The sequence below is a fragment of the Bemisia tabaci genome, chromosome 7, assembly GCF_918797505.1.
Source record: "Bemisia tabaci chromosome 7, PGI_BMITA_v3".
Classification (NCBI taxonomy): Eukaryota; Metazoa; Arthropoda; class Insecta; order Hemiptera; family Aleyrodidae; genus Bemisia; species Bemisia tabaci.
The window spans coordinates 37,783,443-38,352,862 of NC_092799.1; the positions used below are offsets into that span (position 1 = coordinate 37,783,443).

A 569,420-nucleotide genomic window follows, 5' to 3' on the forward strand; every position below is an offset into this window, starting at 1 on the left:
AGGACGCAGGACGCCCCCTTTTGACGGAGGGCTGAAGGGATCGAAAAATCAGTTGTCGGTCGGGGCGCGTCATCGTCCGGATCACGTGACCAGGTTTTCGGTCCTGCACAATATTCGCCGGCCACGTGTCCATTTGAATATCGAGCTTGCGTCTACTTTGTCAAAATTAAGTCTTTCGACTACGCGCTGCTGCCCTCGTAGTCTACGCACTCCAACGCACCCTCGCTCTCACCTACGTTCGAGACCTATTCTGGCGTGCCAAGGAAAAACGTCGTACGAACCTCCAGGCGTTGCCAAATTCTGATTGATAAAGCATGGATTTCCTAGAGCCTCTTTACAGTGAGAGTCGAGGCAATGTGAATCCATTTCTGATTGGTTCCCGTATTTTAGGCCTCCACAGTGTCACAAACGGGAATAAAGATTACATTTTAACCGACTGCAGAGATTATAATCTAGAATGGACCGGAGAATAACGGGCTCGATAAGGAACAAACGGAATGAGAGAAGGAACGGAGAAAGGAATCGAGAATGAGCCGATCAAAGATTACAAAAAACTGTGAATTTGTGTAATCTTTATTCCCGTTGTGACTCCATGAGGGGGTGTTGTCTTGACTCTCAGTATAAGAAGACTCTAGAATTTCCGGATGAACTTATAAATATTCCATTTCGCGGGGAAATCAAAGCCGAGAAGTTCAAAAAATTATATTTCTGACGACTCTAATTATAATTTTTGGAACTTCTTGGCTTTGATTTCCCCGGTGGGAAATGAAGTCGACCCAGCACCATTTCTCCACCTTGTTACGTAAAGTTCGGGCCACTTCTTTGTGTTTTTTTTTCTCTCACTCATGAATATTTTTCGTCCAATTTTTCAGATAATATTGTTCACAATTTCACCTAAAGTTATTGAAAATTTCGAAGAAAAATATTCATAACTTTCCTCACAAATACACATTTTGCTGCGAGAAATTTGGCAGCTCTCGAATGTTCATACGACGTTCTTCCTTAGCACAGCAGTATTTGAATATAAGTTCCTTGCAATAAATCATTTTTATCCAAGAATTTCTAATCTGAAGAAAAGAGATGTTTCCTCGACATGACTTGTGGAAATTGGTACTAAAGCTTCGAAGAGTGTTTTGTCTCCACAGACGTCCAAAAATGTCTAATCAAACTGGGTTCCTGTTAAATTTGCATAGATATTGTAGATTTTTATAAAATATTATTGATATATTTAAAATATTTTAAGTTTTTGAAAAGAAATTCTAAATGATATGTTGAGATATCTTTTTTAAAAATAATATTTTCCATCTCTTGCGAGTACCTATGTATAAAATTGAAGGCATTATGACTTTCCTCTCTCAACTTATATTCGTCTGTAACAATAAAAAATGGGACGCGTTTGCTACGGCGCCTTGATACAACTATACAACCTCGACGGATGTCCGTATTGTGTTCAAAAAATTGAAGGCGTTTTGACTCCCTGCACGTACTACCTGTAGTTGATTGGATCGACAGACGCGTTGGTCGACGGTGACGGGGACTTGATGCAACTATTTAAACTTGATGGATGTCCGTATCGCACCGACTGAAGTGCGAAACCACGTATCTCCATTGCGGTGTTTCAAAATTTCCGCTCTTATTTCATCTCTTCCATGAGAAACAATCCAAATTTACGACTTTAAATTTTGAACCAAATCTTCTGCTACCGAATACGAAAAATCATGGAGAATTTAAGTTTTATGTTGACCGGCCTCTCGAAAGAAAAATAAAATTTCTAAGGAAGTCTGCAACGTCGCAAATGGAGAAACGTCGTCTCTCATTTTGCCCAAAAATATGTACCTATACTTTGACAATACTTCAGAATGTTTCCAAAAATAGTTTGATGCGCTGTTAGAAATACCTATTTTAACGATTCTCTACATCCATATTTTATGAAATTTGACTGAAGAATACTTTGGCGAGTGTTTGACAAGATCTAAAAAAAACATTATCATATCCTTATCAGAATATCTCAAAAATATTTCCGTAAATATGAGGTTGTAGACGGAAAATCTTACAAATATTAGCGGGAAGGAACCATGCACACGCGCATCGACTCCGAGAGTCCTGGTGTCCTACACATCTCTTTTTTGAGAATAGAATTCCTTAGATAATAGAATAATAGAATAATAAATTGATAATATAACCATAATTAAAATAGAACAATAATAGAATAATAAATAGAATTTGAGCAGGGGCACAGAGTCCACGTCCTATGCTGCCGTCCTTAGGGAAAAACGCCGTATGGACATTCGAAAGTTGTCAAATTTCCTTCGATAAAACGTTTACTATCGAGGAAATTTATGAATATCTCCTTGAAATTTTCAGGAACTTCAGTCGAAACCGCGAGCAAAATTATCTGAAAAATATTCATATGTTCAGCGGGAAATTCGCGTTTTATCAAAGGAAATTTGGTAACGCATTAAGGTTCATACGGCATTTTTCCTTAGCACGGCAGTGTGGAGCAGAAGCACCGTTACCAGCGTAAAAAAATGTTCCTGGAGAAGGAATAAACAAAAGTATAAGCCTCTTTTATGCAACAAAAAGATATACATTGAATCTACTCAGAGACAATATTAAAAACTGACAACCGTGCATAATAAAGTTTCCCAGGTTCTGTCGCGGACTTGCGGCTTTTCCTCTTATGCTCCGATGAGCAAGACGACTGAAGCGGCCTTTGGACCCCTGGCGAAAAAACTGTTTCACATTTCGGTCTTGTCACAACAAAATATGCAAATACTACGCCCGGTTGTCACGCGCTCTCGTGTGAGTCTCTCTCGAAGTGCATTCCGAAGGATGCAGAAAAGCATTGCACAGATCGACAACCCTCCCGAAATGCAATTAACAGCGGCCAGCCTTTTTTTGTTTTCATTAGTGTGGTTGGAAATTGTCTTGCGAGTATGCAAGAGACAGTGCCTTTTTTTTCGTGACTCCTCCTTGCCCCAGACCAAATAACTTGTCTCTCCCCACCCCCTCCCTCCGACCCTCTCTGTCCCACGGACTGTGCACTCTTTACAAAGCAGATGCAGCCGCTATTCAGGTAACTGCGTTAATAATTGCAAACAAATCTGAGTAAAATGAATTGCATTAATTGAGCGATCTGAATTAAAATAAGAGCACTGGAAAAAAACACATTGGATCTAGAGTCCAGACTCTTAAAAACATCGACAGGAAAAAATACTCTTGATTCAACCAGAAAATCAAGAACCAAGCCTCTTAATTTGAGCGGATTTCCTTTTGATTTCAGCTTAAATCTGATTGAATCAAGAGTCCTTTTTCTTGTCGATGTTTTCAAGAGTCTGGACTCTAGATCCAATGTGTTTTTTTTTTCCAATGAGCATGAAGGAGAGCTAAGGAGTGATGCAGCATTTTTAATGGCGAAATATTTCCTCAGGATGAACTAGTGTCATCCAAATTCGTCCACTTTTTATGGGTAAGGAAATTTTCGTAATGCATCCATTGGCGTCGTTTTTGTTTAAATTTAATCACGTTTCAAGGCACACAGGTGATGCAGTTCTCCAACCTATTCTAATCAAAATATATACAATTAAGAAACTAAACTATCTTAGCAATACCTAATAAGATAATAAATAGAGTGGTTCTGCTTCCTCGCTATTCTGAGGGAAAATCAAATCCAAAAGACACGAAAATTAGAATTAAAGTTACAAAATGAGCTCTAGTCGTTTCCAGTGTACGCTTGAGGCGGGGAAATGTTTAATTCAGGCAGGTTCAGTGGATTAATTTACTTGGACCCCTACTGAGGGACTTCAACCAGTTTCGTTCATTTTTGAGCACGTCAGCAAGACATACTCAATCACAAAACCTAGGTGTGTATTCCGCCACCTCTAAGATGACATTAAAACATCTTTATAGATACGACATCGACATGCAGCTTATCAGCAAAGTGCGATCCTTGCGTCATATTCTGTTGAACAACTTCCAGGACAAAACGAGGAAAATGCCCCCCCCCCCCCCCCAATCGATTTTTTATTAATACCAAAAACTAATCTTTAGCATGATTTTATGCAACCCGTAGGTCTTTTCCCTTCTGTTTAAAGGTGGGGTACGATGCCTCCATACAAAAATTATCCATGGTAAACATTGTATTGTAGTTTAAAAAAAAATTAAATTTACATGTTCACCAGTTTTCTCTTCTGTAAATTCCTCATAAATATAATCTTAATCTTAGGAAAATTAATAGAAAGTCTTCGAGCATATTACATTGCTTATCTCTCTGTTAAATATGAAAATATATTTTCAACATAAATGGTAGTTACGCTGATTCTAGTTGGATCCGTCCAATTAAGTCCACGCGCGACCAACGAACAATCTGTGCAGGAAACTTGTCAATCTGGGCCAGAAAGCAGGTTTTCCGCATGCAACTTAATCACCTCCTGAGTAATCCTCGGTTGCGTCATGCAGGAGTGAAGGCGACTTGAGAGTGCAAGATTATCAACGCTACATAAGTGGTATCAACTGATATTGAAGGCGTTTTGTCCGTCTGAGCTGCCACGGCGCGGCAGAAACGGACCGTAATGACTGCCTTTGATCTCGGGCTTTAGGCTGTGCTTTTCAGTCATCTATTCTTGTAATGAGCAAGATTGCGAAAACCTCAAGAACATGACTGTCAACAGATTTAATTGTTTGAAAATCAGAGCTTTCATTCGCAACGGTTTAACTTTTCTCCACTAGAAATCTTGCGGCTATCTCTCAGAATATGAAATCAAGGGAAATGCGAGGTTTTTGAAAGTTAATAAAATTTTGGCTGCAAACATTTGTAAAAATTTTCTTTCCATTTTTTCATCTTCTTTAACTACCTCTTCAATTTTACGTGCCGCGTGCATAGAAAAGGCTAAAAGAGCAGGAGATAATGGTAACAATGAAATCATTTGAATTGAACATTGTTTTCGATATAATCATATGCTGTGAAAGGAATGCTAATCAGTTTGTTACGAAGAGAGATTCAAACTCTATTGATTAAACTAAAGTCTTGGAGTTCGAACAAGAGGGTAAAAACAACCCTTCTTAAGCTTGACGAATCTTAAAATTGCATCATTTACACAAAAAAAACCTGCACGCAAATATGTTTTTCGATTTTTTTGTCTTTTATAAATGAGTTCATACTTAATCAGGTTGATTTAATTATCGAGATTTAGACATACTTTTTATTTTTTGGTCCTGATTTGCGACTTGTTGGAATTAGACTATAATCATTTCGGACTTATTCTTAGTTCATCATCAGGTCGATAGTAGCGGTCGCGAAACGGGAAATTGTTAAAAGTTAAAAGATAAAATATAAAAAATAAAAATTTGAATTTAAAAATTAAAAATAAACACGTCTTTTAAATTACGTGCATTACGTAATTACGTATTCTTATTTTTTATATTTCAACTTTCAAAAATTCCGCAACCGCTGTTGTCGACTTGATGATGGACAAAAAACAATTCCGAAATGATCATATTCTAAATCCAACAAGCCAACAAAGCAGGACTGGAAAAAAAGGAGGAAGCCTAAATCTTGATGTTTATTGATGTTGAATGACTAATTTCAAATCCAAAACAAATGGCGCAAATAAATAAACACAATCAGAGGGTGAGGAAATATGTTTGATTTTAAAAAGTGATCTTAGTTAATGGGCGCTCAATTCTCGGAAAAAATGTTTTCCCCAAGTTGGGCCTAGAATTCAATGTTTAATTATTTGACGGAAAGCGCGGTTAACTATACCAACAAATGAAGTAGGAACTATTTTTTTGAGCGTAAAGAGGGTCAGTTCAAGGCATCAGTCTGAGCAAAAATGTGTAAGTTTCAAGCCAGTAAGGGCGCCTTCAATTTCTTTGCAAGCAACACAGGCAGCAATCAAGCGGGAATAGTTGGAATTATCAGGGGTTTTTTGCTGGCTAATGGGTGAAATCCACACAGAGCTGCAGGGTTTGGATAACTAGATGTGATAGCTCTGGACTTCAAGTTGTTTTTTCAAAACTGCAAACTTCAAATGACCATAACGTAAGGCTTGTTGTAGCAGTAAGTCCACACTTTTTCGCGAGAAAAAAGTGTCTCCTACTGTGTAGTGCAAATTGCAATCTTTTCTGTTCATCTTTAACCTTACAATGTGTTTATTTTGTGTCCATATAACGGTAACCACGCAAACATCCAGAGAGTAACGCATACAAGTCAACAATCTTTGACTGCATAATTAGATTTTGGGTTTGTTGACACCATGATCGTTGACACCATGCAACGTTACCTCACCGAACATGAAACGAACAACGCCCTTCATACATATTCGAGGGGAAAATTTGTCGCCTTTTAATCAATCGGAAAATGTTTAAGAGTCTTTTGGATCAACGATTTTACGAAAATTAGAAAATTCGCCAGGTAAAATTCTCCTATTGAACGCGATGAGGCCCATCTCAAAACTTCAATTTTGCACTTACTGCAGTTGTCTTCAATAATTCAGTAGCAATGTGAACGTTGTCTGAACATCTAAAAGTTGCTAAATTGTTGCTGATAAAAGCAAAATTTATTGGACGATTCATGCGTATATCTTTGAAATGTTTTCAGAGTTAGGAATTCGATCTAGCGACCGTGAAGATTTCAAAGAAAAATATATGCATGTCTTTACTCGAAAAATAAACATTTTATCGGGATAAATTACGCATTTGGTCTTACGGCATTTTTCCATAATTCGCAAACGTCAGTTTGCACGCACTACACTCTCGGACAACGCTGCAGTTCTGCCGTGCTGAGGAATAACGCCGTATGATCCTTTAAACGTTGCCAAACTGCCTCCAATAAAATGTTCGGATTCGAGGAGAGATATGAATGTATCCTCGTACAATATGGCGATGTTTGAGGGCTCATACAGCGTTTTTCCTTACACTGAAAAAAAATTCTTGGCGTTTTTACCAAGGTCCGTTGGTACCTTTACCATCTCACTTTTTTCCCCAAATATTGGTAATTTCACCAAGACAGACTGGTAAGCTTACCTAAAAACCGGTATTTTTACTGTTTTTTCACGTAAGAATACCACTTTTATTGGTAATCAATTCTCGGTTACTTTGCCATTTTATCTCGGTAATTCCACCATAGTCGATCAAAAATATTGGCGTTTATACCGGGGTCCAGTAAAATTACCGAGAAAGTCAATAATTTTACCGAGATTTCTCGGTAAAATTACCAATTCCATAAATGGTAATTTTACCAAGAAAAAACTGGGATCAAATAGAACCCTGAATTTCATGGTAATTTTACCATTTTCTTAGTAAATACACCGAGATTTTTTTTCAGTGTAACACGGAAGCACTGGCCAGGGTATTTTTCGATGAAACTCGACAACTGTCCATCGGCGAGCGTAGCGCTGAGCGCTCTCTCGGGTAACGAGTCTTTCGTCCCCGATGAAAACGGGAAGGGCTTTTCATGGGGTTTCAAGGCCACTGCCGTGAACTTGAGCCGCGCTTTCACGCCTAAACCCTAAGCCCCTCGCTCGACCCTCGAAACCATACTTTAAATTTATTGCTCTCTGTTCTCGCGTTCGTGTTCGGTCGGAGTCCCTCGCCTTATTAACGCGCCTCCGGGAAGACGCGTCGAGCGCCAATTTTGAAGCTCATTGGACTGAGTTTAACAGAAAGGAACCAACCCACGTAAAGTTGAAACTGAGAAAAAGAGGTTTCAAGTTTTATTTCTCCATAAGGCTCAATATGGAAAATGAACTTGAACCCCTCTTCACACGGACTCTTTCTTTTCTCGACTTCGAGTTTTTGTCAAGGGAATATGCTCGACTAGTGGAACTCGAATATATTCTAAACTCAAACTTTTCGAAAATTTGGGTTGGTTCCTTTCCGATGAGCTTGGTCCCATTCGTTCTTGCTTTTTCTCGGATGTATATAGCGTTAGAATGGTGGGATACTGCTAGATTCAAACTGTTCTGCAGGGTAAAACAAAGCCAAGAATACCCGAAAATTTAATTGCCTGGGCTGCAGACTCCCCCCTGCCCACTCCCGTTTTATGCTAAAATGTGTCAGAGTTCTTTTTTAAATCGCTGATTCTGAAGGCGTTTTGACTTTCCTCTCTCAACTTATATTCGTCGGTAACGATAAACAATGGGACGCGATTGCTACGGCGCTTTGATACGACTATACAACCTCGACGGATATCCATGTTGCGTTCAAAAAACTGAAGGCGTTTTGACTTCCTACGCACTACAAAAAAAAAAAAATTACTACAAAACTACAAAAAAATAAAGTTTCTCAGGAAGTCTGCAACGTCGCAAATGGAGAAACGTCCTCTCTCATTTTGCCCAAAAGTATGTACGTATAAAATTGAAGTCATTTTCACTTTCCTCTCTAAACTTATATTCGTTTGTAACGATAAACAATGGGACGCGTTTGCTACGGCGCCTTGATACAACTATACAACCTCGACGGATGTCCGTATTGCGTTCAAAAAATTGAAGGCGTTTTGACTTCCTACTTAGCAACTGAAACTGGGTCGATCGACGGACGCGTTGATCGGCGGAGAAAGAGACTTGATGAATCTATTTAAACTTGATGGATGTGCGTATCGCACCGCCTGAAGTAAGAAACCACGTATCTCCATTGCGGTGTTTCAAAATTTCCGTTCTTATTTCATCTCTTCCAAGAGAAACAATCCAAATTTACGACTCTATATTTTGAATGAAATCTTCTGCTATCGAATACGAAATATCATGCAGAATTTTCGCTTCATGTTGACTTACTATTCTACCATCCTATTAGTCATAGTATTTTGGGCTACTTTGTGACAGAATAATATGCAAAATGCTCCTTAAGGTGAAAATTCCAAGTATTTAGAGCAGGAAAAAACCGACTTGGGGGTTCATATAATACGTAAGGCATTTTTGCCATTTTTTTTTTGGAGCTAGAAAACTCAGCTTACCCCTAGTATCATTTTATGCTAATCATCCATTGTATCTTATGGTCTCTTCTCCACAATAGATGTCCCTTTTTTATTACTTTCCAATTTAATACAGGGTGAGCGAAAAGTCCCCGACCCCCCCCCCCCCCCCTCTAACTTTTGAACGAATTGAGCTAAGGAAATGAAACTTCGGGAATGTTCCTATCTCAAAGGGGACCATCTTTTGAGGGGGTCAAAATTTTGTTGCCCCCCTCAGGGGGGGACAGGGGCCCCCCAACTTTTTTTTTCAAATAGCAACCCCTACCTTTTGATACCTCATTCGAAAGAACATAAAAAACTAAGAATTTTGGCGCAAACCGCAGATCAATATCTCAATTTTTGACTGAGTTATGATAGGTCAAAGGTCAAATTTGACCTATTTTCAAAAAATCATAACTCCGGTTCAAATTATCGTAAAGAAAAAAATAAAACGGGAAAATTTACCAAATTGTGTTCGCTTTTACGTAAAAATTGCAGAAATCACTTCGATTCAATTTTAAGGGGGGGGGGGGCTCGGACCCCCAAATACGTCAATTCAAAGGTCATTCAATTTTCCCGCGAAATAAGCCAATTTCCTCTGGATTTGCCTCCACATTATCTCAGTAAGGTCAAAATCAGTTCAACATTACGTTGGCAAGTCCCCAAATTTCGGGAAAAGTTAAAAAAGCGAAATTTAAGGTGATTAAATTTTCCCGTTTTATTTTTTTCTTTACGATAATTTGAACTGGAGTTATGATTTTTTGAAAATAGGTCAAATTTGACCTTTGACCTATCATAACTCGGTCAAAAATTGAGATATTGATCTGCGGTTTGCGCCAAAATTCTTAGTTTTTTATGTTCTTTCGAATGAGGTATCACAAGATAGGGGTTGCTATTTGAAAAAAAAAGTTGGGGGGCCCCTGTCCCCCCCTGAGGGGGGGAACAAAATTTTGACCCCCTCAAAAGATGTTCCCCTTTGAGATAGGAACATTCCCGAAGTTTCATTTCCTTAGCTCAATTCGTTCAAAAGTTAGAGGGGGGGGGGGGGTCGGGGACTTTTCGCTCACCCTGTATAATAAGTAATTATACAGTAGTTACTTTTACTACACATTATCTATAATTTGAGTTAATTGTTTATAATTCTGTATTGGAAGCAATAACAATAAATTATATCATTTAAAAAAAAAAAAAAAAAAAAAAAAAAAAAAAAAAAAAAAACTCCTCAAGTCTTTGCCTATCACTTTGTCAATCTATTTCAATAATCAGCCCGCTGCCTTGCGTGGACAGTTACAAATAAAGAAACAACGTGAGAAAGAGGAAGAATACGACGTAAAAGAGGTCCCATGACAAGGAAAGCACCATCTCAGCCAAGTCAAAGAAGACGTAAGAAAAAGTGATTTCTCGCCCGGGGAAAGGGTGGGAGGAGAGCAAAGTTGCAATAAAAATGTTGCGTGTTGTTGCCGAAATATGCAAGCCGGGAAGTTTATGGACAATTTGAGTGACTATGCGACGAAATGCGACGGCGGGTGGGGGCGGGTGGAAAATGGCGAAAATGTAAAACAATATAAAGTCACGATAGGAGCTAAGCGCCACGTTTATCGGCGAACATCGCTGCCGGGAGCCCGCGGAAAAGTGCAAGTTGAGCGGAGCCCGGCAAAACCCCTCAACTCCAACTTTTACCGTGCGTGGCCACGTGGGTTTTCGACTAAAAGAGGAGCTCATTATGAGCTCGGAGCTTTTTACCGGCGACTGGTAACCGCGGCGGCAATTGCTGAATCAGATGAATTAATAAACCTTGACAGACCATTATTCAGGTTACGTTTATTAGCGAGATAGTGATTTTCCTCGCGGGCGGGGAAGCGCGGGCCCTGGAAGAAAACAGGGATACAAAGGACAGAAAATAAATCCACCGAGATAAGGATCGTCTGCATTGAGTTGCGACCTGAAATACCGAAATGAGGGCCTTAAATACCTGAGCGCTGCACTTCGCGAGGGAAACCCGCGTGTTTGAAAAATGCGAGGAATGCATGTTCAACGGGAGCCCGCTGCAACTCAGATTGCATCGTTCGAATCCAACGGAAGCATTGCGAACGTCTATCTCTCTTGACGTCGAGGCAAGTGAAGAAACATCCGAGGGATTGCCTTGAGATACTGTCCATCCGGAAACAAAACACTCAAAAAAAGGTATGACTCTGGGACCCATGAAAAATGGCTCGGAGATCCATAATTTCTAACGTAAGTGACTTACCGTCTACAGTATGGCTTTCTGAGCCATACTTTATTGGTCGTGAACCTACAGGGTTATTCGAAAATCACGCACCTCTGGCCATAAGGGGGATGGCCATTTGAAATTTTTGAGTTGCCACCCACCCCCTGCCCCCCGAGGGAATCAAAAACTGGAAAGTACCTAAAAAAGTTTCCCCCTCGATATGAGGAGAAACGTTTCAAACCGCAAGTCGATATCATAATTAGAACTAAAGTTATGGCCGGTGGTACGTGACTTTTGAATAACCCTGTATAAGCATGGCTTCACGAACTATATTTTATGGCTTCATAATCCATAACTCGGCCGGCAAGGCACTCTTCCCATACTTGTTTTTTGAGTGTACCTTTAACAGAGCCTGAATTTCTATCCTTCCTCTAGTGAAATTTTACGTTCAGAAGTCAACACTCAGCTTCGTTTCATGATGAAAATTTATAATTGATTAGGTTAGGTTAGGTTAGGTTAGGTTAGGTTAGGTTAGGTTAGGTTAGGTTAGGTTAGGTTAGGTTAGGTTAGGTTATAAAATAATAGTGAGCGATATTTGAGCAAACCTGACCTAACATTCAAAAATTTGCCTGCGTGAAAATGCACTCTCCGATATCTATCAGTCGTCGATGGGCAAATCATCTGTTCAAAAGTAGCTCTGTGGGCCCGAAAGGGCAGCCGAATCTATGAATTCAAATTATTATCCATAGTGATTTAGTATTACAATTTTTACGACTCGTCGTTTGTAAAGCACGCATTTGACATAGTCTTTGCATACATTTAGTTAGTTATTATAATTTTAAGACATTCAGCGGCTCAGGCTATTAACGTCTTTACAGATAATTTTGAAAATAGGAGTATAAACGAAAATTTAGATTTTTAAATTAAGAGAGGTGAAGAGTTTTAGAATTTTGGTGGTAATATTAGGTTCATCGCATGTAAGAGGGTTTGTATTTCTACTAATTATTGCAAAAGCACGCTCATTTATGTACATTCTTGGACATCTTGGTTTCATATTGGAATGTGAAGATTGGCAGCATTATTTTTCTGGCGTTTTCTGTGTTACAAGGTTGGCTACTTTGCCTTTTTGGGCCCCAAGAGCTACATATTTCGGTAAGTCCGTACTCTCTACTTTAGTTGAAGAGTTACTCATCAATCATCATTAAACGAAATAAATATACTTCTTATTCAAACGTACAAATGCATGAGAGACACAAGCTATTCTCAGAAAGTTAGAATCTTCCGGGTGAAAATATAAGCCCTCACACACCAAGGGATGTGTTAGTATGATTTAGGTGGGGATGTAGAAAGGAGATATCTCAAATTGTATACGATTGTGAAACACTGGCACTGTGACTGCGCCCTCATAATCGCTCGGCGAGTGCCGTCGCTTTTCGCCCAAGTAATTGCGTGATATATAATGTCATACTTTAATTGTCTCGTTGCTCTGAAACTTAGATTTCAACGAACAAAAAATAATTGGCATCGTTTGCAGCAAACGGTTTAGTGGCAACAAATCGGGTATTAATAAGGACTTTTTAAACCTAGACAGTCAAACCTTTCCACCGCACCTACCTTTTCCGTTGAAGCATCTTTAACTAAATGTATTTAGCAACCAGCCAATCATGTAAGCACATGATTCAGGAATTTTTAGGTCAAAGGACGTATGAGACTTTTAATGCTCCTAAGATTGTGCGCGCAACTTAGTTGTTTTGGTTGTAAGTGACTTATCCAAAAGTTCTGCTATGAATTTTTCCCTGAATCTGCTCCGAGATTTTCCTCACTATCGTAAGGAAGTAAGTCAACTGTGAATAAATTTTATCTGCCACAAACGCTATAAAAAATTGCACAATCTGAGCAACATTGTAAATCTCATACCAGTAGCGTGGCGTGAATTGCGATGTATCGATTGTTATGTCATTTAAACCTATGGTAAAGAATCGATTAATTAGGTGTTCCCCCCCCCCTGTTATCCCCCACCCTGTTTATCGATCCTTTTCCATAGGTTTAAATGGCATAACAATCGATATATCGCAAATATCGGAACTATGTGCATTATGGCATGAGCCCTGTTACGCATATATTCTTAAGGGTCTCAGGACCATGTCTTAATGCACATAGTTCCGTTTGGCAGAAATACGTCCTATTATTAATACTTAATCTGTGTTCTTATCCAAAGTACCTTCTTTTTCTTGTGTGCTACGCTGGCCAAAAGGAAGACGGGACCGGTTGGTCCTATTATTGCCAGCAAAAATAAACTTGTTTACATCTAAAATCTAAATCTATTATCTTCCAAGAGGACAGAGACCTTAACTTAAAAACTTATGCATTAGATATTGATATCGGAGCAGCCTACAGGAGTTTCACATTTAGCAACACAAATAACAAAAAATGCTTAAAAAAGACACCAGCTCACCCATTTACATTACGACTCTATGTCTATGTACTCCATTAAAAATTACAAAATCTTACCGGGCATTTTGAAATTTTAAAAAGTTTGCCATTGTGGAGTTCGCGCCTACTCAGAGACATCCGAGTGATTACGCGGCTTTATCAAGGTGCTGTTTCGACGGCTGTCCGGGTTTTTTTATTTTATGTTTTTGCAGCCTCAGTCACATTTTCAGTTGATTTTGTACATTGGTCTCGGGCTCATCAACCCATTCGCCTCATTCAACGAGTATACTCATCAGCGCGTGCGCGGGACATATCTCAGTTGATGAGTTAATTCACAGCATTTATTGGCGTCGGTACACGATTGTCTCGGTCATGTTTTTTCGCTTTTCCGATAGATGGCATCTCAAGCGTTGCGACGTTGAACGTCGACGCTCGATAAATTCCACGTCAGACCAACTCATAATGACCCTCCAGTCATCGTCGACATGGGATACTTTTCGCGCATGGGATGCAGGGAAATCAACAGTCGTCCGTTTAAGAATTAAATGAGCAGAATTTATTAAACTATATCAAACATTAAAACAACTGGAAATAAGAAATAGGAAAAAGAACGAGAAGTTAAGTAAGAATCTGAGATGCGATGAGGACATGTTCGACGTGATCACTATGCACAGTTCTCCCACATTTTCTTGCCAGGGACGACGGTCTCTCCCCTGAGTTCCTGATTCAGGGCTCTCAGCATGGGGAAGTTCCCGCACTTGCAGATGTTCCTGATGTCGTCCAAGTCAGCCGACCAGACGGCGGCTCCCAACATCTTTTGGTCCTTGATGAATTTACCCTGAAAAAGCAAACAACGTCTCACTGACCCTGAATTTTTAGTCGTTCAACCTTAATATCGACGTGGATACAGGTTTGCTGCGGCAAAAAAAACTGCGAGACTGCACGTCGTGCTGAAAAGCCCGAGCAGACCTTCGCAACGAAAATACTGCAATAACATTGCATTTTGTTGCATCTAAATTCCTTACGCTGATAATTCCTTCTATGGGCGAGCAAGTGATGATGGTTATTTTTTTCAAATGACGTAGATACATCAGTCGATCAGATGGAAGATTAACAATTTGCACGGCGAAGGCAAGTAGCAATTAAATTCAATCATATAGCAATGAATTTCAAAAGGAAGAACCCCTTCGATTAAGCGATAGGCAACACATGCGACACTCCAATGCACGCGAACGCACACCATTAGAAGAATTTACCAAGAAACATCCAGCATTCACCAAAATCAGTCGAACTGCTTTTTAAGTTTCTTTTTTTGAATCTTGTATCAAAAGTAAATTATTTAAATTAATTTTCAACAGTTATTTTTAATTAACTGCGATACTTCCGGTCTTAACTACCGCGGATAATTGGATCACATTTTGCAATAAGGTACCACTATTTTCGGCTCAATTAAGGAACAACATACCTATCTGCCATTGGTTTCCCTGTGTAGAAAGATGCTTTTCTAGAAGAGCCAGAGATAATGGTTCCTTATTTCAAAATGTGATCCAATTGAGACCCTTCACAAATCTACTCGATACAAATAATAGGAGAGCAAATAACGAAAAAGGGAATCAACGACATATCATGTGATACGGTGCCCGTAAGCAACTGATAAGAGAGGGAGTTTTTTTTTCTCATTTCAGTTCCATCATTGCGCGTGTCTTAACAAATTGCGTCGATCCAATGTAAATTCATCTTTTACTCGGACTGAGCAAAGTCTGGGAGGTTTCCAATGAGGAGTTTCTTCACTCCAAAATAAGCGCTCGATCAGTCAAGTTGACTTCAAGGCTCAATAGTTCTAGAATAAAAAAATATGGATCGATATTATTTGGCCGGATGGAAACAGAGACAATATAACTGCATTTTACTCCGACTCTCATTTAGCGCCAAACTCTAATTAGTTAGAGCTCTTAAAAATCTTGTTTTTTTCCTCATAAATATTTCAATGCCTCGTGCCCATCCTATTAAAATTAAAAATTTTCGGATGTTAATTTTTGCATTGGTACCTATTTGCACCGCACTTTTAGTTTTTAATTAAACGCGTATATTGACCTGCTGAGGGGGAAGCCACATTTCACTGAGCTACAGTAAGAGATTAATCTACTGAATTTGTAGGTCTTATTTCTAAAAGATTAATTTACTCTTCTAAAAATCCGTACCGAGATTAATCAAAGTAATTAAATGGATTTGATGGGTTTTCCTCGGTCAATTTTCATTTGATTAATTCCAACACTCTCCTTCAACGGTGGAGGTGTTTGATGAATTAACTCAATAATTAATTTTTCGATCATTTTTAAAATTACTCACCTTCCTGAGCAAGTCAGTGGTGTCTTCATAGGTTACCAATTGGTTTCCCTTGAACGCGTACGGGTTGAGCTTAACGGTGTTCTTGCGTTCGTGGACTACTTTCCAGCCTTTGTTTACTACATTGTTGCAGATCTGTGAATAAAACGGCATCACTCGTGAGTATATCTACTTTTACGTTCCAGAAAAAGTGTCAGGAAAGAACTGAAGTCCCACAAAAATTTATGATCTCTTAAAAACTACAGCGTCCGATTTCTGAATCATTCATGGGTCGTCTAGATGATAAACAAATGAATGGAGAATTTGCATCCAAATGTTTTATTGCTTCGTCTGAAAGTGCTTAAAGAGCTGATTTCACAATGTTTTACGTACTTTTTTTCTGCTGTGGGAAAAAGTATAAAAATAGATTTAAAAGTGAGAAAATGCACCGCCCAGTGACGTCATCTGGCGGCATTCCCCATCGAAACACATGTCATGTGGCAGATTACATCATTTTGTCAAATCTTCTCTAATAATGGTTCAATTCATGAACCAAGGGTATCCTCGTGTTCAGTTCACTCAGTAGTTTCCACTTGAACACGAAATTCATCAAATTTCAGACACCTGCAAATTCTCTATTGACAGCTTCGTCTTGAAAGCCTCCATCATACCTCCATCATACACACCTTAAGTGACCATTTTTCTTCTAGTCGTAATCACGCGGTGTAACGTACTTTTTCACTTAATTAATGACTGGTTTTCATAATGGAAATAAAATGCTGCACTACCATTGAAGAACGTTATGTGCGAGCCTTTAGACGCTACCAAATCTCCTCTGATAAAAAAACGAATTTACAAGGGAGCTTACAAATACATGTTTTTATTCCAAATTTTTGGAGATTCTTTCTCGCAATTATTAACGTAAAGTAGCTGAAAGTTTAACGGCTAAATACTCACTTCGTCCCGCAAGAGCGAATATTTTATCCGGGGAAATTTTGCGGCGACGAAACGTTCATACAGTGTGTTTTCATAGAACAGCGGAATGATGATATTCTTATGTAGAAAAACGTGAGCCCAATCTTTCTAGGCTACGGTGAATTTGCATTTAAACATTTGCTCAATCATAAAACTTCATTGCTCAATTACCAACAGAGAAGAAAGACGACGAAAAAAACAAAGGCGCAACTTCGAAAGTTGAGGGTTATTTCAGTGGGAACGTTTGAGTATATTATCTCCGCACTCTGTCGGTGTATCGTAGGATGTGGAGCTTCCAACTTCAAAGTAGGTCGATAGAGTGCGCTAACAGTGATGCTGGCAACTTAGATAGGACGCAACCCTTAAACGGGACGCTTGCTATTTCAGCTTTCCAGTTTCCACGAGACACTGACTATTTCAGTAAGTGATTGAATGGGTGCACTTCCTTATTTGCTCTATTTTATCAAATTCGTGACAATCCGTTTACTGATTTGTCTTCTTCCAGATTTGTGAATTATTTTCCAAAAGTTCCCAAATAAGGTCAATTATATTGGCTGCGAAATCAAAGAATTCAGACTGTGATTCTCTGACAAATCCAGGAACATCAGCATTCTGCAGAATAATGACTGGTCAACTGAATAATTTAGACGGAAAGTTGGTGCAGCCAACGTGCGTTTTTACTAACTCTTTTACGTAATCAAAAGCCACTGAATTGCATACACCAGATACTCTTGAGTCTTAATGGAACGTGACAATACGAGGCTCTAAGGTTTACCTAATATTAGCCTCACAAAATAAGGGCATGCAACCATGCACCCTCATTTTACTCGTTTGTAATCGCGCATGTGCTAGAGGAGAAGGCTTCCTCCTTAGGAATAAAATTTAGTTTGCTGAACGATAGAAGACATTTTAATCATGTGCAAACACTTGAAAATATAAAAATCTTTCTTGATAAGAGAAGTCTAGGACGTAAAACCTCATAACTAGAAAAGGAAAAACACTCTATGCACTCTTTGGAGACTTTTTATCTGTTTCAATGGAGAATTTTCACGCAAATTTGTTATTGCCGCATCTGAGAGTGCTTAAAGAGCTGATTTTGCAGTACTTTTTCTCAGTTTTGCTCTGGCATGGGAAATAGTATCAAAATAGAGTTAAAAGTGAAAAAATGCACCGCCTAGTGACGTCATCTGGCGGCACTTCCCATTTAAACACATGTATTTTAGTTGATCAGATAATTTTGTCACAACTCCTTCTGTAATTTATCCAATTTATGAACCAAGGGTATCCTCGTGTTCAGTTCACTCGCGGTGGTTTCCACTAAAACGCGGAATTCATCAAATTTTAAACACTTGCAAATTCTGCATTCAATACTGCAGATATGCATTTTGCGATGGATGATGTAGACATTCATTTCGCCAGGTTTGATCAATCTGACACACAATTAACAGTCACCCCTACAACGTACCCTGGCGTTTTGCGACACCCAAACGCCACATGAGCCCATCTTTTTGAGGGTTATCGGACACGTGACAATGCAACATCTCTCCCTCAACGTCCTGCCGCCATCCCTTCATGGGACGCCCCTCAGGTACGTACTCCACCCGAAACTTGTTCGGGCAATCTCACCTCCGGCATTCTTTGTAGATGTCCATACCGCACCGACTGCATAACATGACGTCGTGCACGATTCTCTCGTTGCCGAGTGGACTAAGTGAATCAGAGAGGTCGGACGTAAAATTTTTCACTAAAACTGCAAATCTTGATGTTTATCTCGTCACAATGGACCACTAGACAAGGTACGAATTTCAGCATTCTGATACATGTTTTTTAATTAAAATTTCACGTAGAACACGATGCGCACAACAAAAATTACCGAAATCAATTCCTTACGAAGATATTTAATGTTTCTTGATGCGTGAATTCAAACCACCCGCTCATGAAAACTCAATGCTCTACGTGATTCACATCGCGCGCTAAACATTATCATGACAGTCTCTGCGATATAAAAATCTGGCAATCTCGATCTTGACGCTTTGGCTCAGCTATAACAAAGTGCTAATAGTTTGAAGAACACGTGGTGGGAAATGAACATTGCTCGATTGAGACGCTTGCTGAAACCGTTGTAGTGCGCGATTTGACTAACGTAGAGCTTTGAGTTTATTGTGATTCAAATTCCTCGTAACCAATGTGAAATAAAAACGTTAATATCTTCCTTAGGAGTTGGTTTCAGTAATTATCGTTGTGTGAATCGTGTTTTACGTGAAATTCTGGTTAAGAAACATGTATCAAATTGCTTAAATTCTTACCTTGTCTAGTGGTCCATTTAAATTTAAAGGGGTGCTTCTGGAAGATAATTCACGAGGAGACCAATGGAACCACTTTCAGAACCTCACAATTTTGTATAAAAGGAGTTATGAACTATTGAAGTTTCAAATTTTTGTCCGACCTCTCCTATTGTCCCAATCCACTGTGCGTTGATTAATCTAATGGGAGTGAAATAAGATTAATTGAACGCACGATTGGACCACCTAATTGCAGCCCGCGACTTTCAGGGTCTGAAATGTTGTTGGACATTTGGGGGAGGGGGGGGGGGGGGCTCCAAAACCTCCATTTCCACACTGAAAAAAAATTCTCGGCATCATTACGAAGGTCCGTTGGTACCTTTTCAATCTCACTTTTTTTACCAATTATTGGTAATTTTACCAAAAGAGACTGGTAAGCTTACCTAAAAACCGGTATTTTTACTGTTTTTTCCGGGTAAGAATACCACTTTTATTGGTAATCAATTCTCGGTTACTTTGCCATTTTATCTCGGTAATTCTACCACAGTCGATAAAAAATATTGGCGTTTTTACCAAGGTCCAGTGAAATTACCGAGAAAGTTCAATAATTTTACCGAGATTTCTCAGTAAAATTACCAATTCCATAAATGAGAAAGAAAAGGATTTTAGCCAAGGTGTTATGGTTATCACTGCTTTATTTATTTTATAAACATTTTAAACGCTAAAGCTTTGGCTAAAGTTTTCGCTAAATGGTGTTACTAAGCATGAACGATTTCATAAATAATTCCATAAATGGTAATTTTACCAAAAAAAAAACTGGGATCAAATAGAACCCTGAATTCTTGGTAATTTTACCCTTTTCTTAGTAAATACACAGAGATTTTTTTTCAGTGCATGGTCATGTTTTTAGGGTCAAACAAAAACTAAAAGATCCTTGATTATGGATCAGATAAGAGGTTAAAATCAATGTATTTTGTACAAACCTCGAAGTAGCCCATGACACCGGGAAGCTTGGTGAACTCAGCTGCAGCACCAGGGCCGGTGGCAGCGACACCGTAGCCATGCTTGTCAGCGGCCGCAAGAACGTATGAGTTTCCAGCCAAGCTAATGCCAAGGACTTGCTTCTTGAGGGGGACGCCTTTGGTGTGCAACTGCATGATGGTGTTCACCTGAAATTTCGACATTTCGATTTAGAAGGTTTTTTTTTTTTTTTTTTATATAATACCAATCGATTTAGAAGTTGCCGTGGGGCTCAGTTTCCAAAAGTTGCGAGAAAAAGGATCTTATCGTCAACGAACGTAGGAACGTAACTCCATTCCTGGGTTGCAAAATTGACTCAAATAATTGAATATTTCGCAAAAATGTACGTGTGCAGTTTTTGTCCGAAATGTTCCTGACTTTTACGTGAGATCGGAAGGAAAATCAGGGAAATTTCTAGGCAGAAATAACTGTAAGATTTGCCTATTCAAAGTGCAATTTGATAGCGGAAATTTAGCAACATCGAAATGCACTTACCCAAGGAGCAGTGATCGCGATGAGTTGCTATTTGATCGGGAAATGTATCGCGAATTTATCAACGTCGATTTATTGCAATATTTTCGGATGAAAATTGCGATAAAATGCGATTTCAGCACAAAAATTTTCAATAAAATCGCGATTTTATCGACGGCGATGTATTGCAATGTTATCGAACACAAAATCGTGATTATACCTGATCCTTCGGCAATCTAGTAGCCAGACATTTAGATAAATGTTTTGAGGAGATCTGGATTCCTCTCAAAATATGCTGTAGCGTTTTCATAAAGGACATAAGTTTTTTAACTTCATTTTTGCATTGAAACTATATATCATTTAAGAATCAAGGTGATGATCTCTTTCTGACTCTAAAAGTGTTGAGGCTCATCTGGTGTAGATAAATTCTGAGAAATGCAGGTAATAAAATATCACATATACTTACGACGCTGGGTTCAGTCGTGGTGTTGACATTGTAGAATTGGGTTTCGAAAACTTTCGAATATCCTTGGTTGTATTTGTATCCTTCCACGAGCACAAAATCTAAGTATTTCGTCAAAACTTGAACGTTGTACGCTAGAATGTAAAGATGAGAGAATTTGTTAAAGCACTCCAAAAGGTTTAGCTGTTAGCTAAAAGCTTGAGACTCAGGTAAATGACCATTAAACCATGGACGCTAGACAGGTCCATCATAAACTATTTTATTCTTCTCGCTGCTTTCCGATGCTCAACATTCTTTTAAAGAAAGATAATGCATGAAATGCTCACATAAATTAGTTTAAAGTTCTGTTAGTGCTAATTTTTTAGTGTGAAGTTGGATGCGGAGACATTTTGTATGATGCACTACTGACAGCGAATTTCGCATTGCTTCAAAGTCAAGATCAATGCTTGCAAGAGCAAGATATTTCTAATGACGGACAGCCAATGATAGCCTAAATTTTTTGGGGGACCACAAGTTATCAATCTGAGGCATGAAAATACACCCGTGGATCTCCTGTTTACGTGGTGGAAAATAACAATAATTCGTACAGGGCCCCTGCACTTCTTAAACCCGAAACTCGTTTCAGACCTTAGGAAGTTAGAACTTGAGTTCCATCGCTTTAATTTAAACGTTAAAACGTAACTAATGACCCAAAAACTGAAATGGCATGACATGAAAGAAGTTGAAAAAGTAGTAGAAGAATTTTCAATTTGACTTTCGTAGTGGATACAGACCTTTGTCGATAACGTCAATCTTGGGGGAGATGCCTGCTGCTAAAAGAAAGCTTTTGGGTTTTAAGGCTTCGCTCAGTTGCTTCATCAACTCGCCGTATCCGGTTCTCTCGTCGACACTGCCTTTTGTGCAGTCGGATCCCTGAAACAAGCCAGGAATCCCTTAAAAATAAAGCTCCAGCAACGAAAAGGACCACTGAATGAGCACCTATCATACCACACAAGTTTGTTAACCCAAACGGCAATGGAGGGGCTTGGAGGACAAGGCACATAAGAGCAGTTATCGAAAAATTGAGATATTAATAATTTCAAGTAAAACCAGTCGCAATGCATATTCTGTGAAAAATTCCCTCCCAAGTTCCAATTTTTAAGCATCAAAAAGTCACTTCGAACTCTTTTCCGCCACAAGGGTCTACGTACTTTCGAAACTTCAAACACGTATTTCTCGAAACAGCAAAAACTGCACTACATGCCCCTAAGCTTTTTCTCCAAGCCCCTCATATATTTCTCCAAGTGCAATCGAGTCAGCTGAGAATATTTGGACCGCGTTAAACAGAAAGGAACCAAGCCACATCAGCTATTGCCAAATTTATTTGGGCAATTTAATTTTTTACATGAAAACGGTTGTGCGGATTTTCGTGCAAATTTCAGTGAAGATTCTCCATGGTGCGAAGCAAATTCCTTAAAATTTTCAAAGAAATCCGAACAGATGTTCTCTCGTAGAAAATTTAATTGCCCAGTTAAACTTGGCATAGCTGATGTGGCTTGGTTCCTTTCTGTTAAACTCTGTCCATTTATCAGAGTGTGAATGAGGTGACAGTTTGAATAAAAAACAAGCGGGAAAGTTCTAATACTGTCGTAGGTATTAGAAAAGCGCTCAGGTGTTAGTCAATGTATTTAGTGATGAAGAAAGGAAGTATAAACTCCGTCGACTTGGCTGGGTAATGGAAATAAAACATCAGCTGACAGCAAACAAAGGTTACCAAGGAAACCGTAAACGCGTTTTTTCGTTTCCCGAAAATGATAGTCACCGTTGAGCTCATCAGGTGCGTTTTTTAGGCTTCATCTGAGTTCAACGATCAATTTCGATAAGAATTACTCGACCGCTAAGAAATTTTCTTATAGACAAACGATCGAAACTACCTGCGCATTACGTTAAAACGTAAAATACGGTTTTCACAGCTTTATTTATTTTAAAACTGGACCCCCCCCCCCCCCAAAAGCCTACACATCGATGAGCTGGTGCGCCATTTAAACGAATTAGCACAAGTATACTAGTACTCTAGAGGCAAGTCGAAATCAAAAAGCGCTGCCTATCGGCTGAGCGCTTAATTTTACTCTCTACATCGTTTCCTGAGCTTAAGAGAAGGGAAATGTTCTTATTTCATAACTGACATTCGGCAACACCGAAACGATTACTGATTAAACCGATTTTGATACTCGTAAAAGAGTACCTATGGACTCTTGATATCACATGGCCCATGTGACATGGGTATGTACAATGTACATACATACATCCTGATCGCAAAGCAAAATCTCCCCTCCTCCCCCCCTCTCCTCTCCATCCCACACTCTCTGCCCTCTGCGTGTAACTATGACCAGCAGAAGATGTAGACCTTGTGGTTAGTGTCGTTGAGTGGTCTGCTCAGTGCGTTCTTATTTCTCTCCTCGCCTCGGTTTGCCCCTGGTGAAAAATGGCATACTCATACTCCAATAAATGCTGGATTCTTCTTATAATTTTGCTTTTCCAGCAATGCAATAATACACATGCAGGTGCTGCATGTTATGCCTCCTGTTGTGTTGTTTGCTGTGAAATGGGACCGTTCAAATTTGCTGCGGCGTATGGTGTAATACTTGACATCGCAGGTTGTGGAGCCATGTGCGGGGTTGCTTGCGCATTTGGATTTTTCGTACCTCCAGCCTGCTTCGCAAATGACACGATGATAAGTGTCCGTGACGGGGGTGTCATTGTCGAGAAACCGATAAGCTTGGTGAAGGAGAATGACCAAGTCTTGACTTTAAAAAATAATCAACCAAGCTGGACTCGAGTTATCAGGAACCTGCATTCAAAAGGCTCCTTCAAATTCGTTCAGGTTACCACTCAAAGTTCACCAGATGGGCCTGTAAAACCTGTGACAATAACCTCGGAACATGGTGTAGTCTTGCTCTCAAACTCAGGAAATGATAAACTGATAAATTCTGCCCACAATATTGTGCCCGGGGACATGGTGCTCTCAAGTACTGGCAATACATCACTGGTTGTTGGCACTGTTCATGTGACGTTGGAAGAAAAGTATACTCTGGAGACGGCAGACGGAACCATCTTGGCATCGGATATTTTCATGACGACCATTTGCGCCGAGGAAATTTCAGGAAAAAAACTTCCCTTCGAATCTGCAATGCAAAATTGGCGCTCAAGGCATCCTTACGTAGTAACTCCTCATGGCTTTAATAAATCATGGCACAACGAAGTGACTTTCAAGTTGGGGCTCTCGATCCAGGATATTTGTAAGAATAAATCTTTAACTAGCTTCACCCCGCCAGATTTCTCGCTACCACCCTACTCTTTTCCCCAAATGCGGTCAATTGATTCTGGCTTGTGAATGCCCAACGCATAAAAATTGAAGTTGCATAACTCATTTTGATTTAATATGCTGCTGAGTAGGTAACTGTAGAGTACCTGTATAGCGAGAGTATGGACAGATCGCTTCATGGAGGGCTTAGGGCCCAAAAGTGCAGCCACCCTTCTACCCAACTTCTAACGCACAAAATTTCACTGCCAGTCTGCAGATTCCAATTCTAACCATGATGGCCAAGAATGTACAGAAATGAGCGTTCTTCCGCGAAATTGAGTAAATTTATGCAAAAACTGAGTCAAACACGTGCTTAATAAACGACGGTTCGTAACAAAATAGTATTAGTAAATCATTCTGCATAATTGAAATTCATAGGTTGGCTGCATTTCTGGGTCCTAACTTTATTCGCAGAAGCATCGGTGAAGGCCTGATGGATTTTCGGAGTTTCATATCTGTCCATACTCTCGCTATACAGGTACTCTAGGTAACTGTACATGTAAACTTTGAGCCCAGCGCGCGGATGGTAAATAAATGTATTCTCGCTGTATCTTTGAGCTGTAGTTATTCCCAAGGTGCGACCACGGAGGGTCCTCTAGGTCAGAATAAAGTTTGTTTTGAACTGCCCAATGAGGCATTATGTGAGCTTGCTATTTAAATTGTATTATTAACTACATTATTTAAACTTAAAAGTTTAGCAGATAAAATTACTCGCTTCTTTTTCTGTTGGTATCTTTATAAATGGAGGAGGGGGAGGATTTTCCTACGGATCTTAGAATTTAGTCACTCGCAGAGAGTACCATCAAACATTTCTGTGCTCACAAAACTCTAGGTAATCCGGTATTTGCGACAAAAATGTGTTTACCCACTCATTGATGTACATTACTTTCGCTCCAAATTTGTATGAATAAAATGTATAAGTCCAGATTTTTGAGCAATGTTTTTCAACTTCACTATACCTACTGTCCCTCTGTTTTTCATTTGAGAGGTAGATGTAGAACATTAGTTAGTGGACGTACTTTAAAGGGAGAATCAAAGCAATAATGTGTCATTCGAGGAATTTTAAGTAGGTACATCTGTTTTTATTGAACTATCATTTCATTTTGAGTGAAAAAGGACCCTGATATGAGCATTCTCTCATGCTCATCTTTAAAGTATTTTTTTGCTTTACAAAGGTCACTGACTTCATGGACATTCAATGACTTCATTCGTCAATATGCACAGCCAAGAATTCACATGATTAGTTTTCTTTGAGATTTGAGAATCTACGATTAAAATTCGGTAACTATTTCCTCATTTACATTGTGGAGACAGAAAAATTTCTCGCAAATATTTCGCAGAGGATTTCTGATTCTGTTGAGAGTGTCAACTCCTCTGAATGTTGTAAAAAATCAATTTGATTTGATGGACACTCTTTTAAAAATAGACTAGCCAATTCCTTCTGAGGTCATTCTGTGCGGAGTCAGGCAGAGGTTACTCGAAGGTAACCGAAATATTTTGGATACTCTGAATGCATGTCATTTAGACTGAAATAGAGCAAATATGGATGCATTTATTCTAAAAGGAACTATAAGCATAGGGTTTGCATGCAACATAATTCCTTCTAGGAGAAACACGTCTGTAAATTTTTTTTTTTTTTAGTTTTTCAAGCCACATTCCTAGTTTCAGCATCTGTTAAAACATCTGTTTCAGCATCTCTTCATAACTCTGTTAAAAGGGGACAAATATGCTGGCAGCTGTAAGTACTAGCAGTATTTATTGTGAGTGCTTGTATTCAATCCACCCCCCCCCCCCCCCTGTCTTTTAAATTTTGATGGACATATTTTTCACTATTAGGGGAAGAAATATACATCAAGAGGTAATTTAATTTGTAATGAATATCCTTATTCATCAATATTCATTATAAAACAATTATCCTCGCTTTTCATAGGAGGCTCATGGTGCTGAGCATGTGCAGAAAAACTCAAAAATAACTCGTATAACCACCAAAAACCCAAAAAGGGTAAAAGTTCCGTCAAGCTTATAAGATCTTGTCATTAAATTGGTATGTATCTAAAAAAATTAAAAAAGGAAGATGGGGGGGAATAGTAGTCTTTCGAAAATTACAAAAGGAGAAAAGAGAAGTAGCTCTCGCTCTGTTCTCCGTTTCAAACCTCAAAATGTCTGATATCATTTGAACCGAGTTCATCAGGAAGGAACCAACCCACATTTTCGAAAAATTGAGTTAAGCATGTTTTTGAGTTCCATTAGCCGTATCTTTTCTTCTGCCAAAAACTGGAAGTCAAAAACCGGAAATTATTTTGTGAAAAGAGGCGTCAAAGTTCATTTTCTACATTGAGCCTTATGTAGGAATGAAACTTCAAACCTCTGTTTCTCAGTTTCAACTTAATGCAGGTTGGTTCCTTTCTGATGAACTCGGTCCATTTGAGGTCAAGATTTTTAAAGGCACGTACGCACGCCCGCCCCTGAACCACACCGAGCGAAGTGGCAGTTAATTCTGGCGGGAGTCCCCTCCACACTGAAAAAAAAAAATCTCGGTGTATGTACCGAGAAAAGGGTAAAATTACCGAGATGCTTGATCCAAACGATTGGGAGGTCCCTTGCGTATTACAATGGTTCCTTACATAGCTTTCGTGTGTAAGGAGAGTTGCGGATACCTGAAATGAAGGTAAACAATTGGAGAAAAATTGAGCGAAGTGCACCGAGGTATGAGAGTGGATTTTTTTTTACTAAAATGCGAAAGGTAAGTGAAAATGAGATTAGATGTTAAAAATCTTAACTTCAAAAGATATCCAATATTTTGAAGTTTGAGACTGAAAGGCCAATGTTCTGATAGGAGAACTGCTTGATTCATCGCGCAGAACCTTCTCGTAAGAACCAAATGCAATAATGTTTCCTTACATCAGTGACTTAGGCAACTAAACTTGCTTCAAAGGTAAGCTGGTTGCGTCAGAGACTGAGCTCACGATACCTGGGTTACCTCACGATATTTAGATCACAGCCTCCCTCTTTGAATTTTAGGCATTTTATTGGGTACTTTGCGGTAGAACCGTTGCAAACCGTTTATATTTTAAGTCTTAGTCTAGACGACCTAGTAGTGAGATTCTTGTGTTGGAAAAGTCTGTTACGCAAAAGGTTTTTCAAAACGCCTTCACCTCCGTATGTATGCAATACAAACATTAATAGAGCCAGAATAGTTGCATCTAAGAGGCGTTATATGATGAAATTCGTTCAGTGATCGTCGCATGCGGTTTTAATTGAGGGCTGAGGGAACTTTACTTAATGTTTTTCTCACACTTAAATGTAATTCCAACGTTGCCTTTTTGCCGATGAAGTATAAACTATTGCTGACTTTTGCCGCGACGTCGTCAATTTTCCGAAAAATGCCTCGAAAATGTTTACGTGTATTACAACGTTGACCTCCTAGTATTTGGACTGCGGCTCCTTATTGACCTAAGAACGACAAAGCGGCAAAGTGGTTTCGTGAACACTTCAGAAATGTTTTTTCCTGGACACATCTGTCATTGCGCAAGAGTTTCCAGGCAGAAATGTACATCACCCTACGGTCTGTTCAGAGCCCGGTGCGGTAGGCGACCCGAGGCTTGTAGAAAAAAACTCCTAACTTACTGGTTGCTTCAAAGTCATCAAACTGGAGCACCAGTAAACCGCGGGTTCATAAAGGAATTAATGACGAAGTATTCGAAGGAATGCCATCTAAAAGTTCCTTGCGTAAAATCCTGCATAAGGCGTAGACAAAAATTAACTTATTTATTTGCGCTTGTAAAGAACCTTCAAAAGCATATTCACTAAAATTGTGCGCTCGCTTGACTTTTGGACAAAGATTATTTAACATCACGCAAATAAGAAAGACTGTTTCGTTGCAGTCAGATTTCCAATGTACGATAGACAAAGTCTTCTCTCTTCTTCTCCAGTTTTAAGGGAAATCATTTGCGCAAACAAACCCTGCTTCCACCACCCCAAAAGCGCACATGTTCTTTTGTGCTTTTCTGCATTTTGAATTTCACCGTGTTACGGGTACGTTACAAGCCTGAGTGGCGTTTGACAAACGTAACACTTGGACGCTGTTAATAATTTTTGTAACTTTGTTTATCTGGGCTCTGCGATACCTAAAATTTGAAAAATTTGTAAGTCAAACTTACATCACGGCAAACAGGGTACTCCCACTGGAGCAAGAGTCCATCGAATTTGTGCTTGCTCAAAAATGCAACCACACTTTCAACGAAGGCCTTCCTGTTGTCTACGTTTGTGACCAATTTGACGTACTTCTCGAAATTTTTGGAATCCTCAGCACCACCTAAGGCAATGAGGGTGTTGATTCCCTTTGCCTTCAACGCCGTAAGATCTTTGTAAAGCTCCTCTGAAATTAAGAGGTGGATGATCAGGTTCTATGTCACATTTTATTGCCAAAGGCTGGCTAAGCTATATAGAACATAGTAAATGATTTAAAAATCAAACTACAAGCCGAAATAAACAAGTAACATATCAGACTACATGTACGAGGGCTGTCCCAAAAGAAACCGGACTTATGTCATAGAAGGCGAACCAAGCGTCGCAATGAAGTTTTCTTGGGCTTGTTTGAAAGCTGATAAACTACTGAAGATGCTTTTTTTACAGAATTCAAAAATTCGTCTTGCTAAGGAAACTACACGCTTTGGAATAAAGGAAAGTCAAACTCGAGTTGCGATTTTTGTCTTTATTTCAAGAAAAATGTAGATACAACTTAAAAAAAAAGGAACCCAGGTTTTAAGTTAAAAACTTCGTTGATCTCTTATTCAAATGCTTAAAAATAAGGAAATTAACATTTTAAGCAGCTTACCAAGTCATCACCTATCCCCTTCAAAATACTTGCCAGCTTTGTCGATGCATTTTTTTTCCACCGTTTCTTCAACTGCGGGAGAAACACTGTTGGAAATCCTCGGGTTTGAATGATCGCAATTCCTTCAAGGTGACCTCTGACCTGGCTCCGTGTGATTTTTTCTTATTTCCACGACTTAAATCTACCTTGAAAGGTCGACGTTTTCAAACCATTCCGGAAATTCAAGAGAACACCTTGTAGGAATTGCGATCATTCAAACCTGAGGATTTCCAACAGTGTTTCTCCCGCAGTTGAAGAAACGGTGGAGAAAACTGCATCGACAAAGCTGGCAAGTATTTTGAAGGGGATAGGTGATGACTTGGTAAGCTGCTTAAAATGTTAATTTCCTTATTTTTAAGCATTTGAATAAGAGATCAACCAAGTTTTTAACTTAAAACCTGGGTTTTTTGTCATGGGAACGGAGTTCCCCATGATATTACAATCGTTCCGTTGCTTTCGCTATGGGATTCCCTATACCTCTGCGACCTTGAGCGTTTCGCCCAGTCTCCGATTTTTGGTTGATTTTCCGATGTATCAAAAACCGTTGTATTTTTTAGCCAATCATGTCTCTACGTCAAGTTGTGTTGATTGCTGAAATTCGCTTTCAGCGAGTTTTTTTCCACCTTGAGATGTCGTGTCTGACTAGTAAATCTGCGCAGAACCACGAAGTTCCTTTTTAGGCAAATTCTTTTTTTTGGGAGGTTCTGATTGGTTATTTTTCGCCATCAGTTTTCTGTTCGTTGGTGCAAAAGATCGCCTACCTCGGTGTTCTTGAGAAGCCGCCATTATCCCACCTCAAATTTGAAAAATAGAAGTAAAGAAATAATAACCATCGTACAAGGTGGAAAATTGTTCTGGAGGACTCGTTACGGATAAAGAAGTCAAAATCAGAGCTCGATTGATTGATTTAATTCATGGATACGCAAATATTGCCTTAGCTCAACTGCCGCGATCGGGATGCGTGCTGGGATGAACCTCGAGACGCATTAAAACAGTGCGAACCATGGCTCCTACAGCAATGCGCATCCCAAAAGCAGTCAAGGTCTCTTGTGATAAGTCCCGCCCATTGCCCTAGTCTTTTAAATGCTATTTTTACACTCGCTCACGTGGATCCGTTATAGCCTAGTTGACTAAACCGCCTCGTATTTTTGATTAGGTGCGGACACCCGCCGATCGGGAGTTCGATACCCGACAATGGGAACTACTTTTTAATGGTTGTATTGAATGTTTTAGACTAATCATCAAAAAATAATTAATAGTAGATGATAAATGTACGAACATTTTCTCGTGAGTTAATATGTTAAACAAAAATACTGGAATATACCTCCTTCATATAATCAGCCACATGTTCCCCCAAATTAATGACGTTATTTTCTTTTTTCAATAAAGTTAATTTGCATTCAACGTTCGTAAGTTAAGCAAAAAGTACCTATTGATACAAATAGAAAGACATGAAAATAGTATGTCTAACATTTCAGTTGTTTTTTTTTTTTTTTTTTATTTTTTGTTTTTTTGTTTTTTCAATAAAACAAATTGACTGGGACTAGAATCATCGTACCTCTGAAGACAAAAGCTAAGTTTTTTGATACAGAAATACTAATATATTCATCCTTTATATAATCAGGGAGATGTTGACCCAAATATTGATGTATATTTTCTCTGTTCGCCCAAATTAATGATGGTATTTTCTTTTTTCAATAAAATTAATTTACATTCCACGTTCTTAAAGCAATATTTTCTCCAAAATTCAGCAAAAAATAACAATTTATACCTACGCAAAAAGTAAATAAATAAATAAAGCAATGACATGAAAGTAGTATAGGTAGTACACATCTAACATTTCGGTTACATCTATTTGAATGAAAAAAATGGCAACTTAGGAAGCACATAGGTCACTTATCGACGGTGAAACTACCAAACCACGTATCTCGGTTTGCGACGTCGCAGACTTCCTGTCATACTTTATTTTTTAAATGAAAAGCTACTTAACGTCCAGTCTTGAAAATTTCCGTGATTTTTCCTCTTCGTGCGGAGAAAATTCTGTGAAAATTTCAAGGAATGATATTGATTTGGTCTACTTCAAAAAAATAAAATGTGAGCGGAGATTTTTAAACACCGCAAACGAGATACGTGGTTTGGTAGTTTCACCGTCGTTATGATGCGTATTCGGGCATATGCGTAGAGTAAAAATATCATACTTTACGCCGAAAAAACGAAACTGAAAGTTAAATGCGTTAACTTCCAAAAACCATACATAATCCAACGAAAATAAATAATTGGTAAATAACAGCTTTCTTGTATGCAAAGAAAAAAAATTAAAAATGTTAAAAAAGAGATGTCGACACAAAATTACATAGCCCCTTCAATTCTGAAGATACTACAAACGAACTGTACCTTAAAATTTTCATATCCCAGAAGCAAAAGTTCCCATGACGAATATTGCTATCGCTAGCGATTGCAAAAACCAACTTGTTTTATTTTATGTTTTTGCAGCCTCAGTCACATTTTCAGTTGATTTTGTACATTGGTTTCGGGCTCATTAACCCATTCGCCTCATTCAACGAGTATACTCATCAGCGCGTGCGCGGGACATATCTCAGTTGATGAGTTAATTCACAGCATTTATTGGCGTCGGTACACGATTGTCTTGGTCATGTTTTTTCGCTTTTCCGATAGACGGCATCTCAAGCGTTGCGACGTTGAACGTCGACGCTCGATAAATTCCACGTCAGACCAACTCATAATGACCCTCCAGTCATCGTCGACATGGGATACTTTTCGCGCATGGGATGCAGGGAAATCAACAGTCGTCCGTTTAAGAATTAAATGAGCAGAATTTATTAAACTATATCAAACATTAAAACAACTGGAAATAAGAAATAGGAAAAAAGAACGAGAAGTTAAGTAAGAATCTGAGATGCGATGAGGACATGTTCGACGTGATCACTACGCGCAGTTCTCCCACATTTTCTTGCCAGGGACGACGGTCTCTCCCCTGAGTTCCTGATTCAGGGCTCTCAGCATGGGGAAGTTCCCGCACTTGCAGATGTTCCTGATGTCGTCCAAGTCAGCCGACCAGACGGCGGCTCCCAACATCTTTTGGTCCTTGATGAATTTACCCTGAAAAAGCAAACAACGTCTCACTGACCCTGAATTTTTAGTCGTTCAACCTCAATATCGACGTGGATACAGGTTTGCTGCGGCAAAAAAAACTGCGAGACTGCACGTCGTGCTTAAAAGCCCGAGCAGACCTTCGCAACGAAAATACTGCAATAACATTGCATTTTGTTGCATCTAAATTCCTTACGCTGATAATTCCTCCTATGGGCGAGCAAGTGATGATGGTTATTTTTTTCAAATGACGTAGATACATCAGTCGATCAGATGGAAGATTAACAATTTGCACGGCGAAGGCAAGTAGCAATTAAATTCAATCATATAGCAATGAATTTCAAAAGGAAGAACCCCTTCGATTAAGCGATAGGCAACACATGCGACACTTCAATGCACACGAACGCACACCATTAGAAGAATTTACCAAGAAACATCCAGCATTCACCAAAATCAGTCGAACTGCTTTTTAAGTTTCTTTTTTTGAATCTTGTATCAAAAGTAAATTATTTAAATTAATTTTCAACACTTATTTTTAATTAACTGCGATACTTCCGGTCTCAACTACCGCGGATAATTGGATCACATTTTGCAATAAGGTACCACTATTCTCGGCTCAATTAAGGAATAACATACCTATCTGCCATTGGTTTCCCTGTGTAGAAAGATGCTTTTCTATAGAAGAGCCAGAGATAATGGTTCCTTATTTCAAAATGTGATCCAATTGAGACCCTTCACAAATCTACTCGATACAAATAATAGGAGAGCAAATAACGAAAAAGGGAATCAACGACATATCATGTGATACGGTGCCCGTAAGCAACTGATAAGAGAGGGAGTTTTTTTTTCTCATTTCAGTTCCATCATTGCGCGTGTCTTAACAAATTGCATCGATCCAATGTAAATTCATCTTTTACTCGGACTGAGCAAAGTCTGGGAGGTTTCCAACGAGGAGTTTCTTCACTCCAAAATAAGCGCTCGATCAGTCAAGTTGACTTCAAGGCTCAATAGTTCTAGAATAAAAAAATATGGATCGATATTATTTGGCCGGATGGAAACAGAGACAATATAACTGCATTTTACTCCGACTCTCATTTAGCGCCAAACTCTAATTAGTTAGAGCTCTTAAAAATCTTGTTTTTTTCCTCATAAATATTTCAATGCCTCGTGCCCATCCTATTAAAATTAAAAATTTTCGGATGTTAATTTTTGCATTGGTACCTATTTGCACCGCACTTTTAGTTTTTAATTAAACGCGTATATTGACCTGCTGAGGGGGAAGCCACATTTCACTGAGCTACAGTAAAGGATTAATCTACTGAATTTGTAGGTCTTATTTCTAAAAGATTAATTTACTCTTCTAAAAATCCGTACCGAGATTAATCAAATTAATTAAATGGATTTGATGGGTTTTCCTCGGTCAATTTTCATTTGATTAATTCCAACACTCTCCTTCAACGGTGGAGGTGTTTGATGAATTAACTCAATAATTAATTTTTCGATCATTTTTAAAATTACTCACCTTCCTGAGCAAGTCAGTGGTGTCTTCATAGGTTACCAATTGGTTTCCCTTGAACGCGTACGGGTTGAGCTTAACGGTGTTCTTGCGTTCGTGGACTACTTTCCAGCCTTTGTTTACTACATTGTTGCAGATCTGTGAATAAAACGGCATCACTCGTGAGTATATCTACTTTTACGTTCCAGAAAAAGTGTCAGGAAAGAACTGAAGTCCCACAAAAATTTATGATCTCTTAAAAACTACAGCGCCCGATTTCTGAATCATTCATGGGTCGTCTAGATGATAAACAAATGAATGGAGAATTTGCATCCAAATTTTTTATTGCTTCGTCTGAAAGTGCTTAAAGAGCTGATTTCACAATGTTTTACATACTTTTTTTCTGCTGTGGGAAAAAGTATAAAAATAGATTTAAAAGTGAGAAAATGCACCGCCCAGTGAAGTCATCTGGCGGCATTCCCCATCGAAACTACATCATTTTGTCAAATCTTCTCCAATAATGGTTCAATTCATGAACCAAGGGTATCCTCGTGTTCAGTTCACTCAGTAGTTTCCACTTTAACACGAAATTCATCAAATTTCAGACACCTGCAAATACTCTATTGATAGCTTCGTCTTGAAAGCCTCCATCATACACACCTTAAGTGACCATTTTTCTTCTAGTCGTAATCACGCGGTGTAACGTACTTTTTCACTTAATTAATGACTGGTTTTCATAATGGAAATAAAATGCTGCACTACCATTGAAGAACGTTATGTGCGAGCCTTTAGACGCTACCAAATCTCCTCTGATAAAAAAACGAATTTACAAGGGAGCTTACAAATACATGTTTTTATTCCAAATTTTTGGAGATTCTTTCTCGCAATTATTAACGTAAAGTAGCTGAAAGTTTAACGGCTAAATACTCACTTCGTCCCGCAAGAGCGAATATTTTATCCGGAGAAATTTTGCGGCGACGAAACGTTCATACAGTGTGTTTTCATAGAACAGCGGAATGATATTCTTATGTAGAAAAACGTGAGCCCAATCTTTCTAGGCTACGGTGAATTTGCATTTAAACATTTGCTCAATCATAAAACTTCATTGCTCAATTACCAACAGAGAAGAAAGACGACGAAAAAAACAAAGGCGCAACTTCGAAAGTTGAGGGTTATTTCAGTGGGAACGTTTGAGTATATTATCTCCGCACTCTGTCGGTGTATCGTAGGATGTGGAGCTTCCAACTTCAAAGTAGGTCGATAGAATGCGCTAACAGTGATGCTGGCAACTTAGATAGGACGCAACCCTTAAACGGGACGCTTGCTATTTCAGCTTTCCAGTTTCCACGAGACACTGACTATTTCAGTAAGTGATTGAATGGGTGCACTTCCTTATTTGCTCTATTTTATCAAATTCGTGACAATCCGTTTACTGATTTGTCTTCTTCCAGATTTGTGAATTATTCTCCAAAAGTTCCCAAATAAGGTCAATTATATTGGCTGCGAAATCAAAGAATGGACCAATAGACAAGGTACGAATTTAAGCATTCTAATACATGTTTCTTGACCAGAATTTCACGTAGAACACGATTTGCGTAACGAAAATTACCGAAATGAACTCCTAACAAAGATATTAACGTTTATATTTCACATTGGTTACGAGGAGTTTGAACTGCCCGCTCACAAGAAACTCTCTACGTGAGTCAAATCGCGCACTACTACGGTTTCAGCAAGCTTCTCAATCAAGCGATGTTCATTTCCCACAATGTACTGTTCAAACTATGAACAACTTGCAATAGCTGAGCTAAAGCGTCAAGATTAAGGTTGCCAGATTTTTATATCGCAGAGACTGTCACGATAACGTTTAGCGCGCGATGTGAGTCACGTAGAGCATTGAGTTTTCATGAGCGGGTGGTTTGAATTCACGCATCAAGAATCATTAAATATCTTCATAACGGGTTGATTTCGGTAATTTTCGATGTGCGCATCGTGTTTTACGTGAAATTTTGATTATGAAACGTGTATCAGAATGCAGAAATTTGAGCCTTGTCTACTGGTCCATTCAGACTGTGATTCTCTGACAAATCCAGGAACATCAGCATTCTGCAGAATAATGACTGGTCAACTGAATAATTTAGACGGAAAGTTGGTGCAGCCAACGTGCGTTTTTACTAACTCTTTTACGTAATCAAAAGCCACTGAATTGCATACGCCAGATACTCTTGAGTCTTAATGGAACGTGACCATACGAAGCTCTAAGGTTTACCTAATATTAGCCTCACAAAATAAGGGCATGCAACCATGCACCCTCATTTTACTCGTTTGTAATCGCGCATGTGCTAGAGGAGAAGGCTTCCTCCTTAGGAATAAAATTTAGTTTGCTGAACGATAGAAGACATTTTAATCATGTGCAAACACTTGAAAATATAAAAATCTTTCTTGATAAGAGAAGTCTAGGACGTAAAACCTCATAACTAGAAAAGGAAAAACACTCTATGCACTCTTTGGAGACTTTTTATCTGTTTCAATGGAGAATTTTCACGCAAATTTGTTATTGCCGCATCTGAGAGTGCTTAAAGAGCTGATTTTGCAGTACTTTTTCTCAGTTTCGCTCTGGCATGGGAAATAGTATCAAAATAGAGTTAAAAGTGAAAAAATGCACCGCCTAGTGACGTCATCTGGCGGCACTTCCCATTTAAACACATGTATTTTAGTTGATCAGATAATTTTGTCACAACTCCTCCTGTAATTGTTCAATTTATGAACCAAGGGTATCCTCGTGTTCAGTTCACTCGCGGTGGTTTCCACTAAAACGCGGAATTCATCAAATTTCAAACACTTGCAAATTCTCCATTCAATACTGCAGATATGCATTTTGCGATGGATGATGTAGACATTCATTTTGCCAGGTTTGATCAATCTGACACACAATTAACAGTCACCCCTACAACGTACCCTGGCGTTTTGCGACACCCAAACGCCACATGAGCCTATCTTTTTGAGGGTTATCGGACACGTGACAATGCAACATCTCTCCCTCAACGTCCTGCCGCCATCCCTTCATGGGACGCCCCTCAGGTACGTACTCCACCCGAAGCTTGTTCGGGCAATCTCACCTCCGACATTCTTTGTAGATGTCCATACCGCACCGACTGCATAACATGACGTCGTGCACGATTCTCTCGTTGCAGAGTGGACTAAGTGAATCAGAGAGGTCGGACGTAAAATTTTTCACTAAAACTGCAAATCTTGATGTTTATCTCGTCACAATGGACCACTAGACAAGGTACGAATTTCAGCATTCTGATACATGTTTTTTAATTAAAATTTCACGTAGAACACGATGCGCACAACAAAAATTACCGAAATCAATTCCTTACGAAGATATTTAATGTTTCTTGATGCGTGAATTCAAACCACCCGCTCATGAAAACTCAATGCTCTACGTGATTCACATCGCGCGCTAAACATTATCATGACAGTCTCTGCGATATAAAAATCTGGCAATCTCGATCTTGACGCTTTGGCTCAGCTATAGCAAAGTGCTAATAGTTTGAAGAACACGTGGTGGGAAATGAACATTGCTCGATTGAGAAGCTTGCTGAAACCATTGTAGTGCGTGATTTGACTCGCGTAGAGCTTTGAGTTTCTTGTGAGCGGGCAGTTCAAATTCCTCGTAACCAATGTGAAATAAAAACGTTAATATCTTCCTTAGGAGTTGGTTTCAGTAATTATCGTTGTGTGAATCGTGTTTTACGTGAAATTCTGGTTAAGAAACATGTATCAGATCGCTTAAATTCGTACCTTGTCTAGTGGTCCATTTAAATTTAAAGGGGTGCTTCTGAAAGAGAATCTCACGAGGAGACCAATGGAACCACTTTTAGAACCTCACAATTTTGTTTAAAAGGAGTTATGAACTATTGAAGTTTCAAATTTTTGTCCGACCTCTCCTATTGTCCCGATCCACTATGCGTTGATTAATCTAATGGGAGTGAAATAAGATTAATTGAACGCACGATTGGACCACCTAATTGCAGCCCGCGACTTTCAGGGTCTGAAATGTTGTTGGACATTTGGGGGAGGGGGGGGGGGCTCCAAAACCTCCATTTCCACACTGAAAAAAAATTCTCGGCATCATTACGAAGGTCCGTTGGTACCTTTACAATCTCACTTTTTTACCAATTATTGGTAATTTTACCAAAAGAGACTGGTAAGCTTACCTAAAAACCGGTATTTTTACTGTTTTTTTCCGGGTAAGATTACCACTTTTATTGTTAATCAATTCTCGGTTACTTTGCCATTTTATGTCAGTAATTCTACCACAGTCGATAAAAATATTGGCGTTTTTACCAAGGTCCAGTGAAATTACCGAGAAAGTTCAATAATTTTACCGAGATTTCTCAGTAAAATTACCAATTCCATAAATGAGAAAGAAAAGGAATTTAGCCAAGGTGTTATGGTTATCACTGCTTTATTTATTTTATAAACATTTTAAACGCTAAAGCTTTGGCTAAAGTTTTCGCTAAATGGTGTTACTAAGCATGAACGATTTCATAAATAATTCCATAAATGGTAATTTTACCAAAAAAAAACTGGGATCAAATAGAACCCTGAATTCTTGGTAATTTTACCCTTTTCTTAGTAAATACACAGAGATTTTTTTTCAGTGCATGGTCATGTTTTTAGGGTCAAACAAAAACTAAAAGATCCTTGATTATGGATCAGATAAGAGGTTAAAATCAATGTATTTTGTACAAACCTCGAAGTAGCCCATGACACCGGGAAGCTTGGTGAACTCAGCTGCAGCACCAGGGCCGGTGGCAGCGACACCGTAGCCATGCTTGTCAGCGGCCGCAAGAACGTATGAGTTTCCAGCCAAGCTAATGCCAAGGACTTGCTTCTTGAGGGGGACGCCTTTGGTGTGCAACTGCATGATGGTGTTCACCTGAAATTTCGACATTTCGATTTAGAAGGTTTTTTTTTTTTTTTTTTTTTGTTGATATAATACCAATCGATTTAGAAGTTGCCGTGGGGCTCAGTTTCCAAAAGTTGCGAGAAAAATGATCTTATCGTCAACGAACGTGGGAACGTAACTCCATTCCTAGGTTGCAAAATTGACTCAAATAATTGAATATTTCGCAAAAATGTACGTGTGCAGTTTTTGTCCGAAATGTTCCTGACTTTTACGTGAGATCGGAAGGAAAATCAGGGAAATTTCTAGGCAGAAATACCTGTAAGATTTGCCTATTCAAAGTGCGATTTGATAGCGGAAATTTAGCAACATCGAAATGCACTTACCCAAGGAGCAGTGATCGCGGTGAGTTGCTATTTGATCGGGAAATGTATTGCGAATTGGACTACATTTTGCAATTTGGATCTATAAATTCTAGCTTGGTTTTAAAACAACGTATGTGCCAGTAGTTTCCCTATGCACATAAGTGTTTTTCCAGAAGAGCCAGAATTTATAGTTCCAAATTGCAAAATGCAGTCCAATTTATCGACATCAATTTATTGCAATATTGTTGGATGAAAATTGCGATAAAATGCGATTTCAGCACAAAAATTTTCAATAAAATCGCGATTTTATCGACGGCGATGTATTGCAATGTTATCGAACACAAAATCGTGATTATACCTGATCCTTCGGCAATCTAGTAGTCAGACATTTAGATAAATGTTTTGAGGAAATCTGGATTCCTCTCAAAATATGCTGTAGCGTTTTTATAAAGGACATAAGTTTTTTAACTTCATTCTTGCATTGAAACTGTATATCATTTAAGAATCAAGGTGATGATCTCTTTCTGACTCTAAAAGTGTTGAGGCTCATCTGGTGTAGATAAATTCTGAGGAATGCAGGTAATAAAATATCACATATACTTACGACGCTGGGTTCAGTCGTGGTGTTGACATTGTAGAATTGGGTTTCGAAAACTTTCGAATATCCTTGGTTGTATTTGTATCCTTCCACGAGCACAAAATCCAAGTATTTCGTCAAAACTTGAACGTTGTACGCTAGAATGTAAAGATGAGCAATTTTGTTAAAGCACTCCAAAAGGTTTAGCTGTTAGCTAAAAGCTTGAGACTCAGGTAAATGACCATTAAACCATGGACGCTAGACAGGTCCATCATAAACTATTTTATTCTTCTCGCTGCTTTCCGATGCTCAACATTCTTTTAAAGAAAGATAATGCATGAAATGCTCACATAAATTAGTTTAAAGTTCTGTTAGTGCTAATTTTTTAGTGTGAAGTTGGATGCGGAGACATTTTGTATGATGCACTACTGACAGCGAATTTCGCATTGCTTCAAAGTCAAGACCAATGCTTGCAAGAGCAAAATATTTCTAATGACGGACAGCCAATGATAGCCTAAATTTTTTGGGGACCACAAGTTATCAATCTGAGGCATAAAAATACACCCGTAGATCTCCTGTTTACGAGGTGGAAAATAAAAATAATTCGTACAGGGTCCCTGCACTTCTTAAAACCGAAACTCGTTTCAGACCTTAGGAAGTTAGAACTTGAGTTCCATCGCTTTAATTTAAACGTTAAAACGTAACTAATGACCCAAAAACTGAAATGGCATGACATGAAAGAAGTTGAAAAAGTAGTAGAAGAATTTTCAATTTGACTTTCGTAGTGGATACAGACCTTTGTCGATAACGTCAATCTTGGGGGAGATGCCTGCTGCTAAAAGAAAGCTTTTGGGTTTTAAGGCTTCGCTCAGTTGCTTCATCAACTCGCCGTATCCGGTTCTCTCGTCGACACTGCCTTTTGTGCAGTCAGATCCCTGAAACAAACCAGGAATCCTTTAAAAATAAAGCTCCAGCAACGAAAAGGACCACTGAATGAGTACCTATCATACCACACAAGTTTGTTAACCCAAACGACAATGGAGGGGCTTGGAGGACAAGGCACATAAGAGCAGTTATCGAAAAATTGAGATATTAATAATTTCAAGTAAAACCAGTCGCAATGCATATTCTGTGAAAAATTCCCTCCCAAGTTCCAATTTTTAAGCATCAAAAAGTCACTTCGAACTCTTTTCCGCCACAAGGATCCACGTAATTTCGAAACTTCAAACACGTATTTCTCGAAATAGCAAAAACTGCACTACATGCCCCTAAGCTTTTTCTCCAAGCCCCTCATATATTTCTCCAAGTGCAATCGAGTCAGCTGAGAATATTTATCAGAGTGTGAATGAGGCGACAGTTTGAATAAAAAACAATCGGGAAAGTTCTAATACTGTCGTATTAGAAAAGCGCTCAGGTGTTAGTCAATGTATTTAGTGAAGAAAGGAAGTATAAACTCCGTCGACTTGGCTGGGTAATGGAAATAAAACATCAGCTGATAGCAAACAAAGGTTACCAAGGAAACCTTAAACGCGTTATTTCGTTTCCCGAAAATGATAGTCACCGTTGAGCTCATCAGGTGCGTTTTTTTAGGCTTCATTTGAGTTCAACGATCAATTTCGATAAGAATTACTCTACCGCTAAGAAATTTTCTTATAGACAAACGATCGAAACTACCTGCGCATTACGTTAAAAGCGTAAAATACGGTTTTCACAGCTTTATTTATTTTAAAACTGGACCCCCCCCCCCCCCCCCAAAAGCCTACACATCGATGAGCTGGTGCGCCATTTAAACGAATTAGCACAAGTATACTGGTACTCTAGAGGCAAGTCGAAATCAAAAAGCGCTGCCTATCGGCTGAGCGCTCAATTGTACTCTCTACATCGTTTCCTGAACTTAAGAAAAGGGAAATGTTCTTATTTCATAACTGACATTCGGCAACACCGAAACCGAGGAATGACACGAGAACCGCGTCATCGTTCGTTCCGACAACGATTTTGATACTCATAAAAGAGTACCTATGGACTCTTGATATCACATGGGTACAATGTACTTACATACATACATCCTGATCGCAAAGCAAAATCTCCCCTCCCCCCCTCTCCTCTCCATCTCACACTCTCTGCCCACACATGTACCTATATTGTACCGCATGTACCTATATTGAGAGAGTATGGCCACTGGGCCCCATGGAGAGGCTTAGGACCCAAAAATGGCGGTGCTTTGTTTTGGTTTTTGTGGATGGGAGGGGGGTCATTGCCAACTTTTGACGGTTATCACCAACCGCACTTGCTGCCAACCTTACTACATCTAAGATAATTTTTCTCAAAAATTGCACACGATTAGCCTTAAAAATATGTAAAGATGTCGCAACAGTGCATTTGAGTAAATTTCTCGTTACGATAAGCAAAGAAAACTACATTTTGAGTCATTTTGCATTACATTAATTTATGGCGTCCGCCATTTTTGGGTCCTAAGGGCTCCATTTAGCCTAAGATGGCTGAGCCAATCAGAGGTGGTAACCCCAGTGGCCATACTCTCTCAATATAGGTACTCTACCCTCTGCCCTCTGCGTGTAACTATGACCAGCAGAAGATGTAGACCTTGTCGTTAGTGTCGTTGAGTGGTCTGCTCTGTGCGTTCTTATTTCTCTCCTCGCCTCGGTTTGCCCCTGGTGAAAAATGGCATACTCATACTCCAATAAATGCTGGATTCTTCTTATAATTTTGCTTTTCCAGCAATGCAATAATACACATGCAGGTGCTGCATGTTATGCCTCCTGTTGTGTTGTTAGCTGTGAAATGGGACCGTTCAAATTTGCTGCGGCGTATGGTGTAATACTTGACATCGCAGGTTGTGGTGCCATGTGCGAGGTTGCTTGCGCATTTGGATTTTTCGTACCTCCAGCCTGCTTCGCAAATGACACGATGATAAGTGTCCGTGACGGGGGTGTCATTGTCGAAAAACCGATAAGCATGGTGAAGGAGAATGACCAAGTCTTGACTTTAAAAAATAATCAACCAAGCTGGACTCGAGTTATCAGGAACCTGCATTCAAAAGGCTCCTTCAAATTCGTTCAGGTTACCTGTCGCGCACTTTGGGTTGGTTGAATTTTAGACGGACTGAAACATCTAACAACCCTTGACGCGCTCGAAAATTGTGGGAGAGCAGGATTTTAACGAAAAAGAGAAAGTAGTAAAATCACACAGAATTTTATTCACGGCCTTGGATGAAAATACAAGGATATGACGGATATTAGAAATTGATCTAGAACTGACATATAAATCCGACTTGCGGTTGAGCGAAAGAAAATTGACATGAAGTCGCGCTATGATGGGTAAAACCGAAGTGTCCTTCTCGTCCTAGAAGACGATCTCTCACGGTAAGATTTAGGCTTCATTGCATCAGCCATCCTGTGCATTGATAAAAAAATATTAAAGAAATGTGATCATGCGTCTGATTGTATTTAAGCATTGGCTTAAGGCCTGAAAATGCTTGACTTGTAGAAACTAAGAGAGAGACAGAAGAAATGGGAGAGAAAGGGATAGAAGAAATATTCTGTCTCGGGTGAATTTTGAAGAGGCGTTGCGTAACACGCGACATTACCACTCAAAGTTTACCAGATGGGCCTGTAAAACCTGTGACAATAACCTCGGAACATGGTGTAGTCTTGCTCTCAATCTCAGGAAATGATAAACTGATAAATTCTGCCCACAATATTGTGCCCGGGGACATGGTGCTCTCAAGTACTGGCAATACATCTGGTTGTTGGCACTGTTCATGTGACGTTGGAAGAAAAGTATACTCTGGAGACGGCAGACGGAACCATCTTGGCATCGGATATTTTCATGACGACCATTTGCGCCGAGGAAATTTCAGGAAAAAAACTTCCCTTCGAATCTGCAATGCAAAATTGGCGCTCAAGGCATCCTTACGTAGTAACTCCTCATGGCTTTAATAAATCATGGCACAACGAAGTGACTTTCAAGTTGGGGCTCTCGTTCCAGGATATTTGTAAGAATAAATCTTTAACTAGCTTCACCCCACCAGATTTCTCGCTACCACCCTACTCTTTTCCCCAAATGCGGTCAATTGATTCTGGCTTGTGAATGCCCAACGCATAAAAATTGAAGTTGCATTACTCATTTTGATTTAATATACTGCTGAGTAGGTAACTGTAGAGTACCTGTATAGCGAGAGTATGGACAGATCGCTTCATGGAGGGCTTAGGGCCCAAAAGTGCAGCCACCCTTCTAACCAACTTCTAACGCACAAAATTTCACTGCCAGTCTGCAGATTCCAATTCTAACCATGATGGCCAAGAATGTACAGAAATGAGCGTTCTTCCGCGAAATTGAGTAAATTTATGCAAAAACTGAGTCAAACACGTGCTTAATAAACGACGGTTCGTAACAATGGTATTAGTAAATCGTTCTGGATAATTGAAATTCATAGGTTGGCTGCATTTCTGGGCCCTAACTTTATTCGCAGAAGCATCGGTGAAGGCCTGATGGATTTTCGGAGTTTCACATCTGTCCATACTCTCGCTATACAGGTACTCTAGGTAACTGTACATGTAAACTTTGAGCCTAGCGCGCGGATGGTAAATAAATGTATTCTCGCTGTATCTTTGAGCTGTAGGTATTCCCAAGGTGCGACCAAGGAGGGTCCTCTAGGTCAGAATAAAGTCTGTTTTGAACTGCCCAAGGAGGCATTATGTAAGCTTGCTATTTAAATTGTATTATTAACTACATTATTTAAACTTAAAAGTTTAGCAGATAAAATTATTCGCTTCTTTTTCTGTTGGTATCTTTATAAATGGAGGAGGGGGAGGATTTTCCTACCGATCTTAGAATTTAGTCACTCGCAGAGAGTAAATCTTTGTATTTTTACTTCACTTCCCAGACTACACCATCAAACATTTCTGTGCTCACAAAACTCTAGGTAATCCAGTATTTGCGACAAAAATGTGTTTACCCACTCATTGATGTACATTACTTTCGCTCCAAATTTGTATGAATAAAATGTATATGCCCAGATTTTTCAGCAATGTTTTCAACTTCACTATACCTACTGTCCCTCTGTTTTTCATTTGAGAGGTAGATACATTAGTTAGTGGACGTACTTTAAAGGGAGAATCAAAGCAATAATGTGTCATTCGAGGAATTTTAAGTAGGTACATCTGTTTTTATTGAACTATCATTTCATTTTGAGTGAAAAAGGACCCTGATATGAGCATTCTCTCATGCTCATCTTTAAAGTATTTTTTTGCTTTACAAAGGTCACTGACTTCATGGACATTCAATGACTTCATTCGTCAATATGCACAGCCAAGAATTCACATGATTAGTTTTCTTTGAGATTTGAGAATCTACGATTAAAATTCGGTAACTATTTCCTCATTTACATTGTGGAGACAGAAAAATTTCTCGCAAATATTTCGCAGAGGATTTCTGATTCTGTTGAGAGTGTCAACTCCTCTGAATGTTGTAAAAAATCAATTTGATTTGATGGACACTCTTTTAAAAATAGACTAGCCAATTCCTTCTGAGGTCATTCTGTGCGGAGTCAGGCAGAGGTTACTCGAAGGTAACCGAAATATTTTGGATACTCTGAATGCATGTCATTTAGACTGAAATAGAGCAAATATGGATGCATTTATTCTAAAAGGAACTATAAGCATAGGGTTTGCATGCAACATAATTCCTTCTTGGAGAAACACGTCTGTAAATTTTTTTTTTTTTTTTTTAGTTTTTCAAGCCACATTCCTAGTTTCAGCATCTGTTAAAACATCTTTCAGCATCTCTTCATAACTCTGTTAAAAGGGGGCAAATATGTTGGCAGCTGTAAGTACTAGCAGTATTTATTGTGAGTGCCTGTATTCAATCTATCCCCCCCCCCCCCCCTGTCTTTTAAATTTTGATGGACATATTTTTCACTATTAGGGGAAGAAATATACATCAAGAGGTAACTTAATTTGTAATGAATATCCTTATTCATCAATATTCATTGTAAAACAATTATCCTCGCTTTTCACAGAAGGCTCATGGTGCTGAGCATGTGCAGAAAAACTCAAAAATAACTCGTATAACCACCAAAAACCCAAAAAGGGTAAAAGTTCCGTCAGGCCTATAAGATCTTGTCATTAAATTGGTATGTATCTAAAAAAATTAAAAAAGGAAGAGGGGGGGGGGGAATAGTAGTCTTTCGAAAATTACAAAAGGAGAAAAGAGAAGTAGCTCTCGTTCTGTTCTCCGTTTCAAACCTCAAAATGTCTGATATCATTTGGACCGAGTTCATCAGGAAGGAACCAACCCACATTTTCGAAAAATTGAGTTAAGCATGTTTATGAGTTCCATTAGCCGTATCTTTTCTTCTGCCAAAAACTGGAAGTCAAAAACCGGAAATTATTTTGTGAAAAGAGGCGTCAAAGTTCATTTTCTACATTGAGCCTTATGTAGGAATGAAACTTCAAACCTCTGTTTCTCAGTTTCAACTTAATGCAGGTTGGTTCCTTTCTGATGAACTCGGTCCATTTGAGGTCAAGATTTTTAAAGGCACGTACGCACGCCCGCCCCTGAACCACACCGAGCGAAGTGGCAGTTAATTCTGGCGGGAGTCCCCTCCACACTGAAAAAAAAATCTCGGTGTATTTACCGAGAAAAGGGTAAAATTACCAAGAATTCAGGGTTCTATTTGATCCCAGTTTTTTCTTGGTAAAAGTACCATTTGTGGAATTGGTAATTTTACCGAGAAATCTCGGTAAAATTATTGACTTTCTCGGTAATTTTACTGATCCCCGGTAAAAACGCCAATAATTTTTATCGACTGTGGTAGAATTACCGAGATAAAATGGCAAAGTTACCGGGAATTGATTACCAATAAAAGTGGTATTCTTACCTGAAAAAAACCCGTAAAAATATCGGTTTTTAGGCAAGCTTATCAGTCTGTCTTGGTAAAATTACCAATAATTGGTAAAAAGAAGTGAGATGGTAAAGGTACCAACGGACCTTGGTAAAAACGCCGAGAATTATTTTTCAGTGCAGTCAGTCTCTGACGCAGCCAGCTTACCTTTGAAGCAAGTTTAGTTGCCTGAGTCACTGATGTAAGGAAACATTATTGCATTTGGTTCTTACGAGAAGGTTCTGCGCGATGAATCGAGCAGTTCCTATATCAGAACACTGGCCTTTCAGTCTCAAACTTCAAAATATTGGATATAATTTGAAGTTAAGATTTTTTACCATCTAATCTTATTTTCACTTACCTCTCGCATTTTAGTGAAAAAAATCCACTCTAATACCTCGGTGCACTTCACTTAATTTTTCTCTGATCATTTGCCTTCATTTCACGTATCCGCAACCCTCCTTACACACGAAAGCTATGTAAGGCACCTCCCAATCGTTTGGATCAAGCATAGAGTAAATATTTTGAATTCAGATTTTGGCATACCCTTTGAAAATCAAAAAATAAAAAGTCAGGTAAATAAAGGCAGAATTTTTAAAAAGAGCAAAAAATAGCTTAAATATCAACAATTCTGGCGAGAAGGTCCCGACCCGATACTTTTTGGGATGTGTTATGACTCATATAAGTGAGGGTAAAGTCAAAATAATAAGAGTAATAAAGTGAGTTTGAAAATTGCTGGAAAACTGAAATGAACCTATTTAGCAGTTCGTGTCGATTTTTCTTTCTTCCCTTTCAAAGCATACTATATTTTAATGTTTCATACAAACTCTCAAAATTTAGAGAAAAACGGTAACGGTAAACCACTGTGAGCGCCATGCGGAAGAATCGTAAATTCGACTGCAACCCCCTTTGTTTTGAGTAGGAAAACATATGTACGTCTGAATAAGTCCTCGGAATCTGCTGCGAATCTGATTTTTCAGCCGTGAAAAGTTCGCTAGGATTTAAAAGCAGTTTTTCCGAGCATTCACAAAAATAAGCAGGTTACCTGCACCAAGGATATACAAGTGTTTTCCTTTTTTTCGGGCGTAAATTCTTCCTTCGTCGTTTTACCTTTAATGCCTGAAGTTATACTTTCGTGCTTGAAAGAAATTGAGCTTCAGCTGACTCTCAAATGATACGTATCGGGACCGTCTCGTCAGAATTGTTGATTTTTAAGCTATTTTTTGCTCTTTTTAAAAATTCTGCCTTCATCGATCTACCTGAATTTTTATTTTTTGATTTTCAAAGGGTATGCCCAAATCTGAATTCAAAATATTTACTCTATGCTTGATCCAAACGATTGGGAGGTCCCTTGCGTGTTACAATGGTTCCTTACATAGCTTTCGTGTGTAAGGAGAGTTGCGGATACCTGAAATGAAGGTAAACAATTGGAGAAAAATTGAGCGAAGTGCACCGAGGTATGAGAGTGGATTTTTTTTTTACTAAAATGCGTAAGGTAAGTGAAAATGAGATTAGATGTTAAAAATCTTAACTTCAAAAGATATCCAATATTTTGAAGTTTGAGACTGAAAGGCCAATGTTCTGATAGGAGAACTGCTTGATTCATCGCGCAGAACCTTCTCGTAAGAACCAAATGCAATAATGTTTCCTTACATGAGTGACTTAGGCAACTAAACTTGCTTCAAAGGTAAGCTGGTTGCGTCAGAGACTGAGCTCACGATACCTGGGTTACCTCACGATAATTAGATCACAGCCTCCTCTTTGAATTTTAGGCATTTTATTGGGTACTCTGCGGTAGAACCGTTGCAAACCGTTTATATTTTAAGTCTTAGTCTAGACGACCTAGTAGTGAGATTCTTGTGTTGGAAAAGTCTGTTACGCAAAAGGTTTTTCAAAACGCCTTCACCTCCGTATGTACGCAATACAAACATTAATAGAGCCAGAATAGTTGCATCTAGGAGGCGTTATATGATGAAATTCGTTCAGTGACCGTCGCGTGCGGTTTTAATTGAGGGCTGAGGGAACTTTACTTAATGTTTTTCTCACACCTAAATGTAATTCCAACGTTGCCTTTTTGCCGATGAAGTATAAACTATTGCTGACTTTTGCCGCGACGTCGTCAATTTTCCGAAAAATGCCTCGAAAATGTTTACGTGTATTACAACGTTGACCTCCTAGTATTTGGACTGCGGCTCCTTATTGACCTAAGAACGACAAAGCGGCAAAGTGGTCTCGTGAACACTTCAGAAATGTTTTTTTCCTGGACACATCTGTCATTGCGCAAGAGTTTCCAGGCAGAAATGTACATCACCCTACGGTCAGTTCAGAGCCCGGTGCGGTAGGCGACCCGAGGCTTGTAGAAAAAAACTCCTAACTTACTGGTTGCTTCAAAGTCATCAAACTGGAACACCAGTAAACCGCGGGTTCATAAAGGAATTATTAATGACGAAGTATTCGAAGGAATGCCATCTAAAAGTTCCTTGCGTAAAATCCTGCATAAGGCGTAGACAAAAATTAACTTATTTATTTGCGCTTGTAAAGAACCTTCAAAAGCATATTCACTAAAATTGTGCGCTCGCTTGACTTTTGGACAAAGATTATTTAACATCAGGTAAATAAGAAAGACTGTTTCGTTGCAGTCAGATTTCCAATGTACGATAGACAAAGTCTTCTCTCTTCTTCTCCAGTTTAAAGAGAAATCATTTGCGCAAACGAACCCTGCTTCCACCACCCCAAAAGCGCACATGTTCTTTTGTGCTTTTCTGCATTTTGAATTTCACCGTGTTACGGGTACGTTACAAGCCTGAGTGGCGTTTGACAAACGTAACACTTGGACGCTGTTAATAATTTTTGTAACTTTGTTTATCTGGGCTCTGCGATACCTAAAATTTGAAAAATTTGTAAGTCAAACTTACATCACGGCAAACAGGGTACTCCCACTGGAGCAAGAGTCCATCGAATTTGTGCTTGCTCAAAAATGCAACCACACTTTCAACGAAGGCCTTCCTGTTGTCTACGTTTGTGACCAATTTGACGTACTTCTCGAATTTTTTGGAATCCTCAGCACCACCTAAGGCAATAAGGGTTTTGATTCCCTTTGCCTTCAACGCCGCAAGATCTTTGTAAAGCTCCTCTGAAATTAAGAGGTAGATGATCAGGTTCTATGTCACATTTTATTGCCAAAGGCTGGCTAAGCTGTATAGAACATAGTAACTGATTTAACAATCAAACTACAAGCCGAAATAAACAAGTAATATATCAGACTACATGTAGATGAGAAATAATATAAAACATACAAGAAACAAAGCAAACGTTTTGACTGCCTGCAAACTGGGATCTTCGTCAGTGCATGTCTTTCAGTGCATTCAGTGCACTTTTTTATTCCAAGATGTAGTTACAAAAGATTGTGTATTTGTGCATGGTTTGCTAATAGTTTTGTAGCTGTTTTATACTGTAAAATATTTCCATTGGTTGTTCCTAATGCACTGAAGAAGATCGCAGTTTGTAGGCGGTCGAAACGTTTGCTTTGTTCCTTGTAAGTTTTATATTATTTCTCATCTCCATGTGGTTTGACATATTACTTGCTAATTTTGGCTTGTAGCTCGATTTTTCAATCAATTACTATGTTTTATATTATCATGTCCCCACTGTGGGAGGTAATTAATAATTCGTCGAATTAAAATGATGCAAATCGAATAACATGTATCTCGATTGGGACGTTTCAAAACCTCGTTTTTTATTTGGTTTTTTAAAGAGCAAATAAATATGAATGAAGGGGTAACACTTGAAATTTCACAAACTATACCGCAAATTATGAAGAGAGTGATTATTAAATCAAGTTGCCCATTAAAAAATGATTGCAACAATGAGTCTAAGTAAAGTAAAAATTGATTTTTTTTTTTTTTTTGGGGGGGGGGGAATGCATTTAAAGAGCGACAAACTTGTTTGGCACCATTTTTCCGCAAAAGATACAATTCCGCTATAAGCTTAACCAGAACAACTGTCTGGGGGTGCTCGATCCTCACCGTTCTAGGAGGACCTGGGTCTTCCTGGGACAAAGGTGATCACAGGGGGGGTCTTCTCCACAGAATTCTGAAAAATTGACCTCTGTTAGATGCATTTTGAGACTATTTTCACTTACAGAATTTAGCCATATGCAATACAAATTCAGATTCAACTCCTCTAATAATCCTGGAAAAACATTTCGAACTTTTTCCTTCTTTTCTGTCGCATCATGCAATAAAACAAGAATATGTTCCGGTTCGGGGCCTATTTCCCAATGTCGAATTTTCTGCGGGGCAGGGGGGGGGTCATCATTTAATATATTCTTCCATCTCTCTACTTACTAGTGTTGATTAAATACTAGGGGGTCTGCCCCCCAGCCACCGCGCGACCCAACCCCATTAGGTCCTTTTTCAAATAAACAGGTTGATTTAAATGATGCAAGTATACCTGATTTGGCGCTTCGGACTTGAATGGACTTAGAATCGTTTCCGACGATTGCGAAGCCGTAGATAAGGTGAGTGCAGTATTCTGCTTGGGCGCCGGACAACAGGTTCTTCGGTGTCACCTTCCCCTGGTCATTTCCTCGGTCGATGCCTGCCCGCTCATCGTAGTAGCACATCACATGGAATGCTGAAAAGTTGAAATTCATTTTCAATCCATCAATATCCGCATTCTGAATTGAATCAGTGAGTTCGAAAACACACCAACTCGGAAAAACTTCTTTTCAGGAAACACCTAAAACTGCGCGGCGGGCGAAGAAGTCAGTTTAAGAAACACCTTTTTGGTGCCAAAGGACAAGTACTTAGAGACTTTGCAAAGCACCGAGTTGAAATCGATACATCATGTTTGATGACAGAGAATTGAGCGTTTAAAAATTTCCGAGTTGGTGTGTTTTCGTTCTCACCGACTTTCAGATACTGATCTTTCACAGTCTGCCCTGCAAAGTTTATATTTTTTGACCTGAATAACGCTTGAATATCTATATAACTTGTTGGTACAAGGTACACTGAACCAAAAAAAGAAAAACCGCAAAATCGGACGGTCACCCGTTTCCCTTGAAATGGCCGAAAATTGGTATTTCCAATGAAATACTTCGATTCTTCCCTTTTCCCGTCGCTGTTTCGAGCACTTCCGATTGCAATTTCGAAATTTCCCTCTGCGCGCAGATGCTCCTATCCATAAGTGTTACTAAACCGTAAAAAAGTGAAAATCGAAAAAAAAACCCGAGTTGTTGTGTTTTCGAACTCACTGATTCAATTAGTGGAGATGCTAAGACTCTTCTCTTTTCCCCTTGGCGAGACACCGAAAAACATGGTGCAAGCAAAGGAATAATAAATTGGAATTGAAATCAAAGAATACATTTTTTTAGGAGGAGGTTTGATCCATTGCCACAACACTCACGTGGGAATTAATATCCGTACAGAGTTACAATGACGTCCTTCGGATATGTTTCACGCTCGAGTTTTTTTCTTCTTCTTCTTCTTTCTTTTTTTTCTTAAAGAAGTCTTCCAAGCTTATGTCCCAAGAAACTGTCGGTTCTTGTAAAAATCATTCTGGACTTCTCGAAAACAGTATCGGTGCGGGAAATTTTTAAAAAAATTTCTCCTTCACTTAAATCGAGATTTTTCCCCTCGAAAAGGAATTTACCTATTCAAATATGCGTTATTTCACCTATATGTCACATGCTGACAGATGGATCCAATGGGTGCTTGCTCTCTCAGTCAACATCACAGAGAAAACTGAATCGGTACCTTTCACTACCTCAAGCTGAAAGGTCACAGGGAGAGATCAGAGGATAACCTTAAAATAAATCCGAAGGAAATGTATTTCAGCTCGGTCGATTATATCTTCCATATTTATCTTTGATTTTACAAAACTTCCATGCCTTAATTCGCAAGCTTCAGTTTTAGAAAACTGGAATTAATTGGAGAAAACGGGTGAAAACTTCACAGAGGGGGGTGACGGCATGAAGAAAAATTAAATAAAATACCTGGAAAAAAAACTTACGTTGAGCTGCTGCTGCTGGCTGTGCATCTGACGATACGTACGTCACTGCACATGCCCCCAGGAATAGGGCTATTTGAGGTAGATTTTTTAACATGTTCTTATTCTGAAACACATTGAAACAAGAACCGTTTGTTAGTTCCAGCATGTTATTATTTCCCTTACCCATCACACCGTGAAGTATTGATGAGTCCAAAAATTAACTGACTTAATGGCTATCCCTCATGATCGCTCGGTACGAAATGGCGCAGGAGCAAAGTTCTTTACACTGGAAAAAAACACATTAGATCTAGAGTACAGACTCTTAAAACCATCGACAAGAAAAAATACTCTTGATTCAATCGGATTTTTGCTTAAATCAAGAACCAAGCCTCTTAATTTGAGCGGATTTCCTTTTGATTTAAGCTTTTTGATTGAATCAAGAGTATTTTTTTTTTGTCAATGTTTTCAAGAGTCTGGACTCTATAGATCCAATGTGTTTTTTTTTTCCAGGGTAGACGTCTTGCGTGGAATTTGATCACTGAAATTTCCGACACCTAGTAAAATACTTGAGTGGAAAACCAGGGCCGGATTTACCATGTAGGATTGTAGGTGCAATACACCACAAATTTTTTTTATCCCCTTACGCCTCAACATAAACGTTTTAACTATTTCCTAACCTCTGGAGTCTTCTTAGTTTCTCGTAGGCGCGTAGTTGAGTCGATAGGAGGCCAGCTCCTCTTTGTTCCCCGCAGAATGTGCGCCAGAAAACTACTCAAATTTTGTTTGAGGGGGTTTCAAATTTCAAATTTTATACCTCCGACTCGCCTGCAGTAGTGAATCTCAGAGAGAGGGAGGCACGATGGCACAACTTACTCTCGATCAAAAAAAAAAAAATAAAAAGATAAAAAACAGAGAGAGAGAAAAAAGAGAAAAAAGGAAGGAATTTAGAATTAGAAGACCAGAAGAACAGAAGGAAACAGACAGAGATAAGAAGAGTAAGAGTAGCATACCCAAAAATTTACTAAGATTGTTTTAGGACCTAACTGTTGTTTTTTTTTTGGGTGGGAGGGGGGGGGAGGACAGTCATTTGTTTTTTACCTAAGAAATATTGTTGAGTTTAACGCCTCTGCCCTCGTATTTTTGTTATTTTCCCTTGATAGGTGCTTGAAATTAAGAAAAAAGACAGTAAAGAAATGAAGTCCGACCATTTTGAACAATCAAATATTTTACAAATTGTAAGCTGAGGCTGCTTAGAATTCAATCCGAGAGGGCTATTTCAGAAAATTTTCCTGTGATGGCCCCGCCTCCCCCCCTCAATTCTGGGGTGTCCCCTAGACCCCCCAATCGAAAAAAATCGGTCTCCCTGGAGCGCCCTTCCCCCATCTCTCCGCAGGGAGGGCACTTTAGGGGGGCCGCACCTCAGACTGCGCCTAAGGCCCAAAAAATCATAAATCCGACCCTGTGGAAAATCAAAAGAATATATGGATTTGAAGAAATGTGTACCATAATGATTTGTTCCAATTATTTGTATTCAATACTTAGTAAGCGCCACTAGTTAATGCCGAGGCAGTGCAAGAATTTCTTGCACTTCACTCACATACATTTAGTGTTGCGCACGGTTGCAAACGCAATACCACTGAACACACCATGGCAACGATCATAACAATTCTTGTCCTAAAATTAAAATAAAAATTCAGAGAAATGTCTCAATGAAAATGTTTTGCCAATAGTAAAGAAAATTGAGCGATTCTTTCAAAGTAGGTACCACGATACGCATCCCTGGTAAAATGGCAAGTGCTCAAGATCAGTTGCACTTGCTTTGAACAGACCTAAACATGATGTAAGTGTGCCGGGCGCTGATCTGCTACGTCAGTGTTAGGTCGGCTGTTCCAAAGGCAAGTGCCTCTGATGTATGTGGCACTGACTAAGTGTGCTCCGACGTAAGCGGTGTGGAAACTCCAGAGAAATTATGTTGAGGGCAAAATTTAGTTAATTACCGATCCGCCAGGTACGTTCATTCACTTTTTGACGACCAGGGAGGGCTACTGGAGTTTTTCCATCCACACAGTAATCATCACAATCTTCAGTGGACAACGCTCGTTCCCATGCGGTCTCCAATCTAAGTACTAAAACTACGCCCGACATAGTATTATCTTCGGTGATCGACTAGCGACTGAACCACTACCACTACCTGCGCGTGGCGCGTAGTTGCTAGGGGCGTAATTATGTCATTTCAGGCCCCATTGGAGTAATTTTTGACAGCAAATGATGATTTTGTCTTTGAATTTGAATCGATACTTAATTTTTTTTTTATTCTTTTCAATCAATCAACATGAAAATGATGTTTATATGTAGGTTTTTTTTTGAAAAAAAAAAAAATGGAATGACATTTAAAATTCAAAAGTATTGCTGAGGATGTAAAAAAAATAATCAAAGTTGAAATGATACAAAAAATATAAATTAGCAGATACAAAAATTGAAAGTACTTAAAGGAGTAAAAAAGTTGGAAAATAATTAAAAATAAATTGGGAAAATTTTAAAAAAATTAAGACTGGAACATTTTAAAAAGAGTTAAAACTGAAAAAAATTTAAACCAAATTTAATTTTTTTTTTTACTCTTAAGTTAAAAAAATAATAATGCTTAAATAACTACATCTAAATACATATTATAGCGGTGATAATATTTTTACCGATCTCATTTTTTTGTGTTTTAATTATTTAAGTGCCATCATAAACGAAGAAGGTTAAACAAATTTTTCAAGAGTGTGGCTACCTAAACAAGTTTTCCTTCCCTCTTAGAAAATCCCCCTCATAAAAAATATGCCTCTCCGTAAGATAAAGTTTGTGGTCCCCGTATCCCAAGGAATATTCCCCCACGAAAATAAAATAGGGTGGGGGAAGAGGGAGCCATCTCTACTTTTTGGTAGTGAGTGCGGTTCGATTAAGACTGATATCAGAGACTTACCCTCTGAACCAAGTCCTGACCTCAGTCCCGCTTACCTCAAAGATATCTCTGCACTTAGGTAAGTCTTCCTCCCGACGTCAGTGCCTCTTACCTCAGTGCTTACTTCTTGGGTCAGTGCTTTAACACTTACGTCAGAGAAAACTGAACTGACCTCAGAGCAAATTGCACTGACCTCAGTGGAAAATTCACTGACCTAACACTTGCCATTTTTACCAGGGATAATATTAGCAACAATTGATGGCGCTTACCAAGTTTTGAATATCTACTCTGCGGTTGTGACGGAGTTAGTCAAATTTGCCTCAACGTCGGAAAAAGCACGAGTAAAATAACGGTACTGCGGCTTAGATAGGTTAATTTTACATCATTTGGTGCAAAGAACACCCGACAATTTCTTAAATTGACTTTTTCACATCCATTCGAAATTTGAAGACGAATTACGGGGAATTCGAGGAAACCTGTTTTTCCAGTTTGCCGGTTCTGTTACCTGTCTAAGGAACGATTTATCTCAAACTCTAATGAAATAATTGATAATATAAGATTATAGCTTTGACCCAACTTTTTTGAGAGAGCTGGAACGTGTCTAACGTCAAAAACTGAAAATCTATATTTTTCAACGGAAAACGACTTTTTCGGTCAACTGAAAAATTTGAAGTGTCCACCTCCCAAGTAGCTCAGTGTAATGAAAATATTACAATAAAAGTGAAATTTTTGTATCATGGAATTACATCATTTGGTCAATAAATGCCGATTGTAAGCAATCCACAAAGTGAGTTTCGCGTGTCAGAAAGATAGGCAATATGCAGTGCAACGAAAAATTGCAACTTGTTTCAATTTTATTGCAGTAAAATTCAATTAGCCTCGTGCCTTTGATCAGAAGGTAGGCAACATACACAACACTCCGATGCAGTAGCAATAATTGGACGGAGTTAAACAGAAAGGAACCAGGCCACATCGGGATCGAACCGAGGAAAAGAGGTTTAAAGTTTGGCTCCTGCATAAGTCTCAATGTAAAAGATAAACTTCAAGTTAAATTTCTGCAAAATTTGCTCCAACAAAAACTTAGAATTTTTGCCGATAGATAGTAGAGCAGTGGTTGAGTTCAAAACCACTCATAACTCAACTTTTTCCAAAATATGGGTTGGTTTCTTTCTGCTTAACTCAGTCCAATTGTGCCATGTGACTAAAATTTATTGCAATCTGTGCTACTTGAGCTGAGGGAATTTTTGCCTGAACCCATCACATTTACTAAAAATTAACAGAGATAAGAAATGATTGAGAAGATCACTGCACACATTCGGAAACGCTACGAGATACTCCTCGACGGTAAGCAAGGAGACGGATGATACGGTAAAGGCCGAAACTCACCACGAAAAGCGACTCGAGAACAAATTGAGGTAGAGTAACTGAATGTGGCGAAATGGGTCGGGGTTTATATAGAATATTCGAGGTCGCGAGTACCCATCCAATAGAAGATTAAATTGAAAAATTGCTCGAATTGATGCGGAGTGTTTATGAGCGGGGCAAGCTCCGCAGGCTCATCCCTGGGGCCTGGCAAATTACACACGTCAACGTAAACATTCGCACGTCTTGAACCCGCCGATTCCGGACCGGTTCAGTTCGTCACCCCAAAGTTCGACCTCTTTCCGCGCGACGCGACACCGCAAATCGCACGTCTCACAATCAGCGGCTTAAGTCATAGGTTAGGGTAATCCTCAGTCAGTCTCGCTGAGTTTATGACGCCAGGTGAAGTGATGCCAAAGATGTGATTTTGGCGCAAAGTCTCTGAAGGAATAGTTCTGAAAGATGTGATGTTTTGCGCTGAACCACCTTCATATCTAGTGATCCTGGAAAAGGTCAGGGAGTTCATAGTAATGAAACAACAAAAAATTAGATCATCTGAAATTCTGATATGAATGGGTTCTCTCCCAAAGATCTCAAGTGTAGATAACCACGCCTCTGAAAAATAAATTTTCGATGAAATCCGCACACACAAGGGAACTTGAGTCCCTTTATACTGAGAGTCAAGACAATGTGAATCCATTTCTGATTGGTTAATTCCCGTATTTTACGCCTCCACAGTGTCACAAACGGGAATAAAGATTACACTTTCACCGATTGCAAAAATTATAATGTAGAATGGACCGGAGAATAACGGGTTCGACAAGGAACAAACGGAATGAGAGAAGGAACGGAGAAAGGAATTTGAGAAGGAGCCGATCAAAGATTACGAAAAACTGCCAATTTGTGTAATCTTTATTCCCGTTTGTGACTCCATGAGGGGGGTTGTCTTGACTCTCAGTATAAAGGGACTCTAGGGGTACATACCTACACCGCCTTGCTCGAAACACGAGCAGAATTGTGCAAGTTGGACTACATTTTGCGATTAGGGTCTATAATTTTCAGCTCAACCGTGAAAACACTAGTGTATACCTGCGTCACTGAGGTTGAATCCGTTTATCCCTGTAACGCGCCCGTAATGCAGGCTTAGACCCGTTTCCCCTCTACCTTGTCCGTAGGACTGCATGATTTGCAATGGACCACTAGACAAGGTACGAATTTAAGCATTCTGATACATGTTTCTCAACCAGAATTACACGTAGAGCACGATTCGCGCAACTAAAATTACTGAAACCAACTCCTTACGGTGATATTAACATTTTAATTTTACATTGGTTACGAGGAATTTGAACTGCCCGCTCACAGGAAACTCAAAGCTCTACGTGAGTCAAATCGCGCACTACAAAAGTTTCAGCAAGCTTCTCAATCGAGCAATGTTCATTTCTCACCACGTGTTTTTCAAACAATAAGCAATTTGCTATAGCTGAGTCGAAGCGTCAAGATTGAGGTTGCCAGATTTTTATATCGCAGAGACTGTCATGATAATTATTTAGCGCGCGATGTGAATCACGTAGAGCATTGAGTTTTCATGAGCGGGTGGTTTGAATTTACGCATCAAGAATCATTAAATATCTTCGTATGGAGTTGATTTTGGCAATTTTCGTTGTGCGCATCGTGTTCTACGTGAAATTTTGGTTAAGAAGTATGTATCAGAATGCTGAAATTCGTACCTTGTCTAGGGGTCCATTAGGAGATACGATTTCTGGCTCAATTTAAAAACAACTCATGTAGCCTTGTAGTTTTCCTATCGACGTTTGTTTTTTTGTAAGGAAGAGGCAGAAATTTTAGTTTTTGATCGCAAAATTCCAGTCTTAATTTGATTGCATTTTGCAAAAAGGAACCATTAAGAGTATTCCAATGCCGCTAAGATTCTGACACTTTCTTTACCTTGCAAACATAAACTGATCATCTAAGAAAATTTTATCTTTGCTCCCAATAGACTATAAATTCAAGACGAAAATTACCTTTGTAAATTTAATTATTGCATGATTTCAGTAATACTTTGCCAAGAATGTAAGTTGTACAATCCTAGCGACATTGGAATGCTTTTGGTTCCTTTTTGCATAATGCAGTCCAATTGGATTACATTTAGCAATTAGGAACAACTATTTCTGGCTCAGTTTAAAAAGAATTCATCGGTACATCTTGATGAAACTGCATGGACGTATAAAAACCGGGATAAAATGGTATGGACTGAAGAACGTAGAGAAATTGTGTAAAATGGTATAAAGAGGGGATAAAATAAGAAAAAATAGTCAGGAACCGAGATCTATTACCCTTGAATGCAATACAGGGTTATTCAAAAGTCACGCACCACTGGCCATAATTTTAGTTCTGATTAATCGACTTGCGGTTTAAGACGTTATTCCTCATATCGAGGGGGAAAATTGTTTAGGTACTTTCTAGTCTTTTATCCCCTCGGGAGGAGGGGGCGGGGAGCAACTCAAAAATTTCAAATGACCACCCCCCTCATGGCCATTGGTGCGTGACTTTTGAATAACCCTGTATATAATACTGAAATTTGAGGAACGATGTTTTGCGTATTCAATCGGAGCTGAAAACAAAAGTTCCATGGAGCGATGTATTGATTTACCACTAAGCGCACAGATAAACTTATCTAACAAGGGCGATAGAGATATCTACCGATAATTTCCGTCCTATTCAAATGTAAATAATTTTATCAACACCATGTAAACAATTATTATATGCACACTCATTTATTTTGTATCACATTAAAACTGAATAAAGTCAGATGGGGAATGTCCCTGAAGAAAAAAAAAAAAAAAAAAAAAAAAAAAAAAAAAAAACAGATAAACTTATTCGACGGGAATGATCTGTTGATTTGCACTAGTTGGATTGGACGTTGATGACGTAACGTGTTTACAGGAAAGGACGGTCACTATCTGTCTCGCTGGAGATCCTCTTCACTCATTGCCTGTCCTCGCTGACGCTCGAAGTGGGATTGTTGGGCCCAATTGTGCCGGTGATGGAGATAAAAAAAGACATCAATTTTTGTTCCGCTCCACTTGCGTAAATTTTTCCACCGAGAGCCCTAGCTCCAATCACCTTTGAGCGCACTCGCACGAAATGGGAGGAGAATTTTTCCATGCAACTGCCAGTCATGGATGATTCATCATTTAGTCATCCCAGGTTTTCATTTTGCGGGATCTTAATATACCTTTGCTTAACGTTTTCGTTTCTCGTTCAAAAATACCCAGCAGGATGGTCTTTAATCTGACGTTGTTAAAGATGGTCCCTTTAAGCTCTATTATTCTATGCCGCGATAATTCTAACGCGAGTTCGAATAATCGCGCCAAACACAGTGCGGCCGGCGTTAAACGTATAGTAGCGCCTGCAAGACTTTAAGAATACTTTACGCATAGCGCCAAACAGTGCGGTCGGCGTAAAACCCATATAAGCGCCTACAAGACTGCATGAATACTTCTCGCATTGCGCCAAAAGCAGTACAACTTATCTGGCAACAATAGAGTCTGCGAGGGACGAGAGGCTGCCTTTCTGGGAAAATTTTAAAGTAAATATTTTAAAGTAAGTTTGAATAATTGCGCCAAACACAGCGGGGTCAGAAACGCATATTAGCGTCCATAAGATCGCAAGAATACTTCGCGCATTCTTGCCAAACAGTGCGGTTGGCGAGAGGCGCATGTTAGCGCTTACAAGCCCGCAGGAAAACTTCTCGCATTGCGCAAAACGGTGCGGTCGGCGAGAGGCGCATATTAGCGCCTACAAGGTCAAAAGAATACTTCACGCATTGCGCATATCGATGGCGCGGCGTAAGTCCGCAATCACATATCTCGTTTGCAGTGTCTGAGAATCTCCGCCTCTATGACGGCACTTTATAAATTTTATTGGCATTTTTGAAGCCGAATATTCGCGTATGACCGGGGTTCCATAAGGCAAAGCCCCTTGGCTAGCCGCGACGGACGCGCAAAGCGCGTCCAGAGCGGCTAGTACTTTATCAATGTGCAAAAAATCAAAAAGGAAGAATGGTCAATTCTAGCAACTTCTGAACGCTGAAAAAAAAGAGAGCCAACCAATTTTCGACCGCGAATCTGGTGAATTTTCTTTGATAATTTGCTTGACAAGTTGCTCATCAACCATCATTAGGACGTATTTCTGGCTAACGGAACTATGTGCATTCAGACATGAGCCCTGGGACTCATAAGAATGTATGCATAACAGGGCTCACGTCATAATGCACATAGTTCCGTTTGGCAGAAATACGTCCATTAGATGGAAAAAAGCGTTTCGTATACCTCTGGATCAACTTTTGGCTTGCTCGCTTACATTGCCTAGATTCTTAGTGCGGGGTCTACATCGATGGCTCAAGTGCCAGATCACGTATCTCTCTTTGCGACGGTGAGACTTCCAGTCATACTTTTATTTTTCCTAGAACTAGAACCAGTCAAAGTAATCTCTTGAAAATTTCCTTGATTTTTCTTCCCTCTCGAAAGAACATTCTGTATTTTCAAGCTCTGAAGTCGACTTGCTCCTCTTAAAAAAAAAAAAAAAAAAAAAAAAAAAAAAAAAAAAAACGAAGATTTTGAGGCACTGCAATGGAGGTACGTGGTCTCGCACTTTAGCCATCGATATACAGAGTTATTCAGAAGTCACGCACCACTGGCCATGAGGGGGGTGGCCATTTGAAATTTTTGAGTTGCCCCCCGCCCCCCTCCCCCGAGGGGATCAAAAACTGGAAAGTGCCTAAAAAAGTTTCCCCCTCGATATGCGGAAAAATGACTTAAACCGCAAATCGATAACATGTTCATAACTAAAGTTATGGCCAGTGGTGCGTGACTTTTGAATAACCCTTTATTGTCTCAGCTGTGGATCCACCCCAGAGACAAAAGACCCTCCACTGGTATTTTGCCAATAGTGGAAGCTTCTAATTTCGGGACCTCAACATTTAATTGACCTTTCTACTAGGTGGGTGGTTCACAACGTGTAGGAAGTTTCGTTTTGCGAACAAACCGACGTTTGGGAAACTTGTTTGGCTTGTGACGTCACTCGAAGCTCACCAATCTAGCAGGTAAGATTACTGTCACCCCCTAATAACTGCCTATGGGGAAGTGTTGAATCCCCGAAAGTATACGCTTCCACCTGTTGCCAAAAACCCAGTGGAGGATCTGGATCTCTTGTCTCTGATTCACCCTCGGGGTTAAATGAAGCGAGTCGCTGATAAGAGGATGATAAGAAAAAGTGAGTTGATGGTAAAACCTGGGAGAAGCACTTAGAAATAGGGAAGGCGGATTGTTTGCGGTGACGGAGAGAGCCGAGAATGGGGAATACGTGAGCTTTGCGGCGCGCACAAGTTGTCCGCTTGGCAAATTGCTTCGCGCGCGACTAGACCACCCGCCTGTAGGGTGTACCTTATTTTTGAGTTTTGCGAAAATCAAGTTGGTCAACCCCTAAAAAGTTTCTAGGTAGTCTCTAAATTAACCCCCTAAAAGGAAAAAATTTAAAAAAAAATTTAACCCGTGCCTCAAAGGGCCTAAAGTTCCTAAACCCAAAATTCAAAAATTTTGGCAAGCGACATATCAATTCTGAAAGAAAATTGCAAGTTGCGGGTCTTTGGGCGGAAATTTCGTCCGTTTTGGCGTATCTTGAAGCGTAAGGTCACAAACGGCCCAATAACGACGTGAGGCTATGAACCCGCGGGGCGCGCCGCGGCCGGCCGGCCGCTGAGCGCGCGCGCAGGGCAGGGTTGCGCATCGCCGCATTACACCGGCGCGGCGTAGAGGAACGAACGGTGGGGTGGGAGGGGGATATCCGGTGGAAAAGCATCCACATTTTCAATACATAATGAAAATGCATTATACTTTTTCAATATAGATGAGGAAATATATGAGCCATACAAGGAAGTGATGAAAAGAGTGACAAATACATAAGTAGTTTGTACGATTAGGAGCGTAAGTGGGAAAAATTTCCCGTAACTACAGAACAGCCCTGAAAATCTCCGGGAAATAAAAACTGCTACCACCAGCCAATTGGCTGTAACCACCAATATTTAAAAAAAACACACATTATATTATTCTTCTCCTTTGCTAAATTGATACATATTTTTTTTTTTTTTTTCATCAATTTAATTGAGAATAATCAATGCAGAGTGTGCAAACATTTCAAAATCATGAGTTAAAAAACGCTGACTATGAGAGTATAAATATTAGAGCCTAACAGAGCGGAGCGGAGCGACGCGACGCGACGCGGCGCTGCCAGCGCGAGAGGCGCCTACAAACCTAAGTGGATACTTCTCGCATTGCACAATGCTTGAAGTATCCACTTAGGTTTGTAGGCGCCTGTGCGCGCTTCGCGCTGGCCGCCCGCCAGGCCGTGCGGCGGCGCCAGAAGCAACTATTTCACAACAGAGGTGTTGCACAGTATTATACGATATTGAACGTATCAAGAATGACAGGCGTCCTTTAAAAGTACAGATCTTTCCTCGCAAAATAAATCAAGATACTTATCGTACACAGGAAAAATCTAGGAGCCTTTCGCTGAGGCAAATCAAGAGGTTTATTCGGTTCAGGTATAACAAGGTGGGAATTTCTTAAAAGATAATTAAGTCCTGTTGCACCAAAGAGGTGTAGAGAGTTTTAGTGAATTTTGTTTCATGGAATTGACGCTCCCCCATTTTAGCAATATTATTCTCCGTTGGACCAAACAAACAAAACAAAAAACAAGCAAACCCTCATTCTTCCAAGACATTATACATTTTCATCCAAAAACGTCGTGAGCAATTATTGTCGTTTGTATTTACATGTGGGCGAATTAACTTTGGGTCTCAACTGGCACGTGGACCAAAACTCCCCTGCCGAAAAAACGCGTGGACGTAAATTACGGGAAAAAACAGGTGCGCGGACAAAAAATCGTCGACGAAATGTCCTATAACCCTACAATATGCGCTCCTGTTCGAGAATTTTTGTGAAACTTGGTGTCACAGGGTGTTTTTAGGCGGGAAACTTGAATTTCAACTCAAATTCTCTAGATTCGAAAATCCAACATGGCGGAAGTGACCTTAGATTTTGAATACGAGTCAACTTCACGCGACTTTGGGCTTTGCGTATAAAAATTCTTGGGCATCTGAGGGTTACATATCCTCGCACTTCAAATGTAGCCTCGGTTATAAAACTTTTTAATTAATACGGAATCTTTAAAATTAGCCCAAAAACTTATTCTGCCAAATTATTGGCATACCTGGTAGGTACTTATGAAAATAAGAAACCATCCTGGGTTTATCAACAGATTTCTGAGTTTTCTTAATCAATGGTGAAATTCCCAAACCACGACCACGTATCTCCGTTTGCTATGTTGCGGAGCTATTCTGTCATACTTTATTTTTTGAACAAAGAACTACTCATTGTCGATTCTTGAAAACTTCCATGATTTTTCAACTCTCTGCGAGACAAATTCTGGAAAACGAGGAATGGTGTTCGGAATTTATTCGCCTTCGGAAAAACAAAACGGAAGCCAGAATTTTTGAACACCGCGAACAATTCTTCCCAGGGGAGCGCGCGTTGTGTTAATGTTGCGCCTTTGGCATGAGGCACATGTTCTTGGAACTAATTCTGAGATGTGTGTTTCAAGTTCTACGTTTTTAGGTGACTCCCAGATTTTTTCAACCAGGTAACATATTTTGATATCAACTAAAAGGCATCAACTGCACGCCATTTTTGCAGCTAGCTCACAACTGTCAACAATCTAAATACGATAACTGGACTACATTTTGCAATTTGGACCTATAAATTCTGGCTCATCTGAAAAAACACTGATGTGCATAGGGAAACTAATGGTACATACGTTGTTTTTAAACCGGGCCGGAATTTATAGGTCCAAATTGCAAAACGCAGTCCAACTGTGCCTAATAAATTTGAATTGAAGAATTATAGCATGGAACGCACTTAAATTTTGCCATCGAATTCACTGAACAAAAGACGATCTAACTCGCTGTAATCTTTTAATTTATTTCGCTCTTAGTTCCGCGGAAAAGGCAACCAACTAACAGGGTAGCGTAAATATTTGGGTAGTTATTGGTTGAACTTTGCGCCATTTTTTTATTTGTTCATTTTGTTTCTGGTTAATTTTCAAAATTATAATAGCAGTTCACTTTAAATTTTGTGAGTTTTGTCCCCTGCACATTATATGCTTGTCCATTACTTAAGCAAAGCGTTCCTCCGAGGTAATAGACATGAAAACACAAAAAGTCCGTTCCGACAGTCATGTACAAGATGACCGGATACTACAAAATTCAAAGACTTTAAAAAGAGCAAGTATATTCAAGGACTTGAAAATATCTTGTAAAAATGTGAGTATACTCAATGACTTCTCGAGGCATCGCGAATTCTGTAGAGAAAAATTTAAGACGTACTTAATATTCCTCCGTTTTCTTGGAAAGAAATTCGGCAACGACGTGAACTGCAGTAAGTTTGATCCTAGTTGAATCCGTCTAATTCATACTCACAAAAATCGCCTTCAAAAGCGGAAGCATGCAGCCCCCGAGACAAACGTTTGAATATTTGTCCCTGATTAGTAGTAGATCATCATTTTGAGATTGTCTTTTGGGGCACATCCAATTTTATTGACTTCAAAGCTCCCTAAGCCTTGGTTTAAATATAGATGTTCTGCATCAAGGAAGTTGTAAATAGCCTCTGACAAGTGCGGATAGGATTCATGAATGCGATTTGAGGATGTTGGTAATCACACCAGAAAAGGGAGAAGAATGCCCACAGAGATAGAGAAGAATTTCTGTGGTGCCTATAGCATAAGGACAAGAGTTTGAGAAGCTCCTTTTTCAAATCGAAGACTCCTGAGTCTTCATTTTGTAAGATGTATCCTGAGACTCATCAGCCCGTAAAGCAATAATGTTTTGCCAATTATGCCAAGCTTTGATATCGGAAGGACCAGCTGAACTTCCTACTGGATGACAGGACTTCACCCAGAGTAAGTATTACTTTTCCAGTATTCCAAACAATGTTAAATTGTGCTGGTTATAATTATTATCAAAATGTAGCTCACCTCCTCTCCAAGTAGTCATCTATGATTTCAATGGTCCCAGTTGTTGACTTAGCATTGGATTAGTTTGAATCTTTTTGAAGAAAATGAGTAATTATTAAAAAGATTAAGAGGACATTTCATACTTTAATTAAAACTGCTCATAATAGACAACATAAAGAAGCCAAGTGTCTTGTCTTCAGTGCAGTCCTCACAAGTATTGTGTTCATTTAATACTTCAAACCTCTGTCGAGGAAACACTTAAGGTGATTCGATGGACGCCATATTTTGCGTCAGAACAGCATGCGATATATCGCATCAATTGGTTCTATTTTTCAGCTACTCGTCATTTTTCTCCAATTCTGAGATCGCAATTCTGTTGTCAGGAGACTAAAGCACTCACTTACCAATTTTAATAAAGAAATTCAACGTGATAAAGGCGTCGTTTTTTTAGAGAGAAAACATCGCATTCGATACGGATATCGAAACTGCACTCGAATGCGATATTTTCTCTCTAAAAAAACCACGCCTTTATTACTTTGAATTTCTTTGTTAAAATTGGTGAAAGAGTGCTTTAGTCTCCTGACAACAGAATTGCGATCTCAAAATTGGAGAAAAATGACGAGTAGCTAAAAAAAATGGAACCAATTGATGTGTTATATCGCATGCCGTTCTGACACAAAATATGGCGTCCATCGAATCACCTTAAGTGTGTTTCAGACCATAATGAATAATAAAACTAACTTCTTGATATAAAGATCAGATCAGAGATGTTGATCTATTTGGGGGAAATTCTTTAACTTGAAATGGAGTCTTATTAATCACAGAAAAGTCTTTGGATGATTGGTGCTTACAAAAATTCAAGTCAGCAGAAAAAATTGAGGTCTGACTAATGGTGGTAGACACTGCACAGGAGAAGCCTGGCATGATTTCCACCTTGCATTATTAATATTAGATGCAAGCATTTTGTACCGGTTGCTCAGGGTACACTGTTGATCAAATTGATGGTTTTGAGGCTGTGGCAAGTACAACTGCAGTAGATGACATCGAACACAATATTTTCAGAGGGTGATGTATCCATCCTTATTGGATTTGGAAACTTGATTTTTGGATGGATCTAGAAATTATTGCTAATACTGAAAGTTTCAACCGTAAATTAACTATTTTATGACTAGCCACACAGATCCATTGGAGTTCCAGTAAAATACTGAGAAAATCAGTCATTGCTTACCAGCCTCCGCCCCCCTACTACATCTTCTGATTTTTTCATTCTGTAAATGAATTTATTAAAAACCAAAAAATAAAAATAATTCATTGATCATATTATAAGAATAAAGTTACTTGGTTGATATGATTTCATTCTAAATATTGTTCAGCTCACATTTTCAGCAACCTGTAAACCCATTCTGTGTTTAAAACTTCTCAGAGAAACAAAGTGCACCTCTTTGAATAAAATGTACAGATAAATATAGGACTCCTTGGATAAATGTAGTGTTTTGAACACCAGTGGTTCTCTTAAACCTAAAAATTTTCATTTAATATGTTAAAGTCGCAAAGATGAACTCAAACTGAATGCCAAATTATCACAAATTTAATTTCACTAATTCATAACATGATTTTCTTAATTGCTAAATATGATCACAATGAAATGATTCATTAGTAAAAATGTAATAGTGGATCTGATACCATAAAATTAAAGTCAAGCTGACTAGCAAATGAACAAATATCATGACAAACAAATACTTGATGACCAACTATTAAAAGCAGAGCAGAAAAAAAAGTAAGATTGATAAATCTTCATTGATTGATGATGTGTATGATTGATAATTCTTCAACACATAAAAAGAAAGAGGGGGGAAAAAACCTTCTGATAAGCTGAAAAAAAGGTGCTGTGCAACAACGACCAACTGGATTTTTTCAGGACATTGTCTCTGCCAAAGATAGTAAGCGGGACTTCAAAGCGCGTTTCCTGAAGAAGGCTCCCTTAATTCATTGAAATGCATGCAAAATCATTTTAAGCTTTCATGATCAACATTTCTCATTCCAAATTTTAAAATACTGTGTCAAAAGAGGTCCACTGTAAAAAAATTTTAAATCTTCTTTAATTTTGGAATGAGTGATTCTGAAGGATAGTGCTGACAATTCTGAACTGGCAATTGCTTCAAAGTCTTTAAAGTACAGCTGAACTTTTAGGGACAAAAATTTCCTCTTTCCTTTCCTTTTCCTTTCTTTTTTTTCTAGAATCATGTCAAATTTACTGAAAAAATGAAGGACATATTACAGTCTTGAAAAACAGCTGTATTTTTATGACTTTCCTTTTGCAAAAGCGAGATAAAATACATAATCAATTTAGTAAATACTCAAATTAAATCTCAAAGATTTTCTAATTAAAACTAGGTAAAACAAAACAGCATACCTAATATAAAGTAAAACTGGTTAACAAATATAATATTTAAAGTAAACAACAAATAAATTGGTGAATCAAGGATATCAATAAAAAAATATTTCATGAAAAATTACTCAGTCTTTGTCTACAAGATAGCAACTTGAAAAAAAAAAAGAGATTATTCTTTGACAGAGCATTAACTATGAATTGAAATTTTCCACTTTAATTTTAAACTCTCTGACTGTGTCATCATCTCTAACAGTGTCATCATCTCTGACTGTGTCATCATCTCTAACAGTGTTATCATCTCTAACAGTGTCATCATCTCTGACAGGGTCATCATCTTTGATTTCTTCTTCCTCATTCAAATCGTCATCCTTCTCTTCTTGAGCAAGTAAAGAGTCCACATCTTTGTTTGGGTGGTGCTTTTGAATGTGTTTGACAGCATTCTGCTTGGTTTTGTAAATTTTATCACATTCTTTACATTTATACGGGCGTAAATTTAGATGCACTCGCTCTTGGTGAGATGTCAGATGCTGCTTTCTGGTGAAAAATTTTGAGCAAACATCACAACTAAACTGTTTGTTGTCACCATGCGCAGTGACTAAGTGAGATCTCAACTGCGTACCTTGTACAAAATTTTTTTCACACAACCCGCACTGATATGGCTTTTTTTCAGAATGGGTGAAATGATGCCGTTTCAAGGAAGCAACGCAAGAAAAATTTTTGGAGCATATTTCACAGACAAAAGGACGCTCAGACGAATGAACAGAATCTACATGTAAACGAAGTGCTGTTCGTTGCGTGTATGCTTTGGGACACTGTTGACATTTAAAAGGCTTTTCCTCTAAATGAGTTGCTGCATGTATCTGTAATGAGGATTTGCAGCTGTACGATTTACCACAGGTTTCACAAAACCATTCTTTTGACCGAGTGTGTGTTTTCACATGCCTCTTTAGTGTCAAACTACTGGTATATGCTTTCCCACAGACATCACAGGCATAAGCTTTTCCATCTATGTGGGACTGCAAGTGAACTTTGTAATAATAAGGGTTCATAAATGCTTTATCACACTGTTCACAGGTAAAGGGTTTGATTCCATCATGTCCATCCATGTGCAATTTCAATTTCTGTTCATTTGCAAAACGTTTATTGCACACTTCACATGCTAGACAATTTTCTAGATGGAGCTTCAAGTGTGATTTGTAACGCCTCCGAGACTGATATTCTCTTTTACAAACTGAGCAAGTAAAAATTTGTTTTTCCTTTGAATGTCCACGGACATGGTTTTTAAAATAGTAATAATCTTTGAAGTAACGATTACAAATTTGACATAAAAACATTTGGGGCTCTGATAAATTATGTGACACAATGTGTTGAGCTAGCTCTTCTTCCAAGTCGAAAGAAAAATTACAGAACTTACATCGAAATGCCTTTTCAGCAACATGTACTCGAGAATGTTCTCGCAAGATTTCATCCTTCAGATATGCTTTATGACAAACAGGACATGCAAAAGGGGCTTGCTTTGCATAAAATGCTAAATGCTTCATCAGCCGGTCAATACTGCCAAAATCTGTTTGACATTTGTGACAGTATGAGGATCTCATGTTTTCTTCATTGTCCAAATTTGCTATTTGACTGAAAAATAAACAAAATAATGTTATTGAATTTACCTCATCAAAGGCAAAGAAAATAAAAATTTTTGTACGACACCTTTCGGTCTATTATTTTATAATTCCATTTTTGCAACCAACCAAAAAAAAACCATTGACAGGCAATTTCATCAAAATGTTAGACAGAGTAATTAAAATTCTAAAATCAGATCAGATTAGATCAGCTCTCTAGCTGCTTTAGTTCAAAAGTTACGGTGCCAGTCTCATGGGACAACCTTTGTAAAATTTTGGGAGGTTGGAACTGATAACATGGTAAAAAATGCATTGAAAAAAAAAATAATAATTCATTGAAAGAACATTCTAAAATAACTTACTCGGTTACAAAAGCAGCACTAACTGGTGTGTCTTGGAATAGAGGATCTTCATCAGCTACTGAACCAGACTCGTTAGAATCGACATCACTCATAGCATCCAACTGCTCGTGAAATAAAAAAAAATGTATCAATAAAATTTACTCAAGAATAAAAAGAAAAAGTGAGTATCCTACTCTTATCCTAAAGCAGTCTGAACAAAACTCAGAGAAATAAGTAGAAGTTCTGCCATACATTCATGCTGTGCTGACATCCACATTGTTATTTGCCAGTGCCACACAGATGACAATTTCTTTATTTGCAACAAAAACACAAAAAATCAGAGGGAAACAAGGCTAAATTCAATAGACACAATATGCAGGATGTTTTGGCTGGTCACCTGAGCCTTTATCAACCGCTAAAACACAAATGAAAAAATAAAACCAAGGCTAAAAAAACCACTTACATTAAACGCAGGTGATCAGCCCATACGGAAATTAGGACTTGATCAGTCCTAATTTTTGTATGGGCTGATGACACGCGTTTAATGTAAGTGGTTTTTTTAGCCTTGGTTTTATTTTTATTTGTGTTTTAGCAGTTAATAAAGGCTCGGGTGACTAGCCGAAACGTCCTGCATATTGTGTCTATTGATTTTAGCCTTGTTTCCCACTGATTTCTTTATTTGTCAGTATCATATTATTGAACAATTTTTTTTTCTTTGATACAAAAATTGTTTTCATTTTTTTGCATCATTTTCTTTGGTTTTGTTGACAAACATAAAATTTGAAAACATGGAAAAGAGAGGTAATATACTCTGAAGAAAATACTGATTTATTTATTTATTTTTTTCTTTAAAGTTTTCTTGGCATTTTGATGGCCAAAGGGCAAAACCACGTATCCCCATTGCAGTGTTTCAATATTTCCAATCATTTTTTATTGTTTCAGAGAGAAACATGCCAATATTTTAGCTTGAACCTCGTACAGTATGCGCTGCTTACAGAGAAGAGAAATCAAAGAAACGTTTAAGAGATTACATTGGGTAACATTCCAAGGAAAGAATAAAGTATGACAAGAAATCTACCCTGTCGCAAACAGAGATATACTGTTTCATGCTTTGGTCATTGATAATGAGTTTTGCACTTCCTGTGTTCTCCTCAGTTTTATCTCTTGTCGACCTTATTGAAGGAACAGAGCTGGTGAGGTTTGCATGTACCACTATTTTTGTGCAAGACATACTATAAAACTCTTTTTAGGACTCAGTTTACAAGAGATTTTTCATGTAATGTACCACTTCCGACCGAGCTTGCTTCATATTGTAATTTTTTGTTCCCTTCAACCAAGAGGATACAGTCTTTTAAGGCTCAATATATTCTGTTGAGGAAGCTCCTCACAGTCCTCACCACAAAAAGAAGCGATTATGTCTATCATTTAAGGATTGAAACAAAGGTTCAAACCAAGATGTATCAACACATGAATGAAACTTAAAGACAGCAAAGGCTTTTTACTTGCATTTGACCCTTGGCAGCCTCTTTTCAGATAAATAAATTAAGAATTATTCACTGGATCGCAAAACAAGGTCTAAACTTTAAAAAAAAAAAAAAAAAATCATCTTCTCGTCAAAATCTTGTGGGCCTAAAAAACAGTTCACTTGGCAAAACATTCAGAAATCGACTCCAGAACAGAATTCATGACACAGATCCAATGGTAATTAGATTATTTAAATGACTGCATTCGTGTATATTTTTGCCATTTAATGGATGTTTACTGTGAACACTTATATCTTGTGTAGAAGTTGATTTGCAGACTTTCCATTTCAAGATTCATTTTCTTCATGAAATTTTGAAGAGGAAATGTGTTGAATGGTGTTCTAATTCATACATTGACTGGTGACTTATTATAACTCCCTGTAGGATAAAATCTTAGGTACAGAGAGAATACATTTGTACTTAGATCAAGAATTTGATCTAAAAAGTTCTGAGTAGCTGACCTACCTCTGCCTTTATTAGAACCAGTCCTGGACCATTTGAAATATCTGCTTCTTCTGCTAGTCTGTTGGACCTACAAAGGAAAAAAAGATGTCAGTCACAAAGAATCCCTAACAGGAGGGTACACAGGACTTATTAACTACTTTTATCAGTCTAGTTTGATTCAAATTTTATTACTTACTGAGCAGGTGATAGAAAGTTGTGGCAAAAAGTTGCTTGTTATTCAGCTACATTTGTTTTGATACTATTTCTTTCGGAAAAACTTTATGAGGCGTGTAAGGAACAAGTTAATTTTAGTTTGACACCTTTTTTTTTTTTCTAGGTTACGATTGCATGCCTGACCAATTAGGGTTTATCTATAACACAACTAGTAGCCTGATCCGCTGCCCCAAGCAAAAAAGTTGCTAGATGTGGATCCGTCTACTTTTCCTCTAAAAATATTTTCTCTTACAAGAACATCAGCCAAAAGTAATTTTTCACTTTTTAGGAAGACTGGGTCATAGAATGAGAGACTCAATTTAAAAAATGGAGCACAAAGGTGATCAAGTATTCTTATGATAGGTCATATTTTTTCAGAAAACTAACTAAATGATCTGGAATGAAGTTACAGCACACCTACTTAATTTTGAAGACGATAGTATCACACAGGCATACGCATCAATAATCTATCCACGGAGAATTTAGTAGTGCAGAAGACAGCTAAAGTTACACTTACAGTCGAAAATCTGAAAAGTGGTGCCAGATAGGAAGGAGATAGTGACTGGCTTGGAACATTATTAAAGACTTGAAACGCTGGTATAATAACACATTCAAAGAACATGGGCTGGTCAAAGCCAATCAACCCTTATACATTAGATAAAGCCACTCACCAGACTTTACCACTTTCTTTATCATAGACAATAGCAAAAGTTCATACTTGAAATATTGTACAATATGAAGGCTCAGTTTTAAAATATTCCCTCGCAGCTCATTAACCAGAGTGAACACAAGTTCAATAGTTTGCTTGAGATGAGCTTGTGAATGTGTGTTGAAAAACTCAGAGTAAGCTTTTAGAATCTCTTAAAGTTTGAATTTTGCTGCCTTAGACATTCAGCATTTGGACGGTTTTTTGAGGCAACTTTCTGGATGCTGATTTCCTGATTTGACTTCTCCTGTTCAATTATTTTTTGCTTTAGTTAAAAAGACTTACATTTCATCCTGGACAGGGGCATCAATGTTAACACTATCAGTGCCTGGAGATGGTATAAGACAAGTAGTTAGCTCATTAAGGCAAGACATGTTCCTCCGCTGCCGGCTAACTGTGAACAAATATAATATAATTATTTATAATAATGTGATAATGACCTGAGATGACCAACAAAGTTATCAAAGGCTGAAATTGGGCCTAAATCAAAGGGACCTGGGTACTTGCGTGAAGTATGGCTTACCTACAGGTAGGGTAACTGAAACTTATTCAGCTCTCACTCAGAATGGTTTTTGTTCATAAGAGTGTATTCAGTTCATATGAATGAATAAATGCATTGCATGCGCATTTGGAACATAGAGTACATAGAATCGTAATGTGAATGGGAGAGCTGGCGCCACTTTTAAGCATTTTCCAGGTCTTGAATTCTGAGACTATTACGTCAAACTAGGTCACTTTTTCGTGCACTGGGACCCAACCTGCAATGCAGACGAAGAGGATAGGAATTACTACGTATTCTTAATTGCCATTTTGGATTGAAAATGTGTCGAAAAAGTGACCGAAGTGACACCAAGCTCAGAACTCATCAACCAGAACATGGCGCCAGCTCTCCCGTTTACATTACGACTCAATGAACTCTATCATATGGGAAGTTTCAGTTTCACACATGGAAATTTGTAACATTTACTGTAAATTTTACAATCTACAGGGATGGTGGGACTCAAAATATTCAAGTTTGACTAAAAATACAATTGTCAACAAAAATCTTGTCTTTGCTCAAATCTGTCCGATTGAGAACTAAACCTTTCTTATAGGATTCAAAAGGGCAAATATTAACAAGCCTTTGATATATGATCGGAGAGGTGTCGTCAGATAATTTGACATTTTTGTGCTTTCAATTGGCAGGCGCAGGCAACGAATTTACGCCTCTGCACAAAGCATCATTCGCTACTATCCACCTTTAAAACATCCTTATACAAGGATTAATAAGAGCTTATAAAACATCCTTATTACTCATGATCGTAACGTAAAACTACTTATCAGTTATGATCGGCAACTTTTATGTGGTTGTGATTTTTGTGGGGCTAAAAATTAAAATGTTACAAAGTTTGAATGTATTGAAAAACTTATCCAAGCTTGTGTTCTTGCTTCTGCGAGAGTCAGATGTTTTCATGTGGATAGTAGTGATGCAAAAACGCCTGCAAATCGAAAGTAAACAAATGTCGACTTATCTGACGACACATCTATTCCATAACGTAAAGCTCAGAAATATTGTTACACTTGAGGTGCTTGTTATAGCTTACTTCTCGCCACACTTCAGCGTAAAATCTCTTAGATCTTAATACAAAGAATTGGGCCTCATAAAACTCGTATACTGAGAATTAGAACAAAGAATGCTCACACGGTACGCCTGTGATTTTGATTAAGTCTGCAATGCTGGGAGATGATCAACAGATACACAAACTAAAGGCCAAGTAAAAGGCAGTTTCACCTGTTTCACGTGTTATCAATTGGCTAGATGCTAAAAAAAACCAGGGATAACTACAAAACTGTACACACCACGGGGATCAGAGCTTTTACTTTTTCTTGGCAAAATAATTAGAACTAGAAATAAAGTCAAATTCTTAGAGAATTATTAAAAATTTCAGTGAATCCTACTGGTGCAGAGTAGAGGTTATGTTACTCAGTGTAAACATAGAATGACGTCACAGCGCTGAGGCTGAACAATCAACATTTCAACGCACATCAACCAACGTTTCTAGAAGCTTTCAGGTGATTCCTCCCGAACTGCTCCCGGCTTTAGTTGACGATTCCGCCACCACGTCGCGCTGCTCATTTACTGACTCTTGTTTAGTTATTTTCTCAGATGAGTCACATTTTTTTCAAAAAATAATATACAATCCGTGTAGCAGCATAAATTATGTATACGTTTTGAAAAAAATAAAGCGAAAATCTTGAAAAATAAAGTCAAACGAAGCTAAACGGAGTTGGGGTCTATGCTAACCCGTGGGTGCGAGTGAGACTAGCCTATCCTTGTTTAACCGTCACATTACCTTGTTGCCGTTGTTACTTTTGGATTGTGCTTGCATACTGCAGCGCGACGTCAGGTCGCGCCGCTCAGCTGTTTTCCCATTGCAGCGGTTTTTTTTTTGTTTTTTTTTTGTTTTTTTTTTGTTTTTTTGTCACCTGCGCCGCGTCAATTCGGAGCACATCGCTGCTCTCAGACTCAGATTTTCTACTGGGCTGACGCGGCAGTCACTTGTCGCTTCTCTCTCATTTTTCCTTTTTGTCGTAGCGCCGGCGCCACGCTGACTTAGGGGTGTGCATTCCGAGTTTTACGTGCGAGGAACTCCCTGATTTTGAAAAGAAGGGGAGTTTTTTTGCCTCAAGGAAATTTTAAATGATTTTTTATTTTACCTGATTTAACAGGGGGATATTTTCCCCCTTATTGATTTTTACTTCCTCCTCATTTCTAGGTGAAATTGAGCCTGCTCCGCATTTCATCCAAAAGTTTGACACCCCCCCCCCCCCCCCATAGATTCTACAATTATCTGCACCGGATTTTGATCCCACACTTCTGGATGTAGGCCCTTAAATTTTGTATTCCCCCTCGAAGAGTTTGCCTCTCCCTTCGACTCTTCCCTGAATCCCCCCCCCCCCCTGATAAAACGTGAAAAAAGCTTCATCCGTCCATTTATCTCCTTTAGCTCCCCCCCCCCCCCCCCACGATAAAGTTCATCCAGTCCTGATCAGAGATGCAAAATATAATTTCACCAAATAAAACTTCCTCTTGTCCCACATGAAACTTCATTCCTCTGATAAGTAAAATTTCATTTTTTCCGGTAAATTGACTAATTTTATTTTTATGCAAACTTTTTTGTTAGTTGCGCGTACATTTTTTCTTTTTTCTAAAAATAAACATCAGCATATACTTCATTTCCTTTAATTACACAAAATTCCAACGATTCAATCGCGTTTATTTCGGAAAGGTACCGACTTTGAAAATTTATAATTCGTACTTTACAGTGCAAATGGCACTACCATGGCAGATACCATGCAACATTGATCTATCCGAGATCGCTCCTTTCGTACTGCTCTCTCACTGTTGGGAAATTCCTGACAGGAATGGTCATTTGATAAAATATGATCGCAGTTTCATTTTTGGCGTAAAATTAGATTGCTCAACATCTCATATACCTACCCCAAGTTTAAAGGGAAAAGAGGAATAAATAAAAAAGCATTTTTAAGTTATTTTTACTCCTTAGACTCCCCTTAAACTCTCCTCATTATACTTCCATACCTATCAGCAATTTCATATTTCACGAGAAATCACTAACAATAAGAGTGGGATCCCTCAGACTCCCCCCCTCTTGCGGGGGGGGGGAGGGGTGGGCGAGGGCGAGCTCGCTTCCAATACCCTACTTCTCTCCAGGGGGCTGGATTTAGGGGGACCTGGGAATTTGCAACATAACTTCGCCTGAAAGCATTGGGACATCCCAAACTCAGCCGTGAGTTCCAGTTTTGTACTCTGTAGAGCATATTTTAGTATCTCAAGATACTTGAAGATACCCCTTCCCGTCCCATCCCCCGCTATCTCTTAGTCAAGGGCAGTTAGAAGATTAGAATGACACTCAAATTAGGGATGCCACTAGTACGTAATGTGTGTGTCTTCTCATGACCTAAATATTTCACTGAAAAGTTAAGAATAAGCAGGAGACAATTAACTACAATTTTTCCTAAGAAACAGCTGCTCGATCTATGATTTTTTATACGTATAGGGCAGACAGTCCCCACATGGGCAGCACTAGGAAAACTTTTCATGGAGTGAGAAGAGTACCTCAATAAGGGGGATCTAGGGGCACAAAAAACACTCGAGTGAGGGTGTCTGCCAACGTCTGTGGGGCCCCTCCAGCTCCAAATAGAGTTCCGGAAATTCTCCTAGTCTTGCGCCCGGAAAACTTGTTCCCTCGGAAAATTCTGAAAAATTGAGTCGTCTCAGAAGCAATTTTAAGTTGTTGTACCGAAAATTTGGTCAAATTCCAAGTATGAAAGGTACGTCATTTCGCTGTCATGCCTAGATCCTTCACATTTCTTGGGAGAGGTCGAGTAGATTTCTGGAGAGAACATGGCTCCCCACCTCCCTCCTGTCTTCGCCCATTGCAGTTCCTCTCGAGTGACAGAATAAGTTTTTTTTTTTTTTTTTCCTGTTGGTTTAATGGCTTCCGTGTCTAACACCTTCAGCCAACTTTAGACAATGTTTAGTGTCCGTAGACATCGTGGGATCTCCATGCTCCAGGCTCTTCCAATTTTCAGGGGATAGGGCCGAGGAGAATCTGTTTTAGCAGATCTACTCGTCAATTCCGTGATAATTAGACGCCACCACCGGGGTTCGAACCCGGGACCTATTGACCTAAAGTCAGACGCGCTGACCACTAGGCCAACCTGGCCGGCCAGAATAAGTTGAGCTTTGATAAGATCTCATAACATGGAAGCTTAAGGTCAATTTTGAATTATTTACAATTTAGAAAAAATTTTCTCGCACTTGATGATCATTTGAATAATCTTGGTCATGGGGTTTCGGCGGGCCAATGATACCCCCAAAATCCTATCTCAGGGCTTTTCCAATTCAATAACTTAAAACTTAGAGGAATTATCATACATATAAGCTCCGAGACCTCCTAAATTTGCATATCTGGTAACGCTTAGTTCTAGCGTTCTACCGGGCCGATTTTCTTGATTTTTGCGGCTTTCGACAGACAATTATCTCTAGATAAGCTCGCTTTATTTAGATTTTGAAAATATGATCCAGGTTTTTCACATTACGCGGTAAAGTTACGAATTCTCCCATTTAAGCAATGTAAATTTTTATTTTTTGTCATAGTTCGTTTGAGCTTTCCACTGGGCCAATTTCCATAATTTTTGCGGGTAAATACAACCACAAAACCCAGCCGATGGCAGCGTTCGCAACTAGCTCCTAGAGGTTTCGTGCCTGTAATCTGTAGGGACGTGAGCTACCTCTCACTGCCCTACCTCTATAGTTAGGGCCCCACCCTAAGCTCATTTTTTCCGTGTAACTCGTATGAAAAAGAGCTTGGGTTTCTTTCCCGCTGAATCGGAGGTTTTAACATAGAGTAGAAAAGTGCACTGGAAAAAAACACACATTGGATCTAGAGTCCAGACTCTTAAAAACATCGACAAGAAAAAGTACTCTTAATTCAATCAGAATCTAGCTTAAATCAAGAACCAAGCCTCTTAATTTAAGGGGATTTCGTTTTGATTCAAGCAAAAATCCGATTGAATCAAGAGTATTTTTTCTTGTCAATGTTTTCAAGAGTCCAGACTCTAGATCCAATGTGTTTTTTTTCCAGCGTGGGGTGGGGCAAAACGCGTGATATAATATTTCGACTTCCAAGTAGGTAAAACTGCATATATCCACGTAATGAAGATGAACACGAACTGCTTTGGGCTGATTCGGAGACTTTAACGTGGAGTAGAAAGATAAATAATTGAGTGAAACACGTGATACAACTATTTTGACTTTCAAGGAGATAAAACTGTAAGGATATCCACAAAATGAGGAATATAACATGAACTCCTCTAGGCTGACCCAGAGACTTTAACGCCGAGTCCAAAAGCCAGATGGGGCGAAGCACGCGATACACTTATTTTGACTTCCAAGAAGAAAAAATACCATATACCCACAAAATGAAGGAGAACATGGTGTTCTATATCATCCCAACTAAATTTGGTTCGTCAAACCAAATTTTCAGTTCGTGTAGCCGAACGTTATTCGGTTCGTATAAGCGAACCTGTGACGTTAAAAATACCGAGTAATGAATGAAGTTTAGTTACATGAATAAAAAAAATAGGTTTTTTCTAAAGAGTGAACACTCTACGCACTGATTTTTGGTAAAAATAACGATTGGACGTATTTCTATCAAACAGAACTATGTGCAGGGGGAAAGATGGGGTGCGCTCGTTAGTACCCGGGTCATAAGAATGAATGGGAAATATAAAGCGCCAGTGACGAAGCCGCCGTCGCGCCTCGTCCACCCGCCGCTTAACTCATGAGCCCTGTCCACAAGGCTCCAGATACGTGCCCACGGCTCATGGGTGCCGCACTTACTTGGCTCACAATTCCGTTTGCTGAATTGGAGAAGCGGGGTTTCACGTTCTATCAAACGGAACTATGTGCACAGTGTATGAGCCGTGGGCATGCATCTAGAGCCTTGTGGACAGGGCTCATGAGTTAAGCGGCGGGTGGACGAGGCGCGACTTCGAACGCAGGCGCGAGACGCTTTGGTTGAACTTTTGAGAAAAGTACTGCATAATAGTTGACTTTTTAAAATAACTATACCAAAGTAATGAATTTTTTTTAGAAATTTTCAGTAAAAACTACTGCAAACGCGCAACATTATAGTGCATAGACTAGATTTCTAGTCGCTTGAAACTGCGGGAGGCCGAAGAAATTTCTGCACCCCTGGCCGAACCCCCTAATTTTCCCTCGGTTCTGCCAAAGCGCGGGCCCCTCGTGCAAGTGTAGTAATTTTTACTCAGAAAGAGTTTGACAGAAATTCCAGTGGTTTGTTTCTCTCTCTATCTTCCTCTATTTTTTCACATTTCTATATCATTAGCTTTAGGACCCAGGGGCCCGGGTGGCGAGCGTCCCCCCCGCCACCAAGGCCAGTCCGGCTCTAGCGGGCCACAAGGCGCGCGCTTGGTGCGCGTATTAATCAGGCGCTGAAGTGATGCGACGGCACCCATTTGTTTAAACCTAGGCAAGCCTCACGTGGGGTCAAAGGGTGCCTAAGCGGGGAGGAGGGGGGCAGGGGTTCTGAAAAAACTGCCATAAGTAATTAATTCGTGTTTCCATTTAAGTTTACGCGCTAAATAAAATATGATCTTAAACTTCAATTCTTGGTTTGTTGATCCGGTCAAAGAATCTTGTCCGCCCATCCGCGATTTTTCCCGGCACGCATAAGAATACGCGATGATAGTGGCTTCGGTATTCAGTCCCTTTATCCGTCCTCATAACGTTCGGACCAATTATTTCAGGGTTTATAAAGTTCCATCCTGTTTTTTGATCCTCCAACTAAGAATTTTCTCTTAAAAAGCAGTCCGTACACTTTATTTTCTGGAGGAGCCCTCCTCCCACCCTATTTTCATTCCTGTTATTTCTTCGGCCCGAGGATCAGAAAACAGGGCCGGATTTACCTACTTTGCCGCCCATGGGCCGCCTGTATTTTGCCGCCCCCTTCTCATTCGTTTTGAAACATCAATAAAAACCATCAAACGAACGTGCCAGCGGGGGAGGGGTGCATAAGACGCGTTTACTCGTGTTGGACACATTTTTTGCGAAAGCCCTGTCAACACTACTGGCAAAAGTTCACGGAACTTTGTGCGGAAGTTAAGTTTCGTTAACCTATCTCTGCGTGGACAAGGCCTTCCATTCATAAGAAATGAACGAAAAAATTAGGAAAGAACAAACATAAATGTGGAGTAATGATTTTAACTTCCGCCGCCGCGCCGCGCTGACCGCACTGTGTTTGGCGCAATGCGTGAAGTATTCCGACAGTCTTGTAGGCGCTGCGAGTTTCACGCCGACCGCTGCTGAACGCACTGTGATTGACGCAATGCGTGAAGTATTCGTGCAGTCTTGTAGGCGCTAATATGTGTTACATGCCGATCACCACGCCGAGGGCTTCTTCGTTTCAACTCAAGTCCGTTTCATCATTTCTCTCTAAGTCGCACCGTTCCGGGCCAAATTGCGTGTTTTAACTATTTGGTTTCTCTCTTAACTTGAATAATTAAAGGTGCTGTCTCTTGTATCTCAGAAAGACGACAAAATTAGAAATTATAATACTCTCAGGAATTGAGAGATAATGACGCCTTCTCTCGTTTGTAATTTTTTTTCTAAATACGATTTTTTTATACCTACATTTAAAAAAATTGCAAAATTTGCCGGCCCCTATAGATTTGCCGCCATGGGCCGCAGCCCATGTGGCCACCCCTTAATCCGGCTCTGTCAGAAAATATTTATTCTTTACGATTGAATTTATAATCCCTGAGATACAAAAATATTTTCTGCAGAACTTTAAAAAACCGGGGCTCAGAGCCGATTTCGGGTGTATTTTTATGGGCTCCAGGCGCAGATTATGGTGCTGACCGCCTAAATCTCTACCTCTCAGAGGTCAGATGGGGATAGTAGTGGACCTTCTCAACCCTTTGTCAGAGAGAGTTCTGGAAGGCTCTTCTTAAAAATGCGAGATTATTCGGATCACATTTGGCAAAAAAAGGATACGTGAAATTATGGGCGTCGAAAACAGCATACAGCATCATGACATTTTCACGAAACTGTTATTGTCTGGTATGGTCATGTGTAAAGGATGCCTGATGAAAGGTTGCCTAAGAAGGTGCTGGATTGGATAATAATACCTCTCAGTTTTCCGGAAAAGCGATCTTTTTGCGGGAAAATGAGCAAATTTGACGCACATTTGTCATGTAAGCAATTTACTTTTATGAATTTTCCTGAAACCATGGTAGAGTGATTCTTAAATATTTTCAGCTCCTGAATCCGAATATGACCTTGGTTTTATCCATCACCCTACAGATTTCTGTTGAAGCCAATTTCTCCAAGCCTAAATTTGTGTGAAAGCTTTCCCGGACTCAAAAGTGTATTGAAAATACATTTTCAAAATTTCTCCAATGTGCGATATATTGATCCTTATGTATTTTGATTCGCTGAGTCCAAGCTTATCTCAGATTTTTCCTATCGTTCACTATTTTACCGGGAAAGTCGATTTTCCTAGGAAAACGAAGTTTTTTGGTATTTTTGCGACGATTTTCCTGTTCGATAAGGGGTTTCAGAAATTTTTCGAGATCCTTTTCCTCTGTTGTATTAAGACACGCTGAACCCGAATTTGACCTTCACTTATCTTTGAGAACCCCCCGTATTCTGGAAGATCCAATTTTTCTGGGTCAAAAGCTTTACCGGGCGGTTTCCACCTCCGGGGAAATTCTTCCCAAGGCTAGGAATCTCGGGAAATTTTAAAAATTTTCCGCGTGTGTGATACATCGATTTTCATGAAATCCAGGCTGATAACCCCCAATATGGCCCCAGAAAAAATTTCCCCGGAGGTGGAAACTGCCCGGAAAAACTTTTGGTCCAGAAAAATTGGACCAGAAGAATTCTTATTTATTTATTTTTGGTCGAACAGTGTATTTAGGTTAATATCGGAAAAGTCTAACTTTTCTAAATTGGTGGGGGGGGGGGGGGGTTCTTATTTGTAGAGTTAGTAAATATTAGTATCACCAAAATTTAAACCCCGCTGTGAATAATTTGAGAGGGGGAGCAGAGAAATGAAAGTAAAGAAAAAAAAAGCGATAAGCCTTGTTAGTCGCAAAACTGAAAAAAGAGTAAAAAATAAAATCTAAGAAGTTGGGACGGATGGACGGAATTCACCGACAAGCAAAATAAAAACTCAACATGAGCAGAGTAGAGGGAAAAAGAGTAAAAGGAAATTGTATAACAGCTGACTCTCCTCTCACGAGCTGAACGCTCACTGCACTATCCGCTTCTCGCTCATCCGAATCTCGATTATCCGTTACTGAACAAAATACGAGAATTATGTGGCAACATGGCGCATGTAGTCAAACGCGGACTGTCATAACCGTTTACCTTCGTTTTCCGTCGGAAATTTTTTTTAAGGATTGAAACTTTGCAAGAAATTCACTGAATGTATGGGCTATACGTTTACTACATCTAAGTCTCGAATTTTTTTGCCGATTTTGAATAAATTGCTTGAAACACTCGTCATCTCCTGAGGCCGCCCATGAGTTCACCCGCCGTTCAGTGTCGTTTGACTTTATTTGTAGGATTTTTGCTACGATATTTGACATACATTTAGTTCATATACCTAGCTACAGCGTTTGTATGTTAGAATTTCGAAATTCTTCCATCATTTTCAAAATTTTTGGGAAAACTCGGGACATGACTCTCATTTCAAATTTCGCGGCAAAATCGACTCTAGCGCGATCTCTTATCGGAAATTTGCGAATCGAACTCCGGGAGGAATCACCTTCATGACGCCATGGATCATAAACAACAACAACGACTGTGTTTATAAAACGAACTGTTTGTTTATGTTTTGGGTTAGTTGAAAGTGTGACATTCGAGGCGTTCCTGCGAATCTCCGAAGCGATCTCTTTTTGTGATTCTCAGCTGTGTTCCTCAAATTATTCTTGCATCTGATTTTTTCTCAATCAAAATGAGGTTCGAAAAGAACCACAGTGCTTTTGTACTGCTTGGCCTCTGCGCTTTCGTAGCGGCAGCCAGTGCTCAACTTCAAAACCACCACTTTTGGAAAACCATCGAAAATGGGTAAGTCTCACTTTGAATCACTAACTACTAAAATTTTTCTCCTGTTTATGCACTTCCCTAATTTCATTTCCGGGCAGTCATTACAATTTTTGCATGAAATATGCCAGATTAATGTGCAATATTACATCCGACCGGAAAGTAGTTAACCGGTAGGTAATCTGTAATCCCCGCTGTTTCTAGGTATTTGCTCTCATGCAGGTGAGCACAGTAGTAAATACCCATATTGATCATGGGTTAAAATGCCTGTATGATGCCAAATTATTTCTTCAGTACTGTGAACTGTGTATCTTCAAATCCATGTCTGAATTACCAAAAATGTAATTTCAAACGTTCCAATTTGTTTTAGCCCAGGTATTTTAGCCTAATCTATCAATTAATACATCGGTAGCATCGCAAGTCCCATTTTACTTATTTTCTGATGTAGGTATTCTGTTTAAGAATTCTGTTAATTTTCCGTAACCAAATTCAATCAAACCTCGGCTTAAAATAGAGCAGAATTTCTCTTCGGGAGTTTGTGAGAAGATAAATTTAAACTATGCTGACAATTATGTAAGTGTCACTCAAGTACCTATTTGTTATTGGTAGTGAGGGATGGGATTAGATATGTCTAAATTTGCCAAATCTGTCAAGGGTTAAAATTCTCTAAACCCTCCAGAACAGTTGTTACAGTATGAGAGATTGGGGAAATTAATGGCGTTTGTAATTGATAAACTTAAACCAAGACTAAGTTACGAGACTCTACAATCCAGCATGCAACCTGTTAAAATGCAGTGAAATATTTAATGGGAATAGGATTCCTACAACGCCTGACACTGTTAGCCTATTTCAAACCGAGGAATAGAAAATCTATACCAGCTATCCACAGTTTCCTTTCCCTCATTGGACTTCACATATCCCTAAGTACATGCTTGTATTTCTATCGACAAAAGTACTGCGTAGGAAACATTGAGCATTTTCGAACAATCAGAAAAAACCAACTCTGATGGTGTAAGCCAACGACAGAGCTATTTGGTTTGTCAAAGAGAAATTCCGGTCGGAGGATCAAAAGTTTGATTCGTGAGACTAACCCTTCCATTGAACCGAACTGACAACAAGTAGTTCGATCCAACGAACCGAAATTTTGCCTTATCAAACCGAATGGAGATGTTGCATGTGTGAGGAATTTGCGATTTGACTGTTGATTCTTGCGTAAAAGTTAGCGAGAAACACTATGGTGCCACTGGTTTTCTCTGAAATCAACTTCCAAGCTCAAAAAAAGCTCTCAAGTTGAGGCCAAAATGGAGGGGATATCCCACGCTATCCTGAGAGTCCACGTCTATATCAAGACAAACTCTCCATGCAAAGATAGGGAGCAAATACATTAGCAGTGATGCCGTGTTTTCAGTTTTAGAGTCCCCAAATAAAGTGGCAGCCCTGTCAACGTATTTGCTCCCTATCTTTGCATGGAGAGTTTGTTTTGATGTAAATGTGGACTCTCAGGATAGCGTGGGATATCCCCTCCATTTTGGCCTCAACTTGAGAGCTTTTTTTGAGCTTGGGAGATGATTTCAGAGAAAACTAGTGGCACCATCATGTTTCTTGCAAACTTTTACCTAAGAATCAACAGTCAAATCGCGAATTCCTCACACATGCAACATCTCCATTGTCGATACGGAACACCGAAAATTCGGCTTACACGATCGAAATGGTTTGTCAATGCAAGGGTACTCCTGAGAAGTCTCTTCTCAAGTAATATCGATCCAACTAGCTCAGGCTGTCGAACCTCGGTCCTCGTTTCTAAGCGTCGATAGCAAGACGAAGGAAAAGAAAGGAGATTCGACATGATTTCGGTAGTTGTTTGTGCCTGCTTATTCGGGTCTGAGCCAGGGTCTCTACGCTTGGTGAGATGAGCGAGGTGTCCTCCGAATTCGAGTTATCAACGGGAATCTCGGGACGGCCACCGCGACGACGCGACGCGACTTTTCTCATCGCTCGAGCGGTCGCGGGCAGGGGCCCAGGAATGTGGAGAAGAAAGTGTGGAAACGTCCCAAGCCCCAAGGTTGCCTCCAAAGGACGAACGGGAGAACGAGGCTTCTATCGATCTCTAATAACTTCAGACCTCGTGTCCAACGATCGAGGAGACAATAGAACTGTCCATTCTTATCGGTACCCCCAGCTCCAAAAAAATGTCGACCTGGAAGTCATGATGAGGACCAGGGTGTCTACAAGTCCGGAAAGTACGGAAATTGTACTGATTTTTAAGGGCGGCCCGGAAGCACTGAAAAAATGCGGAATGCCGCATGAAGGTCCTGATTTTTTTCATTTTTTTTGGTAATTTTTGTCGCAATTTGAGCGAGAAATTCAAATTTTTCGAATTTCGTCAATTTTAGATACTGAAAAAGTTCCGAATTTTTCTGTTGAGGAGGTACTGAAATGCTTGGGAATGAGCTGAAAAAGTACTGTAAAAGCACTGATTTTTTGCCATTCTGTCTTAGTACACACCCTGTGAGTACCCAAAACAAGGTTAAAGAGTGGTTTCCGCTTAAGCCCTCTTGACCAAAAAGAAAGGGGGGGGGGGATATCCCTTGTCGTGTATAATACATCGTTCCTGGACGAAGAAACGTAACTCCATTCCAAGATTGCCAAATTGATTAAAACAATTTGCTTTTACTATTTCCGTTTTGGGCTGCCTGTGTACCTTTGTCTTCGTTCGTTAACGTTTTAGACAATTTGTAAAGATGAATCTGTGGCGAGGACTTAGTCGAACATTTCATAAAAATCGGCGAGCAGTGCTCTAACTTGGATTGAAATGTAAACTCCTAATTTTGGATAGTAGGGGGGGACAATGTTTTCTCTTTTCATGGCTCTGTTAAATTCACGCCAAAACATGTACGTTCTCACCTGCGAAGTGAACAGTGTACGATGTTCCGTGTGAAAAGGCATTTAAATCACTTTTTAGGTGTCCTCAACGATGAACAGAGAACGTTCGCGCGTCTTTTCCCGTGACTGTCTCCAGCTCGATCTCGGAGTAATTTGCATCATGCTCAGGTTAAAGCTAATGGATATTCGTGTCCATGTCCACTCACTAATTGAGAAAAATGCGAAGAGTCTTATGGAATATCCGGCCGGGAACGGGAACAACACTCGGGATTCGGAAACCGGAAAGTGGGTCGCCTCTCCCTCTACCTCGGGATCTCGGATAATAATTCGTCTCGCGTACCACGACAGTCCTTTAAGCATGCAACTTTCAAAGTTTTCGGCTAACGTTTTCCGCGCTGCACGGAATCGGTGCTTGCAACTCGTCCGCGCTTCCTTAAGCCACGCTTCCACAAGCAGCGAGCGACGCGACGCGAAGCTGCCCGCGCAAGTCGACTGCGCGACCTGGTGCAATGATTAAAATCCATCTGTTGCTACTCTAGGTTAGAGTCCCTTTATACTGAGAGTCAAGACAACACCCCTCATGGAGTCACAAACGGGAATAAAGATTACAGAAATTGGACGTTTTTCGTAATCTTTGATCGGCCCATTCTCAAATGCCTTTCTCCGTTCCTCCTCTCATTCCGTTTGTTCCTTGCCGAACCCGTAATCCCCTGGTCCATTCCAGATTATAATCTTTGCAATCGGTGAAAATGTAATCTTTATTTCCGTTTGTGACACTGTGAAGGCCTAAAATACGGGAACCAATCAGAAATGGATTCACATTGTCTTGACTCTCAGTATAAAGGGACTCTACTCTAGGTCAAAGTGACTTAATTTATGCAGAAATAACCATTAAATTCGGCATCAACACTGATAAAAAAAACCCCAGCCCTGGAATCCGTATTTACGGGCTGTACAGCCACACCGTCCGCGCTCCGGGCTCAGAGGCCGGAAGTTCCGGGCGTAGCACCCGGAGCAATTGAAGCAACGGTTCCAGCACCCGTAACTTTCGGCCTCTGAGCCCGGAACGGCCGGTATGTCTACGTAGCCCGTAATATATTTTTCCAGTGAAGATTTCCTCTTAAATCAAGAATAACATCGCACGAATGAAACAGGTTCCTGCTTGAAATGCGCGACTTAACGTAGAAGTAACTTTTCCTGTCGATGTAAGCATTGTTATTTTTGATTCAAAAAATTATCTTCCTAGCTAGTGCTAGAATACTATTTTTTAGTGGCATTGACACGGCGATTCGGGTCGCCAACTCCTGTTGAGGCGACGAGTTTTATGGTTAATCGACTGTGGTATACAGGGTGTACCAAAAGTCCGTCCCACCCCTGCTAACTTTTGAACGAATTGAGCTAGGGTAATGAAACTTTGGGAATGTTCCTATCTCAAAGGGGACCATCTTTTGAGGGGGTCAAAATTTTGGGCCCCCCTCAGGGAGGGCGCGGGGGCCCCCAACTTTTTAATTTCAAATGGCAACCCCTATCTTGTGATACATCATTCGAAAGAGCATAAAAAACTAAGAATTTTGGCGCAAACCGCAGATCAATATCTTAATTTTTGACCGAGTTATGATAGGTCAAAGGTCAAATTTGACCTATTTTCAAAAAATCTTAACTCCGGTTCAAATTATCGTAAAGAAAAAAATAAAACGGGAAAATCTACCAAATTGTGTCCGCTTTTAAGTAAAAATTGCAGAAATCACATCGCTGTAATTTTAAGGGGGGGCTCGGACCCCCAAATACGTCAAATCAAAGGTCATTCAATTTTCCCGCGTAAAAAGGCAATTTCCCCTAGATTTGCCTCCACATTATCTCAGTAAGGTCAAAATTAGTTCAACATTACGTTGGCAAGTCCCCAAATTTCGGGAAAAGTTAAAAAAAAACGAAATTTAAATGGTCAAATTTAATCACCTTAAATTTCGTTTTTTTTTTTTCAACTTTTCCCGAAATTTGGGGACTTGCCAACGTAATGTTGAACGAATTTTGACCTTACTGAGATAATGTGGAGGCATATCTAGGGGAAATTGCCTTTTTTCGCGGGAAAATTGAATGACCTTTGATTTGACGTATTTGGGGGTCCGAGCCCCCCCTTAAAATTACAGCGATGTGATTTCTGCAATTTTTACTTAAAAGCGGACACAATTTGGTAGATTTTCCCGTTTTATTTTTTTCTTTACGATAATTTGAACCGGAGTTAAGATTTTTTGAAAATAGGTCAAATTTGACCTTTGACCTATCATAACTCGGTCAAAAATTAAGATATTGATCTGCGGTTTGCGCCAAAATTCTTAGTTTTTTATGCTCTTTCGAATGATGTATCACAAGATAGGGGTTGCCATTTGAAATTAAAAAGTTGGGGGCCCCCCGCGCCCTCCCTGAGGGGGGCCCAAAATTTTGACCCCCTCAAAAGATGGTCCCCTTTGAGATAGGTACATTCCCAAAGTTTCATTACCCTAGCTCAATTCGTTCAAAAGTTAGCAGGGGTGGGACGGACTTTTGGTACACCCTGTAGATGGTAACAGTTCATTCGTCTTGGTAACGATGTTGTATTGTTGCAAGGATAAAAATAATTGTTACCATAATAGTAACAATGTACCTGCGACCAGGAAAGTGCGATGCTCTTATAAGAGCAACAAGTCATTTTCCTCCCTGCATAGCGCGGGATTCTGCCGATTTCAGTTGTTTAAGCCGAAACTCTTTGCTAAAATCCCAAAGTGAAGCTGCAAGTATCCGAACGCGATCATCAATCTTTTGATTTGACAAATCGAATGCAATATTTCACACTCATGATATTTTCTGGTTTTTTTAAGGGTTCACAACTAGATATTTTGCTAGAAACAGCTGAAATGTGCCATTAGGTGTAACTGTTCTTGTTTTGCCAAGAAAAAAGTTCATTTACTTTCGTTGTAGCTTCACCTCAAAATCATTGCAACCGGTATCACGGTTTCTTTCCCGCGACCAACTTCGCATCGCGTGCTGCCCGTGTAGTCATGGCTTCATTTCGACGAGAGGCATCTAAGCGTTCGTAATTTCTTAAAAACAATATCTCGCAAACCTATTTTCATCGTTGAAGTTTTCGTTTCCCACTATGGACCTTCAAATGAGAAACTTTAAAACAAGCCCTCAAATTAGGGTCTCTAGAAACTCTCATCGAGACTTCTAACCATCGAGTTCAAAAGTTGAAGAGGGCATCCTATAGAGAGCGCGAGTATTCAGTAGGTCACCCGCTGTCTTGTTCAACTTTTCATGACAATACTGTTTCCGATTAAAGTAAGAGTAGTAATTTTTTAACCGAATTCATGTAGTGTTACCGATTTATCAAATAGGTATCACCGCCATGAACTTGGTATCTTTCGATTTAAAATGTGTTAAAAACTTTGGATTCGTTTGTATTGAAAAATAAATCGTAAAATGTGGTCCATGTAGCATTGCCTTAATCTTTATCACGATGAATATTTTGCCTATCCAACTAGCCGAGGGTTTTTGTGCGACATCAGTTCGCCGGCTCAACGCAGAACTGAGCTATGAACGACCAGCTCATCAGACCATTAAGGCAAATTACCCAGTGCTGTTACAAAGAGAAAGGCTAATTTGTACTTTTTGTCAAACTTGGCGGCAATTAGTCTCGACTCTCGCATCACTGTCCGGGAAAACTTTGTTGTTTCTGCAGAAATTTGGCATCGTGACGATATGGAATGGTTCTGGTCTCGTGCTCTTAGCTTCGATATCTTTCCCGAATTTCGCTTAGCTCCTGGAGTGTCCAGATGTTTATGAGGTAAAGCTCTGTAAAGAGCGCGAATAAGTAAGAACCGCGGATAATTAAAACCGCGAATAAAAGTTCGACTTCATGGAAGCCGGATTAAAAAGTTTAAGGCACTAAACACTTCAAGAGATCCCTAGAACACTTCTAAACATTTTTACTCTCAAAATATTCGGAAATTAGACTGGAAAGACCGACATTTTACTCTCCTCTGCTTTATTTTTTTTCCATCTTACGGGGTTTCTTGACTATCTGAAGGAAAATTTCAGGAAGCACAATTTCAACATTTTCTGAAGAAAACTGAGCACCTTCGTATTAATATTAATATTTTTAGCAATTGATTTTTCTTCCCTAGAAGATTTCTGAAGGATTGTTGATCAGTAAATGCAGGAAAAAATGTCGTTAAATTAGGCATTCTTCTCCCGACATCTGATGACAGCCTGTGTCAAGCCGCAAATCGGATAGGATGTTGGACCGTCCGCGCATAACCAAGAACCTGTTTCACCTGCATTGCAGCAATTCAGAATTCTCTCAGAAGATTTTATTTTATTTTTAACTTGTAGTGTTTGGAGATTTTCCATTTTCGTCTATTTGTGTGATTTATTTTCTTTGAGGCGCGAGAAAAATCTTTCCACGAATGGAGAATTTGCACACACGAATTTTCTTGCTTCATCTGAGAGTGCCTAATGATCTGAGTTCGCAGTATTTTTCGTAATTGTTTTCTGACATGGGAAATTGGAGAGAAATAGATTTAAAAGTGACAAAATGTGCCGACTTATGACGTCATCTGGCGGCATTTTCCTTTAAACACATGTATTTTGGCAAATTCGGTTCTTTTGTCATATTTCCTCCAATAATAGTCAATTCCAAAACCAAGCCAAGGATAACTTCGTACTCAGTTTTCCTAGCAGTATTTTTTTTAAGATGAAAGTCACAAAATTTAAGACACCTGCAAATTCTCCTCTACACAGAATTGGGCCACATTTTTCAATAAGGAACCACTATTCCTGGCTCATTTTAGAAATAAAATATGTGCCACTGGTGGTTTCCCTATGCAGATAGGTGTTTTTATGGAGGAGCCAGAGATAGTGGTTCCTTATTGCAAAATGTACTTCAATCGTGTACTTCACAATTGTACTTCTTTGAAGAAAACGGATATGCAGTCTGGTTGTGTGAGCGAGAAAAACTTCTCGACGCAGATAATCTTCGATTTCAAATCCTCGAGCGTCGTCAAAGACCTGCAGACGGAGCGAAATTGGAAACGTTGCAAGTATCTGGACACAACACCTTTAGCGCAAACATGCAGCAAGATTTGCATTTCACGTTAGGTTTGCAAGATCGTCGCCGAGGTTTTTTTCGATGCATCTCGTTTAAAGTCGGGCGAAACCGGTGTGTCTGGCGATTATCTCTTGCATATCAAGATGGGCATCCGCTTTTGTTTCTGTCGCGGACTGATCGGAATGGTGAAGACAAAGACGCATTCGTCGTCGCCGGTCGATGACTGACAATGAGTCAGGTCGAGCATGTCATGTGTTGGTTGCTCTCTGCACTGAAAAAAAATCTCGGTGTATTTCCTAAGAAAAGGGTAAAATTACCAAGAATTCAGGGTTCTATTTGATCCCAGTTTTTTCTTGGTAAAATTGCCGTTTATGGTATTGGTAATTTTACCGAGAAATCTCGGTAAAATTATTGAACTTTCTCGGTAATTTTACTGGACCTTGGTAAAAACGCCAATATTTTTTATCGACTGTGGTAGAATTACCGAGATAAAATGGCAAAGTTACCGGGAATTGATTACCAATAAAGTTACCTGAAAAAAACAGTAAAAATACCGGTTTTAGGTAAGCTTACCAGTCTGTCTTGGTAAAATTACCAATTATTGGTAAAAAAGTGGGATGGTAAAGGTACCAACGGACCGTGGTAAAAATGCCGAGAATTTTTTTCAGTGTGCGCAGCCGTGGCCGTCAAATCGAGCATTCGATTACTATGGCTAAAAATCACCAAAAAAACTTCTTAAAAAACACCTTAATAAACCCCCAAAATGCAAGCTCAAAGAATTACAGGCCTATCTCCCCAAGCCGACGTGCAAAGAGGTAGTGTGCCAGTCGGTGATCAAGATTTCGCAGGAAAGTCGAGTGCTGATAACAAGAAATTCCTCGGGAAAGTTTTTGGGAGCGTTCTCAGGAACATTCAGAGTGGTTCTGCGAAGCATCGGTAATTACTGTGTACAAGAGAGTGTGCGTGTAAGGATTTCTGACGGTTTGAAAAACCTGTAAACGTCAGGAAAAAAGCAACTAGGAAAAGTCGGAAAATTATCAACCGAACTAAGATTCAGACGAAACGAGATCTCTGTGATCCTATCTTTCAATTTTCGCATGCCTGAAGCTCCCGCTATACCGACGGATCTGAGTCGGAGCAGACAGTTCGAAAATTAAATGCTGAATGTAATTTAGGTTAATTTTACAGCAAGCAAAAAAAATTAAAAAACTTGGAAAACTTGGAGAATTACCTAACCGGAATCCCTTATGTGTGTTTTTCTGAGAGAGTTTCCTGGAAAAATTCAGCCGGGAATTCCCGACTATAAGTTCTCTTGGACAGGGCCGGATTTACTTGTTGCCCATGAGCTGCCTGTATTTTGCCGCCCCCTTCTCATTCGTTTTGGAACATCAATAAAAACCATCAAGTGAACGTGCCAGCGGGGGTGGTGTGCATAAGACGCGTTTACTCGTGTTGGACACATTTTTTGGGAAAGCCCTGTCAACACTACTAGCAAAAATTCACGGAACTTTGCGCGAACGTTAAGTTTCTTAAACTATCTCTGCGTGGACAAGGCCTTCCATTCATAAGAAATGAACGAAAAAATTATGAAAGAACAAACATAAATGTGGTTTAATGATTTTAGCTTCCGCCGCCGCGCAGACCGCACCGTGTTTGGCGAAATGCGTGTTGAAGTATTCCGACGGTTTTGTGGACGCTATGAATTTCACGCCGACCGCAGCTGAACGCACTGTGTTTGACGCAATGCGTGCAGTATTCCCGCAGTCTTGTAGGCGCTATGCGTTTCGCGCTGACCGCACTGTGTTTGGCGCAATGCGTGAAGTATTCATGCATTCTTGTAGGCGCTATCCGTTTCACGCTGACCGCAGTGACCGCACTGTGTTTGATTCAATGCGTGAAGTATTCGTGCAGTCTTAAAGGAATGTAGGCGCTAATACATATGTGTTACATGCCAACCGCTGCGCCGCGCCGGCCGCGCCGCGCCGAGGGCCTCTCCTTTTCATCTCAAGTCCTCGTCATTATTTCTCTCTTAGTCGCGCCGTTCCTGGCCAAATTGCGTGTTTGGCCTCTCTCTTAACTCGACTAATTAAAGGTGCTGTCTCTTGTATCACCGAAAGACGACAAAATTATAAATTACTATACTCTCAGAAAATGAGAGATTTTGTTTGTAATTTTTTTTCTAAATCCGATTTTTTTTATGCAAAAACAAAATTGCAAAACAACACAAACGCAACAAAACTGCAAAATTTGCCGCCTCCTAGATTTGCCGCCATGGGCCGCGGCTCATGTGGCCACCCCCTTAATCCGGCCCTGCTCTTGGATACCTAATACAAGCAGGAAGCTCCAACGCATTCGCGTCGGAAAGCGGCTCTGGCGACGGTAGGTAGTTGTTACGCGTTTACGGTTTCCTTGGTAACCTTTGTTTGCTATCAGCTGATGTCGAGTAGTATGACTAGGGAGCTCCAACCACGGCATTCTTCGAAAAAAGCGCGAAAACTTATAGATTTGAATTTTCAAATTTTAAACGTAAAGTACATTTTTTCCAGTGCGAGATTAAAGCACAGACCCGTTTTGAATTATTGACAGTATCACCATGATTCCAAAAATACACTACACAACATAGCATTCGCTCACAGGAAAAATATATCAATTAAAATAAAATCAGTCCCCCCTAAACAGCAGAAAATGGCGCCGATTCCCATCAACCAACACGCGGTCTCTCCAATGTAACATGGTCCGTTGATACTACCCAGCTGGGACCGTCCGGAATAGCAGCTCTAGTGCAAGCACCAGAGCCGCTAAAAGCCGCGCGAATTTTCTTGGCTCTTTCACGTGGAGGTACAGCATCCATCGATGAGTCCAAACCGCGCCACATGTCAAATAGAAGTGCTAAGCCGGACTTAAGTACAGTCGAGATTCGTTCTTCCTATATTTGGTCGTATTTCTGCCAAACTGAATTGTGTGCATGATTCATGACGTGAGCCCTGTTATGCGTAATTATATTCTTATGGGTCTCAGGCATTGGCGGATCCAGCAAATTGGCAACACTGTCTTTTCTCCATTTAAACCTATGGAAATGTATCGATTCTGGCAGGGGCTAGGTGCTTCCTCAAGAAACGATTATTTAATATAGGTTTAAATGGAGGAAATCCAGTGTTGCCAAATTGCTGTATCCGCCTCTGGTCTCAGGGCTCATGTCTTGCACTGATTGTTAGTTCCGTTTGACAGAAATACGTCCATTTAAGCACGGTGGAAGGACCCAAAAATTCGGCCCCTAGTGACAAAACCCAAGGGTGCAATAAGTTCCAAAACTCCATTTTGCTAAGTAAGAGCCGCCCAATACGCCACCCGGCCAAGGTTCCGATTTCCTAGTTGTGAATCCTGGCTGGATCTTCCTCCCAATCGAAATGCGAGTACTATTCCCCTTTTTCACCGCATCGGCAAGTGCGCAGGCGTAAGTAATTAATCATTCTTCCTGTTCGTCTAGCCGCAGTCTATTCGCAAGCCCTCTGCTTGTCCCCTGTTATTCGGCCGTGCTGAGGAAGAACGCCGTATGAACCTTAAGACGTAGCCAAATTTCCATTCATAAAACGCGAATTTCCTGGTAAACTTATGAATATTTTTCTTCCAATTTCTCAGATAATGTTTTTTGCAATTTCACCTGAAGTCCCTGAAAATCTCGAGGAAAAATATCCACAACCCCCTCAAAAATGAACATTTTACTGAAGGAAATTTGGCAATTCTTTAATGTTCATACGGCGTTCTTCCTTAGCGGGGCAGTAATTGCTCTTCGGCAAATCTGCTCAGAGACCAATCGGGGAACTTTAAATTGTAGATTTGACGTTGATGTTCTCGAGTCTGTTTACTCCAAGGGGTGTGCACTGTGTGCTCCAGGCTTTGTTTCATAACTCCATTTTGCATTATCGTTTGTCGTGTACATTCAAATGGCCTTTTGCGTGTACATCAGCCAGTTCCATGTTCGTGGCTCTTGATGCCTCAGCCAGCAGTGGCGAGGTTTGGATGATCGATTATCGATATTCCCCTATTTGAAGCCATGGTAAAAGATCGATTATTAAGGTGTTGGGTGCGAACACCCCGTTTATCGATTCTTTTCTGTAGGTTTAAATTACAGATCAATCGATAAATCGGAAAGCACGCCACATTGCTGTTAGACAGCTCCAAACACGTCACGAGGAAGAATTTTCTGATCACATTTCGTCGCTTCCCGAACGAAGGAGCGTAAATCCATTCCAAGGTTGCCAAACTGTCTCGAACAATTCAATTTTTCACACGGATGAACCTGGGCACTTTTCATTGAATTTTTTTTTTAATTCGTGCGCATATCCGAAGAAACATCGGGGCAATTTTAGCTAGAGATTCCTAAGACTCTCCCGGTAAAACAGCAATTTTCGTGAGGAAATTTGGCAACAATAAAATATAGTTACGCTCTCTCGTGAGGAGAACGACCACTCGAACTTTCCAACACAGACAGGTCGAAAAACTTTTTCGGTGCTAGTGTGAACAATTCTTTTTTAAAAACTTTAAAATTTATGCGTTTTTCACGATCCCCAATTAAGGTGGATTCCTTTTCCTCATTGACGTCCAATTATTGTAATGCTCAAGAAAATAAGTAACGTGGCAAAGTGAAAATTCCTATTCCTGCTGTCAAAAAATCAAGTGCATAACTATCAAGGTCATGCAGATGTTTGAATCGTATTTTGTAAGTACCTGGAGCTCGGAAGCTCGGAAGCTCGTAAGATTAAATTTTGAACCTAAGCATTGGAAGATCCAGCAAATTGGCAACACTGTCTTTTCTCCATATAAACCTATGGAAATGTATCGATTCTGGGAGGGGATAGGTGCTTCCTCAAGAATCGATTGTTTGATATTGGTTTAAATGGACGAAATCCAGCGTTGCCAAATTGCTGTATCCGCCTCTGGAACCTAACTTTTGAACTTTTTTAAGAATGTTTTAACTTTTGGAACAGTTCTTCAGACTCGTATGTTTTTCCGCGTTTTTCTGACGAGCAATACTATAGCGATCTGTAAATTCTCAAAAACTACTTTAAAAATGGAGCGATATAATCATGTGTTTCGGTAATCGGTACCGTACAAATGATGGGTTATCTGCTCCGAAAACTGTCCTTTTTTGCATTCTAGATGTAGCGTACGGAAGATCCGGTTTCACCCTTGCAAAAAGATGGCCTGGTGAAATAATCTCTGAGGTCAACAATCTCTGGCAGACCCAGGTGCATTTTTGCCAACAGGTGCTAAATTCAGCACCTCCAGTATCCGTGAGCTCACTTAATTTAGTCAATTCTTCGCTCGATTCGGCAATCCGGCGCTAGCGTTTGTTTCCTCCTTCACTTTCTCTCAGTATACGTGTCTTTGCGCTCTATTCTATCCTCGATGGACTTTTTTCTTACACGTTATTCAGCCAGTGCCCGCGGCATTGATGGCTTTGTTGTCAGCTGAGACGAGTTTGTCTATCCAAAGTAAATTCGCCGAGGTAGAGGAGTCATCGATAAGTCACACTAAAAAAAAAAAAACCACATTGGATCTAGAGTCCAGACTCTTGAAAACATTGACAAGAAAAAATACTCTTGATTCAATCAGATTTAAGCTTAAATCAAAAGGAAATCCGCTCAAATTAAGAGGCTTGGTTCTTGATTTAAGCAAAAATCCGATTGAATCAAGAGTATGTTTTCTTGTCGATGTTTTTAAGAGTCTGGACTCTCGATCCAATGTGTTTTTTTTCCTGTGCAGTCAACAAAGCCACGGAGGCAAAATTCTACTTTTGAATTTCAAAAAAAAACTTAGCATGCTCCAAAATCCAAGCTCCCGACTTTGATAATGATCACCTAAGTGCGAAATTAGCGTTGACTTTCTCCATTTTGTGTGGTCGAACTTACCATGACGTTGAATGTTCCCTAATGTTTCAATGTGGACGTTATCTCCTCCAGTCTTGCATCTGTATTGGGGCAACGTCACTCACTTGACGCACAAATGGACTAAATTTTGCAATCAGGAACTACAATTTCTAGCTCAACCGTAAAAACACTTATGTGCATGGGGAGACAACATACATTTTTGCCAGGAGGAGCTTAGACCGAAAATTTCACTGATTTTTCCTCTAATCTCACGTAAAAATCAGTAAAATGTCGGGCAAAAACTGCATAGGTACATTCTTGTTTAAAATTGAATTGTCACAGTCAATTTTGCAACCTTGGAATGAAATTATGATCCCTCGTCCGGAAAACTAGAGTCCTTTTATAGAGAGAGTTCGGACAACGCGGCTCAAGGATGTCACAAACGGGAATTAAGATTACACAAATCGGACGTTTTTGTAATCTTTGATGAACCCATTCCCGAATTCCTATCTCCATTCCCTCTCTCATTCTCATTCCACTTGTTCCTTGCCGTACCTCCAATTCCTCGGTCCATTCCAGTTCATAATCTTTGCAATCGGTGAAACTGTAATCTTTATTCCCGTTTGTGACACTGTGAAGGCCTAAAGTACGGGAACCAATCAGAAATAGATTCGCATTGTCATTACTCGCAGTATAAAGGGACTCTACGGAAAACGACGGTAGTCTCCGAGCCCAAGCCCCGAAGACATTGGCGGATCCAGCATATTGGCAACACTGTCTTTTCTCCATTTAAACCTATGGAAATGTATCGATTCTGGGAGGGGCCAGGTGCTTCCTCAAGAATCGATTATTTAATATAGGTTTAAATGGAGGAAATCCAGTGTTGCCATATTGCTGAATCCGCCTCCGCCTGAAGAACTCGTTTTTGAGCTAAAAGTGATGCCTGGAGAGCCAAACAACCCGATCAGTTTGGCAGGTATGTCACCTACAACTCCGGCCGCGGCCGGCACGGTAAATAAAATAGAGTGGAGCAAGAGCGCACCGATTTTGAGGTTAATTGAATATTCAGTGCACGCAACAGGCTCTCCAGTCATCGCCCTGCGTTGCGGTCCACCACCACCACTCTCCCTCGCTAAGCCAAAACGTCGTATCATTGCCTAGGTTTTCGTTGAATCAACGCGGTTTGTGCCCAGCACGGCAGCATTATGTCGCCAGATAGTGCTGAAACATCAATACATTCCCCCATTGATATCCATTTAAAATATCCACGTTTTACTGCACAATCTGGCAACCTTGGGCAGCACCCAAGCCCCTATGCGCATTCTGATTCTTTGTTTCGCCGCCTAGCGCCCGGGTGCCCTTGCCCATGCTCCTTCCTTCGGTCATTATTGAGCAATTCTCGATGCCCTATTTGAATGAGAAAAGATTTTTGAAATATCGAGTGAAAAGCTGGTGGATGCATGGGTGTTCGAAACAAAAATCCCATCAACCATGCGGACAGGATCATAAATCAAGAGACGGATACCCAAACCTTGGTGTCGCAGCATTTGTTTTTTTTTACCAATTCTTCTCTCATCTTTTGAGCCCGGAGCTCAAGGTGGAAATGATTACCTTCTTGGAACGGTTTCGTCGTTAAAGGCCTAGATACACACGGCGATTAATCGCCGCGATTGCAATCGCGGCGTTTAAACGCAGGTGTATTCGGTCAATCGCCGCGACGGGCGAGTGAAATTCTTGGAATTTCTCCAATCGCCGCGATTGAATTCAAAGTAGGATTCAATCCTACTTTTTGGGCGAGTAGATGCATTTGTTGAGTCCTGTTTATTCTTGATGGATGCGAAATCCACCAGTACATGTGGTCTACATGTGTTTTTGTTTACGTTCTTCTGTCTTCCTGCTGTCTTCGTGGTTCTCGCACAGAGTTGCTAAAAGAAATTTCATCGAATGAACTTTCGTGAAATTTCTTTTTTCCCCATGAAATTTCTTTCGACCGACAAAATGTCAAAACTGCTTGTTTTTTCAAACATAATTTGTTTTTATTTTTAAAGAGAATAGTCTTCGTCAATTAGACCAATTGGAGCTACTTATTTATCAAATATTTCCTATTTAAAAAAAGAAATACGTTAGCGAAGGAAACTGTTAGTTTCTGAAAAATCATTTAAATTGTTTCAAGGATAGTTTCAGATCCCTCCCTCGCTTTTGTACCAAAAAAGGATAGACTATTAGGGGGAACTAGGATTCTTTATAGTTGAGAACTTTGTTATGTTCCAAATATGAAAGCTAACGTCTTACCTTATCCGTGAAATTTATTTTGGTGTTCAACCGGTACGGCTGTGTGTTTAACCAAGATTTGAGAAAAAAATTCAAAATTATGTTTTGGCTGTTTTACTCAACTTTCTGGGCATTTCTAAAGTTCCCTTTCACAGTTTACCACGTGTGTATAAAGGGAATTAAGGAGATTCATAAGTTTTTAGGGTTTAATCTTGCATTCTGAGTGTTATATGAAATTTCTGGAAATTTCTGGAAATTTCCTCATGAAATTTCTTTTTATAATTTTTCATTTTTGTAAAGATGTAGCAATTTCTATTGCTCTCAGGAAGAAAATTAAGAATATCAGAGATACCATATGATGCTGCAGAAGTAAGGGAAGTCAGGAAAGGTTGTAATAACATAAACAATCATCGCTGATCGCGGCGATTAATCGCTAGGTGTATACGTAATCGCACTGATGGTCTCTGTTGATTGTATTGCGTTGAGCGATGCGACCCGAACCAACCCAATCGCGGCGATTAATCGTCGTGTGTATCTAGGCCTTAAGGTGATTCGATGGACGCCATATTTTGTGTCAGAACGGCATGCGATATATCGCATCAATTGGTTCCATTTTTTCAGCTACTCGTCAATTTTCTCCAATTTTGAGATCGCAATTCTGTTGTCAGGAGACTAAAACACTTGCTTACCAATTTTAACAAAGAAATTCAACGTAATAAAGGCGTGGTTTTTTTAGAGAGAAAATATCGCATTCGAGTGCAGTTTCGATATCGGTATCGAATGCGATGTTTTCTCTCTGAAAAAACCACGCCTTCATTACGTTGAATTTCTTTGTTAAAATTGGTAAGTGATTGCTGTAGTCTCCTGACAACAGAATTGCGATCTCGAAATTGGAGAAAAATGACGAGTAGCTGAAAAAATGGAACCAATTGATGCGATATATCGCATGCCGTTCTGACACAAATTATGGCGTCCATCGAATCACCTTAACAACCCAGCGTAAAAATTCAAAAATGTTCGGAATCCTGGTCGATAAGAAAAGAATCATGGAACGGTTAGTTAAGTGAAGAAAATTTGCTAAGAACCACAGATTTGTTTATGGTCGTATAATGCATGTAGTGTAAGTTGAAATAAAGCTCTAAAGCGCCCGGCGAACCCCTCAAGGGGGCGGTGGAGTTCACGCGGTGGGTTTTCCGCGATTTAAGTGGTAAAACGTGACGCCACGCTCGAAAGGCGTTAAAGAGTCTTGAGTGCTGCTCGAAGTGAGGTGATGGATAGAGCGGCTGTAATCACTGGTGTCCTTGGTGTCCATTACCGGCAAGCTCTTGACTCTTTCCACCGGTTACCGATGAAACTCATCTCAGAAGTTTACTCCTGCGAGAAGACACCCTCCTCCGTCGCACAGTGGATCGGGTCAATCAGAGAGGTCGGACATGAAATTTTTGACTAAAATTACAAATTTTGACGTTCATTTCGTCACATTTTAAACTTTAAGGGGTGATTCCAGAAAGAAATTTCACGAGAAAACCAATGGAACTACTTCTAGGACCTCAGAGTTTTGTATAAACGGAGTTATGGGCGTTTAAAGTTTTCAAATTTTGTCCGACCTCTCCTATTGACTCGATCCACTGTGCGTCGACGCACGGGGATCGAGTCGATTGGAGAGCTCGGACAAAATTTGGAAACTTAAACGCTTATAACTTCGTCACTGGAAAAAAAAAAAAAAAAAAAACACATTGGATCTAGAGTCCAGACTCTTGAAAAAATTGACAAGAAAAAGGACTCTTAATTCAATCAGATTTAAGCTTAAATCAAAAGGAAAGCCGCTCAAATGAAGAGGCTTGGTTCTTGATTCAAGCTTAAATCTGATTGAATCAAGAGTATTTTTTTGTCGGTGTTTTTAAGAGTCTGGACTCTAGATCCAATGTGTTTTTTTTTCCAGTGTTCTACAAGTGGTTTGGTTTCCTCGTACAATTTTCTTCAAGAGGCACCCCTTAAAGTTTAAAATGCGACGATTTAAACATAAAAATTTGCAGTTTTAGCCAAAAATGTCATGTGTGACCTCTCTCGTAGACTGGATCCACCGTGCGACGGATTTCGAACTTCGGAACTTAGTCGAATCCCTCAAAAGACGAACCAAAAAAAACCATTAACCGCCGTGGGAGAAACCATGGAACCGAGGAATCACGATAGAAAAGCAGTGTCTACTCAGACATCTTTCTTCTAGAAACTGTTCGCGGTCGTGCGTAGTGTAAAAGAAGTCAGTTCGAACTCGGGATGGCTCTTCTTCGCCTGATGTGGCGGGGTGCAAAATCTTCTGAACCACGTGACCGGTCGTGTGCGAAAATTGAAAGGCCCGAAAACGGTATTTTGGAATGGGGAAGCTGGCAAACTCGCGATTATTTTTGCAAAACTGCGGAAAAAATCATGCGTTTCTCGTAAACTCTGTGCGGTATAAAGCAAATCGGATTCAGATAAAAATACAAACGAGAAAAGGCGACAAAATCTCTCATTTTCTGAGGGTACAGTAATTTCGCATTGCGTCAAACACAGTGCGTTCAGCACCGCTCGACGTGAAACGCAAAGCGCCTACAAGACTGTAGGAATACTTCACGCATTGCGCAAAACATAGTGCGGTCAGCGCGGCGCGGCGGCGGCAGTTAAAATTATTAAACCACATTTGTGTTTGTTCTTTCATCATTTTTTCGTTCATTTCTTATGAATGGAGGGCCTTGTCCACACAGAGATAGGTTTACGGAACTTAACTTTCGCGCTATCAATATCGGAGGAACGCAAAACGGAAATTCCGTTCGCCTTCAATTGAAAGCTATGCAATTTTAGCTGCTCGAGAGTTGAAATAGTTGTATCACACGTTATGAACAGTTAAGCGCCCCAACGCGACATTTACCTCTGTATTTATCAATAACTATCTCGAATCCCTGCCCATATCAGAATTGTCTATCCGAAAATATTGGATCTTCCTCTGTAGCTTTCGCTTAATTTATGCCAATCGCTGTGAAAAGGGCGCGACGTTAGCAGAAATATCGACATTTTTAAAATTGTAAACTATAAATTCTGGCTCTTCTGGATAAACACTCATGTGTATAGGGACTCTAATAGCAAATACGTTGTTTTTAAACCGGACTAGAATTTATAGTTCCAAATTGCAAAATGTAGTCCAAATATATCTTGCTGCTATTAAAAATTATCGCATCCTGCGGTTGCACCAGAATCTGAACCTTGAAAGGCCTCTCAGTGTAATTCACAGAGACAAGAGACCCTCCACTGGCCTCCTAGCGACAGGTGGAAGCTTTTACTTTCGGGGTTTCAACAATTCTTTATGGACAATTGAACTGCATTTTGTAATTTGGAACTATAAATTCTGGCTAATCTGAAAAAACACTTATGTGCATAGGGAAACTAATGGCGCATACGTTGTTTTCAAACCTGGCCAGAATTTACAGTTCCAAATTGCAAAATACAGTCCAATTATTAGGGAGCACCAGTCATCACCCTATTTTCGGCTGTTGACTAACCTACATGGTCGATGATGAGCTTCGGATGACGTCATGAGCCAAACAACTTTCCCAAACGTCGGCCATTTTCGGCTTGTTTGCAAAACGAAACTGCCAACACGTTGTTGAACATCAACCATGTAGGTAAGTCAACAGTGGAATGCTGAAGTCCCGAAAGTAAAAGCTTCCACCATAGCCAAGATACTAGTGGAGGGTCTCTTGTCTCTGGTAATTCATCACTTCCATCCTTTATTTTGACCGGACGATCAGCAGTTCATTTTAACAGTGATCGGCAAATATAAACGTTGCCGCATTTAAATAAAATGCTTATTTTCGCTAAGAATCAAATAGGGATCTCGATGCTGTTTCGTCCATCGAGAGGCAACGCTCGGCCGCGATTCTGAGCATTGTTTCACCCGTATTCGCGTGTGTCGCGTGAACGTCATCATTGCCAAACCGTCCTAAAAATTGTATTTTTCCATGCAAAATTATCTGCTCTCGAGCGCAGTTCGCGTTACCGTGCATGCACATTCGCTTGCGCGGGTAGAACGCGACGTGTGCATCGTGCGTTTGAGCGTTAGACGCGCGATAATGGACGGAATCGAAAATGAGACGAGACGTGTGCTCCGCATGGTTGCCATATTTTACCGAAAAACTGTTACTCCTCCCCCTCGTTGAAATTTAGTGCAAAATATATGCATTTTGTCATGAAATTTGGCTACCTTGTACTCCTCCGTCAACGTCAAAGCCGCCAGTACCAGTTGCGGAGTCTTTGCGTGACGTCACGGTTGCTTGCATGTCGTCGACTGCCTTGCTCTGATCGCTTAGATGTACAAATTGTAGACCTCTAAAAAATTATTGAAATCTTTCTATTTATTGTAGACATAAAGTGCTAATTCCAAAAAAAAAATACCGGGCATATCCATCCCGAAAAGTTTGACGTTGTCAAATTTTGATGACAAATTGTGGAAGACTGCATGTCTGCAGTCAGCGTTACGCTAAGATGTCTCGTCGAAAGAGATGGGCGGTGTGCAGTGGAAGTAAAATCGTTGGGTGACAAACCGGATCGATACGGGACGTACGGAAGTGAAGTAATCCCCGGTGAAATCATGCATGGAAGATGATAATTTGCGAGAACATGCTCCTCGAAACCGTTCCTAAATAGCAACAAGCAGTCGTGTCGAAGCTCTATAAGTTGTTATGTTCGTGAGCGCGTCACCTCTTTGGATGTCGAATCGAAAATTTCAACCTACATTTAACGTGATCATCAGCGACGACTCACAGTGGATCGAGTCAGTAGGAGAGGCCAGACAAAGTTTGGAAACTTCAAACCCTCATAACTCCGTTTATACCCAGTTTTGAGGCTACCAAAATGGGTTAATTGGTTTTCTCGTAATATTTTCTTCTGAAAGCTTCAATTGAAATTTAAAATTCGACGAATTTAACATCAACATTTGCAGTTTTACTTAAAAATTTCATGTCCGACCACTCTGACTGGCTCGATCCAATGTGCGACTTCGGCACAATTTCCAAGTTCTCTCCGCCAAACCCAAAACCTAACGCACAGCGGAACCTTTCCTCGACCACAAAAATTTAAGGGCACGAAGCTGCCATCACCTAAAGAATAATAAATTCAGGAACGATGTTTTGAGAAAATAGGCCCAGAACTTTTCGAACAGAAAAGTTCATTGAGCAAGCCTTCCATTTTTCGTGAAAGGGAGAGTATCGATAAAGGCCAATTTGGGACCTACCGACCTACCCTGGATTCCCTCAATCATACGGTTTTTTGCTTACTGAAGGTTCATATTAACGGAGTGCATCATCATTTGTTCTCGTTTAAGGTCTAATTCTGGCCGTAACATGGGTCTGAAGGCCGATTCCGGCAGAAAATATGGGGTTTCCTGGTTTGTGGTTCACTGCCGAAAAATTCGCGCGTTTCGCCGGAATCGGCCCCCAAGCCTGTGTTGTGAGGCCAGTATTTGACCTGGAAAGAAACCGAAAAAGACCAAATCATGAATTCCGCAAACCATCGCATTTCCATGAGTAGAAAGTGGTAGATTCGTAAAATTCAGCTGTAGGTTGCCGTGCTAAGGAAAAACGCCGTATGAACCTCCAGGTGTTGCCAAATTTCCTCTGGCAAATCACTAATTTTCAGGAAAATTTGAATATTTTTCTGCCAATTTCTCAGATAATTTTGTTTGTAATTTGATCTTAAGTGTCTGAAAATTTCAGGGGAAAGAATTCTCAATTTTCCTCCAAAATAAACGTTTTATCATAGGAAATTTGGCAACTCTCGAGTGTTCACACGGCGTTCTTCCTTTACACGGCAGAAGGGTGGGACAAAAAACGGCCCTTATCGGTAACCCTCCATTAAATAATATCGTAAAAAACTCTTACCACTCGTTCGGTAAAAAATCGAAAACTTCAAATCTGACCTCAGAAAGAAGGAATTAGGTATTAATTTTATGCCATGCAGTTAGCGTCTTCTGAGTCGAGTATAAAATGTTCCTGCGCAACTGTAACAGAGGCGGGTCCAGCAATTCGGCAACACTGAATTTCCTCCATTTAAACCGATTTCAAATAATCGATTCTTGTCGGAGTTCGGAGCACCTAGAGTCCCTTTATACTGAGAGTCAAGACAACACCCCCTCATGGAGTCACAAACGGGAATAAAGATTACACAAATCGAACGTTTTTCGTAATCTTTGATCAACCCATTCTCGAATTCCTTTCTCCGTTCCTTCCCTCATTCCGTTTGTTCCTTGTCGAACCCGTAATTCCTCGGTCCATTCCAGATTATAATCTTTGCAATTGGGGAAAGTGTAATCTTCATTCCCGTTTGTGACACTGTGGAGGCCTAAAATACGGCAACCAATCAGAAATAGATTCACATTGTCTTGACTCTCAGTATAAAGGGACTCTAGGAGCACCTAGCGCCTACAAGAATCGATACATTTCTATAGGTTTAAAAATAGAGTCCCTTTATACTGAGAGTCAAGACAATTTGAATCCATTTCTGGTTGGTTCCCGTATTTTAGGCCTTCACAGTGTCACAAACGGGAATAAAGATTACAGTTTCACCGATTGCAAAGATTATAATCTGGAATGGACCGGGGAATTACGGGTTCGGCAAGGAACAAACGGAATGAGGGAAGGAACGAAGAAAGGAATTCGAGAATGGGCCGATCAAAGATTACGAAAAATGTTCAATTTCTGTAATCTTTATTCCCGTTTGTGACTCCATGAAGGGTGTTGTCTTGACTCTCAGTATAAAGGGACTCTAGTTTAAAACAGGGAAATACAATGTTGTAATGCTCTCTGCCTGTAAGGGAAAAATCATGGCGATTTCGGATGGGAGAATCTGGGAACCCAAGCATAGAACGGGCACATCATAGATCGTTTCGCTAGCGACGTAAGAGGCCTTGTAGTTCTTGATTGCATCTGGCGATCCCGGACCAGGTCACAGAAACCCAATCTTCATCCTCCCCGTCAGTTTTTCAATCGGGTTTTTAATCAGTGTGTCAAATAGTTGGAGGCTGCCTAATTACCTGGCTCTGAATCATCCGAGCAGCTGATCAGACATCAATCAGCCAGCTCGACCATCGCATCGCCGCCACTCACCTGAATCAATAACTAATCAACTGGATTCCGTTCTGCCGTGCTAAGGAAAAACGCCGTATGAACCTTCAGGCGTCGCCAAGTTTCCTCCGGCAAATCGCTAATTTGCAGGAAAATTTTTACAAATTTGTCTGCCAATTTCTAATACGATTTTGCTTGTAATTTGATCTGAAAAGTCTGAAAATTTCAAGGATAAATATTCATAATTTTCCTCAAAAATAAACATTTTATCTTAGGAAATTTGGCAACTCTCGAATGCTCATACGGCGTTCTTCCTTAGCACGGCAGCGTTGCCCTCACTAGACCAGTGGCGTGGCGTGAATTGCGATATATCGATTGTTATGCCATTTAAACCTATGGAAAAAGATCGATTATCAGGGCGAACACCTCAGTAATCGATTCTTTACTATAGCTTCAAATGGCGATATATCGATAATCGATCCTTCACGCCACGCCACTGCACTAGACCTCGTGGAAAATCCGCGTTCTTTTGGTTCCATTCGGGATGCGAAGAGGATCAAGTGCAGTGGTGACAGGTGACAGTCCCCTATTTGTCGACTCTTCGATGTGAGTAACAATATGGCGTCGGGGTTGCCCCCATTCAGAGAGAAACGGGCAATGTCGGGGAATTTTAAAACGTCAAAGGAAACCTGGAAATGTCACGGAAAATCGTCACATCACCTTCATTTGCTTCTTTGAGTGTGTTTTTTGCACTCCTGACACAGGAAATTTAAAATTTGCCAGATACTGCGAATCTCGAAAAGCGACTTCCTCCTTCCAGTTCTTTCCTCCTGATAGTTGGAAAACAGGACTTTTAATCCGCCCATTTTAGTTTCCACCAATATAGTTTGATGCCCCTCCCCCACTTCCCCCTCTCCATATGCATACGTCGGCCATACTGTTAGCGTATCTGTTAAACTGCTCGCGTTATCCGCTCCCTAAAGTTCATATGCGCATCTCTACTGTATCAACATTTGAATTTTCATCAAAATTTCTCCGATCTCATTTTCTTGTTATTTTTTTCCATCCGAGGAAAGTTTTTGATATTTGCGTCAATTTTTCAGATACTTTAGATGTATGTATTGTCAAAATTCAACGCAGGATTGGAATTTAGAAATATTTTCAAGTTCCCCAGAAATTCGTCGTTTGCCGAAGAAAATTTGGCAAGTTTGAGAGGTTCATACGCCGTTTTTCTTGAGAACGGCGGAGTAGGTACGAGAAGGATGATGTTCACCGACACGGCTCACCCGCCGGACTAAATCCGTGATGATTAGCCGCGATGGAATAACCAATAACGGGGAGGGAGGGGTAGAACGGATATACGGCGACAGGATGTTGTCAGTATTAATTGTGCGCAAGGTGATTTGGAAAAAGTGCTCGCGTTTTCCTCTCCGCCTCCCCCCCCCCCCCCCCCCCCACGCTGAGGTATCATTGTCGTATCGTGCCCGAGTGCGCTGTTCAATTTTGGAAAGGTCATCGCCATGCTATGACCGCGATAGAGATGACGAACTGAGTCCCTCTAACAGTACCCCGGTAGGTATACAGGGTGTCCCAGGATTAAGTACGAATATTGAAGGAGTCGATTCTTTGGGTGAAAAAAAGACGTTTTCGTGGTGCAAATTTTTTTCTAAAAACGCTTTCCCTGGGGGCCACGGCCCCCCGAAGTTGGAGGAAAGAAATCGTCTTTCTAACACCGTGACGATGTTTATCGATCGATATTAATGAGAATTGGTAAATGGGGGTAATTTTTAGCGCTTTTTTAATTTTTGACCTCCACACGGAGAAAGAAACTTCGTGCGTGGGACCCGAAGTTTAGGTCATATGGATCTCTGAAGTTTTCGGATTGAGCATCTGAACACTTTAGGTCCAGCTGCCGAGGTTTGGATCACACATCTGAAACTTCAGTTCTTACATCTGAAGTACTTCGGTTCTCACATCCGAACAACTTCGGTTCTCACATCCGAATAACTTCAGTTCTCACATCTGAAGTACTTCAGATGTAAGAACTGGAGTTTCAGGTGTGTGATCTGAACCTCGGCAGCTAGACCTAAAGTGTTCAGACGCTCAATCCGAAAACTTCACAGATCCATATGACCTAAACTTCGGGTCTCACGCACGAGGTTTTTTTCTCCGTGCAAAAAAGAGAAAACGCATTTTAAGGGGGAGGGGGTATCGAACCTAAAAGTAGCCACAATTAATGTTTCCAGCAATAAAACTTGTTTTTCGACGACACCAATAGATTCAGCGTTGACAAACATTGAGATAATGTGTCTTGCGTTTTTTCGCTATGACTCATCGTTTTCGAGATAATAGGGACTAAATGGAGCGAGGATGAGCGCGAAGAGGGTGGGGAACTGCGTTTTTGGAAAAAAGTTATACCACAAAAACGTCTCTTTTTGACCTAAAGAATGGACTCCTTTTAATCCTGGGACACCCTGTAGACTGATTTAGTGACTACGTCATTCGATATAATATCAAACTTTTGGTTCAAACCAAAACGAACTAACATAATCCTATGTACAAATTCTTCGTCCGTTAATTGATGAGTTCTTTGCAACATGGGTGTATAAGACTTGCAATACTGCTAAGATTTTGCAACGTAGTGCATGTTTTCCAGTAGAACGGTTTCTAGTCCAAACGAGGTATGTTTCGGCCAGTGTTGAATATTTGACAGCACAGCACAGTACTACTTCTTAAGTTCTGGGATGTCAGTACGGGCCTGCGTCGACGCAATTTTATTATGAAAAAATCTGACTTTTTTCGTAACTAGAATGACAGACTTTTTTTTTACCTTTTTCCCATTTCGTGTCGTTGCGTGAATCGTATTCATATCTACTTCGTCTCTGCATTTTTTCTGTACGCTTTCAAAATGGGATTTGCTTCGCTCCAAGTGTCAGCTGCAATTTTTTTTTAAAACGCGAATATTGCGTTGAAAAATTCTACTTTCCCAGAACCTTCTATTCTCTACTCTGTACATGACGACAATTTTGACCTTGCAACTTTTGCCAGGAAAAGAAATTTTTTTTTTTCTCTCTCATGTTCATCTTTCGAAACTTGTTCTCACTGCACGCTTATCAGTGCTTTCTCATTTAACCATTCCGGAGCTAGCAGCTGCACTTCTACAAAAATCACAAGTGAAACCAGTGCTGTATTAAGCTTTTCCTCTTCATCGAAATAAAATTACTTATTTTTAGATTTTTTCAGGGAAAAACACGATAAGACCCACCAAACACTGCCTTCGTCCTGCATTAGGTACAACTTCACGACTGAGTCAGAATCTCAAAGTAGATAACGATACTGGAAAGTAAAACCAACCACATAAAAAATTTCTTTGAGCACTCTAAATCAGGGCCAAGAAAACTATTTGTGAGCACCCGTTCTCCTAGAAATTAGCTTGCCAACCATTGGACCGTGTTTTGCAGAAAGGAACCAAGTCACATCAGTAGTTATTCCCTTTAACTGTGCAATTTAATTATTTACAAGAAAACCTATGCGCGGCTTCCTTGGAAAAATTCAAGGAATTTACTTCGTACTGTGCTGAAAATTCACGACATTTATGCAAAAATCCTTACATCTGTTTTCATGAAAAAAATATTAAATTTGCCAATAGTGGCTTGGTTCCTTTCTGCTTGACGCGGTCCAATTTTTCTTACCCCAACTAGGCGTTAGAATCCGCATGCATCTGAATACAAACCGCTACCACAACTTGAGAAAGTTTCAAGGACCAGCATACCAAATGGCCGTAAGTGTCATCTCCTTCACTTGAAGTCCAGATCTATGGTAGGCGTCTCTTCTCAACACCCTAGAGCCCATATCCTTGATCCTCGAACGGAGAGGTGCATCTCCGTGAGCCCTGAAAAGCATGGAGTTGTACGGACGGTGGGGTTCATCTCGGGGTGTAATTACGCCCTTTTACCAGCAAAGCGAACGGCATTGTTCGAGTCAAACGCCTATGGTACCGTACCGTTATTAAAGAGTTTACCTATCACTGTGTCGTTGAACTTTTAGTCCGTGCAACGCCCGAAAAAGAAAGTCCTCGTCCTTCCCTCGCCATGCAGGCTAGGCGCAATCATTACCAGCAAGTCGATTGTCGAATCGTTAACGAATGAACTTGATCGATGACTCCCCATCTTAACAATGCTATATATCGAATGAACTTGATCGATAACTCCCTATCTTAACAATGCTATGTATTGAATGAACTTGATCGATAACTCCCCATCTTAACAATGCTATATATCAATTAAATAACTTGACAATACTATATATCGATTGAATGTAACTTAACAATGCTATATATCGAATGAACTTGATCGATAACTTTCCATCTTAACAATGCTATATATATCGATTAAGAACATTCGATAGCGATTCAACAACCGAGCCGTTGTTTATTATAAACTGATCCGACGTTGAAATTCAATGCTGGTTGAATTTATGATAAAAACCTTGTACACCGGGCCCGCATGTATATGATTCTTACTTGAACACGGCCGCTCTCGATAGGACATTTTTCTTCGCTCTCTCTCGTAAATCGTTTTCGGGGACGGAAAATCTATAAATTAAGTCAAAAACGGGTGTATAAATGATCCAATTTAATAGTGAACCGAACTGCATTTTAAGTTGTTAAGTTTCCTCTACCAAATTTTTTTTGTTGCTTATTTAGCAGAAAACTAAGCCACATCATGCTTAGAAACTTTCGTCGATCTAAAAGCGCTGTCTGAAAACTTGAATCATCGAGAACGAAAACACAACAACTCGGTAACTCTAAAATCCTCAATTGTCATTAAGGACAGGCAATTTTTATAAGGGTCATTGAAGTTAGCGAATCTGCTCCAACTTAGAACTTTAAAGTGTCCCTAAGTACTTTTTTTTCGGCACCAAAAATTTTCTTCTTGGACTTACTTCTTCACCTACTGTGCAGTTTTGTGTGTGTCCTCATTATTTTCATTTTTTCGAGTTGGTGTGTTTTCGTTCTCACTGATTCATTTGACGTGGACTCTATACGTTATGATATACGAACTCTTCCAATTGTAACACTTGCTGTTTTTACCATCGACGTTCCGAGCGTATCATTCGTAGGCTCCACAATTGAACGTATTTCTGTCAAACGGAACTATGTGCATTTAGACATGAGCCCTGAGACCCATAAGAATTTATGCATAACACGGCTCACTTCATAATACACATGGTTCCGTTCGGCAGAAACATGTCCAATTAGTCGTTTGAATTTAGGGACTCGGAATGATCGACACGTATGACGGCACCCGAGCTTGGGGGAGGAACAAAAAAATTGGACCTTGATTACTTCCGGCACCGCATCGGTGTACGTGAACCGTAGCCGTATATCGCGCCGGACGGCTCAGCGCAGGAGTACCACTGGATTAGAAATAATCATATTTCGGATACCTCACACTCGTAACCCGAATATTTTAATTTTTTCCACCATTATAAGCCCTAAGCTCGGCACATTTATTAATTTTTTCGTCCACGCTTTACTCCGAACTATGAAGCACTTACGTTAAGCACGAAACTTTGAAGTTAAGGTTCGTAAACCAATCTCTGTGTGGACAAGTACTTCCTTTCATAATAAATGAACGAAAAAATTATGAAAAAACAAACATAAATGTGGATTAATGATTTCAACTTCCGCCGCCGCGCCACGCAGACCGCAACGAGTTTGGCGCAATGCGTGAAGTATTCCGACAGTCTTGTAGGCGCTATACGTTTCACGCTAATCGCACTGTGTTTGCCGCAATGCGTGAAGTATTCATGCATTCTTGTAGGCGCTATCCGTTTCTGCTATCCGCTATTACCGCTCTTTGTTTCATGGAATGCGTGAAGTATTCGTGCAGTCTTGTAGGCGCTAATATTTGTTCCATGCCGATCGCCGCGCCGAGGGCTTCTCCTTTTCATCTCAAGTCCTCGTCGATAATCGATTCTTTACCATGACTTCAAATGGGGAAATCAGGATGTCTACAAGTCCGGAAAGAGCACCCATTTTTAAGGTGGGTCCGGAAGTACTGAAAAAGTGCGGCAATGCCGCAAAAGGTCCGGAATTTTTTTTCATTTTTTGGTCATTTTTGTCTCAATTTAAGCGAGAAATTCAAATTTTTGAATTTTTTCGAATTTCGTCCTATGGGGGTACTGAAAAAGTACTGAATTTTATATTGAGGAGGTACTGAATTTTTTGGGAATGTACTGGAAAAGTACTGGAAAAGTACTGATTTTTGGCCCACCTGTTTTAGTAGACACCCTGGGGAATGTCGATAATCGACCATTCACGCTTTGCCACTGGAAAAAGGTAAGGCAGTCTATCCAATAGAATCGATTATTTTATGTAAGTACATCTAAATGAACGGAGTCCGGTGTTGCCAAGTTATTGCCACCGATCTGGCGGCTGTGCTGACGGTGAGGTCAGGTCAGGCCGCAACCGACCGGCCGGTGTCGCGTCGGTTGCGGTTTTAAGGTGAGGTCCGCATTTGCGGACGGGCGGTGCGGTGGTCGCGTCGCCGCGCCGACGCCTCGCCTACTGCGTCGCGACGACTTCACGACAGGACGGGAAAAACAGTCGGAACCAATCGGAAAGCCAAATCAAACACACTCGAAGAACGGCGCAGAAACTTCAAACTGCAACCGATGCGGATTTTCTGCTGTTTTCGCGGGGCGAACGAACTTCGTGCAGCCGGTCGATTTTTGATCGATATCGAATCACCACGATCGATAGTAGTGGCGTGGCGTGATTTGCGATGTATCGATTGATCCACGATTTAAATCTACGGAAAAGGATCGATTGTCAAGGTGTTCGCAACGAACGCCTTGATAATCGATTCTTTACTGCAGCTTCCAATAGAGAAATATTGATAATCGATCCTTCACGCCACGCCACTGATCGATCGAAAGCATTGCTAAGATAAGGAGTCATCCATCAGGATCGTTCGACATCGGCTCGAGAATCGGCCCGTAGGAACGGTTCCCCTTGAACGATGCGCGATGACTTGTTCTGACTAAGGTTTTTCACCGACTGAGTTGCGATTAAAAGCGAAGATACAAGAAGGGAACAACCGTGAAAGAGAGTGCACGGACCAGGGTTTTCCGGGAAATTTTGATAACGGGATCGGGAATAATTCTCGGGGGTGTTCTCGAACGCATGCTGCGGTTTTTGGTAGGCACTATATCGATGGCCGATCTGCGAAATCTAATTAAATTTTGAGAGCACACATAATATAACCCGAGATGAGGAAGACCTTCAGATGCCAATGGCCCAGAATATTTATCTACCTTTAAGTTTATTTTTAAAACTCATAGAAAATAGTCGTCGTATTCGTTGCACTCAACAATTAGCCCCCACGCCATACTTAAATTGGTTGAAATGCATGTCATGTGTCTATCTCCCCCCCCCCCCCCCCGCCAAAAAAAAATATACGATATCAGAACACAGTTTATTCTTTCCGGAGTTTCTAACAATGGTACAACACTTTTTTTAGGTGTCTTACTCACGGACTAACCCACTTATATTCATGAATGCTTTTTTGTAGACAACTCGATGAGTTTGATTATCTCGTCTGCTAATTGGCAAATCGCATGTCATTCAAACGGTTCATCTAGCCAGCTAAATACGAACGCTTGTACTGGAAGATACATTTCAGTTATTTTCGTCTCTTCTATTCAGATTTCGCATCCTCATCAACTTTCCAGTCATTCATGCTAATGTCTGCAAGAAAGAATTCTTAGTATCGTCTGTCTCATCCACGCCTTTGAGCGAAGGTAAAATTTCACCATTCTGCGAGTGCGTGGAAGTGATTCACAGCTTTCTCGTTCACTCGACTCATAATGTTAAATATAAACACGGTTCTCGGGAAAAGTAGTGTTGGAAAAGAACCCTCTTTTCCCTTTCTTCCACGCGTCATCAAAATAAGATAAGTCTGATTCGAGGAATTTTCATGATTGTTTATCTTTTAATTTTTATCGGCACGCCTTTGATTTTTAAAAATTTACACCATCCGAAGGAAAACACCGCTGTTGTTGATGTCCGCTATCAACACCTCATTAAGATATCTACTTTTTTCTCTAATTTTTAATTCCTCGAAATTTTATTTGATATACCTCCGTAGGTTATCAGCAAAAGTCATCCACTAGCACTCTCGAATCGTCTAGACTTGTCTGGAAGTCTCACATTATGAATGTGTAAAATTTATATTTCCGTGTCCAACAGAATATTCCTGTAGTGTCGTCACTTTTTCCCCCCGGAAGTTTTCTGGCAGTTGTGTCTTGTCAAATTCGACCACGTACAACGCGCCCTTATTTTTAGAACGTAATTTTTTCGTTTCAATGATTTATCACACCGCGTGGGTGTCGGCATGTAGTAATCAGCCATTTCTGTTAGTTTTTGAGAGGCATGTACGATTTTTTTGTCCCAGCTGCCTTTACGTAGCAATTTTAATGCAAAATTTTGCGTCAATTTTTATGATGGAGTCTCCATGGCTTTACAAATTGATCCCTGAATGATCATTGACATCTGCAAATCATCGATTAATGCCTCAGTGAGCATTGACGTCCTCAGATGTCAATGTTGATCGAAATTGACGTTTTTATTTCTTCATGATGAAAAATATGATGTCTGTTGCCTCTTTTCATTTTAATGGTGAACATTGTAAACGCTCCTCAACGAACTATTCTTGCAAGCATTCGACGTATGTTTCAGCCACACGAACTCCTACTGGCATCATGCTGAAGGCAAATATCTCAAAAATCGCATTCAATCGTTGGTCTGGCAACATAACTGCTCCGCTTTCATTTCGTCCTCAATTTTTTTATAAATTTTCTCAGCACCCAGCGCAAAGGGTTTTCCCAAAAAATAATCCAGTGGCCGTATCTCGGAGAAGTGCCGCACAGTGGATCGAGTCAATGGGATGGCTCGGACAAAATTTGGAAACATTGAACGCTTATAGCTCCGTTAATACAAAACTTTGAGGTTCTGAAAGTAGTTCCATTGGTTTTCTCGTGAAATTCTCTTCAAGATGCACCCCTCAAAATGAAAGTGTGACGAGATGAACATCAAAATTTGCAGTATTAGTCAAAAATTTCATGTCCGATATCTTTGATCGACTCGATCCACCGTGTGCCGAGTGCAGGTTGACCTTTCCGCGGGAAGAAGAAAGAGCCGACAATTACAGTTTTACGTAATTTTTACGATTATGCACGGTGCATGTCCGCAACCTCGCTCTGAGAAAGAGCGTTGGCGGAAAATTCGAATTACCAGCGAATCCAAACGCACCTGTTTCAGATTTTCCGGAATACGTCCGCCTCGGATTTCAACGGATTTTCGGCTTTTCCGCTCGAAACGTGGCAAACGCGGATGGACCTAACTGTTTAGGCAGAATCGGTCTTGTCCCGACCGATAGTTCAGCCTCTCTCACTTCAACTAAAAGTTTTTTTCTCTCTTTCTTTTTCCTTTATCCGTTTATCTTTATTTAGCACGATGAAGTCATTCCATCCTGCATTATTCTCGCGTGCATGAAGCCTATTTTGATCGGCGGTTGAGTTGTTGCATCCCCATTCGATTCCATTTCCCCTATCTCGTCGCCCCTGGAAGAAGACGCGACTTAAATTTCGCGACAGCCATAAAACGTGTGGAGTTAGACGGACGAGAGGGTTTCCCTTAAGACGCAGTTACGCGCTTTTGTCGACGGAGCGACGAGATCAGGGCGGATGATTCATACCTCCTTCCTGCAGTTCTTTTATCAGACTTCTATAACTCAATATATTCTTGATTTGAACTTTGTTTACTGCGTCTTGTAATGCGAATTATAGGCGATTTTATTCATGGCGTCAGCACCACAAGAATTCTTTCTTTTATCGAATCCAGGGTCAATTTGGAGAAGGGGCTTTTGAAAGGGCCCGGGCTGCAAATTGAGGCGCGGTAAATTTCGATAATGGACCACTAGACAAGGTACGAATTTAAACAATCTGATACATGTTTCTTAACGAAAATTTCACGTAGAACACGATCCGTGTAACGAAAATTACTGAGACCAACTCCTAACGAAGATATTAACGTTTTTATTTCACATTGGTTACGAGGAATTTGAACTGCCCGTGCAACATGCAACATACACTTCCCACCATGTGTTGTTCAAACTATAAGCAATTTGCTACAGCTGAGCCAAAGCGTCAAGATTGAGGTTGTCAGATTTTCATATCGCAGAGACTGTCATGATAACGTTTATTCCTCGATGTGAATCACGTAGAGCATTCAGTTTCCATGAGCGGGTGTTTTGAATTAACGCATCAAGAATCATTAAATAGCTTCGTAAGGAGTTGATTTCGGTAATTTTCGTTGTGCGCGTCATATTTTACGTGAAATTTTAGTTAAGAATCACGTGTCAGAGTGCTGAAATTCGTAACTTGTCTAGTGGTCCATTGGGCGCTTGTTTTTGAGATTAACATTTGTTGGCGCATAAGTAAGCTGTGCGTTTGACTTTGAGCCACCCTCACGTCCTTTGGTACCGTAGCCTTAACCAGAATAAAAGTATTGCACCCGGCTGTTTACTGAAATTGATAGGCAAACAAAATGAAGAGAAACTTGAGCGATCCCATTGGTGGAAGAGAGTGGTTGCAATGGACACCGGAGTCAAGAAGTATAGACTAACTATGACGGCAACCCTTGAGAGACCCATCATTCCTCCTTAGTTCATAACAACCACCCGTTTCAACTAATTTGTCTGCTCCATTTTCTTTTTGTCTACATTGCTCAGCGCTTTTTCTACTTTACGCTCTCGAGCGTTCTGCGACACCCTAACGCTGCATGCGCCTCTCCTCCCAGAGTTCATCGGCAACTGACAACGGAACATCTCTTCGTCAACGCCCTGCCGCCATCCCTTCACCAGATCCCCGCTATTTCCATCAATTTCAATAACACTGAAAAAAAGTTACGGGCTGAATATAGACAAACCGTCTGTTCCGGTTTCAGAGGCCGAAAGTTCCGGGTGCTGGAGCCGTAGCTTCGATTGCTCCGGATGTTACGCCCGGAACGCGGACGTTATGTCTATATAACCCGTAAGCACGGCTTCCACGGCCAGAGTTTTTTCTGTAAATCAACTCGCTAGCCTTTCAAGGCATCTAAACTCGTGAGGCTACAAATAATCGCGCGTTTCTTTGTCGTCCATTTTCTAGTAGGTCTCCAACCCTAGAAACTAGCGGCAGACTGCGCGACCAATTAGAAAGAAGAAAGACGGAGGGAAAAGCGATGGCGTTGAACTCGTCCTGATTAGTATTTTCCTGATCGCGACACCCTAGAAGATTAGATGTCTAGTCTCTAATGGGAACTTGATCGCCATCTCCTGAATTAGACGTATTTCTGTCGAACAGAACTATGTGCATTGTGACGTACACTGGAACAAAAAACACATTGGATCTAGAGTCCCGACTCTTAAAAACATTGATAAGAAAAAATACTCTTGATTCAATCAGATTTAAGCTTAAATCAAGAACCAAGCCTCTTAAATTAAGCGGATTTCTTCTGATTTAAGCTTAAATCTGATTGAATCAAGAGTCCTTTTTCTTGTCAATGTTTTCAAGAGTCTGGACTCGAGATCCAATGTGTTTCTTTTTCCAGTGTAAGCCCTGCTATGCATATATTCTTATGGGTCTCAGGGCTCCTATCTTAAAACTATGGTCCCGTTTGGCAGAAATACGTCCTATTCATCGCCCGCATCTTAGTAACGCTTATTTCTCCAGCGAGAACGGCAAAAATTCGCGGTGATACGTATAGGGATCAAGTTTTCCGGGCCTTCAACTTTCCCAGCTGAAATCTACTTTCCCGGGAAACTTTGACAGGAAAACGCTCACTTGCGCACATAATACACAGCGTTCACTCGTACTTTCAAGAGCCAACGGAGACGTCCCGAGCATGTTCCCCGGAACACTCGGCTCCGTTCTCGGCACTCGACTTTCTCGGGAAACTTTGATCCGCACATCCGCTCCCGCCTCCAAAGAAACGAAACTGCCCGCAACTTATTTTTAGGGGTATTACCAAGTGTTTTTCCCGTGACGGAAGTCCCGTCGGAAACATCGGCGAATCCGGCAAACCGACAACATCGTTTTTCCTCCATTTAACCCTATGGAAATGTATCGATTCTTGGAGGGGGCGGGTGCTCTGACAAGAATCGATTATTTAACATAGGCTTAAATGGACGGAGTTAAACAGAAAGGAACCAAGCCACATCGGGATCGAAGCGAGAAAATGAGGTTTAAAGTTTGGCTCCTGCATAAGACTCAATGTAAAAGATAAACTTCAAGTTCAATTTCTGCAAAATGTTCTCCAACAAAAACCTAGAATTTTTGGCGATAGATAGTAGAGCAGAGGTTGAGTTCAAAACCACTCATAACTCAATTTTTTCCAAAATGTGGGTTGGTTCCTTTCTGCTTAACTCAGTCCAAATCAGGGTGTCTACAAGTCCGGAATCTCCGGAAAGTCCGGAAAAAGTACTGATTTTTTAACGGCGGTCTGGAAGTACTGAAAAAGTGCGGAAATTCTGCAAAAAGATCCGGAATTTTTTTCATTTTTTGTCATTTATGTCGCAATTTGAGCGAGAAATCGAAATGTTTCGAATTTCGTCAGAAATGTGTTTTTTTCCCAGTAATTGTATTTTGTAGGACTTTTACTCTCAAAAGTATCGGCGGTTCGAGAGGTCTTTGTGCAAACATACGAAACCTTGAAAATGTCGGAAGACCATCTGCCTATAGGCATTTGATAGAATACCTGGTCTGACTTTTGGCCTCCGACATAGACATAGTTCTGTCCGATGAAGAGAAGAATCCCTCTCTTTCTCGAAGCTCCAATTAGGGAAAGTTGTGTCATCGCATGTCCCTGGCGATGTCAAGCTCGGGCATTGGCGTGGCGTAAATGATCGATTATCGATATTTCCCCATTTGAATCCGTGGCAAAGAATCGATTCTGAAGGTGTCCGTTGCGAAATCCCTGCTAATCGATCCTTTTCCATGGGTCAAAATGACAGATCGATCGATATATCGCTAAGCTCGCCACGCCACTGCAAGCTCGAGGCTCGGTGATGGTCGGAACCGGGTGAGGTGAGCTGTGAGCTGTGAGCACTCCAGGAACCGAGAAGTTTCGAGAAGGCTGCTCCGAATCCGGAGCAAGTGGTCTCATCATTCTTGCTCTTGGCCAGGGCCGGACTTCCGATTCATGTCGAATAATGGAGCCTCGTCACCCAGTGTCGATTTCACCTATGATTCGTAAAATAGCCGCGACACAACTACATAGCTTCCGCCCATCCATGGTTTCACTGATTTCGCTACACCACTACCCGAAAAAAACGACCGAAAACTAAGCATTTTGAGGCCCATAATGTGGAAGTAGAAATTTTAATCGTCTATTTTGGGTGCGATGATTTACATACGTTCCTGACGAGCCTCTGGACATGCCTATGAAGTTGTATGACAGAGTTGTCACGGTCAGGGAAAACCGGGAAATGTCAGGGAAAAGAGGTTGTTCCATCTACCATTGAAACTGGGCCCAGAATGAAATCTCCTCATCTTTTCAGGTATCAAAGGGCATGGTCAGGGACACCCAAAAATGGTTGAATTTTTTCCAAATTCCCCCCTGGGGAGGGGGGGGGGCGGGGGGTTATATGAAAAACGGTTTTTTGGCTATAACTTTTGAACGGTTTGAGATATTGATTTGAACTTTTTTTTAAATGTAAGGTCGTTTAAAGAGCTTTTTTTTGGTATATTATGTTTAATAGTTAGGTCAATTTTTGACCAATTTATGGCCTGTCAAAAATTTTCCACGAGTCCAAAAATCAGATTTCTGTAGTTTAGAGCAGCGACGATCGCATGCAGATGAACAAAAAACTGTTCAACTTATAGCCCTCTCTCTGACGGTTAAAATGAGCCCAAGATCATCTTGGGGAAACGATTTGTCTCCGAGTTATGCTTCTTCAAAGTTGGCGCGGCGGGGTCCGCTTCCGCGGGGCAGCGCTCCGGAGTACGATAGTTCACTCCCACCAGTCCCACCCCCCTCCCGTCATGCCACGCAACGCAAACCGAGGAAGACTCCCTTTAATGATCATTTGAACAGATAAATGCACACAATATACGCTATTATGGTGTACAAGTATTATTAAAATTATATTGAAAACGCTCTATAAAATGAGAAGCAATATACCTGGATCCGGCAATTTGTTTGACGACTATCGCATAGTGTCCGCGATACATAATTTATATTTTCAACGCCTGCAAAGTGATGGTGACGACGCAAAAATTGCCATTCAAATGCTCCAAAAGTTAAACCTGACGACAGATCATTTTGAACAATTAGAACAGTGGAGGAGCGAAGGTCTTGACACCCTCTCGGGAAGTTATCAAAGAGGGTTATTCATATAGGCGAAAAATGTACCCAGCCCGGAATGTACGAAACTTTGTAGGATGATAGTACTAGTTGAGAGAGGCTTATCCCTAGCTCCGTTTTTGCAGGAACCCCAGGGAAACAGCGTTGCCATTTTTTAAAGTCGCAACCTTCAAACATCCGTAACTTTCGCAAAAATGCAGTTACAGAGCTCGTATTTATACCAAAAAACGCAAAAAATTACGTTCTATCGACCTATGCAAAAGAAATTTTAATTTCACTCCACTGTTGCCACGTTTTGGCCATTTTTTTAATTTTCGTAATTATTTAAAATCACGTTACCGCCTAAAAAAGTGTTTGCAGTTGGTGGGGATTGAATAAAAACCTGTCGAAATTATTGTTCGTTCGATTCCGCATCCATTGATATATTATACTTTTCTGAGAGACTTAGGGAACACGAGTTATAGCGATTTGAAAATTCGGCAACACGCCCGACCCCCGATATTGACGCTCGTTTCGGTACGTTTCGCGACTCCGTGTTAAAGCAAAACGCCTAGACCAAGCAAAATTCGAAAAGTCAGCTCATGTTTTGCACTTTTTTGAAACTTTTAAACGATTTTTAAGAATTCAAGTAGCGAGGGTGTTGCCGGTTTTCAATGAAAACCACCGCTGCGATCACAATTTAAAGTAGTACTCATTTAATCACGTCCAGCCACATTTGTTAACCTAAACTGACCATTTGTGACATGGTGTTCACAACATTGCCTAATTTCCGTCGGAATTCGCGTAGAGGCGGGGTTGCCAGTTTTCATGGAAACCGCCACCGCAATCACGAAAAAAAAATGTATTGCTTATTTAATCACGTTCAGCCTTATTCTGTAGTTGGAATTGTTTATTGGTCGAATCGATGGTTTCTGCTATCTCTCTGCAACAGCGGTGGTGCCTTACAGTAACGAGATATCGATATTGTATAGAAATCAAGAGCAATGGATCTAGGTCCCTCGCAAAAACTACTCATCGGAACGCTTGAGTGATTTGCGGGCTTTAAATTTCGATATCTCGTTACTGTCGGGCACCACCGCCGTTGCAGAGTGATAGCAGAAACCATCGATTCGACCAATAAACAATTCCAACTACAGAATAAGGCTGAACGTGATTAAATAAGCAATACATTTTTTTTCGTGATTGCGGTGGCGGTTTCCATGAAAACTGGCAACCCCGCCTCTACGCGAATTCCGACGGAAATTAGGCAATGTTGTGAACACCATGTCACAAATGGTCAGTTTAGGTTAACAAATGTGGCTGGACGTGATTAAATGAGTACTACTTTAAATTGTGATCGCAGCGGTGGTTTTCATTGAAAACCGGCAACACCCTCGCTACTTGAATTCTTAAAAATCGTTTAAAAGTTTCAAAAAAGTGCAAAACATGAGCTGACTTTTCGAATTTTGCTTGGTCTAGGCGTTTTGCTTTAACACGGAGTCGCGAAACGTACCGAAACGAGCGTCAATATCGGGGGTCGGGCGTGTTGCCGAATTTTCAAATCGCTATAACTCGTGTTCCCTAAGTCTCTCAGAAAAGTATAATATATCAATGGATGCGGAATCGAACGAACAATAATTTCGACAGGTTTTTATTCAATCCCCACCAACTGCAAACACTTTTTTAGGCGGTAACGTGATTTTAAATAATTACGAAAATTAAAAAAATGGCCAAAACGTGGCAACAGTGGAGTGAAATTAAAATTTCTTTTGCATAGGTCGATAGAACGTAATTTTTTGCGTTTTTTGGTATAAATACGAGCTCTGTAACTGCATTTTTGCGAAAGTTATGGATGTTTGAAGGTTGCGACTTTAAAAAATGGCAACGCTGTTTCCCTGGGGTTCCTGCAAAAACGGAGCTAGGGATAAGCCTCTCTCAACTAGTACTATCATCCTACAAAGTTTCGTACATTCCGGGCTGGGTACATTTTTCGCCTATATGAATAACCCTCTTTGACTTGCAGCAAGTTATATTGCAGACCATTTTGCTAATGGAAAATATTGCTTTCAAGTGACGAAGGATAACTTTTTGCCAGATTTTCAAAAATATGATATTTCCGTAAATTCGCCTCTTTTTCTTCGATCGCGGATCCTATCGAGGCATAAATAAAAAAAAGAATATCATATATTTATATTAATCGACACCAGTAAAAAATCCAGCGAGGCCATTAAAGCAAGTTACTGCACATGTAAGAACGGTGCGCTTACCATCAATCCTTGTGCTCACGTCGTAACTATACTGTGGTATTTGTTTTACGGGCACTATCACAAAAAACCAGCGCCTTCAGCCTTTTTGAACGAGTGCTTCCCTCTCAGAAAAGTCGATTTTGGCTTTTCAGACGACGAAGATGAGGATGAAAATGCGGATCACACTGCCGATGATCCTATGGATTGCGGTGATGATAAATTCGGTGAGATTCCACTCTTCTATTTATTATATTAATATAATTTTAATAATACTTGTACACCATAATAGCGTATATTGTGTGCATTTATCTGTTCAAATGATCATTAAAGGGAGTCTTCCTCGGTTTGCGTCGCGTGGCATGACGGGAGGGGGGTGGGAGTGAACTATCGTACTCCGGAGCGCTGCCCCGCGGAAGCGGACCCCGCCGCGCCAACTTTGAAGAAGCATAACTCGGAGACAAATCGTTTCCCCAAGATGATCTTGGGCTCATTTTAACCGTCAGAGAGAGGGCTATAAGTTGAACAGTTTTTTAGCGGCTCTGGTGCTTGCACTAGAGCTGCTATTCCGGACGGTCCCAGCTGGGGAGTATCAATGCAGCATGTTACATTGTAGAGACCGCGCGTTGGTTGATGGGAATCGGCGCCATTTTCGGCTATGTTCCTTGTCATGACTTTATTTTATTGCATACTGTTTTATTGTTAGTCAATGCTATGTTGTGTATTGTATTTTTGGAATCATGGTGATACAGTCAACAATTCAAAACTTGTTTGTGCTTTTATCTCGTGATGGAAAAAATGTACTTTACGTTCAAAATTTGAAAATTTGAATTTTAAAGTTTTCGCGGTTAAGGAAGCTTTAACCACTGGGTTGGAGCTTCCTAGTCATATTACTTGATATCAGCTGATAGCAAACAAAGGTTACCAGGGAAACCGTGAACGTCTAACAACTATCGTGGCCATTGGGGCGATTATTGAAATGATATCGACTGTATGTCGCCGCTTACGACAGGACATAGCCCTATCTTAACTGTGTAATATATCGCAATTCGATATTGTTTTGATTTTTAAAAGGAGCAATTCATTCATACAGTTCCGATTAGTTTTGGCGAACGGGCCCTTAACCTACGGCACTCGGCTCATGGGAATTTTTTTTTCAAAATTTAGATGATTCTGGACAATATCGTACAGAAGTCCACGAGCTGCAGATAGAACCATTACCTCTAGCTCATCAAAAGTTATTCGAAGATCATTCAACAACCTCTTTGACAAGTTGCAAAAACTTTTCGTTAACAATAGTGTCACACGGTACTAGGAATAGTTACTATTTAACGAACCTTATATTTCCCTGACTCAGTCCTAAATTATAGAAGTATGCGTTACTTTTCCAGCAATCCAAAAAAACAATTATACAAAAAACCAATACCTACACTTTCAGATATAAAAATGCAAATTTTGCAGCCTCGCTAAACGACTTATCAACCAGAGATTTTTTAGGAAGCGGACCTCCAAAGAGCTTTCAAAATTAAAAGTATACAACAAGTGATAATGCCATGTATTCGCCATATCAAAGCCCAATACACATTTATACACCGGCTACGTAAATCTGCTAAGTTACAAAACATGAATCGACAGTTGTCGGATTGTACATCAATGACAAAATGTGTCTAGGCCCTCATTCTTGACTACAACTACTGCCCCCAGAGCCGCTCTCCGACGCCAATGCGTTGGAGCTTCCTGCTTGTTGTTCATCTGCATGCGATCGTCGCTGCTCTAAACTACAGAAATCTGATTTTTGGACTCGTGGAAAATTTTTGACAGGCCATAAATTGGTCAAAAATTGACCTAACTATTAAACATAATATACCAAAAGAAAGCTCTTTAAACGACCTTTCATTTAAAAAAAAGTTCAAATCAATATCTCAAACCGTTCAAAAGTTATAGCCAAAAAACCGTTTTTCATATAACCCCCCGCCCCCCCCCCCCTCCCCAGGGGGGAATTTGGAAAAAATTCAACCATTTTTGGGTGTCCCTGACCATGCCCTTTGATACCTGAAAAGATGAGGAGATTTCATTCTGGGCCCAGTTTCAATGGTAGATGGAACAACCTCTTTGTTAAATCACCTTCATTTGCTTTCTAGAATGGGTTTGAGATTTTGAATAAGAAATTTTGCCGGATAACTCAATTATGCCTTCTTAACCAGCCGTCGGATCTTCAATTGTTAGGGAATGCCACCAAAATGTGTCAGGGAAATCAGGGAAATTTCAGGGGATTTAATTTCCTAAATTTTGTGGCAACCCTGCTATAAGCACGATTTTATCCGTTCTCAGTCTATTTTTAACAAAATTCTTGTGATGGGACAGTGATACCTCTTCTCTATTGTAATTGAAATTAGTCACGCTCGTGGATAGTCACCTATCGTTGTAGATACAACCAACCGCACGCAGAGCGTCAGGCTTTTGCAACAATCGGAAACCATGCCCAAGCGAGAACGACGCAAAATGACTAATCGTTGCTTGGAATCAGAATTCAGGAGTACTGTGAATACTGCCATGCCGTACCAAGGAAAAACGCGTTTTAAGCCCTCATGCGTTGCCTTATTTCCTTCCAAAAATCATAAATTTTTATTGAAAATTTTTGAGTATTTCTCCTTCAATTTTCAGAGGATTTTGTTCGTAATTTAATCTGAAAAATCTAAAATTTGCAAGGACAAATATTCATAATTTTCATTAAAATTAAATATTTTCTGAGAGGACATTTGGCTACGTTCGAATGTTCATACGGCGTTCTTCCGTAGCACGGCAGAATAGCCAGCACCAGTCCGCACAACAGGCAAGGTCAGAGTTGATCGCTACGAAAGATACTAATTACACCCTGTGCTTAGTTCATCGCTTGCGGCGCGACGCTGTCAACACTATCCCAAAAATACGTTTTTTTGTAGTATGGAAAGTATTTTCTGTAGGTATTTGGAATGACTTACAAAGTGGTTTTCTATACTGAGAGTAAATTGTTGCTTTTACAGTGCTCATAGTCTGGAGTTGACATAATAGTCCCAAACACAACCGGTACCCCTCAAAAAATTATTAATCATAATCAATTTTCCGTAGCCCATCGGCAATTTTGGAGTTCTAATCCACCCGATATCGAATCAAAGTACGCTTCTGTATAATTGTCTCTCCTCTGGCGAAAGGGTTTATCTCAGTTGAAGCGCCGGGTGCGAAAAGGACTTTTCTTGGTTGCGGTGTCTCACAGTGGCGTGACGTGAATTGCGATGTATCGATGGTTCTGCCATTTAAACCTATGGTAAAGAATCGATTATTAAGGTGTTCGCTGCGAACACCCTGTTTATCGATCCTGTTCCATAGGTTTAAATGGCACATTAAGCGATATATCGCAAAGCACGCCACGCCACTGGTGTCTCAGGATCTCCGCTATTGTTTCATCCATTGTACTTAGAGAAAAGTTTATGGAATTCATTGCAACTTTTACCGAATCTTCTTCATGATTTTACTTCTGAAAACGAAAAATGCCATAAAATTCACCCGGCAGTTTCCTGTCAAATATAATGTAACAGAAAAAAATTCTGAAACATCGCAACCTAGAAATGCCGTTTCTGCACCCAACGTCTCAATTACCACATGAGCCCCCCCTCCCCCATTCATGAGCTTTTGGGGGCTCATGCGGAAAATAGAGATACGCCCTTGCGTTAAAGAAAGGGCGATTATAGTGAGAGGCGGATCCAGCAATTTGGTAACACCGGGGTTCCTCCATTAAAACCTATGGTAAAAAATCGATTCTTGTTGGAGCACCTGGCCCCTCCATGAATCGATATATTTCCATTGGTTTAAAGGGAGAAAAACGATGTTGCCAATTTGCTGGATCCGCCAATGAGTGCTTAATTTCTTACTTCGTTCATTGGTCTACAAGGAGTTGATGACTCGGAGGCCTTGTTGCCATTTTAACGGCCGCAATCGGAAATTCTTCAAGAAAATATGAATATATACAGTAAAAACGGCAAGGGGGCGCGGATTAACGTTCGCGTCCACGTTCGTGCGATCGCGAGAGAGGCAGAGCCCGGCCTTGGAGGTGCTCGGCTCCTCAGCGAGTATTCTAGAAGAATCGCTCCAGATAAATTTCACTAATTGAGACTGACCTGGAGACGACATAACAGACCGACACCGGTATTGACAATCGGCCGGTGAATCATTTCGGATTCAGTGGCTCTCCGAAACGCCTAAACGCACGCGCCCAATAGAAGGAGCCGAATTACCACGACAATAGCTGCGAGTATTCTCGCAACATTCGCGCGAGTCAAAAGCGCGAGTCTGCCGGAACTGTGTAGCTCATCACACTTTTCGGCATAAATCAAGAGAAGTCGAGGTGTCGACTGTTGAAATGAGACGAGAATTCGGCGTAGGGTGTATGAATCACTCTACAAGTAAACTTAAAGCTCCTCAAAAAATCAAATTTTAAAGAAGAAGAAGAAGAAGAAGAAGAAGGAGAAGAAGAAGAAGAAGAAGAAGAAGAAGAAGAAGAAGAAGAAAAAGAAGAAGAAGGAGCAGCTGAAGAAGGGGAAAGAAAAGTTTACTCAATGAACGTTAAGTGGCAGATGGATAGCACGAGGCCAGCCTCAAGACATCAGCATTGTTCTAAAGAGAGTAAATAGACATGATCATTTTTAGCACTCCTGCTTAGTGTGTATTGAAATCTTGAACAAATTAATTTTGGACCTACGTTTTTGCATGAAATTATGCCCTAAAAAATTATTCTCGATGTATAAAACACGTGCAAATTTCAAAGTTTAGAGTTCTCTTCTCAAATTTAAAATTTGAAGGTCGAAAACGTTACGGAGGAAAAAGTTCAAACTACAATACTGCCGTACCAAGGAAGAACGCTGTATGAGCCTTCAGACGTCGCAATATTTCCGTCAACAAAAATCGAATTTACTGGGTGAATTTTCGAAATTTTTTTCCCAATTTTTCAGAAAATTTTGTCCACAATTCAATGTAAATCTTCTGAAAATTTCAAGGAGGACTACGCACAACTCTCATCAAAAATACATGTTTTATGCGGGGAAAGGCAACTCTCCAATGTTCTTACAGCTTTTTTCCTTATCACAGCAGAATAAAGTCTCAAGCACTTAGCCTTTCTGGTGACGCCTCTATGTATGCTATCTGCCAGTTTTCTTTTTTTTCAGCGCTTTTAGGTATTAATGTCGAGTTTGCATCCTGCATGATGGATTCCATATTTAGGCTTAGGTCCAGCTTGCGTCGGCGCAGGATTCTCTTTATTCTCTCTTTTCTCTTCTTTCTCTTTATCTCTCTTTTCTCTTCTTTCTCTTTATCTCTCTCTTTATTCTCTCTCTCTCTCTCTCTCCCCCTCTCTCTCTCCCCCTCTTTATTCTCTTTAAAATGCTTGCGCAAGTCTCGGGGCGTTGGGAGCTTTAAGCGTGAATCCTGCGACGGATTTTATCGGTAACGCCAGGCGCTCAAGTAACGCGGAAAGACGGGCGTTAGTTTCAACCGTAACGCAACTCACCGCCGAAAGTGTGCGCGCCAGAGCGTTACCCTGAATTAATGAACTTTCAGAGCAAGTTGCCTCATTCTTACAAAATTTACCGTCACGTTGTGGAAAATTTTCATCGGAAATAAACTACTTACAAAGCTCGGGCAAACCCGTCCAACCAAAAACTCCAAATAGTAATAATTGGTGCTTTTGTGATCGTTTTATGAGATTTTCGCATGACGTGTTTTCTTACATAAGACATAGAATAAAAATATGCCAATTTTGCAGGACACTGCCCGGGCATTTCCGTTGGAAAAAACGTATATAAATAAGATTAAATTATCTAAAAAATTAAATCAGCACAAAAAGTAAGCTTTATCTTCTATTTTTCATCCATTTTTATTCTTGAGGTGGTTCAGGATGGTCATAACCGTGTAATAATTCGATGTCCAAAGACCTTTTTGCGGCCACGGAACTTTTAATATAAATGAGGGATGATCTGGATGAATTTGAATTGTAATCGGTAATGTACGTAAGGATGCATCATCATATCCTCTCGCGTCTCGCCTCAAACTGCGTTAAATTGTTTAATCATGAAATTATGGCACTTATACTTGATTTTCCTACAGTTATCAGAAGATCAAAATTTATACATAGCAAGTAGTATTGTAATGGGGGGGATGAAATAATCCAACGCTCGTCAAATGGTAGAGCTGACTCTATATCTCGAATATCAATACAACGGTAATACACTTGGTACACTGGCTAGGTGCTACCTATACTCGCTGCCTCGAAGATACGAATGAATCCGCCGCGAATCTCGAGAGCATACATCTCGTAGCGTCCGATGACGCGATGACGTCAAAGACGTGATTGCGAGAAACATCGGCGCTCCGAGATGTAAACTCTAAACATCCAAATGCTGACGCCTGAGCCCGCACTTGCGCAATCGATGGCTTTCGGCCCGAATGAGCTAGAAAGCATAATGGAATGTGGTCCTAAAACGTAAGTGATAGGGCCCCATTCTATTACACTCTTCCACCTTAGGCAAAAAAAACGAAAAAAAAATGATTTAACCATCCCTTTCGAAGCAAAGGCCCTTGCGTAGCAAGTGCAGCGTTTCATCGTAAAAAAAATAGTAAAATAAAAGTAGGTTTAAAAAAATTATAAATAAAAGGAGGCTAGCGTAAAAAAAAACATTAATCGAATGGTAATAGAAAATATGACTTTTTACGAAAAAAATAATAAATAAAGCGGCTACATTTTATATTTGCCGGCACCCGATCAGAACTTTGGTTCGAGAGGTTTCATAGCCGTTCTGTTCATGTAACAAAATCCCAAAATTGCTATGAAATCTGTTCACCGCAGTTTAACCTGGCGCATTCGTGGTACTCAAAAACAAATTTGAATCGAAAAAAAACGTAAATAAAAAATTGAGTACGAGTACCCGATTTCGGTTCTTAAAACTACTACAAAGAAATTTGCTGTCGCTCCGAAAAATCTCAGGTGCCATGCCCGTCCAACACATTCTACTGACTCAGAAGCGCCTCGTTCAGTCCTTCGCGATGCCCAATGTTGATATTTGCACCATCCGCTGTCCCATGAAGCGCCGTGATGCTTCGCGGTTGCCAAATCGCAGTGTCGCCCTCAGGAATGGATGTCCCTCGATTGTTAGGATATCCGGATGATGTCCAGATGCCTTTGCCGATCAGTTGAGAGAAGCACGCCCGGATCCCGCCGAAAGTGGAGGTAGGATGAGCCGGGTGTGAAGAGTGCCTCCAACGTGTCTCGAAGCCCACCGATGGCCTCTGCTTGTCCTAGGGATCGGCCTGCCTGGCGACCAGTGGAAGAAGTTTGCCGCCTCGTCGATTGGTTGATACGTCCGAGGGCGCTGAGGGATACGACCCGCCAACCAGTCGCTGGATGCCGAAGCTTAGCTACTCCGGTTACGGTAACCAGGGGATGATGAACCAGGGAGAGATGTTTCTACCCCGGAAGCAGGGTACGCTGGGGAAAGGGCCGCTGATCCCATCGACAGGAGATGAGCCGGCTGATGTCCTGCCTGACGATCAGCGAAGTCAAAGTTCCCGCGATTTGGGCGCTACTTTGGTGTGAATCATTGAGGATGCGTGGACTGTCAGTGCGTTTCCCATCAGAGATGCGAATTCCGAGACGGCATCAAGAAAACTTCCCTTGCGAACAGGAATCCTGAAACGTTGCCAAAAACATAGGATTAGACTACTGCGCTGTAATTTCCTATTCTCAGGAGAAAACATTACATTAACAAAATTTAGAAGCGCAACTGTAAATTATCAGCACAGAATTCTTAAAATCTAGAGATATGCTTAGTAAATTACACAAAATAATATATTAATAAATTAATTAAGCAACAGAAAACCATGGTAGCATAATTTACCGATCATGCCGGAAATATGAGTATAACCCAGTAGAAATAACAATAAATTAATTTCCAATATTATATAAGGTTTCGTTTTTTAAAAGTAATACAAGAAATTAGTCGAAACCATTCTACACTTTTAAACGAAAATAGAAACCTAAAAACGGGGGCAATAGCCTGTCTCCACCACGAAATTTTTCTCAGACAAAAAATCGAAAACTGTCATGGGTTTCCTTGTTGTTACAATACGTTTGTGAATATTTCCAACGTAACATGGACATTTCTAATAAGTTGATGGTTGTTCAAAGAAATTAAAAACCATCGGACATACTTAAGTATCGCACTTGATACAAATAAGGAAGGAAGTTTGAAAAGTAAAATTTGCAGGTACCATGAAATATTAGGCAAATGAACATTCATAAAATCAAGATTTTAAAAAAACCTGACAACGCCGCAAACAACGTGCTGCGCGTTTACAAACTGTCCATGCTTAGGTACTCCTGATTATTCCGCAAGGAAGAGGAAAAATCCTGACCTTTCCTAAGAGAGAGTGTCAATTTTATAAAATTAGTAATGAAGTTAGGTAATTTTGGTCTAGTTACAGGTCGTAGGCAATCCACAACGAAAATTGATGAAAATTGCTAACTTATACTTTTTTTGATAAAATGGAATTAGCAAATCCATAGCTGGCGCTCCATTAGAGCTGGCGCATTGTTTACCACTTCTGCCAATAACACATCGAACTCGTCCGGCTCGGTCGCGGAAATTGCCGGCTAATTCCATCTTGCATAACACGGAAAATTCAGCGAGCGCCGCTCGTGTTTGAAATTTCGACATGAGAAATTTTTTCGCCAAATTGACGGCCGACGCCCCAAAAATTGCGCAACTGCGGTATGCCCATGATTTGTTTTTCCTTCAGCCTCCGCGCACTGACCTAGATTGGTGGCTGGGTCCTCCGAGAATTTTTTTTTTAGGGAAAAGAAAACTTCAAGGAAGATGGAAAATGGAAAATCTCTGAAAAGAAAGACCTGAAGAAACTAAGACAATAAAGAAACAATGAGACGGGTCTCCTAGAATGAACTAAAAATACATACATACAATTTAAAAATTTTGAAATGAAAAATGAATAACGAGACCTGTAACGAGTTCCTGACAGAGCTAAAGAAAACTTAAAAACTTAAGACTTAAAAATCATCTTTTCTCAAAACATAAGACGATCAAGAAATGTAAAAGATTCTTTCCTTAAACCTGTCCTTTTTGCAACAGCTTCTTTTTTCATGGACATTCGCCCTTCGGAAAAGTCTACCAAGAAAAGTAAAAATTAAACAAACACGAAGAAAATCTGACAATTAAAGGAATATTTTATCGTGTCCTGTTAAACAAAAACAAAAACATCGTCATTATGATATGAAAGTTACACGTCTTGGTACCGAAAATCCTGGATTGACACTATCCCCCCAGGATCGAATTTCCTCCTAAATCTCCAATTCTTGGGACTCCTCCAAGAAAAATCATGATCGGAATTGTGCCCATTAAAATAGCCATTATTTTTCAAACATATTTTCTTTTTGAACTCAGATTTGGCATCATCTGTGTAATTCGCAGTAGAATAGCCTCGCTTTTTCTTACTCACTCTTTCAAATTTGTAAACTGCGCGACCGGCGGTGTCCGTGCGTTGAAAATTGCTGACCTCACCTTGCTTACCTGAAGCGCGAAAACCATACGCAAGTTCAAGTCCATCGCTTGTTACCGTGAGCATCTCGACCTCGTTTACGAACTTCGACGCCTCTTTTCCACTTTCCTGCTGATCAAAACGATCATTTTTACGATTTTCTTCAGTGGAACTCACAAATTCCTCAGGGAATATTTGTATATCGTGAGGATCTCCTTCCTGAATCTCACATGGGGCTGACTCCTCAGATTTGCAAATCTTGAATCTTGCGTCGGGATCCCCACGCTCCGTAACGGGCTCGACTATCCCTTTGCTTACGCCAATTTCCTCAAAACTATCTGAAACACTGCTCAAAGATGCATTAGACCCAACATTCGAATCATTAAAATCAGACAAGGAGTGAGCCTGCTCTGTGACCTCCTTAAATTCGGAAGAAAACTTATCGTTCGAATAAACGTCTTGCTTAAAGTCATTATCCTGCATGAAATTAACACTTCTTATGTAAATAGGCTCCTGATCCACAATATCTGAATCTGAAAAATCATATGCAGATTTGTCCAAAATCTTTTCATTGGTTTCAGCAAAAGACTTATGACCCTCATTTTTTACAGGAAAATTACTTCTAGGATAAATTTTAGTAACAAAATTATCACGAGATCTTATCGTACTGATCGAAGGATCATGATTTTCCTGAATGGAACTTCGCTGGCTTAGATGAGGATTTGCGGGTTGCGCCCTTGAAACGGCCTGGTTCGCGTTTCCGTTCCATCTACACTGCTGATTTCCGGGGTATGCTTCCTGGCTTCGGGTCCATTTTCTTTTCTTGAAGGGCATCCCCGCCATTTGTTGCTGTCCCTGATAGAGCGCGTCACCGCTTGTTGCCTCTCGTAACCTCTTTTCTGCGGCTACTAATGCGTCAACTCCCCTGGCCAAGTCCTGCCTCATAGCGTTCAATGCTCGACTATTTCTCTCCGTCTCTGCACGATTTGAATCAACTGCGGCTACCAACGTTGCTAGAGTATTTTCAGTGGCTTTCACCCGGGATTCTAAGGATGATTCCTGCCCAGTATAGTGATTCACAGCCAAAATAGAGTTTCTACCCTTGCTGGCTGCGGCAACGGCCAGTTTAGCATTTTTTACTGAGTCTATTAACTCCTTAACTGTTGAATCACGATTATTAATCACCTGGGCCAAATACTCCGGTGCCAATCCCATTACTATACTCCTCACTAACTGTGCTTCAGTCGAGTTCACTTTAGCCAAGTTCGCAAGTTTTCTCTTCGCTTGCACAAAATCCAACGGGTCCTCATCGCTCCTCTGCGTTCGCGTACAGAATTTCTGGAGGGCATCCTCATCATCATCGAAATATTCGATCAGTTTTTGTTTGGTTTCCTCAAAAGACTCGCAGTTTTGGAACGCTATTTCCTCGTTGTCATAATACTGTACGGCTCGTTTTCCTAGGTGACTCCTGAGCTGGTCCCGCTTTTCTTGATCCGAACACTTGCGATAGTGCGTTTCGAAGTCTTTCAAAAAGTCTCTGATCTCATAGTCACTTTCACCCTTGAAACGTCTCTTGAAGGGAGGTGCCTTAATTGAAATTATTGGTCCTTCTGCTGATCGGGGAACGTTGGATCCTGCTATCAACTGGTTCCATTCCATTATGGATTGGCTCAACGTTCTCGTCACCTCCAGCTGGGCTTTAAACATTTCTTGAATTTCTCGATTTTGTCCCGGTATTTCCTGGAAGGCCCTGTGTCCTCGAGGATCCATCTGCGCGGAACTTTGCCCCCATAAACCAGGTTGAAATGTTTGGTTCCAGTTTTGGGTCATTTTCCGGCCGTTGTCTCTGGTCTCCATGCCCTCTAACAGTATGTCTCTTGGTCCTACGGGACTGCCTGCACAAGTTCGGTTTGCCATTCAAACCCGACCGCATCGTACTCGTTCTCAATTAAACCGGCATGAGGCAATGTGGACTCGGTCGGTCTTTCTTTGTGTTTACTGGCATCAGCGTTTTTTGCAACCGCTCTTGGTGCAACGAGCGCGATTGGAAACATAGCTACGAGTCTCTGAAAAAGCGATTTTGAAAAAGATGTTTTCGTATTATGCTATTCTCTTCATTGAGTTGCTTCCCGTAACTCTCACACAAGTCGCAATTCAATGTAGACAAGGAAGCTTTTACTGTTTATTTACTCGACGCGATTTTTATGGAACGACGTAAATTTCCCGACGAGTAGAGAAAATTTTGACTTTAGGAAAAAAAAATTTAAGTTACTTCCGCGTACTCGGCACTAATTTAGCAAACACTGATAGAAGCAATGAAAGAAGAATCAGCAGAAAGGCTTAAAGAAATCCCAGATTTCGTCGCGCGTCCAGATTCTCTGCGCAATCAGCGTCGTGACTTGAAAAGTTTGATCACAGCTGCGTACGAAAATCAGCACGGGAAGGTAAATCTGAGACAAAGTCGCCAAATTGCTGCAATAGGCACAAAGAAGATGATATGCTTAAACTAAACTTTCTTCAAAAAAAAAAATGCCAGTATGATAGCTTGAAAAAAAAATCAACTTTCAGAACTTTCAAGTATGCACAGGTTAAACTTCACGAAGATTTAATCTTACTCACAAGTTTAAAACAGATATTTAATAAATAGCTTTTCTGCTGCCCCAGAAATTATTTGAAGCTATCTATAGCTCTGTAAAATTACTACGTAAAGTAAGATCTGCGAATTAAATTCGACTGATAATTCAAGGCTTCAATGAAATTTACTTAAGACTTTCGTCTAAATTCCTTGAATTACTTTTCTGCTGCCCCAGAAATTTTAGAAAAAACGAATAAAATAAACGAACTTTATTCAAGACTTTCGTCTAAATAAAAAAAATTAAATTCTTTTCTGCTGCCCCAGAAATGATCTGCAGTAAAATCTGCGAATAAAATTTCACTGAAAACAAATTTCAAATGAAATGAAATGAAATGGAAAATCGGTGAATAGAATTTCACTGAATATTGAACGCTTCCAATAAACTTACTTACGACTTTCTGTCTACTAACCGCTTTCTGTTTTCAACTTTGTGAAGCTTGAAACTTACTAACTGTTCGTACTATCAATGAATTGAAAATTACCTTTGGTTTTCGTGAATTTTTGACTTGGTGAAGCTCGAAAAATTCCTACTAACTCTGTAGATTTTCTAATTTAAATTCAAATTATCCTACTTACCTGGGATCTTCGATGACGTGCTCGATTCCCGGAGTCTCCACTATGTAATGGGGGGGATGAAATAATCCAACGCTCGTCAAATGGTAGAGCTGACTCTATATCTCGAATATCAATACAACGGTAATACACTTGGTACACTGGCTAGGTGCTACCTATACTCGCTGCCTCGAAGATACGAATGAATCCGCCGCGAATCTCGAGAGCATACATCTCGTAGCGTCCGATGACGCGATGACGTCAAAGACGTGATTGCGAGAAACATCGGCGCTCCGAGATGTAAACTCTAAACATCCAAATGCTGACGCCTGAGCCCGCACTTGCGCAATCGATGGCTTTCGGCCCGAATGAGCTAGAAAGCATAATGGAATGTGGTCCTAAAACGTAAGTGATAGGGCCCCATTCTATTACAGTATTACGATAGTAGTGCAATTGTAAGCAATTGCATTCCGCGCGCACCTGCTGTGCTAACAGAATCATCTCAGAACGCTCCTCATACCCAGCGCCAATTTTCTTAGTCATAATATTATTGTTCTCCCAAAATGCCTTAAAATCAATGGTATTAAACGTAATTTACGCCTGCTTACGAAAAAAATGCAATTTCCAGCTATCGCAAGTCCGTTTTTTGTTTCTTCTGTAAAGTTTGCACTTTATTAGCGCTCGTGATATATTAGGTCACTTTGATCCACCTCTTTAGGAATGAACACCCAACCGTTTTTCCCCGCAGTATGCAACTTTAGCCTTCAAATCAAAGAACGACTCGTTGGGAGGTTCAGGGTTGGCACAGTCAGGGAAAACTGGGAAATTTCACGGAAAATGACGAAAATGTCAGTGAAAAGTTGTTAAATCACCTTCATTTGCTTTCTATAATGGGTTTGAGATTTTGAACAAGAAATTTTGCCTGAAAACTATTTTCAATCATGCCTTCTTAACCATCCTTCACATATCCTCAATGGACCACTAGATAAGGTACGAATTTCAGCATTCTGATACATGTTTCTTAACCAAAATTTTACGTAAAACACGATGCACGCAACGAAAATTACCGAAATTAACTCCTTACGAAGAAATTTAATGATTCTTAATGCGTGAATTCAAACCACCCGCTCATGAAAACACAATGCTCTACGTGATTTACATCGCGCGCGATAAACGTTATCATAAACGTCTCAGCGATATAAAAATCTGGCAACCTCAGTCTTGACGCTTTGGCTCAGCTATACATATAGCAAATTTCTTATAGTTTGAACAACACATGGTGGGAAATGAACATTGCTTGATTGAGAAGCTTGCTGAAACCGTTGTAGTGGGCGATTTGACTCACGTAGAGTTTTGAGTTTCTTGTGAGCGGGCAGCTCAAATTCCTCGTAACCAATGTGAAATAAAAACGTTAATATCTTCGTTAGGAGTTGGTTTCCGTAATTTTCGTTGTGTGAATCGTTTTCCACGTGAAATTCTGGTTAAGAAACATGTATCAGATTGCTTAAATTCGTACCTTGTCTAGTGGTCCATTGTCTGGGAATTTCACCAAAATGTGTCAGAGAAATCGGGAAAATGCCAAGGAATTTAATTTTCTTGATTCTGTGGCAATTCTGGAAGTTGCTTGCTAAAAAAAACGAAGTGACGGAATCGTTCGCTGGTAGTCGAGGCTGATGAGCGCGCGATAAATTTCGCTACACCGGTAACTGGCACCAGTTGTCTCCGGCATCATCGTAGCCGCGTCGGTAATTGCGAGACGCCTTGCCAAAAAGCCGCAGAAACGTCGGCGTTTCCCATTTCCCGCCCGAAAGCTCGCCGTTTTTCCACCCGAGTCGGGCAACCCCGGCCCCGGGTCGCCGCTCAGGCTCGGCCGTCCTGTTGCTCCGGGCATTGCCGAACGCCGTCGAAAAATAATTCCCCAATCGCGGTTAACACCAAAAATAACTAACTACCAATCATTTAACTGAAATTCCTCAAAAAAAAAACCTGGAAATCCAGCAATTCTCAATCCACAGATGAATCTATTACGGCTTGAAAAAAAATTCTCGGCGTTTTTACCAAGGTCCGTTGGTACCTTTACCATCTCACTTTTTTACCAATTATTGGTAATTTTACCAAGACAGACTGGTAAGCTTACCTAAAAACCGGTATTTTTACTGTTTTTTTCAGGTAAGAATACCTCTTTTATTGGTAATAAATTCCCGGTAACTTTGCCATTTTATCTCGGTAATTCTACCACAGTCGATAAAAAATATTGGCGTTTTTACCAAGGTCCAGTAAAATTACCGAGAAAGTTCAATAATTTTACCGAGATTTCTCGGTAAAATTACCAATTCCATAAATGGTAATTTTACCAAGAAAAAACTGGGATCAAATAGAACCCTGAATTCTTGGTAATCTTATCCTTTTCTTAGTAAATACACCGAGATTTTTTTTTCAATGCGTTTCTGAATGAATCGGGACTTGCGAAAACCGCTCCTGTCCATTTTTCCAGTCTTCAGTTTTTTTGAGTTGATAATACTTTTCGGAGTTGGATGCAATCACGAAGTGGCGTAAATACTCGTCTCCGGGTTACCTTAATCCCAAAACGAGTCCTTTCATCATTTTTATGGTTGTATTAACTCTTTCCCACAGGAGCTTTGTGGCGATTAGGTGTCGCAAAGCGCCAAAAAGCGCTATAACAGCGACTCGTATGTATGTATTAACTCTTTAAAACTATTATCAACTCAAAAAAACTGAAGACTGGAATAATGGACATTGGCGGTTTTCGCACGTCCCTAATAGTTTTAATTACTAAAGTACTCAATTACTAAATTACTCAGTATTTGTTGTCATACATTTGCTAATACATGGTCCTTCATAGGGCAAAACGACGAATTTATGGCGTTTCGCGGCATCTATGGATTGCGCACCCGCAGCTGAGTTCTGAATCATGATGATTCACCGAGAACCGATCTTGCAGCGCCTCGATCTCCGTGAAATGAGAGCTACGATCCGCGGTTTCCAGACGAAAATAGATCAGTAGTTGACGTCGACGCACGCTGCACTGACAGTTGCATTGTCAATCAAAAGGAGCAGGGGAAAAGTCCATAAAATTATCGGGAAATATTGATGATCGGTGATCATGATCAATAACTATCGAGAAAGTTGATAATCAGGGTGTACTTACAAGCCCTGAATTTCCGGAAATAGTACTGACTTTTCAAGGGCGGTTCGGGAATACTGAAAAAGTGAGGAAATTCCACAAGAAGATCCGGAATTTCTGTCATTTGTGTCGCAATTTGAGCGAGAAATTCAAATTTTTGAAATTTTTCGAATTTCGTCGAATGGAGGTACTGATGAAAAAGAACTGAGCTCTTCCATAAAGGAGGTACTGAAATTCTTGGGAATGTATTGAAAAAGTACTGTTTAAGTACTGATTTTTGGGCAGCTTCCTTTAGTAGACACCCTGATAATTTTTCGAACTTTTTTTCAGTACTCTCCGGGCGCTCTATCGTATTACTGAGCAACAATCCAAGCCCACAACTCGCAATTTTAAAACAGCGTGTTGGCTTAACGAGTCATCGTAAAGGATTGGTCTTAAAATGTAAACAATATATTAGCTTCAAGATGTCTAAATCCAAATTAATGAGATTGATCTAATTTGAACAGCCGAACGTTTCTGAACGAACACTCTTTGAAAACATCCTGAAGAAAAGTCTCTCGAGTCTGATGTCCAGATTCTTTGAAAATTCGACAAGAAAGACATTTTCCGAATTCACGCGGATTTTTGCTTGAATCGAGAGCTAAGCCTCTTAATTTGAGCGGATTTCCTTTTGACTCACGAAAAAATCCGATTGAATCAAGAGTATTTTCTCTTGTCAATTTTTTCAAGAGTTGACTCGGGGGATCCAAGAGACTTTTTTCCCAATGCATGAAAGCAAAGGTCGCCAGTTAAAGTGCTGTAAGTCAAAACGGTGCAAGGTGCAAAAAATCGCAATTTAGGAAGCTTTGCTATTCTCCCCTCTTTTCTACTATCAACAATTAATTTGGAACAAATGAAGAGAGAGAGAGAAAGGAAGAGAGAAAAAAACGACTCGGCGCCCATCTTGAGCTCAAGCAACCCCAAACGGCTGCTTGATTTTTTCATTCATCTAGACAGCTCCATATCCGGCGATATCATTTCAACTTGAGGTGCACACTTCGTCCTTTTCTGCACGAAGGGACGTAACCCCATTCCACGGTTGCCAAATGGACTCGAAAAATCCTCATTTTTACAAAAACGCACCTGTGCCATTTCTCTCCATAATTTTTCCGATTTTTGCATGAGATCCAAAGACGAATCAGTGAAATTTCGGTGGGAATGGAGATGTTGCATGTGTGAGGAATTTGCGATTTGACTACAGATTCTTGTGTAAAAGTTCGCGAAAAACACGATGGTGCCACTGGTTTTCTCTGAAATCAACTCCCAAGCTCAAAAAAAAAGCTCTCGAGTTGAGGCCAAAATGGAGGGGATATCCCACGCTATCCTGAGAGTCCACCTCTACATCAAGACAAACTCTCCATACAAAGATAGGGAGCAAATACATTGACAGGGCCGCCACTTCATTTGGGGACTCCAAAACTGAAAACACGGCATCACTGCTAGTGTATTTGCTCCCTATCTTTGCATGGAGAGTTTGTCTTGACGTAGAGGTGGACTCTCAGGATAGCGTGGGATATCCCCTCCATTTTGGTCTCAATTTGAGAGCTTTTTTTGAGCTTGTGAGTTAATTTTAGAGAAAACCAGAGGCACCATCGTGTTTCTCGCGAACTTTTACAAAAGAGTCAACAGTCAAATCGCAAGTTCCTCACACACGCAACATCACCATAGCCAAAGACTCGCCCGGTAAAAACAGATTTGGCGCGAGGAGATCTGGCAACGTTGAAATATAGTCACGTTCTTTCATGAAAGGAACGACGACTTGATATCATCAAGTGTACTCATCGGACTCTCGGAATAGATTATTAGCGAAGACGGTCACAAACCGAAGACACATTTATTTACACGAGAGCTCCCTTATTCTGAATCTCGTAAATTGCTCTCGAGAATGCGGGCAAGATCTCATTTAAAACTTTTCTCGCTATAAAGTTTTGCATTAAAGCAGCCGAAATACGTAACGTGTATCCGTTCTCGAGTCGGACGAAAAGTTTTCTTTCGATGTAACGTTAGGTAGCGTAATTGATTTAGCCACGCCGAGTCAATGGTTCTGCGTAGCAGTGTATTCTTTATATAGCACCGTGAAACAACGATTGCACTTTCTTTGAAAGTTTATTAATTTCACGAGGCGAAGCTTTTTCCGCATTCACCAGTGGCGTGGCGTGAATTGCGATATATCGATTGTTATGCCATTTAAATCTATGGAAAAGGATCGATAAAAAGGGTGTTCGCAGCGAACACCTTAATAATCGATTCTTTACCATTGGTTTGAATGGCATAACAATCGATACATCGCAACTCACGCCACGCCACTGGCATTCACCATGTTTAGGGATGTTTGGTAGGTTCTTCCTTTTCTTGTGCAACACACAAATCGATGACTCTCGTAGTTTTTAAAAGACTTTATCCTGCATCCGTCATGTCATTCTGTTCAAGCACTTTTTTGACAAGATTACCGCGTATATCTTACTCCACTACCCTTTTCATTGATAGATTCAAAAATTTCTTTTCTTTTATTCCTTCTAAACTCTCTCAAAAATATGTTCATAAAGTCGATGTTTTTTAAGAGAAAAATTTATTTTATACACTCCTCGAACTTCAAAGTTATAGCCGTCTATTCTTCCTTTTTCCTCTCTTCTTACATGAACTTATTTCCAGCCCTTCCTTCATTTCTCCCTAATTTTTATCCTGTCCGACTTCCACGAAATTCCACTCCTTTTCTCCCTACAGTTAGATCGAAACTTGGCGCAGTATCTCTCTGAAACTCTCGTCTCATACCTCTGATCTTCCTTAAGTGACATTTCAATAAGTTTGACTCATCGAAGAAACGAAATTATTTTTGCAGTCTCGTGCATGACTCTATAAAAGTACAGCAGCTTTTAACCATCATGCAACGATTCCGATTTATTATACAGCTTAATTTCGATTCCGGGAGGCAACAGGATAGCAAATTTTTATCATTAGAATTATTTGACTGTAAGGTTTCATTCAAATTTGAAAATTGGAGATTTCTCCGCTCATATCGTCGCTTGGCTGACAAAAGGGCGTAACCCACATTGTGATGAGCCCGGGAAAACATTGAATTAAATGGACTATAGGGCTCATCGCGGAATGTAGTTACGCTTTTATGTCAGGAGGGCGACGATATGGCTGCCTTGCTTGCATAGCTCGGTTTCGGGTTTAGCCGAAAGAAAAGTGAGACGGAGAGAGACCAACGTTTACTTCGAAGTTTAGTCAACAGTCACCACTTAACAACGATTGGAAAGTAAACACAAAAAATCCTCGGTTTTTTTGAGGATGAAGGAGCCAAACAAGCCAAAACTGCAGTCACTATTGCAACGCGTGATGGTGTCAAGCCTCATTAGGTGGAAAGCGGAAAGAATAATATGCCGGAATCCAAAGGAGAGAACTTTTTGCTCATCTACAAATTTTCCATCCTGCTATACTGCCGTGCTAAGGATGAACGCCGTATGAAAATTCGGATGTTCCCGACTTTCCTCCTAGGAAATACCAATGTTAGAGGAAAGTCATGAATATCCTCCCTTGAAATTTTCAGACACTTTCAGATCCAATTAAGAACTAATTTCTCTAAAAATCGGATGAAGATATTCTTAAATTTTCCCTAAAATTCTCTATTAGTCAAAGAAAATTTGGCAACGTCTGGTGGTTCATAAGGCGCTTTTTCCTAGCACGGCAGTTTATGACCGTTCATAAAATACGTAACATTCTTGGAAATGGGATAACACTTATCTCTAAATGCCATTATAAGAGGGGATGGGTGGGATTGAGTGTCACGTATTTTTAGGGAGAGTTCAGACCTATGTTATAAGTGCGTTACGAAGGGATAGGGGTCAAGTGGGGGGGGGGGATCAATTTCAGCGTTACGTATTTTATGACTCTAAGAATTAAGATCCTATTCCAAAAGGTGCGTCATACGCTGTAATTTTAGTCACTTGGAGCAGGCTTGTGAGTTGAATGGAACGAGCTCTGAATAGCAGCCTCTGTTGGGACTTGGCAAACTGAGAGCAGGGCCGAATGTTTAGCAACGCAGTGTTGTAAACTGACAATGAGTGTGACAAACCGATCACGCAACCAAGTCAACAACGTCACCTCCAAGTTTCCTCATTTTCGATAGGTCGATGTTTTGTCCTGACGTGCGAACCGGAAATATTAGAGTTTCGACGTATGCGACCGCCTGCGTTTGGATCTAGTGTTCTTGAGACTGGCCCGGAGACGATTGTTTGAGGGTGTAATCGGGTTATTTTAAGCTAATTACAGTGACGGTTTGTCTTTACGATTTGCTGATGTATCTCAGGTACAGTGGCGTGGCGTGTTTTGCGATACATCGAGACACCTGCCATTTAAACCTATGGAAAAGGATCGATTAACAGGGTGTTCGCAACGAACACCTTAATAATCGATTCTTTACCATGGCTTCAAATGGAGAAATATCGATGATCGATCATTCACGCCTCGCCTCTGCTCGGGCAAGCATACGTGTCTTCTACACGGCTCCGTATTTGTTTACGACATGACGTCATTTTGTTTGGGGTTTGAGTTCCGCTTCATTGGAATTTTGAAATCTAAATCGTGGACCCCCCCCCCCCCCATTTTAAGGCTGGATTTTCGTAGTGAAGGATATTCCTTCATCATTTGACTCGATTTGCCTGCATTGCAAATTTTCTAGTCTTATGTTTTCGCCACTGATTGGCTCAAATTATGCTTCCCGAAACAAACAAAAATTGTAAATATTGGAGGAGCCCCCATGACGTTTGTGGATTTAGAATTTTCTCTCCGGGTGGGGGGGGGGGGGGGGTGTATTTCGGCTCTGATCTTATGTCGAAAATTCAGCGTAAAAAAAGAAGTTTCGGAAGGTATCTTAAAAATCAATTCGAAAACCAACCGCACAAATATAAAAACACTAAATACTAAAAATTGAATGGGCTCAAATAAGATTTAACAAGAGAGTGTGGCGCAAATTGGCTCGGACCTGGTCATAGAGAAAAAAAAGGAGGTGTTTGCATTTCGGGCATCTTGGAATATTTTGATGACTTGATGACGTAGGTGGGTACAGCGTGAAGGGGACGTCGCTGTACCCAGCTGTACCCACCTACGTCATCAAATCATCAAAATATTCCAAGATGCCCGAAATGCAAACACCTCCTTTTTTTTCTCTATGGGACCTGGTCGATTTAGAAAAATAAAATAACGTCAGTTTTAATGTAATCCGACCCCGTTTCCCCTTATTGAAAAGGTCCGACGCAATAATTTTTTTACACAGTAGTTACTTTTCAACCGAGTTATCCCTCATCCACCTTGTAGTAACTGTGAGCATTCCCTGTAATGATTTCGGCACTCTTGCTTACCTACATATCTACCTACATATTATACCTACGTCCTAACTTTTAATTCTGTACTACCTTTTGTGACCCCTACTTTTTAAATTTTTAAATTCTGTACTATATTTTGATCTCTCCTCTAAGGTGTTAATGGCTCAATTGTTAAAATCACCAAATAAACGTATCTACCAACCAACCTACATATCTCTGAAAATGTCTACAGGATACCTACATGTCTCTGAACATTAGCAATTATCTCTCTCAACCTAGTGTCGCAAAGGTCTTTCTAAACGCGACTTTTATTTTCTCGAGTTTTTTTACCGACTCCCTCATGATGGAAACTTTCCTGTGGTTAGTTTGTGAGCTAAACGGTAGCGTTCAGTGACCTCCGAGTCCGACAACCGAGGCAGCGCGTTTGGCGATTTCTCCAGCCACAACTTAGTATGACTCCAATGCTAACTTTGTTGCCAAATATGACGCTGTTAATTTTACCTGCTCATGCGCGTCTCGTGGAAGTCACTCTATGTCTTCCACGAGTTATCGAATTTCTTGACCCGCGCATGAAAATCGCGCCTTCAATATAATCTGTATACAGCCCCATGGCCGCAGTGTTTGAATAGTTATCGCTCAAATTATGAGAAACACTTTTGTATTAAAATTTGTATCATAATTCTTACAAGATATACACTGCTGTACTTGTGACAGAATGTACCAAATACACAGGTTAATCTGATGGAGCTAGGTTTTCTATTGGGTTTTTGGAAATTAACTTTCCAGAGCAAATTAACAGTTTTGGAGTAAAAAGCAGCTGCGATTTTCGGCGTATCGCTCATGCGCGATCTTAACTTGCAAGCATTCGGGAATGTATCATAAACATTACGAGAAGCGCTACAAAATTTGTAATATTTGTAACCGTTTGTGACATCAGGGTCCGAGATGTCCTAACTCTCCTTATTAAGAGAATTTCGAATCGTGTAACGTGGACTTACGGCAGCACTGAGGAAGAACGCCGTAAGAGCATTCGATTGTTGTCAAATCTTTCCTGATAAAATCGTAATTTTTAGTAAAGTCATAGGCATTCCCCGCGAACTTTTCCAATACGTTAAATTTAATTGTGGACTAATTTTTTCAATCAAGAAGACAACAATTTTCAAATTTTCAACAAAATTCGTATTTGATCAAAGAGATTTGGACGTATTTTTCAGGGTTGCCACAGTCAAGGAAAACCGGGAAATGTCAGGGAATTTTAAAAAGGAAAAACCGGGAAATGTCAGTTAAAATGACGTTAATGTCAGGGAAAATTTGTTAAATCACCCTCATTTGCTTTCTAAAATGGGTTTGAGATTTTGAACAAGAAATGCCAGAAAACTATTTTCAATCATACCTTCTTAATCACCCGTCACATATTCAATTGTCAGAGAATTTCACAAAAATGTGTCTTGGAAATGTCAGGGAATTTCATTGTCTAAATTCTGCACGGAAAAACAAGTGTCAGAGGTTATCTCCTAAAATTGTGGCACTATCCCAATCTCTTGGATGATATGGACATTTCTAATTTAATTGTTTTCGTACCGCAACTCAAGTTAGGGTAGTACCGCAACATTTGGGTTAGTTACCTAATTTATTGGGGTACTACCATAATCAATTGGGGTGCTACCAATGCTACCATAATTAATTGGGGTAGTACCATGCACAATTAATTGGAAATGTCCATATCATCTAACAACCTCGTGCTTTTTTTTCCCGTGTGGGGCAACCCTGATTCCTGTCAAACGGAACTTTGTGCATTAGGACATGAGCCCTGAGACTCATACGAATACGCGAACAACAGGGCTCTCGTCATGGTGCTCACAGTTCCGTTCGGCAGAAATACGTCTATTTAGCGACTCGGAATTGTTCTTATGGCGCGCGGCGCACAGTGCGGTGTCCTTATGGCGCGTAGGGACAAAAATCATAGCTCGCAGACAAAAGCACATAGAGGGGTGAAATTTGGTATGAGAGGTCTTGAACATATAGACTATCGTTAGATGAGGTCAAATTTTGTAAATGACACTTTGGGGAGGGAGGAGGGGGGCGGGAGTACTGATACTTGAAGGCGAGTGTTTGGGCGGTAGAGACCGAACTCATAGCTCAAAGACAGAAAGACATAGAAAAGTGAAATTTGATATGAGACCTCCTATACTTATTTGCTATTGTCGGATGGGGTCAAAATTTCATAATGACACTTGTGGCGGGGTGAGGGGGGCGGAAGCAGTGATACTTGAAGACGTGCGTTTGGGCAGTAGGGACAAACATTTTAGTCCGAAGTTGGTAGCACATACAGAAGTAAAATTTGGGTGCGACCTCTTCTACCGATAGGCCATCGTTAGAAAAGGTCAAATTTTTCAAATGACACTTGCGGTGGGGAGGGGGGGGGGAGCGGTCGCAAAGTTACTAAATAGTGAGCGCTCGGGCGGTAGGAACCGAACTCGTAGCTCAAAGACGGATGGACGTAGAGATGGAAAATTTGACATGAGACCTCCTATTCATATAGTCTATCGTTAGATGGGATTAAATTTTTAAAGCAGCACCTGGAAGGGGGAGGAGGACTGTAACAATATTATAGTGAGATCGAATCAGGTTGGAAAAAGACGGTCATGGCACATGCCCCATGATTTGATCTGAAATTACTGGTTAACAACAGGCCCTGTTACCTTTACCCATATTAAACCTTTTTAACATGTACTATAATTATTTTTTAAATTTTTGTCTGAGGAAAAAGTCGCAAGAACAAAAAATGCTCAAAAACTGTGATTATCCGAGGGAAAATCGGCTACTCCGAAAAATTGGAGGACGATGCGGAAAGACGGATAGAATTTTTGTTGGGGGGGAGGGGGGTATGTATTAGAGTATTGTATAGAATGAACATCATGTCTAATAACCACATGTGTATGCAACTTTTTTATTTTCTTTATCGGAAAGAAATCATGAAGTTCGCCTTAAACAGGGGCCGCATCATGCAGTTCAACGAGTATACCCGATTCCCGACTTGAGGTCACAAAAATGACGATTCCGTCAATTTGGGGCAGTTTGTGGCTTAAAACTAAACATATTCGGAATCTGGAGGGTATTCTGAACAATATATCAAAAAATTGCGTTGATATATTTTGATATATTATTTTAATCTATGTTTAAAGACATGATCATAAGCCAATATGCCGCTCAGTGCGCGCCTGCGAGCCCTGACTAGAGGTCACAAAAATGACGATTCCGTCGATTTGGGGCACTTTGGGGCTAAAAACTAAACATATTCTGAATCTGGAGGGTATTTTGAACAACATATCAAAAAATTGCGTTGATATATATTGATATATTTTTTTAATCTATGTTTAAACACACGATCATAAGCCAATATGCCGCTCATTGCGCGCCTGAGCCCTGACGTAAGGTCACAAAAATGACGATTCCGTCGATTTGGGGCACTTTGGGGCTAAAAAACTAAACATATTCTGAATCTGGAGGGTATTCTGAAAAACATATCAAAAAATTGCGTTGATATATTTTGATATATTTTTTTTAATCTCTGTTTAAAGATATCATCACATCTCATTTATCGATCACGTAGTTGATTTCTGACATGAAAGGACGGACGCCGTATTTTTCGTTAAATTTGAGGTCCAATTGCGTGGAAATCAAAAAGATAATGGAGTTGAAACATTATTCTAACAACTTATCAAAAAACACTGCTGAACTTATGCATGCACACTGGCTCTCTTTGGTTTCACGTATGACTGTTATAAAAGCAAGCCAATATGCCGCTCAGTGCGCGCCTAAGCCCTGACTTGAGGTCACAAAAATGACGATTCCGTCGATTTGGGGCACTTTGGGGCTAAAAACTAAACATATTCTGAATCTTGAAGGTATTCTGAACAACATATCAAAAAATTGCGTTGATATATTTTGATATATTTTTTCAATCTGCATTTGAAGATGCGTATTTGGAATAAATCGAATTTTTGACATCATCAACGGAAGACCGGACTGCGAGGCCCTTAATTTAAGAATTTAAAATGATCAACATGGTTTTTGTATGGACAAACATACCTTATACCTAAATATTCTACCTTGTTCCGTTCTGATTAGGGTAATATCAGTTATCACCCGTCATAACACATGATGCTCGCTGCTGGATCTCTGCTAATTGTGCATCCGCGCAGGTTCCGTGATTTCCCCTCCCCCTCCCTCCCCTTCAATAACATTTTCATGTCAAGAAACTACGAATTTTTTCTTCCCATCCATCCATTTCTTCAATTCATCGGTCATTTTTATTTTCCGACAAAGTCGAATTTTCGATTTTTGTCCATGGGACACTGCACTGTGGCGTGCTGCCAGCACGAAACGCGCACTGACGCCTACAAACCTAAAGGGCTACTTCTTGCATTGCGCAATGCTTGAAGTATCACCTTAGGTTTGTAGGCGCCAGTACGCGTTGCGAGCTGGCAGCACGCCGCGCCGCAGCGTGCCATAAACTTGCCCGTGATTAATAGATCAGGGTGTTAAAATATAGGCGATTTTACATCAAATTCGAAATTAGCAACTCAAGAAGCATCAGTTACGAAACTTTCGTGATCTTTCAGTCATTATCCGACTTATTTCTTCCTATTCTTGAGTTTCGAACCATAGTGCGGCGTTGTTCCGTAGGATGGCAGCGTAGCATTAGGCAACATGGGCAACGGTCAATCAGATTTGGAGCTGGCGTTGCCCGTCGTCAGCGCCAAGTTGCTGCAGCTTGCTGCATTTGCTCCTATTTTACTTGGAGCCTGAGCAGTGAACTCTGAGCAGTAAGAGTCGCATGCATCTCTGACATCTGTCAGTTGTCACTTTCCTCGAAGATCTTCCGAAAAACTGCATGCACATCGATGTTTTTCACTTCCTAGGGTTCTTGTAGCAACCAAAAGGAATGAGGGTGTTAACTTAAGGTTTAAGTTTCCCACCAAGGGGGAAGGAGGCGAAATCATCGTCAAGGAAAGTCCTTAACTTCCAGGAAATACCGAAATTTTGCCTAAACAAGTCAAACTATCCGCAATTTTATAGCAACTGCTCATTCTCGGCCACCCCTCAAGAGGAAATGTTGTCCTTTCACCCCCTTCGTTTGAAAAATTTCTGGTTGCGAAATAGATGTATGTGTGCGCGTGAAAGTACGGGGAAAGGTGAGGTGGAGAGGTGATCAGTCACTCAAAGAAGATAATTCCTGAAAAATAGTTTCCCAAAGTAAACTTGACCCAATCTCGAAGCTCTAGACGATTTATATATAATAGCACAGAAGTTCTGAATTAGATAGTTGAATATGTTCGTGCAGTTTATTTTATTTGTCATCTTACTCGAGCATCTTCAACTATAATATCTCCCAACTAAATCAATCAATCACTAATACAGGAAACAACTAGATTTGTCGCTACTCAATTTCTGAAGTATAAGCTATACGCTCATTTGATGATGCGCAATCTATACTATAAGCTCCAAGACCTCCTAATTTTGCGAAACTGGTAACGCTTAGTTCCAGCGTTCTACCGGGCCGATTTTCATGATTTTTGCGGCTATCGACGGAAAATTGTCTCTAGATAAGCCAACTCTTTTCAGATTTTCAAAATCATTTTATCATTATAATAAAATAAAAGTTAGAGTTTTTATATTTATCTCTTTATTTTTATTTATTCTGATTATTAACATTTTAGGTCTGGTTCCCTATATTTTTTCTTGTTCTGCACATTTTGTTTTTTCTGTTAGTTTTGGATTTCCTTTTTGGCTGGCCTTTCTAAGTTTGGGTTGATTTAACTTTAATAATAAATGTTTTTCTCATTTAGTTCCTTTGGGGACTGCGGTGTTTTCTCCTATACAAATCCGATTTCGGAAGACTTTTGATTATAGATAAGTCTAACTTTCCACTATCACTTCAGTCTAAAAGGTAAGTTAAGTTCATCAAGTTAGGCTCATCCTAATAGCATTCTACAGAAATAGGAAAAGAATATAAACATACTAGGGGGCTACGCCCCCTGGCCGCTACGCGGCCCAACCCCTGAAAGCGCTCCGCGCCATCAATGGGCCGCTTCGCGGCCCTATTTTTACCCTCCAATCAGTGTTAGTTTTATTTTTCCCCCAAAAAATTATGATATGAGATATACTTTAATTTTAAACTTTATACTTAAAATTACTTTAAAATTAAAAGGACGCATATTGGAATGACTGCTTGATGAAATATTGCAGTAAAACAATGAACAATGATAGTCAAGTAATATTAAAGAATTCCTGAGTCGGGGATTGAACCCACATCGATGTAAAGTGGACGCAATCGACGTCTGAGACGACTCGGCCTCCGCTCACCGTGAGTACGCCGGCGCGAAGCTTGTGTAAATAGGTGTAGAGCTGATGCGCAGGCTACACAGCTACTGCGCAACCTCCTCGACCACTGCGCATCCTCCCGCGCATAGCGGTAGCAGTACCGGAGCATTCCGTAAACTCACTCACTTTTATAACGTGATTTTAAAAAAACCTGGGTCCTTTTTCCAAAATCTGATTACAGCGGGCTCATCTAGGGCCTATTACCTCTCGATTTACGAAAAAATCATGGAAATCGGCCCGGTAGAACGCTCAAACGAACTATGACAAAAAGTATAAATTTACATTCGGAAATGTTACTTCTCCTGAAAGCTATCGTTGCTTTAATTGTGCAATCGTCGGAAATGATCATGATCCACTCTGCATCGAATATTCGCGACGTTTTTTTACGCAGCGCACCGGTTCCTACCAATTACCGGCACGCCGCCACCGCCGGCCGGCATTTTTGCTTCAAGGACGTTCCCAACGATATTGCCACTCTATCTACAGATTTCAATGCACAAACAATAAATATGGACGTATTTCTGCCAAACGGAACTATGTGCATTAGGACGTGAGCCCTGTTATGCATATATTCTCATGGGTTTTAGGGCTCATGTCTTAATGCACATAGTGCCGTTTGGCAGAAATACGTCCATATCACCGAGGCCCCCCTTCATTATTCTGCCGTGCTAAGGAAGAACACCTTATGAACATTCGAATGTTGCAAAATTTCATCTCAGAAAAGATTTAATTTCGGAGACAATTATGAATTTTTGTCCTCGCAATTTTTAGACGCTTTTGGTCAAATTACGAACGAAATCATCTTTAAAATTGGAAGAGAAATATTCACAAATTTTCCCGAAAATTCATGATTTGCCGAAGGAGATTTGGCAACGCCGGAAGACTTATGCGGCGTTTTTCCTTAGCATGACAGTATTGCGCCGGCATTTGCTGAAAGTTTTGAACAGGGGACCCAGCAACCTAGGCAAGTTTGCCTCTTATTTTGTCAACAGCCAACTTTCATTTGCGGATGGCGCTAAGTATGTTTGTGTTTACCTGCGTCCACTGAGGCACCGATGAGGATTTTCGAGTGGACCCAGCTTTCCGCTTCAATCTGGCGACGGCTCGTGTTTATACCAGTGTTCGAAACTCACCTTTGAGTTTTAGGAGCCATGTGGCGCATCAAGTCCGATTTTTAGGCGCCATTGAAGATTTTTTAGGGGCCAAATTGACTTTTTGCCTATATATCACGACGCATTTCGTGGAAAATTAGACGCAAGATTTTTTCGTAACAGAACTAGTTAGTAGCTGTAACTTGGGGAAGATAAAAGCACTAAGGATGAAATCGTGAAGACTAGAAAAAGCTTTCCTGTAGTGCTGAAAATTTCGAATAATCACCTAATATGAAAATATAGATTTTTAAGGGCCACGTTGGCGCAGAGCGTTCATTTTTTAGGCGCCATGACCGATTTTTAGGCGCATTTGGCGCATTGACGCTTGTGAGTTTCGAACACTGTTTTATACACTGGAAAAAAAACACAGTGGATCTACAGTCCAGACTCTTAAAAACATCGACAAGAAAAAGTACTCTCGATTCAATCAGAATTTAGCTTTAAATCAAGAACCAAGCCTCTTAATTTAAGCGGATTTCGTTTTGATTCAGGCAAAAATCCGATTGAATCAAGAGTATTTTTTCTTGTCAATGTTTTCAAGAGTCTGGACTCTAGATCCAATGTGTTTTTTTTCCAGTGTACTGTTATTACGGGTTTTAATAGGGAATTGGGGGGGGGGGGGGTGCTGACCATACAGACCGATTCGCACAACTCAGTTTGAGTTCAGAGACACTATCGCGCATTGACGCGCATTGACGGCTGGAAATCTGTACACAGTCCATATCTTGAGAGATCATTTCGCGGAATGAGCCAATTTTCCAACTTGCGGGAAAGGTCGGTTAACGCGGGAGTGGATATAAAGAGATATGCGGGAGTAGCTATCTTGGTGGCAACCTTGCGGACGACTGCTGGTGACGGAAACTTTGTGCTCTCGGAGAGGGGGAATGGGTCAGGGATTTTCTCAAAACCTTGAAAAGTTTGTAAAGTATTAGATAATGTACCCAAATTTTACGCAGCTCTGTACGTAAATTATATCATCTACCGTTTTCATTTGCGAACTTGAGTATTCATCCCGTTAAATAAAACCCTGATACACCGAACCGTTTGTACGATACAACTATTTGAACTCTTATTCAGTGATGCAAATTACATAACCACTGAATTGAAGGATAACTGAGTTTTCATTCTTGTTTGTTACAAGGATGTTGCGTTTAGACTGGTAGAACTATTCCGAATCCTTGGTGACTCAAGTTACATAACCGTTACAATGTAGGAAAACTGAGTTTTTCACTTGAAAAATACCTGTGATATATCCTGTGAAATATCACCTGATGCTGTTTTTTTTTATTTTTTCCTAAATTTCAAAAACGCATGTATATCCACGAAGTTGTACGCTACGGACGAAGTTTTCACGGCTGTTTTTTTAGTTTTTCGTTCATTTAAAGAGTTTTCAGATGTGTCATGCGTGGTTCTGAGCGTGATCTATGGGGCGTTCTATGCACGACTTTTCGTGATACACAAATCAATTCTAGCGCGCACTTTTCCGAGACATTCCAGAAGAAATAATTAATATCCAACCGCTCTGTTGTGTGCATGCGAGTGACTTTCGTAAATTGCCATCTACTTCAAATTTCTATATAGCTCGTCGGGAAGTTATCTCAGCACTATCTCACTGCATAGGTCTTGACGTCAGACCAGCTGCTTACACGTCTTATCTAAAAATCTTAACACAGGAATCCTTGACGCATTGAAAAATAAAAATGCTCTACCGTCTTCCCTTTATTTAGTGTAAAACGTTCTTTATCGGAGAGCAACACTCAGATTTGCATAATAATAACTAATTACCGAAATTTTGAAGAATATTGCAAGTCAAACACACAAGACCTGATCTGGCAGAACGTGCTTTATAAACCGCCTACTGCACCTGTCATCAGTCATCATTAAATCAGCACCTCATAAGTGACTGATCAGCCATCAGCCGATCACTTCCTTGAATTGGATTTGAGGGTTTCTCAAATGTTTCGATTAGCATTGGACATCGGTTTGAAGAACGTTCCTTGAAAGATAATGATAAAGTTACAATGTTAATTTTTCATTTTTCAAAGCAAGATATAAGAAAGTAAAATTTTTAAATTTTAAAAAATCTTCAACACTCAAAATTAAAACCACTATGTAAAAACTACGATCAGACATCCTGTTGTTAGAATAATTTTTATCAAAGTAGTACAAGAAAATATTTTCAAACTTAGAAAATTTGGCCGTAGATTTTCCACCTCGCCCAATTTCCGGGCTTTTGCTCTATTTTTGTTCTCAATTTTAAAAGCAACAATAGCTAGATACCCTCTGTAATCTGTATCTCTGCCCCTTGGTTATTTTTTTCTTTTTCTTCTTTTTTTCTTTTTCTTCTTTTTTTCTTTTTCTTCTTTTTTCTTTTTCTTCTTTTTTCGTTTTATTCTTTTTTCGTTTTATTCTTTTTTTCTTTTTCTTCTTTTTCTTCTTTTTTTCTTTTTTTTTCTTTTTCTGCTTTTTCTTCTTTTCTTTTTTTACTTTTTCTTCTTTTTTTCTTTTTCTTCTTTTTCTTCTTTTTCTTCTTTTTCTTCTTTTTCTTCTTTTTCTTCTTTTTCTTCTTTTTCTTCTTTTTTTGTTTCTTCTTTTTCTTCTTTTTTTTCTTTTTTTTCTTTTTTTTTCTTTTTCTTCTTTTTTTCTTTTTCTTCTTTTTTTCTTTTTCTTCTTTTTTCTTTTTCTTCTTTTTTTCGTTTTATTCTTTTTTTCTTTTTCTTCTTTTTTTCTTTTTTTTCTTTTTTCTGCTTTTTCTTCTTTTTCTTTTTTTCTTTTTTACTTTTTCTTCTTTTTTCTTTTTCTTCTTTTTTTCGTTTTATTCTTTTTTTCTTTTTCTTCTTTTTTTCTTTTTTTTCTTTTTCTGCTTTTTCTTCTTTTTCTTTTTTTCTTTTTTACTTTTTCTTCTTTTTTTCTTTTTCTTCTTTTTCTTCTTTTTCTTCTTTTCCTTCTTTTTTCTTTTTCTTCTTTTTCTTCTTTTTTTTCTTTTTTTCTTTTTCTTCTTTTTTTCTTTTTCTTCTTTTTCTTTTTTTTCTTTTTTTTCTTCCGTTTTTTCTTTTTCTTATTTTTCTTATTTTTCTGCTTTTTCTTCTTTTTTTGTTTTTCTTATTTTTTCCTTTTTCTTATTTTTTCTATATATATAAAGTCGCTTTATAACGCACTCTGGCGTTCTACGACACCCAAGCGCCACATATGCCTGTCTTCCCAGAGGTTATCGGGCAACTGACACCGCAACATCTCTTTGTCAACGCCCTGCCGCCAACCCTTTACGGGACGTCCCCGTCGCCTCTTCCCAGGTGGTACCCAATCCAAAACCTGTTTGGGCAACCTCTCCTCCGACATTCTTTGCACATGTCCATACCAGCATAACTGCCTGGACATGACGTCGTGCACGATATCTTTCTCAACCTTCATCACCTGGCGAATTCTCTCATTACGGACACGGTCCCGTCTCGAAATGCCAGCAGATCGCCGCCAAAAATCCATTTCAGTTGCCCTCAACATTTCTTGCGTTCTTTTCGTCAAAGGCCACACTTCACTACCATAGAGCACGATACTTTTAACGATGGCGTCATATATCCGGTGCTTGTTTGCCTTTGAGATGCTCTGATCCCAGAGCACCCCGTTCAGCATCGCGATGGCTCTCTTGCCCTGGATGATCCTGTCCTTAATTATTGCTCTATCCATCCTTCCATCTCTTATTTTTTTTTTTTTTTTTTTTTTTTATTTTTTTTTTTTATTTTTTTTTTTTTATTTTTTATTTTTTTCTTTTTCTTCTCCTGTTTTTGCACTAATTTTGCACCTCCCGCGAATCCCAATTTTTACGACCACTGCTCGACACGGTGCAAATGCGGTCGTGTCTGCTTGGAGGACGCCCATAAAGTCGCTTTATTATTTCCGTCGGCTTTTACGACGCCCAGGCTCGCGGCTCCGTCGGCGGTGGCGGTTTCGACCGCGAAACCAACCGAAAACCGCCCGGATTTCTAAACCGTTTCGCTCGGATTTTCCACTTTTTTTGGCCGCACACCGCGCCGCGCTTCAACCGAAGCTAGTTTGCGGCTACCATGACCATAGCCGCCGCCCCCCCCCCCCCCCAGCCCCATATTCACGGCTGAGAACAGCCGTGCTGCCGTGCAAAGGAAAAACAGCGTACAGGGTTTCCGCGGTCAGGGAATGCCGGGGAATTTTAAAAAGTCAGGGAAAACCTGGAAATGTCAGGGAAAATGACGAAAGTGTGAGGGGAAAATTGTTAATTTACCTCTATCAGATTTTGACGGATTTGACGTTTAGAACAACAAATTTTGCCTGAAAACTATTTCTAATAGTTGTTTAGAACATTGGAAAAAAACCACATTGGATCTAGAGTCCAGACTCTTGAAAACATTGACAAGAAAAAGGACTCTTGATTCAAGCTTAGCAGATTTAAGCTTAAATCAAAAGGAAATCTGCTCAAATTAAGAGGCTTGGTTCTTGATTTAAGCTTAAATCTGATTGAATCAAGAGCATTTTTTCTTGTCGATGTTTTTAAGAGTCTGGACTCTAGACCCAATGTGTTTTTTTTTTCCAGTGAAGTTGTTACGTTTGTTTAGTCTTAGCCACGCAGACTTATGACCAAGGGAACTACTGTTGCTCTGCCCTTTTTAGCGTCAAAAAATGAGTAGGTTTTGGGTGTCTGATGTTATTTTCCCACTTTGTTTCACGTGCGTTTAATATTGTTTCACGCGTGTCACATCATTTACATTGTAACAATCTTCAGTTGAGCGGTCGTGCGCAACCGGTTGCTCGTCCCGCTGCACGCTCCGGTCGCCGGTGGTATTGTTGCTCGCTGCTCGCTCGTTGGTTCTTCCTGATTCCCCAAGACAATAGCTTCGGGAAGTGGGAGGTGAAAATTAAGTTTTTTTTAAGCAGCGATGCCGCGCAGCTTAGAAATAAAAGGAACACTGGAAAAAAAACACATTGGATCTAGAGTCCGACTCTTGAAAACATTGACAAGAAAAAAAACTCTTGATTCAATCAGATTTAAGCTTAAATCAAAAGAAAATCCACTGAAATTAAGAGGCTTGGTCCTTGTAAGCTTAAATCTGATTGAATCGAGAGTATTTTTTCTTGTCGATGTTTTTGTGAGTCTGGACTCCAGATCCAATGTGTTTTTTTTTTCCTGTGTGTCTGCAGCTGCCAATTTGGTTACACCGGGAATGTGGTTGGTACAATATGGCGTCAATATTTCCTCAAAATTATAAATTCGAAGTATGGAAACCGGATTGTGACGTCTATTGTTCTGACGTCATGTCACCACAAGATAATTTTAAACTCTTTAAAGTGTACCTTCTTCGTCAGGAATCTCTTTTATTTCATGGAAACATACGTGATTCATTTCCATTTTAGCGTTTAGGAGTAATAAAATTTGAAAAATATGCGCGAGAATTGCCTGAAAAGTGCTAAAAAATAATGTAAAAAAGTGTCTGTTACGAGCTTGATTTTTTGGTCCTAAAAGGAGCGTGAGCTAGTTTATTTTTTTATCGCTTATTTTTTTACTACTTCAAATACCACACAAGTGGTACTTAATCCTACTCTTTCAGTGGAGCCCTCCCCCTCCCAGTCCCTACTACACAACCACTCCGAAGCAATCGTTTTTGAGACCATCTAATTCGAGTTGCATTGTCGGGAATCGAACCCGAGACCTCCTGTCTATAATGCCAGCGCAGCAACCGCCACGCCACTGAGTTGATAAGTTCAATTGTTTCTATATTTACGGACAAGAATTAATTCATCGTGTATTTTATGAGCTGAATCAATTTTAAGAAAATCTCTTTGGTTTCCAAAAAACATAGAGCGTATGTCAAGAGCAGATGATATTTTGTTTGCAGTAAGTTCCCATAGCAAATTTGCTTGCGCAAGTGGAAAATGAGATTCAAAAGACGCGGAAGAATTTTCTCACCATCATTGTGTGGAAACGCGATACAAAAATCGATGGGAGCACGTATTGTGTGTTTACAAACCAAGCAAAAATCGAATGCATGTTGGAACATGAGGTGCGGCCATCTGGAGGACAGTAGACGAGGAGACAAAACAAGTAGTTGTTGCCACTAGCAGTGCATTATACATAAATAGTAATTCAAAACAGTGAGACGACATGAGAAGCCTACATGAGAAACAGTGAAGACAATCAAGTTGTGGTGTCATCATTCAAAGTACTGCTACTGTTTCTGCTGAATTTGCTGGGTATTTATTTACATAGGCGGATCCAAAGGAAGCGTAGTTTCCCCTGTGTGCCCGAAAAAAAGGAAGAAGAAAAAGGGATCAAAGAAAGAAGGGGTGAATGGAGAAAAGGAGAAGGAAGGACGCTTATTAGATTTGGTAATGATTCATGACGAAATTGTCTCAAACTGCATGTAAGGTGCTTTAAAATTCTGAAAATTTCTTTAAGGCGTATGATTCATACGTTTAATAATTTTTATCAAAGTAACTGGTACCTTTCGGACCAGGTTGCCTCGTTAAAATCGGCCGTGGTACTGTGCGTGACATTAATTCTTTTTCTTGAAAAATGAAATGTTTCCTCCTACCGCCATTTTTACCGGTGATTTAGCCGGAAAAATGAACATGTCCATCGTCCTAATGAAGGTGACTGAGTCATTTCTGAAGACATCGACTCCTTAATTCAGCAAAACCACTGACGACCCAATCAATCAATGTCCCATACATTAAATTGAACTTGAGGGATTATTGTAGGATCTCTAGAGTCCCCTGCGTTTTAGCCACAGTGTGTTCAGTTGGAATCTCGAAGCCCTCCTATACGGATACACATGATCACTGTGCATATGTATGCCTCTATCTGATAAATTATTTAAAAAAAACTTCGGTAGTTAAGAAACACAAAAGAAAACAAGATTAGAGGGATCTCATGTACATTAATTACGTAGAGCACATTTATATGAATATTTATTCCGTCCAAGTTTTCTCTGCAATAATTCACTCACACTCTTCGGAGAGAAAGTTCGAAAGTGTGATTTTACTCCAAAAGAAAAATAAAACAACATTTATATTTCATAAATTAACTACCTATCTTTAAAATGCACTAGAAAAAAAAATAAAAAACCACATTTGATCCAGAGTCAAGACTCTTGAAAACATTGACAAGAAAAAAAACTCTTGATTCAATCAGATTTTTGCTTACATCAAAAAAGAAATCCGCTCAAATTAAGAGGCGTGGTTCTTGATTTAAGCAAAAATCCGATTGAATCAAGAGTATTTTTCTTGTGGATGTTTTTAAGAGTCTGGACTCCAGATCCAATGTGCTTTTTAGTGTGTATCTTTAAGCAACGAATTGAAGTCTCACGACCAAAGCATTATCGCTCAACACTACGGCCATGTGCGCAAGAGAACGTGTTTGTCCCAGAAAATTTCTTTAATCATAATATAGAAGATTTTTACCTGTGGTCGTTGCTCATCATCGAAGTAAAACGCAGGAGCGTCCATCGAGTGAGCAACAAGCGGGCTCGGGCTCTGTCGTATCTTCGTCCACCCGCATGTGGCGTATCATAATGCAAGACTTTCAAAACTTTCACCGAAACGAAAATGTGCCCGTTTATAATTCATAGTATCTCCTCTCCTAGGAAAAAGAAAATAGATATTCTTCGGCGTTCATAAACCTACTAAAATATCTCGATTGAGAGAGAAATTTCCCTTGAGTTCCTCAGAAAAACGGTAACTATAAATAGTTGATCAGTTTGTCGTGAACACAACAAAACCACTCTAGTTTACGTAAATCATAACATCTATCGCTCAAATGCACAAACTTCGCTGTTTGTACCGTTAAATAGAGCACTGATAGTAGACTATTTGTGCGATACAACTATTTTAACTCCCGAGTGGGTAAAATTGCATACCCACTGGATTGAAGGATAACTCAGTTTTTTCACTTGTCGGTTACAATAATATTGCGCTTGGACACCAAACCACGTGCCAAGCGAAGGTAAAATGGACTGTGTTAAGCAGAAAGGCACTAAGCCACATAAGCTGTTGCCAAATTCAATCGGGCTTTTTAAATTTTTACATGAAAACGGTTGTGCGGATTTTTGTGCTTTCAGTGAATTTTCCGCACAGCACGAAGCCAATTCCATTAAATTCTATGGGATCCGAATAAACGTTCCCTTGTAAAAACTTAAACTTCCTAGTCAAATTTGGCAATAACTGATGTGGTTTGGTTCCTTTTTGCTAATCGCGATCCAAATGGAAGTCGTTATATTTATGAGCGACGTTGAATCCTCGCCGAGATTAGTCCCACTTTTGCCGGGTTACGGGTTCGTCTCAGTGGCGTGCTTTGCGATATATCGATTGATCTGCCATTTAAACCCATGGAAAATAATCGATAAACAGGGTGTTCGCAACGAACACCTTAATTATCGATTCTTTAGCATAGCCTCAAATGGGCAAAAATCGATAATCGATCATTCACGCCTTGCCAGGGGTCCGTCTCTGGCCCTCAATTAGAAATCAATCGGGATCAGCTCCCGCGCGATTATCATTTGGTTCCTTTCATGTTTGTTAGTGTCGCAATAAAAAAGTTGCAATTTCACGACGAAACGCCGCGCCGTTACCCCGCGCTAGTGCCGCACGGTAGAACGGGTCAATCAGAGAGGTCGGATATAACATTTTTGACCAAAACTGCAAATTTTGATGTTTAATTCGTCAAAATTTAAATTTTATCGGGTGCTTCTTCAAGAATATTTCTCGAGGAAACCAATGGATCACTTTTAAAATCTCCAAGTTTTCTATAAATGGAGTCATGAGCTATTGAAGTTTCAAAATTTTGTCCGACCTCTTCCAGTGGCTCGATTCTCTGTGCGCCGCTTCAAGTTGCGTTGACAGAAGCCACGGTTCCACAGAGCGCGGACGATGCGAATTTAGCCGCGCGTCAAATTCATGGAACCGGTTGCGACTATTTTAATCCTACCTTTTGCGAATAGAAATACTATTCGCGTCAGAAACGTCCGCGATAGAGACAGGTCTATTTTATCGAGGACTTGGGTACAAAAAGGGCAATTTGCCTTCGAAGTGTTTCAGAAATCGCCTTTAACAATTTCTAGTTCGTGAGAAAACCGCTGGATCCTTAAATTTGAGATTTGTGCTGAAGATTCTTTTAAACTATGCAGAATATTTAGTTATTTATTTTCCTGTCAAGAATAAAAACGTCAACCGAAGTTCTGAGCTTCTGAAATGTGCCTTTTTCGCACCCAAGTTCTCAATTTTTGAAGCCAGTTGCGCCAATACGCTGCGCGGCTAACTTTCCGCCGCCCGCACCCTGTGGAACCATACTGCCGTGCTAAGGAAAAACACCGTATGAGCCTTCAGGCGTTGCCAAGTTTCCTCCGATAAATACCGAATTTACCCGGAAAATTGCGAATATTATTTACCTAAATTTTCAGACACTTTTGTACGCAATTTAATCCAAAACCTCCGAAAATTTCAAGGGAAAATATGTATAAATGTCGTCAAAAATACATGTTTTATTGAGGAAAATTTGGCAACTCTCGAATGTTCATACGGCGTTCTGCCTTAGCACGGCTGCATAGCTCGGAGCATTTGTTGCACGAGGTAGAGAAAACGACTGTGGAACTGAATCCGCGACTCTTAATTGCTTTTTAAATGGACTGCGGTTCGACCACAAGATTCGTCAGAGCATCAAACCGAATTCCCCCTCTCACCGTGTTCGCTTTTTCCTATGCGCATTGCAACCGCATGCCTCCACCAATAGGATCCCTCCATCCCCATTTTTTCCTCTTTGTCTGAAGCTTTATCTATCACTGCCAAGAATCAGCCCTCTGAAGGGTTTAAGTCCCAGCCGTGGGACACGGTTCGCCTGTCAAGAGTCAGACCTGATTTCTATAGCTGTGACCAGCCACTTCTGGTGAAATTTTATAATGCCCCGTGCTCGTTCCTACACCTTACTACCTTCGAAAGTCAAGAACACTGCTCATCGCATCAGGCGTCCTGAATTTTTATGATTGATTATGACTCTCTGAAGTCCTTCGACGCACCATCACTGGCACGTAGAGAGCTTTAACCAACTTTGGCCGGGACTAAAAATCGGAAGCGCTCAGAAAGGTCACTTCGCAGATACCCTCTCCATGCCCCTCAAAAGTAGAAGAAAGTGGGTTTTATTTGTGATGGAGTCCAGCGAAATGAGACTTCGGATGGAAATTCAAATTGTCCAGAACAGCGAAAAAACCGGTTCGGCGTCGAAAATATCGATTTTCAGTTTTCGATAATTTTCTACTTCTCTAATGAAAACTGGGTCTAAGTTTCAAGGCATGATTCGCCTCATTACTGAGGTTATGAGGGTTTAAACTGATTTTTTTTTTTTTAAGGGGTCATACTAGCGTAAGCAAACTTCATCAGCATTTCTTGTGAAATCCCCCATTTTTCGTCCTAAAAGTTTGGACTCCTGCCAAATAATTGTCAATTTTTGGAATTTGGGATCTTCTTTGCGTCAAATGACGCAGAGTCAACCTTTTCGTCACTTTTCTTCGAAGAGTGACAATAGCGATAGCAACACCAGCGTTTCTCACATGGCCGGATTTACCTACTTGCCGCCCAAGGGCCGCCTGTATTTTGCCGCCCTCTTCTCATGCATTTTGAAACATCAATAAAAACCATCAAGTGAACGTGCCAGCGGGGGAGGGGTGCATAAGACGCGTTCACTCGTGTTGGAAACATTTTTTGCGTAAGCCCTGTCAACACTACTAGCAAAAGTTCACGGAACTTCGCGCGAAAGGTCAGTTCCGAAAACCTATCTCTATGGGGACAAGGCCTTTCATTTGTAAGAAATGAACTAAAAAGTAAAGAAAGAACAAACATAAATGTAGTTTAATAATTTTAACTTCCGCCGCCGTGCCATGCCGCGCTGACCACACTGTGTTTGGCGCAATGCCTGAAGTATTCATGTAGTCTTGTAGGCACTGTGCGTTTCACGCCGCGCCGACCGCTGTTGACCGTACTGTATGTTTGACGCAATGCGTGAAGTATTCACGCAGTCTCGTAGGCGCTAATATGCGTTACATGCCGACCGCCGCGCCGCGTCGAAGGCTTCTCCTTTTCATCTCAAGTCCTCGTCATCATTTCTCTTTGCGCCTCGCCGCGCCGCTCCAGGCCAAATTACGTGTTTGGTTTCTCTCTTAACTCAACTAATTAAAGGTGCGCAGTCTTTTGTATCACCGAAATACGATAAAATTAGAAATTAATGAACTCTCAGGAAATGAGAGATTTTGTCACCTCTTCTTGTTCGTAATTTATTTCTGAATCCGACTTTTTTGTACCTGCATTTAAAAAAATTGCAAAATTTGCCGCCCCCTAATTTCCTCATAATATTGCCACCCCAATATTTCTGTATGTTCGCCTCTCTCGAAGACGCCATGGGTCCTTGAAGTGAGTACAGAGCACCTTGCTCCGTTTTCCCTCCTGTTTAGCCTTACTGCTGATGAAAAATTCCTTCGAGAAATAACTGAGGGTTTTGAATCTGTGTTTCAGAATGCGGAAGGACATCGAGGCGGCCCACCAAGACTTCATGGACTTGTTCGCTCAACCGTCGGACGTGAAACCCAAAGTTGAGGCCTCGCCTGCGACGAGCAGCGAGGAGAAACCCACCGTCTCAGCGCCCTCTGCCACCGATGTCGCAACCACCAACGACACCAGGTCCACCGAGAATGACTCCAGCGAGGAGGACATCTCCGGAGAGACCGGTAAGATAACATTTTTAATCGAATAAATGAAGAAATAAAATGTTTACCAAAACACGCATTTTAAATTATGAAACATTAATTTTCTATTTCCTTGAAAGCATTTTCTGCAATTAAACGGTTGTACTGCATTTTGCAATTTGGAACTATAAATTCTGGCTCATCTGAAAATACACTCATGTGCACAGGGAAACTAATGGCACACACGTTGTTTTTAAACCGGGCCAGAATTCATAGTTCCAAATTGTAAAATGCAGTCCAGTTAATCTTCCATCATGCGCAATGCGTGAAGTATTCATGCAGTCTTGTAGGCGCTATGAGTTTCACGCCAACCGCTGCGCTGCTGACCGCACTACGTTTGACGCAATGCGTGAAGTATTCATGGAGTCTTGTAGGCGCTAGTATGTGTTCCATGCTGACCGGCGCGGCGCGCCGAGGGCCTCTCCTTTCCATCTCAAGTCCTCGTCATTCTTGCTTTCTGCGCCGCGCCGCTCCAGGCCGAATTGCATGTTTAGTTTCTTTTCACTAGAATAATGAGAGGCGCTGTCTCTTGTATCACCGGAAGACGAACAAATTCGAAATTACTATACTTAAACTCTCAGGAAATGAGAGATTTTTCCGCCTATTCTCGTTTGCAATTTTTTTTCGGAATTAGATTTTTTTCTTGATACCTACATTTGAACAAATTACAACTTTTGCCGCCCCCTAAATTTGCCGCCATGGGCCGCGGCCCGTGTGGCCACCCCCTAAATCCGGCCCTGCTGAAAACTGAAGGCAAATTGACAATGAGTCAAAGTCACCGCTCCACGGTGGATGAAGTCTACCCCCTGCTTATTCTCCCATCAGTATTTTGTCTCGGTTTGCATGATTCATTGACTAGGGACCGTGAAAGAAGTTGGATTTTTCCGAGATTGGTTCATGTTGTGTCACAACTTTTCGGTTGGCAAGCGGCTCATCGTGGGTGTGTGTTGGATGCGGGCCCCAACTTTCGGTTTTCGAAAACCAAGAGGCCGAAAAAGTAGACCGTGGCCGGTCACCGGCGCCGGCTAGAACAACACTGCCGTGGTGAGGAAGAACGCCGTATGAGCCTTCAGACGCCGTCACATTCCCTTCAGTAAAACCTTACTTTACCGGGAAAATTGTGGATTATTTTTCTTCAATTTTTCCTGACAATTTTGTTCTTAATTTCGTCTAAAATGTCTGACGATTCCAAGGGAAAATACACATAATTGGACCGAGTTTAACAGAAAGGAACCAAGCCACATCAGCTATCGTCAAATTTAACTGGGCAATTAATTTTTTTATGAGAGAATTTTTGCGCGGACTCCTTTAAAATTTTTAGGGGATTTGCTTCAAACTATGGAGAATTTTCACTAAAATTTGCACGGAAATCCGCACAATCGTTTTTATGTAATAAATTAAATTGCTCAATTAAATTTGGCAATAGCTGATGTGACTTGGTTCCTTTCTGTTTAACGCGGTCCAATTTTTCTCAAGAATACATGTTTTATCTGGGACAATTTGGCAACTCTTGAATGTTCATACGGCGTTCTACCTTAGCGCGGTAGAACAGCGCGAGTGTCGTTTCACAGGACACATCCGATGTTCACCCGGTCCCGAAGCTGGTCGGGGGCGGGGGAGGGGAGGGTTAGGGGCCAGGGGGCGAGGGTCATCCTGAAATGAGACTTCCTTCGCGCATTTATCGTCCATTAGCGCAATCACCGCTACTGCGCAGCGTCCTGGGGCCGCCTGTGTGAGAGGAGGGTTTTGCAGACCCCTTCAATTTAATTGCCAGCCCCCTAGCCCCCGAAAATAATTAAATTTTAATCAGCGTTGCCAGTTCGTGCCGCATTCGAATCGCCGCACAGTGAATCTATCAATGGGTGAGATCGGACAGGATTTAGAAGCTTTCAAAGCTTATATCTCCATTAATGTGTAATTTTGATGTTTTAAAAGTAGTTTCATTGGTTTTCTCGTAAAATTTCCTGTAAGTAGCACCCCTTTAAATTGAAATTGTGATGAGATAAACAAAATTTTAAAATTTTTGTCAAAAATGTCCAAAATGTCAAAAATCCGACTTCTTCCATTGACTCGATCCACTGTGCGCCGGCAGTGCACGGAGGCAAATCTGAGGTTTACGCAAAGAAAATCCGATTTGCAGGACTTGGTGTGGCACACCTCACGGATTATTGCTGCCGTTGCCGTACCGTCGGGCAATACTGGCGCAACAAACGCTTGTCTCCAACAGTTCGGGAGAACAGTTGAAGGGCTTGGAAGACAAGGCGCATAAGTGCGGTTTTTTGCTATTTCGAGAATTTTCTTGTCCAAATTTTCAAAATTATGTGGATCCTTACGGCACTTATGGCAGAAAGAAACTTTCAACTGACTTTTTAATGCTTAAAAATTGGAATCCGGAAGCGAATTTTTCAAAGAATGTGCATTAAGAATAGTTCTGCTTGAAATCATTAATATTTCAAGTTTTTTTAGAAACTGCACTTACCTATGCGCCTTGTCCTCCAAGCCCCTCAGTTGAGGCTCAAATATTTTGTTAAAGAAGGAAAATTTTAAGTGGTCCAAATTACTCATGATCATTTTTGTCTCTTCTGTTTTCAGAAATGGAACTCTTCAAGAAAGTGTTTGGCAGGCCCATTCCTAGTCTATTCAGCCTTTTGAATCAGATGTCTCCCGCTAAACAATGGTGGCAAGGGTAAGAATCTTTTTTAATTATGCAGAGTGACTAGCTCTTAAAAAGTCATTAGAAACCTAGAAAAGTCAAGGAATTTTGCGCAACACTGGAAAGTCGGAGAATTTTTCTGCAGAATTTTGAAAATCTTTCTTCTGGTCTAAAAATGTTATTATCAATGATATGTCATTATGTCAAATGTCATTGTTTTTTATATCGCACTTACTTACTTGCTCTCCTGACAAAAATTAGGTTGTTAAGTTCTCAAATTTACGATTTTTTTCTATCACTAGAGACTTAAGGCAAAATTATATTGGTTAAAAGCATATTCATTTGAAATGAAAAACGTTGTAAAGTCATGGAAAATTGAGAAAATTCTTTGGTTCAAAAGCTTGAAAAGTCATGGGAAAGTCAGGGCATTTTGAAGTCACTCTGAAATAACCTTACGCCCCTGTCATACAAAAATAAACATTATGAAAGAACTTCATCAGAAGCAAAATGAACTCCGATTAAAAAGATGCAGTGCCTAACTAATCCTCCCTTCGCAAATTCCTGTTATGATGGGACGATGCAAGCCAAACTATTTATTAAGACCAAAAAATTATCAATGATATCTTTTCACTACCGTATCCATCCAGTAATTAATTTAAACACCAAAGCCTTGATTTTTGTTCTGAGTTTTGAAAATTTTGCTCACCAAGACATATTTTAACAGTTATTTCTTTTTTTGTTTCATTTATTCATATTGCTAACATTATATTTCAGTGAGCATGTATGTGTTAACCGTGAAGAGAAAGTGGATCAGAAGAAAGAAGCTGAGGCAGAAAACCCCGTCAATCAGTTCTTCCTAATCGGTTCTTCACAATTGTCAAGTTGCAGACACACACCAAACAAATACATTTGCACAACAACGTGAGTATTCTTTGCATTAAATACTGTTTTCGAAGTTTTTTTTCTTTTCATTCGTCTTGCTTATCGATTATTTTTCCTGTTAAATGACTACAAGAGTTGCCAAAACTGAATTATCAAGAAAATCTGGACATTTTATGCTTTAGCTTTCAATCTAATTAAGAGATTAAATCAATCAGACTTAGCTGTCTTGAAAATTTTTACTATACTCCTGTACGTTTTCTCTATACAGGTTTCTAATGTTGGAAAGATCTGAAGGGATACTTCAATTCCCTCTTTTCTAAGAGAAAATTAAAAGTTTAAAACTCCTCAAAGCATTGATTTGTGATTAGATCAATTTTTGTTACTTACTTTAGATAGATTTGCGTTTTACTTTCTGTCTGTATGTAGGGTTTTCAAGATCTTTGGTGTTCTATGATATGTTAATACGAGATAAATTTCCCATAATATGGTGTAATAGTATTAAACATCAAAATTATATTTTAACAACTTTTGGTTTAAAAAATGAGCTGAAAAAATATTCATCCTAAAATTGCTAACAGCTTACAAATCAGGTTTTGCTCCACTGTTTTGCACCTGTTCATACATGCTTTTAAAATATTCATTACTCATCGGATCTTTTTTTCACCTTTATCTATAGCACACGATCTCCAGGACTATCCAAAATTGTGACTGTTACCTATGAATGTTGTCATGGTTATCGACGCATTGACCGGACCAAAGGATGCGTTAAAGGTAAAAATGCTTTTTCATTTTATAATCTGATGGAACGTAGAAAATTGGGCATGGCTATGAATAGTCTAGCGATGAAGGGAATAGTCCACAATAAATTTAAAGTTTTTAGAGTTTATGAAGAGAGTTTGTAGGTTCTCAAAATACTGACATCATGTCTAATAAAATCTTTGAGACTCTACTTTTTACAGTTACGTAAGAGAAAAAAATGAATAAATAAATTAATGAAAGGAATGAAATAATAAAAGAGGAACAAGATAAATCTGCTTCAGACCAATGCACAAAATCAAATAATCCTTGAAAAAGTTTTTTCTAGATGTGGTCCTTTAAAATCAGTTACACGGATCAAATTTTTATATTCCCATATCGTCTTTTTTCCCCACTCAGTGTTCACTTTTTATGTATATTTTTGATTATACTAGTAGATCAAATGCATCATTTTCAAAATCTGAAGTTTTGTCCTTAAAACATTGTTTTTTCAAATTTCCAGTGGATTTGAAGGAAGTTACCGAAGTTTTAAGCGAAGCAGGTGCCAGCACCTTCGGCGAAGTTCTCAAGAAAAACAACATGCAAAAGAAATTCAGCAACGAAAATGTAACCTGGTTCATCCCTGCTGATGATGTCTTCAAGCCATCTGACGCTCAACCTGCATCTGTGAGTATCTCAAATACTTGTTCCTCTTATCCACACACAACATAACAGGAGATTTTAAAATGGTGCAATGAAAATAAAAATGTTTTATCCTTAGCCATTGATATGTTACCAGTCCCAAAGTGTCGCTTTCAATGACTTTTAACTCCTGACTTTTCTCGTTTTAATGTGTCTTCCTATTCTTCTTCTTTAAGGAAGCCAAATAGAATACTAGAAAGAATGGAATGGCATTGTTTATTGCTCAAATTTTTTATTATCTATCCATAATCTGTGAACTTTTCCTTTATTTCTAAGACAACTCTAATAAATGCTCCCTAATATTTGCAGTCTGAAACAAACGAAAATGAGTTAAGAAAGAAGAGGGTGGATGATGACACAAATGAAGTTCCTAGTCAACCAACTCCAAGACCTGTTGTTGATGTAAGAAGTATCTCCGATGATGTTGTCATGGCTAGTGTTGCCAAGGGTTTGATCGATGTCAATGATGTTAACAATGAACAGGTAAATTACTTTCACAATTTTTTCAATTCCTTACAATATTTGCCTTCAATATTTCTAATTTGATCTCTACTTTTGCAATTTTCGTTAATACTTCACCCAGCGCTTCAAAAACAAACCAGAGATGTGAGTGCTGAATACCGTTTTAAAATACGAGGGTTTTAAATACGATTAAATACGGGTTAAAATACGAGGGGGTACAAAAAGTAAGTTTACCCATTCAATATCTTCCAAAGTTCTGCTGAACCAATTTTAAAAATCAATAGCGCATTAGAAAGCTGAGAGTAGTGGCTTTTTAACGCTAATCACAGATTTTCTCTGTCTATCATATTTAGGAGATACTTAATAAATAAACTAACATTCTGGACGATCCTAGTACCACCAGTGTTTATGCTACGGCTACTGTTTATTTTGGACCTGTAGCAAACGGTTAGTAAGTAATTGGTCCAGCTCTGGACCCTAGAGTAGCCGTACCAGTGCTACAAAATATTGCAATTTGATCGAATACCTATGAAATAAGTATCCTTCTCCTACAGATGAGATATTTTGAAAACAACCAAAACAATACTCATATATATCACAATCAAAAAGTTTGATCGTTGTTAAAATAATTCTGTAATTCATCTTAATTAAAAATTGGGTTTTTTTTTTTCTTGCAGGTAATTGAATCCGAAGACAAAAGGTCCAAGCTTCGCATGAATGTTTACCCTGGTGAAACCGAGCCAATTGTAACTGTCAACTGCGCACGCATCAAGTCTCCAAACCACTTAGGAAACAACAGCATGGTTCACATTGTCGACAGGATGCTGTATCCTGTGGAGAAAACCCTGAAGCAACTCATCATCGAAAACAAACAATTATCGCAATTCAAACAGATGTTGGAGAAATCTGGAGATTTGAACAAGCTGGAAGAAGATGGTCATTTCACTGTCTTTGCCCCAAGCAACACTGCTTTTGACAAGCTAGATGCTGGATTGAGGTCTAAATACTTGCGTGGTCAAGCTTGTGCAAACAGTGTCGCCCGCCATCACCTCATTCCACACTCAATCTGCTCTGCAGCTATCGTCAGTGACCGACGCTTATCCACCCGTGACATCAGTGGAGATTGGTTAGCTCTCGAGCGCACTGATGATAACAACCTTCTAATTGGCAACAAAGCTCATGCTGAAGTTATTGACTTGGTTGGCACCAATGGAGTCCTGTATGTCATCAATAAAGTGCTTGCTCCATCATCAGGTGAGAATAGTCCCATCATTTTTTAATACTTCGACAATCTTAAGTAACTCCTGAAGATCTAAGTTGAATTAAATTTCCAATAGTTTCAATGTTAAAGCAATTATTTTGTCTCCACTCTAATCAATTTTGTAACATCATGCATCATACACTCAGGACTACCTGAAGGCTTCATTCTCATTTTTCAGAAGTCAAATTGAAAATACCGCATCAATTAATTAAAGTTGCCAAATTTTTTCTGATAAAATATTTACTTCCAAGAAAATGTATAATACTTTTCCTTGAAGATTTAGATGATGAATATTATAATTCAAATATTTACAGGCTAAAAATAAAAATAAAAAAAAAATGTCTTCGGTCTTGTGAAAATATATTTTTAGAAGAAAGGGAAATTTACAATTTTGTCTTTTATTCATTTTTGGCAACATTTGAGAGTTTGTAGAGCAAATTATTCCAGCTTTTCAGCCACCCTGCTGTTGATGCATGATCAGAAAGTAAGTTTTTTTCAATTCTGTTGATTCAATGTTTTTAATTCTTCATAAAATGTCAGAAATATTTGAAGTTTTTCGTATTCTATAAATTTTTTGTTTTCCTATTGTAGCACAAGCAATGAGCCAAATGCTATCCAGTGGCAACCACACAACATTCCTAGATCTAGTCAACAAAGCTGGATTGATGAGCATGCTGGATGACTCACGCAACACAACTATTTTCGTTCCCTCCGAGAAGGCTCTGGATGATGCCAAACCTCTTCTAGAAGGAATGGACACACAAGCCTTGAAGGATACTTTACTGTACCACATGACTAGTAAACCTGTTTTATCATGCGATATGTCTGATGACATGAGCTTAGAAACCTCTTTACCAGGAAAGAAACTGCATCTCAACCTTTACAACTCTGTAAGTGTCTAGTATAATATCTGCTGTAAAATTATATGACGTAGTGATTCTTGAAATAAGGTTAAATACAAAAAGTAGAATTTATAGGGCTTTAATAAACCATGCATGATTGCATAGGCCAGTAGATCTGGCCTCCACACAAAGTATAAATTAAAACATTATGCAGCATATTTTCTCTTTAAAATTTCACACAAAAAATGAATCGCATAACGGAAAGTCTAAAAATCAACTCCCAAACAAGGTATACGTGTTTACAATCAATGTTGCAGTTCAATGATATAAGTACAAATGATGTAATTTTTATAATCTAATTTTCATTTGATTTGTGTTCAAAATAATTCTTCATTGAGGAATTGATCCCCAAACTTTCCGTTATGTAGATCATTTTCTATGTAGGATTTTGAAGAGGCAAAATGTGACGTTTTCTCTGGTTAAGACTTTGTCAAGAGGCCCATCCTCTGAGAATGGTGCACTTTCATAAAACTCTCTCTGAACATAAATCATGCTTCGTGCGCCCTTGTAAATGCATAATTTTGATATTTTTTCTTAAGGCTTTGAAAAGGCTTGAAACTTACATGATACCTAAACATTTGCTGCCAAGGGGCCTTGGAATTGATCGCTCCTAGTTAAAATAATAATATGCCCTAAAAATCTAAAGTACTTCATGTTAATAAAGTGACTTTTAAGAATATAAATGTGAAGTCATCCAATTTTCAACTCTCAATCATTAACGCCTTTGTGCACTTTTATTGAAATAGTTAATACACAGATAAAAAATGTTGATGATTTTCTTCAATTTTTACTTTTAAAATGCCTTTTTTCATAAATGAAATAGCTAATATGACTGCTCTGTTTTCAGTTGCCTCTTTTCTCAGTATTTGACCAAACTGCAACTGTTCAATGTGCTCGAGTACTAAGTCATGACATGAAAGCTTGTGAGAGCTATGCTCATGAAATCGACAAGGTCATGATCCCACCAAAACAGACTGTCCTCGAAACATTAGCTGAAAATCAAAACTTAAGTACCTTCAACAGTGTTTTGAAAGTAAGTACTCATTATTCCAGTTGTAAAAATAAATGCAACATCTCTAAAAGTTTCGTTCTTTATGTGTGCCTGAAAAATGTGATGAAAAGTTTCTCATCATAATTTTAAATAATGCCATGAAAAAATGTATCTTATATAAAAATTCAGTTTTAAATCAGTTGAAAAAAGTTAGGGAATTTTATCAAAAAGACTGGAATTTGAAAAAAAATCTAGAACTTTGAAATCCGAAAAAAACATGAGTGGTGTCCACACACAACCAAACTGAGCTGCAGTCTGATTTAAGTCTCAATGTTCCAAGTCACACATCTTATCGAAAAAAAGGAATAAGTTTCATTAAGGAATTTCACTTTCAATCTATTGCATGATTACGGCTAAGCTGATTCACCCCATAGAGTGTGGCGCCACACTACACCAGTTTTTCAAAGTCAGGAAAAGCGTTTTTGCTTTTGAGCTCTGCCAGATTGTGGGTGGAATCAACAGCACTTGTACCGTTTTATCGTTTAAGTGGAAAACTGCGGAACAGCTGTTGATTTCCCTCGCAAATCTTTGGTGGAGATCAACAGCAAAAAACGGTCACAAAACACCTGTTGAAAATCAGCATAGCCATGATTATTACCTGACGCAAAAGGTTCTTATTTTCCTGTAATCTGCAGTAAAATTAATTCGACTAACTGTTCGTTTTCAGCTCTACACATGCAAATTTTCGATGTGAAAAGTCAGAGAATTTTGATCATTTTTGTGAGGAAAAGCTAGGGAAAGGCAGGGAATTTTTTTTCCTTAGGTCTGTAGACACTCTGTTTTGTAAAACCAGAAAATAGGTTGTTAGTGGTAGATCTGTCATTCATTGTACTGTTTCCTTGTCCTAATTATATAACAATTTTTTCTTTTTCATCCTCAGGACACAAAATTAGAGAAAGAAATTCAGGAAGGAACATTCACTGTCTTAGCCCCATCCAATAGTGCATTTGAAAAACTACCCGCTGAAACCATGGAGAAATTAAAGAAAGATAAAGAATTTGCAGATGAAGTTCTGCGGAAGCATGTCCTCACTGGTAAGTTGTGCAGTTTTATTGGACTTTAAGGGCTATTCCACCTGCTCTATTATCCTTCAGGATGATGAAATTCGTTTAATTTTATTACTATAGTCCATTTCACGAAACCTGAGACTGTTTATTTGGCATTAAAGGCTGTCAATGGCAACGCATCAGTCTTGGACTCGGGTAACCGGACCGCTCGCCGGACACCCTTTTTTGTTCAGGGACCATAGGTCGGCAACCCGTCCATTGTGAGGGTAGGAACATTGGGCACCCTTCAAACCTCCTTGATGGGCCCTAGTACCCAGACCAAAATATTTTTCTTGCTGGACTATTCATCTTTTGGTGTGAAAATTTAGTTCCAGCGTGAAGTTATGATCAAAACGCACCAAATTTCCGTCCAATTATCTTAATTTTAAGCTAATATACGGCATTTGCGTGTGACCGCGATTCACCTTGTACTACTGTATGTCAGCTCAAAATTAAGATAATTGGACGGAAATTTAGTGCGTTTTTACCATAATTTCACGCTGGAACTAAATTTTCACCCCGAAAGATGAATTTTCCAGCGAGAAAAAAATTTTGGTCTGGGTACTAAGGCCCATTAAGGAGGTTTGAAGGGTGCCCATTGTTTCTACCCTCACAATGGACGAGTTGCCGACCTATGGTCGCTGAACAAAAAAGGGTGTCCGGCGAGCAGTCCGGTCACCTGAGTCTGAGGTGTTGCCATTTACGGATTTTAAGGCCAAATAAAAATTCTTAGGTTTCATGAAATGGACTCTAAGTAATATCAGGGAGAAAACAGTCTCTAAAACTGTGAGCACTATCGCACCAATCAAAAAAGAAGAAAATATTAAAAAGAATCAGAAATCAGTAGAACTTATTTTTAAATCTACAGATTCGTTTCAGAACTTTGAAGACTCAGGAACCCCTAGAGGATTTTAAACTTTAATGTGAATAAAAATTGGATGTATTAAACTGGAATCAGCCAAATCAAATGAGATAAAGTCTATTTTCCTATGATGTTTAATTTTTTAAACAGAAAACCAAGTAACACTAAACTAGAAATTTTCTAAGTATCTTCATAATCTAGGGTAAAATCACAGAAAGCTTTAAGGTGTTACTTAAGTAGTTCAATAGATAATTTGCAGGTGTCTGAAATTTGATGAATTTCGTGTTTAACTGGAAACTAATGAGTGAACTGAACACGAAGATACCCCTGGGTCATGAATTGAACAATTATTAGAGAAGATATGACAAAATGATCTTATCTGCTAAAATGCATGTGTTTAAATTGGAAATGCCGCCAGATGGAGCCGCACGAGGCGGTGTATTTTCTCACTCATAAATCTATTTTTATACTATTTCCCTTATCAGAAAAAAATTATAAAAGTACTGTGAAATCAGCTCTTTAAGCACTCTCAGATGAAGCATTAAAAAATTTGTATGCAAATTCTCAATTTTCTGTAAAATAAAAAATAAAAAAAATAAAAAGAAAAACCATGAGCGCAAATAATGCGATGTGGAATGCAGTTGGGCTGAATCCGCACAAAGCTGTCCATTTTATAATCTTCATTATCTTTTGTTTTGTTTGTTTTATGACCTAAAGGTGGCATGCCAATCAAGTGAATCTTTACGTTTCAACAATTAGTGAAACCTGTTTTTTTTTTTTTTTTTTTTTTTTTTTTTTTTATTTCATCCTTCCTCTGAGGTTCCAGTTTTATCATATCAGTAGGTATTTTCTTGCAGAAAGGAAATCAGATGACATTGCCTACATCATACTAGATAATGCTAACAATGATTTTCTCCTACATTTCAGACTCACTCTGTTGCTCAGGCATTGGTATGAGTGGGTGGATCTTCACCAACCACGTTTCAACACTCGCAGGCAGAGCCATGGAAGTTAAACGAGATGGCTCTGGAAGTGTCCTATTTGGACCAATGAAGGCTGTGCAATGTGATAATACAGCAACTAATGGACTAATCCATGTTGTTGATAAGGTATGTAATCTTCATTTGTTTTAGTTGCTCGCACACATCCATGGTGAAACTGTAGAAATACCTATCTCCGTTTGCAGCATTGCAGACTTCCTGTCATACCTTCCTCTCTACATGGAAAATTACTAAACATCATTTTTTTTAAAATTTCAGTGTTTTTTCCACTCGGAAGAATATTCTATAAGAACATGCCATGGTGCTGGTTCTGTCTCCTTCTAGAGAATAAAATAGGAGCGGAGATTTTGAAACACTGCTACCGAGATCCGTATTTTTGCAGTTTCCCTGTCCTTTACTTTGAGCAGGAACCTAATCTAGTGCCTCCTTAAGAAACCTTCCGTTTTTTTAACGCGACGGTATCAGATGAACTGTTTGATCATAATTTCTTAAACAATTGTGTGTTCAGGACTCATTATTGAGTTTGCTCTTTCATTTTTTACTTGATTTTTTCTCAAGATTTTGGCTGATCTTTGCCTGAGATCTGTTCCAGTTGCCCTTGAATCTTCAGGGTGCAAACTTTCATGGACCATGATTCACATTGCTTCACTACTATATGTCAGAATGCTTTTGATTTTGTTCCTTAATATTGCAAAACGTTTTAATTAAATCCTGATTTGAAAAGCTTCTTGTGACAAAATTCTGTTTCGGAGATAATGACTTAGACAGAATTAGCTTTATATACCTTTTTTTTTTATTCTTCAAAGAAATGAAGCGAATAAAGAAAAAAGTACATACAATAAGGCTCACTGAAAAAAGGTTCATGAGTCCATCTAAATCCTTCTTTCAATGAAGGAGCCGTGATGAAAATTTTTTGTAATTAGGTTTCTGCTCGATGGGCAGAAAAGGAGGCTAACAGATCCTGCTTACAAAGCTGGGTTCCTCATTAAAACGGGTTGTCACTCAGCGATACTTAGCTGACTGTATAACAAAATATCCAGCATTGAATTTCAGTGCTTGCCGCCGTTTACTCTTATCGGTGCAGTGGATACGTTATAAGAATTTCTGTAAGTCACAAATTTCATCACGGACTTTGATTCTTTACTGTTAATAGCTGACTCCTTGAAACTTCAGTGTCAATGAAATTAGCAGTTCACTCTCCTCAATATCAACTCAAATCACCAAATCCTAATAATAATATGTCTTTTGATTTCAGGTAATGGTTCCATCTGGATTCAAAAACACAGGTGTCAAATTTATTGATCAAAACGGTTCAGAGGTGCTCTTGTTTGGTATCTAAGTTGCGAAACTCAAATGTGATTACTAAATTTTTTAATATGACATGTTAGTGATTTGTTAATTTTATAATTAAGTGTTTCCTCTGTCTTTTTTAAAGTTTTTTATCCACGAAACCAATCTCCATTGATATTAGATGTCTAAACTGATTAAATTATAGATAGTTTTAGTGCAACACTTTCTCTCACATGGATCTTTACCCTTCCTCCGGATTTTTGATCTGTTATGTTTTATTTATTTTTAACGGTTAACATAGTCTGTAAGTACCTTCCAGAACATATCTCAATCATAGTTCTTTCAATTTTCATGTTTCGTACAATCAGCAGTGGCCTGTTTCTTTCCTAGACTAGGGTAGTACAATATCAAAACCAATCTTTTTCTACGCAATTAAAATGAATTTTGGAATACGTATGTAAGTAAATTCTGATACTCATAATTTAGTCTCGCAACACTGTTCACTTCTGCAACTCCAAATACTAACTTAAAAGACGCTCTGTATTTTTATAAGTTAAAAGACAATATTCCTGTAAGCGATTTGTTTTTGTATCTCAAAATTGTATTATCGGTCAAAAGTTGTAAATTACAGTACCTATGTAAATATATCATAATTATTTTTAATTCTTTGTAATTTCTACTTCATATTTCAAGTGCTTAGTCCCATTACTTGTCTGCCTCTTGACTTCATGTCATCTTTCATCCTGAGAACACCTGAGACTGGACACCAGTCAGTGGCGTGGCGTGAATTGCGATGTATCGATTGTTGCCGTTTAAACCTATGGTAAAGAATCGATTATTCAGGTGTTCGCTTTTCCATAGGTTTAAATGGCATAACAATCGATATATCGCAATTCACGCCACGCCACTGACACCAGTTCTCAGAAAACTCAAAGTACCCGTCTAAGAATACTTGGCTGTAACCATCTGTACAAGAGAGATCAAAAGGGAGAGCAAACTTAGAGCATGCTGAAGGTAATTGAGATGGATATATGGCAGCTGTCCGCCAGTGTTTGGAGAAGGAACCCTGTTAGTGTAACGAAAATCTAACGTCTCGTATTTTATGAGCTGCATGTGCTTATAAGTACACAATGGAGGATAACAAAAAGTCAAAATTAACATCTTAATCCATTTAATTAGGTGTTTTTTGCTTAAAATATAACAAATAGGTATTCACAAAATACTGAAAACATCCAACAAATTTTTTCTTGATAATTTCTATCTCATTTAATTGTGTTCATTTTTTCACTCACCATGAAAAAGGATGTTCCAGAGATGTCATCAGAGATTCAAATTCGAACTTAGCACTGAAGCAAAAATTAAGCTCTAAACAAAGTCAATTCATGATGGATTATCATCGTTCTTAGAGTAGCTTTAAGGTAAAAGAAATTCAATCCTTTAGAGATCTATTGCCCTACGTCACTATAGTAAATTATTGAATGACGGCAATGAATATTTAGCATTCCAATTCATCAACTCTAACACAAGAAAGTAATCACAAATTATGTTGATGAATATTTTGTAGGGCTTAAAAAAGAACAACAGACAAACCCTTCATTTACATCATACAAATGGTAAAACTAAAAAATACACTTTGATTGCCCTATTTCCAAATGGGAATGATGACAGTAAATTTTTAAGGATAAAAATAAAGTACGAAAGAGAATTTAAAACAGGGCAATCGATAAGTATGTTTCTATTGTTTTACATATAAGTATCAGTTGAAAAGTTGAATCGATCATTCTCAAATGACTCAAGTGCTGGAAATGAAAATATGAACAACAGTAAAAATTGTTTTCAAGTATCCATTCTATTCATCAATCAAATTATTAATTATTCTAAAATTTAGAAAATATCCATTCAGTGATTTTACTGTTGTATTCTCGTTTCTGGACCTTGAGTCGTTTTGAGAATAACCGATTCAATTACTTTCCAAAACCACTCAGGCACCTGCTTGTTAAAAATGATGGAAAAAAGGGAAATTCGGTAAAACTTTCTTTTCATTGACTTAAAAGTTAACAATGAGTTGGTTGAATCCAAGAAATGATATGCCATCGTGCTTGACCTATTCAAATTACCTTAGTTCCCTCCCAGGCTGAAAGGGTAATTTTTATTGTAACAAAACACACACAGAAGTTCTCCGAAACATTCTCAAAACTAATTTAGAAACTTCAGGCAGGTTCCTGGCCCTCAACTCCCAGAATTATTAAGAGAGTTAGTCAACATAATTCTACTTAATTTTAATTAAAGATTGCTCAACAAGTTAAGTCTTGAAATTCAATTTAAAAATAATAAATGTAACCAAGTTTTCAAAAAAGGCAAACTTGTGCAAATGACAGATGATAGTTTATTTTTAAAGGATCCTGTCCCGAGTTGACTGAAGGATCATGAAAGGGATAAATCGTAAGTTCATTAAACATAAAATCACATAGAAAAAGGGAAACAAACGAAATCAATATTTTAAGAGGTAATAAATATTTTACACCAAAGAGCACGCACAATATCTATCGAGTACATAAAAAAGGAAAAACCTAGGATTGGTAATGAGGAAGTTTGCAGAGATGATCTAACCACTTGAGAGAAGCAAGAGGGAGTTATTTAAAAATGATCATTTGAATACAGTATTTAAAACAGAAATCTAGGATCTTACAGGGCATGATAACTGCTTACTTTGTCAACTCCCACGAGAAGGAACTTACTGGCCTGTGCTGCTTAAGCACTTCTGCATGACTTTAATTTTTTCATCAAAGAACTATCGCACGAAATTTACCTAAAAGTTGTATCGCCAATCCTCACGAGCGGAAAGAAAAACCACTGGAAATTTAAAAAAATATGGAAACATCGCAATCGTGATATGTTCCCTCCTGCAAGAGAAGACAATTTGTGGCATTCATATTTGGTATAAAAACCAAGGTGGGTCAGTATGGTTGCTGCAAACACAATTGTATCCTTACAAAACAAAATGGTGTTCAGCTATTAAAATATATGATATCTGATAGATAAAAATAGATATTTTTAAGGACACAAGAAACAGCAACAAAAATATTTTACACTTAAACTTTAAAATAAAAAATAAACCTTGCTATAAATCGAACACTAAAAAGTAGAAAATAATAAAACCTACGAAAAAAACAGAATTCGGAATTGGTTTTAAGAACGTCTCGAAAAAATAAAGAGATGATGTTATGCGATGACCTATTGACGAATAAAAATGCATGAAATCAAAATTAAAGGAAATGTGAAAACCTGAACAGTATAAATGAATGTGTTGAGGAAATACAAAAATGAAAGAAAAGAAAAGAAAAAAAAGTAAGTGACTACTGAATCAATTCTACACGGGAGATTTTGAAATTACTCGGGATCCATTGAAGGTGAGTTCATATTCATACTCTGCTGTTGAATGATATTCTGCAAAAGAAAAGGAAAATCGTTAAAAATTGACAAAAAATTAAAAACATACGGAACAGAGGGATATCAACAACTTTTTCAATGCCAAGTATGACTTTACAGTTTATTTCCGCTCGGTATGAAAACTGTAGATTTGTCTCCGAGCTGAAAGCTCGTCAGTCTCGGTTTGATGACATTAGAAAACCCCAAGTAAAGAATTCGAAAAGCAAATTAAGTACCGAAGTTTGGAGCAATGCGTTTGTGTTCAAATAAATGTCTGAGTCAGTAAGAGATAGGTCAGGATCATGCAAGCAAATTTTTCTGAACCACCCAGTCGAAATCAATTTGTGAAAGTACCCTAACAGTTATGGAGGTTGAGAAAATTTATCCTTCTTCTTTTTTTCCGAAGGTTATCATATTTTCAACTCCGGTCAATTAATGCGACTTTAGCACACATCCTAAAACTATGCAGAAATTTACTAAAAAATCAGCGCGTTGTGTTGACTTTCTTGCAAAAATCCGGAGCGTTACAGAAAATTAGGAAGACCTCTTAGAAAATTGTGGAGGCCTAGAGCAATTTGTACTCCTGAGATGAATCCATTCCAATTTCATCCCTGACGATTCTGACTTATTTTGTGCTTACAGTTCAGTTTAAATTCATCAAATGACAATTTGCATTGAAGCTCAAAGGACCAAAAAGGTAATTCAGTGGTTCATATCTTGCATTTTCAAATTTACCTTGTCTGTGGGCAGTTTTCCATTGTAGCCAAGTTAGGTTTGCGCAGAGAGAAACTACATATAACCTACTTAAGTAAATAAACTAAAAATTCCGCAAAATTTTCCTGGTGTATGTTTTTCAAGAAACCATTTTCAAGGCTCAAGACTAGGAGGTGATGATTTACAGCTTTTCCCAATCACAACTTCTCACACTATCAGTAAGTACTTGGTGATTACTTTAAACACATTGCAAGCAAAATAAGAAGTAGGTAGCTGAAATGATAGGATTTTATGATTACTGAATGATGAACCTCTAAAAATTACAATCTCCGTAGAGGTCTAGAGAGACCTCTTGGCCATAAAGCAGAAAATAAAGTGATGATCCTTTTGAGGAATTGGCCAGCTGTAGATTTTTTTCAAAAAAACTTCAATACCTATTCATATCATTGATGAATAATAAAACATAAAAGAGAGCTGATGGAGTTTGTTTTACAATACTTACTTGACTAACTTCAGGCAAGCGGAATAGGATCATTCTGTAAACTTCGGGTGGTATAGTTTGTTGAAGTACTTGCAGAAGGTTTGAAGGCTGACCACAGACAGCGATAGCATTGCATAAATGCTCAACAGCCTCAGCGACCTCTCCTCGACCAAGAGATTCTTCACCGGTTTTGACCTGAAATTAGATGAAGAGAAAAATAAGTTAAGTTCAGCGATGAAATTAAAGACGAAGAAAAGCTAACGAGTGAAAATGTGTAATCAGTGAGAAAAACCTGATTCTATGGTGCTGTAAGACATGCGATTCTCTTTATAAATTATTTCAGGAGAAAAAACCATTAAGGCCCCTCAACATACATCAAGCAGGCCAAAGTCAAGGTAAGTAAAATGTATATATGCTCTTCCCGACTCTTTCTGCTCCCGCTGCTAAAGCTGTGGGGCAAAATTTGAATTTCAGCAACTTTGCAGCCTTGGCCGAAAACAAATAAGACTGTCTGCAGTTGATAAAAATGAACAAGTTCAGTTCAAGCAAATCTTCAGGAATGAAGAGCGTGACGTGATGAGAGTTATTTGCCTTCAGTGAAATGGCTGTTTTTTCATTTTAATCAACAGCAGACAGTCATATTTTTTTTTAACCAAGACTACAAAGCTGTTGAAATTTGAATTTTGCGCCACAGCTCTAAGTAGCGACGGGAGCCGAGAGCCAAGTTCTAGCCGAAAGGAAAGAGAAGAGATGCCTACGTTTCACTTACTCGGCTCAAAATTTTTTGACTCTTATTGAAATTTTGGAACTTTTTCATCTTGAGAATAGTTTTCCTCTAAGAATAGTTTGGACCTGGCACTAAGTGTTTTGCCGCCATCTTTCTCGTACCTTGGGCCAAAGTGGCCCTTAAATTTCTCCATAATATTGAAGCGCTGCTTGTAATGATAAATTTTGAAATAGTATTCTACATGTCGCTGTCAGCTGAGTGGATCAAAAAACTTACTGCGGCAAATTGATAGGCTCACTTAGTGTACCAGATAGGTAACACTCTGATGATAGAGAGTAATGAAAATTCATTTAATCAAGTAGAATACTAATCCTTATGGAATTGAAAATTGTCACTTACTTCTTGGATGAAGAATTTGGAGACAGCCTCAGAGTCTTTCAAGTCCGGTAGAGGAGTCTTGCCGGCGTGGGTTGAAGAACTATTTTTAGCTGCCTTCCGACCTAAGAGAACACAGTCAGATTACTAAGTACGTATATCAGTATTATCATAAACCATACGCATCAAGACTAAATCAAGCGAAGTGGTTCTGGAGGCTTCCAAGGGCTTGGAAGACAAGGCACGTATGAGTGTGGTTCCTGAAAAGTTGAGATACTGATCTGACTCGGCCTTACAAGTAGACACTAATCGTAGAATATTCTGCATTAAAGTCACAGAGGCCAAGGAATCATTTGTTCAGTGCCTAGTTGGCTGATGAAATCTGATATTTGATACATGTAGCATTTTTACACCATACGCCCCATGTTTCATAAGTAACGGTGAAATGGTAACAAGATGTAAAGCTTTAAAAGTATAATTTTTTACAGCAGCCTGATTGTTGAAATTTTGTATTTTTTGTCTGGTTAAGATAAGATTAAGGACAATAGAGTTCTGAGATTGGTCAGCTTTATCCCTCGTCATCTTTTTCTCGCCGATAAGTGATGGATTCAGAGCTTGCGCATCATATGTTGAGACAGACGTCAAAGTATTGTTTGTCACCATTCACCAGTGGTGCCACATTACAACATGTATTAACCTATTGAGTGGTGCGAATTCAGAGCTAATCAGAGATAGACGTTTGTCTCAACATACAATGCGCGAGCTCTGACCAGGATTTGACGACATAGTATCGGCAACTTAAGAGATGCCGTTAGCTTCTCGTATGTTACATCATTTGTCGGCGAGAAAAAGAGGAGGAAAGGTAAAGCTGACAAATCACAGAACTCAATTCTCCTCAATCTTGTATTAACTGGTCAACAGACACAAAATTTCAACAATCGGCAGCCCAATTATTGAAATTTAAACCAGCCTGATAAGACATCAAATTACAATATACTTATTGCATGGTCAGAGATGGGGCCATGTATTGTCATGTCGGGCTGACACAGTTTCAATAGTTGGGTCACAGGCTGCAGATCGGAGAAAATGACAAAAAAAAATAACAAGGCCATGACGGGTTAGAATTGGAGTAACAACATGTCTTCTCGAGTCCGGACGCATGTTGCATTAGAGATTTTGGCCGTAGGAGGGCATATCACTAAACGATATCAGACTTGCAGTAAAACTTAAAAATAAAAATAAGTATCAATGTTACTTCGAATCAAAATGGCAGATTTCTCTTGATAAAGATGGTAAATGATTATTGTGGGAAGTCATGAGGTGTGAGGTTATGGAGGGGTACATTTGGGGATGTACCCTCCCGTCGCGTTGACAGGCTATGACATGGAAAAAAAAATTGACGGGCGGCTAGGGATCGAAAACAAGCAAATGTGCTGTGTCTCTGATAAGATAGTAACGATATCATTATTAATGAATTCCAGAATCATGAGGATAAGTAGGTGACTTACGTTCTCTGAGTTTCTTCTTGAAGTTGGGGTCCTTCCTCCTTTGAGAGTCGAAATAAAGGCAATACCCTATGAAAACAGTTCCACATATTCCAGCCGCTATTCCAAGGGCAGTCTTCGAAACCATCGTCATTTTGCCGGAGGAAATATAAAAATTTTAACACAAAATACTGATACACATTCTACTTCAGGCAGTAGCCATCGCCACTGGGACCTTGAACATGAAGATAACAGTCTACCAACATGAGCATGTGAGACTACACCACCAAAGTCAATAAACTGAGTACGATTAATCTGGAAAAACGTGATGATATTAAATTTTCAACGACGGGTTATGATTATTCAATAATAAAGATATTTCAAAATCCGAGTTTTTCTTTTCAACTGCTGAGAAACTGAGGGAGACGAGAGCATCAACAAAAACGGACGAGCACCAAGATTTGGAGAAAATTTAGTTAGGTTAAAAACCTGCTTGATGAACTTTCAGCTTTCGCCGGCCGTGAAATACGCACTTTTTGGAAACATTTCCTCCCCCCGCTCTCTGAAAGCGTCTAGTGCGTACGACTTGAGGGTGGGGGCGGAATGGAGTTAGCCAATGAGCTTTCCCTGCCCGGAGCCCTGGCATTTCTATGTCAAGGTCCCTAAAATAAATATGGGTCAAAAGCTCGGATCAATAGACCAAGTCGGAAAAAGCGAAGGACTCAATAGGATGTCCTGCGGATAAGACTTCGTGATTCGCCTTGCGGAAGGAAGGCTGTTCCTGTACACCCCACTTCTTGTTCGTCCAACCCTCTGTCTGGATCGAGCTGATATAATAACACCGAGTATTGGTCAGTTTGTTTCGAAGCTTTGGCAACTCTTTAGGGTCCGTTTTCTTTTTCAGCCTCTTCGAAGGCTGTAGAATTTTGGATTCACTTTTGTTTGTTCGAACCCTACAAGCAACGCCAGTTAAAATTTTTGTTTATAAAACTCTTTAAACAACTGTTAAAATTTACGAGGAAGGAAATCCTTATGGGGAATTTTTTTCTTACGTAAAATTGACGAAGGGCAAAATTTAAGTGGAAATAGTGTTTAAAAAATTCTTTAAAAAACTTGATACTTGAAAATAATTTTTAAGGTAAATTATTATAGAAAAGTGTTCAGACAGAAACTAGTGTGTTACTATTATTTAACATTTTTTTGAGAGTTTTCTAAGAGTTTTTTTAAACAATTACCTGTTGTACTTCAATTTGACCTCTCGTAAATGTTACTTACAACATCCGAAAAAGGGTTTCCTCTTCGTACGTAAAAATTCTTCTCGTAAAAATTATGAGAAAAAGAAGTAATTAATTGAGTTTTTTAATTAAAATTTACAAGTTTTTAAAGAGATTTTTTACATGCCCTTCCACCACGGAAGGTTCCTTCTCCTGCCTCTATTTCCCTTTTTTGACGGAAATAGACTCAAAACCGTGTTCATATTGGTTTAACTATTTAATGTGGGCAATGAAAAACTTGCATCGTCGCATATTTAGGTACTTATGCAGGGCCGCTAGTATTTTGCCGCCCCCTTCTCATTCGTTTTGAAACATCAATGAAAACCATCAAATGAACGTGCCAGCGGGGGAGAGGTGCATAAGACGCGTTTACTCGTGTTGAACACACTTTTTGGGAAAGCTCTGTCAACACTACTAGCAAAAGTTCACGGAATTTTGCGCGAAAGTCAAGTCTCGTAAACCTATCTCTGTGTGAACAAGGCCTTCCATTCATAGGAAATGAACGAAAAAATTATGAATGAAGAAACATAAATGTGGATTAATGCATGATTTTAACTTCCGCCGCCGCGCCTCGCAGACCGCACTGTGTTTGCCGCAATGCGTGAGGTATTCATGCATTCTTGTAGGCGCTATCCGTTTCACGCTGTCCGCAATGACCGCACTACGTTTGATGCAATGCGTGAAGTATTCGTGCAGTCTTGTAGGCGCTAATATGTGTTACATACCGATCGCCGCGCCGAGGGCTTCTCCTTTTCATCTCAAGTCCTCGTCATCATTTCTCTCAAGGTAAGTCGCGCCGTTCCAGGCCAAATTGCGTGTTTGGTTTCTCTCTTAACTCGACTAATTAGAGGTGCTGTCTCTTGCATCACTGAAAGACGACAAAAGTAGAAATTACTATTTTCTCAGAAAATCAGAGATTTTGTCGCCTTTTCTTGTTTGTAATTTTTTTTTCTAAATCCGAATTTTTTTTTATAACTACATTTAAAAAAATTGCAAAATTTGCCGCCCCCTATGGATTTGCCGCCATGGGCCGCGGCCCATGTGGCCATTCCCTTTATCCGGCCCTGTACTTATGAGCATTTTTACCCCACCGTGTCGGTGCTCGGTGATGAGAACGTCTGTCACGCCGAGGCGATACTGCGAAGGCGCTCTGAGCAACTATTCCGCCACCGAAGTGTTGCACAGTATCAGACGAATTTGAAGGCGCACCATCGTAGGCGAATCGATTGGTTAATCGGTATCATTTCTACTGATCCTACAGCTACGATATGCTGCTCCTGCTCGATGGATTTTTGTGAACCCGGTGTCAGCAGTGGCAGTGGATATCTTTTCACGGCAAACTTGAATTTCAACCCAAATTTTCAAAATTCGACAATCAAATATGACGGAATAGGGCCTAAAATGATATCTTGGCGTATTTAGAATCATCCAGCTTTGCAATCCAGATTCTTTTTCCGTTCCGTTTCAAAATCGATATACTCTCATTTGGACTACATTCTGCAAAAATCAGGAACTGCAATTTATGGCTCGGTTTAGAAACAACATTAACGTCATTATTTCTCATATGAACGTGAAGTTATTACGAATGTACGAATGAGCCAGAAATTTTAGTTTCGAACTGCAAAATGAAGTCAATTTAATTTAGGCCTCGATATCCGCTCGCAATTCGACTTTTATGTGGAAAAACTTTAGATTTATTCGTGTATTTATTTTTTTATTATTACTACTCACTACTTCCACTACTACCACTACCACCTTCTTTTTTCATTCAATTATTTGATTATTCGGAGAAATATAATTAAAGAGCGACGCCAAGAATGGCACAATTTGGGCCAGAAGGGATTTTTCTGGAACCGGGCCCAAACGATACCTTATGATACCCTAAAACTCTGGTTAAAATTTTAGCTTGAGTATACGCACGGTTTTTGAGAAATGAGGGGCAAAGTTCCAAACGCCATCATTCTGGACAGCATTTCTACAGCAAAAAGACGGGAAAAATGGACGAAAAAGTTACACCTTTGATGGGTTTCGGCTGTAAATGTTCTTATTGGGCCCCCAAGCATTTAACTGTGTTCGGTTTCAAAAATTTTGATCGCACAGTGATCCAAAGTCGGGAGAAATCGTCGACAAATCATGATTCTTTGTCAAATTTTTAAAATGGAAATAAAATTGTCGGTCTGCTGCAGTTTTCATGGCTAAAAATGTTCTTATCGGTCCTCAATGCATGAAATTGTGTTCAGCTTTACAAATTTACATCGCACAGTGGTCAAAAATGAAGGAATTAGTGGACAAATTAAGATCCTCTGTGAAACTTTAGAAATGAAGAAAACTGTTGGTCCCCAGTAGAGTTTAGATCCCGGAAAAATTCATGTATTTAATTTTCTTATTATTACTGCATGTCAGACCGTATTGTCTATAGAACGTTGTTTTAGAATAGACTTTGTAGCATTATCTCAATAAAATATGCAAACTTTCAGAAATTTACAAAAAAGAAGGAAACATCGAGAGAAAAAATTAAAAAATGATTTAAACAGTCCAAAAAATAATTTAAAAGAATTTTTCCGGGATCTAAACTCTACTGGGGACCAACAGTTTCACTTCATTTTTAAAAAGTTTCACAGAGGATCTTAATTTGTCCACTAATTCCTTCATTTTTGACCACTGTGCGATGTAAATTTGTGAAGCTGAACACAATTTCATGCATTGAGGACCGATAAGAACATTGTTAGCCATGAAAACTGCAGCAGACCGACAATTTTATTTCCATTTTTAAAAATTTGACAAAGAATCATGATTTGTCGACGATTTCTCCCGACTTTGGATCACTGTGCGATCAAAATTTTTGAAACCGAACACAGTTAAATGCTTGGGGGCCCAATAAGAACATTTACAGCCGAAACCCATCAAAGGTGTAACTTTTTCGTCCATTTTTCCCGTCTTTTTGCTGTAGAAATGCTGTCCAGAATGATAGCGATTTGGCAACTTTGCCCCCTCATTTCTCAAAAAACCGTGCGTATACTCAAGCTAAAATTTCAACCAGAGTTTTAGAGCATCATAAGGTATCGTTTGGGCCCGGTTTCAGAAAAATCCCTTCTGGCCCAAATTGTGCCAAAAAACGGTCGTTTTTGGCGTCGCTCTTTCATAAGCTTTACATCAGACGCAAAAGCTAATAACACTTCTAGTCAGGTTTGTTTGGGCGCTTTTTCACCTCAGGGGCTATAATTTTTGATGAGTTTTTGTTCATTCGAAAGTTCCTATTCATACTTCTTAGTTCTTCTTCCCTTATTAACGAAAGCGTACAAACAGACTTGAACGAATCATTTAAAAAGTATTTCTCATCTTATACCGTGAAGAAATCCTTGCAGATTTCGAAGTGTTCTTGTTGGTTTACTCCCAATAAATAGGCAGTGAAAAACTTGGAATGTCGTAAATGGAGGAATGAAATGTATTTATGAAACCACTGGAAACGTAACTGCACACGCGCCAGAGCGTACTTTCAGCGACAATCGTGATCTTTAGAGTCCCTTTATACTGAGAGTCAAGACAATTTGAATCCATTTCTGATTGGTTCCCGTATTTTAGGCCTCCACAGTGTCACAAACGGGAATAAAGATTACATTTTCACCGATTGCAAAGATTATAATCTGGAATGGACCAGGGAATTACGGGTTCGGCAAGGAACAAACGGAATGAGAGGAGGAACGGATAGAAAGGCATTTGAGAATGAGCCGATCAAAGATTACGAAAAACGTTCAATTTCTGTAATCTTTATTCCCGTTTGTGACATCCATGAGCCGAATTGTCTTGACTCTCAGTATAAAGGGACTCTAGTGATCTTCTGCAGTCAAGTTGATGCGATACTGTCAAAGGCGCTCCGAGCAACTATTCCACCACCGAGGTATTGCACAGTATCAGACGAATTTGAAGGCGCACCAGCGCATGCGAATCGATTGGCATATCGTTCACCACTGTGACTGTTGAGGGCCCTACTAGGCCTACGATAGGTACCTACACTGCCGTGCTAAGGAAAAACGCCGTATGAACATTCGAGGGTTGCCAAATTTCCTCCGATAAAATATTTATTTTTAAGGAACGATATGAATATTTTGCCTTTAAATTTTCAGAAACTCTTGGTGAAATTGTGAAAAAAATTATCTGAAAATTGGAAGGAAAATATCCCCAAGTTTACTAGGAAATTCATGTTTTATCAAAGGAAATTTGGCAACGCCTGGAGGTTCATACGACGTTTTTCCTTAGCACGGCAGTATATGCTTGATCGATTTTTGGGAAACTTTTGTGACAGGTGAAACAAGTAAAATTAACAATTTATATCTAAATGTTAACGAACAGGAAAACAGAAAAATTGAAACAAATTGGTTAGGTCCTCTGCTTCAAACATTTAGAACTCACTCCGATCGAGTATTAAGAGTCCAATTAAATTTGCCAACTTTAAAGGACGGACCTGACATGGAAGTCACATGCCATGTTCATTTCACCATTGAAAATATGCAAGAATAAAGTTATCGCAGCTTCAGTTTCTCGCTCAAAGTTGATGGTGTGACGCATGAGGTCATTGCACAGCGTGCTCACGATGTATAGCGGATTGGTTGGTAAATTGGACTGCATTTTGCATCTTGGAACTATAGATCCTGGCTCATTTGAAAAAACACTTATGTGCATAGGGAAACCAATGGCACATACGTTGTTTTTCAACCGGGCCAGAATTTATAGTTCCAAACTGCAAAATGTAGTCCAATCCAATCTTCAGAGATCAACAGATTTGTCGTGTTCATCACAGCGGGGTTGAACTCAATGAGGATCAAGATTGCGAAACTTGGGTCTCAAAGTTGGCCAACTGATTCAACAGAGACTGTAATACACCCACTGATTGCCAGTTCATTCTTGTTCTTGTTATGGCTATAGCTTGACGCAGTGCGTAACGGCGCTGCGTCGCATGTGGCCGTGGTACTAGCTAGTGAGTATAAAGTGTGGTATTTTACGGAGTTGAAGGCGATCTTCAAGCTCCTTATCCAGCTTAGGAAATCCTGCTCGCCTTCATTTCCCCACGATATATATACCCTGAGGAGTACTAACTAAGGAAAAGTACTACTACTTACCTACTCGTGCTAAGGAAAAACGCCGTATGAGCCTTCAGGTGTTACCAAATTTCCTTCGATAAAATACGAAATTCCTTGAAAACTTGCGGATATTTTTACACCAATTTTTTGCAGGATTTCAATCACAATTTAATCTATGGTATCTGAAAATTTCGAGGGAAAATATTCATAACTTTACTGAAAAATTCAAATTGTACTGGAGGAAATTTGGCAACTCTCGAATGCTCTTACGACGTTCTTCCTTAGCACGGCAGAGTACACCGAAGATGATGGCGCTCCAACCCAAGTAGTGCAGATCGCAATGAATTGCAATTACATCGTAAAATCTAGGTATTTTATCAGAGTATTGAGTATATTACCTATCTACAGATCGAAGAACACTTCTAATAATTGTTCATTGCAATAAAATTGAAAAGGTGCAATTATTCATTGCATTGCATATCGCCTATCTTTCTGCCACATTATGAGGATCTTTTTGTTGATTGTTTAAAATTGGCATTTAAGTATTGACCAAATGATCAAAAATCGTGCAAGTTCATGGTAAAAAAAACATTGCAATATATAGCAATTTTACTTCGTTGCACTGTGCTTTTGGGAAGACGAGATTGATCTCTTGAAGCCTGGTTTGAATGGACGTTACTTCATAAAATTATTATAACGAAACATTGTAAGTTGGTTCTTGGTTTTTTTTTTGTTTTGTTTCTTTCAAAATCATTGATACCATGTATTCATGGTTGAAGCAGTTTACGATAATGCACTAATTTTATATGTAAAATTATTGTACCAAAGCTTTGGAAAATTTCACTCAAAGGAGACATTTAGTTCCATGATCCATGACACAGAGCGTCGAGCATTTACGTTCGTGATAAATTGATTCTTCGGTTCGTGAACAAGGAATTAAGAGTTAACCGTTGGCATACTTGGCCTTTCAAACTAATTTTCTTTTGGTGGCATTAAAAATTCTAAATTTTGATAAATGTTCAGATTAAATGCGCGATAAGTTCAGGTCAAAATTAGAGATCATTATTTTATCTCAGACAGAACCAAAAAAGTTTAGATCCAGCTGACTTTTCTCACTGAAACTGGTCAACAATTGAATTTACATTGAATTCGGTGAAAATCCACAGAATCTCAAATTGGCTTTGAAATCCTGACGATTTTTGAAGAAAAACACCAGCCATTCATCCGCACAAGGGACAGAATGAGAGTCAAGATTCGTCCAATTTTATTTCTGAATCTCGGAAACATAAACATATTTTATTCTTTTGAACGGATGCAAAAGTAAAAGAGATTGTCATTAAAATAACAAGGGAACACTCAATAATCGAAACATCGAATTCTGTGGATGGAAGAGGTTGGTCGTAAACAAAGTAAAAAGAAACTACTTTTTTTTAGAAAAAAATGTCACATTATGTATTTGAAACAAAATAATGTAAATTCTACTAGACTTTATATAAAAAAATAATAAAATAAATAATTCAGAGATGAACAGTTCACTGTTACCTGATATAAAATGTTAATACAAACGAACAAATTAATAGAGAGATTAACTATGTACAAACATTACTATTTAACACAGCTTTAAGATGGCTATATTTCCTAGATGATTCATTTCGATAAATCAGAAGTAATTGAAATAATAATGCATGGTTTATATCCATACTTAAACTACTTAAAAATTAAACCAATTTTTTTTTATTTTTATTTTCAATGACCATATAATGTAAGTGAGTCGATATTTTTAGGGAACCTTAGAACAGAGAGTTCAAAAATATCACCATCCATACTGATTGGAGAGAGTTGTACTTTTATTGTGTGTTCCAAAAAATTATAAAATTAAAGCAAGTTCTCGAAAAATGTATAAAATGCATCGTTTATTTTCTAGACGCTGAAAATACTGAAAAATTCTTTAATTGATTACATTATAAAATATTATTTTAAGTGTCTAATGGTTATAGAGATAAACATATTGACGATTCAAGTTGAGTTGCATGAACAAAAATAGGCACTTTTGCCTTATCTTTTAAAAGGGAAATGCAAATCTTAAAACAATTTTAGAATTTGAATTTTAAGCTCACACAAATTCTTATTAATACTTGGCACATTAAAAATAAATCAAGGCAAATTTGAAAGCACTTGAGCAAAAGATATTGGTCTTTCAATTAAACCAATATACGTAGGTAAAGCATTCAGAATAAATGATTGAATGATATAACGGATTTAAAATAATGCAATTTCATGGTAGGCGGTGTACCAATATGCTTTGACTTTCATCAAATTACATTCGGAATTTTTTTTTTTTTTTTGGGGGGGGGTGGTACTTTGAGGAAAGAAAAACATCGCTCTTAAAGACAGTAGTATTGCCTCTTACCCTCTTAACTAAGAGTACTTGTTTGCTTTGAACAAGTTAAACAATTAAATGCAATCATCGCTATGGAGAAGAGGGAAACCTAAGTGTGGGGTACGCATTCAAATTTTGCACAGCTTTGTTCCTTAGAGCGAGCCAAAACGTAAATCAGGATTTTATCCTCTAAATTAAACGAGTCAATATTCAGTTTGATACAAAGGCACGTTTCTGATTTTCACGGGTTGAAGAGTGGCTGCCAATGGCAACTAATCTTCAATATTATGTTTATTAACACTAAGAGCTAATTGTCGGTTAAAAACTAATGTAGAAAAATTATTGTTAAAAAGAAAAGATGTGAACATGTGACTGAATAATCAGAAAAAATCACAAATCTTGAAGAAAAGAATACATTTTATGAAGAGATAGTTGGTAGTCCTCGGTGCTTTTTCATGGGGTCCATGATTGGTGATCGAGGATAGAATTGCATTATTATATTGGATTTTTCAAAAATTACAGTGATTTTCATTTTCAAAAAGAACCTTCTCATCGATTGCCTCTCTCAGTGAAGCTCCCAGCAAACATTTTTCTCTTCTTTCGACTTGTTGCGCCAATTTTCTAGGATTATTTTACCAATTACTCATTTGAAATATTGAAATAAATTTGTCCATTAAATATGTGTTCTTATTATAGTTTTCTGATGACAGTTATTTTTCTTGTAAGTCTTTTTTCTCTAAATTCAGTTCGATCCAATTTCATGTAGCAATTCCTTCAAAATAATTTTTGACGCCATGATCATCCATAAATATAAAATTTATCTCAGGAAAAAAGTTAAAAAATGTAGCTCCTTAGATCACGCTTGAAAGGTTGCCTATGTTTTAAGGCTAATTATTCATGATTTCTGAGGGCTTTTACGGTAGCCTATGAAGACGCATTGAATTGTACTCAAAAGTTTAAAATTGTGAGGCCGATAAATCCTCCCTGATTGATTGATCGTCCCTGTGCATGCAAAAGTATAGTTTTTTAATCTATGAAAGTTTAGGTATAGGTACCTTCTTGAAGTATCCATTAAAATATTTACTAAATATTTAATTCGAGTAAAAATATAAGCTAATATGTATGATAATAATAACCTCTGGAATACTTAAAACATGACTGTTCGATGAGCAAATACAGCAAAATATTTTCAGAACAAATATTTGAGTTTTCATACAATGGATCAACATTGTAAAGTGAAAGAATGCAAAAAAAATTAACATCTAATAAGTATATGACAAAGAAAATTAAAAAATAAAAAATGTATAAATTCATTTAGTAAAAACAAACAAAACAATTCAACAATTTACGGACGGTAATGTAAGGGACTTGAAAACAGTTCGATATTTACATTCTCTTAAAACTAGCACTATATTCTAGATTACAATGCACAAAACTTAAAAACTTGAGTGCTAAATTTAAGCAAGCCTTGTTTAGAACCACGAGGAAGCTTAAAAAACGGAAGGAATGATTCGTCCTGAAAAATCAACCTGAGCAGTAATCATTGGCAAAATCACTCAATCCCCAGCATAGTTTAAGATGAAACTACATTGGAAGTAAACAAACACCGAGGTATTTGGAACAATTTTGCTAAAATACCAGTTTCTTTTTACAGTTTCGACAAAAAAAGGAACAATTACGTTTGAAGACCCACCTGTTTCTTTCAAAAAAATCAATTTTATGAATATTTAACTCTGAAATAAAACTGAATGCAGGCATGTGGACACATTATATTGCATTAAATTGGTCAAACCGAACGGTCACTTTTCGCATTCACATTCAGCTTCAATCCAGGGTTTCCTGCTTGAAATTTTTCGGAAAAAACAACTGGAATAGTCTTTCAGGTGCGATGGGTTCATTTTCTTCAACACTTTAAAATAAAACAAGTAAGCAGGTATGTTAGGAAAATTTGTTTAATATTCCGATGTTTGCATACTCCCACTATGGATTCACCTTAACTTCTTAAAAGGCACCGGTTCTTGGTAAATGCTGAATTCGCACACACGTTAAGAATTCCTGATTTTCGACGATATGGACGGATTGGACAAGGTGGAAAAGAAATTAAAATCTTTATACAATCATAAGTTTACTATTTACATTTAAACAGGGGACTTGTCACGTGCGGGTCATTTTTGATCCAGGATAATTTGCGTGATATTTTCGTTGTTGGTCGAGTTCCTGTCCTGGAACTTGTGGTCGTTGGTGAGGGAGCGCGGGGACGGGGAGACGTTGAAAGTGGAGAAACTGACGAACTTGTTCGGTTCCGGACTCCTTTTGCGGTTCTTGTCGGCTCCGTACCTCGCGGAAGGCTCCGGAGGGGTGGCGCGAATTGGTATCCTAGAACCCGAGGCCTTGATGGGAGTCACGCTCACATTCGGCTTTTGAATTTTACTAGGGGGTGTTAATTTCGATTGCTTGATAGCGCCGTTGCTAGGGGTCTCCCCGTTCGTCATCTTGGGTTTCGGTGGAGTGATGTTATTGGTTAACGCGGACGTTTTCAAAGCCAGGATCTCCTCGTCGGACATGTTCTCGCTCTTGAAATTGAACTGGTAGGAGCCGATATCCTTCTGGGAGTCCTTGTTCAAGAACGGACTGATATCGTTGTTGGTCTTGTGATTCCTTTGAGGGGCGTAGATGGCCGTGTCGATGCTCGAATTGCTCTCGACCGGGCTCGGAATGTCGTTGTTCGGGTGCCGGGCCTCGTCGCTGGAGTCGTTCGACTGACTCCCCTCCGAGGTGTGGTTATGATTGTGATTGTGATTATGCGAGTCGGTATCTTGGTGCACCATCGTCAGCTCGTCGGTCGTGATGTCGTTACTCTCGTTGGCGTTCATCACTTGTATCTCGGTGACGTAGCTCGGGAGCGTCGGAACCGGGGATGTGGGTAGTTCGGGCGGGGTGTCGTCCGTGTCGTTCATGGCCGTCACGAAGGCCTCGGACGAACTCATCTCCCAGTTGCAGCCGTCCACGTTGACGGAGCTCACGTTGTGCTTGGGGGCCGGGGGCGTCTTGGGCCGCTCGTGGAGGTCCGGTTTCATCGGCGTCGAACAGATGAGATCGGGCTTGTTCGACATCATGCTCGGCTCGAAGTCCTCCTTCTCGCTGACTCCTTCGTCCGAGTCGCTGAGGCTCCGGTCGAAGTCCTGCGACTGGCTCAGCGCCTCCTCCATGGTCCCGAAGCAGGAGGACTTCTTGAGTTTCGACAGCCCGACTAGATCCAACCTGGGCTCCTTGCAGAAGGGCGCGTCGTCGAGCACGAAGTCCTCTTGCGGCGGGAGCGGGGCTTTCCGCTTCTTGCTGCCCCTGGGGGTTCCGTCGGCCATGTCCAAGGACATCGCCCGCTCCAGGACGGCGGAGGGCTCGTCGTCGGCGATCTTGGACAGGTCGCCGAGGGAGGCGGCTTTCCGGTTCGTGTCTTCAGGTACGTGGTGGACGGTGATATGAGATGAGTTGAGCTCGATCGTCGTGCTGCTCTGCACTTCCGAGTCGCTGTCGATGGACTCGACGAGGCTCGGGTGTTCATCGGCGATGAACTTATTGTTGCCGAAGTATACGAGGTTCATGACCTCCGCTTCAAGCCCGTCGGCAGCTGACTTGACTGCCGGCTCGACGTCCTCTCCTTCTTTAGCATCGTCGCTTTTTGATTCCTGCGGCGGCATCGGTGCCTTCCTCTTCGACTTCTTCTGACCGGAGGTGTCGTCGGTCGAGTCCGCACTGCAGCCGCTGTCTTTCCTACCGACAGTGACGACGGTTGGCTCAGTAGACTTCTGCATGCTGGACACAGCTTTTTCAACCTCCTCCATGAGTTTACTGGGACCATTAGCTTTGACTTCAACATCTGCGCTTGACACTACAACTTGCTGAAGCTCTTCGTTCTTCATTGGGACCGTTTCCAACTTGATTCTGCCCTCTGCGTGGGGGTTCTCTATCACTTTATCCGTGGCTTTGGCGTCTTTCTCCATGTCGGAAGGCGGATTCACCACTTTGCCGTTGCTGTTCTTGTGGATGTGCGGTAAGTTGATCCTGTCCTTCAAATTCTGGAGTCCTTTGACGAGGATGGCTTTGACGTTGTGTTCCTTGAAGTGGGAGGTGGGCGTGTTTCTTCCGGTCGACATCTCGATGGTATGCGAGTTTCCACCGTTCGACTGTTTCGAGCCCAGGTCCACCTCGTCGAAGCTCTCCGCTTTGCTGGCTGCGTGGTTGATGGCGTTCGTGTTGGCGATGATGTTGGCCGTCGAGTTCTCGAGCATCGTGTTGCAGGCGTTCTGTTTCTCGGACTCGATGTAGTTGGGGGATTTGACGTCTTGGTTCAGCCGCAGGTCGGGCAGGACGCGCACCCCGAATTTGTGAGCTTTTTCGGAGCTTTTGTTGGGTGTGATTTCGAAAACGGACTGCCGAGATACTCCGACGGTCGTCATGTCTGTTAGGCTCGCAGGTTGTTCACATTTGATCAAGCGCGTGCCCGTTTTGCCGATCTATAACAAGGAAACGAAAAATTCGTTAGTATAATAAAACAGACTTAGGCATGTTTGAAAATGTAAAATTCACCACAGAAATAAGGGTGTAATTAAAAGGAGACACGTTTTGTAAGGCAACTGTTTTTGTGAAACTGGGTAGAAGAAATGACTTAGTGAGTTTTTAACGGAAAACCCCTTTTGATATTTTAAAGAATAAGTCGACCGATGTTAAGTCATTATCATACACATAGAAGAGAGCTTTCTGCCGTTGAAGAGTGTTATATGTATATCAAGCAGTTTATTTGACGATTAATTCTAAAACTCTTCACCTCTCTTAATTTAAAAATCTAAATTTTCGTTTATACTCCCATTTTCAAAATTATCTGTAAAGACGTTAATAGCCTGAGACGCTGAATGTCTTAAAATTATACTAACTAACTAACTAACTAACTAACTGAATTCTCCGACGTGATGGGCTAAGTGCCCTTAAATATCTCGCGCTAAAAAATGTTTTTCTTTTTTTGTTACCCATCAGAAAGTTAGATAATTTAGCAGGGGAGTTTTAAAATTAATATTAATTTTAATTCATCTCAAATAAAAAATTAAATTTTATTTTGTAAATCCAACACATGAGTTAAAATTATGCAACTCCATTGCGATGTTTCAAAAATTCCTCTTATTATTCATTTTCGTTTAAAAAACACTTATAAAATACCTTACAGAAATTTTCTGTGAATTTTAAGAAAGTGCAGAAAGTCTGCGAAAAATTTCAAGAAACCTCGTTTGAGTTAATTTTTCTTTGGAAAAAAAAAATATAAAATAAAATAAAATGGGGGAGACTATATAGAGACATAACTATCGAAGATAAGTATTTGTTTTTTCATTTATCCATTTTGATCTCAAGTGACAGAATTATTCCCCCGTCGTTCAATAGTACACATTTCAATGAAAATATTTTCAAATAACTCAAGCACAGCTAGCTTCTGCTTCTTTGTGATCTTTTCCAGCGCATACCTACCGATCAAATTTACACTCATAATTATTAAGACCTCTCAAAGACTTCGTAACAATGAGCTGAAGATGAAATTGACGTTGAATACTTTTGAAACACACCTGTGAGAGATCAGAAATCGACTGGCTTCGATAGAAAGGGTGGCAGATCCTCTCGGCGGGGCTGATGGGCTTCTTGTTTCTCAAGAGAGTCGAGGGGCCGGATGAGGAGCCATTCTCAACTTCGAGCTGCACTTCGTACGGAGATGCGTAGCTTAAAATCGTCAATGCGTCCTCGAACACCATATGTTTGAAACTGATTCGAACACTGGTTATTCGATCACCTGTTCCAAAGAAACGAAAAAATTATGTTTTACAACTCAATAATAGCTCAGAAGAGAATTACATGCTGACAACCTTCTGGAAACAGTACACTGGAAAGAAAAAAGTAGCTTGTATCTAGAGTACAGACTATTAAAAACATTGACACGAAAAAATACTCTTGATTCAATCGGACTTTTTGCTTGAATAAAAAAGAAATCCGCCTATGAATCAAGAGGCTCGGCTCTTCGATTCAAGGAAAAATCGGATTGAATCAAGAGTATTTTATCTTGTCGACGTTATTAAGAGTCTGGACTTTAGGTCCAAGCGACTTTTTTTTCTAGTGAGCTGAAAAAATCATTGATTTAAATAGAACATCGATGGCTAAGGAACAGTACCGCCTGATTGACAATTTTAGCGACGATGAATTAGCGACTTTCCCGCATTCTAGGTACAGGATAAAATACGCAAATTGATATTTATCGTTTTTTCCCAATTCCGATCAAAGCGCTGTAATGATGCTGTACAGTAAAAAAAATTGCAAATTAAACCTTAAAATTGCAAAAATTGAGAAGTTTTTTCTTCGTCCTGTAAAATCGTCAGTTTGCAGATATGTGGTACTGTTCCATAGCCATCGATATCGAATCAAATAGTTTTCATAACTCAACCATCCGGTGGATCAATACCTATGAATCGCAGAATCGTTCTTGTGATTTTTTTTTTTTTTTTTTTTTTAAAAAAAAGAGTTAACAGCTTATTAATCAGATATATGTTGGGTCTGATTGGGACTGGAGGTGATTAACACATCAATGCTGAGAATCGAGTTTTGTAGGTCAAAATTTCTGCGTTGTTTACTTTGAAATGAGAGTTTTACCCGCGAGGTCACTTATAGCTTAATTCCACAAATAGCTCAATAAAAGCTCAGAGAATACCACTCGCTTATTTCATTCAACGAGGTTGCGTCTTTCAGATTACTGTAATATTGTGACGATGGCAGCACTGCAATAAAAAAATTTTGAAATTTGATTTCAATCACAACTCTGAATTTTTAAGAAAAATGTAAAACCTCTACGATGATAAGCTGGTTTTTTTAAGATATTAATCATACCGATTGCGATGCAGTCACCTTGTTCGGAGACGGTTTTACAGCATTATGTTGTACGTTTTTGAATCGCTGCAAATCAACGCCAATGGGGAATGGTCAAAGATAAATAGTTATGGTTAATGAATATTATTGAAATGTATGCATCAATCAAAACAATTTCCCTGGTAAGTACAAGTAAAGCTTTAACGAGGATGTCTTTTTGCACGCTTTACGATGCAAAACGACCCTTCTGTAGTTCTGTAGACAAAGAGAATAAAATAAAAATAGAAATTCAATTACCAGAGACTATTTTCCCTGATTCAGATGCCGGTCCTCGGTGTAGAACATCTTTGACGAAAATACCATCCCGCATATTTCCGCAAATATTGAATCCGAGTCCAGTAAAGTCATGGCTCCGCAGTGGCACAACATTTATAAAGGGCTCCTGGAACATAATATTTTTATTAATAAATTATAAAATTGTATTTTTAAAAAAATTAGTTACGATAATTAATCGGAAATAACTCGAATCCGTTCAATTTATTGATAATCCAAGGAGGACAACGTAATGAACTCTTCCGCTAGATTGCCTGAAAAACATGAAATAGGCAGAACGGTGTGGAAGTGCATGGGAATTGTATCACTGCCCATTTGAAGGCACTCCTGGGTAACCAATCTATAACTGAAGAGATAATGCAAGTATGATAGATGAAGTATGATAGGAATTACGTTTGGATCAGTGAAGAAGACGGGTCGTGTTCGATGCATTTGACCGTACGTTGTTCTAGAGTTGAATGATTTCATGTATTTTAATAAAGGGGACGCTCTCAACGGTAACGTAGGCCCTGCAGTTCATAAGAAGACAATAATTTTACACAGGGTCCTGGCCCGTTTCAAAATCTCACAATGGAGATGGTCCCTCTTGATGTAACTTTAACAAACGCTCATCATTCTACTGAATGACTTTTAAGCAAACCTAATTGTATGAGTTACTAAGTACTTTTGTGATATTAAATTCCCATACAAATGCCAAAAATCCTTGATAAAATTGCGTGGCATGATGCTTGATTCGACTACTGCCCTTCGATAAATATATAATTAAGATAACGACTTTGACGCTCAAAACTAATCACGAGGTTTTACCCATCAATGGAATGTTCCCTATGATTGACATCACAAACATTCTCAAAATACACGGTTTAACGTCGATGTGGACCCGTTTTCATGATAGAAAGTAGCCATTAGTGGAGCAACCACGAAACCTCCTTTAAATCAATCTACAGGTCCGTGCTTTGGAAGGGCCGATTCGGCCTCAAGGCTATCGGCGCACAGTGGATCGAATCACTCAGAGAGGTCGGACATGAAATTTTTGACTATAACTGCAAATTTTGATCTGTAATTCGTCCAATTTTAAATTTTAAGGGGTGCTTCATAAAGAAAATTTTACGAGGAAACCAATGGAACCAATTTTAGAACCTCAAAGTTTTGTACGAACGGAGTTATAAGCGTTTAAAGTTTCCAAATTTTGTCCGACCTCCCCCATTGGCTCGATCCACCGTGCGGCGTTAACACCGAACCCATTCGAAAGTGATGAGGCTCGGCTGAAACTTTAAGTGGTGCTCCACCCCCGATCGTCGGGTGTCTACGCTCCGATACGATGATTGATTCGATGTTGTGTGATCTGCGGCTCTAATCTATCGGAAAGTCGAGTATTTTTAGTCTCGGCAAACTTGTTAATCAGTCTGGGCGCCGATTCACACTAAATGAGATTTGAACTGTGGAGAGTCTCCGAGAAGGGTTCCTGAGAGAGTCGGAGAGTTTTGAGTCGAGAAACTAGTCCTTCTATTTAAAATGTTCGGCATAACTGGACGTATTTCTGCCAAACGGAACTATGTGCATTAAGACATGAGCCCTGAGACCCATAAGAATACATCTGAAATTTTGGATCTTTATTAGGGTTTGTAATGTTGATTCACTTTATAACAGGGTTATTTTTAACTTTTCACTATGCAGCTAATGTAAGAATTTCCCGCTTTTTTTACACGAGTAGACGAGGATTGTTTTAAAAGTTGATTACAATAAATGATAGCCTTTAAAATTTAGAAAAAAAATGTCTCCAAAAGTACAGTTTAAGTAAACAAACTTAAATTACTGTAATATTGATAGATCTAAAATGAATGTATAAAAATTTGAAAATGGTTGCGTTTGCTTTCAGAAAAATAGCTGGCTTTTTGTGCAATATTCAAGTCGATATAGGAAATGGAACACAAACCAACTCACTAGTTGTGCTAATTTTGTACTTATTCTGTGGAAATTAATACGGAAAACGATGGGAAAACAAGAAAACCTAAGAGTCAACCAATGCATGAAATTATCGCGCGGTTTACTTCTCGCACTAACCATACTTTAGTGTTCTTATTTCCTTGCTGTTTGTTTGTGGAGGAACAGCGTTGTGTTTCGAAGTAAGAAACAAAGAAAATTATTCAGATATCTCTAGTGGTTCCCGAGTAAAAGGTACATGAACAAGGCTATGTTTTACATTGTCCAGCGTAGAACCCCCGACTCCTTCATCGTGGACTGAGGATTACGAGCGACAGCACTACTGCCGTGCTAAGGAAGAACGCCGTATGAACATTCGAGAGTTGCTAAATTTTCTTGGATAAAACATGTATTTTTGACAACATTCATGTATATTTTTCCTTGAAATTTCCAGATATTTTAGATTAAATTGTGTACAAAATTGTCTGAAAATTTTGAAAAATAACATTCACAATTTTCCCAGTAAATTCGGTTTTTATCGGAAGAAATTTGGCAATGTCTGATGGCTCATACGGCGTTCTTCCTTAGCAGAGCAGACTAGTTACAGTGCTGCGTATCCATTCAGTGGAATAAATTCATGAGCACTATTCATGTAGCTGCCGGAGCCTATTTGAATCTAGCTCGTGCCCTTTAATTAAAGGTACTTACGGGAACACCAACCAAACATTATCGATAATTCAGGGAACGGGAATCCGTCCTCAGTTGATGGGAAAAGCGTGGGTGTCCTTTTTCATTTTCGTTTTTACGAGAGAGCTTCGGGGCGGACTCAGAGAAGCACCCGTAGTAATTAAGGGGATGCGGCGGTGGCGCGGCGTGCTTTGCGATATATCGATTGGTCTCCCATTAAAACCTATGGAAATGGATCGATACACAAGGTGTTCGCAACGAACACCCAGATAATCGATTAATTACCATAGCTCCAAATGGGAGAAATATCGATATATTCGATCGATCACGCCTCGCCACTTTGATGCGGGCCATTAGGGGTATTATTCACCAGCGTGAATTCCTTTCTTACGACGTAGTAACGAAGTACGATGCCGAGTAAAATTAGAGTGAGAGGGAATAATAATGAGCGATCCAAGCGGTTAAAGTTCAACTTTTTCCTATCCTACTTCTATTTTCCTAAAAATACACGTACGTCACACATAATGAGCGATCCAAGCGGTAAAAGTTCAACTTTTTCCTTTCCTACTTCTTTTTTCCTAAAAATATACCCGTACGTCTTTTTACATGTAATAATATGTAGCTTTGCAGTGCTGGGCTTAAAAAATCAGAAATTAAGATGACACCTTGTCTCTTTTATTCACTGTTCCACTCTATTAAGATTGAGTGGCTATTCTATACTATCCCACCTTCTTCAGAATGGAAGAATTGTGGCATTAGATATCACTGCCAATTGTTTTTTTTTTTTTTTTTTTTCATCCGTAAGAAGCCCGTCCAAAACATATTGCTGGTACGAATGACTCGATTTTTCCAACGATGCTGGTTACAACCCTTTTGCACTAGGCTATTGGTATTACATTCACTGGAAAAAATAGTCGCTTGGATCTCGAGTCCAGACTCTTAATAAACAAGAAAAAATACTCTTGATTCAATCCGATTTTTCCTTGAATTGAAGATCCGAGCCTCTAGATTTAGGCGGAATTCCTTTTGATTCAAGCAAAAAGTCCGATTGAATCAAGAGTTTTTTTTCTTTTCGATGTTTTTAAGAGCCTGGACTCTAGATCCAAGCGACATTCTTTTTTCCAGGGTTGAAATTTCATCATTTCAGCAAGCACACTTACTACCATATTAATACTTAGGAACGCGGGGAAAATATTTGACGTTCAGTATTAGAATATTGAGTTTGTCGGATAAAATATGACTTGACGTGGTCTATAATTTATGAGGGTTATGTTTATTAAGATGAAATACTGGGGCGAGTGGATAAGAGCTACAAAGGACCTTCGAAATTGAACAGGATTTAGGTACTTACTCCAACGAATGAGTCATCCAAAGCTCTCGGTTTCGTTGCGCCATTTCCACCTATCACGTTTATTGGAGTCGTAAAATGAGGCCATTTGATCTGTAAACAAAAGGGAATAAATTATTGAAAATGCGGAAATAAGTGACTAGAACTTCTGATTTAAGATCACAGACATACACAAGGGTATAGAAAAAAATTGGGAAAATTTAAATGGAGGAATAACATCTCGGATGTATGATTCGATGAGGTTTCCGTCGAGAAAAAACTTCGGTTCCAAGGATCGAACTTCGGTTACAAAAATGAAACTTTGGTTCGACTCAACGTATTTATGCTAAAAGAAACTACGGAACGCGCAAAGTTTGTTTCGTAAACCCTATGTGCATAGTTCCTTTTAGCATTAATACGTCCAAACGGAACTTTGGTTCAGGTAAAATTTAGTTCATAGACACCTATAGCCGCCAAAGTCCCCTGTCCTCCCAAAGTCCTTCAGGGAGTTAGCATACCCTCATTTCTTCTAAAACCCCCATTCTAGTTAGTTCCCCCAACCCCATAGTTTAGTTCTTTATGCTGTAATTATCAGTTACTTGGACAAAAAAATGTTGGTGTTGCCTACAAACCGAAGTTTTTTCCTCGAGGAAGCATAAGTCCTCATTACGTGAATACAACTTTGGTTTATTTTCGAAAAATAAGGCCCGCGTATTGATTTCACGCTTTGGGTGCCTATAAATTTTAAAATAAACCCTAGAATAAACCAAGATTACATTACAGTTCGACCCACGAATTCCATGTTACGTAATCAGAGAAGAGCATGGAGCAGCTTATGAGACTGACAATCGTTTCCCCGGGGCGTTTCATTATCCGGATGTACTACCGGAATCAGTGGCGTGGCGTGCTTTGCGATGTATAGATTGTTATTCCGTTTAAACCTATGGAAAAGGATCGATAAACAGGGTGTTCGCAGCGAATACCTTCATAATCGATTCTTTACAATAGGTTTAAATGGCAGAACAATCGATACATCGCAATTCACGCCACGCCACGGACCGGAATCCGGCAGATTGGATCCGAATTTTACACGTCGTAGGTCTTATTCTCAAGTGTGGGGATTTGTCGACTCAAAACCGATCGCATAATCCCGCGTTCAAGTCCCCACCCTTTGCCGCACCCTCGCGACAATCACATAGACTATTAAAGAAGAAGTCGCTCTTGATATGAAATAGCGTGTCACTTGTCAAAGCAAATACTTGCATACACTGTTTCAGTCGTGATATCTCCCTTGAGATTTTCTTTCAAAACAGGTTTCGTTATAAGTTAATGCGGGCACTGGAAAGAAAAATTTCTTGGATCTAGTGTCCATACACTTAAAAACTTTGACATGAAAAAATACTCTTGAATAAATCAGATTTTTGCTTGCACAGGGTGTCTACTGAAACAGGCTGATCAAAAGTAAGTACTTTTACAGTACTATTTCAGTACCTTATCAAGGTATTCAGTACCTCCTCCAACAGAAAAATTCCGTACTTTTTCAGTATCTTCATTTGACGAAATTCGAAAACTTTCAAAAATTTGAAATTGTGACAAAAAAGACACAAAATTAAAAAAAAAATTCCGGACCTTTGGCGGAATTTCCGCACTTTTTCAGTACTTCCGGACCGCCCTTAAAAAATCAGTACTATTTCCGGACTTTCCGAAAATTCCGGACTTGTAGACACCCTGAACTTGCATCAAGAGATAAAGACTCTTACTTTAAGTGGATATACCTTTGATTCAAGCAAAAATCCTATTGAATCAAAGAGTATTATTTCTTGTCAAATTTTTTAATAGTCTGGACTTCATATCCGAGACACTTTTTTCCCCGTGATTTGGATAAGCAGGACAACGTTCAGTCGGATTCCTGAATGAATATAGTCGACTATTCTGTCTTAGGGCCGCTCATAATATACGTAATAGTATTCGGTGGGGTGCCTCGATTTGCCATACATCGATTGATCTGCCATTTAAACCTATGGGAATGGATCGATAGACACAATGTTCGCAACGAACACCTTTATAATCGAATCCTCACCACAGCTTCAAATGGGGAAATATCGAAAATCGATCATTCACGCCTCGCCACTGGTAATATTTTAAAGGGGAAGGGGATCTGAACTTGCATCACAGGTGCATTACGGGAGGGGGGGGGGGGCTGGAACGACGTAACGTAACTGAAATCAGTGGAACGGTGAATCAGTGAATCGCGAACTTCCGAAAGCGCATACCCAAACGCGCAAAGAGAGTGTCAAGACTCGCTCAAGCTGCGCGAATACCCAAATGAAGGTAAACTTAAGAGGAAATATTTACTTGAATTTTATCAAGGCCTCATGTAGGATTTTATGCTAGAAACTTTTAAGCCAGCTTCCTTAAATACTTCATTGATTCATTTCTTATGAATCCGGCCACGACAAATATACTCAGCATGTAGTGATCCTCGCAGCACAGCCCGCCGTCGTGCCGCACCGCGAGAGAAGTGGTAATACCTGGAAAATCAAAACGCCTTCAATTACGGATGTATGCAACGCGGACACCCGTGGAGCTCGAATAGTTGTATCCAGTAGATATAGTGAAATTCGGCTGGTGTTAGCCGCATGAGACACTAACTGAAGGCCCTTTGGTCGTGTCTCTTACACCTTAACCTAATTCCAACGTTGCCTATTATGCTAATGAATAACTCATAAATACTTCTGTAATTATTAATTATTCATTTTTATGCCGACATTTCCCATTCTCCCATTTTGGCATGGATCACAGCGTTGCTCTCTTGAGTTGTCCGCAGTAGCCTAAATACAACGAATGCGGATGAAGTGGCATTTCATAGCAACTTCCGGAGAAACTGATCGAGCTCGAAGGGAGCTGCAGATCTTTAATACGGTTGTGTTGCGGGAGAAAGTGAGGAATAAAAAAAATATTAAATTTTTTGTGCTATGCGTTGATGAACGGCTCTTTGGTTTAATTGAAAATCTGAGTGTTTCTCTAGTTTTCGACCAGAATTTCCTGGGAAACTGTGGGCATGTTTTACGATATTTTTACCATTTACCTCACGATTATGCAGTACTTTAGGAAAAATCGGTTCTTCTTTTGACAGTATAGTGAATTTATCTTGGATTATATACTGGAAAAAAAAATACATTGGATCTAGAGTACAGACTCTTGACAACATTGACAAGAAAAAATACTCTTGATTCAATCAGATTCTTGCTTAAATCAAGAACCAAGCCTCTTAATTTGAGCGGATCTTTATGATTTAAGCTTAAATCTGATTGAATCAAGAGTATTTTTTCTTGTCAATGTTTTCAAGAGTATGGACTCTAGATCCAATGTGTTTTTTTCCAGTGTACAATATCCTATCGGAGAAGAAGCGATCGAACAATCTAGGCCTCGCCCCTGCTCAAGTGTTCAGCCAGAAAAATCAACGTAAATCATCGCTCAGTCTGGCATCAATGGAATGCACGTGATTGCACTTGCGACCCATGATCCGCGCAGTCGCGACCCTTTGATCGGGAGGGGCTCCTCCGGCGCGGTCGCGGTCCCGACGTTGCCAGATTTCACGACGATAATTCAAATCAAATCCTCCACCATAGAGACCCTCACCAACTCGCATGTCAATCCGGCAACAAGGCACAGCCTCGGCCTGAAGCATTGATTAATCTTCAGAAAACGTCCTTCTGCTCTCAAGGGCATAACTCCATTTCCATAGTAAACCCTGGAAGATATACGGAGTTTTATGGCCGATGGGGCTCAGTCGGGAGTTGACTTACGCCGTTATTGTTGCCGGAGCAATGAAAAGTGCGGGTGGATGGAATGAATCCGGCGCGAGATCGCATCTCGAGAGGTGGCTCCGGACTCCGGAATCGAAATTCAAATCGGGGGCCTCCGACCCACCTTCGGATATTCGGTTTGAATGGGCCGAATTCATCGATGCATTCGAACTGGGCGTATGGTGAAAACGTTCATCTTTCCTCCGCATGAAATAGAAATACCAGTGGCGTGGCGTGCTTTGAGATACATCGATCAATCTGCCATTTAAACCCGAGGAAAAGGATCGATTATCAGGGTGTTCGCAGCGAGCACCTTAATAATCGATTCTTTACCATAATTCAAATGGGAAAATATCGATATATATCGAAGCACGCCACGCCACTATGAAATACATACTGAGAAGAACCATCATTTCCATCTGAACGTAGGCACCTCTTCAACAGATTATAATGTCTAGAATAATACTTATCGATGGTGAAACTCCCGGACCACGTACCTCGTTTTGCGACGTTACGGAGTTCCTGTCATACTTTATTTTTTTATTTTCTTGAAACTTCAGAGATTTTTTATTTTCTTAAAACTTCCGAGATTTTTTATTTTCTTAAAACTTCCGAGATTTTTTATTTTCTTAAAACTTCCGAGATTTTTTATTTTCTTAAAACTTTCGAGACTTTTTATTTTCTTAAGACTTCCGAGACTTTTTATTTTCTTCAGACGTCCGAGATTTTTTATTTTCTTAAAACTTCCGAGATTCTTTAGTTTCTTAAAACTTCCGAGATTTTTTTTTTTCTTAAAACTTCCGAGAGTTTTTATTTTCTTAAAACTTCCGAGAGTTTTTATTTTCTTAAAACTTCCGAGATTTTTTTATCTCTGCGAAGCAAATTCTGCGGAAATTTCAAGAGATAATGTTGACTTGGACCACGGTAAGCAGGAAGGAGCCAAGCCGTCAATTTGGCCGAATCGCATGAGGAAAATGGAACTAAATAAAGTTCGCCACTTTGTACCAAATAACTTTAAATATTTTGCACGACAGCTCAGCTGACTACATCAAAACATATTACACTGGGAAAAAAAACACATTAGATCTAGCGTCCAGACTCTTGAAAACATTGACAAGAAAAAGGACTCTTGATTCAATCAGATTTAAGCTTAAATCAAGAACCCAGCCTTTTAATTTGAGCGGATTTCCTTTTGATTTAAGCTTGAATCAGATATTGATTCAAGAGTCCTTTTTCTTGTCAATGTTTTCAAAAGTCCGGACGCTAGATCCAATGTGTTTCTTCTTTCCATTGTAATTTTTGAGATAAATTGTTTCTAAAGCCAGCAGTGCTGACCAACACCAGCAAACTCTAATTGTGTTTCACTGAAATTCAGGAGCATCGCTTTCCACTATACTGAAGTGTAAGTACCTGAAAAGTCATTTTCGCCCCAATCTTTTGGTGTTTTTTGCACCAAATGATAACATGACCCTCTTAGACTGTAATATGTATCTGATTCTGGTTTTTTCCTCTGCATTAGCGTTTTAAGATGCGCGAAATCTCCTCCTCACTTCTCCGATCCACGGAACTTAATTACTCAACAGTTATGATGCAAAGTCTCGTAATTTGACTTATTACTGTGCACAGTTGAATGGATCTTCACGGAGAGCGTTGAGCCTTGGATATGAGAAGACGAAAAGAATACAATCCCGTTGGATAATACGCCTGGCGGCGGCAGAGTCTTGCGGAGTGCGTAGCGCGCGCAACGGGAGTCCGAGGGCCGCCCGCCGCCAGGAGCCACCGCTGCGTATTTCGCTACGTCACGCCGCTCACACGGGCACCCATCATTGCCCAATAGTCGATGCGCATCCGATTCAAAACCCGTGTCGGAATCCAATCAGAAACAGTACTCGCCTCTTATTCCACTCCGCGTTGCCATTTCACGAGCTAGTTCCATCGACGAAGGAGGTTCGGGGCCAGAGCAGAGACAAGAGACCCTCCACTAGTATCTTGGCCATTGTGGAAGCTTTTACTTTCGGGACTTCAGCATTCTACTGCTGACTTACCTACATGGTTGATGTTCAACAACGTGTTGACAGTTTCATTTTGCAAACAAGCCAAAAATGGCCGAAATTAGGGAAACTTGTTTGGCTCATGACGTCACCCGAAGCTCATCATCCACCATGTAGGTAGCTCAACAGCCGAAACTAGGGTGATGACTGTTGCTCCTTAATAATTGTCCCTTTTAAGGAACTGTTGAAACCCCGAAAGTAAAAGCGCCCACCTGTCACTAAGAGGCGGGTATGGGGGTCTCTTGTCTCTGGGCCAGAGACAAGAGACCCTTCACTGGCCTCTTGGCGCGACAGGTGGAAGCCTTTACTTTCGCGGATTCAACAATCCCTTATGGACAATTATAAGGAAGCAACAGTCATCCCCCTAATTTCGGCTGTTGACCTACCTATATGGTGGATAATGAGCTTCGGCCATTTCCGGCTTGTTTGCAAAACGAAACTGCCAACACGTTGTTAAACATCAACCATGTAGTTAAGTAAACAGCAGAATGCTAAAGTCCCGAAAGGAAAAGCTTCCACCATAGCCAAGATACTAGTGGAGAGTCTCTTGTCTCTGTTTGGGGCCATCAGTAAGATGCTTGACGCAGAATTCAACTGACCAAACATTTCTACGTTACATGATTTCTTTTCAAAATTTTACGGACAGTCTACCATCGACTATTTCTTCAAATCGATGAACTTTTGCGATATTTTTCATTCTCTTCGACTGTCATAGCTTTCCTCTTACGCTGAAGCCTATACTACCAACATTTTTCTCCTTCGTTTTGTGATGATTTTTTTACCCCTGAAAAATCGTCGGAATTTTACAGGAAACGGAATTTCCTACATCGGTTAAATGAAACTTGGCGTTTCTGGTGGAGGTAAAAATTGGTCCATTTGTTCGAATTGACATTCAGGAAAATGAATTTTTACACTTTAATCGATTCAGGTAGTATCGATTTTTTCAAAATAATCCGAGGCCTTCTTCAGGACATCCGATGTCCGAAAATCCAGAGATTATAGATTGTATGATCAAGTATTGACTCGTTCTTCAAAATTCTGAAGATCCACACGGAGAAAAAAACCTCGCGCGTGGGACCCGAAGTTTAGGTCATATGGATCTCTGAAGTTTTCAGATTGAGTATCTGAACATTTAAGGTCTAGCTGTCGAGGTTCTGATTACACATCTGAAACTTCAGTTGGACGTATTTATGCGAAAAGGAGATATGTGGAAGTGGAAAGATGGGGTGTGCTCGTTAGTGGTCGGGCCATAAGAATGAATGGGGAATAATTGTGCGCCAGTGACGTCAGCGGCAATGAGTGCGCACTCTAACGACGGGGAGATGGTCGTCGGGGCGCTGTAACTCGTGAGCCCTGTCCACAAGGCTCTCTTGCCATGCCCGCGGCTCATGAGTTAGCATATTTTGGCGTTTAGCTCCTTTTGATTTAATAGAAAATCCCGCTTCTCAATTTTCTCAAAAGGAGCTATATCCACTTTTACATTGTTTCTTATCACCCAACTAACGAGCACACCCCATCTTTCCACTTGCACATATCTCCTTTTAGCATAAATACGTCCAGTTCTTACATCTGAAGTGGTTCAGATGTGAGAACCGAAGTTTTTCGGATGTGAGAGCCGAAGTTTTTCGGATGTGAAAACCGAAGTACTTCAGATGTAAGAGCTGAAGTTTCATATGTGTGATCCAAACCTCAGCAGCTGGACTTTAAGTGTTCGGATGCTAAATCCGAAAACTTCAGAGACCCATATGACCTAAACTTTGGGCCCCACGCACGAAGTTTTTTTCTCCGTGCACCGAAAAACCCGAGGCTCATGCTCATCGGAGTGGGCATACACTTGCCAACCGCGCGCACATAACACGTGTAACGAATCTTGACATATCTCACCCGCCGCGCAACATTGCGGGTAAATCCAGCGTATCAACTCATGTTTTGACCTTCTATTGTTCCTCCTTGGGCACAGTTTGCCTTATCCGCTGATCCCTGGTGCATCGGCGGGGCTCGGCCCTTCTGCCTCCTGTTCCCTCCGATCGGCTTTGGTGACTCATGACTCATGCACCTGATTCCACCGACAATCGAGTATGGTAGCGCGGATCCGACACCTTCTCCAGTCACGTCCGCAGAGCCAAGAAGAATGGACGATAATCCTCGCCTAAACCTCGCCCGAGTCCTAACCTGTCCGTCCATCTGTGCGGCTGACACCCGTGATAGAGATGTAAGCCTTCCATCCCATCAGCGGCTGATTATTGAAATTCGTAGACAAGGCGATAGACAAAGATGACATAGGGGACATGGAGCGATCCTGTTGGTAGAAACGGGTGGTTATTATAGACTAAGGAGGTAAATGATGGACTAACTACCAGGTCTCTATTGGGTTGCCGTTAGTTAGTCTATCACTTACCGCCTTTGTCTATTGCAACCACCCGATTCCATCAATAGGATCGCTTTATTTTCAGTTTGTCTTCTTTGTCTATCGATTTCAATAATCAGCCCGCAGGGGCAACCACGCAGAGAATAATATCCAGCTTTTACAGGAATTACAGGCTGCGACCAAGTGAATATTCAAACAATTTAAACGAAGAATAGAGGTGGTTTCCTTTATGCTTCATATAGGAATAAATTGCGAGTGTTACGTACTCATATAAATTGGTTACATTCATGGATACGCGGAAATAAAGAGGTAAGGGCTGTTAGATGGTACGAGCATTTTCAATTAATGGCGGTAGTACTCCAATAGATTAGGTTACCAACTCAAACGTTGCGGTACTACCACAATCAATTGAGGAGCTTGGAGGACAAGGCGCATGAGTGTAGCTTTTGAAAAAATTGAAATATTCATGATTTCAAGTAAAACTAGTCTTAATGCACATTCTGTGAAAAATTCGCTCCCAAAATCCAATTTTTAAGCATCCAAAAGTCAGTTTGAACTTTCTTTCCGCCACAAGGTTCCGAGTTCGAAACTTCAGACACGTAGATCTCGAAATAGCAAAAACAGCCATTATACGCCTTCTCCTCCAAGCCCCTTAATTGTACATACCCATACCAATACCATTCGACAAATTGGGGGGTTCAAAACAATTTTAGGGGATAACCCCAAACACTTTTTCTCCGTGAAAAAAGAAAGCGATTCAGACCTAATAATTGGATGAAATGGTATGGATTTATTAGTCGCTTTTAGAGCTCACTAAGGCGCTCTACGACGCGCCTAACCGCCACTAGAATCTGTCAATGCAGAGATTTTCCGGAGGCTAGCATCTCTCATTCTCTTTTTGGATGTCATCAGTACAAATATCAGGGTGACTCGACGGTACCTTTTGCAAGACATTGTGCCACCTTTCGTATGTGACGTATGAAAGAGTGACTCAACTTAGTTAAGTTTAGTTCCATGACGTCATTTCTATGCGGAACGATTCACCGGGATACCAAGAACCTCCCGTGGAGAGTAATATTGGACCGGTCGTATGGTCATTGGTCAGGTTTGATGAAGGAAACGGCGATGGAAAATAAAGCGGAGACAATAAAACATCAAAAACATTAATAATCCACCCGTGCTGAAAATCGAGTTGACAGGCTGAAAATGATTTCATCGTGAATAATTTGATGAGTTATGATTATTTCTCAAAAATGTGATCTATGTCACATACTCATTTTTAAAAATAAATATTTCGCTACTGTTTTAAACAAAATGACTCGTTCGTGAAATTCCTTCATCAGATTCGATCATTAATTTTCACTGGCTCGAGTAACCATGTATAAATGAACCTATACAACATTGAGAACAATGCTTGAATTGTTAGATACTGATGTAGGACTTAAAACCACAAAAATACGCGGAGGTACGCCTTCCTTCATGAAAAATTCAAAATTCTGTGATGATTTAAAGAAAAAAAGAAGAGTTCTCATTCTCCGAGGCGGACTTTTTGAGTTCTGGCTAACAACTTTTTTTTAACAACATCTTCGTGATTTCGTAAGTAGGAATTCAGAGGCGAGGCTTAAAAGTTGTAAAATCTTGTAACTCATTTTCAGTTGTGAGTGACCTCACGTGGCATTGAGGCCTTCCGCGTTAATGATATAAAACCCACTGAAAAATTATAAAAAAGATAGGTGTAAAAATGCTTACCTTCCCCTCTTCCTTCTCGTGATTCACATGATTTATGGGAGTTCCCTCTGTAAAAAAAAATAAAGAACAAGGTTTTTAGTCATAAATGAAGGAGCATGCAGAAATGACATTTTTTGCACTAAAAAACACAAGATTATTAAAGGGATAAATATAAAAATAACATTCATTGGAGAGAATCTTCTATAAAACGTTGTACAGCTTTCGTCTCGACAATGCGAAAGGAGATGCTTCAAACTCAGAAAGTCTTCAGAAAGATTGTCCAAGGACGGATAGAAATTACGGCTCTGACAGTTAATTTGCAATATTCCCTCTCATCAACGTGAATAAAAATATCTGAACGTTAGATGAAATGAGCCACTCGACGGCAAAAAATAATACGAGCGCAATAACTTTTTGTTATAAGGTTGAATTAGAGGCCTCCGACAAACGTTCTGAAGTCGTCGTCTAACGGATGAAGGAACGTAACGCTCTTCCAAGGTTGCAAAATTGACTACAACAATTCGATTTTTTTCAAGAATGTACCTGTGCAATCTTTGTCCAAAATGTTTCGGATTTTTGCGCAGATCTGAAGAAAAATCGGTCAAATTTTCAGTCCGAAAAATCCAGAATTATCATGATAAAAAGGCAATTTGCGAGGGAAAATCCGGCAACATTGGAATGTGGTTGCGTTTTTTTCGTGGAGGAAACGACGAAGTCTAGTGAGCTTGAATAATTTTATCGCCACGGAATCCTGTCAGCCTGATTCCTTCCAGCCCCAAGTGTTCTCCTTGAACTGTCAGACGTGCTGATTCTGTTTGTGGCATCTCAGTAATGATTCCACAGGGTGTCTATAAAAGAGTGTAGACAAAGTCTGGATCCAGTTAGAGTCTCTGTATTTCGGAGCGTCTCTTGAGGTAACAATGGTTTACCTATATGAACTCTTCCCTCTGATCTCTTTTTCAGTGCTGGTGGAATACGTACATAGACTAGTGTTGCCAGGTTGGGAATAAAAAACCTCAACCTATGTATTTCTCCCTCTCACTAAGTTTACTTTAAACAACATTCCGAGATTGACAAATATTTTACCTTCTCCTTCTTTCAAAATATTTAAGACCAACGCAACATTTTTCGCGCCTAAAACATGGAGTTAAAATTCACTTTACACGCTTACTCTTTTGGAAAAAGAGACCCATGACTTCCTAGAACTTATTCTTGCGGTTAGTATATGTTATTTTTCGTCAGAAATTCGAATTCTAAGTTTTGAACTAATTTGACTAGAATAGCCTCTTTAAAAACTACTTCCATCCGCTAAAGTCATTGACGTCTTGTGGGTATTCTGCCTGAGTAGGTATTTGGAAGGAGCAGGAACACAAATTTCAAGGTTAAAAATCCTTGTAATTTCGCCTTCAACTATCAAGGTAGGCTAGAAAACACCCCGCGAGCAGCAATATTGTCGTTTGCTGATTTGCATGCTTCTCGCGCTGTCTACAAATCTGAACTCGCGGTATAACATTGTCTGGCAAATTTCATACCAGCTCGATTTCTCTGTTCAAGTCTTAATGACGCATAAGCAATAATTAATAACAAAATAATAATACACCTCATAGCGAAGACAGTTCGCACACATGAATCTTCGCCCTTCTGGCATAAAGACGTTAACTACACTTCTCGATGAACCTTGTCGTCCATAACTGGCAATTCTTTCCCGGGCTCATCTCTCAGTGTAGTTACGCCCTTTTGTCAGCCAAACAACGGAATGTGCAGAAAATATCACCGGTGAGCAGTGGCGTGGCGTGAATAATCGATTATCGATATCTCGCCATTTGAAGCTATGGTAAAGAATCGATTACTAAGGTGTTCGCTGCGAACACCCCGATAATCGATCTTTTTCCATAGGTTTAAATGACATAACAATCGATATATCGCAATTCACGCCACGCCACTGCGGTGAAGAACCCTATTACACCGTCTTAATCGTCACCTTCCAGCCAAAGTATCGCAAGCGCCGTGCAACGCACAGCGGATCGAGTCAATCAGTGAGGTCGAAAATGAATTTTTTTACTAAAACTGCAAATTTTGATGTTTGATCTGTCACATTGAAAGTTTTAAGGGTTTCACAGAGAAACTTTTGGTTGAACCTGTTTGAAAATTTCAGTGGATTTTATCGGCAGCGCAAAGAAAATTCCGTGAAATTTTCGGACAGTTTCCGTTGATCAACTGGACGTATTTCTATCAAACGGAACTAAGCGCCAATTTTGAGTTCCTTTTGAGGAATTTAGAATCCCAGATAGCGCGTTCTGTCAAACGGACCTAAGCGCCACGAAAAAGCATTGCGAGTATAGGACGGAATAAGATTCCGCCGCCAATCCAAGCCCCCCTCTACCTTCCTCACCCTATGGCGCTTAGGTCCGTTTGATAGAAATACGTCCAATTTATCTGTAAACAAGTAAAATGGCGGCGGAAATTTTGAAAAGTCGCTAGGCGCCTGTGATACTTTGGCCGGGAGGTGACGATATTACATTGATTAAGAAGTACTTGCGAATTTAGGCAACGGGTAGGAGCGTGTGATAAGGGAGTGACGAAGGGTGGTGGGATGATCCACTGAATGGGGTTGTATAACCAACTAACCGACAAGTGAAGTTAGCAGCCGTGGATTACCATTCTAGGCCAAATCGGCCGGTTCTCTTTATGGCAGGACAGCTTGAAACCTTTTACGGGCTTGTGAAAAATTATGATCGTTCGACGTTACCCTGATTGTGCCGTGCTAAGGAAGAACGCAGTATGAACATTCGGGAGTTGCCAAATTTCCTTCGATAAAAAGTTTATTTTTGTGGAAAGTTACGAATATTTTTCCTTGAAATTTTCAGGGACTTTAGCTGAAATTGCGAACAAAATTATAGGAAAAAATGGAAGGAAAATATTCTTACGTTTACCAGGAAATCCATGTTTTATCAAAGGGAATTTGGCAACGCCTGAAGGTTCATACGGCGTTTTTCCTTAGCACGACAGGATTGTGATCATGCGCTACGAGACATATCTGCTGGTAGTGCTGGTGCATGGACGGCTAATAAAAATCTGCCCTCGAGATTTGCACTGATCAGTCCACTCACGCACTCTTTCCCTTGTCGTTTTCTTTGCAGTGGCGATTCTTGTAAGTTGGCAACACCGTTTTTTCTCCATTTAAATGTATGTTAAACAATCGACTCTTGGTGAGGCAGCCTATGTCTCGCCTAGCATCGATATATTCCATGGATTTAAAAGGAGTATTAACGAAGTTGCCAACTTGCTGGAATTGTTACTGCTCCTTTGATTCGTTAATCGTGCAAATCTCTTGTATTTTCTTACTTTTAAGTCATCATTAACGTCGAGGTCTCCTTGCGAGGGAAAATGAATTCGGATATTACGGGAAAAGGGTTCGATCAACTTCAAAAGCACGCGACCTCCACTGAGATTTGATGAACCAAAATTTTTCACCTGGTAAAAAATTCCAGTACCTCGTCCTTCCCCGTTTTCATTTCCATCAGCAATAATTTCCTGAGGATGAATGATGTTTGAGCTCTGAGACTTGGCAAAATATCCTTTAATAAAAGTAGAATTTTTAGAAATACTTGCAAATTTTTTTTTTTTGTTCAATTTTTCAGAGAATTGTAATAGGAATTTAATATAGAATATTTTGCGAAAATGTCAAGGAAAAATATTCGTTACTCTTGTTATAACCTAATATTTCTTCTTCTTATTCTGTTGGTTTATTGGCTTAAACATGCGGGTAAGCGACACTAAGTGCACATCACTAGCACGGCAGCAAAGCTCAGGAATAAACTATGAAGATTTCGGTGCGATATGTTGCAGGTTTAAGTTTCCAAATTCCCTCGCTTTCGATAAAGAGTGAGAATAGCGATTGAGCCTTCTTTTTCATGTAAAGGGCAAAGCACTAAACATCGAGACGTCAATGGAACTTTTAGAGCAAAACTTTCTAGTCCCTAATAACCACGTTGATCTGAGATGATTTATGTTCGCCAAAACAAGGCAAGAACGAGCAATTAGTGGAGAAACAGTAGTTCAGTGGCGTGGCGTGCTTTGCGATCTATCGATATTTCCCCATTTGAAGTTGAGGTAAATAATCGATTATTAAGGTGTCTGCTGCGAGCACCCTGTTTATCGATACTTTTCCATAGGTTTAAATGGCAGATTAATCGATATATCGCAAAGCACGCCACGCCAGTGGTTCATAACAATGAAAGTGAAATGCGCTCGTCAAAATCACCAGAGCCGCTCGGTGCGGACGCTCAGTTAATTAAAGCTCACTCATCAAAAGCTGTCGATCATCGAAGCTTCAGGATCAATTAGAAATCTTTGAGTTTTAGGATGTAAATCAGTGTAAAATATGGACGCGTCAACATACAACCTGTCACTCCTGTCAGAGAGCCGTCTCGCCGTACCTCACGTCCCGAGCAAATACTTAGAGGGCAACATCTGCGAGACTTTTATTGTGATTTATCCTTAATGTTGCTCAATGGATAATTGGAATCACCCACATTCTCATAAAATATTTTGATTACAAAGTCAACATGTTGCCGACGAAGCGTAAGATATTTTTAAGGACAACGCATAGCGGGTACCTTCATCATTATCGAACCAGGAAGATGGTATGCGTAAGTTGTAAATCTTTAAATAAAGTGTTTGAGGATGCTTTACGACCAGAAAGAGCACTGGGTGCTCAGCACATTCTTCCGTGCTAAGGAAAAACTCCGTACGAACATTCGAGAGTTGCCAAATTTTCTCCGATAGAATGTTTCTTTCAGAGGAGAGTTATGAATATTTTCTCTTGAAATTTTTGGATGATTTACCACTAGTCGCGAATCAAATTATCTAAAAAATTCAAGGAAAAATGTTCACAGAATTCTCTGAAAATTTATATTTTATCAGATGAAATTTGGCAACATCTAAAGGACCTTACCCCTTCATCCTAAACTAAAAGAAACTATGAATGAATGCATTCAAACAAGATGGACTTAGAAGTATGCAAATCCTATGCATGCGGTTCATTTTTATTCAATTTGGACGTATTTCTGCCACACAGAACTATGTGCATTATGACGCGAGCCCTGTTATGCATGTATTCTTATGGGTCTCAGGGCTCATGTCTTGATCCACATAGTTCCGTTTGGCAGAAATACGTCCAATTATTTATGCGCACATTCCATTTTGGCATGAATACGAAAATTTTAAGCCAACTGGAATTTCATTGTGTGCGAATAACATTAAACCACAACAAATATTACAAATACTCGTAAATAAATAAATTTAATAGTCAGAAAACTCTGGCTAAAAACGATGAGACATCAGGATTTTTCGTGCTTCTCCATGAAAAAAATGTTTAATAAATAGCGATTGACATATGTTTTCGTGGTGGGTGTAGTTATGATGCGTGTTTGACTTTGACATAATTAAATTTAATGGCAACGTAGAGTACTCTATTACAATTAGGGTGATTACCTCTGAATCCTGGGTTGTCAAATGCGAAGTCACCACCTTTTTCAGGATCTGTTACAAGTATCAGATGTTTTCCTGAAACAAAAAATTAAAAATATCGTTATTAAAATATTGATAAAATAATGATTAGTAGGTGAGCCAACGGAAACTTTTTTTCTTTGTCTTACTAAGTGGTTGTAAGATTTCTAAGGAAACATACCTAGATCCGTATTGAAACCGACTTTTTTTCAGGATATATTTATTTTTTTTTTTCAAAAAAATTGAGGGTGGTCAGGGCGACAGTTAGGGCGAGGGGGGTCCAGGCTTGCACTACGAGGCAAGGGGGGGGGGATCTATAAATTGAAAAAGAAACAACAACATCACGTAGGTCCTAAACTGCTCCATAAAGAAGTTCCTACATCATACTTACTCTGAAAGTACGATACAAGTAAGATCCTGATGATATAGATTCACATTTTTTTCCCCAAAAATGTTGGGGGTAGCCAGTGCGACAGTTAGGGCGAGGGGGGTCCAGGCTTGCACTATAAGGGAAGGGGGTGGCGTCTATAAATCGAGGGAAAAAAAAAAAAAAAAAAAAAAAAAAAACATCACGTAGGTCCTAAACTGCCCCATAAAAAAGGTCCTTTCTCATACTTACTTTGATAGTACGATACAAGTAGGATCCCGAAGAAACACGATTGACAAATGATACGACACGAGAGGAGGAAAGTGAGGTTAGGTTGCGGGGAGCTCGCGACCTGCTCACGATGCGACGCTCACGAAACACGAGTGGCGACCGGGCGGGCGGGCGGCGCGGCGTGAACTTGAGGAGCGCGGGCACGCGCCGTGGACCCGATGACGAGCGAGCGAGTGAATCATTCATTAGTGAATCGTGCTCGACAATTAATGCAACGAGAATTTTACGGCCGCGCGCGCCTTTGCCCGGTATCATCGGCTTCGCTTTCCGAGGGCCCGGATGATGCGACCAGACGCGACGACGACGACGTCCGATGCGCCCGGTTCCGGAGTCGGGGCACCAGGGGTCAATTGGACCACCGTCCCCCGCCCCTCCCGCCCACTCTCATCTGGGTCTCCTTCTCCTTGCACGGGTTTCCATTCGTAATTCTGAGTGTGACGTGCATAGGACCGATGAAGAGGCCTGCTCCTTGAGAGTAAGAACTAGTGACGTGGCGTGCTTTGCGATATATCGATTGTTATGCCATTTAAACCTATCGAAAATGATCGAAAAATAGGGTGTTTGCAGCGAACACCTTAATAATCGATTCTTTGCCATAGGTTTAAATGGCATAACAATCGATACATCGCAATTCACACCACGCCATTGGTAAGAACGAATATCATGAGAGTCCTCGTAAAACATGAATGGAGTGACAGAAACGAGAGGGGGTGGGATAGAGGGGGTGAGGGTAATGGGGGTGGGTTAGAGGAGGGTTGGATAAAGGGGGATAGGGGCAATGGGGGTAGGTTAGAGGGCGGTGGGATAGGGGGGTAGGGGAAATGGGGAAGGGGTAGAGGGGGAGGAAGTATAGGGTTAGGGGTAGAAAGGGAAGGGGAGGGGTATAGGACGGAGGGATAGTGTGGGGAGGGGGAGGAGAAATAGGGTGGAGGAGTAGAGTGGGGAGGGGGAAGAGGAGGAATTCCCCAGAAATCTCCCCAAAGGAAAAAAGGGAGCAAAGGAACCCGGAAAAAAGAGGAAGGGGTTTAGATCCGACTTGGACATTTTCAATTGATTGTATGGTAGTGCCCCGATTTTTTCTAACCGAAATGTTGCGGTTCTACCCTAACTTGAGTGACGGTATACCGACAAAATTGATTGAAAATGTCCATATCATCCGAGAAATTGGGATAGTACACAATTTTAGGGGCTAATCCCTGACACTTTTTTCCGTAAGGAAGCGAAGAATTCCCATGGGAGTCTATGAGAGCGATTCTCCGGGGGATGTGCAAATCCCCCGCGATTCTACCCCTTACGTTACCCTTGCCTTACTTTTTTGGTGATTTAAGTCGGCCAAAAAAAATTTTATGTGCAGAGTATATACGTCCCTATCTGCACACCACCAACAACGGCGTGGTGTTTTCTCCATGTCAGTAGAAGTGTGGAGTCGATTATACCTAATTCTACCCGTGAATAATAGCACTCGAGAAACCTGTTCGTGAACCCCCCCCCCTCTCCTCCTCCCTCCTCACGTCTCCGCGAGATCTAATTAAAACATAGTAAAAATGGCCTAATTAATCATCCAGTCCTCATAATCACAAGCATCAAGTCCCAAGCAGTTGGCACCGAATAGTAGCCAAATCTCATGGAAAACGGAGTCATTCTATTGAATAGACGTATAGGATTTAAAATTTGTGATAATATTTTCTCTCGCAATTGTTATAACAAGAATATTTTACTTTCGTAATTCCTTTTCTGCGTCAACTATGACTTTAATCTAATTTACATTTCCTATTTTTCATTAAACGCATAGAATCTAACTCTACGTCCGTTCTATTCTTTTGTGAATATCTGATGCTTTATGGTCCTAGATACTTTGTAGCTGGATATATCGTAACTACTATACTACTGCTACGGACCAATAAACATTACGTTTTGCATTAGGTTCATTGAAATATCATTCAAATGGTAGTAAAGTCTTCGGAGGTAGTAAAATCATGAAAAACCGTTGCATCAGAGAATCCTCAAAAAAAGTCTTGTGACTTTTGATGTTGTGAATGTGAAGTTGAAGTGATAGTCTCATTAATTAATCGGGAGACTTTGTTGCAACAGGATCTTTGCAATCGGAATACGTAAGGGAGGGGGGGACTTCCTTTCACGATAGAATCGTTTATCTACAGAGACGTATGCTTTTTAGCGCACACTGTCAATAAAAGGAACACATTCAAATTATGCTTGATGGATTAACGTATACTAATTGTAGAACTTGCATGCTTCCTCAAATACGCGAAAATAATATTCTACTTCTCAAATATTCAAATCATCGATATTGATGAGATGAAATTTTGCAAGTGTGTGAAGTAAATAATTAATCAATAATAGTGGAAAAATGATTTCCAACATTCATAATTCTACCCGCAGTTCGCATTCCATTGATTTTTTCAGCACTCGATCCTTTAAACCATTTTTTTTTATCAAATTTGGCAAACAGCACCCCATCATGTTACTTCATCTATAATTGTAAGAAAATGCTCAAAGTGTTTACTCTGAATTCGCTAAAGAACGCTCTCCTTAAGATATAATTGATAGCATTTTGACAACACGCGCTAGAGCATGTAATTACAAGAAAATAATAACACGTATGAACAATTATTTAAACTGATGGCGGAAAGAAATAGCCGTTCTGGAGAACCGAGAGGAGTCAATTTGATAGCATTCATATCAGAGCAGTTATTTTAATAAGCTGTGACGGGGAATTTAAATGATCCGATTTCGAAATAAAATGACTGGTTCAATCGTCACAGCACGCAGCTAAGTGTATTCGTCTTTACACACACTAGGTCAAATAAAAAATAAGAAATAAATAACAGTTCATCGCCACATTTTTCTGTTTCAAAGATATGCCCCCCATTGAAGGTTTCTATAATATAAGCGTAGGCAATCAAGATTTTAAGCCAAAAGGAGCTATGTTTCACGCAAACCATAAGCACTTTTCTCACCCAGTTCCTTTTAGGAGTCCAATTGGAGGGATTCGACCAGAACAACGCAACCGCATTTAACAATGCCAAAGAGCCTCTCCAAAAAGTGGTGTTTTTTAGCCCCTTTTTTTATACCCGAGTTGGTCAACCGGACAGTGCTCAAATGAAAGCCTATGGTAAGGCAAACTTCCATGCAAAGTTTCAACTTGAAGTGACCCCTCGTTTAGGCTGTACAGCGTTGCCAATTTTCCAGTTTCATGTGCTAAAATCAAGGATATTGGACTATTAGTCCGGTGCATAAGTAGACTAGTACACCCGAGTTGGTCAACGGGACAAGGCTCAAACGAAAGCTTATGGTAAGGCAAACTTCCAGGAAAAGTTTCAACTTGAAGTGACCCCTCGTTTAGGCTGTACAGCGTTGCCAATTTTTCATTTTTATGCGCTATACTCACGAAATACTGAATCATCATGGTTCAACCGGCTAGTATACCCGAGTTGGTCAACGGGACAAGGCTCAAACAAAAGCTTATGGTAAGGTAAACTTCCAGGAAAAGTTTCAACTTGAAGTGAAACCTCGTTTAGGCTGTACAGCGTTGCCAATTTTTCATTTTTATGCGCTATACTTAAGGAATACTGGATTCATCATGGTTGAACAGACTAGTATACCCGAGTTGGTTAACGAGACAGGGCTCAAACGAAAGCTTATGGTAAGGCAAACTTCCAGGAAAAGTTTCAACTTGAAGTGAAACCTCGTTTAGGCTGTACAGCGTTGCCAATTTTCCATTTTTATGAGCTAAAATCAAGGAATTCGGGACTAATAGTCCAGTGCATCATAATTAAACAGACTAGTGCATCGGTCTACGAGCTGAATACTACCCTGAGATCGAATAGAAGCGCAACTAAAGGCCATCGTGAACTTTTCAAAGCAGTGTTGCCAATTTATTATTCATTTTTTTAACATAAAATTAGGGTTTTTTCGAGATTTTTGGCGGAAAACGTACCTTCATGGACTATAACTTCAAAGTGAAACTTTTCCTGGAAGTTTGCCTTACCATAAACTTTCGTGTAGGCCTTGTCCCGTTGACCAACTCGGGTATACTAGTCTGTTGAACCATGATGAATCCAGTATCCCTTGAGTATAGCGCATAAAAATGAAAAATTGGCAACGCTGTACAGCCTAAATGAGGTTTCACTTCAAGTTGAAACTTTTCTTGGAAGTTTGCCTTTCCATAAGCTTTCGTTTGAGCCTTGTCCCGTTGACCAACTCGGGTATACTAGCCTGTTGAACCATGATGATTCAGTATTTCGTGAGTATAGCGCATAAAAATGAAAAATTGGCAACGCTGTACAGCCTAAACGAGGGGTCACTTCGAGTTGAAACTTTTCCTGGAAGTTTGCCTTACCATAAGCTTTCGTTTGAGCCCTGTGTCGTTAACCAACTCGGGTACACTAGTCAGTTCAACCATGATGAATCCAGTGTTCCTTGAGTATAGCGCATAAAAATGAAAAATTGGCAACGCTGTACAGCCTAAACGAGGTTTCACTTCAAGTTGAAACTTTTCCTGGAAGTTTGCCTTACCATAAGCTTTCGTTGAGCCTTGTCCCGTTAACCAACTCGGGTGTACTAGTCTACTTATGCACCGGACTAATAGTCCAATATCCTTGATTTTAACACATGAAACTGGAAAATTGGCAACGCTGTACAGCCTAAACGAGGGGTCACTTCAAGTTGAAACTTTGCATGGAAGTTTGCCTTACCATAGGCTTTCATTTGAGCACTGTCCGGTTGACCAACTCGGGTATAAAAAAAAAGGGGCTAAACTTGGCGAGGCTCTTTCTTCACATATATATTTTCCAAGAGAGAACTAAACGAAGTAACGCCTCAAAACCTTCTTCGAATTTTCATTAGATTATGATACTTAACGCATTGCGCCAAAACAGTCCGGTCGGCGTCAAACGCATATTAGCGCCTATAAGACTTCATGGATACTTCTCGCATTGCACCAAATGCAATGGAGTCCTGGATTTGTGATTGTATAATTTGCAATGTAAATTTTTCAATTCCTGGTGAGAAATAAAAAAGAGAAGAAATCAGGTAACGTTTGATGTAGTTAGGATGATTCTTAATATAGTTTCGGTACTTTCTGATTCAAGAGAGGTTTATATCGCAGAGTGGAATGTGAATGAGATGTGCTTCATAGAAAAACGTACGAAACATTAGGTTTTGATGTCAGTATAAAATAGCTCAACATCAGAAATTGCGACACGAGCATTAGATTACCTCTCCACGAATGATTATAAATCTCTAATAAATTTGCTTTGCGAAATGGATCGTAAAGGCTCACTTTTCGCCACTTGTCCATTTGATGAGCGTCTCAATTTTTTTTCTCTTTTATCCCCCGTTGTAAATACTACCGAAGGCTTTAAATGGTAGCCATAAGGCGGCTGTTATTATTTCAAAACGTATAAAAATGAAATAAAAAGCATGGATTGTTTTCTTCTGAGACACGATGCGGGAGGAGCCTTTTCACAAAGATCATCGTCTCACTAATTCCGATCTCATCTCAGCATGGCAATAACTATAATGTTACCAATAATACAAGTAAATTTACGATTTTTATGACGGACATATTACTTTTTAGATCTGAAGCCGACAGCCAAAAAGCCGTAAATCCATGGATTCTGTGCTGGCGTCTTTGGCAACTTATAGGCTCCTCTATCCTGCCGTGCTAAGGAAAAACGCCGTATGAACCTTTAGGCGTTGCCAAATTGTCTTTGATAAAACACAAAATCACTGGTAACCCTATGAATATTTTTCTTCCAATTTTTCAGAGAATTTTGTTTGTATTTTGATCTAAAGGTCCTGAAAATTTCACGGACAAATACTCATAATTTTCCTCAAAAATAAACATTTTATCTATGGAAATTTGGCAACTCTCGAATGTTAGTACGGCGTTTTTCCTTAGCACGGAAGTATCTCCATCGGTTTTTAGAGTTCTCAAAGGGAAAATCTTAAAACCAGGTATTTCAAAGAATAAATGGATCAAGCTCATGTGGGGATTTCGAGTTCAAAGGTTTAAACAATAATAAATTAGTTTTAACTGAAGGAAGTTTGAAGACGCGCTTTGACTTAGCGAAAATACGAGGCTCGTTCTGAGATCTTAAAAAAAGAATAATTTTATCCGCAATACGGCCGTCGTCCTAGGGAGAAACATCATATGAACCTTCGGCTGTTGTCAAATTTACTTTTATAATTACACATAATTTCGGGGAAACTGGTTCAAATCTTTCCTTTAAAGTATAGAATTTTACACACAAGCTGATCTAAATCACCTAAGACACATGAGAAAATATATTCAAAATTTTCCTCAAGGATAAATTCTAAATCGAGAACAATTTTGCGACATCTGAACTTTCATTAGCATGCCAGATACGAGTAAACTGCCGTGCTAAAGAAGAACGTCGTATGAACATTCGAATGTTGCCAAATTTTCACTCAGAGAATATTTAATTTTGGAGAAAATTATGAATATTTGGTCACGCAATTTTTAGTCTTTTTGGATCAAATTACGAACGAAATGCACAGTAAAATTGGAGGAGGAATATTTACAAATTTTCCAGAAAATTCATAATTTGTGGAAGGAGATTTGGCAACGCCTGAGGGCTCATACGGCATTTTTCCTAGGCGCGGCAGTGTAATAGATATGCTTCTCCTCCTTGACCGGTGAAATTCACATCAGAATTGGTTATGGCCTACCAGAGCTGTCTAGCTCTCAAGCGTGCCAATATTAGCACACATCAACATTCCATCGTAAAAACTCGCGAGCCATTCTGAATGCAAATTGTAACTTTAACGAGATCGGCACGTGAAATGAAAGGCGCAGATGCTCCGTCGGTAAAGCGCGTCTTCCCGAAACAGATTGCCGCGCGCGGCTTCAAAATCAATAATTCTCGGTGCCTCGAAAATCAAAACCACTTAAGTCGCGATGGCAACCCTGTTTTCCAGTCTGTGGTCACCCTCGCCACTCATCGGTCTGGAATGCGTAATCTATGCATAATCGGTGATCAGATGATACTCCGATGGTTGTGCATGGATACGAACGCGGGGATACGTAATATCGCAGTTCTGCCCGGAAGAAAAGCCCGACTTTTACTTCGGGTGAATTCGAGAAAGCACGGGTGCTTGCGTGAAACAAGGCTCATCTGAGAGGAATCTGATGCTCTTTTGCGGGCAGTTAGGTGGTGTCAGCGGGCGGTTTGGATCCGAAACCGCAGACGGACTGCCGCGTACGGAGGACCATTACGCCTGGTTCATGATCAAGGTCTCGGGAAGGACAGGTGTTATTGCTCGGATCAGAACCGTAACCGCGTTGTACGGTGTGGAAACATTCAGGGAGTCAGATCATAGAGATCTCTTGAGCTTTCGACGAGAATAATGGGCCTATTGCAAACTTCAGATAAAGCGAGAATAAGAGTTGTATCTGACAGGAAATAGCTCACAAATCGCAATAAGCGCATCGGAAAAGTCTGATATTCACTCCTAACTGGAAACATTCAGAGAGTCTGATCATAGACATCCCTTGAGCTTTCAACGAGAATCATGGGCCAATTGCAAACTTCAGCTAAAGCAAAAACAAGAGTTGTTTCTGACAGAAAATGACTCAAAAATTGCAATAAGCGCATCGGGGAAGTCTGATATACACTCCTAACTTCACTATCTGCGAGAGAAATACGCGTTTTTTGGGAGCTTCCCGCTTCAAAGACGATAATACGACAGAGGTGAACATTTCGTAAAAGGAGTTCTTCCATCCATCCCTTGCGCACTAGAATGCTAGACAATATTCATCATGGCTGACGTTTCGGCGGAATCGGAAATCGTGAGGAAGCACCATGGTCTTTATCAACGCAAGGAAAATGTAAAAATAAACACGCCGGTTCATAAAATCCTGTCTCGTTACTTGTGCTTCGGTGTGTTGGCATCGGCCATGCTGAATATTGCGTAACATCCTAGTGCGCAGAGCTTGGATGGAAGGACTCCTTTCACGAAATGTTCACCTGTGCCGTGTTAACTTCTTTCATCGAACTATTCAAAAATTATCCGTTTAACAGAGGGGGAAAAAACTCATATTCATTTACTAGTAAAAGTACAATCATTAACTTTACGATGAACAATCGGCAGGGCCGGATGAAGGGGGTGGTCATATGGGCCGCGGCCCATGGCGGCAAATCTAAGGGCAGCAAAATTTTGCAATTTTTTTAAGTGTATGTATAAAAAAATCGGATTTAGACAAAAAAAATTACAAACGAGAAAAGGCGAAAAAATCTCTCATTTACCGAGAGTAAGTAATTTCTAATTTTGTCGTCTCTTAGTGATAGAAGAGACAGTGCCTTCAATCAGTCGAGTAAAGAGAGAAACCAAACACGCAATTTGGCCTGGAACGGCGCGACTTAGAGAGAAATTATAACGAGGACTTGAGATGAAAAGGAGAAGCCCTGGGCGCGGCGATCGGCATGTGACACATATAAGAGCCTACAAGACTGCACGAATACTTCTCGCATTGCATCAAACACATTGCGGTCAGCGTGAAACGGATAGCGCCTACAATAAAGCATGAATACTTCACGCATTGCGCCAAACACAGTGCGGTCAGCATGAAACGCATAGCGCCTACAAGACTGCGTGAATACTTCACGCATTGCGCCAAACACAGTGCGGTCAGCGCGGGACGCATAGCGCCTACAAGACTGCGTGAATACTTCACACATTGCGTCCAACACAGTGCGTTCAGCAGCGGTCGGCGTGAAACTCATAGCGCCTACAAGACTGTCTGAATACTTCACGCTTTGCGCCAAACATTGAAGGCCTTGTCCACACAGAGATAGGTTTACGAAGCTTAACTTTCGCGCAAAGTTCCGTGAACTTTTGCTGGTAGTGTTGACAGGGCTTTCCCAAAAATGTGTTCAACACGAGTAAATGTGTCTTATACACCCCTCCCCCGCTGGCACGTTCACTTGATGGTTTTTACCGAGTTTCAAAACGAATGAGAAGGGGGAAGCAAAATACAGGCGGCCCATGGGCGGCAAGTAGATGAATCCGGCCCTGACAATCGGACGATCATACGGTAAAAGGAACTGTGTTGCATACAACGTACTTTCCTTTTAGCATAAGTGCGTCCGATGACGTATCGAGTGAAATCTGAAATTTAAGGCACCAAGATTTATGGTGTCAGAATTCAGCCATCGAGACACTATGAAAAAGCTTTCCGAAAATTTCACAAGACGATTCTCTGTCCTGCAGTTCCAGCTTTTGCACGTTCATTGAAGTTCGCAAATGCACCAGGCTGCACTGCGAAATCTGGCATGACGCGCCGAGTGCATGCATTGCAACACGGACGGGTCATTAGTTGCATATTTTATTTATGGCAGTGTCTCTAGCGACGATACCCAACAACTCCCCGTTGAGTGATCAGGATGCAAACAGATTGTTTGCCGATTGAACTTTCGTGTAAGTTCCAATGTAAAGCCCAACAGCGAGCGATGCGGGTTCCGAGCCGACACGGCCGGGTTCTTTGGCCAGCGGGTCGTTGTTTAATGGTTATCGAATAACCAGCATCGATAAATTACATTGCTAAGATAGGAATTATCGATCAAGGTCATTCGACAATCGATCCGCTGCTCTTGAACAAACTTAACGCTCGCAATCACTGAAGTTCGGAGCGACGACGCTGTTGAGTGTTGACTCACGATCATCGCCGTCAAACAGGAACTTAGTCCACCCAAGGGAGCTGTTGGAGCCGAGTTAAGTATGAGTCTCATGCAAAGAACAGTGTTATCGGTGTACATCGGTTCATGACACTTTGCGTGGTCGGCAGCTCTGTGCATGAGTCGTTCAGACCGGCTGTCGATGGTTAAGACCATATGCCGTTTTATTATCTAAATGGGTCACAGTGAGTAAAAAAATCGGTCGAACTATCAATTTTTCCGATACACTGGAAAAAAAACACATTGGAGTCCACACTTTTAAAAACATCGACAAGAAAAAATACTCTTGATTCAGTGGGATTTTTGCTTAAATCAATAATCAAGCCTCTTAATTTGAACGGATTTCCTTTTGATTTAAGCTTAAATCTGATTGAATCAAGAGTATTTTTCTTGTCAATGTTTTCAAGAGTCTGGACTCTATATCCAATGTGTTTCCTTCCCCAGTGTAGATAATGACCTTACAAACTACCAGCTACTATGCAATCATCCGATGATTTTACTTCATGCGTTTCCGAGAATTCGTCGTTTTTCGTACGAAAAACAACGTCGTTGAAAAATTTCCACACGTTAATGTCATTATTACAGGGAAACTGTCTGCAGTCGCAATTGAAGATTATCCTGAAACTTTGTCTCATTGCCCACTAAAATCGGTTAAATTTAGAACCAAAAAAAAAAAAAAAAAAAAAAAAATATCACGCTCATGAGAATAATTGTGTTATGTGCAAGGCACTTCTGCATCCTCGGAATAAAGTTCAGTACGTAAGATAAAGTTGGGTTGGGATCCCTCGTTTGGGATACAATAGATTGTAAACCAATTTCTTTTCAACTACCCCATAATTTGACAAAAAATTTCCCCTCCACCGGATAATTTTACGTTTTTTTGATATGCCGGTTGAAATTATTGAGGAAGTTTAAGTTTAGACATTTTTTTTTCCCTCGCGTATTGCAAAATCGTTTTTAGATCATTACATTACGTAGATCCTCATATGTAAGATCCGCCATTTGACTTTCACGGCCAAATTTCCATTCGAAAAAATTACACGGAAAAAATTAAATTTCTGATTCAACAATTCAATGGACCACTAGACAAGGTACGAATTTAAACAATCTGATACATGTTTCTTAACAAGAATTTCACGTAGAACACGATTCACACAACGAAAATTACTGAAACCAACTCCTAACGAAGATATTAACGTTTTTATTTTACATTGGTAACGAGGAATTTGAACTGCCCGCTCACAAGAAACTCAAAGCTCTACGTGAGTCAAATCGCGCACTACAACGGTTTCAGCAAGCATCTCAACCGAGCAATGTTCATTTCCCGCCATGTGTTTTTCAAACGATAAGCAATTTGCCATAGCTGAGCCCAAGTGTCAAGATTGAGGTTGCCAGATTTTTATATCGCAGAGACTGTCATGATAAACGTTTAGCGCGCGATGTGAATCACGTAGAACATTGAGTTTTCATGAGCGGGTGGTTTGAATTCACGCACCAAGAATCATTAATATCTTCGAAAGGAGTTGATTTCTGTAATATTCGTTGTGCGCATCGTGTTTTACGCGAAATTTTGGTGAAGAAACATGTGTCAGAATGCTGAAATTCGTACTTTGTCTAGTGGTCCATTGCTAAAAACAGTGAGTGCAATGTTTCAATGTAGATTTTACAACAAAAAAATGCTACTCTAACCACATTGTAAACTAATTTAACCACGGGGGTGGTTAATATAGCATTTTTTTGTTGTGAAATCTACATTGAAACATTGCACTCACTATTTTTAGCAATTGAATTATTGAATTAGCAATTTAATTTTTTTCCGTGTATTGATTCTATGCATTACAACGGCGGATGAGGTCACATTTCGTTAGAACTGGACCAATAATATTTCACATATATTTGAACAGCCAGCGCTGACCTTGTAAGGTTAGCTATATCCCAGGAGCCTGGCAGGAGTGGATGTTTTGAGTCTCCGCATTCCGGTAGCTTTGGCCACGGGCACAGACAAGCAACCTTCAACACGACAAGGCTACAGTGGCGGCAAATCTGGAGTTATTACCAAGGGTTATTAACGAGAATTGTCAGCTTGTGGGACCGAGAAGCGCATTTTGCTTTTTTAAGGTTGTTTCATGGGGGAGGAATGGGTAGCTATACAGGACTTGGCAACATCCCACGAGCTAGGGCGGGGGCGGAAGACTTACACTAAGCGTAAGTAGCGGGGTACGTTGCCAATTTTGATGACTATGCGAGAATAGCCCGTACACTCATAGGTAGACAGTTAAAAATGTCCGTGTTTATGGTTCCTTCGGGTTACTTTTAATTACTTTTTTTGGTTTCGCACTTTGGTCATCGATATTTATTAAAATATTAAAACCCCAACTTTTTTTTCTTTTGCAGTTTACTTGGCTTTTATTCCAGTTTAGGAATATGCAGCCATCTATAGACACGCGTTTAATGTAGAGATTATTTTTTATTGTCAGTAGACATCAGGGGGATTTTGGCACCATCCATGCTCCGGCTTTCAAATTTTCAGGGATTAAGGCCGAGCAGAATCTATTTCTGCACACCCACTCGGCAGTTCCGTAAAAATTTGTCGCCACCACCGGGATTCAAACCCGGGACCTACTGGTCTAGAGTCAGACGCTCTGACCGCTAGACCAACCTGGCCGGCAACCTCAACTTTAAGAACTTTTTTTTCAGCTTTTGGAATCGATCTTGGATACCATCAGTGAGAGTGCGATCAATATATTTATCTTGAATTTTCATCCTGGACTAGATAATAATGGACCACTAGATAAGGTATGAATTTAAGCAATTTGACACAAGTTTCTTAACAAGGATATTACGCAAAACACGATTCGCACAACGAAAATTACTGAAACCAACTCCTAACGAAGATATTAACGTTTTTATTTCACATTGGTTACAAGGAATTTGAACTGCCCGCTCACAGGAAACTCAAAGCTTTACGTGAGTCAAATCGCACACTACAATGGTTTCAGCAAGCTTCTCAATCGAGCAATGGTCATTTCCCACCATGTGTTGTTCAAACTATAAGCAATTTGCTATAGCTGAGCTAAAGCGTCAAGACTGAGGTTGCCAGATTTTTATATCGCAGAGACTGTCATGATAATGTTTAGCGCGCGATGTGAATCATGTAGAGCATTGAGTTTTAATGAGCGGGTGGTTTGAATTCACGCAGCAGGAATCATTAAATGTCTTTGTAAGGAGTTAATTTGGCGGTAATGTTTGTCGTGCGCATCGTGTTTTACGTGAAATTTTGGTTGAAAAACATGTATCAGAATGCTGAAATTCGTACCTTGTCTAGCGGTCCATTAAATCGAAAATAAGGAAGAGCTCGATTACGTCGCAGGTCTGGGCGCGTAAACGCGGCAACTGGTGCATGCGCCTTGCGTCCTCATGCGAGACAATGCAAATCTGCAATCTGCATGACATTCTACACGCATACGTAAAGCGCCATGAGAGAGGGGAGGGTAACCAGAGGTGGGGGGTGACGTTGAGAAGGGGAAGATGGAGGGAGGCACCGAGCACTTTGCGTACATGTGAGTCTGTTTACAAAATTACAAGTCGGGAACCGGTTGAACAGACGTCGCGTCGTTTGGCAGCGACCCAACCCTCGGCGGGACGGACCCGGCCCGGCCCCGGGACTTCGGCCCGAAGCCCTGTACTGCCGTGCCTAGAGTACCTTTAGAGACAGAGTATGGCCACTCGTATCTTTTTACTACGGGAAAACTGTGCCACTTTTTGATGGGTCAACGAGTTTTTAGGCTTCATGGTGCTCTTACGGCCGTAAATAAACAAATCCAGAAAACTGGAAATTTCCCTCAAGAGGGAAAAACCTCATATGACCACAATTTTCCCTCAAAGAGATACGCTGTTCGAGCTTGAAAAATATTGTAAGTTGTAATTTTTTAGCCGACGTGCGTTAACAATCCGGAAAACTGCAAATCACTTTATTTGGGGACTGAAAACATGGCATCACTGCTAATGTATTTGCACCCTATCTTTGCATGGAGAGTTTGTCTTGATGTAGAGATGGACTCTCAGGATAGCGTGGGATATCCCCTCCATTTTGGTCTCAACTTGACAGCTTTTTTTGAGCTTGGGAGTTGATTTCAGAGAAAACCAGTGGCACCATCGTGTTTCTCGCCAACTTTTGCATGAGAATCGACAGTCAAATCGCAAATTCCTCACACATGCAACATCTCCATTCTAAGTTGAAATTAAGGAGCAACGTCATCTAGGAGTAGCGGGTGAGCTGCAAGTCGACGGCAAAGACATTCGACGGGAGCTGATTCTCACACTCTTCGAGTGACTGTCACTTTCTAAATACCGCACGGGTAGAAATCGCGCCGGGCTCATGCCGTCTCATCTGACCCTTCCTCCTCCCTCGCCCTCCCAACAACGGAAGGCTTCTAATGAGGTTAAGTAATGTGTCAATTCTTAATCACCCGCGCAGCCCCGGCCGGAAACCGCTTAGCTGTTTCACTGACCGAATTTAAAGCTCCGAGCGCGAGCACATCCGCGGCCTCCGTTAATGACCACCATGAAGGAAGAACGGCGTATGAACATCCGATAGTTGCCAAATTTTCCCCAATAAAACATGCATTATTGAGGAAAATTATGTGTATTTTTCTTGAAATTTTCAGATACTTTCGATTGGCGGTCCGAATAAAATTGCCTGGAATTTTGAGGACAAACCCTTACAATTGTCCCGGTAGATTCGTTTTTAATTGAAGGAAATATGGCAACATCCTACGGCTCTTATGACGTCCTTTCTAAGCATGGCAGCTCACCGCTCCGCCACGCACCGCCAATATTTTGAGCCCGCCTGTATCATTCCTCAGCGTTTAACCGCGCTATTAGAACTTTAAGTCCTTTCAATAGAAGGCGTCATGCCATGGTTCTCAGGAGTATTGCAGTTGGAATCATTAACCAAGCCCGCCGTGCGCTTGAGGTCTAGTCAAGGGGTCCGGAGTCCTCCATAGATGACGCCAGGAACCTAGATGGTAGGGGATTTAGAGGGTTATGGATTTAATCGACATTAATCGATTGAAAAATAAAACGTGAATCGATTGAAAAATAAAACGTGAATCGATTGACGTGAACCGATCGATACCGAATCGATTTACAAAAAAATTAAAAAACCAGTGTCGATTCGATCGACATGAATCGATCGAAAAATAAGAACGTGAACCGATCGACGTGATTCAATTGGTTCACGAGTTTTTCGATCGATTCACGGTTTTGTCGACCGATTCACGGAGTTGTTGATCGACTTAAAATATTTTAGATTGAATCACGGATTTGTCGGTCGATTTACGTTAGTCTATCGATTCACGGTTATCGATCAAATCGTTGTCGATTGAATCAAGTCGATCTATTTTTTTTTTATTTTTCGATCGAATCCATACCCTCCGGCAATCTGGACATAATAAAGCGTGCTCAAGTTCCTAAAATATGCTTTATATGGGGGAAGACGGAGGAGGAGGTTTAAATGATTGGAAAAATTCCTGACGTCATTTAAATGCATAGGGATAATTGAGCAGTGGAGGTTAGTTTTTTTCGTATATTCAGATGTGAGATACCCATACATATCAATTAACCTTCATTTCTAATTAACTAATGTGGTACAGGATCATCAACACACACACAATTGTATACAATCAAACGACATCAAATATTGTTTGGCTTACTTAACCTCACTATACTCTATCTAGCCTAATTTGACCTAACGTAACATAACCACGCTGCGAGCTTCAATGGTATTTTTTGCGTTTTTTTGAGAAACTTCTAGAAGAGAACCCATGGATTAGGGATGTCCTCACGTCTGTGGATAACGACATTTGGAGGTCTACACATGTTTTGGAGAGGCAATCCTCTAGTCTTACATTAATTTTCTTATTCCTCCAAGCCTTAACGTAAGTAGAACTATGGTTTACAGTTTTAAAAACTGATGAGATCGGCAAGCGCACAAAACCAATCCTCGAAACTTTATACGCATTACTTCACCGCGCGCTCTTTCTACGTAACCCAGGAACGTATCTATTTCAAGTTCTAAAGTTAAACGTACCCGTTCTTACCTTGACGGCCAGCGCAGCGCGGCGCGGCGCACAGTGGATCAAGTCAATCAGAGAGGACGGACATAAATTCTTTGACTGAAACTGCAAATTTTGATGTTTATTTCGTTAAATTATGAATTTTGGTGGGTGATTCGTGGAGAAAACACGAGAAAACTAATGTAACCACTTTTAGAACCTCAAAGTTTTGTATAGGCGGAGGTTTAAGCCATTAAAGATTCACTGAAAAAAAATATGGTGGATTTTACCATACTCTGAAACAGTGAACCGAGTATGATTATACACACCAGACTCCATCGTAACATTTACCACATTATGGCTGCCGATGAATGCCAAAAGGCGGATTCCGGTATCGCACATTTTCAACCAGAGTTGAATTAAGTAACCCTCTGTGCTTGTTTTTCATCTCAATCTTGGCTAATCTTTGTTTTTTATAGTCCCGACGATTCTTGTCTTTAATTTCAATCGTCACTTCCATTATAAGTGAAAAATGTATCTGTATTATATACTCAAGCGATAATATACCAAAAAAAAAAAAACACATTATAGCAGGTATAAATTTGGTATATATCATTAGAGTTCTGGTGAATATTAATATGATTCTGGTTATTTTCACTGAATCGTATCACTGTGTAAAAAATCAAGCAGACTTATAGTAGATGTACCACACTTTTTTTATCAGTGTTCCAAATTCTGTCCGACCTCTTCCATTAACTCGATCCACTGTGCGGCGGCGCGCGATGCGCCCGGCGATATCCTGCGTTTTGCAGAGAATATGCGGGCAGAAAATGCATGGCTGATTGGTCCGGCAATCCGACAGCCCGAGAGCGTGATACGGAGTGATGACTGTGTTCAAGGAAGACATTGAAGGATTACTTTTCCATTGACAATATACGTGGACAAGGCGCGACGCTATTATGATTCTCTCACGGGCTTGTCTTGCCCGTCCGTCTTGTCACCTGGTTAATGCTGCCATGCTCAGTTAAAACGCCGTAAGAACATTCGAGTGTTGCCAAATTTCCTCTCAGAAAATATTGAATTTTGAAAAAAGTTATGAATACTTTCCCTTGAGATTTTCAGCCTTTTCAGATCACACTACGGACGAACTCCTCTGAAACATCGGAAGAGAAACATTCACAAATTTTCCTGAAAATTCGTAATTTGTCAAAGGAAATTTGACAACGCCTGAAGGCTCATACGGTGTTCTTCTTCAGCACGGCAGAATGGGGACTCGAGACAGATGTAGGACTCCAGTCACTGTTAAGTTATTTTGCATGCTTCTTCCCTTCGTCTCTTCTTTCCATTTGTTGGAAGTTTAAGTTTCTGCTTAATTAAGGATTTACTTGCAGCAAGACCTATAGGCTCGTAATCGTAAGATTATGCAACTTTGAAGTCGTGATTTACATCGAACAAAATGAGCTTACGTTTTTGAAACTGGAGGAGTGAAATTTGGTGCCAGAACCATCGCATACGGGGCTCAAAAACCCCGGGTGAAAAGAATTCGAAGTGAAATTAGCACCGTAAAAGCGTGCGACACCCCGCAAAAAAAGTGGATTCCGATCCGTGATAGCGTAAGTCTCTGAGAGGAGAAATAGATTGCAATCCACATTTATATCACTCGGGGTTTTTGGGCGCTATATGGACTACATTATAAGGAACCATTATTTCTGGCTCATTTCAGAAACAACATATATGCTATTGCTTTCCCCAAGCAAGAAGGTCCTTTTTGGAGGAGCCAGTGGTTCCTTATTACAAAATGTAATCCATATATGCTCCAGCACAGAATTTCACGTGAAGAATTCATCAGTGCACGCAGTATCCATTATTGTAGATTATTGGACAAAAAAGTACATTTTCATACATAATTTCTTTATCAAGTCGCTCAGATGCAAATGTTGCATGCTACAACTCGCACAATGTTTGACAACATCTAAGGATCACCAAATACATTTTTCACATCATAGATGCCTTCTCAGTTTATTATTATTATTCGTTTGGTGTCCTATCGAAAAGGGTAGATTGATAAGGGTTTAAAAAAGTTTCTCTGATACTTCGAATATTCACAGGCTGCCCCCCCCCCCCCCCCCTGCCATCATGCCCCAAATGACCAATAATAATAAAATAAAGTGATGTCCTATGAACAATGAGTGTTGCGAAATGCATATGTATCGGAGCTATTTATTTGAGGAGATTTCGAAAACTTGGTTTCCAACATCATTCTTCACGACTCCGGCACGTAGCACCGACGCCGCGCCGGCTCATGATATAAAAGGAAGAAAAACAATTAGTAACTATTGTAAACAGACAATTAGTGACCATAGAGACCATCAATTGGACGTATTTCTGTCAAATGGAACTATGTGCATTGTGACGTGAGCCCTGTTATGCATAAAGTCTTATGAGTCTCAGGGCTCGTGTCTTAATACACATAGTTCCGGTTGACAGGAATACGTTCAATTAATCCAAACTCAATTGATGCAATCGTCGTTGCAGCGAATGCAGTGGGAGGTCTTCAGTGAGGGCAGACACTTCTTTCGATCTGCGTGAGGGCGCAGCAAAATGTGACTTGAGAATGCCCCACCCACGTCCTGGACAGTGGCGTGGCGCGAATTGCGATATATCGATCGTTATACCATATAAACCTATGGAAAAGGATCGATAAACAAGGTGTTTGCAGCGAACATCTTAATAATCGATTCTTTACCATAGCTTTAAACGGCAACAATCGATATATCGCAATTCACGCCACGCCACTGGTCCTGGAGTTAGGAGCAGTGAAGTGGCGTAGTTTACACTTTATCGATTAATCTGCGATATAAAACTATGGAAAAGGATCGATAAACAGGGTGTCCGCAACGAACATCTTGATAATCGATTGGAAAGTGGATGGAAGTTGATTTCAATAGTTTTGGTTGCGCGAATTGTATTCTACGTGAAATTCTGGTGAGGAATCATATATTAGAGTGCTTAAATTCGGACCTTGTTTGATGGTCCATTCAATCTAGAAAAGCGAACATACAGAGCTTTCCTTACTTTTCTCGAAGAAAATATTTTATCGGGAGAAACGAGGCAACGTTGGAGTGCTCATACGGCGTCGAAACACAGCATCTTAATATCTAATTTGAAAAATAGAATGAAATTGTGAATCAACCACTGTACTAATTGCGAGGGGCGTTGGTTCATTTGAAAGGTGTTGTTCTCAATGCTTCGGGAAAACTATAAATTATTTTCTGGGGTTCGTCCCCGATTTTTAAATCCCTAAAAACTCATAAATTGGATGAGGGGAAGCGGTCGTCCTCCAAAACGTGGTCGCGTTTTCCAGAATTCTTCGCATGTTCGTTTAGTGAAGCAAGAACTTAACTCTGTTATTAGTATAGAAAATCAAAGTTTCATTTCTTCATTTCGGAAGTATAAAATTGATGATCAGAACTTTGATGAAAATTTTGTTACCAAATTTTCAGTCGGTTCAATGAATATAATTTGTCATCATTGTGATGCTCGCCATTTTCAGGGTGAAATGCCCAATGGTCATTTCAATAACTGCTGCCAAAATGGCTTAATTTCTTTACCGAGTATTCGGACACATACCGATTTGAAATTATTATTTTTATATTCTCCAAATTCCATTAAGCATATCAGAAATTATAATAGTGCTGTTGCTTTTGCCTCTTTCTCTGCAAATCGAATTGATATTCCGGGTGGTGGACCTTATTGCTTTAAAGTTCAAGGATCCATATATAGGTAAGTTTATTTAATATTTACCGTTACGTAACGTACTTTTTTCAGTTTCTCAGTCCGTCCCTCCCTCCTGCCCACCCCTTAACGCATCCGGAATGCAGCTGCATTCCGGATGCACACGAAGACTTGGGAAAAACCATTTTTATCAAACAAGTTAAGCTAGGAACATACATGGGTAATAAACAACTGACTTATATGTGGAATAGTAAGATAACGAAACAAGAAAAAGATAACATACCAGCAAATACGGAAACCAGAAAGCAGACTGAACATGGAAAAAACGAAGAAGAAAAAGCGGAAAAATTAGATGAAGTTAAAACAGGAGCTGAAAAAGAAGAAGAACCAGACGGAACAGCTACTGAAGAAGAAAAAGAAGAAGCAAAAAAAGAAAAGACAAAAGGACGAAAGAAGAAGAGCAAAGTTGTAGGAAATATAGGAAGAAAAGCAGGACAGAAATGGCAAAAGAAGAATAAACAATTTAATCGAAAAAAAAGCAAAGTATTTAAAAAATAAAAAAAGATCTTCTTTAAAATTAGTTTGAAAACAAATGTAAAACCTAAAAAATAATTTTGTATGAAGATTAAAACAAAATTTTAGTTTAAAGTTTACTAAATAAAATTACAATTTTTGAAAACATTTGTTATATTTATTCTCTCAAAGAAATAATTAGACCCAATTCAAAGACAAAACAGAAAATTAAATGAAAATAAATAAATAAAAAAAAAAAAAACATGTGAAAGTGAAAAGTGTACAGGAAAAATTAGGGGCTGCGAAGCAGCCCCATAAGCCCCTATTGGATCTTTAAAGCCCTATTGTTCGATGCCGCGATTATCCTGACGCGGGTTCGAATAATCATGCCTAACACGGTGCGGTCGGCGTCAAACTCGTATCAGCGCCTGCAAGACTGCAGGAATACTTCATGCATTGCGCCAAACAGTGCGGTCGGCGGCACGCGCATGTTAGCGCCTACAAGACTGCATGAATACTTCTAGCATTGCACCAAACGCAATGCGAGAGTTCTTAGCGATAACTTTTCGACGACGGGTATGGGCAAATTGCCGCTGGCTGGATTGAAAGGACATCACAGTATGAAGATGACTCGACACTCGAACGCACTCCCTTCCCTTTCCCTGGCTTGCGCGACGCTAAAATCGCCACAAAAATAGGACCATGCGTCATATCTTGTGACGATCCCTGTTCGGTTTTTACCCCAATTAAAGGGTAAATATGTATCATAATTGTAACGATTCAGAAACTCAGACGGAGTTTAAACGATGCAGCGATTCGGAAACTTGAATCGCATAAAATTAATTTTGGTCTAATAAAAAGGAAACAACGAATGAAAATATCGCGTCGAAATTTTATGTGATTTTATAATTTTAAATCATTCCGGAAATTTCGAAACTTCTAAAAACCTGTGTGAAGATTTTCTTTCTTCTTTTTTAAAAAATAAAAAATAAAAAAAAAAAAAAAAAAAAAAAAAAAAAACGTTGGGAACTCTCCAGAAAAACTGTGTGTAGCTTTTTAAAAACGGTGCTTAAAAATAAGACATAAGGTGGTGCATAACGTTGCAATCAAAGATTAATACACTTTCTTTCGCGTGCACCCGTTGGCTTTTGAATCCTTTCATCTATGAAACAACTTGTATACGGTTGTTCTACGTTTTTTTACGGGTAGTTTTTTTTCAGCAGTTGGCAGCCGCGCATAGCGGCCACATGCCCCTAGTTCTAGTATAAAATCGCAACAGTTATAATCGGTTATAGTTTCACCTTGTGCATTCAGGTAAATGAACATCACAAATTGTTCACATGAATTTTCAGTTGAAAGCAAGATCGTCCAAATGTTTTGATGCTACAAATCTTGTAGGCATTCTAATTTTAGGTCAACTTTTAAATGCATTTTGTTGCAGGTCCAATAATCGTAGGTGTAGTGTCTCATATACCGTAAAATGAAGTGTGCGAATTGACGTAGAACCGAAACGTAACGAACCACAACGCTTGAGGCGCGTATCGCTTCGGGCTTTTTGTAATTAAAATTTGGATTTTAGTGGCGGATACTTCTCAGAACCTTTTTTTTTTTTAATAAAAAAAAAAAAAAAAAAAAAAAAAAAAAAAAAAAAAAAAACTGTACTCAAGCGCCTTGTCTTCCAAGCCCCTCGTTTGCATCAGGAGTGTGTATTCTGATTACATTGAAGTGATACTGAAGCAAAATTGATAGCACCCATGCGTTTTTTTGAAAACACGCCAAGATATAAATGTGCATCCATGAGTCGCGAGAAAATATGAGTGAAAAAAAGAAATAATAAGAAAAGAACATCAGAGTAGGAGGAGCAACCTTGTGTGGGTCTGATGAAAATGAGCCTCACCGGCAAAGTTGTCAGATTGTGCAATTAAATGTAGATATTTAACAAGTGTTTTAAAGGGGGAAAGTGCTGATTTTTCAGCACTATTTGGCAACCGTGCTCAACGGGCTGAAGGGGGGGGGGGGCGAAACTCTGCGAGAGGGCGAAGGTTAAAGAAACGGAATCAGCGTAAGCGTTTACGTGCCTGCACGTCTCGCTTTATGAAAGAATGGCTGAGCTGCCATATTATTTTAAGTGCGAATATTACGCATCAATTAATGACCGTCTCAAAATCGTATATTGCACAGAATAAAATGACATCGAAAAAAACCACTGCTTGAGCTTTGCCTGAGGCGTAAACTGTGGCGACAGCTTTGTAAGAATTGTTCTATAGAGGTGGTTCAAAAATAATACGTGTATGAAAAAAGTCGCGGGAAATGACTTTTTTTTTTGAAGGTATTGGAAGATAAAACAAGATTGGTCTTGGAAGAGTCCTGATTCTTTGGACCTCAAATATTTGCTCAGCCTTTTTCAAAACTGTGAAGATTCTAGCTTTAGAGGCAGTTTTGACAGCTATCTTAAATCATGGTTCAGAGCTGATTAAAAATCTTTGGAAGCATAAGGACTTAGGAGACATAGGCTTGAAAATTCTACCGGTAAGATGTAGCAGCGGAAAACCCTGGAAATGAGTTTACCATAAAGGACATGCAGGAACTGTTGGATTAGGTCAGCTATTCTTTCTAGAGCTGGATTCAAAATTTATATAACAACTAAAATTTGAACACTTTTGAATAATAATTCATCTGAAAGATTTAAATTTGATTTTGATGTTAACCTGCTACTTCTCACCACTTGACTCAATTTAGAATGATAAGCTTCCAGAATTGACAGAAACCTAGGCGGATACAGACACTTCGAACGGGAGGGGTGAAAGGGTGTTTGGAAGGGCGGGGGTGTCCTACAGAATTTTCGAAATTTTGAAGCATCAGATATGTAGTTTGAGTCCATTTCGTCATAAAGAATCACCCAATATAAGGACTTTTCCTCGTACTTTCCTCCGTTATTTCAATCTTTATTTATGGCCTTTTTCTTCCTCCTTTGTTTTCGGCCGAACGTTAGGGGCCTACGCCCCCCCCTCCTTTGGATCAGTTTAGGGTCAAACCGGTACAAATTTCATAAATTTATCGGTACATTAGATTTGAACCAGGCATCGCGGCAAAAATGTGGTGGTGCGGCTGGGAGAGCGATTTGAGCGACGGCCCGTCGGCCGCACCACTTGCGAACGTGACACCCCCCCCCCCCTCCCAACCGTAGCCCCCCTGGCCCAAGTCCAGACTTGTTAAGTCGTAAGTTCCTGACTTTGCTGCCTTGCAACTAACTACTGCTGACCTTGACATGATGGCAAATTATGTTCCTCCTCGGGGTCTTCGTTTCGATCGTCTCCCTTCTCGGTTTCTTGTGTTCACCCCCTTTCCCTACCCTTAGCCCAGTTTTCCAGGGTTGCCTCGTTTTATCAGAAAAAAAGATTTTTAACGCGATTGTAAGACTCATAGGCGAATCCAGACACTTCGAACGGGGGTAGAGGGGAGGTTGTAAGGAAGATTGGCCCCCTCCCTCCGAAAATTGTCGAAATTTTCACAGCATTTAATGTGTAGTTTGAGTCAATTTCGTCATGAATAATCACCCAATGTAAGCGCCCTCTCTTCTCTCTTTCTTCCCTTTCACACCCCTTTCGTCTTCCTGGATCCGCCTGCCTATGCTGTTGGGAGACCCTGAATAAGAGTGTGTGTTTCATGTAAAAAAAATGTTGATAGCTTTCATTATCTTCCTGGCTGATTTTCGCGGCAATTAAGCGAAAGATAACATTGGATAACCCACGTAGGTTTTTCTTTGACAACTCAGTTTTGCCAAAAAATCGGAATTTTGCCCTGAAAATCGAGATTTTCCTGGAAATTGATACATTTAATTTTTTCGACTCTAATTCTGGAAACGGCCTCCCTCTTAATACGTTGATTGGTTCAGTTTTACTGCAGAGAAATATCGCAATCGACCCCGAAAATCGAGCTTTTCTGGGAAATCGGGGAATCGGTGTTCACGTAAATGACCTAATTCTGCAATTTTTGAGTTATGTTTCGTGCTGATTCTGAATGGATTTCTCTTTATAAGAAGAAACAAGATCTCAAATCGGCGCGTCTTGACTTTTTTCCTTGTCTATACTCCATTAGCTGCAACGCTTTTTTTATGGCGCTATTTAATATAGTTATTCAGAGTTGTTCCGAACTATTTGATTCGATCCGAAACGTCGGAATTTGAGATGCGCGTTCTCCTAGTTTTATTTTACGAATGTAACGCTAAGAATGGCGAATATGCAAAATACAATCAGCTTGCTTGAGATTTACCTCGAGGGGAATTCTGGACTCAAAGACCACATGGCGATTCTCTGATTCGTCACTATTTAAGGAGCTTTGCGAGTAATATGCTTCACAAAATATTTGCAAAGTATCTCAAATCCGACGCTAGATAAAACCCCCATGATTCTCAATGGCAGAACGCCGTTTGAATATTTGAACATTGCCAAATTTTCCCTAGAATGACACGACTATTTTATAAACCATGTGATAATTTTTCATTTAATTTTTCAGAACATTATTGGATCTACTAACCTAGGTTACCTCAATAGAATTAGTAAGGGAATACTCGTTTCATGAGGGCCATGAGGATTAAAAAGGGCAGCTCACCTTCCCATGTATTATAGTTTCCGAAACAGAGTCATTGCCAACCTCTAGAGGGGTAGCGATCAAAAGTGAAATTATGTTGTGTTAAAAATTGACTAAGGTCATAATCTGAGAGGACTTCCCTCGTCAAAACTGCTTGGAAGTGTAAAACATCGAATAAGTTTGCTTTCAAACATTGAATGATTGTAATGGAAGTGTGATTGTATAGGTAGTTGAGGCTTTGGGTTCGGAAAGGGAATTTCCTAGTAGCGGTGTTTCAGAATCTTCAATGCTAATTTATATTTTAGAGACGAATATATTGTGTGAATTTTCAGACATTCTTAGTTTTCAGCATTGTACAATCATGCAGAAAATTCAGGAAAAATGTTAACGAATTCCATGTATTTGCTTCACTTATTAAGGATGAAACGTTAACGGAGATTCTGAGATACCGTAACCGTAACCGTGAAACGCCCTTTCTACACCCAGCGCTTCAAGTATTGGGTAATGAGGAAGGTTGGCTGCTCCTCTGTACCCTAACCTCACCAGCGGGGGCATTGGCAAAGGCCAGCGAAGTTAAACGCTAATAGGGTGCTATTTCTTATAGCAGATCCTTAAAGGTCAGAATCAGAACTTGGCGTCTCGAACTGCGTTTATTTTAAGGCCGACTAAGTCGGGTAAAGTTGAAAAAGCTTATCTGCGAATCAATTTCATAAAAAAGGCGATTCACACCCCAGCGTGAATCCCTTCAACGGTGTCCTTCTTCCAGATCGGATGCCAAGGTCGCAATTGATGGTCGGTGGATGGACACATTCTGTCGTACTGAGGAGAAACGGCGTATGAGCATTTAAATGTTGCCAAACTTCTCGGAAAATATTTATTTTCGAGGAAAGTTACAAGTGTTTTTGCTTGAAATTTTCAGACGCTTTAGATCAAATTACGAACCAAATTCTATGAAAAATTAGCAGAAAAATATTCACAATTTTCCTAAAAAATTCGTGATTTGGCAATGGAAATTTGGCAACGTCTGACGACTCGTACGTCATTTTTCCTTAGCACGGCAGTATTTGGCTCGACGTTTCCCAGTCGGAGACCGCTCGTAAACTTTGGCCGTGGGAGCACTTGGTATTTAAAACACCGATCCTCCCCCTGACGTTTTATCTCCTCTTAAATTTTGTTCATCACTCGAGATTTTTTCCTTATTCCCGCGGATCGTGTTCGTTATACGTATTTGCCTGCTTATTTTGAAATGTATTACTTTTGATCCTGCTGCAGGAAATTCTTTTCTGAAAGGGCCTCAACCTCAAAGCACAACTGCAAAATTGTTGCTTAACGACGTGTGCAATTACAATTCATGAGTCGACGTTGCCACGCTTTTATGATAAGATAAATACGTAATAATAAACAAGAAAAGAAAAACACTGATTGTAAGGAACGTGGCCCGAACTGCATGTAAAAAGTGCGAAAAACCTGCTTTCTTTGACTATTAAAAATGCGACCAACGAGAAGGCCCTTTCTAGGGCACGAAGCATCCTCTAGGGTGTGGGACTGTGCATCGGCCGGCGGGCCGATTATTGAAAGTTTAAAGCAGCCCGATAAGACATCGAATTGCGATACATTGCATGGTTAACATAGGGCTATGTCTTATCGTATATCGACATAGTTTCAATAATCGGGCCGCAGAGAACATACTCGTACCCCCTCGTTTCTCGAAAATCCGGAAACAGAATCCTCAAAAAAAGTTGGGTATCAAATTACAATGATTTGGACTCCTACATATTCCGTCTCTCCGGAGATCCCAGAGAAATCGCTAATTCTAACTATACCATCCTGAAACGTCACCTCAAAATTCCAGATATTTGTTCCATACACACTAGGGCAGGGTCGTAACAATAGGAGAAACCGTATTCTGTGACAATGGTTCGAGCTAATAACGTAGGTTGTTAAAATCCGAAAACGGCCTATACTGCCGTGCCAAGGAAGAACGCCGTATGGACCTTCAGACGTTGCCAAATTTCCTTTGGTAAAACACGAATTTTCTAGTAAACTTGTGAATATTTTTCTTCCAATTTTTCAGAAAATTTTACGCGCAATTTCGCTAAAAATTCCTAAAAATTTCAAGGAAAATATTCATAAATTTCCTAAAAAATGACCATTTCATTGATGGAAATTTGGCAACTCTCGAATGTTCATACGGCGTTCTTCCTTAGCACGGCAGTATCGGAGTGCGCCCATGGGTTTGTCGTTGCAGGGACGTTTCTCACGACTCGAGTCGCGGTGGCCGTTGTCAGAAATCGCCCGAAAATGGGCGCTTTCGACGCAACTTTGCCGTGCTCCAGAGAGGCGACTTTTAGAGCACGACCTAGCCGCGGCGGATCTAGTAATTCTAGTATTTACTAAGCTCGGCGCCGCGTATTGTGACGTAACGCACGGACTGTTAAAATAAAACAATGATCGTTTTATCGCGCTCGATCGACGTTTCTGTGTCTCTTTATTGCCGTTTAGATTGGATTACACGCATTACACGTGTAAGGCGGGCCCGCGTGTCGTGCTTTTCTGTCGTTTTATTGGGTAGGGTACGCTCTCGGATCTTGTAGGGCGATTGTCGTTGGTGTACCTGTGGAGGATTCAATTCTCGACGGCTGACTGATTGTTTCATCTCAGGAGTAGAATTAGAGAAAACGTTTTAGTTATTTCCTTAATTTATTCATACAAGGAAATAAGTGTTGCTCATGCCTAGAGAAAGAGGTGCGCAAGTAAATAACCTCATCTACACGGAAAAAAGTGAGAGGAGTTATCCCCTAAAATTGTGGTACTACCCCAATTCGTTAGATGATAAGGACATTTCCAATTAATTGTGGCAGTACCGCTACTCAAGTTGGCAGAATAATCTTTCCCGCACAAAGTATACATTTGTCGTAATTTTTCCGACTATCGTTGCCGCACAAAATCATTTCGCACAAATCAGATATCCAAAATCTGGCAACATCAACAATTTTTCCAATCTTTGTCAACTCATTTTTCTCAAATATGCCTCATATTTTTCTCGACGTTGCCACAAACTACAGAAAATTATCTGCGCGAAAATGATTTTGTGCGGCAACGATAATCGGAAATATTACCACTATTGTTCTTTGTGCGGAAAAGCTGGTCAGCCCTCAGGTTGGGGTTGTGCCGCAGGATTTGGGAAATGTCTATACCATTCAACAACCCCGTGCTTTTCTTTTTCCCCGGGTATGATTTTGGGTATGAACCAGCCCCACCCCGACTAGTGTTTATTCATGCTGGGCAGAGCTGGTGCCTACCCAAAATCTAGTCGATGCCACTCTAGGACCCAGCCTAGAGACGTTTTGACTATGTATCTTCCGATCGGTCACAAAACACGTTGCATCTGCACCAGTTGGAAATTCAGAAGACGTTACCGACGAAAAAATGGATAGGCGCGGTCCATGGTTGAAAAAAATAACATCAACAACAAGAACTCGCGCAAGACGAATTTAGTTCAAAATTACGGAAACAATGTAACGAATCAACTCTATTTTACATCAGTCAGTCGAATGACTGACAAACAGTTGCTTCTTAGCTCAAAACTCTCATCAAATCATTGATTCACTCGCTGGAGTCAGATTCGAAAGGAGAAAAACATGCATTGACTCGGAAAGCATGCATCCATCCGCATAAGGCGAAAACCGCGGCAAGATCTCGACAGCCTCACTAGGGCGCTGACTTCTTCCATGACACAAGCGAAGCAACGAAAGCAATGCGGTTTTCATTGGCTTCGCACGGTGTTGCCAGAACCTCTAATAATTGCCTATTCTACACACATGAGAAGTGGCAATCCAAAACCCGGTATAGTCGCCTATCTACTAATCACGATATTTTGAAATTACATGGAGAAACTCTGACTGTGGTTAAGCGATTTACGAGTCACATTCTGACCGATGGAGAATTTGCATCCAATTTTTTTATTGCTTCGTCTGAGGGTGATAGAAGAGATGACTTCACAGTATTTTTCCAAAAAAAAGTTCCGATACGGGAAAAGTATACAAATATGTTCAAAAGAGGTAAAATGCACCGTCTAGTGACGTCATCTGGCTACATTTCCCACTTAAGCGCATGTACTTCAGCAGATTAGATAAGTTTGCCATATCTCCTCCAACAATTATTCAATTTATGCGCCATGGATATTCCTGTGTTCAGTTCTCTGTGTAGTTTCCACATAAACACGAAGTTCATCAAATTTCAGACACCTGCAAATTCTCCAATAGAAGACTCCAAAATTATGCGAAGAAATAGAAAGACAGAAAAGAGGACAATTGAAAATATCAGGAATTTAATTAAAAAGTTCATTTTTTTTCTCTCTCGAAGCCTCAAAAGAATTGGATTGCATTTTGCAATAAGGAACCACAATTTCTTTTTCATACCTAAAAACACCTATATGCATAGGAAAACTGACGGCACATGTGTTGTTTCTAACATGAGCCAGGAATTGTATTGCCGTGGTGAGGAAGAACGCCGTGTGAACATTCGAGAGCTGCCACATTTCGTTCGATGAAATTTTTATTTTTGAGGAAAGTTATGAATATTTTCCCTTGAAATTTTCAGGAACTCTAGGTGAAATTGCGTACAAAATTATCTGAAAAATCGAAAGGAAAATATTCATAAATTTACCAGGAAATTCGTGTTCTATCAAAGGAAATTTGGAAACGCCTGAAGGTTCATACGACATACGGCGTTTTTCTTTAGCACAGTAGTGTAGTTCTTCATTATTGCAAAATGTAATCTAACTGTTAGAAGGTTATTGCCAAAACAAACGGCGGCTGAAATGTTTTCCTTAGACCTGACAACAGAACAAAACAATGATAACATTACCGATGCGACGACGCGTCGCGAGCTACGGTGCGGTAGGGCGACGGCCGGGCCGGTTGACCCTATTACCCTGTTACCTTGTTTGCTTTCGCGTCTGCGCGCGGCGAGTGTGCTCGCCTCGCCGCCAAGTGCGCGGTTGCGCCTGCGCGGGACTCCAAAGAAACGTGTTAATTGCGGTCAAAGAAGAACCGCGCGGGATGCGCAGACTCCGTGCGCTACGCCCTTCGAAAGTTCCATCCGCGGCTTCGGCCACCTGATGCGCTCGCGACTCCAGAAAGTGCAAGTGCTCGTTGCCGTGCCGGATACAGCGAAAATACTGGGAAAACACGACAATCGCACTTATGGAAACTTCGGAGTGAAAACTGAGATGCAGCTCACCCCGAAGCCTAATTCGCCCTCTGATAATGGAGATGTTGCATGTGTGAGAAATTTGCAATTTGACCGTTGATTCTTATGTAAAAGTTCACGAGAAACACAATGGTGCCACTGGTTTTCTCTGAAATCAACTTCCAAGCTCAAAAAAAGCTCTCAAGTTGAGGCCAAAATGGAGGGGATATCCCACGCTATCCTGAGAGTCCACCTCTACATCACGACAAACTCTCCATGTAAAGATAGGGAGCAAATACATTGACAGGGCTGCCACTTTATTCGGGGACTCTAAAACTGAAAACACGGCAACACTGCTAATATATTTGCTCCCTATCTTTGCATAGAGAGTTTGTCTTGATGAAGAGGTGGACTCTTAGGATAGCGTGGGATATTCCCTCCATTTTGGCCTCAACATATGAGCTTTTTTTGAGCTTGAGAGTTAATTTCAGAGAAAACCAGTGGCACCATCGTGTTTCTCGCAAACTTTTACATAAGAATCCATAGTCAAATCGCAAATTCCTCACACATGCAACATCTCCATTCGAGCAGGGTGTCTAGTTTAACAGGCTGGCAAAAAACCAGTGCGTTTACGGTACTTCTTTAGTACGTTTCCGAAAAATTCAGTACTCTCTCAACAGGAAAAAGCAGTATTTTTTCAGTATTTCCATTGGGTGAACTTCAAAATATTTGAAAATTTGAAAATCTCGCTCGAATTGCGACAAAAATGACGTAGACACGAAATTTCATTGATGACTTGAAGATTAACTGACTGCACAATCGCATTCTTGCAGGCAAATAATGCTCTAAGAATCAACGCGCAGGGGATTGCATACTTGCCATGCTTTATTAAAAAGCACGCGTAGTAAGAAGGGAAAAATTCTGGACCTTCTTGCGGAATTTCCACATTTTTTCAGTGCTTCCAGACCGCCCTCAAAAAATCAGTTCTATTTCCGGACTTTTCAGAAATTACAGACTGGTAGACAATGTCTGTGGGACAGGGTGTCTACTAGACACCCTGTCCGAGTGATCTGAATAAAGGGTGAAATGGAGATTTTGCACACAAATTGTATATTGTTTCATCTGAGAGTCTTTAATGAGCTGATTTCGCAATATTTTTAGAGTGTTTATCTGATACTAGCCATTCTAGGCGCGCCTCGCGCACCTGTCACGGCTAGCCAAGGGAAGAAGGTGGAATCGACTAAAAGGTGGAATTCTTCGTAGGTTATATTAATGATGGAAAAAAGTGAAAAAATTAATTATTTTAAAGCAAAAAAAATCATGTACCACCTTGAGACGTCATCAAGCGGCACTTTCTATTTAAACAAATTTATTTCAAAATACTAGATAATTTTGTTACATCTCGTCTAATAACATGTTCAATGTAGAAACCAAGGATTTACCGTGCCCGGGTCAGTCAGTAGCTTCAACTTTAACATGAAACTTATCAAAATTTCAGACACCTGCAAACTCTCCATTGGCTTCATGAGACCCTGAGTTTGGAGTCTCGGCTCATCGAATATTTTCCCCTTTTTTATTACGTTGGTTTCCATCTTTACACTTCCACGTTGTAATCAATCTCTTATGCTACATTTTAACAACCTTTGCAAAAGGCAGGACAATAAATTATACTCCTGGCGCACAATGGATCGATCGAGTCAAAAGGAGAGGCCGTACATAAAATTTTTGACCAAAACTGCGAATTTAGATGTTTATTTCGTCACATTTTAAATTTTAAGGGGTGTTCCTGGAAAAAAAAATTTACGAGAAACCCAATGGAAACACTCCTAGCACCTCAAAGTTTTGTATGAACGGAGTTATAAGCGTTTAAAGTTTCCAACTTTTTTCAGACCTCTCCCATTAACTCGACCCATTGTGTGACGCACCGGGCAAACATTCCGGAGGAAAAGAATCTTCATGGGTGGGCGAGGCTCCTCATGGAACAACTAAAAGGACCGATCAAAAAAATCTCTGACCAGGACCATCGCTCTTGCAATTATTAATATATTAGCCGTTTAGAATTATTAATGAATTGCTGGGCCGCCAAAAGTCGACGCCGTGAAGACTTTCAGAATCCCCACCCCAGGAGCCCCATAGTATTCTCATTCTCTCAGCCTATTTTACATATCCTAAAGACTGATTCACGTTTGAATTTCTTCCACGCGGGAAGTTCCATCTAGCCTGCAGTTCCATTAATTTAACTTCTTTAACTTATTTAAACCATCAAAACATGTCCGTCTTTTGTCTCACATTCATTATACTTAAAAATGACGAATTATCATCTTTCAATTAGGTAATTTATTTTCTATATTTTGCGCAAGTGGAAAATTTCAAATGTTGACCGTACAGGAGACGATTTTTTGGAAGAACTTTTACATTTATTAACGATGGACTTGCATGAATCCTTAATAATTATCGACAGCTAAATAATTGCAGTAAGCATCTACAGAAGTAAGTTTACTGGTATTTCATACTTATGCAGGAAAACCAGTTGGTTAAGTTCAGTTGATGCTGGTAACAAGACTTAATTTTAATTGACAAATTAACACATCAGATTATTATTCTTGCATTAAAGTATCGTCTTGCAGCGTATCGGAACATACCTAATTACGTGTCCACTCTGGCGTGAATTTGACGACTGACTGCCTTTGAGCGTGAAATTTCATCAGTGTTGACCTCTTCATAGGCTCTGATGTTTATACAACTGACCAGTAACAGTGGCCTTACACTAATTCGCTTCGGGAAGGAATTAATAATGTCCTTCCTCTTTTTCTGTCAATATCTACACCACTGAATGATGGTGTACTGCGGTCTCTAATGATGATAATTACCAACAAAAAAGTATATATTGCATTGATTTACAAGAAATCTCGTGATTTTCTAGATAAATACATCGCCCCTAATTTTTTTCTTCAGGATATACACAAAAATGCTTTGTATTATTAATATTAATTGAATTCATAATTCAGCGGCCTGACTCAAACTAATCAAAATCAGAGTGATTTGATATTCAGATAGAAAGCATGAACTCTGTCGGGCTTTGAACGTGAGGGAGCATCATTTGGGCTGCATTTTGCAATTTGGAACTATAAATTCTGACTCTCCTGGAAAACCACGTATGTGCATGGGGAAACTAATGGCACATACGTTGTTTTTAAACCGGGCTGGAAATTATAGTTCCAAATTGCAAAATGTAATCCATTTAAACTTAAAGACCTAGAAAACTTAAGAATTAGTATTAGAGATGAAGTCCGACTTTTACATTTAAAATGCTGGCTCTCGACTTGAATTTTGACAGGAAAAAATGTAAAACCTGTCGAGCTCAAAAAACTACTCCTAGTCCATCTCTCTTCCAAAATATGACACAACTTTTTCTCTGTGTTTTAGGTCTCAATAATTCTGTGTTTCCGATCCGTTGTGATGTAAATCCTGCGGTCTGATTATTGAATCGGTATTGAATGAACTTGATTGATAAATCCCTACCTCGGCAATGGACTTATTTCTGTCAAACGGAACCAAGTGCATTAGGACATGAGCTCTGAGGCCTATAAGAATATATGCATAACAGGGTTAACGTCTTAATGAGCATAGTTTCGTTTGACAGAAATACGTCCATTTGTCGATCAAGGTCATTCGATTACGATTTAACATTTCAAGCGCTGGAGACTTTAACGCATGGTAAAGAAAAAAACTCGTTCGCTGTTCAGGAGGTGAATAGTCCGTAAGTGTCATGCTATCATTCATTACTTCTTCTCCGAATCCTGTGTTTACATTGCAAAGTTCACTTGTAAGTCTTGGAGACTTTAACGCAAGGTTATGAAAAAAACCGCTAGCTATTCAGGAGGTGGATGGTTCACTAGTACCATGCTATCTCTCATTATTTTTTGTTCCTGATTCCGTGTTTACATTGCAAAGTTCACATGTAAGTCTTGGAGACTTTAACGCAAGGTTATGAAAAAAACCGCTAGATATTCAGGAGGTGAATGGTTCACTAGTGATATGATATCACTCATTATTTTTTACCCCAAATGGACCTATTGCAAACTTCAGCTAAAGCAGAGATAAGAGTTATATCTCATGAAAAATGGCTCAAAAATTACAATGAGCGCATTGTGAAATTCTGAAATATACTCCTAACTTCACAATCTGCGTAAGAAATATGCGTTCTTTAAAGCTTTCTGCTTCAAAAACGATACTACGGCACAGGTGTACATTCCGTATTCCATCCAACCTATTCGTACTAGCGTATCAGACAATATTCAACATGGCCGACGCCGCGCCGACCCGTCAAAACATACGGGGCTCCATCAACCGGCAACGTTAATATTCACAGTTTCCTTGAGTTAATAAGACCATGGTGCTTCCTCACAATTTGCGCGCGGAAAAGTCAGCCATGTAGAATATTGTGAGGCATCTTATTGCGCAAGGGTCGGATAGAACGTCGCCTCTTACGAAATGTTCACTGGTGCCGTATGGTATCGTTTTTCAAGCGGGAAGCTTAAAAAAACGCATATGACTTATGCACAAATTGTGAAGTTGGCTAAGCTAGTTGTGAAGTTATTCTGTGAGGTTAGCTTGTGAAGTTGGTTGTGTTTGTGTGTTGTGTTTGTTAATTGTTAGTTGCGTGTTTATTTTAGACTTTCCCGATGCGCTTATCGTGATTTTTGAGCCATTCTCTACGAAACACTCTACTTTTTACTCTAGCTGAAGCTTGCATCAGGCCCACTCTGTGTTTACGATGCCGAATTCAAATATAAGTCCTTTGAGTTTAACGCAAAGTTAAGAAAATAAACTCGCGTTCTATTCACGAGCCACGAACAGCTTCCACCCAGTTCGGTCTAATTCATAGCGTAACACGCTCCTCAACGCTGCATATCTTAACGCACCACCCCGGAAAATTCAAGTGATTTGAACTTGTAGGAAGGCGATTTAATTACACGATTAATTAATTATTCAAGGAATTAATGAGCGGGTAATGATCAAACGTTAAAAATGAGGATTTGATGGGCGGTTCAAGATAAACAATGGGCGACAACACCGCGTTATTCGGTGGGAAATTAGGCGGATCGTGTTTGCAACGCAGCGTTAAATTCAATAAACGCGTCTTCATCCGCGCCCGCGCTTCCGACACCGAAGCTCATGACCGGCGTTGCCAGATTCACTTATTCCTGAGTGTTAATTTTTCATAAATATAATTGGGCATTCTAGTATTACATTACTTTGGGGTAATTAAGTTGATTTAATAACGTTTAATTATTAATTTACCGATTTTATCAGGATTATACCTATACAACAATATTATAAGAGAGAGAAGTATGTTTGCTTCGCGACAACAAGATAATGATCTGAGAATGACCAACATTCAAGATTTGTTAAGCAAAAGTTTCACCGGTCAATTGTACTTCTTCATACATACATGCGCTCTCTGGTGATCCACGACACTTAACCGCCACTGCTCCCTATTGAACCAAAACCCTTCGGGAATGCGAGCACGTACTCTAGTATTTCCAATGGACAATCTCCACGTAAATGTTTTATTATTTCATCTGAAAGTGCTTTCAGAGCTGATATCGCAGTATTTTTTATAATTTTCTCCTGATATGAGAAAAAGCGTAAAAGTAGACTTCAAACTGAACGGATGTTGCGTTCAGTAACGTCGTGGGGTGGAATTTACCATTTAAACGCATGTATTTTAGCAGATTAGATTATTTTATCACTTCTTCTCTAATAATTTTTCGGTTTGTGAACCAAGACGATCCTCGTGTTTAGTTCACTCAACAGTTTCCATTTGGACACAAAATTCATCGAATTTCTGACATCTGCAAATTCTCAATTCAATCCAACCCCTCCACTCTCTCACGGGCACACTGATGACCACACCACATACGTTGTTTCGTCATAATGAAATAGGCAATGGTCTGTTTGGCATTCAGAATCTCTCATTCGATCTTATTTGGTATCATTCGTTTTCCTATGGATTGCATTCGATACATCAAACACGTGAGATTGCATCGATATCAATTAGCTCAACATGTAAACTTAGCCTCAAGAGTCAATGAGTAATCTGAGGTAACGGGTTTCTTCTGATAGGTCTTTTATTCTTATGATTATTAAATAGAAATAAAAAGTGAAATTATTAGGAATTTTCCAATTTTCGGCTTTCCTGCTTAAACTGCTTAAATCCTAAAATTTTTGTTTGGGGTTATGTGCTATTGTTTTGAACCAAACGATACGTCGAACTACTATCGAATACGATCTATTTCTTTTCGATATCAACGGAATAAACGGGTGAGCGGCAACACTTTCGGATAGCGATTGCATTGGTGCTCACTTACTACCTCTGCGCTGTCGCGGTCCGCTGCGCCACTCTTCCGCACTTAGTCAGAAACGCCTATCTGCACACGTTTGCCATTGAGGATAGGCGGTTGTTACTTAGCGCTGCGCTACGTTAGACGTCACGAAGCAACGTGACGACTACATCGAATATGCGCTAAAACACACATCATTTTCCGGTATCCACGACGGCTCACCTAATGGACACTTATCGTGATTTTGGACACTACCGCATTTTCAAAGGGCGAAATCTGTGTGATTATTGAACGTACCATTAGACCACCATGTTTCAATGTATATGTACTGATTTTAGACTAATCCAAAAGCGTTAACCATGAAAACACGGATGAACTCACAACTTTCAGAACCCATTTTGCCGACCGAAGTAATAACACCGGGACTTCTCACCAGATCTTGCATTTTTCCTCGGGTAAAAATGTTCGTATACCTTGACGGCGAATTTGCACAAGAATTATTTGCTGCTGCATCTCAGAGTGCTACATCAGCTGCGTTCGCAGCATTTTTTATGCGTTTTTTCCTGGTATGGAAAATGGTGGGAAAATAGATTTAATGAGAGAAAATCTGCCGCCTTATTGCGTCATCAAGTGCCATTTCCCATCTAAACACATGTATTCTTGCAAATTAGGTCATTTGGTCATATCTCCTCTGATAATTCGTCGTCCCCCTCACGAAAGAACGTAACTGCATTTCAGTGTTGCCAAATTTTCCCTCCCCAATTGAATCATACCAAGAAAATCTTGGAAATTTCTGTCAGAAAATCTCACTGATGTTTCTTCTAATCTCATGTTAAAATCAGCAAAATTTTGGGGAAAATGGCACTCGTGCATTCTTTTGCGAAAATTTTGAGTCCACTTTGAAACCTTGGAGTGGAGTAACGTTCCTTCGTTCGGGAAACGACGAATTGGACTATACATTTTGCAATTTGGAACTATAAATTCTAGCCCGGTTTAAAAACAACGTATGTGCCATTAATTCCCCTACGCACATAAGTGTTTTTTCAGATGAGCCAGACTTTATAAGTCCAAATTGCAAAATGCAGTCCAATTGTTCATTTTAGAAACCAAACATATTCTCATGCTCGGTTCACTCAGTAGTTTCTTCTTTAACATAAAATTCCCAAAATTTCTGACGCCTACAAATTGTTTATTGCTACCATGCTTAATTTCATTTTCAGTTTAAGTTTCCAGTATTATGCCAAAATGTTTCTGTAAAAAGTATTGGCACTCGTTAAATCATTTACAAGTAAAAGACTCGTCGGGACCAAATAGGACTGCATTTTGCAATTTGGAACTATAAATTCGGCTCCTCTGGAAAAACACTTATGTGCATAGGGAAACGAATGGCACATACGTTGTTTTTAAACCGGGCTTGAATTTATAGTTCCAAATTGCAAAATGTAGTCCAATTGAAATTCGAGTTACGGCGCTTTTGCTGTGGACGACGGCAGTGGCGTGGCGTGCTTTGCGATATATCGATTGATTCGCCATTCAAACCTATGAAAAAAGATCGATTATCAGGGTGTTCGCAGCGAACACCTTAGTAATCGATTCTTTACCATAGCTTCAAATGGCGATATATCGATAATCGATCCTTCACGCCACGCCACTGGACGACGGCATTGGCAAAAAACGGATCCTGACCGAATGGCCACTTGATTACTTGCTCCCGCACGGAATAATAGTTTTTTTCCAGCGACCAGGAAGCTAGAATACGGCGTCAAAATGAGGTGGTAAAAGTATAGAAATTACAGCTCAAAGCGTCGTCCCTCGTACTTAAGGGCGTATTTCAATTTCTACTTGAGCCTCGAAAAGCACGTAGTTATACGGACAAAAGGGCTCACAGTATGATTGTGATACACCGTTAAGTCAGAGGAACAATGAAAAGAGGGACGGAAGGAAACTCCTGACGGAAACCGAGAGTAATCCGCTCATCAGCGCCTCAAGTTCTCACACTCGAATGAATGCTCGACGATTCTGCCGTGCTGAGGAAAAACGCCGTATGAGCCTTCAGAGGTTGCCAAATTTCCCTTCAGAAATCACGAGTTTTACTGGAAAATTTATAGATATTTACCCTCAAATTTTTCATGGAATTTTGCACGTAATTTCATCTAAAATGCCTGAAAATTTCAAGAAAAAATATCGATAACTCTCTTCAAAAATAAATACTTTCCGAGAAGAAACCTGACAACCTTTGAATGCTCACACTGAGCTTTTCCTCAGCGCAACCGAATTGTTTTTCCCTCCACCGGACGCCTCTCCCGCCTCTTACCTCTTCGAAGCCCGCAGTAAATCTCATTGAGACAGGGCTCATACGTTTTTAATGATTCCAAATTCATTTTTTATTGGGCATTTAAAAGCGGGCAGAAGGTCACTCCGGCCCGTGGAGGTGCATCGGATCCCCCCCCCCCCCCGGGTCGGTGTAACCCGTCATTATCGGGACGGGATCGGCCGCCCCCAGTTTTCGCCTTAATGTCCGCGGTTAAGGAAACCTCGATTGACCTTGAGTGGTTAACGAACCCGATACCGAGCTTTTTCACTGGAAATAATTTTCGAGGATCAAGCTCGCGGGCCCAAATACGTGCTTATTGATGTAACGCACACTGGAAAAAAACACATTGGATCTAGAGTCCAGACTTTTAAAAATATCGACAAGAAAAAATACTCTCGATTCAATCAGATTAAGCTTAAATCAATAACCAAGCCTCTTAATTTGAGCGGATTTCCTTTAGATTTAAGCTTAATTCTGATTGAACCAAGAGTCCTTTTTCTTGTCATTGTTTTCAAGAGTCTGGACTCTAGATCCAATGTGTTTTTTTCCAGTGTAATATGGTGAGGAGGAGATATAGATGTGCCTACTCACAGATTGTTGACTTCAAAAAGGAAATGTTTGCTCACCTATAACAGATCAAAAGAGAACAATAAGTTAGACATGTTGAATTGTTGCTGCATCAAAGTGATAACAATCCAGTGAAAAGCTCGACCAGCAATTGGTAGTGATAGCGATTTCGCGAGCACCCGTAACGTAGCCCTGCACCACCCCCCTTTTGAATTACGTAACACTGGTCTGACCCCCATCCCCCCATTTCCAAAAATCAAGAAAACGCTGAGTGGACAGCTTGAAAAAAACTTCGAGGTTTTTTTTTGAGGGGGGAGGGGGGGGGGTCATTCACTGAAATACGACGGGAAGAGATCAACGAAGATGTGAAAATACATGAGTAAAGTTTTGTTTAAGTGAAGGGGTGAGTAAATGTGACACACATTCTGTCGGCTAGGTCACGGACCTGAAAGATTCATTAGAAGAGGGCGAAATTTTCAATTTTTTAACGTTTTTTCAAAGTTTTTCTCCCCTGACTTGAAGTTGTACCGTAACGCAGGGCGTAACCCCTCCCCCCTTCCCCCTTGTAACACTAGCTAAACCCCCTCCTCCCCCTGAGTATGTTACGTATCACTTGAGCGGCGCTAAAATTTTCAAAATTTGCAAGATTTCAGGTAAGTGTGGTGTTGTCCATATGTATTTATCTTCAGGTGTTTTTTGTCCACTCACTTTCCGCTAAAAACCATGATATCGGTAACTTTCAGCTGCCAGTTCAACTCCTTTGGGTTCGGAGCGACATCTGGCGGCGTCGGGAGTAAACAAGCGTGTCGCGGCGGAGTGGCGGTGTTGGTTTTCGAAAAGAGCCCCGTGATGGGTGCGGACATCGCGGTCGTCTCGCTATGGGACATGGATGAAGAGAGGCGTCATTACAACAAATAAACACTGAGCACACTTCACCCATGTTGCCGAGAGCGAGGCAAAAAACACGGTAGTCTGGAAAACCGAACATCAAATTTTGTGAGACTCGGCGACTAAGGGCACCGTGAATATTAGTCCAGTTCTGTCAACACGTTCTTGGCTCTTAGCGTCGCGTCACAGCCACTCAGGGCTCTTCCTTGCCCGCGGAGACTTGCATTGTCAAGCCAGTTTGACAAATTCAGTAGAAAGACTTAAATGCTTTTCGAGATGAGCCCTGCCTTCCATTAAAATTATACCCCTTTGAGGGCTTACGCGAAGATGAAGATACATCCTTTTGCCGACGGTGCGACAACCATGTAATGCACTAGCAGTTTCCTCTTGCATATGATGATGCTGATGCGTCCGCAATTGGAGTTTATCACTCGACGCTTTTCGTTTTAAAAAATGTCACAGAGAAAAGTCAAGACACTCGATCGATGATTAAATTGCGAGTGATCGCATCTCATTCCGCGGTTTCAAAATCGGTTGCATTTTCATTTATGAAGACGTGCGACAGGATCGACTTTTTGACAAGTAATCGGGGAATATTCGTGTTAAATCAAGAGGACAATTTAATCAGTGAGAACGAAAACACATCAACTCGAAAAAATGAAAATAAACAAGACACACACAAAACTGCATGTTACGTGAAGAAGTTAGTCTAAGAAAAAGATTTTTGGTGCCTAAAAGCAAGTACTTAAGGACACTTTAAATGTCCAAGTTGGAACAGATACGATAACTTCGATGACCTTAATGAAAATTGTCTGTCCTTGGTGAAAAGTGAGCATTTTCGAGTTACCGAGTTGGTGTGTTTTCGTTCTCGCTGATTCAATTCTATTGATAGTGTGGAGATATGACGCTCGTTTACATGGAAAGCGTCCTTTTCCATATGCACCCCTTGGAGGTCCCGCAAAAATGACGTCGGACTTTCTTTTTAACTTTTTTGACCCTTTCCTCTCCCATGTTGAGTATATGTCGAGAACCGTTCGACCCCATCTCCTTTTAAAAATTACGTCAGATCTGGGTAAATCCTTTCCCCTTCTTACTCTCGTAAAATTTATGCTCCGCGCCTTTTTTGTCTGAATTTTTCTTAAAAATGGGCGCTCCATGACTATTCTAGTCTGACGTCATGTTCACCTTGACCGCGCGCACCCCCTTAATAGGCTGGTTTATGCCGGGTCCCTTCAGATGAAGATCGCTTTATTTTGCCATAGGTACACGGGCAAATAGGGAGAGGTAATGTCTTTACTCGAGCTTTACCAATTAATTGTGGTGGTACCGAAATAAATTAGGTTACTGACCTAAATGTCACAGTGTCACCCCAAGACAAGTTGCACGCTGTACTACCAAAATTAATTAGAAAGATCCATTCCATCCAAACAATTGGGGCAGTACCGCAATTTCAGGGGACAATTCCTAACACTTTTTTTTAGGTGTATTTGAAGTGATTTATAGACGCGGTCTCTCGAGTGTGTGTTTCTCCACCATTTTCAGTCGGGGTATTCCGGGTACCGAGATTGTTTACTTCAATGGGCCTGTTGCATGCAAGAGATACAGCCGTGCGAATAGACTTTTCAGAGGTTAAATGACATGAAAATTACGATGGTCACATTAAAAAAGTCTGAAATACACTCCTTACTGCGCAATTTGCGTTGTTAGGAACGCGCCTTTTCAAATTTCCCGCGTCTGGGGGCAGTTTTCTAACGGAAACAATTAACGGCGACTCGCGGCTATTTCCGGTCAACTAAAACTGACAACATAACCTAAAAATCGGAGCTCGTGATATCGTGAAATGAAATGTAGAAGGATTGCGTTGGATATTTAAAAGTTGATCGATTTGGTCACCGCATAAAGCGTATATGGACTACTATAAGAGATCACGTTGGGTTTGTAAACAAACTGAAGGAAAAAATAACAACAACAACAACGACGACTCGGCATCTTCCGGAAATCACCGAGCCCGCCGTTTCCTCGTTTCCGGTGATTAGAAAACTGCCCTCAGACGCGGGAAATTTGAAAAAGTGCGTTCCTAACAACGCAAATTGCGCAATAAGGAGTGTATTTCAGACTTTTTTAATGTGACCATCGTAATTTTCGTGTCATTTAACCTCTAAAAAGTCTATTCGCGCGGCTGTATCTCTTGCATGCAACAGGCCCATATTCATACTCCGAACATGAGTATATTTTTCTTGGAAGCATTTCCCAAGAAAGTCAATTTCAACCGCGAACTCCCGAGATCGCTCAGTTTCCATCCAAGGATTTGCTGGGCCAAGAAAACTCGACTTATGTCCGAAGCGCAAAATCCTCGTTCGCCCATTAAGTCGCGTTCAAGTGGATCGCGTGAACAGAGCTCATGATGCCACGCAATCCCATCGGAGTCCAGACAGGCTCATGCTTTCGGGCCAGACCCGCCTCGGCTGCCGTGCTACGGATTAACCCCGTATGAACATTCAAGCGTTGCCAAACTTCCTCTGATAACTCCCTCCTTCCTCGCCAGGAACATTTCGGGAATCTCAAAAGTTCCGGAAAAAAGCTCAGAAAAACCTCAAAAGTTCCGGGAAAAAAGCACAGAAAAACCTCAAAAGTTCCGGAATTCGGAAGTAATTCCGGAAATGGGAGCACTGCTTCCTCCCCCCCTCAGTAATTCTAAAAGCTCCACCTATCGACGGTGAAACTACCAAACCACGTATCTCGGTTTGCGACGTCGCAGACTTCCTGTCATACTTTATTTTTTAAATGAAAAACTACTTAACGTCCAGTCTTGAAAATTTCTGTGATTTTTCCTCTTCGTGCGGAGAAAATTCTGTGAAAATTTTAAGGAATGATATTGATTTGGTCTACTTCCAAAAAATAAAATGCGAGCGTAGATTTTTAAACACCGCAAACGAGATACGTGGTTTGGTAGTTTCACCGTCGCTATGTCGTTTTTCAAAATGCCCAGTACAGATACACTTGCATGCCTTATCAGAAATTTTAGTTACAGTAGTCCGAAACATGACACGAAACGACCAATAAAAAATCGTGGAAAACAAGACTGAAACACAAAAAGTGACATTTTTTACATTTTTTAGCTTCTGTTCCAGTTGAGAATGGGCATGTAATTGGCCCGGAACGTCCTGGTTGTTTATGTATCCTCTAGCCTTGTATACCCATTTGTCTTTTGTATTTCAGTGTGTTTTTTATTGTTGTTTGCATTCGGGCTATTGTGTCTCTCGCTCTCTTGTCACAATAAGTGATAAATATTTAAAGAATGTAAAAAATAAATTTAATAAATTGTAAATAATACCTAATTACACACATATCATTTAAATGTGTATGTAAGTTCATTACTTTTCAGGAATAATATACGTTATTACTGGAGGAAGTTTGGCAACATTCGAATATTCATACGACGTTTTTCCTGAACGGAGCAGCCGGGACTCCGCTGCGGGCCCGTCAAAAACGTAGCGTCAAGGTCAGAGGACAATGTCGAGGCGGATCGGGCCTGCTCAAACTCTAATTTGTAATTTTCTGAGCTGAGCCCAAAGCCGAGCCGCCGTCGTATCGTAATGTGTCGCTTTATTCGGAAAACGACGTACGTCACCTCTCACGTGAACCGTAGACGCAATGTAACAACGGTACACAACAAAGCCCATACGCAATTGCGGTTACGTCCTTTTGTCATGGTACCCTTCCACTCTTGTCGTTCATCTTTTCTTCGAGGCATCTTTTTGTTTTCCAGCCTTGTTTCAACAAAACATCAACGGGAACTCACGCACGTATACCAGATCACGTCAGCGTGGATGAATCGGTTGATGTTAAAATCGAGCATCTCTATTGTCTGATGGCCATAAAATATGAGCCTTCTTACGGAGCTCAAAGCTCATCTGTGAGCTTGTTAGGTTGTAAGTCAGCCGATCCAGACATCGTGTAATCTGTTACGTGCACAATCAAAACATTAGTTTACGATTGTACAGTATGTTATGGACGCCATGCAAAGAATATTCGAAAAGTCGCGGTTTAGAGGAATTGGGGCTAAGATTATAAAATAAGTATTAAATTCGATCCTCCGAATATTTCATATTTCAAGACTTAGACGGATTAGTTTATCCGTCATCGTTTACGAGACCATAAAATGCTCATAACGCGATCGGATCAGATGAATTTGAGTGAGAGCGGAATGAATTCTACGGATTAAGGAGAATACCTTAAAAATTTGGAATGGTTAAGATTTTTAAAATGTAAAAAAAAAAGTTCATAAAATTGTAAAGAACTCGACAAGTTTTGCAGCCTAGCACAATTTGAGGGGGCATCTTTAAGGGAGAAAAAATGAATATTTTATTTCGGTGAAATAGAAATGAAGCAAATAAAATTTAAGTGAATTTTTATATCTTCACCCCAGTATCAAATTTTTAAAATGCTACTCGTTTCCTGAATTCAATTTTATTTTTGAATGCAGCGTTTCTGATACGCACACAAAAACAGATATATACCAACCAACACAATCGTTTGTGGTCGTTTTGTAAAAGTCGCAATACTTTTCGGTGTGTTCAATAAATAGAGGGAGAAGAGATGTGGGAGTGAGTTACTCATTTGGATCATTTATGGGCACAATTTAGGCAAATTACCGGTCTAAGAGCTAATGTGGACAAAAAGTATCTGCATATTCTGAATGAAAAGCCCCCCATCCTCGTTTGTCGGCGGAGCTAGGATTTTTTTTGTGGGGGAAGCCAGGGGGGCAATTCATCAAGATGGGAAAGGGGGATACCATCCCCACCAAAAGGGATCTTTGGGAGTCCACCAGATCTAAATGAGGGCTCGAGAGATTCATTCAGCGCCAGAGGGAAGGTCCGGGTGTCAAGACCAATATTAAGCTGTTCTCACCATAAAAACGATCAAATCATAATTTCAAGGATGGAAGATATGTTACGCACTCACTTGACAAAACCTCTAACATTCCTTGGGAGAGGTCAAGTAGATTTCTGAAGGAGGGTAGCCCCCTTCCGCCTAGTTCTGATTACGTCCAGTTATGATCATTGGTGCTACAGAATTTGGGAAACAACGTCTTCAAGTTGTTAAAACACAGTCATTTTCCATTAGAATTTTTCCATTGTGCCCTTCGTATAGCTGCTCTATAGAAACGAGAGTCATCTTTGCAGCATGAGGCTTGAACCGACTCCTCAATTTCATTTCAAGATAATTCATAAAAGTCATTCCTCATTTGTCTTTGAAGTTGCCATTGCGAAACTAGAGACGAGGTACACTGCCGTGCTAAGGAAGAACGGCGTATGAACATTCGAGAGTTGCCAAATTTCCCTCGATTAAATGTTTATTTTTGAATAAATTTATGAATATTTTGCCTTGAAATCTTCAGAAAATTTAGGTAAAATTGCGATCAAAATTATCTGAAATATTGAAAGAAAAATATTTATAAATGTTCCCGAAAATTCGTGATTTACCAAAGTAAATTTGGCAACGCATGAAGGTTCATACTACGTTTTTCCTTAACACGGCAGTACAGATTCACCGCCAGCGGCGCGGGGCATCCTTTGACATCGCGAAAAGCCACTCCTGCAGTTCAATCCGCGGATGATCCATATTTAATTATGCTCCCTGCCAGGATTCAATTGTGCTAGCCCTGGAGAGATCGATTATCATCTTAAGGAGAATAATTAATGACCCTCTTGACAAGACTCTAGAGCCAAGCGGAGGGGAAAAATTGGAGGATCGATCAATACACCTCGATCGGAACGCTAATTACGAGCATCGTTGTCAAATTTTGCCGGGAAAGTATACTTTTCGTTTTCAACATAAAACGATTCAGCATTAATTGCGCAGAGCTGAAGAGTCAATGGATTCAATCAAACAAAACATATATTTTTCACTTTCATTTGAGCCCGCACAAAGTCACCACGATTTCGATATGATAAACTAGTAAAATTAGCGGAGATCTGGTCAATAATAACGTTAATTTTACTTAAATTTCTTTTCCGTTGAAATTTAATAAAAATAATTCAGGGTTTTCAACTTGGTGAATCCGAAAACATGAAAATCGGTTTTGGAGGGAATCATTGAGGGAATTATTCATTTTTACGTGAACAAAATATAACTCAGTTTGAGAGATATTTTTATGAATGGGACTATGCTTGCAGAAGATTCAAATTTTGGTCTGGAATGTTTGCAACCTCTCAATTTTTTGAAACAACGGCCCTGTACGATCGGGGATTATTACTATACTCTTACTCAGATCAAAATAAATAGGATATCCTCCTGGAAACTGCTTTTCATCTAATTTGACCCTTAAACGCTTTCACAGTTTGAAAATTTTCTGAAAATTTGAGGAGCTGGGGCATTGAGAGAGTAGGGGGGTGGTTTAAAAGAATATTTTCACCACAAATATTTTAATTCTACTCATTAAATCAACTGCTGAAATATTCGATTTTAATCCCGAATCACGCAGTATTCCTACGCGACTCATTCGTTTCAGAATGAAATTCGACACCGTGCGGATTCCGAGTATTCATTCAGGGACTGTGAATAGCTCAAGGTGAACTTAGCTATCGATTTTTCAATCAGGATGGGAGAGGCGATCCAGATCCAGATGCAGATGCATACCGCACCGAGATCGGAACGCACAACTGACATTCACATTTTAATTAAACTGCAGCTGCCTGGCCTGGAGTGGCCTTCGGTGCAAAGCGATACATGTATTCGAAAACAAAGAGCCTCCCAAAATTTGGCCCCTTTTTAGGTATTCGATTCGACCATTGGACCAAGGTTTAAATGGAAGCTTATATCAACAGAAAACTCAGGAAAAAATTTCAAGATGAGTATAGGAACCGTTTTCGAGTTACGGGGGGGCAAAGGGGTCACAATCCGGCCTAATTTTTTGCTGTTTTCTTGTAGAATTGATGTATCGGCGGGGTTCTTATCGTTGTTTACGCATGTGTAGCACATGGATTCCTACGTGTTTTTACACGTAGAATCGAGTTTTAACGTTTCCGAATTGATAAACTGATTAGTTAAATCGATTTTGAACGATTTTTCAAGGAAAATCGATGATTTTTCAGGATCGAAATTGTTCATTTTCAATTCATGAATGAATAAATGCACCTGAATAGACTGAAGCACACGTAACCCTATGAATTTTGACACGGAGAATTGATTTTTAACGTTGACGAGTCGATTTATCTATCTTTTGTATCGAATTTTTGCGATTTTTTACGGAAAATCGATGACTTTTCGGCATTAAAATCGGGTTTACTCCATCCGAGATCGAAGATATGTACCCAACATGATTGGAGCACATCGACTCTTACATATTTTTGTCCGTGAAATCGATCTATAACCTCGATAAGTCGATATAGCGATCGATTGTATTGAATCTTTGCGATTTTTTGCGGAAAATCGATGGTTTATCGGGATTGAGATCGGTGTCTCTCCATCCAAGATCGGAGAAATGTACCTTTCATGATTGGAGCACATCAGTTCTTACGTAGAATCGATTTTAAACGTCGACGAGTCGATATATCGATCTGACATACACAACTCTTTCGATTTTTTACGGATATTCGATGGTTCTTTTGGATTGGCATTGGAAAAATCTACCAGACATGACTGGAGCACATCGATTCGTTTCTGATTATTCTCGCAAAATCAATTTTTGAAGTCGACGAGTCGATATATTGACTGGTCATATTGACTTCTTGTGATTTTTATGGAAAATCCATTTTTTTATCAGGAATGAAATTGGTTACTTACAGTCCGAGGCTGGAGATATGCACCTGACGTGGTCGGAGCACGCCGTTTCCACGTACTTTTACACGTAGAATCATTTTTAAGGTTGACGAGTCAGTTTGGCGATCTGACAAATCAATTTTTACCTTAAAAATGATTTTACGTGTAAAAGTACGTGGAAACGGCGTGCTCCGACCACGTCAGGTGCATATCTCCAGCCTCGGACTGTAAGTAACCAATTTCATTCCTGATCAAAAAATGGATTTTCCATAAAAATCACAAGAAGTCAATATGACCAGTCAATATATCGACTCGTCGACTTCAAAAATTGATTTTGCGAGAATAATCAGAAACGAATCGATGTGCTCCAGTCATGTCTGGTAGATTTTTCCAATGCCAATCCAAAAGAACCATCGAATATCCGTAAAAAATCGAAAGAGTTGTGTATGTCAGATCGATATATCGACTCGTCGACGTTTAAAATCGATTCTACGTAAGAACTGATGTGCTCCAATCATGAAAGGTACATTTCTCCGATCTTGGATGGAGAGACACCGATCTCAATCCCGATAAACCATCGATTTTCCGCAAAAAATCGCAAAGATTCAATACAATCGATCGCTATATCGACTTATCGAGGTTATAGATCGATTTCACGGACAAAAATATGTAAGAGTCGATGTGCTCCAATCATGTTGGGTACATATCTTCGATCTCGGATGGAGTAAACCCGATTTTAATGCCGAAAAGTCATCGATTTTCCGTAAAAAATCGCAAAAATTCGATACAAAAGATAGATAAATCGACTCGTCAACGTTAAAAATCAATTCTCCGTGTCAAAATTCATAGGGTCACGTGTGCTTCAGTCTATTCAGGTGCATTTATTCATTCATGAATTGAAAATGAACAATTTCGATCCTGAAAAATCATCGATTTTCCTTGAAAAATCGTTCAAAATCGATTTAACTAATCAGTTTATCAATTCGGAAACGTTAAAACTCGATTCTACGTGTAAAAACACGTAGGAATCCATGTGCTACACATGCGTAAACAACGATAAGAACCCCGCCGATACATCAATTCTACAAGAAAACAGCAAAAAATTAGGCCGGATTGTGACCCCTTTGCCCCCCCGTAACTCGAAAACGGTTCCTATACTCATCTTGAAATTTTTTCCTGAGTTTTCTGTTGATATAAGCTTCCATTTAAACCTTGGTCCAATGGTCGAATCAAATACCTAAAAAGGGGTCAAAATCAGCCTCTTTTTTGGGAGGCTCTTTGATAGAATTGTTTACGCTTCAGAGGAGAGTTGAACGGAATGAAGTATGTGAGCTCTTAAATCAAAGTCAACTTTTAAAAAACCGTGAAACGAGCCCTAGAACGTTCCGTGGCACTTAAATTTTAGTTTGCTTTGCTGGTCTTGCGTTAAAGTCTCTGAAGGTATAATTTTGAGAATGTGATGTTTGAGTTTTTGAAGCGAGTTTTTTTTTTTTTTTTTTTTTTTTTTTTTTTTTTTTTTTTTATTGAGAGTTTAGTGGCTTCTATTCCTTTAGGAATCTACAGCCATCTATAGGCACTATTTATTGTCCGAAGACATCAGGGAGTTTGGTAGACATCCATGCTCGGGCTTACAAATTTTCACGGATTAAGGCCGAGCGAATTCTGCTTACAGATCCACTCGTCAGTTCCATGAAAATTTGTCGCCACCACCGGGATTCGAACCCGGGACCTATTGACCTAGAGTCAGACGCGCTAATTACTAGGCCAACCTGGCCGGCAAGCGAGTTATTTAATCATTGCTGGTGAGATATCTATCAACTAAACGTAATCCTGCAGGGTTTCATGGCATTTAAATTTTAGTTTGCTTTTCTAGTCTTGCGTTAAAGTCTCTGAAGGAATAATCCTGAGAGATTTAGTTCGGTGCTTCACTACTTTCAGAGGTTATAGATCGTACAAAATTTGGGGGTTAGAGTGCTTAGTAATGAAACGCTAAACAATTAGATCATCTGTAACTCAGATATGAATGGGTTCTCTCCTAAAGGGCTCAGTGTATACACCAGCCCGCTGAAAAATGATAATTCGGCGAAATCGGTACGTACGAGCGAAAAATTGGACGTATTTCTGTCAAACGGAACTATGTGCATTAGGTAATGAGTCCTGTTATGCATGAATTCTTATGGGTCTCAGGGCTCATTTCATAATGCACATAGTTCCGTTTGAAAGACATACGTCCAATTCATTCGATTGAGATGATTTAATTCCTAAAATTCGGTTTATCTTTCATCGAATGAAATATCTCAGTTGAGCAAACCGAATAATTCGGTTTTATGAAATGAGCAGAACTAGGTACTAGGTTCCACATCGCTTAAATTGTTCTGCTTTTTGTTTGAGCACACTGATTATTGACGTCGATTTTTTTATTTTCGCTGGAAAAGGAGACGAAGACTATTAAATATGAAGACTATTAAAATTTCATCGATTATTACACATTTTTTTTTTTCGTTGAAATGAAAACCTTGGTCAGCTTGAACCTAGTTGAAATGGAAGTCATGAAAGTCCCGACACGCGCGAATCAATCACTCGGCAGCTCTCGCCAAAATTTACGGCTCGAGTCCGCCCTTACGCAACGCGGACGATTTTTTAAGTGGCGGTTCGGAATTAATGCACGCTAAGGTGGCTTTACACGATCGTAATTCACACGACGTGTCGACTCCAGTTCGGTTCATCGAATGACCGCCAGGATGCACACTTTCACTCGACTTCGGCATCGTATCGCGCCTTTCTTCCGTCCTTTAAAAGTGTTATTTATGATGATTCTGAAATTTATGAAAATTCCCGAATGATCCGATCGAAGTGCATGGGCGATGGATGAGATTAAGGCACACCCCGGTTGTAGCTCTTTCATCTTCCTCAATTCGACCCGCGTCAAAACACTTGGAATTATGCTGGATTATTAAAACGGCAGAGTTGCCAACAGACAAGAGATTTCTCTTCCGTTCCGTTTGGACGTAGTTTCATCGTTCTAGACTTACACTGAAAAAAAAACACATTGGATCTAGACGCCAGACTCTTAAAAACATCGACAAGAAAAAATACTCTTGATTCAATCAGATTTAAGCTTGAATCAAGAACCAAGCCTCTTAATTTGAGCGGATTTCCTTTTGATTTCAGCTTAAATCTGATTGAATCTAGAGTCCTTTTTCTTGTCAATGTTTTCAAGAGTCCGGACTCTAGATCCAATGCGTGTTTTTTCTCCCAGTGTAGGAACGTCACTCCATTTCACGGTTGCAATACAGACTCAAACAACTCAATTTTCAGAATTCAATTTCAAGAATGTACTAGAGCTATTTTTATTGAAAATTTGTCTGATTTTTGCATGAGATCAGATGAAATATCAGTGAAATATTCAGTTAGAAATTTCCAAAATTCTCCTCGTTGAACTGCAATTTGCGCGGGGAAATCTGGCGACATCAAAATGGAGTTAGGTTCTTTCGTGAGAAAAAGAACGATTACGTTAAAAGGAATTATTTTAAACTCAAAACTCATGCAGTTCCTTTTAGCATGAATACGCTCATTTATAAATAACATCTCATGGTTTAGCAGAAGGACTGTAGGAACGCGTATCATAAGTCAAAATTAAACATTTTCTTCCGGGAAGTTTACTTCGAAAGTTCCTTTGTTGTTCCCACTCTCTTTAGGAAAAAAATTAGGAAATTTAGGAAATTTTTTAGGAAATTAGGAAAAATCAGGAAATTCAGTCCTAGGGACTGAATTTCGGCTTACACGCATTGAGCACCGCTTTTCTTCAATTTAAGTGACCAAAGTTTGGTTTCTGAGGCCAAGAACTTTGATTTCCTGATGAACTAAAAAAAGTTTGGCGTTCAATATGAACCAAACTTCTTCTGGACGTATAACAATCCGTCACTCGTACAAGCGAGGTTTTACCTCCTGGAGCCGCGGAAGCCCCATTATGTTTCTCACCAAGAGAGAAAGTTGTGAAAAACCTGCTTAAATGTATCCGAGAAGCTTGCATTGAATACTATAATCGCAGAAAATACCTTTAAAATTACACTAAAGTAAAATGTCGATCAAAATGAAGGTGAACAATAAAGCAAACGGAATTAGAGGGAATCTCCGGACGATAGAGGTGCCTGCCAGTGAGCAAACCGCAGATCTGTCATTTAGATATTCCAGTTATTTCGAGAGGCGAGAATCATAAAATTGAATCAAATATGTTTGAATTATTGCGTCATAAAGACAAACGTCCGGAGCGGTCCGTCAAATTTTTTGTGAGTCTCGGTTTTTTATCGTTTTCCCCGCGGACTTTTTGTACGTACGAATACAATACAGACGAGGCGATTCAAGATTAAATGTATTTTATAATTAATTTTATACGTTTCTGCATCTAGATAAAAACTGGTCGGAGCTCCGATATCACACGAGGTTCGATGACATTATAGGTTCATTGACTCGTTGGTCCGAGATCGTAAATTATCGGATTCATAGAATTTTTCTGAAATTAGTCATTGCACGCTTTTATCACGACCGACTTTCTCCTTCCGAATCGGGAAACCGTTCTCCTTGGCTGAAATTCGGCGCCTCCGTTGCGAAACACGTGCTTTAAAAATTCCTCCGAGAATTTAAAATTTAAATCGAGCTTGCAGTCGAGCTTGGTACGTTTAATCGCACGGATTACTGAGCTTGCGCTATTTAAGTATGCTAACGTTGACCTTTGGATGGAGACGAAAATAATTAATGAACTATGAAGGGTATTTGTGAACTTAAGGTATTAGAAATAACGGAAGGACAAAGACCAGCGAGTATTTCCAAAGATCGACCCAATCTCAAACTCGGCTATCTGATGCATGAGTTCTTTTCATTCCATTCAAACCAGTGGCGAGGCGTGAATGATCGATTATCGATTTTCCCCATTTGAAGCTATGGTAAAGAATCGATTATTAAAGTGTTCGTTGCGAACACCTTGTTAATCGATCATTTTCCATAGGTTTAAATGGTAGATCGTTCGATATATCGCAAAGCACACCACGCCTCTTATCCAAACTCTTCTCTTCTTCCTATCTTATAACTTACATAGAAGGCAATATTTAAGGGAGTGTCAATCTCTAGACAAAAATAAGGACCGCCAATTTTGCCAAAATTGCCAAATTGCATGATTTCATTTTTTATGAGAGCTCGTTAATGCGAATTCCTTTGAAAATTTTAAGGAATTCGCTTTCTACTATGCAGAAAATTCACTGAAATTTGCACAAAAATAACCGTTTGTAAAAAATTGAAATGCCCGATTGAATTTGGCAATAGCTGATGTGGTTTAGTTCCTGCCTGCTTAACGCGGTCCATAGGGAAGACACTGCACGCTTGATAAGTTCGATAACCGTGGTGCCTTTGTCTTCCAACTCGATACCATCAACACGAATACGCAACATTGTATTATTTCATGATTGCTGGTAATAATGAGATATTTTTAATTTTGCGTTCAAGGTTGATGAGGGTACATTCTCGCGACATTTAAGTCTCAACCTTATCTAATGTCCATTCTGCGGCTAACGCAAGATTTTAATTTAAAAATCCCGAAAGGTAAAGACCTGGATGCGCAAGGGTCGTTGGCGGCGACATCCGGGATGAGTGGACAAATTTTGAAGCCTCGCTTTGGCCGAAAATCCAGATTGCAACAGCGCACTATGAGCAAACCCGTCCTGCTGGAAGCGTTAGTTCTTGGGTCGCCGGCCGATGCATTTTCGGTTATCGATGATCATCGGCCTGTAATTTGCGCGCCGACCAGGTGCGACGCAACGTGTGAGGACGCCTTCACTTTCTTTTCGCCGCGATTTCAGTTCCGTCATTCGAATCGTCTCTGGTCGCATTTGACGTCCCTCGATGTTGCCAGATGGGTAACGAATCGCGAAAATCCTGCCTTTAAAGTTGGCGGAGTCTCAGCGATTTTTGAGCCCGCGATGGTGGTCGTGACGTCTTGACCTCCAGTGCATAAGCCCTTTTAGTACCCGGCAATCGGAGAGTTTCTGGACCCTGAGGGATCTATTTTTGCTCGGACGTATTAAGCTTCATGGAGCTCTTTGGATAAAAAAAAAAAAAAACAGGAGAGGATCGTGGCATGTAGGTGATTTGAAGTGACAGAAAATGAAGTTTCTTTATTACGAACGTCACTCAAATATCATAATTGGCTCTTTTAATCAGTTTTGAAACCAATTTTGTGAGTATTAAATCGATGGCTACAAAGCAAAACAGAGGCGGATCCAGCAATTTGGCAACAACGAATTTCCTCCATTTAAACCTATGCTAAATAATCGATTCTCGTCGGAGCACCTGGCCCCTCCAAGAATCGATACTTTTCCATAGGTTTAAATGGAGGAAATCCGGTGTTGCCAAATTGCTGGATCCGCCAATGAAGCAAAACCACGTATCTCCTTGGGCTTTATAGAATTTTGCCAAAAGCATTTCAAAGCTCAAAGCTCCCTCAGACAATTTTGCGGCACCTAAATATCTTAGGGATTGCAACCCGTGCGTTTGCGGCGCACACGCTGCTGAAAAAAGTATGAAATAAATATTATTGGAGATTAATTCCATAATTAATCAACAGACGAGACTCGTTGTGGATCGCAAATTGCCGAGCTGGTGCACGTTTCATTGCATGGTGCACAGTGGAGTGGCGTGCTTTGCGATATATTGATTGATCTTCAATTTAGACCTTTGGAAAAGGGACGAAAAATAGGGGGTTCGGGAAAAAACCCAACAATCGATTCTTTACCATAGCTTCGAATGGTGATATATCAACAATCGATCATTCACGCCTCGCCACTGTTGGTGCACACAGTCGAAACGATCTATTTATAACGGCGTAAAAGAGTAACTTTACGATAGAACAAAGAGGAAAATAAATGAATGAAGAAACAGCGAATATTTTCAAAATTTGGCAACGGTTGCAGGGTCATGGCCACGGGTCAAAACGCATCAAAACACCGGATAATAATTAATAGTACCTCTTTTCGGCGCATAAATCATGCGCCTAAACAGAGTTGCAAGTGCGTTCAGGTTTGTCCCTAATTAAATAATACAATAATTTTTACATCTTTCCGAATAAATTAGCGACCAGACGCCGCCGGAGCACGCAGCCGACGCACCAAGCGTCATGGCGAGCCGCATTATTTATGCACACGTTCCATACTTTCCGCAGTGCCGGATTGTGCTGCATATTAGCTTCCAATTTCGGGAAAATACCAAGGAAATGATATCAATATGGCAACCTTGCAAGCACATCATCATTCTTAACGCAACCTCGCATGGTGCCGGCTCAAGTTTCGGCCGCATCTGAAGTTCCATCTGCGTGCCAGCTCTCAAATTAAAGCTCAGTGTTGGATCTGTCGTTAAAAGTACGATATGAAAAACGATTTTGCTCCAAAAATAAAAATTCTACAAATGAAAAATTAAAAAATTAAATGAAGAGATGAAAAAATGAGAAAGAAATATTAAAGCTGGTGCTTATACATTTTTCCGGAAGTCACGAGCCACCAGAAATTTTAAATGGACTATGTATCATTTTCTTCTTTGTCCATGAGTACTACGTTTTGTGTCTCTACCTCAAAAATAAAAAGGAAAAATACGAAAATAATAATTCTGTGATTGTAATTTTACTTCAGAGACGGCTGCCTCACTTTATTTGCGATCTCTTGACCTCTCGAGGGATATTTGAGTGGGTTTGCGCTAATCCCAAACTAGAAATCGAACAGCGGGAACCGAGACCCCAAAATAGCCGCAACTTCAAGCATGAGGTGCAGATCCGCAGTTTCTTGGCATGAAGCCAGGCCCACTCTGCAGTACTAAGGAAAAACGCCGTATGAACATTCAAGAGTTGCCACATTTCCTTCGATAAAATTATTGTTATGGAGGAAATTTACGAATATTTTTCCGTGATATTTTCAGGAACTCCAGTTGAAATTGCGAGCAAAATTATCTGAAAATTTAGATGAAAAATGTTCATGAGTTTTGCAGGAAATTCGTTTTTTATCAAAGAAAATTTGGCAACGCATGAAGGTTCATACGGCTTTCTTCCTCAGGACGGCAGCACTAACCACCGAACGAAAATAAGTGGGAGTCTACGTCGGGAACTGGTTATGAAGTGTACCTTCGGAATAGATTAATCAACGGTTTTGGGAACGCTTATTGGATCCGGTGCTATCAAATTTCTGAGAATAATTGGCCGCCCCATTCGCTAGAGTTTTTAATTGACGTGCGTTGATTTAGTAAAAAACTACGAGCATGCTGATGTCATTTGATTTCATCTTCACTCTCGCCACTGAAAAAAAGGTTGGACTATGAAGCTATGGTAAAGAATCGATTATTAAGGTGTTCGTCGCGAACACCCTGATTATTGATCTTTTTCCATTGGTTTGCATGGCAGATCAATCCATACATCGCAAAGCACGCCACGCCACTGGTAGCAAAATACTGATGGAAATGGAGGATAAATCTGGCGACTAAATGACCGCGCGCCCCTGAAATATAGACGAACGTTGCGCTGATCAGTTTGAGTAAACTTTCACGCCCCCTTCCCCTACTTATTGTTTACCCTTTCAGTTTGAAAGATTATTAGTATGACTCAGCAATGTTTAACAAAAATCAATAAGGTTCGGCCGTAGGTCTGAGTGAATATCGGTTCCGCCAACTTCATTTTAAAAAAGCATCCATCGTTAACCTGTCATGCTTGATGAGGTGCACTAAATAACTATTCTCACGGCCATCGGAAACCCTTAAATGAGGTGTGTATGACCAGCATCTTGTTTCTCAAAGAAAATTGACGCTCACAGTATTCATGAAAATTGAATCGATGAACATCTCAGTTGTACATAGTGAAGTGTTGATGTGCGTCTTGATGGATCAATCTAATGAAGAAATGAAAAACAATAGAATCCGTTCAACCACCAAGTTTAATTTATTTAAAATCTTTCGAGATCTTTGTGATCTGAAATTTCTCAGAGCAGGTTCAAGCAAACCTCTTAATCAAAAAGATCCTATTGGGTTCGTGTTTTTCATCCTCGGCCGACGATGCTTACTACAACACGACGCCTCTCAGACGTATGAAAAATGCAGAGGCTGGATGAATAAATTCGATAACGGATATCTGGATGTCTGACGTTGTAAGTTGCAATTTTAATCTTTGAAAGCCCCTTTGGCATTGCAATGGAATCCAGGGCCACGCATTTTCCCGTCTTGTGTGGCAGAGGCGATTGACTAGGACACTTTGAATGTGAGTGAGCCATGGCATGTGCATGCTCAATTGCAGCTATCCTACTAAACCAGCAACGTTGCCAAAAATGCGGAAAAAATTTCCTAGCATCGATCTATTTAGCATGAAGAAGGATCGAAATCTGATTCAGAGACTAGTTGCGGTATGCGGACATCTTTCGTGTCCTTTAAAGACCCCAGCATCATAAATTCATGTTAGACAAACGTTGTTTGCATGCAAACTCGCGAAGGCTAGAAATCGCTGGAGGAGATGTCTACTGAACTGTGTCCATATATGAGTCTAATTTAATAATATGCTTGTTACAATCTGGAATGGAAATGAAACAAAATTAACGCTGAGCAAGTCTAACTAAAATTGGCGATGCGTGTAATATTTTTGCCGCGACTTAAAAAAAATAATTAGATTTAACGGAATTCTATTTAAAATAGATAGCCGTGCAAAAAGAAGTGAGTATCCAAGGCTGTCATTATTCTGCCCTGGATAAATTCGTCGAAGCGCAGTGCTGCAGTTTCAGTATGTTTTCAATGCTCAACGAGCACTCAAGCTTTAAAACTTTTAGATGCAAAAAGGTACTAAAATATATTAGAGTACCTACAAAGAGAGAGTACGGACTTGTCGAAATATGGAGCTCTTATGGCTCATAAGAGCAGCCACCCTTCTGACACGAAAACTATCACTGTCAATCTTCAGATTCCAATATCCAACCAGGATGACCAAGAAAGTTCAAAAAGGAGTGTTCCTTCGCAAAAATGAGTATTATTGCAAAAACTAAGTCCAATAAGTGCCTCGCGAACGACAGGTCGTAACAATTCGTCGCTTGGCTGATATGAGAGCGTAACTACACATTGAGATGAGCCCAGAAAAGCATTGAAATGTATGGAAGACAGGGTCCAATGCAGAGAGCAGTTACGCCCTCATGGCAGGTAGGCGACGAATTGAGAGGCTTGCAGGACAAGGCGCAAAAACGCGGTTTTTGAGAAAATTTAGATTTTAGTGCTTTCAAGTAAAGCTAGTCTTAATGCATATTCTGTGTAGATTTGCTCCAATTTTTAAGCATCAAAAAGTCAGTTTGAAGTTTTTTTCCGCCATGAGGAGCCGTGTAATTTTGAAACATCAAACATGCATTTCTCGAAATAGCAAAAACTACACTTATTCGCCTTGTCCTCCAAGCCCCTCAATTGTAATAATAAATCACACTGGATAATTTGAATGGACGGGTTTGCTGCCCTTTTGGACCCTGAAAGCTCCTGGAGCTTAGCTCCATGACCCAACCTTCATATAACCGAAATGTCCAAACTCTTCATACATAGATATACTCTAATGTGAACGATGAAGTTGTAGAGGCTATCATAAAATACTTTATCTCTTACCTTATTATTAGTAATTGATTTAAACGGAGGAAAAATAGCATTAAAACAACCACGAATCCCCAATGCATGCTAAATAATTCTGAATAAATTAATTTCACAGCGTGGCTAACCTTTTGGATCCTTAAAGCTCTAAGACCTGACCTCAAAATTACCTGTCCGGACTCTCTGGATAATTTGAATGCAAAGGTTTGTGGCCCTTTTGGACCCTAAAAGCTCCATGACCTAACCTCAAAACCCGCGACGTGTCCGTTCTCTCCCTCGCAAGTGGTTCCGAATTCGAACCGGCATCAGCGTCGGATAAGCGAGACCCCGTCATTCATCATGCAACGGTGACGCGGTGCCAATGTGGGTCCCATTCACCGGTTTGAGCCGTTCACGAGTCGAGTCGCATGAGTCCTTGATTGGAGTCTAACAAGCGGAGCGGCACCACGTCAAGTTCAGAATCTGACGCATTATCGCGCGGACAGACGAGTCGAATGACACGGGCGACTTTGATTGACACACGCAACGTTCATGATGAGCCTACTCAAAAGCTTCCATTTCGCACCGTGTTAGGAGGAAGAGCACCGAGTGCTTCCTATCATGAGCCGCGGATCGCGTATGAATACGTGCTGGCTGAAGCTCAAGTTGAAAGGATCTTACTGTCCTTCGTCATACGACTGGAGAGGCACCAATGGGGACTTTTTTCAAATCTTCGTTCAGTAGGAAAATAGGTCTGTTGCATGTAAGAGGCTGACTAACTAAGTAGGCTTCTATCAGAAAAATTCATCACGTTGAGTACATTCCATAGTTTAAAGTAAACTTTTCATAAGACAGGAGAGGCACCGATGGGGACTTTTTTCAAATCTTCATTGAGTAGGAAAATAGGTCTGTTGCATGTTAGAGACTACGCTAACTAAGTAGACTTCTATCAAGAAAAGTCATCACGTCGAGTATATTCAAAAGTTTAAAATCAACTTTTTATCGCACTATCTGCACATTCGTATAAAGCCCCTCGAGGAATCGTTCTTCGGGTTTGGGAGGGGGTGGGCGGGGGATGGGAGGGGGCGGGCTGCAGGAAGAATACAGTTCTGTTAAACCGTAATTTAGGATGATGTAAGATACAATGAATGGTGAATGTTTGCAAACAGCACATTCATATATGAACATGGATTCTTTTTTGACATATTTTCGGAGACCTTAACGCACGGTAAGAAATGAAAGCTATAAATTTCGAATATAGTTAGATGTTCTCAAACGTGCGATGTTTGTGAACAACATGAAATTCATAGATGTTAAAATGCATAGTGAGTCAACTGGTAAAGGAAAATGGCAATGACAATGTTAAAAACGAGTGCAGTAGTGAGCTGATTATTGAAATTGATAGAAAAAATGATTTGACAAAGAGTGCGAAGTAAAAATGAAGCGATCCTTTGAATGGAGGCGGGTGGTTGCAATAAATGAAAGAGGAATTAATATACTAACTGCGGGCTGATTGTTGAAATGGATAGACAAAACTATGGACAAAGGAGACAAAAGGGATATGGAGAGATCCTGTTGGTGGACGCGGGTGGTTGCAATGGACAAAGAAGGTAGATGGTAGACTAACTAACGGCAATCCACGAGGGACCCTTTATTTAGTCCATCATTTTCTCCCTTTGTCTATAAGAACCACTCATTTCAACCAATAGGATCGCTCCATACTCCCTATGTCTTCTTTGTCTATAGCTTTGTCTATCAATTTCAACAATCAGCTAGCTGATGACGACAACCCAGTAGAGACCATAGTCAGTCCTTTATTTTACCTCATAGTCTATGACAACTTCCCGTTTGAACCATTAAGATCGGTTCATTTTCAGTGGCAAGGCGCGACTGATCGATTATCGATATTCCCTCATTTGAAGCTGTGGTAAAGAATCAATCATCAAGGTGTTCCTTGCGAACACCCTGTTTATCGATGTTTTCCATAGGTTTGAAAGACAGATTAATCAATGTATCGCAATTAAAGAGCGCCACGCCATCGTCCTTTCTCTATTTTTTCAATTTGTCCATAGCTTTGTCTATAAATTTCTACAATTAGTCTAAAGGTGATAACACTCACTGGAAAAAAACACATTGGATCCAGAGTCCAGAATCTTGAAAACATTGACAAGAAAAAGGACGCTTGATTCAATCGGATTTATGCTTGAATCAAAACGAAATCCGCTTAAATTAAGAGGCTTGGTTCTTGATCTAAGCTAGATTCTGATTGAATCAAGAGTACTTTTTCTTGTCGATGTTTTTAAGAGTCTGGACTCTAGATCCAATGTGTTTCTTTTCCGCAGTGATGGTAAAGAATCAATCATCAAGGTATTCCTTGCGAACACCCTGTTTACCGATGTTTTTCCATAGGTTTAAACGACAAATTAATCAATGTATCGCAATTAAAGCACGCCACGTCATCGTCCATTCTCTATTTTTTTAATTCGTCTATAGCTTTGTCTGTAAATTTCTACAATCGGTCTACAGGTGATAACACTTTTAACGCCAGGTTGGAAACAACTCTCACTAAAAGTCGCCACTACGCCATTTCCTCCATCTCCGTTAAACCCTGTGCCCATGCGTTCTCTATGAAGATACTCCACGCCGAACTGATCGAATAATGCAATCGTGTATCGGAACGAGAGGGACCAAACTTGGCAAACGGGAAGGATTTCGCCTTAGCTTCTCAAGTCTCAAGCTCGGCTAATGCGTATCGAAAGGGGGAGGGGGAGGGGGTTCAAGGAGTGGCTCCTCAACTTGCTCGCGAGAGGGGGCGGGCGGGGGGCCGAGAGTAACCTTCTTACGGGCAATAGAACAGTCTACTTTCATTACAACAAATCCACAAACGCTAAGGTGTGTACGGCGCATTCCATCGAGCCTTTTCAACTCTCTTAGCCCCCCTCCCCCCCCACCGCTACGGCTAGTAAACGCTTTGCGGCCACCTAACATGCACTTATCGGCGCGAATTCCGATTCGCTTCTCCGGGTGACGGACTTTGTTCTTCCTGATGCGCCGATTCTAGCTCATGGATCATCTCGTGAATGAGATCATGTATATGCGTTGAAAAAGGCTTACGGTACGGACAATATCTAATAAAAAAAATTTTCAACAAGTAATTCTATAATGCTCGTATTAATATATAAACACAGGCCCTGTAATAATGATCCTGTACCCTGTATCTGTGCTGGGCCCGAAACGTCCTGGTTGTTATACGTCTCTTCCAGCCTTGTATACCCATTTGTTTTTTGTATTTTAGTGTGTTTTTATCGTTATATAAACACATTCTTTACAGAACTTTTCAAAACTAAAAGTTTTCTGATGATTGGAAAACTCCTTAGTTAAAATATATTTAAAATTTAAACATTTTTACACGCACAAGCCCACAAATACTTCATTGATCTATGACAGGCCATTATGTAAAAATACAAGTAAAAATTGAAATGAAATTTTGATATTAATGACAGTATTTTGACTTACTGAAATTACTGAGGCTACATGAAAGTTTTCGATTCTTACCTGTAAAAAAAGAGAGAAAAAACATGTATAAGTAAATTGAAAAATTAAACGTTTTGATACTGATGTAAATTCATAATTTTTTTCAATAAAATTCTAATTGCTATGAAAGGTTTTTTGGAGTGACTGTAATCGGAGACGAGATAATTCTGGCTATTGAATCCAAAATTGAATTTCTCACCAGTAATTAGTGTAGGTTCAAGTGTGAGTGAATGGAGTGATTACACGACTCCTGTGACTACCTTTACCCATATGTTTATGACATTGAGCTGTTAATGAGAACTTTGAGGACGGTCCTTTTAGGTAACATGTTCGCGATTGATACACAGTATTAGCACAAAGTAGCGTTTGAAGTCCATGCTTGTCCATCCAACTTGGATGTAATGGTGCAATCTAGGAGTATCCGAACCCCTGCAAAAAAAAGGAGATCTCCGTTTGATGTTTTGTACGGTTGAATCAAACAGGCAAAAGTGGCGCCTCACTGGAAATACACTTAGCATAAGTCTCGTATGACAGCAGGACGGCACACAGTGGATCGAGTCAATCAGAGATGTCGGACATGACGTTTTTAAAAATAAAACTGCAAATTTAGATGTTTAGTTCGTCAATTTTGTTATTTCTAGGGGTGCATCTGGAAGAAAATGTCACGGGGATACCAATAGAACCACTTTTAAAACCTCAAAGTTTCGTATGAAGGGAGTTATGAGCTTTTAAAGTTTCCAAATTTTGTCCGACCTCCCCCATTGACTCGATCAACCGTGCGGCATTAGGCCACGCCGATCAATACATTTGAAATGCAAACAAATTGACATTTCCCGCGAGACACTCTTGTCCTGCAAAGTGGATCCTCTATCGGTTTACAAATCGGCTGTTGGGTTGGTCGTTAACTCGTCCGCTAGTGTTCCTGATTGTTTTAGAGGCATGATTGAGGCTATGTGTGGAAGCAGTTGCCAAAATTTGCAAACATGTTTTGTCAAACTTTCCAATTTTCTCAATAAACGACCATAGTTCACTTGGATCAGTTTTAGTTCGTGTTTGTTTTAATATGAGGTCCAAAATAGACAATCTATTCAAAGCATCGTAATTTGGGAAAATGTCACTCAAAATCCTCACGATGATATTAGTTTTTATTGAAAAATATATACGGTAAGTCTGCATAAAATTGTAGTTTAAAACTGACCTCAGCTCTAAATTTGGAGTCGAAAAAACATATTCTTATTGTAAATTTCGCAGTGCAGGAGATTGCACTGAACCATCAAGAATAGCCGGAATCGAATTTTTGTGTTATACAAAACAACGGTTCAAATTGACGCTCATTCGCGATTCAATGTTCTCTGGTCGATTTTAATGAAACCAAGAATTTACGTGAGGAGAAAGGTTGAAATAGTTAGTCATTACATCCTCGACTCTACCAGAAAACCGCCGAATTCTCCTTTCATTTGATCTTAAAAATTGAGTTTCTTAGCTCTTTTTTCAGGCTATTGAACCAACAAGTTAGTGATTGAGTCAAAATATAGCGAATGCACCTCTCTCCGCATAACCTGCTTCTGGAAGTATAGTTTTATCAGACTTTCTGACGCTACATCTACCTATCATCAAGATCCAGAATGATAATCATGCGAGGTGTGATTGATCACTGTACCTAAGCACTGTTGTTACGTCAATCCGCGCACATTATAACGCTGGTAATGAACTTGCAAATGTCAACGCCAGTGTCAATGTCAATGTCAGCAGTGATGTCGAAGTGTCACATGAAACTCGATTTATCCATATGTTGGATCGCACTCTCATTCTTTTCGATTTATATCCTTGAGAGAGACTGGTTGAAACTGATGGTTACTTTTACGTCTGTCCTTTTGAATATACAGCCATTTTGAAATTTTTGATTGAATATTTCGCTCAAAACATCTTTAGTGAACATTGTTTTCACATGAATACAGAACTTACAGCCAAACAGTTTGTCCACAATTTCGTGATGTATCTTCAATAATCCTTCTTTTGAAAAACGATTATTAAAGGATAAATCTTCCACATTTTGAACCGATGATTTGATACATGATTTAAATGTAAAAGTTGTTAACGAATAATTTAGAAAAGCGACTCATGATTTATAAAGCCACACAATCCCTTATTTTACGGCTTTAAACCGATGTAAGAGCCTAGGATATTGTGCGATCATGCTGTCAGCTAAATCTAATGAGATAACATTTTTTACATTTTCTTCCATTCCAAGGGATAGTTTGGATTTTTAAAATTTGGGCTTTTAAATTTTTGCCTTTAGGGTCATCCATACACCACGCTCCTCAATAATCTGAATAGGTTTTGCTTACCTCTTGGAATTAATTTTACTTAATTGACCGCAAGAGTCAATAAACTTTAACATGAAGTTTTGACATTATTATACCTTAAACCGAAACTGTTGATCCCCAAAATATAGGACGAACGTTGCTTGCTGATCAACTGGTTTATTTATTCGTACAAGGTTATCACTGTTGCCGAAACGTTCCAACGACTTAATAACTGTTTCTGACTTAATCAAGTCGAATTTTGACGAATATGAAATAAGCTATCGAACTAAATCAACCGGTTAGGCCTTGTTCTCCCGACTTTTAAGGCCAATATTCTGAGCCTCTCCGTTATTATTTTACGAAGCAACGTCATAACAGGAGTCTATTTATTTCCTTATTTCCAATTCAGTTTGAATTTATTTGTGGCAGTTTTATCCTACTTTCGTTATTTTGTGTGTGTCTGAATCGTTAAATAGTGTATCATCCCAAAAACACGGAAGCGAATAAATCTTTTTTGGAGCCACTTTATACACCAAGGAACTACGCATTATCGGTTCTTCCTGATTTCTCTGTATGCCTTAGGGCAAACGCGTTTTGCTTTGGAAGGAGTGACATAGGAGGGTTGAGAACTTCGCAGATGCCTAACAACCACTTCACTTATGCGTCTTGTCCTCTAAGCCCCTTAGTTAATCTTCAACTTTTAGAATTAAATTGTCATTTCAAGCTCGATAAATTCTGCTCGCTGACAAAAAATTTTCCTCTCTATCAATGGCAAAAACGAAGAAGGCTTAAAAGAAAAAAGTGTTTTTTTTTTCTGACAGGTTGGTCATATCGCCGCTCCTCTGACATGACGTAAAGACGTATCTCAATTTCCACGTAAGCTTTGTTCTGCGAATAATTCTATACTTTCCGGGGCTCATGGGGGAAAACGCCTTAACGTTAGTGGAGCAACGACATGAGGTAAAACTGTACTACATTTTGCAATTTGGAACTATAAATTCTAGCCTGGTTTAAAAACAACGTATGTGCCATTCGTTTCCCTATGCCAATAAGTGTTTTTCCAGAAGAGCCAGAATTTATAGTTCCAAATTGCAAAATGTAGTCCAACTAAAGTACCACCGGTTTATCAACGGTGTGTACCCCGTTACTGTCGTCAAATTTTGAAAAATTGTACATGTCAACTATGATTAAAATATGTTTTACGCACTGAAAAAAATGAGTTAGCGTCAGATGACTAAAAATGGTTTCTATACACTAACTCAAATTGTGTGATTTGGACACACATGATTTTTGGTTTCTGTACACTAACCACTATTAGTGCTGGAAACTAATTCCGCTACTCTAATTCGCATTCGGTAGGGTTGGGTCAACCTAACCTCAAAACTGAGAGAGGAGAAAACGGCTTAGCGAATGATAACTGGACAATACTTTCAGGAAAAGAAGATTTCTTAAAAGATGAGAGGTAAAAATCAACTGACCGGTTCCAAATGAACGACAGAGGAAAGGAATATCCCATAGGTATGTGCAAGTAGACAGAATTATCCTTTAGAGAGACACACACTCACAAATGAAACGGTAGCGAATGTTCACACTGAATAAACATATCTCGTCCGAACACTTGAGATATTCTTTTGAAATTACGGGAGAACACGAACTATAGAAGTAAGCAGTAAGTTCACAGATTTTCGTAAAATATAAACTGAACGCGGAACGCTTTAATCGCAATTTAATACAGAAGATTGACGACTCCAACGAATATCATGCTTGTTTACGTTTTGAATCGAACAGACGATTTCTAACCGTAACAGGTTTATTTATGTTGCTTTCGAACGTTTTCAAGAAAGAGAGGACACTATAAATCATACCGGGAGTATTTACATTGTCAAACAAGCCCGAAATTTCACATTTTAATTGATTTTCACGAGCTGACGCGATTGAGGCTGTTGTACCGACGCCACTTTTTCGAAACTAAATAAATGTAACGGACAATGTGGCAGTTAGTGTTGAGGGCGAATTAGTTTGACCCGAAGGTGAATTTGTCTTACCACAGCGCTAATTTTACAGCTAGTGCTGTTTTCCAATTCTGGTTCGCGCTCTAGTAAAGTGAAGTCAGCGTATGAAGCGAATTGATTGGTGCTTCAGTACAATAAATTAGTTCTGAAGCCTAATTTTGATTCTACTTGGCGAGAACTTACCAAATTAGTTCTCAACGCTAACTACTTTTTTTTCAGTGCGCCTTTTGTATTCTACGTTGGAATGTATTTGACACATATCCTTAAAGTTCATACAATTCCGGTGACAAATTTGGCACCAACGCCGTTGAAAGAGCCACAGAAGTAGGAACAAATTTTACAGGTGTGCTTGACCCTGGCAGCTGGCAAGCTCTCGTGAGAAAGGAGGCGGCGACAGTGTAGCATTCTCCCAGGGGGTCCGCCGAAACCCCCGTTGAAACTCGAGCAAAAACAAGGCGATCTGACAACGGCGGATCGAACTTTCTTTTACAGCGCGGTTCTGGTCGTCTCCCGCGGCCACATTTTACATACCCATATTCGCGGCTCATATTTCTTCCGGCTCATGCCGCCGCGGATCCATGAATGGACGCTTGGGAACGATGCCGCTTGCGGAAAAGTGCGCCCAATTGGATCGGAATGTAAATTAACGAGAGCATTTGACTAGTTAAACGGAATGATCGGCCGCGCAAATTAGGTCTCCTTACCGCGAGTCGCCTTGTAAAGTGGTGCACTTTTTTTAAATACACTGGGAAAAAAAACCCATTGGGTCTAGAGTCCAGACTCTTGAAAACATTGACAAGAAAAAGGACTCCTGATTCAATCAGATTCAAGCTTAAATCAAGAACTAAGCCTCTTAATTTGAGCGGATTTAATTTTGATTTAAGCTTAGATCTGATTGAATCAAGAGTATTTTTTCTTGTCGATGTTTTCAAGAGTCTGGACTCTGGATCCAATGTGTTTTTTTTTTCCAGTGTATTATTTTGAAAAAGAAGAAGGTGATTTGGAGAGTACTTTTGGTCTCCCTCAAATTTCAAGAGAAATTCATTTAATGCGTCAGATGTGCGCGAGTGTCAAATGGACGGAGTTGAACAGAAAGGAACCAAGCCACATCGGGATCGAACCGAGAAAAAGAGGTTTAAAGTTTGGCTCCTGCATATGACTCAATGTAAACAATAAACTTCAAGTTCAATTTCTGCAAAATTTGCTCCAACAAAAACTTTGAATTTTTGGCGATAGATAGTAGAGCAGTGGTTGAGTTCAAAACCACTCATAATTCAATTTTTTCCTAAATGTGGGTTGGTTCCTTTCTGCTTAACTCATTCCAAATGATGATTTTTTGATGTTTGAACCTTATTAATCATAGCAAAAAATGAGTTAAAAGTGAAGGAAAAATTTCTGGATTTGATATTCGGGACCTTTTGCCTGTAAAACCAAACCTACGTACAATTTCTATTACCATGGTTTAGTTTTGGAGACAATTTTTCCAGAGACTTAAACGCAGGGTAAGAAATGAAAGCTATGAACTTTGAATCTCATTAAGAGTGCTCGGATAAGTGATGCATTTTTGGCAACGGCATAAAAATTCAAAGATGATTGTAGAATTTTTTCAGATGTTTTTTTGGAGACTTAAACGCACGGTAATAAATAAAAGCAATGAAATTAGAAGATCATTAAGTGTGCTCGGATATATATGATGTATTTTTGTGGACACCATAAAAATTCAAGATGAATATGGAATCTTTTCGGACAATTTTTTGGAGACTTAAACGCACGGTTCGAAATAAAAGTAATGAACTTGGAATTCCATGAAATGGGCTCAGATTCGAGCAAGTGCTGAAATAATTGGCAGGTGAAAATATGACGTAAAGACTGACAAATCATGTCCGAATGCACGGAATGGGGTCATATATAGTGGAGAAAATTAAAGATAGATTGATGAAGATTGGCGAAAACAGCTTGAATGGTTCGAGGGTGAAAGAGACGAATATGTATCATCTTGTTCACGGGTCTGCGGAGTTGGTAGAATTGTAAATGGTATCTAGATCCACCTTAATGACGTCATCTAAAGAAACCATGATAAGGGATCCTCGAGTCTCTTTAATCAAAGGTAACTTGTCCATGATTGACAATAAGTAAAGATAGAGATACCGTTTCGAGCCTCGTTCAGTAGGGGAAAACATGGATATGGGCGAAAGCGATGACGTCACCCAACGTGTTGTTCAATGAACGATATCTTTATTAATACACGACGCAGAAACCAGAAGTTTTGAAGTATTTGTTGTTTTTGCTTGCCGGTAGGTGTCAACCATGAAGATGCAATTCTAATTCACTCCCAACCGGTTGAATCTTTCGTTGGATTCTCGCACGTTTCTGTCGAAAGTAAAGATCGATCGCCGGAGCCGGTAACATTTTTTCCGGGAGCAGTAATGGACTGAAATTCAGGGTGAGATTGAGTAATAATTCGTGTACTCTTTGAGACTTCACGAAATGAAAGTGCATTTGTAAAAAGCGTAAAAGCAGAAACACGATCCGTGCGGGGCTAAATTGCATAATCCCGACAGCGAAATATAGATGCGTTCGTTGATTCAGGAAAAAGCCGGCGTCTTCATTCGATACTCTCTGATGACTTCATTACTTTCATAAATAAAAACGGTGGAAAAAACAGTGGATGGGGAGCAAATGGATGAAGGCATCCTGAGTCCCGAGGTATTTTCAGGCGCTGTTGACGAGTGGGTCACGAATTGTTCCTATGGGTTATCTCAAACCTACTTCAACTCACAATTGAACATTACTCCTGAGCCTGCGCTATCTGAATTAGATATTCATAAATATAAAAAGATAATAGATAGACAAGGTAACGCTAAAGCTCTAAGACAAAAGCTCAAAGGCTCTAAAGCTCAACTACCTGCCGGACCTTAACTTTTGTGTTACTCTTGTGGAAACTGTAGACAAACGTCATACTTCGGCTCATATAGAGCACCGAGCTTTTTTGGTTTAGGCAACCAAATTTTTCCATCATAAAAAGAGAACTCCGGTTCAGCGTGTCAAAATTCGGTTCTTGCAACTAAAAAATAAAATTTCCTTACCTAGACCCAAAAAATTCGGAGTCAAATGAACCGAACTTAAGTCCCTGCAAGGCAAATTTTCCCTCTCTGTGTGGTCCCGAATTTTTTTGGATTTTTTCTAATTTCTTGTGCTGAAACATTGGTGAAACGAGAATTTATGGGGTAACATAAGTATCACAAGCCTAATTTTCTTGACATTATAGAGTTCCTAATCAGTGGGGGACCTTGTTTTCCAATGAATCAATTGCTCTGCTATCTGAACCTATAGAAAAAAATCGATGATTTACCATACCTTCAAACGGGATAATATCAATAGCCGATTATTAGCTCTTCGCCACTATCCCTATTTCTACGTCAACTTTAACGTTTCAGTCAGTCAAAGGCGCATCGAAGGGGATTATGTTTGCCTCAAATTATGTACAAATCAACACGACTACTTTCACTCAACGATCCTTAAGGATAATAAAAATAATAAAATAATTCGAGACCTCGTCAACCAGATTAAAAGAGAGAATACTTTATACAAAAAGGCATCACTGTTCTCGGCATAGACGTGGAGCAAGGACGACGAAAAAAACCTGATTCACGAGAGGGGTTGGAAGCTGATGAGTTGTGCCCGAGAATTTCCTCCCTCCCCGACGGAGATTAAAGAGTGGAGGAAGAAGGGAAAGAAGAAGAAGAGGCGGAAGAAAAATGAGCGGGGGGGACTCTGGAATCTACCTGGGGTTTATCATAACAAAGCGGATTGTCCGTCCGCGAAGGAACACGGTGGTTGAAAGAAATATATCATCCGTGGAGTTTTATCCGTCTGATAGATGTTTCCTACGAAATAGTAATGGACGCAATTACTGCAAAGACGGCGCGGGGGCGGGGGGTGGGACGGTGTTGACCTTGGGAAAGTGATACCCGGGAAAAGAGGTAAGGAAGGATTTCGTGCCACGGCGCGGCGAGGCGAGTCCCGCAGCCCCACGCAAGAGTGGCCTCCGTGATTTAGTTCCAAGTCGTAGCTCAACCTATGTGGCGTTGGGAGTTGGGAGTGAGCCGATTTGAAAATGAGCGATGGCAGGTCACCGGTCACCCTCAGCCGTCGCGGTCAGCAGCATCCATGACCGCTTTGCTCTGTGCCTTGCTCTTGCTCCGTTTGGAACTTTAAGTCCTGGACCAAACAGAGCAAGTTTTCAGGGCCCAACCGTTGTCAAACTCCGCGGGCCGATTATAGAAATTGATAGACAAAGGAGACAAAAGAGATATGGAGAGATCCTAATGGTGGAAGCGGGTAGTTGCAATATACAAAGGAGAGCCGTCGCGGTCAGCAGCATCCATGACCACTCTGCTCTGCGCCTTGCTCTTGCTCCGACTGGAACTGTAAGTCCTGGACCAAACAGAGCAAGTTTTCAGGGCCCGACCGTTGTCAAACTCCGCGGGCCGATTATAGAAATTGATAGACAAAGCTATAGACAAAGGAGACAAAAGAGATATGGAGAGATCCTAATGGTGGAAGCGGGTAGTTGCAATATACAAAGGAGAGCCGTCGCGGTCAGCAGCATCCATGACCGCTCTGCTCTGCGCCTTGCTCTAGCTCCGACTGGAACTGTAAGTCCTGGACCAAACAGAGCAAGTTTTCAGAACCCGACCGTTGTCAAACTCCGCGGGCCGATTATAGAAATTGATAGACAAAGGAGACAAAAGAGATATGGAGAGATCCTAATGGTGGAAGCGGGTAGTTGCAATATACAAAGGAGAGCCGTCGCGGTCAGCAGCATCCATGACCGCTCTGCTCTGCGCCTTGCTCTTGCTCCGACTGGAACTGTAAGTCCTGGACCAAACAGAGCAAGTTTTCAGGGCCCGACCGTTGTCAAACTCCGCGGGCCGATTATAGAAATTGATAGACAAAGCTATAGACAAAGGAGACAAAAGAGATATGGAGAGATCCTAATGGTGGAAGCGGGTAGTTGCAATATACAAAGGAGAGCCGTCGCGGTCAGCAGCATCCATGACCGCTCTGCTCTGCGCCTTGCTCTAGCTCCGACTGGAACTTTAAGTCCTTGACCAAACAGAGCAAGTTTTCAGGGCCCGACCGTTGTCAAACTCCGCGGGCCGATTATTGAAATTGATAGACAAGCTATAGACAAAGGAGACAAAAGAGATACGGAGAGATCCTATTGGTGGAAGCGGGTAGTTGCAATATACAAAGGAGAGCCGTCGCGGTCAGCAGCATCCATGACCGCTCTGCTCTGCGCCTTGCTCTAGCTCCGACTGGAACTTTAAGTCCTTGACCAAACAGAGCATGTTTTCAGGGCCCGACCGTTGTCAAACTCCGCGGGCCGATTATAGAAATTGATAGACAAAGGAGACAAAAGAGATATGGAGAGATCCTATTGGTGGAAGCGGGTAGTTGCAATGTACAAATGAGGTAGGTAACAGAGTAACTATAGAGGCAACCCACGAGAGACCCGACAGTTAGTCTATAATTGTCTCCTTTTGTCCATAGGAACCACCCGTTTCAACCAATAGGATCGCTCCATACTCCCTAAGCCTCCTTTGTCTATAGCTTTGTCCATCAATTTCAGTAATCGGCATGCTGATCGATACTGTGGAGCCAGGCTACAATCTCTTTACAGAACTGCCGTGATAGCGAAAAGAGCCGTGAGTGCAAAATTTTCGAAATCGAGTTTTCTTCAAAATTCGTCTGAACTCTTGTAGATGAAATTACTGAGACAGCTAAAACAGCAAAATTCATCCTAATTTAATGAAAACGAGACGTATGAAAAAGCCGTAAATGCACAAAAAATGACATAGTTTTTTTCAAGACAGCCGTAGGTGCATGAGAGCCAATGAAACCAGTGCTTTCAAGAGGAATCCCGCCCTCATTTGCCGATTTCTAACCTGAGAATGTGTTTGTTGTGTGTCCAACACGCTACCACAAAAGCACGCAGAAGATAGCACGTACTGCTGCCTTGCCAAATACTAACCTAACATGAAACTGAATTTTACCTTTTTCATGTACTTTAAAATAAAATCAGTTGAATTATAATCCCCCGAATGATTTCTAAGAGTCTATCGAATGATTGGTTGCGATTTGACAAAGCACTGGAAAAAAAAGAATCTTAAATTTGCCGCCAAGAAGTATTTCTTCTTAAATCAATGATTTTTCTGGTTAATAAAAGCTACCTTTTGGCTTAACCCAAGCATTATTTTGCTTGTATCAAGAAAAAGTCAGCTTAAAGCAAGAAAAAAAAAATTCTTGGCGGCAAATTCAAGAATCATCATGCTTGATCCAAGCTACTTTTTTTTCAGTGAGGACGGAGGCTTCTTTCAATAAAATGCTCCACTCAGAAGCTTCTAGGCCCATTTTCTCAAAACCTCATTTTTGCACTTACTGCTCTCTTCGCTATCACGGCAGATAAGTCCAATAATCGAAAAAAAATACGTACGCAGTTCGTCAATGACGCAACCAATGCTGAATAAAACTAGCTTATTAAACGAGGTGAAGAGAGAATGGTGGGTTCAAATCGCGGGTAATACATCTTCAAGCATGCTTGATCGATGTTGCTGATATAGCGACCTTGGTCGTCAAATGACAAAGCAATATAAAGGTTTATCGATTAAGCTCAATCGAGTGAGGGGCGGTAAAGTTCCGCTGATCAACCCGCTGATTGATTCGAGTGTTGTGATCTTCCAGCGCCTGTGCTGACAAAGTTCGTGAGTTTCTGGATCACAACCCGCGGGCCGATTATTGAAATTGATAGACAAAGCTATAGACAAAGGAGACAAAAGAGATATGGAGCGATCCTATTGGTGGAAGCGGTTGGTTGCAATGGACAAAGGAGGTAGGTAATGGACTAACTAACGGCAACCCACGAGAGACCCGACAGTTAGTCTATCATTTTCTCACTTTGTCTAAAGGAACCACCCGTTTCGACCGATAGGATCAATCCATACTCCCTATGTCTTCTTTGTCTATAGCTTTGTCTATAAATTTCAGTAATCGGCCAGCTGGCGAAATATTTAAACTGGATGGTTTCCGATTTTACGATATGAGCAGGTGCCCAATTCTTCCGTGTTCAGATTAAACGTCGTGCGAACCTTTCGTCGCTGCCAATATGCATCAGTAAAGTATGAATTTTAAAAAAAAAACTGATTAGATTTTTCCCTTCAAAATTTTTAGAGAATTTTATTCGCAATTTAATTTAATACGGACAAAACTTTCGGGGAAATTCCTTTCAAATTTTATTTTAAATCCAATGCTTTACTGGTGGCATTCAAGTGTTCATACGGCGATCTTCCTTGGCGTGACAGAAATCGATTCCAAGTTCGAACCGGAGGAAAGCATACGCCTTCACCTGTCTCGGAGGATGACGAGAACACTAATCAAAAACCGGGCTATAAATCTATACATTCTATTTTATAGTTAACGATGAAAAAAACTGAAACACAGCCATCACAGTTAATAAATAACCGCGGACGACCAAAATAGGTACAGAAACTGGACGGATGACCGGGATTCCGTTTTCGTCCCGCGAGGCTGTATCCAAGTTTGCATAAGTTAAGATGGTCGTTAGTGAGTTTTGACTCCAGGTGTACGGCTCTCCCAAAAACTTAATGAAGATTTGTGTCACGTAGTGCACCGGTCGTAAATCCCCCTCCCTCGCCGCTTCCGACAGATCTTGTGTTTCTAACGAAAATCGGTGGCCGAAACAAGAGATGACGGCGATATATTTTCACATTTTCGGGCCATTAAAGTTCGGTCCCTCTAATTTTGAGTCACGTCCTTTCGGCCAGGCTCAGCTTCAGCCTGTGCTGCAGTGGCGCGGTATAGTTCACCGCACAATAGCCGTACTGAAAAAAAATTCTCGGCGTTTTTACCACGGTTCGTTGGTACCTTTACCATCTCACTTTTTTCACCAATTATTAGTAATTTTACCAAGACAGACTGGTAAGCTTACCTAAAAACCGGTATTTTTATTGTTTTTTCCAGGTAAGAATACCACTTTTATTGGTAATCAATTCCTGGTAACTTTGCCATTTCATCTCGGTAATTCTACCACAGTCGATAAAAAATAGTGGCGTTTTTACCAAGGTCCAGTAAAATTACCGAGAAAGTTCAATAATTTTACCGAGATTTCTCGGTAAAATTGCCAATTCCATAAATGGTAATTTTACCGAGAAAAAACTGGGATCAAATAGAACCCTGAATTCTTGGTAATTTTACCCTTTTCTGAGTAAATACACCGAGATTTTTTTTCAGTGCGAGAGGTTTTGTCGTGGCGGCCGATCAAATTCAAGAAACATCGAATTTTTAATGATACTCGGAGTGTCTGAAGGTCTGACCTCAGAGGAAACTGAATATCCGTCGGGTTCTCAGTCAATGACAAGAGGTAGAGAGAAAGAAACTTTCAAAGTCTCAACAAATATCCACGGGCAGTAACACTCATCTTGCATTGTGGCAACGGATAAAAGAGCCCAGAAGCACCCTTCAACAACAGATGGACTCAGGAAAGTTTAAATTTTATGAATATTGTGACTTGCCCTCTAACTTTTGAGCCTCTCTCCTCAGTTAACTCTGGGGGCCGCTCATTAAATAGAATGGTGAATTCTGGATTTTTCGACCCCCCTCCCTCTTGTAACATATAATGATGTAGGTTCCTATCCTACAACACGTAATAAAAAATGGCATAACGCTCTTCTTAACCCCGATGAGCTCCTTGGACCTTTGGAAAAAGTTTTAGCAATTTACCGAAAGAGCTTGTTGAAATTGTAGAAAACGTAGTACGACCTATCTTTTAAATGTTCTTGCTTTGATTAAAATCCGCTTAAAACGAAACAATACATGACGAAAGATTTGAGAACCAACTTCTTTCGGTGATACATTAACCATTACTCCATTACTCCACTGGTTGTGGTTACGTGCTATTGACCTCTGCACTTGCGGTCACTCCGAGGAGTCAAACACCGAGGTTCCTCTCTTTACAACTGGACTACCTACATTTTGCAATTAGTAACCACAATTCCTGCCTCCTTTTAGGAACAACATATGTGCCATTAGTTTCCCCGAGCAGATATTTGTGTTTATTAATGATTCAGAATTTGAAGTTCCTTATTGCAAAATGAGGTCCAAAAACGAATTTTATTTGGAGGTTCGGTAGTATTTTCGCGCCGGAACCTCTCGGCTGCCGTTTTTTAAACTGAGTCCGGTGACTTATAAACCACACTATGGAAAAAAAATCGTTTGTATCTAGAGTCCAAACTCTTAAGAAAATTGACAAGAAAAAATGCTCTTGATTTAATCGGACTTTTTGCTTGAATTAGAAGGAAATCCGCCTAAATCTAGAGGTTCGGCTCTTCGATACAAGGAAAAATCGGATTGAATCAAGAGTAATTTTTCTTGTCAATGTAATAGAGCCTGGACTCTACATCCAAGCGACATTTTTTCCAGTGCGCAACTTCGGAGCGTAATTTTTGTATCGCTTTGCGAGGTGGTCCTATAAGAAAGGTTCAAACTATCGAAAACCGACGGATCTGATAGGGCGGATCTGTTGACAACGGTGTCCATTAGTGTTGATGGTTGATGAGACGAAACCGGGCAGAACTTCCCAAAGAGGTTCGAAACTTTACATAAAATTCGATTCTATCATTGACCGGAATTTTCAACATTGAAGTCCCCAAAATTTGAGATAGTTTCCACTGAGCGGCCAGCAGCGGTGGTAACGCTTGGCACGGCAGTGCCTTGGTCGCCACTTGTGTGGTCTTGGTCTGACAGGGTTTTGCTGTCCGTCCAATCTTAGCGTGCCCTTTAAAAAATGAGCTCCTTCAACGTCACAGCTACAAACCAGCGAGCGGTCCCCGTATAGTTCAAACGAAGCTTTTTTCACAAGGAGTCTCCTGAGCCCTTTAGACTTGCGTCCGCCAGTGGTCGCCTGCCTCGTGCACTGAGAGTAGGTGTTCACGGATCGTTTCAAGCCCACATTAATGCCAAGTTCGGGTTACTCGATAAGTATGAGATTCGCAGAATGAAAAGGATTACGTTTTAATTTGAATGGAATTGATGTAAGCAGTTTTTCAAAATTGACTTCCAGTTTTATCAAATTGGTTAAAGAAATTGCGTAACCTCATCCTAGAGACAAGAGACGTTAGTATCTTAGCCATGGTGGAAGCTTTTATTTTCGGGACTTCACACTAGAAAAAAAACACAATGGATCTAGAGTCCAGACTCTTGAAAACATTGACAAGAAAAAGCACTCTTGATTCAATCAGATTTAAGCTTAAATCAAAAGGAAATCTGCTCAAATTAAGAGGCTTGGTTCTTGATTTAAGCTTAAATCTGATTGAATCAAGAGTATTTTTTCTTGTCGATGTTTTTAAGAGTCTGGACTCTACATCCAATGTGTTGTTTTTCCAGTGCAGCATTCTACTGTTGACTTACCTACATGGTTGATGTTTAACAACGTGTTGGCAGTTTCGTTTCGCAAACAAGCCGAAAATGGCCGAAGTTTGGGAGACTTGTTTGGCTCATGACGTCAACCGAAGCTCATCATCCACCATGTAGGTAAGTCAACAGCCGAAAAAAGAGTGATAACCGTTGCTCCCTTAAAATTGTCCATGAGGAGGTGTTGAGTCCCCGGAAATAAAAGCTTCCACCAGTCGCCAAGAGGTTAGTAGAGGGTCTCTTGTCTCTGCTCCCACCATTGCCAAGATACTAGTGGAGGGTCTCTTGTCTCTGTGAAGACTGACAACCGGAGACTCGTGGCGGGGCTGTTGGTCTGGGCTTTCGGTCTCTTAGTATTCACACTGAGCGAGGGCTGAGACTCATGCGTAGCGAGACGTAAGGCGCAAGGGGCCCAGGAATGCACATTAAAATGTGCCTAGATTTTGAATTAATCACTCGCGACAATATTCCGGAGCAGTGCCACCACGCCACGCTTGCCGTTTCCTGCCCGGACTCGTGGCCAGGATAAGTTCCCGTGTCCACCGCTGCAGCGCCACCGTCGTAGGGTAAATACGCAGCAATGTTTGTGAGCGTCAACGTAGTGACGTAGCCAGAAACTTTACGAAGGAGGGGAGCGGGAGTGTCTCCAGTTAAAAATGTCTCCTTGAGGGGAAGGATGGTATCCAAAGGTCCATTAAAAATTTCTCCTTGAGGGGAGGAATCGTTTCCAAAGATAAGGGATACCTTACAATTACAAGAAATACAATTTTTCAAAAAAAAAAAAAAAAAAAAAAAAAAAAAAAAAAAAAAAAAAAAAAAAAAAAAGCAGCGAATTCCAGGGAATTAGATCCCTTCTGGCTACGCCATTGCGTCGACGCTGGGGGAAAACCGCTTCCCACGAGGACTCAAAATCAAGTTATTGATACTATTGTAAAGATGAATGCTTTGAAAACATTTTTGGACTAGAAACGCTCAAAAAAGTCAAGCTCAAGAAGATTGGTGGCGGTTTGAAGTTTACGTTTAAAAAAGTTAAGTTTATAGCTTTTAAATATTCAAATGCATCATGCTGAAGATAGAAAATTAGTAGACTGTTTCGCAAATGCGTATTCTACGAGTGTACAAAAAACCGCTGATTTACGAAACGAATTTGCTCGACAGGCAATACGGAAATAATGACGAGGGTTGAATGATGGGACTCTTGAAGTAGACATTTCCACTTTTCACGAAGAGACTAGTTGAGGATCTCTACTGGCCTCTGGCACTGCCGACAGCAATCGCATTACATTGACAGTTTTTTTTCCCCTTTTCCTGCTGGCTTATGGCGCATTTTCCGATTTGGAACCTACAGACACCGACACAGACTCTATTTATCGTCCGTAGACATCAAGAGATTGGCACATCCAAGCTCCAAGTTTTCAGGAATTAAAATCGAGTAGAATCTGGAGATTGGTAGTTACAGGGTGTTTAACGAAACGTTACTCTTTTCTTGATCAAATTTTTCAGTTTCAGGGCATTGCCCACATTTTTTCAGTCTCGACGAAGAAACTATTACCAACAGCCTGCAGACGTTACGTTTCCATGAAAGTCTGCCTTGCAAACTTAAGTGGCGTATTCGCAGGGATCAAATCACAGCGGTGGTGCGTGCGTGGAAAAATTTCTCACTCCGGCTCAGAGTAGATGCACCTCGATCAATAACGCCGTGCTAAGGAATAACGCCGTATGGATATTCGCGAGTTGCCACATTTCCCTCGATAAAATGTTCATTTTTGAGGAAAGTTACGAAAATTCGTCCTTGAAATTTTCGGGCACTTCAGGTGAAATTGAGTACGAAATTATCGGAAAAATCGAAAGGAACATATTCATAAATTTACCAGGAAATTCGTGTTTTAAAAAAGGAAATTTTGCAACGCCTGAAAGTTCATACGGCGTTTTTCCTTACCCCGGCGGAATGGTTCGTGCTGGTTCCTATAAAAACAGGCAACGATGGTTTCACCGATACTGGGCACCTTGCCCGCGGCTCGGCTGAGGCATCCGAGGGCCTGGTTCATTCGTTGCACTCTCAGAACGTCGTCGGCGTTGCCAAATTTCAACAACATTCCCGACTCCTCTTGGAAATTCACGATTACAAAAAATCCGAGCGCGGAGACTTGGCAACTTGGCCGATTGGCATGCGCCAACCACTTCCAGTCTCTCCGGCTGGAGTATGCCTAACATTTTCCCCTGGTTTTTTATAGTTTCATTAATATCATCCCTGACCTTGGCCTTGCCAGCTTCGACCGAGTGAGGAGCTGAAAAAGCTCGTGGCTGGGGTCCCTTGCACATCCTCGAGCGCTAGGCCTCCGACTGAAGACGGAACGTGAATTCTACGCTCCAACGGCGCACGGTGGATCGAGTCAATGAGAGAAGTCGGACAAAAGTTGGAAACTTTAAACGCTGAAAACTCCGTTTATACAAAAATTTTAAATTCTAAAAGTGGTTCCATTGGTTTCCTCGTAAAATTTCCATTCTGAGCCACCCCTAGAAGTTTAAAATATGACGAAATAAACATTAAAATGTTTAGTTTGAGTCAATAATTTCATGTTCGACCCCTCAAATTGACTCGATCCTCTGTGCGGCGACGAGCATCCTTCCGAGAGGCGCAATAAATGAACCGAGATGTTGCACTTTTGCAGTTTCGCGTTCAGATGGTTGAGTTCAGACAGTGACGTGGTGTGCTTTGCGATTAATCGATTGAGGCATTTGAACTTATATAGGGGAGAATCGATAAACAGAATGTTCGCAACGAACGCCTTAATAATCGATTCTTTACCATACCTTCAAATGGCGGGAAAATATCGATAATAATTGATCAGTCACGCCTCGCCACTGAGTTCAAAAGATAATTTTACTCGATTTTCGTTTGTTGGCTTCCTTGCCCGCGAGAATTTTTTTACTACACAGAAAAAAAAGATTGGTGGTATTTACCATTTTTTCACGCTGTATTTCACATAGCGTGAACGAATGGTAAATTTTACTAATCTTCAAGTCGATTCTGCCGGAGGAATGGTTACCTGTACCAGTGTATAGTAACTTTTACCATTCCTCTGGCAGAATTGACTCTGAGTTGACGCTGACTGAAATACAGCGTGAAAGAATGGTAAATTCTATCAATACTTTTTTTCAGTGATACAGATGTCTAGCCTCTGTCTAGAGTTAATTATTTGGTTGGTTTTTTTCCGCGGGACAAGAGAATTAATACTTTGATGACATTGATTAGCAGAACGTAAACTTCCAAGTATCTTGTACTGGGTAATACTTCATAACCGGTGGAGAGATTTTTTTAAAAAACCATCACACAGGTGCAAAACTGGAGTCGAAACAAGGAGAAGATGATCCTCTGACTTAAAGTTATAAGGAAGACGTGGCGAGAACCGTGGAGGTGTTGACGAGGTAGATTTGATGGCCGGTTGAAAAATGCGTGAGTTAAGTCTTCGCTCCTTTGGCATGACATAAGGGCATATCTTTATTTCCGTATGAGCCTCAGAGAGCATTGGTTCCTATGTAGAACATAGCTCACGTGGAAATTGACCCTAAGGTCAGAGGGCCGACGAAATACGAGCCGAGTTGCGCATGCGCGGCGACGCGCCGCAAGCCCCAAATGGATGTATTTAAATCAAAAGGAACTACATTCATTCCAACATGAGCCCTGAAATCTTTGATAACACATGCATTACAGGGCTCAAGTCACAATGGATATAGTTCCTTCTGATTTGAATACGTCCAAATGTTCCGCGTCCGACTCGTTAATCATCTGCCCGGCTCGTTTTCGCCGAACTTTCTTTCTCCGATTTGCATAATTTTACGCGGCTGAAATGCAGGCTCCGACCGCGGACTTTTAATTTCTCCGATCGATAAGTCAGAGACCCCAGCCGTGACCTCGAACGTGATGTATCTGATTGAGGGGACACCAGTGGCGTGGCGTGCTTTGCGATGTATCGATTGTTCTGTCATTTAATCCTATGGAAAAGGATCGATAAACAGGGTGTTCGCAGCGAATACCTCAATAATCGATTCTTTGCCATACCTTCAAATGGAGAAATATCGATAATCGATCATTTACGCCCCACCACTATAGGGGACACTCCTGCGTGGGTTTTCGATTCGAGGGGCCGTCGCGTCGCCGCCATTTTCGATGTCACATTCTTGACCTCTTACTTATTCGGACTGCGTTTAACAGAAAGGAACTGAGTTAGATTATAAAATCAAACCAAAGTTCACTTATCATATTTTGCCACCGGGCAAACATGAATGAAGTTGAAAGGGTGTATTTTGTATATTAACATACATACACAAAAGCCGCTTTCATATCGCCTCTTTGGCGCTTTGCTATACTCAGCCGCTAAAGTGCGCCCTATCCGTGCTGTCTCTGTCCAAAATCTGGCTGATTTTTATTGCAATCATAAGAAAAATTGAATCAGTGAGAACAAGAACACACCAACTCGGTAACTTGGAAAAGCTCCATTTCCATTAAAGACAGTTAATTTACATAAAGGTCATTGCAGTTAGCGCAACTGTTCCAACTTGGACCTTTAAAGTGTCCATAAGTACTTGTTTTTCGGCAGCAAAAATCTTTTTCTTAAACTAACTTCTTCACCTACTGTGCAGTTTATGTGTGTCTTGATTATTTTCATTTTTCCGAGTTGGTGTGTTTTCGTTCTCACTGATTCAATTGCCTATCAAACATCTTCAGTTGGAAATACAGAACATTTTCCCAGTTAAAATGCAATTTGCGAGTGGAAATTTAGCGGCGTTGAAATTTAGTCACGTTCTTTTATCTATGAAACGATAAAGCTTCCTAACTGCCAAAAACAGATGCTTCACTTAAAAATTCGCCTTTTTTCAAAGCGAGAACAAAAGCACAATCTCCGTGGCAACATGGCTGCGGAGAAATCAACATTTGCAGCTACTTCACCGGTGCTATGTTCCTCATTAGAGTTTAATATGACCGCAGATTAAGCCTTTCGGTTTCCATAGGCTTCACGGCTGATTACGAGTCCGAGATTTACCTTGCAAATTGCTTCTTCATCTCGCATCCGCGACGCTCAAATCAAATTGTTATGGGCCTTCATAATATCAGTTCGGACTTCTTTGTCATAATGGTCTCCGAGTAATTTATTTCCCTGTTAATCCCTCCGTCGCCTTTCTCTGGATTTGCGTTTTCGTTATGTCATCTGAGTTGACATCTCGTTTCATGGAGAACAATCCTTCCGATAAGTTTCTCTTTAAGCGTGATATCGACTTTTGCCTACAGTTGCTTTTGAAAATCGTTGCACTTTCACATTTTCAGCTCTTTCAATCTTTTAAAATCTGATCTGCCGCTCTGCTAGAGCCAGAAATCACCGATAAAGAATAATCCGTAAAATCGTTTCTATAGACTTTGTCTCTGTAAGTAAAACTGAGGTCATCTCAAGACTTAAAAAATTTGGAAAACACATAAAATAAATAGATGGATAAATAAATAAAATAGATTTCTTGGGGAAAAAAAAGCCAAAAAGTTCCAAAAATCTCAATTAGAGTCAAACATTTTTGACTCCGATTAAAATTTTTGGAACTTTTTGTCTTTGTTTTCCCCGGGAAATGATGTGGACCCAGTACCATTTCACCACCTCGTTACATACAGTTCGGGCAATTTCTTAGGGAGCAAAATTATGCACGGAAATTTTTCCATTGTCTAATATTATACTTCCTCTTTTTCTTAAGACAATAGTAGAAATCCTTACCAACGGCGTGGCGTGCTTTGCGATATATCGATTGATCTGTCATTTAAACCTATGGCAAAGGATCGATAAACAGGGTGTTCGCAACGAACATCTAAATAATCGATTCTTTACAAATGGGAAAATGTCGAAAATCGATCATTCACGCCTCGCTACTGATCCTTACCATACACCAAAGTTGACACCTAACTGTTTCAACAAACTTGTTTAAGTTTCACATATAAAAGTTGGCGAAAAGTAAATTTTGCGACTCAACGGTGAGGATGCATTTGTTCACGCCGATTCAGTTATGATGTTCCGCAAAGTATTAGTTCCTTTTTCCTGTTCCTACCTTCACCGCGACTTCTTACGTCAACAAATAACGGGTACAGGTAATTAGCAGCAATTATGAGCAGTGGTCTCGTGCAATGCAAAATATCAATCCTCATCGAATACTCGGACGGCAAAATTTCTATTTTTTTCTAAATTATCACATCGTGCAGGTACTCATTATTCCGAGACACCGTTGTCGGACTTGGTTATTTCCATTTCTTTTGAATTTACAGATACTTAATTTCGTTTAAAAGCACTTTATGTAGGATTTTGAATCGGTGACAGCCAGAGCATCGCACATGATAAAGCTCCACTTGACGCTTCACTTAAGAACAGTTGAGTCTTCCGGAATTCTTGTGAATTTTTTTTTTTATTTATCTATGTTTTTCATTTATTTATTTTTCTTTGTGATTAGATAAGGGTTCCCTGAAAGTTTCAAGAGAAAAATGTATCTACTAATGATACAAGGCATTATTTGAGGGACAAAATTTCGAAACTTTAAAGTACAATTCAACTCCTCTGGCTCTTGCTGTCAACTTTAAATAACACATCATATCTGCGGCAAGCCTCCCAAAAATTCACCAAAAAAAGTAATTCCTTTTGTACTAGTATTTTGGTTGTGTCTAATGTGCACGCTTTTCTGATCGTTCATTCTCAAAACTTTACTCTTTATATTTTCACCAAAATCGTCCATGCTGATAATGAAACACCGCGTCTACAGGGCGCATCTAAAAATCCACACTTTCTGTAATTAATAAAATTCTAAAATAAAAGACATTGTGATTTTCTAAACTTGTTGTCTTCGTAAAAACTAGTATTGAGATAATTACCATAAGAGAGATGTATTGAACTGCTTTCTTCTGTTCCGGTCGCAGATATTTTCGCAGTGATCTATGGGTTTTTGCGGCCGGCAATGTGCTCTATTTTCTTTACTCTGACAACGGCGCATGACTACACTTCTTTCCAGAGGTTGTTATTGTTTCGCGCAAGGGCATATTATTGCAACTTACTGGAAGGTTTGCACGCACGCATTTCCGAGAAATAACTTTATCCTCCGCAGGGAATAACTTTCTTTTGATCATTTCCCCTTCGCATCGGCCTCATTTGTGGGTTCGGTGCGTGCGGTATCTCTCGCGATGTTACGTGAGCGAAGCGAAAAGTGATGCACTCCTCAAATGCAAGAGGTTTACAGAACTGAAAAGACACTGGGAAAAAAACCCATTGGATTTAGAGTCCAGACTCTTAAAAACATCGACAAGAAAAAATACTCTTGATTCAATCAGATTTAAGCTTAGATCAAGAACCAAGCAATTTGAGCGGATTTCCTTTTGATTTAAGCTTAAATCTGATTGAATCAAGAGTCCTTTTTCTTGTCAATATTTTCAAGAAGTCTGGACTCTAGATCTAAAGTGTTTTTTTTTTTTTTTTTTTCCAGTGGAGCAAACAGGCAGATTTTCCATCGTTGATAATGATGGGGAAGTTTTTAACATGGATAAAGAGAGGGCAATTGTAAAGAATTTTTAAAATCAACCGGTCACTAAACTATCGTCCTTGAGTTTTTGGGGGAAATGGGCTGTAATATTATTTTCAAATTTTCTTTTCAGAAAATTATAATTTTAAACGTAATCTATTAAAAACTTCGTTGAGATTAAAATTGGGAATAGGATAGATAACCTGAGCAACTTTCAGCACGAAAAGGAAAAATAAAACTAACACGCAGACGCAGAGTATAGACTGGAACTTAGGAGTGTTCCAAAACGCTTAAAACACAATAATTTGCCTATTCGGTGCGAAGCTCTACATCTTAATTAGGTGAATGTGTGTAATTTAGTGGCGCAGTAACACCGATGACTGAATAATTACAGATCTCTTGAATGTTCCAAATGCCTCTCAAATCAAATGATCCAATCCCGAGAGGTCTAAGCAACCGCGTCCGAAACTATCGTGCCTGCTGTGCGAGTTAGAATACTGATCTTGTCAGACAAAATTAAGAATCAGAATCAGATTGATGGCAGAATGTGTCTTCACTGTTGAACTTTCCAGAGGCATAGTGGACAACATCCTAATCATGTAAGGGGTCATTCAAAATGTATCGATCTCAGTAGAACATAAAGTTTGTACTAAGTGGGCAATGTGAAGAGACTTTAACGCACGTTTACGAAAGTTAAACTTGTGGCCCTTAAAGGGGACCTTGCCCGTTTGGGAGATGTTCGGAGGCTTTAAAGTATAAGTATACAAAAGTTGAGCCTGTGGTCGTTAAAAAGGACCAAGTCCGCTTTCAAAAAGGGTCACAAAACATTTGGATCCAACGAATTTTTAAGGATCACAGAAAGTAATTTGTGTCGCAAAGACTCCACATCTTCCGGTACTAGTTCCGGTGATGTCTGAATTTTTGATGGTACAATGTGGCCCAATTCGGTATGAATTTAAGAACCTCAGGAAATGCTACTTCGTTATAGTTGCATACAAAAAAAATTAATTCTTGCAATTATACACATTCATTTGAAATAGGAATCGGTTACTATCAATTGATTGCATTAAAATCAGATTAAATTAGACTTGTCACTAGCTCCAACCCCCCTCCCCCCCAAAAAGAAAAAATCCGTGATAATACGGATGAAATTATTCTTTAAAAAAACTACAATTACTATCACTGCATGTTAAGTTTTTTAAAATATATTTTACCTCTTTGGTCTCTGATACTTCTGAACTGAGTAAGATAAATTCAGCTTAATGAGAAAATTTTCCATCTTAAAGCGCACTGATATTTGCTTCTTGCCTGGTTCGGCCCATGTGAACTTTGACTTTTCGGGAGCTGGCAGTTTGAATTTACGCTTACAGATTACTAATATTTCTCTTTGAAGTTGAATTTTGGAATTTTTAATGATGTCTTGCATGAAGACTCACTGTTACACATAAAATGTTGATGAAGAGACATGAATGATTATGAACTCTGTCTATTGGTCTATTTTTATGGAAATCTTTTAGACGACCGAAAAACATCGGTGAACCGATGTGACCTTGGCTCATATAATGAAAAGCAAAGTGCTAGTCTGTTCGACAAGCTTTATATGCTCTTTTCTCACGACCTAGAATTGTCCTCTGAAGACATAGGACGAAGACAAATATAAGAATTATGCTAATATCGAAATTGAGATTTGCTTCATGTGACGCACCACCCTGAAAACCTTCAAAACAAGAATTGCGAGGGTTCTAAAGTTTTGAAGTGCCCCCAAGCAATTGAAACTATCGCCTTCTTATGAGGGGTTCTATTTATCTACTAAAAGGTACGCATAAAATATAATGAGCCAGAAAGGGAAAACCAAAATTTTTTATACTTCGCGTTGCCCTTTTACGGGGTAGAACTTAATATTTGTCGAATTTTCGGAAGGTAATTTTGGAGTTTAAATTTGCTGTATGTAATTTGAAACGGTTGAATATGAGCTTAAATGTTCCGTATAGAGTTACTATGTCCCGAGAAATGCTGATTCTTTAACTGTAAATCTATCTCATGCGTTTCGGTTAACGCCTTGCTCAGATCTTTGCATATCATAAAATTCTTCTTTTCTATCTCCTTCTTCTATACCATCTAGTTTTTGGTGGGATAACACCTCGTCCTAGACAAGAATCTTGTGGCTGTATTAGATATCTTACACCTTGCAGTTTCTTGGGAAGTGGGATCGGACGATAAATTATTTTGACAGCATATTCCCCCATCGGAAGGTGTGGTAAAGAATCGATTATTAAGGTGTTCCTTGCGAAACGGGCTATAGATATCATCCGATACATCTAACTCGAGGTGTGATTGTATCGATATTGATTGCTTCAACAAGTAAACATAACCTTAAAAGTCAACTTGGAAATCTAAGGGAACGGTTTTCTTGTGATGGTTTTTACTCTTTCGAGTACCAAACGGCAATGAAAAGTGAAATTCTTAGGAATTCTCATTTTCAGCATTTCCAACTTAAATCCTAGAACTTTTCTTGAGGTTGTGTTCCGGTGTGCCGAACCAAACGATACATCGAACCACAATCAAATACGATCCATTGAGGCTGCACTTGAATTAATATACGGTATTTTCCATGATATGACAGGATTTACCTTTCGGATCATAGACCTCAACAAGCCACCCGAATTCCACGTAACGTCCGAGCGACTTGAAATACACTGTGCGGCAAGAACCACTTAACACCAGTAAAAACCCTTCTTATATCCGATGATTCGCTCGTAGCGGAATCCTGTACTGCCGTGCTAAGGAAGAACGTCGTATGAGCCTGCTGCCGTTGCCATATTTCCTTTCAATAAAAAACGAGTTAACTGGGAAAATTTTGAATACTTTTCCTTCAAATTTGTCGGACAATTTGGTTCGCGATTTTATCTATAATATCTGAAAATTTCAAGGAAAAAGACGCACGACTTTCCTCAAAAATTCATGTTTTATCTAGAGAAATTTGGCAAGTCTCGAATGTTCATACGGCGTTTTTCATGAACATGACAGAATTGGTATACGTTATTTTCCATGGTATGACAGGATTTACCTTCCGGATCATAGACTTCAACAAGCCACCCGAATTCCACGTGACGTCCCAGCGCCTTGAAATACACCGCGCGGTGAAAACCCCCTAAGTACCAGTGGAAACCCTACGTATATCCGAGGTTCCGCTCGTGGCGGAAGCGTGTACCTTCCGGACCGTGGGTCTACGGAGTGGTCGGAACTCGGAAAGTGATTTTTCGAAATTTTTCGAGCCGAGTCTGCATTCTTGCGGAGTGAGGCCGGCGGGCGGGCAGACGGGTTCGGGACCGGACGGGACGGCTTTCACCCGGTCGCCGAGAGGCCTCGCCGCGCCGCTGACCAGCCCAGCCGCACCGAGCCAGCGCGGTCACCGTTGAGAACGTGGCCGTCATCTGCGGCTTCGTCGTCGCGACGCGACGCCCCACGTGCAGCCGATGCGACGCACGACGCTCGCACCAGACCGGGCGGCTCAAGCAAGTGCGCTCCTTCGAGGGCATCTCAACAAGACCAAAAGAAAATCTAACTTGCACACACTGCAAAAAGAGATTGGTAAAATTTACCATTCCTTTACGTTATATTTCACACAGCGTCAATTCCGAGTCAATTCTGCCAGAAGAAAGGTAAACGTTAATATACAATACGGTGGAGAAATGGTGCTGGGTCCACACCATTTCGCGGGGAAAACAAAGCCAGTTCTTGACTTTGTTTTCCCCTGCGAAATGGTGTGGACCCAGAATCATCTCTGCACCTTGTTACATACAATTCGGGCCACTTCTTAGAGTTCTTTTTTCTCCATTCGTTAATATACATATACTGGTACAGGTAACCATTCCTCTGGCAGAATCGACTTGAAGATTGGTAGAATTTACCATTCATTTACGCCGTGTGAAATACAGCGTAAAGGAATGGTAAATTCTACCAATCTTTTTTTCAGTGCATGCATCCTAACTTCAGCGAGGAACTACGGGGAGGCAAGGTCATACAAACGTGCGTATGCTCTTCTAGACTCTTTCGGCCAAAACGCAGATTTTTACTGAGTACCTGTATACGGGAAAGTATCGCCATCTCAATCCTTTCACTACAGAAAAAGTGCGCCGCTCTCTGATTCATCGGCTATCATGGAGTCCCAAAGTTAAACCAATGTAAACAAACCCGCGGCCTCTCCGCTCGTAGTTTGGCCCGATGTAAAAAAACAAGATGAGAGCAACGTTCTACAAAGTTCTAGGCGTGATTTTGGATCTGATGGACATTATTCACATCCAACCTCTGAATTGAGTTTGGATCCGATAATCCAGGATTGCGCGAAAGGTCTAAGAAAATATATGAGGATTGCGAAAAAAAGCGATTGCGCGAATAGAAACCTGAACATCTGCTACAGGAATGCGCGAATTTAAAATGAAGTTAATTTAAGGTAGAAGTTTGACAAAACAGGAAACAGTTGGAAAATACACCCATTTTTATGTAAATGCTAGTTTAAGTTAGTTTGCTGACTAGTCATCGATGTATTATCTTCTAATGATAAATGAAGTGAAAAGATTGAATAATGGTCGCGGGTATGGATAACTTTCCTAACTTTTCTCGGAAAAAATATTTTATCGGAAGAAACGAGGGAACATTGGAATACTCATACAGAGTTGAAGCACAACATAGGTCTTTTGAGCTCTATTATTCGATGCCACGGTTATTCTAACGCGAGTCCGAATAATCCCGCCGGACACAGTGCGGCCGGCGTTAAAGGTATATTAGCGCCTGCAAGACTTTATGAATACTTCACGCATTGCGCCGAACAGTGCGGTCGGTGTCAAACCCATATTAGCGCCTGCAAGACTGCGCGAATACTTCTCGCATTGCACACAACGCAGTGCAGACGGTCAATTAGCATGAAACGCATATTAGCGTATAAGCAAACAAGATGGCGACACAATTCTACAAAGTTCTAGACGTGATTTTGGAGGCGATCGATTTTTTTTAATATCCAGCTTCTGAATTGTTTGGGCTCCAAGTTTGATGAACATTTATGCCAAAAATTAACCTTTGAGTATGATTATCATTCATTTCTCAGCGGATAATACGTGTCCCCCTGTGTCGGGTTTGTTTACATTGGTCCATGAAGACAGCTCCATGATAGCCTGAAACTGATGAACCAATCGAAGAGCGGCACATAGATGGCAATACTATCCCGCATGCAGGCACTTTAGCTTTTTATTCTTGTCGCTCGAGCCGTAACATAAAATTTGAATTTCCACAACTTTACAGTCTTAGCCGAAAACTGATATAAGCGTCTGCTATTGAGGAAAATGAACTTTAAGTGCAAACAAATTCGTTAAGGTTATTCGTCAAGCTTTCTGACGTGGTCGAACTAACATGCGATATATGGCATCGATTAGGTTAAAAATCTTGGCAGATTTCGAATTTGTAGTCAAGAAAAAGACGGTAGCCCCTGTGCATGAGCCTAAAGAATCAGTCTAAGCCATAAAAAATTGCAAAATTCAGTGAAATGAAAGCTGAGTCCTATTTTGAAAAAAAACCTGGCATTCAATACAGTTATCGATTTCTGCGTCGGAGTAAAAACGGTGCACTGATATTAAATTGATGCTTTCATCATGACAAATGGAAAATTTACATTTCATACCTTGATTTGAGTCGCAGTTGAAATGGAGGGACTCAAATTAGATCATGAAAAGTCAATGAACGAAGATCTTCAAGTGTCTCACCTGAAACAGAAAAACAAAATTGAATAAATACAAAGTTATGGCTCCGTCATCTTACATATTGTCGATATTGGAAATATTTTTTCTTAAAAGCCATTCAGGATCTTGAGTAGCCTCCATGATTTCAAGTGCTCGATAAGCTTTTGTTTATTATATTTCCGTTATCTATTCAAATACTAGCTTCACGAGAGTGTGAAGTCAAATTTTACCATATCGATTGCTTTATACAGGGTGTTTCAGACCACCCGTACCAGGTCTTTTTCTCGGTTGGTTTAGGTCGTACGAAGTCGGAGACCGCGGGGTTGAATAGGGAATTGACCCCAAGGAATCCGAATTTCGTAGTCCCGAAACCCCCCCACCCCCCCTTCGGGGGTAAAGGGGGGGTCACGATGCTAAAAGTCACGGTTCCCGACCGAATTGCGGATAGATCGCATCAGAATTGAAAAGCACGGAAAATTTCACGTGGAATTGACCCCTAAAAATCCAAAATCGGACCATCCTAGGCCCAAAAATGACTCCCTAAAGAGGGGGTCACTGTCCCCCTCCATAATTTCTCTTTGGTCTCAAAATTGACGTAAATTCTCCAGAAAAAGACGGTTTCCCAGGTAATCGACCTCGAGAAATCCAAATTTCATGGTCCCGAAGCTTCTCTAGCCCCCTTGGGGGGTAAACGGGGGGGCCCAATTTTAAAAATCGGGGCTCCTTTCCGAATCGCAAATTCATTGCATCCAAATTGAGGAGCAGAACACATTTACCACTTAAGTGACTCCTAAGAGTTTCTAACAGACCCCCTGAACGGCAGAAAGTAACTCCCTGAGGAGGGGGGCTTCGCCCCCGCCAAAAATTTCTCAAGATTCCTCTTTGGTCATAAAATTTACGTCGATTCTCCAGAAAAAGATGGTTTACCATGTAATCGACCCCGAGGAGCTCATGGAACATGAAATTTAGAGTCCTCGGGGTCGATTACATGGTAAACCATCTTTTTCTGGAGAATCGACGTAAATTTTATGACCAAAGAGGAATCTTGAGAAATTTTTGGCGGGGGCGAAGCCCCCCTCCTCAGGGAGTTACTTTCTGCCGTTCAGGGGGTCTGTTAGAACTCTTAGGAGTCACTTAAGTGGTAAATGTGTTCTGCTCCTCAATTTGGATGCAATGAATTTGCGATTCGGAAAGGAGCCCCGATTTTTAAAATTGGGCCCCCCCGTTTACCCCCCAAGGGGGACTAGAGAAGCTTCGGGACCATGAAATTTGGATTTCTCGAGGTCGATTACCTGGGAAACCGTCTTTTTCTAGAGAATTTACGTCAATTTTGAGACCAAAGAGAAATTATGGAGGGGGACAGTGACCCCCTCTTTAGGGAGTCATTTTTGGGCCTAGGATGGTCCGATTTTGGATTTTTAGGGGTCAATTCCACGTGAAATTTTCCGTGCTTTTCAATTCTGATGCGATCTATCCGCAATTCGGTCGGGAACCGTGACTTTTAGCATCGTGACCCCCCCTTTACCCCCGAAGGGGGGGTGGGGGGGTTTCGGGACTACGAAATTCGGATTCCTTGGGGTCAATTCCCTATTCAACCCCGCGGTCTCCGACTTCGTGCGACCTAAACTAACCGAGAAAAAGGCCTGGTACGGGTGGTCTGAAACACCCTGTATAATAGCTGTCCTGGACGCGCTTCATTCGCTGGATCGATCATTTCTTCAAAAACGCATTTAACTAGTCCCATTGGGTGGAAGAAAGTGACAATCCGTGGATCTCCTTCCGCGATTTGAATCGCTGAAGTAGCAAAAGTTTATATTTACTTCTTAAGAGGATTATCGGTGGCGTAGGGGTTTAAAAACTGCTCAACGATAGTGCGCAGTTCGAGTTCCGAATCGCTATGAGCCCACTTGTGTTTTTTTCTTATACTTTCATTGGATATAAATTTCTCTGATGTTTTTGTTTTATTCTCTCTGATTGCACAAGTAATCATAACCTCATCTCATTTCCTTTCCATGTCATTTTTGCCTTTTTGGTAGCATCTATGTCCATTTGCAATTATTATCTTAAAATAGCTTTCCCTGCTATACATTTGATGCTTCAAACGGAACCAATTTGTTTTAATGACACCTCCGGCTAAATCAAGGGTTTTCCTAGGAAGGCAGCCTCTCGTCTCATCCCTCCCAGACCCTGCAGTTGCCAGATGAGTTGCTTTTTTGGCACTCTTCCCAGTTCAAACCTATGTAAAATATTCACATTTACCACACAATCTTGAAACCCCTCGAGTAAAATAGATATAGGCGGAATCCTTCGAAGTTTATATTAATGATGATAAATTTAACGGGGTTGCCACAGAATTTAGAAAATGAAATGCCCTGACATTTCCTTGATTTCCCTGACACATTTTGATGGAATTCTCTGACGATTGAAGATGTGACGGATAGTTGAGAAGGCAGAATTGAGAATAGTTTTCAGGCAAAATTTGTTATTCGAAACCTTAAACTCATTCCAGAAAGAAAATGAAGGTGATCTAACAAATTTTCCCTGACATTTTCGTCACTTTTCCTGACTTTTTAAAATTCGCTGATATTTCCCGGTTTTCCCTGACTGTGACAACCCTGATTTAAACGGACGAAATGCAGTCTACAAGAATCGCCACTGACTTCCAAGGTCTTTTTCAGCTCCAGCCTCGTATGCGGCTCTCATTTTGCGAGACGTGATGCAGACGGCTCTGCGGTAATGATGCAACGAGCTTTTGCCGGGGAAAAGCAAAAGCAGGGGGCGGAGCCAGGACGATTACATTACGTGGCCGTTTTAATCCTTACGTTACTGCATACTGCCGTTGTTATTGTTGCCCGATAACAGGTGATATTGTTCCGAGGCAGAGGCGCAGCGCGCGGCAGACGGGTGTCGCCGCACTTCGCCGCACCACACCGCGCGCCGGAACAATGCACGCTGTCATAACACCGCGGCTTTGCCCGACGGATTGTCATATTGGGCATGATGATCATGAATATGTTCGTGGAATCGTGGAACTATGAAATCTTTACAGTCCTGACTTTCAACATTATTGGGAAAATTATATTGTTTCTGGCGACAGGGGCAGAAGGAATAAGGGTTTGCCAACTCCCTGAGGGGCTTTGGGAGGATAGGGGACTTTGGCGGCTAGGAGTCGCAGAGCGCCAGAGAGCGCTATAAAAGAAGCTTTATACCAGTGGCGTGGCGTGAATTGCGATGTATCGATTGTAATGCCATTTAAACCTATGGTAAAGAATCGATTATTACACGGTGTTCGCTGCGAACACCCTGTTTATCGATCCTTTTACATAGGTTTAAATGGCATAACAATAGATACATCGCAATTCACGCCACGCCACTGCTTTATACATACATACATATTTTTTTTTTTCGGATTTTGGCCATGGATATGAGCCATCCCAGACACAATTTTTCTTGAGATATTGTGTAGACCTAAAGCGTCGTTTCTTCTCGACATAATTTGGTTTCTTTGAATTAAATCCATGCGGTTTCAATTCAATATCAATTTCTTCGAGTTTAAAAAGGTTGTTTTGCTATGGTCTAGGTTAAGTTACAACAAATGTAGCGAAACAACGTTTCCTTAACTCACACAAACTAACTTTAAGTTGAATATGCACAGATTCAACTAAAAAATAAAAAAAACCTAAATTTTGTCGATAAGGCACGACGCTTTAAGTGAAAATAATACGTCAATAATTTTTTTTTTTTTTTTTCAGTGCATTCCGGCAGAAACATGTTGCCTATATTTTAGACGTATATTATAAGTTCAAAGTTAAAAAATGAAAGCAAAACAAGAATTTTTAACTAAAAAAACTGGCTTTAACTTAAATTTGCACGGATTTAATAAGACAAAACCACCTACGTTTGTCGACAAGAAACGACGTTTTGGCTTGAATTCAAAATCATCCGTCAAGAAATTTTTTTTCCGGTGCCTTCCGGCAGGAGCGGGTGCCTATCCCACATACACAAATCACCGAAAATCGCCAAATTTTCGGCGGGTTGCCTATCTTTCAAGCGCAACTAAAGGATAAAATCGCCTGTTTCGAACAAGTTGACATGGCGGCCCTGTTGGAAAGCGGCTTTGGCTCGAGCCACGGGGCTGGAGGGGGCGGAAGGGACTCCTGGGGGTTAACCAATAGCGGCAAGTGATGACTCTCGACGGACAATGTGTCATTAACCATAAGTCGTGACTTGGAGACAAACCTCTTCGGCCCATCCCGAGCCGCGCGGCCGGGTCGCCGTCCGCTCCTGGGGGCGGAAGAATCCTGCCGCAGAGACCGGGGGGAGGGGGAGAGGGGGGCGGGGAGGCTCATAACACTTTCCTCAGCCGTGACTCCGCATGGAAAGTAAAAGTGCGCGGAGTCAGTATTCAATATTGCTCTGCAGTTCCTGACGACGATGGCTGCCATCCCTAACGATACGCTGAAAAAAAAGTCACGTTCTATATGGACATTGGACATACCGTCCGCTCCGGGCTCAGAGGCCGAAAATTCCGGGTGCTGGGGCCGCAGCTTCGATAGCTGCTGATACTGCGTCCGGAACTTTCGGCCTCTGAACCTGTCACGCGGACGGTATTTCTATATAGCCCGTAAGTACGGCTTCCACGGCCGGAGTTTTTTTCTTCAGTATAGCATTACCGGATATGATACGATTGTTCTTTCATTTTATTAAAATCAATACCCATATCTACACTCAAAAAAGGGTATGACTCTGAGACCCATAAAAAATGGCTCAGAGATCCTTAATTTCTAACCAAAGTGACTTACCGTCTACAGTATGGCTCTCTGAGCCATACTTTACTGGTCGTGAACCTATAAGCATGGCTCCACGAACTATATTTTATGGCTCCATGATCCATAACTCGGCCGGTAAGTCACTCTTCCCATACTTGTTTTTTGAGTGTATCTTTTTCGAGAGTTGTACGAGAAATATCCCTTTGTTATTTTACAAGAACCAATTAGAATCATGCTCAGCAATGCCATGTGGTATTGCTGTGTAATCGTGTCACATTTGTCTCTCCATATCCACGTCTCTCACTACGCCGTTGCTTTAGAGATCAGAATAATTTCAGTGATTCGTTTTTGAGTGCGTTATCAAATTTTTCACGGCGAGCGACTTTTTTTAGCGCGCCGGTTTGTTCCGTATGAACCTGTGCTTTCTCAAAGAATCCAAGCGTAGTTAGACCAATCGCCAAAGTAACGTGATTCAACTCTCAGCCCCGGTCATATCATCGCCTTCCTGACATAAACACATAATCTCACTTCGCGATGAGCCCAACTACCAAATCAATGCTTTTCAGAGCTCATCCAAAGGTGTCACGCCCTTTTGTCAGCCAAGCGAGATACAGGTTGAGCATGAGGATGAAAGTATAGTAATTTACCTCTGACATCTCAGTTTTACTTTAATGCAGTTCGAGAGTCTTAGCGGGAATCGACTCTTGAACGACTACGACTCTAATGAAGGCTCGAACACTCGATTGAGTTTGATAACGCTTGATGACCCAACTCGGTCATCTGCGGCCCCGAAAAGCTCGCGTTTGACCCAATCCTAGCACGAATTTCTCGTGATTGATCACCTGAAAGCTGCTCTATCTGAAACAAATGATTTATGCGTGGTTGCAGCTCGTAATTAATAATCGTCTTCAGCTGCAGGCGCATTTGTATGATCGATGCACACGTTTCCTGAAGACAAAGAAAGCCTCTGTCTTTTACAGAGAGTGGAAATGAATCACTCTGTAGTTGGCGGAATGCTGAAGGAATTACTGGGATGCTGCTGGCATTTCTAACATTGCATTTTTAGCATTCAGAGAGATGTGATCATTTTTTCTTTGTAAACATTATCATTATTTGTCGAAGCATGGACAAAGTTCTAAAATTACGAGGGCGGACTTTTATATAGTGACTATTTATAGTGACCACGAGTCACCTGACAATCGTTGATCTCAGTTTGTTAAACTGAGAAACTTCGATCATTAAAAGACATGTTGCGTATGAATCGAAGGTTTCTGGTTCATTGAGCTACATCATCATGCACATCATGTCGGAACAAAATTAAGATAGTTTATTTTCCTATCCTGGCGTTCAAGTCTCCAGTAATAAGGGTCGCCGCGCCGCTCAAATGAAAGCAGGGATTTTGACCCCCTCTCTCCCCTTGCAAGAAATTTGTACGGCTGTGCTGAGGAAAACGCCGTAGGAGTCTTTGGACGTTGCCGTATTCCTCAAAAAAAAAAAACGAATCCATCCAAAAATTGCTTCGTATATGTTTATAAATTTTTCAGACAATTTTTTTCACAATTTAATCTAAAATACTGGGAAAATTCAAGGAAAGTCACGCATAACTTTCCTCGAAAGTTAAGTTATATTCTGGGAAATTTGGCAACTCTCAAATGTTCATACGGTGTTCTTCCTAAGCACGGCTGTGTAAGACATCTTCTCACCAAGACGAACCGGACGATGTACCATTGTAAATTACTGCTAATTTCTTTCCAATAGCACCTTGCCCACATCAAGTTTCCTGTGAAAGCATTTTCCTCCGCAAGTCGAGAAAAAGAAGGACTTTGAGTCGGAGGGTGTATGTCACCTTTCGCTGAAGACTTTGACGCAGATCTGAGCATGACTTAGAGGACAATGACAGTATTGTGAGATCATAGTTACTCAACTCATTCGTGGTGCAGACAGGGTAGTGCTTAACGTTGCATAAGCGCTGATGTTTACAACTTTACTCCGTCTGTATCCGTTCACGGAATATCCATTCAGATCTCCGGCTAGAACTTAATCCCGTGCGCAAGTGTTCATTAAATGCGTTTAATTATGGTCAGTTAAACGATGAACCTGATTCTCGATCCACCCAACTTTTACTCGGATTGCTCAACGATAGTTGTGAATGCTCGGGAGAGGAGAATTATTTGATTTCGAACTTGGCGATTCCACGATATTATCTGACAAGATGATGAAAATGCGCGGAGCCATCGAATGATACTCCCCGGTTTCAATTTCGAAAACTCTTTTTTCACCTTGTGTTAGTCACGTTTACTTTAAGGGGTTATTTGTCGATTTTGTTTAGGTTTTCCGTAAAAACAGCAAGGAAACAGGATTCTCTTGCACCCGAAGTTTTTAACTTTGAAAGATTCTGGACTTCCTGAAATCCCTCTTTAAGTGGGGCATCAGTGGCGAGGCGTGAATGATGATCGATTATCGATATTTTCATATTTGAAGCTATGGTGATAATTCGATAATTGAGGTATTCGTTGCGAACACCCTGTTTATCGATCCTTTTCCATACGTTTAAAAGGCAGATCAATCAATATATTGCAAAGTACGAAACGTATACTGTGGGGAATCTTGGTATGCTTAAGGCCTCCGTTGAATTGAACGTATTTAGGTTAAAAGGAACTATATGTATACAGTTTGCGAAGAACATAGTTCCTTTTAGCATAAATACGTTTAATTTTGCGTCAGTCACGTTTACTTTACGGGATGATTTCTTTTTCGATCTTGTTTAGGTTATCTGTAAAGACGACGAGGAGATAAGACTCTTTTGGACCCCCAAACGTTTTTCTGAAAGATTCTAAACTCCCTGAAATCCCTCTCCAACTGGAAATCTGGGTATTTTTGAGATCACGGGTGAATTTTGCGCTAGAAATTATGCAAGCTTGTACCATTTCACGAGTTTTCACCGTGGTCGTCGCTGAAATTCAGAAAAAAATATGTTTTTTTCAAAAATCGTGGAAGGGGAGGGAACAGCTATAGCCTCAATTGGGGGTGTTTTGGGGGAAGGGGGGAGGAAATCATAGGGGAAAAATTTCTAATTTTCACCCATTAATTAATCTCTTGCAGTATGATGGTTTAATACTGACACGCTCTTTATTTTTACACATGGAACACGATTAGAAAATCTTTCGGAAAATTAATGATGGCAGAATGCACGCGGTCTCTCCATTAGAGATCATCGCTCCTCAAACGTAAGGAAGTATCTCTATTTTTTGACGAGCCTCATTGTCCATTTAACTCCATACTTTCGAAGACTCATGCGAAAATCGAGATGCGCTCTAACGCCGGACGAGCGACGAGATGTGGCCGATGATCCCATACTACAGCAGCTTCCATCCTCTTTCATAAAAAATGTCTAGCTGTTCTTCCGTGCTAAGGAAAAACGCCGTATGAGCCTTCAGACGTTGCCAAGTTTCCTCCGATAAAAACCAAATTTACTGGGAATATTATGAATATTATTTTCCAAAAATTTTAGATGATTTTTTACGCAATTTCATCTAAAATATTTGAAAATTTCAAGGAAAAATATGCACGAATGTTGTCAAAAATACATGTTTTATCAAGAAAAATTTGGCACCTCTCGAATGTTCATACGGCGTTCTTCCTTAGCACGGCAGTATTCACCTGCGAATCGGTTGATTCTCACGCCAACTACATGAACGATTACTTTTCTGAACAACCGAACGACGCGACGGGATCCGAGCGACTAATCAATCAGCGTGTTGCGCGCGGTGTCAGCGAAGAGTCTCCACATGAGGTCCGTCCTAACTCTCTCACCATCAGTTAACGCAAGTCGAAAGCTCAGCTAAATCCTGACACCAAGCTCGATACCCCCTCTCGAAAGTCCATTTTTGGTCTTATGCCTCGATAAAAACCACCTATCCACAGAGAGTCCAAACTGTACTGCCGTGCTAAGGAAAAACGCCGTATGAGCCTTCAGGCGTTGCCAAGTTTCCTCTGGTAAATCACCAATTTACAGGAAAATTTGTGGATATTTTCCCGCCAAATTTCTCGGATAATTTTGTTTGTAATTTGGTCTACAGTGTCTGAAAATTTCAAGGAAAAATATTCATGATTTTCCTCAAGAATAAACATTTTATCCAAGGAAATTTGGCAACTCTGAAATGTTCATACGGCGTTTTTCCTTGGCACGGCAGAGTAGTTGCGTGGTTTTGGTTGAGATGGTCTAATGGTCTTCGAAAGAGTGCGCGCGCGATGAGTGAAAGTGAAAAAGGACGGAGGAGCGGCCAGGATTGAGGGAAAGGTCAGAATCCACGCCCCCAGAAGGAGCCGATACCTGAAACCTTCAAATATTGGACGTCTCAACTCCGACGCCCGGGATGCTCAGCCTCAGTGCCGCGGTAATGGGAGGTCAATGGGCTGTTCCACGCCAGAAAAGCAATAAACGTGACCCCTTACGCAACTTCAAAGACGACCCGCAGCATCCGCGCCAGCGATGTCAAATCGTGCTGGACCTCGGAAAAATCATGAGACGAATCGGTTAGCGGTCGATGAATCTGGCAATTATGGTACGCATCTTTACGGTAAAGGAACTTTTGTAACGCATTACAAAACCGATGTACTTATGATAAGGCCTCGATAGGCGATCAGAGTTCCCATTCACATGAGAGGAAGTGTGCCGGGTCCTAAAATCGTTACTTAGAACCGATTGTACACGGAGAAAAAAACTTCGTGCGTGGGACCCGAAGTTGAGGTCATAGGGATCTCTGAAGTTTTCGGATCACGTATCTGAAAACTTGAGGTCCAGCTGCCGAAGTTCGGGTCAGACATCTGAAGTACTTCGATATATACCGAAGAGTTCGGGTCACACATCTGAAGCACTCCGGTGCATACCGAAGTGCCTCGCTGTCTGATCCGATCGGCAGCTCGACCTCAAGTTTTCGGATGCGTGATCAAAAACTTCAGAGATCCATATGACCTCAACTTCGAGTCTCATGCACGAAGTTTCTTTCTCTGTGTAAGACCTTTGGTCAGGTGCTTGTCAAAGTGGTGGTTTGAGCTGACCAGAACTTGACCACTTGACCAGAGGTAGCTGTGTATGACTCCCAGTTTTCTTCAGGTCAGGTCCCAGTCAGCCTTCGTTCTCTCTCGCAAATCAGTGGTTAGTCTGATTAGCAGATTGACTGCTGGTCAGAGTCTGACCACTGGTTTGACGGCCAGAGGTTGACAAGGGATCTTACAAACGGCCCTTAGCACTATTTTCAAATGAAAACTTTAGGCGCATCGGCGCCTATGAGTTTCGAGTACTGGTTGGCTTTTTCGCCACTGGAATTGATCAGACATTTTTAGATTCAATTTACTGGTGAGTTTAGTTCATTTTCCTTCGTGCTTAAAATTGGCAACATTGTTTATCAATGACTAGGAGGATTAATATCTTCTGGGCAAAGCTAAGTTGCGTGTATAAATTTATGAAGTCATTCAACTTTCATCCAATCAATGATCAGCTGAGGATCTTGGGTAGCCGGATTGTGCAAGCTGATCCAATGATCAAAAACCGTGCAGTCCGTGCATACAGATATTGTACATAAACGAAACAGCATGAAAAATCCAGAATAATGACTACATTCCTGGTAATATTTCTCAACCCAAGTGTACATAGTTTTGGAATATTATAAAATTTAAATTAAAAGAAATCACAGAAAATTTTTTTCTTGGGAAAGTTCTTGCGAAACCCACTAAAAGTTCCTTTGGCATTTATGTTTACCTGAAAATGTCAAACATAATGTAGTGCAGACTGAACATATGGTTGCGACAACCAACGAGGGGTCGAGGGTACTGCCGAGAGTGGGTTACGCATGCTACATTGCATGGAGGGCTCTCTTTTCTCACCGTAAAAATAACCTTTTCCAGAGCGCACGTAAAATGCCCATAAAAACCAAAGCTTACGGTTTACGCTGTCATGGAGCGCTAGTGACGCTGTCACGATTGTTCACAACGAACCAATCCAAATTATATAGGGCAAATGTTGAGGTAGGCTTTCGCGGGACAGTAAGTCCTCGACCAAGAAAAGAGACAGCACGTTTATGGTTAAATCTCAAAGAACTTCATGCTTAGAAGTCCACGTTAAAGTATTATAGGGAGAGTACGAATAGTTCGAAATTTGCAGCTATTAGGTTCCAAAGGGGAAGCCGCTAAAAACCCCCATCTTCCCAAAGCCCCTGAGAGAGGTGGCACTACTCCATTTCCTTTAAAACTCCCTGTAACCACCCTTTCACTGGACGTCCCCTTAGTCTCCTCCCAGGAGAATCCCAATCTAGTATCTTCCTCGGCAGCCTCTCTTCCGTCATCCTGTTAACTATACTAGCCAAGCTGTTTGGTTATGGCGTCGAAAACGATGTTATGTTCGACTCCCATGATCTCAATCACTAACATGCGTGTAGTCTTCCTACATACTGCCGTGCTAAGCAAGAACGCCGTAAATCCATTAAGATTTTCCCCCATTTTTTGGAACTTAACACTCTATTAAATATAAACCGTTTTACCCATGCACCTCAAATTTTCCGGTTAAGTTTTTGATAGAATTCTGTAAAAACATTGTCCCAAGGTACACAAGTTTTTCTATTATGATACATCGTCTCCAAAAAATGTAAAATGGCGTTTACGGCGTTTTTGCGTTGCACGGCAGCATAGGTATACTCCATCACTCCAGTCCAAGTTGGGGAGATAAGATAGAGACGCTGCTTGAAATATGACAACGTTGCGAATCAGGATGATCCGCGCCGCGGCATGGCCGGGGAGCAGAGGGGCATTGTTTTGATGACGAGTTGCGGGTCTCGGCAACCAGTTGCCATTGTTTCGGGGACTTTTCGGCGAAGAGACGCAGAGGTCACCGCGCTGAGCTTTTGTTGGCGGGCGGGATCGGGTGGCGGCCAGGGCCCCGTCCCCCGGTCCCCGTCTCTGGGTAGCTCCGTTTAATTGGTTTCCGGATCCCCCCGAGAGATCCATCCGCGCCGCGTCGTACACTGGTTCAATTCGATGGGGAGGTCGGACAAAATTTGGAAACTTTAAAAGCTTAGAACTCCGTAAAATCGAAACTTTGAGAGTTTAAAAGTGCTTCCATTGACATTCTCGTAAAATTTTCTTCAAAAAACACCCCTTGGAGTCTAAAGTGTGACGAGATAAACATCAAAATTTCCAGTTTTAGTGAAAAAATTCATGTCTGATCTCTTTGATTGACTCGATCCACTGTGCGACGCGGCTAATACGAATCGGCCCCGACACAGCTCGTAGGGCGGATCTACTTTTAGGAGTAGGCCCTGCTGCGCGTGTAACTCTATGCTCTCCAAGGCTCGTGTGAGCTGGAGATGCGTTTTTACAACGGAGGAGCCACGACAATAGATTTTGGTGCGCGTCACGCCCGAACTCGTTGCGTAGCCGCAGCTCCTCGATATGGGCAAAGTGCACCTTGGTTCTTGCAACCAAAAGTTTCAAACAAAACATGGAAGATACAGATCGTTCGATTAGTATGATCCAACTTTCTTTCGGCCGGCCAGGTTGGCCCAGTGTTCAGTGCGTCTGACTTCAGGACAATACTGCCGTGCTAAGGAAGAACGCCGTATGAACATTCGAGAGCTGCCTTTCCCTTGATAAAACATGTATTTTTGACAACATTCATGCATATTTTCCTTTGAAATTTTCAAATATTTTAGATTAAAATGCATACAAAATTTTCTGAAAATTTTGGAAAATAATATTCTCGATTTTCCCAGTAATTTCGGGTTTTATCGGAGGAAATTTGGCAACGTCTGAGGCTCATACGACGTTCTTCCTGAGCACGGCAAAATAGGTCCTGGGTTTAAATCCTGGCAGTAACGACACATTTTCATGGAACTGACATGTAGACCTGCTGAATCAAACTCTACTCAGCCTTGATCCCTGAAAGTTTTAAGGACCTACAGCATGGATTTTTTTTTTGCCCTAATGTCTAAGGACATTCTTAGCGGAATACATGCTAAAAAAACCGAAAAAGAAGAAGAAAAAATTCAGTGTATGATGTGGGGAAATTGTTTTATTGGATATCTACATATGATAGGCCGGCTTCGCTACGCAGGCTGCGACTGCCAAGTGTCATGCCCTCCTTGACGGTAACGCGTTTCGCGTCTTCTCTTCCACGTCTGCTAGTTGAGCAGGGTCCGATCAAGGGGGGGTGGGGGGGGGCACCTTGGGTGTATGGAGGGGGAGGGGGGGGAGCCCGCGTCGGGCGTTGAATTAATAATTCTTGACCCCAAGATATTTGAGCCGGAGGCTTGTGCTTGCTGTCTTCGTGGCCCGCGTACGGACGTAGCTGCGGATGAGTTGACTATAAACCCATTTTATCGCGTTAGGACTCTCCACGAGGAGAGCAGGTTCTTCTTCCGAAGCGTTTAATGAACCGATAGGATGGTTTTATTTTCAGATTCCAACGAAGACTTGAAACACTTTAGCCGGAGAAAATGATTGAATTTGGCGTTTTGGTCGCTGTAAAAGTAAATCAAAGAAGTACCCTCCCGGTTGAAATAGGGGCCGTTCGTAAAACACGTAATGCTATAGGGGAAGATGGTTGGTTGAGGAAGTCGTACGTCATTTTGAATTTGCAGTGGATTGGAGCCTACGTCACAAAAATTTGGCATCATTTAAACGTAGTTACATTCTTCCGGTGGAAAAACGACGAAATGCAAGTCGAGATCTATCGAGGCCTGGAATCAGTTGCTTATAATCGATATAAAAAGAGAAATAGATTGTATTCGATACATCAAAATTGTATCGATATCGATTGGTTCAACATGTAAGCATAGCCTCAAAAGTCAATTTACAAATCTGAGGGACCGGGTATTTTGTGATAGATTTTTTATTCTTTTGAGTGCCAAATGCCAATGGAAAGTGTAATTTTTAAACATCCTCTCATTTTTAGCTTTTCCAACTAAAATCCTAAAATTTATGTTTGAGGTTAAGTTCTATTTTTTTGAACCGCTATCGAATACCGTCTATTACAATCTCTGATTACAATGGTGCAAACTTGCGAGAATCAGCAACAGTACTCTGCCGTGCTAAGTAAGTGCGCCGTATGAACATTCGAGAGTTGCCAAATTTCCTCCGGTAAAATGTTTATTTTCGAGAAAAGACATGCATATTTTTCCTTTAAATTTTCAGGAGCTTTTGGATGAAATTGCGAACAAAATTGTCTGAAAAATTGGAAGGAAAACATTCATAAGTTTACCATGAAATTCGTGTTTTATCAAAGAAAATTTGGCAACGCTTGAAGGCTCATACGGCGTTCTTCCTTAGCACGGCAGTTCTGGAGCGCGAATAAGGAGGACCGCGAAGTTTTCCGCCAAGACTCGGGCGGCAGCCGGAGCTGGTAAGTCATGAAAAGTCATTCATCCCTCCACTTCCCAAGCTCAACGCCAACGGCTGAATCATTCGACTCATTTGCATCACTTCACGCGACAGCGTTGCCAGAAACCGAAAAATTCACGACTAGGAACCACGAGAGGACGCTGTCCCGTTCGCGAGATCTGGTGCGGGAGTCAGCATTGTATGCAAAGTTCTGCGTCGCTCCTGAGACCCGCGGTTGAGGCTGCGGTGGGGACCGTGCCGCGGAACAGAAGAAAATTCCCGAGATATTAATATGCATACGATTAATATAAAAAAAGACCGAGGTGGAAGCCACGGCACGAGCACGAAGCCCGGTTGAAAATATTGTAATTACATCACCGACGCTCCACTCCTACCCCTTCTCCCTTTCCGCGGAGCCGCGGCCCTGTTCAAGGACGGATCAATTAAATATACATATTCAGGCCTGAGATCTCAAAGCCCCCCCCCCCCCCCCTCTTTTTCATGAGGTTACGATGCTTCCCGGCGGAAAATTTAGCGCAGGATTTTGAATTTGGAACGTCTAGGTCAACTGATGCAGGTTTACAAAATGAAGAAGCCAAAATCATGAAATTAAGACACAAACATCACCGAAAAAAAGTGAAGTTGATTTAACATTCTTGGTGTAAAAAAGAGGGAACTTATGAAATGCTGAGTTACCCGTAACAGCAGTTAGTTTTACATCTTGGCATTTGCTAAAGTAACTGCTGTAGCGGGTAATATAGCATTTCATAAGTTCTCGCACACTTTTTTTACATCCAGAATGTTACATCAACTTTACTTTTTTTTCAGTGAATGCATGCGTAACAAGGTGGTGAAACAGTGCTGGGTCCTTACTATTGATTTTGCGGGGAAAACGAGGCCAAAAAGTTCAAACATTTTGACTTTAATGGAAATTATTGAGCTTTAGGACATTGCTTTCCCTGTAATTTAATGCGTGTCCCTATGTGTGTGTTTTCCCTTGTGTGTGAATATGTGACCTAGCACTATTTTACCACCTTGTTACATACAGTTTGGGCTACGTTTCTTAACGCGAATTTTGGCGGGTGGATTTGGTCAACTTTTTCAACCAGATCGGCAGGGTTGCAAACCAAAGGAGAAAAACTCTCTGATGCTGTCAAGAACTAAACTCAGAGGCTTGATGAATTTTGGTCAACGTTTGCATCCATCTACTCTTAAGAAAAAAACTAATCGTCAAAATCTGATGAGGAAAGAAAAGCCATCTGGGGAAAAGAGTTTAGCTCCTCCACTTTCTCTCTTTTTCAATCCCTTGCTCTGCACCTCATCTTAAAGACGGAACTTGTATTAAAACTGCATGCGAAGAATTCGCTAAGACGTTGTTGGCGAGCTGAATAACCTGGTTCTCGGATCCACACAACAAGATTTCAATTTAGGAAACCCGCAGTCTGACACGAGGGAGGATAATCGCTTAAAACCAAGAGGAAAAAAATAATCTTTAAAATCTCTGCAGATTCAGAGGGAATGAAGTCGCTGACCCCTAAGCACCAACGTGAAATTAATTTTATGACACGCACTCAGATCGTGCGACATGCGAGATTATATCCAATAAGATTTGGATGAGCCGTAAGAACTATCTCCAGGTATAGTAGTGATCCAATCGGCAGAAACATGCGCCGTCGTTTGACACTTTCGTCGATCTCGTTCGAACAGCTCATCTTCCGTCTGAAGGAGGACCCCATCACGAAAATGTCAATGTTGCCACAGTTCCTCCGATTAAATATGCAATTTTAAGAAACATGATTACTTTCATTCCTTGAAATGGAGAATTTGCACACAAAAATTTTAGTGCTTCATCTGAGAAAACTTAATATACCGAGTTCGCAGTATTTTTCATAATTTTTTTCTGAAATGAGGATGGATTTAAAAAAAAGATGTGCCGCGTTTCCTTGTGACGTCATCTGGCGGCATTTCCTTTAACTCATGTATATTGTTAAAAATGCATCCGAAAGGAAATAAACTTCTGTCACTAAAAACGCGTATTCCGGTTTTTACTTTAACATAAATTTTAGTAGATAGATTATTTTGTCATATTTCCTCCAATAATTGTTCAATTTAGAAACTAAGGATATCCTAGTGCTCAGTTCTCTTAAAAGTTTCATTTTAAACATGAAAATTACCAAGTTTCAAACACCTACAAAATCTCCATTTTCAGAAACACCAGGTTGAATCGCAGACAAAAATTTCCAAGAAGTTCGGAAAAGGAACTTCCATGAAGAATTCCAAAAAAATCGAACTCAGTTGGAAAAAAAATTTGGCAACGTTCATATGTTCTTACGGCTTTTTCCCTTAGGATGGCAGTGATCTGCTCGGGAAAAATTTGAGAGGATAATTCGTAGGTGATGAGTTCACGCATCCGATGAAACCGACCGTCACGACAGGACAGGATACGCGAGTTGACTTATTAAACTGTTTCCTTCGTATCTCGTGAGCTCAAGCCAATACAAAATCCTATGTTGCGAGGTGATGCAGTAAAATTCCATCTTTGAATCCCTGTAAATTGATTTTTTTCAAATCAATTCGGAAAAATTGAGACATTCATGAAATCGATCTGTAAACTTCCTTGACTTTTTACAAATATGTGTCAATCTTGCAGATTCAAAATAGAATTGATCAGAAATAGAATCATCAAAAATAGTCTCATCAATTCATATAGAATAGATAAAAATAGAATCAGAAGCAAAAGCAATTACTGTAAGTTGGCCACTCTGTTTTCCTTTCATCTGAATCTATTCTAAAGGCCTGGATACACGCTCAAATTGCCATCAATTTCCGATCGAATGGCGACTGGTGCGCACCATATGCCATCAAATTTATGCGGCCAGCAAAAATTTAACCGCCATTTTTGTCATCATTTTGATCAGAAATTAACGGAAATTTGAGCGTAAGTCCAGGCCTCATATATCGACTCCGCGCTGAAATCGACTGTGTTCACACTTTAAAATGGAGACAAAGATGGTCGCTGACTTGTAAGAATCGCTTCTTCCTTCAAAGTGCTGTTTATCAAAACGCTTGGATGCAACTATTCGTGTTTAAGGGATATGCGCGTTGCATAAGCAAAAAATTGAAGGCGCTCCAGTTAACTTGACCAATGAACCTTATGATTGGATAGATTTTGGCGGGAAAAACTGGCAACACTGTGTACAACTTGGACGGATCCCTCCGCTTCTTCACTGTAGCGGCTTGTATGATATCCAACAGGATCACTGAGAGAACGAAATATCTTGTTCTCGTTAGATTAAAGTATTAAAGGGTGCTCTCGAGCAGGCCCGTCCAGGAGATCGCCGGGTCCTTATTAGGTGCCTGCGTGGCGATCCTCTTCCAAAACCAGCTGAAGAACCACGTTTGAGAAGCAATCCAAATAGTTCATGAGCGCTATCACGACGTCGCACTTAATCGGCTCATTATTGTGAATTTTGAAAAACCACGCTGCCATATTTCGTCGCTCCTCTGGCGTGAGGGCGTACCTCGATACCCGCATGAGCCCCAGAAAGCATGGATTTATATGAAAAACAGGGCTCACGTCAAAATCGATATACGCCCTTACGTCAGAGAGACAACGATTTGAGCCCGTAAGTTAAATTTGGGATGCAGTGAGGTGTTATTTTGACCGTATGTGTCAACGGAGGGAGCCAGTTCAAGAATCGGATCTTTAATAGACTGATTTAGTGACTGCATCATTAGATATTATATCGAGCTCTTGGTTCAAACCAAAACAAACTAACATAACCTCAAGTGCAAATTCTTCATGAGTTAATTGTGTTGATTTAATAAAATTTAGTCATTTGTCAGTCATAAAATCAACCAAAGCCTCATTAATTGCGAAAACTTTCGATTGTAAGAAACACTTGGACGCATTTTACAACCATGGTTCGAAGGGCGCGAATCAGAAACAATGTTCTGTGTTTGTTTACATTTGAACCAAGGGTTCGATATTATATCGAATGACGAATCCATACTAAATCGCAGTCTGTTAAAATTGTGCAGTTTTGTAAAGCTTGGCTTGCACTTTTGCGGCTTTGCCGAAAAACAAGCTGAGAGACTAAACTTGTCCTCATTTTACTGTGAAAATCATTTGACTACGTGATACATAATTTTCGGTAAATAATTTGAGAAACTGATGAAAATTTCCTGAACTTATTAATGAGCAAAAACCTACTGAGAACGGATTCGGCGAAATAGGTCCCCAAAATTGGCAACGGAGTGCACGGAGCTTAAAAGAAGTCTGTATTTCCTCCTCCTGCTGCAGCGCTGTCCTGCTTAAATGTATTTCTTCTTCCTCTTCTTGTTCTAAACCGAGAATTCGTATGCGAGTCCGGTATAATTGCTGCCCCCTTTAGACTTGATATACGCTTGTCAGTCACACACTGAAAAAAGTTACGGGCTATATAGACATACCGTCCGTTCTGGGCTCAGAGGTCGAAAGTTTCGGGTGCTGGAGCCGTAGTTTCGATTTTTCCGGGTGCTACGCCCGGAACTTTTGGCCTCCAATCCCGGAACTTTCGGCCACTGAACCCAGAACGGACGGTATGTCTATAGAGCCAGTAACTTTTTTCAGTGTGTGACTGACAAGCGTATATCAAGTCTAAAGGGGGCAACAATTATACCGGACTCGCATACGAATTCTCGGTTTCTCCTCTCTCTTCGCTCTGCCAAAATGACCGACTTTGCCTACGGTGCGTCGACAGTTAGCTTAAGAGCGGAAAAACAGTTATGTCATACTTCTGCCCACGTATTGGGTATTCGGACGATCTCACTCCAGGCCTCTGCACGGGACGTAGGGCTCACCTACGTTAGAGTGAAGCGCGGTTGCCGCACAGTCGGGCACAAATCGACCACCAGACGAAATAACAATTGGAAGTATTTATGTTAAATGGAACTATGTGCGAGAGAAAAGATGGGGTGTGCTCGTTAGTGGTCGGGCCATAAGAATGAATGGAGATTTTAAAGCGCCAGTGACGTCAGCGGCAACCACCGAGGACGGATAGGACGGGGAGATCGGTGGCGGGACTCTTTAACTCGTGAGCTCTGTCCAGGAGGCTCTTGTCATATGTCCACGGCTCACGAGTTAGCCCTCAATTCATTTTGATTGAATGTCAAATCCCGCTTTTCCATTTTCTCAAGACGAACTATATCCACTTTACATTGTTTCTTATCCAGCTTCCACGAGCACACCCCACCTTTCCGCTTGCACGTAGTTCCTTTTAGCATAAGTTCGTCCAATTTAAATACAATAATGCTTTTATTCTCACCTGTGTTCCATAAGGAACACATGTAAAGTTTTGAAAAAATCAAACTTTAGCTCATAAATAAAAATTTTGCGTCAATAGTTTACGAGTTAGTGCTCAGTTCCTTTTGATTTGATGTCAAATCCCGTTATTCCATTTTCTCAAAAGGAACTATATCCACTTTTACATAGTTTCTTAAGCAGCTTGCACGAGCACACCCCATCTTCTCACTTGCACAAAGTTCCTTTTATCATAAATACGTCCAATTGAGTATCGTCAGCGAACTGATTTCTTTCAACCTTATCCACGTGACCAAAAAAAGAGAAAAAAGGGGGAAAATAAGAGAGGAAAACTAAAGTAAAATAAATTTGGCAAATTGACAACGTAGGAGCGTCGCGACGGGCGCGTAATCAGACGTGCGAGCTGATCCCACGAAGCATCGCTTTCAGTCCTGGCTCAAAGCTCGAGGCAAAGCTGCATGGCTGCCATAAACAAGAGATTATTTCTTCAGGGTCTATTGACAATGAGTCCCGATTCCCCTCATTGTTTCACGGAGTAATGCTCCACTCCTCTCAGCCTGCGCATTATCATCTATCAAAAGGATTGGCATTAATTTTCCGGAAATAGGTCCTCCGTCACGGCATTTGGTTTTGCTGATTGAATCTTTTACAGAATGCCCTATACACCAAAAAGAGCGCGTTCTAAATTAGACTACTCCTAGAAGTTATTTTCCTTACACAAAACCCAGTTGAAGCTACGCTAAAATTTTTGGGAAAATTACCCTTCTCATTCCTTGAAAGATCCAAAAATCCCTCTTTGACTCAAAATACTGATATTTTCGGGACCACGATTGAAAGATACAATTATGGTGGATATTCATTTTTCATGAGTTTCGGTCCTTAGTCATTGGCCAAAGTTCAGAGAACGATTTTCTCGAAAATTGTAGAGAAGGAAACAGCTCCCCGGAAATTTATTAGAAATTACGATGGACCCAAACTAAAGAACTCATCTGTGTTACCGAATAAAAGAAACGGTGGTTGACCCTACGCAGATCCAGGGGGAGAGGGGCCGTAGGAGGCGTTAAACCTCCCCGTTCGCCCCCAAAAAGAGGGGAAAACGGGAAAAAGAAAGAAGGAAGGTAGAAGGAAAGAACGGAAGAAAGAAGAAGAAAGGGCACAAGGGTAATTATTCGTGACAAAATTGACTCAAATTACATATTAGACGTTTAAAATGTCGAAAATTTCCTCGGGGACGTCACCCGGATCCCCCTTCTGCCCCCAGCGGTCGAAAAGTCCAGATCCGTCTATGTACTTGACGTCATCAATTTCATCGATGTAGTCTACGTCTTATCCCCAAAGAGAGAGACCGATTATCGATGGTCAAATATGTATGAATGGTCAGTTATTTTTGAACGGAGCTCGCAGAGACATAAACTTGTCAAACAAAAATTATATCTCAATTATTTAGAGCTGCACTTATTTGACCATTACTATTTGACCATTGATAGTCAAAACGGCAACAATGAATCAAAGCCCGATAGCATCGCCGTAATTCGTGGCTACCAAGCTACCAGTACCTAACCGGCCCGTACTGCTATGCTAAGGAGAAACGCCGTATGAACATTCGAGAGTTGCCAAAGTTCCCCGGATGAAACATGCATTTCTCAGGAAAGTTGTGCATATTTTTCCTTGAAATGTCCAGGTATTTTAGTTTTAATGGTGAATTTGCATGCAATTTTTTTGTTGCTTCATCCGGAAGTGCTCAAAAAGCTGATATCGAAGTATTTTTCATACTTTTTTTCTGGTATGGGAAATAGTATAAAAATAGGTTTTACATTGAGAATATGCTCCGCCTAGTGCCGTCATCTGGCGGCATTTCCCATTTAAACACACGTGTTTTAGTAGATTAGATCATTTTGTCATGTTTTCTCTAATAACTGTTAAATTTATGAACCAAACGTATCCCCGTGTTCACTCAGTAGTTTCCGCTTAAACACGAAATTCATCAAATTTCAGACACCTGCAAATTCTCTATTGCGAACAATATTGTCTGAAAAATTTGAAAAAAAATATTCATAATTTTTGCGGTGAATTCGATTTTTATTGGAGGAAATAAGGCAAGGTCTGAAGGCTCATACGGCGTTCTTCCTCTGCACGGCAGCACAGTGATGGAGAAACGGTTATGTTCCGATGATGGGATGGGAGCAAAGAAGGAAAATATGGTGATCCGGTCATGGCTAATGACGTGCAACTATGCCCGCACAGGCTCGCCGGTCATTGCCTGCAGTGGAATCGCCATTACTCAAAACACACTTATCAATATCCGCCGATTCGAATTATATTCGGCCCACGCACTCCGAGTGGGGTCCCGGTGGCCGGCTGGCGTCTGCGGCTGGGAGAAAGAGACGTGTTCTCCGCAACGCTTCTGCACGGACCTTACGGAACCGAAAGTTACCGTAACAGACGCTGTTAATGGTGACGTCATCATTGAGATTCTCAGCTACACTAATTAGGTCCAAAAAAATACCTCTTCGATGCTAACTATGAGAATAAATCAATACCCGTATCTGCAAAAGAGGAATTTTAAAAAATAGCTTTTAGCCCAACAGAATGACTGCGGGAGAGCACCTGTATGGGGAAAATACGGATATGTCGGTAATTTTGAGATTATTAGCCATGGAGCTTTTAAAGCCCAAAAGGGCAGCTGACCTTTAGATTCAAATCATCGAGAGTTATTATAACAGTTTTTACGACTCGTCGTTTGAAATCACATATGTGACCTAGTTTTGGCATGAATTTACCCATTTTCGCGGACGGACAATCATTTACGAACAATCTTGGCCATCTTCTTGTTATATTTTGATAGTGGAAACGGAAGATTGGGACCATTGAGAGAGGCTTTAGTCCAGTTTTTTTTTGAGTTAAAAGGTTGACTACCCTTTTAGGCCCATATTTTGACATGTCCGTACTCTCCTCATGCAGATACTCTAGATTGTATTATAGATTTAGTTTTTCGCTTTGTTTCTAACTCCCTTTGCAGATATATTTGCCCAGTTCAGTGACGTCCAATTACGTCAATGCGTTGCGAATGCTAAATCCTAACAAAAAATGACGCCGAAAAAAGGATACCATAACAGTGACCCAGTAACATTTCTTTCCATTCTGCCTTTTTTGCAATACCTCGAGGAAATATTGACGATTGCAAGTTTGTAATTGTCACGGCTGAGCGCAAATTCCAGCGAGAGAGGAGGTTCTTGAGATGTGGGTAAGGTGATAGCAGGTGGTGATTAAAGTTAATTATAGACAGGGAAAAAAATTGGGGGATTAGGTAAATGTTGCCACGTTAGATTTCTCAAATTACAGTAATTAAAAAGCAAAAAGTGAAAAAAGAAGGGGAAAAAATCCCACGAAAGGAAACGCTTTGCTAACAGCATGCCAAAAATATAGTACTTAACAATTAAGTTTTAGGTAAATCATACAGATGTTTGTACAGAACCTTCAAACTTACATAGAACTATTGAAACACTAGAGAGAACTATGTACTGCTTTCAGATAACACTATGTAATCTGAAAATAGTAGATTTTGTGCATCGATTAAATAATCTAAAATATATCCTCAGTTCCTCTTCTTTCTTTATCCTCTCAGTGTTAAACATTTGAGCGAATATTGTAGTTTATTATGAAAAAATTGGCAACATTTGCATACTTTGAATTTCGAGTGGCCATAAAATCGAAGCTGCACAGGCACGCGTTGGCAAAACTTAGGTAAACAAGTTAATGGCGGAAGCGTAATGATGATGGAACAACAGGCTCGCTTGGCGTTTATCAACTTATCGAAATTATACGAGCGAAAAAAAAGATTAATAACCGATAATGCACAGGTTAGCCGACCCCCGACCACTTATCACGGCCTCTTAACGCGATTTTCACGAAGTGGACTAAAAGGAATTTTTATTGCTGTTACATCCAAGGCAACCCTACTGATATATTTGCTCGTTACCTATTTGCGCAAGGAGAGTTTAACTGTTCAAGGCTGCCACCAAATGTAGAGGATGAAATTCCCTGACACATTTAGGTGTTTTCTGACATTTCCCAGACACATCTAGATGAAATTCCCTGACAATTAAAGATATGATAGATGGTCAAAAAGTCATGATAGAAATATTTTTCGGGCAAAAATGTTGTTTGAAACGTTAAATCTACTCTGCAAAAGAAATAAAGGTGCTCATCAATTTTTCCCTGACTTTTAAAAATTCCCTGACATTTTCAGGTATTCCCTGACTGCGGCCATCCTGTGTTTAGAGGTCCGCGAACTCTCATAACGTAGGAGATCCCCTTTAGCAAGGCCACGAATTTCAGAGATTTATTGGAGCTCGAGAGTTTGTTTCAGAGAAAATAAGCGACACCATCGTGTTTTTCGTGAAATTTTACAAGGATGGAGTCGCAAATCTCCATGGCATCCAAGAACTTCATTGCTCGTTAACTTCAGCTTCCAAAATCAGGCATTTGCGCCCACTACCGCGCTGTCGCTGGATTAACCGGATGGTCAATGACTTGCCGCGTCAGGTGACGGTCCCACAGAGAGCGCGCGACGGGAAGTTCACCGCGCGAAGTTATTATAATCATGCAGCATATTCGTACGACTGGGTGCAATGAATATGAACTTGTTCATTGACGTATATATGTACGTTGGCGCATCTTCTTGTCTGTGGCAACAAGTGAGTTTTAAATGTATTTCACCCGGTCGCGCAGCCAACTTTGCGTCGCGCGCTGCCTGTGAAACCGCGACCTCAAGACGCGCACACCGGCACATGCACCCGAGGAAGTTTCGCCATCCACGCATTTACACATTCACACCATCACTTGTTTGAACATTCACACCTTCGAAGTCTCCGCATTCACACTCATCTCGTGCAGAGAACGTTGCCATTCTTAAGAGCAATGAAGAATTTGCAGGGTCTGAAATTTGATGAATTTCGTTTTTGAGTGGAAAGTATTAAGTAAACTGAACACGAGGATACTCTTGATTCATTAATTGAACAATTATTGGAGAAGATATGACAAAATTATCTAATCTGCTAATGTGCATGTTCAAATGGGAAATGCCGCTGGATGACGTCACTTGGCAGTGCATCTTCTCATCTATCAATCTACTTTTATACCATCTTCGCATCTCCCATATCAACAAAAAATTACAGAAAATACTCCGGAATCATTACTGAAACACTTTCAGATTGAGGCAGCAAAAACTTTACTTGCATTGAATTAATTCTTCGAACGAGGGCTTGAAACCATTGCAACTTTTCCAAATTTTCATTGACTGAGGGGTCACTTTTGTGAAGTTGGTTGATATACCAAATTAGTTCCAGGGGCGGGAGGCGGCAGGGGGTTTGCTCATATAATTTAATAACTTTTTAGAGACGATATCCTCATGTCATCCATACATACGAAAATGAATTCCCGTAGTAATCATACATGTTCCTTTGGACTTACGCTCTTATGTGAATAAATATTTGAGTTTCCTCTCTGATCGATCGGCCATGAGGCTATTGTGAGCCATTCGGTGATTCAAAAGAGGAGGGACTAAAATTTGAAGATAATCGGTGTTCAGCTCCTGTGTCAAAATTGCCAGTAGTTGGCCTTGGGAATCGCTCAGAATCTAGTCAGTGGGTAGAATAAGCACGTTTTAAGTGATTGCTAGCTTGAAAAATATTCAATTGTCTTCAATCAGCTCAAATTATAATGAAGTCAAAAATCTGGACGGGTCTTCAGGAGACTCTAAAGGTTTCAGCTGACAAAAATATGTTCGATCTTCTGACATCTACCAGAAGTTATGATAATAATTGAGAGTCTGTTTGTTTTCTCAAACGCCTGCCATTTTTGGAGAAAATGAAATGTTTCTTGTTAAATTTAGACGGGAAATATTCGAAATTTGGCGGAGAAACGCACCAGTCAATAATTTGGACGTATTTACGCTATGAGAAACTATATTTCACGCAAACTCTACGCACATAGTTCCTTTTAGCATAAAGACGTTCATTTCAAATTAACATGAACAAATATTAGTATTAAATTAGTGAAATTCGAAAAAAATACTTGTGAGGAGCCTAATATTCCGAATCTTTTCATCCAATTGCATTTGAAACCATTATTTCTAGACAGATATCAGCGAAATAATATATGAAATCATGAAAAAGAACTTTCGTGTTGCAATTTCTAGGCTGTCGTGGGTGCGAAGCCGTCAACCTTGGTGGCAAAGTGTCAAAGCAGCGATGCTTGCGGTAACCGCAATGCGCCGGCCGGCCGGTTCGTGCGGAAAAAAGCACTGCACGTCGCTCGATCGTCAAGCCACCTGCAGTGACCGGGTTGCACTCGACAGATTTTTCGAGGAAAATCATTGAAAGCGAATGAAATAGTAGAATTTCACGAGGCGAGAGTTTTCCGACCGAACAATGGGGAGATTTCACACGCCGAGTTATGTCTTTTAGTTTCGCCGATGCGTTGTGTCCGTTTGGATTTTTTCGAGGACAAATGACACGGAAAACATGAGCAGATGTTGCGAAGCATAGAATGTCGAACACGTGGTGCTTTAAGATCAAACACTGAGGGTGGAAGCGGAGGAGTTGTGTATCATTTGACATTCTCGAGATGTTTCCGTGAAGTTTTAGATCGTCCTTTTTCTCTTCACGGTGTGGCAGAGAATTTGAGCGCAGGCACGGATCTTTATGGTACGGAATTTCGACAATGCGTTTGAAATGCCATCTTAAGAGAGAACTGAGATTTTGAAAAAATTAATGCACAATTTTCTCGACCGAAGTTTTTTTTCCAGGGTGATGGCAGGGGTCCGCTATGGGCACACCTATAAACTTGCATTTACCATAGCAAATCCATGGAAAATATCTGAACAACTTTCCTGACATATTATGGGGTCTTACGCTGTGAGTAGGTTCCGTTACAACCAGGTTTCACTGTTCATGTTTTTTGTGAAAATCCGCAATCCTATCGTCAAGCTAAGGCTGTCATACTGGGGAAGAACGCCGTATGAGCCTTAAGACGTTGCCATTCCCTTCATGAGGACTCGCATTTTCATAGAAATTTATCAATATTTTTCTCCACTTTTTTAAGAGAATTTTGTTTGCAATCTGAACCTAAGTATAGGTATATGGAAAGTTTTAAAACAAATTACTCAAACCTTTCCTCAAAAAACACAAGAAACCGACAACCGAGGCTGAAAACAACAGCTTGTTGAGTCTTGTTTATAGCATTAGCTGCCCATTTTCTAGTGTTTTTCAGTTGAATTATTCGGGCTACTTCTGTGCATGTGTTGGCCTTTCTTCAAAAAAAGAACGTTTTATTGGAGGAACTTTGGCAACCATCGAATGGTCATACGGCGTTGTTCCTTAGCACGGCAAAAGTGGGTTATAACAAATCCTAGGGCCGGGCTTTATACCAAAATAACACAGGGCTGCCACAGAATTTAAAAAATGACATTCTCTGGAAGGATAGGGGGCAATGGCGATTGGGCGTCGCAGAGCGCGAGGCGGCGCTATAAAAGCGACTTTATGTATGTACATTCTCTGGTATTTCCCTGATTTCTTTGTCACATTTTGGTAGGGCGCAACCCATTTCGGCAAATTTTACCCATTTCGGCAAAAAAGAAAGTAGAAGTTTCGGCAAAATTATATCAGCACATCGAGGGGGAAATCGGACCGATTCGGCAAAAGACCAATATCAGTAAGCTCACAGAAAGTTTCAGAAAAAATGCCCAATTCGGCACGAAAGCTGACATCGGTGCGATTAGAGGAATGAATGTAATCGTGAACTGATCTCAAATGTTGGGTTGAACTTTGTCCTAAGGTGACCGCGGCTGTCTATTATCATTTGTAGGTATGAACATCACTTTGGACGTGGTAAACAAGTTGCCATTCAGTTCGATTTTATCGTCGGTACACGAAAGAAGAATCGCTCATACGATTAATGACTACTGTGATATTTCGTGTTTTTTTTTACATTTTAACGACTGTGATTCCAAACCAAACGCTGAGAACGCCTTCAAATCAGGCGATACTTCTCGCTTCTCCGGGAAGTTAGTTTAGTTGCGTGACCCAACCGAACGCTTTGAACGCCTTCAAATCTGGCGATACTTCTCGCTTCTCCGGGAAGTTAGTTTAGTTGCGTGACCCAACCAAACGCTTTGAACGCCTTCAAATCTGGCGATACTTCCTCGCTTCTCCAGGAGGTTAGTTTAGTTGCGTGACCCAATCGAACGCTTTGAACGCCTTCAAATCAGGCAATACTTCTCGCTTCTCCGGGAGGTTAGTTTAGTTGCGTGACCCAACCGAACGCTTAGAACGCCTTCAAATCTATTCAAATAAGATGCTGCCGTTTTCATCTGGGGCAATGTTGGTGGCGGGACGTAAAAAAAAGTAAAGTCCTGGTTGAAGCTTACAAAGACGCGCAAAGTGAGAATGGAAAATGGACAAGTCCGTTTTCCCCCTCAATGTGCTGAAATAATTTTGCCGAAACGTCTACTTTCTTTTTTGCCGAAATGGGTAAAATTTGCCGAAATGAGAATCACCCATTTTGATAAAATTCCCTGATAATTTAGAATATGCCAGATGCTCAAAAAGACATGATTTGAAATAGTTTTCAGGCAAATTTCAGTGTTCTAAACGTCAAATCCAGTCTTGAAAAGAAATAAAAGTGCCTTCACATTTTCATCATTTTCCCTGACATTTCCAGGTATTCTCCGGCTTTTAAAAAATTCCCTGACACTTCCCGGTTTTCCCTGGCTTTTTCAAAATTCCCTTAAAATTTTGGTATTCCCTAGCTGACTGTGGCAACTCTGTGTTCCTCAGCACAACAGAAGCGGGTGCTAACTGCTAACAAATCCTGGGCTATATTCCAAAATAACATCATGCAGCAAATTTTTGCCACACTGAAAAAAAAAACACATTGGATCTGGAGTCCAGACTCTTGAAAACATTGACAAGAAAAATGACTCTTGATTCAATCAGATTTAAGCTTAAATCAAAAGGAAATCCGCTCAAATTAAGAAGCTTGGTTCTTGATTTAAGCTTAAATCTGATTGAATCAAGAGTATTTTTTTCTTGTCCATGTTATTAAGAGTCTGGACTCTAGATCCAATGTGTTTTTTTTCCAGTGCAGGGAAGACGTAGAAAATGAGACACTGACCTTTTTTGCTATTCCAGTAGATTCGCTGAAGAACGTAAGCGGCGGCGATTAGGCCGAAAGTAATGACGAGCGTGCCGAGGACGGCGGCGAAGATGGTGGCGCCGGTGTAGCAGGCGTCGTCGGGGGGCGGCGCGCCCTCCACTCCGGGGGCCGAGAGGGCGACAGTGACGAGGGAGAGGGCGCCGAGGGGCACCGCGCGGAATTCCATTTTCAGCCGCTGTGCTCGCACTCGTGACACCGCACTCGCATGCTTCGACCGATCGAACGGGGGTGACTCACACTCCGATCGCCCACGCCCCAAACACCTGTCAACAAACACAGAAACACACGTTTAGAGTGCGGCTAAAAAAGTGTCAGGGGTTATCCCCTAAAATTGTGGCACTACCCCAATTTGAATCAGTGAGAACGAAAACACACCAACTCGAAAAAATGAAAATAATCAAACACACACAAAACTGCACAGTAAGTGAAGGAGTTAGTCAAAGGCACAGATTTTTGGTGCCGAAATACAAGTAGTCAAGGACACTTAAAAGGTCCATATTGGAACAGATGCGCTAACATCAATGACCTTCATGAAAACTGGCTGTCTTTAATAAAACTTAAGTATTTTCGAGATACCGAGTTGGTGTGAGCTACTTCAGTGATTTCGTCAACCACAGGGGTGGTTGAATTTGCATTTTTTTTAGTGTAAAATCTACATTAAAAGATGTCGGACACTTTCTTTAACTATACAAAACAATTAACTCAGTAATTTAAAATTTTTCCTCGAAACTGAAACAGGTTACGCAGACACTTTGCGACTAATTTCTGCAATACATATAAGGAAAATTGCCGTATATAAGAAATAAAGAAGAAGAAAAACCTTAAATTTATCAGCACGGTTAAACAGAATAAACAATGCTCACTTCCAGTCGCGTAATCTTGACAGCTGATGATATTGGTCAAGGTTTCGCCGTTTACCTACTTATGAGTAATCAAGCCAGTCGGTCATGAAAATACTGGAAAAGCAAGTTTTTCGCCGCACTGCTTTGAAAGTCGTCCCACCCGTCGTTGATGTTTTTAGAGACTGCCAATGAGTGAACTTGGTGGCAAGACCACAAAATAATATGCACTCAGTGGAGAGAATGTTATTGTATTCCCAGCGCACTTCAAGACAGAACTCAAGAATAAATTGACTCTGTGAGCTCTCGGAATGCATCGTCAAAATTGAGTTCCTATTTAGACCACATTACGCGATTTCGAACTGCAATTCCTGGCTCAGTGTAGAAACAATATGTGTGTTCTATTAGTTTCTCTAGGCGTATAAGAGTTTTTACGGATGAGCCAAAAACTGTAGTTCCTAATTGAAAAATGGAGTCCATTTTGCCTTTGAATCCCCATGCATACAGAAATTGATACTCTACATTGCAGCGTAGCAACATTTTTTTTTTTCTTTTTTTCGATGAGAAAGAAGTCAACTGTATGGCTTGAAATTTTTGCGGAATATTCTGCTGACAGAGAAGAAAAATCAAAGAAGTTTTTGAGAAATTTAGTCGACTAATTTTCCAATGAAGACAAGGGGAGCGAGAAAGTAAAAAAATGAAGTACCGCAGGAAGTCTGCAACGTCGCAAACAGAGATACGTGGTTTCGCACTTCGGCCATCAATACACGGAGAAAAAAACTTCGTGCATGAGACCCGAAGTTGAGGTCATGTGGATCTCTGAAGTTTCCGGATCACGCATCCAAAAACTTGAGCTCCTACTGCCGAAGTTCGGGTCAAACATCTGAAGTACTTAGGTATGTACCGGATACTTCAGATGTGTGAACCGAATCCTTCAGTATGTACCTAAGTACTTCAAATGTCTGACCCGAACTTCGGCAGCTGGACCTCAAGTTTTCGGATGCGAGTTCCGAAAACTTCAGAGATCCATATGACCTCAACTTCGCGGCCCATGCACGAAGTTTTTTTCTCCGTGTATGGTGAGTCAACATCTGGCAACGTGGAAGCGACACTACGGCACTGCCCTGCATTCCGCCGACGTGACGTCGCAATCAATAGTGGAAATAACACGGCAGAAAAAAAATCAAAAGGAGAAAAAAAGGAGAACGATGACACGGGGATCGGGATGTGTTTACAATTTAGCGGCGCGGCGAGACGCTCGTAGTAAAAGTGGTCGGAGTAATGAGTCGGCGAGGAAAAATGACACCGCGATGCATGTAATCACCTTTAATTGATCGGCAAACGATTTTCCGATTTTTTCCGCGCTCGTTGCGTAATAACGCGCGAGCCACCGCGTGGAGTGGTCTGCTGACTCCGAGAACTTGCCCCGAGATAAACGAGGGATACGGCGCCAGTGTCTGCGTGGCTCCGGAAAACCTGGAGTAATAGTACTGAGTATTGCCAGGTCGGTGCCAGTCTCTGATTGGTCTCTCCCGGATTCACTGAACAAGAAATGGATATGTTGCATGTGTGAAGAATTTGCGATTGTACTACTGATTCTTTCGTAAAAGTTCGCGAGAAACACGATGGTGTCACTGGTTTTCTCTTAAATTAAAGCCCAAGCTCAAAAAAAGCTCTCAAGTTGAGGCCGAAATGGAGGGGATATCCCACGCTATCCTGAGAGTCCACCCCTACATCAAGACAAACTCTCCATGCAAGGATAGGGAGCAAATACATTAGCAGGGTTGCCGTGTTTTCGGTTCCATAGTCTCCAAATAAAATGGCAGCCCTGTCAATATATTTGCTCCCTATCTTTGCATGGAGAGTTTGTCTTCATGTAGAGGTGGACTCTCAGGATAGCGTGGGATACCACATCCATTTTGGTCTCAACTTGAGAGCTTTTTTTGAGCTTGGGAGTTGATTTCAGAGAAAACCAGTGGCACCATCGTGTTTCTCGCGAACTTTTACATAGATATCAGTAGTCAAATCGCAAATTCCTCTCACATGCAACATCCACATTACGGGTTTTAGCGGCGTACCGTCCGTTCCTGGCTCAGAGGCCGAAAGTTCCGGGTGCTGGAGCCGCAGTTTTTATTGCTCCGGGTGCTACGCCCGGAGCTTTCGGCCTATGAGCCCAGAACGCGGACGGTTAATCTATATATAGCCCGTAAGAACGGCCTCCACGACTGAAGTTAATTTCATTAGTGCACGCGACAACGTTACGGACAAAGTTTCAAGTTCTTAGGCTTCAAATATTTTTTCACAAGTTTGTATGGTAGAAAAAATGTGTGGCCAGGGGCCAGCTGCATTCAAAGCTATGCTATGCTAATAGCTCATTTTCCCCCCAAGATGTGACCCCGCGCACTTCTTATTAAGTCAATCCAACCGGACTTATCTACATTTTTCATTGCCAAAAGTTGCAATTCGTTTAAAAAAAAAACTTCCATCAGATCCGTCGCAATATGACTCAAAAATACTCCCGTGTAGCTTGGGTCGGATGTACTCACACTTGGCAACAAAGTGGCCTTGACCAGACAGACGATTGCATAGCCGAATCATCCGCGGCCGGCTCATTGGAGAGACCCAAGCGAAAATAATCTATCTGCTATTGTTCGCCCGTGTAGATAGATGCTTTTCGCTTAAGTGCACCCGATTGTTGAGCCGCTGGCTCAGAGCTACCGGCTCATTACAGGCATTTTAATTGCCGCCGTCGCGTCGCTCTCTGCCAGCCAATCACGGCACTGCTGGTTTTTCTCCACCCCTGCCTTACTCCTCGATCCGATTATACATTCACAATTATTTATTTACTGCCTCATTCTCGCTATTTAATGCTGTTTTTGTTGTGTCATCTAGCGACGTACGAAGACTAACACTTCGTGGCGTTTATGATCGTGCTTGACGTCATATAGATTTGGCGGCCAACATTATCAAAAGTTGCATTGTTTATCAATTGTTACTACTGTCTAATACAAATGCTACTTACTAATTGTTGTTTTTATAAATTAAGTTATGGTCCTTGTGTTTAAAACTTTGTAACGACCCTGACGATGAAGCCTAGACTTCGAAAAGCTTCAGCCTGTTATTCTTATTCATGCAATAAAAAGTAAGTTTTTCCATCAAAATTGTTACATTAATCCTAGCACTTCGCTTCTTACATTTGAATATACAAAAATGTTCCTTCGTTGTGATTATTACATTTTCAAGGATTCAGTTCAGAGGAAAAGAGAACATTTTTGAGAGGTAAAACGCGGTCATTTTTCAGGTAGACCGTGTTCAGGGGAAATGAAACGAGTGCGTTACTGAGTCTTTGTTAGATTCTTTCCACCGGCAAGTAAACTCTTGTTCGCTTGGTAAATGCAACACATTCAAGCATAAAAAGTGATAGTTGATTTGTATATGGCAGAAAAATATTCAGAATTTCAATGCGAAAATGAATATATCCGGACGGAATACTTGTTTCTGCAAGGAGGTGAAGGAGAAGAGGGAAAAAGAACACGGTCAAATAAAATATAAAAATAACATCACGTTTTTTGTGCTGTTTTCACGGTTGATTCATAAAAAAAACTGGCCCGACAGCCCTGCACTTACTTAATTCGTTCATTCTTTGCGGTGAGAACAATGAAATAGACTGATTAGCTAGACATAATCCGAGTTGCTTATTGAAACATTGGCCACAAAAAAATCAATCTTGGGGAGAGTGTGCTAAAATTTTAGATTTCATTAACTTTGAATGCACTGTGACTTACTTATTGTGACTACTCCGTGGTTTGCGGTTAAGACTTCACGGTTGACATTAGCATGGGACTATGATGAGTTCTCAGAACAGTAGAAAGTGACATTTATACACTGGCCCACATTGGTTTAAATAATCAATGAATTTTTAGCTAGTGTATTTCGAGCTTCTTAAATTGCACATATATTTTGTAAAATAGCATTTGCTGAGTTAGATAAAAACACGTGAAAAAATGTTTTATTAGAAGATTCTTGAAAATTGGCGACACCGTTTTCCCTCCATTTAAATGTATGTAAAAAGTCGATTCTTGATGAGGCAGCTTGCCTCACCTTCAATCGATATTTTCAGTGGTTTTAAAAGGAGATAAAACAGCGTTGCCAACTTGCATCATCCCCATTTCATAAGATACTGATGCGGGGTCTCTAAAATATATACTGCCGTGCTAAGGAAAAACGCCGTATGAGCGTTCAGGTGTTGCCATATTTCCTTCAATAAAAACCTAATTTCCTGAGAAAATTGTGAGCATTTTTTGTCAATTTTTTCAAAAAATATTGTTTACAATTGAGTCTAAAATATCTGAAGATTTTAAGATAAAATATGCATAACTTTCCTCAAAATCACACGTTTTCTTCGAGGAAATTTGGCAACTCTCGAAAGTTCGTACGGCGTTTCTCCTTAGCACGGCAGTATAGTCTCCGGTTAAACCCGTCTCAATTACTACACATCTAAATCACAGATGAGATACTTTCCGAAGAACAAATAAAATCTTGACGATTATTCCGGATCACAAGAGAGCTTCCGGCGCAGGGTCGCTATCCACGATACTCCGGTACAATTCGTGGCGGACTTCCGACTCGAGCTTTGAGCCTCCATCAAAGAATCCTGACTCAAAGACTTGATCCTGGCCAAGAGGCAGTCCCCCGATTCTGCCGAAGGCGCCGTCTCGGCCGCGTTCGAATCGTCCACCTCGGGCGCCAGAGCCTGGATCTCCTCTCTCGTCAGAGTGAACGTCTTCCCCTCCGAGATGACCCTCTTCGACGAGCCACCGGTCGTTGACGATTTACAAGACGACTTGCTCTTACTCCTGCTCCGACCCCTCCAGTTCAAGACGAAATCCTTGATCTGCGAGATCTTTGTCTCCTCCGTCCCCGGCCCGTTGCTCTCGGAGCAGCGGCAAACGGAGTTGTCAGAGTCCAACAGGAGATCGTCCCTCGAGAAGTCCTGTCTATCGTCCCAGGACGTTGCTGCTTTGATGATCGAGATATCTACCTCCCTTCTAGGAGGACTCTCTTCCGCATCTCTGTCCTCGAACCGCACTTTACTACTCGAGCTTTTTCTAGTTTCGATGTTCCGCGAGGAATCGTCCCTTTGCGCGGACTTGACGACAACTTCCGGAGGCGAGTTTTCAGGGTCCGGCGGTGGAGGAGTCCAACCGGTCGATCCCGACACGCTTATGGCCAGCCCACGCACTTTCCTCTCGAGCCGTTTGTACTTCAGTTGGAGGATCTGCAGGGCCTCAGCATCGCGCTCGTGGTCGCCGCGTATTTCGGCCAGGTCCGCTTTGGCCCTTTCGTGGTCGCTTTTCAGCTTCTCTATGAGATCATCTTTATTCGCGACTTCATCTTGGAGTCTTTTCAATTCGGTGGCCAAACGCTCGTTGATTTGAGTCAGCGTTTCGACTTTGCCCCTACAACGGGCGCGGACCCTTCGAGTGTACGAGACCGTTTGGTGGAGTCTCGTTCGCATTGCTTCTACTTCTTGCTTCGAGCGCGCCACGAGGGAGTTGGTTTTCTGGATCGTCTTTTTATTCAACTCTCGGATCGATAATAAAGCTGCCAGGGATTCGTCTTTGTCCCGCCTCAATTTTTCAGCCTCGACGGCCAATTTTCGCAGCCGTAGGATTTGGCTGTGGATGTTTTTCACCTCCTGGAGCCTGGCCACGTAATTGTACATTTTTTTATCGTGGGGTAATGTCACTGGAGGTGCCGATTCGTTCATCGTTTCCATTGACGCGTGGATCTGATAGGTCTGGGACTTCACGTCAGAGAGCGCTGCAGGTAGTTAGCTGGATATGAGCAGCATTCATAAATTGATGCCCGTTACCATGGTTTCGTGCTAAATTTTCTCCGCAGGAGTAATGACTGGATCTGAGGTTAGTTTTCGAAATCGTTTTTTAGAATTTTGTAACCCAAAATGTAGAGTAGTGGTTATTTACTAAATTCATACAAATTCGGCCTTTTACACTGATAGATTTACAACACGAACGCAAATACACACTAAATTTACACCGTTTGGAGTTCGAAAACTTTACAATTTTTTTTGAAGATCAACATCAGAAACTTCATCATCATTTACCATACTGGTCCTACTTTTCTTGTATTTCATAAAAACTTGAATAAGTATTTAAGAAAATTCATGGCTCGAAGATAGATCGAACTCTTCGGGCTGATTGTGGGTTCACTTTGGCACAGCGCTAGGGCGTGTTCAAGAACCAATTATTGGATCTCATTTAAAGATGAGCCATCATTTTTGGTTCATCCATAAAACCACTTATGTGGGTAGGTAAAATACTGACACAAATGTTGTTTCTATGATAAGCCAGAAATATAGGTTCTTCGTCGGAAAATTTGGTCCAATTCGCATTAAATAGGTATCAATGGATTGGTGCATTTTTATTGAGAGCGTGGCAAAAAATTCTGTTATTGGGTAAGAAGACTAAGATCAAAAATTTCCTTAAGGGAGAGAGTCAAAAGGTCAGAAGCGTTGCCAATGTTCATAATTTGTCTAATTCCAGGGAAAATATTCGAGTCTTGAGGTAAGTCCATATTCTTTCAGGCTTCTATGCGAGTGTGTTGATCGATATCTGCTAAGAAGACTAAGATCAAAAATTTCCATAGGGGAGAGAGTCAAAAGGTCAGAAACGTTGCCAATGTTCATAATTTGTCTAATTCAAGGGAAAATATTCGAGTCTTGAGGTAAGTCCATATTCTTTCAGGCTTCTATGCGAGTGTGTTGATCGATATCTGCTTTTAAGAAAAATCTTTGGATTATGTTCAAATACATATACGTTTCAATGAGAGGTTCTACCATACATTGACGTCACACTCGACATGATACAGAGAGCATCTCTGCTTTTACAGCCAATATTAAAAAGAAAGGCCCCTTATAAAGAAATAAAAGAAGAACTGTAAGAAAGTCGGATTAAAAGGAAGATGACGATGAGTCCACTTAGAAAACGGGAGAGAAAACGTTGAGGACGGATCACGACAAATGAATGAAAATGCAGCAACGCGTCTGGTGGGGTGATACACGAAGTACGTTGCGCTTCGTGAATCTACATCCAAATGTTGCCAATCGCCGTGAAAAACATGGACGTTTGAAATTTCCTCAGTGGAGCGGGTACACATTCGTATCAGTAAGAGGAGCTGATTCCCAAGGGGCCGACCCCCATTAAGTAGTATGGAGCGATCCTATTGGTTGAAAAGGCTGGTTCCTGTAGACTGAGGGAGAAAATTATGGACTGAGGGGCCGATTATTGAAACTGATAGACAAAGCTACAGACAAAGAAGACATAGGGAGTATAGAGCGATCCTATTGGTTGACATGGTTGGTTCTTATAGACTAAGGAAGAAAATGATGGACTAACTGTCGGGTCTTTGGTGGGTTGCCGTTAGTTAGTCCATTACCTACCTCCTATGTCCATTGCCACCACCCGCTTCCACCAATAGGATCCCTCCAAATCCCTTTTGTCGTCTTTGTCGATAGCTTTGTCTATCAGTTTCAATAATCGGCCTGCTGACCATAGGATCTCCCGTGGGCTGCCGTTAGTTTAAGGTACGGCAATTAAGACGCGGAATGCCGCCGCGGGATCTGACGCGGCGGACGACCCGAGCGAGCGAGGCGTCGAGTTTGTTTCCGCTCCGCCGTGCCCGGCAACTAAGCAGCGGAATCGCCTCCAAAATTCCGCCGCGTCCGTCGGCAGTCTCGTCCTCAGTATCCGATGATAACTCACGACTGTAGGTGTGTTGTGCCTTGCTACAATGAACATTCACCACGTTTCAAAAGCTCTAATATTTTTTACGAGAAAACCAGTCAAAATATCCCTTTGCAAAATTTCTAAAAGTATTTTTGAATGAGCAAAACAATTTTTGACGCACGTTGGCAAAAAACTCCAACATACAGCAATAAAATGTTTACAAAAAGTTCAAGATAAGCTCCTATCAATAGTTTCAAATTAACGAATGAAGCTTGAGCAGAGAGTTGCAACATTGCAAGCAAAGACACCAATTTTTTACTTTCAGCCATGATGTTCAAAAAAAGAGGTTTCTCTATAGATATATAGCAACGTATAAATAAATTTTTCAGATGCCAAAAAGCCATAAAATAGTTATTCCGTTTTGTTTTTATAGATTTATTTCCTGAAAAAAGGTGTCATGTTTCTTTTACCAATTGTGTGGTATTATTTGCACCTGGTACGAGGTAGGATTGCCATGCGTTGATATCGTGCTAAAAAATGTTTTCTTTCATGAATCCAATAAGTCACGATGGCCCGCAATTTTCCATTGGTTTCTCCACCGCGATCCACGTTTCGGCACATAGACATGAAAAATCATCGAAAACCTCGGCGGACGAGGCGGAATCTCCGAGGGATTCCGCTCCGATCTGTTCTCGACAGATCGGAGCGCCGTGACGCCGCGGACGCCGCGGCGTCGCTCCGCTCCTTAGTTGCCGCTCCCATTGAAACGCGTGTAACAGATTCCCTTCCGTCCGCCGCGTACGATTCCGCGGCGGCATTCCGCGCCTTAATTGCCGTACCTTAAGTCTATTACCTACCTCCTTTGTCCATTGCAACCGCCCGCTTCAACCAATAGGATTCCTCCAAAACCCTTCTGTCCTCTGTGTCTAGCGTTTTGTCTATAACAATTTCAACAATCAGCCCGCAGGTGGTGCTACGAGGTTTTGAATTTCCACTCTTGGTGTAGTTGTGTAGTACTTTTTTTGAAGTAGAGTTTGGCAACGGCTGATGTCATTTAGTTCCCTTTCGAGAGACCCTACTGCCCAATCGGGGTTAGTAGTGTGAGTGCGGCGTACCACGACGACGACAACGCCAAGAGCACGCGGCCTGGGCGTGCGCGGGCTCGGGATCATCTTACGTAATATCCACGTTAATTGGGACCTCTAATTGGTCTAATTACGAGAGCAACTCTCTTCTTTTTCCACCTCTCAGGAATTTCAGGCTCGCGTCAAGGACTAAAAATGCTTCCTAAACCTTCACTCTTGCTGCCCTAGTGAGGGAAGCATGTCGATGGAGAAACATTTACCTAGAATGCACAAAGAATTAGGTACAAAATCGGGGGGGGGGGGGGGGGTAACGGCCCATTCGCCTTTCTCGGAGTTCAATTAATGTATAGCGGGCCCATACGATCAAAACGGTTCCGCGGGAATTGAGCGACCTGGGGGGTGGGGTGGGGTGGGGTGGTGACTTAACCCTCTTAGCTACATGCATTTCCTAATTTTGGTCTACTGAGTGTTTGTTATTCATGAAAATAAAAAAATTAATATTTTAAAAATATAATATTAATAATAAAAATAATAATATAAATATTAATACGTTTATGGCGTTTAGATATGTGTTACATGTGATGTATACGTCGCTATTGTAGTTTGTAGCGAGATGAAGCCGCCCTACTGGTTGGAACGGGTGATTGTTATAGACTACGGGGGAAATGATGGGTTAACTATGGGGTTCCTCGTAGGTTGCCGTTGGTTCGTCAATGACCAGCCTCCTTTATCAATTGCAACCTCCCGCTTGCGCCAATGGGACCCCTCCGTTTTCTCTTTTTCTTTGGATCTATAGCTTTGTCCATCAATGGGCCTGTTGCAAACTTTTGCTAGAGCAAAACTAAGAGTTGTTTCTTACAGATAATGCCCTAAAAATCACGATGAGCGCATCGGCAAAGTCTGAAATTCACTCATAACTTCACAATCTGCGTAAGAAATTTGCGGTTTTTTGAGCTTCCCGCTTCGAAAACGATACTACGGTACAGGTGAATATTTTGTTAGAGGAGTCGTTCCATTGGCGGCAATACTCATCATGGCCGACGCCAGTCCGCCAAAACACGTGTGATGGGACGAGATAACACCTGAACAGGATTAAACCACATAACAATCGGCGTGTTTACGTTCATATTTTCCTCGCCCGCCTTAATTGACCTTGAACTCTCCTTGAATTACGCGAGGAACTGCGCAAGCGTCGGCCATGATGAATATTGCCGACGATGGAGCGACTCCTCTAACAAAATGTTCACCTGTGCAGTGGTATCGTTTTTGAAGCGGGAAGCTCAAAATAACGCAATTTTCTTACGCAGATTGTGAATTTATGAGTGCATTTCAGACTTTGCCGATGCGCTCATCGTGATTTTTGAGGCATTATCTATAAGAAACAACTCTTCATTCTGCTCTAGCAAAAGTTTGCAACAGGCCCATTTTGATAGTCAAACCGTTGTCTACCTAGACGATACTGATAACCGGGAAGCAGCAACAGCGAGGGCGTTGGAGTGTCGCGTCGCTACGTGCCGCGCCAGGAGGAAACTGGTCGGGCGGTGGTGGTGTGGCGTTGTGCCGATGGGATGTGCGATCGCCGGTCGCAGTCGTACTACCGTGCTAAGGAAGAACACCGAATGAACATTTGAGAGTTGCCAAATTGCCCTTCATAAAACAGGTCTTTTTGGCAACATTCTTCTCTTCTCTTAAAAATACTTAATTTATGTACAGTATTACTATTTACACAATTATTTTCCTTTAAAATTAACAATTTTTCGGTAGGAAGCTAAAAATATAAGCTATTCTGAGAAATTGTATAGATAATTGAACGTACTTCTATCAAACGGAACTAAAAGCATTTTAACGTGAGCCCCGTTATGCACATATTCTTAAGGGTTTCAGGGCTCACGTCTAAATGCACGTAGTTCCGTTTGACAGAAATACGTTCAATTATGAAGAAGCAACATTTTTACAACACTGTAATCGCGCAGGTTCCTTTTTGCTGAATGTGATCCAGTTTCACTTGAACTCATTAAGCAAAAATCCGATTGAATCAAGAGCATTTTCTCTTATAGATGTTTTTAAGAGTCTGGACTCTAGATCCAAGGTGTGTTTTTTTTCCAGTGAAGCCCCTTAACTCTCCTTTTTGCTCTGGCTGAAGATGGAACCGGCCTATTTGACAACCTATGCTGGAAAGTGAAGTGGGAAGTCGCGGCTGAGGCATACCACGTGCGGAAGCTGGAGCTGGCTCGGAGCTTCGAGCTTGCAACTGGTGTCGGCGGCGGCGGCCTCTCGGCTCTTCGGGCGCTGAACTGGCCCAACCGGCGACCGACCCACCGTCGAGCCGTGTCGCCGCGCCGCGCCGGACACCGCAGGAATGTCAAGCACCGACCGAGCCGCTCTCGTGCTAAACTTCACCTTTCCATCAGCTCCCGCTTCACTCCACCACCGCGAATCAAGTCCTCAAAGTCAGCTCCACTTTGAATCCCTTCTTCAGGAGAGTTCGCACATGACATCGTTCCAACCATGAAAGAACGTAACTTCAATGAAGATTTTGCATGTGTGGGGAATTTGCGATTTGACTTTAGATTCTTGTGTAAAAGTTCGCGAAAAACACGATAGTGCCACTGGTTTTCTCTGAAATCAACCCCCAAGCTCAAAAAAAGCTCTCAAGTTGACGGCAAAATGGAGGGGATACACCACGCTACCCTGAGAGTCCACCTCTACATCAAAACAAACTCTCCGTGCAAAGATAGGGAGCAAGTACATTAGCAGTGATGCCGTGTTCTCAGTTTTGGAGTCCCCAAATAAAGTGGCAGCCCTATCAATGTATTTGCTCTCTATCTTTGCATGGATAGTTTGTTTTAATGTAGAGGTGGACTCTCGGGGTAGGGTGGGATATCCTCTCCAATTTGGCCTCAACTTGTGAGCTTTTTTGAGCTTGGAAGTTAATTTCAGAGAAAACCAGTGGCACCATCGTGTTTCTTGCGAACTTTTACATGAAAACCAGTAGTCAAATCGCTAATTCCTCACACATGCAACATCTCCATTGAATCGGGACGTGCGAAAACCGCAAACGTCCATTTTTCCAGTCTTCAATCTTTTCAGTTGATAATACCTTTCGGAGTTTGATGCAACCACGAAAGTGGCGTTAATACACATCTCCGGGTCACCTTAGTCCCAAAACGAGTCCTTCATCACTTTTATGGTTGTATCAACTCTTTAAAAGTATAGTCAACTCTAAAAAACTAAAGACTGGAAAGATGGACATTAGCGGTTTTTGCTCGTCCCAATTTATTGCACCACTAGACGTATTTGTGCTATAAGAAACTATGTGCAAGTGGTAGGATGGGGTGTGCTCGTGCAAGCTGCATAAAAAACAATGAAAAGCGGATATAGTTCCTTTTGAGAAAATGGAAAAACGGGATTTTACATTAAATCAAAAGGAACTGAACGTTACTCGTGAGCCGTCGACATGTGACATTAGTATTGTGGACAGAGCTCATGAGTTAAAGAGTCCTGCCACCGACCTCCCCGTCCTACCCGGTCTCGGTCGTTGCCGCTGACGTCACTGGCGCTTTTAACGTCCCATTCATTCTTATAACCCTCAACTAACGAGCACACCCTATCTTTTCACTTGCACATAGTTTCATTTAGCATAAATAAGTTCAACTCCAAAATTTCAACCCAGAATTTGTATTTAACGGATAAATTCCAGAGCTTCAAGGAATCCAGCTGTAAATAAGCATTTCGGGGTAGAGTTGTTCCCATCCTCGACGATATTTCACGCATGCATTTCCTTTCGCGCCTCTCCCCGCCTTTCTCGGACGTTTTTACGAGTTCCGAAAAGCCGAGCGATTTTGCGATGCGCGTTGATTAATTTACGTTGACAGTAATTGCGAACAGATGTCATAAAGGAGACTGAGCAATTCGGCAGTGCTTTCTCGTTTTAATCGCATCGCTGTTTCTGGATCCCTTTAAAAATTACCTGGAGATCAGTGGCGTAGCGTGCTTTGCGATTTATCGATTGATGTGTCATTTAATTCCATGGAAAAGGATCGATACGCGGGGTGTTGGCGACGAACGCCCTAATAATCGATCATTTACCATAGCTTTAAAACGAAAGACATCGATAATTGATCATTCACGACTCACCCCCGTTTGTTACAGATAGTAAACTCCTTATTATTTTTTCAACTGCATAACTACACTGGAAAAAAAAAACACATCGGATCTAGAGTCCAGACTCTTGAAAACGTTGACAAGAAAAAATACTCTGGATTCAATCGGATTTTTGCTTTTGAGACAGACATTTTGACTCACGTTTTTCCTCTCTGCGGAGCGCCTCTACTGTTAACACACACGTGCTGCGATACACGCAACGTTGAAATTGAAGTTTTTGGTACGTACCTGCAACAAACAGAAAAACACACAAACATTAACATTGGCAATTTATTGGGATTTTAGGATCAATCTAGGTATGATAGTAAAATTGAGACGGACCAGCAAGGATGGCATATGCGCGTATACGCACAGGAAAAGAAAAACACATTGGATCTAGAGTCCAGACTCTTGAAAACATTGAGAAGAAAAAGGACTCTTGATTCAATCAGATTTAAGCTTAAATCAAAAGGAAATCCGCTTAAATTAAGAGGCTTGGTTTGTGATTTAAGCTAGATTCTCTCTTCAAGAGTACTTTTTCTTGTCTATGTTTTTAAGAGTCTGGACTCTAAATCCAATGTGTTTCTTTTTTCCAGTGTAACATGTCGGTGTGCACAGTCTATGCACAGTCTGTGAATGCATTAACAGAAACCAGACAAAGCTGACGAAGCTCATAGATTCATTGACATCACTGGAAAACCACTTGTTCATGACGTCAATGACGAGGTCACAACCACCCAACAAGGTCCAGAATTTCACGCGCGCCGCACCAGCGCCCCCCCCCCCCCCCCCCCCCCTCATTCGCCACGAGCTAACGGAATCCATACCCGATCACGGAACGGAATAAAGGAGGCGCTACTCTGACTCACAACACGCAATTCGCGAATACGACACGAGATTTCAGCGCGACGCATGATATCCTACTTTTCGACGCATACCGATGGAAAAACATAAGTTATCGGAAATTTTTGAGGGAGATCAGCGACGGAGGAATTTATTGATTAAAATATGAGCGGCCCGACAAAGCGATCGATGACATTTTTGCGCGGCCAAATTCTCAATCTAGTCGGATAAAAAATTTAAAATTTAGGTAGGCCCGAGCAGAGTGTATCGATGAGGATTCCGCGCGCCGAAAAAGGATGTGGTCGCCGGCGTCCGTTTTTGGACGCTCGGTCGATTGTTTAATCGCTACGGAATCGATTAACAGCATTGCTACGATAGGAATTCATCGATCGAGATTTTTTGATATGGATTCGACGCGATTCCGGCGCTGGAAATGGCACGAGCGAACCGGTTGCGACCCGAGGAAATCCCCCGAACCGGTCGGGCATTGCGGCAAATCGTTGAGCGAATTTCGAAGACGTTGATTTCGGATCGCCGATTTTGAGAATCGGATATGGTATTTTTTGCAGACTTGGGACTGAGGGACTGACTTAGAATGATTGGTTCCCTTCAGAGTCCCTTTAATCTAAGAGTCAAGACAACACCCCCTCATGGAGTCACAGACGGGAATAAAGATTACACAAATTGAACGTTTTTCGTAATCTTTAATCGGTCCATTCTCAAATTCCTTTCTCCATTCCTTCTCTCATTCCGTTTGTTCATTGCCGTACCTGTTATTCCCTGGTCCATTCCAGATTATAATCTTTGCAATCGGTGAAAATGTAATCTTCACTCCCGTTTGTGACACTGTGAAGGCTTAAAATACGGGAACCAATCAGAAATGGATTCACATTGTCTTGACTCTCAGTATAAAGGGACTCTAGTTACCTTGTGTGTGCGGATTTCATCGAACATTTATTTTTCAGAGGAGGGGTTTCTACACTGAGACCTTTGGGGGAGAACCCATTCATATCAGAATTGCAGATGATCTGCTTTTTTGTTGTTTTATTACTATGAACTCTCTGACCTTTTCCAGGATCACTATAGATATGAAGGTGGTTCAGCGCAAAACATCACATCTTTCAGAACTATTCCTTCAGAGACTTTACGCCAAATATCACATCTCTCCGAATTATTCCCTCGGAGACTTTAACGCAAGACTAGGAAAGCAAACTATATGAAACCAAAAGGATCGCTCCGTTTTCCCTATATCCTCTTCGTCTCAGTGGTGTGGCATGCTTTGCGATAAATAGATGGTTCTGCCATTTAAACCTATAGAGAAGGATCGATTAATAGGGTGCTCGCAGCTAACACGTCAATAATCGATTATTTACCATAGCTTTAAATGGCAGAACAATCGATACATCGCAATTCACGCCACGCCAGTGCTTCATCTACAGCTTTGTCTATCAGTTTCGATGATCAGCCGGCACCTAACGCGTGAGAGTGGTCGGTAGGCTTAACCGATGTCCCACTTGGAGCTCTGCATACCCACCTGGAGCGCGGAAGGAGGGAAGGCGGGCTTGTGGGGGTGGACGAGGAGCCGGGCGCGGCGGGCGAAAAACGCGACGGCGCGGCGCACAGTGGGACGAAAAGGTGTCAAAACGGGACATTCGCCCATTAGACGATAATTTTTCGCCGATCTTCTTAAAACTTGACATTTTTGGTCTTTTTGGGAAAAGGAATCCAATATTATGTTCAGTATTTGGTTCATGGTGACAATCCCGCCAAAAAGTGATGTTGCCAAGTCTCTGTTTAAATCTACTTGATAAGCAGATTAGCATGATTATGGTAGAGATTTAACGCGCGTGTCTTTTGCTTTTTTTCATTGAAAAAGAAAATGAATTCACTTATCCTGAAATTGAGAAATGCTTTTATTAAGAAACAACCCCCCCCCCCCCCCCTACCGTCTTCTTAATTACCTATCGCAAAAACCGCATCGATATTTGACTATAGGGGAATGAGTTCATCAATGGGCAGACATTAAAGTGAATCCGAAAATCATAATCGAATAGGTTGCTCCCAAATATTATCATTCTTTGACACAGATGCTTTTTTCCCGTTTTTTTTCAAGGACTTTTCTTCTTCCCTTTTGAGCGCCATTTTCTAAAATCCTGATTATACGGAATATGCAACAGACACTCAAAAGCTCTAAATCTTAAGATGTCAAGGCAAAATTCCATACTTTAGAAACTCCGAGTTTCTTAGGGGTCATTTTCTGCACTTCTGAGATATCGTTCATAAGAATGAGAATTTATTGCCACTCAATATATTGCAAATTTTTCCATCGAATATGCTGGAATACCAATCATGGGATACTGTCAAACTGTCGCTACATTGGTTGAAATTATATTTTCAATCTCAGCCTCGATTCTAAGGACCGTTTCCATCACGACATCATTCGATTCTTTGCATATTCAAAATAAAAAATTGCTCTACAAAAAAAGACGACAGCAATCAGTATCCTAGATATCAGATAAGCATTGCAGCAAGCTGATAAGCAACGCGGCGGCTCGGCGGCCAGCAACGCAGCCCGTTGCGCTCAACCTCAACCGTCAATTGGCCTGAGAAATAGCTCGATTTTAAGCGAACCGCGCTCATGTTTTCCCTTGTAACTTCCAAAGTCGGAAGAAGTCGGATGAAAACTAATATGATTCTAAAAGCTAAGGATACGTAGAATCTCGATATGCAAACCGTTTCTTGGACAAGTCTGGACATTTTTTTAAAACTCTAATTGAAGTTTGAATTTTAGTTTTTTGACTTGTCGATTTTGAATTCACTCTCTGACCCCCAGGAAGTTAAAAGTAATCATCACCAATGACGTAAACGAATAGTCTATGTTTGTATTCAATTGTTATAACAAAAAATTGCATTTAAAATCATCTCGGAAGCTAGAGGAGCAACATTTGTATACGTGCGCTTTTACCTCTTTTTTTCATCTTTCCGAAACACGCGTTTCTCTACGCCTGTCATTTGAATATTCCTCAATTAAATTGTTAAAATCTTCGTTATTCTGGAAGTTTAGACCCTCCAGGTAACTTCTACACCTTTGGTTTTTGCTTTTAATGATTTTCATTTTTACCGTGAATGTCCCGTTTCTGTAATGGGCTCGTCCCAATGTGCGGCGGGCGCGGCGCGGGCCGGTTTGAACTTGGAACCGGTAAACGAGACGCGGGCAACGCACCCCGCGAATGCATCGGCCCCGGCTCCGCCGCACGAGAAAGTTGCGGAAATAAATTGCAAGAGCGCGAGCGATGACACGCCGCCGCAGCGCCAACCTGGTAGCCGAGCCTCGTCTCGTCGCCCCGCAGAATCGCGATTTTGCGTCTTTCCTCTTGTCGCAGTTGCCAAAATTGTCATCGGCTCTACACGGAGGAAAAAACTTCGTACGCGGGACCCGAACTTTAGGTCATATGGATCTCTGAAATTTTCGGATTGAGCATTCGAACACTCAAGGTTCAGCTGCTGAGGTTTCGATCACACATCTGAAACTTCAGTTCTTACGTCTGAAGTACTTCGGTTTTCACATTTGAAGAACTTCGGTTCTCACATCCGAAAAACTTCGGATTTCACATCCGAAAAACTTCGGATTTCACATCCGAAAAACTTCGGTTCTCACTGAACTGGAGTTTCAGATGTGTGATCCGAACCTCGACAGCTAGACCTTAGGTGTTCAGATGTTCAATCTAAAAACTTCAGAGATCCATATGACCTAAACTTCGGGTCCCACGCACGAGGTTTTCTTCTCCGTGTATCAAGAAGAGACGTCTAGCAGGGTGTCTACTGAAACAAAAAATGGGGGGGCCACAAATCAGTACTTTAACAGTACTTTTTCAGTACATTTCCAAAAATTCAGTACCTTCTCAGTAGAGAAATTCAGTACTTTTTCAGTACCTCCCTTTGACGAAATTCGAATATTTTCAAAAATTTGAATATCTCGTTTAAATGGAGACAAACATGACCAAAAAATGAAAAAAATTTCGGACTTTTTACGGAATTTCCGCACTTTTACAGTACTTCCGGGCCCCCTTAAAAAATCGGTACTACTTCCGCGCGAACTTTCCAGAAATTCCGGACTTGTAGACACCCTGTCTAGAGAATTATAAAGAGAGTGTGGCTATTTGTATCTTTTTACTACAGGAAAACTGTGCCGCTTTTTGACTGGTCAACGAATTTTTAGGCTCCTTGATGCTCTTACGGCCGTAAATATGGAAACAAGATGGCGGCTCACCGTAACATTGATGAGAAGCTAAAATTTGACAAAAATTTCAAATATACGGCAGTAACAATTTAAATAGCATATCTGCGAATAACATATGAAAAGACTGTTAAATCGTCTTTCGCCTCACAGGAGGATGTAGGATATCGACGGTGAAACTACCAAACCACGTATCTCGTTTGCGGTGTTTAAAAATCTACGCTCACATTTTATTTTTTTGAAGTAGACCAAATCAAAATCATTCCTTGAAATTTTCACGGAATTTTCTCCGCAAAAGAGGAAAAATCACAGAAATTTTCAAGACTGGATGTTAAGTAGTTTTTCATTTAAAAAAAAGTATGACAGGAAGTCTGCGACGTCGCAAACCGAGATACGTGGTTTGGTAGTTTCACCGTCGATATGCTGTGCATAACCTCAAACTTGCTAGCTGATAACAGCCTTGTATGTTTATTTCAGGTTTATTTACGGTCGTGAGAACATCGTGTCGGCCTATTTTCACGCGACCAATGAAAAACCAGCACAGAAATGGCAAAGTTGCCTGATTTTTTATTCAGTTCCTAAACAGAACCCCGTGGTCAAAAATATTAAGTTTTTCCGGTCCTTCCGGAGAATATGGACGTTCTCAAGCCTAAGAGTTTAACTTTTTTTCCAAAAAGGTACAATGGACCACTAGACAAGGTACGAATTTAAGCATTCTAATACATGTTTCTTAGCCAAAATTTCATGTAGAACACGATTCGCGCAACGAAAATTACTGAAACCACCTCCTAACGAAGATATTAACGTTTTTATTTCACATTGGTCACGAGGAATTTGCACTGCCCGCTCACAAGAAACTCGAAGCTCTACGTGAGTCAAATCGCGCACTACAATGGTTTCAGCAAGCTTCTCAATCGAGCAATGTTCATTTCCCACCGTGTGTTTTTCAAACTATAAGTAATTTCCTATAACTGAGCCAAAGCGTCAAGATTGAGGTTGCCAGATTTTTTTATCGCAGAGACGTTCATGATAACGTTTAGCGCGCGATGTGAATCACGTAGAGCATTGAGTTTTTATGAGCGAGTGGTTTCAATTCACGCACCAAGAATCATTAATCATCTTCGGAAGGAGTTGATTTCGGCAATTTTCGTTGTGCGCATCGTGTTTTACGTGAAATTTTGGTGAAGAGACATGTATTAGAATGCTGAAATTCGTACCTTGTCTAGTGGTCCATTTCTCTTTGTATCTTTTCAATGGAGAGGAAAAAAATTGGGGAAAGGATGCAGGTCACCCGAGAACTAGCTTTTCCGCAAATGAGCCGACGCACAGAGGATCGAGTCAATCAGAGAGGTGGGACATGAAATTTTTTACTATGACTTCAAATTTTGATGTTTATTTGGCCACAATTAAAATTTCAATGGGAGGTTAGGATAGAAAATTTCACAAGGAAACCAATGAAACCACCTTTAGAACCTCAAAGTTTTGTATAAACGGAGTTATCAGCTTTTTAAATTTTCCAAATTTTGTCCGACCTCTCCTATCTACTCGACCCGCTGTGCGTGGTTTCCATTTTTCCCAGTTGAGCAGTTATTGCAGCAAGAAATTCAATTTTCCTTGCCGTGGCAGTTTGTTTTTTCCCAGTACAGAGGCGGAGAATTTTCATTCCGTCAACAGATTTCGTCTGCTATTAATGAGTGCGTTTCGACGAATTCCACAGCCGCTTATCCTCCGACGCGAGAAAACCAATTAAAATCCAAGTCGTTCTCGCGAACAAGCGATCGTCACGATGTGACATCATCAGGAGCGTATCAGGCGGATTTTTGCAATCAAAACGTTTTTGAATGAAAAATGAACTATCTCGATTGTGACCTGAATTTGAGTAGAATGTACACTCCTATGTTTGAGTAGAAAATGCCGCCAAATGACGTCACTAGATGGTGCTTTTAAATTTGAAAAACTCAATAAATAAATTGATCCAAGTAGAGAAAGAAAGCATAATGCAGTTATACATATATTTGACGACTTGGTATTTCAGCATTCTGAATAATGAATGGCTTGTTAAGAACATTTCATGAAAAAAACTGCAAAAATATGAACTGTGAGAATTCGAGGTAAAAATGAGTGAATGAGCACAAATCAGTTAACGCATCTTTAAACTCCGCTCACGTACGAGATGGCGCACTGAATGATTCCCATTTTAGCTCAATTTCAGGCTCGGCTCCAACAATCGTTGCGAGGACGTTCGGTCTTCAACATGGCTACGTCAATCACCTCAGATAGCAATGGTTTTAAATGCCCTCTAAAGCTCATGTTCGATGGATAATTCTTCGAGCCATCTCCTGTAGGAGCTGAAGGAGAGGGAAATATAGGAATGAGGGCTTGAACTAAAATGTATCTATTTGTTAGGACATTTTCGGCATTTGAATTGAGTGCTTGTTGAGTGCTTGGGAGTAAATTTGCAACACAAAATCGTCGTTAGAATTGCTGATGGTTGTGCCCGACGTTTGCAAGAAATGAATGCCCTGGTGACAAAACGACATAATTAAGCCTAGAGGAGATGGAATAATTGGACCACGTTTAGCAGAGAGGAGCCAAGCCACATCAGCTATTACCAAATACAACTGGGCAATTTAATTTTTTACAAGAAAATATTTAGGCCGATTCTTTGGAAAATTTCAAGGAACTTGCTTCTTACTAAGCAGAACATTAACTGAAATTTGCACAAAAATCCGCACAACGGTTTTTATGTAAAAAATTAAATTGCCCGATTTAATTTGGCAAAAGCTGATGTGACTTGGTTCCTCCGTCCTATCATTTGAAGCGATCCAATTTTTTCTATCCTGCAGATAGGTGTACTTTGCGTAGTTTTTAAGTTGAGATTTTAGATTTGTTGAAAGCTACGATCCCTTCACCATTCCTTTTCCTCTTAACGGAATTAGGGTGATTTGCACCAGTACTACTATTCCCGTCATCATCGTGCCCTTTTCAATTTTAATTGCATCTGCATAGCTGCTATCGCATATCGCACACAACCATGTCATCAGTCGTAGAATATCGCTTATATGCCTTTTTTTCGAAATATATGAAAGAAAAAATTTGTTTTGTTGAGAACAATCCTCCTCTCTTGTTAATAATTCTTCCTTTTGACAGTATCTGAGTGTGTTTCACCTGTCGAGTTTTTCGTCATCAACGTAACTTCCTTAAAGTTAAATGCATCTCTATCTAACACATGTGGGCCGCGTTAAGCAGAAAGGAACCAATCCACATTCGCTACTGCCAAATTTAATGGGGCAATTTCATTATTTACATGAAAACGGTTGTGCGAATTTTTGTGCAATGTTCGGTGAATTTTCTGCTCAGTGCGAAGCAAATTCCTTATAAGTTTCAAAGGAATCCGCACAAACGTTCTCTTGTTAAAAATATAATTGCCCAGTTAATTTTAGCAAGAGCTGATGTGGCTTGGTTCCTTTCTGCTAAATGCGGTCCATGTATCTACACTGGTAAAAAAAGTAGCTTGGATCAAGAGTCCACACTCTTAAAAACATCGACAAGAAAAAATGATCTTGGTTCAATCGGATTTTTTCTTGAATCGAAGAGCCAAGCCTCCTGATTTAAGCGGATTTCCATTTGAATCAAGAGTATTTTTTCTTGTCAATGTTTTTAAGAGTTTGGACTCGAGATCCAAGTTACTTTTCATGCCACACTTACACACACACCCTACTTAGGTATGCTACGATGTTGCAGATGTGTCTCATATTGGATACACAGTGGAAATCGACTTAATTCGTTGAAGTACATCCGAGTGCACTACCGGTCGCAAATGCGTAGAAGGGCAATAGCGAGGGGGTGGACAAGTGAACGCCAGTTCATTAAATTGCGGGAGAGCGAGCTCAGAGCATGGCGTACGGAGCTTGGAGCTTTAAGGATAGGTAATTTACGACGAGGACCGATAAGGCTCGATCGCAACTGACAGCATCCATCAATGGCGCGGCGGTGGTGCCACCTGGTGGCGGATATCCGCTCTCCTCGGTCCGACTTCGGTGCACAGTGGAACAAACCGTTAGCCCTCGAGAGGGTGAAGGCCTGGATACAGGCTCAAACCGTCAAATTCTGATCAAAATAATGACAAAAATTTGACGGTAGATGGTGCGCATTAGTCACCATTTGATCGGAAATTGTTGGAAGTTCGAGCGTGTATCCAGACCTTATGATGTGAGCTCCTAATCTAAAACTGCGAATTTGGACCGCGTTTAGTGGAAAAGAACCAAGCCACATCAGCTATTGCCAAATTTTTTACGAAATAACGTTAGTGCGGATTCCTTTGAACATTTTAAGGAGTTTGCTTCGTACTGTGCAGAAAATTTGCACAAAAATCCTCACAACCGTTTCCGTGTAACAAATTAAATTGCTCGGTCCAAACTGACAATAGCTGATAGCAAAGCAAAGAGTCCTCTTCGATTGGCAGAACCGAACTCCAGTTGAGTGCACTGAAAGTTCAGCTCACTCAATTCTCAGTTCGAAAAACTTCAGTCGATGTAGGGTATATTCCATATAAACCCGTATCATCCTGTGCGACATGTCAGAATACATTTTAAGGCAGGATGTTTTTCTAGCCTGGCGTTGAAATCTCCGGAAAAGGTCGTCGCTCAAGCATTGGCAAAAATTGATCTTTTTAAAATGCTATTTCTAGGATCTTCCATAAACCTCCTATGGTCACAGTGTACGATAAACCATATGGGTCCTCCTGATGAAAGGAGCTGTTTAAGCTACGACTATGAACATGAACACGGCCCATATGATTTAAAAGCTTCCGAATGGAACGCGTTTATCAGAAAGGAACCAAACCAGGTCAGCTTCTGCCAAATATATAATTAGGCAAATTAATTTTTAACCGAAGAATGTTTGTGCGGATTCCTTTGAAAATGTTAAGGAATTTGCTTCGTACAATGTAGAAAATCCACTAGAATTTGCCCAAAAATCCGCACAACCACACAGAGAAAAAAACTTCGTGCAAGGGACCCGAAGTTGAGGTCATATGATGGATTACTGAAGTTTTCGGATTACGCGTCCGAAAACTTGAACTCCAGCTGCTAAAGTTCGGGTCAGACACCTGAAGTACTTTTGTATGTACCCGAGTTATTCAGATGAGTGACCCGAACTTCGGCGGCTGGACCTCAAGTTTTCGAATACGTGATCCAAAAACTTCAGAGATCCATATGACCTCAACTTCGGGTCCCATGCATGAAGTTTTTTTCTCCGTGCATTTTCGCGTAAAAAATCAAATATTGCATAAATATATTTTGCAATAGCTGATGTGGCTCGGTTCCTTTCTACTTAACGCGGTCCAAATAATATCCGACCTCCACTAATGGTTGGTTCCACTGAGCGGCGGAGGAGCGTGCGGTGCGGCGGCGCGGCGCGAATGTGTGTCAGGGAGCCGAGCGGGGCAATGGACCTGGATCCGAGAGACTGAACTGACCCCAAGCCCGAGTCAAGTGAATGAAAGTGAATCGCAGAGCTTTTGGTCCCTTTTCGTCGGCGAGTTGTGAAAGGCCGAGTCTATGGCCGTCGCGGCGCGGCGCGCAAGTTTGAGGTCTATGACACGCGGCGCGCTCGCGAGTGAGGTAATTGGAACGTATACCCACGTCCACGCTCGCTTAATCCATGTGCAGTGAGTCGATCCCATTTTGCCTGCATTTTATACCTTACGCGAAGCTTAAATGGGAGTAGAAAATAGGAGTCATCGAAGGGGGTCCAGGTGGGAATGGGTCAGGTGATCTGGTCTCAGAATCGTGTTTTGATGCTTGATTCTTGTAGATTAGCTAAACATAATATGATCTGCCTGAATAGCAACGTTCTACGTTCAGTATTAACCGAGATATCGCTTTTTGAAAAATTCGGTCTATGACGTCATCCATCGCGGTAGTGGCACTGTAGGTATCTTCCGCCTTACTTTCATCCGAGTTTCAAATTGAGTAACCCCTGTAAATGAGTGTCTCGCTGACGATGAAAGTAAGGAGGAAGAAACCAAGGTGTTCCAAAAACCAGGGTATCACTACCGCGGTGGATAGCGTCATAAACCGAATTTTTCAAGGGGCGATGTGTCGGTTGAAATTCAACGTTGAAAGATGCCGTTTAGAAAGATCTTATCATATTTAGCTGAACTACAAGAATCAAACATTAAGACACGATTCTAAGACCAGCCGCACCAGCGCAACCCATTGGTCCGATCCAGGGAGTTCCCAGTGAAGTTGTGCGTTCCTGGGAAGCTTTGACAGAAAAGTATACTGACTCAATACACATCTTCTTACAAATTCCTTTAAATTTATCACCCTTCTTCTCGAAAACGCACTCTAGCAATTGTACACAATTTCGCAATTGGGAACTCCGATTTCTTACACATCCGTAAAAACACTTATGTGCACAGAGAAAATAACTGCACGTGCGTTGTTTCTAAAACCGAGCAAGAAGTTGTAGTTCCTAACAGCAAAGTGCAGTCCAGTTGTCACAAAACGATTCCGAGCCGCACAATCGATATCCTCGACCAGAATTTCCGCCGGCGGGCTGATTATAGAAATTGATAGACAAAGCGATAGACAAAGAAAACAAACTGAAAATAAAGCAATCCTTTTAATGGAAGCGGGTGGTTGCAATAGACAAAGGAGGTAAGTGATATACTAACGAACGGCAACTCAAAAAAGACCTGGTAGTTATTAGTCCATCATTTACCTCCCGTATACTCCGTCCTCCTGTGATAGACTACTGACAACCACCCGTGTCCATCAATAGGATCGCTCCATGGCCCCTATGTCTTCTTTGTATATAGCCTTGTCTATCAATTTCAATAATCAGGCCGCTGTGAGCGATTGATCATTCCATAAGGTCGATTTCACTGCTCGAATCGTTTCCGCTCATGGACTCGGTATCAAGGTGGGGGCCTGGAGGGGGGGGGGGTGCCACGACCGATTTCCAAAACAAAACAGACGACCGACAAAGGGCTTAATGGCACCCACCTTGCGCCTCGGCGAGCAGTGTCACTGGCATCTGTGTGTATCCGCCGCGCGAGTCACCACCATCAGAGTCGCGCTTTGAATCCGAATGCTTTACTCAGTTGCCGAAGTTTCCATTTCCTCTATCCTGCCGTATCACCGAAGAGAGGAGTGCCGCACACTGGACCCAGCTGATAGAAGAGATCGAAAGAAATCTGCGGGCTGATTATAGGAATTGATAGACAAAGAAGACAAACTGAAAATAAAGCGATTCCATTGATGGGAGCAGGAGCAGGTGGTTGCATAGACAAAGGAGATAGGAGATAGGAGGATAGACTAACGAACGGCAACTCACAAGAGACCTGGTAGTTAGTCCATCATTTACCCCCTTAGTCTATAATAACCAACCGATTTCACCAATAGGATCGCTTCGTGTCCCCTATGTCTTCAATGTCTATCGCCTTGTCTATCAATTTCAATAATGAGCCCATGAGTCGATAACGATATCGACAACTTTGAAGGGGGAAAAGGGACATTTTAAAAGAGCTGAGGCAAATTGTGTTGTTTTACTTGGAGGTGTGTCACCTCGAAAAGTTTCAAAGCCACAGAAATATTTTCAAGGGGAAAAACAATTTGCAATGAGATAGAAAAACGTGTTTTTCCAAATTTCAAAGTGCCCACTCAGTTTGTCGGCTGCTGCAGCACCCCTTGGGCTGATCCGACCCGGTTGGAACTTTTGGTCGGTATATTTCACACCAATAGACAATTTTTTTTCGGGGGGGGGGGGGGGGGGGCAGACATGTAGTTTTCGAAAAAAAAAAATGAGAACCACCCTATATCCAGCATGAACCTCCAACATTCACTGGGCAGTCTGGCAAACGCGACGGAAGAAAGTTATCCGTTTGCGCGCGCGCCGCGCCGCGGTATTAACATAAATGAATTTCGTGCGCGCTCGCGGAGGCGGCTTGCCGACTTCGCGGCCCACCAAATAAAACTTTTGTTTTGAGACGCGCCGGTAGCCGGGCCGGGCGAGGTGAAATTCGTTTGTCCGTGCGGCGGACCAACTCGCGTGTGCTTTTCGCATGGCTGTGCGCGCCGCGCGGCCCGCGGTCACTTAGCCACCGTAAGTGGGAAGGAGCGAGGGATACGCTACTGGAAAGTTCTGCGGATGCACGCGCGGAGTGCAGTTTAAGCTCCGCCGAATGCCTTTTGATTACTGTTATTGACGAGGGCGATCCAGGGGGGCGGGGGCTCGGCGGCTACTGTCCTGGTTCTCTTGAGGTCATTTCTCGCGAATTATGAGTCTCATTGATCCGCTGCGATTGACTAATTATGAGCCTCGCTACACCGTGTAAAGCTACCGTTCCCCACACTTTTCTTGCAAAAATGGTGGGGGGGGGGGGGCGACTTCTTTAGGAACACGGAAGAAAGTGTTCGCGGTTATCCCCTAAAATTGTGGTATTACCCCAGTTTTTGAATGGTATGAGCATTTCCAATTAATTGTGGTGGTACCGTAACTCAAGGTGGGATAGTACCGCAACTCGAATTGGGGTAGTACCGCAACATTTGGGTTAGTGACCTGATTGATCGGGGCACTACCAAAATTAATTGGAAATGCCAAAGTTGCGACTTGTAGCCCACATTTCTTTCCTCTACCTCTGTTCTGTGAAAAATTCGCTCCCAAATTTCAATTTTTAAGCACTTGAAGTCAGCTTGAAGTTTGCTTCCGCCCTCAATGAGTCCAAACTACACCGACGGTCAATCAGAAGCGTTCAGTCGAGTGCAGTCACTGAAGTGCAGTCGAGACTCCTCCTAGGTATTTGTAAGTGCGGTAGAAGGACCAACGAAATTCAGCCCCTGAATGCTGAAATCCCATAGATTAACGATATTGTTCGTTTCAAAAAATTTCTCAACCTTTTTTTGATATTTTAACTTCTATGATTGCCTTCAAGAAGTCCATGTTGTCATTGGGAGTTCAGTCTGATGTAAGAAAACAATCGTGCATTGGAAGGTTTTACGCAAGGCTGAAGACTTTACTCCAGCGGTCAAAATAGGCACCCTCCGAAATGCGCTCGAGACCAATTAGCAGTCTCGTGGGTGGAGAGAACAGAAGTCACACGAGGCGCCCGACCTGTGACCAAATCGGGACAATATTTGAGTTGACGAGGAGACGTTACGAAATATTTGTCGATTGTGAACGGAATATTGTGCGCGTCCGAGTAGCGGCGTGTTAGGCTGGTCGTCGAAACAAAGCTGGTGCCATTTAACGGAGGTGACAACACACCGATGCTAAATCGCCTGCTTTCCAACTAGAACTCCCGGTAGCTTCGACCGTGAACGCAACGCAGCGACAAACTTTGGAGTAGGCGCCACCATATTCCATGTTAGAGTCTCAACACTTCGAGGAGCTTCATCTACCCAATAGATCGTATTCGATAGTGGTTCGATGTATCGTTTGGTTCAAAACAATAGAACATAACCTCAAACAACAATTTTAGGATATATATAGAAAAGCTGAAAATCAGAAAATTCTAAACAATGTCACTTTTCATCGCTATTTGATACTCGAAAGAATAAAAATTCGATCACAAATGACCCAATACATTAATTTTCTAAATTGTCATTTGAGGCTACGTTTACATATTGAACCAATCGATATCGATACAATCTCACTTGTTTCATGTATCGAATACGATCTATGGGAATATATCTCACGGGTCACTGGCGCCCTTTGACTTGGCGCCAAGTACGAAGCCATATTTACGGCGACGTGATCAGAATATCCGACTGAGATATATAAGTTTGAAGCACTGGTGTGCTTACATGCTGAGACTTTTTGTATAGGTTGTTCCGATGAGTATATAGATAGATGCCTGCAGTATTTGTCACATTATGTGGCATGTTGTTTCTACTAGCACGTTTATGGCTATTTTTCATCTGAAAAAATTCGTGTATACATGTCGTATGTGTATGAAAAAATCTCGAAAAATTCATCACAAAAAGACTAATCCATACTATTATAATCTTTTCATCGGAATTTTGTTGATCATTTTTTAGTAATGTCTCACTCAAAAAAAAAACTACGGCCCTGTGACCCGGTTGCTCTGGACACTGGTTATCCCGGTGTTAACGCGCTGTCAGCCAGCTAGTACCGGACGCCGCGGCCGATGTCCCGTGGAGCGCGCGCGGCCGTCGTGGCCGTAAGACCGGTTAGGAGCCGAGCGTAAGTTACGGGTTTCAGGATCGGAACCAATAGCTTCCACGGCCGTTGGCAGTGAGGTGAGATTCAGTTTTCGGAAAATGGCGTCACCATCAGATTAAAATTGAGACGGCTACGTGTATATTCGCAGAAAATTATAATATTTTACGTCAATGTTATTCAGTGCGTGAATTTAAAGTTGCCGCCAGCCTTGAACATTTTCGGGAGCGATCGCAGCCACCACTCAGCGTTGTTTATTGAGGTTAGAATCTAGTAAATTGCTTGTCATTGTTGGTCATTGCTCATTACGTGTGTTCGTTTTTCGTTTAATTTTGGAGGTTTTCGATATATTTTCTTGATTCTGTGCGGTGCACGATTGATTCTGAAGTTCTGTGTGATAACGCTTGTCAAATACTTTCGGAAATGCGACGAGAGTTAAGTGAAAATTGTCAGTTTTACCTACGCACTGAGCTCATATCCTCTCCTCCTGTAAGTTCGTTTGCAATTCACTTATTTTCCCCCTACTAAGGGAAAGAACTTAAATCAAAGAAAAGCAATCAATTACCTGCCACGCATCTTCCCACAGAGTAAATTACCGCCACACTAAAATACTGATAATGTAGACACGAGAATGTCTATTTACCGATTGCAACTTCATTGTGCCACCTTTGCTTGCTCATAAGATCGGATTGATTTTTTATTCCATTTCAATCTAATCTCTGGCTTATACTTAAATGTTTTCAATTGAGAGTAGGTAGTATTTCACTCTCCGACATCCAACACCTCCCTTCTCTGTTGCCAAAATAGCTGTCCGCCAGCGGAAGCTATAAGCCAATCTTGCCTGCGTTGATTATCCGATAAGAGCCAGTGCAAACATTGTTGCTGTAAATAATCTCTCTAATTCCATATCCCAATTCTAGGGAGCTCAGTGTACTGTAATAGTGGTAAAATTTTGTGTGAATCGCGCTTCAGTTTGCTGAAGGGAAGATCTACAATTTTAACAACTGTGACAATTTTCGGTGGTATATTTCTTCGCTAATATTATGTGGAAATTGTATCCGGTAGTTATTGCGGAGAGTTATATCTTGAAGTTTTGTCAACTTTTACTACTGAATTTACACTTTGAAATATTCTCAACCTCATTTTCAAGATTCTGAAGCTCTTCTAGTCTTAAGGAGTAAAAATCTGTAAGTACCCAGACCTACGCCTGTGGTTTTCCTTTGTTAATCATTTAGGTGATTTCCTACTTTGCATTCGTATTTTTTATTGAGGGATGAACCAGGTTTTGTTTTTGACAAATGCTGAATTCTCATTGAGTGAAAGTAATTACATTTATTGAGAACGGGCTGCCAAGTGATAAAAATGATTTTTCAATTTACATTTTTCGCTGCAATGAGTTTTAGCAATTTATCATACCTTGGGCAGTCTGTTCTACATTTAAAATAGGTAGCAAGAATTTTTGATCTATCTACATTTGTTCCTTCCAGTGCTTCCCCAGTGCTTTATTTATTTCTAGGAAGGCTTGCAACATTAAAGTTAGGTTTTTGAAAATTTCTCTTGATATCTCTACACGATGAATAAGCTAACATTCATATGCTGATTTTCTTTCTCAATAAGCATCATCTCTTCTCTAAGATTCATCTCTTTTCTCAAATTGACTTGCTGAACTATCAGCCAAGGAGTTCAAATCTCTCTTGATATCTGAAACATGATCAACAAGCTAACGTTCATATGCTCTTTTTCTTTCTTAGACAGTGAACTATCCATAACTTTCCTGAAACTAAATTGTTATGAACTATCAACAAAGAAATATATACCTATTTTAAAAAGAAGGAAAGAAAAAAAATCTTGTTCAGAAATTGACACAAGATAATTCACTCAATGTTTAAAACTTTGCTGGAAAGTTTTTCTTTTCAATGTACTTTAATGGTGAATTTTCAGCTGTAGTTCCGAAAAAATCCACCACGTCGCGGACAGCGTCGGCGCGCAGAGCTCCGGCCGTCCAGCCCGTAAGTAGCGCGGAGAGCGCAAGCTGCCTATGCCGCTCGAGGCCGCGACTTACGGTTTTCATGTCCGTAGCAATCCGCATCGTCCCCACACGTAGCACTCCGGCCGTCAGGCGCGTAGGCGAACGGTAGTGCCATATAGCACATCCAGTCCGTGCTCCAGGTCCGTTGCTCCTGGCCTCCACGGCCGGAGCTTTTTTTGAGTGCTGCTGGCCTATGCTGGTCTTATTAGTTGAATTTATGCACGTGCGAGTATTTTACTGAAGTATAAGTTTAAGTATAATTTAAGAATAAAATCCGCGTATAAGTTTACGTTTACTTTTACGCATACGTTTAAGTCCATGTCTTTGCCCTTGCCTAAGTATGATTAGGTCGAAAGTATGCGATATCCTTGAGAAAAATGATAATTTTTCTCCGTAGCTGTTTTGCGTGAAAAGGAGCGAAAGTGGAGGTAGAAACTTGAACTTGCAAGGTAAAGATATGAGCATGATTATGCTGGTAATTACGGAAGAATTTTTCGCGCAGACATGAAATATTTCATATAAACTCCGAGAAGCAATTAAACAAATACGCCACCATCTGTGTAAACTAGAAAAGAAAGGAAAAGAAAAAGTGGGGGAAAATTTCACACTTAAGAGTCCCTTTCTCCAGCTACTCAATACGAGAAGCACTCGTGTAAGAGACTTGTAAAAAATCCAAAATTACCTCTCTCTGGATGTGCAATGACTCAAAACATTTCTCAATTTAAAAAAAACACGCTACATTAAGGGATACTCAACGAGATTTCTCCGTTTAAAACCCCATGGGAAAAAGATAAATATATGCCTACAACTAATTTTTTCCAGTTTCTATTCATTTCTTCCAAAATGTATTTCATTTTTATTTTCCTCTTTTTCTGCAGTTTTGTAGATTGGCAAAACGTAATCTTCCAAATTAAGTGCCTCCTTGGAAATTTTGATACCCTCGTGTCACAAAAAAGAAAAAAAAAAGCGAGAAAGCTATAATAAGTTCGTTTCAAAGAAGTGCTCAGCTTCTGTATATACAGGCGCGTTGTCAATTTCCCTGCCGGAGATTGGCACCGCTGAGATGGAAGAACTCACTCACCGAAATTTCAACCGTCATTTTTGAAAAACTACATTACCCTTAAAAAATAAATCATAAAAAACGATTTCTGTCCTCTGTGTTTTGACATCCGAAACACTAGATAAATGTATCTTAGAATAATCTATTCCAAATTTACTATGCCCCTCTTCGTTTTCTTGTTGTTGAGGTGGTGCGCTATTTGAACGCATTTCTACTGGTAGAAAAATTCTAGAGGCAGGTTGAAGTTAAAAAGCGCTCTCAAAGCGCTAATAAGACAATGGAGAATTTGCACACAAAAACTGTATTGCTTCATCCATGGGTAATTTGGCTATTTTAGCCCAAAAATACCTTCAAATCGTCTTAATTTGCTAGGAGCTCGACAGAATATTTTTCTTTTTGGTTTAAATGACTCTGTAGACACTCTACTTCAAGAACCTGAACAGTTCTTGCTTGTGACTCGTCAAAAAATTTAAACTCGTTCCGACGCACGGTGCTAAGAGAGCCTGGTGAGCTGAGCTCGCAGTATTTTTCATAATTTTTTTTCTGAAACGGGAACGTGGAGAGACACAGATTTAAAAGTGAGAAAATTTGCCGCCTTGTGACGTCATCTGGCGGAATTTTCCATTTAAACACGTATATTTAAGCAGATTAGGTTGATTTGTCATATTTTCTCCAATAATTGACTACTAGACAAGGTACGAGTTAAAGGAATCTGATACATGTTTCTTAACCAGAATTTCACGTAGAACATGACTCGCGTAATGAAAATTACTGAAACCAACTCCTAACGAAGATATTAACGTCTTTATTTCACATTGGTCACGGGGAATTTGAACTACCCGCTCACAAGAAACTCAAAGCTCTACGTTAGTCAAATCGCGCACTACAATGGTTTCGGCGATCTTCTTTATCGAGCAGTGTTCATTTCCCATCATGTGTTGTTCAAACTTTAAGCAGTTTGCTATAACTAAGCCAAAGCGTCAAGATCGCGGTTGCCAGATTTTTATATCGCACAGACTGTCATGATCACGTTTAGCGCGCGATGTGAATCACGTAGAGCATTGAGTTTTCATGAGCGGGTGATTTGAATTCACGCATCAAGAATCATTTAATATCTTAGTAAGGAGTTAATGTCAATAGTTTTCGTTATGTGCATCCTGTTGTACGTGAAATTTTGGCTAAGAAGCATGTATCAGAATGCTGAAATTCGTACCTTGTCTAGTGGCCCATTGTCCAATTTAGAAACCAGGGATATCCCCGTACTCAGTTTTCATAGCAGTATCATTTCAAACACGAAATTCACAAAATTTAAGACACCTGCAAATTCTCTATTCTCAGGATGGTACGCGATGTTGTCAAATACAGACAGTCGTCTTTTCCTTGAAAGAGCTCGCACAAAATATATACTTTTCACGCAAAAGTTGGCAAAGTTGCCGATGGTGCAGGCAGAAACCGCAAAGCACCAACAATCTAAACATTTGCGGTGGCGAAGTGAGTTTTCAAGGAAAATAAACCATTAATATTCCGTTTGGAAAGCGCGTCGCCGTCGCCTAAATTCCATCCATCACTACCAAACCGTGCGCGGGATCACCTGGATCAAGGACTCGCAACCAGCGACGAAGCGTGAATGATCGATTATCGATATTTCCCCATTCATATCTATAGAAAAGAATCGATTATTAACGTGTTCGTTGCGAACTCCCTGCCTATCGATCCTTTTCCATAGGTTTAAATGGCAAATCTGTCGATATATCGCAAAGCAAGCCACGCCACTGCTCGGAACGTGCCTCGGTCGGAGCAACCCCAGTTTATCCTCCGAAGAAGCGGCAACTTAAACCCCGCTGGACGTGACTTTGCAACGTCTCGTCGACGTTTGTCATTGTAAATCGCGTTATTGTTTCTGTTAACTGCTTTTGTTATTGTCAATAAAACAACCGCTTCAGGTGACGTTAATTTCTGGCGTTCAACGGCGTAGAAACTCACCGTCTCATTTCGGAGCGACCCTTAGGAATAACGCGTAAATATTATTTAACCCCACAAATGGCAACAGCTGCTTACACTGGACTAGACTGTCGTTAAAAGTTTACATGTCGATGGCTAAAGTGTGAGACCACGTATCTCCGCTTGCGACGTTGTAGATATCCGTCATACTTTATTTTGTCTTCGGTCAACATGCATGCGTAATACCGTTTTCACAGCGCGCTCTGACGCTCTGCGTCGTCTAACCGTCATACTGCCGGGCTAAAGGAGAACGCCGTACGAACATTCGAGAGTTTCCAAATTTCCTTCAATAAATGTTTATTTTGGAGGGAAATTATGGATATTTTTCCTTAAAATTCTCAGGAATTTCAGGTAAAATTGCGAACAAAACTATCTGAAAAATTGGAAGGAGAGTATTCATAAGTTAACCAGGTAATTCGTGTTTTATCAAAAGAAATGTGGCAACGCCTGAAGGTTCATACGGCGTTTTTCCTTGGCACGGTAGCCTAGTGCCTAGTCCTGCCACAACCCCTCTGAGAGTTGGCACTTCCTCATTACATTGAAAATCACCTGTCGCCACAACTAGTCAACATAATGTCTGGGTAAGTTCCTTGATTTTTCTTAATTAATAGCGGAAATACATACATACATACATTAGTCGCTTTTAAAGCGCTCTCTGGCGCTCTGCGACGCCTAATTGCCACAAAACTCGGTTTTCCCACAATCGATCAGATAGTTTACACTCCCTCATCTCATTTGAAACCCCCTGTAATAGCGGAAATTCCGGGAGAAATTTCAAGCTACATAGTTGACTTGTACCTCTGGAAAAATAAAATGGGAGCGGAGATTTTTCAACACCGCAAACGAGATACGTGGTTTGGGCGTTTCACCGTCGATATCTACTATTTTGCGTTCCTTGACTTCTTCATTAAGCGGGTGTGGTTAAAGTACACCCATTCTGCAAAACTCTTTCTCGAGCATGTCTCAATCCTTAATTACACTTGTGTTGCACGTGTACTATTGGCTGACTTTGTCGAGTTGGACCCGAGAACGATTTGATGAAATCTCAGTCGTGGCCGTGACCTTAGCATGGTGTTTATAGAAAGCAGACGTCTGACCATGGGTTAGGAGTGTTCAATTTACTTGTTTCCATTCCGTTTGTTAATATTTCAGGTGAAAGTAGACTGTAATAGCTACCGATTGAGCAACGACTATTGCGACGATGCGAGTTTCAAATGAACGTATTTCTGCCAAACGGAACTATGTGCATTACTATATGAGCCCTGAGACCCATAAGATATGTGCATAACAGGGCTCATGTCATGATGTACATGATTCCGTTTGGCAGAAATACGTCCAAATCATTTTCAGGTGAGCCTTCAGGAACTTGTGTCAAGAAATATCTCCGGCTCCGCGCAGTGGGTGCCACCATCGTGTTATGATTTTTGCGGTTGTCCTGTTCATATTTTACATCTAGTCTTTGACTTGACAAAATGCTAGAAAATGCTGTGCTAGATTGTACATCAACTATTGCCAAATGTAATTGGGCAATTTAATATTTTACAAGGTAAGCGGATTTTTGTGCAAATTTTAGAGAATTTTTTCCAAAGTAGAAAGCAAATTCCTCAAGATTTTCAAAGGGATCCGCACAAACGTTCTCTTTTAAAAAATTATATTATCCAGTTAAATTTGGCAATAGCTGGCGTGGCTTGGTTCCTTTCTGCTTAACGTGGGCTAATTTTGCTACAGAAGGATGGAAGTTTCCTATAGTGATTGACATTACATCGACATAAGGCGATATACTTTAAAGCACAGAACATCGATAATGAAAAAAGTACAATTATAAACGACATTGTATCGACCAATCAGGAGCAATCGATCTTAGCAATTTGTACCATCTTTTTCGAGCGTTGCAACAGTCACCGGCAAAAACCGTTATCAATGTTATGGCTTTTGCAATTCAAAATTCAAAATTCGTTTTTTGGTTCCTTATATTTGCATGATGTATTATTACTACAATTTTTCATCAGCATCAAAATTATACCTGTCAAATTATTGAAATATAGTCATCGCTAATCGCGGGATGAGATTTTATCAAAGAAACGCGATGGATTTTCTCGGAAATAACGTTGCTCATCCACAAATACGTTGAGCTTAATTTAAAAGTTTGCTCTTACAACTTGAAATACAATTCTGAAACACTCACAGCTGACCCAATTCATGATACTTGTAAATTTTTCAGTTCGGTACTCCGATCCGATCGGGAACCGAAGTTATTTCTGGAGTTGATACTGTCGTGTTGACGACAATTTGCGAGCGTCAAAACGTGTAGCGTAGTAAGTCGAAATGAATAGGTTAAGCCCGGCACTCGAGCGTCAAAAAAACAATTAGAGCAAGCTGATAACATTGTTTTGCTCCGCACTCGATCGATCAAGGCCCCCTCGTGATTTTCAGCGGAAAACAGACATTTTAACTCACGTTTTTCCTCTCTGCGGAGCGCCTCTACTGTTAACACACACGTGCTGCGATACACGTACACTGAAAAAAAAGTAGTTAGCGTTGAGAACTAATTTGGTAAGTTCTCGCCAAGTAGAATCAAAATTAGGCTTCAGAACTAATTTATTGTACTGAAGCACCAATCAATTCGCTTCATACGCTGACTTGACTTTACTAGAGCGCGAACCAGAATTGGAAAACAGCACTAGCTGTAAAATTAGCGCTGTGGTAAGACAAATTCACCTTCGGGTCAAACTAATTCGCCCTCAACACTAACTGCCACATTGTCCGTTACATTTATTTAGTTTCGAAAAAGTGGCGTCGGTACAACAGCCTCAATCGCGTCAGCTCGTGAAAATCAATTAAAATGTGAAATTTCGGGCTCGTTTGACAATGTAAATACTCCCGGTATGATTTATAGTGTCCTCTCTTTCTTGAAAACGTTCGAAAGCAACATAAATAAACCTGTTAAGGTTAGAAATCGTCTGTTCGATTCAAAACGTAAACAAGCATGATATTGGTTGGAGTCGTCAATCTTCTGTATTAAATTGCGATTAAAGCGTTCCGCGTTCAGTTTATATTTTACGGAAATCTGTGAACTTACTGCTTACTTCTATAGTTCGTGTTCTCCCGTAATTTCAAAAGAATATCTCAAGTGTTCGGACGAGATATGTTTATTCAGTGTGAACATTCGTTACCGTTTCATGTGTGAGTGTGTGTCTCTCTAAAGGATAATTCTGTCTACTTGCACATACCTATGGGATATTCCTTTCCTCTGTCGTTCATTTGGAACCGGTCAGTTGATTTTTACCTCTCATCTTTTAAGAAATCTTCTTTTCCTGAAAGTATTGTCCAGTTATCATTCGCTAAGCCGTTTTCTCATCTCTCAGTTTTGAGGTTAGGTTGACCCAACCCTACCGAATGCGAATTAGAGTAGCGGAATTAGTTCCCAGCACTAATAGTGGTTAGTGTACAGAAACCAAAAATCATGTGTGTCCAAATCACACAATATGAGTTAGTGTATAGAAACCATTTTTAGTCATCTGACGCTAACTCATTTTTTTCAGTGTAACGTTGAAATTGAAGTTTTTGGTACGTACCTGCAACAAACAGAAAAAAACACAAACATTAACATTGGCAATTTATTGGGATTTTAGGATCAATCTAGATATGATAGTAAAATTGAGACGGACCAGCAAGGATGGAATATGCGCGTATTATGTAGTCTTTGCGCCCAACAACGAAATTGAACGCTGCACTCCAGAAGTATTACCCTTCTGTATATTACGATCATACGATAATGATTCTGCGTCGGTTTCTGACGACTGAATTTCCTGAAAATAAAAGTTGTGAGCCGAAATTCTTGGTTTGAATTCAGTTTCTTTCTCGTCATTCTGGTTAACACGCTTAATTTTCACTTGTACATGGATCTCATATTTTCATTGCATTTTGAATAAGCTAAAAGAACTTGTTTTGCATGTTAAGTTTTTATTTTTAGAAGTTGTTTTTCTGTAGAATTACCGTATTTACGATAGCATTCGATAAAATCATGTTAAAGATTCATCATGTTTTCATTTTACCCTCTAATGTCCGGAAGTTCAATTCCTGAGTGCAAAAACAGCACATCACGTACTTTCTTAAAAAATCGACAAATCGCCCAAAGTAAAATTGTTTGATTAATATACGCATCACTACTTTTTAGGAAGGGTTCAAACCTTACACTATAGTATATAAAAAAAAAGCCTTGTTTCCTAAAAACACGACAAGATATTCAGAAGGAAACACTTCAGAGTGTTTTTCTAAAGACACGTTTTTCCCACGTATGTCATTGTTGCAGCCACCGCCTCAATTTTTGTCTCAGAATTTACTAAGCGCGGTTAGTAAACTGATTTAAAGCACATGCACACGCAAAAGCATACAGTCTAAATGAATCTTTCCAAATTTAACCGAATGAATCTGAATGAACTTCTCTTTTTTCAAAAAAGAAAAAAAAAGGATTAAAAAATTCACGCGGTGGGAGTCCCATCATTTTTTAAAGAAGGCAGGAATGAATGAGATGAAATTAAGAGACGATAAAAAAAAATATCATGCGACCGAATCCTATAATTCACTCAAGTCCGGTTTCTAGCGGAGCGTCCCACGGACATCTCTTAAGCGTAGAATTTAATAATATATGGCATGCTGCCCCGATAGGTAAAAACCACTTAACTCCGCTAGAAACCGGGTTAGATGCGCGGTTCCTGTCCGCGCGTCCCCATGCTCTTCCTGCATCGGGAAGCTCCGAAGCTCCGCCAATGCGCGCGCCGGCGAGTGAGTGTCCGGTCAGCTTTCAAACCATCGATGCCAGATTTTGCTAAATATCCTCCATTCCCTTAAGGTGATTCGATGGACGCCATATTTTGTGTCAAAACGGCATGCGATATACCGCATCAATTGGTTCCATTTTGTCAGCTACTCGTCATTTTTCTCCAATTTTGAGATCGCAATTCAGTTGTCAGGAGACTAAAGCACTCACTTACCAATTTCAACAAAGAAATTCAACGTGATAAAGGCGTGGTTTTTTCAGAGAGAAAACATCGCACTCGATACTGATATCGAAACTGCACTCGAATACGATAGTTTCTCTCTAAAAAAAAAACACGCCTTTATTACGGTGAATGTCTTTGTTAAAATTGGTAAGTGAGTGCTTTAGTCTCCTGACAACAGAATTGCGATCTCAAAATTTGAGAAAAATGACCAGTAGCTGAAAAAATGGAGCCAATTGATGCGATATATCGCATGTCGTTCTGACACAAATTATGGCGTCCAACGAATCGCCTTAATATAAATCGACGGATTTGATCGGAGGAAGCGGCAACCCCGCTTCAAAACCGCCGCTGATTCCGATAAAGCAGCACATGTGCAAATTCTGACCCACTTAACCTGATCATGAGTGGACACGGGCGCCTTTGAGATGCGGAAGAAGAGAAAATCAGTGCTACTCCGACATTCCGCATCACTTCAGGGTCCAGCTTTGCCGTATTTGCCGGAGGTACTCGTCTCGCCCGTATGAGGCAGCGCAAAGCAGGCGATATTTGCCCGGGTAACTTTGATGCTTGATGAGAAGTGGAATTTCGGGCATCAACAGCGGTGACGGATTTCGCATCGCGATTAGGTTATAAATCTGATCAAACTTTGATTTTTGGGTTATGGACCCACAGTGATCCAATTGGTCCGTTCGGCGGATTCGCGTAGCCATAAAGTCAAAAATCTGATCAAACTTCGATTTTTGGGCTGTAAACTGACGGTACACTGGAAAAAAAACACATTAGATCTAGAGTCCAGACTCTTAAAAACATCGACAAGAAAAAATACTCTTGATTCAATCGGATTTTTGCTTAAATCAAGAATCAAGCCTCTTAATTTAAGCTGATTTCCTTTTGATTTAAGCTTAAATCTGATTGAATCAAGAGTATTTTTTCTTGTCAATGTTTTCAAGAGTCTGGACTCTAGATCCAATGTGTTTTTTTTCCAGTGTACGGGTCCGTTCGGAAGATTCTAAATATATGAAAAAAATACAAAATTCGAAGGAATAAAAACATGATTTGTGTACCTACGAAAGACTGGCACATTCAATACGGTGATTCGCAAATTGTTTAACCTACGCGCATAGGCTTCCGTTCTCTTCTCAGCTTGATACTCAAAGTTGAACCAGGAGTTTGACCTAATCGATTCGATTTTTTTTTAAGATTTTTTATGAGAACATAATTAATTATCAGACCTTCCAAAAATTCACCTGAGGAGCCATGTAGTGTGGGCAAATATTACTTCGGAAAATTTAACTTTCATCGTCATTCAAAACTAGGAGCATTGGCAGTGTTGTCATTTGGAAAGCTACCGTTTCCAAAAAAGGTAAAAAAAAAATGCTACCACTCTGAGGATGAGTGTCGAGTGGGCAAAAGGCTATTGCTAGATTTCTCCCGATCAAATATCGCAATGCTCATCAAAAAAGGGGGAGAAAGGACGAAGAAATCGGAAGGGGGAAAGGAAATTTGCTATAAATGAAGAAAGACACGAAAGAATAAATGATACTTGGAGATAAGTTTGTTTAAAAAAGGAAGAAAAAAATTCTTGAAAATATTTTTTTGTATTTTTTGATATTATACATTTGCGATAACATGTTAAACGGTAAAATTAACGGTTTAAAGGTATGTTAAAGCACTGGGAAAAAAAACACATTGGATTTAGAGTCCAGACTCTTTTAAAAACATCGGCAAGAAAAAGTACTCTTGATTCAATCAGAATCTAGCTTAAATCAAGAACCAAGCCTCTTAATTTAAGCGGATTCCGTTTTGATTCAAGCAAAAATCCGATTGAATCAAGAGTATTTTTTCTTGTCAATGTTTTCAAGAGTCTGGACTCTAGATCCAATGTATTTTTTTTTCCAGTGAGGAGTTGGCAGTTGGAGTTCTTCAAAAAAATTCAAATACTCCCAGATGAAATCTGACAACATCCGAATGTCCGAATTTATTTTAAGGCGAATTTTATTTGGGAAGCGGCTGTGTTGTCTGGGTCTGCAGAGGTGGACGAGGGACGGGAGAGCAGAGGCAGCGGTTTTATGATCAGCTGATCTGACTGATCGACCCGACTGATTTGTTCGGAGTGGACAGACAGAGTTAATGACCTTTCAATCGCCACAATTAGTGAGCACTTGAGCCTTGACAGAGAGGTCCGCGGGAGAGAGTGAGATCGTTTCATTGATCGGCATCAATTCATTGGTTAGTGGTTCCCAAAAGGTCCTTGGGAAAAAATTTGTAAGTGATAGCGACGGATTTTGTTATGGTCAGCGCTGAGGAAATTTGGATATTTTGGAGGGCTCCTCTTAGTAAATTGAATCAGTGAGAACGAAAACACACCAACTTGGTAACTCCAAAATGCTCAATTTTTATTAAAGAGAGTCAGTTTTCATAAAAGTCATTGAAGTTAACGCATCTGTTCCAACTTGGACCTTTAAAGTGTCCTATAGTACTTGTGTTTCGGCACCAAAAATCTTTTTCTTGTGCTAACTTCTTCAACTACTGCACAGTTTTGCGTGTGTCTTGATTCTTTTCAATTTTTTGAGTTGGTATGTTATTGTAATAATTTAAAATACATTCGACCGGTACAAATTATACTCCTTTCCAGTCGTAATGTACTGAAAATATTTTGCTTGAAGGAATAATTCTTAATGACATTAAGATTTGAGAATATAGAGCAATTCTTGTATGGGGCATACGTCACTTGGGACAGTCTTTTTTCATCTCGTCCAACGATAAAGTTAAAAATTTATTGTCACAAATTAATTTGGCAGCCACGGCTTAAAAAACGAAGAAAAACCCATTCATTACAAAATGAAGAAGCCTTAGTCTGGAGCGGCGAGCTTTTCGCAAAACCATACGGCAAACTCAACAATAAAACAATAAAATGATGATTACAAGAGGGCGCTAAAATTAATTGAGTCTGAAAAGACAGTTAGAGTCTCCTCATCGCTCTTAGTTGGGAATGAAAACGTCCGAAAGCTTGATTCTCATTTTTGAGCATTTTAACTTGTATAGGCATCGGTAAATTCCGGGCGAAAAAAAATATCAAAAACACAGAAGCAATCTTGAAATTGACATTTAATAGCGCATACACTTCTTTAATCCTGCAAAATGTCCTTGTCAGCTTTTGAACATTATTTCAGCTGACGGCTTTAATTAACTATATTTTGCACCAAAACATCTTTTTTTTAAAAAATTGGACACTCGGAAAGTACTCGACTGTCCAAATTAAAAACGAAAGTGAAAGTCCCACTGTAAAGGCTTAACAGTCAAGGAACTTTGAGCACCCCTAACTTTTAAGTGAAACACAAGACCCGAATGGCCTGAACAGGTACGAGCGCAACATGGACCCAAAAGCGCGGTGCATTTCCGTGTGACAGATCGAGACCGGCTCAAAAACATATGTTCCTCATTCTCGAGTAATCACTCTCCCGACACCTCCGATCAAAGCATCATTGCTCCTTTATTTTCGAGAAAAAACTTTTGGAAACCGTAACATTCATCACGTCAACTTACATTCACCTATCGTTAGTCACTTAAGGAGAGAGGCAGGTTAAGTGGGCACAGTGTTGTCGGGCCCCGAAAAGAAAGTATCCGATTTACGTCGCACTCCTCACCGAGAGTGATTAATATTTCGGAATTCTGGTCGCCACGCAAAAAAGAGGCTCCACGCTGATGCTAGATGGTGGGAATATTCCCGAAATTCCGCATTGAGCGAGTCCGAAAAAAGAGATTATTGGGCGGGTAATTTGAACGGCGCGCGCCGACTTGATAGACCGACATTCGAAAGAGAGAGTGTAAGAACACACTAAGTTTTATGTGCACTAATAGAGGTTAATGTATCCCAGATTTCAAGTGTTTCTTTCCTTTCTTGCAGGGTGGATCGGGCTCGACTGCTGCATGTCGGCGGCGATAACGCATCGGGTTGAAAGATACTTATCGGGAAGTTGGCTCGTTAGTACCTACCTATATTTTATAATGTCGAGTATTTTGGACCGTAGTAACTCAGTAAGTCGGCGTCATATGCGATTTTTGAGTTCCAGAGACTGTTAAAAATACAACAAGGTGGGGATGCCACAACTGGAGGGGCCTCTGTTCTCTCTCTTATGAGTATCCTGCCATATTCAATGTTTACAGAGAAAAATGAAACACGCACTCTTGCGAGATACTTACGAGTATTTTGTTTAACCGATAATACTGCCGTTCCAAGGAAAAACACCGTATGAGCGTTCAGGCGTTGCCAAGTTTCCTCCGATAAAAACAGAATTTACTGGGAAAATTGTAAAAATTATTATCCAAAATTTTCAGACGTTTATGTGCGCAATTTAATCTAAAATATTTGAAAATTTTAAGGAAAAACATTCATGAATGTTTCATCGAGAGAAAATTGGCAACTCTCAAATGTTCATACGGCGTTCTTCCTTAGCAGGGCGGAATAGGACTCCTATTTTTCCTCTCCTTCTTCCTCTCATTTTATCTCTTGTCCCTCCTGCTCCTATATTGTTCCTCCACGAACATTAAACAAATACCTACATCATTATAGCGCCTAGATGCAACTATTTGGGCTCCACGGATGTCCGTGTTGCATATGCATGGAAGAGAAGGCGTTTTGAATCTCAAGCCACTAGCCACATGACCCGCGGTTTTACGACCAAAACGCGAAGCATTGCTACCTCCCGTTAATTTATTTCTCATCTTTGATTTTTGAAAAATTGACGCTGTGCACCCATACCAGCGTTACGTAACGCAGCTCTGAGCGCTCCCCCACTTCCCACCGAAATGCACCCTTAACACAAGTGGAGGCCCAACCCCTCCTCCCACCTTTGCGTATTTTATGGACAAACACTTAGGAGAAAGTTACTCTCTCTCTGGAAATATTTATAAAATCAGAGGGCTCATAATAATGAAGACTGGCTCATAATGTGAACATGTCATAGAGAGTAGGACGATCGTGCCACAAGGGCCAGATTTCAAATTTGGTGAGAAATCAGGCACCCATGGCTGTAATCTTTGGTCCGCAAACAAGCGGCTCTAAATTACGTTACACGTCGCACGGGGAAAATTAGATACGTAAATACATCGGTTTAGAGCCTTTCTCTCTATCAGCCAACAGCCCGGGTGCTCCACTCGTGGCTCTTAAATTTAAGACGCGGGAACGTGCGTGTTCTTACAGTCATCAGCTCACTGGTCGTTGCCACGTGCAGTCATCGCATTTTGACCGTTTGACAAACCTCGCGAAAATTTAAACGGATACATCCCGACCACAAACTTTAAGTCTGCCCATTCAGAATTCTGATTCTGTTAAGAACTGCACGGGAAAAAAGACTCTTGGATCCAGAGTCTATAGACTCTTAAAAAAAATTCACAAGAAAAAATCCTCTTGGTTCAATCGGATTTTTGCTTGGATCAAGAGGAAATCCGCTTAAATTGAGAGGCTTGGATCTACGTTCAAGAAAAACTTCGCATGAATCAATAGCATGTATTTCTTGTCGAATTTTTTAAGAGTCTGGACTCAGGATCCAATAGACTTTCTTCCAGTGTATGAGGCCAGCCTTGACAGCAAGTTTGGCAAATCGAACCTTCGATTTATAGAACCGATTGTTCGGTTGATTAGATCATACTCCTCGGCTGAACCGAGCTATGATGAAATAAATTCGGTCACAAGAATCGAAGTAGATACTTAGATATGTATGTCGATCAGATAGACGGAAATTCCGCTGAGAAACATTTGTAAGTGTGCGGAATCGTGTATTTTTAAAATAGGTACATGCACGCGCGCTCATCGCGACTTGTGGGTGTTTTTACCTGTAAATTTTTTTTTGATGCCATAGAATTTAGAAAACGAAATTCCCTGACATTTCCCCGATTTCACTGTCACGTTTTGTTAAAATTCCCTGACAATTGAGGATATGCCAGGTGCTTACAAAAGCCACGATTTGAAATAGTTTTCGAGCAAAATGTGTTGTTCGAAGCGTCAAACCCATTCTAGAAGAGAAATAAAGGTGACCTGACAATTTTTCCCTGACATTTTCGTTATGATCCCCGACATTTTCAGGTTTTTCCTGACTTTTTAAAATTCCCTGTGTTCCCTGTCTGTAGCAACCCTGATTGATGCGACGCTAAGTTCGGCAACCATGCGGCGTTATTTATTCACATTTTCACAGCTGTCTTACGTCATGCAAATCTAGGAAGGCGAGTGGACACCGGCGCAAGGAGAGTAAACATTCGCCCCCCGAGGATCTGGTCGATTAAGATTCCTCCGCAAAGCCCATAAATAAACATTATCGCGTTTTTCATTTCGAAATTTCATAATCTTCGGCGGCACGTTTTCTTCGTATTATTCGCCCCGGCCATGTTGGCGTGCCATGGATCAAACACTAGGCTCCCGTGCGGGGTTCGCGTTTTGTGCGTGCTTTGCGATACATCGATTGACCTGTCATTTAAACCTATGGAAAAGTATCGATAAACACGGTGTTCACAGCGAACACCTTAGTAATCGATTTTTTACCACAGCTTCTAATGGGGAAATGTCGATAGATCACAAAGCACGCCACGCCACTGAAGTTTCGTGCGTATGCGAAGAAGAAGCACTGCTTTTCCAAGAAGGGAATAAATTAGTATTCGTAAATTTTGTATGTTTATTTTATAAGATTTTTTTCATTTCGTTTTCAACTTAAAGCTGTGAAGTTTAGAAGATGAAGAAGCGGACGAAGGCAATGAGGAACGGAGGTGGATTCCTGGAAGAGGTCAGCAGGAATTTCTAGAGAAGATTGGGTCCGTAATGAAAAAGAATGTCATATCACGACACAGGTTCTGCTAGGAGCAATAAAGACAGATTTTTGATGACGGTCGGACTGGACTTTATGTAGAGGAGATCAAATCTGCAACGATAAGAGTGCTGCAGATCATGGGAGTTGGAAATGGTGTCGTGATCAACGTCATAACCAAACAGCTTGTCTGATATGGTCATGTTGACAGGATGACGGAAGAGAGGTTGCCGAAGAATGATCAGGTTCCTCCTGGGAGAAGACGAAGGGGACGCCCATTGAGAGGGTGGCGACAAAGAAGTTCTAGAGGAAAAGAGGGAGTGCCAACTCCCTGAAGACCTTTGGGGGGGATGGGGTACTCCTTGTTCTCCATATAACTCCATGCTTTTCAGGGCTCATGTGGATATTGATCTACGGCCTTACGTCAGAGAAGCGACGAAGTATCATTTTCATTTTTCTTTTTCAAAAATACAAATTCCTCTCCAGATCGAGATTGTTTACATCGGCCCTTGGGAGCCCTAGGGTCAACTCGATACTAATGAACCAATGAAAGAGCAGCAGGGACACGACAATACTCTCCCTACATAGCTACTCTAGGTGGCCGAACTTGAAAAAGAGTGCATTAATCCAGAGGGAAGGGGGGGGGGGGGTTGAGGATGAAGAACCAGGCTCGCGACTGGATGCCGAAGAAGTCAAACTGGAATGGAGGCACCAAATAAGCAAAGCTAAACGGCCGCTCGGGCTTTTCGATTGATACTCGGAAATCGGAATCGGGCGCGAGGAGCCGATAGCCCCCCCCCCCCCAAGAAGAGGGGGGGGGTTAGCAAGCCCGTGGACCTAGCCCCGGGCCGGGCCCGAGCCGGTCCGTCATAAACTGCACGTACAGGATGTGGCCGCGACGCTGCGGAAACGCAAGCGCCGAGTTGGGCCCCGGGCTAAGTTGCCAAGTTTGGCGATCAAATGTGGATATTTTACAAGGGTTCGAATGAGGAGAAAAGTGACTATGTGGCAACGGTGTCCCCAGGCGCGGCCCCGCGGCAACGGCGGAAACGCATTTAGGGTAAGCCGCAGTCACACCGGCTCCATGAGACTTGACTTTTAAACACACACCCCCCCCCCGCCTCCTCACGCACATATCGATGAATGGAACGCTCCAAGATGAGCGTCGAGCGTTTGGACTCACCTAAGAGACGTTTAGTTTCTACACGTATTAGATTAGTGAGAGAGGGTTTTGCGTGACGCCCCCTGGTCGCTACGCGGCCCAACCTCCAGAGGACGGCAGGACGCTTCGCACCCTCAATGGATCTCCTTATGGGTAATATTTCAATCAAAACAATTCTCGGGCTCAATTAGAGATAACCTCATGAGAACCGTGAAAATTGTGCAAATTAGCCCGGTAGATCTTTAGAGCGCACTGTGGGGGGAAATGAAAATTTACATTAATCAAAGATGAAAGTTCACAATTTTGCTACTCAATATTGTGGCGCAGGATATATTTCAAAAATTTGCGGGGAAGCAGGCTCAATTACAGCCGCAATCTTTTGGTGGCTGCAAAAATAATGGAAATTGGCCCTGAGGGTCTCTAAAAAGAGCTAAGACAAAAATGATCATTGTCAAGAACACAAAGTCAATTTCGTCATTTTGGAATGGGGTTACGTTAGTTACTTCGTACAGGAAATGCCGATTTCATCTTTAGTGTAATATCTCATGGTCCACACAGTTTTATTTGAAGTGACAATCATCAGGATCAGTTGCGCTGGTCATAGAATGGTGTTCTGATGCTTGATTCTGTAGATCAGCTACGCAGATTACGCGCTAAGGAGAGGCTTTTCATGCAGACTTTTTTTATGAACTCGACGTGATTATTGTGCGAATTTATCCGCAGGAGGTATATTTACTTGGCTGTATCTATTGCGACCCGATCAAATAGGACGACCCTAAAGGTTCCAAAAAATCATTTGAAAATTTAAGTGGAAGTCGGTTCATTGACCCTACGAGCGGAAACCTCAGGAGCTGAACTTTCATTCGGAAGGGCCCCCGTGACTATTAGAGTCGAGAAAAGACGTCTCTTTTTCTCCGTCTCGTCATAACCTCGTTTGTTTATTTTCCTCAGAGAAAGTTCGCGGATCGCCAATTCAATCAGCATTCTTGCGCTGTGGCTCTAGGTTGCCCTGAGCTGTGAGCCGAACCCGACTGTTGCCCCGCTGGGTAGGAGCCGTTTAACTCCAACGGAGACACCGTGCAGATAGGCGGTTCTGCACAAGCACTGCCGACTGGGGCTCTGCTCCATGAGGCAGTGCCAAGCCAACACACCGCGCCGTCTCGTGAGAACGAATGGCCTCAACTGGAGCAGCCTCATCTAATAGAGCCTCCGGTTTAGATCCCATCGGAGGCTGAAAGAAGGGGGTTCCCAGGGGTTTTTTCTGGTCCGAAAATTGGTGGTGTAAAAGTTCAATGTTTCCACTAAAGTGTGTACTTGACAACGATCATATCGCCGGTGCAACTACCAGACCACGTATCTCGTTTGCAGTGTTAACAAATTTCCGCTCCCATTATATTTTTTTGAGGGAGAACAAATCGATAGCATTTCTTGACATTTTCAGGGAGTTTCTTTCACTTAGGGATGAAAAATCACGGAAGTTTCCAAGAATTGAGTGGTTTCCATTTACAAAATAAAGTATGACACTAAGTCTACAACGTCACCAACCGAGATGCCGTCACCTTCCGGCCAAAGCATCAGAAGCGCCATGCGACGTTTCAAAATTTCCGCTGCCATTTTATTTTTTTACATAGAAATTTGTTGTTGGTTGAATCTGTTTGAAAATTGCATTGAATATCATCGGTAGCACAATGACAATTCAGTGAAATCTTGGACGGTTTCGTTGAACGATTTCGCTTTGAAAAAATTTGGTGACGGTTTACATTTTTTTGGGACATTGTTTCCACTCGTCATTTTCCAACTGAGGAAGGCTGAGTTTTCAGCCGAAACGTTTTGGTGGTAATTTATGTGAAAATTAGCCTTGTTACCCGCTGTTTAAATTGTTATTATTGTATTTTCGGTAGGGTTCAAGGACCATTTTAAAGCGCCCATGGCCGCATTTTGCGTAGTGACTTATCGATGGTCAAGTTCATCTAGACGCTCGCTTAAATCATCCGCAGCTAGAAGCGTCAAGGTGAGAGGGGCGGCCCTAAAATGGGAGCGATCGAAAAAGCGCCGGCGCCGGTGCATGAAACTAGATTAGTTGGTTACGAATTTTAAATGTTAAATTCAGTTCGGTATCTCGGACGTGAATGACGCGGCCTCGTTGCCCAGGCTGCAGATATCCGAAATCGATTTACTCGGACGTCACTCTCATGATAAGGAAAAACACCGTATGAGCATTCAGCTGTTGCCTAATTTACTCCGATAAAACACGAATTATCTAAAGAAAACTGGGAAAAAATGTCTCTTGGATCCAGAGTCCAGACATTTTGACGAGAAAAATACACTTGATTCAATCGGATTTTCGCTTGAATCGAAGGGAAATCCGCTTAAATTATGAGGCTTGGCTCTCGATCCAACCAAAAATCCGATTGAATCAAGGGTATTTTTTCTTGTTAAAATTTTCGAGTGTGTGGACTCTGGGTCCAAGAGACTTTTTTTTTTTCAGTAAACTTTTGTTATGACCTCATCTTCTGCAATTTATTCTGTAATGCAAAGAATATTGAATGTTGTTGTATAATGTAATTGTATCTTGTTATACGGGAAATCATTCATGATTTTCTTGAAAATACACTGGAAAAAAGTCTCTTGGGGTCTACACTCAAGACTCTTAAAAAATATGACACGGAAAATTACTCTTGATTAGATCAGATTTTTGATTGAATCGAGAGGCAAGCCTCCCAATCTAAGCGGATTTCCTTTGCATTAAAGCAAAAATCCGATCGCATCAAGAGTATTATTTTTGTCAAATTAAAGAGCCCAGACTCTAGATCCAAGAGACTTTATACCAGTCTAAACACAAAAGAAACACGAAAGAAATTTGCAACGTTTGAATGATCATACGGTGCTCTTCCTTATCACACCCACCTTGGCTGATGCTTCTTGATGTTAGTCTTCCGGAAAAAGGGAATATGAAAATTGACCCTGCAAAATTGTAGGTTTCATGATTTCTATCATGTTGATTTGAAATTAGGGGTAAATTTCAAGCACCAAAAACGAAGGTATGTTTGGCAACAACACAGCAGCATGTACAAGAGGAATTATTGAAGAGCAGCTGGGCTGACCTTTCCGACACAATTGGTGTCCTCTCCCTTTCAAGAAACTCTCGCGGTTTGGTGCTTATTAAGTTCGGGAAACGTCGGCGAAAGCTACCTCTGTCCTTAAAACGCTTTTGACTGAACTGTACTTAGGAAGGTGACGATACTAATTTTTTCATTAATGCTTATCCAGTGTTGCGTCTTTTCGTTGAAAAAATAAGTACACCCGCTGTAGAGAGGGTCATAGTTGCTCTAGAAGATCGCTACCGCTAGTATAATGATAGATTAGAGGTTGGAATTCAAACTCCCTTTTGGCAAACTAATATTTTTAGGAAAATGCACAAATGGTACTGATTCAATCATAAGTCCTTAATTTTGGAGACGTGGGAAACTTAGGTTCAAACATGCTGGACTATTTATATGCGCGTTTCAATCTTAAGTTGAACCGATCGTTACTTTAAATACTTCAATAATTAGACTTCAAGAACTTCGAGGGATAGGCAAACTACCCTACCAAGAATCGATTGTTCTACATACATGAGAATGGAAGAAAAACAGTGTTGCCAACTTCTAAGAATCGCCACTGCGGGCTGATTATTGAAATTGATAGACAAAGCCATAGACAAAGAAGACATAGGGTATGGAGTGATCCTATTGGTTGAAAGGAATGAAAGGTGTGGTTCTCATAGACTACGGGAGAAAGCGATGGACTAACTGTCGGGTTTCTCGTAGGTTGCCTTTAGTCAGTCTATTACCTACTGCCTTTGTCCATGGCAACCACCAGCTTCCACCAATAGGTTCCCTCCATATCCCTCTTGTCATCTTTGTCTATAGCTTGGCCTATGACTTTCAATAATCGGCCCGCTGCTACAGACCTTAGTCGATGGTCAATCGGCAGGGTGGCTAGAAAAATTTCATTTTTCACTGTTCATATTTTTTTCAAATTCCCAAGTACAACAATTGTCCCTGACTTTTTTTCTCCTGGCTTCTTCTAATAAAATTCCCTGACTTTTTACGACAACGTAAGGGCACTTAGTTAATGTCGTCAACACGTTGCCACGACAACGCAATCAGCTGGCCCGTCACGGACCCGATTTCTACGTGGAAACCGGCTCCCCAAAAATTCCCCGACTTTTCCCGATTTTCCCGGTCGCTAGCCACCCCGAACCAACCAATCAATTAATGAATTTCCGATAAAGATGTTCACACGGTGGACTTCTTTAACACGGCAAGATATGCACGATCAACATTCAAAACGACGAGGAAGCGAAAAATGAATAGGACAACGATTACCTTAATATTTTCAGATCTAGAGTATTTTTCAGGCGCCCGAACGCCGACGGAAGAGAAGGCAGAGCTTAATTGAAAAACTCGTTCTCCGAAACCGTCAATTATTTTTCAAGTCGCGACGGCCGGCATCATTGTTGTATCAGAGCCTTAAATCTTGCTTTAAAAAGGGAACAAATACATTAGGAAGAGCTGCAGCGGGGATCGCGCGGCCGCAACACGATTTCAAATTTAAGGAGTAGATGCAGTCCAGATCGGTGAAAAAAGATATAAATTTTAACAAGTGGTGCGACGGACATGTTTGAGGATCAAGCACTGCCGGGCATTAACATGTTGCCAAATTTTTCTCGATAAAATATATTTATCTTCTAGAAAACTTTGATATCCGTATCGTCGTTTGCAGGGCGAAGAAACGTAACTCCATTTGAAGGTTGCAAAATTGAGTAAAATAATTCAATGTCATGCGAGAATGTACGATTGAAAATGACAACTGAAATGAACAATGAAAATGGAGATCTAAAAAAAATCAGAAGTATTTCCAGTTAAAAATGCCCTAGGTTCTGGTAAAAATGCCCTAGGTTTTGGTAAAAATGCCCTAGGTTCTGGTAAAAATGCCCCAGGTTCTTCTGGTAAAATTGCAATTTGCGAGGGAAAGTTTGGCAACATTGAAATGAAGTTACGTTTCGTGGGAGAACGACGATATATTCCCTAAACATTAACAGACATATAAGAATATATTTCGAGGATAATGAAAAATTCGCTCGAAAAAATATTTCGCTTTATTTGTGAGTGCTCAAGGCAAGCTCGCATTTTTTTAAGAACAATTTCAGATATGAGAAATCGTAGAAAAAAAGATTTAAAGTGTGATAATGCACCGTTTTGTGGCGTCATCACTCGTTTGAACTCATGATTTTTGGCAGATTCGACCATTTGATAAAATCTCTTCCGATAGGTGTTCGATTTAGAGACCACGGATATTCTCGTATTCAGTTCAGTCAGTAGTTTCCAATTAAATATGAAATTCATAAAATTTCAGACACATGCAAGTTATCTATCCTCTGAAAAATTAACGGGAAGAAAATCGCAAGTTTTCCAGGAAATTGGTATTTAATTTGATGAAATTTGGCAACATTCGATTGTTCATACGACTTTTTTTCAGAGCACAGCAGATCGGGAGTCGACCGCGCTGGAAAAAGTGAAAGAGCTCGGAGCGGTCGAACATCCGAGAAAGAATTTTGAGCGTAAAAATAGAGGAACCGGTTTCGGTTTCGAATGCCTTTGGATTTGGGTAGATAAGTCTAATTTTTTTCCCTTCCACAAAGTGGCCGTGACCGGCCGGTCCTTCCAAAACTGAGTTCTTCGGCCGAAGCAACGTCTGATGACTTTTCGCACTTGGAATATTCACGCGTCCCCCTCTGACTTCGTCACCTTCTCAAGTTTATGTTCGAACTTTTTTTTATACCCGGTCCATCTCGAATCTTAAAACAATCGATTTTCCTGCTGGTTACTGATCGTCGGATTTTTTTTTCTGCGATACTCGATAATCAGGGTTACCACAGAATGAAGGAATTGAAATTCCCCGAGATTTCCCTCATTTCCCTGTCACATTTTAGAGAAATTCCCTAAAAATTGAAGATATGCTAGGTGGCTATAAAGACATAATTTCAAATAGTTTTCACTCAAAATTTATTGTTTGAAACGTCAAACCTATAGTCTGGAAAGCAAATAAAGGTGACTTGAAAATTTTTCCCTGTTATTTTTAACATTTTCGTAATTTTCCCTTAAATTTCCAGGTTTTCCCGGTATTCCCTGACTGTGGTAACCCTGGAAAATATATTAGAATGTTTGCTAAAAATAAAGTCAGTAAACTCATCGTATATATTAAATTTTGAAAATTATATCAAATTAATACACAAAAAATTAAAAATCAAAATCAAAATTAGGAAATGATTATGCCCGGTAAAAATGCTTGTAAATCCCGCTTTTAAATCTGTAAACTTTCTTGCTGCACTATTAAATGATGGACTAACGGAACCTATTGATTTAAAATCTGGTCATCTCTGTAGCAATACTTGCAAGATAACACGACTTTTATTCCCTGGTATTTAAATGTATTTAAAACGATGGTCGATCCTAGGTGGGACACTTGATGCAGCCTTCCACATTTGGAATCGATATTTTTAATGAATTCAAGCGGAGAAAATTTAGAATTATTAGCCTGCAGTAATCGCCACCGGCTAACCTGCAGTCAGGTTTTAAGATTTAATCCAACCGGCATTTTGCAGCGGTTAGAGACCTTCTTCCTGATGGTATCTCAGCGAAAGGTCACCGACTGGTACTGGTGATACTGAAATCAGTGAGCTCCTTTCTTGTGAGTCATAAAGTTCATTTGCTCTTCGAGTAAAATATTGTGACAGCGACCTGAATCGAGAGACCCAATACCTACGGAGACCAAAGGGTCAAAGGAGCAACAGCAACACTGATAAAGGGTATCGACAGGAGGGCACCAAGCAAGTCTGAGGCCCCGCCAGTGTTGCCAACAAACAATTAACTTGCTAATTTGTTAGCGCGAATTTGAATTTATGTGCAAATTTGTCTCATGCGTTTAGAGACAGAATTATCGACAAGGTGATTAACTGGGAAAATGAAATTATTCTGGACATTTTTGCGCGATATTCTTAAAAAGTTAAAAATATGTTCTTCTGGCTGAAAAAAATAAACCACACCATATTTCAGCGATGACTGTACTGCAGTGATTATAGGGAAGAACGCCGTATGAGCCGACAGACGAGTTTCCTTCGATAAAAACCGGATTGATCGGGAAAATTGTAAATATTTCTTCCCATCATTTTCAGACAATTTTTTACCCACTTTAATCTCAAATATCTGAGAATTTCGAGGGAAAATATGCATGAGTGTCGTCAAATGTACATGTGTTATTATGGGAAATTTGGCAACTCTCAAATGTACATACGGCGTTCTTCCTTAGCACGGCAGTATAATAAGCCATCCCGGGGGAAGTTGATTTTTCAGGTGATTTACATTGCTCTACACAACACGGTGGATACGTTGCTTTGCATTTTCACTATGCACTAAAACACGAACGATCCCCTTGGTTTATCGATTGAAATGTTATAAATCTGCCTAATTCGGCATCACTGCCCAATCTATTCTCTGGCGCCAAATATTCCAGGAGGAATCCACTCAAATCTACCTGCGCGCTTATTATGCCTACCCTCGTTTATCGCTGAGCACGCCAGGCGTGCCAAACTGACGACAAAATTAGTTCGTTTACATTGTTTAAACTCACTGTTGAATAATTCGTAATTTTTCTCACAATCAGGCTAATAGAAAATTTTCAGTCTACCAAATTTCAAGAGAAATCCATCGAACTCATGGTTTAGCGAACGGATTTTTTTATTTTCCCACACGACTGAGCAACACGGTTTGCTCACACAATAAGCTCGGTGTTTACCTGCGGCCTTCTCTTTTACGGTCAATGTTACATTGATTGGATCGGCAAGAATGGGTTCATTATAAACGTCTGTGTGGTAGTGAGGCTTAGATGGTGTGTTGGTGACCAAAATAATGGAGTATGCACGTACTTTCCGCGCAACTTGCAGACATTGTTGAAAGCGCTGCATGTCTGGAAGGAAGTTGAATATCTTCCTTAAATTTTCAGTAAGAAATCTAAAGAAACTTGCAGTCGGCTACGAGAAAAGCTTCTTGTTTATTACTATGCCTACTTTAGCCTACCATGTGCTTTATAAGAATTTTCAAGGGGGGAAGAAAATAATGTTCCATTCAAAAGGCTTTCTAATAAATACTTGGGTTCGAAAGAAATTGTCGCAAGACAAAAACGAAGGGAATTTTTTATGAAAATATTTATGTAGTGTAGATAATTCAGTCATCGACATTTACGTTAGCAGTTGATTTCTGTTCAAAATCGTTAGTCAGTTATGAGATAAAATAATATAAAGTGTCAATTTTGTTGAGCATCCACTTTCACTATGAAGTCCGATGCATTATGTTTTGAAATAAATGAGCGAATGGGGTTTTTACTTTTCGTCTTCCTTTTATCTCTTCATTCTGAAAAATTGTAGGTGTTTTATTTATCCATAAAGATAAATTGTCGGGCTGATGGTTTACCGGGTAAGTGTGTAGGACGAAATAATTTACATAATTTATGGACGGTTTCCCGAATTAATAATGCTACGTTCTGAGAAATTGTTAAGGGAAATATTATCCGCAGTACAATTGAAAGGGAACCTGGAGATTTCGGCCAATACTTAGATTTAGACATTTTATGTGCACTGAAATGCGTAACTCACCGGTTTTATCAAGTTCATTATTTAAGTATTCTTCACTAAATTTGTGTCATTTAAGGGTTAATAATTGTAACGATTCTGCACACCTTCCAATTAATTTTGGTCTAGATTCTTCCTTTCTGTAAGATTGTACACCGTACAGTTTCATGTTTGAAAAACTCATTTCTCTCAACTTTAAGACATCCCGCCCAAAATGCATCGTTTCGGACAAAATCCTTATTCATATGCAATACACACGTGAGAAAACCCCTCATCACTATATGCAAATGTCATGAAACTGTTTTGAGACATACATGTTGCTGCTTCCATGGGTACAGATTTCATCCTGAATGTCTGGTACCTACCATGGGCACAACAATACATGCCATTCATTTGGAAAATCTATGGTTCAGAGGTGTAGTCTGAAGTAGATTTTCCTATCATATTCTTTAAAGAATTGATGAGCATCTTGAAAAAAAACTCTGTACATACCAGAAACGAAGCTCGCGGCAAATGAATCCAAGGGGTAAAAAAAAGATAGCGAGTAAAGCTAAAATTCACAGTTATAATATTCCTCGTCGATCTAAAAAATCGATCACACCAAACGAGAAATCCGTAAAATCAGACGTTTACAACCACTCACACTCGATTTACGAACGAAGGGGCGAGCAACAAGAATCACCACGTGCTCAAATCATCCGGAACCGAACCAAGAATCAACGCAGAACCACAATTCCAAAAACCGATCACTGCACGAAAAACCGCGAACTGATAAGGATCCGAGCGCCGGAAAAACAAACGGGTACGCGCGACGCGCACTCGGTCGGAAAACTGCGGAAAAGCGCGCCGGGGCCGGGACAGTTTTCACGATATCCGCGGCGACGTAATAAAACGCGAGCACCACAAAACAACAGAAAAAAAAAAACAAAAACAAACAAACAAACAAACGCGGCGCGGGACGGTACGAGCGGGCTCGGGATCGCCGAGATTATACACCTGTTTTGGAAACACTCGCCTCGTCGCGACGGCCGGCGTCGGAGGCAACAGGTAGTACTCCCCACCACCGCGCAGGTATCGGGAGCCGAGGGGAGGGCCTTAATAGCCCCCTCCATTGACGCATTCTTTCACACAGATTCTTGGGAGTCCCCGGCCCCTTTGCCTGCGTTAACCTCAGGCATTTCACCTGTGCCTGCGTCGCGGGGCAAAAGCGCGGATGCGACGCGGGGTCCCGGCGGGAGTTGGGCGGTTTGAGCCGCGGAGGCCGCCTGCAGTGTCTCGGAGAAATGAACGCTTGCGAAATGAAGCGAAAATCGCATTCCTCTAATCAGCGCCTCCTCTACGGACTCCGCGCGACCGGTCCCTTGCGAGTGGCGACCGGGGCGCTCGCTCGCCCGAACGGAGCCCGGCACTGCGACGCTGAGGGGTATGAATCCGATCGATTCATGTCGATTGAGAAATAATACGTGGATCGATCGACAAATTATTGGGGAAAAAACCGTGCCGATTGAATGGACATGGATCGATCGATGAATAAAAACGTGACCCGATCGACAACCGTGAATCCATCGACAAACCCGTGAATCGACCGACAAACCCGTGAATCGACCGACAAACCCGTGAATCGACTGAAAAACTCGCGAGTTGATCGACAAAATCCGTCGCTAAAGGACATACATTCGATCGATTCATGTCGATTGAGAAATAATACGTGGATCGATCGACAAAGATTCGATCGACAAATTATTGGGAAAAAAACCGTGCCGATTGAATGGACATGGATCTATCGATGAATAAAAACGTGACCCGATCGACAACCGTGAATCCATCGACAAACCCGTGAATCGACCGACAACTCTGTGAATCGATTAAAAATTCCGTGAATCGATCGACAGACCCGTAAATCGACTGAAAAACTCGCGAGTCGATCGACAAAATTCGTCAACCGATCGAAAATGTTGTGAATCGACCGAAAAACCCGTAAATCGACTGAAAAACTCGTGAATCGTTCGACAACCCCGCGAGTCGATCGACAAAATCCGTCAATCGATCGAAAATTTTGTGAATCGACCGAAAAACCCGTGAATCGACTGAAAACCCCATGAATCGTTCGACAACTTCGTGAGTCGATCGACAAAAACCGTCAACCGGATCGAAAATGTTGTGAATCGACCGAAAAACCTGTGAATCGATCGAATCGGTGTCGATCGAATCCAAACTCTCCCAGTTTTTGGGCTGAGAAAAGGGCGTCACTACTAACTATACTCGCAGTGATGAGCCTGGGAAAGTATTGAGTTATATTGACGAGAGGGTTCACAGCGAAGTGCACTTACGGTCTTGTGTCAGGAGGGCGACAACTTTATGTTCCACGACCACGAGCTAGGTGGATGGTCAAACATCTGCTTAAAAATACGTGGATCTTCTGAGCTGCGACGAAAATAGGTCGTGCGTGGCACAGAATTTTGGTGGCTGAATTTTAAAGATTGGGGATATATCTAGTATCTAGCCCGCAGCAAAACTGGCTCTCTTCTCCTAAGGATGATTGAATATTTGATTGCTGTTTTTACTGATCTGACAAGTCCTTTATATTTACCGATTTTTTTAATATTTTATAATATTTGTGATTTGACGTGCGCAGTACTGGATGACCTGACCAACAGGGCTATACTCTAATCGCTCGTAAAAGATGAAGAACAACAAAGGGCTTAGCAACTTGCGCGGCCAAAAATTGACTATTAACTCGCACTAATTATTCAAAAGCATGTGTAAGTAAAGGCAATGGTCTTATCGCTATTCTGGTCTTTTCATATTCTGGTCTTCAAGTTTCATTAATTTTTTGGAGTTTTACCAATTTTTCTAGTATTTTGGTGCTCTGGTCTTCAGATTTTCAAACTTATAACGAGATTTTCAGTGGGTTTCCGAGAAATTCACCCTGGAAAATGTTTCATTGCTTCGTACTTGAGCATTTTTTTGCTCACTTGACCAACCAGAGAGTGAACTTTCCACTTATCCAGCTCCTACGGTTTTTTAAGCAGCAATCTCATTGCATGGATAGTTAAATTTGTGACTGATCAATCGCTTCTCCGCTTACATATAGTCAATGCTCAATGGTGTTCCTCGATTTCAATTTAGGGGTCTTACATTTATTAACCTTCCCCGAAAAAACAGAGGAAGAAAAAATAACTCAACAATCAACCCGCTGCTTTTCATACCTTTTATTAAGCGCCTCATTGCGTCGTCATCCTCAAAGGTTGAAAACGATCGTGGGTTCTCTGAAGAATGCAAACAACCCACCCTCAACTTTCCGTCCCCTCCGTGGTACCGACTACCGAGAATAGAGGTCAAAACGGCTCCTCCCACGCAGCCGCGATTTCAAGAGATGAAAGGATCTTTGTGATCGGTGTCAGAAACTCAAAGGCACCAAACCAGCACGCAGAAAGCAAGGAAAGGTGTTCCGTCTCGGTGGATGAGATCGTTAGCTCCTACCTACCGGCGCACAATGGATCGAGATAATGGGGGAAGTCGGACAAAATGTTGAAAATTTAAAAGCTCATACTTCCGTTCATACAAAACTTTGAAGTTTTAAAAGTGGTTCTATTGGTTTCCTCGTGAAATTCTCTTCCAAAACCACCCCTTAAAATTTAAAATGTGACGAATTGAACATTAAAATTTGCAGTTTTAGTCAAAAATTTCATGTCCGACCTCTCTAATTGACTCGATCCACTGTACGGCGGACCAGCGACACGAGCAACGTTGCCAAATCGCGAAAGAAGACGCGAGGTATGGCTTCGAGCGATTCAATTTCTCACACAGTCTAGCGGTCATGCTAATCCCTGGTTTTTTGTCAGGTCAGTTCGAGATGGCCCATCCGGCTGGGTGGAAAAAAATGAAGGGAAGGGAAGAAGTTGAACGAGCGAGATGAAAATCGGACAATTGGTGATGAGTTGTGCTGTAAACTATGCTACAAATTCGAAGGTTTCTGACTGTTCCCTTTCTGGGGTCAACAATGCGATGAATGCAACCCGGTGGTCGTGGGACCCTCTAAGTCTCCAGTCTGGTACGAAACAGTGTTGTCAGATTGAGCGTTTTGCTTCTTCCTCGTTTACATCCCTTACCTCACGGCTGAAAATAATCGAATGACCCCTGCGTAAGGTTGATTGCAGGTGACCGGCACACAGTGGATCGAGTCAATAGGAGAGCTCAGACAAAATTTGGAAACTTTAAAAGCTTTTAACTCCAGATATACAAAACTTTGAGGTTCTAAAAATGGCTCCATTGGTTTCCTTCAGAGATTTTCTGCTGGAGGCACCCCTTGAAATTTAAAATGTGACGAAATAGACATCAAAATTTATGGTCTTAGTCAAAAATTTAATGTCCGACCTCTCTGGTTGACTCGATCCACTGTGCGGCAGTACTGACAAGAGAAAGCATAGCCAATTTACTAATGATTTCGAATTTTCAGACATTTTTGAAAAAATCCTTGACGTCAAACTAGTCTGGGATACGTTAAATATCAGAATTTAAATTTAAAAAAAAAAAAAAAAAAAAAAAAAAAAAAAAAAAAGAAGGAAGAACTCCCTATCTTAATTCCCTCCTTGCCGCTCATCCGGATAAGTTAAATTAACTTGATAACAGAGTAAGAGCCACAAACAGTTTCATTTTTCGATTTGTCGTCTTCAAGCGCGCGGTAGTTTTTTAGGGGTTTTTTCTTTAAACTTTCAAGACCAAATTTAGCACATTGATATTTCCACGGCCAACATTTGAAAATGTCTAGGACTGCAGAAAATCCTAATGATCCAGAAGGAGGCGAAAGTCTATAGGTTCATTTCTATTCTCGGCCTTTTAGGTTGCAACGACATCAATAATAATAATAATAATAATAATAATAATTTATTTTATTTGTAAATGCACATTTATAACGGCGAAAACAAATATGTCAAAATTAGTTAGGATATAAGAAAAAAAAAAGAAAAATGAAACATGAAACTTTAACATCGTAACGAAAAAGTATTGAAGAGAGATTTGTTCGTTTAATTTTGAGCAGACATCGATCACGATCAAATTTCAAGGCCTTAATTTTACTTTATTATTTATTCACTTATTTTTAATTTTATATCAACGAATAGAGAGTGTCTGTCAATAAATATTTTATGGATGCTTCAATTATTTTACTGCTCTCAGAGTAAATCTAATGGCCTCATTGTTATTGATGCAAACATACATGACATCAAAGATTCAAGCGACACCCTGCACAGTATTAGTCAGACCGATATAGGTTCAAACTTAAGTCTTGCTTTGGCGTTTATAGAATCTAGTCGTGAAGTAAGTTATTTAAGTCTCGAAGAAAATTCAAGTGAAAGTTAGTCATGCATGGCACGTATTGTCTGTGTTCCACCATGAATAGAGACTAAAATTCTGTGCGATGCATATTTACGCTCCACTAGCGAAGCCCCGTCCGACTCTTTTAGCCCGGTGCTGTGAAACCAACTGAGACGCAATTCCACCCTAGCTGATTTACTCGCCTCTTTTGCAGGGTCAAAATAGTTTTACAAAAAAGTACTACAATGGATTCCAGAGCAAAAAAATCATTTATGCTTACCAGCATACTTTCGTGTAATGAAACAGAACTAAAAAAATAACTTATTGCAGGTGGGAGGCGTACCTACTCCTTTAGGACATTACATTTAAAAGACGATGTTAAGGGATTTTATCTGAACTAATTTCTTCCTAAGATTAATCATGTAAAAGCGATTTCAACCTGAATTGCCGAGATTGTGGAAGCGCCTTCAATCACGAGGAATACAATTTCACATGCTGGCGAGTTGAAATACTCAGAGCTCCTTCTTACGAGGCAAAAAATACAACGCTGATCGAATGCCTCACAAAAAAAGTTGTAGATACTATCTGCCAAGAAATTTTAACAGCAATGTCTGGCAAGCCGAGGAAATCGGCGACTTCCCAAAAAATGCGTCATAAATATTTCGTAAAATAGGTGTTTTTTCTCCGATAAGAATTTCTCAAACGAAAAATAACGCGGCAGGACTGAAGGGTAAGTGTGAGAGGAATGATTCAATACGCTTATTAATGATTTCAAAACAGAATGGAAGCTTCAGAAAATGAAACGCAATAAAAACGTTATCTCTCTAATATCATATTCTTATTTGATGATCTTACATCGCAATCCTTGTAGCTTCACTGTAAAGCAGGTGATACCGTTTTGGCTCCGAAATAGCCATTTTCGCTCCCGTCAGAAAACCAGGTTTCACTCGGGAGAGCCATTTTGGCTTCCGACCCAACACTTTCCTTCCCATTTTCACAGGCTCAGGACTGTCTATCAAGAAACGATAGGCATGGTTAAAAATGTGATTAGTGCAAGATCATTGTCCACTTTGTGCGAAGTTTTGGCGATTCGCTTCGGAAATGTGGAAAGAAGGGAGCACTTTGATAAGTAGTACGTGCCAAGAAAATTTATTTGCTAAATCTCGGTTTTTAAGTCATTTACTATTGAACGATGAGATTAGAAAATCGAGGTAACTTCTTTCTCAAAGCCTTGCAGATGTAGTGGTATTTTTACGTGGGTAAAATTACATATGCCGATTTCTTACTACGATTCACTTAAATACACTGAAATTTTATGAAAGATCTATCCACACCAAGTTTAAACTCCGCTTTCTTCTCACAATTTTGAGAAACAGAAAAGAGAAATTGCGAGATTTTTGCCGCATTAACCAGGGAAGTACGCGATTACCCAAGACGCTTTCTTAAAAAATAAAAATAACTTTTCATACGATTCGAAATCGCGCCAAGCACGCCAATTTTTAATCGGTTGATGGAGACCATTAAATATCACCGAATTTTCACCTCAATAGCGGCAATTTCGCGAAAATAATATCGAGGCGGGCATAATATTCATAGGAGTGGTTCATTGAGATAGGCGAGACGCTATGATTCTCCTTCAATTTCGCGTGATACCACATACCTACTCCGTAGTTCGAATAGTTGCTCAGTCCATTTCCGCTAATAAAATCTAAAGAGACTGCGAGGAGTGCGAGGATTTCAAATTAATTTGACTAGAAGTGCGCGATATTCCCGGCGGAATCGTTGAATCCTGCGCAATTGTGAGTTTTCAATAAGGCAGCCTTCAACAAGGCAGGATAAGTTATCATCTCGGTTTCTTAAAAGAGCGAATCTAACGGCAAAATGCAAAAATATTGCACTATTTTCAAGATGAGGTGCTTTCCGTCATTTTAATGGCTGTCAGGTTAAAAATAGCACAATATTTTTGCATTTTAGTGTCATATTCTTCCTTTTCGTGCCTAAAAACCCGGGGGCGCCAAGTTCCATCCAAGTCGGCCGGTTAACGACCAAGGTTTCAATTTCTCGTTATCATGAACTTGTTTTTTAAACGGTAATACATGGCAATCTACGATTAGCAGCCCCTCCCCCCCCCCCACAAGAATAACCAGGTGGACGTACGTGACAGATGTAAAAACTTGTACCCAATAGCTTGAATAATCACTGCAAACCGCGCTTCGATATCTCGATCGAGTAACATGTCACAGTCGAATATAGACATTAAAATACCTTCAGAAACAATCGACAATCGGGGGGGGGGGGGGGCTTTGTCCCCCCCCCCCCCCCAATATCACGAAACCGGTTCGTATATTCAATCTTAAATTTTAGTGCATTCATAGGCAGTATGGGGTCATCCAAAGGATGAAAACAAACTCAGAGGGGCCCAAAATCGGGCAATTTTGTGTGTGGCTCTTCGTATTCTTTTTCAAACATATTTTCGCGCGTATGAAAATTTTTGAAATATCGGTCCAAGAATGGAATGTTAAAAAAATCGGGCAATAAATGATGTAGCCGATGCAAGCAGTCGGAAAATCATAAAAGACATGGAAAATCATGTCGTTATCTCTAGCAACGTGTCTCGGATGACCAGTCACAGGGTGGAATTTTTGAGTTATTTTCCTAAGCATATTTCCACACAGATGGAAATCGATGGAATCGATTTAGTAAAAACGCAAAATACGTCACATCGTCACCATAATTTTGCGGCAAATACGTGTCAGTTCAGCGGTTTTTGAAAAGGAGTGAGAAGTTACGCGCATTTCACCTGAATATCGCGGCATTCACGAACGTCATTAATTTGAGACAAAAGAAAAACTATGCTTTTTCTTCATTTCCGCGCGATTAAGCAATCCTACTCAGGATTTTGAATATTGGCGCTTACACCGCAATCACACGCTGAATGTGGGAGCTGAATGTGGCTTGAATGTGGAAGTCATCGGCCCGATGCCTGAATTTTGCGCGCACGCACAAAATTCAGCAACGATTCTCAGCAACCATCGGACCAATTTTGAATTTGTCTGAACTATTCGAGTAGATTTGATACACATCTGGATGAAAATAACTCGAATTTGCTAAATTTCAGCCGTTGGGCGATGACTGTTGACTTCCACATTCAGCTGCTAAATTCAGCGTCTGATTGCGGCAATAGTGTCTGTTATGACCAGTGTTGACGATAAAAAATTTCAACTCATTATCCGAAACAGTAAAAAAGTGCGCGATTTCTTAAAACAGTGAGAGATTACGCGTTTTACATCTCAATATCGCGAAAAATAGGAGATTTTCCCAGCAATTTTGGATTACGTGAAAAATTACGTGTCTCTCCTCTGGGTAGCGGCAAATACGCGATTTAACCAACGGTATTATGTACAGGAGTGAAGAGTTATGCCTTTTTCATCTGAATATGGCGCAAAATACACGCTTGTTCCAGCGGTTTTGTAAAATCATAATAGCTATTCTCGTCTTAATATCGCGGCAAATACCCAATTTTGCCCAGCGGTTTAATAAAAACACAAAAGAGTACGTATTTTTAATCTGAGTATCACGGCATTTATGAGCGTCCGTAATCTAAGACAGGCAAAAGCCAAGATCTGCCTTCATTTCCGCGTGATACCACATACCAACTCCAGAGTTCGAATAGTTGCAAGCATAGTTTCCACATTTAGAGATAGGACCACAATTTTTCTTTTAAATGAACAGACAGCTGTTAAAGATTTACACACCATGTTGGAAATGCAAGAATGAATATTGTGGATACATACCGATTAACAGCTCGCGACATGCACTCCTGAAACAGAGAAAATAAAATTCAAGGATAAAATAGGGCAGAAAAAGATCAGATCAATAACAAAATGAGGGTGGGGTTGCAACGAAATAACGAGTTAAAAACCGTGGCCTGGAAATCTCTACCCTTTAGATTCGTTCAATCTTTTTTAAATCAAGGGCGAGTCTTCAGAGAGTCTCCCTCTTTATATCAGTCAGCAAGATCGCTATTTTTGTGTCTCGTCAATTAATTTCGATACTGGCTTCGGTTCAAACAGTAAGTTTTCCTGTGTTACATCACCTAACGTTGATCGGAAAATCTGGGATTTTTAAGCAAAAAGATAGCTGACCTAAATATGTTGTTGTTACTGACATTTTTGCGATTTTTCCAAAGATTTTCTTAAGAAAATGAGAAATTACACATTAATCTTCGCAATGGACCACTAGACAAGGTACGAATTTAAGCTATCTGATACATGTTTCTTAACCAGAATTTCACGTAGAACACGATTCACACTATGAAAATTACCGAAATCAACTTCTAACGAAGATATCAACGTTTTTATTTCGCACTGATTACGAGGAATTTGAACTGCCCGCTCACAAGAAACTCAAAGCTCTACGTGAGTCAAATCGCGCACTACAACGGTTTCAGCAAGCTTCTCAATCGAGCAATGTTCATTTTCCACCATGTGTTGTTCAAACTATTGGTAATTTGCTATAGCTGAGCCAAAGTGTCAAGATTGAAGTTGAAGATTTTTACATCGCAGAGACTGTCATGATAAACATTTAGCGCGCGATGTGAATCACGTAGAGCATTGAGTTTTCATGAGCGAGTGGTTTGAATTCACGCATCAAGAATCATTAAATATCTTCGTCAGGAGTTGATTTTGGTAATTTTCGTTGTGCGTATCGTGTTCTACGTGAAATTTTGATTGAGAAACAAGTATCAGAATGCTGAAATTCGTACCTTGTCTAGTGGTCCATTATTTGGCGGCAACCACGCGATTTTAGAGCAGTTTCGTAAAAACATCAAAAATTACGCTAATTCTCCTAGTTTTCGCGGCATACACGCGCGAATCCTCAGCGGTCGATGAAAAATATATGGGATCGCACAATTTTCACCCAATAGTGCTTGAAACTCGGCATAAAGTCTTATCAGCCATCTGCGCGGAGAAAAAAACCTCGTGCGTGGGACCCGAAGTTTAGGTCATATGGATCTCTGAAGTTTTCGGATTGAGCAAAACTATAGGTCTAGCTGTCGAGGTTCGGATCACACATCTGAAACTTCAGTTCTTACATCTGCAGTACTTCAGATGTGAGAACCGAAGTTTTTCGAATGTGAGAACCGAAGTCTTTTGGATGTGAAAACCGAAGTACTTCAGATATAAGAACCGAAGTTCCAGATGTGTGATCCGAACCTAGGCAGCTACACCTAAAAAGTTCAGATGCTCAATCCGAAAACTTTAGAGATCCATATGACCTAAACTTTGAGTCCCACGCACGAATTTTTTTCTCCGTGTGGCCTGCAACTTTTTTTCTTAGGGGCCAAAATGAGAAATTGTCCTTTCGAAATACATCGAGTCAGGGACACCTTATTGAATAGTAATGTTAGGAAAAGACCCGATGTGTGCCCGGCGGTAGCCACCCCCGGTCGAGAAAAATGACGTCCTACTACAGTCCCGATAGCAAAGTGGTGGCGGACCCTCTTAGACACAGGTAACTCCCGTAATCAATATCACGGAAAATAAAATCAATTCAAGATAATTGCTTGATAACTTTTAATTTGAATTTTGCACTCTCCGATATTTGATTAAGTATATTTTAATTTTGCCTTTGTAGCGCTGACCTAATATTGAGCTCTATTCTAAAAGTAATATGAATTTTTGAATAAATCTCAGCATTAGGTAAGTACTCAAAAGGCGAAATTAAAATATATTTATCTAAACAGATTCCTTGATACTTACGCAACGCTAACTTGCTGAATTCGAATTAAATTTCAGCTATAGACTGTGAAATTCGATTGAGGAAAGTGAATATTGATCGAATCAAAAAACAACGAATTGAAAATATAATTTTAAGTACGTACCAGGAGAGAGTTATCCAATAGCCCGACGCCACGCTGAAAGCACTCATAACACTGTCACTAAGCCTGAATTAAAAAACTTGGCCAAGAGAAGATTTGAGATATTAAAGATAAATAGTATAGGAATGTGCACAGGTTCACTGTGAGGTGCACAAAATGTACGAATTTACTGTTCTGATTTAAATTCTGCCCATGTTAGGTGTGTACAATTTATGTAGTTATACAAAGCAAACAAATAAAATAAAATAAAAGAGAAAATGATCGATGATTTTGTATAAACGACCAATTTACTCTAAGAATACACGCTGACACTTCATAGAGACTTTTTTCAAATCCTTGCTTATGTCAGTGGACACAAACGCAACAATAGTAATATTGATTACTTCCCGAAAAATGTTTCGTGAGACTATTATTCGTCACGTGGTTCACCAGTCTTAACGTAGATGCATTGATGTCAAATTAATGCTACATATTTCTAGACGCTTGACGTCAAAAAATTTGAATGAATGTTTTCATTATCAAATTTAAGCGCTGTCATTTTAACTAATTTATCTACATTTGGATAAAATATTTTGGAATACGTATAATTTTGTCACTGGTCCGATTTTTATTTAAATAATGAGACATTTCTCCAATTTCTCTCGCCACTAAAATAATATTTCTAAAATGTTTTCGGCTCAATTATTTATAGATCTAAATGCTTAGGTATTTCCATGAGGAGCAGCGGAGCAATTAAATTACTATATGTTAAGCACAGCTTTTAACTTCGGATTATTATTCTTCTCCAATGTCTCTCATCACAAAAAAACAAAAAACACAGACAAAAGGTACTCTCAACTCAACTTATAGATCTCCGAAATTATCTTGTCTCAACTCAAGGTGTAAGTGCTGTCGTTTCAACTAGTTTATCTACATTCGGATAAAAGCGGGTCTAGATTTTGAAACGCATTACAAATTATTCGTCTCCAATTTTTCTCATTACAAAAAAAGCAAAAGGTTCTCTCGACTTGACTCATAGAGCTCCGCAGTACTCATGTCTCAACTCAAAAAAGTACTAGAATTGTAAGTGCTGTCGGCTCAACTTATTTATTTACATGCTGATAATATCGGGTAAAGATTTGGGTCTGGATTTTGAAACGCAGAAACAATTTTTCTTCTCCAATTTCTCTCATCACAAAAAAAAAAATAAATAAAATAAAAACAAAAGGTGCTCTCGGCTCAACTTATAGATCTCCGAAGTTATCTTGTCTCAACTCAAGGTGTAAGTGCTGTCGTTTCAACTAATTCATCTACATTCAGATAAAAGCGGGTCTAGATTTTGAAACGCATGACAAATTATTCGTCTCCAATTTCTCTCATCACAATAAAAGCAATGTACTCTCGGTTTGACTCATAGATCTCCGCAGTACTCTTGTCTCAACTCAAAAAAGTACAAGAATTGTAAGTGCTGTCGGCTCCACTTATTTATTTACATGCTGATAATATCGGGTAAAGACCATAAATAGCGTGAAATTTCATCACTGAACGGAGCTACTTTCATTTGAAAAACTTGGACTATTCTCTAATTTCTATCACCATCAGTGAAGTAAATCTGAAAATATTTTCCACTCAATTTGTATATTTGAATGCTAGTGTGTTTCTAGTAAGAGTCGCAAGAAATTCAATCACTATATGTACGGCATGGAGGAAATGTATTGGACGAAAAAAATTGGACGAAAATTCTTGAAACCCATAGCTCCTCTTTCGGATTAAAATAAATTCCTCCACTTGGTCTCATCACAAAAAAAACAAAATATACTCTCCGTTTCACTCATGAAACTAAGTTCTCTTGACTCAACTCAAAAACCTACTGATTGTAAGTGCTATCGGCTCAACTCATTCATCTGCATACTGATAAAATCGGGTTTCGATAGTGTGTAGCGTATTCTTTAGTCATTGAACGTTAAAATTCCCATTTTTTAAGGAACATCTGACCTTCTCAAATTGTTCTTACAAGCAAAATAAAATGTAAAGAAGTATTTCAGACTCAACTCATAAACCTGAATGCTAGTATCTTTCGATAAGGAGTGGCGAGAAATTTACTCACTGTGCGTATGTTCGTCTCCGATTCCTCTCGTCAAAGAAAAATTAAAAAACGAAAGGTCTTCACTATTGGCTTACTTCATGGATCAACTAATAATTGATTTCGTCTCATTACCAAGTGCAGTCGTCTCAACTCATGAACCTACATGCTCAGAATCGGGTTCAGAATGTAAATAGAGTAAAGGCCCGTTACTGAACGGTCCAGTTTTTACTTCAGAAGCCTTGTGAATTCTTTTCTCATTTTGCGAAATTTAGGAACTACATTCGACTTAACTAATTAATCTGAAGTTTAAAGTGTTTTAATTATGAATATTACACAATTTTGTCACTAGTTGCTGCAGTTGCTGTCGAATGCGTTTACATTCTCTTCTCGTGTCTCTTGAATAAAACAAAAAATTAATAAATGATAACAAACGAAAAAAACGCATTATGTTTACTTCCGTCTTCACTCATATGTTTACTTTCGACTGGACTCATGAATCGGCACGCTTATCATAAACAGCATGTACATTGTACAAGCATACATCTGAACTCATTTTCTGACCCATCTAAACGTTGAAGTAGCTACCAAGTCTTCTAAAATTTCTGTCTCATTTTTAAGTGCGTTTGACTGAACTTGTTTCGCAAAAAAACAAATTAGCTCCATACTCTCAACTAAACTTAAAGAACTACTTTGATGACGATACGCTTACATCATTGGCAGAAACAGTCTTCAATATTGTTTTTGAAGAACAAAATTCGATGCAGTTGTCAGACCTAACGGAATATCTTAGTAGGCTCCTCTTCTGAAGTAAAAAGGAACAATTCCAGGTAAATTATCTTCCGTGAGAAGTAAAAATGAGGAATCAACCTGTGCCAAAATTGGAAACGCCCTAACATTATAAACGAAAATCTATATAATTTTCCGACGTTCCCTCCCGATATTTTGTCCATTTGACTATTTGGCGGCGGAACCACTACTTTTCACTCAAGATTTCCTCAGTAAAAGAGGTGCTTGAAATGATAAAAAAAAAATGATTGCAGGTGAGGAGGGAAAACTAAGGAACAAACAGAACACAAATGGTCACGACAAGATAGAGAAGAAGAGGTTAAATGAAGGATGCATGCTTCTACTTAAGACAAGGACACAATCACATGCACCTCACTCTCACCCACTCACATCCACTCCCCCTCCCTCACTCACCCTCACTCACACACCCACACTCACCCCCACCCACTCATGCACCCTCACCCACTCACGCACCCTCACCCTCACTCGCACTCGCACTCCCACGCACGCACCCTCACCCTCACTCACATACACGCACACTCACTCGCACTCACACGCACGCACCCTCACCCTCACTTACACGTACGCACGCTAAGCTTAACCTAAACCTACGCCTAACCTAAACTAAAACCACCCACCCAATCCCATTCTATTTTTCATGATCTCAAGCCCGGCCCGAAATAATGGAGCTCTTGCGTGTGTCAAGAATTTGCGATTGAAGAACTGATTCCTATGTAAAATTTTGCGAGAAGCACAATAATGCTACTGGTTTCCTTTAAAAAAAACTCTGAAACTCAGTAAAAGCTTTTAAAGTTGAGGCCGTAAAGAAGGGGATATCCCACGCTACGCTGAGAATCTACCTCTATACCTAGTGAAACTCTCCATACAAAGATAAGAGCAAATACATAAACAGGATCGCTGTGTTTTCAGTAGTGGAGTCCCCACACAAAGTGGCAACCTTGCTAATGTATTGGCTCCCTATCTTTGATGGAGAGGTTGATTAGGTACAGAGGTGGACTCTCAGCGTAGCGTGGATTGTTATCCCCCTCTTTACGGTCTGAACTCTAAGAGCTTTTACTGAGTTTTGGAGTTTGTTTTGGAGAAAACCAGTGGCATCATCGTATTTCTCGCAAAATTTTATGTAGGATAATGTACTTAAATCGCAAATCCCCTACATATGCAAAGGCTCCATTACAGCCCGCCCTCATGTGGGCAAATAAGTTGGACATAGTGATAATTTGGACATTTTCGGGCGAACGGAGCATTGCAACTTCGGATCCCAAAAGCTCACCGGGATATTGTTCCCATTGTGTCTACATAGAGCCTTTACCTATCGGCCGGACCTTTGCCATCGTGGCCTACTGGTAGACAAAAATTGCCAACCAATTTTCTTTATCGTTTGTGAATTTTTCCTTCATTTCAACGGATTAGGATTCAGCTTGCAATCCTAATGAAATATGTGAATATTTGTAGATAAGTATGATAGTAAGTTATCATATCAAAAAACGCGCTGAAGAAATTCGCAATTTTTGTGATACAATAACTTACCATTAAACCTACCTACAAATATTTACATGTTTTATCAGAATTGCAAGCTGAATCCTAATTCTTTTGAATAAAGGAAAAAATTACAAAGGATTATATAATTGGTTGGCATTTTATGTCTACCAGTAGGCCACGATGACAAAGGTCCGGCCGCTAGGTAAAGACACTCAGTGTGGACACAATGGGAACAGAATACTGATGAGCTATTGGGATCCGTAGTTGCAAATCTCGGTTCGCCCGAAAATGTCCGAATTTTTTTTATGTCCAACTTATTTGCCCAGACTATTCCCCACCCAGAGTTAACTAAGACTAAATCCTGTAAAAAAAACTGAGCCCACCCGTGCCCACCCCTTATCCCTCCTAACCTCCCCCCTAATCCCACCCTACACCCCATACCCACCAAACCCCCAGCCCCCTACGTTGCCCACCCTAACCTACCCTAAGCTAACCAACCCCCGTCAAGTCACAAGTCAGTCGGCCACGGGGAAAAAAAATTCGGATCCGAAACACAGGATGGGGGTAAGAAAGCATTACGTTACCTCTCTTGCGCTCCGTAACTGCCTTAACGGCAGTTACGAGACGCAGGAGTGCTAACGTAACGCCTCCACCTACCCTCTTGTGTCGCGAACCCGAACTCGTTTTTCCCGTGGCACATTAACCACCCTCGAGTAAAAATGATGGCACGGCTTTTACAAGCATTGAAAGCTAACCCAAGGTCATCGACCAAGGGTTGCTGCAGGTGCAGGACCGCCGTCCACGGCAGGGTTGTTGGCGGTCGGGCGGGTCCGCAGACGTCTCCTTCTAGCGCGTGCCACGCGGTCCGACCGGGGTTGGGGAGACGACCCGCATGACGTTCCCTCGAGCACTCCATCCTAGTCCACTCGATGCAGTGGCGTGGCGTGCTTTGCGATATATCGATTGTTATGCCATTTAAACCTATGGAAAAGGATCGATAAACAGGGTGTTCGCAGCGAACACCCTAATAATCGATTCTTTACCATAGGTTTAAATGGCATAAAAATCGATATATCGCAATTCACGCCATCACTGAAAAAAAAAGTTTGGTAAATATGGAACCACAATTTTGTTCGGTGCACACAACCGAATTATTCGGTCTGTGCAACCGAATTGTTCGGTTTGCGCGACCGAACAGTTCGGCTGAGCAGACCGAATAATTCGGTCGTGTGTACCGAACAAAATCGTGGTTCCATATTTACCGAACTTTTTTTTTCAGTGCACGCCACTGCTAGAATGCCGTCTGACAGAGTGGTCGAAGGACGTCCGTCCTCCCAACCGGCGAACGGACCGCATGGCCCGCACTTTAACCGGAACAGACGGTGACTGGTCGTAGTTGCACCCCCACGGCACAGAGATGCAAGTAGCTGTTGCAGCGGAACTTCCGGGGCCCCCATAAAGGTACGGCACTTGAGACGCGCAATTTGGCGACCTTTCGATCATCAAAGGAATCTTTGGATTGATGGTTACACCATCTTTGGTCGCCAACTTACGCAGACACTGGTAAAAAAAACCTCACAAGAGGTTTTTTTTAACAGTGTCTGCGTAAGTTGGCGACCAACGATGGTGTAACCATCTATCAAATGATTCCTTTGATGATCGAAAGGTCGCCAAATTGCGCAGACACTGGTAAAAAAAACCTCTTGGTTCAAGAGTGCGATTTCTTGTCGCCGGATTTAAGAGTCTGGACTCTTGTTTCAAGCGGATTTTGAATTGAATCAATGCAAAATCCGCTTGAAACAAGAGTTCAAGACTCTTGAATCCGGCGACAAGAAACTGCACTCTTGAACCAAGAGGTTTTTTTTACCAGTGTAAGACTTGCGCGCCTTAAGTGCCGTACCCAAAGGTGGTTCTGAGTGATCTTTGGACGAGATTTGCCACAAGGTTGCGCTGCTGATCTCGTCCCCAGATCACTTAGAATCACCTTGTTCATCTGACAATTTTAATGTCAGCTGATGAATTTATAAATTTTGTCACGAAAAAGTTTAATACAATTCAATTTGAGACAATGACTAGCATTGACTGGTTGATATTGATTTATGGTATATTTTAACTTTATATATTCAAGGAAAACAACCTTGAACTTCACCTCCGCCCTTTTTTATTGGCACCCACCGATTAAAATCTACGGGAGTCTATGACACGATTGGAAAATAAAAGGGAAAACGAAAGATAGGGGGGAAAGGTCTACCGAGAAGGAAATGGTAGTAACGCATGAAGTAAGTACACGGGTAAAATGGGAGAGTTTGGTCAGAGTAAGTTGTTACATTCGTTCGTTGATTTAATTGTTCTATCCTGGTATAAACCGAGTCTTATCGGAGCGTTCATTTCTATTTAATCCTAAGGCTGTGTAGCGACTGTTAAGCGAAACTCACGCATTAAAGAAAAACCAACACATCCAGTAAGTGTCGATAAATTCCCTTGGGAAACTCTTACAGCATTTGAGCATTCGATTTGATTTTAATGTAAAACCTGCACAATTATTTAAAAATCTTCGACTAATTCCCTTGGGAGACCCTTACAGCTTTTGAGCATTCGATTTGATTTTAATGTAAAAACTGCTTAATTATTTAAAAATCTGCAAGTGCGATACAACACAGAGTGTGGATTTAACTTCAACTTATACACGTAATTTATTACGCAAGGGCTTGAAATCGTTTGACGAGAGAGAGAAAAGAAAGGAAATTTTTCAACTTCATTCAGGCAAAATGCTTTGTGCACCAAGAGAACAGTTGCCAACGTAGACTTCGAATTTTGGCAAGTAGGGCATACGGAAAAATTTAACTCCTTTCTCAGTGTAATAATTCATTGCGAAACACGATGAAAAACTTTAAATTAATAAAATGAATAGTCCTAAAATACTGAAAATTTACTTAATACCAGAAGATTTGACAATAAATATTATGAAAATCTGAAATTGTCGCCAACCCCTCCCCCCCCCTCCCCAGAAAGGATACTGCTAAACCTGATTAATGAATTTTTGAAGCATTTAGAACTCTGTATGAATTGATTGGTGATATCTCTGCTTGACCGTTTCATTAGTAATTGTCATGCTTTCGCAAATCTTATTTCAGAACACAAATAATGTGTTGAGTAAATTTTTAATCTGAAAAAACTGCTTTGTCTTCAAAGTAAAATCGTCAAAAGGAGACTATGAACTTGATGACTTTTAATTCACGAGAGGGACAAATAGTTGATGAAATCTTTAACTGAAAAGTTAGGTACCATTTCTTTTTTTCTGCCGACAATAGTTACGATACGTCACTTAATTCAAATCCATTTCCGATCACACCAGAGATAAGTTAAAGAAACTTATTGGACGACTTGATATAGTGTCTTTAATACACATGACGTACCGTTGTTAACTAATTTTATTGTACCTACAGGGGAAACAACATGGGAGGAAAAACAATTTTTGAGTGTTGAAGTTTTGTACACTAAAGTCTCTTTATCCTCCTAGAATAGAATATGACACTGTAAGTGCGATTCAACAAAACTGCTGAATTCAGTGATGTTCGTAAAGATTCAAACTTCGTTGAGAACGCAAAGTTCAACTTCAATATCCAATATAGCAGAGTTATTATTTCTTTCTCATCCATAAAAACGCGTATCTGAATAAGGAAACTAATGGCACGCAAGTTGTTTGAAACGGAAGTAGTGAATTTCTTTAGCACAATGTGGTCCAACTGACTTCTAAAGTGACAAAGATTCTTTAAAAAATTGTTTAGAACAGAAAAAAATGCTTAATCTTCCTTTGCAGGTGTAAATAAGGTAAAAATTAAAAGCGATAAACAGATGGATGGGTAAATATGACTGAAAATTAATGAAAGATAGAACTCATTCTTTCTTTTTCTTTTCACGCAAGTGCGGTTGTTGAAAATTCTGCAGTATTGCTTGTGGGGCAAGGAGGAACAACGATCAATTTCATCAGTGACATAAAATGATGAAAAATCTTTAAATAATAATCATTGATAGAAATGATCCATGGACTGTAAGCTAGGCACTTAATTTTACAAATGCTGAAATCACACGCTGAATACAGGGAAGCTGAATGTGGGTGTCATCGGTCCGTTGTTGAGTGGTGTCCTGAATTTTTGCGCGTAACGCGAAAAATTAAAGATTCAGCAACCGATGAGGATCGGTTATCAATCGGTTATCAGTTTGTCTGCACTATTCGAATCAAGTTGATGGAAAAAATCACTCTTTACGACAATGCAGCTGTTGAGCAATGACTGACGACCCCAATGCTCAGCTCCCAAATTCAGAGTGGGATTCCGGCTTAACATAAATGAACACGATGTGTCCTGTTTTTTTCTATTTTTCTGTTTTTTTTTTTTCTGTTTTTTCTGTTTTCTTCTGTTTTTTTTCTGTTTTTCTGTTTTTTTCTGTTTTTTTTTTCTGTTTTTTTTTTCTGTTTTTTTTCTGTTTTTTTTTTGTTTCTGTTTTTTTTTTTTTTTTTTTTTTTTTGTTTTTTTTTTTTTTTTTTTTTTTTTTTGTTTTTTTTTGTTTTTTTTTTTTTTTGTTTTTTTTTGTTTTTTTTTTGTTTTTTTTGTTTTTTTTTTTTTTTTTTTTTTTTTTTTTTTGTTTTTTTTGTTTTTTTTTTTTTTTGTTTTTCTGTTTTTTTCTGTTTTTCTGTTTTTTCTGTTTTTCTGTTTTTTTCTGTTTTTTCATTTTTTTCTGTTTTTTCTTTTTTATTTCAACTACAGTACAATTTTACAAAATAAAGCTTGCGTATCGTAAGTTGGCTCGGAAAGCCATTTGATAGATAAGCAATTGCCGCCGCGGCTTTAGAAAATGACTTCCGTGCAAATATACGGTGCGCAAGCTTTTTACAAATTTGTTAATTTCATTGAGCCCTAAAACCTTATATTGGGGAAAAATACTCTGCCATTACATCCCGAAGTCTTCGCCGTTGGAAGCTTTGATTTATGAGTCGTAACAATGTTTCCTGTCCGAATTTTGATCAAAATGTACATTCCTTCGTATCGTTGGTCTTCTTATTCTCCTTCTTAGTTGGTAATAAACATTTCTGACAAATTCTGAAATAAACTTGTTCGATGATTTTTTCCTTGTCTTGACCAAGAAAAGCCACAGGCTCGGCTCCGTATCACAATATCTGTATCGCAGTGAATTTGTCCGGTTTGACGGTGTCATCGTTCAGCAATTATTACTCATTGCTTCGCAAGAATTTGAGTACTAACAGAAATGAGACTTCTGACCAAGCAAACGTTCTTCACTCCAGCTTTCGGAACGGATTTCAAGATATGTCGATTGTAGAAACAGAACCGAGTGCGATCAACGGGTTGGTGGCTCTGAGAGAGACAGATGTACATGTGGATGTATTGGGCCGATGGCGCTGGACTCTCTTGCACGATAAAGCAAGGCATGAAGGCAGGCGAATGCTGGTAAAATATCTGGATGATGTGAAAAATTCAAATTCTCAAACGGCAACCGAGTTAACTGTGCAACAAGGAGCTTGCATACAGGCAATGAACATTTTTTCATTATATTGATTTGATTGCGTAGAGTATTGACGCATTAGAGCAGAGTAAAGTTTCTTGAGATTTCGCGTCGACTGCCTGAGAATTTTGCTTCGCTACGCAACAGATTGACCGAATAATTTTTCCTCGTGGTATGCGGGCCTTCATCTTCGACCCCCAGCGCATTTTTTTTTTTTTTTGAGACGCCTCACAATTATGGCATATCAAATCACGGGTGGGGAGGAACTTAGCGTTCTAAATTCTCCAGCAGAAGACATACTTGTAGTATGTCCGTAGACATCATGGGGATTTCGGCACATCCATTCTTCAAGCTTTTGAACTTTTCAGGGATTAAGGCCGAGTAGAATCTGTTTCTGCAGATTTACTCGTCAGTTCCGTGAAAGTTTGACACCACTGGGCAAAAAAAAAATAAAAAAAAATAATTCACGGATTAAGGCCGAGTAGAATCTGTTTCTGCAGATTTACTCGTCAGTTCCGTGAAAATTTGACACCACTGGGCAAAAAAAAAAAATAAAAAAAATAATTCAGGGATTAAGGCCGAGTAGAATCTGTTTCTGCAGATTTACTCGTCAGTTCCGTGAAAATTTGACACCACTGGGCAAAAAAAAAAAAATAAAAAAAAATAATAAATAATTCAGGGATTAAGGCCGAGTAGAATCTGTTTCTGCAGATTTACACGTCAGTTCCGTGAAAATTTGACACCACTGGGCAAAAAAAAAAAAAAAAAAAAATAATTCACGGATTAAGGCCGAGTAGAATCTGTTTCTGCAGATTTACTCGTCAGTTCCGTGAAAATTTGACGCCACTTGACGGTCAGACACGCTGACCACTTGGCAAAAAACGATAAAAAAAGTAAAAAAAGAAAGGATGTCGTTAAATTGTGCATGTCTTCGCTGGAGAACCCCACATAGTGAATTTGACGTCCATGGTTTGCGGCGCCTGCAATATTGCAGATATACTTCACGCGTATCTACTCCGGGAGATAACTTGCGCGCTCATGCGTGTAAAGTGCAGCGCCCGAGACAGGATGCGCATTTGCGTGGACTTTAATCAACTGCAGGCGTTTATGTTCTTGCATGTGGACATTCTGCGATACCTTGGATTGATTCATCATAAATCTGCAAAATGACGTTGACTAAGCTGCATATTACTTGGCCGTAATTCGACACAACTCCGTCTGAAGATCTGTACTTTTTGTGGCGGCTTGAAAACAATGAGCGATATACGTCTTCCTGGAGTTACAATACCAGCTTGCCGCAAAAGGTTTTGGAGTTGGTTCCTCCAGGTAGGCATCGGCGAGGGCGCTCAGCTAAGAGGTACATAGATGGCATCTAAAGAAAGATGGATAAATGGCAGCTTTCAGAAGATCTCTTCCATGATGCAAATATTAGTCGAAAATACCAATGATGTGGTTCACTTTCAGCTTTAGGTTGAGACTGTTAGCACTGCGAAACCAAAAGAAATTGTTTTCATCTGATGATAAGATAGTGTGAAGCACTCTGCCGAAACTGTTGCAGCATTGAGAGAACCATTCTGCTGGAAAATATTGATGATATGGTCGATGTTGAAAATTCAATCGATACTGTTAGCAAAAAGGAGAAAAAGGTTGATCTGAAATGCTGACGATGTGGTGTATCTTGATTACCGGATTCAATCTTGATTAGTTCCAAATAATTCATCAAAAATTACAAGGGCATGAAAAGAAAAAAGGCTTCTGCTGTTAAAATCTGAAGATAAGCTGGATCTTGGATAAGCTGAAGTAGCCAAAACACGATCATCTTTGTGAGTCAATAGGGATGAACGAAAACAAAACTGCATTCCGCATAAATTATATGGTGGATAATGCATTTTGCTGGAGGAAACTGGTTGAAACGAACCACCCGTTTCAGGGTTCGTAGCAGAGGTTCGGTTTAAGCCGATGATGTATGATGATTCAAATGTGTCACTGAAGTAGGAATTTGACTGTTTCATTAAGTAAAATCTGCGTCAGGTCAAAACAATGCTTGATATATGCTGGACATAAATTGGTTCGGCTTCACGTCGGCAGGGTTTGTTGACATCGAATCCAGCAACACAATACAAAAGTCGAGTCCAAAGCGGTAAAAAATGGGATTCGCAATGGCAGAGCAATAAAGAGGCCCACAAACAGCTTACACGGGCAACAGGCGGTTACATAAAAATGACGCTGATCAGTACAGAGATCAACGAGGTTATTCAGCTTGAAATCGAACTACATTGATGATAAAAACCCCACTTCTACCTCGCGGTAAAATCAGCGATCAAGTTTAGTGGTTTTTTTTTTTGGGGGGGGGGGGGGGTCATGCTTGTGACGTTACCAAACTACGTGTAACGCAGAGAGAGCTTCCCTAGTTCGGAGCTGTTTTGAAAAACTTTAAATTAAAGAATACGAGTCATGCCGTCAAGCAAGTTGATCCAAAAATTGAGATGGCTGCTCTAATAACCTCGTTGATAGAAATATAGGATAAAAATATCGCAATCAGATACTATCATTAATGATGATCAAAGAGAAGGCCAGAAAAGGCAGCTAGAAAATTCTCATTTGTGGCACATTAAAAACAAAACTTGTGAGGCTTGGAGTGAATACTTTCAAAAGAAGTAAATTGCGCACTTCCTCGGTAAAAAGGCGTAGGAGGCTTCTAATGCTGCTAAGAATGGCAACGTGGGTATTTAATTACAAGCAACCAATCTGAAAGCTTTCGTATGAATTCCCGCGAATTTTTGTTCACTATTGTGTGGAAGCAAGTCGGCAGTGAAAGGATTGCATTTTCGGTGAATGCAATGGAAAATTGCCCAATCTTAGCAGCACTGCGCTAACCGTAAACGTCCTTTTACCGAAGAAGTCCTCGATGTGATAATGAGTGCTGCGGGGTTCGTTTTTACGGTTTAAAAGAAATATATTCTCATGTTAATAAAATTAAAATTTCTTTCAATTTCCTTTGAAAGAGACTGAGATTCAAAATAATGATTAAAGAGATAAAGTGAATTAATACGTTTTCTATTATAAGTGTTATATGGCTATTAATTTGCAGCATAGCGGTCAGGGTGCATGGCCCCCTGAAAATGAATATTTTCCGACTAGGAGGCAAAATATTGGATACGGAAATTAGAATTTATCTACTACTTCAAATTTTTGTTGTTCTTAGTTATTGATTTCAAAACGACCAGATCTATGAAAAAGGAACTTATCGTTGGAGGGGAAACTTGTCCTTTACTTCTTGCAAAAATTTAAACCACGTGCTCATATGTCACGTGTCAAGCGCATCAATATTTGAGCTTTACTGTTAAACTTGCGCAAAAAATCAGTGTTACCATTTAAGTAAAATTTGAATATTTGGAAAATAAGGTTCTTCTTCGCAGATCCGGCATGAATTAAAAGAATTTACACTTTAATACGTTTCACGCGTATTGATTTTCTTTAAAAATTAAAAAATAAATAAATAATAAGTAATAATACAGTATGAGAGCAATAATTCGTTCTCTTTACAGTCCATGGGAATTGTGATCGTTAGCATGAAACGAAACATCATTCATCGTAAAATACACCGCGGGGCCCAACAACCAGTCTAGGTTTCTTCAATTAAAAACTATTGGGATATTTGGTATTACTTTTTTTTTGCGACTTAAAAACTTTGGATCACTTTTTGCAATTTGGAACTACTTAAAAGCAAATGCAATTTTGCTTCGATTCACAACTTCTAAGTTCACAATAACTTATAAAGGCAGGTCAAAACGTGACATTAAAAGTGCAAGTATCTCATTTAATTCATTAGTTTAAATGTAATAATAGAAACTATTAGAAACTCCCAGGTCACACACTACCATTGCAGTATGAAAGAAGTTGTGTAATCTCGCAATAGCAAAGCAATGCAATGCAAGCAATTTTTAATTGCAAATCGCGATTAGTTCATTTAATGACCTTCATCCTTATGACATTTACCTACTAATTGCTCTCACCGCCGGTTTCGTCTCTGCCCGCACACAGTGCGGCGATTTCGGCCCGGCAATGAGAACAATACTGCCGTGTTAAGGAAAAAAGTCGTACGAGCCTTTAGATGTGGCCACATTTCCTTCAATAAAAGTAAAATTTTAATCGGGAAAATTCTGAATTTTTTTTTTCAAATTTTTCAAAGAAATGTGTCCGCGATTTAATCTAAAATATCTGAAAATTTCAAGGAGAACTGTGCAGACCTTTCCTCACAATTACATGTTCTATTCGATGAAATTAGTTAACTCTCAAATGCTGATACGGCGTTTTTTCTTGGCACGGCAGAATCACTTCGAACGCGTATCTAGGACATTCAATACTTATGATATCTACTTACTATGGGGTCGTTCATAAATTACGTGAAGTTCTAGGGGGGAAGGGGGAGGTCGAGGAATGCGTTACGCGATTTTTTAAACATATTAAAGAATAGGGACTTACGTCACAAAAGCTTTACAAAAGGGGATGGGAAGGGAGGAGGGGTCCAAAATTCCGAAAAAAATTTGGAAAAAAGCGTCACGTAATTTATGGACTAATTAATGGATCCCTAATTGCTCTCACAGCCTGTTTCGTCTCTGCCCGCACACAGTGCAGCGATTTCGGCCCAGCAATGAGAGCAATATAAACCTTATTATACAGTGTTTGAATCTTTTAAAAAGCGACATATTGTTGATGACTTTTATGATCGTTCGCAGCCGAAATCTAGGGGAGATGGAGCTCTTAAGAATGCATGGATTCAACTGCGTCGAAAGCAGTGCACGATAATGGCCCACAATAAGACCTTAAAGAAAGTTCCGCCGACAGCCCCTGGCGGTTAGGCAACCTAATAAGCACCAGTGGCTGCACAATGTGCGATGTGCGGAGGGTTGACAACGTATTGTCTAATTCTAATGATTAATGGTGTTTCATTTTTAATTTGGTCCTCCTACCATTCGAAATATTTCAACAACCGTAAATGCGTGGACAGACATATCCTCATACTAAACTGAGGGGAAAAACTGGCGAGGAAAACGAAGAATCTTGATAATGAGTCATTGTTGGTCCTGATAGACTGGCATAACATTCTGAACATATTGTAAATTAATATGCACATTTGAGTCCGTTCCTGATAGAATAATGAATATTTAAATTGTGATCTTGCAAAATGAGTTTTCAAAATAGTAAGTCAATTATGAGAGTAATTTAATTTGAAAGCGAAGCTACTCACGAGTGAATCTAAACGAACATCTGTATGAGCTTTTATTGAATGACTGTGGAAGGCCAGGATTGTAAAATGCTCTTCGGAACTATATTTAGGCTTGAAACCTACCTAGTAAATTTTGTTCAGACTTGAGGTGGATGATTTCACGAGGACCGCGAATAATGATCGTATCAAGCGAAGTCTTAAAACTTCGGCATAATAAGACTCAAATTCATCTTGGTTGGTACCCAAATTATATGTGTGACGATTTTTTTGAAGACAGTCAGCAGGATAGCAGGATTATTCAAATACAGATTTAAAGCTCCAAAAATTGCTTATTCTCAACCCTAAACATTGAAATGTAACGCGCGCACGATGCACAGAAGCAACCGCATAGAAATTTACATGTCAACGTTCGTATGTATGACCTTAAAACTTCCTAACCTAATTGCTATCGAGGAAAAAGGGCTCTAGCAATAATTTTTATGGTCGGACCCAATCCTGGGACTTAAACAATGATTACGATCTATCCAATGGCACACCTTTCTAGAAAAATGCAAGGGCTTACAATGCGAAAAAATTGTGCGTCTGTCGGCGCACGATCGAAGAACATGGGCCTTTTTAGATATTGAGAAGTAATCGACTTGGATTGGAGAAATAGACTTATTTGTGATAAAGTGTAGACTATGCTTAATAAATCGTTCTAAAACACATTATCAGACTTGTAGGTAGCCAGGGCAATCTACTAATGGTTTAATTCGTTAATTTATTACGACGATGAGCAAGTATGGCTATTCACGCCGGGGTCTAGGAGACCACATTAAATTTTGAGATTTAGATGCTTCAAAAGTTTTAAAATGTTAGTAGTGACTTTTGGGTGGGCATCTAATAGATATCATAGCTCAAGTTGTTTCTTCTCTTTTCCTTTCTTTTCTTTTCTCTCTTCTGTTCTTCCACAATCGACAGGGAAATACAGTCTCCCTCGACAGACCCAGAATTGTATAGCACTTCAAAATTTTCTTAAAAAAATCATGTTTCCAAACAACATGAATGACTTCTGTTGCTGTTAGTGAAGCTACATATATGAAACTTTTTGATATGTTCATTAAAAGTTAATATTGAAAAAGCTCGATTATTTGAAAATTACATGAAGATTTAAGAGGAAGAAAACAATAAGATTCATAGTCTTTATTTCGCGATCATTATTAATTACTTTTAAGACACTATGGTAAATTTGAACAAGTGTATGAACGAATGTAGCCGGTGAAAAATAATCGCCATGATGTAGAGTTTCCCAAAGGTTAGAAATTGAGGAGAAAAAGCATTCGGCTAAATACTGGCAAAAGGGTCATACTCAGAGTCGTTCTTTTAGGGAGGCCCCTATAGTTTACAATGTGATTAAACCTTTTAATTGCATAGCGTTGCATGACAGTAACCAATGTTTTTTTGGCTTCAGTCTTCTCTGACATTAAATCGCATTTAGCAAAAATGGTTTTTAGGGAGGATAAAAAGTCTAATCTCCACAAAAAAGGGGGGGGGGATGAATACCTAAATTGGGACTCCACCTATTCCTATAATCCTACAAGTACTGAAAAAGTAGTTTTTATCTCTAAAATCGGTGCCTGATTCACGCAATGAAGGGTTAAAGGGAGATTCGCAAGGAGGTCGTTAGCGTAGAATCATAAAAATGACAATTTTTAAAAACTTAAGTAAAATTTATGAGCTTAAATTGGGATAGATTAATAATAGATGGATTCGACTATACCGGTATACCGGAATGACTCAACGTTTTGGGTGTACGACTCGATCACGCTGCAGCGAAAATTACGTCACGAATAAGTTTAACCACACTCGGCTTGTAAAGCAAAATTATGTAACTCTGACCAAACGTGAGTTATCCTTAAGCCATACTCTGAGTCAAAAATATGAATTAATATGACTGGATCGATGGGACGGAAAGGAGTACTTTTTACTGGACCAGTAAACACTCTGACTTAACCCCCTGTGCTACGTGCCTGCTGGTCAAGAAACAACTATGAATCCTGGAGTGTGTCAAAGGTCATCATCAGGGGCGGACTGGCCATGGGGGCGGGGAGGCGATCGCGGAGGTCCCGAATGGGCCCCGCGTCGAATTTTTTTCGAGTCATCGTTTTTTTAATGTTGTAATTTTCCTATCCGTTTTCTGTCACTAAAAGGCCCCAAAATCCTTGAAAATTTGTCTCTAAGAGGCATGAAAGGTCGCCTGGGGCTATGTGATGAAGGGGCCCCCGAAGAATCCTGAGAATGGGTTATTTTGAAGTTCAGGAACTGTGGAATTTTAACTCCAATAATGCTTAAAATTGCGTTTAAAAAGTGTGAAATTTTCAAAATTTTTCGGGGGAGGGCCCCCGGACCTTCTTAGAGGGGCCCCCGAACGACAGGAGGGGCCCCCACATTTAGGTCGCCTCCTAACTTTTCGACTACCAGTCCGCCCCTGGTCATCATAATGGGTGCCTTGCAAAGACATTGAATCACGTAGACCGTGCATCTTGTGTTACGGAAGGCGAAGCAACTTTTAAAAATTCGCATGTGATGAGTGGTGGCACCGACCCGCATCGATGAGTTCGTGTGTCCCAGTTGCGCACATCTGCGCATGCGCAGTAGCGGCTCCAGTGAATTTTTGTCGGATTGTGAGGCTTTTTTCCTCGGTTAATAATTAGTTCGGAAAAATGAAACAATGCTATTCGGGTGTAAAATTATGTGTTCTAAGACTTTTCTTCTTAGGAATATTGTCTGAAAATGGACTCTAAACGAGATATTCGTGAAAAACCGAGCGCGGGCAAGAATTCTCCATTGCCTCTCTCAAGTCTCTTCGAGTGCTTGGGACACACGCTCTCTCCCCTTCCCCGCCCGTCCATCATGGGGCTCCGAGAGACTTGCTTCGCTCCACCTGTACTAAACCGAGCCGGACGCACGGTCTACGTGATTCAATGTCTTTGGTGCCTTAGTTCAGGGGCTAGAGGTGAAGTTCATATAATAAATAATCAGTGGCGTGGCGTGCTTTGCGATATATCGCTATTCTGCCATTTAAACCTAGGGTAAAGAATCGATTACCAAGGTGTTCGCTGCGAACACCCTGATTATCGATCCTCCTTTTCCATAGGTTTAAATGACATAACAATCGATAATCGCAAAGCACGCCACGCCACTGATAGTAATCAGTGGCGTGGCGTGCTTTGCGATATATCGCTGTTCTGCCATTTAAACCTATGGTAAAGAATCGATTACCAAGGTGCTCGTTGCGAACACCCTGATTATCGATCCTCCTTTTCCATAGGTTTAAATGACATAACAATCGATACATCGCAAAGCACGCCACGCCACTGATATTAATAATCAGTGACGTGGCGTGCTTTGCGATATATCGCTGTTCTGCCATTTAAACCTATGGTAAAGAATCGATTACCAAGGTGTTCGCTGCGAACACCCTGATTATCGACCCTTTTCCATAGGTTAAAATGACATAACAATCGATATATCGCAAAGTACGCCACGCCACTGATAATAACTTAGGCCCCAGAATATAGTTCCGCTGATCCCGGATCCGATTGGGATCCGGGTATTTTCGCCGCTACTTGCATCTCACGGCCAGGGAGTGCAACGCAACCCGCCACTCGTCAGGCCCGGCGAGGAGATCATCCGCAGACCCTCCCAGACCGGCTCAACCACCCTTATGTGGATCTGGACCTGACCAGAAAAAACATGCCACAATGGGTTACCCAAGGCTCCCGTGACACGAACATATGACGGTCTTTCCGCTCAGATGGAGGTCATCAAAGTCCGTCAACGAGCATTGATGGCCCCCACCTGAATGAAAATTCGACCGTGATGTGTACGCGTCACGAGAGCCTTTGCGTCAAAGGAGCGTCCACAAGGTTCATCCGATCGTCGAATGGACGGTGCGTCGAACAGCCCCCCGATCGCTCCAAGATCAGAGCAACTGGCGGATTGCGCGACGGACCGGCTATCCAACAGTCAGATAAACCGTGTGGACGCACCTTCGTCAGTTCCTACGCTCCCTCTACACACAAACGCACCACAAATCGACCATTCACACAATCACACGCACACAAACCATTCACAAAATCACATGCACCCTCCATACACATACACACCCTCACCCTTCCTCACAAATGCACGCGAACACAACACAACATGAGAACATGGTCGTCGCCCGATTCCCTCCGAAGGTTCTCTCTCGGATCCGATCCTCTCCTAGTGGATTAATTGCAAGTGTAAAAGAGAAATGGCAACGTCGCAGCAATGAAAACAGTCAAAACCTAAGAAAAATATAAACGCACCAAGGTGTTGAGTTGTGCAGCAGTATTTCGTAATTATTGTTGATGGATGGGACTTAAATCTGATTTTTCTTAAAAAAAAGTTGATTCGGCGGGCGTGAAGGGCCTAATCACAGTCTGTCATTGATTCAAAACGGGGGTAAAAGAACTGCATCATTGTGACACGCTGTGGGCTACTTTGATTATCGAGAACCCCGTTCAGTGCATTTTTCCGCTGTTTCAAATCAATGTCAGGCTGGTCAGGTCCTTTACGCCCGCCAAATCAACCTTTTTTCCTTTCTCTCTCTTTTACTCTCTTTTTACACTCTCGGTTTCTCTCTGTATCTCTCTATAAATCTCTGTATCTCTCTGTATCTCACTGCATCTCACTGCATCTCACTGCATCTCACTACATCTCACTACATCTCACTGCATCTCTCTGTTTCTCTCCGTTTTTCTCTATTTTTAAAGGAAAAATCAGAGTTAAGTATCATCTATCAACAATAATTTTGAAAAACTGTTGAACAAGTCAACATCTTGAGGACTTCATTTTTTTCTTGTATTTTAACTGTTTTCATCGCTGCAATGTTGCCATTTGTCTGATACACTTACAATTAATCCACTGGGAGTGAGTCAGATCCGAGAGGGAATCTTCGGCTGGGAGAAAACAAGAGCGGCAATATGAATGGCGGTCTGAGCAGCGCCCCCTACTTCTGCGAGTCGTCTCTGATTGGCTGATCCGTCTAGTGCCCTCTTTCTGGGATCCTAATGAAAAATAACACGGGATTTATTTATCATCAAAAATATCTCGAAAACGTGGAAAAATTAATGCGTCGGAGATTTCAGAAACCGATTCTTCAGATTTTTTTGAAGAGATTGATGGGTTATGCATGAGACTTTTCTCTCAAGCACACCGAACACTTGGACCTGGAATTTGGTTTCTTCACGACAAAATTTCAAGTTGAAAAAACGAAATTCCAGGTCAAATTGTTCGGTGTGACTGAGAAAAAAGTGTCACGTATTACCCACCCATCAATCCCTTCAGAAAAATCTTGAGAATTGATTTTTAAAATCTCCGTCGCAAAAATATTACCTTTTTTCGAGATATCTACGATGAAAAATGAACCCCGGGTTATTTTCCACAAGAGCCGTAGGAAGTGAGCACCAGGCGGTCGGCCAATCAGAGGAGACTCTCAAAAGTAGGGGGTGCCACTCAGCCCGAAATTCATATTGCGGCTCTTGTATTCTCTTTAAAATTGGGAGAACATCCACTTACAAGTTTAAGTCAACAAAAGAGACATGAATAAAACATAAAAAACTTTGGCATTTTGAACACAACTAAATAATGAACATTTTTGTAATATCAAATGGGGTATGCAGCAAACTACAAAAAATGACAAATTTAAGATAACCAGGCACGGATGCTTGAGGGAATCCAGTACCATTCGAATCAATGCCCGTAATATGGTCGAAAGATTCGAATGGTACTGGATTCCCCTAAGCCAAGTGACTGGTCCTCTCTTGATAGTTTATAAGGTGATTCGTCAAAATCAAGTGACGTGGTCGAACTAGCATGCGATAAATCGCATCGATTGGGTCAAAAATCTCAGCAGATTTTGCATTTTCAGCAAAAAAAGGACGATGGTCCCTGCGCATGAGCCTAAAGAATCATTTTAAACCCCAAAATTGGCACAATTCAGAGAAAAAAAATCAGAATAGTGTCAGGAAAAAAACCTCGCATTTTAATTCAGCCATCGATTTCTGATCAAATGTGAGATTTTTTCCCGTGCACAATTCTGCTTTCATTTCTCTGAATTTTGCCAAATTTTGGGTTTAGAATGATACTTTAGGCTAATGCGCTGGGGCTATCGTCCCTTTATAGCTAAAATTCAAAATCTGCAGAGCTTTTTGACCGAATCAATGCGATATATCGCAGACCAGTTCGACCACGTGACTTGAGCTCGACGAATCACCTTGCGAAAATGAGGGAGGGAAAAAAGAGGAAGACAGGAAGGAATAGCGTGGATAAATGACACTGAACTGTGAGGAGCTTGAGAGTTAAAGGTCATGCAAAAGAATAGAATCGGAAAAGGATAAGATTAAACGGTGAATGCAATGAGAGAAAAAGTTAATTGATAAGAGAAGGGCTACAGAAAGGAATCGGGTGCTGATTAGAGGAAGGTGAAAATAATGAGGCAAACGCTTGACATGCATTAGACGAAAAGTTGAGGCCGCAAATTAAAAGTGCGGGACAGAAGATCGGCCAACAGTGCCTTCAGGAATTTGGATTTTTTACACCTCTTTCACGTCTGAGACCCGAGTGAGGGAAGTGGTTCCAGTGAAATGCTAATTTTTTTTTCTTCGTTTCGGCCTTATTTTTTCGGCTTCAATAGGTAATTATTTTAGAATTCTGGCTGAAGTACAGTCTAGGGACTACTGACCATATTTTAGACTTCAGTACTGGATACCTGCGAATTTTTGAACGTCACTAAAGGCCTACTACCTACTCGTTGAAAATAATTGGGACGAACCAGATCGGCACCGACAGTCTGGTCTGGTGAACGAAAATGTTCAAAACAGAGTAACGTACAAAAATTTTGGAGAACATTTGTTTTTAAAAGAATGTACGTAACTGTAGGTACATCGGGAACTACAAGAAGGAAGAAACGACTGAACCAAAATGTTCGCAAATGTTCAAAGAAGAAAGAGGCATCATTTGAAAAATCAGCTATTTGACATCCTTCCTTCTATCAGGGCATTCACCATGGCGAGTACTAACAAAACAAAAATCCTCATTAAACAGTTCTTCTTTTTCTAACGGATGGACTTGAAGCAACCTACCATCATTGGGGGGGGGGGGGGGGGGTGTCGATCGTCAGAATAGCGCGCCGGTCATGACAATCCATCAGAAGGGGAGGGGGATGGGGGAACGCTCCTTGCGTTCTTCTCCAAGTTTCCGAGATAGTCACAGGAGACGGGAGGAAGAGAGAGAGAGAAAGCGAGAGTTTGACTGAAGAAGCCGCAATCGAACAGAACACCTGCGATGAAGAAAACTCAAGTGATAATGCCGAAAATCAGAATCCACGGACTGAAATCGTTCCGTCCGAGTTCAGAATTCAGAGAAAAAGGGTTCTCTGCCCGAAAACCCAGACAGGAGACACAAGCTGTGAGGGCCCGCATCCGGTCCAAAGGCGTCAGTTTTCGTCGCCGATTTCTTATCTTGCCCGTTTTACTTCACTCGTTCACTTCAGGCAAGCTACAGGGAGATGGGGGGAGGGGAGGCCCTGCGTGTTGGAGTCGAGCGGGAGAAAATCGCCCGGCAAGCACAAGATAAGCTAGAGGAAAAAAAGGCGGGAGAGCTCGCCGCTCCTCTGGCGCAAGGCGTAAGGACGATCCGAGATTTCTGCGTGAACCCCGGAGAGTATGGATTTTCATGTAAGATAGGGCTCACGTGGAAATCCATATACACTTTTTGGTCAGAAGACCGACGAATTGGACTTCATTTTGCAATTAGGAAATACAATTTCTGGCTCATCTGTAAAAACACGTATGTGCATAGGGAAACTAATGGCACATACGTTGTTATAAGACGGAGCCAGAAATGATAGTTCCGAGTTGCAAAATGTACTTCAATTGAAAGAAAGAAAAACAATGCTCGGCCTTACAAACACCTGAAATACTTAGCGCCCCTGGTGCAATAGGACGGAAAAATCGAAACAACACTGATGCTGGCTTTTTAACTTGGCAAGAGAGGTTGAAAGGTCTTCCAACTTTCAAAAATACTATTTGTTTCAATTTTCAGCTAACGACATGGAATCATTTCACAGAACTATTCACACACTGAGCAGCATTCTTCAATTATTAAAAGTGTAGGGAGACTTTTCGGTTTCAATAAAATTGCTCAAATTTAACACGATATGTTTTTATCTTGGTTAAGTAATCCTTTACAACTGCGAAAAGGAAAGTAGGGGGGGGGGGGGGGGGGGAAGCAAAGGCTTGTACGATTGGGTTGAAATGATAAGTTCCAGTTAGACACTTCAAAATGCAAAAAAGAAATAAGTATGAGGAATAAAAGGAAAGCTCGAGATGACGGAAACAAAAAATTCCAATTCAACGACTCAACCTTCCACGATAGATATTTAGCTCACATTGATCATACGTGGAGCCCTCCAGTAATTTTGACACTTCAAAATGCAAAAAAGAAATATGAGGAATAAAAGAAAAGCTCGAGACGACGGAAACAAAATATTAGAATTCAACGACTCAACCTTCCATGATAGATTTTTAGCTCACATTGATCATACGAGGAGCCCTCTAGTAATCCAGACACTTCAAAATGCAAAAAGGAAATCTGAGTAATAAAGGGAAAGCTCGAGATGAGGGAAAAAAATTCCAACTCAACGACTCAATCTTCCACGATAGATTTTTAGCTCACATTGACCATACGTGGAGCCCTCCAATAATTTAGACACTTCAAAATGCAAAAAAGGAATATGAGGAATAAAAGGAGAGGCTGCAATAACATAAAAAAACCGGGACGTTTCGAAATAATAACAATTTCATTTCCTACTGGGAAAAAAACAAAAACAAAAAGGAGTCGTCTATTTCTCTCCAATCAACATATTTCCTACACTTTGCAAAGCAGACAAAACTTGCCCGAAATTATCATCTGAAGGTATAAATGTAAGACACAATGTAAATGAAAAATTCATATTATTTTCATCGAACAACCTAGGAATTCTCAGATGAGGGAAAGGTAGCGTGGTGAATCTATATTGGTAACCTGAAATGAGAGGGTACAAAAATATTCATGGAAGGGCTTGGAGGACAAGGCTCATTCAGTGCAGTTTTTGAACAAATTTAGATATTCATAAACTCATCTAAATGTAATTTGAGAGTAAGTAGGTAGATTCTTAGAAAATTCACATCTAAAATCCAACTTTGAAGCATCAAAAGTGAGTTTGAACTTCCTTTCCGCCATTAGGCCCCACGAAATTTTGAAACTATGAACACACATATCTTGGAATAGAAAAGATTCAAAAAATTTCTGTGCGCCTTGTCCTCCAAGCCTCTCCATTTGCTCTCCATTTAAAAACTTGGAAACATTTCCTTTCAGTGGGTTGTGAGTATGAAAGAAGAGGAATGGCTGAGGAGAGAAAGAAACAGGAAATTCACAATGGTAGAGCACATGATTAATAAGTAATACATATTTACACCTTAGTTGGGCAGAATTTAAATCAGAAGTAAGTAAATTATCTCAAACCTCGATCACAGACCAAACCGTGATAAAAAGAAGCAGCAGTAGATAGCCGAAATTCCCCATCGAGAGAGCCCATCACAAGATTCAGTTCTGCGTGAAGTTGAAAAGCCGAGGAAACCGACGCGAAATGTCCACATCTCAAGACGAAATCACACCACGACTAACCGAATTTCCGCACTATTTAATTGCACGACGAAACACGAAACGATGCGATCAAAATGAAATACCTACATGATGAGACGAAAGGCGAATCACGCGACACAGTTCCGAACTTCCGAACGCGTGAACCTACGAAACCTCGAGAACTCATGATGAATGAATTCAAGATAAACAGAAGCTTTAAACACGGCACAGATTATCCACACACTTCATAAAAAGACACACGAGACTTAATAAATACCGACAAGTAAGATGAGAACTCAAAATCAAAGGAAACTCTAATAATTTCAAAGGAATGTCGGAGAGCCAAGGCGGCTGACACGCACGCGACGCGAGTCGATCAACGAATGCGCCGTCTCACGAGACGAAGCGACTCGGGTGGAATCGGTGAATCCTGTCAAGGACAGACTCGCTCTCGGCCTCCAGCGTCCGTGATTGGTCCGTAACAGTGATCACTTTTGCAAGGGGTAGCTTTTCCCGCCGCTAGAGGGCTCGCGAGCCAGCCACCGGCCGGCAACCGAATTTTGACGATTTGCTCGCACCTTCGCTTCCGTTCAGTGATCACACGTTACACTGGTGCCAGATTTTTCGAATAATCTTAAGTGGTCTCTCTCGAAGTAAACGACTTATGTACTTTATACAAACACAAATCCTCAATTATATTATATGTAATATCTTCCTTGCCGTTCAAGTCTTTCTTTTAAGTTACTCCTGTTAACTAATTCTTATCAAAATGTACCTACCTCTCTTCTCTCGCTCATTAAATGTCACACTGTTTTGCCACACTCACATTTCATTCAAAATAAGATCGAAGATGTGTACACCAATTGTTATCGTTGTTGGGGGTTTCGTCACAATAAGTAACTCTACTTGTGGCTGTAAGTCGTTTCCTTGACGCAACGATTTTTTTTCCTCAGCTCAACGAATAGAAGAACCGCCAGTCAAATAGTTTTCCTTGTTGGGAGGAATCAAAATCTCCTCGGTACATAATTAGTAGGGTGCATCATGAGAATTTTTTGATTATTTTGTTTGAAATTTTTAGATAATTTAAATCTGATTGCGAAGAAAATTCTCTGAAAAACGAGAGGAGAAATATTTACAGATTTCCCCTAAAATTCGTATTTAATCAAGGGTTTAATAACGTCTAAAGCCTGATTCGGCTTTCCTCTATTTCACATGGCAGCATTCTGGTAAATCCTGATTCCAATCTTGAATCGGTATACGGTCAAATTCAGCCTCCTTATAAAATTTCAACGAGTCCAAATGATAATAATATTCGACTGCAGGCTGACTTTAATTAAAGGAGCATCTCAAAACTCTGAAAGTAAGGCACACATATTCCGAGTTGTTCGGGGGAGTGTCGGCCTAGCTCGAAGTTCTAGGGATGATAATTATTTTTCTGAGCCCCTCCCCCGGAAAATTTTGGAAAGCCATATTATGTAACAGGCTCGCCACATCCCATCTAGCCAGTTTTAAGGCCCGGGCCCCATGCCCCCCATGGGAGGGGGGTGGGATCCGAGGGCCATCCCCCGAGGAATTTTTGAATTTATAAATCTATTTGGACGTATTTTGAAGCTTCCATGACGAAGTTTTCCATCAATTTCTGCGGAATATTTACGCTTTTTTTTACTTTCAGCACAAAATACTTGCGAATTGTTGCATTCAAAACATCTGGAAATTTTTCATTTTTTTTTTGGGGGGGGGCATATGATACCATTTTCAATTCTCAGGGGGCCAGGCCCCCCTGGAATCCCCCTTCGTTTTTCTATGACAAGGGAGTTAAGCCATGAACCATTGAAGTCGAGGATGCCCGGACTGGAGACTCTTAGCATCTGACGACGGAAGAAAATGAAACGCAGTTACTAAAAATATCCCTCTGTACTGAAAATCTTGAAAATAGATAGAAATTTTCCAATGGAAATTTAAGAAGAACTTTACAGCGCCCCAGCTTGTTTTTGAAAATTTATTCACCTTTTGCGAAATTTTTAGGGTAAATTTTTCAGTTTCCCTTACGAAAGAAGGGTTGCAGGTGAATTCGTAGTGGTTTATCACGGGCAGAACGGGCCCCCTCCGGGACCCGGGCCCCGGTACCAGGGACCCAGTATCCCCCCCCCCCCTCGTGGCGGGCCTGCTGAATGTATGGTGTAATTTTAAGCTAATTTCCTCAACTATAAACACTGAATTGGACGTAGTTCTACCAAAGAGACCTATGTGGAAGTGAGAAATATGGGGTGTGCTCGTTAGTTCTCTTGCGTAAGAGTGAATGTGAATAATAAAGCGCCAGTGACGTCAGCGGTGACAGATTCGGGATCGGGATAGACGTGTGCGGCTCGTGCGGAGTCTTTAACTCATGAGCCCTGTCCACAACGCTCTCTTGCCGTGCCCGCGGCTCATGAGTTCCGCATTCAGCTGCACATAGGTCTGTTTGATAGAATGCAATATCCCGCTTTGCCAATTCTTCAAAAGGAACCACGCCCACTTTTACATTGCTTCTTATGCAGATTTCTAGAGCACACCCCACATTTCTCATCGCCACATAGGTCTGTTTGGTAGAAATACGTCCAATTCATTGTAACGATAATAGAGCATTCTTCCAATTTTAATGTAATCAATATTAAAACACTAAGAATGTGAGGATTTGCAGGAGTCACGTGAATGAAGGAAAAAGTATAGTTATATATTAATGTTAATATACCTAAGTGTTACAATTCTGGTAAAAAAGGGAAGGAGCACTCCCCCTCGACGCAAATATTGCATGAAACACTATCTTCTTTTCAGATTCAAAAAATGTCTTTAAAGCGTGGAAACTTGCACTAGCGTCGTCGGCTGAGCCGAAGCGTTGAAATTACTCTTAAAAAGCACATAGAAGCGCTCCCGCCCCGATGAGGCCCTGGGTTTTCTCGGCGATCAATCGGCGTGCTTTCTCGGTAAGTCTCTTATCTCTGCATTAGAAATAAATAAGAAAGTCTGCTCCAGGACAATACTACTCCAAATAGCACAATGCACGAAAAATTTGCGCTTTAGTTCATTTAGATTTCAACGAATCAACATTTCCCCCCATTTTGCTAGGTGCAGTTTTTCACAATCAGCAAAATCCACACCACTTCAAGAAAAGAGTGCATTTTTTGTCTTCGCGGAATAATAATCATTTAACATCTGCTCTGAAAATTTGCAACCTGAAATACATCTTAAATTGTAATTGAATTTATACAAATTAAACTTTGGTGTTCGTAATGTTGCAACAATTTCCAACTCTGTGAAATAGGAATTTTTTGCGACCCTGAAATTTGCTCCAACCTGGTACATTGGCTAGTGAAGGAATAGAGCAAATATTAATTATTATTGCCGTTAATTATTAGGAAAATAAGATTGTTTCTTAGTTTTCAATTCGTTTCAAATCATACAAGAAACTTGCTACGTTCTTACTTGTTTTGTGGAAAAGCCTCATGATAAAGTTCACCGGGAACCGAGCGCGCGTGGTGAGATGCTGCCTCCGTCTCAATTGGACTGCATTTTGTAATTTGGAACTATAAATTGTAGCCCGGTTTAAAAACAACGTATGTGCCATTAGTTTCCCTATGCACATAAGTGTTTTTCCAGAGGAGCCAGAATTTATAGTTCCAAATTGCAAAATGCAGTCCAATTGACCTGTGACAGCCTGTAGGGGGAGATCGCATAACGCCGCCCGCACTCTTTTACACCAGAAATCGCCGAACAGAATGTGTTCTCATATTCAAGGTTGCGTAAGGTTGCAGTAAAACTAAAGATATATCACATCTAGATAGTTTTCTGAACACTCTCCTTTAAGTTTCATGCCGTTCCGTGTGGTGTGTGGTCCGTCACTTTTGCGGCTCTACTAAAGCCAGGAAAAGTAAACGGTCTTGTGCACTACTTTCAATGAGCAATTATAATACTTAAATAATGATTTTGGAGAAATCAACGGTCACATTTCCTTTCTCTGGCCTTTGACATCTTGTTTCATCCAGAAATGACACTTTTTCGCCACGAAGTACTCTAAAAAAAAGCAATACAGTAGCACTAATCCTGATGGCGAGATTGAGGCGGGACGTTCACCGGCTGCACTCCCTATCATTTGGACGTATTTCTGTCAAACGGAACTAAGCGCCTTAGGGGGAGGAAGGTAGAGGGGGGCTTGGATTTGCGGCGGAACCGGGCGTCGCACTATGGTCCACAGACTGGATTTAACGGAACTTTATTCGAAAATGCACTGCACCGTTATAAAAGGTGTTGGATCTTATGTTTTTTGGGTCGCTGATTTCATTTTACATCTTAGTTTAACAAAATATTAACATCCTGACCGAGAAACTTAACCTTAAATGTGATTTCTGGCGCTTTTAAGACTGAAGATTTTTTCCACCCTATTTAGACATGTATAAAAATAATAACAAAAGTGTCTCTCTGTCGAGATCAGACTATTCTCATTTATTTTTAGGCGGTAAATCCGAATATGACCTCCGTTTTGGTCCATCACCCTTAAAATTTCCGGTAAAGCCGATTTTACCCGGAAAAATGGACATTTTTGGTGTTTTTGCGACTGTTGACCTCTGCAACATGTAGGTAAAATTTTTTTCAGGTACTAAATAGTACTAGTTCGATGTATTTTGATCTACTGAGTCCGAAAATGACCTTTGTTTTTTCTTATCACCTCTCTTTTTTCCGAAAAAGCGACTTTTTCCCGGGAAAATGAGCAATTTTGACGTATTTTTGTCATAATTGCAATTCATGTTGATAAATTATACTGGACCCGTGGTAAAGCGATTCTGTCATGTATATTAAGCTGCTAAATCCGAATATGACATAGGTTTTGGTTTATCACCCTCCAGTTCTCCGATGATGCCGATTTTTCCGCGCCTTTTGAGTAAAACCTTTCCCGGACTCTTGTGCTAAAAATACGGTTTAAATTGATTTCGATGTTTGATATATCGATTCTTATGTATTTTGACTTGCTAAACCCAAATATGACCTTAGATTTTTCCTATCACCCCTCATTATCCCGGAAAATTCAATTTTCCTCGGAGAACGAGCTTTTTCGGTATTTTTGCGCCAACTTTCCTATTCTATGGAGCTGTAGCGATTTTCCAAGTTCCTCTTTAGGTCTTCTATGACGTCTTAAGAAACATTTAACCGGAGTTCGACCTCAAATTGCCTCTTACAGACCCCCGTTTTCCTCAGAATACGGAAAATCGTCGGAAAAAACCAAAAAAGCTCGTTTTCCGAGGAAAATTAAATTTTCCGGGATAATGAGGGGTGATAGGAAAAATCTAAGGTCATATTCGGGTTTAGCAAGTCAAAATACATAAGAATCGATATATCAAACATCGAAATCAATTTAAACCGTATTTTTAGCACACTTAGAGTCCGGGAAAGGTTTTACCCAAAAGGCGCGGAAAAATCGGCATTATCGGAGAACTGGAGGGTGATTAACCAAAACCTATTTCATATTCGGATTTAGCAGCTTAATATACATGACAGAATCTCTTTATCACGGGTCCAGTATAATTTATCAACATGAATTGCAATTATGACAAAAATACGTCAAAATTGCTCATTTTCCCGGGAAAAAGTTGCTTTTCGGAAAAGTGAGAGGTGATAAGAAAATACAAAGGTCATTTTCGACTCAGTAGTTCAAAATACATCGGAATACTTTTATTTTGTACCTAGAAAAAATTTAACAGTCGCAAAAACGCCAAAAATGCATGGAATATTCCACATTTTGATGTACGGAGGTGCACTCCGAAAAAATTAATTTCGACCGTTAGTTGCAAAAAGGCGCAATTTAAATTGGCATCATTTTAAAGTCAAGGATATGTTGAACAAGATTTTTCAATCCGCAAAGCATTAACTAGAATTAAAAAAAGTTAGAGCTTCCTAAAAATTACGAATTTCACTGATTTCTAGCATTTTTTAGCGTATGTTTGGAGCGTTCAAAAGCATACAAATTTCGGTTCAAAATTAATGAAACGGGGTGAAAAGGAAGTCACTTGCTATCAGGTGGATCCACGTTGCCCAAAAATTTACATAGATGAGGCGTAACTCGGTAAAATAAACACCCTGTAAGGCACCACCGAATGCAGCTCACAATCAGCTAATGAAGACCTACCGCGCGCTCTGTTGTTAGGGTCCGTCACAATCTTATAAATCATTATTAGTCGATGAAAACTTAGGTGACGATCCATGAGAGTATGTATGATAAAACTGTAGTGCCAAACTTTAATTTTTTCCACCCTCAAAATTTGACTAAAGTTCCGTTAAATAGGGTCTGTGGACCATAGTGCGTCGGGCTCATTCCGTCCTATACTCGCAATGCTTTTCCATGGCGTTTAGTTCCGTTTGACAGAACGCGCTATCCGGCATTCTAAATTTCTCAAAAGGAACTCAAATTGGCGCTTTAGTTCCATTTAACAGAAATACGTCCATTTTAGAGACCAACATATTTATTTTGGTGAAAACCATGATAGATACGTAACCAGTGGGTGCCTGTGGACCCACGCTGACCATAAATAACACCATTTGTCGACTTGATAAAAGGGGGGTTTTGAGCAGCTAGATTGGGGTTTTGACACACTGTGCGCCGTGCGCGCCGTATCCGCCTAAATATTCGGCTTTGGCAGCTAAATAATTCAAGCCGAGGCCAAAGTTGGCGCGTAATTAAACATGCGCGGGTATCAGAAGTATTCAGTAAATGTGCGATTTCGGTTGGAGGAAATTCGATCCTTCTGAGTCGCGATAAATCTGCGATGAATATGTGAACAAATGTAAAGTTGTTAAAGTAGGTATGTAATTAGTTTGAAAAAAAAAGAAAACGAAACCATTTCTAACATTTCGAGCGATACCGTAAAAGTGTTCTTAATTTCCAAGACAAAACGGAAAATCTATTTCGGCTCCTCAGTAGTCCCTGATGGCTCCCAAATTTTTAACATGCTGGCCAGGATGGTTCCATATTATTTCGATGAGATTCAAACAATGCTTTCATCTCGTTGTATCGCGAAATGCGCTTTTTTTTTAGAATTTTGCAAAAAAAATTAGAAATTACGCAATTATCACCGCAATATCGAGGCAAGCACAGGCGAACTCCAGGGCTGATGTAAATCCATTAAAAATCACGCGTTATTTGCCTCGAAATCGCGCCAGGTAAGCAAATAGTCCCCGATAGCCCCTTAATTTTTAGCATTCTGGCCAAGATGCTCCTAAAGATTTTGACGAGATTCAAAGAATGCCCTCATCTCCTTCTAGCATGAAATGCGCTTCTTTCTGGGAATTTTATTGAAAAAATATGAGAAATGAGAAATTACACAAATATTGCCGTAATGTCGAGGCAAAGACGCGTGTACTCCAGGACCGTTATACATCGACAAAAATCATGCGTTATTCACCTCAAAATCGCGCTGAGAACAAAAATGTTTCATAGGTTGAATACGAACATTAAATATCACACAATTTTCACCTCAATGCACGAAAATTCGCAAAATTAATTCCGATAATTCCATAATTTTTTTGAGCGTAATTTTTTGAGATAAGAGAAACTCTGTGATCCTCCCTCAATTTCGGGTGATACCAGACACCTTCTCAAGAATTCGAATAGTTGCTCGCTCCGTTTCTGCCGGTTCAAAAGTGAGAGATTGCGCGGATTTCATCTCAATATCACGAAAAGCACGCGATATTCCCAGCACAGTCGTTGAGTCAAATCCTAATGTCGGATTTGCGGCGGGGTGAACCCCAGCCAGCCAGCCCTTTCTGCTGCACTTTCTATATTAACCGTAAGTAACACAAAAACACAAGTCTTTTTCTCAGTGTAAGTAATGAGTTCGATTTGAATTGAAATAAATTGACGAAGATCCATTAGTTTAAGCTATGTTTTATTTATGTATATAGCTAGTCAATTACTTGTACACATTTTTGTCATACAATCAAACATGCAGCATTAAATATTAAATAAAGTAGAGTCAAAATTTAACTCATCGTGTTCAAAGCAGGCACGGTGAGGCTAGTTTCGGGGCGAAAAGACAGGGTGCTTTGGCCTTGGCGACAAATGGTGCCACTTTGGCAGCTGCTACGCAAGGTGCAGCGGCCGCTACGCAAGGTGCAGCAGCCACTTTGGCCGCCGTAACGTAAGGTGCCACCTTCGCGGCAGCGACGCAGGGTGCGACTTTGGCGGCGCCGAGACAGGGTGCTTTGGCCGCAATTATCGGGGCTGCAATCGCGGATGCCACGCAGGGTGCAGCCACGACAGCTTTTTCAACGCAGGGTTTAGCAAATTTGGCAGCCTTTTTCAAGGCCAGTTTTGCCTTCAAGCCATGGGCGAGACCGGCGGTGGACATGTTGATGCAGGCGAAAGCGGAAACTAAGATCAGAGCGAATTTCATGGTGCTGGACTGTTAGTACTGCTACGGAGTCGAAAGAAGAGAAACTTATGCTTCGATGTTCGAAAATTTCCGTATTTATAGGAACCGTAAGTTTTTGTCTAAAATATGCATAATAATGCCATTATTACAGGAATAAAGACAATTTTTTGAGAATAAAAGAAAGGGAAGAAAGAAAAAAGAAAGGACAAGGAAGGAAGGAAGTGACATGGCGCAAAAATGCACGTGCTGTTTGATACGAGGCTGGCAAGTAGAGCGACGGTCCGTCGGTCGGCGTGCGATAGCCGATACGAAAACCAAGTCTTGCGTTCTCTTTCTTCCAATCTAAATCGTCTGATGACACACACGCTGTGAAAGCACATTTCATTTGCCGAAAGTAAGAATACAACCAAACTTTTGAGAAGAAACTTTCCCAAAAATTGATAATACTCTGCATGAAAGCACATCCACCAGTATAAAAGCTCTCTCGGCGGCTTTCCAGATCATCAGTTTTCAACTGGAACCAAAAGTAGTGAGAACAAGAGACTCCCAACATCACCATGAAATTCGCTATTGCTTTGGTCGCCGTCGTGGCTTGCGTGAACCTTACGTTCGGTCATTTCCACAAGGCGAAGTTGGGGCATAAGTACAAGGCGCCCAAGTGTGAGATTTCATCGGTGGTGGCAGAGGCGCCCTGCATCGTGGAGAAACCGGTTGCTGTTCCTGTGCCGATAAAGGTCAAATCGAAACCCATCATCGTTGAAAAGCCAATCAAAGTGCCTGTCCCTGTTCCGGTCCCTGTGTCCTGCTCTACGCCGAAATGTGCTGAGCCTTGTGCCACGCCGAAATGTGCTGAGCCCTGTGCCACGCCCAAATATGTTGAGCCTTGCGCCTCCTCTTACAAAGTTAAGACCCCAGGTTGCTTTGCAGGAGTGATCTCTGGTTTGTAATTGAATGAAAAAATGAAAAAAAAATTATTTACCAAATTTTGTGAAAGAAAAAAAATAATTCGCCTCATTTGGAGATTGCGTGCACTGAGTTCTAATAAATATTTTACTATTTTAATTGAAATTTTGCTTCTGCTTTATCACTCCCGCGTTTCCCTTCCACCAGATGTAAACAGTCAGAAATATTTGCAGAAACTGCTCAAAAGTTGTTCATTGTGTTTGTTGGGCGCCGCTTCTTTCCAGAGGGAAGTATTGTCTCAGTGTGAGATAGCCTCCGAATAACTATTAGGAAGTTCTTTTCGAAAAGTACGAAAAATAAGAACAAAAAAAGGGGGAGAGGGAGGGGTGGATTTTTCAAAACATATTATGGATCGCAAAATGTATAGAATCATTTTTCCTAAGTACGGAAAATGTTGAAATCTACATTGAATGAGGACAGTTGGGCAAGGGTTAAATAGATTATCCTCAGGCTTCTTGAATTTTTTTTTAAAAAAGAAAAGAAACTAACCTCAAAAATTCATCCAGTATAAAATTATGCAAGGCAATTACAGGCATTCAAAACGTATGATTCAATACCACTTACAATAGTTTTATCTCTTCAATTCGGTGTGATTTGAAAATAATTTTTTGAGGATGAAAAACCAACTCTTAACTACTGTGCTCACTTAGAAATTAGGCAAGTGCACTTCAAGATATTAAGGAAATTGCAATTCCAAAAATGGAAAAGAAACCCGTGGTTTTTGGCAATTCCTTAATTTGTTCGTTGGATCTTTGAAAGAAGTGATTCGCTGGGATGCATAATTTAAGTCTGAGACGAGCACTTTGTACGTTTTACCCATCAAGTCCTCAAATTCATAATTTGAAAAGTCATAACCTACGTATGCAGGTCATAGTATAAGCCCCGTTATAGAGGAAAAAGAGCCTCAAAGAGAACATTGGGAAGTACGTTCCTCAGCAGATTTAGTTGGCAGCAAAAACGCCTTCAAAATTCAGCAAAGCAACATTTATTACAGAATTTCTCAATAGCTCTTACTGTGCCACGACGGGCACAGGGTACCATCGGTCTATTGCATACCGTGACTATTTATGAAACAATATTTGCTACGATCGTATGACTTAGATTCGTTCATCAAACAACATGCATACATTATTTATTGCGTAATATATGTAATCATTTGTTAGTGGCAAGAGACCGATTTAAACAAATATATTCTCATTCATTTTACTTATACATTCACAATCATTAAAACAAAAAACAGAAAAAGAGGAAAAAGAAAAAAAAAAAACAATTTCATCATAAATATGAAGGGAAGATAATTTCTGCGTAAACTTTAAGTCATTTACTGAAATTGTGCTAAAAATGTTCAATTCCTTTTTTCTGAATACATTTTCATCGCTTTTATTTTAAATTTGCAACATATTCAACTCACATCGATGGCTAAAGTGCGAGGACAGAACACATATCTCCGTTTACGACGTTTCCACTTTATTTTTCCTTGAAAAGCTAGTCAACGTAATTTCTTGAAAACTCCCTTGATTTTTCTTCCTGTCAGTAGGTTATTCTGTATAAATTTCAAACTATAAAGTTGATTTTTTTCCTTTTCCAAAAATTAAACTAGGAGCGGGGATTTTGGAACACAGGATAAAGATACTTAGCGTCACACTTTCGCCACCAACATGTAAATTCTACTTAAAAAAATTATTTTTCCTGAAGAATTAAAAGTTTTAATTTTTCAAATTTTTTTGAGGTAAATAAATGAACCTGGATTTATACGAAGATTAGTGTTCCTAAGCTTGAAAACACACGTAATGAAAAGAATATTAGGACAACAACAAATGTAAAAAGTCGTTGTAATGTTCATGTTTGTAAAACAAGTATTTTACTTACAATATTTTACATCATATTTCGGAAAAATATCGGCAGATTTAAAGTGTCCTCATTGGTTTAACCCTTGCAACGTCGGAAATGGAGGTATGGATGTTTTTAACCTCACCGTTTGTGCTAGGTGATGAGAAAATGTGTCACTATGAATGTCACATGCTAGAGGGTGATCGTCATCCTCTTCCATCAAGTCGAAGCGATACCTTCGAAGGCGCTTCGAGCAACTATTCCGCCACTGAGATATTGCATGGTATCAGACGAAAATGAAGGCGCACTTTAGCGTATGAAAATTCAACGGCATCATGATGATTAATATAGATATCACATGTAGAGTTTGAGTCTGAGTAAATGTAGAGGCACTGTGTGATAGGTGATTAAAAAGTACACTTTTAAAGTCTAGTTGTTCGCTGAATTATGTATTTTTCTTTTTAAATAAGCAACATATGAAAAGATTTAAGTCGCAGATGGAACAGATTGAGTAGCACGGCGAGGAAGAGCACAAAGAAACGTTAAAAATGTTCGAAATGTATCTTTTCCCATGAAAGCCGCATTTCATTTTTGAACTTTCATCAATGTCACCAATTTTCCTCAGCAGTTACATAACTGCGAACTACGGTATTACACCGCAATGTCATATCATTTGTGTATGAAGCATAGCAAAATTCTCAGTGAATCATAGGATTGGATACGCAACTGGATGTTGCAATCACCGTAAAAGCCGCTGAGGAAATGTAAGCAATCCATCGGAAACCTCTTTACATGAGCTCGGGTGACTTCTCATCGTGCCATTAATGAGGATTTAAAATCAGACGATTATGAGTATCTGACATATTCATCTATTCACCTTTTGTAAGCAGTGAATGTTGATAGGCGTCAAAGGATCACCAACATAATTTACTTTTGGTTTCCCATGGTTTCCCTTGGTTTCCCTTTGGTCCTTTATTTTTATTAGTTTTAATTTTTCTGAAAATCACTAATCATTCTTGGCAATAGTAGGTTTATGAACACGAAGACTCGACCGATGAAGGACACGAAGAGCTATAGGTAGACTAGCGATGAGTACAATCAGGGAGAGCTGTAAATCACGGGAGATGGAGAGGAGTGAACACAACCGACCAACAAAAACAAAGATATTTGCAATGTGAAGAAAGACGTTTATTTTTATTCAGATTCAATTTTTTCTTTGTGATGTAATGGTTTTTTCAGTTGGAAATATTTAATAATAAATCACCGGTGATGAGTACGAGCAGGGAGAGCCGTAAGTTACGGGTGTTGAGTAGGAGTAGGAGCAACTGGGCTCAACTGGAGTTGAGCAACAAGACTCAACTGGGGTGGAGCAACAGGGTGTTTCGCAGGGTTTTTCACAGGGTACAGGCACTGGCACGGCCACAGGGACTTTGACAGGTTTCTCGATGATTTTCGGTGGTGATTTCACCAGAACAGGGACTGGAACAGGCTTCTCGACTACGCAAGGGGCAGGCTGAGCACATATGATCGGCTCCTTGCATCCGAATTTCTCCTTGTGAAGAAAATGACCGGCAGCCATGTTGGCACAAGCCAAAGCGGCGACAAAAGCTAGGACGAATTTCATCATGTTTTTTCGGTCAGTTAGGCTACTGCTTTGAATCTGAGCGAGTGAGAATTGATGATTGTTGCCGGTCTGCAATTGCCATTTATATCACCCACGGATCGGACCGCGCTCCACACCTGCAAAGCTCCACATTTTTCTGTCAGCTTTTCCTCAATGCATTCAATTGAATTGAAACAAGGTGCATTAGGTTTTTATGTCTTGATTGTTATACCTATAGATTTTGACAGCCACCTGTTTATTAACAATACTTGGGTGCAAGAGTAGATTCAATGAAACTTTTCATTGAAAACTAAACGTATTTTTGGCAGGTGTGGGAAACCACTGAAGGAATTTTCTCTCATAAATAGTCCAGTGCTTTTGCAAAAATCATCAATTGCTGCCAACTTCTGTTCACTATTAGCTCAAAGGAAGCAGAGTAGAGAATTAACGCATAATGAAATTCATTGTAGCTTTCGTCGCCGCTTTGGCTTGCGCTAACATGGCCGCCGGACATTTTCTGCACAAGGAAAAATTCGGATGCAAAGAGCCGATCATATGTGCTCAGCCTGCCCCTTGTGTCGTCGAGAAGCCTGTTCCAGTCCCTGTTTTGGTGAAAACACCACCGAAAATCATCGAGAAACCTGTCAAAGTCCCTGTGGCCGTGCCAGTCCCTGTACCCTGTGAAAAACCCTGCGATGAACCCTGTTGTTCCACCCCAGTTGAGTCTTGTTGCTCAACTCCAGTTGAGCCCAGTTGCTCCTACTCCTACTCAACACCCGTGACTTACAGCTCTCCCTGCTCGTACTCATCACCGGTGATTTACTATTAAATATTTCCAACTGAAAAAACCATTACATCATTTATAAAAAAAATTGAATCTGATTAAAAGTAAATGTCTCTCTTTACACTGCAAATATCTTGATGTTTTTTTCTGTTTTTACCTTTATGTATTTCTAGTGATCCTAAGCATGTCGTGAGAGACTTCTTGATAGGGGCCTGTTTTCTCTCACATTTTTTCCATATTTCTTTTTTTTGAGCATCAAATATATCCGGCTAAGATTGGTGATCCGATTGCTATTTTTCGCCTATAAGTGCCTGTATCTTGTGAGAAACCCAATGAAACAATATGTTGCTTGACCCCAGTTGAGTACGGCGGCTCGACTCCAGTTGTGTCCGGTTGCTCATACTGTATACCGGTGAGCTACGGCTCTTTCTGTTCTCATACACCAGTTTTATCGCCATTTTCTCCAATATGCTATTATTAAAAATTATGGAACATTTGAAAAACATTGAAACCGATACAAATAAAATTCTGTACTAAAATACAAATATTTTATTGCTTTTTTGACGCCATAATTTAACTTACATCGCTTACGGCAGCTCTTAAGTCTCAAAATTTAATATTTCTTAAATTACGGCGGAAATAGTGTAAATAGCTGATCGCATATATGCCGATAAACTAACCGACCAGAGACCATCCTAGTACAATTGATGGGGGTAACCTACAGTCACTATAGAATTTTTGCACACCTAAAGGGGCCATTACGATTAATGCCTGAGCTGTAGCACGTGTCTTCCATGGAAAAACAATTTGCTACAGTTTGACGCAGTTTGAAACGCTTTTAACAACAATTCTCAAATATTATCGTTTCTAAACGTCTCTTTACCTCAATAAGTGGGAGTGTCAGTTTGCCGATGTTGCGTGTATTCATTTTTGAATCGTCAAGAAATTGTCACTTTTTAAATTACTTTTCATATTTGAAATTACCTGTCATTTTTTACGTTGAATACGAATTTTGACTTTTGTGTCAAAAAAATAATATGAAGGTGTTGTCAAACGTGGTAGAATGGCTTGAAATTATGGAAATGGGGGCTCTTTACAATTCTATCTCGGTTTTCGGAATTTAACTTACCATCGATGACAAAAGAATTTAATATTTTAGAATTGAAATTTACAAAATTTTGAAATGACTTGCTTTCTAAATTCTGAAACGTACTTGTGCCCCCCCCCCTCGTTTCTTCTCTTGCTTTTTTTTAAAATTAAAGCGTAATTACTTGACAAATAATCCCAGAATTTAACATACATACTTTCAAACTACATCCTAATCTTAGTTTGAAATCTAAAAGGCCTGGTTACACTGCTAGAAAATTTTACCAGAAGCTTCTAAATTTTGAGCATTCAACAGTCTTCGGTATTCTGCGCCATTTGCTGTAAGATAATCAACGAAATTAACTTTATTAAAGTAGATAAAATGCAAAATCTCATTCATTCAAGTTTTCCATTGATTAAAATAAACCATAAAATAAAATGGAAATATTCCTAGTATTTCCAGTATTTGTCGATTCAAAAGGAGAATATTTGAATTTTCATAAAGAAAGTGAAAAATATCATTTCAAAGCAAGATGAAATGTTTTAACGCATGGCTCAGTGACACATGTTTTGGCCGTTGAACATTCCGCAGTATGGAACAAAATGATACACAAGAATCATATTGAAACATGAAGTAGAAAAATACTAAATTTTTTTGAAGGTAGAGACAATATGAGCACCAACCATGCATTCAAACATATCGGGACCATATTGGATGGATCCTTATTGCGTCAAAGCTAGCAGCACATTTCCATTTGTCCTTGAGCATGAACATGCATGCACAGCGTGGAAGTCCACATGTTACGCTCTCCCATCCTTCACACCGGTGCATTTTTTTTCACCTCGTCTGCTTCTGTGTTTTTATTTTTCGTTTTGTTCCCGTTCTTCAACATCTTTTAAAGATTTCCAGCTTAAAATCCAAAAATCAAAAGGAGTATGAAATTTTTCTCTCATAATTGTGTACTGTTTTAGTACGAGTATATTCCTCCTATTCTTTTCCTTAATCCTCCCTTTTTTCCAAAACGTATTTAAAATCTCCATTGGTCGCAACTTTCCTTTGCATCGGCTTCAAATGTATCTGATTCCCTGTACGTAATATGTCAATTTTCGTCACAGGTGTAAGAATGACCTCGGATGTTATGTACTTCTTAAAAGTAAGTGTATACTTTACTAGCATGACAAAAAGCTCTCTGTCCCTCTAAATTTTCAATTTTCGTCGCAGTTTGTTCTATCGTTCTTCGGGGTTCCATGATGTTTGCGGCTATCGGAGGTAGTCTCTAGGTGAGCCCTATTCAGGGCCGGATTTAGGGGGTGGCCACATGGACCGCGGCCCATGGCAGCAAATTTTGCATTTTTTTAAAATTTAGGTAGAATTAGAATCGGATTCAGAAAAAAATTACAAACGAGAGAGGGCGACAAAATCTATCATTTCCTGAGAGTATAGTAATTTCTAATTTTGTCGTCTTTCGGTGATACAAAAGACAGCTTCTTTAATTAGTCGAGTTAAGAGAGAAACCAAACACGCAATTCGGCCTGTAGCGGCGCGGTGCAGAGAGCATTGATGACGAGGACTTGAGACGAAAAGGAGAAACCCTCGGAGCAGTGGTAGGTATGTAACACATACTAGCGCCTACAAGACCGCATGAATACTTCACGCCTTGTGTCAAAAACAGTGCGCCCAGCGCAGCGGTCGGCGTGAAACGCATAGCGCCTACAAGACTGTAGGAATACTTCACGCATTGCGCCAAACACAGTGCGGTCAGCGCGGAGCGGCGGCGGAAGTTAGAAGTGTTATACCATATTTATGTTTGTTCCTCAATAATTTTTTCGTTCATTTCTTGTAAATGGAAGGTCTTGTCCTTTCAGAAATAGGTTTACGGAATTTAACTTTCGCGAAGAGCTCCGTGAACCTTTGCCAGTAGTGTTGACAGGGCTTTCGCAAAAAATGTGTCCAACACGAGTAAACGCGTCTTATGCACCCCTCTCCCTCCGGCCGTTCACTTGATGGTTTTAATTGATGTTTCGAAACAAACGAGAAAGGAGTAGCAAAATACAGGTGGCCCATGGGCGGAAAGTAGGTAAATCTGGCCCTGGCCCGATTTATTCAGATGTTTTTTTATATTACGTAATAAGTTGTGAAAACTCTCCTGAAACATTTTAAATGTTCATTTTTTGCCACACTCCGTTCTCAAGATCCACCCACCTAATTTTCCTGATTTCTGCGGATATTAACAGTGGATACTCCTTATAAGTCTTCTCTACTTAAATGAATTTTAGAGGAGAAAAAAGAATAAGAAAAAAACAGAAATGAGGAGGCAGAAGAAGAAGATCAGTAAACAGGAAGAATACAAGAGACCGAAGAAAAGAGAATGACACAGTATCGTTCTGAAAATGCACACTTACTCGGAAAACATACAAAAATTAGCTTTCTACCAAACGAGGATAGATCACACTGACGCTATGTCAGTTCGCCTTCAATTTTAGTAAGGGCAACACGAGTTCCCTCGTGTTCGAATAGTGGTATCATTTCTATTGTAATAGTCAGGCAGTTTCCGTAGATGAATTCAGCGCAGAAACGACACCACGAGAAGACGATGAAAAGAGGAAGGAGACCCTGAGAGAGTGTAACCTTTTCTTCTCTTCCCATCGTCCCTCTTTGAACTTCAATACCTGTGAATCGGAGTCGTTGCCATCAAAGTAGATATTTCTGGAGACTTCAACGAACGGCGACAAAAGCAAACTAACAAGTTTGTAACTGGTTAGAACTTTTACTCTCTATCTTTTTCCTTCTCTCCTCTTTTTTCCTTCTCTTTCCTCGCTCTGTTTTTGGCAGAAAGGGAGGGGAAGTATACCACCTCCTTCTCCTTCGAAACATAAGATGTCCGGAATAGGGCTCGCTTTTTGTCTGACTTAAAAAAATCTAAAAATTTAAAAAAGACTCACTTGCATGTCAAATTAATTTAGTTGTAGACGCGCTTCGCTCCCGCCCGTAGAGCAACATCAGCGCGGTGTCGCGCTTTTTAAAATTTTGATCATTTTCTTGTGCGGCTTCAAGGCGAAAAAGTTTTTCGATTTTTCCTTTTATTTTCGTTAAAAAAAAACTCTCTTGTTTCGAAGGAAATGGATGAAACTAATAGCGCTCTGTGCATGTTCGTGTTGCATTTGCATAAGACTGAGTGCCTTACTACGCTCTTTGCACTGAATGTATAGACCATATTCGATAACGGTTCGATGTATCGTTTGGTTCAAAACAATAGAACATAACCTCAAAACAAACAGTAGGGATTTAAGTTGGAAAAGCTGAAAATGAGAAATTTCCTGACAATTTCACTTTGAATTGGCATTTGGTACTCCAAAGAATGAAAAATCTGTTACAAAAGACCCGTTCTCTTACATTTCTGAATTTACTTTTGAGGCTATGTTTATGTTTTGAACCAATCGATATCGATACAATCTCAGCCGTTTGATGTATCGAATACGATCTATATACTCATCTTTAGCGGCAATACTGCATTACCTCCAACGGCATTACCTCCACAAGACTCCCCTGCGATATTTCGAATCGATTGTGGCAATGTGACCCAAGAGGGGTTGCGGCCAGAAGCCGACAGAGAGCGCTGAAACTCATACAATGTTGCCAGTCTGTGGTGTATGATGTGTTGCTTGTTAAACGAAATGAAGGCGGGAGACCTATCGGCAAATGCCCGTTCTTCTCAACAAGCCAGTTGGACGGTGGATTGATCGCAATGAAAATTGATGGCGATACATACTGTTCAAAACAAATAGCTTTCTCGACTGACCCCTTTAGTCCACATAACTCTGCCGAAACGACCCCGAACTGTGTTGCTTTTCTTATGTGCGTCGCTTCGTTGATCTTAGTTTGATTTTCTCGGACCGATAATGGCCCAGCCCATATATGAAGGATATCAATGAAATTAAGTATCTCTTAAGCGACATTTGGACTCTCTTAATAAATGTTCAATGATACTACAGAACATGGATGATCGGATGGTAATGCCGAGATTGTGGCAGTTGGTCGATCAGTCCGTCGACAGCAAAATATATTCCCCTGCTCTCTGCTCTCATCAGCCGGTAAAAAAACGATGGCGTTACATCCCCCTGCGGTTTTGGGCGTTGGGCGCAGAGATGTTAAAATTCATGAGGTCTTTTTTTTTTTTTTACCACTTCAAATAGTGCACAAGGGCCAATCCTTGCCCTTTATTCCCGTCCCCCTCCAACCCCTCAACCAGTCCCAGGCAACAATTATTGTTTGAGACCATCAAACTCGGATCGTCTGGCCGGGAATCGTACCCGGGACCTCCCGATCATAGAGCTGGCGCTACAACCATTACACCATACTGCCGTGCAAAGGAAAAACGCCGTATGAACCTTCAGGCGTTGCCACATTTCCTTTGAAAAACACGAATTTCCTGGTAAACTCATGAATATTTTCCCTCCACTTTTTCAGATAATTTCGCTCGTAATTCCACCGAAAAGTCCTGAAAATTTCAAGGGAAAATATTCATAAATTTCCTCAAAAATTAACATTGTGTCGAAGGAAATTTGGCAACCCTTGAATGTTCATACGGCGTTTTTCCTTAGCACGGCAGCTTAGGAGGCCGACTATTTCAAAATTTCATTCAAAATTCATTACTTAGAGAATACTAATTCGAGGAAGGGGATCATACAAAACGTTAGGTTTTTTTTCGTCTTCTTTTTTGAGTAGTGCAGTATGTTACACAGGTGGGTTATGAAGATGAGGGAGAAAGAAAAAAATCTGAATTTCAGAATTACGTATTTTATAGCTCTTCTAAGCACCCACCCACCCACACACACTTTTTTTGAGGCGAACGTGCGGCGTTCGTCTTAGAAATTCACATGAAGTATCAAATTTGCAATGCGGCACGGAAGAAAATGAAATTGCTGATTCAACAATTTTGTGGTTAAAAGAAGTGTTCGACGTGTTTCATTGTAAATTTTACAATTAAAAAATGCTAATGCAACCACCCCCGTAGCTCAATTAGCTTTCCATTATTGAAAAAGGATATTATTGGGGGGCATAAGTGCAGTTTTTGCTATTCCGAGAAATGCGTGTTTAAAGTTTCGAAATTACATGGATCCATATGGCGGAGAGAAAGCTCAAACTGACTCTTTCATGCTTTAAAATTGGAAATTTGGAACGAGTTTTCCACAGAATATGCATTAAGACTAGTTTTACTTAATATCATTAATATCTTAAATTTTTCAAAAACTGCATTTATGCGCCTTGTCCTCCAAACCCCTCATTTGGAACAAGTCGGACAGTTTGTAGGTAAGTACAAAACTGTTAAATCAGCAATTTAATTTTTTCGGTGGATATTCACATGCATTTTAACTCACTTTTTACGGGTTGGTTCCGCAGCCTGTAACAAATCACGCCGACGATTTGCAAGTTCAACTAACAATGTTTTTTTTCCAACGAAGTTCATCTCATAAAAAATTCAAAATTTAATTTAAATTTTTTTTGGTTGGTTCAGAAGCAGCCTCATTCATTCGCATAAGTTAGCATAAGTTTCATAAGTTTTACGTGAAATTGCCACAATATCTCCCTTGAAATTTTCCGTCACTCTGCGGAGCTCTTGTATATGATACCTAATTTATTAACCAACTATTCCTATTTTTTTTTTTCAAATTTTTCGCGAATCGCTGATTTTTTTCCGTAAGGAAGAAATCAACTTTCAAAAAAAGCTCTAATCAGGCTGCAATGATGGTATAGTTCTTAGGGCTTCTATAGGGGAGAGTTTACCTCTAACTACTCTTACTCTATGCTGCTATCTATACATATTCTATTATCTCCTTGTAAAAGAAGAAAGTGAGGTTATGTTTATATTGACTGATGAGAACTCACCGTAAGTAAATATATGTACTTGGTGAATTACGTCTTTTACTAATCCCTTGTCGACTATCCTCTGGGTTACGTGTGACTTTTCCACCTCTGTTACCCTGCGCGGGTCTTGAGGACTCTTGAAGACCCACTCTTCTTGAAGACTTTACTTTACAACTCTTAAATCAAGATCTATGCGGGGTATATATTTCAGAGTCAAATACTGATTAACTGCCACATCATACAATTTCACGGTTAACAATCTTTTTTAGTTTTGAAATTTTCAAGTAAGTCACTGGAACATCTGAAAGGATTCTAAAAAATGTTGATCATTGGCTGAAAATGCAGAATTGGTTCTCTTTGACAGAAAACTTGCGCTCTAAGATGTGCTGATAGGTGGAAGGCTGGTACATGACTTACTTTAAGCCAGAATTGACAAACCTTCATGCAAATGTACTTCTCCTTCGATGCTTGGACGGACTATCGACGTGCTTTTCCACAACATTGTCGAACATTAATTAATGGAGCCCATTAATTTTTTAAACACTAAGAGTTGTGGAAGAGCATGGTGACATCCTGGATGAACTAACTCGGAGAGAATAAACTGGATTGTTTCAATTGTTTCATAGCCGCAAGAGAGATGCTGTGTTCTTCAGCTACAAAATATTATTTTGCGTACACTGAAGTAGAGAAATTCCAACTGGAGAGAACTTAGGTATGATTAGACTTTCCACAGGGGGCAGACTTAGCAAGCGATCTGCATAGCTAGGGAACACGGCAGCCTTGTGATTTCGGAGCGGAGACGCCAAAACATAAAATTTAGAAAAAGAGTAACAACTGAAGTAACCATTTTTATTCTTCATCTGCCTTCATAAGGGTGCGGTTGTGTAGTAGAGGAAACAAACTGATGACAATTATTGCATCAATACGATAAGCGCTAGTTAAAAGCAAGCAATGCGGTTACACTTTTTCACGAATCTAATCACATCACCAATACTAAATTACAAGTCTCCCGATCCACGAGTACTAGGGGAAAAGTCTATGAGATACTAATTGATAATTTCACTTAATGGATTCTAACCTCCTCTAACTCTTAATTCACGCTCATGATCATGTTTCGAGAGTTATCAGCGATTATCAGATTGTCTCACAATTTCACACTGACTATCGACAGTCAAGGATCGACAGTGGTAGAAAGTCAGAAACACCTATAAAGAAATCTCATGCTTACTTTTTGGTTTGGCAACATCGTAAAATTCGAGACAGCCTTACATCTCGAAACATCGACCGATCGATTTGGGCACATTGCCAAAGTTTCGATCTCTCGCTCGACCATGTTGGATTTTTGGAGGTAATGCCGTTGTAGGTAATGTCCTGCCCCCGTCTTTAGCGATCGATTGACAGGAGGACGCGTTGATGACAGCGCCTTGATGCAACTATTCAACCTCGACGGATGTCCGTGTTGCATTCAAAAAATTGAAGGCGATTTAAATTCCCGCATACTACCTGCAGCTTGGTCAATCGACAGACGCGTGGGTGGCAGTGCCTTTGATGTAACGTTTCAAGCTTAAATGTCCGTATCTCATATCGATGGCCAAAGTGCGAAATTTTGTATCTTCATTGCGATGTTTCTAAATTTCCGCTCCTCTTTTATTTTTTCCAAGAGAAACAGGTTTTAGCCCTGAGTATGATGGATAAAAATTGTTCCAAGATTATTCTCGAGCGTAAATTTTTTCTTTGACTAATTTTAAACCGCTATAACTCTTGTTATGTTGGACCTTTAGGAGCGCTTCTGTTTCAAAGAGAGAATACTCACTAAGGCCAGGTGTAAAAAACACAATTTTCAGATGTGTGCAATTCGTGAACTTTAAAGAATTCTTTCCTGTGGACTGCGGACTTAATACGGAGAACAAACGAGCATCATTCCATTACTTTCATTCAAGTTTTGGCGGACTTGTCTTTGCTCGGAGGAATAAAATCAGGGAATCGACGTAAAGTCACCTTCCTCTACGTCCGGCTAGGGATCATTAGAAATACATAAGGGTAAAAGTAAAAAATAAGCACAAAGATATTTGCAGTGTGAAAAAAGCAATTTATTTTTAATCGGATTCAAATTTGTTTGATATGTAATGGTTTTTTCAGTTGGAAATATTTAATAGTAAATCACCGGTGATGAGTACGAGCAGGGAGAGCTGTACACGGGTGTTGAGTAGGAGTAGGAGTAACTGGGCTCAACTGGAGTTGAGCAACAAGACTCAACTGGAGTAGAGTAACAGGGCGATTCACAGGGTGTTTCACAGGGTTTTTCACAGGGTACAGGGACTGGCACGGCCACAGGAACCTTGACAGGTTTCTCGATTATTTTCGGTGGTGATTTTACCAGAACAGGGACTGGAACAGGCTTCTCAACGACGCAAGGGGCAGGTTGAGCACATATGATCGGCTCCTTGCATCCGAATTTCTCCTTGTGCAGAAAATGACCGGCGGCCATGTTAGCGCAAGCCAAAGCGGCAACGAAAGCTACGATGAATTTCATCTTGTAATTTTGGAATGATCGATTGCTTGCTTCAAACGAGAGTGAACTAATGATCTTCTACAAACGCCTTCATTCATTTATAGAGCGGATAGAACGAAAGACTATCACTCACCTGCAAATTTGTCACTTTCTCTTTGACGTTTTCCTCGAACCGTTTGAACTGAGGATAGTTCCAAAGCAAAAGTTGATCGGATTCTGAAACAATTGGTGCGCAGCCGGGCCACTGATACCTGGGGAATGACTAGTTGCTGCAGATACGCAGCGATGTATTGTTCGTGGTTGATGATTTTTTAGCTCCACATAATTTTAGTTTACAATTTTAAGATTACACACAACTGTCAGCCCTTAACGTTCAGAAACGAGGTAATCTTTCAAAAAAATATCATCACATTAAAAGTCATAGTTCCAGGTGATTGGTTATGCATTGCGATCTCTCTTATAAATGCTCGGTTCACTCGATGAGAAGCACCAATTACCACTCACCTTCTTTCACTATTAAGTCAAGGAAGTAAAGAAGAAAAGTCATAATGAAATTCATCGTTGCTGTTGTCGCCGCTTTGGCTTGTGCTAACATGGCCGCCGGTCATTTTCTGCACAAGGAGAAATTCGGATGCAAGGAGCCGATCATATGTGCTCAACCTGCCCCTTGCGTCGTTGAGAAGCCTGTTCCAGTCCCTGTCCTGGTAAAATCACCACCGAAAATCATCGAGAAACCTGTCAAAGTCCCTGTGGCCGTACCAGTCCCTGTACCCTGTGAAAAACCCTGCGAAGAACCCTGTTGCTCCACCCCAGTTGAGTCTTGTTGCTCAACTCCAGTTGAGTCCAGTTGCTCATACTCCTACTCAACACCCGTGACTTACGGGTCTCCCTGTTCTTACTCATCACCGGTGATTTATTACTAAACATATTTAGCCAAAAAAAGCTTCACATCATGAAGAAATTTGAATCAGAATAAAAATAAATGTACTTTCACTCTCCAAATATCTTTGTTTTTATCTTTTGGTTTTACTTCCATGTTTTTCTAGTGGCCTTAAGCTGGACATAGACGAAGGTGTTTTACGTGGGTCCCCTGATTTAATGTCTCCGAGCAAAGATCAGTCTGCGAGAATTGCAAGAAATGATGTTAAATTGTTCTCCTCAAAAAAAGAAATACACAAGCGCAGATTTTAAAAGAACTCAAACGAGATACGTTTTTTGACATTTTCACCGTCAAAATATTTTGCGATTCCAAGTATTCATTTTCAATTAGGATGTAAAAAGAAAAGGAAGATCACACAATTTATCACTCTGACAAACTCTTGGTCATTTCGATTTAGAATTCGTAACAAAAAAAGTAAAAACGTTCCCAAGCGGTCTCCCATCTAAATTATAACAAAGAACGTCATTCCTGCACTTGGGTGATCGAACGATGAACATACGCTTTGAACGTAGAAGAACAAAAGAGGAAGAGGAGCAAATGAAAGCCAAGAAGGAGAAAAACAAAAGAAGAAGAAAGAAAAGTGGGGGAGGTAGAAGAATACATAAAGGAAAGAGAAAAAATGAGGTGGCAGAATATGAAAAAAAGAGAAAGAAAAGGAATGATTATAAAGTAGGAATGGAAAAATAGAAGATTATAAGAGAAAGAGGAAGAAAAAGAAGAAAAAGGAATGAGAAGGAATTGGAATAGTCGTGGCATGGGGTAAGTGCATGGTTACTCGGAAATTACATACAAAAAGACCAGAAGTTGGCAGCTTCTCACCAAACGGGAAAAGATTACATTAACGCTGGGCAAGCCCGCCTTCAAGTTCAGTTAAGGCAACACGAGCTCCCACATGATCGAATGGTAGTATCATTTAGAATTGGCACGCTAGATGAAACTAACTTAAAAAAATAGATCTTTACCAAACCGGATTCTACTAACACCATTTAAGTGCGCCCTTAATACTTAGAGTTGACAATAAGAACTTTCTCTAGGTCAAATAGTAGTATCTTCTCCCTAAATTATAGTCCGACGGTCTTTGGAGGAAAATTCGTCGCAGACACGATAACTTTTGTTACATTCGTATCAGGTTATTCAGATTTCTGAAAGTTATTTTTTATAGTCGGATGAAGGCTAAATTCAAATTTGGGCTCAAGCGAATTTATCATTTACCAGTAAACGCTCAGTAACGTGAAATGCTCACCGTACGCCGTTTAATTAGCGGGCATTAGCAAATGTCTGACAGTTTATACATTTCGTTTATAGATAGCAACATGTAAGTGAACTAAGCACAAGTATATTTTTGATTCGTAATCAAACAGTTATTAGAGAAATCAAACGTAATAATAAAAAATACGGAGAAGCATGTGGTTGAATTATGCCGGATAACGCTCAGAAGCAAGGGTCTGCAGAAGGTGGCAACTTTTCTCATTTGTAAATCCATATCATTCCAATTTTTCAAAATAGACCTTTTTTTTTAAAAAAAAAAGAAAAAAAAAGTGTGAGATCATTTTAGCAAGCACTTTTATATGAAGCGATAAACGTTCCCATTCTCCATTTAGAAGGTTCATTTGCGGACGTGATTAGCGAGCAAAGATTACGCTCTAGACTCTCTATGTAGGTGGGCACTTGAATATAAGAGCCCATAAATAAGTTCATGCATTCGTTCGCAAATAAGGAAAATTCTCACACACAATCTCGGCGCGAAAAAAAGGAGGAGACGTGTCTGACCCAGTGCCACATGGAATGCTGATCACAATGCATTGTCTCTCGTAAAATCCATAACACATGCACACTCAAACACTTTTCAGCCGAGAACAGTTCTTGTGAAAAGACCAAAGAGGAAAACACAAACAGGTTCCATACATAATAATGACCATGATTCATAAAGCTTTCATACAAGGCGAACGAATAGCAAACTTTCCGTAGGGATACGTCCGGGACAGAGAGTAAAGATAAACGTTGCAATTGTGATAGTAAGTGCAATACACTTTGCGCAGAAACTGCACGTGTGAGCGCCCTTCTAGTTCAATGCAAAGAAAGAAGTGCAAAAAATGTAGGTATAAAATCTACACTGTACATACTACTGTATGAAAACCTCAGTGAAAGCGAACAGAAGAATCAGGGTCGGACTGGCTCGCATCTGAGGGCGTAGACCCTTGGCTAGTTAAGGGGGCATAATGTGATATTTCCTGATAGGGCATCCTCTTCGTGGAGAGAGGTTCAGAAAATTTTGGCAAAGCAGCACAAGTTTACGCTATTTTCAGGTTCGAAGTTTACTAATCGTACAGAGTAAAAATTGTAAAACTGAACGTATTGAAGTGACCGACAGACTTCTGAAATTAAAGAGAACAAAAAAAATTAAAGCCACTGGACGCATCCAAACACCATTATTTCCACAAAAACCGTGTCAGTGCTGCGGTTTACACGAGCTTAAGACGTGGGTCTAAAAATCCATCCAAAAAAAAAAAAAAAGAATCAGGCAAGAACCTGAAAAAGAAGAAAGAACGAGTATCAACACAGCCGAAGGTAGGAGAGATGTGTTCGGGCCTCTTTTTAAACTTTTCTCCCGAATCTGAGCGACACCTCATCGGCATCATATAGCAGAGCATTGAGAACTCACGCTTCGCGTCAGCGCGCCTTCAATTTTTCAGATGCAGCACGGATGTCCATCAAGTACGAATAGTCGTATCTCTGCGCCGTCGTTAACGCGCATCCTTTCCCTCGCTCTATTTCCATGTTGTGTTTGTTTCCGTTTGTCTTATTTGTAATGTTGCTTTCAACTAGAGCAGAGCATTGCGACTTCACGACTCACGCCATCGCGTCTTACGTTTTTCATATGCAATGTGGACATCCATCTTGCGAGAATAGTTGTATCGCGTTTACACTTTAGAAGTCTCTTACTTTTGAATTTCGAGATAAATTTAGGTTAAGTTTGCCCGAGATATGCCATGATATATCCGAATCAATAGTCATTTAAAAAGGAGGAAATATGTTTAAAGGTCTCTTAAGAGGTCTATAAAGGATGCGTATGTCTAAAAATCGAACCGACCATCGCTTCTAAGGGAGTTACACATAGCGAATAAAGGAGGGGGATGACAAAGCGCCTGTACGTCAAGAGGAAGGTGAAAATTTCACAGAAAATTGTTTACGCTTCAGAAAGTAGTTCTTGGACCTCTGTTCACCACTATCATGTGTTAAAGCACCTTTCTGTACTCCTATAACCCTCTCTTCTTCCGTTCATTTAAGAAATTTTCCGCATATATTCTCGATCGTAATTTTTTTTCTCTTCTTATTTTGTTATCTGTCAGAGGGGCGCGCCAAGGGGGCGTATCTGCCAATAGCAGATTGGCCTTATGGCCAGTCCGAGCCTGAGAAGAGTAGTACCCTACAAATAAAAATGTTTAACTGGCATCACTTATTTTCACTTGGTAATTGAGAGTGTTGACAGAGGGCACTAAAACTCCTGTCAACGGAGCCGTAAAATTATAACGCACAAAGTATTCGATTAAAAAGTAAAAATTGGCGATCAAAATCATCGATTTTTGCCGGATACATATTGGATGCTCGAATAAAAAGGAATATGGAGAAAAATATGAGAGAAAACAGGCCCCCATCAAGAAGTCTTTCACGACATGCTTGGGACCACTAGAAATACATAAAGGTAAAAACAGAAAAAAACACTAAGATATTTGCGGTGTAAAGGGAGACATTTATTTTTAATCAGATTCAATTTTTTTATGATGTAATGGTTTTTTTAGTTGGAGTGAAAATCGCAAGTCATAATTCTGCACCTGGTAAAATAATGTGCGTCAGTGCCATTATTTCTTCTTCTTTTTTTCAACGGACACTAACGATTAAAAATATCAGTTAGATTCACTGAACCTAGACTTTTATAGAAAAAATAATCCAATGGAACAGCGGCATGTTGATCATCATCGGGTATCAGAGCGCCAACTTTGATTCCATTGTTCTGCGTCCTATTCAATTCTTGGCAGAATAGCTTCCTTAAGTTCAGTAGCTTGAGGAAAAAGTTACGGAGAAAAATTAGAAATTTCTCAGGTGTAAAACAATTTTCGATCAAATCGATGGTATAAATGACTGGATGCGCACAACTATGATCATCAGTTCAATTTCGTTCAAAGAAAGTAACTTAACCGGAAGAAACAACAAGATGAAATGCATCGTGGCTTTCGTCGCCGCTTTGGCTTGCGTTAACATGGCCGCCGGCCATTTCCTGCACAAGGAAAAATTCGGATGCAAGGAGCCGATCATATGTGCTCAGCCTGCCCCTTGCGTAGTCGAGAAGCCTGTTCCAGTCCCTGTCCTGGTGAAATCACCACCGAAAATCATTGAGAAACCCGTCAAAGTTCCCGTGGCTGTGCCAGTCCCTGTACCCTGTGAAAAACCCTGCGAAGCACCCTGTTGCTCCACCCCAGTTGAGTCTTGTTGCTCAACTCCAGTTGAGCCCAGTTGCTCTTACTCCTACTCAACACCCGTGACTTACGGCTCTCCATGCTCGTACTCATCACCGGTGATTTACTATTAAATATTTCCAACTGAAAGAACCATTACAATATCAAATAAATTTGATCCGATTAGAAATAAACGGCTTTCTACACACTGCAAATATCTTTGTGCTTATTTCATACTTTTACCCTTATGTATTTCTAATGGTCTTCAGCCGGACGTAGAGGAGAGTGACTCTATTTCGATCCCTTGATTTTATTCCTCCGAGCAAAGACAAGTCCGCGAAAACTTGAATGGAAATGATGGAATGATGTTGATTTGTTCTCCACATAAAGTCCGCAGTCCGTAGGAAAGGATATTTTAGTCCACAAAAACTGAAAATTGTGTTTTTACACCAGGCCTTAGTGAGTATTCTCTGTTTGAAACAAAATCTCTCCTAAAGGTCCAACATAACCGGAGTTGTAGCAGCTTAAAATTAGTCATAGAAAAAATTCACACTCCAGGAAGTTTACAATTCAGGAAACTTTGCTTCAAAAGGTATTTTTGTTATTCCAAAGAGACGTTTTGCCGCTTTAAAAACATTTCCAGTTGCCTTGGCAAGATTTCTTGTCCGGACATTCTGAATTGAGAAATTTCATCAGTGTAATTAAGATAATTTATTCCCATTCATAGATGTCAGACTCCCTAACTCCCTGGATCATCATTTTCTATCATCATTTGTTCTAGCAGTGTACCGGGTCGATTTTCATGATTTTTGTGGCAGATGGTTGATGATAAACTTTACACGAATTAGCCCTATTCCTATTTCATGTACCTAATCCAGGTTTTTTTTTTTTTATGGTAAGCACAGATCAAATTAGCTGCGAAGCGCCCCCCGGTCCTCTTTTTTAAAAGATAATATCAGAATTCCAATATTCTTGATTCATATTGGTATCATTAATCAACCCATATTTTTGTTGCAGAGATATTAAAATCGAGTGTAAAATAATTACTTGGTGAAAATATGAGGTACTTGCTAATATTAAATTTTCCACATTCTCAATCACGTCTGATGCAGCAAAATTGACATACTTAAATTCAAAGTCGAAACTCATTTCTTATCATCCGATACTCTTTTTTTCATTCGCCAATAACGTTGACCTGAGAAAGTCTCAGGCTAAAATATAGCTGCATGATCCGTAACATCAATTTTTTGATTTAAGAACCGAACGAATGCACCTGACCAACGCTTACTAAAATACTCCATTGATTCGATTTATCAGTTCGTTTTATGGATTATCAGGTAAATGCCCGCATGTCGAATCGCTAACTTAATAGCCCGAGGTCGAGGGGGTTATGATTCGCGCAGTCAATTCATTTTAACTTTTTGTGCTGCTTTCTTTGCTCACCATATCACGTAATTTGTTCTCCACTGTTCATTAGTTTAACTATTCACGGGATAAAAGTCCCTGTCCTGACTTTTTCTGACTAAATAAACCGGAAAATTTAGTTGATGTAACAAAATATCGTAAAGTTTTAGGTCACCTACGATTTTAAAGTGTCGAACGGATTATACCAACAGAGAGGCTTCTAGAAATTTTAACATAACTTCAAATTTAACTCTTATATAATTATTTTTTTAAAATTTTTTTGAGTTCTTCAAGCGTTTGTATTTTCTGCTTTAGCTCTTGACTCTGGAATTGTTTAATTTCATTCAATGACTGGAGACAATGTTGACTTTTTATAGACTGAAACTTTAGAGTCTGAATTTTAGTTACCTCCCGATGAACTTGGTAAATTACATTGCCTATTTGGTGGATATAATTTTGGACCTCCACAAGAGGATATTTTATATTTCATTATTAGTGGTCTAGAGGCAAAAGTCTGTACATTATTAACCAGAAGGATATAGAGGAAACAACGAGGAAATATAAACCACTCGCATTTATTTCTAAGGGTACTTCTTACCTAATGCTCCCGTTTATAATCTCCTTCTCGTCACGTCCTTATGTCCTGACAGTTTTGATGTATAATAAAAAAAAAAAAAAAAAAAAAAAAAAAAAAAAAAAAAATTAATGACAAATCCTCAAATCTGGAGAACAGAGATACTTGTAACATTTTATACAACATTGACTGCAAAGGAACTTAATTCAGTTCATTTCTAGGGGGAAAAAAACTGTTCAACGAAGCAAGCTTTTACTAACTGGTACGATTTGCAAAAAATAAACTGATTGAGGTGTCGAACTTGAAACTGTTCTCTTTCTGTCTGGAAATGATTTCCTATAGAAAAAATTCCTCTGCCCCCCCTCCTCGAATCAGACGTAACAATTCATTTCAGTCTACGCAATAAATAAAAGAATGGCTTGCATTGTCCCTGTGTCTTAGGACAAAAAATGACTGCACTTGCACTATCGGCATGCATTCTTCATTGATTTACGAATGGAGCGTGTTGAACGTGCCAAACCAGAAGAGAATTGACATCAAATTGTACGCTTATACTGCATCACGGAAAAACTAGTATGAACACTGACTTTGCCAAATTTCTGCTGATTTAATACGAATTTACTAACATGTGTTAATTTATTACTTTAACTTTCCAGCGAATTTCCTTTACAATTTACTTTCAATCTCTTTTTAAAAAAAAATCTCACAACATTTGTTAAAAATAATGCTTTGAACTGAAAATTGCCATAATGCAATCTTCGTGCTGAACAGGGCTGTATGTAATATGCCGATTTATTCTGTCCCTCGTCATACTCTAGTGTCCTCCATGCTGAGACAAAATGCCGTAAGATTTGAATAATGCAAAAAAATCCATGAAAGAAATAATCTGTTTTAAGGAAAATTATGAGAATTTTTGTGCAAAATTTTCAGACTCTCAAGATTAAATTGCTAATAAAATCATTTGGGGGAAATCCAAGAAAAAACATGCCATGCATCATGAAGAAATTAGGTTTTTATATCAGCAGAGATTTGACAACTACTGAGTGTTTAAACGCCGTTTTTTCTCAACAAGGCAGTGTTGTTTCTTTGAGTATTTAATTTGCTTCACCGAACCATCACCGAAGTCTTTGTCCGCGAATTTCAGCGACAAGTCTCACGACCAGTATCTAAAAATGTAGCACACCTGCGTGGCAAAAAATTCCAGCTCATGTTCCCTCACGATATCTACCCTTGCAGCCTTTATCATTTCGAAAAGAAAAGAAAAAAACTGGCACTCACACATTCATGAAGTATTAAGGCTAAGAAGAACGTACACAAAGAAACCTCTAAAAAGCGATAAATTGAGGTATATATAGGCCGGAGGACCAGGCCGAAATCATCAGTTCCCGGTCATCAGTCTTCACTTGAAAGTAAATCGATCACCATGAAGTTTTACATCGTTGCATTGGCCTTATTGGCCCTTTTGAACATGACCCTTGGACACCTCCTCATCAAGAGATTCGCCCCTGCTGGACCATTTCACGCAAGACCAACTCATACGCATCCCGCTACAGGAGTAGTTGGGGGTGGAGATGGTGACTGTGGAGATGGCCCTTGTGAATAATTTTCAGGCTCAGATTCATTTTTTAATGAAGTAGTTGCTACCTCCATTTCAAATATTGACAAATTCTTCTCGAGATATCAAAATTTAGTATTCTTAAATATTTAACGCCCATTTTCTTTTACTTCCCCAAGATCTCGTTTGATTTATGTAACGCTCTTGTATTGAATAAATTCAATTTTTTGTAAGAATCGCTGAAGTATAATATTCTTCCTTGCATCCACGTTTCAATTTCCTCTAATTATAACTTTAGAAATAGTAGACCGAGTCGAGGCATTATTTTATGTCTAACCCGATTCCTCAGGCAACGATATGGTAATGTTTGAAAAAGAGCAAATTAATGAAAGAAATTTACTTTCTGTAAATATGTTAAAATTCGTCACACCTTGAACAGGTACAGTAGTAAATTTCGTGCGAGATAATTTATTTCATCAACCTCCGCATTTGTGTAAGTTTACACTCACTTTTTGTTGATATCTACACGTAGTTGTCCCGCGCACTCAGAGTGAGAGGAAGTTTAAAGAGTATCATTTTCTTTTGTGTTTCATTCCTTTAATTACCTACTCAATATGGTTTACCGCGTCATCACAACGGCTCTAAAGTAGTGCAGGATATTTAATACTGATGATTTAAGTTCAAAATATGCGTATTTCCGACTAAATTGAGTAGCAAATTTCTGCTCGTAGCTCTTTTTCCTAATGAAACCTAGTAAGTATCGATTCTGCTTGAAATTCTTTGCGAATTTCCTTCACCTCTTCAAAAAATATTTCAAAAAATGTTCACAAGATATATTGACTAATCGAAAAAATAATAAATAATTAATCGAAACTTTTGAATGTTGCAATGAAGATATGCATTTTCTCAGTCAACGATAAGTACATACACATGGACACCTTAAAATGACGGTTACTTGCTCCTTTACTTTGTGACTGAAAAGTAGTTGAAACAAACGCTGGGCGACTTAGCATGTACAAATTTATATTATTTTTTCTCCAGGCTCGCAATAGAGACAACAAAACAAACTGATTTCCCTCATTCAGGATTCTGAATTTATTTTTCAGAATGCTTTTGTTGCATAAAAGTTATCTCCTCTTGAGTGAGCAGCCTCAACAAGCGTCTCAGAGAGGTATATCTTGATAACTTCAATATTTGAAACGTCTAACCTGAAGTTGACGACAAAGTAAGGTAGGCAATGACAGGAGAGTTTACCGGTTGTTGAAAGCACTTATAATTATCTATCTTTTTGAGTAAAATGAACGGCAAATCCCACGAGCACAGCTTTAACTCGTGATTAGAGTTGTTCAGCTCTCAAAAGAGATATGTTTACCTGTAATTGAAGTTTAGACTTTTTGAGAAACTGTAGATGCGTACGGTATACATTATAAAATACTCGCAGAAGTTTTAACTAAATGGGTGACATGAAGAGAGGGGGAAAAAAACAAATGAAAACGAAAAAAAAGGAAAAAACAAAACGCATGATGCATGAGTATTAAATCAGATTGCTCATTATCTCTATATGTTTCTATTTCTCCCACCCCATTAAATCAATCTGACTGCATTTGTCTGAATCTCAGAAACAATGCCCGTCAATTGCATCACGTGATCTCCTTGATCGGAGCAAAATTAGGACTCCTTGAATCCAGCCTGACCTTGCCCAATAATCAATTCCATACTTGCCTCGAAAATGGAGATCTCACTTAGCAAAAAATGAATGTCACTCGGATTTAGTTAAGTTTCATCCAAATCAAACTTAACCCTCTATGACATAACGTAACGAATTCGTAACAACGTATTTTCGGGATTTTTAAAAATTGAGTCTTTCCCCTGTGCCATGATTTTGCAAAATTTCATCAGTTTTTTTCTTTTTTTGAAACATTGATTTTCTTTAACTTTAAAATTTTGAAAAAAAAAATTTGGTACTCTATTTTTTTATGCAAGCTACAAAATAGATTAGTGTCCCCTGGAATCTGAGGTCCAAAATTAACTGATGCCATTGAGGGTTAAATAAAAGTAACTAAGCTATCAAAACGCTGATAAATTCTTATGGGCTTTCTGTAATTAGAACGAACCTCTTATGTGATCAACTATGAAGAAAAAAAAGAAAATCCCCTCAAACGCTATTAGAATGGATCCAACCATGGGTGCTTAGATACCGTAGCACTGTATATCTCCGGCAGATATACTTATTCAAACTCCACCTTCAGCACCGAAAAAAAAATTGGATTCCGAACCAGGTTGTCGAATGGAAAACGTTTTCAAGAGAAAGTATTTACCATGATTTAAAAGAATATAAAACGGAATCAACCCAAATAAAATTTTTCCTTCGAAATCTACCTACCTCTGAAAAAATGGGAATTCCTCTCTGTTGGGGAAGAATGTCTTACAGGGTAACGCTCATCCTCATGTTTTACCTAATTTTTTTCTTCTTATCCAAAATTGAAAAAATGGACACGAATTTTGCTTATTTTGAAAACTTACTAACTCTAAATCATCAGATCGATCATATGTATCGTCAAAGGACTGATAAGTTTCGCATATTTCTGGGTATATATCAGACCCTTCTTGGGACTGATTAACATGCACCAAAAGCAATTTCTATCATTCATCGAGTATTTTAAGTTTGAATTAAGTTTTTATTACAATTTTCCGGATAAATTCCTGTCTTCCCCCGGAGTTGGACACTTATTTTTCGGGACCACCGTTTCAATGACAAGTAACTCAATCACCCACAGTCTAGAGTACCTACATAGGGAGAGTATGGACAACTCGAAATATGTAGCTCTTAAGGCCCAAAAGGGTAAGTAACCTTTGGAAACGAAAAATGTCACTGTCAATCTTTAGACTCCAATATCAAACGGAAATGGACAAGAAAATTCATAAGTAAGCATTCTTCCGAACAAATGATTAAGTTTATGCAAAAGTCAAATAAGTGCTTTACCAACGGCAGTTCCCAACAATTGTGATTATAAATAACTCTGGATAATTTGAATTCATAGATTGCCTACCCTTTTGGGGTCTAAGAGCTCCATCACATAACCTCAAAATTTTCGACATGTCCATACTCTCCCTACACAGGTACTCTACCACAGTCAAACTTCCTCTCGAAGCAAGTATATATTCACCTCGTAGCCGTTTTTCATCCGACGTTTAAGTATATTTGATTCAAAGACAACTTTTTTTCAGTGCACATTTGAAACCAACGACCGTCACATTCAAGGTTGTAAGACGATGGTTCGAAGCCAGGTGGCGACACGAGATAATTAATTGAACTGTCATCGAAGCGCAGCACTGCACACGTAAGAATAGTGGCAGTGTTTGACCGTTGTAAGAAAGTCAAGAAATTACATCATGCATGCGATAGCGCCCGAAGGAATCTGGAAAACTAACCTTCCTCTCCAAGTAAAAAAGGCACGATCGGACTCAGACCAATGCTAAGGAAGAACGCCGTATGAGCCATCGGACATTGCCAAGTTCCTTTCGATAAAATACGAATTTATTGGAAAAGTTATGAATATTTTTTATTCCAATTTTTCGGACAATATTATTCGCAGTTTAATCTACAGTATCTGAAAATTTCAAGGAGATTCATACATAAATTCCTTTCGAAATAAACCTTTTATTGGAGGAAATTTGGCAACTCTCGAATGTTCATACGACGTTTTTCCTTGTCACGACAGAATAGGCGTGTTCGCCAGTTTAAAGATCTTAATCCAAATATGCATATGTACGATTTCGGCGTTGGATGTGCCGATGCCATTTCTTCTTAAGCGGTGCCATTGTTCTCTTGGAAGAATGCACTTGTATGTACTGCCGTGCTGGGGAAAATCGCCGTATGAAAATTCGAATGTTGTCAAATTTCTCCTTATAAAACAATGATTTAGAAAGAAAGTTATGCATTTTTTAAATTCCCAGATTATTCAGATTAAATTTCGTAAAACACTGTCCGAAAAATTGTGAGAAAATATTCACAAATTCACTAATAATTTCGCATTTTAAAGAAAATTTGGAAACGCCCGAAGGTTCAAACGCCGTTTTTCCCTAGCACTACAGGATACTACTATTTTGTGTCAAAACATCGTATGAGATTTTGAATGCTGCACGATTTGCCATGATACAACATTAATTTTTGGAAAAGTTATAAATGTTTATATTTAAAAGTTTCTGATGAGGTAGAATAAATTACGGGCGAAAGCCCTGGGAAAATTCAAGAGAAAATATTCCCGAGTTTTCAAGAAAATTTGAATTTTAGCAATAGAAACTTGGCAACATCCAAATAACCGTACGGCGTTTTCCCGTAGCACAGTAGTGTAGTCGATCTAGTTCGCTATTGTGACACACGGAGGTAGTTGAAAGAAAAAGTAGCACATGGCAAATTTTTTGCGAAGTGCGTCAGTTGCACGTGTCGCAGTATTAAAGTTCGATCCTTCGTTATCATAGATGAGCAAAAAATTACATGAGGTGCATATAAACTTTTAACGTTGAAGAGTAACAGAGATATCACCTTTGCAGAGACTTGGTTGCGTGTACCATGGTTTCCTCAGGTCAGTGAGGTTGGCTGCGACCACCATTCCGCACAAAATCTAATTTTGCGGCGGAAATCTGCAATGTTTGCTAACTTCTTCCACCTTCACCTCAAGTTTGTAAAACTTTCATTGGCCACCATTTAGAGGAGGTAATAAATAGAAACTTGCACTTTAGACCGAAAGTCTGCATTGTTCCAATTAACTGCAGAAGTGGGTTGCCATTTAAGAAAGCTAAATTGCTGCCTCGAACTTTTTGGGGGTTCTAAAAATACAAGTGTAGTTATCTTATTCACCCAGGAGTACTTCTGAAATGTCAAGTCAGATTTCAAATTTGATTTGACCAAAAGTTTACTGGAAACTTGGGGACTTTTCAGACACCTTGAATACATATTTTGGAAATTCAGAGAGCCATTTTACCAATTATTGGTGTTAAGACTAAGGTTAGAAATACACGATCTACACATTCATGTATTTTACGACATAGTTCAGGGTTAAATGATTTTTTTCTGTACATTGCCTTCATCGTCTTTATCTCTTCTCCTGTCTAGCAAACTAAGGCATAAAATCTAAAAAATTTAGGCCTGATTAAATTTGAAAAAAAAAGTCCGAAGACCTTTCCCAGGGCTTACACGGCGGGCTAAAAGAAATAGGAAATACAAATGAATAGAAATGAAATAGGGTGCGATACATGAGGGAAATAATCATTAAACTTGTTCTGACTTGCAAAATTGCACCAGCAGATAGTGGCTAACACGACCCCGCGTAAGGGTTATCATTCTATGTTTAACACCGAATTTTCATTCTTCATGCCTTATCCGAATTAACTGTCACTGCATTCCTTGCCGAAAAAACTACCTCAACGAGGGGTGTCGTTTCCATCGACGAGTAGGCGTTTCGCTAATTCTCTCATTTGCAATTTACCTCCAGGCAAATGAACTTGCTAAATCAAGTGGGCATGGTTAATGTATTCCAAAATTCTTTCTCGGAAGAAAAGCAACGCCTTTTTATTACAATAAACGCGTGATAAAAGTGAGAGCAAGAAAGTAAATGTAAATCATACAATTTACGACCGACTTTGGATATTTGAATACAATTTCCCAAGCTGGTTCGACAGCCTTTTTTCAGAAGTTGCACTTGAAGAATCTTCGAATGAGGTGATTGTGATGTAAGCTGTGCGAGAAATTCGGGATGTGAACCTACTGAAATTAAGTATTTTCGCCATTTTGTACTAAACAAAAGTTACCGAGCCATACTTATGATTTCAAAATTCTGGCATGAAAAGTGCTTTACGGCGATAAAGCAAATTTATGAACTAATCAATTTCGGAGTGACGCACAGCCGAGCAATGTAAGTCAAGTAGTGTCAAATTTCGTGCGCAGTGTCAAAGGAAAAAGAAATACTCGTATGTGATTCGACATGGGCCAAGTGACAGAGAAAATTTAGGTAATATGTTGATAATTCTAAAACCTCGCATCCAAAATCGCGAAACTATCCGCCTAGCGTGTCGCCATCATTTCAGAGGCAGCATCATGAAGGGATTCGTGTTTGATAATATTCAAGGAAACTCAATGATAAAAATTGTAATCAATCTTTATTTAAATATAATAAAAAATAATCAATGAGAATAATATCAATGTTTCAAAAATCGCATAACAGGTAAAAATAGCAAGTATCAAATAGTCAAAAAATAAAATAATCAATAATAAAAATAATACGGCGTACAGCCCTCCCTCAAGCCCGCCATAGGGAAAAGGGGGAGACCTTAGCCGGGCCCCACAGAATCATGGTACATGAAGAATAGTTGGTATAGACAACACCGGGCATCCGCCTTTGGTTTGCAATATGGATACGTAACTTTGGACTCAATTTTTAGAGAGAACTTGTACAGAAATAACTTCAAGAACATTTCAAGCATAATATTTGAAATCCTCAAGTGAATCAAGTTGTTTAATTTACAATTTAAAAAATAAAAATCTATGACATGGGTAGTATGTTGCTTCACTAAGGATCTGTAACTCACTAGCAAATCTGAGTGAAGATGAGAAATTCTCTCAGCTCATTTGAGAAAAAAATCGCCGAATACGCCAAAGACAAAACCGGAGATACGGAGATTTGGAACGTCATAGAAAATACGAGGTCTAATACGTTCACTGTTAATGTTCACTGTGTTCATTACAATGAAACTTTACAATGGAAAGAGGTGTGGAGTCAAAAGTGAAAAGGAGCGTTACGTAGTACTTAGATGTCAAATAATAACTTGAAATTAAACCTGAAATGACAACTTGATTTTGGCTACTATTTTCATATTCAGTTGAGGAGTGAAAAAGGAAGAAGCCCGGCATGCTCTACACATAGAGACAGCGAAGAGGGTGATTGAGAGTGGGAGTAATGGATTTGTATTCGGTGACGTCATAGGGCACTCATAAAAATTAGCTGAGGCTTTGTACATGTTTTCAATTTCTAAATTTAAGACATGCAGACTGATAAGATATAGAGAACTTAATTTCAAGCATTTGATGGCCTGCTGCGACAATATTTTGATACATCGGCCGTTCTAGAGATGTTTGCTATCAAATCTGTATTGTGTGATGTAAAATTTGGGCCCTTTATAGTTTATACTACAATATGTTCTCACTGTAATTTAATGATGTGAAATGTCTACTCCCAAATTGTATTTTTCCCAGAAAAGTCTTGCGCGCTTCTGCCCGAAAATTTCACTGATTTGTTTTCTGATTACACTAAAATTATCAAAATTGAGGATAGAAATCGCATTCATATTTCTGTAAAAAATTGAGCTGATTGAGTCGATTTTGGAAAATTACAAAGGAGTTAAACCCTCCACGGCAAAATGTCACTTATTCGTAACAACGTATTTATTGGTGTTTTTAAAAATTTAAATACTTCTTTGTTGCATGATGTTGCAAATTTGTTTGAATATTCTTTTTTTGAAAAATCTATTAACCAAAATTTTGGAATTCTGGAGGAAGAATATGGAATGCTATGCCTTTACGAAAACTACGGCATGAATTTGTGCACGAAAACACTTAAATTGCTGATTTAACAATTTTGTGTCCCACACGTTTCATCAGATTTTACAATAAAACAAAATGCTAATTCAACCACCCCGTGGTTAAATTGGCTTCCCACTATTGTAAAATGTACACTTGAAACATATCGGACATATCCTTCAACAATTGATTCGTTAAATCAGCTATTCATATTTCCGTGTGTCTCAGAGAATCCGACACCGATAATCAATTCATACCATGGGGGGTTTTAAGTTCCTTCGTTTGAAATGCGATCTGAAAAAAACTGCAATCGTTAATTGACAGTCACCTCCTATTTTTCATTTCCAGGCGGTGGACTCCTATCGGACTCCATGTACCGACCCCGACGTCCGGATCAAATCATTTGAGTGAGGAAGTTCTTCACCGGGATGACGAATCCGAGACGGAGGGGTCCCTCGGGGGTGGCGGCGTGGTGGTGGGGGAGCGGGGGGTTCGCGGGCGGGGCTGGACGACTTTGGACTAGATTTCGCTGAGCGGAGATCAGGAGTTGATCCTTGGTGTGGCGCTTGACGTGCTTGGCCAGGTGGTCCGAGCGCATGAAGCGCCGCGCGCACACCTCGCACCCGAACTTCTTCTCACCCGTGTGTGTCCTCTTGTGACGCGAGAGCTCGTCCGAGCGGGAGAAGCGACGCTCGCACCCCTCCCACTGACACACGAACGGCTTCTCACCTGCAACAAAAAAAAAGCACAACTTCTTTAATATAGGTCGGAAATTTTGGCAAACGTGCGTTATAAATCGGCATGAAGCTAGAAATCTCAATACAGAGGGAAAAAGCTCTCCAATTTTTTGTCATCCAAAACAGATTGATGCCTTAACAAAGGCAGTTGTTGTTAATTTAAGACTATTCCACCTATGTCATGGTCATTGTATTTTACACTGTTTTGACAATAAAGAATATATATATATATATATATATATATCTCTCTTTAATATAGGTTGGAAATTTTGGCAAACGTGCGTTATAAATCGGCATGAAGCTAGAAATCTCAATACAGAGGGAAAAAGCTGATATGAGCACAATTTTTCCTCGAAGGGATACGCTGTTTGGTGCGACACTAGTAATAGGAAGGCAACTGCAGACGCGTTGCAGGTCTATTGGACCCATCCTCAGTGCAGCGCAGCCTCCTGAATTTTTTGCTACCAAGCTCGGAGGGGTCGTGAAAACTAGCCCGTGACTTTAACATAACTTCCAGCGGGCCGATTATTGAAACTTATAGACAAAGACGACAAAAGGGATTTGGAGGAGGTGGTGGCAATGGACATAGGAGGAAGGTAATGGACTAACTAACGGCAACCCATTAAAGACCCGACAGTTAGTCCATCATTTTCTTCCTTAGTCTATGAGAACCAACCATGTCAACCAATAGGATCGCTCCATACTTCCTATGTCTTCATTGCCTATCACTTTGTCCATCAGTTTCAATAATCGGCCCGCAGAAGTAACTCAGAAATCGGCAATTATCGTTCAATTCAAGTTCGCCTTCAATATCGAGCATAGGCAACAAACAAAAACGTTACCATTTAAATATAACTTCCGGGAGTAACTCAGAAATCGGCAGTTTTCGTTCACTTTAGGTTCGCCTTCAATTTTGCGGATGGACAACAAACAAGAGCGCAACTATTTTAATATATTTTCTAGGAGTAACTCAGAAATCGGCAGTTTTCGTACACTTGAATTCGCCTTCAATTTTGCCGCATAGGCAACAAACTTACCGCAGAGCTCGAAAAGTTGCCTGTTCGAAAACTGCACATTTATCTCGCTCCTCAAACTTTGATAGCCAATGGATAAACTGAACGAAAATGCTTTATTGCTTCATTCAAAAGTGCTTAGTGGCGACAAATGTCGGGACAAAGGCCCAACAAATCTTGTGAAAAAGGCCGAAAAGGAATGAGAGCTAGAATTTAGACGTGGACTGTATTTTTAATTTGAGAAAGGCGACCAGGCTGCGCGGAGCCGGCTTCGGATCGAATCTGGATTGTTACGAAAAGGGGAAGGCTTTAACCTTGATTCCTAAATGAACACGTGGCGAATGATGACAAAAAAAGTCACTGATTTGATATTATTTTTCATGATTTTTACTGATATCGGAAACAGTAAAATAATAAATCTAAAATTTAGAAAATGCACCGGCTTGCGAGGCATCTCCCATTTGAACACATACATTTTAGAAAATTATATAATTTTGTCATATTTTGTCTAGTAACTTTTCAATTTAGAAACCATGGACATATTTGTGCTTATTCACCTAGCAGTTCCACCTTCAACATGTACTAAATCAAATCAGACACCTGCAATTCTCCATTGACAATGTTGTAAACTTATCAGAAGTTTTCTTTTATCCTGAGTTTGCCTTCAATTTCGCGCATAGGCAACAAACATACCTCAAAGCTCGAATAGTCACTTGTCCCGCGAACTTTCCTCGCTGTCATCGTCCCCTCAGGCGAAAAAACCTCAATCTTTTGCCTTGGTAGACTTTTTATTTGTAAAATTTTCTCGAAATTTCTCCTCAAAATGACTCTCCGCAGGTCTTTATACCTTCGTTTGATGACAGAAACAGTTTTGCTAAATCTTGGTGATACCTAATAATAACCAGGTCTTGAACCGACAGTTGTCGTTTCTTTCAGAAAGATTTTTAGCGGAGATATTTTTAGCCCACCACACTGCTCAGCATTGAGGATAACTATAAGTACTCCCTTCTAAATGCGCAGAGAGTGTATTCGAGCTTTTTTCTGCTTCGCGCGGTCATGACAAACCATCGAAACCTTTCCTGAGCCTCTCGTCGACTAATGGTGTACTTCGACCGTAATCCCTGAAATTTTAAAATCCTAGAACACCTAGAACCTCTGTTGATTACGCACAAGGAAAAACGTCTATCGGAAGCTGTAAGTTCCTGAGGGAATATAATGTGATTAGCAGCCCCTCACCTCTCGAAAAAACAACAAATTACTATAATTAACGAACTTCAATTTCGGAACTCTAATTGCCGACAAAATAGCAGAGGGTAAGATTGCATGAAATTGCGTACTACGCACCACATTGGAGCCACGCTGTTAATGGACACAATTTTCAGATAAATTCTTCTGTCGCACAATGGATCGAGTCAATAGGTGAGGTCGGACAAAGTTGATAACTTTCAACGTTTGTAACTCCGTTCATACAAAACGTTGAGGTTCTAAAAGAAGTTCAATTGGTTTCCTCTTGAAATTTTCTTCAAGAAAACACCCCTTAGAAATTGTGATGTGACGAAATAAACGTAAAAATTCGCAGTTTTAGTAAACAATTTCATGTCCGACCTCTGTGATTGACTCAATCCACTGTGCTGCCGTACTAAGGAAAAACGCCGTATGAACCTCCAGGCGTTGCCAAATTTCCTCTGGCGAATCACTCATTTTCAGGAAATTTTTTAATTATTTTTTCGCCAAATTCTCAGACAATTTTGTTTGTAATTTGATCTAGAGTGTCTGAAAATTTCGAAGAAAAATATTCACAATTTTCCTCCAAAATAAACATTTTATAATAGGAAATTTGGCAACTCTCGAATGCTCATACGGCGTTTTTCCTTAGCATGGCAGTGTGCGTCACCCTCCTGACATAAGGACGTAACTTCATTTCGTGATGGACCCTGCCGTCCATAGAACTCAAGGTTTTCCCGGGCTCGTCATCAAATGTACTTACGTCTTTTTGTCAGCCAAACGGCGATTTTTCTCAAAATCCGGAAACTGCGTCACCTCAACGTGCTTCACAATTTATTTTCCTCGACATTTAGCTATACGCATGCGGACGCATCACGTACATATTGGCCTAGAATGTCCTGATGCATGATATCTGACACGTTTTTCTTCAAAACGTGGGCGACAAAAAGAATGTAAACAATGGATACCTCATGCCGCGGAAACTGCGCATTACTACGTGGAAAAACTTTCTTGAAAGGAGAAAATGAATTTCATGGGGGAAAAATCGATCATGCATTATAAGAACCATCCGTGAAGGAGTATATATATATTTAATAAACAATTAAATGTTACTTATTACTATCTAAATTCCGTACGGTTTTATGCACATTTAATAAAGCCATTCGCGTCATATTTAAAGTATGCTTATATGCATGAAAAAAAAAAATAAGTAAATCCCCCAAAAATAATATGTTTGATTTTTTTTTCGTCAAAAATATTTTTTTTCCTCCAAATTTCTGCTTCTGATTTGAAGATTTGCGATTCAGTTATGCCGATGAAGACGCAATATAAAGGGCAATCTTTTAAAACTGCACCTTTTCATTTTAAAGGTGCATTTTGCATTTCAGTGAGCCTTTGAAGACCACTTCCAGCGGTATTAGCAGCACAATAACAAATTATCGCGTGTTTAATTTGGAAGTATCTGCACTGAATGGAGCCATGTGCAAATGAATAAAATCAAAAGGAAGTATGTGGATAGAATTTTCGTGCTTAATGGTTCCTTTCGAATGATACATTGGTACGTGACTCCACTCAGCATAAATATGTCCGATGTTTACTCTGCCGTGCTAAGGAAAACCGCCGTAAGAGTATTCGAGAGTTGCCAAATTTATCCGGTTTAAACATGTATTTTGTAGGAAAGTTATGCTTATTTTTCCTTGAAATTTTCAGATATTTTAGATTAAATTGCGGGCAAAAATGTCTGAAAGATTTTAAAAAAATGTTAACAATTTTCTCGGTACATTCTTTATTTATTGAAGGAGATATGGCAACGTCTGAAGGCTCATACGGCGTTCTTCCTTAGCACGGCAGTACAGCAATGAGGCATGCGGAAACTCCTACCTCACCAACGACCGTTGGTAATGCGTTTTTTTTCACCTACCAATTATATACACTGTCGTCATTTTTTGCCGAAGAACTGGTTAAGTTAAAGTATTTAAGAGAAAAGAATGTTAAACCGCGCATGTCCTATGTCACTTTCCCACGAGGCAGAATTTAGCTGCAGATTAGAGCTCCGGTCGAAGTAGGAATAAAAAAGGCGAGAGAGAATTTCCCTATTTTCATTCAAACCCAGATACTTATTCTCACTCAAGGCATTTTCATTTGTCAGCGATTAAGAAGAAGGAAAAAAGTCGCTTGAATACAATGACCACGAGAACTGTTTATCTATTAAACCCGTCTTTCCTTATCACATTAGCGGGCGGTTGAATCCCTAAGAGTTGGCAAATGCGAATATGTAATAGAAAAGTGCAAGATCTCGTTTGTCATTTTCTTAGAAACTTAATCGAAATACCTTGCTATCAAAATTCATTCTGAATATTAAAATAGGAGAAAAGAAATCAGAAAATTTCAAGGGAAAGTGTTGATCAGTTTTCTTTACAAAAGACTTAAACAAGGGCAGTGATTTGCAATGCATACCACTTACGGTGGTACATTTTTTTAAACTTCAGGTATCGGCATCGTAGTTCTTTTTTTTTTTTTAAATGGAACCACACTTTGAAACAAGCACTTAAGTACCTCGATTCTAGGAAGACGTAGGGAATGTTTGAATTTTGGATATGAGAGTAGCTATTATTTCCATCAGCTCCCTTCCATTTTTGAAACCTCGAAGTGTAAACGTAGATAACATTCTTCCCCTTTCATTTGAATATAGAGCTCTCCTCTTCTTCAATTTACAATTTTCTTTCCTGGTGGCTCAAATCAGTGGAAAATTAAGACTTTAGGTGGTTGAAGCTAAAGGTGTTTCTCACTTCACCAATCCTAATTCAGAGTATAAATTGAGTTCTGTTCCACTGTACGAATGTTTTTAAACATTTAAAGCACTTAAGTCCCCTTGAACTCTATTATAAAAATATTAAGATGAGTAACCTTAATTCTGCTATCAGCGGGTTACTTTTGATAAATATTTGAGAAGCTTGAGAAGCATGATTGCCATTACAAGGAATAGACAGAGAGGCCAAGAAATACAACTCTTTAAGACATAAATTCTGCAAAGAATATATAATTTTTGCACAGCTTTCATCGACTAATTGCCTGATTTCATTCTCCTATGGATTATCAAGGCTGATAACGTCAAAATGCTTCTAGACGGATTAAATTGTGTATGATTTTTTATCATCGATTATGTTGATATACGTTAGATAAAATTCTAGTGCTGGAAAGCAGCTGTAAAGCCTAAAAAGGAGCTAAAGCAAGAGAGAGGGGGGAGGGGGTGGAGAGAGAGAGTTATTTCAAAAGACAAAAGCAGGAGAGAAGCGATTGATAAAGCCCTTGGAAGTAATAAGTAGAATACACGTTTTTAAAAAAATACATTCTATCAAAGATTTCTTGTTTGATTGCGCAAACTCACTTGACGATTGTAACTGTTTTATTTGCTGTCATTGTCCATGATTATATTTGTTATCTAGATTACTTTCAGAAATCTGTATTAGTCGAATTCTGTTTATTCCATCGATAGGTTATTGGGAAGCCAGATCCACACAGAACGAAAATCCATCAATAAAAAATCTTACACTGAGCACAAATCGTGGCTTCTCTGACGTAAGGGCGTATCTTACTTTCCACGTGAGCCCTGTACTACGTGCGAATCTATGCTTTCTGGGGCTCATGCGAAAATCGAGATACGCCCTTACGTCAGAGGGGCGACGAAATATTTAAGCAGTCAGCTTTTGAAGTTTGGCTGAACCAATGACTTGTTTTCATATTTGAGTTCATATTTGATTACGTAAAACACACCTCCGTGCCATGACCTAGACAACAGGATGTTTAGGATTCCTGGCGGAATGGAAATCAAGTTTGCCGGCAAATGTTGCGAATTATGGGTAGGGATAATATCCAACGATAATAAATTAGATCGGCCGGAAAGTTATTTCAGTCGCTAATTCGCTCCGAAAATAAACTCCAGAGGTGACGGTTCCAAGTGCGGTCCAGAATTTCTTACGTCCTGTTCCTCATCCTGTTTGCCTTCTGCAGTGGCGTGGCGTGAATGATCGATTATCGATATCTCGCCATTTGAAGCTATGGTAAAGACTCGATTACTAATGTGTTCGCTGCAAACACCGTGATAATTGATCTTTTTTCATAGGTTTGAGTGGCGGATCAATCGATATATCGCAAAGCACGCCACGCCACTGCTTATTCTGCCTCCAAAATAAAATTGCATGTTTAATTTGCGCACCGGACGATCAGTAATTTACTCGGATTGGCCTATACAACCTTCGGTGACCAGATTTTGTTCATCGCTGTTTATCAGCAGATTTAGGAACTGCTAAAAGAGTAAGTGCTTAAACGAATTAAGTCAGTAGAGTTGAATGCAAGGCAGAATAGCCCCTCGTGTCCCAACATTCTAGGTGGCGGTAGCCACCCCGGCCCGATCCTAAAAAACTCCCCCTATAAAATGACGAGACCAAATAAAAAAAAAAAAAAAAAAAAAAAAAAAAAAAAAAAAAAAAAACCTTCTATACATGACTAACCGTGAGTTTTATTCGGACCATTTTCAAAAGAAGAAGAAAGAAGATCAACAGGAAGTTGATTCACGCCTCAACAGTATTCGACGAAAGTTTGAAGTTACGTACAGAAAGACTGAACAAAAATCATGGCTGGCTATGAACGATGTGCTGATTAACCTCCATATTGAATTACATGTTCTTAACGGGTAGATCTAAGAAACAGATTGTCCCTTTCACGTGTAATTATATCGAAGAAATTTACACTTCATCTATAGCTATGGGCAATATGTCGAATGAATTGTCGAGCCTATAACCTTGCGTAATATTACTCGTCAGATGCTTTTTCTCCTACAAGCTCTGTCCGGACCGGCCTAAGATACAGGATCTGTGCCTTTTTTCGAAGTAAAAGTTAATTTTTTAAATAAATTGATACGAGAAAGATTGATATAATTTTTCTGAGATATTCGAATAACCATTTCTCAGCCTTAATGCTGGACTCGATGATGGAAGCGGTTTTCGTTGTAAATCAGCTTTCGCAAACGCGACTTGCACACTGTATGAATCAGTGGATATTGATCCCTAGCATCTAATTTTGATGAGCCGTGACATGTCAGCATATATGCGGGCCTCAGGGCTCATTCGACGGTCGATATAATCGGTTTCAACATCCATACGTGCACAAATCTGAGTTATCGTCGCATTAGCTTAATAAATCTCAGTATACGTCGAATGAGGCTGCGAATTTGAAATCTGAAAATTCATTACCTAAGCGACGACTAAAAGTTAAAGGCAGTAGCCGGCGCGCGAGACGCAGTGCTGCAGAGCTTGAGACGGTCGAAGGCGCGCGCGTTTATCGGGCCAAGCGGCGACGCGCGGCGATTTGAATCAGGGCCGAATTTAAGTCGTTATTTGCCGGCCTTGGATTAAAACTTCCATGTTGCCAGATGTATTGATTTTCGGCTCGGAAATTTTACAACGAATGAATTAAAGGCTCATCGAAACCGGTGTACCAAGACATCTAACCGCTCTGAAATATTTTAGTCGATTATTTTTACAAAAGCGACTTCTCAGAGAATTTGATTTTTTTTTTTTTTTTTTGGGGGGGGGGGGGCTAAAAAGGTCGCGTTAATTTTGCAAAACTTACAAAATTTAGCCTTTCAAAAACTCTTAGATTTTTAGATTCCGAGAGCAGTTGTAGTTCTTTAAAGTTTTCGAATACTTGAGTTAAAAAATCAAGAGTTTCAAAGAAATCATCATTCTTCAAGTTAGTAGACGGATCCTGACGCTTCGGAATGGGTGGGGGGCTAAGAGCGGTTCGGGAGGCTACTCCCAAAAAATGCTCAACATTTTAATTAATCTATTATGCACCTCGAGTCCATTTCGCCATGGATAATTACCGAATCGAAGCGTCCTTCCTCCCTCTTTCCTCCGCTCCTTCCTTCTTCATTTTTTCCCGTTTTCTTTTCCATTTACTTCGGGCAAATGGGCCGTAAATCCGCATGTGCATCACGTAAAATTATACAATAAACATCGTAAAATTCAAATACTGATCCATTTTGATGATTTAGGAAAGGAGCAAAACGCTATGAGGCAATGGGTCGCTAAGAAATTACTCTTCACAAAATTATTAGTTTAATCGACGAGAATATTTCTTTATTTCATGATACCTATCTCTCTGAAAGCTCTCAGAAAATTCTCTCTTTTCCTCCGATGATTTTTTTTTTAAATTTATCAATTTGAAAAGAGGGAGAACATTTTTTCAATAATATCTTTGAAAATTTTCGAATGATTGTAATGAAATCTTGACTTTTTAACGTTCAAAGTATTTTATTGGCAACACCTCTTCCGCATGAGATTTGGAGGCTCGCTCATTGAGTCTTCATGTTGGCGCGGGCAGAAATAATAATGCTAATTGAGCACTTATCCATAGGCCGACATTGAGAAAGGCCCTATTAATAACGATTTGTTTACGCGTCCTCTCAAGCTACGACTCATCTGAAATATTGCGTTATTCACGTAAGCCCAGTAATGTTTTTTACTCGACACTCTGACTGCGACCTGAATGAGAATAGTTATACTTAATTATCTAGGAAATTTCTGATGAAACGATGTTCATATTACTAAGAATCGAGTGATTTTGAGTCAAACTATACCAATACGTCTCGTCAAAGACCGACTGAGTACTTTTTTAACGGAATTAAGATGTCCACATTTTGTTACATGCGGCGTTGCGAGGTGAGAGGGTACTAAAATACACGTTTCGTAACAATGGAATAAATATAAAATTGAAAAAAAGGGGGAGGGGTAAACTTTTGGGGTGGATCAAATTGGCGGGCCACAGTTTATCGAAAAACCAATAGAGAGAGGAAGTGGGTAAGTACAGTAGGCACCAAGGGGAACGAGAGGATAAAAATGCGTTAGGTACACAGAACTAAAAAGCTCTTTTGGCCTCTCACGCTTACAGCGCACACGCACAACGACACATTTTGGTGGGAATGAAATTAAAGAGAGAAAGCAGAAGCCACGATTAATGCTTACTGCCATGTAAAAGAACGGCTCAAAATGAATATTTGGATGATGCCAAATTTGTTAGATCAAATGTAAATTCTCTAGAAAACTTGTACATTTTCCCTCTAAAACGTTCATAGAAGCTCGTAATGCAGTGACTGTGAAAATATTCCTAACTTTCCTCAAAAATAAAGAATTTTTTGGGAAATTTAGCGGCATTCAAATGCTCACATGGCGCTTGAGGGAAGAACACTGTATGAGCAGTCTAGACACGCCAGTCTAGACGCCGGGCTGCCGTGCCTCTCTAGCACGGCATGTGTCTAGACTAGACCTCATACACAACGACACATTTTTGTAGGAAAGAAATGAAAAAGAGAAAGCAGAAACTACGCTTAAAAAAATTGGAATAGTATCAAAAATGAGAGGAAAATGAACGAAAGTGAACAGAAGGGAGACAGTACTCGATCATCAATCCTTTCTCGTGCACTTTGGAAAAATAATTATAATAAATAATTTTTCGGTAACACGAAGGGCTCGGTGATTATTTGGAGGAATTTCATAAGCATCACTTTGCAGATGGCTCCTTCCTCTGGAATACTTTGGCTCTTCTTGCATTCAGAAGAGGAGGACCAACTTATTAGAGACTCAATAGAAATAATAGTGTTTGCAGAAAAATGGGGTAAAGTAGAAGAAGAAAATAGTTAGAGGACAAAACAGAAAAGAGATAAAAGAAGAAGAAGGAATTATTTAGAAGGAAAAAGAAGAGAGAAAAATGCTGATGAAAAGAGGAAGCAAAGATAAACATTGGTCAAAATGGAAAAATAGATCACAAATAGAAAAACTTGAACTGATCGGCTTCGATTCGATCGACATAAATGTGATGGGCAAATAAAAAAAAAGTTTCGTTTTTACTTTTTGATCGAGATATGTCTATCGAAACGATTGAAAAATAATTAAATACCTTATCACTGTTAACCTATTTAATATACGATTATCAGCGGAAAAAAAAGGAAGCTGTTTTCTGTTCTTCCTTTTAAGAGAGAAACTTGAGGAAATACGAGAATTTAAGAAAAAATTAATCTAGATACAGTTAATCTCAAAGTGTACAAACCAATGTTGTGTTGGGCCCATATGAAGTTAGAATTCTTGATTAGAAGTTCTTCACAAAGAAGAAATTCTTCAAGAAGTTCTTCATCAGTACCTTATTGTAAGCACTCAGCATGCCCTCGTAAAATAGAAAAAAGATAATAATTGAGATGGTGTCATTTAAATTGAAAGACTCTATCTCACGCCGATAACAAAATCTGCGCGCAGTGTTACGAGAAATGAAAATTGTTTAACTACCGGTCGTTAAAAAGTCATTTAACATTTTAGGATGCTCGCGTTAAAACTGCCTCACTCCATCATTAAGGCATTCCAAAGGACGCAAAAACATTAAAATAATGTCGCGAATTAGTAAACTTTTGAATTTTTTTTACCTGATGTAATTTTTTGTAATTTTCAATCACTGCGCGCAACAACACTTCGTCTATACGTAATTATTTATTCAGACTGGCACGTGGAGCGTGTATGAGGCTCCTAGCGAGAAACCTCTCCCCATTTCACTCGAAAATAGAGGCTAATTAGTATTTTTCAATAAAATGTTGCACTTCAGCTCAGTCCCTTTTGAATACAGGAGCCAACGCATCAATTTCAAAATTTTAGCCCCAGCCTTTTTGGGACTCGCACGCCGCACGGTGGATCGAGTCAATAGGAGAAGGCGGGCAATCTGACAACTTTGAAAGCATATATTATGAAAGTACGAAGCAAGAAATTTTAAGAGTGGCTCCATTGGTTTTCTAATGAAATTTCCTTTCAGAAACTGCCCTCGAAATTGAATTTGTGACAAAATAAACATCAAAATTTGAAATTTGTATGTCCAACCTCTTCTATAAGCTCGTTCTACTGTGCGCCGCTAATACCCAGCAATTTGTATTACGATATGTAAAAATCCGTCCAACTCAACAATTTGAAAAAAATAGGTTCCTTACCTGTGTGTGTTCTCATGTGAGCTTTGAGGTGCGAGGACTTGAAATAGTTCTTCCCGCAATTCTCGTAGTGGCACTCGAAGACACGCCTCCTGGGGTCCAAGTTCTGAGCGCCCCTTTCTCTGCGAGATCCGGGAGGGGCGCCCAGGGGGGCTGGAGCCGCGGGGGGTGCCACGAAGACGAAGGGCGAGTTCTCGGCGGGAGGGGCGAAGAGGATAGGGCGACGGTTCGGGTCGAGGGGGATCAGGGTGCCCCCGGTTAATATCACAGTCTGCGCGGGGCTGAGCGGCAAAAACGGCCTGGGGGCAATTGGCAGCGTTTTTGGCCCGCTGCTCCGATCTTCTTCTGACTCTCCGTCGGCCCTATCGCGATTCGTATCTTTGCTGTTGATGAACACCTGAAACACATCATTTTCCATTAAATTAACAGAAAAAAAAATAAATAAATAAATAAATAAATAAATTATCGACACGGAGGTGGTTTTGCTAGTTGGCAACATTGGTTTCTTTCCCTGCGTTTTAAGTAGAGTACCCGTACAGTAATGCTATTTCAATCCTTTTACCACAGAAAAAAGATGCCCCTCTCTAATTGGTCGGCTATCATGGAGCCCCTAACTTGGACCAATGTAAACAAACCTCAGACCCTCCGCTCCTAGTTTGGCCCGATGTAAACAAACCAGATGAGGACAACGTTCTACAAAGTTCTAGGCGTGATTTTGGATCTGATAAAAATTTTTTCACATTCAACTTCTGAATTGAGTCCGGATCCGGTAATCCAGGATTGCGCGAAAGGTCTAAAAACATATATGAGGATTGCGAGAAAAAGGCAGAAGGATTGCGCGAATAGAAACCTTAACATCTGCTACAGGAATGCGCGAACTAAAATGAAGTTAATTTAAGGTAGAAGTTTGGCGAAACAGAAAACAGTTGGAAAATAGACGCATTTTTATGTTAATGCTAGATTAAGTTAGTTTGTTGACAAGTCATCGATGCCTTACCCTCTAATGATAAATGAAGTGAAAATATTGAAAAATGGTCGTGGGTATGAAGGAATTTCTTAATTTTTCTCGAAAAAATATTTTATCGTGAGAAACGAGGCAACGTTGGAATGCTTATACAGAGTCGAAACACAACATAGGTCTTTTAAGCTCTATTATTCGATGCCATGATTAGTCTGACGCGAGTTCGAATCATCGCGCCGGATACAGTGCGGCCAGCATTAAAGGTAGATTAGCGCCTGCAAGACTTTATGAATACTTCACGCAATGCGCCAAACAGTGCGGTAGGTGTCAGACCCATATTAGCGCCTACAAGACTGCGTGAATACTTCTCGCATTGCACCCAACGCAGTGCAGACAGTCTATTGGGATGAAACTCATATTAGCGTCTACAAGACTACCAAGGTTGCCAGATTAACGCTTCCTCGTTGAGTATCGAATATTCGCGCAAACATGTGATTTTCAGTACCAGCAAAATTCGCGCAATCCTATGCATCTCTAAATAGGTAAAAAAGGGGGCATTCGCTCAATCATATCGCAGCCTCCGAATTGTACTCCGGTGAATATTTTGCCAAAAATTAACCTTTGAGTGTGATCATCATTCATTTCTCAGCCGATAATACGTTTTCCTCTGGGTCGGGTTTGTTTACATTTGGCCAACTTTTGAGCTCCTTTCATATGGACGATTTAAACATTCACATTTGTGAATTTTCTCTCCCATTTTTTTTCCTCAAGTTTTAATATTTTTATGTGTTTGACGTATATGTTTCCTCTTGAATGGAAAAATTCCCATTAAAAAGCCTGTATCCGCATGTAACGTAAGGCATTCACTTAAGGGAAAAAATATGAACACGCTCATATAAACTGCGGGAAAAAGAACCACATTAAATAGACCTTGTTTCCGGTTATATTTAAATACTTCCTTATTCAGAAATGCAGCCAAATTAAATCGTAGTGTCTCAGTTTTCTTCCAAGTAAAGGGGGGGAGGGGGGAAGAGTGTGGAGAGGGGGAGTAACTATTCTGCGAGGAAAGTTTTTTAAAAACTTCCTCGACGGAGTTTTTTTCTACGACTTTTCTACTGTTGTGCTGAGGAAGAACGCCGTACGAACATTCGAGAGTTGCCAAATTTCGCCTTGGAAAATATTAATTTTTGGAGAAAGTTATTAATATTTTTCCTTGACATTTTCAGACTTTTTAGATCAATTTGCAAACTACATTACATGAGAAATCAGACGAAAGATATTCACAAATGATCTTGAAAACTGGTGATTTTTAAAAGGAAATTCGGCAACCCCTGAGGGTTCATACGGCGTTTTTCTTTAGCACGACAGTCTTATAGATAGAGTTAATTTTTTCTCATTTTTTCGTTTTCCCCATAAAAATTATAATGCATGGTACAATTGGATCGCATTTAGCAAAAAGGAACCAGCGCGATTACTGTGTTGTAAATATGTGACTTCTTAATGATTTTCTACAAAAATTCTGAGAGTAGCAAATGGTTTTTACTTCCCATCAAAAAATTGTTAATTGTAGAGAAAAATAATTGTGTAAATTTTAATACTGTGTACTTATATGGAGCATTTTCATAAGAAAAGAAAACGTTCCACAATTTTATCACACTGTAATCACGCCGGTTCCTTTTTGCTAAATGCGATCCAATTCTCCATGTGTGCTTTTGGTTGCCTCACCTTTACAGTGCCTTTAGGCTGCCATGAAATATTCACTATAAAGTATGACGCAGGCTTCATCGCATTTAAGACGACCGCGGATCTATTATTTTAAAGTGCTCACCTCTTCTTTGCCGGTGTTCATTTTGTAACGGATGCTCTTGAGCGGGTTGATCTCCAGGTGGTTCGGCACCGGCTTAAAGAGGCCCGGACTGGATCGGGGACTAAAATCAGGGCCCCCTCCGGAGGCGGAAGAGCAATTGAGGGGCGAATGTTGCTCCGGCTCCGGCGAGGGGGGCTCTGGAGAGCAGCTCCCGTCCTTGTGGGCTCGCATGATGACGGAAACGGGCACTGACGTCACTTTGGCCTCGCAGGAGGTCGGCGAGTGCGGTGGGGTCGCCGACATGATTGGCTGCAACGAAACAGGAAACTTGTTGAAATTACCTAGTTGCTATTAGAGTCCCTTTATACTGAGAGTCAAGACAATGTGAATCCATTTCTGATTGGTTCCCGTATTTTAGACCTTCACAGTGTCACAAACGGGAATAAAGATTACAGTTTCACCGATTGCAAAGATTATAATCTGGAATGGACCGGGAATTGCGGGTTCGGCAAGGAACAAACGGAATGAGAGAAGGAACGAAGAAAGGAATTCGAGAATGGGCCGATCAAAGATTACGAAAAACGTTCCATTTCTGTAATCTTTATTCCCGTTTGTGACTCCATGAGGGGTGTTGTCTTGACTCTCAGTATAAAGGGACTCTAGTTGCTATAACGAGTGAATAAATACAGACGATAAATGTATCTTATTTTATTTTTTGTCGCGGTTGATAAACCACTCCCTCCTGAAGAGTCGGCCTAAAGAGAAGAAGAGACAAAAAACTGCAACGAGGAATGTCTGCTTTCAATGAATTTAATCGGATTGCATTTTGCAAAAAGGAACCACTAGCATTGCAATGTTGCCAAGATTGTGCAACTTCTTTTGTCTTGGAGGAAAAACCCGATTATCCCTTAATAGTTTCTATTTTACTCGCTAAAAACTGTAAATTTAAGACAAAAATTACCATCTAAATTACATAGTTTTTCACAATTTCCGCAATTTTATTGCAAAGGATAAAGTTGCTCAATCTTAGCATCATTGCAATGCTAGTGGTTCCTTTTTGCAAAATGCAATCCACCTAGTTGCTATAACGAGTGAATAAATACAGACGATAAATGTATCTTATTTTGTTTTTTGTCGCGGTTGATAAACCACTCCCTCCTGAAGAGTCGTCCTGAAGAGAAGAGGAGACAAAAAACTGCAACGAGGAATGTCTGCTTTCAATGAATTTAATTGGATTGCATTTTGCAAAAAGGAACCACTAGCATTGCAATGTTGCTAAGATTGTGCAACTTCTCTTGTCTTGGAGGAAAAACCCGATTATCCATTAGTAGTTTCTATCTTACTCGCAAAAAACTGTGAATTTAAGACAAAATTACCATCTAAATTTCATAGTTTTTCACGATTTCCGCAATTTTATTGCAAAGGATGAAGTTGCACAATCTTAGCATCATTGCAATGCTAGTGGTTCCTTTTTGCAAAAAGCAATCCAATTCAGAATGTGTCAGTTGCGCTGGTCACAGAATCTTGGCTGGCGTCTAGCGTCGCGTCGGCTTCGTATGGCTCCTTCAAAATCTAAAGAGCTTGACGCCTCCTTTCGGATATGGAAAGGCAGCCATAGTTTCACCCTACCGTTCCAAGGCTGGATGCTGCTTTAACGGGTCGGTTGCGCTGGTCACAAAATTGTGTTTTGATGCTTGATTCCTGTAGATTAGCAAAAAATAACCAGATATGTCCAGACAGCAACTTTCTACGTTCAATAGTAACCGAGATATCACGCTTTGAAAAATTTGGTTTATGACGTCATCCCCCGCGGTAGTGACACCCTTGGTTTCTTCCACCTTGCTTTCTTTTGTCAGGGAGACATGAATTTTCACTGGTTACTCGACGTGAAAGTCGGATGAAAACTAGAAGGGGCGAAACCAAGGGTGTCACTGCCGCGGTGGATGACTCATAAACCAAATTTTTCAAAGCGCCATACCTTAGTTCATATTGAACGTAGACATTTGCTGTTTGGTCACAGATCTAATTATGTTTATCTGATCTAAAAGAATCAATCATCAAAACACGATTCTGCGACCAGCGTAACTGATCCGCATTTTATCACGGAACAAAATATGTTGAGTTCACGATGATTACAGCCTTGTCAAATTCATGGCTCAATGATTATGTGTTTTTCGACGGATCCAAATTTGAAGCTTTCAGAAGAGTGGGATATGCCAAATTTAGGTTTATGTCGATAAGGATTTGAAGAACGAACCTCGGAGGATATGAAAGCCTTCGCAGAGAGAACATAGTCACTTGAAAATTCGCTTTTTCTGGTCAGTTGAGCTACCTTAACTTTTCGATGAGTTGGTGACACATCTACGGTGAAATGTTCAAACCTCATATTTCGAATGCGGTATGATAAAATCTTCCATTGAAATTTTGTATTGGTTTAATTTTTACGCAGAAGGAATCATCATCATTCCTTGAAATTTTTACTGCATATTCTTAGAAGATAAATCATGGAAGTTCTCAAAGCACATCTTACCCATAATTTGTGTTTTACCGAGAAAATAAGTATGAAAAGGAGTTATGACGCCGAAGAATGACATATCGACGATGAAACTACCAAACCACGTATCTCGGTTTGCTACGTCGCAGACTTCCTGCCATACTTTATTTTTTAAATGAAAAACTACAAAACGTCCAGTCTTGAAAATTTCTGTGATTTTTCCTCTTCAAGCGGAGAAAATTCTGTGAAAATTTCAAGGAATGATATTGATTTGGTCTACTTCAAAAAATTAAAATGTGAGCGCAAATTTTTAAACACCGCAAACGAGATACCTGGTTTGGTAGTTTCACCGTCGATATGTGGTTTGAAAATTTCACCGTTAACATACAACTAAAAAATTGGAGAATATTTCGATAATCCTCACTAGAAATTCAAGATGGAGGCTGTAGTGGAGTAAAGGGATAAAATTCGACTAAAGGGTTGATTCTTACTTGAGCAAGCTTCTTTCCATAGTCAACATCCATCTCATCTCCTTCCGAGTCGGATGGTTGAGGAGTTAGACTGAGAGGTGACGACTGCGGAAGATCAAAACATCTGGGGTAATTTCGAGTACACAGGTCCATTCCTTTCAGGTAACGAGACCGACTGCAGTCAGTCATCATTAGAGCGCCTTCGCTAGTATCAATAGTGAGCACCATCTTCAACTTTTAATATATCATCTGAAACAAATTGAAATGATTTTTAAACATTACTTTTGAGAAAAGCTTAAAAGAGATGGCGTAAAATACCATAAAGTCAACGAAATGTTCGCGGATGGGACGGTGCGCCTTCAAAAAAGCGCCATTGGTGGTAACGTGCCGCTTAGATACAACTATTCCTGCTTGAGGGATAGCCATGTTGCATATAGAAAGCAATGAAGGCGCTCTGGGTTAATTTGACAGAAGTTACGCCGGGGTGGCTTTTCGATAAATTTTAAGCGATGCTACATGGATTTATTTGAGTTCTGATAATCACGAGGAATATAAATTTTCTGTATTGTAATTTTATTACACATTTTGTTTATCATTGTCTATTTTTAACCAGCGTTGTTCTACAACTACATGCCGTCTTGTAAAAATGCTTTGGTCCTTCTTCCTTTAAAATAGTTTTCAAAGCTGTTGAGAAAGACAACAGACAAAAAACCTGAGAAATTCCGGCAAATTTGTGTGTAGTATATATTTATGGAGAACTTCCATATTGTGCACTTATTAACTACTGAAACTTTTCGCCTCCCTTCATTTAACAATCTGAATTTTTGTATATGCACCCATCTTTTATATTCTTTGTAAAGACGTTAATAGCCCCAGATGCTGAATTTCTATAAATAAATTAACTAATAAACTAACTAATTAACTTATTAAAGAAAACAAATATGAAATTAAGATTACAGCCGATCTAAGCCAGGAAAAATTATTTAAGGTGTAATTTCGACTATCCTACAGGATGCTATTATAAATTAGTTCAGCAAACTATCGCAATTATTTTGGTCAAGTATCAAACACGATAAAAGGTTGGTCAGAAATTATCACCACACTTTTTCATCAAGCGGGTATTTCCACGAAAGAAAAAAAAATGTAAACATCTCAGACAGACGAGCTTTTAGAAATCACAATTTTATTATTTGGTTTTTAGGTATACATTAGGTACACTGAGGTCTAGTTCCTCAAACAAGTTTCGTTTTAATGCACGAACATCAGCAGAACGTACGTCGCAAATTTTCAACGAACCTGTTTAAAGCTAAGTTAAAAATCACACGATGAACATCACGGGCCCACGTGGTTTGCTGAACAGGTAAATAGAGCCTACGTAAAAAGCTGATGACAGACTTCTGAGAACTTTTTGTCATTTTTTAGGATACTTTCTACCTAATCCGCGCACCAGAAGTTTAACACATGCAGAAAAGTCACAAAACCAGAAAATTTGTAGCATCAACACGTACATTGCGTTTTTGGTTGAGAAAAATATTATTAATTTTATTTTCTGATAGATCAAAATCATACAGGTGCACACTTTCGAATAATACACAGGTTCACAAATAAAATTAATATTAAAAAAGACGTAAAAATCTTAGACAAGTAACTATGGTGGATCGTTAGCTCTGAACCCGGATATAAATTCCGTTTTTCCAATCACGTGAGAATTTTCCAGGAAATCTAAGTATTTCCGGACAAACGAGCTTTTCCGGAAAAAATTGGACTACCTGGAAAATCCTTATAATCGGGGAAAAACAGGAGTCATATTCGGATTCAGCACTGAAATTTCGTTGCGGAAAACTGAAATCCTTTTATCACTTCGGCTTAAGGCCTGCGTTACCAGGCCCGTTGCGGCGCGGGGCACTAATTGGACACCCCCGCACGGGGCGCTATAATTCTGAACGGCTCCACCTTCTTTCTGACACGACATTTTTTCTTGGAAAGTATATCAATGGGTGTTGGGTACCGAAATTCAAGCAATCCCAAGTCCTTCATCAAATAATAGTGCATTTTCGTGATTTATGTCATGCTTTCATTGGCATTTTTTGGATGCTCGGAAAATGGAACAGACTGTGTGGTAACAGAAATTTGTGCGGCTTAAGATTATAGCTCCTTCCTTGTTTTTCCCAAAATCGCTCAAATTAGGATGATGGAAGGAGGCGCACACTCATAGGATTTATTATATTATTTTTTATTATTTATAGACTCTTTATTTTTTTAAATTTTTTTCTTACCCGGTTCTATATGACTATCATTTTTTTTATCGTAAACCATTGGAGGAATCTCGGGACCTGTTTAAGTAGGTGAGAGTGGACAAAAAATGTGCTGTTTGCGTGAGTGACAATATAGTATTTGTAGGGTATCGAAAATTTGATGCATTTCAATTAGGAACTACTGACTGGACTTAGCCAGAGGCGGATCAGAAATTTGGCAACACCGGATACCCTCCATTTAAACTTATGCTAAATAAACGATTCTTCTCGGAGCACCTGGCCCCTCAGAGGATCGATACATTTCCATAGGTTTAAGCGGAAAAAAGACGATGTTGCCAATTTGCTGGATCCGCCAATGGACTTAGCATAAAAAGTACTCTTGGTTTCTAAATTGAACAATTATTGTGATGATGAATTATTGATGATGATAATTTATTATTGGAGAGTTTGTTTTGATGTAGAGGTGGACTCTCAGGGTAGGGTGGGATATCCCCTCCATTTTGGCCTCAACTTGAGAGCTTTCTTTGAGCTTGGGAGTTGATTTCAGAAAAAAACCAGTGGCACCATCGTGTTTGTCGCGAACTTTTACATATGAATCAACAGTCAAATCGCAAATTCCTCACACATGCAACATCTCCATTCCATGGTAACAGTGACACATTTTCACTAAAAAGACTATCGGTTAATCAGAATCTCGTTCCTTGACTAATTTTTTCCAAAGTCCTCTCGCGCAGTTTCTTGTTCCAAGCGACAGTGATTTTAAATTGCGCACAAGCATCTTCATTCCAATCGGATCACTCAGCAGGGAAGAGGCCACAACTCCAACCTTGCGTCAGATCACGGTGCATTGGATGCATTTGACGCGCGGGGGCACGTTGCGGGTGTATCGGCTAGACCCGGCGCACGGTGGATCGAGTCAACTGGAGAGGTCGGACAAAACTTGGAAACTTTAAAAGCTTACAACTCGGTTTTTACAAAATTTCGAGATTTTAAAAGTAGGTCCATTGGTTTTCTCGTAAAATTTTCTGCTAGGGGCACCCCTAAAAATGTAAAATTAAACATCAAAATTTGCAGTTTGAGTCAAAAATGTTATGTCAGACCTCTCTGATTGACTCGATCCACTGTGCGGCGTGCGCGTGCGGGCGTGAAAATCGTCAACCAGACGAGCCGAGCCGAACCGAGCGAAAAGTCGCATGGGTGGTTGAGTTGCCAGATTGGCAGTGGAAATCACCGATTTTAATGATGGGAAATTGGAAGAATATGCATAGCCAACGTCTCTGGCAGTCTGTGACGTCATGGCTGGGCGCGTCCACGCGTCAGACACGCGGTGACCACGTGATCGTGTTCGCGCGCCGATCCGCTCGCGGAGAAAAGTGCTCTGACAAAACAAACGGGTTCACAGCAGGTCATTACCTACAAATATATATTTTTTAAACTTATTTATTCCCATACCCTCTTCCCAATGTCTTCGGTAGTTTTTTCGTAGGAACCCGGTCAACATCACATCTGGCGATCAAATTTATCAGTTTGACGTCGAGGTGTTTGAACTCTGAGCGCGCAGTAGTGGCGATTTTGCAAGTTGGCAATACTGTGTTTCCTCCGTTTAGATCAATTAAAAATATCGATTTTTAGCTGAGGCTAGCTGCCTGACCAAGAATTAATTGATTTACATACTTTGTACATTACTACGTACAACTGGACACAACTTACATACTACACCTGGAAGAAAATCAGAGTTGCCAACTTTCAAGAATCGCCACTGGCGCGCAGATTATTTGTTTCAAACACACCTACTTACATTATTATTTAATGACAAATTCAAATACATGATGCAGCCATACTTGAATGTTTTAATCGAGTATTTGACGTATTCGATCGGAAAATATCTGACCGTTAATTGCGTTGTTGGCGAGAGCTCAAATTTTCTAGAGGAATATCCGAGTCGGAATTGGACTGAAAATCACTTTTTAAAGGTTTTCAAAAAAATAAAATCTTGAGAAAATTCCATTAAATTATTCCGCCAATAGTGGAAGGGGTAAGACATTCGAGTAATTTCAAGTAGCTCTGAAATAGCTCTGAGCTTCTGAATCTGACTTTGCTACACTGTTCCCATACAGAAAAACTTCCCGGTAATATTTTTCACGCAAACTGATAAAAAAAACATGCATAGGTTGTTTCTGAACTTCCCCGTGGTACTGAAACTTTCCCGCGGTATTCCATAAAGCTTAACCTTTAAGACATCGGCACCGTTCCGGTCCGCTATAAACTTGCAGGTTTGAAAGGGTTTTTTTTTCGTAAATTCTAAATGGATTAATTCATTTCTACCTTCCTCGCTTAAAAGTTCCCATCACCGAATTTGGACTGTAAAAAACTGGTGAAAAAGTCGAAAAAGGTCGACTGGTGAAAAGGATCTAAGGATCATTGACTCCTCAAATGTGTCTCTCTGATTTCGTCGGAAATATTACTTTCCAGATTGAAAATGAATCAACAGCTCCATACGAAGTATGAAAAAAGATTGTTTATGAGGTGCACAGTGGCACCGCCTATTTTCATGAGAATTCGAGAACCGCGGAAATTCGGTTTGGGGAAATTTTCAGCAGGGAAGGTAGAAATGCATTAATCCAGTTTGGACTTTCGTAAAAAAGCACGCGGTTTCAATTTTACGACTGCCTACGTGCGTGTACGCTCGACTGAAATATCATTCATGCGTAGACAAATACAGACTTGCAGCATCCATACGCGGCTATGAATAATCGAAATGTTAAGATCTAAGGAACGCATAATTTCCAATTGTATATAAACTAGGAATAATTTGCATTCGACCTATTTCCTGTCGCAAAGTTACCCAAAAGTCACGGGTCCTGAAAGTTGAGCTATCGAGTAGCTTTTCCATAGGAATGAAATTAGCTGAGATTTGCCGCCCAAAAAGACAAGTACCGGTGACTTGCAGGAATATTTCACCTTTAAACACTACCCCATGGACATGTTTTTTCACGAAAGACCCTTCCGCCTTGCCCCAGTGCAAAATTGCTGGCTGCATGTGCCTCTGATAATAGTTTATGCATACTTAATAATGTGTTTTCTAAAAAGATCAAGATGTGTAATACAGTAGACTCTGGATTATCCGGCTTCGTATTATCCGGACTCTGGATTATCCGGATCGATTTTGCAACCATGTAACTACGTATGCATTCCGATAAGTGAGCGGATCCGCGGAGAAGCGGTCGCAAGGCATATTGGCGCCTGCAAGGCTGAAGGAATACTTCACGCATTGCGCCAAACAGTGAGGTCGGCGTGGAACGCATTAGCGCCTACTAGATTGCATGAATACTTCACGCATTGCGCGCTTTAATCGTTGTATTGTAATTTATCGTTGATGTCGGCTACCATTCACAATCACCATTGAGTCGTTCAGTTTGGCGTTAACCTCTTAAATTCGAGTTGGTATGTACATGATGTATACATAATAAGAATACTGTGGTGTTGGTTGGTGGTGTTTGTGTTTACTATTACTATCCGGATTTCTTTTTCATCCGAATCAGACCGGCACCAATTAATCCGGATAATCCAGAGTCTACTGTACAAGGGTGCACGGCATTTTATGGGTTGTTTTTCTCATAATTGATGAAATCTAACATTTCATTAACAAAGTAGTCAAAACCACCTGAAAATGATGATCGGGAGACAAAATGTTCAATACAATTTTAAAAAATGACAAATGAGAAGAAAATCATAATCATGTGTTGGCAATTTGGCATTGTGCCCGATTGTGATATTCGTTTTTAATTGTTTTCAAATTTTTGCTTAAAAATTGAACTAACTTACAGTTTCAACCTTTGTTGAGAAATAAGTTCTAGGAGAGTAGAAATTGATCAAGAGACATCATCATAAAAAAAGAAGAAAAAAACGATTGAGAAGTGTAGCGTTTGCATAATAATTTGATTTCAGATCGAACCTTTAGTTTCAGTGCAATATTTCAGGTGACAAATTAGCTCTGCCCATAAAGCTTTTGAGCGACGTTGCTGGAGCGACTTTATCGAGATCATTATCAGTCACCAAGGTCCTTCTACCAACAGCAGTGTGGCTTCGACAAAAAATTATTATTCGCCCAGGGTTGCACCTAATCGCAGAGAAGTGAATTAGTGAAGTCTTGACTTCTCATGCCCCCCTGCCTCCCCCCCCCCATCGGGTAATATTTAGACATTTTCAGGATTGTTTGACCTTCCAAGCCATTCCCATTACCCTTTCTTATGCAAAAAATTCCGGCCTCACCACTGGATTTACCTGATATATATCAATGATTAGTAATGTATAAGTCTGCCGTGATAGCGAAGAGAGCAGTAAGTACATTTCTGTATGAGCCATGATTTGCACATGCTTTTATGTGTCTGAGGGTTCATCCCAGCATGCGCTTACTGCTCTCTTGGTTATCACGACAGAAGTGCATGACTCTTTTCCTTGGTTCAGCCTGGGCGATTAATAAATTGAAGTTTAGTACAAACTTTGATTCAAAAAGTAATTATTACTCACCGCAGCTCATGTTGAAAGTACGATGGCCTCCTAACAGCCTCTACAAAACTCTAAAAGTAACGCTATTTATGGGATGTAGGAGGTGCAGTAGAGACCATAGAAAAAACTACAAACTGCGGTGAGAAATTGCGTTCTCGCTGAATAATGAATGTTAGGAACGAATGCATTAAACTTCGCAGGGTGATAACAATAGTTTTATGTCAGTTTGATAAGATCGAAGGGTGATAAGTGCACACCTAGAACCGGAGATAAGAACGCGAATGAGACTGGCGTCTGAACAGAGAGCGTGCACGCGATATTTCAGCATCGTGCAAGTGCACCCGGCACTGACAATGAGTGGACGTCGCGTCTGTCTGCTGCCGTGCATCGCGCAAAATGATTTTTAGGAATTTTCAGCGCTTTTAAATTTTAACTCTGACTTATCCTCGTATGAGTCGACAGACGGAAAATGTAATGGAATGTGATTCAGAGTCATTGCAAGTCTGTTGATGAAGGGGTAGTTGCAATACTTTCAAGTTGCGATTTTGGAATTAATGATATCTCTTTTTTTGGTTTTTCCGTTTAGAAGTGTATCTTCATATTTTCCCCCTAAAAATTTCCTATGGATACTTATACAAAATAGATTTAATTTATCTTTCCGTAAATACTCGACATATTGCGGTAAATGCCAGTTTACGAGCAAATCATACCCTCTCTTTTTGCGGATCAAAGTATCAATTTTTTTCTTATTTTCATTTGATGTATGAGGTTACTTCATCCAAGAACCGTGGCTCTCTAATTTTTCCTTTTAAAAAAAGAAAATTAAAAAAAAAAAAATGAACGATAGTTTTTCGTTAAAAGGTACTCATGTCGTATAAATGTAGATAAAGAAGAACAGTTTATAGTTTGCGTTGCGCCTGTAACAAAGGTTGGTCAACTAATTGTTTTGGCTATGCTGGAACGCTAAGCCTCGAGTGAAAACTAAAAAATGATTTTGTACACGTGCAGGTGACCCATTTTAGCCCTCTGTGCGTCCTCTATAGCTTTTTTATCTTTTTCCCTCTCTGCCTTCCTCTCTCTCTCTTTTTTTGACTTTTGCATTTTCAGATCTTTTCGACTCTTGACAGTCCTTTTTTTTTCGATGTAAAAAATATTTTAGTGCTGAAAATGCGAAATGCGCAATCATAGAAACTTTCAAAATCTGCAAATGAGTTCTGGGATAGAAAAAAAAATGGGAGTGCTCTAGTTCCAGACAACATAACTACTTTTGCGACCTTGCGTGTAACATTTTCAAAATTGCGACGCAATACCGTTGTTTCATAGTGGCAACATTAAAGATCAATTTTCTGAGAATTTTTCATTTTACAGCCACAGGTGCCACATTGTGTAAAACAGACCTTATAATTTCCAACTGGTGGAAATTTTACGAATATATCGTGCTTTCGGCGTATTGCCGTCTCAGAATGCATTTCCAATGCAACGAGTTATGCAATGCTATGTTTTTTTGATTTGTGCATCATTTCCCATGCAGTTTTTTTTTAGAAAAAATAGGTATCGAAACCTTAAATTACGCAATTGCAGCAGTTCGCAACGTGATGGCATTCGTATGATGCCTTGGTGGCATTATGATCGCCCTTCAAAAATTTAAAATTTCTTGATAGATGATCACATAAGCAAAGATGTTTTAATAATCAAGAACTGAAATCCTTGATTTGATGCATTAAATAGCGATTAAGATCAGTGGCGTGGCGTGCTTTGCGATAAATCGATTGATCTGCCATTTAAACATATGGAAAAGGATCGATGAACAGGGTGTTCGGAGCGAACGCCTTAATAATCGATTCTTTACCATAGCTTCAAATTGGGAAGTATCGATAATCGATCATTCACGCCACGCTACTGATTAAGATCCTGTCCGCCTCTTATCAAAGAAAATACAGGAATTGATAAAAATTCCGGGATGGTAGAATACATTTTGAATTGTTTCAGCTAGATGTCAAAATCCGTGCTTTGCCCTTTAAAAAAAACATGTACATGAATTAATAAATCAATTAATCAATGAGTTATAATTAATGCAGGGGGGGGGGGGGGGTTGAGAGGGATTGAAATTTTGGCGTCCCCTCCTTAACAGGAGTTTGGGTATTGGGCTTCAGCTGTGTCAAATAGCACCCATTCTATGTCCATTTATCAGAATGGGGATTTTCTGAAGCAAAGAACTTACAAAAGAAATTGCTTGAACGTGAAGCAGGAATCTTAACCATTACCGCTGAATACAGGCGGTCGCTCAACATTTGAAAATTTAAACTCATTTTATGGCTGTTTGAGTTAATAAATATAATATATTAGACACGTAAAAGGAACCAATAACTGTTGGTTCCAAAAGATGTTCCATAATTCATTTTCACTAAGATGTCCTCATTGATTGGGACAGAAAATAAATTGGTTTTGAGGTTGCATGTTTAGGGAAGAATTATATTATTTCTGCGCTGTAATGAAGTATTATATCATAAAAAAATATGACAAATTGATCATTTGAGGGAAAATTTGAAAAAAAATACCTAAAATGGCAACCTGATAAAATTGGAATTTTGATGAAATTTACCAACCGCTATTTCAAAACGGTGCGATGGATGACAGCTTCCGGTTTGCACTAACATATGTTTTTTTAATGTTCCTTCGCAATGCATTAAAAATAGGGGGTGAGCATATGGAAAAAAGTTTGAGGAACCGAAGTTTTAATAGGGCGGAGCCAAAATTTTGCAACCGTGCTTCCCGGAAAATCGTTTCTTTTCACTCAAGGGGTGGATCCGAAGTACAGCAGTACAAGACATTCAGCCGGCCCAAGACTTTTGCCTCACCCCGTGATTAAAATTTTTTAAAGTGGTTTTTTTGTTGAAAACTTGAAACCACTGATTCACTAGACGCGTTGCATTCGTCATCCGGGCAACCTTTGTCTCAGTAAAATGTCTCGCGTGACAGACATGCAGTAAAAAAGAAGAATTGTGGAATCATTAGAAACATTGTAAGGTGAGGGATGGGGAGAGGGGCAAATCGAAAACTGTGACAGATTTATTTTAAAGAGGTGCTTTCAATGCCTGAAGGTAATTCGCGATTATTGGATGTCCATATTGCAGGTACGGAAAAATGAAGGCGGTTCTCCTCATTGTTATCCTGCAGTGGCGTGGCGTGAATTGCGATGTATCGATTGTTATGCCATTTAAACCTATGGTAAAGAATCAATTATTAAGGTGTTCGCTGCGAACACCCTGTTTATCGATCCTTTTCCATAGGTTTAAATGGCATAACAATCGATATATCACAAAGCACGCCACGCCACTGTTATCCTGACTGCAGGAGTGCAGGACCCTTCCCTCGTATCGGTATGGGGAACTGCTGAGCAGGGCCGGATTTACCAATAGGCTAACTAGGCTATAGCCTAGGGCGCAACATTCTGAGGGGCGCAAAATTTTTGAGAATTTATTCAAAAACGTGACTCATTAAAAATGTCTACGTTGCGGTTGACAAAATTTCCTTCGCGTGTCATAAGCACACGGCCACGGGTACTAGCTACTACTCGGGCAAAGGCGCAACGAAAAGAATGGACTGATAAAACTCGTGCGGTTCTGCTGGCGATGGCTAGTTCCGGCCCGCGGGCATTTCTCTGGCCAGGCACCCTAGCCTGGCGCAGCCGATCCGGCGAGGCGGCTCACAACCGGAGATTTGATCCCTTTGGTCTCCGTCATAAAACACCAACTTATCAGTTATCTTGGCTCCGGTTCTTCACTCTGCAATATTTTGAGTCAGCAATGAGCTGACTTTGATAAAATTCTTTTTACATGACTAAATGGAGCTTATGTTTCTCAAGTCCCCAGCTTGTACGGGGCGCGGGTGGATCAGACTTAGTTGTCGTTGGATGTCCGTGGTGCCAAGTGAAAAGCCCACCGCCCCGCGCCGTGACCGTCAAAATGAGTTCTAAACCTAGTGGAAGCGAATTCAAAAAGAGAAGAGAGGCCCGGGCAAAAAATGAAGCCGAGGTTTTAAAGAAAGTGCCTAAAATTTCAGCTTTTTTTTGGCAGTGATGATAAAAGCAAATGCGATCCCGTAACAGAAAAGCCCGATAACAGCGATCGCGACGTTCCTTTAACAGTTGATCCTGGTCCCAGCACACGTATATCGGGTGATAACGAGAGTGACAGTGTAAAGAGTGTCGGAGACTCGGCGGAAAAACTCGAAAGTGATATTGAATCGGGGGAGAATTTGATTGGTGCGGTTTTTCTCTCGGATCCAGCGCTGTGGAAAATCGATGAAAATCTTCGCGATTACGTGGCGGCTCACGGTGTGTCCCAAAACTGTGGCGTAGATTTCAGTGCATCGAAAAGACTTTATCCAGACCAAGCACGGTATGCCTCAAAAAGTATGTTCACGAGAACATTGCTCAATGGTGAAACCCAAAATCGATCGTGGATGGTGTATTCTAAATCTAAGGGTTGTGTTTACTGCGTTCCTTGTATGTTGTTCGGATCACCCGCGAATTCAGACAGTGTATTTGTGACCGGGTATAATGATTGGAAAAATGCAACCCAGCGATTAAAGGATCATGAAAATTCACGCGGACACAAAACATGTTTAGGAAACCTGAAAGTCCGAGCGAATACGAAAGGACGTGCAGATTCACACCTGCTTGAACAGACGGAAAAGGAAGTAAGCTACTGGAGAGCTTTGTTAAGAAGAGTTGTCGCGGCTGTGAAATTTCTAGCCATTTACGGCCTGGCATTCAGAGGCTCAAGTGAGAAAATTGGAGAAGAATCAAATTCAAAGGGCAATTATCTTGGTTTACTGGAATTTCTATCAGAATTTGACCCGTTTCTTAAAAAGCATATAGACCGTTATGGCACTGTCGGTTCAGGGCACACTTCATACCTATCATCCACAGTCTCTGAGGAATTTATTTTACTCATGGCTCAAAAAGTGAAAACCATTATATTGCAAGAAGCAAAAGATTCTAAGTATTTTGGCATTGTTTTGGATTCCACTCCCGACATTTCACACACAGATGAACTCACTTTCATACTGAGGTATGTGAAAAATGGGGAGCCAGTCGAAAGGTTCCTGTGTTTTTTTACCCAACATCGGCCACAAAGCTGAAGAAGTAGTCGAAGCAGTGATAAAGGTGTTCGAGGAGTGTGGTTTGGATGTCTCAAACTGTAGGGGACAATCATATGATAACGCATCGAATATGTCGGGTATTTACTCCGGCGTTCAGGCGCGAATCAAGGAATTATGTTCCCATGCTGAATATGTGCCGTGTGCGGCTCATTCTCTAAATCTTGTAGGTTCCTCGGCTGTCGAGTCTTGTGTTATGGCAATATCGTTTTTCTCTCTCCTGCAAGAGCTTTACAATTTTTTCTCTTGCTCTACGAAACGATGGGAAGTGCTTTGCAAGAATTGCACTCGAGTCCTTCACAGCCTATCCAAAACACGATGGGCAGCTCGACATGATGCTTGTCTTACCCTTGTTAAAGATTGGACTGGAGTAATTAAGTCTCTTGACGAAATTGCCAGTGATGAGCACCAACCAGGCGATACCAGGCATGAGGCACGTTGCCTAAAAGATAAATTGGACTCCTTAGAAACAGCTTTGATGGTCACCATATGGGGAAGTATTTTAGAAACATTCAACAAAGTGAGCAAAAAACTTCAAAGCCAAGCCATAGATCTCGGAGAAGTTAAACGTCAGTACAAAGCTCTTTCCGACTACGTGTCAAATTTGCGTGAAGATTTCGACCGTTTAGAAACTTTGGCGAAGGAAAAATCAAGCGTGACCACTTACAAGTACGACAAACTAAGACGCCCAAAGCGAAAACTTACGTTTGGCGAGTCTCGAGAGGGTGAAGTGTCTTTCAGTGGACGTGAAGATTTCAGAGTTAATACATTCAACGTGATATTGGACACTTTGAGCGTAGAGTTACGTAAACGGGCTGATAAGTACGATGATCTCCACTCCACTTTCGGCTTTTTTGAGGATATCGACCTACAGCAGGATTCCGCTATTATTTCAAACAAAGCTGCTGAGCTTGTAGCCTTATATCCTAATGATCTTGAACCAACATTAGTTGATGAATCATTGCACCTTAAAGCCTTCCTGATCCAGTGTGGCTCGTCTTTGTGGGAGAAGAAAGGCGATAAACTGATAAAGAAAACAACAAGTCTACGGGGACTTTATAAATTTCTATATGACAGCGATGTTTTGGAAATTTACCCAAACGTCGACATAGCCCTCCGCATGATTCTGGCTACACCCGTAACCAACTGTTCTGCAGAGCGCTCCTTCTCTACCTTGCGTCGGGTCAAGAATTACCTCCGGTCAACGATGGGAATGGCTAGACTAACGGGACTTGCTCTACTTACTATTGAGCAGCGCATCACAGGCCAGATTGATTATGAAGACGTAATCGATGATTTTGCAAACAAAAAAGCAAGAAAGAAGCCACTGTAAAATAGTGAGTAAAGAGAATTTTTTTTTTTTTTTTTTTTAATTTAACGAGTCTTTTCTTACTTCTTATTTGCAAACGTAATCGTACCTCAGAAATGTTGAAAATCGTGTTTCTATAAAGGTGAATTTGAACATTTTCCTGACACCTAACATCCTCCTTCAGATCTGTAGGGGAGGGACGTCTGGGGACCCCCCCCCCACCCCACGAGAGTGCCTACTTTTAGGGGCGCCACCCTAAGTTTAGCCTAGGGCGCTAAAAATGTAAATCCGGCCCTGCTGCTGAGACTTTGATCCTAGAGGTTGCAGAGGAAAACTTCTTATTTTCGGGTTGCCCTATTTTTTTTGGAGGGGGGGAGGGGGTCTAATTTTGGTAGGTCACCTTCGGATTACTCTGGTTGACAGTTCGTCGACGGGCTACAGATTGTAAGGCACTCAAAGATTCAAACCATTCGAGGTTTTTATATAAACATTGAAGTTAACTAATTCTTACGTGGTACATTTTTTACTACGTTTTCGCTCCCCTTGTTTTGATGTTTACGTAAGATGAATTATAAATGTCTGAAACATGTGCTTAAGATGTTAAAAGAGACACCCTCCTCATTTCCTCCAGAATTAAAACATATTAGAACTTGTAATATTTACATACAGGGTGTCCCAAAAGTCCCTTCCACCCCCTCTAAAATTTTACCTAATCAATATTTGAAACGAAAACTTTGGGGATGTTCATCGATCAATGTTAGCTACTTTTGGGGCCCCCCAAAATTTTCGGGCCCCCCCGTGGGGAGGGGCTGCGGACCCCAACTTTTTTTTTTCAAATAGCAACCCCTATCTTGTGATACCTCATTCGAAAGAGCATAAAAAACTAAGAATTTTGGCGCAAACCGCAGATCAATATCTCAATTTTTGACCGAGTTATGATAGGTCAAAGGTCAAATTTGACCTATTTTCAAAAAATCATAACTCCGGTTCAAATTATCGTAATGAAAAAAATAAAACGGGAAAATTTACCAAATTGTAAGCACTTTTAAGTAAAAATCACAGAAATTACTTCAAACTAATTTTAAGGGGGGTTTCGGACCCCCAAATACGTCAATTCAAAGGTCATTCAATTTTCCCGCGAAATAAGCCAATTTCCCCCAGATTTGCCTCCACATTAGTTCAGTAAGGTCAAAATCAGTTCAACATTACCTTGGCAACTCCCCAAATTTCGGGAAAAGTTAAAAAAAAAATTTAAACGGTCTTTAATCACCTTTAATTTCGTTTTTTCTTTTTTAACTTTTCCCGAAATTTGGGGAGTTGCCAAGGTAATGTTGAACTGATTTTGACCTTACTGAACTAATGTGGAGGCAAATCTGGGGGAAATTGGCTTATTTCGCGGGAAAATTGAATGACCTTTGAATTGACGTATTTGGGGGTCCGAAACCCCCCTTAAAATTAGTTTGAAGTAATTTCTGTGATTTTTACTTAAAAGTGCTTACAATTTGGTAAATTTTCCCGTTTTATTTTTTTCATTACGATAATTTGAACCGGAGTTATGATTTTTTGAAAATAGGTCAAATTTGACCTTTGACCTATCATAACTCGGTCAAAAATTGAGATATTGATCTGCGGTTTGCGCCAAAATTCTTAGTTTTTTATGCTCTTTCGAATGAGGTATCACAAGATAGGGGTTGCTATTTGAAAAAAAAAGTTGGGGTCCGTAGCCCCTCCCCACGGGGGGGCCCGAAAATTTTGGGGGGCCCCAAAAGTAGCTAACATTGATCGATGAACATCCCCAAAGTTTCGTTTCAAAATATTGATTAGGTAAAATTTTAGAGGGGGTGGAAGGGACTTTTGGGACACCCTGTATATTGAGTGTCCAACTCGGGAACATTGCCTCCGAGAGAACCGTGACTCCTGAACTGGACATGTGAACAAGGGTTTACCCGGTAACCGCGCCCCCAAATCCACGTCAGGATTTTAGGGGCCCGTCCCTATGGCACACTGAAAAAAAAATTCTCGGCGTTTTTACCAAGGTCCGTTGGTACCTTTACCATCTCACTTTTTTTTACCAGTTATTGGTAATTTTACCAAGACAGACTGGTAAGCTTACTTAAAAACCGGGTTTTTTACTGTTTTTTTCAGGTAGGTATACCACTTTTATTGGTAATCAATTCCCGGTAACTTTGCCATTTTATCTCGGTAATTCTACCACAGTCGATAAAAAATATTGGCGTTTGTACCAAGGTCCAGTAAAATTACCGAGAAAGTCAACCGACCGACCGACTGACTCGGTCAATTTTACCGAGATTCCTCGGTAAAATGACCAATTCCATAAATGGTAATTTTACCAAGAAAAAACTGGGATCAAATAGAACCTTGAATTCTTGGTAGGTAATTTTACCCTTTTCTTAGTAAATACACCGAGATTTTTTTTTCAGTGCCTCTTGCCTGTTGACCGCCATTGAGCGCGTGGCGGCGTGGCGCATGGCTCGTACTATCGTGAAACCGGCATTGATCAGCGAAGCCGACTTATTGAATTGTGAACGATGGATTTTTCCGAATACTCGAAGACAGAGCCAAACATCTCAATTAATCAAGGATAATTAAGAGAGGAGATGATTCTATTCTGCTACACGTGCAGATCGTTGAACGATACCTGCAGGTCGATTGTTGAATCGTTATCGAATGATCTCGATCGATAAATCCCTATCTTCACAATGCAATATATCGATCAAGGTCATTCGATAACGACTCAACAATCGACCCGCTGGCTCGTTTGAAGTTAGTCTTTGGATTTTCCAAATGCAATAATATTTGCAATGTTCATCATTCAGCTTAAAAAGTATACTTAGTAAAAGTAGCGATACTGAGCAGTCTAATATCAATGGCTGATCTCGAAAACGGCCAATATCGGGTTTCGACCGATTGAGAAAAACTCGGTTAAGTCTGCCGGCGGTGTTGCCGCTTTAACAAACAACTTATTTTATTGTAAATGATGTTTTTTTATTGTAGATATGGATATTATAATATCAACCGATTGAGGGTGCATCTTGGTTTTCCTCAAGCAAATAGCTGCTTGCAAAATAGATGCCTCAGCCTTCCAGATATTCAATTGAATGGCTCAGGGAGCCCCGTCCAGGCAGAAATCCTGCAGGGGCCCCCGAAACTTGAAAACCACACATAAAAGTGGACTACAGGTTAGTTGGGGGGGGGGGGGGGCACCTAAGAGCCGAGGCCTCAAAAAAGCATCAGCAACTCAAAAATTTTCGAGCCAGCGGACTGATTATTGAAATTGGTAGACAAAGCGATAGACAAAGAAATACAGGTAGTAAGGGATGATCCCATTGGTTGAACCGGTGGTTTTTACAGACTAGATGGGTAAATGATGGACTAGCTGTAGGGACTTTTGTGGGTTGCTGTTAGTTAGTCTATCTCTTACCTCCTTTTTTTTACTACTTCCAATACCACACAAGTGGTAATCCTCTTGCGCTTCCCTTCAGAGTCCCACCCCTCCATCCCTACTACCAATGTACCAATGTACTACCTGTACCAATGCGAGGCAGCCGTTGTTTGAGACCGTCAAACTCGGGTCGCCTAGCCAAGAATCGAGCCCAGGACCTCCTGATAACAGAGCCAGCGCTACAAACACTATACCACAGAAGGCCAACAACCTTTGTCCATTGCAACCATCCACTTCCACCGATAGAATAGCTTCATTTGCCCTGGGTCTTCTCTATCTACAGCTATGTCCATCAATTTCAATAATCAGCCCGCGGCCCGACACCGGGACCACTCTCAAGCTTCGATTACGAATGCCGCAACTCACCTATTGCATAGTTATCCTGAACGGGCGTACGACGAGAGCACACAAAACTGTCGCGCACAACGTTTACACAAGGAATTTGGCACTACACACGGGGCCGAAAAGGGGAATCGCGGCGCGCGATGCAAACAATCGGTCAAGCCGAGGAAGGTAAACAAAGGCACGACGATCAAATATTGACGGAGGAAACTCACTCGTGTCCCGGCGGGCGCGAAGATGACGCACAGGGGGTCCGCTCACATTTCACTCGCGCGTCCGGGGTGCTAGGGGACGGACACGGGGCACGGGCGACGACCGCAACGGGGGATCCACGGGGACAACTGGAGGTGGAGGAGCGAAAGGGTTTGCGAGTCGGTAGCGTTTACACTTGGACCAGCACTAAAGCCCGGAGCTCAGCGCCGCGGCCGTGCTCCCACCAAGCTCGGCGCCAACCAGCGTTGCCGCTTCGCCAGGGAAATTCCGCACAGTGGACCTGGAGTACCTGTATAGCGAGAGTATGGACAGATCGCTTCATGGAGAGCTTAGGGCCCAAAAGTGCAGCCACCCTTCTAACCAACTTCTGACGCACTAAATTTCACTGCCAGTCTGTGGATTCCAATTCTAACGAAGATGGCTAAGAAAGTACACAAATGAGCGTTCTTCCACAAAAATGAGTAAATTTATGCAAAAACTAAGTCAAATACGTGCTTTATAAACGATGGTTCGTAACAATTGTATTGATAAATCGTTCTGGATAATTGAAATTCATAGGTTGGCTGCATTTCTGGGCCCTAACTTTATTCACGGAGGCATCGGTGAGGGTCTGATGGATTTTCGGAGTTTCACATCTGTCTATACTCTCGCTATACAGGTACTCTAAGTGGACCACCAGGCAGGCATTGCAAAAGTTAAGGTGATTCGTCAAGCTCAAGTGACGTGGTCGAACTGGCATGCGATGTATCGCATCTTATAGGTCAAAAATCTCGGCAGATTTTGAATTTTCAGCAAAAAAAGGACGATAGCCCCTGCGCATGAGCCTAAAGAATCATTCTAAACCCAAAAATCGGTAAAATTCTGAGAAATGAAAGCAGGATAATGTTTGGAAAGAAACCTCGCATTCGATACAGAAATCGATAGCTGAATCGAATGCGAGGTTTTCTTCCAAACACTAGCCTGCTTCCATTTCTCTGAATTTTGCCGATTTTTGGGTTTAGAGTGATTCTTTAAGCTCATGCGCAGGGGCTATCGTCCTTTTTTCGCTGAAAATTCAAAATCTGCCGAGATTTTTGACCTGAAAGATGCGATGTATCGCATGCCAGTTCGACCACGTCACTTGAGCTTGACGAATCACCATAAAGAACCGCGGTGCTTCCATTCCATGTCCATCAAAAGTTCCGGGAGTCTTAGATTTCTCCAACTGTTCCGAGGAAGTTCCGGAAAATGCAAACGATTTGAAGCATTTCGGGAATTTCAAAAGTTCCGGGAAAAACTCAGGAAAATCTCAAAAGTTCCGGAATTCGCCATTAGTTCCGGGAAATAGGAGCGCTGGCGCTGGGTTCCTGGGAAATGGGATCCGGAACTTTTGCTTTTTATTTCTCCCACTCCGGGATTCTTCTTGGATATCTTCAAAAGTTCCGGAACATGCAAATGATTTAGAACATTTCGGGAATTTCAAAAGTCCCGGAAAAAAATTCAGGAAAATCTCAAAAATTTCAGAATTTGGCACTAGTTCCGGGAAATGGGAGCAATGGGCACTGAATTCCTTGGCAATGGGATTCGGAACTTTTTTGTTTTTATTTTTCCCACTCTATGCCTGTCGAAAGTTCCGGGATTCTTCTCTGATTTTTTCAAAAGTTCCGAGGAAGTTCCGGAAAATGCAAAGGATTTGGAACATTTCGGGGATTTCAAAAGTTCCGAGAAAAATTCAGGAAATAATCTCAAAAGTTCTGGAATTCGGCACTAGTTGCGGATAATGGGGACACTGATTGTCGATCAAGACCTGGATTGTGGTAGTATGACCCACGGAAATGAAACATTTCATGAAATAAATTTCGTAAAATTTTGTTAGTAAAAGGGTATCGATAAGGGTCATTTTTGCCCCCCCCCCCCCTAGCTGAATTTCTTCAACTATACGATTTTTTTCATTGAGGGTCCATACTTCATAGAATGCGTCATGATTTGGTCTTCAGATCTAATATTGACAGGTTGAAGGCCGATTTTGACGAAAAATGCGGATTTTTTGGCATTCGACCGCGAACCTTCAACATCGGCCTTCCGACCCTATCATTATCACAACACTCCCCCTCTCCGAAAAGGCTGTGCTTGAGAAATTCAGTGAAAAAGGTGATATTCATCAATTTTTACCGACCGACTATGTCTACAATCAGAATTCCTGAACAAATTTTAACTAGGCCTATGGGCAAAATTGAGAAGAGGAGCTCAATTTTATGGATTCAGGAATGGTTGCCAAAACTGAAAGCACGGGTTTGTAAACTGAAAGACATGAATCAAGGAGTAGGACCGATATGAGGTACTAGTTACAGCCATAGTCCATCATGATCAATTTTATTTTTCTCAGTAATAATACATTTTCCTGTATAATTTCACTAAAATTGTGTGCAATTTTTTGCGGTCTCTTCAGCTCAATTGGCATCATTGTGCTCTTAACTTTGCATTTACGACGTCCAAGCGAGATTACAGTAGTAGGTTCTTTGAAGCTAGGCTAAATTTTTTTCGAAGTCTCCAATACCTAGCTTTTCTATTTTACATGTGGCATATTAAGTCACATTAATGTAATGAAGAATGTAAATTCAAAACCTGGTATAACCGTCATGGCATTGCTACGATTTTGTATGATGACCTTCGCTGTAAAAAGACATATGTGCTCTCGAAGTTGAAGCTGTTTTTACCGGGATGCATTATTGTAACTGATAATTTTAAATAAGGACCAAGGTAAAATTATCAGTTACATGTTCTCTCATTTCCTGAACTTTTTAACAGGACATTTTGCCCGCATTTTCTTCTTATTCCCGTAACAAGAATTTTTATTCTCAAGCCACTCGATTCCCGTTACATGAGATTACAGGTGCATAATCTCAACAGTACGTGATAGCACTCACCAGGTGGCATCCAAAACTATAAAACTTCATACGTTCGAAAAATTCTAAAAAAAAATATTGGATTCATGGGTAAATGCGGCAACGCGGCTGAAAGCCGCTCGAGGAGTGAACAGCCGGTGTCCACGTGCTAGGCAGCCCGGTGTTCACGTGAACAGTTGCTGACGGCGCGGCCGCGGCTGGCGCGTTGACGTTGCACCGCCGACGTCACGCTGACGTCACCGCTATTGACCCATTATGATGCTGGGCGCTGCTGTGACGTCGCGCGCGCCACGCCAGCCCGCGCCTCTCGCGCGCCCGCGGCAACGCCCGCGCCGCACACTGGATCGAGTCAACAGAACTGCGGACTGATTATTGAAATTGATAGACAGAGCAATAGACAAAGAAGACAAAAAGGATATGGAGGGATCCTATTGGTGGAAGCGGGTGGTTGCAATGGACAAAGGAGGTAATAGACTAACTAACGGCAACCCACGAGAGACCCGACAATTAGTCTATCATTTTCTCCCTTTGTCTATAGGAACCACCCATTTCAACCAATAGCATTGTTCCGTACTCCCTATGTCTTCTTTGTCTATAGCTGTGTCCATCAATTTCAATAATCGGCCCGCAGCCGTGATAGCGAAGAGAGCCGTAAGTACAAAAATGAAGTTCTGAGAAAACGGGCTCAGAAGCTTCTAAGTGGAACATTTTATTGAAAGAAGCCTCCGTTCTTTGTCTAATTGCCTCTATTCGTCCGGAAGACTCCTAGAAATCATTTGGGGGATTAAAACTCGACCGATTTTATTTTAAAGTACACGAAAAAGGTAAAATTCAGTTTCGTTTTAGGTTATTGTTAGGCAAGACAGCCGTAAGTGCTATCCTCTACATGCTTTCGTGGTTGCGTTTTGGACGCACAACAAACACATTTTCAGGTTAGAAATTGGCAGAAGAGGGCGGCACTTCACTGGAAAGCACTGTTTTCATTGGCTCTCATGCACCTGCGGCTGTCTTGAAAAAAACTAACAAGAAGTCATTTTTTGTGCACTTACGGCTTTCTCACACGTCTCGTTTTCATTAAATTAGTATGAGTTTTGCTGTTTTAGCTGTCTCAGTAATTTCATCTAAAAGAGTTAAGATGAATTTTGAAGAAAACTCGATTTCGAAAATTTTGCACTTACGGCTCTCTTCGCTATCACGGCAGAGAAGAGGTCGAACAAAATTTGGAAACTTTTAACGCTTACAACTCCGATTTTACAAACTTTGATGTTCCAAAAATGGCTCCATTGGTTTTCTTGTGAAATTTTCACCTGGGAACACCCCTGAGAATGTGACGAAATAAACGCCAAAATTTGCAGTTTTAGTCAAAATTTTCATGCCCGGCCTCTCGGATTGACTCGATCCACTGTGCGCCGCACGCGCGCCGCGAACCTGTGAATCCGAACTCAAACGGAAAGATCGTAGGGAAAGGAAAACACTATCTATCAGCATCAGTCTTTTGGCGCGATTGCTATCTAGCATCACCGCGGAACGGAAATGGGGGGGGGGGGGAGTCCTGGCACCCAGCAATCTCTGTTCCGAGCTGCTCGTTTTTAAGGCGAATGTGTTTCTCCACCGGAAGTAAAGAGATGAAAATTAGTGACCATTTTGAATCTACACATTCGGACTGTTATTATATTAAAATCCTAGAAGAGGATGGGGAAAACGGAGAATTTGCCCGCAAAAATTTCATTGCTGAACCTAAAAGCAGTGGCGGATCCAGGGTGAGTCGGCGGTGGGGGTGGGAGGCTTTCAGTGGCGTGGCGTGAATTGCGATAAATCGATTGTTACGCCATTTAAACCTATGGTAAAGAATCGATTATTAAGGTGTTCGCTGCGAACACCCTGTTTATCGATCCTTTTCCATAGGTTTAAATGGCATAACAATCGATGTATCGCAATTCACGCCACGCCACTGGAGGCTTTTGCTTATGTCGAGTGGCGGCTCTAAGGGTGACACTACCAGATAAAGGAGGTGTTAAGGTATTATGGATTATTAAAAAATAACACCTCGTTAGATAGTACAGAGTATATATCGATGATAATAAGGCTTAGTTTATGACATCGTGCGTACAAGTGCTGAAGAGGACTGAGTACAGGAGAAATTTTGAACTAGACAGGGAGCTTCATCTTATCGCTGAGTCTCAGGCTCAGTTGACCATACGTCATAAGTAATATAATACATGAACTGATACAGGTTTGCAAAATCTTGCGTTATATTCTTAATTTCATTAAACCTCAACACACCCCCTTAATGCCAGATTTTGCTTATGAAAATTGAACTTGATCTTCTGCAAAGGTTTTGTAAGAATATCAGCAATTTGACGATCTGTGCTGATATATTTGATTTCCACTTTGTTTCTCTCGACTTTCTCTTTAATGAAATGAAATCTTATGTCCATGTGTTTTGATCTCTTACCATTTACCCCATTTTTGATCAGTTTAATAGTACTTTGATTATCGATGAATAGTCGGTTATGATTTACATACAGAATATTTTCTTTATATTCATCAATTAATTCTAGCATGAGATTTCTCATATAAGCAAGTGTTTTCACGCAATCAAATGCAGCCATTAGTTCAGATTCTGCACTGGAAGTGGCAACTAAATGTTGCCTACGAGATGACCAGCACACAGGGGAATTTCCAATAAAAATGACGTACCCTGTGGTGCTCCTTCTTGTGTCTAAGTCCCCGCCATAATCGGCATCAGAATACGCGTTTAAGTTTAAAGTACCACTCTTTTCAAAAATTATTCCATCAGACATTGTACCTTTAAGGTACCGTAAAATCCTTTTAACCTTAATTACATCACTTTTATCCGGATTGTCAAGATGCCTACTCACGACGTTTGTCGCAAATGCTATATCAGGTCGAGTTTTATTACTTAGGTACAAAAGTGACCCTACAGCTTTCCTATACGGAAAATTGATCACCTCAATTTGATTTTCTCCAGTTTCAAAAATATTACCAGACACATTTTCAGGAATCATTGGAGTTTCGACACTTTTTGCATCATACATGTTAAAAGTTTTCAACACGTTATCAGTGTATTTACTTTGAGATATTTTGATGTAACTCACCCCTCTCTTAATCTCAATACCAAGATAGTCAGTTGGATTCACCTCTGTTTTGATATCAAAGTCTTTACCTAACAAATTTATCAACTTGTCAAGCTCAGTTTTACATTTAAAGACAACTAATCCGTCATCAACATGAATAGATATAAACACAGTATTTGTTTTGTTCTTAAAAATACAACTATCAGTTTTCAACTGTTTAAACCCTTGTTTTACCAAATGCTGAGTCAAAGTTGTGTTCCATGCCTGAGGTGATTGTTTAAGTCCATAAAGTGCTTTATTCAGTTTACATATTTTACCTTCAAATTTTTCAAAGCCTTGCGGAATGTACATAAAAACACTTTCTTGAAGCTCCGCGTTAATAAAAGCTGATTTAATATCAAATTTGGCGATGTTCATATCACGCTCAACGGCTAACACCAAAAGTGTTCTAATAGAACTAATGCTGGCAACAGGGCTGAATATTTCCCCGTAATCAATGTCTCCTTGCTCAAATCCCCGTACTACGAGTCTGGCCTTTTTAGTACCATCCTCTTTGGTTCTAAACACCCATTTACTTGAGAGAATTTTTGAAGTTTTAGCTTCATTCTTGTTGACTAAAACCCAAGTTTTATTATCTTTCAACGCTGCTGTTTCAGCATTAATGGCAGCTTGCCACTTATGCTGTTCTGGAGAAGCTAATGCCTCATTGTAGGTTTGAGGGTCAGGTGAACCCGAGCACCCAGGAATGACGCGATCAGCCAAACTTGCTTGCTCTGGATATCGGACGGGCGGTTGTCGCGGGCGGTCAGGATAGCGACGGTCCCCTGATGGATTTTCTGGAGCGCTCGGGTCTTCGTCATCATCATCCGACTCCGGTAGCCACTCACTCGACTCGCTGTCTTTATCATCCAACTCGCTCTCGCTTTGGTTCCCATCGAAATCCGATTCCTGAACACTTGGCGATTTGCCTCTTCCCGTATGCTCTGACTCACGCTCAGAATTTTCGTTCGAGATTGCGTCGTCCTTTTCGTCTTGCTCACTAATAATGGATGAATAATCATCCTCCGCGGCGTGGGAATTAGTTTCAATGAACTTCACATCTCTTCTCAACACAATTTCACGTTTTTCTTTGTCCCAGAGTCTGTACCCATTTTGACAATAGCCAACAAAAATTAGCTTTTCACTTCTCTCTTCAAATTTACCTGATCTGGTTAAAATTTTTGCATATGCAGTTGAGCCAAAAATTCTTAAATTTTTCAAATTTGGTTTTCTGTTAAACCACAACTCAAAAGGAGTAGTTTCTTTGTTTGCTTTAGGGCTTCTATTAAGAACATAAGTTGCAGCCAAAACTGCCTCGCCCCACATTTCTTTATCAAGTTTTGATTCTAGAATCATTGCTCTGGCCTTGTCCAAAATTGTTCTATTCAGGCGTTCAGCGGTACCGTTTAACTGAGGCGTGTATGGAGTACTTCTGTCAAGTATAATACCTCTATTTTTACACCACTTTTTAAATTCGGTACTTTCGTACTCTCCGCCATTGTCACTTCTAAGTTTAGATATTTTCAAGTTGAACTTTGCCTCAACTTCAGCCACATATTCCTTGGCACACTCGCTCACTTCACTTTTTGCACCAAGCAAGTAAATTTGGACAAAACCTGAAAAATCATCCTCAAAAGTTACAAAGTACTGTTTATTGTCCCAGGTTGGTGGGCTTACATAGCACACATCACTGTGAATTATTTCAAGAGGTCGGCTAGCCTTATGCCTATCATTTTCAAATGGTAATCTGGTCTGCTTCGCGAGAATACAGACTTCACAATTTTTAATAGTTTCAATTACCTGCTGTTTCTGTAAATTCATTCCTTCGCTCAATTTTAAAAGTTTACACATATTTTGAGCACCTATATGCCCCAATCGCTTATGCCACATCCATGCATCATTTACAACATTTGCTGAAAGAGCTTTATCGATGATTTTAGGATGCAATTTTATTGTATATAACCCGTTATCTCCTTTTTCTCCTTTAAGAACTTCAACGTTATCTTTGGAGATTAACACTTCATTTTCTGTAAAAAGAACTGTTCCACCTTTTTCAGTTATTGCCTTCACTGACAAAAGATTCCCTGCTGCTTCGTCTGAGAATAGAACTTTTGTTAGCGAACACTCATCGGCGCACACTTGGCCAATTTTTGTTATGTTTAGACTATTACCCTTCTTCGCAACACCGATTTCGATGTTAGCATTCTTTACGTCACTCAAGTCAGTTAGATTATTCGTGAGATGGCTCGTGGCCCCGCTATCAACAATCCACTCATCAGACTCCACACCATCGGTCTTTATTTTATTAAGAGAAAATGCTACCCCTTTTTCGCCCTTGGAGTTTTGCTTATTTTTCTTTGCATTACCTTTTTGATTGGCCTTATTATGCCAACATTTTTCAGTTGAATGGTTTCCCTTATTACAAATACTACAAGTACTAGTACTATTTTCACCTTTCTTGTTTCTGCAGTATTGGGTCAGGTGACCTTTACCACAATTTTCACATTTTAACACTGTTGTACAATTGCGTTTTAAATGCCCGACTTGATGGCACCGATAACAGCTTAAGGATGAACTAGTTGAAAAAGCCACGCCAGACTCACTCGATGTTTTTAATCTTTCCTCCGCCAAAAGAAGTTTGGAGACTAATCTCTCGACCGTTTTCTCATTAATGGACAATACATCCCATGATGTTACAAAGCTTTCCATACTTTCCGGGAGTGTAGTTAAAATTTTTGACATGAGCATCTCATCACTAACTGTTTGATCAACAGCTTTAAGTTGAGCAAAGATATTTTGAATTTTACTCACATGTTGAGTCATAGGCGTGCCTCTTTCAAATTTAATGCTGAAAAATTCTCTGATTAACTCTTGCTTTTGTTCCTCTTGGTTCCTACCATACAAATTTTTCAAACGAACCCACATTTCAGCTGAGGAGTTGCACGACATGATGGATGGCATGATGGTCTTCTCGAGTGTTGTAAAGATGATCCTTTTACCGATGACGTCCTTCTTTGTCCAGGCTTCCTGTGACTTTGTGTCATCTGGTCTGTCAGTTGCTGCAGGTTTAGGGTCCTCTCCAGTTGCGATTTTCAGCGCGCCCTTTTCTTCCAGAAGGATTTGCACTTGAAACTTCCAAAGTTCATAGTTTGATTTTCCTTTGAGTTTATCCACGGCCCGCATGTCTAATAACTGATACTCGTGCGATTCAGACATTTTTGTTTTGCGTATTGATGCGCACCGATAAATTGATTGGCACCGATTTTGCCCAGAAAATACAGTATTTCTTCAGGAAATTTAGTTTCACGTAAACTTCGATTTAGTTGTCACTGTGTTGACCGAAAAGTTCAATTTAGTTGTCACTGTGTTGACCGAAAAGTTCAATTTAGTTGTCACTGTGTTGACCAAAAAATTTCAATTTAGTTGTCACTGTGTTGACCGAAAAATTTCGTTGGCCGAAAACTTTGTTGCCCGAAATTTTTATCACAAAAACGAACGTTAAATTTTTCGTCGAATTAGTTGGCACTATGTTGCCCGAAATTGGCTCTTTGTTGCCCGTTGGCACTTTGTCGCCCGTTGGCACTATGTCGCCCGTAATTTTTGACTAAAATTTTCGTCGTTCTCGTGATTTTTCGGCACGATTGTTTTTCACATGATGGTCACGTTCACTCTGGGCCCATAACCTGTTAAGGTATTATGGATTATTAAAAAATAACACCTCGTTAGATAGTACAGAGTATATATCGATGATAATAAGGCTTAGTTTATGACATCGTGCGTACAAGTGCTGAAGAGGACTGAGTACAGGAGAAATTTTGAACTAGACAGGGAGCTTCATCTTATCGCTGAGTCTCAGGCTCAGTTGACCATACGTCATAAGTAATATAATACATGAACTGATACAGGTTTGCAAAATCTTGCGTTATATTCTTAATTTCATTAAACCTCAACAGGAGGGAGGGTTGGGGGGCCACCTCCGGAAAATTTTGAAAAAATAAGCCCTCCACGATTGAATTGTTAGTAGTGTTAGCATACGATTCGTGCATTATTTGAAAGTTGAGAGTTGAAAATTGAAAATTGACTAATGATACCTCTTTCAGCGTAATTTTGTTTCGGTATATAGACTAGGCATTTTTTCCTGCGGTGTTGAGTAACCTTTGGTTTAGTAAGCCTGGGTTATATAGCCAAGCCATGCCTTAAAACCATTTCAGTAAATTTTTAATGGCAATTTTTTCTCTGTCTCTTTTCTCCCCCTTTACCCATTTTATTCTTCTCTTATTTTCCTCTTTTGACCCGAGGCGGAGGCTATGCCACTATGACCCTCCTCCCCCTCTGGATCCGCCACTGTCTAAAGGTGCTTAATGAGTTCACAGTATTTTTCATACTTTTTTTTTGATATGGGAGATTGAAAAAAAAAAAAAAAAAAAAAAAAAAAAAAAAAAAAAAAAAAAAAAAAAAAAAAAAAAAAAATGGATTTAAAAGTGAGACAATCTGCCGCTTTATAACGTCATCAGGTAGAATACCCCATCTCAACTCATGCATTTTAGCAGTTAAGGTAATAGGGTCGTAAAATCTCTCATTTCCTGAGAGTATAATAGTTTCTAATTTTGTCGTCTCTCGGTGCTACAAGAGAAACCAAACACGCAATGACGCCTGGAGCGACGCGGCGCAGAGAGCAATGATGACGAGGACTTGAAATGAAAATAAGACGTCCTCGGCGCGGTGGTGGGCATGTAACACATATTAGCGCCTACAAGACTGCATGAATACTTCACGCATTGCGCCAAACACAAAGCGTCCAGCAGCGGTCGGCGCGGCGTGAAACGCATAGCGCCTACAAGACTGAAGGATTACTTCACGCGGTCAGCGCGGCGCGGCGGTGGAAGAACCATCTTTGGCATAGCGTTACGATTTCGTAACATATTTTCGGGGTTTTTGAAAATTGAGCAGCGGTAGGCATGTAACACATATTAGCGCCTACAAGACCGCATGAATACTTCACGCATTGCGTCAAAAACAGTGCGCTCAGCGCAGCGGTCGGCGTGAAACGCATAGCGCCTACAGACTGTAGGAATACTTCACGCATTGCGCCGAACACAGTGCGGTCAGCGCGGCGCGGCGGCAGAAGTTAAAAGTATTAAACCACATTTATGTTTGTTCTTCCATAATTTTTTCGTTCATATCTTGTAAGTGGAAGGCCTTGCCCTTACAGAGATAGGTTTAAGGAATTTAACTTTCGCGAAAAGTTCCTTGAACTTTTGCCAGTAGTGTTGACGCGGGCTTTCGCAAAAAATGTGTCCAGCACAAGTGAACGCGTCTTATGCACCCTTTCCCCTCCGGCACGTTCGCTTGATGGTTTTTATTGATGTTAAAAACTAATGAGAAGGGGGCGGCAAAATACAGGCGGCCCATGGGCGGCAAGTAGGTAAATCCGACCCTGGCAATTGTATTGTGAATTCCTAGCAGCGCACTATTGCAATTTCAATATCTTTTCCGTGAGTTTTTGCTCTGCAATTTTCAGTACAACTACTGAGCCCTGAAGTGATAATTGTGCTATGTAAGTAAATATACTTGACCGGTATGCGCTGTATATTTTCTTCCATTTACTTTTTTGAATTCTCCCATGATGTCGGACCTATACCTAAGACCTTGTGAGGAACACCGATCATGGGTCGTAGATCACGAAAATATTTTGAAATTTTAAACTTTTTCTTCTCCTTTAAAATGGCCCGTAGCAACCACTGGCATAGTTTTCGGTCAGCATGGAAAGCTTTCGGAGTGAAGAAGTTAGTCGTTTTGGTTCTATTGACTTCCACTTTTTCAAATTCATAACGATTCACCTAAAAAGAAGCTGACCTTTTGAGTGAAGTCACAATTTGCTTTTTGAATATCGCCTCATTTAAACCAACCAACCGGTTTTTGAGACAAGTATTCAGATTTTGGGTTTTGATATTCATACTACAGTCACTTACTCTCTTAAGCTCTTCCCTTTCCCTTCTCTCACCCTTCCTCTCGTTCACCGGCCGTTCTCTTTTCGTCCTTATCTTTCCAGTTTCGTTTTTTGATTAATTATCCTTCTTTTTCCTTTCAGTAAGCACCTTGTCATGAAGAGCTTGAAGTAAGGTTGCCATTTCAGTCAAAATTTCTGAAATTCGCAAACCAGGGCCAAAAGTAAAACCACAAATGAAAAAAATTCCAAAGCTCTATTAAATGAGTTTTTAAGGTGACGAAAGTTTTAATTTTTTTAGGGTTTGAAATTATGCAAAGTAGAAGCCAAGCCAAATTTTGTCCTCAAAATTCACGTAGCAATAAGAATAAGATTACCTTAAAAGTCTCAGCGCTGCTCTAATTGAATTGGTACCTGTAGTTGAGGTGTGGAAAAAATTTTCATGAGATTTCCTGCATACATGCAGACGAGTCGTTTGAACCGAAGTTATGACTTGCACTCTTATCAGGTATGGAGTGTCATTTTCTGGGAATATTACCACTGTCTCAGATGATGCGTTACCAAAATTTGATGTGAGCTTTAAATACACTCATGTCAATTACATGCAAATACCAAACAAGCTTCAAACGATTTGGCAGATCGAAAGAATAGAACGTTAATAATTAGTATAAGAATACAGAGGTAATAGACCAGTGGAGTAAATGATTCGGTCAAATTTCTTTCTAGTGAGTGCTCAGGAGATCATTGTAAACCACTTTGGGAATATTCTGTCTATATATATATCATAATACATCCTGTCTTTAGTCCTAAGTATTTTTTCTTCTTTTTTTTTTCATGGGGAAATACCTTAGTGCCGGCCAATAGCGAGGCGTGAATGATCGATTATCAATTTTTCTCCCTTTTGAAGCTGTGGTAAAGAATCGATTCTTAAGATGTTTGTTGCAAACACCCTGTCTATCGATACTTTTCCAAAGGTGCGAATGGTACATCAGTTGATACATCACAAAGCACATTGATAGCATCCGGCTTCAGAATGACCGGTTCCCGAGAGAAAAGTGAGGATCTGTGCTCCGTTCTCAATCTTCAGTTTGATTACTCTTACTTCTATTCAAATGGTTTTTGCTGCAATGATTGATTCTTCGTTTTACACATAAAAACAAATTCACTATGAATAAAACAAAATTAAGAATAATTTTTGCAGAAATTATTAATTAGACATGACGCCTCAAAGCATATGGATGCTGAGATTAGTAATAGGCTATGAAGTGAGATGGTGGCACTTGAACCAGAGCATGTAGTTACATTGCTCATTTTTTCGTTTAACCTTCTTCTATCAACGATTTTTTTAACTTCTATGGATGCAAACTAAATTATGATAAAAAAACAAATCGGCTTTTTGCGAAGAAAATACACTTCACTTGAAGCCCAGTGATTGATTGGAGAGTGCGGTGCAAAAATCGGGAATTTGATATTTTTTGGGCAACTGAGTCAGCCAGTAAATTAAACATGATTAATCGTGAAGTATTATATGAGAGAGATCAAATTTCAAAATCATAAGTCAGTTTCAAGTCTCAAAATACCATTACATTGTTAGAAATTATTCAAAACGCATGAACCCATATGATTTTTCAACTAAATATTCTAATAAATAAACATTTTAAAATACATATCTGTCGTGAGAAAAGAAACAGACTATAAAAGATTTCGAAAGTTTTAAAGAGAAAATAAGTTCCGAGAGTAATTTGAGCTTTGACATTAATCTTCGTAAGTTTAAAATTTTGAGACCAGCTCCACTCGACGCAATCGTTACCTAAATTTTTCCATGAGTATCGCTCAACATGTTTTTGCATTAGACCTTTCAATTTGAAATTTGTTTTTCTCCAAATCGTTGAAAATTTGACTCAAAATATTCACGCACTGAGTTCTTTAATTAGAATTTAGTTGCTCATCCTGCTTTTATGTTGACCTTGGTCTCATGATGTCCTTTGGGTCACTTCAGTGGCACGTGCCAAACAGGTCACTACGTGCGTATCTGGAAGTTGAGAATCAACGCAGATTACGTGTGAGAGGCAGTTTTTCATGAAATTTTTGATTCTCCTCTCATTGCATTAACTACGCGAGCAAAAAAGTGCATACCGAGCTCCACCATTTTGTCAGAATTCTCAAACTTTGTTGTGAGGGTGTGTGTGAGGGAGAGGGTGCGTTGTTGAATGTTTCTGAACATTATTTTTTGACGAGGATCTATAATTTTGGGCTTCGTTCTTAAATTGATTTAAAGAAACATTAATAATTGTATAAACTATGAAAATCCTCTGGGAGCCAAAGGCATTACTATTCTTTAATTGATTAAAATTTGAGGACAATAACGTCAAAAATTGTGCTTGACAAATGCGGACATTGAGGCAAAGTTTCAGAGAAAAAATCACACACGAATTAGAAAAATCCTCTCTAAATGAAGAGTTATTTACAAGCATAATTTAATCTGACCTCACGCGATTATTTTTGAAAAACTTAGGTGTCACTTCATTTAAGTTGCTCTCTTAAAGACACTCATACCCCAAAGATAAAAAATTAACTTTTTTCCTGCTTCGATTGCCACGAAGCAATAAGCCGGAATCATTTTCAAGAATGACTTCTTTACATATTGTATCGTTTAGAATTTTCCGCGCACGCTGTATCGATGAAGAATAAATGCACGTTTTTGGAAACGAGAGTCACCAAAGAAGACATTTCCTGATCTCACTTTTAATTCTGGAGAAATTGAAGCACGGTTGTCAGACCCCTTTCGTAAGAGTAATAATGATGCTCTTGAATTCTCGGGACCCAAATGAAAGGAAGATTCTAGACCTTTGTGGCGTTATTTAATGACACGAAGATCATGCAGTTTTTCAAGTCATTTGCGAACCCTCCGATGATCTTGCATCATGGAATTTTTAGCAAAAAGCATGCCTCTGACCTTTGGATATTTTGAAAAAACGGTCTGTGACACCCTTACAGGTTTTTTTTTTTAATTCCTGGACACATTCTCCGCAAATAACCAAGTCATGAAATACGACTTCAGTGTGTTTACGGTTTGACCCACCAACATATAAATCATAACCTATTAAAATTCATGAGAAGCTAAAAAAAATTTTAAACGAAATTATATTTTAAGACGCAAACTTTGAATGAAAGAAAAATAAAGCGAAGAGGAAAAATTGAGATCATGTCGCTATTGGATCATAGAAGTATAACGTTGATTTTCAAGTCGCCTCAACTATGATCCATGGAAACTTCCATGAATTCCGCGATATAAACACTCGTATTCATCAGAACTTTCGATGAAAAATATGTGTTGCTAGGGAATTTTGACGGGCAATTATTTCCTCATGTAATAATTCATTCGCGCCTCTATTAATAGAAATACTACACGGTGCGTGTGTGTCTACTTTTCCTTTTATTTTATTTATTTCAACTACAGGAAATATAATATTTATATAATCCCTAATATTAACATTATTACCAATTTGCGCTGAAAGAACCTAAATGAAAAAATTAACACCAAAAGTTTTAAATTCCTTTCGTTGGAACTCTTTTTCGTCACGAATTTACCACGCTATGTGGTTATTTTTTCAGATACGTTTTTTTGTCTCCACCTTTCAGCGCACTCATTCACGTCGAATAGATACGTCATCACAATTTTCAAGCAAAAAATTGTGAATTTTTATTAATTGTGCACGTGCACCGTAACCTTTAGTATTTGACCATTTCTAGAGAAACAGAAAACAATGTGGTTCTTGTCTAGTAATTTTTTTAATTTATTGTCAGAAAATTGAACTAAATGTTTTACCCCTGAAAAATTTACTGTAATCACTGGAATTTCTGCAAACACGCACTCACTGCCTCCAATCATAATTAGGCGCATCAAAAGCATGCGGAATATTTTTAATGTGCCGTTATCAAGCACCGTGCAAGTTGCTCTTTTTAAAATCCATCGTCTTCAGCCGTCACAGGAATTGGCCTAGTGAGTTGGTGCGTTAAATTCGCCTTCAATTCCGAGTGATACTCTGCCACTCTCAGATGATCGAATTGCTGCTTCGCGCTTATGCACGCTGAGTTGCTGAGTATAGGTCGCGTTCATTTTTATTGTTATTCCTGAGTCACCATGATTAATAATAATTTTTATTATTATTCACATACTAGATGCAGATGGTTGCGCTGGTCACAGAATCGTGTTTTGAAACATTCGGTTTATGACGTCATCCACCGCAGTAGTGACACCCTTAGTTTCTTCCACCTTGCTATCATCCGAGTTTCACGTTGAGCAACCGATGTAAATGGAGCTAAGATGGAAGAAATCACGGTGTATTCATAACCGCGGTATATGACGTCATTAACCGAAATTTTTAAAGGGTGATATCTCGAATAATATTGATCGCAGAAAGTTGCTGTTAAGACAGATCATTATCTATATCAAATATACGAGAATCAAACGTCAAATACTATTCTGTGACCAGCGCAACTGACTTTTTGTATCTTTTATGTCTCGCTTTTCAAGTATTACTGCCAAAATGAAAATTTTAAAAAAAATTCCCACCTCCTTTGTCAGGGCCAGATTTACCAACTTGCCGCCCATGGGCCGCCTGTATTTTCCCGCCCCATTCTCATTCGTTTTGAAACATCAATAAAAACCATTAATTGAACGCGCCGAGGGGGAAGGGTGCATAAGACGCGTTTACTCGTGTTGGGCACATTCCTTGTGCAAGCCCTGTCAACACTACTAGCAAAAGTTCACGGAACTTTGCGCGAAACTTCAATTCCATAAACCTATCTCTGTGTGGATAAGGCCTTCCTTTTGTAAGAAATGAACGAAAAAATTTTGAAAAAAACAAACATATATGTGGTAAAATAGTTTTAACTTTCGCCGCCGCGCCGACCGCACTGTGTTTAACGCAATGCGTGAAGTATTCATGCAACCTTGTAGGCGCTGTGCGTTTCACGCGGTCACCTCGACCGCTGATCGCTTTGTGTAGACGCAATGTGTGAAGTATTCATGCAGTCTTGTAGGCGCTAGTGTGTGTTTCATGCCGCGCCGAGGGTTTCTCCTTTCCATCTCATCAAGTCCTCGTCATCATTGCTCTCTGCGCAGCGCCGCTCCGGGGCGAATTGCATGTATGATTTATCTCTAAATTCGACTAATGGAAGGTCCTGTCTCTTGTATCACCGAAAGACGACAAAATTAGAAATCACTAAACTTCTGTTTTCGGAAAATGAGAGGCTCTGCCGCCTTTTCCCATTTTTAATTTTTTTTCTGAATCCGTTTTTATTTTATATATTTACATTTAAAAAAATTGAAAAATTTCCCGCTCCCTAAATTTGCCGCCATGGGCCGCAGCCACCCCCTGAATCTGGCCCTGCCCTTTGTCCCCCAGGGCTACGCTCCAATAGACGTTTGGACTTTTCTTATTTACTAGCTTACGAAATGTTCACCTGTGCCGTAAATTCGTTTTTGAAGCAGAAACCTTAAAAAACCTCATATTTCTCAGGCAAATTGTGAAGTTAGTTGTGTATTTTAGACTGTCCCGAAGTGATTTTTGAGCCATTTTCTATATGAAACAACTCTTATTTTTGCTCTTGCTGAGATTTGCAACAGGTCCGTTGGCAAAATCGGAGACATGAGGATCTCGGCCCCTAGAAGAGGCATCAGAAACTGCGCAGTTGGGAATCATCCGAAAACGGGCGTGTAGATGACTCGAGGTTAAAGCACCAGATCTCGCGGCGCGCGACAAGAATTCCATGATGCAAGATGCAACCCGGAGTGGGCAAGAATGCTGGATCTTTGGCGCAGTGTCGAATGTACGAGCAGTCTGAGGTGACAACCGCTTAGTTTCAATGGAAGATCGTGTGAAGATACGTTGTTATGGCATAGTGCGGGAGCGATGGGAGCGGGATCAATGCAGCAGCGAAGCGTAAATCGACGGCTATCGATATTTTTCCATTTAAAGCCATGGTAAAGAATCGATTATCAAGATGTTCCTTCATAACCGATCCTCTCCCATAAGATTAAATGACGGATTAATCGATTCTATCGCAAGGTACGACACGCCACTGGATCAAGGTTGTTGACACCCACCGATCTTTGCTCCGGCAGATCGTAGACTCCTCCTGGGGCCTGCTGTCACTTGTCTCCCGGATCCAAAAATGACGCAGGCTATGACGACCAGTCGAGATTCATTAGATGGCGACTTGTGGCGATTTTTCCTTCATTCAAACCCATTTAAAATATCGATTCTAGGTGAGGCAAGCTGCTTCATCAGGAATCGATTGTTCCACATATTTTTAAATGGAGGAAAAACATTGTTGCCAACTTTCTAGAATCGCCATTGACAAAAAATGATCCGCTGAGTTACCGGAGGGAGCATCAACGAGCGAATTTTCGAAATCGAGTTCCCTGAAAATTCGAATAATCTAAATTTGAATAAACTGACTGATTCAGCTGAAACAGAAAAATGTATAATGCTGGTAAAAAAGAAGGATCTACAGCGCAATTGTCAAGAGCATAGTAACCTACGGGTGTGAGGTATGGCCGATGAAACAGCGGACCCGGGAGGTTTCAGAGGCAACAGAGATGGACTTCTGGCGTAGATCCACTGGTATTTCCAGAAAGGATCGCGTCAGGAATGAGACGGTACGGGAGATCATGGATGCCAAACAGACCATCGTGCATGACATTATGACAAAACAACTTATTTGGTATGGTCATGTCCAGAGAATGGCAGGAGACAGGTTGCCGAAGAAGGTCCATGACAGGGTTCCTCCTGGGAGAAGACGCAGAGGGCGCCCAATGAAAGGTTGGAGGGAAGGGATTGAAGCGGAAATGTTAAGGTGCTCAATCCCCCAAGATTTGTGGTTTGAAAGAGAGCAGTGGAGGTTAGGAGTCGTAGAGCACGAGGGAGTGTTGTAAAGCGACTTATATGTATGTATGTAGGAAAGCACACTGTTAAAAATTTTGGGGTGAAATTCTGTGCCGGAGTCTATACAGCGCTCAAAAACCCCACGTGATATGAATGATTTTCTCCTTGTGAGGTGACTTACACTATTACGGAACGGAATCTACTATTCTTGTAGAGTGTCATATACTTAAAAAAAAAAAAAAAAAAAAAAATGGATTTAAAAGTGAGACAATCTGCCGCTTTATAACGTCATCAGGTAGAATACCCCATCTCAACTCATGCATTTTAGCAGTTAAGGTAATAGGGTCGTAAAATCTCTCATTTCCTGAGAGTATAATAGTTTCTAATTTTGTCGTCTCTCGGTGCTACAAGAGAAACCAAACACGCAATGACGCCTGGAGCGACGCGGCGCAGAGAGCAATGATGACGAGGACTTGAAATGAAAATAAGACGTCCTCGGCGCGGTGGTGGGCATGTAACACATATTAGCGCCTACAAGACTGCATGAATACTTCACGCATTGCGCCAAACACAAAGCGTCCAGCAGCGGTCGGCGCGGCGTGAAACGCATAGCGCCTACAAGACTGAAGGATTACTTCACGCGGTCAGCGCGGCGCGGCGGTGGAAGAACCATCTTTGGCATAGCGTTACGATTTCGTAACATATTTTCGGGGTTTTTGAAAATTGAGCAGCGGTAGGCATGTAACACATATTAGCGCCTACAAGACCGCATGAATACTTCACGCATTGCGTCAAAAACAGTGCGCTCAGCGCAGCGGTCGGCGTGAAACGCATAGCGCCTACAGACTGTAGGAATACTTCACGCATTGCGCCGAACACAGTGCGGTCAGCGCGGCGCGGCGGCAGAAGTTAAAAGTATTAAACCACATTTATGTTTGTTCTTCCATAATTTTTTCGTTCATATCTTGTAAGTGGAAGGCCTTGCCCTTACAGAGATAGGTTTAAGGAATTTAACTTTCGCGAAAAGTTCCTTGAACTTTTGCCAGTAGTGTTGACGCGGGCTTTCGCAAAAAATGTGTCCAGCACAAGTGAACGCGTCTTATGCACCCTTTCCCCTCCGGCACGTTCGCTTGATGGTTTTTATTGATGTTAAAAACTAATGAGAAGGGGGCGGCAAAATACAGGCGGCCCATGGGCGGCAAGTAGGTAAATCCGACCCTGGCAATTGTATTGTGAATTCCTAGCAGCGCACTATTGCAATTTCAATATCTTTTCCGTGAGTTTTTGCTCTGCAATTTTCAGTACAACTACTGAGCCCTGAAGTGATAATTGTGCTATGTAAGTAAATATACTTGACCGGTATGCGCTGTATATTTTCTTCCATTTACTTTTTTGAATTCTCCCATGATGTCGGACCTATACCTAAGACCTTGTGAGGAACACCGATCATGGGTCGTAGATCACGAAAATATTTTGAAATTTTAAACTTTTTCTTCTCCTTTAAAATGGCCCGTAGCAACCACTGGCATAGTTTTCGGTCAGCATGGAAAGCTTTCGGAGTGAAGAAGTTAGTCGTTTTGGTTCTATTGACTTCCACTTTTTCAAATTCATAACGATTCACCTAAAAAGAAGCTGACCTTTTGAGTGAAGTCACAATTTGCTTTTTGAATATCGCCTCATTTAAACCAACCAACCGGTTTTTGAGACAAGTATTCAGATTTTGGGTTTTGATATTCATACTACAGTCACTCACTCTCTTAAGCTCTTCCCTTTCCCTTCTCTCACCCTTCCTCTCGTTCACCGGCCGTTCTCTTTTCGTCCTTATCTTTCCAGTTTCGTTTTTTGATTAATTATCCTTCTTTTTCCTTTCAGTAAGCACCTTGTCATGAAGAGCTTGAAGTAAGGTTGCCATTTCAGTCAAAATTTCTGAAATTCGCAAACCAGGGCCAAAAGTAAAACCACAAATGAAAAAAATTCCAAAGCTCTATTAAATGAGTTTTTAAGGTGACGAAAGTTTTAATTTTTTTAGGGTTTGAAATTATGCAAAGTAGAAGCCAAGCCAAATTTTGTCCTCAAAATTCACGTAGCAATAAGAATAAGATTACCTTAAAAGTCTCAGCGCTGCTCTAATTGAATTGGTACCTGTAGTTGAGGTGTGGAAAAAATTTTCATGAGATTTCCTGCATACATGCAGACGAGTCGTTTGAACCGAAGTTATGACTTGCACTCTTATCAGGTATGGAGTGTCATTTTCTGGGAATATTACCACTGTCTCAGATGATGCGTTACCAAAATTTGATGTGAGCTTTAAATACACTCATGTCAATTACATGCAAATACCAAACAAGCTTCAAACGATTTGGCAGATCGAAAGAATAGAACGTTAATAATTAGTATAAGAATACAGAGGTAATAGACCAGTGGAGTAAATGATTCGGTCAAATTTCTTTCTAGTGAGTGCTCAGGAGATCATTGTAAACCACTTTGGGAATATTCTGTCTATATATATATCATAATACATCCTGTCTTTAGTCCTAAGTATTTTTTCTTCTTTTTTTTTTCATGGGGAAATACCTTAGTGCCGGCCAATAGCGAGGCGTGAATGATCGATTATCAATTTTTCTCCCTTTTGAAGCTGTGGTAAAGAATCGATTCTTAAGATGTTTGTTGCAAACACCCTGTCTATCGATACTTTTCCAAAGGTGCGAATGGTACATCAGTTGATACATCACAAAGCACATTGATAGCATCCGGCTTCAGAATGACCGGTTCCCGAGAGAAAAGTGAGGATCTGTGCTCCGTTCTCAATCTTCAGTTTGATTACTCTTACTTCTATTCAAATGGTTTTTGCTGCAATGATTGATTCTTCGTTTTACACATAAAAACAAATTCACTATGAATAAAACAAAATTAAGAATAATTTTTGCAGAAATTATTAATTAGACATGACGCCTCAAAGCATATGGATGCTGAGATTAGTAATAGGCTATGAAGTGAGATGGTGGCACTTGAACCAGAGCATGTAGTTACATTGCTCATTTTTTCGTTTAACCTTCTTCTATCAACGATTTTTTTAACTTCTATGGATGCAAACTAAATTATGATAAAAAACAAATCGGCTTTTTGCGAAGAAAATACACTTCACTTGAAGCCCAGTGATTGATTGGAGAGTGCGGTGCAAAAATCGGGAATTTGATATTTTTTGGGCAACTGAGTCAGCCAGTAAATTAAACATGATTAATCGTGAAGTATTATATGAGAGAGATCAAATTTCAAAATCATAAGTCAGTTTCAAGTCTCAAAATACCATTACATTGTTAGAAATTATTCAAAACGCATGAACCCATATGATTTTTCAACTAAATATTCTAATAAATAAACATTTTAAAATACATATCTGTCGTGAGAAAAGAAACAGACTATAAAAGATTTCGAAAGTTTTAAAGAGAAAATAAGTTCCGAGAGTAATTTGAGCTTTGACATTAATCTTCGTAAGTTTAAAATTTTGAGACCAGCTCCACTCGACGCAATCGTTACCTAAATTTTTCCATGAGTATCGCTCAACATGTTTTTGCATTAGACCTTTCAATTTGAAATTTGTTTTTCTCCAAATCGTTGAAAATTTGACTCAAAATATTCACGCACTGAGTTCTTTAATTAGAATTTAGTTGCTCATCCTGCTTTTATGTTGACCTTGGTCTCATGATGTCCTTTGGGTCACTTCAGTGGCACGTGCCAAACAGGTCACTACGTGCGTATCTGGAAGTTGAGAATCAACGCAGATTACGTGTGAGAGGCAGTTTTTCATGAAATTTTTGATTCTCCTCTCATTGCATTAACTACGCGAGCAAAAAAGTGCATACCGAGCTCCACCATTTTGTCAGAATTCTCAAACTTTGTTGTGAGGGTGTGTGTGAGGGAGAGGGTGCGTTGTTGAATGTTTCTGAACATTATTTTTTGACGAGGATCTATAATTTTGGGCTTCGTTCTTAAATTGATTTAAAGAAACATTAATAATTGTATAAACTATGAAAATCCTCTGGGAGCCAAAGGCATTACTATTCTTTAATTGATTAAAATTTGAGGACAATAACGTCAAAAATTGTGCTTGACAAATGCGGACATTGAGGCAAAGTTTCAGAGAAAAAATCACACACGAATTAGAAAAATCCTCTCTAAATGAAGAGTTATTTACAAGCATAATTTAATCTGACCTCACGCGATTATTTTTGAAAAACTTAGGTGTCACTTCATTTAAGTTGCTCTCTTAAAGACACTCATACCCCAAAGATAAAAAATTAACTTTTTTCCTGCTTCGATTGCCACGAAGCAATAAGCCGGAATCATTTTCAAGAATGACTTCTTTACATATTGTATCGTTTAGAATTTTCCGCGCACGCTGTATCGATGAAGAATAAATGCACGTTTTTGGAAACGAGAGTCACCAAAGAAGACATTTCCTGATCTCACTTTTAATTCTGGAGAAATTGAAGCACGGTTGTCAGACCCCTTTCGTAAGAGTAATAATGATGCTCTTGAATTCTCGGGACCCAAATGAAAGGAAGATTCTAGACCTTTGTGGCGTTATTTAATGACACGAAGATCATGCAGTTTTTCAAGTCATTTGCGAACCCTCCGATGATCTTGCATCATGGAATTTTTAGCAAAAAGCATGCCTCTGACCTTTGGATATTTTGAAAAAACGGTCTGTGACACCCTTACAGGTTTTTTTTTTTTAATTCCTGGACACATTCTCCGCAAATAACCAAGTCATGAAATACGACTTCAGTGTGTTTACGGTTTGACCCACCAACATATAAATCATAACCTATTAAAATTCATGAGAAGCTAAAAAAAATTTTAAACGAAATTATATTTTAAGACGCAAACTTTGAATGAAAGAAAAATAAAGCGAAGAGGAAAAATTGAGATCATGTCGCTATTGGATCATAGAAGTATAACGTTGATTTTCAAGTCGCCTCAACTATGATCCATGGAAACTTCCATGAATTCCGCGATATAAACACTCGTATTCATCAGAACTTTCGATGAAAAATATGTGTTGCTAGGGAATTTTGACGGGCAATTATTTCCTCATGTAATAATTCATTCGCGCCTCTATTAATAGAAATACTACACGGTGCGTGTGTGTCTACTTTTCCTTTTATTTTATTTATTTCAACTACAGGAAATATAATATTTATATAATCCCTAATATTAACATTATTACCAATTTGCGCTGAAAGAACCTAAATGAAAAAATTAACACCAAAAGTTTTAAATTCCTTTCGTTGGAACTCTTTTTCGTCACGAATTTACCACGCTATGTGGTTATTTTTTCAGATACGTTTTTTTGTCTCCACCTTTCAGCGCACTCATTCACGTCGAATAGATACGTCATCACAATTTTCAAGCAAAAAATTGTGAATTTTTATTAATTGTGCACGTGCACCGTAACCTTTAGTATTTGACCATTTCTAGAGAAACAGAAAACAATGTGGTTCTTGTCTAGTAATTTTTTTAATTTATTGTCAGAAAATTGAACTAAATGTTTTACCCCTGAAAAATTTACTGTAATCACTGGAATTTCTGCAAACACGCACTCACTGCCTCCAATCATAATTAGGCGCATCAAAAGCATGCGGAATATTTTTAATGTGCCGTTATCAAGCACCGTGCAAGTTGCTCTTTTTAAAATCCATCGTCTTCAGCCGTCACAGGAATTGGCCTAGTGAGTTGGTGCGTTAAATTCGCCTTCAATTCCGAGTGATACTCTGCCACTCTCAGATGATCGAATTGCTGCTTCGCGCTTATGCACGCTGAGTTGCTGAGTATAGGTCGCGTTCATTTTTATTGTTATTCCTGAGTCACCATGATTAATAATAATTTTTATTATTATTCACATACTAGATGCAGATGGTTGCGCTGGTCACAGAATCGTGTTTTGAAACATTCGGTTTATGACGTCATCCACCGCAGTAGTGACACCCTTAGTTTCTTCCACCTTGCTATCATCCGAGTTTCACGTTGAGCAACCGATGTAAATGGAGCTAAGATGGAAGAAATCACGGTGTATTCATAACCGCGGTATATGACGTCATTAACCGAAATTTTTAAAGGGTGATATCTCGAATAATATTGATCGCAGAAAGTTGCTGTTAAGACAGATCATTATCTATATCAAATATACGAGAATCAAACGTCAAATACTATTCTGTGACCAGCGCAACTGACTTTTTGTATCTTTTATGTCTCGCTTTTCAAGTATTACTGCCAAAATGAAAATTTTAAAAAAAATTCCCACCTCCTTTGTCAGGGCCAGATTTACCAACTTGCCGCCCATGGGCCGCCTGTATTTTCCCGCCCCATTCTCATTCGTTTTGAAACATCAATAAAAACCATTAATTGAACGCGCCGAGGGGGAAGGGTGCATAAGACGCGTTTACTCGTGTTGGGCACATTCCTTGTGCAAGCCCTGTCAACACTACTAGCAAAAGTTCACGGAACTTTGCGCGAAACTTCAATTCCATAAACCTATCTCTGTGTGGATAAGGCCTTCCTTTTGTAAGAAATGAACGAAAAAATTTTGAAAAAAACAAACATATATGTGGTAAAATAGTTTTAACTTTCGCCGCCGCGCCGACCGCACTGTGTTTAACGCAATGCGTGAAGTATTCATGCAACCTTGTAGGCGCTGTGCGTTTCACGCGGTCACCTCGACCGCTGATCGCTTTGTGTAGACGCAATGTGTGAAGTATTCATGCAGTCTTGTAGGCGCTAGTGTGTGTTTCATGCCGCGCCGAGGGTTTCTCCTTTCCATCTCATCAAGTCCTCGTCATCATTGCTCTCTGCGCAGCGCCGCTCCGGGGCGAATTGCATGTATGATTTATCTCTAAATTCGACTAATGGAAGGTCCTGTCTCTTGTATCACCGAAAGACGACAAAATTAGAAATCACTAAACTTCTGTTTTCGGAAAATGAGAGGCTCTGCCGCCTTTTCCCATTTTTAATTTTTTTTCTGAATCCGTTTTTATTTTATATATTTACATTTAAAAAAATTGAAAAATTTCCCGCTCCCTAAATTTGCCGCCATGGGCCGCAGCCACCCCCTGAATCTGGCCCTGCCCTTTGTCCCCCAGGGCTACGCTCCAATAGACGTTTGGACTTTTCTTATTTACTAGCTTACGAAATGTTCACCTGTGCCGTAAATTCGTTTTTGAAGCAGAAACCTTAAAAAACCTCATATTTCTCAGGCAAATTGTGAAGTTAGTTGTGTATTTTAGACTGTCCCGAAGTGATTTTTGAGCCATTTTCTATATGAAACAACTCTTATTTTTGCTCTTGCTGAGATTTGCAACAGGTCCGTTGGCAAAATCGGAGACATGAAGGATCTCGGCCCCTAGGAGAGGCATCAGAAACTGCGCAGTTGGGAATCATCCGAAAACGGGCGTGTAGATGACTCGAGGTTAAAGCACCAGATCTCGCGGCGCGCGACAAGAATTCCATGATGCAAGATGCAACCCGGAGTGGGCAAGAATGCTGGATCTTTGGCGCAGTGTCGAATGTACGAGCAGTCTGAGGTGACAACCGCTTAGTTTCAATGGAAGATCGTGTGAAGATACGTTGTTATGGCATAGTGCGGGAGCGATGGGAGTGGGATCAATGCAGCAGCGAAGCGTAAATCGACGGCTATCGATATTTTTCCATTTAAAGCCATGGTAAAGAATCGATTATCAAGATGTTCCTTCATAACCGATCCTCTCCCATAAGATTAAATGACGGATTAATCGATTCTATCGCAAGGTACGACACGCCACTGGATCAAGGTTGTTGACACCCACCGATCTTTGCTCCGGCAGATCGTAGACTCCTCCTGGGGCCTGCTGTCACTTGTCTCCCGGATCCAAAAATGACGCAGGCTATGACGACCGGTCGAGATTCATTAGATGGCGACTTGTGGCGATTTTCCCTTCATTCAAACCCATTTAAAATATCGATTCTAGGTGAGGCAAGCTGCTTCATCAGGAATCGATTGTTCCACATATTTTTAAATGGAGGAGAAACATTGTTGCCAACTTTCACGAATCGCCATTGACAAAAACTGATCCGGAGTTAAACTGAGTAAAAACTGAGTTACCGGAGGGAGCATCAACGAGCGAATTTTCGAAAGCGAGCTCCCTGAAAATTCGAATAATCTAAATTTGAATAAACTGACTGATTCAGCTGAAACAGAAAAATGTATAATGCTGGTAAAAAAGAAGGATCTACAGCGCAATTGTCAAGAGCATATAGTAACCTGCGGGTGTGAGGTATGCCGATGAAACAGCGGACCCGGGAGGTTTCAGAGGCAACAGAGATGGACTTCTGGCGTAGATCCGCTGGTATTTCCAGAAAGGATCGCGTCAGGAATGAGACAGTACGGGAGATCATGGATGCCAAACAGACCATCGTGCATGACATTATGACAAAACAACTTATTTGGTATGGTCATGTCCAGAGAATGGCAGGAGACAGGTTGCCGAAGAAGGTCCATGACTGGGTTCCTCCTAGGAGAAGACGCAGAGGGCGCCCAATGAAAGGTTGGAGGGAAGGGATTGAAGCGGAAATGTTAAGGTGCTCAATCCCCCGAGATTTGTGGTTTGAAAGAGAGCAGTGGAGGTTAGGAGTCGTAGAGCGCGAGGGAGTGCTGTAAAGCGACTTATATGTATGTATGTAGAAAAGCACACTGTTACAAATTTTGGGGTGAAATTCTGTGCCGGAGTCTATACAGCGCTCAAAAACCCCACGTGATATGAATGATTTTCTCCTTGTGGGGTGACTTACACTATTACGGAGCGGAATCTACTATTCTTGTGGAGTGTCATATACTTTTATGGTGCTTCAGTGGCGTGTTTTGCAATGTATCAATTGATACGTCATTGAAACATATGGGAAAGGATCGATGAACAGAGAATTTGCGACGAAAACCTTAAAAATCGAGTTTTTACTACAGCTTCAAATGGGGGAAATATCGATAATCAATTGTCCACGTCTCGTCACCGCAAAAATTGACGTCATTTCAGACAAGACAAAAAGTCAACATACTTCCACAAAAGAGCTAAGTTTAATGCTGTCTTAAATGAAGTGGTATCCATCATTGCCAATTTCTAACCTTGAAATTTGTTTGTTTTTAGTCCGGCTTCCTAGTATGTTTAGACCCTTAGGTACACCCCCTTCAGGGGATAATGCATGTTCTGGGATTTATTTCTTTACATCTAATGATTCCGTGTTCATGAAAAATTTAAATGATTCAGCTACATATATGTTTGTGTTTATTGCACTGATCATCTCTTAATGAGACTTCAAAGGTCTGAATTTTCACTGGTTTCTTTAGATTGAAAATATTGATGACACCAAGATGAGAACTATTGTTAGGCTTCACGGACAGAAATATTGTTTGATATTGTGTTTTAGGTATTTGTAGTTGTTTTGATTTTGTATGGGAATCGTAACGGTTAAAACACAATATAGTAACATGCACAAAAATGGAATTTTCTAAACAAAACCATAGCCAACATACCCTTTAGGTTGTTGCCACATAGAAATAGGGACGTAAGAAATTTTTATCTTTCATCGTCACGCAAGTAAACAACATAAAAAACGAAGTAAAAAATTATAAGAATTGTTGGAATTTCAGTAAACTCTCGTTTATTTCTCGTTGTCGATTCTTACGTTCACCCTTACAATTTTATGTGCCGAGCGTGCATTTTTTTAAAAAACAAATTTGGAAATATTCTCAAATATCTGCGGTATCCGTCATCCATTGTCACCTGTTGAAAAAGTAGCAGAAATTCAGCAGAAATACGTCGGTGGTTGTTGAAAATGCCTTTTGACAGCACTCTATTGAGACGAACTTATAAGTCGCCTTCAATCAAGAGACTAGGCAATTTACCCTACACTGAGAACGCGAGAAGCGAAGCTCTTGAGAGTTTCTGTACCACGTTCTTTCAAACTTTTCAGCACTCTCCGTTGAAATTGATGTCTCCGTTTAAATAATCTTCTTTCCATTTTTAAAGTGTCGAAAAAGATTTGATGAGGCTGGCTATTTTTAGGTGATTTTTCTCTCTCAGCCTTGCCTCACGGATAAAACCCAAAAACATACCTGTTTTTACATACAAATACTAAGCAGGACTCAATAAGTTTATGCAATGTCAACACTGCAAATAACAATCGAATATATTCGCCAATTTTCATCTGTTATTTTTTGTATCCATTCGTCTATATTCATTCCATTCTCCCCCCTCTCTCAGCTAATTAAGTACATTTTTAATTCCTGAAAATTATGATCCTATCAACCTAGATATTAGTTATAATCATTTTTCCTTGACATTTTCAGGTACATTTCATTCAAATACAACTACAGCCCTCTGAAGATTTCCAAGGAAAATATTCAGAAGTTTTCTAGACAAATCATGTTTTCGCAAGATATGGCCCCCAACAAATGGCTCTCAACTCAAAGTCTATGGATTGACTTTTAAAGTTGCTAACTCTATGTATAATGAGCAGTCTTCATGTCAATTCTGATTTCATTTTACCCTCTTAAAATCGCACAGGAGCACACTTTCTCGCTGTAATTTATGCCAAAATAAAGACTATCATTGTACATCGCAACGCTGTTCTGTTACAGATGGATTTAAAAACATTAAGAATCGTCTACTGAGGGTCGAGGAGCGATAGACGAGTGAAATGCAACGACTGACCTGTGACCTCACAATCTGTTTATTATGATAGCTAGCTCAGTCACTAATTCAGTGTGGCTGAATTAGATATTATTTTTCTCGATTGATGTGCTGTAATTTTCCACGAGCAATCATTGTTTTTTAAAATTTGGTGCCGTATATGTATTCTTGTGAATTTTTCCTACAAAGTTAGTGATTAGTCACTTGATCCAAAGAATTGATCGCTGTTTGGTTTCTTTAGATCGAATTTCCGATGCAGTAATGCAGTGTGTAATTTGAACTGTTAAATTTTGTAAGTAATTTTTTTCTTTTTGCCTTCGTTTAGAATTGTGTTTCGAAGCATAAACTCGAAATATATTGCATCTTTAAAGACTTCAATCGAACAGGTGAACAGAAATAGTTGAATTGTCCGATTAACAAGACTTTTGGTTTCTTAAATTTTATTAAAATATTTGGATGCTTAGAGTTGAAAAAAATACAGCCGATGAGTCATCATCGTTTAGAGTCTAGTGTCATATTTAGTCTACCTCCAAAAAAAAGCTTCGTCACATAATGGCAGAATCTACAAACAACATCTTTGGGGGAAAAAACACTCACAACTCAATTTGATCTAGACGAAAATTCATTGACCGTCAACTTGAAACGTACTCATTACCCGCGAAAGGTTACGTTAATTTTGTCAGGAATATTACAAAGCAAATTTGCCTTGCATAATTGCACCGAAAAGAAAAACGTAACATTTTATATGCATGGTATTCTGACATCGCTAGTCAGCATTATATCCGTCTTACCACCATTATTGTCAGTCTTTTTGTGTAGTACTATTAGCCAGCAATGTTGGCGGAACATTTCCAGTGCAGTCATTTCTTTGTTTTCAATTCAATTCAATTTAATTTAATGGGCCAGTTGCGTTAGTCATAGTATCGTGTTATCATGGTTTTAGATTAAAGATCCGCAAAAAATAGTAAGATCCATATGGGAAAAAAAATAAAAAATAAAAATGAAAACCTAAGTTTCCTCTGTCCAATATTAACAGAAATATTGCCCTCCAACAAACATAGCAGATGCCGTCATCCACCGTTTTTTTCGAAGGCAGATGTAGTCCCTTTGAACCAGATCCTATTACTTTTTCCTCTTAAGCTTAAATCGTGAAAACGCAAACGCGGTTCCGTGACCAGTCAAATGAGGGACTTGAGGGACAAAGCGCTACGTGCAGTTTTTACTATTTCGAGAAGAACGTGTTGAAAGTTTTGAAATTATATGAAGAATTATATGGCGGAAAAAGGATCAAGCTAACATTTGGATGCTTGAAAATTGGATTTCACCGGTGAATTTTTCACATTATTTATTTCAAACCTAGATTTAGTTAAAATCACTGATATCTCAATTTTTTCAAAAACTGCACTTCTGCGCCTTATCCTCCAATGCCCCTCAAATTATATCCATTATTCAGAGAAAGGTAATAAATTCTCAGTTATGTCAAATATTATGTAAGACACATGTCAAAGTATTTTTCCTTAATTAGGTAATATTGCTGCGATGTTTGCTCGCCATGAACAACAAGACCAAGCACGAAATTGATTACTACAGTATTTGTTTTCTAATAGAATTTTTACGTAGAAGACACTAAACGCTTTAATACTCTTAAGTTATAAAATACGTTGTCTATGTTGATTAGCACTTCCCGCTCACAAAATAATTAGTATTCTCGAGTAAAGTTGAGCACTAAAACTACTCTCGATATATTTTACGATGGGAGAATTTTCATGTCACGAATTTTCTTTCATAAGATTAAAAATAACCCAAATGAGAAAAGGAAAAAAAATGCGCGTGAAATGAAGCTGTAGTTACGTGCCTAACATAATTTAGGTTGATTTCAATGGAAGCGGTATTTAAGCATCAGTAAGAAAGCAGTATTTACATTTGATTCGATTCAGGTTTATGAAACGTTACAAACTGGTTTCGCAAGGGTTTATGAAACATTGCTGACTTGATTTGATTAGGGTGATCAATAAGAGCAGAGAAGGTAGAAATTAAATGAAAACGTAAATGCGGTTATTTCGCAGACATCAATTTTGAATTTACTGTAAATATTTTAAACGAAAATTGTTTCTCTTTCACTTAAGAATTACTTTTGGAAATTTTTGGTATTTCAACATGTTTTGATTGAAATTTTGTCCAGAAAATATGAATGTGCCGTGGCCAGGCCCGCCACAAGGGGGGGGGGGATACTGTTAGTACTGTACTAGTTTTGTAGAGACTGTTAGGAGGCCATCGTACTTTCAACATGAGCTGCGGTGAGTAATAATTACTTTTTGAATCGAAGTTTGTACTAAACTTCAATTTATTAATCGCCCAGGCTGAACCAGGGGAAAGAGTCATGCACTCAGGCCCGCCACAAGGGGGGGGGGGGGTACTGGGTCCCTGGTACCGGGGCCCGGGCCCTGGAGGGGCCCGTGACGCAGGTGACAAACCACTACGAATTCATGTGTAACCCTTGTCTCGTAGGGAAAAGTGAAAAAATTACCCTAAAAATTCCGCAAAAGGTGAATAAAGTTTCAAAAACACGCTAGGGCACTATAAAATTTTTCTTACTTTTTTAGAGATTTTCAAGATTTTGAGTATATGTAGAATGATATTTTTAGTAACTGTGTTTCATTTTCTTCCGTTGTCGGATGCTAAGAGGCTCCTTTCTGGGCATCCTCGACTTCAATGGCTTAACTCCCTTGCCATAGACGTACGAAAGGGGAGTCCAGGGGGGCCCGGCTCCCCATAGAATTGAAAAGTATCATCTGCCCCCCTCAAAAAAAAAATGTATAGATGTTTTGAATGCAACAATTCGAAAGCATTTGGTGCTGAAAGTAAAAAAAAGGCGTAATTATTCTGCAGAAATTGATGGAAAATCTCCATCATAAGAGCTTCAAAATGCGTCCAAATAGATTTTAAATTTCAAAAATTTCCCGGGGGAGGCCCCCCGGACCCCCCCCCCCTGTGCTAGGGGCCCGGGCCAGAAAATTGGTACCAGGGCCCGAGATGGGATGTGGCGGGCCTGGCCGTGGCTCTTCATTTCATATGCTGTTCAGTTGTTCACTTGCACTGCATTTTGCAATTAGGAACTACGATTTCTGGCTCAGTTTAGAAACAACTTACGTACCATTTTCCCCCAAAGCACAAACGTGTTTTTAGGTATGGGCCAGAAATTGTACTGCGAATTGAATATAGTAGTCCATTTGGAGGTGTACTTCAAAAGTTACTGATTAGCATAATTGACACAAAAAGAATAGACTTCGAGGGGACTTATTCTGTCCATAACAGGGTCAGCTATTTTTATAACAATAAGTGGGATTCGCATCATTCTTCATTTATCCTATTTGCTTTCAGTTGAGTGGTTCATGGGAGAAAACCGAACCCCATTGGAACGTCTATCATCGATCTGATTCGGAGACAATTTTGACATTCCGCTTAAAGCACAGGCAGGAGCATCAAACAACCAAACAAGCCCATTCTTCCGTTTCCTTTCATTCCATCCCTGATTATATTAAGAAAATGAAAGGGAATTTAATAATCATTTGCGTATCACTGGCTGCAAATTTCCAATATGGTAACGCGGTTGAAAAATTCAAGCTTTCGTCTGGACACGAAATCCCTGCCGTCGGTCTGGGGACTTCCTGGATCAAACTTACCGAAATGGACGAGGCTATAGCCAACGCTTTAGAGCTGGGTTACCGTCATATCGACACAGCTTTCCAGTACTTGAACGAGGCTGCCATTGGGGCCGCTCTGAAGAAATGGTTTCAGAAAGGGGGGAAACGGGAGGACCTTTTCATCACCTCCAAATTGCCAACGCATGGAAACCGAGCGGAGAGCGTGGAGAAATACTTGAAACAATCCTTAAAAGACCTAGATTTAGACTATGTAGATATGTACTTGATACACAAACCGTTTGGATTCAAGGAGGGGGAAAACATGACCGAAGCAAAGGAAAACGGGAAGATCATATTCGAAAATGTAGATCATTTGGCCGTCTGGAAGAAGATGGAAGAGCAGGTCACGGCAGGTCGTGTTAAATCGATCGGTCTCAGTAATTTCAACCAGACTCAAATTTTGAACATTTATAATAATGCCGAAATTAAGCCGAGTAATCTGCAGGTAGAGTGGCATGCGTTTTTGCAGCAGAGAGAGTTACTAGAGTTTTGCAAAAAATATAATATCGTCATGACGGCATATTCGCCACTAGGATCGCCGGTTTGGAGAGGCAAGTTCCATAACGGCACTGATAAAAGTCTGCCACGGCTTACTGATCTCCCTGAAATAAAAGAAATAGCCAAAAAATATAACAAAACAGCCGCGCAAATTCTGTTGAGGCACACTGTCCAAGCTGGTTTGGCCGTTATTCCTAAGAGTTCAAATAAAGACAGGCAAAGGGAGAATATAGAGATTTTTGATTTTTCACTGAGTGGAGAGGATGTCGAAAAAATTAATGGTCTGAACAAAGGTGAGATGGGACGCGTTTTTGACTTTGTGTACTACTACGAGGGGATCGACAAAAATCCTCAGTATCCATTTGCTACCCGTGCCGTTTGAAGATTTTTACCTATCAAAATTAGCTGAATGAACGAATAGAACACTTGCTTTAATTTTATGGAATAATTGTATCTGATTTCCTTACCTGCATGTGATGTAATATCGAAATAAATCAATTCTCATGCCTTAATATGTCTTTCATTTAAATATCTTACAAACAAAATGAAGGTATAGCCTGATTAAAAGTAATGAAGTTCAGAGCCGGATTTAGGGGTTCGCCACATGGGCCGCGATCCATGCCGCGGCAAATTTACGGGACGGAAAATGTTGCAATGGACCACTAGATAAGGTACGAATTCCAGCATTCTGATACATATTTCTTAACCAAAATTTTACGTAAAACACGATGCACACAACGAAAATTACCGAAATTAACTCCTTACGAAGATATTTAATGATTCCTGGTGCGTGAATTCAAACCACCCGCTCATGAAAACTCAATGCTCTACGTGATTCACATCGCGCGCTAAACGTTATCATGACAGTCTCTGCGATATAAAAATCTGGCAACCTCAATCTTGACGCTTTGGCTCAGCTATAGCAAATTGCTAATAGTTTGAACAACACATGATGGGAAATGAACATTGCTCGATTGAGAGGCTTGCTGAAACCGTTGTAGTGGGCGATTTGACTCACGTAGAGTTTTGAGTTTCTTGTGAGCGGGCAGTTCAAATTCCTCGTAACCAATGTGAAATAAAAACGTTAATATCTTCGTTAGGAGTTGATTTCCATAATTTTCGTTGTGTAAATCGTTTTCTACGTGAAATTCTGGTTAAGAAACATGTATCAGATCGCTTAAATTCGTACCTTGTCTAGTGGTCCATTATTTTCAAATATAGGTATCAAAAAAAAAACAAAAAAAAAAAAAAAAAATCGGATTCAGAGAAAAAATTATAAACGAGAAAAGGCGACAAAATCTCTCATTTACTGAGAGCTAAAGTATAGTTATTTCTAATATGTTCGTCTTTCGGCGATACAAGAGACAGCGCCTTTCATTAGTCTAGTTGAAAGAAAAACTAAACATGCAATTTGGCCTGGAGCGGCAGAGAGTAATGAGTATGACGAGGACTTGAGATGAAAAGGAGAAGCCTTCGGCGCACAGCGCGCCGGTCAGCATGAAACACATATTATCACCCACAAGACTCCATGAATACTTCACGCATTGCTTCAAACGTAGTGCGGTCAGCAGCGGTTGGCGTTAAAATCATAGTGCCTACAAGACTGCGTGAATACTTCACGCATTGCGTCAAAAACAGTGCGATCAGCAGCGGTCGGCGTGAGACGCATAGCGCCTACAAGACTGTAAGAATACTTCACGCATTGCGTCAACACAGTGCGCGTGGCGCGGTGGCGGAAATTAAAATTATGAAACCACATTCATGTTTATTCTTTCATAATTTTCTCATTCATTTCTTATAAATGAAAGGCCTTGTCCACACAGAGATAGGTTGTCGGAACTTCACTTTTGCGCAAAGTTCCGTGAACTTTTGCTAGTGTTGACAGGGCTTTCACTAAAAATGTGCCCAACACGGTAAACGCGTCTTATGCACCCTTCCTCCGCCGGGACGTTCATTTGATGGTTTGTATCGATGTTTCAAAATGAATGAGAAGGGAGCAGCAAAATCAGTGGCGTGGCGTGAACAATCGATTATCAATATTTCCCCACTTGCAGCTGTAGTAAAGAATCGATTATTAAGGTGTTCGTTACGAACACCTTATTTATCGATTCTTTTTCATAGGTTCAAATGGCAGATCAATCGATAAATCGCAAAGCACGCCACGCCACTGAGCAAAATACAGTCGGCTCATGGGCGGCAAATAGGTAAATCCGACCCTGATGGAGTTATTCAACTATGTAAATAATATACAGTGTTTTAATTTATAATTGCATGGGAGTTAGGAATTAGCGCATATTGGTGTATTTTTTTTTTTTTTTCCAAATAAATGAGCTCGGATCAGTATCCTATTGATCTTTGAATATCTTCAGGGTGATGGATATGACCAGCAAAACCGATGTATTATATGTGTAACGCTGTGCTATATTAGAAAGTTGAATAATTACTTATTCAGTCTCCTGACTGAGATGAACATAGGATTGCATGCAGGCAAGCACGTGATTGTTTTATCGAGGACTTATCATGACGTATTTTCTGTTCACTTTATGCACGTCGTTGTTGTTTTTTTATATATTTATTTTTGTTTTTCAAAATCGTGCGAAAATGGGTGGACTCGCAGTGCTCGGCTCTATGCTGCCAATGAGGTGTCACTCAGATTCGGGAGAAAAACTAAAAACCGAGGCCCGAATAGGCCTCTCTTACCTTCGGCTGTGATGATACTAGATTTTTTTTTCAATTTGGTGTCTGATTCTTTTTTTCACAAATGCGTTTATAGCCATTTTGTGAGCTCCTATGTGCCAACCTCATAACTCTTCTGGAGGAGATAGTTAGGTCAATTTGACTCGGTTTGAGATTTCTAGGGGAAGTTGTAAAAAAAAAAAAAAAAAAAAAAAAAAAAAAAAAAATCCAGCTGCTCTATGTTCTTTGTTTTCAATTTGCTATCGGATTCTTTTTTTACAATGTATTTGTAGACCTTTCAAGACCTACATTTAAAGCTCGAATGTACCGGCCCCATAAAATCCACGGGGCACGTGTTTTTATCAAGCCTCGGATCAAATTGACCCGGCTTCGGAACATTAACTGCCAGAATGCAACAGACGCATTGTACATGACGTTAATGAGTGTAATGAGCCTCATGGTATAAGGGCATCTTGAAGAATCGCAAGGCACAAAATTGTCTTTTATAAATTCATAAATCATTCTAAGAAAGAAGTGTTAGGTTTTTCTTATTGTAAGCACGAAGTGCAAAAAGATGGACACAAATTATAACGAAGTGAAATTCAAGTTACAAATAAGCAAACTGTAATTTTTGGATTAAACAAGTCACTTTATGTACTATGCTGTCTTCGGATTGAACATTCAGCGCGTCCAAATAATATCAAATACGAGGGGCGTTCAATAAGTAAGTATCCCCCCTCTCTAAAATCAATAAGAATTGACCAATTTTAAAAAAACTTGGGCTCAAAATCTTCCTTAGGATATACTGAGTTCAACAAAACAAACCGCAACAAAATCGGACCATGTGCGGCCGAACGCGAGCCGTTTGAACGCGCCGAGGTGCACGGCGCTCCCGCCGAATCCGCGGAGATTTTAAGTCCGCGACAAGAGAAGAGCTTCTCTGCCAAAGCCTCAGTCGTTCATCACTGACGAAAAATCAAAGAAGTTTTTGTAGAATAAGGGGCTTACCTCACCTCTCCACATAACCAGCTCGATCCAAGCAGGTCTGATACCAATTGTGAGACTAAGAGAACGGATACCACGCGTTAGAAGTCTTTCAACTGGCTGGGGATGAAAGTGTTGACGGCTTGTTTGACCTCTTCCACTGATTCAAAATGAACTCCCCCAAGTTCAGATTTTAGATACGGTAATAAATGTCGGTTTGTTTTGCCATTTATTACCGTATCTAAAATCTGAACTTGGGGGAGTTCATTTTGAATCAGTGGAAGAGGTCAAACAAGCCGTCAACACTTTCATCCCCAGCCAGTTGAAAGACTTCTAACGCGTGGTATCCGTTCTCTTAGTCTCACAATTGGTATCAGACCTGCTTGGATCGAGCTGGTTATGTGGAGAGGTGAGGTAAGCCCCTTATTCTACAAAAACTTCTTTGATTTTTCGTCAGTGATGAACGACTGAGGCTTTGGCAGAGAAGCTCTTCTCTTGTCGCGGACTTAAAATCTCCGCGGATTCGGCGGAAGCGCCGTGCACCTCGGCGCGTTCAAACGGCTCGCGTTCGGCCGCACATGGTCCGATTTTGTTGCGGTTTGTTTTGTTGAACTCAGTATATCCTAAGAAAGATTTTGAGCTCAAGTTTTTTAAAATTGGTCAATTCTTATTGATTTTAGAGAGGGGGGATACTTACTTATTGAACGCCCCTCGTATCTGATGATTGGAGGCAATCCCTCATCCAGAAATTCAAAACAGAAGAAAAACAGGGACCAAGTTGGTGATTCTGCCAAAAAACAAGGAATACCATTTGTGTTAAAATTCAGTCATCTGTGACTCCGTGACAAATTTTGATGCTAACTGAAAGTGTTTCATCGACAAATTCGGACGAATGTATCGCGGTTTGGATCTCGTTCGCATCTATTTTTTAAAACTTCCCTATGAGTAATGATTGAGACTTCTTAATTATTTTTGTTTCAGTTTTACTGACCGGCCTTTTCAAAGTGTGCGAAACTCTATAGGTGTCTGATGAGAAGTCCAGCGAACTGAATTCGCACCAAATACGAGTAGCTCTGAGTGATTCTCCACTTTCATTATTTCCATCCTAACACAATGAAAGTCGCTCCTAGCATCGTATGTTTTTTATTGGTGGCAAGTCTCCAGCATGGGTCTGCTGTCGATAAATTGAAGCTATCATCAGGGCACGAAATTCCGGCTGTCGGGCTGGGGACGAGTTCAATCAAACTTACCGAAATGGACGAGGCCATTGCAAATGCCTTAGAAACCGGCTATCGGCACTTTGATACGGCCTTTCGCTATAAAAACGAGGCCGCGATCGGGGCTGCTTTGAAGAAATGGTTCCAGAAAGGAGGGAAACGCGAAGATCTCTTCATAACCTCCAAACTGCCACAGTATGGAAACCAACCCGACAGAGTAGAGAGATATTTGAAGAAATCATTGAGTGATTTAGATTTGGACTACGTGGACATGTACTTGATACACGCACCATTTGGGACTAAAGAAAGGGCTGATTTTATTGAGGCAGAGGACGATGGTAACATATTTGAGAGTGTTGATCATGTGGCCCTTTGGAAGAAGATGGAAGAACAGGTGACAGCGGGTCGTGCAAAATCGATCGGGCTCAGTAATTTCAACCAGTCTCAAATTTTGAACATTTACAATAATGCTGAGATCAAGCCGAGTAACCTTCAGGTAGAATCGCACGGTTATTTTCAGCAGAACGAGTTACGCGATTTCTGCAAAAAATACAACATAGTGATGACGGCATATTCACCTTTGGGATCACCAAGTGCAAGGAACAAGATTCACAAAGGCACTTCTAAAGACTTAAAGTCTCTCACTGACCTGCCCGAGATTAAAGATCTTGCTCAAAAATATAATAAAACTGCTGGGCAGATTTTGCTGCGACACTCTGTGCAAGCTGGTCTGGTTGTCATCCCGAAGAGTTCAAACAAAGATAGACAAAGGGAAAATATTGAGGTATTCGATTTTTCACTCAGTGAGGAAGATTTTGAAAAAATTAAAGGATTAGACAAGGGTGAGACAGGACGTGTGTTTGACTTTTTGATAACTTACAAGGGTGTCGATAAGAATCCGCAATATCCGTTTCCCATTGCTGCTTAAATATGTGTAATAACTTTTGTAATTTGTGGTTGAATTAGGTTTAAATTGTAAGTAGGTATCTGTTTGTAACCAAATATGAGAATAAAACAATCATGATTCTGTGTCGTCATTTCAACTCCAGTGTGTATTTTTTATGTAGGATTTTTTTGGGGAGCCTCTCTGCCAACCCTGTGATCCAAAAATGTATGATACATCCAAGCTGTGATCATGATAATAATTATAGAATAGTATTTCATAATTATTTTAGGTGTATTGAATAATGAACAACTCTGAGGAGCTTTCTTAACGAAGATAATATTACTCATATCATTTGCATCATCTCAGTTTCATCGAATACTGACCAATTAACTAACGTTAGATACAAAAATTGAAACATTTGATTGAAATTGACCATTGATGGTCTTCATGTAAAACGTGTTTGAATGTCTAAGACAAGGAAGTACGTGACGCCATGACAAATTTTGTTGCTAAGTGAAAGTGTTCAATCAACAAATTCGGGTTCATACATGTATTGATTTCTCATTTGAACCACTCGAGGCATTGATCTTTGACCTGTTGATCTTTAAGTAATCCTCTATTGATTAGTTGAATTGCGAATTCAGCTTTACTGCTATAGGTACTCCCATAATTTATTGCCTTACAATGTTCAGTTGAATTGCTTAATGTTCCATTTATCCCGACGTGTAAGACCTTTTTCGTTGGTTATGTAAGAAAATACTTTAACTGACAACTAAAAATCATCACTACGATTTAATATTTAGCTCTCCAGTGATTGTGATAATGACTTTGAAGTTGTTCTAAGAAGAAACTAAATTACTGCATGAGATACTCAGGTAAGTCGTTATTGAATTTTGAACAAAGCCTTACGGGCCGAAGAAAGGTCTTAAAATTTGGGGATTTCAACATATTAGGGCAGCGTCTTGGTGTTCATTTATTTCTTTTTCATTTAACTTTACCAAACATTTTAGATTTACAGTTGTATTTTACTCAGAAACAGATTTAGCTAAGTGCTTTCATGTAATGGGGTGAAGAGTCCCTGTAGCTTTCAAAATAACTTTAATGACCTTTAAACTTTAAAACTTTGAAATTTTTACGGATCCCTTTGTATTCAGACGTTATGGGGTATGATAGACATTTTCAAGTATTTTGAAGTTGGAAGTCCATCAAATTTCTAAAAGCTACGAAGCTTGTTTGACACAATTGAGAGTTCCGAGGTGAAGTTCAACTGTAAGTATCAAAACATGGGCGTGTCGTGTTTTTGCGATACACTATTACTGCCGTGCTAAGGAAAAACGCCGTATGAGCCTTCAGATGTTGCCAAGTTTCCTCCGATAAAAACTTTTATTACTGGGAAAATTGTGAATATTTATTTCCAAAATTTTCAGACAATTTTGTAGGTAATTTAATCTAAAATATCTGAATGTTTCAAGGAAAAATATGTATAAATTTCGTCAAAAAAACATGTTCTATCAAGGGAAACTTGGCAACTCTCCAATGTTCATACGGCGTTTTTCCTTAGCACGGCAGATTACGGAGCAGAATCTACTCTTTTTCTGGAGTGTCATACGCCTTTATGGCACTAATTTCACCTAGCATTCGTATCTCTCGGGGGTTTACATCGACTGCGGCCCGAGGTCTACAATAACCCCCTACACTGTTGAAAATCAATGTTATAAAGTGTTAAACATCAAGGAGTGAAATTCGGTGCGGAAGACGTTCACCCCCCAATTTTTAATAGAGTAGCATTATGCTCGCAAAAATTCAGAGGCGTGCTCTCCGATATATCGATTGATCTGTCATTTAAACCTATGAAAAAGAATCGATAAACAGAGAACAACTTAATAATCGACTCTTTACCGTAGCTTCAAATGAGGAAATGTCGATAATCGATCATAAAGTGGCATTTTTCTTTAAGTTTTGGGAGTGCTCACTCGTTTATCGAGATACTCAATAAATATTCCTCACATAAAAATAATAGTAAATGACGAAGAAGGAGAGAAAGAAGAGGAAAAGTAAGGCTTTTGAATTGAATTTTGAGGTCCGAAACCGGAGATCTGCATGAGATCATAATTTCTTTCGAGTTGAAACTGGACATATATATCAAGATTTTTATTTGTTATTGTTAGCTCGGCTATCTTTGGTAGTTTAATGGGATTAAACAATAGGGATATTCAAAAAATAATGGGGTATAGTTCTATAGTTAATATTTGTTGATTTATTTATAGTATGAGAATTAGATACAGTCAATACTCATGACATTGTCATATTTTATGGCTATTGATTTTATGAACAGGAGGCTATTTGCGGCCTAGCCAACATTAATTTCTGAAAAAGTAAAGTCGGTATACCGTAAACTTTTCTCCTAATTTTAAAGTCGCTTTTGGCTGCCGAGGATAAGAGAATTGGGTAGAGTAGAATGAGACCAAAATTAAAGGAAGCACTGGATTCTAAATTTTGACATAAACCAGTAGTCACAGTATTAGATTTAAAATTGAAAAATAATCATATCTATGGTAAAAATACTCAGACAGAACCATCAAAATATATGCATCCTTTGTACGGAAAAAATGGATTGCTGATCTAACGATTAAATTGTCAAAAAACATGTCCGACATGTTTCAAATGCACATTTTACAATAATGGAAAAGTAATGTAACCCCGGGGGTGGTTAAATTAGCATTCTTTAGTCAAAAAATTATACTTTTTTGTTTCAGTTTTGGTAGCTCTCCCGAGTTTACATCCGCAAAAAAGTTGAGACTGTAAACATCACCTCTGTCAGAATTTTCATGCTCACGGAGTAAAGACAGCGTCACTCACTAGCAGATACCAGATGTTTCTACTGGATTCAATACAATTTTGAAAATAATGAGGGTGCTTTTAAGCCTTGCTTACCTTTTCCTCTTGGCAACATGTGGACGGACACACGAAAAATTCAAACTATCGTCAGGTTACGAAATTCCCGCTATCGGTCTGGGAACTGGTACAATTACACCAAATGAGGCAGACGAGGCAATAGCTAATGCCTTGGAGATAGGATATCGACATATAGATACAGCTTTCAACTATCGAAATGAAGCAGCGATTGGGTCCGCCCTCAAAAAATGGTTTCAAAAGGGCGGCAAGCGGGGAGATCTTTTCATCACTACGAAATTACCACACCATGCTAACAGAGCCGAGAGCGTTGAAAAATATTTGACGCATTCCTTGAAAGATTTAGGTTTGGAATACGTTGATATGTATTTGATACACATGCCGTATGGCACTAAAGAAGGCAATAATCTGACCGAGGCAACTGACAACGGGAACGTCATATTCGAAAGTGTTGACCATTTGGCCCTCTGGGCAAAAATGGAAGAGCAAGTTATCGCAGGTCGTGCAAAATCAATTGGTCTGAGTAATTTTAACCAATCTCAGATTTTAAATATCTACAATAACGCCAAAATCAAGCCCAGTAATCTTGAGGTAGAAGCGCACGCATATTTTCAGCAGATGGAGTTGCGTGAATTTTGTAGAGAGTATAACATTGTTATAACTGCTTATTCACCCCTTGGTTCGCCGAACGATAGAAAAAGGATCCATAAAGGCACGGAAAAGGATGTACCTTCTCTTTTAGAGCTCCGCGAAGTAAAAGAAATAGCCGAAAAGTACAATAAGACAGCTGCACAAATTTTGTTGAGACGATCGGTGCAGTCTGGTCTTGCTGTGATACCTAAGAGCTCAAATAAAGATCACCAAAGGGAGAATTTTGATATATTCGATTTTAATCTGAGTGAAGACGATGTTGCAAAAATGAGGAACTTGGATAAAGGAGAGATCGGGCGTTTATTTGACTTTTTGGGCTTTTTCAAAGATCTTAACAAAAATCCGCAGTATCCGTTTCCACTCCTCACGTAATAAATGTGGATATTTAAAGAATGAGTTACATGACCATGAACTTTGTGCAAATTTAGAATGATTGTAAACTCGATCAATCGATTAATTGTTTTTTCCAATTAGGTATAATTTACTATTGTTATAAAAACGTGGCTAAATTACATGTGCAAAACAATGAAATACTGCCTTTTCTTTACAACCTTCCCTTCATAATGAGAGATCTCATTTCATTCTTAGGAAACCAACCGTTTCTTCAGATAGATCATCTACTTAAAAAGTGTTTAAACATAACTCTGTAATGATCAGTCGTTCTTCAATAGATTTTATGTCTGCGTTATTCCAAGCACCGCAATCTGTATATTCGTGCATGTACAATACGTATGTGTGTACGATGTGAAACATTTTTTTCGAAAAAAGCATATCAGTAATTCATTTTTACCGGAAGATTTTGAAAATTTCATATTGATATTTGAAAAATCACCAATACACGATTGAAAATCAACCGTCAGGAATCTTCGAGTAGAAGTTTTTTTGGGCTTTTCATTAAAATAAACGTTTTGTGTTCTGCAATTACATTTTTTGAGCTGGAAAATTCAAATCGTTGAGGTAATGAGGGCAACTTGGGATGGATATGAATGCAATCGTAATCAATCAGAAAAAAGCAACACTGGAAAAAAAAACACATTGGATCTAAAGTCCAGACTCTTAAAAACATCGACAAGAAAACAAACTCTTGATTCAATCAGATTTAAGCTTAAACAAAGAACCAAGCCTCTTAATTTGAGCGGATTTCCTTTTAATTTAAGCTTAAATCTGATTGAATGAAGAGTCCTTTTTCTTGTCAATGTTTCCAAGAGTCTGGACTCTAGATCCAATGTGTTTTTTTTCCAGTAAAGATAAATTGAGTTAATTCGGGATGATGAGGCAATTATAAAAAATGAATCTGTGCCCTTAAGGAGCTATGCATGTGTATCTTGCATTCTAAAATCTGATGCCAAGTCTGCGTTGATTTTTTTCTCTTTTTAAACCAACATAGCAAAACTAAGAAAGAACTAAGGCCACAATGTGGCTACGGGTTGGGCCCTCGTTTAATTTGTCCAAAGAGAAAAAAAAGTATCAACATCATTGAATATATCTTGTCCAGGTACTATACATGCATATCCTTGCGAGGGGGAAATTTTTTTGATAACTCATCCAACTTTCCAACTTAGCGTTTCCTACATCATAGAAAGAACTATGTAGAAAAGGCGATGGAGTTTTTTCACTCACTTGCTTTTATAAAGACTGATTCACATTCAGCATTTGACGTGATTGTGAGCAAACTTGTTGTGCCACTTGCGACCGGCCTGTTAAAACAGTGGGGTCGGTACAAGACTAATCTGTGACCTGTTATAATCTTTAACTCAGGCTCACGTGACCAAGAAATCGCAACCTTAGTTTCATAATAGACTATTTTTTTCGGTATTCGTGCTGTGAATCAGACAGTGCTTCAATAGCTCGTTGGTGGGTAGCAAAACCGTTTTCTTATAAATTCATTTAAAACCTAAAAAAAAAAAGTTTATCGTTGCCTTGCGGTCGACCGTAAACCGATTATATCGGATTGGTCCCTGATGAAGTTGTCCCTCTAATGTAGTGAAATCTTTTTTTAAAGGAAAAATTCGCATGGTCAGGTGAGTGAAATTTTATGCGTTTACTTACAATTAAAAAAACTAGCTTTACTCAGTACAGTCTGATAAACATATAATATCTTTCTTCATCCTCATGCTCTCACCAAAATAATTTTATTCCCATATGTGCCAACTTCCACACAATATTTATAATATTCCTCTTTCTAAATTTCTTTGAAATTGAGTTCATAAGTGAGAATAAAATTAAACCATGTTGGCAGTCATTAGTTCAGATTTTTATTTTGAGTAGTTCTTCCTTGCAATCAATACAAGAAACGGTAGAGGCAACGGTTATTTAAATAAAAAAGTGAGTCGAAAATTTTGGTACTGAAGACTGGGGGGGATACTGTACATCGTTGTAATATTGGACAACCTTGCAATCTTTATAACATTAGTTTTACTTAATATGCTAAAAAACTCTTCCTCAAAGTAATTGATATCAATGCACATACTGAAAACCTAATTTATGCCCATTTTTCCTCTCTAATTTTTAAGCGAAATACTGATCAAATCAAGTTTCGTACCAATAGGTAGGTATGTTGAAAGCAAGAGACACAGCCGACTGAATACACATTTGTAGAGTTTTGCTTGAAAATCATGTTGTGCACATAAAAAAAAGTCTGAAATCCTCTTCTTAGCGTGCAATCTGCGTATAGATCGTGACACTCTTTTTTCAAATTTACTGCGTGTGCGGGTAGTTTTTCTTGGTAGCGGGTAATGAGGTTTGCCCAGAAAGAGACTTAATCCAAATGAACAAACAATTTCGCGACTTGTTATAAACTCTCCTTGCATAAGATCTCAATTGATTCAAAGCTTTTGTTTCTGAAAAATAAAGAAACGCTTGAAATCATATAATAGAAAAAGTTAGCGGACGTTTCTTTACTCAGATTAATCTTTTACCCTCTGCCTGTGCAAACCTGGTCGGCGGCGACTGGGAAAAATTTCCCGCACACGCGTTAATTTTTTCGTGTCATAAACTACGCAGATTGCGCAATAAGGAACGTATTTTGAACTTTTTTGACGTGCTCAGCGTGATTTTCGGGCTATTTACCCCGTAAAGATATAATTGTAAATGGCTGTACCTCTTGTGTGCAACAGACCCATTTTCGTGATTTTTCTTATTAATTTTAAGTCATTTACAAAAACTCAAAGTAACGAAATAAGCTTGTTTCAACTTAAAGCTGGATGACTTTCCTCTAGACGCAGAAACTCCTTTTCAATTTAAAAAAAACAATAAAAAAAAAAAAAAAAAAAAAAAAAAAAAAAAAAAAAAAAAAAAAATGGCCAACCAAATCGAACCAAAATTGATGTTCCAAAATATTTCCTGAGATCTACCGCAGTTCGAACTTTAGGGTTGAGCTGTGACACGGATATTCATTTAATTATTTCCCTATAAGTAATAATAAGACTTCTTACTTATTCTTGTTTCAGTTTTACTGACCGGCCTGTTCGAAGTTTACGAAACTCTGCAGGTGTCTAGAAAAATTAAATTGCTGAGAAATCCAGCAAACTCAATACATACCAACAAATACTGAGTGATTGTCCATTTTCAATATTTCCATCCTGACAAAATGAAAGTTGCCCCCAGTTTAGTGTGTTTTATATTCGCGGCAACCCTCCAGCATGGGTCTGCTGTTGATAGATTAAAGTTATCATCAGGGCACGAAATTCCGGCTGTCGGGCTGGGAACGGCCTCAATCAAACTTACCGAAATGGACGAGGCTATTGCAAATGCCCTGGAAGTTGGTTATCGACACATTGATACGGCTTTCCTCTACAAAAATGAAGCCGCGATTGGGGCTGCTTTGAAGAAATGGTTCCAGAAAGGGGGGAAACGCGAAGATCTCTTCATAACCTCCAAACTGCCACAGTATGGAAACCAACCCGACAGAGTAGAGAGATATTTGAAGAAATCTTTGAGTGATTTAGGTTTGGACTACGTGGACATGTACTTAATACACGCACCATTTGGGACTAAGGAAAGCGCTAATTTTATTGAGGCAGAAGACGATGGTAACATATTTGAGAGTGTTGATCATGTGGCCCTTTGGAAGAAAATGGAGGAGCAGGTGACAGCGGGTCGTGCAAAATCGATCGGGCTCAGTAACTTTAACCAGTCTCAAATTTTGAACATTTACAATAATGCTGAGATCAAGCCGAGTAACCTTCAGGTAGAATCGCACGGTTATTTTCAGCAAAACGAGTTACGCGATTTCTGCAAAAAATATAACATTGTTATGACGGCATATTCACCTTTGGGATCACCAAGTGCCAGGAGCAAGATTCACCAAGGCACTCCTAAAGACCTTCAATCTCTTACTGACCTGCCCGAGGTAAAAGATCTTGCTCAAAAATACAATAAGACAGCCGGGCAGATTTTGCTGCGACACTCTGTACAAGCTGGTCTAGTTGTCATCCCGAAGAGTTCAAACAAAGATAGACAAAGGGAAAATATTGAGGTATTTGATTTTTCACTCAGTGAGGAAGATTTTGAAAAAATTAAAGGATTAGACAAGGGTGAGAAAGGACGTGTCTTCGATTTCTTGAAATTTTACAAGGGTCTTGATAAGAATCCCCAGTATCCGTTCCCCATTGTTGCTTAAATATTTGTGATTTCTTTTGCAATTCGCAATTGAGTATGGGTAAAAATTGTAAGTGTATGTTTGTAATTAAATGTGAGAATAAAAGAACCATGATTCTGTGTCGTCATCTCAACTTCAGTGTATATTTTTTATGCGTGATTATTTTCAGTAGCCTTTTAGCCCACGCTGTGATCCAACATTTTTAGACATTTTTCCAACATTTTAGTTGCATTGAGTAATGAATTCTCTAAAGAGCTCTCCCTCAGCTTATAATATCCTGTATTTCATCTCATGTTTATTGAATACCACCATATATAACTGCGATGTTAGGTGCCAAAAGGAAAACATTTTTATACGATGGTACTCCTGTAAAACGTGTTTGAATGTCGAATACAAGTACGTCAATGTATTTTCTCATTCAAGTAAATGCTCATGCTTATGTTTACGAAGAATTAACAGTATGCGCATCGTGCATGTACAGGTACACACATTGGACCATGAACCTACCCATTTTTTTACAATTCAGTGATATTTTTTTATAGAGACAAAAAACTCACCAAGTCGAGTTTTCGCAAAAATGACTTAGATGTAGCACTAAACTATAGTCGCAAATTTTCTTTTGTCATAAATTAGAAGTTGCAAAAAAAAAATTAACATGAAAGTTGTCTTTAATCTTTGTCCTCAACATTAAGTTCAATGGAAATACAAAACTTCAAATCTTCTCTTCTCAGTTAAAACTTAACGCGACTTGGTTCGTCCTTGTAATAAAATCGGTCCAAATTATCTTCTTGACACTTGAATCAGTGAGAACGAAAACACACCAAGCCGGTAACTCCAAAATGCTCAATTTTCATTAAAGAGAGTCAGCTTTCATAAAGGTCATTGAAGTTAACGCATCTGTCCCAACTTGGACCTTTAATAAAGTGTACATAAGTACTTGTATTTCGGCACCAAAAATCTTTTTCTTGTGCTAACTTCTTCAACTACTGCGCAGTTTTGCGTGTGTCTTGATTATTTTCCTTTTTTCGAGTTGGTGTGTTTTCGTCCTCATTGATTCACTTACAGTTCACTTACTGAGTAGAGACCTCGCTCATTTTTTTTTTTCACCCCAGCAATATTTGTGCGTGAGGAATTTGAAACTTGAGACTTTTCTCTGCAAAATATTTGCAGAATCTATTTGCGAAATTGATAATATTCAGTTATTGCAAAAGCCGCACACAGTTTTAATTCGATTTTCTCCCCCACAGTTGCTAATAATTTCAAAACTAAAGACCTTTTCTTCAGAGACTAAAATAAACGTGGATTGATTTATATATTTTCATGAGACGTGACTTACCCTGTTTTCTATTTTATGAGATACGGAAACTAAAGTTATTGGAGTGAACGTATCAAAAATCTCCAGAGATGGGACCTGACAATGAAAACCTTCAGAAGCCAGTGACAGAGCAGGCTTTGGCAGTTAAATACGATGTTATTCAAAGGAGCTTTTGCAGACGCCAACAACACCTTTGTTATAATCTATAAGGTCGACAGGTGTAGGCGAAAGAAGCGGGGAAGAAGATGGCAGACGATTGACCCGATCATTCATAGGTCAAGGTGATCATCTAATCGCGGATTCTATTTTGAAAAATATATTCCATCTCAGCATGCGGTGATGTCTCTTGATCACTCAATCACCCAGTAGCTCCACAAACATGACTCAGTGAAACACTTTCAGTTTCTGCTCCTCATGGTTCACTCCAACAGTGCGGAGGAAAAAATTCAGTTGGTGCCGCGGACGACAATTGTTCATTTTTGACACCTTACACTAAGTTCGAGGGCATCACTGAAGTGAAAACCACTAATATTGGTAAATTTCTATTCATATTTTTTGTATCTTACTAACGTATAGCCAAAACTTTGCACGACAGATTCGTAGTTTGGATTGTTTTCGATTTTATTAATGCTTTAAACGTAAAAATTTCGACTTCATTAACGAAGTTTAACTTCTTTGATCTATTCTTCTCGCGCATGTCCTGCTTTTAGTGTATTTATTTAATGTTTCTTTTCCTCGAACATACACTGCTGTGCTGAGGGAGAACGTCGTATGAACCTTCCTTCAGGCGTTGCCAAGTCTCCTTCGATAAAACGCTAATTTCCTGGTAAACTTATGAATATTTTTCTTCCGATTTTTCAGATAATATTGTTCACGATTTCACCTAAAGTTCCTGAAAATTTCAAGGGGAAATATTCATAACTTTCCTCAAAAATCAACATTTTATCGAAAGAAATTTGACAACTCTCGAATGTTCATACGGCGTTTTTCCTTAGCATAGCAGTATACAGGAGGAGACCTTTTTTTGAATCAAAATAAACCTTCATTGAATGCAAAATTATTCCAGCTTTTTTAGAATCGAAAATATTTCCAGTTTTTTCAAAAGACACCCCGTTGATTTGAAATGAGTTACTTTTTCACCTGATTTTTTTTTTCCGGTAATACTCAGTAGATGCTCCCTTTGATCCTAATGATATTTTTCTCGGTCCCCTTATTCGATGATGAGACTAACTTTTCTGACCAACTGAAAGTACGCCATCACTTCATACGACCATCTAAGTTTCTAAGCGCCATGCTGATTATTGAGAAAAATCCCAGGCTCGCACGAGACAGATTCTTGTGACGGCGGAAATATTGTAATTCAAAAATCTCTGTTTGATCTTTTATTGGCGGAATTTTTTGTGGAACCTGATTTGGATGAATACGACCGACACACTACACTAAAAAAAAATTCCGTTCATAGGGCTCCTACACTTTCTTTGCTACAGCCACAGAATGTCTCCGGCATGAGGACAGAAAGCTCTGTGCTTACGACCGAAGTTTTGTTTTCACAACAGAAAAGTTCTGTAAGTAAAGGAAAGAAAATTCAGGAGTCATGTAAACAGAAGATTATTTTTTTGCGTGTACATAGTTGCAATCAGAGGACTTTTTCCCAGCGATGTTTTAAAGAGGATTTAATTAGAAATAAGTTAATACACTGCATAAATTAGCATGGCCGGATTTACCTACTTGACGCCCCCTTCTCATTCGTTTTGAATCATCAATAAAAACCATCAAGTGAACGTGACGGAGGGGGAGGGGTGCATAAGACGCGTTTACTCGTGTTGGACACACTTTTTGCGAAAGCCTTGTCAACACTACTGGCAAAAGTTCATGGAGCTTCGCGCGAAAGTTAGGTTTATTAGAAATGAACGAAAAAATTATGAAAGAACAAACATAAATATGGTTTAACAATTTCAACTTCCGCCGCACCGCGCTGACCGAACTGTGTTTTTGCGCAATGCGTGAAGTATTCCTACAGTCTTGCAGGCGCTACGCGTTTCTCGCCAACCGCTGCTGAACGCACTGTGTTTGACGCAATGCGTGAAGTATTCATGCAGTCTTGTAAGCGCTATGCGTTTCGCGTCGACCGCTACTGGCCGCACTGTGTTTGACGTAATGCAGGAAGTATTCATGCAGTCTTGTAGGCGCTAATATGTGTTCCATGCTGACCGGCGAGCCGAGGGCCTCTCCTTTCCATCTCAAGTCCTCGTCATTCTTGCTCTCTGCGCCGCGCCGCTCCAGGCCAAATTGCGTGTTTAGTTTCTTTCCACTAGAATAATGAAAGGCGCTGTCTCTTGTATCACCGAAAGACGACAAAATTAGAAATTACTATACTCTCAGGAATTGAGAGTTTTTGTCACCTTTTCTCGTTTGAAATTTTTTTCTGAATCCGATTTTTTTATACCTACATTTAAAAAAGTGCAAAATTTTCCGCCCCCTTTTGCCGTCATAGGCCGCAGCCCATGTGGCCACCCCCTAAATCCGGCCCTGTAAATTAGGTAGAACCGTTTGATTATATTTTAATAATTCTCCATAATTCAAAAACTTCAAAACAATTTAAATATCGAATGATCGTTGAAAATCAAGTGCATGGGTCACAACAGACGATTTGCAAAAAACACCTGGTCTCTAAATTGACTCTCACGAGTTTTTAAGTAAGGTCAGCAATTAAAACGTAAATATTTGTACCATATGAGGGGCTTGGAAGACAAGGTGCACAAGTTTAGTTCTTTTTATTTCATGAAATACGTATTTGAAGTCTCGAAATTACATGGATCCTAATGGCGGAAAGAAAGTTCAAACTGACTTTTTAATGCTTAAAAAGAAGAAAAAGACTAGTTTTATTTGACATCATAAAGATCTCGATTTTTTCAAAAGCCGCACTTATGCGCCTTGACTTCGGAGCCCCTTTCATGACGTTTTTATTAAAAAAAAAAAAATTAGTAATTTAGGATAGATGTACCTTGACCACATTCAGCCTCATTTTAATTTTTCATGCGGTTTTGAGATCATGTGAGCCGAAGATTTTTCACGCGTTTTGTACAAAATCAGGGCCCTGCATAGTCAACAATAAAAACCAACACCAACAGCGGCGAATTGCGATATATCGATTGTATGCCATTTAAACCCACGGAAAAGGATCGATAAACAGGGTGTTCGCAGCGAACACTTTAATAATAGATTTTTTACCATAACTTTAAATGGCGTAACAATCGATACATCGCAATTCACGCCACGCCGCTGAACACCAAGAGGACGAATCAACAAAGCAGGGGCAGAGCGTAAATGTGTGATTCAGTGAGCACCTGTGTCAAGCGAACGACGTTTGCTTTTCGACTTATTCCCGATAAAAATACCTGTTAACGATAGTAACATAATAAGGTTACTGCCCACCATTTTTAATAATTGTGTTCGTTGAATGCGTTTAAAAAGGAGGTCAGAAAAGTTAGGTTATTCGACCCCAATTTATTGAATAAGTTAGACTTCTGTGATCTGATGAGTTGCACGACTGCAAATCTGAGATGGCATGGTACAGGGCTGTGTTACTGTGGTAATAAACTAGAGTTGATCAATACTCAATAGTGAATGGTTAAATTTAATTTTGTTACCTTTCTGATTAACAATTCTTCACGGGAATTTGGTCATCCTACCTTCAATTTTGGGGAAGGTATTGTATTTTTATTCGATTCTCCGACCTTTATGAACCAGCTTTTCTTTTCGCGCCTTTCTTAACTGGTAGGTCTAAACTTAATATTCTCTTGTTGTTAAAAACATTGATAAGTCGGCGATCATTTTTTATTGTGCTGACCTTCACTCCTTAAAAGTGCGAGTGATTGAACTTTGCTTTTCCGGAAATTTTGCTCTAAATACACCGTGCAACATTGAAAGCAACATAAAAAAATAAAATTAAGAACAGAAATTTTAGAGCTTCAAATTAATCTCGGTAGCTACGCCATCAAAACAAATCCGAATTAGATATCAAAAACATTTTCTTTGTGACTCTCACATGCTAAAACAATGTTGAACTGGCAAGTAAAACTCAAAAGAATTTCATAATTATATATTATTTCTTAATTATATATGTAGGGACATGAATAAATGTTCCTTCTCTCCTCCTTCTTTACGTTCCTGTCCCTTCTCCTCCTCTTCTTTTTCTTTTACTAACTCTAAATTATTGCTTTTTTTGATTTGAATCAATCTATTATCAAACCATATTTTCGTAACAGATTTAGTGGTTCACGTGTAGACTAAGGAAGATTTTTTATCTTTTTTTAAATTGCACTCGAGAATTTTCCAAAATCATGAAAACATACCCTCCGTCCCCCCTCCCGCCTCCTTTGCTCTCATACCTTCATACCCTCATACCCCCTTGGTAAGTTTGGCCTTTCCAAAGTTAATTCATAAATACCTTTATTCACTGTAGAAATTGATTGAGGTTTGTCATATTTTTATTTCTTATCATCTTAAATATTGTATTATAAGTAGGCAATGAATCTACAGAAGCACGTACCTGGAATTTACAGATTTCCAATCATACTTCACTCTTCTAAATAAAAAACAATTGAATGTAACTTTTTGAAAATTTCTGTAAATTTTTTACGTATGTATAAGTCGCTTCATTTGCACTCATCGCACTCACTGGCGCTCTACACCTAACCTCCACCGCCCTCTGGCGAACCAAAATCCCTTTCCTCCTTTTTGCAAAATAATATTTTGTGAAAATTTCAAGCAATGGTGTTGATTCGGTCTACTTTTAAAAAATAAGAAAGAAGCGGATATTTTGAAACATGGTAACCGAGATACGCATTTTCACAGCTTCACCGGCGATATGTATATAAATTTGCATCAGAGAGCAAATGAGTGTCTAATTAATTAATTTCTCCTATCATATCTTTTCAGTCGGAGAGGAAAAAATTATAACTGTTTCTTTTTATTATTTTTCTGTGTAGTGGATGATAAGTATAATTAATCTTCACTTTTCCCATTCAGCTGATACCCTCGAGTTTATCACAGTGCATGCGAAGACGAGTAAAGAATAGTATAATTGGCGCAAGAGCTTCAGGGCTGGTGCTTGAACACTTAGTTGGGATTTTATTTTGAATTTGGTCGGATATTATAGAGGAACGCATATTTAAATAATACATGACCACCAAAAATATTTGTGTATAATTCAACAAAACTCTAAAAATAATCTGCCTCCTAACGTGAAATACAATGTTCGAATAGTTACAATAATACATACAATTTTTAACGTGAAGTGAAATCTAATATCTTTGCATTTTGATTTTCAGATCCAGTCAATCTGGCTACTCTCGCACGAATGATACTGGATGTATGAACTGATGTCTTACAACGATTGATAAAATTGATGGATCCCACGAAAAGCGAATGAAATTTTACACAATTTGACGGCAGCAGGTACCATTTACTCGACAACGTTCCAACGTTTGAAGAAAATTATAGAGCAGAAAAGATAGACACAACTGAGAATTTAGCGAGTGTTCCCTCTTCCAAAGTCGGCAAAAAATGGAAACTATGATTGGTCTGATATGTCTCATCTTGGCGGCGAATCTCCACAGTGGAGACGCTGTTGATAAATTAAAATTATCTTCAGGACATGATATTCCCGTCATAGGCCTGGGGACTTTTCGACTCAATCAGGTTGAGGAATCAATCACCAATGCTTTGGAAATTGGTTACCGTCATATTGATACAGCTTTCTTCTACAAAAATGAAGCAGCTATTGGGGCCGCCTTGAAAAAATGGTTCCAAAAAGGGGGGAAACGCGATGACATTTTCATAACATCAAAATTACCACCACACGCGAACAGAGCCGACAGTGTGGAAAAGTACTTAAAAAAATCACTAGACGATTTGGACTTGGAGTTCGTTGATATGTACCTCATTCACGCACCTTTTGGGATTAAAGAGGGCGATAATTTCAGCCCAGCGATAGGTATGAACGGTTCGCAAATTTTCGAGATTGCTGATCACGTGGCCCTGTGGCAAAAAATGGAGGAGCAGGTCACAGCAGGCCGCGCCAAATCTATCGGTCTCAGTAATTTTAATCAGACTCAGATTTTGAACGTGTACAACAATGCTAAAATCAAACCGAGCAACCTTCAAGTAGAATCACATGCATACTTTAAGCAGACCGAATTACGAGAATTCTGCAAAAAGCACAGCATTGTCATGACAGCCTACGCACCGCTGGGATCACCCAACACCGCAAACGAACTCCACAAAGGCACTAGCAAAGAGTTACCATCTCTGATAGGGTTACCTGAGATAAAGGAGATAGCACACAAATACAATAAAACAGCTGCGCAAGTATTACTACGGCATGTGGTTCAAGCTGGTATTGTGGCCATACCGAAGAGCTCCAATAAAGATCGACAGAGGGAAAATTTTGATATTTTCGACTTCACCCTTAGTGAAGAAGACATTGAAAAAATTAATAAATTAGAAAAGGGCGAGAAGGGACGATTTTTTGACTTTTTAGGTATCAACAAAGAATTGCTCAAGCATCCCCAGTACCCAATATCGTCCTGAAAAATGTATAAATGTTTATTTTTTACATTTAATTTTAATGTATGGTGATCTGTATGTGTGTTATTTTATTAGATATAAAACACTTCAGCGGATGGATTTGTAGCCAGTCAATTGCACTATTGTATGACTTAAAGATTTGATTTGTAGGAATAAGATTAAATTTTAAACAGAGAAAATTTAACACATTTTAAACGAATGAGCCTCCCAACGCAAATCTATAAAAATTATTTTGCATATAATTTACTGAGCCTCATGGACAAAGCAATCTGAAATATTTGAAACATTACAGATTAAATGCATAAAGCTAGTGAAAAAAAAAAAAAAAAAAAAAAAAAAAAAAAAAAAAAACTTACATTCCTAGGTTTATTCTTCCCATTTAAAAAAAAAGTCCAAATGTTAAGAAAATGAATCGTAATAATCAAAATTGGTCGAAACCATGTCACTTTGTCAATTTTTTCTTCGTATATTTGTTTTTAAAATGAACCACCAGTATCCTCCGATCCGCCTTTCCAAGAAATTAGTGTTAGTGCTTTATTAATATGTTACTGAACGCGCAAGTGTTCATAAAAAAGAACCATGGTCGCAAAAGTAATCTAGTACTTCGGACAGCGTCTGTAAAGACATGTTTTAATAGATGAAGGAGAGCAGGTAGATTACTTTCTCTTCCTTGCATTTGATTTATGTATACCGATTAAACTTCATTGAAATCTAAGAGTATGGTTTCGGTTTTATTAACCCATCCTGAAAACTATTTTAAGAATATTTTAGCATTCATAAGTGCATACAGGTTTTTATTTGAGGTGAATGAATCTCATATTTTTGCATTATAATTTTCAGCCCTGATTGGTTCAAGTTGCTTTAAATGGAAGAAAAATTTTCAATTTGAGGAACGGATCATCTCTTACAAACTTTGCACCGATTGATATTGTTCGTGACTCTACCACGAAACGACTGAAATTACTGAGTTTTGGATTTTGGCAGGTACTATATTTTACACACGATTCACGAGGGTTTCATCCGCACCATGACATTTTAAAGCACTTTACTTAGAACATATCTGGGAACTCACTGAGCACTGCCTTTTTTTAAGATCAGAGGAAAACGGCAACCTTTTTTATTCGGATTTGCCTTGTTTTAGCTGCACAGCTTTGGTGTGACTCACGCGTGAAGAGGCGGTCGATACATTCAAATTATCAGGTTACGACATTCCTGCAATACTGCCGTGTTAAGGAAGAACGCTGTATGAACTTTCAGGCGTTGCCAAATTTCTATTTATTCACTCGTCTCCAATTATTTCCTGGTAAAATAAATATTTTCCCTCCAATTTTTCAGATAATGTTGTTTGCTGTTTCACCTAAAGTTTCTGAAAATTGTAAGGAAAAATATGCATAACTTCTCTCAAAAATAAACATTTTATTGAAGAAAATTTGACAACTCTCGAATGTTCATACGGTGCTTTTCCTTTAGCACGGCAGAATAGTTCTCGGGACTTACAGACTTACTTTGGTCGAAGAGTCAATCACCAATACATTTGAAACAGGTTATCGTCATATCGATACGGCTTTTCTTTTTAAAAATCACGCTGCAATTGGGTCGGCTTTGAGAAACCGGTTTCAATAAGGAGGAAAACGGGAGGCAATTTTTATCACATCCAAACTGTCCTTTCATGCCAACAGACCGTGTAGCGTAGAAAAATATTTAACACGGTCGCTGAAAGATTTAGGCCTGGAATACGTCGATATGTACCTCGTACAAGCACCGTTTGCAGTAAAAGCGGACGACGAATTTGCTTTAGCAATAGGAAACTTTACCGACATTTTCGAAAATACTGACCACGTGGCTCTTTGGGGGAAAAGGGAGGAACAGGTCACGGCGCACGATGGATCGAGTCAGTTAGAGAGGTCGGACATTAAATTTTTTACTAAAGCTGCGAATTTTGCTGTTTATTTCGTCACATTTTACATTTCGAGGGGTTATTTTGGATGGAAATTTCAAGAGGAAAACAATAAAACCACTTACAGAACCTCAAAGTTTTGTATGAACGAAGTTATAAACGTTCAAAATTTCCACATTTTTTCCGACTTCTCCTATTGACTCGGTCCACTCTGCGACGGGCCGTGCAAAATCGATTGGCCTCAGTAATTTCAATCAAACTCAAATTTTAAATGTATACAACGATGCTAACATCAAACCGAGTGACCTTCATGTGGAGTCACACGCATACTTTAAACAGATAATTAAGTGATTTCTGGAAAAAGTACAACATTGTTATGACAGCCTACGCACCGATAGGATCGTCCAGCAGCGGGCTGATTATTGAAATTGATAGACAAAGCTGTAGACAAAGAAGACATAAGGGGTATGGAGCGATCCTATTGGTTAAAATTTGTGGCTCTTATAGACTAAAGGAGAAAATGATGGACTAGCTGTCGGGTTTCTCGTGAGTTGCCGTTATAGTTAGTCTATTACCTACTGCCTTTGTCCGTTGCAACGACCCGCTTCCACCAACAGGTTCCCTCCATATCCCTTTTGCCATCTTTGTCTATAGCTTTGTCTATCAATTTCAATAATCGGCCCGCAGTGCAGAAAGGTTTCACAAAGGCGCTATGAGAGAGCGACCGTCTTCAATAGGTTTACCCGAATTATAGGAAATTGCTCAAAAGTATAATAAAACTTCTTCACGCCGGGTCATTGCCCTGTGTATGTCGAGGGTTTGAGAAGTTTCAAAACGTTTCATAAAATAAACATTTAGTTTATATCTCCGCTGTTTTAGAGATTCAACCCTTGGCCATATTTTCGAATGAAACTTTCAGCACGCTAATACATTTGATCTCATCTCCTTAATTAGAGATAGAGCACACCGGAAAAACAAAAAAAAAACACATTGGGTCTAGAGTCCAAACTGTTGAAAACATTGACAAGGAAAAATACTCTTGATTCAATCAGATTCAAGCTTAAATCAAAAGGAAATCAGCTCAAATTAAGAGGCTTGGTTCTTGATTTAAGCTTAAATCTGATCGAATCAAGAGTATTTTTCCTTGTCGATGTTTTTAAGAGTCTGGACTCTAGATCCAATGTGTTTTTTCTTTTCCAGTGAAGTATAATTTTTTTTCTTTTTTATTAATTAGAGTATTCCAATGTTTTTTTTGTAATTTAAAATTACTCTTAGGGAACTACGAACTCTGAAAATTTTGTTTGAAAAAGCTCAAAAATTAACTGGCGGACAAAGCTCTAAAAACCGAAAAATCTCACGCTGGCTGCAAAAATATATACAATGACAGAAAATGAATGACATACTCATTCTTGATCTACGACTCGAGATTGGTGCTCTTCACACGATCCCAGGTCTATATAGGTCCTATCATTAGGAAGAAAAAATAGTTTATTTCCTCCGGGAAATACACTAAAAATGAGGAAATATCGCTAATTTCATGCCAACGGGAGCTGAGAGCACCGAAAGTAAAAAAAATGATCAAAAATTCAAAACAAAATAACATCATATATATTTTTCAATATACAATTGTTAGTACACTATGCTAAAAATATATGAGATCTGAGCCTCCAAGTAAATCAAATTTTCTCGGACAAATTTGAATCAATTTGACGAACTGGATCAATTTTTGTTGGAAAATTTTTTGAATCCTCACTTCCGTCCGTGCCCTCAGATGATCAAACAATAACTTTCAAGGAGGGCTGACTTGTACGCAATACTTCAAAATTCTTGCATCCATTTTTGAGGTAAGTGAGTTACATCCCGACAGCGCAGAGTAAAAATAATTTGGCTCTGCGATTGGGACTGTTCGATTTCAAGGAAAACTTACAGGTGTCATTTGTGGGGGGGGGGGGGCAATGGGGGCATGGGGGAGGAGGATTGTCTTCCCCTTTGTTTCAGAGAGCATAGATAAAACACGAGCAAAATTGATCGAACTGCTGGAAACTTGATTTTTGAAGAATCCTACTGGGTATTTTAATTACATACCTACCTATTTTTACATTTACTTATTTGACTCACATACGTGAAATTAACGATTATTAAATTAACTTTAATTAAATTAACGTCATGCGCCCTTATCGAGCTATTCATTCATTCATTCCTTTTCTGTGTATCATGTCAAGGGTCATGTCAGGTCAGCCCCCCCCCCCCCCTCCAAGATTTTGATGAAATTATGTCACTGGGAATATAACGAGGCATGAAAAACATTTTCGTGAGAACGACTCTGCCCATTTCAGTGAATGGGTAACCGCACCATCAGGGCGTTAAATGTGTGCTTTTCTTTTAACTCAAAAACTACAATCACAGCTCATTGCCGGGCGGATCACCAACTTTGAGCCCCAAATTTCCCTGGGCGAATTTACTTAAGACATCAGACAAAAGCACGTCGTCCATTCCTCCGATTTTAATCCCGCTATAACTTGACGCATCAAACGCAGCACCATTTCCGGGCAAAGTTACCCTCAAGCCACTGAGAAAATCAGCCGCTGACTTGACCATACCATCCAGGTCAGCCAGGACACTATCTACCATAGCCTTTTCTTCATCCAAAGCCTGGAACACTGCCTCTCTCTGCTCGTAGAGTGGAAGCGGGGCCGCAAACATCTCCACAGCTGACATTCGGTCCTCGTCCGTGGCTGCAGAAGCAGCATAGTCCGTTTGCACCTTCGACCAAAAGTCCTGGAATTTCTCGATGCCTGTGTTGATTTGAGCTTTGAATTCATCCTGAGTGGCTTTCAGGGAGGTGTCGTACATTTTAAGGGAGGCGTCAATTCCGTCCAGGATTTCGTCCATAGTTTCTGCCGCAACTGCCATTGAGACGAATACGAGATGGAAAAACATGGTACACCCTCGCGTTCTCATCGTGATGTCTTGTAAAAGCTCCAGGACTGCAAGTTATGCTGATTGAGTAAACTGGCCAATTTACAGCCTATAAGTTACAATTTATAGCGAGCGTCTGACTACACTGAAATTTGAAAGTCACTGAGTTTGATGTGTTTACTAGTAAGTGTCTGAACATATGTAACTAAGTGGTTATTCAGGTGGGCTTTGAACCTCAGGTGCGTATGCAGTGTACACCAAACCAGTTCCCCAAAGTGTCTCGTCTTCCTTATATGGACCTATTTCTGCCAAACGGAACTATGTGCATTATGACGTGAGCCCTGTTATGCATATATTCTTATGAGTCTTAGGGCTCATGTCTCAATGCACATAGTTCCGTTTGGCAGAATTATGTCCATATGATTCTTCGAAAATGACAAAGTTTCACTTCATTTGTTCACAGAAGTTTGCACCAAGGAAAGTACGGTCTTCAAAAACTCGGATGACTTTCATCTTTTTATCAGTTTTTTCAGTACTCGGTATATCGAAGAGGGAAAATTCAGATTTCAAAACAAGCTGTAACTATTAATGGATAAAAATCCACGGTTGAGAACGCTCAGGAGGAGATAATGATTGAAATGTGATATTTACTTTCGCCGAAAAGAAATACTAAATGACGTTGAAGGTTATTTTGAGTTATTTTGAGGGCACGGTCATACAGATTTGACTCTGGAATCTAAAGTTTGATGGTGCATAGCTTGTACTTAATTATTATTCGAAGAGGAGCTTTGTAGATTTATGGGGGACGCGGTAGCAATTTCAGCGAGTTAGCAATACTGTCAACACTCCATATCCATTAAATTGCCTCTACGTGAGACAGAGATTCTAAACCTCACTTAGACTTGATTGTTTAGCACACATTTTTAAATGAAGAAACAACATTTGAGGGAATACTAAAACTCCAAAGTTTTACTCAATCAGTCGAAATTTTTTTTTTTTCGTAGACAGTTACACATTTTATGACATCAAAGAAACAACTTAAAACGGGATTAAGGCCGCAAATAATGAAATAAGAAACACATAAAATAAAATGTCCGGGATGTTTCGCAGGGATCACACCCGCATTTTCAACCGGCCCAACAAGAAAATGAAAAGAAGGACACCATGAGCCTCACCGTTGTTATTGTGAAAGTCTCACAATAAGTCTCACAATAACAACGGTGAGGCTCATAGTGTCCTTTTTTTAATTTTCTTGTTTTGCCGGTTGAAAATGCGGGTGTGATCCCTGCGGAATGTCCCGGGCTTTTTATTTTATTTTATGTGTTTCTTTAATTATTAATTAAATCCTGTTTTAAGTTGTTTCTTTGTCAGTGTTTCGGGCCGATTAAGTTGTTTTTTCTATTTTATGACATCTTAACATCTTCAAGATGAATAAATGTAGATATTCTCCTCAAAGACCAACTGACAAAACCATGGCAACTGCAAGCTCCTATTTTTGCGGAAGTGAGAGACAATTGCGGTAAGGTTGATTCGGCAATATTTACTCAAATTATTCCTCTACCTCCCCCTCCCCCAGTTATTTCTTATCCATAATCATTCCCGACGTTTTGAAGAAGGCATGAGCCACAGGAAGCAGAACAGTTGCAGAAGCGTGATTTGAAGGCACTTTTTACACGTTGCCAACGTGTTTCGTAACGGCATCTGCCGATGTTAAGTAAGTACTTACATTGGAGGGTATATATTTCTTCATTTTCATTCTGTTTCAGGTCTGGCTGTTTGCATGCTTTTCATCACAAATCAATACTTCACCGGACGCCCTTAAAACTTGTACATGGCCTTGTATAAAGGTGAATAATTTTAAGGAAGCACCGCACCATACAAAAAGTAACCAACTGAATACTCGAGCAATTTCAATGATCACAATGTTCTTATACGATTTTCAATTGAAGTAAGTATTCGCGGCAAGAATCAACAGCAAAAACTGGGAAAGTGGTGAACTTTGAAGTCACCAGGTGCCTTTTTTTCATAGTAACATTCCTAGACCTGGTAAATACAAGATTTTCCTTGTCATACAGCTATTCCTCGTACCGGCTAGGAGCTTAGCACGTGGTTTTGAAGTATCGAGAGGAAAGATGCATTCGACATTCTTCTTTTTGATCATTTACGTGACAATATCCTCTAATTACGGTAACGCTGTTGAAAAATTCAAATTATCATCAGGATATGATATTCCTGCTGTTGGCCTGGGGACTTTTCGACTCACTGAAGTAGAGGAATCGATAACTAATGCTCTAGAAATCGGTTATCGGCATATTGATACAGCTTTTTACTACAGAAATGAGGCCGCTATTGGCTCTGCGTTGCAAAAATGGTTTCAGAAAGGCGGGAAGCGCGAAGACCTTTTCATCACCTCCAAATTACCATTTCACGCGAACCGACCAGAGAGCGTGGAGAAATATTTGAAAAAATCACTGACAGATTTAAAGTTAGAATACGTCGATATGTATCTGATCCATGCGCCGTGGGGGATTAAAGAGGGCGATGGCTTCGATAAAAAAGAGGGGAGCGGTCCCGAGGTTTTTGAAGTGGTCGATCATGTTGCCCTTTGGAGGAAAATGGAGGAACAGGTCACGGCAGGTCGTGTGAAATCTATTGGTCTCAGTAATTTCAATCAGACTCAAATTTTGAACGTATACGAAAAAGCTAAAATCAAACCTAGTAACCTTCAGGTAGAGTCACATGCATACTTCAGACAAACCGAATTACGCGAGTTCTGCAAGAAATACAATATTGTCATGACAGCTTACGCGCCACTAGGATCGCCAAGCAGCGCACAAAAACTTCAAAAAGGCACATCCCTGCTGGAGTCATCTAAAATCAAAGAAATAGCTGTTAAATATAACAAAACCACAGCGCAAATACTGCTGAGACACGTAGTTCAGACTGGTCTTGTTGCCATACCGAAAAGTTCTAATAAAAATCGACAAAAGGAAAATTTCGACATATTTAGCTTCAGTCTCAGTGAGGTCGATGTTGAAGTGATAAATAAATTAGATAAGGGTGAGAGGGGACGAATCTATAACCATCTAGGTCTTGACAAGGACCTATACAAGCATCCTCAATATCCAATTTCAGTTTAGCCCCCAAAAAAGATATTTGAACTTGTGTAAAATATCTCAAGATCGCAGCATGCTCGGTTATTGTTATAATTATGGCGTGCATTCATGTTATGTAGCCTCTACAAATAAAATTGTAATTTAATGTGAGTTTCATTTTTTTAATTTTAATAACGTGTTTGATGTCAATCGTATAAAAATAATTTAATAAATCAATATGTCAATAAAGCATTTCAAAACACAAAACTCAAGCTTTAATACTTCATTCAGCACATGATCTTAATTGATGAAAATAGGTGGCATGACCTATGAAGCATACAAAAACAAGAGGTTGCGTTCTCTTTTAGAACTGTCTATTTTCCCTTTTTTTACCTTCTTTTTTACCCATTGCCTAAAATTTAAAATAATTTATTTAAAATTCTTACGGCATTTATAAATACAAGTTAGGGGTTTCCTGATAATTAGCGATTTTGTTTGTAATTGTTATGTTGTTCTGAATAAAATAGTACATTCGGCTAATAGAATAACATCGACTTGTACGTATAGTGCCTCTGACCTTATTGTTG

General features: G+C 40.1%; 12 protein-coding genes and 2 pseudogenes across 20 annotated transcripts; 9 read left to right on the forward strand and 5 right to left on the reverse strand.

The window, feature by feature from the left end:
• Positions 1-14,122: 14,122 nt before the first annotated feature.
• LOC109031431 (probable chitinase 10) lies at positions 14,123-57,167 on the reverse strand. Of its 3 annotated transcripts, none has more exons than XM_072302868.1 (9): positions 57,027-57,165; positions 52,718-52,820; positions 51,158-51,340; positions 28,629-28,846; positions 21,899-22,037; positions 21,129-21,259; positions 20,155-20,340; positions 15,939-16,070; positions 14,123-14,427 (listed from the first exon to the last, which is right to left on the reverse strand). In XM_072302868.1, exons 2-9 carry the CDS (start codon positions 52,809-52,811, stop codon positions 14,254-14,256), a joined length of 1,257 nt encoding a protein of 418 aa, XP_072158969.1. In that variant the 5' UTR covers positions 52,812-52,820; positions 57,027-57,165; the 3' UTR covers positions 14,123-14,253. The 3 variants fall into 3 exon arrangements, with proteins under 3 accessions (XP_072158969.1, XP_072158970.1, XP_072158971.1); XM_072302869.1 differs by lacking the exon at positions 57,027-57,165 and adding an exon at positions 55,910-56,070; XM_072302870.1 differs by lacking the exons at positions 14,123-14,427; positions 15,939-16,070; positions 20,155-20,340; ... (1 more) ...; positions 21,899-22,037; positions 28,629-28,846 and adding exons at positions 32,159-32,464; positions 33,978-34,109; positions 38,710-38,895; ... (1 more) ...; positions 40,601-40,739; positions 49,621-49,838 and having other exon boundaries at positions 57,027-57,167.
• LOC140225130 (uncharacterized) lies at positions 23,492-25,393 on the forward strand. The gene is made up of 2 exons (XM_072302871.1): positions 23,492-24,560; positions 24,947-25,393. Exon 1 carries the CDS (start codon positions 23,590-23,592, stop codon positions 24,496-24,498), a length of 909 nt encoding a protein of 302 aa, XP_072158972.1. The 5' UTR covers positions 23,492-23,589; the 3' UTR covers positions 24,499-24,560; positions 24,947-25,393.
• Positions 57,168-67,638: 10,471 nt separating the features above from the next.
• Positions 67,639-75,293, reverse strand: LOC109032071 (uncharacterized). Of its 3 annotated transcripts, none has more exons than XM_019044005.2 (5): positions 75,143-75,293; positions 73,589-73,697; positions 72,406-72,472; positions 70,439-70,539; positions 67,639-70,089 (listed from the first exon to the last, which is right to left on the reverse strand). In XM_019044005.2, the coding sequence occupies exons 2-5, from the start codon at positions 73,675-73,677 to the stop codon at positions 68,652-68,654; spliced, it is 1,695 nt and encodes a 564-aa protein (XP_018899550.2). In that variant the 5' UTR covers positions 73,678-73,697; positions 75,143-75,293; the 3' UTR covers positions 67,639-68,651. The 3 variants fall into 3 exon arrangements, with proteins under 3 accessions (XP_018899550.2, XP_018899549.2, XP_072158761.1); XM_019044004.2 differs by having other exon boundaries at positions 75,075-75,290; XM_072302660.1 differs by having other exon boundaries at positions 74,985-75,290.
• Positions 75,294-83,716: 8,423 nt separating this feature from the next.
• Positions 83,717-177,844, forward strand: mfas (midline fasciclin). Its single transcript, XM_019044007.2, has 13 exons — positions 83,717-83,963; positions 164,105-164,316; positions 166,927-167,020; positions 167,762-167,908; positions 168,546-168,640; positions 169,128-169,291; positions 169,616-169,789; positions 170,446-171,022; positions 171,621-171,919; positions 172,779-172,964; positions 173,863-174,016; positions 175,818-175,999; positions 177,147-177,844. The coding sequence occupies exons 1-13, from the start codon at positions 83,851-83,853 to the stop codon at positions 177,228-177,230; spliced, it is 2,481 nt and encodes an 826-aa protein (XP_018899552.2). The 5' UTR covers positions 83,717-83,850; the 3' UTR covers positions 177,231-177,844.
• Positions 177,845-178,335: 491 nt separating this feature from the next.
• LOC109032073 (mitochondrial import receptor subunit TOM20 homolog) lies at positions 178,336-184,640 on the reverse strand. The gene is made up of 4 exons (XM_019044008.2): positions 184,416-184,640; positions 182,932-183,032; positions 181,827-182,000; positions 178,336-180,628 (listed from the first exon to the last, which is right to left on the reverse strand). The coding sequence occupies exons 1-4, from the start codon at positions 184,543-184,545 to the stop codon at positions 180,572-180,574; spliced, it is 462 nt and encodes a 153-aa protein (XP_018899553.2). The 5' UTR covers positions 184,546-184,640; the 3' UTR covers positions 178,336-180,571.
• A 6,920-nt stretch (positions 184,641-191,560) lies between these two features.
• Positions 191,561-406,251, reverse strand: LOC109032074 (uncharacterized). Of its 3 annotated transcripts, none has more exons than XM_072303028.1 (9): positions 395,281-395,296; positions 352,960-353,046; positions 338,941-339,245; positions 219,740-219,811; positions 214,265-214,311; positions 204,312-204,401; positions 200,315-200,459; positions 198,733-198,953; positions 191,561-197,637 (listed from the first exon to the last, which is right to left on the reverse strand). In XM_072303028.1, the coding sequence occupies exons 3-9, from the start codon at positions 339,146-339,148 to the stop codon at positions 195,289-195,291; spliced, it is 3,132 nt and encodes a 1,043-aa protein (XP_072159129.1). In that variant the 5' UTR covers positions 339,149-339,245; positions 352,960-353,046; positions 395,281-395,296; the 3' UTR covers positions 191,561-195,288. The 3 variants fall into 3 exon arrangements, with proteins under 3 accessions (XP_072159129.1, XP_072159128.1, XP_018899555.2); XM_072303027.1 differs by lacking the exons at positions 352,960-353,046; positions 395,281-395,296 and adding exons at positions 403,899-403,924; positions 405,989-406,251 and having other exon boundaries at positions 191,563-197,637; XM_019044010.2 differs by lacking the exon at positions 352,960-353,046 and having other exon boundaries at positions 191,565-197,637; positions 395,281-395,866.
• A 62,638-nt stretch (positions 406,252-468,889) lies between these two features.
• cbt (Kruppel like transcription factor cabut) lies at positions 468,890-505,489 on the reverse strand. Of its 2 annotated transcripts, none has more exons than XM_019044097.2 (5): positions 505,119-505,489; positions 488,075-488,302; positions 485,111-485,398; positions 482,325-482,718; positions 468,890-471,054 (listed from the first exon to the last, which is right to left on the reverse strand). In XM_019044097.2, exons 2-5 carry the CDS (start codon positions 488,279-488,281, stop codon positions 470,720-470,722), a joined length of 1,224 nt encoding a protein of 407 aa, XP_018899642.2. In that variant the 5' UTR covers positions 488,282-488,302; positions 505,119-505,489; the 3' UTR covers positions 468,890-470,719. The 2 variants fall into 2 exon arrangements, with proteins under 2 accessions (XP_018899642.2, XP_018899643.2); XM_019044098.2 differs by lacking the exon at positions 505,119-505,489 and adding an exon at positions 494,839-495,061.
• Positions 499,904-501,313, forward strand: LOC140225137 (zinc finger MYM-type protein 1-like). The gene has a single exon (XM_072302904.1). The coding sequence runs from the start codon at positions 499,904-499,906 to the stop codon at positions 501,311-501,313; it is 1,410 nt and encodes a 469-aa protein (XP_072159005.1).
• A 29,424-nt stretch (positions 505,490-534,913) lies between the features above and the next one.
• On the forward strand, positions 534,914-539,601 carry LOC109032133 (aldo-keto reductase family 1 member A1-B). The gene is made up of 2 exons (XM_019044105.2): positions 534,914-535,179; positions 538,269-539,601. The coding sequence occupies exon 2, from the start codon at positions 538,434-538,436 to the stop codon at positions 539,469-539,471; it is 1,038 nt and encodes a 345-aa protein (XP_018899650.2). The 5' UTR covers positions 534,914-535,179; positions 538,269-538,433; the 3' UTR covers positions 539,472-539,601.
• A 3,868-nt stretch (positions 539,602-543,469) lies between these two features.
• On the forward strand, positions 543,470-545,009 carry LOC140223707 (aldo-keto reductase family 1 member A1-B pseudogene; annotated as a pseudogene).
• A 354-nt stretch (positions 545,010-545,363) lies between these two features.
• On the forward strand, positions 545,364-548,964 carry LOC109032042 (aldo-keto reductase family 1 member A1-B pseudogene; annotated as a pseudogene).
• Positions 548,965-550,154: 1,190 nt separating this feature from the next.
• On the forward strand, positions 550,155-553,149 carry LOC109032107 (aldose reductase A-like). The gene is made up of 2 exons (XM_072303019.1): positions 550,155-550,437; positions 551,866-553,149. Exon 2 carries the CDS (start codon positions 552,006-552,008, stop codon positions 553,035-553,037), a length of 1,032 nt encoding a protein of 343 aa, XP_072159120.1. The 5' UTR covers positions 550,155-550,437; positions 551,866-552,005; the 3' UTR covers positions 553,038-553,149.
• Positions 553,150-554,346: 1,197 nt separating this feature from the next.
• Positions 554,347-569,100, forward strand: LOC109032108 (aldo-keto reductase 1B-like). 2 transcript variants are annotated; one of them, XM_072303021.1, is made up of 4 exons: positions 554,347-554,865; positions 559,665-559,791; positions 561,763-561,906; positions 567,505-569,100. In XM_072303021.1, the coding sequence occupies exon 4, from the start codon at positions 567,871-567,873 to the stop codon at positions 568,876-568,878; it is 1,008 nt and encodes a 335-aa protein (XP_072159122.1). In that variant the 5' UTR covers positions 554,347-554,865; positions 559,665-559,791; positions 561,763-561,906; positions 567,505-567,870; the 3' UTR covers positions 568,879-569,100. The 2 variants fall into 2 exon arrangements, with proteins under 2 accessions (XP_072159122.1, XP_072159121.1); XM_072303020.1 differs by lacking the exons at positions 561,763-561,906; positions 567,505-569,100 and having other exon boundaries at positions 554,402-554,865; positions 559,665-561,637.
• On the forward strand, positions 561,465-563,904 carry LOC140225043 (aldo-keto reductase family 1 member A1-like). The gene is made up of 3 exons (XM_072302488.1): positions 561,465-561,513; positions 562,547-562,980; positions 563,015-563,904. Exons 1-3 carry the CDS (start codon positions 561,465-561,467, stop codon positions 563,168-563,170), a joined length of 639 nt encoding a protein of 212 aa, XP_072158589.1. The 3' UTR covers positions 563,171-563,904.
• Positions 569,101-569,420: the final 320 nt, after the last annotated feature.

What these genes read in the sequence shown, in the direction of transcription:
- mfas (XM_019044007.2), top strand. Translation starts at nt 83,851, where the DNA reads ATGAGGTTCGAAAAGAACCACAGTGCTTTTGTACTGCTTGGCCTCTGC. An exon ending in GACCAAAGGATGCGTTAAAG is followed by an intron (nt 168,641 to 169,127) that starts GTAAAAATGCTT and finishes TCAAATTTCCAG; the next exon opens with TGGATTTGAAGGAAGTTACC. An exon ending in CCTTCAACAGTGTTTTGAAA is followed by an intron (nt 172,965 to 173,862) that starts GTAAGTACTCAT and finishes TTTCATCCTCAG; the next exon opens with GACACAAAATTAGAGAAAGA.
- LOC109032133 (XM_019044105.2), top strand. Translation starts at nt 538,434, where the DNA reads ATGAAAGGGAATTTAATAATCATTTGCGTATCACTGGCTGCAAATTTC.
- LOC109032071 (XM_019044005.2), bottom strand. Translation starts at nt 73,677, where the DNA reads ATGTCTTGCCTTAATGAGCTAACTACTTGTCTTATACCATCTCCAGGC. An exon ending in GCCCCTGTCCAGGATGAAAT is followed by an intron (nt 72,473 to 73,588) that starts GTAAGTCTTTTT and finishes TTTCCTTTGTAG; the next exon opens with GTCCAACAGACTAGCAGAAG. An exon ending in TGGTTCTAATAAAGGCAGAG is followed by an intron (nt 70,540 to 72,405) that starts GTAGGTCAGCTA and finishes TTTCACGAGCAG; the next exon opens with TTGGATGCTATGAGTGATGT.
- cbt (XM_019044097.2), bottom strand. Translation starts at nt 488,281, where the DNA reads ATGGTGCTCACTATTGATACTAGCGAAGGCGCTCTAATGATGACTGAC. An exon ending in TGAACACCGGCAAAGAAGAG is followed by an intron (nt 482,719 to 485,110) that starts GTGAGCACTTTA and finishes GATGTGTTTCAG; the next exon opens with GTGTTCATCAACAGCAAAGA. An exon ending in TCACATGAGAACACACACAG is followed by an intron (nt 471,055 to 482,324) that starts GTAAGGAACCTA and finishes TTTTTGTTGCAG; the next exon opens with GTGAGAAGCCGTTCGTGTGT.
- LOC140225043 (XM_072302488.1), top strand. Translation starts at nt 561,465, where the DNA reads ATGTTACTGAACGCGCAAGTGTTCATAAAAAAGAACCATGGTCGCAAA. An exon ending in AAAGAACCATGGTCGCAAAA is followed by an intron (nt 561,514 to 562,546) that starts GTAATCTAGTAC and finishes GGTTTCAATAAG; the next exon opens with GAGGAAAACGGGAGGCAATT. An exon ending in GTATGAACGAAGTTATAAAC is followed by an intron (nt 562,981 to 563,014) that starts GTTCAAAATTTC and finishes CCGACTTCTCCT; the next exon opens with ATTGACTCGGTCCACTCTGC.
- LOC109032108 (XM_072303020.1), top strand. Translation starts at nt 559,900, where the DNA reads ATGGAAACTATGATTGGTCTGATATGTCTCATCTTGGCGGCGAATCTC.
- LOC140225130 (XM_072302871.1), top strand. Translation starts at nt 23,590, where the DNA reads ATGGCATACTCATACTCCAATAAATGCTGGATTCTTCTTATAATTTTG.
- LOC140225137 (XM_072302904.1), top strand. Translation starts at nt 499,904, where the DNA reads ATGGGGAGCCAGTCGAAAGGTTCCTGTGTTTTTTTACCCAACATCGGC.
- LOC109032073 (XM_019044008.2), bottom strand. Translation starts at nt 184,545, where the DNA reads ATGACGATGGTTTCGAAGACTGCCCTTGGAATAGCGGCTGGAATATGT. An exon ending in CAAGAAGAAACTCAGAGAAC is followed by an intron (nt 183,033 to 184,415) that starts GTAAGTCACCTA and finishes GTGTTCTCTTAG; the next exon opens with GTCGGAAGGCAGCTAAAAAT. An exon ending in GCTTGCCTGAAGTTAGTCAA is followed by an intron (nt 180,629 to 181,826) that starts GTAAGTATTGTA and finishes TTTCTTTTGCAG; the next exon opens with AATATCATTCAACAGCAGAG.
- LOC109031431 (XM_072302868.1), bottom strand. Translation starts at nt 52,811, where the DNA reads ATGTTAAAAAATCTACCTCAAATAGCCCTATTCCTGGGGGCATGTGCA. An exon ending in AGTCCGAAGCGCCAAATCAG is followed by an intron (nt 28,847 to 51,157) that starts GTATACTTGCAT and finishes TCTTAATTTCAG; the next exon opens with AGGAGCTTTACAAAGATCTT. An exon ending in GTGTCATGGGCTACTTCGAG is followed by an intron (nt 16,071 to 20,154) that starts GTTTGTACAAAA and finishes TTTTATTCACAG; the next exon opens with ATCTGCAACAATGTAGTAAA.
- LOC109032107 (XM_072303019.1), top strand. Translation starts at nt 552,006, where the DNA reads ATGAAAGTTGCCCCCAGTTTAGTGTGTTTTATATTCGCGGCAACCCTC.
- LOC109032074 (XM_072303027.1), bottom strand. Translation starts at nt 403,918, where the DNA reads ATGTCGCGAGCTGTTAATCG. An exon ending in CTACTGGAATAGCAAAAAAG is followed by an intron (nt 219,812 to 338,940) that starts GTCAGTGTCTCA and finishes TTTTTGTTTCAG; the next exon opens with GAAAACATCTGATACTTGTA. An exon ending in TGACAACCCAGGATTCAGAG is followed by an intron (nt 214,312 to 219,739) that starts GTAATCACCCTA and finishes TTTTTTTTACAG; the next exon opens with AGGGAACTCCCATAAATCAT.